At 44.7% G+C, this 512,857-nt stretch overlaps 9 protein-coding genes, 4 long non-coding RNA genes and 1 other non-coding gene across 28 annotated transcripts; 7 read left to right on the forward strand and 7 right to left on the reverse strand.

Moving 5' to 3' along the window:
* Positions 1-1,090: 1,090 nt before the first annotated feature.
* Positions 1,091-29,054, reverse strand: SNTA1 (syntrophin alpha 1). The gene is made up of 8 exons (XM_058685316.1): positions 28,605-29,054; positions 24,678-24,863; positions 8,698-8,902; positions 5,377-5,584; positions 5,103-5,233; positions 2,926-3,122; positions 1,795-1,982; positions 1,091-1,708 (listed from the first exon to the last, which is right to left on the reverse strand). Exons 1-8 carry the CDS (start codon positions 28,912-28,914, stop codon positions 1,616-1,618), a joined length of 1,518 nt encoding a protein of 505 aa, XP_058541299.1. The 5' UTR covers positions 28,915-29,054; the 3' UTR covers positions 1,091-1,615.
* An 8,457-nt stretch (positions 29,055-37,511) lies between these two features.
* On the reverse strand, positions 37,512-73,661 carry LOC131485635 (uncharacterized). The gene is made up of 3 exons (XR_009248950.1): positions 73,547-73,661; positions 56,644-56,730; positions 37,512-39,370 (listed from the first exon to the last, which is right to left on the reverse strand). It is a non-coding gene; the product is annotated as an uncharacterized LOC131485635 (long non-coding RNA).
* A 248-nt stretch (positions 73,662-73,909) lies between these two features.
* Positions 73,910-220,142, forward strand: CBFA2T2 (CBFA2/RUNX1 partner transcriptional co-repressor 2). Of its 4 annotated transcripts, XM_058685320.1 has the most exons (12): positions 73,913-74,083; positions 77,550-77,633; positions 176,264-176,407; positions 181,348-181,589; positions 188,370-188,459; positions 193,174-193,355; positions 194,245-194,498; positions 195,270-195,355; positions 197,309-197,504; positions 206,323-206,391; positions 209,935-210,125; positions 215,275-220,142. In XM_058685320.1, the coding sequence occupies exons 3-12, from the start codon at positions 176,290-176,292 to the stop codon at positions 215,572-215,574; spliced, it is 1,728 nt and encodes a 575-aa protein (XP_058541303.1). In that variant the 5' UTR covers positions 73,913-74,083; positions 77,550-77,633; positions 176,264-176,289; the 3' UTR covers positions 215,575-220,142. The 4 variants fall into 4 exon arrangements, with proteins under 4 accessions (XP_058541302.1, XP_058541304.1, XP_058541301.1 ...); XM_058685319.1 differs by lacking the exon at positions 77,550-77,633 and having other exon boundaries at positions 73,910-74,083; positions 209,938-210,125; XM_058685318.1 differs by lacking the exon at positions 77,550-77,633 and having other exon boundaries at positions 73,911-74,083.
* Positions 220,143-226,261: 6,119 nt separating this feature from the next.
* NECAB3 (N-terminal EF-hand calcium binding protein 3) lies at positions 226,262-242,812 on the reverse strand. 2 transcript variants are annotated; one of them, XM_058685322.1, is made up of 13 exons: positions 242,600-242,810; positions 240,608-240,632; positions 238,994-239,102; positions 237,979-238,004; positions 237,662-237,759; positions 229,393-229,529; positions 229,014-229,132; positions 228,829-228,908; positions 228,671-228,724; positions 228,044-228,156; positions 227,799-227,876; positions 227,198-227,289; positions 226,262-227,108 (listed from the first exon to the last, which is right to left on the reverse strand). In XM_058685322.1, exons 1-13 carry the CDS (start codon positions 242,714-242,716, stop codon positions 227,080-227,082), a joined length of 1,077 nt encoding a protein of 358 aa, XP_058541305.1. In that variant the 5' UTR covers positions 242,717-242,810; the 3' UTR covers positions 226,262-227,079. The 2 variants fall into 2 exon arrangements, with proteins under 2 accessions (XP_058541305.1, XP_058541306.1); XM_058685323.1 differs by lacking the exon at positions 227,799-227,876 and having other exon boundaries at positions 242,600-242,812.
* C9H20orf144 (chromosome 9 C20orf144 homolog) lies at positions 230,981-232,379 on the forward strand. Its single transcript, XM_058685325.1, has 2 exons — positions 230,981-231,209; positions 231,931-232,379. The coding sequence occupies exons 1-2, from the start codon at positions 231,081-231,083 to the stop codon at positions 232,279-232,281; spliced, it is 480 nt and encodes a 159-aa protein (XP_058541308.1). The 5' UTR covers positions 230,981-231,080; the 3' UTR covers positions 232,282-232,379.
* ACTL10 (actin like 10) lies at positions 234,243-236,325 on the forward strand. Its single transcript, XM_058685324.1, has one exon. It carries the CDS (start codon positions 235,486-235,488, stop codon positions 236,221-236,223), a length of 738 nt encoding a protein of 245 aa, XP_058541307.1. The 5' UTR covers positions 234,243-235,485; the 3' UTR covers positions 236,224-236,325.
* Positions 242,813-244,176: 1,364 nt separating the features above from the next.
* Positions 244,177-254,275, reverse strand: E2F1 (E2F transcription factor 1). Of its 2 annotated transcripts, XM_058685326.1 has the most exons (8): positions 253,892-254,275; positions 248,514-248,604; positions 247,918-248,137; positions 246,940-247,092; positions 245,936-246,050; positions 245,619-245,841; positions 245,303-245,488; positions 244,177-244,829 (listed from the first exon to the last, which is right to left on the reverse strand). In XM_058685326.1, exons 1-8 carry the CDS (start codon positions 254,150-254,152, stop codon positions 244,711-244,713), a joined length of 1,368 nt encoding a protein of 455 aa, XP_058541309.1. In that variant the 5' UTR covers positions 254,153-254,275; the 3' UTR covers positions 244,177-244,710. The 2 variants fall into 2 exon arrangements, with proteins under 2 accessions (XP_058541309.1, XP_058541310.1); XM_058685327.1 differs by having other exon boundaries at positions 244,177-245,488; positions 253,892-254,274.
* On the reverse strand, positions 248,096-281,308 carry PXMP4 (peroxisomal membrane protein 4). Of its 7 annotated transcripts, none has more exons than XR_009248952.1 (5): positions 281,120-281,304; positions 274,716-274,778; positions 267,035-267,114; positions 248,514-248,604; positions 248,096-248,137 (listed from the first exon to the last, which is right to left on the reverse strand). XR_009248952.1 is itself a non-coding variant. In XM_058685328.1 (5 exons), exons 1-5 carry the CDS (start codon positions 281,230-281,232, stop codon positions 259,458-259,460), a joined length of 675 nt encoding a protein of 224 aa, XP_058541311.1. In that variant the 5' UTR covers positions 281,233-281,302; the 3' UTR covers positions 257,408-259,457. The 7 variants fall into 7 exon arrangements, 6 of the variants coding, with proteins under 6 accessions (XP_058541311.1, XP_058541315.1, XP_058541314.1 ...); XM_058685328.1 differs by lacking the exons at positions 248,096-248,137; positions 248,514-248,604 and adding exons at positions 257,408-259,677; positions 271,461-271,659 and having other exon boundaries at positions 281,120-281,302; XM_058685332.1 differs by lacking the exons at positions 248,096-248,137; positions 248,514-248,604 and adding an exon at positions 259,446-259,677 and having other exon boundaries at positions 281,120-281,307.
* LOC131486408 (U6 spliceosomal RNA) lies at positions 271,122-271,224 on the forward strand. Its single transcript, XR_009249319.1, has one exon. It is a non-coding gene; the product is annotated as a U6 spliceosomal RNA (small nuclear RNA).
* Positions 281,309-287,065: 5,757 nt separating the features above from the next.
* ZNF341 (zinc finger protein 341) lies at positions 287,066-333,419 on the forward strand. 3 transcript variants are annotated; one of them, XM_058685334.1, is made up of 15 exons: positions 287,066-287,170; positions 293,095-293,205; positions 295,067-295,263; positions 298,412-298,561; positions 302,001-302,255; positions 306,044-306,239; positions 307,629-307,719; positions 309,603-309,796; positions 310,033-310,223; positions 314,600-314,808; positions 322,325-322,421; positions 325,181-325,313; positions 328,285-328,396; positions 328,652-328,722; positions 330,860-333,419. In XM_058685334.1, exons 1-15 carry the CDS (start codon positions 287,140-287,142, stop codon positions 331,387-331,389), a joined length of 2,568 nt encoding a protein of 855 aa, XP_058541317.1. In that variant the 5' UTR covers positions 287,066-287,139; the 3' UTR covers positions 331,390-333,419. The 3 variants fall into 3 exon arrangements, with proteins under 3 accessions (XP_058541317.1, XP_058541318.1, XP_058541319.1); XM_058685335.1 differs by lacking the exon at positions 302,001-302,255; XM_058685336.1 differs by lacking the exon at positions 295,067-295,263.
* Positions 333,420-343,995: 10,576 nt separating this feature from the next.
* On the reverse strand, positions 343,996-346,130 carry LOC131485647 (uncharacterized). The gene is made up of 2 exons (XR_009248953.1): positions 345,936-346,130; positions 343,996-345,347 (listed from the first exon to the last, which is right to left on the reverse strand). It is a non-coding gene; the product is annotated as an uncharacterized LOC131485647 (long non-coding RNA).
* CHMP4B (charged multivesicular body protein 4B) lies at positions 345,264-400,193 on the forward strand. 2 transcript variants are annotated; one of them, XM_058685337.1, is made up of 5 exons: positions 345,264-345,453; positions 394,393-394,570; positions 396,800-396,914; positions 397,998-398,124; positions 399,326-400,193. In XM_058685337.1, the coding sequence occupies exons 1-5, from the start codon at positions 345,264-345,266 to the stop codon at positions 399,388-399,390; spliced, it is 675 nt and encodes a 224-aa protein (XP_058541320.1). In that variant the 3' UTR covers positions 399,391-400,193. The 2 variants fall into 2 exon arrangements, with proteins under 2 accessions (XP_058541320.1, XP_058541322.1); XM_058685339.1 differs by lacking the exon at positions 345,264-345,453 and adding an exon at positions 372,836-373,126.
* Positions 400,194-461,872: 61,679 nt separating this feature from the next.
* LOC131485649 (uncharacterized) lies at positions 461,873-478,624 on the forward strand. The gene is made up of 3 exons (XR_009248955.1): positions 461,873-462,052; positions 476,543-476,656; positions 478,179-478,624. It is a non-coding gene; the product is annotated as an uncharacterized LOC131485649 (long non-coding RNA).
* LOC131485648 (uncharacterized) lies at positions 476,634-479,874 on the reverse strand. The gene is made up of 3 exons (XR_009248954.1): positions 479,402-479,874; positions 476,874-476,960; positions 476,634-476,780 (listed from the first exon to the last, which is right to left on the reverse strand). It is a non-coding gene; the product is annotated as an uncharacterized LOC131485648 (long non-coding RNA).
* Between the last annotated feature and the right edge of the window lie 32,983 nt (positions 479,875-512,857).

Consider the following 512,857-nt stretch of genomic DNA (forward strand, 5'->3'; position numbering starts at 1 on the left):
GGATACTCTGGGATCTAAAGACTCTAGTTAGAAAAATATTCAGGTTTACTGTCAAGTTGCAAAGGGAAGATGTCCTGTCCTAATATGGCCATGGAGCAGGGGACACAGGGGCACCGGTGCCACACAGAGCCCCACCATGGTGGCAGCGTCTATATCCCAGTGTGAGTTCTTCTGAGAGAGGAAGCCTTCACACTGCCACGGGTGGACAATGACCCTTATCCTTCCCTGGTGACACCCCCAGCCAAGCCCAGCTTATAATGGTCAAACTTCAGTGAGCATGCAGCCCCAGGAGCATGAAAATAAATGCTTGTGGCTGTGGCCCCTGAGGCTGGGTATTTTTTTCCACAGCATTATTGCAACAAGAGCTGAATTTTAGCATATTCCTTTAGATGAACACCAGCTTCCGTGTCTCTTTGCGAGAGAAACCTCCTGTAAACCCCTAGAGTAGGTCAGGTCCCCACTGGCCCCTCTGTTATTTCCATGTCTGCCCAATCTGAGTCACACATTTGATTGTGGGAGATCCTACTGAATTTCTGTTCCCTGTGCATGGGGACCTGTCAGTCTTAACTGCTTAGTCCAACACAATAGCCACCAGCCACACGTGGCTACTGAGCATTTGATATGCAGCTAATTTAATTGTCATAAGCATACTCAAGCAGCCCTATGGTTAGGCCCAGGTGGTGAGGAACTGGGGCTGCCTTCCCACAGCCACATGTGTGAGCAATGTCAGAAATGGGTCCTATAGCCCCAGTCAAGCTGTCACATGAGTGCAGCCCCAGCCAATACCTTGATTGCAACCTCGTAAAAGCCCCTGAGTCAAGAACATCCCAGCTTAACCTTTCACATATTCCTGATCCACAGAACCTGAAAAATAATAAACATTCACTGTTTTAAGCTGTTAGATTTGGGGGTCATTTGTCACACAATAACAGATAACAAATAGACTTTCTTTATGGCCCTGTGGTTAAAGTCTGCTCTCCTCCAGAGAAAGGAGTCCCACTCCTGGGTCTGGTCCATCTTGGGACTGTGGGAGCCACCAAAGAGTCCAGAGGCCAAGGCACAAACCACAAACACTAGGCCAGGCTGCCTATGTACTCACAGGCTGTTTATTTATCCAAGAGTAAGGAGGAGAGAGGATGAAGAGAAAAACCAGATGCCCCAAGGTGGTGGAGCTGAGGGGAGAAATGAACAGAAAGGTTCCTCCTCTTTCTCTTGCCATGGACCCCAGGGAAGTCCCTTCAGATGAGGCCTCTGAGGGTGGCTTAGGGGCCTCTAGGAGGCCTGGCAGTTGTTGTCTGGGGTCAGGATCCCCACAGGGGCAGGTCCCAGGCTCGGAATGGCTTTTGTGTACACAAAATATCTCTCTGCAAAAGGCACTGGTGTGGGGATGATGGGGCACCTGGGAGGCTACCCCATCACAGGCAGGATCCACTGTGTCCTGAGTCTGGGTCCCAGTCCCAAGACTATCCCAGCCTCCCTTAGAAGCTGGTACTCTGCACTCTTGTTCCTTTCCTCTCCCTTCCCTCAGCCCAGTGGTGAGCAGGCAGTCAGCGGAGGGCCAGGTCAGGCCATGTGGTAGATACCCTCTCTTCAGGGCTAGTGCATCCGGTGATCTCTAGGCCAAAAGCCCCAGGCGGGTGACTTTTGCCGAGAGGAAGGAGTGGATGATGAAGACCATGGTTTTGGGGCACGAATGCAGGTCCAGCTGCTGCAGGGTGGATGGAAAGAAGGGTCAGGAGCCCCATCCGGCCTGGCCTCCAGGAGAGCAAAGCCCCCCCCACCCCCTCTACTCACAATCTCTCCTTCAGCACCCCCGAAGTCCAGGAAAAGGAGGCTGGCACCATCATCTGAGGACATCTGCAGCTTCTCAAAGGGCTGCCGGAGCAGCACAGCTCGGGCCGCACCGGGCTCAGCCGCCCACAGCGTGAAGCCCTTGTCGATGTGCACAGAGAGGGTACAGGGACGGCCATTCCACGTGCAGGCTGCAGGGAGGCATGTGGGCACAGGCACAGCCAGCACCTCAGGGACCATAAGCCCCACCTCCAACCCTCACCAGCAACTCCGAAAATGGGGCTTCAATACCACCAGGGATGGGAAGCTCACTGCCTGTTTATGTCATCTGTATATTCACCCTGCATGGAGTTGCCCCCACCCTAAAATACAGAAAATGGGCCCTCAGAGAAACAATACCCCACTTCTAGTCCCACTTTCACAACAACAAAAGTGGAACCAGAAAGAAGCACCTGGGTGGCTCAGTCGGCTAGGCATCGGACTCTTGATTTCGGCTCAGGTCATGATCTCATGGTTTGTGGGTTTGAGCCCCACGTCAGGCTCTGTGCTGACAGCGTGGGGCCTGCTTGGGATTCTCTCTCTCCTCTCTCTGCCCCTCCCCTACTTGCGCTTGCTCTCTCTCTCTCAAAATAAATAAATAAACTTTAAAAAAAAAGTGGAAAGGGAAAGCTTAAACTCTGCCATGTACAGTAGGCCCGTTCCCTCCCTCCCTATAAAGGTATCAGTAGACCCACCGAGCATGGCCCTTGAAGACCTTAGAGACCTGTGGAATTGCCCCATTAAATGTGACTTTCAGATAAACAATGGATAATTGGGACATACTTATGCTAAAAAAGTGTTTGTTGTTTATCTGAAATCCACATTTAAGTGGTGTCCTATATTTTATTTGGCAACCCTACTCCAGGCACAATCTCTCACAACTTCACCACTAATCACAAAGCCAGGGCAAGAAAACCCAGGGAAAAGGGTCTCACTACCCACCGGGGCACCTGCACAGCCAAAAAAAAGAGACTGTGGAGACCCCAAACCCCACTTTATATGCCCCTCCTGAAGCACCTGAAGAAGAAAGTTTGAATGCCTCTGGGGGTAAGAGGCTCATTACCAGAGAGGCACTCCCAGATCCACCCAGCCCACCTGTAGACACCTCCTGCACACCCTCGGCAGCCCGGTGACAGCCATCCACCAGTTGGCGGGTCCAGGCAGCCAGCTCCTGTGGTGACTCCACGCTGAACAGGTGAGTATCCACACCGTGACGTGTGCCCGTGCGCAAGGCAAAAGAGAGCTCTGCATCATAGGGCACCGAACCCTTGGAGGGGCCTGAGTGCACCAGCCTAGGGGCAGGGGGCAGAGGGCTAAGTATAAGGCCTCAGACAGTCAGGAAATAGTTCTGGGCCAAGGGGGTGGTGACCTGGGAAGGGACCTGTGACTCCTTTACCATATAATCAGGGAACAGGACTTCCAGAAGGGCCCCGATTGACTCACAAGAGCCCACCTCTTGCCACCCTCCCCCTTGATCCCTCTGCTCCAACCATACTAGTGTCTTCAGACACACCCAGCACATTCTTGCCTCAGCACTTCTGCATACGCTGTTCCCTCCATCAAGAACACTCATCCCCGATTATCTGCACGACTCACTCCCTCACTTCTTTCAGATCTTTGCTCAAATGTCGTCTCCTCTGAGAAGCCCTCCCTGATCTTCCCGTCTAAAACAGTACCCCTGGCACTCACTAGCCTTTCTTTTCATCATGATACCAGAAATTATACTTATTCTTTATTTGTTTCCATTGGCTTTTGATTCTCTCTTTCACTAGAATATCTTCTAGGATACGAATTTTTGTCTTATTTGTTCACCACTCTATTTTCAGCAATTAAACCAATGCTGGGCATATAGTAGATCTTAAATAAACTCTTGTGACCTGAATTCATGAGTCACTTGACTAGTTTGGCAATCCATGACCTGCTTGTCCTTGGCAGACAGGCAGCTCCTAACATATAGGCCAGAGCCCCACCCAGAGGAAAAGGCATGAGCAGGAAGGGCCTGGGCCTTCAGTTTCATTCCCATTTGCTGTGTAACCTTGGGTAGCTTACTGCCCCTCTCTGGGCAACAGCCTCAGAGTTCTGGCCCTTAGCCCTCTTGAGTTCCTCTTCCACACACATTCTCTCTTGTAGCTTCAGCTCCCCCCAGAGCTGCTGCTGACACCCAGTTTTCCATTTTCCAGCCCAGAACTACAAACCCACAAGTCCCCAAGATTCCTATCTAAGTCCCTCTCTGTCCCCAACACACTGGAGCATCTTGCTCCAGCCTCCCCGCTTTGCACTCTCACCCCTAGTCCCACTGCCCACCGGACCCCAACTCCAACCCCCCCCCATTCATCCATTCATCCTGTCCACCTCCCTCACCCTCCCCATCTGGCAAACACTAAGCCCAGTTAATTTTACCACCCGTGTGTCTTCCAATGCAAATGCGGCCTTTCTTCTCCATCTGCTGCCTCCACCCACCTCCACCATCTCTCCTGCATGACTGCACCAGCCTCCCAGCTTCCATCCTGCCCCCTCCACTGAATTTTCCACATGGCAACCACAGAGAGTCTTCTAAAACACAACCCAAGTCACCTCACTCCCAGGCTAAAACCCTTCCACTCCGCCACAACTCTTCAGATAGAACTAGCATTCCTTAACCAGGGACTACAGGTTCTGTAAGATCAGGCCCTGACAACTCTCTGTTTCATTTCTCTCCATTTCTTGTACAGATTCTACATACTGGCTATAGCACACTCAAAGATCTATGAACATGCACCAGCCCTTAATACTTCTGTACTTTTGACCATGTTGTTCTGTGTGAGATGACCTTCCACTCTTTCTTAAAGAGCAAACTTCTATTCAACCATCAAAGTCCAGCTCAATATCACCTCCAGCTCAAGCCTTCCCCATCAGGCCAGGCAGAGTTTAGTGGTTCCTTCACCCCCACGCTTGAAGGCTGTCAGCCTCCCCCCCCCCCCCCCACCAGACTGGATACTCCCTGAGGGCAGACCGTTGGGATCAGCTCCCTGTCCCCTGAACTATGCTCCACTAGGTTGGGCAGAGTAGGTGTCAATCAGTGAGTGACTGGTGGGACCTCACATCCTTCTGTGGCAAACCGCCATCTTACAGATGAAGAAACTGAGGCCCAGACAAGATAGAGGTTTGCTTCAGGTCACGTGGGAAATAACTCAGGGCAGAGTGGGGCTGGGGTCCCCCACCTCTGAGACCCATCGAGAGCATCATCCCCCAACCTCTGGGTGAGACATACACCCCTGCCTGCCCATGGATACCTGGTGGCAATGAGTGGGGCAGTACGGGCTGGCTGGCTCAGAGCCTCCCGGGTCTGGGGTAGATGGCAGTAGAGAAGCAGCTCCTTCTCGGTCAGCAAGGCCAGGGCAGGTGCCGTGCCCCCACCGGGCAGCTGCAGGGGGCAAGGCAACAGTGAGGTGGGGCAGGGAGGGGAGAGGTCAGAGGGCCAGGGTGGAGTGAGATGATAAATGGGAATGGGGTTAGCTCCAGGGGAGGGGATAGAGGTAGCGGACAGATGCCTGGCCCAGCAGGCACCTGCTCAGTCAGCCAGCCGATCTGCTTGATGTCCTGGCTCCCAGCTGTGCTGGTGGCTGCCAGCAGAGCCTGCAGCTCGTCCTTGACCCAAGGCATCAGAGCGTTGACTTGGGCCTGGATGGCAGCTGCCCACGACTTTGCGCTAGCCTCATCCTTGGCCCTCAGGAAGAGGGTGTCTTGGCCATCTGCTGAACAGATCTCCAAATACCTGCAGGCACAAACAGAACGGAGGGGAGGACAAGTCCATTAGGCTGCAGCTGCCCAACCTTGAAATCTGGCCCGAAACCCCATTCGCTGCAAGACCAGGAGAAACCACAGGGTGTCCACGAGACAGTCGGGAGCGATACTCACTGCTGGGGCTCCAGCCCTAACTGGGGCTTCATGGGGTCTAGGGACAAGAGACTACGACATACATACACAGAATCATATACATACAAATTAAACACATACTCAAACATGTGTGATAGGAGCCAAAATCACTGTGTGAGGATTCGCGATCGTACTCTTTTCTCCTGGTTTCTAAGGAGAAGGATTCTCCTGCTAGACCAGCTCCCAGCTCCCAGCTTTTCCTTTGTGGCACAGGACCAAAGTGATACACTGCAAGGGGGGCGGGGAGCACAGAAACTGGAGAGGCTTGAGAGGCCAAGTCAGTCTACACAGAAAGAGCTAGAGCTGGAGGAGTGAAGGAGGAAGAAGGGAGGAGGGGTTGTGGACAAGTGTGGGGGAAGAGTTTCAGGGAGGTACCAAGAGGACTAGTGACAGGGAAAGGATTTTAAAATGTTATGTGGAATATTAAAGATTCGCTCCTCTTTGGCCTTTCTGTAACAGATGAAGCAGGGCAGAATCTGAAAGATGGTTCACACAATACCCAACCCCCTTCACCTTTGCCTCCCTCCACTGCAGAGTGAGGAAGCAAGATACTTGAATTCCCACCTCCCTTGCAACCAGGGCTGGCCAGGGGACCCAGGTCTGACCACAAGATACAGCCAGAAGTCTCTGGGGAGGGTGCCCCCTCCCAAGGGAAGGTAAAGCTTCCCTAGATGTGGTGGTTACTCTCCAAAGATGGCCTCCACCAAATCCATCCCTCTCTGAACATCCAGTCCACTTTTCTCATCAAGAGGTGAAGCTTATTTCTCTTCTCCTTGACCTTGTAACTTGGTTTGACAAATACAATGTGGCAGAAGTGACATTCTGGCATTCCTGAGCCACCATGAAATCCAAGTACCCTGGGACCAACAACCCAGATAGAACAAACAAGGCATGTGGAAAGGACTTCTGGAAAGAGGAATGCTCAGCCAGCCGCTAACTGTTCCAACCGTTCCAGCTGAGGCAGCAGACATGGGGGCAAAGCGGCCATCTTGTACTTCCAGCCCCAGCAGGTGCCACATAGCGCGGAAGAACTGGCCAGCCGAGCCAGCCCGGGTTACAGAATTGTAAGAAATAATAAACTGCTATCTTCTAAGACACTAAATTTTCGGATGGTCTGTTATGCAGCGAAAGAACAAAATGCAAGGAGAAAATTTCCTTTGCCTTTTGCCTTCTTCCCATCTGGAACATGGGCACATGTTTGGGCATGCAGCCACCATTCTGCCTCCAAGAAGAAAATACGCAATAAAAATGGCAGAGGAAGAAGCTGGAAGGCTGGTTCCTCAAAGGCATTCTTGACCCATGTTTCTTAAACATGTGGAAAAATAAATCCCTCATTTATTTAAGTCATTACAGATTCGCATTTCTGATACTTGTAGCCCGACATAATCCTAACACTTAGTAAAAGCTTGAAATATTTTTCATTTTTATTTTGGTTACGATTGTGTTCCTTTGACTGGAACATTGTGCCGATTGGAACCACAGTTATATTCATGTTACACACGTTACATATGTGCACTGGTCGAGCACGTGTGCATGCATGCACATACACATAAGAATATTAACACAAACAGGGGCGCCTGGGTGGCGCAGTCGGTTAAGCGTCCGACTTCAGCCAGGTCACGATCTCGCGGTCCGTGAGTTCGAGCCCCGCGTCAGGCTCTGGGCTGATGACTCGGAGCCTGGAGCCTGTTTCCGATTCTGTGTCTCCCTCTCTCTCTGCCCCTCCCCCGTTCATGCTCTGTCTCTCTCTGTCCCAAAAATAAATAAAAAATGTTAAAAAAAAATTAAAAAAAAAAAAAAAGAATATTAACACAAACATACACCAACACGTATGCACAAATCTACACCCATAGCCATGCAAATGCGTACATATACACACAAAGTTTTTGCATTTACACGTCAACTACATGTGCACACACAGAAATGTGTGATATCTGGGATCAGGCTGGAAACCACCATTAACCTAATCATGTAAGTAAGTCTCAGGAAGGACTAATACCACCTTACCTTCACTCAATACAAAAGGCCCCTTTGGTGGAACACCTTAAGTGACCTGTGAATCACCAGTTCTTGCTTCATGGGGGCAGTCTGGGGCTGGGGCATCAAGTAGGGCTAAAAGATTTGGAGCTGAACCTCCAGGTCAATATTGGGCATCTGCCTGGCCTTGACCCCGGCTGTAACTAGGACCCACAGCACAAGCCTTTTATGCTCATGCCATATACACACTACCCCCAATACTGCATACCCCACTTGATCAACATATATTCCATTCACCCACCACCATCACTCAGGCACCTACAATTTCTAAAGCAGAGAGGGCTACCTGGAATGAGGCAAGTTCCATCCCTCCCTGGTTGTGTGATCTTGGGCAGGTTACTTCCTCTCTCTGTTCTCATCTACAAAATGGGGGTGAAATAATAGGACTTTGCTCATAGGGTCGCTGTGAGAGTTGAATTAAAATGTGCATGGTAAACACTCAATATTGTTGGTTGTTACCAATCTTACCATCAGTGACCTGTTAAGGGCTGCTCATATGTGAAGGATGGTATTTTCCATGGCCCTGACACGAACGTTACTAGACATCTAAGAACCTCAGCAGAGTTAGAAGAGACTTGAAGGGACCACTGGGTCTGAAAACTTTATTTCCCAGCGAGGAAGCTACAGGTCAGTGAGGAAAAGGGACTAGTCCACGGAGAACCAGGACTGGAGCCCAGGGTTCTTCCGCAGAGCAAGCTCCTTCTCAGATGTGAACTGCTCAGAGGAAGAAGAGAGAAGCAAAGCATACCACCATCCCCTTAACTTCACTCTTACATCCATTCAACAAACATTTCTCAAGCCCCACTACGTTCAGACTTTGTACTGCCCACTTGCAACCCAGGGCTATCTTTCCCTTGGCCCCACCACTTAACACCGAGGCGTATCCATCTGAGCTGCTCCCCACCCCAGATTTACCTGGGCTCCGGGTCAGTGGGGGTGCACCTCCTCGAGACATATGCCATCTTCAAGGATATGTGTTTGGCATCACTGATGTCCCGGGGTGGGGGGCCAGGGGAAGACAGCTGTCGCTGAAGGGGTGAAGCAGGAGGCGAGTCCCAGCCAACCGAAGTCCCGCCGGCAGAGTTCTTGAAATACGGTGAGACCTCTTTCATGTACTTGACTGGTCAGAGCACAGGTCAGTAGTTACTGTTGTGACATGGGCTCCCATGTGGCACACATCACAACTGTCAGTAATTCATAAGGGTTTAATTTATGTCCAATATCACTATCCTTCTCTAGGCCAAAGTCTCTGACAGAGCAGTGTGGTAGAAAATACTGGATGCATGCCAACATCCAAGCTCTCATGTTTCCCCTGGTTTATAGATCCATGCCACCTGGAAGAAAGACCACAGTTCCCAGCCTCCTTTGCAGTTAGGTGTGGCCATGTGACTAAATCTAACCAAGTAAGTAGAAGTGTTCGGATTTTGGGGATGACTGCCTAAAGGGAATGGACGACAGCTACAACAAGGCAGTGAAAGAGCACTGAACAGGAGTCAGGAGATGTGAACTGCTCTGCCACAGGCCCCTTGTTTGCTTCTATTTCTTCAGCCTGCTCATCTGCAAAGAGGAAGCATTGAATGAGATAGTCCTGTGGGACAGGCTGGCAATTGTCACCCGATATAGCAATAGCCTCCCAGCTTAAGACTTCATTTTCCAGGCTCCTTTATAGCCTAACGTGCTTATGTGGTCTAGTCTGGCCAATAGAATGAGAGCAGAAGGGATGTGTGCCGCTACCACATTCTGCCTATTAAAGAAAGGGGCATACCCTTCCTTTCCTCCTCTTTTCCCCTGACAGAGTTGAGCTAGCTGGGACACAGACTGGTGAAGCACCATCTTGACCATGAGGGCATGAGCCACAGTCTAAGGGAGGCTGACCACAAAACAGAAACAAATGGATGCTGGCCCTTGGAGATGCCATGTCAGACTTGGACTGTTACCTAAGAAACATGGCATAAGAAACAAGCAGCATAACTTTTACCCTAACCAATATAGGTGCTCTTAGCTCTGACCAAACATCATTGAGTAAGTATAGTAGACACCTTCTAAAATAGCATCGTCCAGGGGCGCCTGGGTGGCTCAGTCGGTTAAGCGGCTGACTTTGGCTCAGGTCATGATCTCATGGTCCGTGAGTTCGAGCCCCGCATTGGACTCTGTGCTGACAGCTCAGAGCCTGGAGCCTGTTTCAGATTCTGTGTCTCCCTCTCCCTGACCCTCTCCTGTTCATGTTCTGTCTCTCTCTGTCTCAAAAATAAATAAACGTTAAAAAAAATTTAAATAGCATCGTCCAACAGATTTTTCTGTGATTATGTTAATGTTCCATATATACACTGTCCAATACAGTAGCCACTAGCCACATGTGGCTATTGAGCACTTGAAATGTGGCTGGTACAGGTGAGGAACTAAATTTTTACTTTTATTTAATCTTAGTTTAAAATTAAATTCGAATAGCCATTTGGAACTAATGGTGGCCACACTGGACAGCAGAGTTCTAGGATAACAGCTTTGATCTACTTCTGTGCCCAACGAACCCAGAAATTCACGTTCGGATATGTGATCCTGCCCTTCTGGATATGCTACCTGGACCAGAGTGAACACCTGACCCACACTAGTATACCCAAATTGAGAGTAGGAGAGATCCTCGGCTGGTATCTTGAACAAACTTGAATGCTATGGGGGCAACCACCTTCTGCTGTGAAGAGGAGAAAGCTGGTTTATAAGAGAGAAAATTAGTGGAGATGCATGTTGAGAGACAGAGGGAAGGCCCTGCCAATCACCGGTTAACGCTCTTGTTTCTGACACTCGTCCTTCAGAATGTCAAACTGCCATCCAAAAAGGAGTTGTGATATTTGCAACCAAAAGAGTCTTGACTGGGGCCTCGACCAATGCCTTTTTAGAAAAGGCAGATCTCCCTAACAATGCAGCTACAAGTGAAAGGCAACATGATGAGAAGGTTGATCTAAGAAGAGCCTGTGGGAGTACAGATTCAGAAACAAGTCAGTTTTCTTGAATACCTACCATGTGCCAGGTATTGGACTGGCCCTAGGTAGGACTGGAATGGTAAACATATGCACTTGCGCTACCCTTTCCTTGTCCCTTGCTCATGGAAGACACCATAAACCAATCATAGTGCTTTATGGCAGCCATTACCAATCCATCAAGGCTAATTGGTAATAAAATATTTTGGTCATTCTTGTTACATTTATTAGATGAGTTGGGCTGCAAATAATAGAATATATGATAAAAGTGCCTTAAGAAATAAAGATATTTATAATTTCACATAACAAGAAACCTAGGGGCACTTGGCTGGCTCAGTTGGTAGAACATGCAACTCTTGATCTCAGGGTTGTGAGTTCAAGCCCCATGTTGGGTGTGGAGTCTACTAAAATACAAATAATTAAAAATTAAATAAAATGCTATTAAAAAAAATCTAGAGGAAGGCAATCTAGGATTGGTTCAGTGACTCAATTAAATTGAAAGCAGGGTAGACCTCTGTGCCATTCTCTTGGCCTTCCCCTCATGACCACAAGATGGCTGCCACAGCTCAAACCAATCATTCCTTACATGACAAAACCCAAAGCAGGAAGGGAGAAGACAGGCAGTAAAAGGTTTTCTCCTCACAACTCCCTTATCAGAGAGGTAAATATTCCCATGAAGCCTTTTATCTCATTGGCCTGACTGGGCTCCATGCCCACTTCTAGCACAATCATTAGGAAAAGGGAATAGTCATGACTTAGACCAATCACAATTCAGCCTCAGGAGCTGAGCATATTTCCACCCAATAAAATCAGGCTTCTATTAGCAAGGAAGAAGGGGAAATAGTTGGTAGATTTGCCCTAGTATCTGGACAGTTCCAAAATTTTTTAAGTTTATGTATTTATTTTAAGAAAGAGAGACCAAGCAGAGGAGGAGCAGAGAGAGAGAAGGAGAGAGAATCCCAAGCAGGCTCCACACTGTCAGCACAGAGCCTGATGTGGGGCCTGAACCCACAAACCATGAGACCAAGACCTAAGCCAAAACCAAGAGTCGGCCACTCAACAGACTGAGCAACCCAGACACCAGTTTCCTAATTCTGATGAGTAGCAGTCTCCTCATCCACTAAGAGGTGCCTATGCCTGCTAGCCCTTGGGAAGCCTCCCTTACCCTCCCCTCAACTACTATGCCCTCATGGCCATCTGGCTTGCTAGCCATCTGACTTCTGCAGTCAAAGCCCAGCCAGTATGCTCTGCCTGAGAGCAGACAAGCCAAGAAGGGGGGAGGAAGCAGCTCTTGGCCCAGCTCCCTGGAAAAAACAGATAAGAAGCTATTTCTATCACAGAAGACTGTCCCTCAGGTTCAGACAGGATCCAAGACAAATAGCAGTGAGAATGAAAGGGAGTTACAAACCCTATTGGGGTTGGAAGAGCAGTTAAGTTGAAAATAAGTGCAGGATTTTTTTTTTTTTTTTTTTGAGAGGACCAAGACTAGGTCTGAAAGTTGGGAACTAGGACTAAAATTGACTCAATGACTCATCCTCATCATTACAGCCGTGACTTACCCCAGGACCGACTACTGGATTATGTCTCAAGGGGTGATAGAGCTGGGACACATCACAGCCTATCTGACAGCCAAACCATTTCCCCCTTTCTTTGCTAACAGAACTCTGAGCCCTACAGATTGGGCTTCTCCCCAAACAAGGAAGAAAATCATGATTGGTCAAAGTTAATCATGATCTTTCCATCCCTCTTGCTTGTGATTGGTTTAGATAGAGGCAGATGATACAATTCTGGCCAATGAGAAGTGAGGGAAAGTATATTCCCTTCCCTTCCTCTCCTGTATCCTTTAAAAGTTGCTGGGAGGGAAGTTGGTCCCAAAGCAATGATAGTCACTTTTTTTTTAATTTTTTAAATTTACTATTTTATTTATTTTGAGAGAGACACAGAGAGAGGGGTGGGGAGAGAGAGAATCCCAAGCAGGGTCCACACTGTCAGCTCAGAGCCCGACATGGGGCTCGAACTCACAAACCATGAGATCATGACCTGAGCCGAAATCAAGAGTCAGACGTTCAACCAACTGAGCCACTTAGGTGCCCCAATAGTCACTTTTTAAGTACAAGCATGCTTAAACACACAAAGAATGGTGAGGTGTTAAATTAATTTACCCTATGGACATGCTGCTTTTAGGTATTCTGGAAGAAAACTCGTTTCCTTCAATGTTTAAACCTCTTTGAATTGAGTCCTGTTACTTGCAGAGAAAAGCACCCTGATTGATACAGTCCTCCTGCCCCCTACACCACATGGGGAGGCTACAACTGATATATCCCCCTGCTGTAACCAGCCACATCCCTCCCCTGACCAAAGTCCTGCCCTGGCTCCCATCATCAAAATCCAAGACTCTTCAGGACCTGGGCCTTGCCTACACCTGGCTTTACCTCCTGCCACATCCCAAATCTCACTCTCTAGTCTAATCATCCTGGCCTTCTCAGAGCTCAAAGAAACTGTATGAGTTTCCAAATGTCCACACCTTTCAAAATGCAGTTCCCTTTGCACAGAATGCCCTTAGTACATAGTTTAGAGACAGGCACTCTTGAGTTTGCATTCCAGCTCCAGCACTGTCTAGCTGTGTGACCACGGACATTAACTTGCAGTTGTCTGCAAGTTAATAACAGAAGAATAACAATGTCTACTTCAGAGAGATGTTAGAATTAAATGACATGCCATAAAACATGTGGCACAAGTCAGGGACTCAAGAAACATGCGTTTCTTACCTATCAGCTACCCCTGCCCTTTGTAGAACTCTGCTGTGATTTTGTGGGTTGGGGCTGTCTCTCTCACCAAAATGGAAGCTCCTAGAGGACAGAAGCTTGATTTGAACCCAGAGTTAATGTTCTATGAATGGAGAAACGAATGCCAGGGCCGGACAGGTTCATTCAAGAGGGAGAAGGTGCCACAGCCCAGCCCAGCCCAGTCCCGTCACCCCACTAGGAAGCCTTTCCAGATGCCCACTCTGGATCCACCACACCCATCACTCTGCAGACCCCTAGACCACTCCGCTATGTGTCTGTGTGGGAGTTTGTGGGCCCCACCAGGCTGGGAGCACTGTGAGGGCAGGGACCTCATCTGACTTATCTCTGTGTCCCCAGAATCCAGCAGGGATCTCCTATGCTACGTGTTCAGCAGATGAACATTTGTCAACTTTGAAGCCAGAGAAACTGCTAGAGCCCCTGCTCACCCGTCTGGGCCATCCCAGAACTGGGTCCTCCTTCTCCTTTCCCACAGAAACATACTATAAATGGACAGCCTACCAGCCGGTGCCCAAAACAGGGCTTGGGTTTCACAAACTAATTGGCTTGTCCCAGAGTTGGGGGTGGGGTGCTGGGGGCCCCAGAGTATGGCCATAAATAGCCCAGCTCTGAGGCCTCCTCCCTGCTCTGATTTCTGTCTGAGTCACCCGACCAGGCAGGGTGGGGCTATCCAAAAGCAGTGGCCTGAGAGCTGATGGCCCTGTGGTCAGCATTCTTGAGACTCCAAAGATAAGCCCAGCTGGTATCTACACCCTCCCCAGCCAAGCTCCTGGCCCAGGAGCCCCAGGAGCCTGGTAAAGCAGTGACACATGGGCTTTTCCTCCCCAAGAAAGCTAAGACATACATAGAACACCCTGCGCCTTGCAGAGGCCCCAGTTCCCAGGGACTTCCTGCTCTGCCAACAAAAGACAGGCCCCAGCCCTGGCCTCAAAAGATTCTACTAGAAACACAAGGAACTGAGACAGGGCAGGACCATTCACCTGGCCCAGTACAATTGGGAGGGAACATATGTGCTTCAGGGATACATCTGTTTTGGCTCAACATAGTATTCCCAGCACGTATCCCAGGGCTCAATGAATGTTTGTGACTGAATGTGCTGGCTGTGAGTTTTGGTTGAAGCCTACCATCTAAGCTCAAGCTGTTCCTTGTCTGTTCAGTGGGTGGTCACTTACTTGCCCCTACCAGAAAGTACACGGCCTATCCAATTGTTTACTAGGCTATACTCTCTCCTCCAACCAAAATGTCAGTTCCATGAGAGCAGGGACCTATTTTCTTGTTCACTAGAGGATCCTCAGAATCTAGTATAGTACCAGGTAATCAGGTACTGACATATAGTACCAGGTAATCAGGAAGTATGGGATTTGTTAAATGAATGAATATAGACAGGCCTGAGGCTTCTCATCCTGGAAAGAAAACATTGAATGCGGGCTCTGAAGTGAGGCTTGGGTTGAACTTCGTTGCTCTGTGACCCTGGACAAGTGACTTGATATCCAAGATCTTCCATTTCTTCATCATTAAAATAGGAGTAAAATATATCTACCTCCCAGGGGTAGATAGAGTTTGCATTCCAGCTCCAGCACTGTCTAGCTGTGTGACAGAGTATTGAGACTCAATACCTGCAAAGCACTTTGCCCTGCTTAGCATAGAGTAAGTCTTCAATGAACAGCAGTGTGGTTATTATTTCCGTGGCTGTTCTCAGTATGACTGTATAAGGGGAAGGGCACAGGAAGCATGATAGGCAAAGATTTTAATCTGGGCCCTGTCACTTGCTATGTGGCATTGGCAAGTCCCAAGGTCTCTCTGAGCCTCATTTTCCTTACCTATATAATGGGCACTGATGCAACAACTCTCAGAGTAAGGTATTATGGGGATTAGTGTCCAGGCTGCCCACTGGCCCACCAAAGGTGGTGTGGAGAGGACATGGGGTTCCAACAGGCTCTGGAAGGAGTGACCTTTAAGGTCCTGCTGGTCCAGCAAGGCTAGGTTATAAATAGTTCCCAGCCCCTGGCAGGCCCTGCATTAGGGCTGACCAACAGAGCCTGAGTTGCTACACTCTGGGGCATAAAAATCTCCCCTTACTGCATCCTTGTGCAGTACAGGGGATACCATCTCTCAAGATCCTAAAGGCATGTGAACACTTTGACTTAACAATATCCTTTGCAGGAGCCCCGCTTCATATGAATGCTTACGGGTGCACAGAGGGCTCACAGCACCACTGTCTGGGGGCAAAAGGGTAAGAACAACTTGAATGTCCATGAGCAGGGGTGGCTAAATACAAGACATGAGCTCCCTGATCAGCAGACTGCTCAGTCTTGTGCATGGCTGTATCCATGGTGCCTCCATCAAGTCCTGGCACAGAGCAGAGGTTCAGTAAATACTTGTTAAATGGGGGTGCATGGCTGGCTCAGTCAGTAGAGCATGCAACTCTTGATCTCAGGTTCATGAGTTCAAGGCCTACACTGGATATGGAGCCTACTTAAAAAAAAAAAAAAAAACTTGCTAAATAAATATATGAATCCCAATAATGGGATATTACCCAATCATTAAAAAGAATGAGACAGAGGGGTGCCTGGGTGGCTCAGTTAGTTGACTGTCTGGCTCCTGATTTTGGCTCGTGGGATCAAGCACCATGTCAGGCTCCAGATTGGGTATGGAGCCTGCTTGGGATTCTCTCTCTCCCTCTCCCTCTGACCCTCCCTGCTCCTTCTCTCTCTCTCCCTCCCTCCCTCCCTCTCTCTCTCTCTCTCTCTCTCTCTCAAAAGAAAGAAAGAAAGAAAGAAAGAAAGAAAGAAAGAAAGAAAGAAAGAAAGAAAGAAAGAAAGAAGAAAAAGAATGAGATAGAGCTACATGTACTGAGTTGGAAATATGTCCTCCGCAACTTGTTAAATGATAAAAACAAATACGGAAACTTTCTGAAAGTGTGAAAATATCAACTATGGTTATCTCTTTGAAAAGAGAATTGCTTTACATTCTCCTGGGGGTTTTTTTAAGCATATATTGCTTTTTACATTTTTTATACTTTTTTTAATGTTTATTTATTTTTGAGAGAGAGATTCTCTCAAGAGACAGAGTCAGAGAGTGAGTGGGAAAGGGACAGAGAGAGAGGGAGACACAGAATCCGAAGCAGGCTCCAGGCTCCAATCTGTCAGCACAGAGCCCAACGCAGGGCACACAGACTGTGAGATCATGACCTGAGCCGAAGTCGGACACTTAACCGACTGAGCCCCCGAGGCGCCCCACTTTTTACATTTTTTAAAAATCTAGTTTACTTCAAAAAATATACCACCTCAGGACGCCTGGGGGTCTCAGTCGGTTAAGCGTCCGACTCTTGATTTCGGCTCAGATCGTTATCTTGCCATTCATGAGTTCGAGCCCCATATCAGGCTCTGTTCTGACAGCGCAGAGCCTGCTTCAGATCCTGTGTCTCCCTCTCTCTCTGCCCCTTCCCTGCTCACTCTCTCTCACTCTCTCTCAAAAATAAATTTAAAAAAATTTTTAAAAAGAAAAATACATAGCACCTCATCCTGAACCATCTAAGAAGGATTCAGAGTTGAAGCCCTCATCAACTCAATAAGCAAAGGGTTTCAGGACCTTAGTAGTGGGAGAAAGAAGCACTTACTGAGTGCCCACTATGGACCAACCACCAAACTTGACCCTCACAAAAACATCTTCACCTAACTGCAACAGTTCAATGAGAAGGGTCTGGATCCTTATGTAACGTGACTTGCAGGGCAGTATAAATATTTAAGAACATAAGTTTTTGCATCTAACAGATCTGAGCTCAAATTCCATCTCTGTGTGACCTCGGGAAAACAGCTTTATCTCTCTGAGTTTCAGTGCTCTCATCTGCAGAGTGGGATGAATAACAAACCTAATTCATAGAGGTCGTTTTGGGGATTTGATGAGAAAATATATGGAAGGTACTTAGCACAGTGCCTAGCACACTGTAGGTGCTCAATAAAAAGCAGACACCATCATCACTATTATTATCATTATTATTTCTTCCACCACCATCAGCAGCCAGACTCATGCAGTTAATTGGGGCCAGAACCTGTCTCCAGAGCCCCACTGGCATTTTAATCAAGATCCAGGCAGAGATTAAGCCAAGTTTTATCTATAGGGAGTCACATGGCCCAAAGCTGTGTGTGTGCGTGTGTATGTGTGTGTGTGTCCAAATAAATGTTTCCTTGAGAACAATGATTGGAACAATAGGTGTTTGTGGCCATGGGAGGACTAGGCGGGGGCTCCATTCGTGACTGTGTTCCCAGGTCAGAAATCTCTCAGGCACCTCAGGGGCACAGCATCATTTGGCTAAGCCAAGCAGGATAGCTTCATATTAGTTGCATCCATTAATTACATCCCTCTTTTAACGGTAGTGATGTATTAAGCCAAATTTGGGGCAGGACACTAGGAAGTCCCCATCTGCCAGGGGAGGACCCAGCAGGAGTTCCAAGGACTTATAACCAACACTCTCAGGACTTAGTCAAGCCCAGCTTGAGCCTTGAGCCCCATCTTAAACATTTAGGAAAGTCAACTGAAACTGACATGGTTAAGGTAAAGTAGAAAGGGTCAGAGATGTACCCCACAGATCATTCCCTACTGGCCAAAAGCTAATGTGTGCCAGGCATAGGGCTCTGAGACAAACTACACATGAGTCCTGCCCTGAAAGACCTTCAAGTTTACTGGAGAAAACAGTAATGATGGCTGCTGCTGATATAAAGATGATAAAGGCTGACATTCACTGAATGTTTGCATGTGAAAGACATTGTGCTACGCACTCCGAATGCATTGTCTCATCCTTAAAAATAGCAAATAAACTAAATGATCAAATACCTACTACGAGCACTACCCTTGGTGTTTTTTTTTTAATTTTTTTTATAACGTTTATTTATTTTTGAGACAGAGAGAGACAGAGCACAAATGGGGGAGGGGCAGAGAGAGAGGGAGGAGAGGGAGACACAGAATCGGAAGCAGGCTCCAGGCTCTGAGCCATCAGCCCAGAGCCCGACGCGGGGCTCGAACCCACGGACCACGAGATCGTGACCTGAGCAGAAGTCGGACGCTTAACCGACTGAGCCACCCAGGCGCCCCTTGGTGTTTTATTTTTTAATCTTGCAAATAACCATGCAAGGCAGGTATTACCCAAGGCTGAAACAATATTGGCCTCTGCAACCAGACAGAGCTCAGTTTGAATTCTGTCGATTTCTTAGTCATACGACCTGAAGAAAGTTATTTATTCTCAACAAACCTTGGTGACCTTGTCTGTAAAATAGGAATTATAGCAATTCCTATCACTCTATACTGCCTTTTATCATGAATATTTATGGACATGCTACTCTCTGCCTGTTATTCTTTTTTAAGTTCATTTATTTCTGAGAGAGAGAGAGAGAGAAAGAGAGAAAGAGAGTAGGGGAGGGGCAAAGAGAGAGGGTGAGAGAAGATCCCAAGAAGGCTCTACGCTGTCAGCGCACAGCCCAACACAGGGCTCCATCTCATGAACCATGACATCATGATCTGAGCCGAAATCAAGAGTCAGATGCCAACCAACTAAGCCACCCAGGCGCTCCTACACCTGTTATCTTTTAAAACTCGATCGTTATGTGGAATGTACCCTCCCTACTTTGTACAAAGTACTGAAACTGACTTTAATTTTTACTGTCCTCTGGTATTATTATTTTTTAAAGATTTGATTTTTGGGATGCCTGGGTGGGTCAGTCGATTAAGCATTTGACTCTTGATTTTAGCTCAGGTCATGATCTCACAGTTCATGAGATCGAGGCCTGAGTCAGGCTCTGTGCTGACAGCACGGAGCCTACTTAGGATTCTCTCCCTCCCTCTCTCTCTGCCCCTCCCCTGCTTGCTCTCTCTCTCTTTCTCAAAATAAATAAATTAATTTTTTAAAAAACCTCTTATTAAAAAAATTATTTTTAGGTAATGTCTTTCTTGAGAGAGAGACAGAGAGACAGAGAGACAGAGAGACAGAGAGACAGAGCATGAGCTGGAGAGGGGAAGAAAGAGATGAAGAGACAGAATCCAAAGCTGGCTCCAGGCTCGGAGCTGTCAGCACAGAGCCGGATGTGGGGCTCAAACCCATGAGCTGTGAGATTATGACCTGAGCTGAAGTCGGATGCTTAACCAACCGACTGAGCCACCCAAGCGCCCCTATATTTAAGTAATTTCTACACCCAACTCACAACCCCAAAATCAAAAGTAATATGCTCTACTGACTGAGCCAGCCAGATGCCCCTGTCGTTTAGTATTATTTTTTAAGGCATCACAGGATCACTGTTGTCCCTGTCATGCCAGACACACTGTGGGCGGAGGGAGGGGAGGCATTTGGCTGTCCCTCCCTTTGCTCCCAGGCCTGTCTCCAAGGGCCCAGGCTCCAGGTCCGTGGACACAATGGGCCTCTCTAAGCAGCAGACAGTTGGCTGCCGGCTTGGGCCCAGATTCCAATTGCGAACACATCCCTTTGGCTGAGAATAAGATGAAGACATTTGTGCAAACCCCTGAACTAGCAGGGGAAAAGGTCTACAAGGCAGGCTAGGGTTACCGAGGCCTAGCTGAACCCCTGACTTAGGTCGGAGAAGTAAGTCTGGCACCCAGAGTTTGCTAGTGACATCTGTCCTTCTAGGACGTTCTCTGGGGACTCTGTACCCATTGAACCCCAGGCCTCAGGAAAGATGCCCAGCTGCCCCGCCAGGTTCACATCCAAAGGAAAAGCCATCTTTCCATGGCCCCTTGGAGGTGGCCCCAGGACTGGGATGGAGGTTGGAAAGTTTTGAACGATGTGGCTAGTAATTAGGCTCCAAGGTGGAACATAGGCCCAGAGAGGGTCCCAGGAACCCTGAGTCCAGACTGGTGAAGCTACCAGACCCTTACCTTCTCCATAAGCTCCATCAGATCTCAAGGACCAACCACATGCCAGCATCCTGGCTGCCTCATGTCCTCCAGGCTTCTCAGGTCACCCCTGCAATTCAGACTCTTGACCCCAGTGCCTGCCCCCACGCCTTTTCTGCCTTGGGTGGAATTATCTTTCCACAAATATGCTGCACTAGGAGAGCACCTTAAAAGAGACTTCAAATAAGAAAAAGCTGGAAAAAAACAACAAGAAGGCCACAACCTCCAGACTCTTCCTCTTATCCAAGCCTGCTTAGGTGAAACCATCACCATCTCCTTCCTGTTCATGGCCCCAGCTTCCTCACTGCCTTTCTGCATCCATTTCTGCCTCCCTCCAAAGGGAGTGCCAGGCTGGTGCTGCTAAAACCCAGATCTGCCCATGTGCTGCTCCTGCTGAATCCCCTTTAATGGCTCTCTGTTTCCTTCCAGAGGAAGTCCAAATGCCTTTAGCCTGGCATTCAAGGCTCTGAAGGCTCTCAGTCTGGATACTCTCCTCTTTCTCCACTCCCTTCCTTATACCCTAGGCTCAGGATAAAGCTAATTACTTCCCAGGTAGCTCCCCAGGTAAGTCAAGTCATTGACTTGACAAGACCTGAGGTCTTGTTCACACAGCTCCCCTGCCTGGAATGCCCTTCCCCAACCCCATACCCACATCTGCTTATGGTTCATAAAGTGCCAGCATTCCCCCGCCCCTCCAGGAAGTCTTTCCTGACTATCCAGAGAGAAGTAACCACTGTCTCCTCTGATCCATGGACAGATTCCCATCTCAGCACCTGTGACACGTTGGTAATCTAGCATTTTTGCTCAGCTGTCCCCCCACCCCACTAGACTGAGATTCCCCTCAAAACCACTGAGTAGACTAGTATAAAAGGAGAAGGAAAGAGAAAGCAGAGAACACTCTCATCCAAAAGGGAGGAATAATATGGGAAGATTATAAACAATTTATGCCAACAAATTTGACAACTTAGATGAAATGGACAAATTTTTTAAAAGACACAAACTACCAAAGCTCACTCAAGAAAAAAATAGATCATCAAAATTGCCCTATTAAGAACATGGGAAGTGCAGTTAAAAACCTTTCCATAGGGGCGCCTGGGTGGCTCAGTCGGTTGAGCGCCGACTTCGGCTCAGGTCACGATCTCGCGGTCCGTGAGTTCGAGCCCCACATCGGGCCCCTGTGCTGACGGCTCAGAGCCCGGAGCCTGTTTCGGATTCTGTGTCTCCCTCTCTCTGACCCTCCCCCATTCATGCTCTGTCTCTCTCTGTCTCAAAAATAAATAAACGTTAAAAAAAAAAAAATTAAAAAAAAAAAAAAAACCTTTCCATAAAGATGGCTTCCCTGGAGAATGCTACCAAACATTCCATGAGGAAATAATATCAATTCTCTATAAATGTGATGGGACAGGAGGGTAATTACTAACATTTATTGAGTGCCTACTATGTACCACATCCTATTTGGGGCAAGAGATAGGCCAAGCTCCAGCCAGAGGCCTGGGGCAAGATTTGCCAAGGAAAGATCTTACCCTGGGAAAAGTCTCAAAAAACATTAACAGCTGAGGACTCCCAGTCTTGGAATGGTACACTTTTCTTCCCTACTGTATCCATGATAGACATTGTTAATCACGTCCAGCTCCTTTCTGCTGAGCCCAGACAAGACATCCCAATCCTTCCAAATACGTGACTCCCAGTAGCCACCAGGGAAGATGGCACTCAAAATGAAAGCTACTGATCATCTCTGATCTGGTCTAATCCCAACTGATAGGGAAACTGAGGGCCAGAGAAAATAAGGGTCTTACCCAAGGCCAGAGATTCATCACAGAGCAGACAGATTTTATTCATTTTTATTATTTTTTTTCAAATTTGTATTTAAATTCTAATTAGTTAACATATAGTATAATATTGGTCTCAGGAGTAGAATTTAGTGATTCATCACTTACATATAATACCCAGTGCTCATCATAACAAGTGCCCTCCTTAGTACCAATCACCCAGAGAGAATTTTAGAAATTGATTTTAAATAGTTTATATGAGGGGCCCCTGGGTGGCTCAGTCAGTTAAGCATCCAACTCTTGATTTTGACTCAGGTCATGATCTCATGGTTTGTGAGTTCAAGCCCCGCATCAGGTTCTGCACTGACAGCACGGAACCTGTGCAGAACCTGCTTATAATTCCCTCTCTCCCTCTCTCTCTGCCCCTTCCCCGCTTGTACGCTCGCTCTCGCGCTCTCTCTCTCTGTCTCTCTCAAAATAAATAAGTAAACTATAAATAAATAAATAAATAAATAAATAAATAAATAAATAAATAAATAAATAGTTTGTATGAATGAGACAGTGTTTATGTTTTGTCTCCTCCACCAGATAGTGAGCTCCTGCAGGAGAAAACCTGGGTCTGATTTAGCTTCTGACCCAGTGCTCTGCACACCAGGTACACAGTAGGTGTCTATAAATGTTTCTTGGCTTAGTAAGGCAGGAATGGAGTACAAAAATAATACAGAAGGCTTGGGTATTAGCTCCTAAAGCCAGGAGATACCTCAAGCTTCTAACACTCAAAGACGTTATCTTCTCAGAATGACTCATGCTGAGAGCCCAGATAGACATTCTCACCCCAAAGATGAAAGCATGAGGAGGACCTCAGCGTGGATTAGAAATGTGTCTGCAGTAGAAATTTTACCATCTACAGATTAAACTTTCAAACAGTAGAAACTAAAAGAGCTCCTCAAGTCAACGAAAGAATGACATTTTGATGGGTTTCAACTGCACTACTGGCTATAAATACCAAAGTAATGAGGGGCGCCTGGGTGGCTCAGTCGGTTAGGCAGTCCGACTTCAGCTCAGGTCACGATCTCGCGGTCCGTGAGTTCGAGCCCCGCATCAGGCTCTGGGCTGATGGCTCGGAGCCTGGAGCCTGCTTCCGATTCTGTGTCTCCCTCTCTCTCTCTGCCCCTCCCCCGTTCATGCTCTGTCTCTCTCTGTCTCAAAAATAAATAAATGTTAAAAAAAAAAAATTAAAAAAAAAAAAACCAAAGTAATGAGGCATAGGGTAGGGGAGTCTTTTATATCCATATCATTTATGAGTGATCTTGTTATTTAACCTTGCTGTTAAACTATGACTGTTATACTTAAGCTTCAAGGGCCAATACTGCAGACTTGACTTTTTTAAAGTGTACGTTTAAAAAATGCACCAGTGGCATTTAAATAGATACATCGAAAATGTAAAAATAAAAACAAAAGTGAGAAAGAACTGAGGTCAGGGCCACAAGAATGCCAAAGATCACCCAGAGCCTGTTTGTTTCTGTGGCCTCTTGGAGACCTGTTTGGGAAAACAAGGGCCACCTATCAGGATTCAGGCTTGGGGCTCAGCTCAGCAGCTTTGCTAGCCATGGCATTCTCCATCAACCCCCGCCATCTCCCTGTGCCTGTTCTGGGCCAAGAGCCAAACACACATTCCTCAGGCCCCCACAGCTTCCGGAACTGACAGAGGGGAGTTTGAAGAAAGGGCTGAGCAAAACAGAAACCTCCTGAGCGAGATGGCAAAAGGCAGATATGGGACAGTCACAGCAAGAGACTTACAACAACTGATGGGGAAACTGAGGCCCAGAGAAGACAAAGGTCTCATCCAAGACCACAGAGTACGGGGATAGTGGAGAGGAACCACCAAGGTCCCTCCTCCAAAACTCCTCTCTGATCCTTGCTGGAAGGATCTGATGTCCTGCAACGTAAAGGCCATGTCCTCTCCCAAGGGAGGATGGGTCTCAGGGTTTTAAGGACCCTAGAGCTGGGAGCTCTCCAGTTTCCTCAAGAAAGAATATTAGCTGCCTCCTCCCCAGGCCCTGCCCCCTCCTTCCCTGATTCACTCACTGGGTGGAGGATCCTGCCATGTACCTTTTGTCCTGATCACACAACCCAGCAAGGGTTACAGAAATAACCCAGAAGTTAAATCTCTGTTTTACAGGTGAGGAAACTAAAGCTCAGGGAAATGAAATGACTTGTCCAAGTCCACAAAGCTAATGAACAGGAGAGAGAAAATGAAAACTAGGTCTGTCTGGCTCTGGGCCGGCTCTCCCACCACCACGCCATACTGTCTCAAGGCAGGTCCCCAAGTTCTGTCTCTGTTTTCGTCTCTGCCCACCTCCCAGCCCCCACTGCTAGGCTGCGGCCACTTGAAGCCTGGGGGAAATAGGAAAGAAGTGAACATCCTTGGGGTCCCCGGTGCTTACCCTCCAGCACCACCTCTTTGCCCGTCTTCTTCAGGACCTGCACCGCCTCATCATGGGTAGCAGAGGAGAGATCCTCCCCATTTACAGACAAGATGGCATCCCCCACGAAGAGGGCCTCAGTCTGGTCAGCTGCCAGGCCCTTGAAGATCTTGGAAATGAGAATAGGCATCTTGTTCTCTCGGCCCCCTGCACAGGCACAGAAAGAGGAAGAAACTGAGGTAGACGCTCCAATGCTTGAGAGTCACACGAGAGCAAAATTCTTTCTTTTCCTTTTTTTTTTTTTAAAGTTTATTTATTTGGAGAGAGAGACAGAGAGCATGAGTAGGGGAGGGGCAGAGAGAGGGAGGGAAAGAATCCCAAGCAGGCTTCATGCTGTCAGTGCACAGCCCAATGCAGGGCTCAAACCCATGAGCCGTGAGATCATGACCTGAGCCAAAACCAAGAGCCAACTGCTTAACCGACTGAGCCACCTAGGTGCTCCAAGGCAGAATTACCTCTGAAGGCCTACCTCAGTGCCCAGCCCAGTGCCAAGAAGGTGGGGATGAGAGAGTTAAGAGAATCTCAGAAATTAGTCTTAGAAGTCTGGAACACTAATAAATCATTTTCTAAATTCATAATGTAGTTTGGTCACTGGTGCTTTGGGTGTTTGCCAGTGTTTGAGTAACTTACAAAGTGCTTCAATAGTTTTTTCTTAAGTATTTTGGATTTCAAGTAATTTTCCTACAATGGGGGAACCCACTGATACTCCTTAATCTGGAATAAAGATAGAAGTCACCTATTGCTATCGCCCCCAAGGTCCTCTTTAGCAATCAGAAAGTTTGACAATCTAGGACCCAGCTGAAAACCAAGGCCTTAAAGTCTAGATTTCAGGAATGCCTGGATGGCTCATTTGGTTGAGCATATGACTCTTGATTACAGCTCAGGTCATGATCCCAGGGTCGTAGGATTGAGACCTACGTCAGTCTCCACGCTCAGCATGGCTTAAGATTTTCTCCTTCTGCCCCTTTCCCCCGCCCACTCTCTCTTTTCTCTAAAAAAATTTTTAATGTTTATTTTTGAGAAAGAGAGACAAAGCGCCAGTGGGAGAAGGGCAAAGAGAGAGGGAGACACAGACTCTGAGGCAGGCTCCAGGCTCTGAGTTGTCGGCACAGAGCCTGATGTGGGGCTCAAACTCACAAGGTTCACGACCTGAGCCGAAGTTGGATGCTTAACCGACTAAGCCACCCAGGCACCCCTTTCTCTCTAAAATAAAATAAAATAAAATAAAATAAAATAAAATAAAATAAACATTTTTAAGTCTAGATTTCAAAAGCCTATCCAAATTGCATCTCTGGTGCAAAGAAAGCTAATACAACTTACTGAATTGCTTTATTGCTAAATTCTTGAATATCATTTTATTTTATTTTTTTAATTATTTTAATATTTATTTTTGAGAGAGAGAGAGACGGAGTGTGAGCAGAGGAGGGGCAGAGAGAGAGGGAGACACAGAATCGAAGCAGGGTCCAGGCTCCTGAGCTGTCAGCACAGAGCCTGACGTGGGGCTTGAACCCACAAACTGTGAGATCATGACCTGAGCTGAAGTCGGACACTTAACCGACTGAGCCACCCAGGCGCCCCTTGAATATCATTTTAAAATATGAATCGTCATAATAGTTCACATTAGTTCCACATACCAAGTGCCAAGCACTGTGCTAAATGCTTTCACTGTTGTCTCACTGCATCTTTACAACACCCCAATCACACATGCATGCTCAGTTTCCTATCAGGAAAAATGAGGTATGGAGAGAGGCCCAAGGCCATCCAGCTAGTTAGTGGCTGCAGAGCAGTACTTGAACCCAGGTCTCCTGGCTCCAGAACCAACACTCTTAACCCTATGGTGGACTGCAAGTCAGGCCCTCAAATATCATATCACCGGTCCATCCCAAAATATTGAAGATGAGGAACTAGTTGCCCATAGAAAGAAGGTCATTATTTCAAGGTCACACGACAAATTGATGGCAAAGGTAGGACTAGAATGCCTCTCCTGACCCCCACACAGGCTCACTGCACTGCACAGAGCTTGAAACCTAGAAAGGAATGGGTTTCTATTTATACCTGCTCTTCTCCACCTGAAACTAGGGACTTCAGTCCAGTTTGAAGCTATGATCATTCTAGGCTGCCCCAGGCTGGTCTGGACCCTGGAAGGGAGGTTATCGTGGCAACAGGAGCTCAGTCTCTACCAAGGAAGAACTGAATGGAGCTGACACTTTCCCTGACCCCTCCTTTTTTTTTTTTTTCCCCTTGACCCCTCCTAAAAGTACCTTCCCACCTAGAACTATGGAGCTAGGGTGTAACTTTACCTGACCTTGGAAAGTCCACGCTCTCTCCAAGTCTCAGCTAGTCTATCTATAAAATAGAACTCTGTATTAACTCTAAGTTCTTCCCTCCTTTGACATATTGAGTGTGCAATTTCTGGATTGATCTGTTGCCCTTTCCCATTCTGGAATTTAGGGACAAGACTGGTGCCTACTCTCTGTCTTCCTCATTTCTCCCTTTTAGATTCCTTTGGTTGGCTGCCTAGGAATCTGCCCTTCCATGGGGAAGAACCAAAACCCCTTGGCACTTTAGAGGCCTGATAATTGAAGTTCAAATCCCAGCACTGTCACTCACTGTGTGAGCGTGGGAAAATTGTTTTACTTTTGTGAGTCTCACTTTCTTCACCTGCAAAATGGAGATTATGCTCCCCACTTGTTACCATTTCTTGCTGGGATGAAACGGATCATAAACCTAGAGTATTGGGCACAGCCTTCAGCACACAGTGGTAGCTGAGTCACTACCATCCCCAGCCAAGCGTCTGGAGACACCCAGGCCAAAGGGTCTGCAGACACCAATGAATAAGACCCAGCACCAGGGAGAGAGACCAGTGCATATCCAAGATGATACAAGGGCTGACACCCCTTCCCAAGACAGATAGCAACCTGAGAAGCAGATGGGTAGGAATGGTAAACCCAGCGGTTGGGAGTATGCAGAGATTTTAAGCACTATGGTTAGTTGCTTTGGGAGTCTTTCCTGGGTTCTGTTTTTCCTCTCATCTAACACCAAAAATTAACCAGGAACCTACTATGTGTTGGCAGGGTGAGTACTTCAGACTCCTGTTCTCAGAGAATCATTACAACTCTATCATCATATAAGTAAGGAAACTAAAGTTCAGAGATGGGAAGTGATTGTCTAGGTTCACATGGATCCAGGACTCAAACATAACCTGGTTGCAACCTAAAGAAAGCTCTCTGTATTGGGGCTGAGATTTCTCAGAGAGGCAACTCTATGGCCACCCCCTCTCAATTCTGGGCCAGGTGGAGATGGCCGGATCAGGAAACTCAAACCCAGTTGTCAGGACTCTCCACCTAGGTACACAGGGCCCCGGACCCTCAGATTTCTAGATCCTTTCTGGACCCGGGTCTGTGAGCCCAGCCTGTCTACCCAGGTCTCCAAACCACCCTTGTGCTCCGAACTCGGGGCCTTACCCCTCCCCTCCACCTTGGTTGTGTCCCAGGGACTTCCTCCTCCTTGCCTAGGAGCTTCCCAGGCCTCAATCCCCTTTCTCCATCCTTTGCTCCCCTGGGGTTCCTCTTATCCTTCATGTCCATGCAACCCCTGACATCTCTATGCCTCCACACAGAACTCCCCACCCACCTGTCCTCAGTGCTCCCCAACCCCCTCCACCTGTGCTTTCCGGAGGAGGCCTCCGACTCCCAAAACCCCTCCGACCTTGGTGCTCAGGTGTCCTCGTTCCCTCTGTCCCCTCAGACACCCTCCTTGCCCCCAGACAGAAATCTTCCAACTCTATGTCCTCCGTACACTGCCAGCCCCCGCGACCTCTGCGCCCTCGGCGGCCCCACAGACACCGCGACCCCGTGCCCTCGGTGCCCCCGGTGCCCCTGCGCCCACCTTTGATGCTGATGCCCAGCCCGCCGGCGTCGGCCTTGCGCACCGTCACGCGGCGCCGCTGGAGCAGCAGCGCCTCAGGAAGTTGCGGGGGCGCCGCGCCGGGCTCGGCGGCGCCGTTGAGCTGCGCGGGCTCCGGCTCCCGCGGGGCGCCGGGCTCCGGGCCGAGCTCGCCGTCGGCGGGGCTCACGGTCAGCGCGTCCTCCGCCAGACTGAGCAGCACACGCTGCCACCTCTCGGCGCCAGCCCCCGAGCCAGCCCCGGCGCGCAGTTCCAGCAGCCCGGTGCGCGGGGAGCGCCTGCCTGACGCCATCTTCGCCTCCGAGCCCCCGGGCCGCCGAGCTCGCCTAGCCCCGCAGTGCCCGGCCCGCTCCGACCGAGCGCCTAGGGCAGAGGGCAGCGGGGGCCCGGCTGGGCCAGCCGCCACCCTACCCCCGGCCGCTGGGGGTGGAGCCTCGGGGGCGGGGCTGGCCAGGGGGTGTGGCTACCGGCGAGGGGCGGGGCCGCAGGCATGCTGGCTGGAGGACTGGGGCTGCACCCTGCATCTAAAGGATGCAGTGTGGGACTACTTCGGGGTTGCGGTCGTAAGGGTGCAGGGTGGGGTAGGGGTCAATAGGTAAGGAGAGCAGCAGTTGAGTGGGGAGATGGGCGGGGCTATACGGGGGCGGTGCTTCGTGTCCGGAGCAGGATCCCGCCGCGGAGACTCTGAGCTGGGCAAGGACGTCGAGGCAGGACTGTAGCTCTCCGACGTGGATGAGAACCATGGATCCTGGTGCGAGGCTTTGGGCGTCGGGGCAGAGCTATGTATGGCGGAGAGGTGCTTTCCAGGGACACGGCTTGCGTTTAAGAGGCAGGCATCGAGCCCTCAGGGACTTCTCAGTTGGGGTTTGGAAGGAGCTGGTTTCCCAGCTGGGGCTTTGGTCTGTGGGCGTGGCTTGGCTGGGGCGTGGCTTCTAACGCTGACAGGTCCCGCCCACCGGGATGAGCATGCTGCAGTCTCTGCTTAGGTCTTGGGGAGGTGGTGGACAGGGTCCGCACGTCGAAATTGGGAGTTTAAGAGATTAACCCCTTGTTCTGTTAAGAGTCGAATAGGGTTGGGGCGTCTGGGTGGCTCGGTTGGTTGGGCGACCGACTTCGGCTCAGGTCATGATCTCACGGTCTGTGAGTTCAAGCCCCGCGTCGGGCTCTGTGCTGACAGCTCAGAGCCTGGAGCCTATTTCAGATTCTGTGTCTTCCCCTCTCTCTACCCCTCCCCTGCTCACGCTCTGTGTCTCTCTGTCTCTCAATAATAAATAAATGTTAAAAAAAAAAAAAAGTGGAATAGAGAAAAGCCTGAAGTCCCACACTGAGAGACCTGGTTGGAGGAGAACCCAGAATTCCTGATGTGAGGAAACAGGGCTGGAAGGTGGGGCTCTGGGTTTGGACATCGCTCTGTTAGCTCCATGTCAACCTTGATCTCGTCACTTCACTTCTCTGGGCTTCAGTGTCCTTATCTTTGAAATGGGGGTCCCAATAATCCCTACCTCATGGAGTTTGTGTCAGGATTAAATCAATGCGAAAATGCATTGTAAACTGTGGCTTCTGAGCAATCAATATGGCAGTTTTTATTTACTGAATGCTTTACCATTGGCCAGGTCTATCCGAGCATGTTCCTGTGTTATCCCAACATCACAGCAGCCTCGCGGAGTAGCTACAGTCAAGGACACTCCCATTACACAGAAGGGAAAACTTGGATTTAGAAGGTCTAACTGGCCCTCGTCACACATTTGTGAGTAGGGCAGAGCTGGGACTCAAACCTTGACTTGTTGACACCAGAGACTAGGCCGTGAACCACTGCCAAACAGCTGCCAAATACAGAGGTGAAGTGGGATCATTACCAGAAAAATCCCCCCTCCCAAATCACACACCTCTCCCAGCCTTCATATCTGCCCCTCATCTCCAGCTTTCACTCCTAGCAGGGACGTGTTGGGCAATAAATCCTTAGGGCCACATCATTATATAGACTCTCTGCACCTTCAGGTAGATACGATCAAGGGAAAAAGGAAACTCACAAGAAAACAGGTACATACACAAGTTGTCCACAGAAAACTTATGTTTGCAAATAACTATAGACCAACCCAACTGTCCCAACCATAAGGGAATGGCTCCATACCACTGAAAACCCACTGAGGCCACATACATAATACATATGTATTATATATACACGTGTACATATAATACATAGATGTCATTTATTCAGCTTGCTGTACATTGGCATATGAGCTAGCTGATTTATAGACTTTGTTATTTAAATCTCACACATCCTGAACAGCCGTGTATATTATTCCCATTTTATAGATGAGGAAATTGAGACACAGCACTAGTAAGAACAGACATCAATTCCAACTTGACTCTGTCTGGTTTCCAAACCCATTCACTCCCACAGCCACATAGCAGCAAAGAACAAGCTTACAATTCATTCATTCAACAGTACTTATTGAATACCCCCTATATGCTAGGCATAGTGCTAGGTACACAAGCACTAAGTTACAACAAGATAGTTGTAAACAAGATAGACAGGGGCTCACCTCACAGGACACACAGCCCACTGAGAGGCAGGATCCCAAGGTGGTGAAGAACTTTTCCATTTTCTATCTCTATGGTCCTAAATAACTTGTTTAACCCCCTTAGCTTTCCATTTCATAATCTGTAAAATGATAATATTAAAATTACTATCCTTGGGATTATTATAAGGGATAAATAAATAATGCCAGCAAACTGCTTAGCACAATTCCTGTACATAGTAAGCATTCAAAAAATCAGTTATAATTATTTTAGAAAACAGGCATCAGGGGCGCCTGGGTGGCTTGGTCGGTTGAGCGTCCGACTTCGGCTCAGGTCATGATCTCACAGTCCGTGGGTTCGAGCCCCGTGTCAGGCTCTGTGCTAATGGCTCAGAGCCTGGAGCCTGTTTCAGATTCTGTGTCTCCCTCTCTCTGTGACCCTCCCCCATTCGTGCTCTGTCTCTCTCTGTCTCAAAAATAAATAAACGTTAAAAAAAATTTTTTTTAAAAAGAAAACAGGCATCAAATAGCTTTAATTTAGAGTGATAAGTATCAAAACAGAAAGACACACAACTAGGGTCACCGGGTGGCTCAATGGGTTAAACAGCCAACTTTTGATTTCCACACGGGTCATGAACTCACTGTTCCTGAGTTTGAGCCCTTCATCAGGCTTGGCACTAATGGTGCAGTGCCTGCTTGGGATTCTCTCTCTCTCTCTTTCTGCCCCTCCTCTGCTCTTTCTCGCTCTTTCTCAAAGATACATAAACTTTAAAATTTTCTTTTAAAAAAGAAAAGACACAACTAACACACACACACACACACACACAGGGCCTGACATATGTATGATATTCAATAAATATGAAAAACAGAAACAAAGTGAGAGGAAGGAAGGATGGGAGGAAGAAACAAGGAAATATAGTGTTATGCACCGATATTTTTTTAAGTTTATTTTTTTTAGCAATCTCTGCACCCAATGTGGGGCTTAAACTCACAACCCTGAGATCAAGAGTCACATGCTCTTCCAACTGAGCCAGCCAAGTGCCCCTACGCATCGCTATTTTAAAAGTATGACTTTTAGGGGCACCTGGGTGGCTCAGTCAGTTAAGCATCTGACTCTTGATTTCAGCTCAGGTCATGATCTCAATGGTTCATGGGTTCAAGCCCTATGTGGGGCTCTGCACTGATAGCTCAGAGTCTGCTTAGGATCTTCTCTCTCCCTCTCTCTCTGCCCCTCCCCTGCTCATGCTCTCTCTCTCTCTCAAAATAAATTTAAAAAAAATTTTTTTAAAGTATGACTTTTATGCTCTAAAGATGATGAAACCACCTGAGAAAATTAGGGACACTTACAAAAGTAAGTTACTGACAAAAGTAAACACTTATGATAAATGAGAACTACATCCTACTTGGCCTTTGGAAGCTTCACTCAGAAGGTAGGGAGGGAGAGGAGGAGGGATCAAGCAGGAGGCAAGAGACCAGACTCCTCTCCCAGGACCAAAGCCTGGAGCCAGATCCTTAAAAGTCCCCCCACGTATTGCCCTGCTTAAAAAAGACTTAATGAGCCCCAGACAAACTTGGTGAGAAAGAGCCCTAATACAGAATTCCTCCCCTAGGGGACTATTTTCAATGGTTATAATGGAAAGGGAGGAAGAATGGTGAATGTGTACAGAATAAAAGGAGGCTAGCAGAGAAGGAAGAGGATGTAGAGCCAGAAAAAAAGAGTGATGTATGCATGTGTATCTGTACATGTGTATGTGTGTGTGCGTATATATGAGTATGTGCATGGGTGTTTTATGTGCATATGTGTGAGTGTGTGTGTGTGTGTGTGTGTGTCTGTGTGTCTGTGTCTGTCATCACAAAGTATGGGCAATGCTGATCAGCTGTGACCCAATCAGCCTGCCCCTGTACAGGAACCCTGTACCAATTCCCTGGAGGAATACCACTGTGGTCAGCTGATGTCTCTCTGCTGCTGTGGCTCAGAAATTGTCCTTCCAAACACACACACACACACACACACACACACACACACACACACACACAAGCCTGGCTCCCCACCAAACCCCAGGGCAGAGCTCCCAGAGGAAACCAGTTCAGCCCCAAGGGATGAGAGGAGAAAGGCAAAGGAAAGAGGAAGGGGAGTTGCCCAGTTGACTAGTCTCAAGTTACCACTAAGTCCCTGCAGGCTCAACCCCTTGGACCTAGAGTCTGGGGTCCTAGTCAAGTAGAGAGGTCTCTATGCACGGGCTCCAAGGCAGGAAGCAGACCCAATGATGGCAGCAATAATGCAAGTTTACATGACCCACTGCTTAACGTAACTGCTTTCCATAGATCATCTCCTTCAATCTTCAAGACAACCTAGGAAGTAGGTCCTGTTGTTATCCCCATTAGGCAAATGAGGAAACTGAGGCTCAGGAACATAAAGTGATAAGCCCAGTCAGTCTGGCCCCAGGGTTCACTGTGACACCATACTGGACCCCAGGATAGGTTTGGAGCTTACTGGAGGTTGAAAGGCGTCCAATGTCTAAGAGTCCATGGTGCCCCGTGGGATGGAAACCAAACCAAGTGCTTCCCTTATAATCTACAATGCAGCCTTCTAAGACAGGCATTATCATCTCCATTTTGCAGAGGGAAAAACCAAGGCTCAGAGAGGGAATGGGATTTGTCCAAAGCCATACAGCTAAATAAACAGCAGAACCTGAATATGAACCAAGTTATTTCTAATTCCAAAGCTTTGGCCCTTTCTACTGGGCTACCTAGGATCCTAGTCAAAGTCAGATGCACAGAATGTAGGCATGTGGAACTTAGGGCAAATGTATGTTAGCACCTTCGAGTCTTGGTGATTAGAAGGAGGATCCATCTGGGGTGCCTTGGTGGCTCAGTTGGTTAAGTGTCCAACTTCGGCTCAGGTCATGATCTCACAATTCATGAGTTCGAGTCCCGCATCAGACTCTGGCTGACAGCTCAGTGCCTGGAGCCTGCTTCAGATTCTGTGTCTCCCCCTCTTTCTCTCTTTTTTTCTCTTTCTCTCTGCCCCTCCCCTGCTTGCTCTCTGTCTCTCTAAAAAAATAAACATTAAAGAAAAATTTTTAAATAAATAAATAAACATTAAAAAAAAAGGAGGACCCATCAGATGTCACCAACTCCAATTCCCCCACCCTACCCTAAGCAAGAAGCCCCTTTAGAGTATCCCTGAGAGCTCTGCCTCTAGCCTGAGCTTGGATGCCTCCAGTAATGGGGACTTCACCTCTCCACAAGGCAGCCCATTCCAGGTAAGAGGCCACACCCACCACCCATGCCAAGGTAGGGAGAGGGAACTCACACACTTTTTAATCTTCCTGTCTCAGTGCAGGAGACTCCGTCTGCCTCCTTAAAATGCTTGTTCAAATTAGAGCTGAGAAAAAATGTAATTCTCCCACAACCATCCTGTTCATTTTCTTCATGGCACTCATAACAATTTGTACTCCATGCTTCACGTGTTTGTTTACCGGACTATCACCTGTCTCCTCACTAGACTGGACACCCAGTGAGGGCAGGAACTCTATCTACCTGGTTTATTGCTATAATCCCAGCACCTAGCGTAGTGCCTGGCACTATAAATATCTCTTAAGTAAATGAATGAATTAGTGAGTGAATGAATGAACGCTTGGTGAGGGAGAGGAAAAGAAGCTTAGGTCTCTGCAAGATAGAGAGATGGTCTTCCAGGCTGAAGTCTCGGAGAAGAGCTGAATTCAAAACCTCATATCTTTAGGCAGGACCCAGTGATCTGCCACTGTTAGGGCAGGCACTGCACTGCCCACCATTAAACCCCCAGAACAAGACCTGTAAAGAGTAAAAGTCCAGTAATGTTTGATGAATGAATGATATAGCAGAACAGGATTCTGGTTTCTACTTAAAAGGATACCATCCACAGCTGGAATTCTTTCCTTCTTACTTTAATTTTTTTAATGTTTATTTATTTTAAAAAAAATATTTTTAACGTTTATTTATTTTTGAGACAGAGAGAGACAGAGCATGAACGGGGGAGGGGCAGAGAGAGAGGGAGACACAGAATTGGAAGCAGGCTCCAGGCTCTGAGCCATCAGCCCAGAGCCCGACGCGGGGCTCGAACTCATGGACCATGAGATCGTGACCTGAGCTGAAGTCGGACGCTTAACCGACTGAGCCACCCAGGTGCCCCTAATGTTTATTTATTTTTGAGAGAGAGAGAGAGAGAGAGAGAGAGAGAGAGAGAGAGAGAGAGAACGGGGAGGGGCAGAGAGAGAGGGAGACACAGAATCTGAAGCAGGCCCCAGGCTCTCAGCTGTCAGCACAGAGCCCAACGCAGGGCTCGGACTCAGACAGTGAGATCATGACCCGAGCAGAAGTCAGACACTTAACTGACTGAGCCACCCAGGTGCCCCTCTTTGCATCTTACTTTAACCTATTCAACAAATTTTGTTTAGTGGGGCTAGGGTAGGTGTGGAAAATCACATCTTTTTTTTTTTTAACATTTATTCATTTTTGAGAGACAGAGCATGAGTGAGGAAGGGTCAGAGGGAGAGAGGGAGACACAGAATCTGAAGCAGGCTCCAGGCTCTGAGCTGTCAGCACAGAGCCCGACACAGGGCTTGAACTCACAGACAGCAAGATCATGACTTGAGCTAAAGTTGGATGCTTAACCGACTGAGCCACCCAAGCGCCCCTCTGCTTTTTTTTTTTAAGTTTATTTACTTATTTTTAAGAGAGAGAGCGCCCACTCAAGCAGGGGAGGGGCAGAGAGAGAGAATCCCAAGCAAGCTCCACACTCAGCACAGAGCCCATGCAGAATTCAACGTGGGGCTCCATCTCACAACTGCGAGATCATGACCTCAGCCGAAATCAAGAGTCAATAGCTTAATGGACTGAGGCAACCATGCACCCTGGAAAATCATATACTTTCTAATAAAACAAACGCTTCCTGGGCCTCCTCTCTCAATCTGACATCAATTCATTTATTTATTCATTCAAAAATATTTAGTCAGTCCCAACTCTGAGGTAGGTGCTATGCTATGTATTGGGGATAGATCATGGACAAGATATGTACAGTCCTAGGGCACCTGGCTGACTCAGTCAGTACAGTATGTGATTCTTAATCTCAGGGTCATGAATTCAAGTCCCACACTGGGTGTGGAGTCTACTTAAAAATAAATAGGGGCGTTTGGGTGGCTCAGTCACATGAGTATCCAACTCTTGATTTCAGCTCACCTCATGATCCCAGGGTTGTGGGATCGAGACCTACCTGAGATTCTCTCCCTCTCTCTCTCTCTTTCTCTGCCCCTCTTCCCCACTCATTCTAAATAAATAAATAAGATGTATACAGTCCTGCCCTAGTGGAATACATGGTCTAATGGGGGAGTCTTTCTTAAACAAACAAACGAAATAAATAAAATAATTATCAAACTGATGTGTGCCTGAAAAAAACAAATAAACAGAGGACAATAATAGAGGATAACAAGTGGCAAGACGACCTTCTGGAAGGTAGTCAGGGAAAGAGGTATATTCAATCTAAAACCTAAAAATTGACAAGGAGCCAATTATGCCTAGAGGAAAGGGTCCGTGCAAAGGTCTTCAGGCAGGAAAGACCTTGGTTTCCTTGGATGGCTCTAGCTTAAAACCAAGGGAGAAGGTGCAGAGAGGTCACAGGAGCCAAACAATGCAGATCCTCTGAGACAAGGAAATACACCAAGATTTTATTCCAAGCTAGAGGATACTGGAGGGTTTCAGTGGAGAACTAACACGGTTGGTTTGATAGGATTACATTTAATTTTCTTAAGTATTAAAAATATTGAGGGGCGCCTAGGTGGCTCAGTCGGTTAAGTGTCTGACTTCGGCTCAGGTCACCATCTTGTGGTTTGTGGGTTCAAGCCCCGCTCGGGCTCTCTTCTGTCAGTGCAGAGCCGGCTTCAGATCTTCTGTCCCTCTCTCTCCCTGCCCCTCCCCCACTCGCACTTTCTCTCTCAAAAATAATAAACATTAAATAAATAAATAAATAAATAAATAAATTTAAAATAATTAAAACATCTTGCTAATGTACAAAGCTGCATCCAGCAGACCCTCCTGAGTCATTCAAATGGTGCGCCCCAAGAATTCTTTACCTCTCCCGGGGCGCCTGGGTGGCGCAGTCGGTTAAGCGTCCGACTTCAGCCAGGTCATGATCTCACGGTCCGCGAGTTCGAGCCCTGCGTCAGGCTCTGGGCTGATGGCTCGGAGCCTGGAGCCTGTTTCCGATTCTGTGTCTCCCTCTCTCTCTGTCCCTCCCCCGTTCATGCTCTGCCTCTCTCTGTCCCAAAAATAAATTAAAAATAAATAAATAAATAAATAAATAAATAAATAAATAAATAAAAAAGAATTCTTTACCTCTCCCAATCCCGAGCTTCCTCTCAGGGGTAGGTGGAGCAATCCGAGGAAAGGGCCCTGTTTCAGACTTTTAACTTTCCCGCGGAACAATCCAAGGAAAGGGCCCTGTTTCAGACCTTTAACTTTCCCGGCCAACCCACCAAATGTTGCATCCACACGACTCCTGAAACAGAATGCTACGGGCACCAGTGACAGTTGCAACAAAGTTTATTACAATGAGAGGCAAGGCCGACCGATGGGGACCAACACTCTTGATAAGAGTGTGGCCTCGAACAGCCGGGGTACAGAGTTTTTAAAGCCGATCACATCGTTTTATCATTATCTGGGAACAGAACAGAGAAACAGTTCCCAGATGAGTTAGAAACAGTTGCCAGATGAGTCAGAAACAGTTATCGAATGAGGTGATTATTTTAGACTTTCTGCAGCTAAGTTGCAACCAGTGGATCTCCTTGACCTTGTCTCTGATGCTCTTTTTTGAGGTTTTGTTTCCTTCATTGGTAAAACCTGATTCACAAGAGTATGAAGTATGATTTACAAGAGTAAAAGCAAGGTTGTTATCTTTTGACCTTCAGTGTTAGAACAAAGTGGTTATCTTTCAAGTTAAGCGTTAGCCCTACAGTACAATTTAACCCTTACAACACGAAAATCTCTGTTTTTCTTATATCTGAAAGTGTTTTTATTTTATGCTGTTCTTGAAAAATAGTCTCACTGAGCGGGAATTCTCGGTTGGCAGATTTTCCCTCAGCATGTTCCCTCAGCCCTGTCTTCTCTGTCTTCCATTGAAGCCATTGACAGGTTTGCTGTCAGCCAAATACTCCTCCCTTTTGTAGATAATCTGTCTTTTGGTCTTTCTTTCAAAAATCTATAATCTGGGGTGTTTGGGTGGTTCAGTTGATTAAGCATCCTATTTTGGCTCAGGTCATGATCTCACAGCTCAGGGGTATGAGCCCTGAGTCAGGCTCTGTGCTGACAGCTCAGAGCCTGGAGCCTGCTTCAGGTTCTGTGTCTCCCTCTCTCTCTGCCCCTCCCTCACTCACACTCTGTCTCTCTCTCTCTCTCAAAAATATATAAACATTAAAAACAAAAAAAAAATAAAATAAAACAACAAAAAAGACTATAACCTAAGTCTAATCATGAGAAAAACATCAGACAAATCCTAATAGAGTGACATTCTACAAAATACACAACTGGTTCTCAAAACTGTCAAGGTCATCAGAAATAAGGAAAGTCTGAGAAACTGCCACACTCAAGAGGAGCCTAAAGAGACATGACAACTAAATGTAGTGTAGTATCCTGGAGGACGATGGAACGGAAAAAGACATTAGGCAAAAACTAAGGAAATCTGAATAAAGTATGAACTTTAGATACTAATAATGTATCAACATTGGTTAATTGTGACAAATTTACCATAATAATATAAGATATTGTTAATAAGGAAAACTTGACGTGAAATGTATGGGAACTCTCTGTAATATTCTCATTATTTTTGGTAAATTTAAAACTGTTTTAATCATTAAAAGTTTGGGGGCCCCTGGCTGGCTCAGCCAGTAGAGCAGGCGACTCTTGATCTCAGGGCTGTGAGTTCCAGTCCCACCTTGGGTATAGAGATTACAGTAAAACCTTGGATGTCAAGTGACTTCTTCTGTGTGTGATCCACAAGATAAGCAATCACTTCTAATAAATTTTAACTTGACAAACGATGTCTTGCAATACGAGTTGTACCTGTGTGATGTCAAATGTCACATGATCATAACTGAGCCAATGGTTCTTCTCTCTCTCTCTCTCTCTCTCTCTCTCTCTCTCGCCGTAGGATTGTGGGTGATCATCAATGCTATGTCACATTTCCCAGAAATCCTCAAAAGGAAGCAAAAGCAAGTGTCATTAGATAAGTTCCTTTTTAAAGTTGCACGAAAAGAAAAAGATTCCGTTGAGCCAACAGAGAGCAATGATTCTGTCAGTGATAGTGAAAGTCATCCTACACAGTAAGCTTCCTCTCTCATCTCCCTCACACCAGCCACAAAGTTTTTCAAAGGTAAGTGCAGGTTAATTTGTTTATTTTTCTTTATAGTTTGTATTTTCTTTATTATTTTGTATTATATTATAGTATGGTAATCATTTTTATATGAATATTTTTGGGTTGTGAAATGAATCATCTGAGTTTCCATTATTTCTTATGGGGAAATTCAGTTGATATAAAATTGCTTTGGATTACAAGCATGTTTCTGGAACAAATTATGCTCGCAAACCAAGGTTTTATTGTACTTAAATTTAAAAAAAGAAAAAAAGAGGGGTACCTGGGTTGTTTGGTTGGTTAAACGTCTAACTTTTGGTTTTGGCTCAGGTCATGATCTCACGGTTCATGGATTCAAGCCCAACATCGGGCTCCAAGCTGACAGTGCACTCTCTCTCTCTCTCTCTCATTCTTGCTCTTGCTCTCTCTCTCTCTGCCCCTCCCCTACTTGGGCTCTCTCTTACACTCTCAAAATAAATAAAATTTAAAAAAAAGAAAAGAAAAAAAACCTATTCACCTGGAGGCTTGGGTGGCTCAGTCGGTTAAGTGTCTGACTTTGGCTCAGGTCATGATCTCACAGTTTGTGGGTTCAAACCCCATGTCGAGCTCTATGTTGGCAGTGCAGGGCCTGTTTGGGATTCTGTCTCTCTCGCTCTCTGTCTCTCTCCCTATCTCTGCTCTCCCCTGCTCACATGCATACTTCCTCTCTCTCAAAATAAACAAAAAAAGAAAGAAAGAAAGAAAGAAAGAAAGAAAGAAAGAAAGAAAGAAAGAAAGAAAGAAAGAAAGAAAGAAAAGAGCCATGTGTGGGACACCTGGCTGGCTCAGTCAGAAAAGTGCAGAACTCTGGATCTTGGGGTTATAAGTTTGAGCACCATGTTGAGGGTAGAGTCTACTTTAAAAAAATTTTTTAAATTTTTTATTACTTAAAAAATTTTTTAATGTTAATTTTTGATAGAGAGTGCAAGCAGGGGAGGGACAGAGAGAGGGAGATAGAGAATTGGAAACAGTCTCCAAGCTGTCAGCACAAAGCCCGATGTGGGGCTTGAACACACAAACCATGAGATCATGACCTGAGCCGAAAGCAAGAAGAGTTGGATGCTCAACTGACTGAGCCACCCAGGCAACACCGCCCTGAAAAATATTTTATTTTATTTTATTTTATTTCTGAGAAAAAATTTTTTTAAATAAATGATTCTAGTTTTATAGTTAGGCAGCTCCTTAAATGTTAAATATAGGGTTATCAAAGGACCCAGTTATTCTACTCTTAGGTATATACCTGAGAGAAATGAAAATATTTGACCTCACAAAAATTTATACACAATTGTTCACAGCATTATTATTATGACAATGATTATTATTATTGCCAAAAGGTGAAAACAACCCAAATGTCCCTCAACTGATGAATGGATAACCAAAATGTGGTCTATCCAGGGCGGCTGGCTGGTTCAGTTGGTACAGAAAGCAACTCTTAATCACAGGGTTGTGAGTTCAAGCCCCATGTTGGGCATGAAGCCTACTTAAAAAAAAAAAAACAAAAAAAAAAAAAACAGGGGCACTTGGGGGGGGCTCAGTCAGTTAAGCATCCAACTCTTGATTTCAGCTCATGATCTCATGGTTTGTCAGATGGAGCCCCATGTCAGGTTCTGTGCTAACAGCAAGGGGCCTACTCAGGATTCTCTCTCTCCTTCTCTCTCTCTGCCCTTCTCCCACTTGTGCACACATGTGCACACACTCTCTCTCTCTCTCAAAAATAAACATTAAAAAAAAAATTTTTTTTTAATGGGGGCCGAACTCAGGAACTGAGAAATCATGACCTGAGCAGAAGTCTGACACTTAACCAACTGAACCACCCAGGCACCCCAACATTAAAAAAAATTTAACAGATTCTCTCTCTCCCTCTTTTTCTGCCCCTCCCTCACACACTTTATATAAAAAGAAAAAAAAAATTTCCAAAGATAAAAACAAAAACAGGAGCACCTGGACGGGTGGCTCAGTTGGTTATGCATCTGACTTTGGCTCAGGTCAAGATCTCACATTTTTTAGCCCCCCATTGGACTCTGAGCTGGCAGTGCAGAGCCTGCTTGGGATTCTCTCTCTGTCCCTCTCTCTCTCTGCTCCTCCCCCCACCTATGCTCACTCTCTCTCTCTCTCTCTCAAAATAAATAAATAAAATTTTTAAAATGTGGTCTAAAAAAATGTGGTCTAATCACACAATAGATTATTATTAAGTAATAAGAAAGAATGAAGTACTGATACATGCTACAACATGGATAAACCTCAAAAACATTATGTTAAGTGAAAGAAGTGAATCCCAAAAGATCACATATTGCATGATTGCACTTATATGAAAGGAATAGGCAAATGTATGGAATAGGGAAATCTACAGACATAGAAGATAGATGAGTGGTTGCCTAGGGACTGGACGGGGAGGAGGGGAGAAGGATTGCCAAGTGGTAAAGAGTTCCTTTTAGAGATGATGAAAATATAAAGCGAGGGGTCCCTGGCTGCCTTAGTTGGTAGAGCGCGTGACTCTTGATGTCAGGACTGTGAGTTCAAGCCACACGTTGGGTGTAGAGATTACCTAAAAATAAAATATTTAAAAAAAGAGAGAGGCATCTGGGTGGCTCGGTCAGTTAAGCATTGGACTTCAGCTCAGGTTATGATCTTGCCGTTCGTGAGTTCGAGCCTCGCAACTGTCTCTGTGCTGATAGCTCAGACCCTGGAGCCTGCTTCAGATTCTGTGTCTCCCTCTCTCTCTGCCCCTCCTCTGCTCACACTCTGTCTCTCACTCTCTCTCTTAAAAATGCATAAACATTAAATTTTTTTTTAATTCTTTTAAAAAAAGAAAATATAGGGGTACTTGGGTGGCTCAGTCAGTTAAGTGTGAAATTTTGGCTCAGGTTGTAACCTTGGAGTTATGGGTTCAAGTCATGGGTCAGGATCTGCACTGAAAGCCTGGTTTTAATATACTTACAGACTTATATAACTATCACCATGGTTTAGTTAGATTTTCATTTTATTTATGTATTTTAATTTTAAAAAATGTTTATTATTTTTGAGCAAGAAAGAAAGCCAGAGTGTGACTGCGGGATGGGCAGAGAGAGGAAGACACAGAATCCGAAGCAGGGTCCAGGCTCTGAGCTGTCAGCACAGAGCCTGACACGGGGCTCAAACCCATGAACTATAAGATCATGGCCTGAGCCAAAGTCGGACACTTAACTGAGCCACGCAGGCGCCCTGCAAGGAGACCATTTAAAAAACTATATATTACTGTGCAAAACACAACCCCACTCAGAGGCTTAAAACAGTGACAGTCAATTGTGTTAGTCTCCGCAACTGAGGCAGAGCTCAGTGCGGACTGCTCATCTCTATCTCACATAGCATAGATGCAGTGGCTTTTCTGGAGAGTGGAAGATCTATTTTCAAGACAGCTCATTCACATGCCTAGCCAATTGATATGGACTCTTGGCTGGGAGGCCAGATGGGGCTGGGGCCTAGGGGCTTCTGTTCCTCTTCATGCGCTGTTGGGCTTCCCCACAGCATGGTGGTTGGGGTGCAAGATCATGTGTCCCAAGGAAGCAAGGTGGAAGGTCATGGTGTTCTTATGATCTAGGCTGTAAAGTTACATAATATCATTTCTGTTGTGCTCTATTGGTCAAGACAGTCACAAGTATCCTCCCAAATTTAAGAGGAGGAGAATTTGACTCTACCTCTTGATGGAAGAATGAGAAGATTCTAGAAGAGTACATGGGATGGGAGCTATTATGATGATCATCTTTGGAAAATCCAATCTGCACAGAGGCTGTTGTAGTTGTCCATATGGCAGATAGTGGCTACTGGGTCTAGGGAGTGGCTACAGTGGTGATGGAGAGGAATAAATCTAAATAAGAAGTATTGAGGAGGAAAGATGGATAAGACTTGCTAAAGTCTTAGGTGCAGGAGGTCAGAGAGAGTCAACAGCAGTTGAAAGTGTGTGATGATGGAAGATAACCTAGGAAGAGCACAGAGATAGAAGAAAAATGAGCCAAGGTCTGAGCCCTGACATAGAAATCAAGCAGAAGAGGAGAGAGCAAGATTAAACAACCATCTCAGGGAGAAGGACATTTGCTGTTGGATGTGTTTTGTTGAGTGGGGATTAAGAGAGGGTTTTTACTCTTAAGCCAGACAAGCGTCCTGGGGCTCTAATTCTAGCCCCCCAGCAAAAAAATAAAACTTGAGGGGGGATGATAATGGTTCAAACTGGGTTTTGATAATGCTCAGGTGAGTAGCAAGAAGGTTTCAGAGGCTAGAAGTAAAAGGGAAAGGAACCGGGGCAACAGGTTTGGTTTTCTTCCTCGAGATAATGAGGAACCAGGAAGGTGTCACACTTGGCAGAAGACAGAGTCAGAGTCAGAGTCGTGTCTGAGAGCTTTTAGTCCCAAATTTAGCATTTCACAAGGGAGGAACCAGAGGCCCTAAAGAGCCTCACCAGTCCTGGGCCCCCCACAGAGTCCCTAGAGAGCCTCACTAGCCCTGTTCCCCACAAGCCCAATATTGGTCACTGGCAAAAACAAAAACAAAAACAAAAACCACACTGTTGATGAGCTGGAGGCCAACTAATGATGCTGGGGCCACATGGTTTCCACATGGCTACCACATCTGACTGATGCCAGCAGAGGGCAGCAGAGAGCCAGGGCTGCAGGGTCTTAGGCAGGCTGACCGCCCCCAGCCCTGGCAGAAGAAAGATGGGAGTCTAGAATGGGGCAAGTACTTTCTTCCCTTTCTCATGTGAGGATTAAAAAAAAATTTTTTAATGTTTATTTATTTTTGAGAGAGAGAGAGAGAGAGAGAGAGTGAGCAAGGGAGGGGCGGAGAAAGAGAAGCAGGCTCCAGATTCTGAGCTGTCCACACAGAGCCTGGTGTGGGGCTCGAACCCACAGACGGCTCAAACTCATGACCTAAAGTGAAGTCGGCCATTTAACTGACTGAACCACCCAGGCGCCCCTCCTCATGTGAGGATTATACATCAATTTCACACAGGGTGATAATAATAATTGTTACCATTATTATACCATCCACCATTTTTTGAGCCCATCCCATCTCTGCACCCCTACCTCTCAGTCACTGACCCAGCCAATAGAAAAAGAACCCGTTTGGGGGTCAGGCAGACTTGGCCTCAAACCCTGGCTCTTCCACTAACATCGTGTGACCTCAAACACATCAGTTCTCTGGGTCCGACTTTCCTCATCTGTAAAATGGGGATAATAAAACAAAAGGCTAAAGGGCTCTGAGAGAATGAAATGGCCCTGTATAAGGTGCCTGCCACATGGGAGAGCCTCCTTAAATTTTAATTCCTTCTTCTGGTTTCCACAGACTGTTTTATTTAGACAAATGTTATTAATGGCACTTGACAGACGTTCATTCTGTGCATATTCTGTACGTGGTCCTATCCTGGGAGCTTGGGGACACAGGGTGGGTGTCCCAAATGGACAGGAAGCAGTAAAAGCACATCTCTGTAAGGGTGGGTCCCCACCAAGTCTAGGGTCTGCCTATCTGGATTAAGAGCTAGGATTCCAAAGTCCTGCTGCCTTGCTTGAAATTTTTCTTGGGCCACTCACTATGTGACCTTGGGCAGCTGATCCTGTTTCTGAGCCTCAATTGCATCATCTGTAAAATAGGGATAGTTGTAGTACCTAGAGGATCAGAATGACATTTATTTATTTATTTAAAAAAAATTTTTTTGATGTTTATTTATTTTTGAGAGAGAGGCAAAGTGAGAGTGGGGAAGGGGCAGAGAGAAAGGGAGGCACAGAATCCAAAGCAGGCTCTGAGCTGTCAGCACAAAGACTGACGCAGGACTTGAACTCACAAACCGTGAGGTCATGACCTGAGCCGAAGTCGGACACTTAACCCACTGAGCCACTCAGGCACCCCTATTTATTTTTGTTAAGTTTTATTTATTTAAGTTATCTCTATACCCCATGTAGGGCTTGAACTCACGACCCAGAGATCAAGAGTCACATGCTCTTCTGACTGAGCCAGCTAGCACCCTCCACAAAGTGACATTTAAATGTGACAATACAGGGGCATCCAGGTGGCTCAGTCAGTTAAGCATCCGACTTCGGCTCAGTTCTTGGTCTTGCAGTTTGTGGGTCTGAGCCCCGTGTCCGACTTTGTGAGATAGCTCAGAGCCTGGAGCCTGCTTCGGGTTCTGTGTCTCCCTCTCTCTGCCCCCTCCACCACTCGCGCTGTCTCTCTCTCTCTCTCTCTCTCTTTCACTCAAAAATAAACAATAAAAAAAATTTTAATGTGACAATACACGGCAAATGCACATAGTAAATGCTCAGTAAATTTAAAATCAAAGCAGTGCTGGGCTCCCCTAAAGTTATTTCTCCCCTGAGCAGTCTTCACTGCTCACTCAGGTCACTAACCACCCTCCTCAGGTTCACCAAAGCAGGCTGGAATGAGACAGGAAGCAAAATTCCAGTATCTGAAGACTGGCTCCACCACCACAGCTGTCTAGCTGTGGGGCCTCAGGCATTTAGCCTCTCTGTTCCTCAGTTTCCTAACCAAAATACTGGGATCACAGTAGTCCCTACCCATGACGGGTTTTGTAAGAGTGCTTAGCACAGTGTCTCATCGAATAAGTACACAGTACCGATTCAGTTCTTCTTCTTTTTTTAAACTTCATTTATTTTTGAGAGAGAGCAGTGGCATGAGCAGAGGAGAGGCAGAGAAAGAGGGGGACAGAGGATCTGAAGCATAATCTGCTCAGCATAGAGCCCGACACAGGGCTTGAACTCACAAACCAGGAGATCATGACCTGAGCCAAAGTCAGGCACTTCACCGACTGAGCCACCCAGGTGCCCCAAGTTGTTCTTCTTTTTTTCTTTTTTTCAACGTTTTTTTTTATTTTTTTATTTTTGGGACAGAGAGAGACAGAGCATGAACGGGGGAGGGGCAGAGAGAGAGGGAGACACAGAATCGGAAGCAGGCTCCAGGCTCCGAGCCATCGGCCCAGAGCCTGACGCGGGGCTCGAACTCACGGACCGTGAGATCGTGACCTGGCTGAAGTCGGACGCTTAACCGACTGCGCCACCCAGGCGCCCCCCCAAGTTGTTCTTCTATGACTACTATTACCATGCTATCTTCCACGTCCACACTGTCATCAATTCCTACGGAGTCAACCTCCTAAAAACCTCTCAAAGCGGTCCTCACGCTCCATTTCCCAGGTCTGGCCCTGCCTATCATCTCACACCCCTATTCTGGGCTTGTTAAAACACAGATTGCCGGGGCCCCATCCCAGAGGTTGAGATAGCCGGTCTGCAAGTTCCCAGCTGATGACCACACTGTGGTCCAAGAGTCACACTTTGACAACCTCTGCTTCTAAGCTCTTCCTAGCCTCTCTGACTCAGGGGTCGTCCGCCTAACCCTTCTCCAGGCAGAGGTCTCAGAACTGAAGTGACTGGGGGGCTGGATTTCACTCACAGAGTCAGAGGCTACAGGCTGGGGAATGAAAAGGAGATTGGTTTCTAGCTCCAGGCGTAGACCTTCACCCTGGACTCTGCAAGGGTAATTTTAGGGCTTGGAAATCCTACATGCACCCCCTCCCCCGAGGGCTCTCCTCCACCCTGTTCCTCTTCCAATCCTCACCTGCAACACACACACACACACACACACACGCACGCGCGCACGCACACACACACGCACGCGCACACACACGCACACACACGCACGCGCGCGCACACACACACACACACACACGGTCTCTTCCACTCACTCCTGCAGGAGTACCAAGCTATAGAGTGTGGAGGGAGCTCCCACTGGGCCCCGAGTCTGACACCCTCATGCTCCATCCAGAACAATCCTTCATCTTTTCCTCACAGATGTTTCACTCACCCTTCTCTCTGCTATAAAATTCCCTCAAAAGCATTCACTAGTAATTTTCCCAAATCACAGTAATTACCTTATTACTTTGATATTAATAGACTTCACTTGGCATCAGGGACCCAGTTGGAACCTGCCTGGACCCCGTGCGTGGGGAGGGATTCCTGGAGGCAGCCTGGCATCAGGGCCGGTCTGGCTGCATCTCTGTGGCTAGCCCCTGCTAGCTCCCTCCCCACCCATCTTCCCTCCCTCATGTGCTTGCCCAGGTCAGAGAACCCTGGAACCAGACTCCTGAGGAACAGTGGGGGTCAAATCACTCACTCTCCAGAAACCTAGAGTCACCCAGCAAAATAGAGGCAGCACCCAGAAGGGAGCCCAGGGCCCCGGGATCCCCAGGCCTGCCTTTCCTCCTTCCTCCCCTTTGCTATGCCCCAAGACAGATCTGACTTGGAGACCTTCCAAACCCTAGCCTGGATGAGGGTAGTCAGAGATGACTCCTTGCCTCGCAGTAATAACTAATACTGATTGACTACGGTCCATAAGCTCTCCAGGTGAAAACTGACTTAAACCTTACAGCCTATGAGGTCACTACTGTCATTTAACCCATTTTACAGATAAGGAAACAGAGTCCTGGTCAAGAAGGTTACACATGGTACCTGGGGAAGTCCTCAGGTGGATCTCAGGTGAACCAATCAACTACAGATGCCCTAGGTTCCTCCTCTCCTCACTCTGAGGACTTCCTGTCTCTAGCAGTGTCTACACCCTCTTTCTGGATCCCAGGATAATAATGAGATTAGCTCATATGTCCTGGGGGCTAACTCTGTACCAGATGCTTTCCAGGTATTATCTTACCTCTCCCTCAGGACGGTTTTCTCTGATAAAGATTTAATTAGCCCCGTTTCAGATGAGGAATGAGAGCTTCAGTGATCCCAAGAACTCACTCTCAGCAGCAGATCTGGAATTAATTGGGGTGAGGCCTGACTCCCAAGTCTATTCCCCTAACCATGAGACTCTTCTGCAAGCACCCTCCTCTCCAAGCTTCAGTTCCCCCATTGTAACAATGGCAGGGACCATTGACGAGGGCTCACTGAGTGCCAGGCACCAATTTGCCATAATCCCTACCTGGCCCGTTGCACTTGATCTTATTAGCGCATTTGAATCTGTGACCTGGCATAACCACCGGACAACACTGCCTTGGTCATACCTGCCCACTCTCAGGTGGACAATGAGTGGGTTTCCAAGTCCAAGGCTCTCCAGAAACATTGCTTGGGAAACTTCCCCCACAAATGGGATGGGGGAAGGGACCTTCTAGGCAGAAAGGCTGCCCAGGGCAAGGCAGGCCAGGGCTGAGAGTGATTGGCAGTCAGACTAGGCCAGCCACACCAGTCAGGGTGGGGGAGCAGTACAGAGGCTCCTTTGTCCGGCCAGAAGCTGCAAGGCTGCCCCATCCCCACCATCTGGCTCCAGCTCCAGCCCAGTGATGCATGATGGGGAAATGGGGGTGGGGGTGCTGAGGGCTGCCCACCTGCTCTGCCTCCTGGGATAAGCCAACCCAAGACCTCCCAGGCCCATCTGGCCAACACATCCCCAAGCCCTAACCACCCCTGGGGACTCCTTTCGACAGGCTGAAATTGGCCGGGAGTGTGGCCAGCCTGTCAGGGTCACAGGTCACCGTTAATCTGCCAGAACAAGGGAAGGCAGGCGGGTGGGCACGCAGCCGGTGTGGGCAAAGCCCTGGCAGTTCCTGCCGTCTGTTCTGGTGGCTATGGAGGGAGATTTTCCTCTTCTGGGAGTCATGGAGATGGGCTAGAGAGAACATCAGACTCTAGGAAAATTGCGGATGCTCACATCTTGCTAGCTACCAATTGCGCTTCTTTCTGTGTGGGGACCCCAGAGAAACTCTCACAACGTGGTTAAGGTGTCATTGCAGCACTGGATGTGATAACAAAATATTTGCAATAACCTAAATGCCCAGCAATCGGGGACTGGATAAATACAAGAACCTAGACAACCTTCCTCAATGTTACTCAACTGACAGGGACTGAGAAAAGAAGCCCCCGATATCAACATGACTTGACGATCTGTTCCAGGAAATGCTTGCCTGGAAAGATAGGACTGTAAACCAATAAATAAGTTTACTATTTGCCCCAGGAAATTATTGCAAACGGATTTGTTTGGGCAAACAGTTTGCTCACCTTGGCAAATACCTCTCTGACAACAAACAAATGAAATGTGGTCTGTTTATACAATGGAAAACTCTGTAGCAGGTAAAGGGAATTAACTCGAAATGGATGGATCTTGCAAACATAAGGTTAAGTGGAAAAAAAATCAATTTGCAGGAAGATGTGGGAAAAATATGAAATATGTGATATTTTTTAAAACACACGAATAATATTATATAGGACTGTAGTGCAATGTAAGTACACTCATAAAAACAAGTGCAAGTGTAAAAACATTCGTGGGATTTATGGAAACCCAAAATCTGAAGCTTTTGTGAAAACCACCAAACTCCCCTATGGGGAGGCAGGAAAAGCAGTGGGATAGAAGAGGAGTAAAGAGAAGGTTTCAATTGAAGCCATGTTTTACCATTTTTGTTGAAAAGGAAAACAAAAAAGATCTGAAGTAACTTGATTAAAATGGTAGGACAGTATTTGATTATTTGGGGAAATAGGTACCCAGATGATTTTTTTTTAATTTCCTAAAATTGTTTTTCACTTCCTTTTTTTTTTTTTTTTTAACTTATCTATTTATTTAGAGAGAGAGAACACAAGGAGAGGAGGGGTAGGCAGAGAGAGAGACAGAGAGAGACACAGAGAATCCCAAGCAGGCTCCAAGCTGTCAGCACAGAGCCTGATGCAAGGCTTGATCTCACAAACTGTGAGCTCGTACCCTGAGCTGAAATCAAGAGCTTGATGCCGGATCGACCGAGTTACCCAGGTGCCCCATACTTTTGTTGTTTTTAAGTAATTTCTATGCCCAATATGGGGCTCAGGCTCATGACCTAAAGATCAAGAGTCCCATACTCTACTGACTGAGCCAGCAGGCACCCCAGAGTTCCTACTTTTAATTCTTTTGAATATATATCTGGAAGTGAGATTGCTGGATCATGTGGTAATTCGACATTTAATTTTTTTGAAAAATTGCCATACCATTTTCCATAGTACCATTTTATATTCCCATCAGCAGTGCTCAAGGGTTTCAATTCCACATCCCTAGCAACACTTGTTAGTTTCTGTTTGGAGCGGGTAATAGCCATCCTTATGGGTGTGTGAAGTGTTGTTTTTTTTTTTTTTTAATGCTAATTCCTTAATGCAAATAATCTTATATGATTTTCTGTATTTAAAAAAATAAATGGAATTTAAGAAACAAAACAGATGAACATATGGGAAGGGGGAAAAAAGAGAGAGGGAAACAAACCATAAGAGACTCTATGATAAGAACAAACAGTGTTGATGGAGGGAGGTGAGTGGGGGATGGGCTAAATGGGTGATGGGTATTAAGAAGGGCACTTGAGGGGCGCCTGGGTGGCTTGGTCGGTTAAGCGTCCGACTTCAGCTCAGGTCATGATCTCACGGCCCGTGAGTTCGAGCCCCGAGTCGGGATCTGTGCTGACCGCTCAGAGCCTGGAGCCTGTTTCGGATTCTGTGTCTCCCTCTCTCTCTGCCCCTCCCGTTCATGCTCTGTCTCTCTCTGTCTCAAAAATAAATAAACGTTAAAAAAAAAATTTAAAAAAAAAAAAAAGAAGGGCACTTGACTGACGACGTGGTGAGCACTGGGTGTTATATGTAAGTGATGAATCACTACATTCCACTCCTGAAAACAATATTACCCTGTATGTTAACTAACTAGAATTTAAATAAAAAATCAAATTAAATTAAAAAAAGAAAACATTTCCAGAGCTAAAGGAAGAAAGGAAGGTCAGGCTCAGGTCCGTGATCCAGGAGTTAAGTCTGTGTGGCATTAGACAAGTCCCTTCATCTGTCTGAACCCCCAATTTTGCCACCCAAGAAAAGGGAGGAGGAATAATCTCATTCCCAGAATTAAGGAAATAACCATTCTTCAGATGTTTGTGCAAAGAAAAAAATTTGGTCAGAAGGTCAACCGGTCAGCCTACACAAGTCGGGGAGCAGCATCTGGATGAAGACAATGGAAGCCCACTAACCCTCCACTGAGGACTACCCATTTCCAAATTTTAAAGCCCTACCCGTTATGCAAAAAAGGAAGTAGAGGCTCAGAAGGTCCAGGAACCTGCCCGTGGTCACACAAGGCAGAACTGGGGTCTTTCCCCAGAGCTGAAACTCTAGGCCCCTACCATTCACTACCTTCTATGTGACCTTATCTTGATCCCAACAGTTCAATAGATTAGGACACTGCAGATCAGAAAGTCTGAGTAACTCCATAATAACAATAACTAAGATTTGATGAGCACTTGCCATGTGCTGGGTCTACCACACTACCCTTGGGGTCCTCACACCCTAGTGAGTAGGTATACATCCTGCTCACTGATTTGAAAATGGAGTCTCAGATAAGTCAGGGCTTTTGCCCAAAGTCACAAAGCTAATAATGCTGGCCAAATATTGGTGTTTCGTCTGTCTGGCTACAGAGCTGGAACTCCCCATCCATGTGCAGAGGACTCAGAATTCGAAACCACAACACATTAGGACTTGAAGCCAGTGCACATTCTTGGCACCCTCTGCCTCCCAGAGAATAAAGGAGTTCCTCAGACCCCTTTTCTGCTGTCCTTCCTTGTGTCTCTTTCTCCCTCCAAGCTGTGGGCACAGCCCAGGGAGGGGCCTCCCACGTTACTTGGAGTCTGACCTGCTACAGGTCCTTCTGGCATCGTGTGGGGGGCTCGCAGGGCCACAGTTTCTACACTATCTCTGAGCTTCACCAGTGGCACCTCCTTCCCAGGCTGCAGATGCTTCTACAGCTGTGTGAGCTTCATCTTGGTCTCCTGGGACCCCCAAAGCCTCCTCTCGGGACCAACCAGCCCCAAGCCAGGTAGGCTCTTGCTCAGTCACCAGGCATTCACACTTGCTTGTGGGTCCCGGAAAGAGCTAAGTCAGCCCACACATATACACATACCAAGGGGTGGTCCTGGAAGGGAGGCGGGTGGGGGGTGGGCGAAACAGGAGAAGAGGATTAAGAATACCTATACCATATCGTGATGAGCACTGAGTAATGTATAGAATTGTTGAAATCATTCTATTGTACACCTGAAACTAATATAACACTGTATGTTAATGAAACTGAATTTAAAATTAAAAGAAAAAAGAAGAAGAGATGCCTGGTTGCCTGGCTGGCTCAGTGGGTGGAGCGTGCTACTCTTGATCTCAGGGTTGTGAGTTCAAGCCCCACGTTGCATGTAGAGATCACTTAACGATAAAAATCTTTAGGGGCGCATGGGTGATTCAGTAGGTTGAGCGTCAACTCTTTTTTTTTTTTAACTTTATTTTTTATTTTTTAATATTTACATCCAAATTAGCATATAGTGCAAAAATCATTTCAGGAGTAGATTCCTTAGTGCCCCTTACCCATTTAGCCCATCCCCCTTCCCCCAACCCCTCCCATAACCCTCAGTTTGTTCTCCATATTTATGAGTCTCTTCTGTTTTGTCCCCCTCCCAGTTTTTATATGATTTTTGTTTCCCTCCCCTTATGTTCATCTGTTTTGTCTCTTAAAGTCCTCATATGAGTGAAGTCATCTGATTTTTGTCTTTCTCTAATTTCACATAGCATAATACCCTCCAGTTCCATCCACATAGATGGATGCAAATGGCAAGATTTCATTCTTTTTGACTGCCAAGTAATACTCCATTGTATATATATATATACCACATCTTCTTTATCCATTCATCCATCGATGGACATTTGGGCTCTTTCCATCCTTTGGCTATCATGGATAGTGCTGCTATAAACATGGGGGTGCATGTGTCCCTTCAAAACAGCACACCTGTATCCTGTGGATAAATGCCTAGTAGTTCAATTGCTGGGTCGTAGGGTAGTCTATTTTTAGTTTTTGAGGAACCTCCATACTGTTTTCCAGAGTGGCTGCATCAGCTTGCATTCCCAGAGCATCAACTCTTGATTTCGGCTCAGGTCATGATCCCAGGGTCATGGGATAGAGTCCCTTGTAAGTGTGGAGTCTGCTTGGGATTCTCTCTCTCTCTCTTTGTGCCTCTCCCTCCGTTTGAGCGCACACTCTCTCTCTCATTAAAAATAAAATAAAAAATAAAGTTATAAAATCAAATCAAATCTTAAAACAAAAAAAGAGGTGGCTCTGGGTCATTCTGGCCTCCAGATTCCCAGCACTCGTTCCTGTGTGTGCCCTGCCCTTTTATCACCTCCTCTTTCCAGTAATCAGCTTAGACTTCTGGCATTCAGACAGGGGGATAGAAACCAGCCTGTGTTTTGGAGTCAGGCCTCAGGACACAAACCATTCTTTAAAGGCAGGGGAAAGAGGCCTGGGCTGGAATAATTATGAATAATAATCATTATTATAGTTAAACTAATTACAGTAACAAGAGAGCAACAACAGCAATAGCTAACCTTGAGAGCTTAGCTGACCTTGAGAGCTTGTCAGTATGCTAAACACACATTGTCTCATTCATTTATCTTAAGAATGCTGAGGTAAGATTGATTTCTTTCCATTTTGAAAAAGGGAAAAACCAAGCTCAGAGAGGTTAAGGAACTTGCTCAAGGTCACACACCTGTCAGGTGGTAGAAACTAAAGAATGAAGAGACTTGGTAACCTAGACTTTACCCTGCCAGATGCTTCCTGGGGGGCTCTGAGAAAAGTTAAACCCTTTTAGAGTCTCAGTTTGTGCAGATGCAGAGGGGAAGAAAAGACAAGAGGACAGAATAGGAGCCAAGAAGTATGGAGCTGAGACTCTGAAGGCCGTACACAAGTTGTGTTTCCACAATGTCAGCTTTATTCGATCATAAAACAAGATTAACGTAATTGTAAAGTAGGTTCAGTATTTCAAATTCAATGACATTTCACTATGCGTTTAACTTGGCTTCATACAAGTCACACAAAATAAAGTACAATACAAAGTCATCCAACAGGGGCGCCTGGGTGGCTCAGTCGGTTGAGTGCCGACTTCGGCTCAGGTCACGATCTCGCGGTCCGTGAGTTCGAGCCCCGCATCGGGCCCCTGTGCTGACAGCTCAGAGCCCAGAGCCTGTTTCAATTCTGTGTCTCTCTCTGACCCTCCCCCATTCATGCTCTGTCTCTCTCTGTCTCAAAAATAAATAAACGTTAAAAAAAAAAATTTTTTTTTTTAAAAATTAAAAAAAAGAAAACAAAACAAAACAAAACAAAAAAACAAAGTCATCCAACAAACATGATACAACATGGATATGACACTTTTTGTAAAATATATGTGAAATGAATTATTGAAAAAATAGTCACATGCTTGGATATCATAGCAATATCAAATTATCATAAAGGTATTTATTTATTATTTTTAAGTAAGCTCCATAGCTAATGTGGGGCTTGAACTCAGGACCCTGAGATTACAAATTGCATCTATGCATGTTATTTTTACCAGCTTCCCTGCTGCTGAAACTCTGATGTCATGGCTCAAAGGTAGAGACACATACCTTTGTGACTGTTTGTCTTACCAATTGGCTGGGTAAGGAGCAGGTTCCAGCTCCCAACCTCTCTACCTTCCTGCCACAGGACCCTTGTACATGCTATTTGTTCCCTCCTCCTAGGCATTATTCCTCCCTTCACTTGGTTAACTCCCACTGATCACCGAGATTTTTGCTCCCCAGCTGCTTTCACATGTAGGTTTCCAGACTGAATGATTGATTTTTAAGTAAGCCCTACACCCAACATGGGGATTGAACTCAGGACCCCAAGCTCATGGGTCACATGTTCTGCTGACTGAGCCAACCAGGCACCCTGGGGAGATTTCCTAATTGATTAGAATTTCATGGCTTCAGAGTTTTATTAGTTAGAATTTCACAACCAGAGAATGCTATTGATTAGAATTTTATGGCACCAGAGAAGTATTGATTAGCCCCAGAATTCTATTACTTAGAATTTCATGACTTGAGAATGCTATTGATTCGAATTTTATGGCAGGCTTCGTCTTGATGTTCCATCAATGCATGCTTCCCCCCAGACACCCACACAGATCCTCAGCTCTCTGCTCAAACTGTTACCTTCTCAGGAAGGCCTTCTCTTATCTCCCTATTTCAAATGGTCTGCCACCTGCTCCTGCTTTATTTTTCTCCATGGTGGTCACCACTTAACATATCCAATACATTATTTACTGCCTCCTGTACTAGAATGTCAGAAGCTCCACCAGGGCAGGGATTTTTATCTGTCTTGTTTACAGCTGTATCCCTAAGACCTAGAACAGTGCCTGACACATAGCAGACGTTTGGTAAGTACTTGCTGAATGTTTACAAATGAATCAATTACATTCAATAACATAATGAATAAACTGTTGTAATTATTACATAAAGGTACCATGCAATCATTTAAAAAAAAAAAAAAAGTGACTGCCTCCCTTCTGTGCCCGACTCAATACTTCAACTCATGATGGAGAGGGGAATGTCTCGCCTCTCTCTGGTTACACCCCTCTTCTTAAGTCAGGGATCTCATCTGAGTCAAGATCTAGACTCCTAGGAAAGGAAAAGGAATTGAAATTGGTAGGTAGGTCTAAAAGGGGATACCTATAATCTAGAACCCCACTAACTTTTCAGACCTCAAACGTTACCATCACCTTTTCTAGGAAGATCTCCCTGATGCCCAGATTAACCTGGCTCCCTTGTCAAATGCTCTCCAACTTCCATACACCCTGTTCACAGCACTCTGTACTGTTTGTATTTAGGAATAGCTAGGTGACTCTTGATATCTGTAGATAAGGATCACATCTGCTTTGTAACTTCTGCCTAGACCAGTGCCTGGTACACAGCAGGTGCTCCAGATCTGTTTGTGGAATGAATACATGAATACCATAACACACTCCTGCTAGGATGGAAAGGGATCTGCTAAGGTCAATAGCAGCCAAGGGCTGGAGAAGGCCAGAAGAAGGACCCTAAGGGGACTCTGAGTTTGGGTCCCCAGCCTCCCTCTGAGGCCATCTCCAGGGTAAGGGGTAGGGTAGGAGTGGGTAAACCTTTTCTATACACGGATAGTAAAACATAGGCTGCTGCTGTTGTAGCAATTAGTCATAGACAATATGCAAACAAAAAGTCAGCTGTGTTAAAAAAAAAACAAAACCTTCACTTACTGGGGTGCCTGGCTGGCTCCTTTGGTAGAGCATCCATCTCAGGGCCGCTGAGTTCAAGCCCCACCTTGGGCTTGGGCGTGGAGCCTACTTTAAAACAAACAGACCAACAAAAAACCCTTCACTTACAGACCTAAAATTTGAACGTCATATTAAGTTTCACATGTCACAAACAACATTCTTACTTTGGTCTTCTCAATAGTTAAAAGGTGTAAACACTTCATAAACAGTAAAAAACGGTGGGGCAGGCAAGGGGTATAATTTGCAAAACCCCAAAATAAAACTTTAAGTGGAAAGTAAGGGTGAGAGACTAAGATGAAAGAGGGAAGTTTTCTAAGTCCTCCATGCTGCACGAGTCTCTTAACCACTCAGAGCCTCAGGCTCCTCCTTTGGAAAAGGGAGAGAATAAAAATCCTTGGTTCCCTAGGTGGTCCTGAGGATTAACGGAGGTAACGCCTTGCCTCCGTTCCAAACAGGCGGCGGGTTGGGCCACCAGGTCACTACAGTTACTAATAATCATTATTATTATTACCACAGGGACTGTGGGAGGAGCAAATGGGAGGACGCTTGCAAATTCCCCGGCAAAAAAGTCTGGCACGAAGGAGACCTCCATAGAACCTCCTAATTTCCTGTTTTCCACTCCCGCCTCTCATGCCACTTCTAGGTCCCTCAGGATAGACCTCTCCAGCATCCTCCACCGGCCGCCCAGGCTCTCCTGCTCCCCACAGGCCTTGCCCAAGATTGGAGAAGGTGCCCACGGCAGCTGGCCAGGGTATGGGAGAGGGCCGGGTGTGGAGGGAGGAGGGTTCTGACCAGGTCCCCCGCCCATTGTCTGAGCCAGCCCGCCTGCCGGCCAGCCCGCCAGCCAGCTGATGTCCCCAGTCTCCGACACCAGCTGGCTGGCCCCACCCCAACTCCCCCTCCTCCCAGGCCCTCCTTGTCACTCAGCCTCCGCCTGCCCCCACCCACCCACCCACAGCCTCAAAAGATGCTGGGTGTGACCAAAGGATCTGAGCTTTGTCCCCCAAATGGTAGGCTGATTTGCATTCCTTTGGCAATTTGCACACTCCATTCATTTGTAGAGAGCTAGAAGTTGCAAAGCCTGCAGGGGTCTTTGGGTTTATCTGAGTGGGGTTTGAAAATGTGATTTTGGGTGTTCCCTTTCAGCCTTCAGCACTTCCTTATTCTGGAGCATTGGCCAAATGATGTTGCCATTCTGATCCTCAGTTTCCTCATATGTAAAATAGGGACAATAACACCTTTCCTACAGAGTAGTAGTGGGGTGTAAATAGGAGAACGCATGCAATGTACCTGGCACAAAGTGTATGCTCAACAGATGTTACTTGCTATATATCATCATATATATGTATAATAGAGCCAACTGTTAAACCTGTGCTGTCCAATAAGGCAACCACTAGGCACAGGTGGCTATTTAAACTTAAATTGGCACTTTAGTTCATCAGTCACACCAGTCACAGTTCCCTCTATAGCCACAAGTTCTGGCGGCTGTCGTACCTAGCAGCGTAGATATAGAACATTCTCATTACCAAAGAAAGCTGTATTAAACTGTGCAGATGCAAACCTTTCTAATTCCGGAGCTTTTCTCCCTTTCCCAAATAGGGCTCTCCCTAAGGCAGTCTTTCTCCCCGCCCCCTTCAAGGTAATAACCTTGGTGAGTGGGTGTTCTTTTGTTCTCTGCACCTGGGCAGGAGGGTGGAGAACAGGTGTGGAGCTGTGCCCTGGAGCACTAAGGGGGTGGGCGCAATTGTCCGAGTTGTAAAGCAAACAGCTGCACCCAATTCTGCCCTAGCCACCAGCAGGAGCCTCCTGGGGCCCGGATGTGGATGAGGGAGGGGAGACACTGGGAGTTTCAGCCCCTGTCCCTTCCACCTCCCAGAGGCAGCTTAAGGTCACACAACATGTCTGAGCCTGGGATGAGCAGTTTCCAGCACAGCTGACACCTGGGGAAGGTGTACCAGATGGGAGGCCCAGAGTGGAGGGGTGGGGGGGGAGGATTAGCAACCTCTCAACGCCAAGGCTCAGCTGCACCAGGGGCTGAAAGGCATAAATAGGTCACATTCAGACTATTTCAAACGATATGCATCCTCTGTGGTCCCACCTCACTTCAGGAGTTTAACAACCCATAGCCAGACATATATATTTCCACGTGACTGTCCACTGGCATCCCAAAGTCAACATCCTTGAACCTGAATTCTTGCTTTTGCCTCCAGGATGTGTCTGTTCATCCCGCAGCTGTCTCCACCCCAGGAGATGGCTGCCGCATCCTTTCAGCTGTCTGACTCAAAACCTTAGAATCATCCTTTACCTTTCTCTTTCCCATACCCTACAAAGGAACTATCCGTAAATCCTATTGGTTCCACCTTTAAAATATGTCTTGAGGGGCGCCTGACTGGCTCAGTTGGTGGAGCATGTGACTCTTGATCTCTTGACCTTGGGGTTGTAAGTTTGAGCCCCACGTTGGGTACAGAGATTACTTAAAATTTTTTTTAAATCTTAAAACTATAATATGTACATATATGAGATGAGATATATTTATTTCATATATATATATATATATATATATATATATATATATATATATATATTGAATCCACCCCCTCCTCACCATCAGCCTACTGTCACCTTGGTCTGAGCCACCATTGTCTCCCTCCCAGATGGCTGTGGCAGCTTCCCACCTTTGCCTCCTCCAGTATACTCTTCACCCCAGGGGCACTGAAATCGCTTCACTCCTGAGCTCCAAACTATTTAGTGGCTCTGAAATTCACCTGCAACAAAGTCAATTTCCTTACTGCTGCCTACTGATCCCCATTTATAGGGCCCTGAACCCCTTGCCCAGACACATAGTTCGGTGTTCTTTCTGTGCCTTGCACACTCCTGCCTCAGGACCTTTGCTGCTGCTACCCTCTATCAGGAGCCCACTTTTTTTTTTTTTATTTTAATGTTTATTTGTTTTTGAGAGAGAGAGAGAGAGAGACAGAATCCGAAGCAGGCTCCAGGCTCTGAGCTGTCAGCACAGAGCCCGACGCTGGGCTTGAACTCACAAACTGTGAGATCATGACCTGAGCCGAAGTCGGACGCTTAACCTACTGAGCCACCCAGGTGCCCCTACCAGGGGGCCCACTCTTACCTCAAACAACTTCTAGCAGCTTTCTCGCCTTCCTTTTTTTTTTTTCCTTCTTACCCTCTTACAGTCTTAGGAATGGAAATACCCTCTTCAGAGAAGGCTTTGTCACCTTATATAAAACAAACAGCACTCAGTGGGTCCTCATGCCTTTGTCTTATTTTTCCTCAGAGCACCTATCATAGTATTTATTGACTTGCTCACTGCCAGTCCATTGTCTGTGTCCTCTCACAAGAAGAGTGGCTCCGTGGGGCAGGGATTTTCGCTATCTTGTTCACCGCTATATCCCCAGTACTCTGCACATAGTAGGAGTTGAGTCAAGGAGGGAAGGAAGCACAAGCCTTGTGCTAAGAACCATGTCAAGCACCTAATATGGCTATCTCATCTAATACCCATGGCCCCTAAGGCAGGCACTGTTATTATCTGGCTGTGCAGATGGGGAAATGAGGCTCAGAGGTAATGACTGGCCCCAAATTAGCAACAGACTAAAGTGTGTCTCTTGTACCACTCCCCCACATACAATCGGAATTGACAGTCAGGGAGCTGTAGGAGACTGAATTCTGGGTGCCCCAGGTCATTTAGTTGCATCAGCAAGACGTCTGAAACCTTCTACTCTACGAGTGGGCAACTCTTAATAGATGAGTCTTTTACATGTTCTTAGAGGGAGCTCTAAATCTCCGGGTTTTTCTTCTCTTTTAGTGTAGCTTGTGGTCAATTGTTTAAAGGAAAAAAAAAAAAAAAGCAGCAGCATATCAGAGCTCTCTAGGGAATACTTGAAACCTTTCATATGTGCTCCCTTCCTTCGGGCTGTCACATCCTTTCCCTGGTCTCCAAGTGGCAGCCCACTGAAAGGGTAGTGTGGCTGAGGTCTGAAAAGCTTAAGGGGACAGGTAAAGAAGAGGTGAGAGGGATGGGGCGGGAAGGGGGTCTGAGATACAAATAAGGGCCAGTCAATATAGGACTTTGTAGGTCCTGGTGGGCAGTTGGAATTTTATTCCCGAGACATAGAGGAGTCTTCGAAGTAGTTGTTTTCTTTTTTGATTTCTTAGTGAGGGAAAACATATAGAGCACAAATCCTAAGTGTAAATTTTCTCAAGCGCAGCACACCTATGTGAAGGTGAGCACGCAGATCAAGAATCAGAATTATCACCAGCCCCCAGAACCTTCCTGGAAGGCCAGCCTCGTCACTATCCTTCCCCCATCCTAAAGGTCTCCACTATCCTGATTATAACAGCACAGATTAATTTTACTTATTTTTGAAATTGTATATGTAAATGGAATCACACAGTAGCTACTATTTTTGTGTCTGGCTTCTTAAACTCAACATTATGTGAGATTAATTTCTGTTGTCTGTATAGCAATAATTTATTCACTGTCATTGCTATGTAGTATTCCATTGCAGAATATAGCACAATTTGCTTATCCTTATTCTCCTGTTGACAATCACTTGGGAATTTTCTCGTCTGGGCTCCTGTAAATAATGGTCCTATAATTGTGTATGGGTCTCTCATGAACAGATGTAAGCATTCCTCTCCACTGGCTACCTAGGAGGTATCATTACAGGGCAAGCATATGTTTAGCTTTTTTAGATACAGTTTCCTAAGTGGTTCTACTACTTATAGTCCCACCGCCAGAGTATGAGAGTTCATAAGAGCTTCAGGTAGAGAGTGACACAATCTGTGTCCTAGTCCAACATCTATGGACTAGATGGCACTGTCTATGGCACTGTTTCATCGGATACCATCAGACACTGGCCCAAGGACCAGCCATAAACAAGACCTCTGCCCCTAAGGAGTTCACAGCCTACACAGAGGGTTTAAAATTGTGCTCCAGGGGCTCTTGGCTGGCTCAGTCGGTAAAGACTTTTGATCTCAGGGTCATGAGTTGAAGCCCCACGTTGGGCATGGAGCCTACTTAAAAAAAAAAATTAAAAAACAAACCTGTGGGGCGCCTGGGTGGCGCAGTCGGTTAAGCGTCCGACTTCAGCCAGGTCACGATCTCGCGGTCCGTGAGTTCGAGCCCCGCGTCAGGCTCTGGGCTGATGGCTCGGAGCCTGGAGCCTGTTTCCGACTCTGTGTCTCCCTCTCTCTCTGCCCCTCCCCCGTTCATGCTCTGTCTCTCTCTCTGTCCCAAAAAAAAAAAAAAAAAAAAAAAAAAGTTGAAAAAAAAAATTTTTTTAAATAAAAAAATAAAAAAAAATAAAAAAAAAAATAAAAAACAAACCTGTGCTCCAGTGGGGTTATGGGGTCTAGGCTCTGTACAAGGGACCCTGTATTGTCTGGAAGGACCAGGGTACCCGGAGAAATAAATGGCAGTGGAAGAATGTGACAACAGTTAGTCAAGGACTTTAAGATTAGTTTATCTCTAGGCCTAAAGAAATTCCAGGGACCAATATGGGCAAAGGCCTGGAAGACAGTGCCATCTGAAGAAGACCAAGTATGGTGACCTGGAGTGAAAACATATGTTCTGGGATCAGTCACCAGTTGTGTGTACTGGGGCAAATCACTTGATCCTTGTGGGCCTCAGTCTTCTCATCTGATAAAAAGGATAATATGACAGCACTCAACCCAGCAGGACTGTAAACTACGGCTTGAACTTTGCACATAGTACCTGACACGTAGGAAACATTCAATCAATGTAGCTGCTCTGAGTATTTCTATGTGGCTGGAAAGGAAAGCAGGGAGGCAGAAGATAAGCATAAGCGAAATTGGAGTGTGCATGTACAGCCTCGCATAGCTCCTGTTGGGCAATGAGCATCCAGTTAGCATTTAAAGGAGGCTGGAGAATGGGCAGGGAAACTACATCAGAGGTGAGTTGTGGTCAGATCCTCCAGCTTCAGAGGACAGTTAGTGAAGGGAGAACCTTAGAGGCAGGAAAACCAATTAGGAGGCCTTTGTAATAAGCAGTGTACAAGTCTGCAGGTATGACATATTTTGCAATAAACTGTCTAAAGGGAGACCAAAAAAATAAAGAAGTGATGAGAACCTCCACCTGGACAGAGGAAAAAGACATGGATTCTGTGAAGTCAATGGGATGAAGTGCAATATGGAAGGTGAGAGAAGCCAGCTTCTGTATCAGTGCCCCCAAGGCAGGAGATGCACTCCTTTGGGGTGGCATCCACTTCTCTTCTTGGGCATGAAGTCTCATGAATTTACTTACCCTTCAGGGAGCAAAACTGGCCATTAGCAATGTATCACATTTTCATCCATAAATTGGGAAATGTTCTACAATAATTTTCATTAGCAATGTATCACATTTTCATCCATAAATTTGGAAATGTTCTACAATAATTTTCATTAGCAATGTATCACATTTTCATCCATAAATTTGGAAATGTTCTACAATAATTTTCATAGCCATTGTTAGGGTGTTGTGAGATGCGCATCCTCAACTACTGATGGAAACAAAACTTGGTAAAACTGTAAGCGTTGCCACTACTTGATCCAATAATTCCATTTTGAAAAATCTGTTCCTAGAATCAGAAAATAGGTATGACTGGGGGTGCCTGGGTGGCTCAGTTGGTTAAGCTGCCGACTTCGGCTCAGGTCATGATCTCAAGGTCCGTGAGTTCGAGCCCCGCGTCGGGCTCTGTGCTGACAGCTCAGAGCCTGGAGCCTGTTTCAGATTCTGTGTCTCCCTCTCTGACCCTCCCCCACTCATGCTCTGTTTCTCTCTGTCTCAAAAATAAACAAATGTTTAAAAATTAAAAAAAAAAGAAAATAGGTATGACTGATGCATAACAATGTTCAGTGAGGCATTATTTATAATAGAAAAAAATAAAAGAGCAGCAGCCTTAATGATTATAGGGGTCAGATTCTACCAAAAGCAGAGTATCCTATGACTGTCCATTAAAGTAACATTTATGAATAATTTTTAGTGACATGGAGAAATGCTGTGTATAGAATAGCGAAAAAAGGCAGGATGCAGAAATGTGTTAACAGCATGACCTCAATTATGAAAATATACTCAAGAATAGAAAACAATTGAGAAGGCTATATAGTAAAATGGTGAGAGCATTTACTTTTCAGTGTTAAGAATTAACACTTTAATTTGCTTCCTAATCTTGTTATAGCACATGAACTCCTCACCGTGAGTATGCTCACATTCCTCTTGTGATCATAAATAATAATGAATTTTAATAATATAACTCAGCTGGTTCATCTTTCCTCCTGGGGGCTCTTGGACTCTTCAGCCTTCTATGGAGAAAAGGTCTTGCTTATTAGAAAAGCCGCAGCCATGCCAAATATTTCTCCAGTGCACAGATAGGCTTTCTAAAGTGCCACGGACATTTCAGGCTCCTGTTTATCCAACAAGGATCATATACCTTTAAAGCGCTTCCCCTCACTGACTGTCATCTGGCCAGGCCTTGTGTTTATCATACATTAGCACAAGGGGCATGGCCAGTGCAGATGGCAGGCAGCATGCCTGTCTCCCTGCCACCCATCTTTATCCTCTTAGTCACTAAAGAAAAACAATCACTTGGTTTGGACAAGAAACAGCCAGAGCCACGAGCAAATTTCCTTAGGTCTATCAAATCTATGATTCCTCCAGAAAGTTGCAAGAAAATGTCAGAATTCTGTTGTTGTTGTTGTTGTTGTTGTTGTTGTTTTAATTTTAATTTTTAAAAAAGTAATCTCTACACCCAACGTGGGCTCAAACTCACAATCCTGAGATCAAGAGTCACATCCTCCACCAACTGAGCCAGCCAAGTGCCCCAAGAATGTCAGAATTGAATTCTGTCGCCTAAGACTAAGTTTCTGACTCAGGCAAATTTTTTGGTAAGTCCCTTAACCTTTCTGAGATTCAGTTCCTTTGGAATGAAAACGGAGCTGTTACAAAGGTGAAATCAAATTCAGTTTATAAGGCCCCTGGCCCTGGGGCGCCCGGCGGTCTCAATCCGTGGAGCCTGAGACTTTTGGTCTCAGGCTTGTGAGTTTAAGCCCCATGTTGGATGTGGAAATTACTTTAAAAAATTTAAAGAAATTTTTAAAAAGAAAACTTATAAGGCACCTGGCCCTGACTCTAACTCCTAAATGTTAGTGTCCCTGAGGCCTTAGGTAACAAAATCAAGGAATTGGTACCTTAGGTAACCAATCAACCACAGGCTGATGCTCCGTGTCTCTGATGTTTCCAGAGGGCCTCTCTTCCCCACCTTCAACACACATACACACCCTACCATTTTTTAAGCAAAAATGATGAAGTAGTGAACCTGTGGAGACTAATTCATTTTCTCTACGTCTGAAATCAGACAAAACTTGGGAAAGGTATAGATTTGAAATCAGGCCTACCCAGGTCTTTAGCAAGAAAATTTTATTTTCAAAAACAGTGGAATGTGGTATATCCAAACAGTGGAATACTACCTGGCAACAGAAAGGAATGAAAATTACTGCTAGATACAACAACACAGATAAATCTCAAAATCATTATGTTGGATGACAGAAGCCAGAAAAAAGAGTACCTGCTGTAGGAGTTCATTTACATGCAAGTCTAGAAAACGCAAACCAGTGCATAGTGACAAAAAGTCGATCAGTGGTTCCCTGGGTCCAGGTACAGATGCAAGGATGGATTACAGCAGAACAGGAGGAATCTTACAGGGGTGATGGAAATGTTCTGTATCTGGATAGTGCTGGTGATTTCACAGGTATATACAACTGTCAAAATTCATCAAATTGAGCCCTTTAAATTGATGTGGCTCGTTGTACATAAACAGTATGCCCCAATAAAGTTTTTGTTTCTTTTTTCCTTTCCTTTTTTTTTTTTCCAAGTAAGTTTCATGCCTAGCACAGAGCCCAACACAGGGCTTGAAGTCATGACCCTAAGATCAAGAGCCACATGCTCTACTGACTGAGCCACCCAGGCACCCTTCAATAAAGATAAAGGTTTAAAAAAGCAATCATGGGAGAGCACTGGGCTGGCTCAGCTGGTAAGAGCATGCAACCCTTGATCTCGGGGTTGTGTGTTCGAGTCCCACATTGGGTATAGAGATTACTAAAAATAAATAAATAAACTTAAAAAAAAAAACAATCACAAGAGTTGGGGACGGGCAGAATGGGGAATAACTACTAATGAGTATGGGGTTTCTGGTGCTGGTTACACAACTCTGTGACTACTAAAAACTACCATACTATATACTTTAAATGGGTGAGTGTATGGTATATGAGTCATATCTCAATAGAGCTGTTAAACAAAAATCAATCATATAGCTATAATGATAGAGATCACAATAGTGGTAACCTTTAGGTCGGGTATTGACTGGAAAGGGAAACTAGGGAGCCTGTTAGGGTGGTGGAAAATGATATAAGTGGTAGTTACAGGTGTTAAGCCTGAAATAATTCATTGAGCTGTATGCTTGAGGTTTGTGCATCTTGTCATACCTACACATTATACTTCAAATTGTCACTTTTACTTATGTTTTTAACTTTAATTTAGTTTTTAAAGATTTCATTTACTTATTTTAAAAAAATAAACTCTTTGGGGCTCCTGGGTGGCTCAGTCACTTAAGCGACTGACTCTTGGTTTTGGCTCAGGTCATGATCTCACAGTTCACACATCGGGCTCGGTGCTGACAGTATGGAGCCTGCTTGGGATTCTCTCTCTGCCTCTCTGTACCTCCCCTGGTTGCTCTCTTTCTCTCAAAATAAATAAATAAACTTTAAAAAAAATTATAAATAAGTAAACAAACAATTTGCCCAATGTGGGGCTCGAACTTATGATCCTGAGATCAAGAGTTGCATGCTCTACCAACCAAGCCAGCCAGGCATCCCTCAATTTTTCACTTTTATATTATTTTATTTTTTTTTTTTTACATTTATTTATTTATTTTGAGAGAGAGAAAGCACGAGCGGGTGAGGGGCAGAGAGAGGAAGACAGAGAATTCCAAGCAGGCTCTGTGCCGTCAGCTCAGGGCCCAGGACAGGGTTCAAAGCCAGAACCCTGAGATCATGACCTGAGCTGAAATCAAGTCGAATGCCTAACCAAGTGAGCCACCCAGTCACCCCAATTTTTCACTTTTAAATTTACTTTTGAAAAATTTACATAAAATTCCTTGGAACTTTAAAAAATGTACAGTTCTACGAGTTTTGATAAATGCATACAATCCTATAACCATCATGATAAACAAGATGTAGAACAGCTCCATCAGCCCCAGAATTTCCCTGTGCCCTTTTATAGTCATAATTTACCTCTACCATAAGTGTCTGATGACACAGATCTATTTTCTGTTCCCATAATTTTGCCTTTTAAAAAAATCCTGTAAGTGGAATTATAGAATATGTAACCTTTTGAGTCTGGTTTCTTTCTTTCTTTCTTTCTTTCTTTCTTTCTTTCTTTCTTTCTTTCTTTCTTTCTTTCTTTCTTTCTCTCTCTCTCTCTCTCTCTCTCTCTCTCTCTCTCTCTCTCTTTCTTTCTTTCTTTCTTTCTTTCTTTCTTTCTTTCTTTCTTTCTTTCTAGTACTCTCTACACCCAACCTGGGGCTTGAACCCCAAGATCAAGAGTCACATGTTCTACCGACTGAACCAGCCAGGTACCCTGAGTCTGGCTTCTTTGAAATTCATCCATATTATTTTGAGTATCAGAAATTTGTTTCTTTTGATCTCTACATAGTGTTCATTTGTATGACGAACGTACCACAGTCTGTTTATCCATTCACTAGTTGAGGGACATTTAAATTATTTCCAGTTTTTGGTAATTTTGAATAAGGCTGCTATAAACAGTCATGCACAGGTTTTTGTGTAAACATAAGTTTTTAGGGGCACCTAGCTGGTTCAGTCTGTGGAACCTGCAATTCTTGATCTCAGGGTCATAAATTCAAGCCCCATATTGGGTGTAGAAATTACTTAAAAATAAAATCTTAAACAAGCAAACAAACAAACAAAAAACAGGGGCAGCTGGGTGGCTCAGTTGGTTAAGCGACCAACTCTCAATCTTGGCTCAGGTTACATTCTCATGGTTCCTGAGATCAAGACCTGTGTTGGGCTCTGGGCTGACAGCCTGGAGTCTACTAGGGATTCTCTCTCTCCCTCTCTGCCACTCCCTGCTCATGCATGCACATACCCTCTCCCGCTCTCTCTCAAAATAAATAAATAAACTTAAAAAACAAACAAACAAACATAAGTTTTGGGCACCTCAGTTGGTAGAGCATCCAACTTCGGTGCAGGTCGTGATCTCACGGTTCATGAGTTCAAGCCCCACATTGGGCTTTGCACTGAAGTTCAGAGTCTACTTGGGATCCTCTGTCTCCCTCTCTGCCCCTCCCCTGCTGACACACGCTCTTGTACATGTTCTCTTTCTCTGAAAAATAAACATTTAAAAGTATATAAAAAATAAGTTTTTAAACCAGGCTTGCATTCCCAGGATAATCCCAATTTGACCATGATGCGCTTTTTTTTGGTACTATCTTTTAAAAAAATTTTTTTTTTTTTAATTTATTATTTTTTTTTTTACATTTATTTAACTTTGAGACACAGCACAAGTGGGGGAGGGGCAGAGAGAGAATGGGACACAGAATCCAAAGCAGGCTCTGGGCTCCGAACTGTCAGCACAGAGCCCGATGCAGGGCTCAAACACACAAACTGTGATATCATGACCTGAGCCGAAGTTGGATGCTTAACTGACTGAGCCATCCAGGTGTCCCTAAAAAATTTTTTTCAATGTTTATTTCTTTTGAGAGATGGAGGTGGGGAGAGAGAGAAAGAACCCCAAGCAGGCTCCATGCTGTCAGCGCAAAGCCTGACATAGGGCTCGATCCCATGAACTGTGAGATCATGACCTGAGCTGAAATCAAGAGTCCAATGCTTAAAGGAAAAAAAAAATGTTAAAAAAAACAAACAAAAAAAGAGTCCAACGCTTAACTGACTGAGCCACCCAGGCCCCTCTGCACTATCTTTTTTATATACTGTTTAATTCAATTTGTTACTGTTTTGTTGAAGATTTTTGCTTGTATATGTCTTCATGAGACATATTAGTCTCTAGTTTTCTTTTTTTGTAATATGTTAGCATGGTATTGCTATCAGGGTAATCTTGGCTTCATAAAATGAGTCGAAAATGCTTCCTCCTTGTTTATTTTCTGGAAGATACCATATAAAGTTGGCATTATTTCTTCTTAAATATTTGGTAGAATAAACCAGTGAAACCTTTTGGGTCTGGAGTTTTCTTGGCTAGGAAATCTTTAACTATAAATTTAATTCATTTAACAAATACTGAATCTGAATACCCCCCCACCCCACCAAAAAAAATAAAAAATAAATATTGGAGTATTCACATTATCAATGTTTTGAGTGTTAGTGGGTTGAGTCTTTTAAGAAGTTGGTCAGTCTCATCTGAGTTACCAAATTTACAGGCATAAAACTTTTATTTATCACCCTTTCACTATTGGGGAAGTCTATACTAACATTCCTTCTTTCATTCTTTTTTTTCCCCCTTCCATCATTTTAAAAATTGACATATTGTTACATTGTTTTATATATATATATATATATATATAACAAATTGATATATTTGTTAGTCTTGTTAAAGGTTTATCGACTTTATTAATCTTTTCAAAGAACTAGAAATTTTGGTTTCATTGATTTTTATTCTTTTCTCACTTCAGTTGAGTTCTGCTTTTATCATTATTATTTCTTATCATCAGCTTGCTCTGGGTTTAATTTGCTTTCTCTTTCCAGGTTTGTTGTTGTTGTTGTCTATTTATTTATTTTTAAAGAGAAACAGAGAGAGGAGGAGGAGGGGCAGAGAAAGAGGAGAGGGAGTCCCAAGCAGGCTCTGCGTTATTAGAGCAGAGCTGACGCAGGGCACAAACCCAGGAACAGTGAGATCATGACCTGAGCCAGAATCAAATGTCAGATGCTCAACTGACAGAGCCACCCTGCCCGCCCCCTGCCCCCCCCCCCCCCCTTTTTAAAAATAAGCTCTACACCCAACGTGGGGTTTAGACTCACGACCCTGAGGTTAAGAGTCCCATGCTCTACCAAGTGAACCAGCCAGGTGCCCCACCACTGGACATCTTAACCCTCAGCCTTCTAACCCTATAATCTATTCTCCCCACAGGAGGTAGAAGCATATTTTCAAAATGTCATCAGGTTAGGCCACTAACCTGCTCCAAACCCTGCACAATCTCCTGCTGGTCTTACAATGAAATTCACATACTTTTCTGTGGGTGCCAAAGCCCTGCAACATCTGGTTCTGCCTCCGCTCCTGGACTCATTTCCCACTATTCCTTTCATCCACACAGCTTCAATCATATTGACCACTTTGTGCCTTACGTCCGGGAAGTTTATTTCCTACTCAGGGCCTTTGCATTTGCTGTCCTCCCTACCTAGAACACAATCGCTCAGATATTCCTATGATCTGATACTTCATTTCACTATGGTCTCATTTAATGTATAATTTCAGAGCTACTTTCCTGCCTACCACTATAAAATGATAATCCTCATACCTCTTGAACCATCTCTCTCTCCCTTACTCTGTTTTTGACATTAAGTTATCCTTCCACTTGTCTGTTTCCATAGACTAAGCTGCATGTGGGTAGCAGCATTACCTTATTGATTACTTTATCCTAGCACAAGGCTTAGCACAAGATAAGTACTTGATAAATATTTTTTAATGAATAAATTAATTCTTTCCTTTCTTGAATATACTTCTATGACCCCCAACAGTACGTGATGGGAGGGATCAAAGGGGAGACTAGAAAGACTGTTATTTGCAGTCTCACGGCCCCTTGTGTCTATCTCTGCTTTAATATTTCCCTTATTTATTTAACAGATACTTATGGAGTTCCAACTCTGTCCCAGACACTGGAGATACAATGGTGAAAAAAGCAAAGTTTTTACAGTTCTCGTGGTCTACAGAGAATGATGTATAATAATTCAGAAATGGAGAAAATAATAGGTTATATGCCATGGAGAAGAGGTGCATGGTATTGTAGGAGTGGATATAAGGAGTTCTGACAAGTCTGGAGGGTTAGAGAGGGCTTCTCTGAAGGAGTACCAGATGAGCTGATACCTCAAGAGTAAGTAGGAGTGAAGTGGGGGGGTGGTTGTGTGGAAGGAGGAACATGGCTCCCACAGTTGAGGCTCAGAGCTCTGGTATACACTGGGTCTCAATAGGCCTGTCTGGTCAGCATGAGGGTGATGGAGATGTGGTCACAGAAGTAAGCCAGGTCTGGCTAGGCAAGGCAGGACAAGTGAGTCTTCAGGAAGTAGAAGGCATTGTTCTTTTCCTCCACCTCTAGAGGGCAGCCCACTTACTGTTCCAGGCCTGGAATCTTCCTGATCATGGGTTTCTAAATCAGTTTTTTGCTTCAAATGATTTTGAGAATCACTGAATTAGGGACTAATTTCTCACTAAATGTTTGACAAATGAATTCATGCTTGTTGGGCTGAACATGGTGGCAAAACATTCTTTGTGCAGCCTCTCTGGGCAGCCAATTTATAGTATATGATCTTGGGCAGTTAATTATCTTCCCTTCTTCCTTGCTTCCTCCCAGACTTAATTCAGCAAACATTTCTTAAATGTCTGTGTCATAAAAATATTAAAAATGTTGCACAGTCATTATATCCCAGATAGCCAAGTGCTAAGTGAAGGCAAGGCATTATACAGCAGGATTCAAATGGTAATAGAATTAAAAAAAAATTTTGGGGGGGCGGGAGGGGGGTGCCTGGATGGCTTAGTCGGTTAAGCGTTGTACTCCTGATTTCAGCTCAGGTCATAATCTCATGGTTCTTGAGTTCAAGCCCCACATTGGGCTCTGCGCTGACAGTGTAGACCTTGCTTGGGATTCTCTCCCTCTCTCTCTGCCTCTCTCAAAAAATTTTTTTTAAAGTAGGCTCCACATCCAATGTGGGGCTTGAACTTATGACCACGAGATTAAGAGTCACATGCTCTACCAAATGAACCAGCCAAGTACCCCAATAATGGAATTTTTTTGAGCACCTACTATATACTAGCAACCTCAAAACATGAAGGCTAGAGACTGGGAGTGGGGTGGGGGTGAGACAGTGGGTAGGAAGAGAAATTTTTTAAAAAGTGCATATAATAATAATTGCAACATTTAAAAAATGTACCAGGCACTGTGTTTTTCATGCAACAATCTTGTAAGCTATCATGAGCCACTTGCTGAGGCTCAGAAAGATGAAATGACTTGTCTGAGGTTGTATAGATGGTAAATGTGGAGCCATGATGTATATCCAGGCTCTGGTATGTGGGCTCTTCGATTTAACACCATTTGAGAGTAAATATAATATATAGGTGTTGAAAATTATCCAATTATCCCAAACTTGGAGTAAAGCAAAAGAATAAATTCATGGAACTCCAATTTTCTTTTCCAGTTCACAATATGTGTTGGAAACCCTTTCTTATTACCACAAGTAGACCTACTTTTTACATGTTGCACATTATTTTCTACAGTTTATTTCACTAATTCTCCATGTAGGACACTCAAGCCAATTTTTATTTTTGTTCTTATAAATAATTCTGATATAAACTTCCTTCCTATGCATCTTTTTGTGCACATAAGCAAGTATTTCTTTGGGATGGGGACCCACAAATGGAATTTCCAACTCTAATGCATGAAATAGGGCAACTCATTGTTTTCCTGACTATAAGAGAGGTTGAACATCTATTTTTTTTTTACACAACTTTTTTTTTTAAAGTTCATTTTTGAGAGAGACAGCATGAGTGGGGGAAGGGCAGAGAGAGAGAGGGAGAGAGAGAATCCTAAGCAGGCTCTGTGCTGTCAGAACAGAGCCTAATGTGGGGCTCGAGCTCTGGAAACCATGAGATCATGACCTAAGCCAAAACCAAGATTTGGATACTTAACCCACGGAGCCACCCAGGTGTCCCTGAACATCAATTTTAATGTTTATTAGCCATTCACATTTTCTTTTCTGTGTATTGTCTATTCATCCTCTTTGTTCATTTTTCTTTATTTTTAAGTAATCTCTATGCCCAACGTGGGTTTCAAACTCATAACCCTGACATCAAGAGTTGCATGCTCTACTGACTGAGACATCTAGGTATCCAAACCATTTTTCTATTGAATTATCTTTTTCTTCTAAATGTTTTATAGTTCTTTATTCTGAATATTGATACGTTGTTGAATATGTTGCAAATATTTTATCCCAGTCTTTTGCTTTTAAAAGAAACCAAACTTTACTTATGGTGTCTTTGTACATGGAGGAGTTTGGAATTTTTAATCTGTTTTAATTTTAATTCCTGTTTTTGATTCTTTGGGAGGCAGCTCAAAGAACTGGGTCTGAAGTCAAAGTTTTGAGGACCCAACCCCATCTCTGCTTTATGTTAACAGTAACCCGTGGGCAAGTTGGTCGGTGGAAAAGCCCTTTCTGCATGTATAGAAAAGGGAAAATAATACCTCTCTCCCTCATTGTGAGGATTGACTGGATGAGTGTATAAAAGTAGCACCTGGGGCGCCTGGGTGGCTCGTCGGTTAGGCGTCCGACTTCAGCTCAGGTCATGATCTCATGGTCCGTGGGTTCGAGCCCCGCGTCGGGCTCTGTGCTGACAGCTCAGAGCCTGGAGCCTGTTTCAGATTCTGTGTCTCCCTCTCTCTCTGCTCCTCCCCTGTTCATGCTCTGTCTCTCTCTGTCTCAAAAATAAATAAACGTTAAAAAAAAAAATTAAAAAAAAAAAAAAGTAGCACCTGAAGATGATGAAGTAATACAACGGTTATTATAGCTAACGGTTATTAATATTGTGATGACATTTTAGACATTTATAACAGAGTAGGCCAAAAGGGGGTAAGTGACTTACCCCATGACTTGTTCAGGGCGACAAGGCCTTAATCTGGAGAACTCAGGTGTGGCGCTGTCCCCTCCCCCCTAAGCTCCACCCCCTAGGCCCTTGCCTCCACCTCCCGGCCTGGGTCGCCGCCCAGGCCACAGCCGGAAGCCCAGTGCCAGACGAGTGGGCCTTGCGCGTGACGGGCGCGCGTGACACAGGGGAGGCGGGCTTGAGAAGCTGGATGCGCCGGGATAGGGCGGTAGGTTCGCGCGGAAGGGGCGGGGCTTAGCTGGAGCGGGTCTTGGGGCCGGGCTTCCGTGTGCGTTGGTCGGGCGGGCGCGCGGCGGGGGCGTGCCCGGGGGGCGGGGCGGAGCCAACCAGGGGGGCGGGGCGGCGCGCGGCCTAACGGCAGCGTTGGCGGCAGCGGCGGAGCTGGGGCTGGCGAGCTTTGCTGCTCCAGGTCTCGCGGCGGCGCCTCCGAGGGACCCGGGCCGCGGGTGGAGGCGGGAGGCGCACGGCGGAGGCGTGCGGCGATGGTGGGCGTCCCTGGAGCGGCCGCCTTCCAGCGTAAGCAGGGCGGGAAGGCGGGAGGCTGAGGGGGGCGTGTGAGGGGCCTGCTGCTCCACAGGCGCCAGCTCCCGAGAGGCCCCCGGCGCCAGGCCAGATTGGGGAAACTGAGGCCCGAAGCAGGGCGGCGGATCCAAGGTCACGCGGCGGGCCGGGCCTTCCCGGGTTCTCGAGGCCGCCCGGGCGCTTCCTGCGCGGCCCGGAGGGCTCGGAGCTCGCGATGCGAATGAAGCTGTGGGGACCGCGGCCTTGGAGCCCAGGCCGGGCCGGCGTCCATTGGACTTACTCGCGGACAAGGATTGTTTTGTCCTCCCGGTGCTGAGGCCACTGAGTGTTGTTTCTGGGGGAGTATTCCACACGCCCAATTTCGAGGGGTGTGCGGCGGATGGTGGGGGAGGCGAGGATGGCCTCTTTGAGGGGGCCTGTTGAGTGCAGGCTCGGGGATCAGACTGCCTGGGTTCACATCCTGCCTCCCCGGCTCAGGGGATGTGACCTTGGGTCTTTCCTAACCTCAGTTCCATTCTGCAAAATGGGGGTGTAGAGAGCATTTCCACATCCCCACCCCCATCCCCTCCGCCACGGTTCTTGGGTTTGTGAGGCCAGTAGAATGCTTGGCACAGACTGGGACATACACAAGCGTGAAAGCTGTTATTACTGTAATCGCTGATAAATCTCATCCAGGGTGAACCTCACTCGGAAAAGCCCGAAATTGGGCTCTAGTTATGTATTTGTTTTACGATTTTTGTCTTAGGTTAGTCCTGCTTTATGATCCAGTTGTTTTTCTTACCTCCATTTCTCCATTCCGGCATTTATCTAGTGTTCCTCCTAGAATTTTGAGATCCTGATGTCTCTTAATAGCAACAATAAAATTTTAATTGCTTCTCGTTACAATAGCAGTGATAGTCAACATTTTTTTCAGCAGCAGGCATTTTGCATTCTATTCATTCACTGTTTCTTAAATCATCTATTAAGTAAAAAGTACCATTCTCAGCCATGGGAATATAACAACAAACTAGATGGACCAAACTCAGTCTTTAAGTTTTGTTTGGGGAAGGGGAAGACAGGTAAATGAGGAAAGCAATAAATCCATTTGGCATGTTTTCTCTTCGTTTAATCCTGGTGACAGTGTAAATAAGAGTTAAGAATTTCAATATGACCATTTTGCAGAGGATGAAACCGAGGAACAGAAGGAACCCTGTGATCTAGCCCCAGAGCCCACGTCCTTCACAAAAAAGGGAGACTTTACACAGCCTCTCTTCTTTGACACTCATTAGATACTGGATTGAAGAAATGCAAAGTAGATGCATCCAGCAATGCCTCTTCATAGTCAAGCCGAAAATCGCTGCTTTTCGTAGTTTGATCTGTTCTTCTTGGAGCTTATAACGAAAGAGAGGCAGAGCTGACCCTTTAGGTCTAAGATGCACCATCTCTGTGAAATGAAAGGAGTTTTAATCTGAACTTAAATGTTTTATGTCCAAATCTCTTTCATGCAATTTTTAGTTTAAAATATGTCCCCAAAGTACAATTTTAGTTCTATTATGTAACAAAGTTTTATATGTTTGTTTATTTTAGTGTTCCTAAGACAATTCTATATTACATTCTTAGCATACTTAATACACTTTTTCTTTTAATCTGGAAGCATATAGTAAACTGAATTAAAATATTGAGAGGATTTTTTCTGTGAGGTTCCCGTGATACAGTTAGATTCAGCATTGACCATCTGCTAAGCTCCAGGCCCTGTGCTGGTGTAGGGCTTACAAAAATGAATAAAAGCAGACTCTTGCCTCTAGGAGCTTACCTATAGGCTTGATTGGCTAATGTTTTTATAAGATTTTTTTTTTTTTTTTAACGTTTATTTATTTTTGAGACAGAGAGAGACAGAGCACGAACGGGGGAGGGTCAGAGAGAGAGAGACACACACACAGAATCAGCAGCAGGCTCCAGGCTCCGAGCCATCAGCCCAGAGCCCGACGCGGGGTCTGAACCCACGGACCGTGAGATCGTGACCTGAGCTGAAGTCGGACGCCTAACCCACTGAGCCACCCAGGCGCCCCGATTGGCTAATGTTTTTAACGGAAGTGCCGGGCAGAGAATGTAGGAGCTCTGAGTCCTTGGAGGGGGGCGGGGGAGTAGTCTAGAGCATTGGCCTAAAATGTTTTTCCATGTTCTTTGTATTAGTAGATAGGTTTGAGTATGCACATACATGTAAATGTTTTAAGTTACAATTACATTGCTAATTAACTGTAGTCTATGTTAGGTACATTTTATAACATGCAAAAATAGACCTTTTTTGCAAAAGGATGATCTAAAGTGTGAGTAGAAGTTCCAATTGTTGTTTTTTCACATGCTGGTGAATAATAACTGGGCATCTTAGGGGTGGGGACCTTTGGTCTTGTGGTGGGACCTTCTTCTTAACCTCTGAGGTTGGTTGAAATTCAGTTCTGGAGTTGTGCTGAGGTTGAAATCTTGGGGTCCAAAATCCTATTAGCTTTGAGACTTTGGGCACGTTATTTACCTTTTTGTGCACTTTATTTTCCTCATCTGTAAAACTGAGTTGATGAGAGCCTCTGCCACATTTACAGTTTTGTGATGATCAGTAATATGTATGTGGTATGCATATGATAATATATGGGAGTACTCATACTGTGCTTGACATAGTGTTCTGTGTGCAGTTTGTGCCTGAGGGTATAAAGAAGACTTAGGATCTCACAGGCTAGTAGGGGCCCTGCACCTGTACGTGGATAATGATAGTGCTCAAAGCAAAGTCTTTTGAGAATACAGGGTTGGCATAACTAATTGTTCTTGGAGGGTCCAAGTAAGTTTCAGATAAGGAGTTAACATTTGGACCAGCCTAAGAAAAAGAGGGGCTTTTTTTCCAGGAGGAGGAGGGGTGGACCTCTTGTGTGCTTGGTGAGTTGTTCTCCAGATCTGGACCTGCAGGGAACCTGATTGAAGCTTTTGTGTACCTTGTTGATAGGATAACAGTGAGTTCTGGCTGGACTTGTTCTGGCAGGGGCCAGATGGCAAGGAAGCCCATTCCAGAACTTTCCACAATACCGCAGCTCTTTTCTCTCTGGTGACACTTGACCTCATTCTGCCTTCTTAGTTATCTAAGAATATAAACTCCTAAATGTAAGCTCCTGCATTTTTGTGATCTTATTTTGCCTAACAAGGTAAGTGGAAAGTCCCTAAGGCTGGAGAAAGGTCTGTAAATTATTGGACTTTCAAAGAATTGTGAAATTACAAGTAGAATGGTAAATGACCACACTTGCTAGTGAACAAACTTGATTACAAATATGGTAGACAGGCCCTGTGCCTTTCCTAATTCAAAAGGGGTGAGAATTGTCGTGTTCAGTAACCCTTTCCTTATCTGGCATTTGTCCATTAGCATGAAAGAAGAGATGGGAAAGTTTACCTGAAAGACTTCCTGGAGGTTGAATTAGGTACCTTCCATTTGCTCTTCTAGGTCCTACTTTCCATCTGTTGCCTTTTCTCTGCCCTGGAAGGCTGACTTATGTGAACTACATCAAGAGCTTCCTTCTCATCTAAGGTTAGGGAATTTTAATTTCCTTTCTCCCTTCCTATGGGTGTTGCCTCTGGCTGGCTGTGTCCCTTGATTGAAGATTGCTATTCCTCGAAAGGAGGGTTCTTTCTGCCACTCACTCCTTTGGATTTGCAAAGTTTTAATTTCCTTTGTTCCTCAGGCTTAGAAGTGCTCTCACTAGTCCCAGGATACTACAGCTATTCCTTGTGATTATTACCTATTTGGTCCTGTTATTAAACCCTCCTTACTCTGGAGTGTGTTATCTTTCTTGCTGGGACCATGACTATGATTAAAACTTTTATACCTAGTTAATAGCATAACACCTCAGACTTTCACTTAGAGCTCACTCATATTCTGCACATTCTCCAAACAAAGATACCTGTCTGAGCCCAGCTCATAAGCAGATTTTAAAGTTTATTTATGTGTTTAAGTAATCTCTATACCCAACGTGGGGCTCAGACTCAGGACCCCAGGATCAAGCATTTGCATGCTCTTCCAGTTGAGCCAGCCAGATGCCCCTTCACAAGCAGATTTAAAAAGCCACAAATCAGATGGAGAGATGGGAGGCTATCCCAGGTAAGCATACTGACAATGAGAGACAGGGTCTCATCCTCTCCTGTGGTCCTTAAGTACTATGCCACATTGATGCATTTAGCCCTTTTCGCCTAAACTATTGGATAAGAAAAAAAAAAAAAAAAAAGAATACAATTAAAAGCACCATAATGTGTGACCACACAATCAAGACCTGTTAAATTTCAGTTAGTAGCCTATTTAAAAAGGCAGAGATAGGGGGCCTGGGTGGATCAGTCAGTTAAGTGTCCAACTTCAGCTCAGGTCATGGTCTCACAGTTCATGGGTTTGAGCCCTGCATCGGGCTCTGTGCTGATGGCTCAGAGACACTTCAGATTCTGTGTCTCCCTCTCTCTCTGCCCTTCCCCAGCTTGCACTCTGTCTCTCCCAAAAGTAAACAAAAAACCAAAAAAAGGCAGAGATGTGCATGATCGCATATCATCATACATTGTCGATCCGTAATGGAAAAGCAAAATTTGGAGGCAGACTTTGGGTTTGAGGCCCAGTTCTGGGAAGTTTTTTAACTTCTGAGACTCCATTTGTTTAATCTATAAATGAGGATAATTCTTGCCTAAGAATAATAATAATAATCCCTAATAGTCCATGTTTATTTTGGGCCAAATGTCATAAACTTTTTGCCTTTTAATCCTCCACTCTTTTAGGTAGGTATATGTCCTGATTTTACAAATCAAGAAATTGACTCATTATAGAACTAATAAGTGACCAAGCCCAGATTAAAATCTAGATCTTTCTGACTGCAGAGCCTAAGTTGTTGACATTAAAGTAACTGTTATTTAAAAATGTGTTAACTGGGGCACCTCACTGACTCAGTCCATGGAGTTTGCAACTCTTGATCTTGGGACTGTGAGTTCAGGTCCCATACTGGTGTAGAGATTACTTAAAAAAAAAAAAAAATCTTAAAAAAAAAAAGTGGGCATCTGGGTGGCTCACTTGGTTAAGCATCTGACTTTAGCTCAGGTCTTGATTTCATGGTTTGTGAGTTTGAGCCCCGTGTTGAGCTCTGTGCTGACAGTGCAGAGCCTGCTTGGGATTCAGACTCTCCCTCTCTCTCTCTGCCCCTCCCCTGCTCTCTCTCTCTCTCTCTCTCTCAAAATAAATAAATAAACTTAAAAAAAATGTGTTGGGGTGCCTGGGTGGATCAGTCAGTTAAGCATCCAACTTCGGTTCGGGTCATGATCTCACGACCTGCGAGTTTGAGCCCCACATCGGGGCTCCGTGCTGACAGCTCAGAGTCTGCTTCAAATTCTGTGTCTTCCTCTCTCTCTCTGCCCCTCCCCTGCTCACGCTCCATCACTCAAAAATAAGTAAACATTTAAAAAAATGTTTTAAAAATATGTTGGCCTTCAGAGTATCTGGCTAGCTCAGTTGATAGAGCATGTGACTTTTGAGTTGTGAGTTCCAGCCTCACTTTGGATATAGAGAGTACCTTAAAAAAAATGTATTGACCATCAATGAATGGGAAAATCAAACCCCTGTTCCTACACTCGGTCACTGTGAAGTTCCTACATTTGAAAAGTCATTTAAGGGATACCTGGGGGGGTTTTGTTGGTTAAGTGTCCAACTCTTGGTTTTGGCTCAGGTCATGATCTCACAGTCTTGAGATCAAGCCCTGAGTCCATCAGGCTGAGAATATAGCACTTATAAGGGAAGGGAAGCAGTACTTACAGATATCTAAATATTACTGCACTACAGAACTTTTTCTGGTTGTTTCTCCCCTTTTTGAGGGTGATGTTCAGAACCTTTGTTGCCTCATCTCTCACCTCTATCCCATGGCAGAGTCAAAGTGAGCTGAAGGCTTTTAGAGTAATAATATTGCTACAAAACTTTACTTAGTTACTTGCTATCTGGATGTTAATTTAGAGTTGATATTTCAGTGAGTCCTTGTGTGGAATTTCAGTGAGTCCTAGTGTTCGAATTGGGTATAGGTTTTCCTATTAGGAACAAGGTTATCCTTTGATTTCAGTTGTTTTGAGAGGGTTATTGACTTTGGTTAATTGGAGAGTTGGGACTTCTTCACTTGAGTTCTGTCTTCATCTTTGACTGTTGAATGCATTTGTGCTGGTTTGGAACCTGTTGGCTTTCCTGCATACAAATAGATTCTAAAAGTAAGCAAAGATCGACTTTAAGCTTGTTCTTGAGCCTGTCGTGGGACATGCAAATCTAGACTTTATGATTAGTTATTTGAATTAAAAAATGCTTTTAGGCAGAAAAGATCATTTAAAAGATAGTGTCCAATGAACAAATGCAGCACTAGGAACAAGATGGGTTAAGCGTCCGACTTCAGCCAGGTCACGATCTCGCGGTCTGTGAGTTCGAGCCCCGCGTCAGGCTCTGGGCTGATGGCTCGGAGCCTGGAGCCTGTTTCCGATTCTGTGTCTCCCTCTCTCTCTGCCCCTCCCCCGTTTATGCTCTGTCTCTCTCTGTCCCAAAAATAAATAAAAAACGTTGAAAAAAAAATTAAAAAAAAAAAGATGGGTTAATATACTAATAAGTTCCAGGCTAAGGAAAGGATAAGGATAAGGAAAAAAAAGGAGGAAAGAGGTGTAAAAAGATTTCTCACCTGCCAGTTTTATCCTCTTTCCTTAGTGTTAGAGTACTGTTTTGAGCCTCATATTATAGAAAGCAGTCACTGAATTGTAAAGATTTACTTCAATTCCTGAAAGCTTGAAGGCTAATGAGGGACAATCTCTCCCTGGTTATTTTTTCTACTCTGGTAAGATTACCAAGAAGAGGGGCCTCACTGTCGCTATACTAACTGGCCCCATGTGCAATATGAGCCAGTATATGTACATGTGACAGATCCTGTCTCTGGGTTTTATTATGGCTGGTTAAGTAGCTTTTTGCCTTTGTCTCTGGTTTCTGTCTCTGGACCCTTGAAGGCCTTGAGGCTATCTGAAATTATAGGGGCTGGGGTACCATAAATTAAACTTGTGAAATGAGTCCATTGCAGATATATTGACTGAATGAATCTGACTTTTTTTTTTTAAGTTTATTTATTTTTGAGAGACAGAGAGCGAGCATGTGCGCATCCAAGCGGGGGAGGGTCAGAGAGAGAGGGAGACACAGAATCCGAAGCAGGCTCTAGGCTCTGAGCTGTCAGCACAGAGCCTGATGCAGGGCTTGAACCCACGAACCATGAGATCATGACCTGATCTGAAGTCTGACGCTTAACTGAGCCACCTAGGTGCCCCTGAATCTGACTTTTTTTTTTTTTTTTAACGTTTATTTATTTTTGAGAGACAGAAAGAGACAGAGCATGAGTGGGGGAGTGTCAGAGAGAGAGAGGGAGACACAGAATCTGAAGCAGACTCCAGGCTCTGAGATGTCAGCACAGAGCCTGACGCAGGGCTTGAAACCATGAACCTTGAGATAATGACCTCAGTGGAAGTCGGGCACATAACCAACTGAGCTACTCAGGTGCCCCTGAATCTGACTTTTAAGTCTTCTTTTAAAAAGGGTTCTTTGCTAAATTTTCTGCTGGGTGCTTTTCACTTAAGTCATCTCATGTAATTCTTGGAACAACCTTGGGAGGGAGTCAATATCTCTGTTTCGCAGATAAGGAAATAAGACTCAGAGAACTTAAATAAATTGCCCAAGGTCACACAGTTAATCAGTAGCAGATGCACTGTTCAAACTTAGTTCAATCCTGGTGTTGAGTTTATTCATTTTACATTGAGATCTGAGTCCAAAATCCACTGTTTTTTACTATCACATGGCTTCTGCTTTTTGCCAACTAGACTAGAGGTTTTTAAACATGTGTTCCTTGGACCCCAGTGTTCCCTGAAAATGATCTCCCATCATCTATCTTCTGCAACTTTCTTTGCCTACCATCTTCTCTTATTTAAAAATGCCCTAGGAATTGGAATATGATTTAAAGACGACTACTGTACTAGGTCTTGGTCTTGTTCAGAGGTATCCTGATTGAAAGAAAAAAAAAAAAAAAGCAACAGAAACTCTCAGCATCCTTTACCAATTCATCCCATATGTTTCCTGGTCTTAGCAGTGAAACAGATGATGGCAGTGAACATCAAAAGCCCAAGAAATGTCCATAGTAATTTTGCATGGCCCTGTGAAGAGCTGTCAAATGTGGATCATCCAATATAGTTCATGGATTTATGCAGTGAACCTTTTCTTTGGAACGTGTCTCCTTAAGATTTGACTCTGTCCTTCTATTTTGTATTGCCATAATTAAATGCAGAAATCAAAGTAAAATTTAGAATAACCCAGAGCTAGGTATCCTTCTGTCTGAATTTATAGCCTTGGAGTCGGCTAGACCTTTCAATTAAATTAGCTGATGGCGACAAATATGTAATCTGACCTCTCCAGCAGCTCAAGTGAAATGTTAATACCAGGCATAGCACAGCTCCCTTGACACACTACTTTGACCTTTTCCTCTCTTACAAATGTTTCTCTTATTCCTTTGTTAACTTAGCCATCTCCTTGCAGAGGTCATGCCTGCTTTTAATTTTTGGAAGCCACGTGAGAACAGACATTCACCAGCAGAAATTTATTCATTTTTACCTTAAATCCCTAGAGCTACACTAATTATACAGTTTCCTCTAATTCCCATGTATTTTTTAGCTAGTTTACAGTCTCCTTATGACTACCTGTTCTCTGCCTCCCCTCTCTATAAAATCTAAAATACCAGTGACATTTTTCTCTACCAAAAATATGACTAGGTTTTTTGGTCCTTAATTTTGAGAAAGTGGTTATGTCTTTGATTTTTGTTTCTTTCTAGAGAAGTGGAGCCAACCTTGCAGGGAGAAGGCAGGCATAAAGCAAGCCCTCTTTGTGGCTGAGATTAAAGGTGGAGATGGTTTAGGAGAGGGAAGTTCTGAGTGGTGAGGGGAACAGGAAGGGAAGAGGTGATGTTTTAGTTCCTCAGGCATTCATTCTCTAGCCTCCTAGAACTGCTTAGAGTTCAGTAGCTCCAGATTTTGTAAGCTTCACCTCAGTTTTCTCTTGGTGGGTTGGTCTGGCTAAGTGATTGTTGTTGTCTTGTCTTGTCTTGTCTTGTCTTGTCTTGTCTTGTCTTATTTTATTTTATTTTATTTTATTTTATTTTATTTATTTTTGAGATTTTATTTTTAAGTAATCTCTGTACCCAGTATGAGGCTTGAAATCACAACCCCTAGATCAAGAGTTGTATGCTCTATCGGCTAAGCCAACCAAATGCCTCATTTTATTGTATTTTATTTATTTATTTATTTATCCGGTATTTTTATTTAATTTATTTTTTAAATTTATATCCAAGTTAGTTAGCATATAGTGCAACAATGATTTGAGGAGTAGATTCTTTAATGCCCCTTACCCATTTAGCCCCTCCCCCTTCTCGCAACCCCTCCAATAACCCTCTGTTTGTTTTCCATATTTAAGAGTCTCCTCTGTTTTTGTCACCCTCCCTGTTATATTATTTTTGCTCCCCTTCCCTTATGTTCATCTGTTCTGTTTCTTAAAGTCCTCATATGAGTGAAGTCAAAGGATATTTGTCTTTCTCTGAGTGACTAATTTCGCTTAGCATAATACCCTCTAGTTCCATCCACATAGTTGCAAATGGCAAGATTTCATTCTTTTTGATTGCCGAGTAATACTCCTTTGTATGTATATACCGCATCTTTATCCATTCATGGATGGACATTTGGGCTCTTTCCATACTTTGGCTATTGTTGACAGTGCTGCTATAAACATTGGGGTGCATGTGTCGCTTGGAAACAGCATACCTGTATCCCTGGGATAAATATCTAGTAGTGCAATTGCTGGGTCGTAGGGTAGTTCTATTTTTAATTTTGTTGGGAACCTCCGTACTGTTTTCCAGAGTGGCTGCACCAGTTTGCATTCCCACCAGCAGTGCAAAGAGATCATGTTTCTCTGCATCCTCGCCAACATCTGTTGTTGCCCGAGTTGTTAATGTTAGCCATTCTGACAGGTGTGAGGTGGTATCTCATCGTGGTTTTGATTTGTATTTCCCTGATGATGAGTGATATTGAGTATTTTTTCATGTGTTGGTTGGCCATCTGGATGTCTTCTTTGGAGAGGTGTCTATTCATGTCTTTTGCTCATTTCTTCATTGCATCGTTTGTTTTTTGGGTGTTGAGTTTGATAAGTTCTTTATAGATTTTGGGTACTAACCCTTCATCTGATATGTCGTTTGCAAATATCTTCTCATATTCTGTCGGTTGCCTTTTAGTTTTGCTTATTGTTTCCTTCACTGTGCAGAAGCTTTTTTTTTTTTTTTTAACGTTTATTTATTTTTGAGACAGAGTGTGAACGGGGGAGGGTCAGAGAGAGAGGGAGACACAGAATTGGAAACAAGCTCCAGGATCTGAGCTGTCAGCACAGAGCCCGACGTGGGGCTCGAACTCACGGACCGCAAGATCATGACCTGAGCTGAAGTCAGACCCTTAACCGACTGAGCCACCCAGGCGCCCCAAGAAGCATTTTATTTTGAGGAGGTCCCCATAGTTCGTTGTTGCTTTGGTTTCCCTTGACTCCGGAGACATGTTGAGGAAGAAGTTGCTGCGGCCAAGGTCAAAGAGGTTTTTGCCTGCTTTCTCCTTGAGGGTTTTGATGGCTTCCTGTCTTACGTTTAGGTCTTTTATCCATTTTGAGTTTATTTTTATGTATGGTGTAAGAAAGTGGTCCAGGTTCATTTTTCTGCATGTCGCTGTCCAGTTTTCCCAGCACCGCTTGCTGAAGAGACTGTCTTTATTTCATTGGATATTCTTTCCTGCTTTGTCAAAGATTAGTTGGCCATACGTTTGTGGATCCATTTCTCGGTTCTGTATTCTGTTCCATTAATCTGAGTGTCTGTTTTTGTGCCAGTACCATACTGTCTTGATTACAGCTTTGTAATACAACTTGAAGTCAGGGTTTGTGATGCTTCCTGCTTTGGTTTTCTTTTTCAAGATTGCTTTGGCTATTTGGGGTCTTTTCTGGTTCCATACAAATTTTAGGATTCTTTGTTCTAGCTCTGTGAAGAATGCTGGTGTTGTTTTGATAGGTATTGCATTGAATATGTAGATTACTTTGGGTAGTATTTACATTTTAACAATATTTGTTCTTCCTATCCTGGAGCATGGAATCTTTTTCCATTTTTTTCTGTCTTTCTCAATTTCTTTCATAAGCTTTCTATAGTTTTCAGTGTATAGATTTTTCACCTGTTTGGTTAGATTTATTCCTAGGTATTTTATGGCTTTTGGTGCAATTGTAAGTGGGATCGATTCCTTGATTTCTCTTTCTGTTGCTTCATTATTGGTGTATAGGAATGCAACCGATTTCTTTGCATTGATTTTATTTTCTGCAAGTTTCCTGAATTCATGGATCCTAGCAGTTTTTTGGTGGAATCTTTTGGGTTTTCCATATAGAGTATCATGTTGTCTGCGGAGAGTGAAAGTTTGACCTCCTCCTGGCTGCATTTTATTTTATTTTTAAGAAAACTGTACCCAGCATGGAGCTTGAACTCACAACCCTCAGTTCAAGAGTGCACATGCTCTACCCACTGAGTCAGCCAGGCGCCTTTAACTTCGTATTTTGACATAGTTTCAAACTTAATGAAAAAGTGCAAGAGTAATATTAATGTTCCTATATGCTCTTCACCCTGATTCTCCAGATGTCAGTGTTTTACTACTTTTCTATATTATGATTCCATTTATATTGCATATTACTTTACCCCAAATAATATAATGTATATTTCCAGTAAACTAGGACATTCTTACATAACTACAATACACATATCAAATCAAGAAATAATTAAAGAAATTTTTTTTAATGTTTGTTTATTTTTGAGAGACAGAGAGAGAGAGAGAGAACACACACATGCATGAGTGGGGTAAGTGCAGAGAGGCAGACAGAGGTTCCGAAGTGGGCTCTGTGCTGACAGCAAAATGAGATGTCACAAACTGTGAGATCATGACCTGAGCTGAAACTGGCCGCTCAGTTGACTGAGGCACCCGTGTACCCCCATGATTATGTATTCCTATTAGTTTTTCTTCAGTTACTATTTAATATTATACATAGCATTTTCTTTTTTTTTTTAAGTTTATTTATTTATTTATTTTTTAACATTTTTTATTTATTTTTGAGACAGGGGGAGACAGAGCATGAACAGGGGAGGGTCAGAGAGAGGGAGACACAGAATCTGAAACAGGCCCCAGGCTCTGAGCTGTCAGCACGGAGCCCAACGCGGGGCTCGAACTCACAGACCGTGAGATCATGACCTGAGCCGAAGTCAGCCGCTTAACTGACTGAGCCACCCAGGCGCCCCTAAGTTTATTTTTTTTGAGAGAGAAAGAAGTACACAAAAACCCGTGTGAGTGGGGGAGGGGCAGAGAGAGAGAGGAGGAGAGAGAATCCCAAGCAGGCTCTGCAGGCTCTGCACTGACAGTGCTTGAACCCACAAACTGTGAGATTGTGATGTGAGCTGAAATAAAGAGCCAGTCGCTTAACCAACTGAGCCACCCAGGCGCCCCCAGAGCATTTTCTTAGCCATACTTCTTATATATATTGATAAAGATTCTTATTTTATTCAGTAGGTTATAATCTGTTGTTTATTGTGTTCACATTATCCCAGTAGGAGCCCCTTCAAGCTACTTCTTGTATCCTTTGGACAGGTTTCTAACATTCTTGGGCTACTACTTTACTTTCTGGCACAAAAAGGTAATCCAGGCTTATCTTCTTTCCTTTTTTTGGGAAAAAAAAAAAAAAAAAAAAAAATATATATATATATATATATGTATTATTTAACAATATATATTTATTATTATTATTATCTTCTCTTTCTACCTGAGCCTTGGAATCAGCTATTTCTCCAAGATGTTTCTCTCATAATTCCTGTTAATGGAGAAAATTATTTTGAAATCAAGATCTGGGTGCTATGTGTGCTTATTGCTATGTGATAGGATTGCTTCTAGATTCTTTTAATGGACAGAGCTAGGAAATGTATTCGTATACATACATATGCATATACATATACACACCCACCTCACTTTGTCTCTACTTATATCTATATATAATAAAAGTCATGAGTTTATACTCATGCCTCCAATACCAAAAGTTCATTTGTTCTTTTTTTTTTAATGTTTATTTATTTATTTTTGAGAGAAAGATAGAGAGCGAGCAGGGGAGGGGCAGAGAGAGAGGGAGACAGAATCCCAAGCAGGCTTCGTGCCGTCAGCACACAGCCCGATGTGGGGCTCGAACCCGTGAACCATGAGATCATGACCTGAGCCAAAACCAAGAGTTGATGTTCAACCAACTGAGCCACCCAGGCACCCCTAAAAGTTCATTTATTCTTTCTCTTTTTTGTATTTTTAAGTCTCTTCTCTTGCTAAGGGATAATAAACCTGCCTCACACAATCTACAACATTACTTATTCCCCAATCTTAGAATATACAGAAAGTGGCTTCAGAATTGTTAATCCATGTTTCTGTGAAATACCAACCAAGTGGAGTTCAGTTGGTAAACCTGTTTATTTCCAGATTGTTGTCGTCTGTATAGTGGGGGTATATGGTTGTGTATTGTATTGAAAAGTTACCCTGGGGTAGCTCTTCAATCATTTAAAATGCAATTCAATGTAATAGAAATGAGATGTGTACTTTTAGGAACAAATTTATCATGTAATGCCAGACTTAGGTGAAAAAACAATTTATGTTGTATGGTTTCATTGTTTTCTTGGTGCTTCTGTCTTGGTAAAATTTCAGAATAACTTTAATTTCTTAGTTTCAAATAAATTTCAGTATTTTTGTTCACCTTTTGGGAGAATATTTGATTGATTCTCAGCAATGGAGTGTTTTCCTGACTCTAGATGAATAGTTTTTAATTTTTAATTTTATTTTTTTTTCAGGTAAATAGTTCTTAAATTTCATCTGGACCTAGTAATTTGTAGATGCTGACTTGTTGGTTTTGGCAGGTAGTGAAAATTCATTTTTTTTTTTTAAAGGCAGAGTGATTTGCTACTGAGTGATTTGCTTTTGAAACTTCAAAGAAGGAATTTTTGTGTTCCAATTTTTCAAATCTGTTTGTAGGAGAGAGCTATAGTTGCCCTTCTGGAGGGTTTGGTATGGAGAGAAGAGAAGGAAGGAACTAGATGAATGAAAATCAAGTAACAGTGACTACAGGAGTGAGCGCTGTCAACTGCTATTGGTTCCTTAGGAAGAGAAGCCCCTGCCTTGTGACCATAGCAGCAAAGTTCTCCAATACTGATAGACGAGAAAGAATGGTTTCTGCGAACACATGCCGTCTCGGTAAAACCTCCATAGAGAGGTTTAAACCCAGCAGTTGTTAGGAGGTTTCACTGAAATGTCTTGATTTGAAGAAGTGCTGAACCACATTGAGAGTAAATAGTGAGGTAATTAAATTCCTCTCCCCTTTTTCCCGCCAGATGTGTAAATGGGGTGGTTTATTTATTTATTTATTTATTTATTTATTTTTATTTTAGAGAGAGGGAGAGCACATGAGCAAAGAGCAGAAGGAGAGAGAGTCTCTAGTAGATTGCATGCCCAGCACAGAGCCAGACACAGAGTCAGTCACGTGGCTCAATCCCACATCCCTGAAGACCATGACTTGAGCTGAAATCCAGAGTTGGGGGGCGCCTGGGTGGCTCGGTCAGTTGGGCGTCTGACTTAGGCTCAGGTCATGATCTCACAGTCCGTGAGTTCGAGCCCCACGTCGGGCTCTGTGCTGACTGCTCAGAGCCTGGAGCCTGTTTCAGATTCTGTGTCTCCCCCTCTCTCTGCCCCTCCCCTGTTCATGCTCTGCCTCTCTCTGTCTCAAAAATAAATAAACGTTAAAAAAAAAAAAAAAAGAGTTGGAAACTCAACCTACTGAGCCACCCAGGTGCCCCTGCCCTTTTTTTTTTTTTTTTTTTTTTTTTTTTTGTAGAATAAGCTGCTTTATGCCCAGTGTGGGGCTTGAAGTTAGGACCCTGTGATCAAGAGTCACGTGCTCTACCCATTGAGACAACCAGACTGCTGCTCTTTTTTAAAATTTTTTTTATTTTTTAGAGAGTGAGCACAAGAGGGCCAGGGGGTGGGGAGGGAGGGAGGGAGGGAGGGAGGGAGAGAGAGAGAGAGAGAGAGAGAATGAATGAATGAATCTTAAGCGGGCTCCACACTCAGCCTAACAAGGGGCTCCATCCCTCAGCCCAGAGATCATGACTTAAGCAGAAATCAAGAGTCGCACACTTAACCGGCTGGGCCACCCATCCACCCCCACTTTGTGTAATTTTGATGGATGTTGCTAAATTACTCCCTGGAGATAGTATACACTTTCTGTACTCACGTGAAGGTGTAGGAGATGGGGGAAGTTAGGAATGGGCTGGGTTTTGGGGGGTACTAAAAGCAGTTATGTTATTGGAAAATAAAGTACTAGGGGAAGAATAGCAGAAGATTAGAGAAGCAGGGAGGGGTCAGGGTTTTATGCTGGGATTTTATTCTATAGCTAGTGGAGAGCAATAGAAAGGATGAGGGAATGACATGGGTAATATAGCGTTCTAGAGTATTCTGGTGGTCGTATGAAGATGGATTCAAAGGAGCAAGACAGGAAGCAGCAAAATAATTAGGTTAATGCAGTAGCCTTCTTATCAGACCTTTCATCTGTATTTTGGGTTTGGAAACCAGCCCTGTAATTCCAAAAGAGATACCTTATGCTAAGGGAGAGGTAGAGGAGATAAATTTAAAAGAGGAAGAGCATGTATCATTGAAGGTGTAGCAAGAAAGGCTTCACTAAATAGCTGCATTTTGATGGATCTTGGATTGGTAGATATGGAGAAATGGGATAAAGGAAATCATTTCAGGTCCTGAGAGATGGAATAAGCCAGGAGTTGGCAAACTTTCTATAAAGGGCCGAATAAATATGTTAGGCTTTATGGGACATATGGTCTCTGTCACATATCCTCCTTCTTATTTATTTATTTTAATGTTTAATGTTTATTTAAAAAAATTTTTTTTTTCAACGTTTTTTATTCATTTTTGGGACAGAGAGAGACATGGCATGAACGGGGGAGGGGCAGAGAGAGAGGGAGACAGAATCGGAAACAGGCTCCAGGCTCTGAGCCATCAGCCCAGAGCCTGACGCGGGGCTCGAACTCACAGACCGCGAGATCGTGACCTGGCTGAAGTCGGACGCTTAACCGACTGCGCCTCCCAGGCGCCCCTAATGTTTACTTTTGAGAGAGATAGAGTGCAAGCAGGAGAGGGACAGAGAGAGAGGGAGACACAGAATCCGAAGCAGGCTCCAAGCTGTCAGCCTAGAACCTGATGGGGGGCTTGAACCCAGGAACCATGAGGTCATGACCTGAGCCAAAGTCAGACACTTTAACAACTGACTGAGCAACCCAGGCGCCCATTCCTCCTTTTTTTAGTGTAGAACTTGTCAGCAACAGCCTTTACTGAAACAGGCTATGGGCAAGGTTTGAAGGGGGTGGGGTGGCAGATTGCTTTAGTTATCAACTCTTGGAATAAGAAAAGACGTCCAGCGTGGACGGTGCAAGATACTTAATGAGTAAAGGAGAGGAGTGTAGGCAGGTTGAGGCAGAACTGTGGAAAACTGAATGTTAGGCTAAAGAATTTATCCCTAGGTTAGGGGCATTAAAGAGTCACCTGTTACATTGACACTGATGGTGACATCTTGCTTAGTGCTGTAAACTTACCATATTAACAGCTACAAAAAGTCTTTCTGGGAGAATTGCTATAGATGGTTGTACTGCACATTAATACTGCCGACAGATTGTCATTAGCATGAAATACTGAGGTCTGACCTACTGACTAGGATGTTGAGTGTTTTAGTGAGTGGTTTAACATAAAAGAAGTTAAGGAGACTGCAAGTTAAGGAGGCTGCTCCAAGCTGGTTCAGTCCGTAGAGCATGTGATGCTGGATCTGGGGGTCGTGAGTTCAAGCCCCACATTGTGGGTAGAGGTTACTTAAAGAAAAAAGAAAGACTCAAGGAAGAAGAAAAAGAATAATACAGCTCAGAATTTCAGGAATTATATAGCTGTTGCTAAACCTTTCAGTTTTTTGTTTTGTTTTGTTTACTTCTGGTTTTAAAGAATAGGAAATAAATTGTACAACGGTTTGGCTGACTGATTAAACAGTTTCTCCAACTCTATACAGACTCTTGTAAGCTTTTGTTTTAAGCCTCTGGTTCTAGATGACTGGGACACTGGTTTTCCTTGGGGTGAGAGTCAGGATGGGTGGATTGGTGGTGTGATCAGAATTACTATGGGAGTTATTAGAATATCAATAGGGCACTCATATCTTGATCCATTCTTTGGAAGGATGTCCTGGTGGTTTTTGGAAATAGCCTCCCAGGGGATTCTCCACCATTTCTTCCTGGTTAACAGCCATTGTTTGGAACAATTTCTTTCTTTCTTTTCTTTTCTTTTTTTAATGTTTATTTAGTTTTGAGAGAAAGGGGTGGGGGGAGGGACAGAGAGAGATGGAGACACAGAATCCAAAGCAGGCTCCAGGCTCTGAGCAGTCTACACTGAGCCCAACGTGGGGCTTGAATCTAGGAGCAGTGAGATCATGACCTGAGCTGAAGTCAGATGTTTAACCAACTGAGCCACAGGCGCCCCGTTTGAAACAGTTTCTGTCCTTTCCCTCCTGCCATCACTTTATATTCAGTGATGCTGGTAGGATTACATTCCTTTATATTCTAGCATTAAGGAAAAGTTGAGATGGAACTTGGTACCCTGTAAATACTTCTGACATATGGTGCATCTTTTGACAGCGAACATTACTAACTCATATTGTCAACTTGCTGATCAGCTTTTCCTGAGGAACTCTGGCCTTATGTTATTTTCAGTTATTGTTGGTTATAAACTTTGTGCTTGTGTTAATAAGTCAGCTTCTTCTCACTTTTATGAAACTGCCTTTTATCAGCACAAAAACATAGACAGTGATGGGATGATGCTCTGCTTTAGCTGCCTCTGTGTCCTTGAACTCAGTTTGAGCCCCTATTATGTGCACATAATGGGTACACAGACTTTTTGAGAAGTAATGCTCTAGATACAGAAAAGGCAAAAGATAAAGGGTCTTTGAGGTTCTTCTCATTCCACAATCTCTGCTTCCATGAATTAAAAGACAGTAAATCTTGAGGCAGGCGGCTGGCTCAGTTGGTGGAGTGTGGGACTCTTTCTTGTTTTTTTTTAAATGTTTATTTATTTTTGAGAGACAGAGAGTGAGCAGGGGAGGGGCAGAGAGAGGGAGACACAGAATCCAAAGCAGGCCCCAGGCTCCGAGCTGTCAGCACACAGCCCAATGTGGGGCTCAAACTCACAAACTGTGAGATCATGACCTGAGCCGAAGTCGGGTGCTCAATCAACTGAGCCACCCAGTCGCCCCAACCCCCTCCCTGTATTTATATTATTTTTGCTTCCCTTCAATTGTGTTCATCTGTTCTGTGTCTTTTTAATTTTTTTTTTTATGTTTTTATTTATTTTTGAAGGAGAGACAGAGAGAGAGACAGAGCATGAGCGGGGGAGGAGCAGAGAGAGAGGGAGACACAGGATCCAAAGCAGGCTCCAGGCTCCAAGCTGTCTGCGCAGAGCCCGATGCGGGGCTCGAACCCACGAACCGTGAGATCATGGACCTGAGCTGAAGTTGGACGCTTAACTGACTGAGCCACCCAGGCACCCCCCATCTGTTCTGTGTCTTCATATGAGTGAAGTCATATGATGTTTGTCTTTCTCTGACTAATTTCACTTAGCATAATACCCTCTAGTTCCATCCACATAGTTGCAAATGGCAAGATTTCATTCTTTTGATTGCCGAGTAATACTCCATTGTGTGTGTGTGTGTGTGTGTGTGTGTGTGTGTGTGTGTGTATATATATATATATATATATATATATATATATACCATATCTTCTTTATCCATTCATCCATCGATGGACATTTGGGCTCTTTCCATACTTTGGCTATTGTGGATAGTGCTGCTATAAACATGGGGGTGCATGTGTCGCTTGGAAACAGCACACCTGTATCCCTTGGATAAATACCTAGTAGTGCAATTGCTGGGTCATAGGGTAGTTCTATTTTTAATTTTGTTGAGGAACCTCCATACTGGTTTCCAGAGTGGCTGCACCAGTTTGCATTCCCACCAGCAATGCACAAGAGATCCTCTTTCTCCGCATCCTCTCCAACATCTGTTGTTGCCTGAGTTGTTAATGTTAGCCATTCTGACAGGTGTGAGGTGGTATCTCCCTCATTTCTATTTTTTAAAGCAATTGAAATTCTAGGGTTTTTAAAAATTTCTTAAGATTTTTTTTTTTTTTTTAAGTAATCTCTACACCCACCATGGGGCTCGAACTCACAACCCCAAGATCAAGAATTCCATGCTCTAGTGCCTGAGCCAGCCAGGCACCCCAAGATTCCCCAATTTTTATTTATTGATTTATTAAAAATTTTTTTTAAATGTTTATTTATTTTTGAGACAGAGACACAGCATGAACAGGGGAGGGTCAGAGAGAGGGAGACACAGAATCCAAAGCAGGCTACAGGCTCCAAGCTGTCAGCACAGAGCCCGACGCGGGGCTCGAACTCACAGACTGTGAGATCATGACCTGAGCTGAAGTCGGATGCTTGACCGACTGAGCCACCCAGGCGCCCCTTAAAATTACCCAATTTTTAAAAGTACATGTTGGTTGTGGCAGTGAAGGCTATAATACGCAGTGATCAAAGCTTTTTTGATTATAGCCCATATTCATAAATGCCAATTTGTAACTAAATGTGACAGGATTATCTGGATGGTTGATAGGGTTTTATAAACCAAGAGGGGTTTATTTAAACTTCTATCAAAAATGGAAAATGGGTATCCCATTAGGGTTTAATTGGTTGACTAGCTTTTAAGCTTGGATGCTGCTGAAGTTAATTTATTGTGTGAGAGATTAGCTGAGTGTGGAGTACAAACTTGTTTTAGGAAAAGGATCTCTTTGTAGGTTTATTCATTTGCCAGATCAATCCTGTTTATATGTGAACCTTCTTGATTCCAGGGAAAACAGGCAGACAACCCATGCGAATTAAATATTAGAACATGACATGGGGCGCCTGGGTGGCGCAGTCGGTTAAGCGTCCGACTTCAGCCAGGTCACGATCTCGCGGTCCGTGAGTTCGAGCCCCGCGTCAGGCTCTGGGCTGATGGCTCGGAGCCTGGAGCCTGTTTCCGATTCGGTGTCTCCCTCTCTCTCTGCCCCTCCCCCGTTCATGCTCTGTCTCTCTCTGTCCCAAAAATAAATAAAAAATGTTGAAAAAAAAAATTAAAAAAAAATAATAAATATTAGAACATGACAGATTGATTTTGATCCCACAGATTAAGGAGGAAAAGAAGGCTTTAGGTTTTATTAAATTTATCCTGAATGATGATATTTTATTTTATTTATTTATTTTTTAATTTTTTTAATGTTTATTTATTTTTGAGACAGAGAGAGACAGAGCACGAATGGGGGAGGGTCACAGAGAGAGGGAGACACAGAATCTGAAACAGGCTCCAGGCTCTGAGCTGTCAGCACAGAGCCTGACGCGGGGCTTGAACTCACGTACCGCAAGATCGTGACCTGGGCCGAAGTCGGCCGCTTAACCGACTGAGCCACCCAGGCGCCCCGATGATATTTTAAAAAAGAAACTTTTGTGGAAAGATCTGTCAGTAACAGATGAGTAAATTTTTCTTATTTAAATAGGTTCTTGTATCTAAATAGACAGTATGGCATATTGAGAAAGCATCTTTGGGTTTGTTTTCTCAACACGTGGATTCTAGTTTATAGGTGACTGAAGACGTGGCTTTATAATTCACTTAATCATGAGTTATATTTTAAATGAAAATAATTTTTTTAAGTTTATTCATTTTAGGGGTACCTGGGTGACTCAGTTGGTTGAGCATCCGACTCTTGATTTTGGCTCAGGTCGTGATCTCATGGTAAGATCGAGTCCTGCGTTGGGCTCTGTGCTGATAGGGCAGAACCTGCTTAGGATTCTCTCCCCCGTCCCTCCCTCACTTTCTCCCTCACTGCCTCGCTCAAAATAAGTAAACTTAAAAAAAAAAATAAAGGGGTGCCTGGGTGGCTCAGTCGGCTAAGCATCTGACTTCAACTCAGGTCATGATCTCGTGCTTCCTGGGTTCGTGCCTCACATTGGGCTCTGTGCTGACAGCTCAGAGCCTGGAGCCTGCTTTCAGATTCTGTGTCTCCCTCTCTCTCTGCCCCTCCCCTGCTCACGCTCTGTTTCTGTCTCAAAAATGAATAAACGTTAAAAAAATTAAAAATAATTAAAGTTTATTCATTTTTGAGAGAGCGCTTGAGTGGGGAGGGGCAGAAGGAGAATCCCAAGTTGGCTGAACTGTCAGCTCAGAACTGGACACGGGGTTCAATCTCATGACCTGAGCTGAAATCAAGAGTTAGACATGTAACTTACAGCCACCCAGGCACCCTGAAAATAATTTTTTAATAAAAAAATAATTTTGCTGTAGCTATTAATAGAAGGATGTGTAAAAGATAAATGAAATATTAGTTGAAATAGCTGTTTAGAAGATTGCTTGACAGTGTTTATCTTTTCCTGTAATTTTTCTCTCTTTATGCAAAATTTCTAAATAATTTTTTAAAGTTTATCTATTTATTTTGAGAGAAAGGGAGAGAGAGATCAGGGGAGGGCCAGAGGGAGGGAGAGGGAGAGAGAGAATCCCAAGCAGGCTCTGCACTGTCAGCATGGAGCCTGATGTGGAGCTCGAACCTGTGAACCATAAGATCATGAACGGAGCCAAAACCAAGGGTTTGGATGCTTGACTGAGTGAGCCACACTGAGTGCCCCTATGCAAGGTTTTTATTAAAAAAAATAAATAAATCATATGGGGCGCCTGGGTGGCTCAGTCGGTTAAGGGTCCGACTTCAGCTCAGGTCATGATCTCATGGTTTGTGAGTTCGAGCCCCGTGTCGGGCTCTGGGCTGACAGCTCAGAGCCTGGAGCCTGCTTCAGATTCTGTGTCTCCCTCTCTCTCTGCCCCCTCCCCTGCTCATGCTCTGTCTCTCTGTCTTTCTGTCTCAAAAATAAATAAAAACATTAAAAAAAATTTAAAAAAATCATAAATGTACAGCTCAATGAATTTTCACAAACTGATCATACTTATGTAAGTGCTATCCAGATCAAGAAATAGAACATTAACACTATATACTAACTAACTTGGATGTAAATTAAAAAAAAAGTTTCAAAAGACTTTCACACACATTAAAAATATTTTACTCATCAAACCTATTTTTTAAAAAAAGAAATAGAGGGGCGCCTGGGTGGCACAGTCGGTTAAGCATCCGACTTCAGCCAGGTCACGATCTCGCGGTCCGTGAGTTCGAGCCCCGCGTCAGGCTCTGGGCTGATGGCTCGGAGCCTGGAGCCTGTTTCCGATTCTGTGTCTCCCTCTCTCTCTGCCCCTCCCCCGTTCATGCTCTGTCTCTCTCTGTCCCAAAAATAAATAAAAAACGTTGAAAAAAAAAATTAAAAAAAAAAAAATAAAAAAAATAAAAAAAGAAATAGAACATTAACAGCAACTACTTGAGAAGCTCATCTCTCACCTGCAAGTTACTGTCCTTCCCTCTCCCCCAGAGTAACCAATATCCTGACCTCTTCACCATTCATTATTTTTAATTAATTAATCTATTTTTATGCAGTTTTTTTATGTTTCTGTTCTACTGATTGTTTAATTTATTATTTTTTTTTTATTTAGAGAAAGAGCTCGCACAAGTTGGGGACAGGGTGAGGGAGAGAATCGCAAGCAGGCTGTGCTGTTAGCACAGAGCCTGACATGGGCCTCGATCTCATGAACCATGACATCATGACCTGAGCTGAAATCAAGTATCAGATGCTTAACTGACTGAGTCATCCAGGCACCCCAGTTTTGTTTTTTGAAAAAATGAACATGATATATAAATAATCACATACTGTGTTTTCTTCTCTATCTGGCTTCATTTGCTCAACAATAATGACACATGTTCTTGTGTTAATAATTCCTTCTCATTGCTGTGTAGAATTCCACTGTAAAAATAGACCACAGTTTGTCCATCCTGTTGTTGATAGATATTTTGATTGTTTCCAGTTTGGGGTTATTAAGAATACTGTTGCAAGAACATTCTTCTATATCTGGGTATATGTATGTATGTCTTTCTGTTGGGAGTGGAATTGGAGGGTCACTGATGATGTGTATGTTTAGCTTTAGTAGATAACTGCCAAAAAGTTTTCCAGAGTTGTTGTATCAGTTTATACTTGCATCAGCAGTCTGTAAGAATTCCATTTGTTCTACATTTTCACCAGTCTTTTTTTTTTTTTTAAGTTTATTTATTTATTTTGAGAGAGCAAGTGGGAGAGGGGTAGAGGGGGGGGGGAGACAGATTCCCAAGCAGGCTCCGCACTGTCAGTAAGGTTCTCCACGTAGGTCTCAACCCCATGAACCGTGAGATCATGACCTGAGCTGAAACGGAGAATCAGATGCTTAGTTGAGCCACTCAGGTGCCCCCTCACCAGTCTTTTAACATTTGCCGAGCCTCTTCTTTGTACGAGGTCCGAGGGATGCAGTAGTGAACAAAGTGAAGCCATCACAGATCTTGAAATTTAATGTGATTAAAAATATATTTTATACCCACTTGTTTAGTTAGGTAGCGGTAAAGTATTAAAAGGTGTGTTAGATAGAAGAGGGTGATAGGGAGTGCTATCAGTGGTTGAGAAAGACTTCTGATGAAGTGCCATTTGAGCAAAAATCTGAAGGAAATGAAGGAAGTAAGCTAGCCATGTGGACATCTGGGAGGGGAGGAGTCTGGACAAAGGGAATAGCAAGTATCAGTACCCTGAGGTGAGAGCATGCTTGATGCATTCACAAAACAGCAAGGAGGCTAGTAAGACCAGAGCACATTGAATAGGGGTGACAGTGGTAGCAGCTGATCTCGGGGAGGTAAACAGGGCCAGACCATAGAGGACCTTAAGAGTCATAAAAGGATTTTGGATTTTCTAAATGAGACGGGAAGCCTTTGAGGGGTTTTGGACAGTGACATTATCCCCTTTACCTTTTAAAGAGATCACTCTGCTCTTGGGGAAAACATTCTTCACAGAGCAAGAGCAGAAGCAAGAATGTGAATTAAGAAGTTACTGCTGTAGGCCAAGAGAAGGGAGGTTGGTGGGTTTGGACTAGAATGTTAACAGTTGAAGTAAGGAGAGATAGTTGGATTCAGGATATTTTGAAGGTATGGCTGATAAGATTTGCCTCAGTGGATTGGACATGGGGGGAGGTTGTGTGTCAGTGGTGACTCTAAGATTATTGGCTTAAGTTGCTAATTTGCTGATTTAAAGAAGATTGGGGCAATGTTAGGAACCCCAGGTAGGTTTGGGATAGAATGGTGGACCAAGAATTTGTTGGGACATTTTGTATGTGAGATATCTGTTAACTATCCAACTAAAGATGTTGAGTAGGCAGTAGGATATGTAAACAACATGGTGAATGAAAATAGAGATTGGATCTAACATGGCCTTTGGAGTGATGTAGAGGGAACAGATAAATTCTCTTTGTCAGTTGAATACTTATAAAGCTCCTTATTTAGCATTTAGATTGTACAGACTTCTATTTTTGTGAGACTTATTCAACAAGGAAGTAAAATATTAGGAATTTATTTATTGAGAAAGTTCCTGGGTATTTCTTTGAAAGATTTATGATTGAAATTTATTAGACTTTGTATAGATTTACTCTAGTCTACCACAGTTTCTGTGTCTGTTACTCTGTGTAAAATGATTGTAGCTATAATGACCTTAGAAGGTCGATGACTTGTATACAGTAATTTATACATATACTTTGTATAAAGTACATTGTGAATATCTGAAGAAAGCTTTAACTATATAGTATTTTGCATTGTATTTTAGAGCATACTTGTAATACATACAGAAATTGAAAAATCATAGTAATTTTTAAAAAATTTATTTACTTATTTTATTTTTTTATTTTTTTAAATTTTATTTAATGTTTATTTATTTTGAGAGAGACAGAGTGCAAGCAGGGGAGTGGCAGCGAGAGAGGGAGACACAGAATCCAAAGCAGGCTCCAGGCTCTGAGCTGTCAGCACAGAGCCTGATGCAGGGCTCGAACCCACGAACTGAGAGATCATGACCTGAGCCAAAGTCAGACGTTCAACCAACTGAGCCACCCAGGTGCCCCTAAAAATTTATTTTAGAGGGAGTGTGCGAGTGGGAGAGAGAATCTCAAGCAGGCTCCATAGTCAATGTGGAGCCCTACGTGGGACTTGATCCCATGACCCTGGGATTATGATCTAAGCCAAAATCAAGAGTTGGGACACTCAACCAAATGAGCCACCCAGGCACCCCGAAAAATCATAGTTTATATGGGGATTTCACATACATTATTCAGTGCTCAAAACATCCTGTGAATTGAGCGGTATTACCATCTACAGTTTATAGTTGAGGAAAAAAGACTGAATGGATGATGAATTGACTCACTCAGGGCCTGTCTTCTCTGATTATGTAGAAGAGACAAGACCTGAACCCAAGTCCTAACTCCACAGCCATATGTAAACTGACACACTTTCTCAGCTATGTTGGATGAATGATCATTTTATAGTATTCTGCTTTGACGGTAAAATTTTTGAAAAGTATTCTACAAAAGTAATACAAGACATTCTTACAAGAAATTTGTATCAAATAGAGTAAAAAGTAAAAATTCCCTTTCACCTCATCACTGAAAGTTTGTGGGTATTTCCAGACTTTTTTGGATACCTTTACATACACATCTGTAATACATAAATGTGCAGTGTTTGGCACAAATGGAATCATGCTATATGTAATATTTTGCAGAGTCTTTATAAATTTCTGGTCAGACCAGAAGTCCACAAAATTGTTTTGTCAGATCTTTGCTTTAAACAAGACCAAAGATATTTATCTCTTCAGGTGTTTTTGAATGTTGGAATAAATTTTACGAACAACAGCAACATTCAGTATTTATTTGTTCAGCGTTAATAGATGCCTTTAAAGTGATCACACCTTTCATTTCAGTGAACTTTCCAAATGCTCTATAAAAAGGCAGATACATGATTGTTTGATGAGGTGGTCAACCACCATTCAAACTTTTTTCCCTTTCTTAGAAAGTGCAGGCTTGTCCATTTTGGGGCAGTTGCGTCTTGCAGATCCACCTGTTACCTGTGTTTGTAGATGAACTTATAACTAGACAGAAATGTACTGCAAATGTAAAAAATAGGTCCCTTATGTTATTGGTGACAAAGAGGGTGAAAAGCTTCAGGTGGATCAAACTCTCCAGGCTGCTTATGGAAGCTTTGCCAGCTTTCATCTCATCGCTACCACAAAGATATTTTGGTGATTCCCCCCGACCATCATTTTTTTTTTTTTTTTTAATGTTTGTTTATTTTTGAGAGAGCAAGAGCGGGCATGTGTATGCAGGTGTGCGTGCAAGTGGGGGAGGGGCAGAGAGAGGGACAGAGAATTCCAAGCAGGCTCCTTGCTGTCAGCGCAGAGCCGGTTGCTTAACCAACTGAGATACCCAGGTGCCCCTTATCCCCCACCATTGTAAACTAATACATATGACAGATTATGCATTTTGCTTTAAAAATCTAACTTGATGCATTCATCAAATTGTAATCAGATTCCCACGCTGTTCATATTTTTCTCAGAAGGAAAAAGAAATCGAACTCCCATTGTGGGATAAGTTCAACATTTGCACAAGACCTGCTTTGGGCCAGTCAGGGAATCAAGGAGGCAGATTGGGGAGATAACGAAGTAGGCTCTTCCTGGAGACTGGACAGACCAAACAGGAAATGAATTTGTATGTGTTTCAGAATTCCAGAGTAATGAAGCTGAAAAATGTCAAGCAACTGGTAAATGTATGCTTATAGTAAAATATAAGGAGGGATGGGTACCTGGGTGGCTCAGTCAGTTAAGCGTCCGACTTCAGCTCAGGTCATGATCTTGCGGTTTGTGAATTTGAGCCCCACATCGGTCTCTGTGCTGACGGGTCAGAGCCCGGAGCCTGCTTCAGATTCTGTGTCTCCCTCTCTCCTTGCTCCTCCCTCACTCTGTCTCTCTCTCTCTCAAAAGTAAATAAAGATTAAAAAAATGATTAAAAAAATAAAACATGAGGGAAAAATTACTATATGCAGTATACACTTTGGTGTGCATCCCAAGCATCTGGAAGACTTGTTAAATGTAACATCTGGGACTTCACCTCCCAGACAGTTAAATACTGAAGGTTGGGACGAGGCCCAGGAATCTGCATTTTCACCAGGCTACCTAATTAAGTCTCATAAAGGTAGTCTAAAGACTACTTTGGGGCGCCTGGGTGGCGCAGTTGGTTAAGCGTCCGACTTCAGCCAGGTCACGATCTCGCGGTCCGTGAGTTCGAGCCCCGCGTCAGGCTCTGGGCTGATGGCTCGGAGCCTGGAGCCTGGAGCCTGTTTCCGATTCTGTGTCTCCCTCTCTCTGCCCCTCCCCCGTTCATGCTCTGTCTCTCTCTGTCCCAAAAATAAAAAATAAAAAACGTTGAAAAAAAAATTAAAAAAAAAAAAAAATAAAGACTACTTTGGGAACCATTGCCTTAGAGGGTCTAAATCTGACAAAAAGACCATCTAAATCTTGATGGAAGAAGCATTACAAGGAAGGAAAACTTATAGGACACTTTGTGGTAAAAGCGATAAATGAGAAAAAGTATTAGGGAGAGAGATTAGTTAATACTGACTGAGGTAGGGAGGAGGAGGGACTGATGTTTGGTTTTATCACCCAGCGCATATATCTTTATTTTTATTTATTTATTTAAAAAATTTATTTAAGTAATCTGTATACCCAACGTGGAGCTCGAACTCATGACCCCAAGAGTGAAGAGTCACATGCCCTTCCAACTGAGCCAGCCAGATACCCCCAAGGCATATGTCTTTGATTGCTTTTTATATACCAGATAATGCTATGTTGTCTTTCGGTAACCAAGCTCTCATGTATTCTTGGGTTATCCCTAATTTCTAATATTTCACACCATTTTCTCCATAAGCATCAAATATCCTAAAAGGTACAACTTTGCAACATTCAAACTAACTCATGGACTATGGCATGAAATCATTGATCGTCTCATGAGTGTTTTTATTTGCTCAGGAAATGATCACTGCTTTTAGTTTACCAATAGTAGTGAATCTTCTTCAATGGGGAGAAAATAATTCTGAGGATTTAAGTAGAAGTTAATTTAAGATCCAAGGTTAGTTGTAAAGTTTCTTTTTTTTTTTTTAATTTTTTTTTTTTTAACATTTATTTATTTTTGAGCAACAGAGAGAGACAGCACAAGTGGGGGAGGGGTAGAAAGAGAAGGAGACACAGAATCTGAAGCAGGCTCCAGGCTCTGAGCTGTCAGCAAAGAGCCCGATGCGGGGCTCCAACCCACAAACCGCAAGATCATGACCCGAGCTGAAGTTGGACACTCAACCGACTGAGCCACCCAGGCACCCCGGTTGTAGAGTTTCTTAAGTGTAAAATTAAGAAGAAAGTCTCATTTCTCACATGATTTTTATTTAGCATTATCCATTCATTTACTCTAGTGACACTATTTTTTTTTTTTTTTTCTGACACTATTCTTAAGTACTGGCTGCTGGTGGTTAATGAGCTCGTGTTACTAGGATTATCTTACTATAAATGTTCTAAATTAAGGAGTTTGGGCAGTGGCTAATGACGACTAAATTTGTAATCTAGGATTGTCACACTTTATAACAATTCTTTGACATTATTATTTGTTTATGTTTAAATTCTTTGATGTTATTGTAGCTTCTTTAACTTTGTTATATTTTTATTTTGGGAATGAGAGGCATTTTAGCATGCTATAGTTTAAAATGATGTTGGTCTTAACCTGGGCAATAAATGAAAATGCTGACCTGGGCTTGCCTGATCTGCAGCTAGCATTGTTCTAGCAAACTGCATGGAATGGATGTACAGAACCAGGTGTTTTACTTAAGCTGCAGCTGTACCATCTGTGGGAGCAGGTGGGCAGAATCAGTGTCATCAGGAAAACACAGCTGGTAAGACTTAGGAGAAGGGCTAATTGATTGCTTTTCCTCAGCTACAGCTCTTTCCAGTCACATACACCTAAGGATAGCTTTTTTTTTTTTTTTCTACCTGCATACAGGTGTTGACTCTGGTCGGGATAACAACAAAAGTGAACAAAAAAAAAGTGTACATTGGGCTGTGTTTTAATTGGATTGGCACTGAGAAAAATAAACTTACAGATTTTGTTTTTTGAATTTTATTTATCTTAAGTAATATCTACACAAAACGTGAGGCTGAAACTCATGGCCCCGAGACCAAGAGTCGCATGTTCACCTGACTGTGCCACTCAAACATCCCACCTCGGTTTTTTTAAACCTTAGTTTTAATTTTTTTTTTTTTCCTGAGAGAAAAAGCATGAACAGGGGAGGAGTAGAGAGGGAGAAAGAGAGTAAGAGAGGGAGAGAGAGTCCCAAGTAGGCTCTGTACTGTCAGTGCAGAGCCTGATGCAGGGCTCAAACTCACGAACCATAAGATCATGACCTGAGTCGAAATCAGGATCGGATGCTTAACCGACTGAGCAACCCAGGCGCTCCTACTTTAGTTTAAACTTTTGACTTTAGTTACTTCGGCATATTTCCAGCTCATTTTATGAACTTCTCTGAGAGAGTTCCTTGTAAGGACAGCTAAATGTATGAATAATGTATATATACTTAATGGCAGGCTCTTCTCTCTGGAGAACTGAGAAGTAAGCAAAGGGCTTTTTATTAGTCAAAAAAGAGCAAAATAAAGGTCACAGATCACATGCAGTTTGAAAGGAACAATAAGAGGGAAATACAGGCTCTAGAGTCATAGATTCTTGAAAGTGAGACTAGAGAGCAATCATGACCTTTGTCCCTAACTATTCACTGATGAGAAAGATCTATTCATAGATCTAGAAAAAATACTTCTCAGTACCAGGGCTTGATTCCTTTTCCTTAGAGAACTGGGTTAAAGTTCAAAGTAACTTCAATTCTCAAATCCAGTGATATTTAACAAAGAAATAGCAACATGAGTAAGCCTGTTTAAATAGGGGAGCAACCGGTTATGTACATAATTTCAGATCATCTGGGACTACAAACTAAAATGAATCTGGGGACGCCTGGGTGGCTCAGTCAGTTAAGCATCCAACTTCGGCTCAGGTCATAATCTCATGGTCTTGTGAGTTCGAGCCCTGAGTGAGGCTCTGTGCTGACAGCTCAGAGCCTGGAGCCTGCTTTCAGATTCTGTGTCTCTCTCTCTCTCAGTCCCTCCCCTGCTCAAACTCTCTCTCAAAAATAAACAAACATAAAATAAAATGAATCTGCATTACATTGTTGTTTCAGAAACAGTCGTACCATTAGGTTGCATGAAGGGAAAACTTAAGGTTTAACTTCATATTTACATACCTCAGTTTAAGAGATACACGTCGCCAGCATTTGAGACCATTCAAAGAAGATCCCTGGTTAGGATTAACAAAAAAAAACAGTTGAAAGATTCAAGAAGCCATGTCTGATGAACAGAGCATAGAGGATGGATGAGCCTGTAAGGGTCTTTTTTTTTTTTTTTTAAATGTTTATTTGTTTTTGAGAGAGAGAGAAAGCACAAGTGGGGGAGGGGCAGAGAGAGAGGGAGAGAGGATCTGAAGCAGCCTCTGAGGTGACAGCAGAGGGCTCAGCAGAGAGCCTGAGCCCGATGTGGGGCTTGAACTCAGGAACCACGAGATCATGACTTGAACTGAAGTCAAATGCTTAACTGACTGAGTCACCCAGGCGCCCCGAGCCTTTAAGCATTGTTTTGCAGCAGTTGCCTGATTGTATACTTACTTTCTTTAGAACCAGACAGGAAGGAGCAGGCATCATCAAATTTACCTTAGCCATGAGAAAGTAGACAGACATTATGTATCCTGGGAACTAGCAGCATCACTTGGGAGCTTGTTAAAAATGCAGAATCTAGGGGCGCCTGGGTGGCGCAGTCGGTTAAGCGTCCGACTTCAGCCAGGTCACGATCTCGCGGTCCGTGAGTTCGAGCCCCGCGTCAGGCTCTGGGCTGATGGCTCGGAGCCTGGAGCCTGTTTCCGATTCTGTGTCTCCCTCTCTCTCTGACCCTCCCCCGTTCATGCTCTGTCTCTCTCTGTCCCAAAAATAAATAAAAAACGTTGAAAAAAAAAATTAAAAAAAAAAAAAAAGAACAAGAGATTTATTACTTTAAAAAAAAAAAAAAAAAAAAAATGCAGAATCTTGGGGCGCCTGGGTGGCTCAGTCGGTTGAGCGGCCGACTTCGGCTCAGATCATGATCTCACGGTCCGTGAGTTCGAGCCCCGCGTCGGGCTCTGTGCTGACAGCTCAGAGCCTGGACCCTGTTTCGGATTCTGTGTCTCCCTCTCTCTGACCCTCCCCTGTTCATGCTCTGTCTCTCCCTGTCTCAAAAATAAATAAAACGTTAAAAAAAAAAAATGCAGAATCTCTGGGCATCTGGCTGGTTCAGCTGATAGAGCAGGCAGCTCCTGATCTAGGGCTGTGAATTTGAGCCTCATGTTGGTGTAGATTACTAAATAAATAAATAAATAAACAAACTTAAAAAATTTTTTAAAAGATGTATTGGGTTAAACCATAGAGTTTATACTAAATTAAGATGATTAATTATCATTTGCCAAGAGCATATTTTAAAAATGGGATGAAAGAAGTTTTACTTTTTTTTTTTTTTTTTAATATTTACACTCTTCTTGAGAAGAAGTAAGTAGACTGAGGATAAAGGGAAATGATATCAGCCTGAGCAAAAGCACAGTAACTAAATATGAAGCTAATGAGGTTCCAAGCAAGGAAGGTAAAATGGAAACCACCATGAAAAGTATGGGTTATACCAATGTATAGCTTCCTTTTCTTTATTTTTTTGAGTTTCATTTATTTAAGTAATCTTTACACCAAACGTGGGGCTTGAACTCACAACCTAGAGGTCGAGAGTCACATGTTCTTTTGACTGAGCCAGCCAGGCACCCCAGTGCATGGTTGTTTCTTATTTCTGCCTCTTACGTGCAAGGTTAAAGTGAAGTTTCATAAAAATTATTCTGCAGGGGGGCGCCTGGGTGGCGCAGTCGGTTAAGCGTCCGACTTCAGCCAGGTCACGAGATCTCGCGGTCCGTGAGTTCGAGCCCCGCGTCAGGCTCTGGGCTGATGGCTCGGAGCCTGGAGCCTGTTTCCGATTCTGTGTCTCCCTCTCTCTCTGCCACTCCCCCGTTCATGCTCTGTCTCTCTCTGTCCCAAAAATAAAAAAAAAAAAAAAAATTTTAAATTATTCTGCAGGGAAGCCAGAGAAAAACATCTGAGTATTTGACTTCATCCACAAATATAATTTATTCACTCAACTCAAATATTTATTGAGTCCCTCCTATGTGCCAGGTACAGTTTTGGGTTTTAGAGATTCTAGAGCAGTGATCAGAATGAAGGGCCTTGCTCCCCTCAGGTTCAGTCTAGTGAGGGGACCACTGATAACAAGCAGACAAATATGTATGGTACTAAAGCCCCAGCTGGAGATGTATGCTATAAAGAAAAAGCAGGCAAAGGGAAGACGGTGGGAAAGGAAAGTTATGGTGAAGTGTGTTGCTTTTAACATGGAGTTAACTTTGAGTATCTTTTGGTTTAAGAGCTAATTTAGTTCTCTAGTCTTTTTTTTTTTTTCTTTCTTTTTTTCCCCCATGTTATCACCTGTCTCAGGTTTGGGAGCCAGCTTTGGTTTTAAGGCCACTAAAATATTTATAGGTATTTTTACTTTGGGGGGGGGGCGGCGTGTTATTTTTACTTTTTGATTCAGAGAATTAGGTGTAATTCAGTGCCTGGCACATAATTGGCATTTAATAAAAATTGGAATGTTTCCTAGTAAACCTCAAGTAAGATCTTTTATTAAGAAAATAAAAATTATCCTGCCGTGAGTCACACGGGCTAAATTCTTGGCTGGGTAGGAAAGGATGTGGAACCTAGGTAGATTAGGTGACCTTTACATGACTTTTTAAATTTATTTTCTTTTGTTCCCTTTTTCATATTATTGTGACTCTTGAATCTTTGAAAAGGTTGCTGGAATCCAGAATCTGAAAGTTCGAACAGAGAAGTGGTTTCCTCCCACTGCTGCTTACGTAACCAGCAGCTAGATGGGTATGGCTTTGGAAAAGCTAAGGGGTTTTCAGACTGTGGGTTCTTGAGTGATTGGTAACATTTCTCTCCCTTTGTTGTTGTTGTTTTCTTCTGAACTTGCCTAGGTGGGCATGCTACATACTTGCAAACGTTCTCTTTTTCAAATAAAAGAATTTTGTTGCAAATTAATTTTAATTTTAATTTTTTATTCCAGTGTTCGGTTACATACTTAGAAATACCAGGATCAATTTTAATAGAGCAGTGTGGGCTTAGAGGAGGGTTAACTGTATGCTTTCTGTGCTAGAAATTAGCTGGTTAAGTTACACATAGGTAACAAAGTATGATATGGTACAATATATACATATTTATATATATATATTTTCGGTATTAATTTGAAAAAGTCATGTGGGGTGCATGTGCATAAGTCAGGAAATAATGTGGAAGGTAGGGATTTTTTGGTATGCAGCTTTATTGAGATATAATTCACATATCATGTTCTTATGAAGTATACAGTTTAATGGGTTTAGCATATATGTAAGGTTATGCCACCATCACCACTGTATACCAGAATATTTTCATCATCCCCGAAAGAAACCACATGCCCATTAATAGTCACTCCACTGTACCCCAATGTTTATAGCAGCACTCTCAACAATAGCCAAATTATGGAAAGAGCCTAAATGTCCATCGACTGATGAATGGATAAAGAAATTGTGGTTCATATACACAATGGAGTACTACGTGGCAATGAGAAAGAATGAAATCTGGCCCTTTGTAGCAACGTGGATGGAACTGGAGAGTGTTATGCTAAGTGAAATAAGCCATACAGAGAAATACAGATACCATATGGTTTCACTCTTATGTGGATCCTGAGAAACTTAACAGAAACCCATGGGGGAGGGGAAGGAAAAAAAAAAAAAGAGGTTAGGGTGGAAGAGAGCCAAAGCATAAGAGACTCTTAAAAACTGAGAACAAACTGAGGGTTGATGGGGGGGTGGGAGGGAGGGGAGGGTGGGTGATGGGTAGTGAGGAGGGCTCCTTTTGGGATGAGCACTGGGTGTTGTATGGAATCCAATTTGACAATAAATTTCATATATTCTAAATAAATAAATAAAATAAAATAAAATAAAATAAAATTGAAAAAAAATCACTCCACATCTTTCCCTTTCCCAGTGCCTAATCTACTTCTGTCTCTAGATTTTCCTGTTCTGGATATTTCATATAAAGTATTAGAAACATTCTTTGTTTGGCTTGAATTATATTTAAACTCTCCTGAATTAATTGTCATTATTTAAAATTGGGGGAACAATGCAACATGTGGCCTTTTGTGACTGATTTCTTTCATTTGGCATAATGTTTTAAGGTTATCCATCTTGTAGCATGAATCAGTACTTCGTTCCTTTTTTTTTATACTACATTCCTTTTTATGGCTAAATCATATTCATTGTATGATACACAATTATCATTATAATCAGAATCAGTTTACAGATTCTATATTTGCAATTTTGCCTACTTGATAAAATGTATTTGTAATCCCCGAGCTAATATTTAATTGTCACTTAGTGGTCATTTGTGGACATAATCAGGGTAACGAAAATTTTTGAGTCCCTGAACACTCATCGACAGCTGAAGCTAAAGAAGGTGATGCTCTGCCTTTTGCTTCAGCTCTCATACTCTAAACCGGTCTTTTTAATGGTCTATTTAGTGCTGTTTTCATTTCACATTTTTGTGCTTTTTGTTGGTGGTTTTGCTCTTTAAAATGGTACCCAAGTGTAGTACTAAGTGCTGTCTAGTGTTCCTGAGTGGAGGAAGGCTGTGATAAGCCTTAAGGAGAAAAAATGTGTGTTAAATAAGCTTTTTTCAGGCAGGAATTCTATTGTTATTGGCTCTGAGTTCAACGTTAACAAGTTAACAGTATATATTAAATAAGGTATCTTTAAAAAATATATATAATATATATAATTATATATATATATTATATATAAATATTTATATATTTATATATATATATATATATATATATATATATTTATATATAATATAAATTTTTTTAATGTTTTTTTTTGAGAGAGCATGAGTGGGGAAGGGGCAGACAGACATAGAATCTGAAGCAGGCTCCAGGCTCCAAGCTGTCAGCATAGAGCCTGATACGGGGCACGAACCCATGAACCATGAGATCATGAGCTGAGCTAAAGTCAGTTACTCAAATGACTGAGCCACCCAGGAGCCCCTTTTAACTTTTTCTTTTCCCCACTAGGAATTTGCACTGTGCCAACAGCTCAGTTATTTTCACATGACATTTCTTGCTCTTTTTAATAACTAACCTTCTATTCCTCTTTCAACTCTAGTTTAATAACTGTAGAAGATCTTCCCATCCCTTTCCGTTTTACTTTGTTCTCTTTGTGAATGATGGAAAAAACAAAACAAAACAAAACAGGCATAAGATTACTCCCAGTACCTTTGTGTCAAGAAAGCAGTAATACTTTAAAAAGTGTTGTTGTTTTTTTTAATGAAAATAGAGATTTGGATATCACTTAGGCCACTGTTGCAGGGGCAGAGGAAGATACTAAGCAAAGACTTAGAGGTGGGAAAGCACAAGATATGCTTACAAAATGGCAAATACTCTCATTTTTGCCAGAATGCATCTCACATACTGTTACTATATATCCTCCTTATCTTGTGTCTGGGGATTTTGAAAATGCGTTTTTGTTGGATTATTGCCCTACTAGAAAAAATTCTGATCTGTTGCAATTCCACATTTGAAATTGCTTCCTTTTGGATTCCTTATCCTTAGATCTTCTTAATAATTTCTGTGGTTACACTGGGTCTGATCCATTCCTGTGCTAAACGAAAGCTCACAATCACAAAACTGTGTAGGCATAAATGAGAGTCATATGGGAGTGGTGTAAAAGGACCTCTAGGAGTCTTCATATGCCTGGGTGGGCGAGCTGAACTAATAGCTCCCAGCAGTTCTTCTGAATCAGACATTGTGGAGCCAAGAGTCTAGCATTTGGAATTCCACTGCCTGTGCGAAGGGTCTGTCTTTTATCCTCCAGACCACCATTTGTTAAATGGCTAATGACCCAGTGGACCTGTTGACAACAAGGGGGGAGGCTGGCAAAGATCACATTTAAAAAGGAAAGGAAAGTTCAAAGGTAGGAAAGTAAGAACAAAAAGGGTTTGATCATATCTTCACCTACCTTTTGTTTTTTAACAATTTACTGTGGAGAATTTTGAATATACACAAAGTGGAATACTGTAGTGAACCCCCATGTACCCATCCTCTTAGACCAGTAAGCTTGCGGTTTCCACACTTAATCGAGGGAAACCAGAACTCTGGTGAGCCTTGGGGGTTTGCTCTAGGCCTCTTTAGGTCTTGTCACCTTTGGCTTTATATCATCAACCTCTTCTTGGTTTTAGCACCTGTTATATACAGAATACTGTGTTTCGGCTTTGTGATGAGTAGGACATCTATTAACCTCTAATAACTTAAGGAACTAAGTGCTGTTGTTCAAGTATAGTTATGAGGGCAGAAAAGTGTAATTAATTCTATCAAGGGAGCACAGTGAGGAGAGGACTTAGGAAGGCTTTATTGAGAAGGTGGCATTTGGGTTTACTGCAGAAGGGTGGGGCACAGGGTTAGGGACTGGATCCCTGATCCAGACAGCAGTGTAAGCAGTCTATTAGCTCTTTTCACTGGACTATTTAGAACATGACATTTGTGTTACATTTATGACAAGAAAACTTTGGATAAACTTATCCTCCTTGTTTTAAGCAATTTAGAAGTATGTTAGTTTCAGATATTTTCTCCTAAACTGTGTGTCTCCTTGAATGCTTATCATCAAGATGAATTATACAAGGTGTGTTTGATTCTTTTGAGAAATACCATTGCAGAGCAAGCTGAGCCAAGTTTGATTGTCTGGACGGGACCCATATGAGAATATGCACTTTGTCTGGATCTCTTATTTCAGTTGTATTTATCAGTGAAATAAGGCAGGAGAGCAGTCTGACTTTTGCATTTTCAAAAACTGACTGGCCAAGGGGAATGTACATACCATGAATAGTGTGTTATAGATTAATGAGGTATTGAGCCAACCTGGCATCTTTCTCTGCCTTATGCTCTGTCCTCTGCTCTTTCTCAAGGAACGATTCCTCTTTGTGTTTCAGACTCATGTTTCTGACTGCCTACAGATGATGTTTGGCTTATTTCAGTATCTTATATCCAGATGTTTGAGACTGCATGGAATCCTCAGGGATCTCTCCACTTGTCTCTGAACAAACAGTGCTTCTTCCTGACTCTTCTTAAACCTTTATCCCTTTTTTTCTCTTCCGTATACTTCTTTGTTCTTTGAGTTTTTGAGGAATTGAGATATAATGGACACACAATAAACTGTACTAAACCTTTTAAAATGTACAGTTTGATAACATGTATACACCTGTGTGAAACCATCACCACAATCAAGATAGTGAACATGTCAGTCACTCCCAGAGTTTCCTCCTTCCCCTTAGTAATCCCTTCATCATGCTCCCGTGCACCATTTCTTTTTTTTTTTTTTAATTTTTTTTTTAACTTTTTAAATTTATTTTTGAGACAGAGAGAGACAGAGCATGAATGGGGGAGGGGCAGAGAGAGAGGGAGACACACAATCGGAAGCAGGCATCCAGGCTCTGAGCCATCAGCCCAGAGCCCGACGCGGGGCTCGAACTCACAGACCGTGAGATCGTGACCTGAGCTGAAGTCGACCGCTTAACCCACTGAGCCACCCAGGCACCCCTCCCGTGCACCATTTCTAAACACTGATCTGTTTTCAGTTATTGGAGATTAGTTTGCATTTTCTAGAATTTTATGTATATACACATTTACCTTTTATATAAATGGAGTACTGACTGTATTCCCTCCTTCCTTCCCTTCCTTTTTCCTTCTGGCTTCTTTCAACATAACATTTTAAGGTGTTGTTGTATGTATCAGTTGTTCATTCCTTTTTATTGTGATATTCCTTTGTATGGATATGTCACATTTATTTATTTTTGATTCATCTCTTGATAGATGCTTAAGTTTCCAGTTTTTGGTTATTACAAATGAAGATACCTTTTATTTTTTAAAAAAAATTTTTTTTTTTTTTAACGTTTATTTTTGGGACAGAGAGAGACAGAGCATGAACGGGGGAGGGGCAGAGAGAGAGGGAGACACAGAATCAGAAGCAGGCTCCAGGCTCTGAGCCATCAGCCCAGAGCCCGACGCTGGGCTCGAACTCATGGGCCGTGAGATTGTGACCTGAGCTGAAGTCGGACGCTCAACCGACTGAGCCACCCAGGCGCCCCTGAAGATACCTTTTAAATACATAGGAGTGGCATGGCTGGACTGTTTGGTAGATGTAGAACTTTTTAATTGCCAAAATACTTTTCCAGATTTTTTTTTTTTTTGAGAGAGAGAGAGAGAGAGAGAGAGAGAGAGAGGGAATATGCCCATGAGCTGAGAAGGAGCAGAGAGAGGGGGACAGAGCATCTGAAGCAGGCTTTGCGCTGACAGCAGAGAGCCCGATGTGGGGCTCGAACTCACAAACTGAGATCATGACCTGAGCCAAAGTTGGATGCTTCATCAACTGAGCCATCCAGGCACCCCTCAAATATTTTCAAGTACTTATTTGCCATCCATGTATCTTATGTGGAGGGTGAAATGTCTATTTAAAACCATTTACCCATTAAAAGAAATTGACTCTTGGGGCACCTGTGTGACTCAGTAGGTTGAGTGTCCAACATCAGCTCAGGTCATGATCTATTTCATGGCTCGTGAGCTCAAGCCCTGTGTTGGGCTCTGTGCTAACAGCTCAGAGCTTGGAGGCCTGCTTCAGATTCTGTGTCTCCCTCTCTCTGTGCCCCTCCCTGCTTGCTCTCTGTCTCTCTCAAAAATAAACATTGAAAAAAATAAAAAATAAATAAATAAAAGAAGTTGAGTTCTTTATTTTCTTATTACTGAGGTTTGAGAGTTCTTTATATATTTTGGGCATAAATCCTTTATTGGGTACATGGTTTGCAGATATTTTCTCCCAATCTGTGGATTGTGTTGTATTCTCTTAGTGTTTGTTTGTTTGTTTGTTTGTTTGCTTATTTTTGAGAGAGACAGTGAGCATGAGAGGCGGGGGTGGGGGGACAGAGAGAGGGAGAGATGGAGAATCCTAAGCAGGCTCTGAGCTGTCAGTGCAGAGCCTGATGTGGGGCTCGAATCCACGAACTGTAAGTTCATGACCAAGCCAAAGTCAGACGCTCAACTGACTGAGCCACACAGGTGTCCATCTCTTAGTGCTTTTGAAGAGTAGAATCTTTTAAAAAAATTTTTTGAAGTACAATTTATTTATTTTCTTTTACATGCTGGCTGTTCTTTTGGTTTTGTATCTAAGAAATACTTCCTAACCAAAGTTTGCAAAGATTTTCTTTTATGTTTTTTTCCAGCAGTTGTATAGTTTTTGGTTTTACATTTAGGTCTGTTACCATTTTAAGCTCATTTTACATATGGTGTGAAGTATTTATCAAAGTTTACTATTATTTTTTTGCAATGAATATACAGTTGTTCTAGCAGCAGTTTTTGAAAAGACTATCCTTTTTCCATTGGATTGCCTTTATACTTTTGTCAAAAATCAGTTGTCCATATATGTGTGGGTCTGTTTCTAGACTCTATTCCATTGATATGTTTGTCTTCTTTGTATGCCTGTACCACACAGTTTGATTTACTATAACTTAAAATTGGGTAGTGTTAGCCCTCCAACTGTATTCTTCTTTTTCAAAGTTGTTTTGCCTAATTCTAGGTTCTTTGCATTTCCAAATAAATTTTAGGACCAACTTATTGATCTGTACAGAAAAAGAATGCTGGGATTTTGATTATGATTTTTTTTTTAATTTTTTTTTAAGTTTATTTATTTTTGAGACAGAGAGAGACAGAGCATGAACGGGGGAGGGTCAGAGAGAGGGAGACACAGAATCCGAAACAGGCTCCAGGTTCTGAGCTGTCAGCACAGAGCCTGACGTGGGGCTCGAACTCACAGACTGAGAGATCATGACCTGAGCCGAAGTCGGCCACTCAACCAACTGAGCCACCCAGGCGCCCCAATTGTCTTTGTTTTTAATTTCAACTTTTGTTTGTTCATTGCTACTATGCAAGAATACACTTGTTTTTTTGTATATTGACCTTGCATCCTGCAACTTTGCTAAGTTCACCTAAATAGCTTTTTTGAGGATTCCATTGAATTATCTACACTATCTGTAAGTAGAGACAGTTTTTAATTTTTTTAAAAAGATTTAAGTAATCTCTACACCCAGCGTGGGGCTCAACACTGAGATCAAGAGTTGCACACTCTATCGACTGAGCCAGCCAGGCACTCCGACAGTTTTACTTCCTTTCAGTTATCACTTATTTTACTTATTTACTTCGTACCAATGTTTTCTGTGTTGTCACTGCTTCAGAAATTCTGTCCTTTTCCATCCCTTCTTGTTATCTTCTTGGTCCTAGGCATTATCATATTGTATTTTTTGTTTTTGTTTTTAATCACTTAATGCAAGTCTAATGCCAGACATTCTTCTCTCAGAGTGGCTTTGAAAACTTGCCTTCAGAAAACGCTGGTTTTTTTTTTCTGTTCAAGGCCATATCATGGTTCCCAGGTATCACTTACATGAAGTCCTAATATATTTATCCCTCCACTTTGGGATTTTTTCTTTCCCTTCTTGGTAATAATTGACATCTATGTTCCCCAGTCCAACTTATTACAGGCTGGTCCCCACCCAAAAAGCATATAAGGGGTGTGTGAGCATCAGAGTTGAGATTGAGAGATTTGGTTTGAATTCCTGCTTTGCCACTTAATATTCTTGTAATCTTGGGTCTTTAACCTCTGGTTACTGTGTACTCATCTGTAGGAATAGAATAACATGAGAAGTTCCTCACAATATGTTGTGAGGGTTAAAAGAAATAACATAGTAATGCTAGCTGTGTGTCTGGAACATAGTGTGTGGGTAGTCAGTAAATATTTAGCTTGGCACTAATGTGAGTACTGATTGAGAGAATGAATGCTTGCTTGCTTATCTTATTTCTATATTGTCATTTAAGCTGTTAACCTATCTCAATGTACCCTCTTTGCTTTTCAGATTTTCTGAATTCTGAACTCATATTTCAGGATCAGTGAAATCTATTTCAGTTACTCATTTCCCTGCATTCTTTTGTTTCCTCTGCATTCTTTTAAAAAAAATTTATTATTATTTTTTTATTTGAGAGAGTGCGCAAGCAGGGGAGGGCAGAGGGGGAGAGAGAGAATCTTAAGCAGGCTCCACGCTCAGTTCAGAGCCCAATATGGGGCTTGATCCCATGACCCTGGGATTGGGACCTGAGCTGAAATCAAGAGGCAGAGGCTCAAACATCTGAGCCACCCAAGCGCCCCCTTCTCTGATTCTTTACATCCCTGTTGAATTGACATCTTACTAAACTTAGGATTGGGACCCTGTGAACATCTTTGCATTCATCAAAGAGCCTAGCACAGATATGTCATAGATGCTAAAATAATTAGTTGATTCTACACCTAATTTAGGAGCAGTGCAACAAAATACTTTGTAAAGTTTGTTGGTCTTTTGGATGAAATTAAAATTTTAGGGGGAAATAAATTGAATTTTATATGATATAATGGAAATGGTAGAAATATTTTTATCTGATTAAAGGTAGCTTTAGGGGCACCTGGCTGGCTCAGTTGTTAGAGCATGTGATGACTCTCGATCTCAGGGTCCAAGGATCGTAAGCTCCACCTTGGGCCTAGAGCATACCTAAAATAAAAATTCGGGGTGCCTGGTGGCTCCGTTGAGCATCAGTGACTCAGGTCAAGATCTTGCAGTTTTGTGAGTTTGAGCCCCACATGGGGCTCTGTACACTGACCACATGAAGCCTGCTTGGGATTCTCCCTGTCTCCCTCTCTACCTCTCCCCTGCTTACGCTCTCTCTCTCAAAATAAATAAATAAAAACTGTAAAAAATTCTATAACAATAAATTGAAAGAAAAAAAATTATAATGGTAGCTTTAAAAGAATAGTAATTAACATGTATGTATATATTTTAAATATTTATTTTGAGAGAGAGAAAGAGAGTGCCCCTGCACTAGCAGGTGAAGGACAGAAAGAAGGGGAGAAAGAGAATCCCAAGCAGGCTCTGAGCTGTGGGGCTCTGAGCTCTTACAAACCATGAGATCATGACCTGAACTGAAAGGAAGAGTCTGAAGCTTAACCAACTGAGCCACACAGGCGACTCTAAAATAATGAGCTTTAAACCGGAAGATGATACAGGTTACTTTTACTCATTGTGTTAAATATCCACAGCAGTTATTCAAAGCTGTTAGAACTTTCCTTAGTACTTTGAATATAAAGTATGTTATTAAATTCTTGACAACTAGGATACTTGCTGAAACACCTAACTGGCATATGGCTGGCTGTCCAGTTAAGTCCTGATCACCATTCACATTGTATTCTGGAGTTGTGCTCTAGGGGGTGCTATTCACATAGAATATAATGTGAAATGGAACCGTAGAGTTGTAGAAATAGGAGGTACTAACTTCTTGCGTTTAGCTCTAATATGTCAGTAAAGCAACCTGAAGATTGCTGAGAGCTAGAGTTTCAGATGCACTATGGGACACTGGAAAGAGATCTGGGTTCTGGAACCCTTTGCCAACTGACACCTCAACTTCCCCCTGTGATCAGATGTCTTTTGGTTAATATTTTTTAATTTAGGTGATAGGCTGAAGTCAGAAATGTGGTCCAGCACTGAGGATACTAAAGGTGGCAGAGTTATGAGGTTGTTGAGAGGTCAAGTAAAAAGCAGTTTAGGCCAAGATTACAGTCCTGATTTTTGTTTAGAATGCAAAAGAAAATCCACACACCTGCCCCATCTCCATTGGCTGGAGGTTGACTGGTCATCATACTTAAGCTGTACTGTGGATATGTGGAAGGGATTTGTAATTGATGATTCACATAGCTGAGAAAGGAAAGAAAAGAAGTAGTTCAGTTCCTTAGATGTAGGCCTTCCTAGGGCTGAGGGTTTGTTCCTGCTCTTGTCCATTGCTAAGTAGTAGCTTGATTGTGGTGGACAAATGGCCTATACATTCTATTCTAGGCTGATGCCCTGCCACTTTGATATGCTGTCTGCATGAAACTGTTTGGGTTTTTTTTCTTGTCGTAGTTTTCTTTCCATTTTCCTTGGTTATAGGTGCATTTCTCCACAAATCATTTCATGTTCTTTGCTTAGCTGGAAGAGACTTTCTCTGTCTTTTTGGTACTTTTTACTTTATATCTCAAATTACTAATGTAGTGCTATAGGTACATTTATACCCTACTATATTACAAGCCTATCAAAGGCAAGGACTTTGTTTTAACTATCTTTGCATCTCTTAGCCCCATGATTTCTCAGATTAAATTTTTTTTAATGTTTATTTTCTTTTTGAGAGAGAGAGAGACAGAGCATTAGGAGGGGGAAGAGAGAGAGAGAGAGACAGAGCACTAGCAGGGGAGGGGCAGAGAGAGAGGGAGACACAGAATCTAAAGCAGGCTCCAGGTTATGAGCTGTCATCACAGAGCCCAACAGGGGGCTAGAACCCACGAACCGCAAGATCATGACCTGAGCCAAAGTTGGAGGCTTAACCGACTCAGCCACCCAGATGCCCCAATAAATGAATAGAACGGAAGCAAGGTAGAGACACATGGTCCCTGTTCTCGTGAAGTTTACAGTTTGTGGTTTGCTTTCTACAAATAAATGAAGTTAACCATATTTTCCATATTTTTTATTCAGTTTAAATACATGTAATTCAAAATCTTTGTAAAATAATAGACATTTACATGTTGAGAAACGTTATTTATTAAAAAGAATGGACTCTTGAGTTGTGCTTTAGAATCAAATGAAAACTTATAAAACATTAAAATAGAAAAGCCATATACCAGAAAAGGTGATGACATGAACAATCTTTGAAAAATACTATTAGGTCACTTTGGTTCTTAATTCAGTGCAGTAGAACATTTAATTACAAAAATGTTCTATGTCCTTGCAATAAAGAGAAATGTTTTGGCTTATAAGTGGGATTCACAAATCAAATGATTTTAGTTCTCATCGAGGGTTCTTTTATTCCTTTATCCTTTGTAATCTACCATAAAAAAATTTCTAAATTTCATTTAAACCCCAAATTCTGTGGTAGAAATCAAATATGGAAGACTTTTGAACAAATATCCAGTGTTGAAGGAAACGTAAATAGTAGATATATTGATGCCAACTGAGGAAATATGATTAGACTTAGTCAATAAATAAATCTGTTAACATAATCTGCCATGTGCCAATTTAAATAATGAAAGCATTACTGTAGGAGGAAGTTTTGTTAAATGTCCTACAAGGCCTGAGTCTTCTGTGCATGCCTACCATGTAATAGACTCTTAATAATTGGGAAATAATAAGACTGAATTTTCTTTTTTTATTTTTTTTTTTTTTTAATTTTTTTTCAACGTTTTTTATTTATTTTTGGGACAGAGAGAGACAGAGCATGAACAGGGGAGGTGCAGAGAGAGGGAGACACAGAATCGGAAACAGGCTCCAGGCTCCGAGCCATCAGCCCAGAGCCTGACGCGGGGCTCAAACTCAACGGACCGCGAGATCGTGACCTGGCTGAAGTCGGACGCTTAACCGACTGCGCCACCCAGGCGCCCCAAGACTGAATTTTCTGCCTCTTAAATTGTTTATCTGAGGGAGAAGGTAGTTACTCATACATAAAATGTTAATGGGACTGCTAACATATCTTTTCTATTAGTGACTGACACGTTTTCCTCAATATTTGCAGTGATATCATAATAGAATAAGCATTTCTGTGATGGTTTTTATATTTAAAAAATTAGGATAATTAGCACAGGTTATGAAACTTGACCTTAGTGACCATACTCTAAAAACTAAAGGAAAAGCAATTTTCACTTGGTGTCTATTTTGAATTTGTTTGTTTACTCCAAAAAGTTACTTTAGCACACCAAGCCTTGTTTGGATGTAAGTTCTTTTCAATTAAATTTTATCACTTCTAACAGCAAAGAAAAACAAGTTGATATTGCCTCTCTGTTTTAGAGCCAGAATTTGTTAAAAGTGTGAAATATTAATGTTAAATGCAGGAGAATAATTACAATGATCTGAAAATTTTATAGGGATTTTCCAGTAGGATGTATGAATTGTATATTTATCTGGATGTTCAATAGTTATTTTACAAAAGTAGAAAACTATTAACCTTACTATGTTGTGTCTCCAACAGAGATGTTGACTGTGTGCTTCAACTACTGAATGGTTTAAATTTTCATGTGTTTCGTTTTTCCTGTTCTGTCAAAAGACAGGAAATAAAAAGTCAGTTTGGCAGAAAGTTAATTTAGGTGCATAAAACACTCTGTATAGGCACTCCTGTTGAAATGAAGGAATTCTGACAAAAGTAGTTGTAAAAATCTCTCTGAAGTGAATATTTTCCTACTAACTTTTGTTAATAAAGCCGGAAACACTTTCCTGAAGATATAAAAAGAAGAAATAATCCCAATAGACAAAGTGGGAAATTTATTTTTTTTTTTAATTTATTATTTTTTTTAATGTTTATTTATTTTTGAGACAGAGCATGAACAGGGGAGGGTCAGAGAGAGAGGGAGACACAGAATCTGAAACAGGCTCCAGGCTCTGAGCGGTCAGCACAGAGCCCGACGCGGGGCTCGAACTCACGGACTGTGAGATCGTGACCTGAGCCGAAGTCGGCCACTTAACCGACTGAGCCACCCAGGCGCCCCAAAGTGGGAAATTTATAAGTAAAGTAGCATCTCTGGATTATTCTGGCTGTTGTATAAATACTAGGCCTGTTGTGTGTTTTAATCTTCATCTATAGGCGTGCTTTTATCTTGAGAACTGGGAATTTGGGTTACTTAACTACTTGTCATGGTCTTTGGACTTTGGTTTCTTCTGGGTAATAGGCTTCAGTAATAGGTATACTTAATAAGTTATTCTAGGTTTTTCAGTTACAAACCCTATATATAAAATTCTATTTCAACTTAAGGATGAATTAGGAAAATGAAACCATGAGAACACTAGAAGAACATATGTAGGTGTATGTTTTTATAATCTTTCTAAACATGACACAAAATCAGACAAAATACTGATAAGAACATAATATCAAAACAATCAGGAGAAATGATCACTTAAATAAACTTGGTTAGAGTGGCACTTCCAGAATGGTAGGGGGGTAAGGAACTTGGCAAATTCCCTCCCTCCAAGACAGATTAAAATTAGGCAAAATTGTTTAAAACAACCATTTTAAACTTGTACTGGACTGTTCCCAGCAGTGTTATTCAGTAACCAAAAATGGAAACAATCCGAATGTCCATCAGCCCTGCGATAGAGTATATAGAGTGTGGAATATCCATCAATAGAATACTGCCCAGCAATAAAAAGAATATTGGTACATGCTATAACATTGATGCATGCTGCAACATGAACTTGGGAAACATACTAAATTAAAGAATTCAGACACAAAAGACAACATCTTATATGATTCTACTTATGTGAAATGTCCAGGAATGGCTAAATTAGTTGTTACCTTGTATTGTGGGTTGTAAATAGGGTTTCCTATAAAGAGACATAAGGAAAAAAGAAAAAAGAGAGACATGAGGGATCTCTGGGGTGACGGAAATGTTCTAAAATGGGATTGTCGTGATGGTTGTACAGTTTAATATAAATTTACTAGAAAGCATTAAATTGTGCATTTAAAACAGATAAATTTGGGGGCATATTGGGTGGTGAGCCCGATATGGTTAAGCAGCCCAGCTCTTGATTTCAGGTCAGGTCATGATCTCATGGCTGTGAGATCAAGCCCCACGAGGAGCTTGCCTAAGATTCTTTTTCTCTCTCTCCCTCTTACCCTTCTCCCAAGCTTGTACACTCTCTCTGTCTCTAAAAAACAAAACAAAACTGGTGAATTTTATGGTATATATTATGCCTCAATAAAACTCTTATTTTAAAATGTTTTTTTTCTTCCCCCACCCCAGAATGGCCCTGCAGATGGCATTCACCTAGATGGCTGTTGCTTTCAGCTTATTTAGTTTAGGTGTTTGAGAGCTTGGTGCAAGCAGGACATAGAATACTGGCTTTGTTTAGGGTTCTTGTTGTGATCTTAGGCACATCAAAGATACCAACCTTATTTGTTTTTAAGTTTATAGAATAGAAATCAAGAAATACCTAACTTAAAATCTTATAGGAACTTTTGCTCTTCACATAAAGCCTTCTGAAACATAGTAAGAGCCGTGCTCCCAGTAACTTTATAAGTGTAATGCTCTATATAGTCTTTGCAAATAGGAATATGCCTCTAGGATGAATGATACCTTATTTGAGACATAGCTGGGGCAGCAAAAATGGTCACAGTGTTTAGGAAAACCAGTACTGGGCTAGTAATGTTTAATAGTTGTTAGCAAAGTAGTCTTAAGATTATTAAAATGTTTTGCCATTTCAAAAACCAATAGCTGTCCCATAATAATTCTTAAAAGAGAACATAGTTTGATTTGAATACGCTGTAACTATAGGAATCTAATTCAACTATTTCAGAACTTATTCTCCCTTTGCCCTATTTTAATTAAATAAAAGAGCTAGATTCAGTTCTTTCTAAAGCTTAATATTCAGTGGTTTGATCCTCGAATTTGTGTTTTAAAGTTTATTTATTTTTGACAGAGAGAGAGTGTGCAAGCGTGAGCTAGGGAGGGGCAGAGAGAGAGAGAGACACAGAATCCAAGGCAGGCTCCAGGCTCTGAACTGTCAGCACAGAGCCTGACACAGGGCTCAAACTCACGAACTGTGAGATCATGACCTGGGCCAAAGTCAGATGCTTAACCGACTGAGCCACCCAGGTGCCCCTTGAATTTGTGTTTTAAACAAATGGGATCTTTTACTTTATTTGTCCAACAAGTAAGCATTGAATATGTTGATCAAGACATACCCCTGCCCTCAGAATAGTAATGGAGACTCTGGTCAACCAATAACTGAAAACCTTATGTACTGATGTGGTATGATGTACTGTTCAGCTTCTCGGATAGCACTAGGTGGGGCGACCGTCAACTCCACTTGCTTGCTTTGGAAATCATCTCCCCCAAAGGGAAAACCCTTGAGATAAATCTTTAAAGATGAATAGTTTCCCAAACTTGTGAGAAAAGCTTGACAGAAGTGTACATAGTGAAGGAAATTGGTTGGTAATCTGATTTGGGTAGAATAACTGGTTGTGATCCCTTATGCCTTAGAATATAGGGGTATGTGTTGATTTATTCCAGCAAATGAAAATTTCGGCTTCATTTATTTGCTGTGCTTCTGATTCATCAACTTTTAAAAATCTGCTATCACAAATTGAACTCTTGGTTTTAAGTGATGACCCACAGCTGCCGCAGTCTGTCTTGTGTCCCATAAGGGCTGGTGACTCAGACATTAAGAGAACTGCTTTTCAGTTTTGTTTTCAAGATCGCTTGTGAATTTGACTGCTTCTCACTTTTTTGTTAAGTTGACGCAGAATTCTTCCAAGCCTCGTAATGTTAAGTGTATAAAGCAAATAATCAGCAAATTATCAAGTTCTTAATAACTAATAAAACAGAAATCTGTATGTTGTCATATAAATTGGAAAGTTAGCATACCTTATTTCTGGAGAGCCCCAAACCTCTTTTATTTTCCGATTATTTAACTTAATGATATTATACACCACATGGTCAATCAGTTTAAATAAGACAAAGAAACAAGTTTAAGCAGGAAAGAAACAAAGCTGTACAGGACCTCATAACACCTCATCCTCACCTGTGATTTGACAGATGAATGGGTTAGTGATTTAGATCATTCATTTATAGCTGAATCTCAACAGGTACTCTATTGAATGATGAGAGAAAATCAGTGTCTCCTAAAATGTTTGCTGTAAATGACCTAAAAAGCAAGACACTCCATTTTCTGATAAGCCATATATTTCAAACTTTAAACAATTTGTTACCAAGCCCTGTGGAACTGAAAGGTGAGTGAGACAGCCTTTGACCTTGGAGGAGTTTGCAAGATTATCTGACATGTAGAAACTGAGACAAATTGGTCTATGTTGTCTGCCTGCCCCCCCCCCCCCCGACAGTGTTCTATGTGGTCTGTCCCCTTGCTTGTCATTCCCTTTCATCTTCCTTCTACAGGTTTAATGCTGTCTAGCCATACTCCTTCCATTTCCTCACTCTAGCCATGCCACTTCCCAGACATTCTGTTCCCTCTGCCTGAAATACTGTTCATCTCCTTTATTTTTTATTTATTTATTTATTTTTTAACGTTTTTATTTATTTTTGAGACAGAGAGAGACAGGGCATGAACAGGGGAGGGTCACAGAGAGAGGGAGACACAGAATCTGAAACAGTCTCCAGGCTCTGAGCTGTCAGCACAGAGCCCGACGCGGAGCTCGAACTCACGGACTGTGAGATCATGACCTGAGCTGAAGTCGAACACTCAACCGACCAAGCCACCCAGGCGCCCTGTTCATCTCCTTTAAAAACAAAAACAAACAAAAAAGCCTAGTTCAGTTTTCTTTTAAGTTTCACTTCATCCAAATGTACTCATATAATACACCTTTCACTAACCCTCCCTGTATCCCCTGATGTGAGGCCGATGTTTCCATTTCCTTGTGTTTTTTTCCTTTATCTCCAGTGCTTCGAATAATGCCTGGCCCACAATAGGTGTGTGAATCTTTCTAAAGCTACCCTATTGGTATAAGTCAGAGTTCAACATAGTTTTTTATAAAGGGCCAGATAGTAAACATTTTTGGTTTTGTGGGCTACATGATCTCGGTCCCAGCTGCTGTTGTCATGGGAAAGCAGCTACAGAAAGACAGTATGTAAAGTAATGGGCATAGTCTTGTTCCAGTAAAACTTTATTTACCAAAACAGTAAGCAGGCTATAGGTTGCTGATCTCTGCTATAAATAATCATCTCTTTTTATTATTTTTTAAAAAACTTTTAAAAAGTTTCTTTATTTTGAGAGAGAGAGAGAGCATGAGCAGGGGAAGGGCAGAGAAAGGAGAGAGAATCTGAAGCAGGCTCCATGCCCAACAGGGAGCCCGATGTGGGGCTCGAAATTACAAACCTTGAGATCATGACCTGAGCCAAAATCAAGAGTTGGACACCCAGCCAGCTGAGCCACCTAAGCACCCTTGATTCATTTTTAAAAATGGAGTTTTTAATTTACATGTTATGCTTCATTCCATTACTGTCATTTCTTGTGATGCTCAAATTGTCCCATAATTGACCATAGCAGCTCCTTCTAACTGGCTTCAGTATCTTTTTGACTTATCTCCATCATTTCTGAGTAGTCCTTTACTTTCTTGGACAAGTTGTTGGAAGCTTCTCTTGTACTTTCTCTTGCGCCGCCCCCCCCCCCCCCCCCCCCCCGTATCAGCCATTTCTCCAAGGAGCTGTTGGGGTTTACTAGAAAACGTAGCTTAGAAATCAAAATCTGGATATAATATGTGTTCATTGCTACAAAGTGTAGTTGTTGCTTTTAGACAGACTCAGCAGACAGCTAGGAAGTGGAGGAATGTGTTTGTGTTTCTGTGTATTTTTTTAAAACTATTTATGTATTTTGAGAGGTGGGGGAGGGGCAGAGCTGGAAAGAGAATCACAGGCAAGCTCCGTGTTGTCAGCGCAGAGCCCGACAACAGGGCTCAATCCCATGAACTGTGCAAGATCGTGACCTGAGCTGAAATCAAGAGTCAGACACTCAACTGACTGAGCTACCCAGGTGCCTCTCTATGTATACTTTTAATGTGGAAATATAAATATAACAAAAATCCAGTACCCCCGGTATATCCCAGTTTTCTCATAGGAGGACATTAAAAAAAAAAAAAAAAATTAACCCCTTTACGAATTCTGTTGTAAAGCAACCAGTGTAGCAGTTGTATTTACTATTCTGGATGTATTGCACCATTGGCTTCTCATCTTTTATTTGTTTGTTTGTTTGTTTTATTTTTTTAAGTAGGCTCCATGCCCTGCATGGGGCTTGAACTCACAACCCTGAGATCAAGAGTTGGAGGCTCTACCACCTGAGCCAGCCAGGTGCCCCTCATCTCTTATTTTTAAAAGTTGGTGTATCAGGGCGCCTGGGGGCTCAGTTGGTTGAGCTTCTGATTTCAGCTCAGGTCATGATCTCTCATGATTTGTGAGTTTGAGTCCTGCATCAGGCTCGGGGCTGTCAGCACAGAGCTGGATTTAGATCCTCTGTCCCCCTCTCTCTCTGCCACTCCCCTGCTTTCTCACTCTCTCTCTCTCTCTCTCTCTCTCTCTCTCTCTCTCTCTCTCAAAAATAAGCAAACATTAAAAAAAAAAAAGTTGATGGTGTATCAACTCATGATGTGGTCAGTGAGGTAAATGAATATTTTGGTACCACATTAAACCTCATGTCAGACTTCAATTCCTTTTGTCTGAGTTACTTTAAAAAAATTGTCCCATCCATCTGCCAACCTCACCCATAATTTGGCATACTGCTTAAAGAAATCCAGTCTTTTTTTTTTTTTTTAAACTTTATATTGTGGAATCTCAAACTGCTCTTAAAATGGACTCTCATGTGCTTTTGGTTCCTCTTGAAATCTTAGACCACGTATAAACTTTTTAGTAAACATTTCTGTATGTATCTCTTAAAAGATAAGGACTTTTCTTAAAAATAGTAGCAAATCTATTATCATAGCTAAAAAAACTTTAAATAATTCCTTAATATAATTAAATATCTAATGAGTTTTAAATTTTTCCCAGTTATATCAGGTTATTTTTTTATAGTTGGTTTGTTCAAATTGGAATCCAAATGATGTTCACACATTGCATTTTAAGCCTTTTCTCTTTTAATGTATAGCTTCTACTCCAACTTCATTCCCCCACTTCCCCCTTTTTTCCTACAAATCTGGGTTGTTTGCACTATAGATTTTCTCACATTTTGGATTTTCCTAATTGCATTCCCATGGTGTCATTAACATGTTCCTATGTCTCCTCAGTGTTCTATAAGCTGGTTATTAGATCTAGAGGCTCAATCAGACTCAGATTTACCTTTTTTTCAAGAATGCTTCATTAGTGGTATGCTTCCATTAGGCACATTAATGTCTATATATTTCTCCTCATATTTGTGGGAATTGATCATGACCTACATTAATGGTTTTCATTAGAGATTAGCAAAATGATTTTGCAAATATAGAATTTTTTCATTTTCGTTGAATTATTTCAGTAGGGTTTAGTTTTCACCAACTATGTATTTACCTAGAGGTACAATTCATATTAGAAAGGTAGGTATAATCAATTCACAAGTTTCAGAATAATGAATTGGTTTTCTAGTATCCTTCAAACAGTGATCAGTTTTTTATAAGCACTATTATGAACTCATGAATTCTAACATTTTGCCATGTTTTGATCCTTTGCGATTATTTTTTATTGATACTCAAATTATCCCATCTTAGTTAGTGGGAGCCTTTTCAAGTTGGCTCCTGAGTCCCATGGACACAACTCCAGAAGTCTTTGGCAACTTAATTGCTTTCTGACATGACAAGTTTTATAGGTTTCCTACCCCATACCTGGAGTCAACTATTTTTCTAAAGAGCCTGGCTTCCTTGTAGAGGGAAATGGTATTCAAAGTCTATATCTGGTGCTAGAAGCAAGAGAACCATCTTTTTTTTTTTTTTTAAACAACAATAAATGTTTACACTCACGTAGTTCCTATGGGCCAGAATTCCTAGGCAATTTAGCTGGTTGGTAGTGGCTAGGTATGTGAGCAAGTTGATTCTGGCATTGACAAGAGATTTCAATTCCTTACCATATGGACGGACCTCTTCAACTTAGGGCTGCATGAGTGTCTTCATGACATGGTGGCTGGTTTCTCCCAGAACCAGTGATCCAGGATAGCCGGTAGCATCCTTTGATTCATTTTCCTATTAAAAAGTAGAGTTTAGTGTTCTGGCTTTGGATCCAGACCACCTGGTGGGGGGTTAAATAACTAAGTTACTTAACTCTTTTTGTGCCTTACTTTCCTTAGCTATAGCATTAAGATAATGATAATACCTAACTTAGAGGCCCGATAATACAAGGTTTTTGTGAAGATTCTGGCAATTAAAACAGTTTCTGACACTTAGCACTTTTGGGAAGCACTTAGCCCACTGCTATTGCTGCTGTTATTACTACCACCACTGGGATGAACTAAAGACCCAAAACCTAGTCAGTAAATTGCCCTTGACAGAAATAGTCTTTCTTCCTATTTGCCAGCAATTGCCATGACAGAAAAATCGTTTACAGATTCCAGATATTCGAAGTATGATTGAAGATTAAGGGTTAGAGTATTATAGCCACACCTGTTTGATTATGTGTATGGAGGATGTTTCATTCCTAATCTGTGTTCACAGAGATTTTTAGTGCAGGATATGTGTTCATATAATGTGACCCAGGAAGCAGCCAAGTTACCTGCCCCCTCCCCCAACCCCCCCACGCCCCTTAAAACTTTTTATTTTAAAGTATGGATTTGTAGGAGGTTGCAAGAAAAAAAAATGTACAGGGAGGTCCAGTGGACCCTTCACCCAATTTATATCCCAGTGGTAACTATAGTTGAACTATACAGTACAGTATTACTTTTCAGTGATAAATTTTCACTTACTAGAAATTGAGCAGCTATATACTAGGTATTTCAAGGTATTAAGTGATTAAAGCAGTTCAGTCCTTCTTCTCTGGGTTCTCATTATTTTATTTCTAAAGATGTTTTTTAGTTTGGCTCTTCATTGTTGACACTTGCATTAGCAGTTTCTTTAATGCCAAACATTGTTATTTTTCACATTCCTATTTGCCTTGTTTTAAAACAATTTTTGCATTGTGTCCCCATCTTGCATTTATAATCTTTACAGCATCAGAACCATGTTGCCTGCATTGTCTTATTTTAATCACGTGCCAGTTTTGCAGTGCTACCAAGTCTGGATCTGAGAGGCAGCTTGTGTGAATCATTTACATACATTTCTGTTTATATTCCCCAGATTAATTTGCAACCTTACATTTTTTTTATCCAATTGCATGGTTAAAGCAGAGTTTTAATCATTCATTTTAAGAAGAAATTTGTCATAAGTAGGATTTTAAAACTGGCTCAAAGAGCAGAAGCTATTAAACAATAGCAGAAACCAGACAATATGTAGGACTTTAAATAGTAATTGTTAAGCATTTGAATGTTCCCAAAAATATGAGTCTGTGTATCTATGTGTGTCTCTACATGTTATTCCACTAGGGACTTGCACAGATAGGTTTTGCACAATATCCTTGCTGTTATTGTCAGCCATAAACAAATTACACGTATTTAACAAGTTAATGTCAGATTGGCCAGGAGCCACTGGGAGGTGTGTACTTAGTGACATCAGCTGGCAAAGAGCCCTAGTAACAGGGAGGGTTGGAAGGATAGTGGAGGGAGAGGGAGCAGGAGGGAGGGAGAAAAAGAGAGAGACAGAGAGACTGACTGTATCTGGGGATTCTGGCAAGGTGAAGAGCTGGTCTGTTTGGCAGGACCTTCCCATCTGGGATCCATCTGTGTTTCCCTGGAATGGGACAGGCAGCTCTAGTCAGTGAGAAATCGCAGATGTGAGAGAGCTGACACATGTCCAGCTAATGAAAGAAGGAGGAAGGCTGGTCTCAGATTGGGCTTTGAAGATTAGGAGGAGGAAAAGAAGAGCTTTTTTTATATTTATTTTGAATAAATTTGGTATATTAAGAATCTGGATTGTTATAATCTGGTCATTTGGGGTAAGTACCTTTTAATTCAGTTTTAGGGGCTAATGTGGGCAATTCTCTGCCTTTCAGAGCTTTTTACTTATTTCAGATTAATGTCATGAATTGTTTTATATTTGTTTAGCTCCTCAGTGTTGATTTGATGCTTCATTTGGTCATATTTCTGTATCATTTTTCAGTTGCCACCTTTATATTTGAATGCCATGCTATTTTGAATGGAAACTTGAATCAGATATAATATGAATTCTGTGGCTAGGAAAGTAGTCTCACAAATATTTCTGTAAAGTATTCTACATAGAGTCTGTGATATGTTGAGGGAAATTTTTTCTCCCTTAGTATGCATAATACAAATAGGCAGTGTTAAAAAGATGGCTCATAAAATACTCTTCCTTATTGCCAGATTTTATTTTACTGTATTCAGGTAAATTACAACTAAAAGAATGACAGAAAAACTTAGCAGTATCTTTTAATTGTAATGTAGTTGGCTTTTTTTCTTCATTACATTTTACTCCATGCTGATTTCTTCTATTTACTTCCTACGTACAAAATAAACAAGTAACATCACAAATCTGACTTGAATTGTGAGTTTGGAGTAGTTTTGTCATAAAATAAATTCACATGTACATAGCTACTGTATTCTATAGTGCTTGTTATTTGTGCAGCATAATTTAGCTTTTTGCTATTTCTGTACATTGTATGCATGTCTTCCAGGCCTCCAAATGCAGATAGCTAAGGGAAGAGCATGGGTTTGGGAGTTACACGTACTGTACAGCCATTTTTCACTAGGTTTTTGGTCTCAAGCAAGCTACTTACTCTCTTTAAGCCTCTATTTTGTGCACTTCCTGCCGGTTGTCATTATTGGGTAAATTTGGCACATAGAAGGCATTCAAGTTAGTTTCAGAAGTTTCTAGATATTCATTATTTTCCTGTGATTCATTCCTAAACCCTTTGCATTTTTTTTTTAAGATTTTATTTTTCAAATAAAAATACCCATACCCAACGTGGGACTTGGACTCAAACCCCCAAGATCACGAGTCCCACGCTCCACCTATTGAGCCAGCCGGGTGCCCCATAAACCTTTGCATCTTTAACTTCAAACTCTCAGGCTAAGAATGAATCTTGCCTAGGATTCTAGTTTTCAGGGTACCTTCCTCTCACTGTACCTACCTCCCAGATCATCTGTATCTGTTATAAATGTTATATGCTTTCTTTGTTAAGCCTTGCTATGATTATAAATGATTTGGAAAGCATTTTAAGTATTGTAATGTAAATAAGCCTGTTATATCAGAATAGAACTTCTGAAAAAGTCAACAGGAGTGAGATACTGAATTATATTGCTTTGTTACAACACTGTTCAAATTATATTTTTTATTGTTGAAAATTCTACTAGTTCTCAAATAGGGACTTAAGAAAATACATTTATTCCTTAAAGTTCTTCAACATTCACTTATGTCATTTAGGTAATTATTTTAAGAGGACAGTACAATTCAGTTTTTTCTTTCAATTTTACAGTCACATTTCTTGAGGTGGGGGAGACTTTATTTATTTATTTATTAAAAAAAATTTTTTTTCCAATATATGAAATTTATTGTCAAATTGGTTTCCATACAACACCCAGTGCTCATCCCAAAAGGTGCCCTCCTCATTACCCATCTGGGGGAGACTTTTTAAAGGAATCTTTTTATATAAATATTGTTTTACCAGATTGGCTAAATGATTTAGTAAGAATATTCAAGCTTTGGGGTGCCTGAGTGGCTCAGTCAGTGAGCGTCCTCCAACTTTAGCTCAGGTCATGATCTCACGGCTCATGGGTTTGAGCCCTGCATCAGGCTCTGTGCTGACAGCTCCGAGCCTGGAGCCTGCTTCGGAGTCTGTCTCTGTCTCTCTCTGCCCCTGCCCTGCTTGTGCTGTGTCTCTCTCAAATATAAACATTTAAAAAAAAAAAAAAAAGAAAAGAATATTCGAGTTTCTGTTTTGATAGGTGAAGGGTTCACCATCTTGCTGGACTTGTCTAAATATTTGAGAGGATATATGGAATTTACATGATAGTCCTTCAGGGAGCAAGCACTTCTGGGCGCCCTGGGAGATATGCTCCTTGTTTCACTGCTGAAGTATAGCATAGGCTGGGTCTACTATGAAGGGCTTACCAAAGAGATTTCCATATGCTGTATGTCCATACTAGGAATACTTTTGATGCTAGAGTTTCAAGAAGCATTAAAAAATGGTAAATGATATACATTATAATATGTGAAGATCCACTGATAGCAAGTAAAGGTGGTTGATTAAAAGTCCTTGCAGGACCCACACAGTTCAGGAGAGTAGCTGCTTGTTACTGAGGTAGTAACCAAGATAATCTTTGAATTGAATACTAAAGAAAATCATAGTACTTTCTGAAGACCATGAAAGCATCGTGAGAAGCTTTACTGCTGTGAAAAGAAGAAACTTCCTAAATTGGCTTCCAGGAATGACCCAACCAAGGATTTTTTCATATCAAGGGTCCATGTTGGACTGAAGTTATATAATACAATAATGTCAGTAAACTGGAGTTGGGGATAATGACATTTAAATTGCATCTTTGAAATATCAAGGAAGGATGCATTTTGAGTTTGAATGAACATCTTTTATACACAACTGGAAGAATTCAAGTGAATCTGAAAGATTGGTTGAGTCAGTTCATTGAAGGTTATTTTAAGGCCACACTAGAAGTGTTCATAAGCCCCCAATGATGACCTATAAAAAGTGTTAGGATTGAAGAGGATCTTAAGGACAATCTAATCACAAATGCATTATTTTATAGGTAAGGAAAATTGATGGAAGGGTAGTAGAGTTGTAAAAAGTCTGCTTGGCCTAGTTTAATTACCCTACTTGGTTGTTGAGCTTGGACTGGAATTGTCTGCTGAGTTTTCAGGACATTGATTTTACAAACATTTTTTTTCTTTTAAAAAAAGTTGTTTGTTTTTTAAATGTTTGTTTCTTTTTGAGAGAGAGAGCAAGGGGGGGATGGGCAGAGAGAGAAGACGACAGAGGATCCCAAGCCAACTCTGCGCTGACAGCAGCAAGCCCGATGTGGGGCTTGAACCTATGAACTGTGAGATCATGACCTGAGCTGAAGTCTGATGCTCAACCGACTGAGCCACCTAGGTGCCCCTACAAACATTTTTTGACTGTCGTATGTGATGATATGGTAAGGGATAAAAAATGTCACATAGAGGAGATAGAATGTACATGAATGCAAAAAAGTGGGTAAGTCCTGACGATTAACTCAGGCAATCAGGGAACTTTCACGAGGGACAGTATTTGATCAGAACTTAGGACAGAAGCATTTAGACTTCTTTTCCAAAGAAGCTTGGTGGGTGCATGGAAAGGTTCACTTTCTATTAGACCCCAGTGCCTTAAACAAGACTTTGTCAAATGCATAGCTACAGTGTTAATTTCTACTGTTCTTTCCATTATGCCTGGCTGTTGTTATGTTTCCAAATCCAAAAGTAATTGCATGGTTCTGAGATATTTATCTGTCTATATCTATGTCTATATCTGTATTCCTATCTATTTCTATCTACCTATCTATAGATAGATATACACATATCCCCCACCTCTTTTTTAAACCAGGAAGGTCTAATTTATTATTTTTTTTAATTTTTTTTTCAACGTTTATTTATTTTTGAGACAGAGAGAGACACAGCATGAACGGGGGAGGGGCAGAGAGAGAGGGAGACACAGAATTGGAAGCAAGCTCCAGGCTCTGAGCCATCAGCCCAGAGCCCGACGCAGGGCTCGAACTCGTGGACCGCGAGATCGTGACCTGAGCTGAAGTCAGACGCTTAACCGACTGAGCCACCCAGGCGCCCCCAGGAAGGTCTAATTTAAAATTTCTTTTTAATGTTTATTTATTTTTGAGAAAGGGACAGAGCGTGAGTGGGGGAAGGGCAGAGAGAGAGGGAGACACAGAATCTGAAGCAGGCTCCAGACTCCGAGCTGAGGTGTCAGCGCAGAGCCCGATGCAGGCTTGAACCCACAAACCACAAAATGCGCGATCATGACCTGAGATGCAGTTGGATGCTCAACCGACTGAGCCACCCAGGCACCCACAGGAAGGTCTAATTTAAAAGGTTTCTACTCTGGACTGTATGGGTTAATTTTCCCTCCAAGTTGAAGTCAATAAATATAGGAATTGGTGATGAGTGTATCTTGTAGAAAAACAACCCACTGTAACTGACTTTTATATTTTCACTGGTTGATGGGCTTTCCAAACAGTGTTTAACTTTTAAGACTTATGTGGCATCACATTTATTCTGGGAAACTTAAAATGCACATGGATTTACTTTTCTAAAGCATGCCTAAACCTGCAAAAGCCACTTTTTGTGCTTTGTTTAAAGCAACTACTGGAAATCCTGTTATTATTCAATCCTGAGCTGCTTGTTGGAGATGCCTACCTAGCTAGGTGGGGTGCAAGTCTGTATAGAGTACATATGTACATGTGTCTGCACTTGCTTCTCATAGCTGGAGTTCTGAAGTAAATACAGTATGTATTTTCATTTGGTTGTGGTAGGGCTGGTGGAGGAAAGGCAGTGACTAGATTGCATATAGACTTTGGCATTAGGCTATGTAACCATGAGCTGATTTAGCCTTCACCTCTAAGCCCTAATTTCCTCACCTGTAAAACAGGTAAAAATACATGTCATTGTGATTTAACAATAATTAAATTAAGAATAAAATTAGAAAGTAGTAAGCATGATGCTTGCTGCATGAATACTGAATAAGATTTATCTTTCCATATGATTTTTCTTAGTTCCCCTTAAACATCAAAGTAAACCAAAGACTTAGTTAAAATGTGTTTTTTGCACATTTTCAGTAAGTCTCTCTTCAGACTGACGAGGAACCAACCCTGCTTCCTTAACTAATTCTTAGTCATGGGAGAAGGGTGTGTGTAGAGAATGCAGCAGCCTTAAAAACTCAAACCTGTTGCTGTGTGGCAAGCTGTTAATGTTTAGGGACCTTGCGTTACTTACCCTGCTGGAAGAGCTGGGGGATGGGCCGCTTGGAGGGTGACAGATGTGCCCTCTGCTGCCGGCGGGCGCGTGCCGGCTCTGTCCCTCTGCTCCCAGCACCAGGTGCAGCCATTGTTCTGGCTGGTCTCTCTTCATCCGGCCTCGTCTGTTACTCTGCTCTTTCTAGCTCATTGTTTCTGTAGGAAATTAGCATTAAAAACCCATCTGAAACCCCCATGTCCCTCAACTGCAGGTGACTGTTATTGGCCCCAGCTGCCACCCTTGCGCTTGATTACTTCCATATGGGTCTGTGCAAAGAAGTAGTAGCCATTTATTGATTTCCACCACAACCCCCACCTCTATTACTCAAACTATAATACCCTGAAATCTATTAGACCCCCAATAGGCTGTATAGCTCAGTTGGCACTACAACTGTGATGAACGTTTTACAAGCAAAACTAATTACACCCTCTTTCTCCCCCTTTACCACCTCCTACCTAAATATTAAACGTAAAAAACCCAGAGTGTTGTAAGTGGAATAGTAAATCTTCTAAATGTCTGGAGATGAATCTGTTTCTGAGTGGTAAAGCTTTTTAGACTTTGGATGGGCTTTTATGGAAAATTTTAGTCATTGGTTTAAATATTTCATACTACACTCATAACATTCAAGCAAACCATGCCCAGTAAGCTTCTAGGGTGGGGGTGGGGGACACAGAAGTTTTGGTCATTTGCTTTTCAGTTTATTAAATTTAATTGGGGTGGGCAGTATGTTAGGAAAGGGGCCTAGTTTAAAATGATAATATGTTTTGTGGGAAAACTGCATGCAATTAGAATTAGTTAAATCCTTTAATTTTGCATTTTGTTGCTTGACTTCTATGTTTGCACAAATGGTTGTTCCAGTTTATTTATTAGGATAAATACCACAGCGAGGAATTTGATGTCCTAGACTTCTTTCCTCCTTCATCTGTAAACAAATTTAAGTGTTCTATTTTGGTTATATTGGTCTAAATCAAGATTGTAATCTCAAACAGGTTACCAGGCTTAAAACCCTAAATTGAAATTGTTATTGGCTCCTGATTGTGACCTTGACAAAGTCACTACCGAATCTGTCAGTGAACAGAATCTGGTACTGGTAGCTTTTACAAGTAAATAGCCCAGAAAATCACAGGGGAGGTAATTGACTAAGATCTTTTGACTGCTCAGTGTTTAGCTGTGCAAGCTGGTCTTAAGGTAAAATCTTGAGTTTACAACTTTTCAAATTAAGTTTTTTAATAATTCTGATATTTAAAGTAACAATTTCAGTATTTTAAACTAAAATTAATACCACAGTATTAGCTCTGTGGTACTTAAATCATAATTAATTATAGAATTTAAAGCCATTTCTGTTAGGAAAATGTCTTTTTGCCTTTCTCCTCCTCCTCCTCCTCCTCCTCCTCCTCCTACTCCGTTTTTTTTCTTTTACTTTCTCTTCTGGGATTTTGAGTTTTAAAAGGTCCTAGAATTTGAAGAGCCCCTGGCAGCCAGCATTGTATCTGACAGCTCCTAGGAAGGCAAGCCTCTAGGTAAGGTGGTGTGATTACAGTTAGAACAGATTAGGATCTGTAGTTTTTGAGAGTTTTTTGAGAGATTTTAAATTTGCTGCCTCATTTAAGCAGTGGAGATAATGGAAGGTTAGAGAGGTCAAGAAAGGGGAGAGTTGAGATTTGAAATAGTCTCCTGACTCCCAATTAAGTGCTTTCTTTTGAAGTTTGGAGCTAGTAAAAGTTGGGACTGATTGTAGTAGGCATGATATTGCATCAGATATTATTGTCTCAAGGTGTGTGTAAGTGGTCTTGAAAGTTTTTTCTTTTTGTTGCTCATAAAGAATGGGGTTTTCCTTTAGAGGCCTGGCGAAAGAGAAATAGAGCTCTTTTATTCGTTCATAGGAAAAGGAATCTGCAGTCTAGTGTGAGACTGATTTTCTCTTCATCCCATTTAATGAGATAAGTTGTCCATACCCTTCCTGGGTCTAATGCCATGATGAAGCTGACAGTAGCTTTTTTTGTTTTTGAATGGGAACTGTATATGCAAAAGCACAGCATACTTCTGTTGCCCCAAGAAGGGAAGCATGGCAGATAGCCACCTGGACTTTGATTGCCCAAAGAACAATAGTAGAAACTCTTCAACAGAACTGGGACTGGTGAGGCAAATGAGGTTCCCCAACAAAGTTTGAGGCACTCATTCCCAGGGTTGGCTCTGCACTGAAATTTTGGGCCCAAGGAAGCTCACTTGCCACCCTCCCATCCTGGTTCTGCTTTTCTTTTTTTTTTTTTATTTTTTTTATTTTTTTTATTTTTATTTTTATTTTTTTTTTTTAATTTTGTTTTCAATGTTTTTTATTTATTTTTGGGACAGAGAGACACAGAGCATGAACAGGGGAGGGGCAGAGAGAGAGGGAGACACAGAATTGGAAACAGGCTCCAGGCTCCGAGCTGTCAGCACAGAGCCCGACGCGGGGCTCGAACTCACAGACGCGAGATCGTGACCTGGCTGAAGTCGGCCGCTTAACCGACTGCGCCACCCAGGCGCCCCGGTTCTGCTTTTCAATAATGTCTAAAGTAGGAAGAAGATGCCAGGCTTAGTAATTGATACAGAAATGTTTTCTGTCTTTATTTTGTTTTGAATTTTTCTTCCAGTGTTAATTTTTGAGAGACAGAAAGTGTGAGCAGGGGAGAGGCAAAGAGAGAGGGAAACACAGAATCCGAAGCAGGCTCCAGGCTCTGAGCTGTCAGCACAGCTCAGCTTAACCAACTGAGCCACCCAGGTGCCCCATCCGTCTTTATTTTGGAAAGTGAATAAAATTAGAAGTGTATCTGGGGCAGTGCTCAAGCTCACCTGATGTGGGGCTCGAGTTCACCCAGTGTGGGACTTGAACTCACAAACCATGAGATCATGACCTGAGCCAAAGTCAGACGCTTAACAGCTGAGCCACCCAGACACCCTTCTGGAATCACTTCCAAACACTTCAGTACAAGTATTTGAAGGTCCTTCAACTTTTTGGTTTGTTTCTTTTTAGTGTGTCACTTTATTCTATTTTCATGCATTTTGCATATACACGTCAATATATACACTTAGCTGGACAAATGAAAATAGTGGGTGAGTTTGAAGATAGACTTTAAGAGGCTATTCCATACTCCGTATTTTCTGCTCTTTTGAGGGTGACTGCTCAATACCCTTTAAGTATACTCTACAATCTCATCTTCCTATGGCTTTACCCACACCTATATGCTCATGACTTTTAAATTTATGTCATTTTTGGTTTTTTGTATTTTTATTTAAAAAATGTTTAATTTATTTGAAAAGAGACACAAAGAGGGGGAGAGAAAGAGTCCCAAGCAGGCTCCACCCTGTCAGTGTAGAGCCCAGTGAGGGTCTCGATCTCATGAACTGTGAGATCATGACTTGAGCCAAAATGAAGAGTTGTATGCTCAACCAACAGAGCCATCCAGTCGCCCCTAAATTTTTTTTTTTTAATTTGTTTTTAATGTTTATTTTTAAGAGAGAGAGAGAGGGTGCCTGAGCAGGGGAAGGGCAGAGAGAGGGGGAGACACAGAATTTAAAGCAGGCTCCAGGCTCGAAATCACGTTAGGAACTGTGAGATCATGACCTGAGCCAAAGTCGGACGCTTAACCAACTGAGCCACCCAGGCGACCCTGCCCCTAAATTTATCTTTAAACTATATTTGTATTCAAAAAAAATTTTTTTTTAATGTTTATTTACTTTTGAGGGGTGTGGGGAGGGGCAGAGAGAGGGAGACACAGAACCTGAAGCAGGCTCCAGGCTCTGAGCTGTCAGCACAGAGCCCAGCATGGGGCTCGAACCCATGAGCCTGAAATCATGACCTGAGCCGAAGTCGGACATCCAACCGAGTCGCCCAGGTGCCCAAATCATATTTGTCTTTTGAGCTGTGATAGCATGTTACTGCCTAATGAACATTTCCATTTGTCATACTTGTGTTGTTCATATATGTTGTTCTTATGCTAATTTTTCAATCTTACTGGTTTTTAAGAAGATGTATTAAAACTTTCCACTGTGATTGTGTATTGTCCATTTCTCTTTGCAATTCTATCAAAATTTTGTTTTTGAACCTGTGTTGTTGAGTACATACTTTGTTCAGGATTATTATATTTTCCTTGTGAATCATTCCTTTATCATTGGGATAATGACCTTTTTGGGGGGGTCTGCAATCATGCTTTTTGGATTAAAGCCTATTTTCTCTAATATTAACATTCAATACCTGCTAATCCATTTGCCTTTTTTCATCATTTTTTTTAACCTTTCAGTATTGCTAGGGTTTAGACATGAGTTATATCAAATGAGTCTTATATCAAATATTTGGATTTTGTTTGTTTGAATTCAGTCTAGAAATATTCTTTTACTTGGTAACTGATCTATTTATATTTAGTAGGTTACTACTATATTTACACTTATTAGTATCATTTTAGATTTTTTTATCTTTCTTTTAATTCCTTTCCTCTTTTCCTTGGAGATTGCAAAATACTTTCTGTATTTTTTGTTTGGATGTTACCTTTCCATTATTTTGATGGTTACTCTTTTTTTTTTTTTTTTTTTTTTTTTTTTAATTTTTTTTTTTTTTTTCAACGTTTTTTATTTATTTTTGGGACAGAGAGAGACAAAGCATGAACGGGGCAGGGGCAGAGAGAGAGGGAGACACAGAATCGGAAACAGGCTCCAGGCTCCGAGCCATCAGCCCAGAGCCTGACGCGGGGCTCGAACTCACTGACCGCGAGATCGTGACCTGGCTGAAGTCGGACGCTTAACCGACTGCGCCACCCAGGCGCCCGTGATGGTTACTCTTAAAACTTTAATGTGTATACACTACTTAAAAGTCTAAAATGTCAATTAACATACTCATCTGTTTTTTGGTCTTTTTCTTTTTTTTTTTTTTTAACAGATCTTAGAACACTTCAATTATCTGCTCATTATTTCATGTTTATTATAATTTTTCCTTCTCGGTTAATTTTCCTTTCTGTGAAACTACCTCTGTTAATAGTTCTTAAAGAAACAGTCTATGAGTAATAAACTCTTTTTGTTGGTCTGAAAATATCTTTATTTCACTTTTATTTGAATGATGATTAACGCAATTAGAGAGTAAGGACTTACAGTTGTTTTCCGTCAGCACTTGAGAGTGGTGATTTCTGTTGTTCGGGAGATGTGAAGTTTCTTCCAGTTAAGCTGGTTTTTGTTCCTTTGTTGGGTTATATTTTTCTCTGTGGTTACTTTTAAGATTTTCTTCTTTGGCTTTGGTGTTCTGCAGTTCTATCATGGTGAGGTTAAGTTGTGGATTTGTGTTACTCAGGACTTGGGGTACTCCTTTAATCTGAGGATTTGGGTCTTCAATTCTGGAAAATTCTTGTCTATGATCTCTTTGAATAATATCTCCTTTCCCCCAATCATTTGCTTGTTTATGTCTTTATAGAATTTTGCTACATATATGTTGGATCCTCTTACGTTATTCTGTTTCCTCTTTTGTATTTTTTACCTTATGTCTTTATACTGTATTCTAAGTGATTTCCTCTGCTCTGTCTACTCCACTTTTTATTTTATTATTTTTTTCAAGTTTATTTGAGAGAGAGAGAGAGCACACACATGCAGAAGGGCAGAAAGAAGTCCAGGCAGGCTCCTCATTGTCAGCGCAGAGCCAGAAGGGGAGTGTGGGACATGTCCTAAACTGAAATCAAGAGTCAACCAATTGAGCCACCTAGTGCCCCTACTGTTCCACTTTTAAACTTTGTCTGACATACTCTTCAAAATGTTCATTCGGCATTTCATTTCTAGATATTTATTAAATTCTCTTACAAATAGGCTTTTAAAGAAGCCCACGTCCAGTTCACTCATTATATTCTTTATCTCCTTAATGATTAAAAAAAATTTTTTTAACGTTTATTTATTATTGAGAGACAGAGAAACAGAGCATGAGCATGGGAGGGGTGGAGAGAGGGAGAGACACAGAATCTGAAGCAGGCTCCAGGCTCTGAGCTGTCAGCACAGAGCCCAATGCGGGGCTCGAACTCACAAACCGCGAGATCATGGTCTGAGCTGAAGTCGGGCACTTAACCGAGTGAGCCATCCAGGTGCCCGATCTCCTTAATAATTTTTTAAAAGATTAATTGAAGTGTAATTTATATAAAATTCATTTTTTTTTAAATGTTTATTGAGAGAGAGAGAGAGAGAGAGAGAGAGAGAGAGAGAGAGAAAATGAAGAATCCCAAGCAGGCTCTGCACTGTCAGGATGGAGCCCAGTGTGGGGCTCAATATTGGAACCATGAGATCATGACCTGAGCCAAAATCAAGAGTCAGATGCTTAACCCATTGAGCCACCCAGGTGCCCCTAAAATTCATTCTTTTAAGGGTATAGTTTTATGAATTCTGACAAACACAAACAATCATATGGCTACTACCAGAGTCGGAGTAAAGAATATTTCCATCACCCTCAAAAAACTTTCTTGTCCCCCCCCCCTTTTTTTTAACGTTTATTTATTTTTGAGACAGAGAGGGACAGAGCATGAACAGGGGAGGGGCAGAGAGAGGGAGACACAGAATCTGAAACAGGCTCCAGGCTCTGAGCTGTCAGCACAGAGCCTGACGCGGGGCTCGAACTCACGGACTGTGAGATCATGACCTGAGCCGAAGTCGGATGCTTAACTGACCGAGCCACCCAGGCGCCCCTTGTTCCCCTTTTGTAGTCAGTCCCCCTGCCTTAACTTCCCTCCAGCCTCTGGCAAATACTTATCTGTTTTCTGCCCTTTTTAAAAAAATTTTTGTTAAATGTTTTTTATTTATTTTTGAGAGAGAGAGAGAGCGTGCGCACAAGCAGGAGGGGGCAGAGAGAGAGGGAGACAGAACATGAAGCAGGCTCTGGGCTCTGAGCTGTCAGCACAGAGCCTGATGCAGGCTCATACTCGTGAACTGCGAGATCATGACCTGATCCAAAGTCAGACGCTTAATTGAGCCACCCAGGCACTCCTGTTTTCTGTCCTAGTTTTACCTTTTCCAGAATGTCATATAAATGGAATCATAAGGTATGTAGCCTTTTGTGTCTGGCTTCTTTCACTTAGCCTAATGCATTTAGGATTCATGCATGTTACTGCATGTATCAATTGTTTGTTTTTAGGGCTGAGTAGTATTTCATTGTGCAATAAAGTGACCAACTTTTCCACCTTGTCCTGGTCCTCAGAGACCCCTCAAACTTGCTTTTCTGTATGGATTTTAGATAAGGTCTATAGATTAGAGAGTGCTACGTTATTAATGTCAGTTATTTTGGTCACATACTGTGGTTATATAAGCAGATATCCTAGCTCTTAGCAATTATGCTATGAAATATTTATGTTTATTTATTTTTGAGAGAGAGACAGTGTGAGCCAGGGAGGGGCAGAGAGAGAGGGAGACACAGAATCTGAAGCAGGCTCCAGGCTCTGAGCTGTCAGCACAGAGCCCGATGCAGGGCTCAAACTCACAAACTGTGAGATCATGACCTGAGCTGAAGTTGGACGCCCAACCAACTGAGCCACCCAGGTGCCCCTCTGCCCTGAAATATTTAAAGGGTAGGGGGTATGATGTCCGCTTACTTTCAGACAGTTGAGACAAAAAACTGTAGAATGAGTGGTAGAGTGAGTAGATGGGTAGATAGGTAGGTAGGTAAACAGATAATGATAAACAGAAATAGGTAAGTTAATTAGTGAAATTGGGTGAATGGTATGAAAAGGTTTCTTTGTACTTTTCGTGAAAGTTTGAGATTTTTTTTTTTTTAAGAAATACTTCTAAGTTCAGATAAAAGAAATAGATACAGTTGAAAATAGAGGGTATTGATAGTTTAGGGCTGCCTAAAGAAGTAAACTGAGCTATTGTCTGAATAGCATAAACAAGTTAGCCTAGGGGATATCAGATGTAATACTATTCCAGACAGAGGAAAGCAGTGCGGAGGTCTTCTGGTGGGAATGAGCTTGATATGGGTCAATGGGTAGAACAATGGCTAGTATAGCTACAGGGTAGTAGATGAAGAGAAGGTAGGAAGTTAGATAGGAAACAGTTCCTGTAGACTTTTGTAAGCCAGGGTGAGGAATTTGGATTTTATTCTAAGCATGATGGGTAGCCATTGAAGGGGAAGTAACACGACCTCATTTATATTTTATAAAGATCACGCTTCCTGTGGTATAGGGAGAATTGTATGGGGGCATGGCTGAAAGCAACACAACCAGAAGTGAAAAAAAAATGACAAGTTTGGATTAGGTTCATGGTGGTGGAGGATAGGTGGTTTGGTATGTTTTGGGGGTAGGTTGAGTTTTCTGAACTTGTTGATGGAATGAATGTTGAGAGAGAGAGAAGAGTGCTTTCAAATAATTATCACATCGGCCCTCATTGGTATTCACCCATTCATTTAAATACTTACGTGTTCATTCCCTGTGTGCCAGGCACTGCTGTAGGCATTGAAGTTACATTAGTAAGTAAAGCAAAGCCCCTGCCTTCATGGAGATTAAATTCTATGGGAAAGACAGTTAATAAAGATGATTAATAAGTAATAGGTATGTAGTCTACAATATATATGTTTTATGTATTTTTTAAATGTTTGATATGTATGTTACAAAAATGAAGTGCTAAGGAGAAAGGGAAAGGGCTTAAGAATGAAGATCCAGGTTAAGTTGAGGAAAGTATAGAAAGGGTAAGGATAGTCCCACCTTTTAGGTGGTGATTTTGAGAATGCAAAGAGATGATGGATATACAAGGTTCAGCACTTTATGTGACACTGTGCTTCTCACCTTTTGAGTCAATACTATGATGAAGATTGGGGATGATAGTTCCTTGTGCGGTACAATCTTGACTCTACTGGTGATGTTGCATTTATCTTTTTGAGCACAGGCAGTAAATCACCAAGTGAGAGGCTCAAGAATTTGGAGTAAAGTTGAAAGAAGTATAGCTCTCAGTAAGGCCTGGAAAGGTACATGTGAAACATAGAGTAGAAGACTAATTTGATAACAAAAATCTGCTCTTCTCTACAAATAATTTACAAGGTCTTTTTACTTCAACATTCACCTGTATCCACATGGGTTTTGAGGTGGTATGTGATAAAAGATATAAAAGCCCTTAAAACCAGCAGAGGTTCAAAGCCAAGGAATTTGGGGAAGGATCCTTAGTGAAATGGAGCTATTGCCACTCAGCCATACACTAACCTTTTAGCTAAAACAAAAAGTAAGAACACCTATCTAGAAGAGTCTTTTATCCTAGCTTAGTGAATCAGGAAAGATATGCTGTGAAGAGCTGATATCCAGGCCAGCTGTACATGTATGAATGAAGATTAAGAAGATTAAGAGAAGAGTTCCACAAAATATGAGGTCAAAAGTGGAGAATAATAAGCCTATGGAGGTAGTGAGTGTCTTAATTATACAGCATATTCTATGCTGTGTCCAGGAGCCTCAATTTAGGAACAATGTAGAAAGTAGGATTAAGACTCTTAGAGTCTGGTTTTTTTGTGTGTGTTTTTTTTAAGTGGGCTCCACACCCAGCATGGGGGGCTTGAACTCACCACACTGATAACCAAGAGTTGCATGCTCTCTGGATTAAGCTAGCCAAGTGGCCCTGTTTTTGTTTTTAATCAGGGAAGTGTGACTTGATTGACATTTTTGATGATGGAAGCTTCTGGGCAAAAAGTGAATTTTATAGGTGTTGTTTTAGAATCAGGGAGACCATTTTGAGATGATTACTATAATCTAGGCAAGAGATGGTGACAGTTGGAATTTTGTCTGTTGAAGGTTGAATAGAGGGCCAAAGGGTTTTTTTTTTTAATTTATTTTATTATGTTTTGAGTATTTTTGAGAGAGAGAGAGAGAGGACAGAGCATGAGTGGGCAGGGGTACAGAGAGAGGGAGACACAGAATCTGAAGCAGACTCCTGAATCTGAGCTGTCAGCATAGAGCCTGATGTGAGGCTCAAACCCCTGAGCCATGAGATCATGACCTGAGCGGAAGCAGGATGCTTAACCCACTGAGCCACCCAGGCACCCTGAGGGTCAGAGGGTTTGAACTGGATTGGGGGAAGGGTGTGATTCAAAGTAATGATTGGTTTTAAAATACAAATGAAAGTGAAAAGACTGAGCTGATCAGTTGTTGGTTTTAATGTGGCCTGTAAAGAGTTTCTGTGCTTGCTTTCAAGGGGAAGTTTAAAAAGGACAAATAAGCTTGAGTGCTGTATGTATTTTATTAGACATCTGGGGGTGGCAAAATAATTTCTGAAATATTTCTAGCAACTTTATTTTCATTTTTTATCTGCAGGACAAAAAAGTAAATTCTGGGGTTCTTTTTGATTAAATTAGCAAACCATATGGTGTTTACACAGACTGACTGCTCTGCGAGGTGGCTGTGTTATTTTTCTCTTTCAGGATATGATGCTTTACCTGATGCCAGTGTTCTGAAACATTTATTTTCTAATGAACAGTATGTGAAACAGTTATTCTAGTCATATTCTTTCTTTATTTCATTTATATTTTAAAATTTAATTCCAGTGTAGTTAATATACAGTGTTCTGTTCGTTTCAGGTGTACATTATAGTTTCCATATATTAATCAGTGTTCCTTATGTTAAGTGTACTCTTAATAATCTTTACCTATTTCACCATTACCACCCCCCCCCCCCCCACCCTCTGGTAACCATCTGTTTGTTCTCTATGGTTAAGAGTCTGGTTTTTTTGGTTTCTCCCTCCTCCCCCCCCCTTCCTTCTTTCTTTTTTTCCTCTGTTCATTTGTTTTGTTTCTTAAATTCCACATGAGTAAAATCATGGTATTTGCCTTTCTCTGACTGGCTTATTTCACTTAGTGTTATACTCTGTAGCTCCATCAATGTTGCAAATGGCAAGATTTCATTCTTTTTTATGGCTATATAATATTCCAGTGTATGTGTGTTTGTATACACGTAGAGATAGATATATATATTTATCTATGTATATATCTATCTATCTCTACACACACGTACATGTATAAAGATGTGGTGTACATATACGTAGATATATATAGATATCTACGTATATATCTACGTATTTATCTACATACACCTATATACATATATGTAGATATATATATATACCACATCTTTTTTCTTCATCTAACGATGAACACTTAGGTTGCTTCCATAATTCAGCTATTATAAATACTGCTGCAGTAAACATAGGGGGTAACATGTATCCTTTTTATTTTAATGATTTTTTTTGGAGAGAGAGCACATGGGCACACTCACAAGTGGGGGAGGGGCAGAGAGGGGACGGGAACAGAGGTTCCCAATCAGGCTCCTCACTGACAGCAGAGAGCTGCATGTGGGGCTGAAGCTCATGAACCCCAAGGTCATGACCTGAGCTAAAGTCGGACATTAAACTGATGAAACCACCCAGCACCCCATAAGCGCACCCATGTATCCTTTTTAGTTAGTGTTTTTGCATTCTTTGGGTAAGTACCCAGCAGTAGAATTACTGGATGATAAAGTGGTTTTATTTTTGTTTGAGGAACCTCTGTACTGTCTTCCACAGTGGCTGTTCAGATTGAATTCCTAGCAATAGTGCATGAGGGTTCCTATTTCTCCACATCCTCACCAACAGTTATCGTTTCTTATGTTTTTGATTTTAGCCATTCTGACCCATGTGTGGTGGTATCTCATTGTGGTTTTGATTTGCGTTTCCCCAATGATGAATGATGTTGAACAGCTTTTCATGTGTCTGTTGGCCATATGTATGTCATTGTCGTCGTCGTCTTATTTTTTGAGAGAGAGAGAGAGAGAGAGGATACAAGTGAGTGATGGGCAGAGAGAGAGAGAATCCCATGAGGGGCGGAAAGAGGGAGAGAGAGAGACAGAAGTGGGGCTTGAGCTCATCCAAAGCGGGGCTCGAGCTCATGAACAGTGAGATCATGACCTAACCCGAAGTCAGATGCTTGACTGACTGAGCCACCCAGGTGCCCCTGTATGTCTTCTTTGGAGAAATTTCTGTTCATGTCTTCTGCCCATTTTTTATTTGGATTACTTGGATTTTTTTCTCTTGTGTAGAGTTATGTAAATTCTTTATATAATGTGGGTTTTTGTTTTTAAGTAATCTCTGTGCTGAACGTGAGGCTTGATCTCAACTCTGAGATCAAGAGTTGCATGCTCTACTGACTGAACCAAACAGGTGCCTCATCTTTATATATTTTGGATACTAACCTTTTATTGGATATGTCATTTGCAAACATATCCCATTCCTTAGGTTGTGTTTTAGTTTTGTAGATTGTTTCCTTTGCTGTGCAGAAGCTTGTTATTTTGATGTAATCCAGATAGTTTATTTTTGCTGTTGTTTCCTTTGCCTCAGGAAACATACCTAGAAAGTTGTTATGGCCAGTGTCAGTTCCTGTGCTCTCTTCTGGGATTTTTATGGTTTCAGGTCTCACATTTAAGTCCTTAATCCACTTTGAATTTATTTTTGTGAATGGTGAAAAAAGTGGTCCAGTTTCTTCTTTTGCACATAGCTGTCTAGTTTTTCCCAGAACCATTTGTTGAAGAGTCTCTAGTCATGTTCTTTCTGGATGCCTCAGTTGATGTCACCATTTGTGTAGTGTTTAACTCTACTTTTCTATTAGTTTAATATTTTATAAAAATTAAATATGCACTATGGGTTTATACAGGGCTTTTCAACCTTTTCCCATCACAGCACACCGAAAAATTGGTAAGTTCTGATTGGCCATCCCAGGCTGAGGAAATCAATACTTCAGTATACCCAATCATTCACACCTCTTCACTGTTTCTTGGATTATAGTTTGGGAAGTTCTGCTGTAATAGAAGAGGTATAGAAACCTTTCTGTATTACATTTTAGTTAACTGGAATTAGGAAAAGAGTTCTAGGCTATACTGTGTATCAGATATGCTAGGTAGTTTCCAAGCGAAGAGCTCAAGGAACCCTGTGGGCTAGTGGAGAGAGGCACAAAAAATGGTGGTACAGTTTGACAAATGACATCGTACAGACATTTGTAAGGGGCTGCGAGAGTGCAGATGTGGGAAAGTTTAATTCTGTCAGAGTGCAGTTGAGGAGTCTCTAGGTGGGCTAATGAGATGAGGTTTGAGTTGGGCCTTAAAGTAAAAGTTTCCAAAGTGCCTGAGACAAGGAAGGCAGGGCAATTTGTGGAGAGGGAACAGTCTGTTTTATAGATTGTATGCCTGTTTAATTTCTATTGGAGATCTCCTCATAATCTATAAGTAGATGTTGGAACTTAGAAGTTTACTGTGATGGCAGATAACGTTATTCACCCTGCCAAAGTGCCCATCTACTTTCCATTTATGTTGTCTGGATTTAGTCCCCACTATAATAATAGCCTTGTATTTGCATTGTGCTTTTAATTTTGAAGGCTTTTTATCTTCATAATAGCCCCCCCCCCCCCCAGGGACGGGGAAATAAAAACCAGGTGGTAGTATTTTTATTTTCATGGAGGAAAAAAGTAGGACATTGTCATCATATTAGCAATTTTTCCCCAAGCTTGTTCATTAAGAGGCAAGGATATAAAATCTTGAAGAGAAATTTCTATGACGAATATCATTTCCCAGATAAGTTGTTTTTCTTTTGCTTGATTCCAAAGGGTGCTGCCTAACAGGAAGAACCTCTCACAATTCTCTGGGCACAGTCATAGTGCTGACTGATGGGGCGGTGACCTGGAGGGAGCCAGCAACGCGTATAGCATGGCTGCTGATCACAGAGCTAACAGCCTGACATCTGCAAGGTGCAGCTGTAGCCTTTAGTGGCAGCATATTCATATCTGTCTTCCTACTTGCTGAAGAAGCATGGGGTTTGGAGGAAGAATGCAAGATAAACCATTCCAAACATAGAGCGTGCTCCATCCCTAGAACTTACATTCCGTACTGGGTGGAGTTGTTCATGAGATCCCATAGTTGGTACTTTTCCCAGTTCATTTATTGCCATGTTTATTCCATCTTTCCCATACCAATTTTAGTTTAATGCCAAAATAAGATTGGGCGATCTGAACAGATGAATTGAGTGGGTGCTAATTGCACCACTAAAATGTTTGCCAAAGAGATCTTATATTCTAGCTGGTTTTGACTTGTTTCTATCCTTCAGCCTCTCTTGGGAAACACAGTAGAATACCTGGTTATATTTTAGGGTGTCATCATGAAAATGGTAATTTTAATGAGCAGTGATGGCTATTGACCCTTTATATGTGTGCCTATATGCCTCTAGGTAGTATTTATCTCTTTTTCTAAAGGTATCTGCATTTTTGGAAATACTGACGGAAGAAACTTTTTAGGTCATTGATTTTGAGGATCTATACTGAAAAGAAAAGGATGATCTTGGTGTGGAGCCAACATTTTCAAAATTGTGGTTTAATTTTTCTTACTCCTTGAGCCCATTCATTCGACAGACTGGGCCTGCTTTGTCAGAAGCCTCTCTGATTGTCAGTGGAGGTCATAAATGGGTGTCTACGTAATAACTTCTACTTCTGTGTTCTACTTTACCTGGGCCTACATTAGCTATAGACTCTACATTTACCTTCACACATTTTTGAAGAAAGAAACTGTATAAGAATATGAAGTCTCTTTGCACTAAGATCAATGTTCATTTCTTTTCTCTTATTAAATCCTTGGTCACAGTGTACAAACTTGATGGAATTCTATAATAATTTACTCTTTCAGCATCATTCAGTGTAGATTTCTTTTGGTATAGTTATGGGCTCTGGAGTCCAACAGAGCTATCACCTCTTAGCTGTATGACCTTGGGCATAATTCAATTTCCCTGAGCCTTATTTTTCGGCTGAGTAAAGTGTTAATCATGATGGTATGTCCCATTGTTTTGCTGTTGTGTAAATAAAATATTAACAGTGTTTAGCACCAATCTTTGCACATAATAAATTAATGTTATGTTATTTGCAAAGAATAAATGGAAATGGAGAGTAATGGTAGCTGTTATTATTATTATTGTAGTTGCTTCCTGACTTCTGTTATCTTTCCATGCAAGAAGGTTGCCCTACTCAAATCTTAGGTACATTGGAAATTTGCTTCATTATCAGTATGGATTAAGAAAAAGTGTATTGTGGGGTGCCTGGGTGGCTTAGTCGGTTGAGCGTCTGACTTTGGCTCAGGTCATGATCTCGCAGTCAGTGAGTTCGAGTCCTGCATCGAGCTCTGTGCTGACAGCTTAGAGCCTGGAGCCTGCTTCAGATTCTGTGTCTCCCTCTCTCTCTGCTCCTCCCCCAATCACACTCTGTCTCTCTCTGTCTCTCAAAGATGAATGAATGTTAAAAATAAAAATTAAATTTAAAAAAAGTGTATTGTGTTCATTAGTATCTGAAGAAAGGCTTTTAAATCAGTTTTCCTTTGTTATCAATTGGTAACTGTTTACTGCTCTAGAATAGACTAGATGGCTGCATAATACAAATAACATCAAAATGTCACACCTTAATATAAGCCTAATTCAGACAGTTGCAGGAACAACATAAAACCAAAAATAAATGGCTCCCTGCCAACACACATACACCTGACTTTTTTCCTTTACAGCTAATTACTTTGGTGTTTGTACATCAATTCAGATTTTATAAAAGCAAATTTTTACACATCTCTAAAATTTTGTAATGCTTTCTAAGGCACTTTGTATGATTGAATTGATTTACACTGAGTTTTAGTTTCCTTGGAAGTATTAGGGTTTTTTTCTGTTTGCTTGGTTTTAAGTTCTTTCCGTTTTATTTATTTGAGAGAAAGCATGAGTGGGGGAGGAGCAGAGAGGGAGAGAGAGCATCCCAAGCAGGCTCTGTACTAACAGCACAGAGATGGATGTGGGGCTTGATCTCACGACACTGGGAGCATGACCTGAGCCAAAATCAAGAGTCGGATGCTTGACCGAGCAACCCACCCCGGTGCCCAGAAGTGTTAGTTTTTTTTTTTTTTTAAATAGATCCATGGAAGATGGTAAAGTTGAAAAGTCAAGGCTATGAGTAGATAGAAAATTGGGACCTAAGTTGAATATGGAAGTGAAGTAGACAATTCCTGTTTGTTTGGGAAAAGAATGATAACCAAGGAAAATGAACTTCTGCTTGCAACCATTTGCTACTACTTTCCCTTCAATCATGTCTTTCGTACTTTTTTGTATTAGCAGGTTGTGGAGTTGCTGTACTGTCGTGTCCCACGAGGCTGGCACAGCAACCCTCTGCTTGCAATGCCTACAGCTATCATCCACAGGGACCAAGCACATGGCGTTGTAGTGTATTTCCAGATGTCCTTCTGTCTGGTTGGATGACTTAGAGCCTAAGCAGGGTGTTTGCCCTAGAATAGGAGAAGAATTGTTACTTTGGCATAAGGCCCTTCCTGGCAGCATTCCCACGTCTGTTATTGATTAGAAGTGAATGCTGGTCAGTCAGGATGCAGGAGTGCTGGTCTGATTATCAAGCTTACCCTTCAGGATGAAAAACTGCAGGAAATTTGAAGGATGGCATAAGCTGGCTCTAAAGAAGTGCTGAAAGAAGACCCTTTCATAGCTATTGTACCGAGACCTGATGTGCAGCCTGAGTGATTTCCACGTGCCAAGGAGATATCCTACCATCAGAAGCTTCCCTTAGAGGAGGGCAGCAGAACAGGTGGTGGATAGCCTTTGGAGTTGATTTTTCTTAAATGTGTATCATTCAAATAAAATGCACAGATACTATGTTCTAATAAGTTTTTTTTTATAGTTACCACTTTTGTGTAACCATAGTGTTAACTAAAATTTAAAACACTTAGATTTACCAGAAAATTAACCTCCTGCAACCAATATCTCATTTCTCTCCCTGTATTTCCATTTCTTTAAATACAATTGTTTGTTTGTTTAGAGAGGGAGTGCATGCGAGCAGGGGAGGGGCAGAGGGTGAGGGAGACAGAGAATCTTAAGCAGGCTCTACATTCTGCATGGAGCCTGACGCAGGGCTGATCTCAGGATCCTGAGATCATGACCTGAGCTGAAATCAAGAGTTGGATGCTTAACTGAGCCACCCAGGTGCCCCATCCCCCTATATTTCCATTTCATGTAAAAGGAATCATGTAGTGTGTATTCCTTTGTGTCTGGCGCTTGTGTTTTTGAGTTTTATACAATGTAATTGTATGAATGAGTGTCTTGTTCCTTTTTAATGTTCTTGGTATTCCATTGTATGGATGTACATCAGTTTATCCATTTACCTGTTGCTGGACATTTGGGTTGTTTCCAGTTTTTTGCTAATATGAATAAGACTGCTATAAACATTTTTGTAGTTTTTGTGAACATTTGTTTTAATTTCTCTTGGTAGAATTATTCAGTCATTGGGTAGATATGTGTTTACTTTTATAGAAAACATCTAGGCAGTTCTCCAACAGTCCAAAATGGTTGTACCTTTTACACTCCTCTATCAGTAATGTATGAGAATTCCATACGCTTCATATCCTCCTTAACATTTTTTATTTTAACTATTTTAGTGATTGTGTGATGGTAGCTCATTATGATTATAACATGCATTTTCTTGATGATTAGTGATGTTGACTACCTGTATGTATTGGACATTGCTTTATCTTCCTTTCTGAAGATACATTTGTTCCATCTAAATATTATCTATTCAAATCTCACTTTCAAAAATTAGGTATTTAAGTTTTTATTGTTGTTGTTTATTGTCAGAATTCTATATACATTCTAGATAAGAGTCATTTGTTAGATATATGAGCTGTGAGTAACTTTTTTTTAATCTATGGCCCATCTGTCCATTTAAAAAAAAATTTTTTTTTTAATCTTTATTTATTTTTGAGAGACAGACAGAGTGTGAGCAAGGGAGGAGCAGAGAGAGAGGGAGACACAGAATCTGAAGCAGGCTCCAGGCCCTGAACTGTCAGCACAGAGCTGGACACAGGGCTTGAACTCACGAACCGTGAGATCATGACCTGAGCTGAAGCCAGACACTCAACCGACTGAGCCACCCAGGCACCCCGCATTTGTCCATTTTCTTAATGGTATCTGCTGATGAGCAGAAAATCTTAATGTTCATAAAGCCTAATTTATCAATTAAAAAAATTTTTATGGCTTGCATATTTGTTGTGTGACCATCCAGGTTTTGTGTGACCATCCAGGCTTTGCTTACCATAAGGTCATGAAGATACTCTTCTGCTCTGTTTCTAGAAACTTTCTTCATATTAGTCTGTAATCCATGTTGAAACAGTTTTTGTAGATGGAATAACAGTATCAAGACTAGTTTTTTTCTATTTGAATAACCAGTTTCAACAATACTTGTTATAAAAAGACTTTTCTTTCCTCGTTGAATTGATTTGGCACTTTTACTAAAAATCAGTTGCCATTGAGTAGTTTGTTCTCTAAGTTTGTTCTTTTTTGAGATTGTTTGACTGTTCTGTACCCTTAACATTATCACATAAATTAGCTTATTGGTGTGTTTTTCTCTCTTTTTTGCTTTTTAATGCAGAGATAGTCTGGAATTTCTAAAACTTTTACAAAATCAGGAATATACATTTTATGCAATTTCAATAAAAAATTGCAGAGTAATATTACTGTACAGTATAATTTCTCTGTTATGTTTAAAATACATATTTATAAAAGCATGGAACAAAGTATTAAAATAGAAGAGGGCTTTGTGTTATCCCCCAATGGAAGCAAGTCCAACATTTACCTTGTTTTTATTTGGATTTAAATCAAGGCTGAAGTTCTGGTCCTAATTTCCCATCCTAATTGGTTTTTAATCTAATAGTCTTATTATTGAAAAAACTTGTATAGCCCACTAAGAAATACCTAAGAGTTGACTTAAACAAATTTAAAAAAATTAAATAAAGATTAAGTGTGTACTATGTTCTGGCCTTTGGACTTGGCACTGGAATATAGCAGTGATCAAGAGGCTCCAAATCTCAGGGGGCTTACAACATGAGAGGCAGAGGCTGGCCTCTTCTGAAACAGAAATGAACAAATTATAAATCAAGCATTTGAGATTTTTTTTTTTTTTAAAGTCTGGGTATTCTCTCTTTTTTTTTTAAATTTTTTTTTAACGTTTATTTATTTTTGAGACAGAGAGACACAGAGGATGAACGGGGGAAGGTCAGAGAGAGAGGGAGACACAGCATCTGAAACAGGCTCCAGGCTCTGAGCTGCCAGCACAGAGCCCAATGCGGGGCTCGAACTCACGGACCGCGAGATCATGACCAGAGCCAAAGTCAGACACTTAATCAGCTGAGCCACCCAGGCGCCCCCAAGCATTTGGGATCTTGTGATATGAACGAAAGTTTCTTGATGTTGTTTATTATGTTACAGCTGATAGATGTGTTAAAAATATCACCCCCCCCAAAAATATCACCCAAGTGATATACCTTACCATTTGGGTAGGACTCATCTGCAGCATACAGCTACCCTTGCTAACTTTTGTATTTTCTTTTGTTTGTTTTTAATTTTAATTTTTTAATGTTTGTTTATTTTTGAGAGAGAGAGAGACAGAGCACAAGCAGGGGAGGGGCAGAGAGAGAGGGAGACACAGAATACCAAGCAGGCTCCACTCTGTCAGCACAGAGCCCCATGCAGAGCTCGAACTCACAAACTGTGAGATCATGACCTGAGCTGCAGTCGGACCCTTAACCTACTGAGCCACTAGGCGCCCCTGTTTTTGTTTTTTAATGAAAATATGTCCTGAGGCCTTACTATAGAGTATGAACATTGGGATGATTGAGTATGTATATCCATGGTTTTGTCAGTTATGTAGTTACCTTCTAAAATTTTCGTGGCAAAGATTTGTTTTGTACCTGTGATCAGTATTGTGACTCAGGTTCTTTGTTTTTGTTTTGGGTTTTTTTTGGAGGGAGGGGTGTTTTATTTTAATCCAGAGGAACCAGAGGTGTTAGCCTATGTTTTAAAACTCACATTTGATAGTGGTACAAACAGCTGTCACACTGAATAATTGTCAAGTCATTATGAGGGTTTCTGTTGCTCACTAATCTAGGTATAAATCTGGATTTTTAACCACATGTGATGGGTAAAAATTAGTTCTTGGGAGAGTTTATGCTGTGTAGGCCATCTGTTCCTACAGATGAACAGAATGAAATGTTAGCCTTAAAATCTGCAAGCCAGTGAACTAAGATGTGTGATAAGGTGGGCTGAGTGAAGTTTCTAGAGAAGACACTTGAAACTTGGCGTCTGTGTGCGGATGACCATGGATTTGGTTGCAAAAGGAGTAGTGTATGTGGCTAATACCCTTTATTTGATGGACAGGAGTCTTTGTTTTTAGCTGATTCTCCATGGTGGCCATCAACCTGTTTTATCATCTAACACAGTATGATTTGATTGTTTTTTTATAAGATTCAGGTAAATTTTCCCTTTTCTGTGTGCCTCCACTCCCAGTCTACTTGAGGTCCTCTCCTTTAATTCTTATCACCTAGCTATATCATTAACTCCTTTGAGGGTTGGAATTGTAGCTTCATCTTTGCATTACATGCACTTAGTACAGTGCTTGGGTCATGTTAGTCTTTCAGTGATGATTGATAAAATGAATCATCATTGCAACTTCTTGCTTTAGGAATGACAACAACTTATTTTTTCCACATTCCCTTTCAGTTTTGGCTATGAATATACTTTTTACGTGTTATTTCCATGAATTTTTTATCTCTTGTGCCTCCTGTCAAGGCGTTTTCTATGTTGCCGTTTATTTATCTGTCATGATTTCAGTGAAGAAATAGACCCAGACTGTGCATTGTTTTCGTCATGTAACATTTGTAATTAGATTACAATTTTTTTGTAATTTGTAATTATAATTAGATTGTTGATTAATTAGATTGTATTGCCATTTACCAATCCTCTATATATGTAAGAGCACTGTTGCATGTATTTGAGCAATCTGTTGTTTCAGTTTAGCCATTACTGTAAAATAGTCACAAGATAATGGGCCTGTTCCCAGGGCCACAGCCCAAGCCCCTTATCTTTGTTTGGTCTCCTTTTCTTTGGAGAGAGTAACCCGTATGGTTTTGTAGTTTAACGTTCTTCAACTAATTGGGGAGATCCAATTATTTCTCTGAACCAGTATTTTGATCTAATGTTTGATTAGGTTTTAGAGAGTATCTTCTTTATTTCTGAGTTATGTGTACGTGAAAAGTCTTAGTATTTTATTTTAAGTAAATTGTATTTAGTAAATATTTTTAGATCACCTTGTTTCTGAAAAAGATAAAATCACACACGCTTGACAATGTGTTATTTGTTGAATTAAAATAATAAATCCTAGAGGGATGTTGGTTAAATATATTTCAGTCCTAAGTCACCTTGTTTGGATTCAGGTGGTAACCAAGTCTCTGCTAGCAGTGTATTTAGAAACCATTTCATCAGATGTATTTTTCTGCAGGGAGTTCTGTTGTAGTATGCATTCATTTTCAGTACTAGCACACTCAGAGGACAACTGTCTCAAGGTGATAGGAGCACTTTCTTGTACCCCCTCTTGTACCAACTGTATCATGCATTTAATCATTGTGGACTTGCTCTCTATATTCCTTCTTGATTGTGTGCTCTTATCTTTATCATTAGGTTTAAGTGACATTTTAGGTTTAGATTTTTTCCTCAGCCCATTAGGTAAACTCTAGCCAACTTCTACAGCTGGCTTCCAGGTAGGTGTAATAGAAGTAATAATAAGAATAATAGTAGATGATGGTGGTGATGGTATGTTTTGTAAGTGGTTTGCAGTTTAGAACAGGATTATTAACCTTATTTCCTGATGACAAAACAGGTTGGACAGAGAGGCCCGCTTAACTGCCTATTTTACTTAGATGTGAACCACTGTTTTAGATGTACTTATTTGTTTAAGCATTTACTGGGTACCCCCCACAAAAAAAAAAAAAGGTAGCCTTTAAACTCACAATGAGATTTTGACAGGTTAACTGACATGCCTTTGGTCATACAACCAAGTTACTGGGATTGTATCCTAGGACAGTTGGGTTAACTAAGCATGTTTTTACCTATTTATGCCTCTCAGGAGGAGTAGGACTGGGGTCTAGGGCTTCTGACTCTCAAATTTTGGTTTTTCTGTCATGCTTCCTATTTCAAATAATTTGTCCCATTGTTCCTGACCCTAACTGCTTGTCAAAATTTTGGATTCAAAAATGAAGTCATGGTAACTAGATCATATTGCTTCTGTGTGAAGAAAGACTTCACATGTTAGGAATGCTTGGCAGCCCAGAGGATGTCTTATAATTCTCCTGTAGAAAAGGAAGTTTAGTGAGAGAGCAAATGAGAATATTTTATAAGCAGTGTTCCAAAAGGATTCGAGGAAATTGGTATTTACCCATTACTCCCACATGTCCTCAATTCCATTTTTGTGTTCCTTTCCATACTCTGACTACATGTATTTGTTTTTTTTTAAATAAATAATTGTAATTGTACTGTACATATAATTTTTGTAGGAGGCTTACCCACACAGTTTTGTATTGTATGCATTTCCCCAAGTGTTGAATGATTTTCATAATTATAATTTTTAATGCTTTCACAGTTCACATTGACATGCGGTTCCGCCATTTAATTAACCATTTCTCTGTGGTTTAAATTGCTTTTTCCCTTGAGTTATTTTCTAAGGACATATTCCCAGGAGTGAGGTCACATAGTCAAAGTGTATGAAACATTTTTCTGGCTGAGAAATCATTTTTTAACCACACTAATTGAATGTCGGTACTTTAACATACATTTATTTCTGCGCTTTTCCTTCCTAGTACATTAGTAATCGGATACTGTAACTAATGGAAGGTAACAGGCATATAGATAAAGCCTTACAGTTTGAACTGGAAATACATCATAATTTTCTCCCAAAATTCACTATCCCATTTCGTTATGCTTTGCCAGAGTGATGGAGGACTGGCTGAGGAAATGTGGAGAAATTGCTATTAAAACCTTGGCCATGGTAAATTGAAAGTAAACTTCAGGAGAAAAGCTTAGCTGTAGAAGAAAAGCATGATTACTCTTTGTGGTTGGCTATTGAAATAAGAGTTTAATCCTTTTGTCCTTTGCACACCAGTCTCTATTTGATATGTGATATTTGCCCACTCCCCTAAAAATGTAGCTAATTAATGGGTATGGTACTTTATGTTGTAATTCTGTCAATACTGCAATTAATTATTATCATTTTTCACTTATTTTAAAAATGAGTAAATGAAGGTTCCTGTTAATGTTCGTTCTTTATTTACTCAAAACAGTGGTATTTGCTCATCCTATCTTCTATGAAAGTTTTCTTTTCTTCTATGAAAGTTTTAAGCAGAGATGGGATTCATGAAAACCATTTATATTCTGTAATAGATTCTTGCATTGAGTTTGAGTTCAAAATAGATAAAATCTTGAGATCCTTCACAGTCAAGAGTTTCTAAGTAATCAAAAGTACTTTGTGGAGCCTAGAGGGCCAAGGGGACTCATAATCAGGAAGTAAAGATAGAAAGGCAGCTCTGAATCAGGATAAAGTCCTGTGATCCTATAGAGGTATGTATTTTGACTATTAATTTTTTTTCCTTAGAAGATTCATGATTAGGGCACAGAAATTCAAGATTATTCTAGTTTGAAGCTGGAAACTGGATTGCTAGCTTTCTCAAAGTACATAGGAGAGTTTACCAAGAATTGTCTTTACCCAGATCTAAACTTCTCTACTTAAATGTAATATTCTTTGCCTTTGCTGATTGAAATTACTTTTAATTACATTCCCTTAGATAAGTATGGAAAACATTTTGGATGTTTCCAAGACCAAAGTTTAAATCATTTTACATGTACTTCGTTTTAACTTGTTATGTCTGGGCTGTTTTGGCATTTAAAGCCATTAATCTTAACTCACAATTTCTGTCCCAAGACAAATGAGAGGCAGATGCTCACATCTGGACCATTTGTTCCAAACATTGTTTCATTCACATAGTTTAAATTGCAGTAGAAATTTTGATAGTGATGAAATCAGGAATTTAGAGTGAATCATTGGGTCTTTCCTTTGAATGGGGAAGATTGTAACTTCCAACTTAATATAGACCTATAGACTTAAATATTTTTTGTGGATATTATAATTTACAATATGCATTGTTAGTCTGTTTTAGCCTTCTTAAAGTGTTATTTAAAATGATAAACTTTTAGGGGCTCCTGGGTGGCTCAGTCAGTTAAGCGTCAGGCTCTTGATTTCAGCTCAGGTCATGATCTCATGGTCTGTGGGATCGAGACCCACATCGGAGCGTGCTTGGGATTTCCTCTCCTCTCTGTGCCTGCTTGCATGCGCATATGCATGTGCTCTCTCTCAAAAATAAATAACATTAAAAAAATTAAAATGATAAACTTTTAGAGGGAAAAGTGAACACTTGAAGTATTGTCTGTAATTAGAATAGAAAGTTAGGTGTAAATAAATAAATGTATATATATTTAAACCCAAAAAGTACCATTGCTATTCAGCTCACTGTATTTCTTTCTTGCCCTTTCATTTCTGGCCAGTTTGAAAGATTTAAACTGCATTATCGTTTCTTTTATTCCTTGGTTTGTTATAAAGAACAATACTGTATGTAAGAGTAACACAGCATAATCAAACAAGATGATCCCATAATGCAGGGATAGTTCAACATTTAAGGACCCAAAAGGAGAAATAAACTATCATTTTAATAAATAGATCCCTTCTCCTTATAGAAAAGCTTTCAGTTTAATCAAAACTGAAGACCTGGGGCGCCTGGGTGGCGCAGTCGGTTAAGCGTCCGACTTCAGCCAGGTCACGATCTCGCGGTCCGTGAGTTCGAGCCCCGCGTCAGGCTCTGGGCTGATGGCTCGGAGCCTGGAGCCTGTTTCCGATTCTGTGTCTCCCTCTCTCTCTGCCCCTCCCCCGTTCATGCTCTGTCTCTCTCTGTCCCAAAAATAAATAAAAAACGTTGAAAAAAAATTTAAAAAAAAAAAACAAAAACTGAAGACCTATTTTTAGTAAAAACAAGTAAAAGGCCCCAAGTTTTTGGTAGATGGAAACTTCAAGGATATAAATGCAAAACATACTCTTTAAATTAGAGCTCACACTTAAAGATGGTGAAAGGCAGTAGAGTTTGGTTTGGGCTGTGGGAGATGCACAAATGAGAGAACCCGACCTACAGTTTGGGGGTTGGAAGTCCAGCCAGGCACAAAGAACACAAGGAGGCTGTGGTGACACCTCCCCTGGTCTTTATCTGATGTGGGCATAAAGACCACATCAGATCGCTTCTCCCAGATTCATTGTAATAAAGCATCTCAGCAACATATGCATCTTACATTCCTCAAAGATTGAGGTCAATAAAATGATTAGTTAATTGAGTTCTCTTTATATTTACCTTACTTTCTGGAAAGGAAGAATAAAGCAAAACTATCCTGCCCTTAATTGCTCAACCTTAATTGTGTGAGGTCATCATTGTCCAAATTTCCCTTGAAAATGACAAAAAGATGAATTTGTTTCTGTGGCTTGGGGTCTCTGCTAGGTTGTTCTATTTTTATTTAATTTGATTGTCAACAGCAACCCTGGCAGCTAGACAGTATTGACTGCATGTTATAAGCAAGAAAACAGACTTTGAGAAGGAACTATTCCTGCTATCAAAGAGCTAGACAAGGGGCACCTGAGTGGCTCAGTTGGTAAAGTGTCCAACTTCAGCTCAGGTCATGATCTCACGGTTGTCTCCCTCTCTATCTGCCGCTCCCCTGCTCGCTCACTTGCTCTCTCACTCACTCTCCAAAAAAAATTAAAAAATAAACATTAAAAAAAAAAAGAAGCTAGACAAGTAGCAGAGCCTCAATTTGAATCCTGATCATCTGCCTGAATCTAGAGACCATGTATTTTTTTATCAGTATATCATATTCCTCTAAAAGAGCTGTCCAAGAAAATATAATGCAGTCCACAAATAGGGGCCACATATGTAAATTTTCTAGTAGCTTTATTTAGAAAAACAGATGAAATTAATAATATAGGTCTAAAATATTTCAACAGGGGTGCTGGGTGGCTCAGTCTATTGAGTGTCCAGCTTCGGCTCAGGCTATGATCTCACTATTGGTGGGTTCGAGTCCCGTGTTGGGTTCTGTGCTGACAGCTGGGAGCCTGGAACTTGCTACGGATTCTGTGTCTCCCTCTCTCTCTGCCCCTCCCCTGCTCATGCTCGCTCGCTCGCTCTCTCTCTCTCTCTCTCAAAAATAAACATTAAATTTTTTAAAAATATTTCAACATATAATCAGTATTAAAACCTGAGATATTTTACATTCCTTTTCTTTAGTACTAAATGTTGAAACTTGCTGTTATTGTACTCAGTATATTTCAATCTAGACTAGCCACATTTCAAGTGTTCATTAGCCATTTATGGGTAATGGCTACCATATTGAGCAATGCAGCTCTATATTGTGAAATCCTCTGCAAAAATCTATACCTTGAAAACGTGAATTTGTGTAATATTATAGAAAGAATCTTTCATTACACATGGATTTGCCAGAAACTTTTTCTGAATAACCAGAATTTGGAGGATATTTGTTGACATGACTCGAGGACATCTACTCATATACTCAAAAATGTCTATAATCCCGTTGTCCTGTCAGAGAACTTCCAGAAAGTAGTTAAAAGAAACCATCAAACCTTTAACTAGTTTTTGTTATTTTTTTAAAGTACTTGTTTCCCAGAAAGGGGGTTTAATAAATAAACTGTTAGAAACCAGGTTGAATCAAATACATAGAATTTCCCCCCCTTCTTGACATCCTGTGGCTGTAGGTGCCACAGGAATATATAGTTTGGTGGTTTTGCACAACCATTTGCTTTTGATTACTCATGATGAGATAGTTTTCTTCAAATATTTGACAATGTTAAGACCCCTGGAAACAGAACTATTAGTGACCATTGCCCAGAACTACTTCTTGGCTGTCTAGCAGTGGCATGTGCTATTTTTGTAATAAGGCAAAGTGCTCAGTGCCCAGAGTTCCTTAACAGAAGCTGGTATCAGCCATTCAGGGAGGTTGTCCAGACCTTCCCATTTTGGAAGACAGCTTGATCTTTGGTCTCTGATATACTCCTGGCTCCGCAGTTCTGTTTTTTGTTTGTTTGTTTATTCTTGAGAGAGAAGACAGAGCGTGAGCAGGGGAGATGCATAGAGAGAGGGAGACACAAAATCTGAAGCAGGCTCCAGGCTCCAAGCTGTCAGCACAGAGCCTGACACGGGGCTCGAACTCATGAACCACAAGATCATGACCTGATCCAAAGTCAAACGCTCAACCGACTGAACCATGCAGGCGCCCCACTGCAGTTCTGTTTGTATGGTTATCCACCCTAAGGCCGAAATTGACAGGCTTCATCATCATACTTCAGACTGGAAAAACATTTGAATCAGCTCTTCAAATATTAAAGGGATATGGATCCAATTTGGAACCCTAGCACTGGCAAGCTGTTTATAAAGTTTGAGGAATAACTGTACAGAAAATAAAAACATTTGTACATCCAAGTTAATGGAGCATGGTCCTGTGATTTAGAAAAATAATTTTTTTTACGTATTTTGAGAGAGAGAAAGTACGAGCAGGGGAGGGGCAGACAGAGAGGAGAGGGAGAATCCCAAGCAGATTCCACACTGCCGGTGCAGAGCCCAACACAAGGCTCTAACTCACAAACCATGAGATCATGACTTGAGCTGAAGTCAGACACTTACCTGACTGAGCCACCCAGGCGCCCCAGAAAAAGTTTTTTTAAGTTACAGTTAACTTGGTGGTTACCTTACTAATATTTGAAAGATAGGGCTGGGTACATATGCCTTTGCATTGGACAAACGTTTTTACTTACTAGAATATAATTAAAATAGTGAAAGTTAATAGCCTTTACAATTTAATATTTTCTTTTTTTTTTTTTTTTTTTTAACATTTTTTATTTTATTTTTGGGACAGAGAGAGACAGAGCATGAGCGGGGGAGGGGCAGAGAGAGAGGGAGACACAGAATCGGAAACAGGCTCCAGGCTCCGAGCCATCAGCCCAGAGCCTGACGCGGGGCTCGAACTCACGGACCGCGAGATCGTGACCTGGCTGAAGTCGGACGCTTAACCGACTGCGCCACCCAGGCGCCCCCAATTTAATATTTTCAATCTGAAAGGATAACAGCCACACGCGCGCGTGCGCGCGCACACACATACACACACACACACACACACAGGGGAGGATGGGTATTGAGGTAAATTTAACATCTTTGGGATGTAAAAGGCTATTGAGAGAGTTCATATGAACAAAAGATTTGAAGTCTGGGAGGATATTCCCCAGCAGTTTAAAAACAGATATTCAACTTCTCTATCATTAATAGAATTAATTGCTTATGATTTATATAACATTATACTGCCTTCATTTATGTGTAATAATGCTTTAGTAGTATGTATATTTTTGAGGGGTGATTTTTAAGTGGTACTGATGGAATCATATAATTTTATCTTCATACTTAGTCTCCCTATTGTTGAGTAAAACTATATGAAATTTTAAGATAAATGGAATAGTTTGTGCTCTAGAATTAGAGTAAGCATAACTTGCTTATACTTGTGCTATTAATACTGACATCATGCTTCAACAGAACTAATAGCATAATTACCTCTTATGGATTCCCCCCCTTCTCTCTGTTCAACCAACAATTGTTATGAAACCACTATTCTTGAGCTTGTAATATCCTAGGCATGGTGACAGACGATGAAAATAAGGACCAACAGATTGGAACAAAAGTATTGGGGAAGATTTAAGTGTAACTAGAGAAAAGAGATGGAAGAAGTTCTAGGAAATAGAGATGGTATGACCAGAGAACGACCATGACCTAATAGGAGACCAACCTAATTGGGATGTAGAACTGTTCATGAAAATGGATGTGGGCAAGTATTGGAGTTTAGTGACTGGGAACCATGAAGGCCAGTCTAAGGAACAAAAGATACAGAGATTCTTGAAGAAATGGCTGCTGGTAGGAGAGTGCATAATAGTCTGAAACCCAGAGAGAGTCTAGTTAGAGGTAAAAGGGACTAATCTAAGGCAGTGGTTCTGAGAAAAGAGAGAGGTTGAGAATGAAAATGTAGAAGTGACAAGTCTGTACTGACTCAATGGAAATAGGGAGGTGTGAGAGAGAAGAGAATTCAAGTCTAGCCAAACTTGAATGTGCTACTTTGGATCATTGTGATTCAGTACTGCCTATTCTAAGCACTGAGGGTATTGTAAAGAAATAGATGGGGCATTTATTTCCCCCAAAATGGGCATGAGTCAAGCAAACAAATGCTTGATTGGTACAATGATAATAAATGTAATGAAGAGAATAAACAAGGACATGGGATGGTCTGGTAGGGAGAATGGAAAGCAGCTTCAGATAGGGAAGCTCTCCCTGAGAAAAGTGACATTAGTTTTGACTTCTGAGTGATAAGGAGTCAGCCGTGTAACAACTTGGGGGAAGCCAATTCTAGGCCAGAGGGATAGCCTGAGTTAAGTCACTGGAGACAGATGCATCAGTAGATGGAACCAGAGAGACCAGCTGTGTGAGAAATTTTTATCAATTTTCCTGCTCTCTGGAAAAACAAGTAAGACAGATTTTTATTTAACCAGGACTGCAGTTAGCTTATCCTTTGACTGTCTCAGATCTCTGAGTTATCTGATTTGGACTATATGTGTTTGGCCAGAATAATAATGTTTCACAATGTTCAGAGGTCAATACTCAGTAGATTTAGATTGTGGTAGGGGTAACCTCCACGGGAAGGTGAGATGCAAATCAAATGTAGTTTTAAGTCCTTTCTGTTCATGTGAGAAATATTAACTTGGTGGAGACTTGAAACAGATGGTGTGCAGTTAGAGTAGATAACTGTATTATTCCAAATAAACCATTGCTGAAGCTGGGAAGCAGAAATCCATATTTCACTTTTTCCTATTGACATTATCAAGTCAGCTGTGTTGCTGCTGCGTTTAACTTGCATTAAAAGCTTATCAACAGGGTTTGATGTTGGCAGGCAATTCCAACATATCTTTAAATATTAAAGTTATTAGCTTCAGAGGAGACCTGTTAGTTACTTTCAATATATAGTTACATAATGATTGTTAATACATTACTGATGGATAGCTGTCTAGTAGTATCTTGTACTTAGTGTAACAGCACTTTCTCAGTGGTTACTGTATGGCCTTTCCTAATCTCTTTCCTCTCGGTTACAGAGAAGGAAAGCAGGAGTGTGGAGTGACTTGCCCAAGATCCCACAGCTGATTAATTGTGAGAACAATCAGGATTCAAAGTCCTATCTCCCAGTTGTAGTCTAGCCTTCTTTCTTCTCCATCAGAGGCGTCAGGAAAGCAATTGTGGCCAATACTGAACTCATCATCTCTCCTCTCCAATGTACTGTCCCTCTTGTGGCCTCTGTCTTGGTCACTTGTCTTATCTTCCACATCTAATGAGTCAACAAATCCTATTTATTGTAACTCTAAATATCTTTGAAATCCAATCCCATTTCCCCATTCCTGTTGCTACTCCAATCTCAGGCCATAATCATCTCTCATTATAACAGCCGTGTAAGTGGGCTCTTCTGGCATTATGATCTTACTATTTTTCCTATTGCAACCAGTGATTTTTCTTTTCTTGTGAAATAGTTCAAGCTTACAAAGTAAGAAAAAAGCACAGCATAAAAAACACTCATGTAACCACTCTTAACTTTATCATATTTTACTGATTTGTCTTACTTAGGTTTTGCTTCCAGTATTTCAAAGAATTAAGCCATTAGGAGATGCCTGGGTGGTTCAGTTGGTTGAGCATACACCTCTTGATTTTGGCTCAGGTCGTTATCTCAAGGTCATAAGATTGAATCCCCTTTGGGATCTGTGCTCAGTGTAGAACCTGCTTGAGATTCTCTTTCTCTTTCTCTGTCCTCCCCCCACTTGCACACACTTTCTCTCTCTCTCTTCAAAAAAATAAATAAACCATTGGAACTACAGTTTGTACCACCTGATTCGTGCCCTTTTCTTCCCTTTGCAGTAGTCATCATCCTGGATTTGATGTTTTATTTTTATTTTTTTGTATTTCCCCTGCCCCGGGGATCATGACCTGAGCTTAAATTGGTATCTAGAGTCAGCAGCTCAGCCAACTGAGCCACCCAGGCACCTCTTAAATTTGATGTTTATTATTCCCTTGTTTTAAAAAAGATTTTACTATGTATATGTATGTAAATGTACCATATGTAGATTGATCTATTACCATATGTAAATTTTTATGGTTTTAGGCTTTTATTAAATTAAAAAAAATTTTTTAATGCTTTATTTATTTTTGAGAGTGAGAGAGAGACAGAGTGTGAGTGGGGAGGGGCAGAGAGAGGGGGAGACACAGAATCTGAAGCAGGCTCCAGCCTCTGAGCTGTCAGCACAGAGCCCGACATGGGGCTCAAACCCATGAACTGTGAGATCATGACCTGAGCCGAAGTTTGACACCCAACCCGACGAGCCACCCAGGCGCCCCGAGGCTTTTATTAAAGTATTCCTCTATCCGTATTTTTCTTGCAGTCTGTTCTTTTTACTCAATAATACTACATTGTTTGGGGATTTATCCTTTTAATACATAAGATCTAGTTCACTTATTCAGTAGTACTATTTCGTTTGCGAATATGCCTCAGTTTTGTAGCTGGACATTTAACATGTTCACTTTTGTACCTAGATTTTAGTGTTTGCTCATCACGTTACACCAAAAATCTTACATGTAATTAGAAGTGCATTGAATTTATACATTAAAATGAAGAGAAAATAATGGGGACAAGTCTTGCCATCCATAAGCATGATAGATGTAACTATGAAGAAGATAAGTTGACTGAAAAGACATAAAAGGATATTTAAGGGGCCCCTGGGTGGCTCAGTTGGTTAAGCATCTGACTCTTGATTTCGGATCAGGTCATGATCTCACAGTTCATGGGTTTGAGCCCATTGTGGGGGCTCTGCACTGACAGTGTGGGGTTGGCCTGGGATTTTCTCTCTCTCTCTCTTTCTCTCTTTACCCCTTCCTGTGCACGTCCACATGCACTCTCTCTCCAAATAAACTTAAAGAGAAAAAAGTCTCCTTCTTAAAAAGAATAAAGGGCTTATGTATTTTGTGTTAGGCTTATTTCTACATTGTTTATAATTTTTATTGTAATTCATATCTTTTTGAAATTAGTGTTTGTTTGCCAGCATATAGGAATGCAATTCATTTTTAAAATATTGGACTTCTATCTAACAATCTTGCTGAACCTGCATAATCTAATAATTGGATGGTTAGATTCTCATGGTTTTCCTTATAGAAGGTCATCTAGTGTGTATAAAATGACAGTTCCATTTCTTCCTTTCCTATACGTATTATTTCTTCTTAACTGTTCTGCTGCTGTGGCTTGACTGGTGAAAAATGTTGAATAGAAGCATTGATTTATCTTCTTTCTGAGCTGAAAGACATTGCTTTTAATGTTTCATCAATAAGTATGACATTTTATAAGGGTTTTTGGAAGAGAACCTTTGTCAAGTTAAGGAACTGATGTTCTGTTTCTAGTTTTGTTCGTATTGAGTGGAAATTGGGTCTTATCAAATGCTTTTTCTGTAATTATTGACGTGATTTTAAGGTGTTTCTTTTAATCTGTTAATATGGTGAATTTTTCTGTATTAAAAAAATTTTTTTTAATGTTTATTTAATTTTGAGAGAGAGACACACACAGAGCATGATCAGGGGAGGGGCAGAGACAGGGAGACACAGAATCTGAAGCAGGCTCCAGGCTCTGAGCTGTGAGCACAGAGCCCGACGCGGGGTTTGAATTCATGGACTGGGAGTTATGACCTGAGCTGAAGTCAGACACTTAACTGACTGAGCCACCCAGGCACCCCTCTGTATTTTTTTTTAACTTTTTTAAAGTTTATTTATATGGAGAGAGAGAGTGCACATGAAGGGCGGAGAGAGAGAAACCAAAGCAGACTCACACTGTGACATTGTGGAGTCTGATGTGGGGCTTGAACTCATGAACCATGAGATAGATTATGACCTGAGCTGAAATTGAGTCAGTCACTTAACTGACTGAGCCACTAAGGCACCCCTGTGTTTTTTTTTAATGTTTATTTTTGAAGGAGAGAGAGAGAGAGAGACAGACAGACAGACAGACCAAGCCTATCCTCCAACCTATCAGCACAGAGCCCGATACGGGGCTTGAACTCATGAACCATGAGATCATGACCTGAGCCACCCAGGTGCCCCTTACTGTATTTTAAATATATAAAATTATGCTTGCATTCTTGGATAAACTCAACTTGACTGTGATTATAGAAAAATACACTTCCGTATTTGGTTTGCTAACTTTTACTCACCTTTATTGTGGTATAATTTAGATACAATTAGCATATTACAGTCAGAATATAAAATATTTCCATCACCATAAAAAGATTTATCAGGGGGGTGCCTGGGTAGCTCTGTTGGTTATGCGTCCATGCCTTAATTCCGGCTCATGTCATGAACTTACCATTCGTGATATGGAGCCCCCAGTCAGGCTCTGCGCTAGAGCCTGCTTGGGATTCATTCTCCCTCTGTGCCCTGACCCGAGTGTGTTCTCTCTCTCTCAAAATAAATGCAAATTTTAAAAAATTAAAGAGAGGATGTATCTCGCCCCCCTAATGTGCCTCGTTGTAGTCTGTTTCTTTCCATCAGTCCCAGACAGCCGCTTGGCTGCTTTTTGTCCCTAATTTTGTCTTGTCACAAAGTTTTATATAAAGAGGGTAATATGGTGTGTAGTTGTGTTGTGTGTCTGGCATCTTTCACTTAGTCAAATGCTCTTGACATTCATCTATATTGTTGGATATGTGTATCCGTAGTGTTCCTTTCTGTTGCAGTATTATAATTTGTGTTTCTTTGATGACTGGTATGCTGAGCATCTTTTCACTCCCTTATCAGCCATTTGTAGATTTTCTTTTGGGAATTGTCTCTTTAAATCTCTTCTGTTCATTCTGAGTTGCTTGTTATTATCAAGTTATTAGGGTTATTTGTATAGTCTTCATGTCTCTGTGTCTGGGATCAGAGGGCACTTATAGAAGATAGAGAAAGGAGAGATGACTAGGGGAAAAATTAGCATCCTCATGAAGCAAGTGATCCTTCACAGTTAGGTAGTCATCTTTGAGGTTCTTCTCTTAGTATAGGTCTGTCTGTTTTTGGAAGAACATCAGATAACTAGCATCATTTTTGTAACTCCTCAGCTAGCTCTGACTTCAGTTGTTAGTATTCTGTCTTCAAATAATGTTTTCTTTAAAAAATAATTTTCCCTGTTTTTAAATAAACTTTTGTATGTTATTTTTCTTGGAGGTCAGTACGTAAATTGTCTTTATATCCAGTCTTAAGAGAATAAAAAATGTTATTCAAATGAACCACTTCAGTGGAAGCTGCAAAATAGATTTTACACGCATAGAAATAAACTAAGAATTAGAAATTTAATTTGTCAGTTCTTTAATCAGCCTTTGCAGAGGTCAGTAAACTATGGCCACTGGTATTTTTGTAAATAAAGTTTTATTGGAGCACAGCCACACCTGTTCCTTTTTGCATTGTCTAGAGTGTGCTGTAACAGCAAAGTTGAATAGTTGTGACACACCATATATCGTCCACAAAGCCAGAAATATTTACTGTCTTGGCCTTTGCAGAAAAAATTTACTGATCCCTGAACTATAAGAATGTATTCGATAAATTAACTTTATGTATTTAAAAATGTGGAATGGAAAAAAAATATTTTCCAATCTATTTTTAGTATACAGTAAAGTATTAATTTTGTTTTAATGGATCTCTCTGTCTTCAAGATCCCTTGTAAAGCATCATTTGGTCATTTCTTACTTGAGTCCTTATGCCTCAATTTTTGTTGAATGATAAATTATCTGTCATTGTAAACAGTTATTCCTGGCTGTCTCTGCATGTGAAGCCTGCATGTTATTAGAAAGTTGGATGTGTTGTCAGGTTCATGGCAGAGCTACATGGAAGAGAAATGTTCATCCTTAAGCAGGTGCTATGAGCACAATCAATTTAGCCAGCCTTACAAGCCTACAAGTGCAACAGTAATTTCGATGTTCTTTCCTCTAACTTTAGCAGATTAGAATTGTCAATCTTGGAAATGTTTCTCATCTGACAGTTACGCATTCAGAATATTTCCCTATTTTTGGCAGTGGTTAAAGAGAGACTGTAGACAAGGACATCTTTTTTTTCTGATGTTTTCCTTGGTTCTGATCCCAACTTTAGGGGCACTATTTAAACCATATCTTTCATGATTTTGTCCTTATGTGCTACCTGGCAAGCTCATGTAGCCTTCCCACTGAACTACTTATTGCTCTGTAAAGACGTCCTTGGCCTTCACACATGGTAATGTTTCTACTTTTTATTTTCTTAGTACTTTGCAAACGTTTCAATATATATGTTTACCTTAATCAAGGCCCTATCTTCTATTGTCTCTTTCCCAAAGCCTGGCAAATACAGGATAGTCAGTAGCATGGGATCTAGAGAGCCTCAAAATTCAGCTACAAATGATAACACATAATCCAATTATTTCTCAATAGAGGATTGTTTAAATGAACTGTGGTACTTCCACACAGTGGACTATCACGCATCTGTTAGCAACAAAAGGTTGTGGAATTAAGCATTGCAGTACATATTTTGAAATTGTAAAACAAAGCAAAAGAAAAACAAAAAAACCAAGGAGCAGTACAGTTTGTGGTATAGATCCGTTGCCTACTAGTCTACTGCTGTGCAACAAACCACACTAAAACCTAGTGGTCTAAAACAGTGTTGATTTTTTTGCTCATGACTGTGAGTCAGGCAGTTGTTCTGCTTTTGGTTGTTCTTACTTATTCGTATGTCTGCAGTCAGCTAGCTGCAGACCAGACTCCCTAGGATAGGCTCTCACGTGTTTGGGGTCAACTGGCCTTAACTCGGACAACTCATCTCTGTTCCATGTGGTGTCATCCTACAGCAGAGGAGTCTGGGTTTGCCTTCATGGCTGGGTCAGGATTCCAAGAGAGGCTCAGAACTGGCACTCTGTCACTTCTATCGCATTGTGTTGGTCAAAGCAAGTCAGAGGCTCTAGCCAGATTCTGGGAATAGGGAAATAGATCCCACTTCTGGATACATTGCAAATGGGGTGGATGCAGAGAGGCCATTACTGGGGACATACAATTTAACATCATTGTGCTTTCTTTTTTATAAACAGGGGTGGGATAGGAATTTATATTCGTGTTTACTCATCTGTGCATGGAAAAAGAATGGAAGGATACACAAAAAATTAATTAAAATGGTTACGTATGGGGGCTCCTGGGTGGCTCAGTCATTTGGGCATCCGACTTCGGCTCGGGTCATGATCCCGCAGTTCGTGGGTTCGAGCCCCGTGTCGGGCTCTGTGCTGACAGCTCAGAACCTGGAGCCTGCTTCAGATACTCTCTCCTTCCCCTCCAAAATAAATAAACATTAAAAAAAATTTTTTTTGACGAAAATAAAATGGTTACCTTTGAGGTGGGGTAGGTAGGGACAGGAGCAACAGGTATTTCTTTTTATATCATGCTGATTTCTGAACCACATAAATATATAGAAAAGAAAATTAGGTGGTTTTGCCTCTGCCCCCAAAGATTTAGAGGTTTAAAAGGTTTAAACCTTCCCATAGTTTCTTAGTAAGGAGTCTTTTTTTTTTTTTTTTTTTAAAGAAATAGAATGACTTCCTTGGTCAACATGTTTGGAGTGACCAGTATTCCTGTTCTATTGATCTGAAAGATCTATATTCACCTCATTTTTCTCAGTGATGATAATCAGGAGCACTTGACCATATCTTCTACCCAAAACTCAGCATACATAAACATCTCAATGGCCAAATAAAATTATTTATTTTAATAGATTTGTAATCTAATTCAAGTAAGTATGTACTGTATGGCCATTATTATATATGTTATGGTACCCCTCACAGAACCTTGTTTTTGATGTGTTATCCTAGGAACACATGAGGAAAATCATTACCACACAAAACTAGTAAGTGATAAAGCATTTTTCACATCAAGTTCACCTTCTTTTACCTAAACATACTTTTTCCTTGTAGCCCTGGGAGTTTCTCTTCTTTCCAGTAGTCTAGGAAGTCCTTCTCATGACATAATTGCATTTTTCTTATCTCATATTTACACCTCTTCTATTTCTTTTTCTGTTTTCTGCTTCAAAGTAATTTTTTAGAACTTTTTAAAAGCAGTTTAGGGGCACCTGGGTGGCTCAGACGGTTAAGCCTCTCCAACTGTTGATTTTGGCTCAGATCATGATTTCACGTTTCAGGGGTTCGAGGCCCTGCATCAGGCTCCTCGCTGATGGTGCAGAACGTCCTTAAGATTCTCTCTCTGCCCCTACCCGGCTTGCGCTGTCTCACAATAAGTAAATAAACTTAAAAAAAAAAAAAGTAAAAGCAGTTTATAATGCTTTGTAAATACTTTTGTTTATGGGCAGTTTAACATACAGGATTCTTCTCAAGTAATATTTACCTGGCATGTTTGTGTTTATGTTTTGTATTACTTCTCTTATAGAAGTGTTCTGCTCTTTAGTTTCATGTCTGATTCTTCAAATTCCTGTGTGAGGAACAAAAGCTCTGCTGTCACACAGAGAACTGTTCATTACTGTGTTCTCTCTCATCAGTTTTCTGTTTTCATGACATCCACATCATATTGCACGATGGAGAACTAAAATCATCATTCAGACACACTTTTTCATGTTTGCTCTTCTTTTAGTTCCACTAGAGATATTGGAAATGCATGTGGTCATGCATTATTATTATTATTTTTTTAATGTTTCATTTTGAGAGAGAACACATGTGCCTGCTCGAGCAGGGGTGGGGCAGAGAGAGAGGGAGGCAGAGGATCCGAAGCAGGCTTCAGGCTCTGCACTGACAGCAGAGAGCCTGATTTAGGGCTCGAACCCACAAACTGCGGGATCATGATCTGAGCTGAAGTCAGATACTTAACCGACTGAGCCACCCAGGCGCCCCTCGAGTTTTTTTTTTTTTTTTTTTTTTTTTTTTTTTTTTTTTTTCCCGACGTTTTTTTTATTTATTTTTGGGACAGAGAGAGACATAGCATGAATGGGGGAGGGGCAGAGAGAGAGGGAGACACCGAATCGGAAACAGGCTCCAGGCTCCGAGCCATCAGGCCAGAGCCTGACGCGGGGCTCGAACTCACGGACCGCGAGATCGTGACCTGGCTGAAGTCGGACGCTTAACCGACTGCGCCACCCAGGCGCCCCTCGAGTTTTATTTTTTAAGCCATATATACCTAAGTCTTCAAAATAACCAAAGCACAGACTCAGAGTGACTAAATCAGTTACGCTGAATCTTAAAATCTATGTTTAAAAAAAAAAAAAAAATCTATGTTTAGAATCAAGTTGAACCTTTATGACAAAAGTAAGGGTTATTTTGATTTTCTTGGACTGAAGACTTTATTTCTTTTTGGTATTCCAAGCAGTGGTGTTTATGGGTTCAGAGTGCCACTTGAGAGGAATTTCTTCTCTTTGCACTGTATCTAAGGTTCTCTGGCATTGAAAAGATCTCAAGATATGGTTGGTTTTTTCAAAGAATTCAGCTAGAATATAAAACATGAGTATCTGTTCCAAAAAAAATTCAGAAATGAAGTCACTGTAACAGTGATGACATAAAGGCATGGCACAGCCAACAATCAGAGGGTTAAAATGCCTACTTTGGAATGTACCCCTTATCCACCATTTGAGCAGCTGCTGTATTGTCATGTTGTAAACCACTTGGATAGATCTCACACCATGAAGTGCCTTCATGCCACCCAGCCTCCAATAAAAATACCCCCTTACATGGTACTTGGTGCTTTTGCAGCTGTTAATTCTTGAATCATTCCATGTAATCTCGCTGAGGTTAGATGGATTAGCTGTTGATAGTGTACCCATTTTCTATGGAAATATTAACTCGGTCATGGTCACATAGCTAGTTAGGTGGTATATCCAGAACTTGACACTAGGCTTCCTGTTTCCTAATCATCATTTCTGTTTACTGAGTACCTTCTCCAGCCAGCACTAGTTGAGGCATTGTTTTTTACCCTCACCTGTTTCCTACCAGGTAGGTCTTATTACCTCTTACTTTACATTTGTTAGAAATGACCCAGAAAGGGGGCCGCCTGGGTGGCGCAGTCGGTTAAGCGTCCGACTTCAGCCAGGTCACGATCTCGCGGTCCGTGAGTTCGAGCCCCGCATCAGGCTCCGGGCCGATGGCTCGGAGCCTGGAGCCTGTTTCCGATTCTGTGTCTCCCTCTCTCTCTGCCCCTCCCCCGTTCATGCTCTGTCTCTCTCTGTCCCAAAAATAAATTAAAAAAGTTGAAAAAAAAAAAAAAAAAAAAAAAAGAAATGACCCAGAAAGGTGAAATGATTTAATAAAAGTAATGTAGGTTCTAACAGAATGAGAATTCACATGAAATTTCTCAGCCTCCATACCCCATGTTTTTTCTACTAGTCGATGTTATTGAAACATGAGCTACAACACTAGTGTTGCAGATTTATGAGTAGTGATGTGATCAAGAGATGTGGGTAGTTTTAATCTGTAAACGGTACACTGCGAGGTGGGTTTTGCCCAGTATCTAAGCTTTCACTTGGTGTATAATTCAGTGTTCTGCAGTTGGGCTCCTCTCAGTTTTTCATTCTGCCAAGTGCTGAATGTTAAAACACATCTTGCTGTTACGTCCTCCTCGGGCCTTTGGCGCCCTTGCTGTAAAGGCAGGTGGTCTGAAGAAAGGCTCCCTCTAGGTTGTTGCACACTATACACAACACATTATAGTGCGAGACAACTGTCAGTTCCTTCCTTCCCCTCTCCCCCCACCCTCCAGAAAGCTGGGCCCCAGATGGGAGAGCTGGAAACATGTCAACCATTCTCTGAAGGGCATTGAGAAAAATACTGTCAAGAAGAAAAAGGCAAACGCAACAGCTCATTAGTCCACTAATCAGACAGGACGACCATCAATTTCACAAAGAAAATGTCCTGGACAGAGAGATGGGAAGAGCTGGCAGAGTGTTGCCCACATGGCTCTCAGAGAGCCGCACATTTTTGTCAGGGGTTTTGTAACTTGAGGACATTACTTGATAGACTTTATGTATTCATTAGATCTCTTTCCAAAATATGACCAATGCAAACGGAAGCATAAAAATAATATTTGGTGATATTTTCCTCATTAAAAGATGCTCATAAATGTGCAGAGATGGGCTTTTTTGCCAGTGTCATGAATGTATTGTGTCTACAGCTATGATCTCACAGAAAGAAATCTTTGGTTTAACAGTCTCATTTGAACCTTTGGTGTATCCGTGTCTTGTTCTTTAAATTGAATTCAACAGTTATTGGAGAATAAATACATGGCACTTACATGAAAAGCCTGGAGTTACCGAGAGGAACACAGTTCAGTTTAAAGATGATTATGGTGACCCTGGTCCTATTATTAACCAAGTATGTAACATGTTCTTTTTAATGGGGGAAAGTAACTGAAGCTGTTTGAGAATATTGCTCCAGTCCTGTTGATACTAGTCCAGACCTATTTCTGATGTCATTAAGTTTAATCTGTCAAATTTCTTTTTCTGGAATTTGTCGTTCCCTACCGTTATCAAACAGCTGCTTATGAATTGTCCCCATGGTGAACTAGCCTGTACTTTGTTTAGATTCAGCTCTACTTTTCATCTTTTTAAATACTGTACATCATAAATGACATTTGCATGATTGATGTCAGGGATGTTGACTCCACCTCTTTTTTCCTGCTTATCCCTAATTAATATATATAAAAATTTAGTACTTTGTCATTTGTGGTAATTTATATACAACTGATTATGATTCTGTTTCCCTGCCATGCAATTGATGCCTACTGGTCTAGACAGCCCCACGTTAGCTTTTTTCCTCCTATTATTTGATGAATTTATAAAAAAGAAGTCAAAAAACAGTGCATTTGAGATAAGCTGAATATGCAACCTGGTTTCTTCCTTTCTCAGCCACTATCTTCACTGTTAACTTTCAGGTCATGTTACCCTTTGACCTTGCTGGCTTGTTTTAGTTTCCTATGATTGCCATAACAGAGGTCACAAATTGGGTGGCTTAAGACAACAATAATCTCTCACTGTTCTGGGGGCTAGAAGTCCAAAATCAAGGTGTAAGCAGGGTTGGTTCTTTCTTGGGACTTCTGAGGAAGAATCTAGTCCATACCTGTCTCCCAGCTTCTGCTGGTTGCTGACAGTCCTTGGCATTCCTTGGCATATGGATGCATCACTCCCGTCTCTGCCATCATGGTCACGTTGCCCTTGCATTGTGCAACTACGTCCGTCTTCATGTAGTCTTCCCTCTGTGTATGTGCCCCTTCAGCTCTTCTTAGGAGGGTATCATTCATGATGGGTTTAGAGCCCCCCTCAATAATCCAGGATGATCTCCTTCCAAGATCCTTACCTACATCTTCCAAAACCCTTTTTCCAAATGAGCATATATTCACAGTTCAAGGTAGTCAGAGGTACAGTCGTCCTGCTCCCCCAGCCTTTAACCACAGGAGATACATTCTAAGACCCCAATGGATACCTGGAACTGCAGATAGTACCAAATCCTAAATACATATTATGTGTTTTCCTATACATATACCTGTAATAAAACTTAATTTATAAGTTAAGCACAGTAAGAGATTAACAATAAATGAAAATAAAATAGAACAATTATAACAATATACTATAAGTTATGTGACTGTGGTTTCCCCCTGTCTCTCCCCCTCTATCAGAATATCTTATTGTACCGCACTTACCCTTCTTTTTGTGATGATGTGAGACAACAAAATGCCTGCATGATGAGGCGAATGACCCAGGCATGATGACCTTATGTTAGGCTATTCTTGCCCTTCTGACTCTCTGTCCATCAGGGCGATCATGTGTTTCCAGACCATGGTTGGCCACAGGTAACTGAAACTGTGGAAAGTGAAACTGGCTGAAAGGGAACTACTGTACATACCTTTTGAGGGCCTTCCATACAGCCTACTCAGATAAGCATCTTCTTAATTTCTCAGTCCTCTAGGAAAATATACTGGTATTCATATTTCATATTTCAAATTACTGTTACGATTTTTATTACCTTGTGGACAACTCTGACCTCCATTCCTTTTATTCTCTTTAGTTGGTGCTGAGAAAAGAGTGCCAGCAATGCCTGGATCGCCTGTGGAAGTGAAGATACAGTCAAGATCCTCACCTCCCACCATGCCACCCCTCCCACCAATAAATCCAGGGGGACCCAGGCCAGTGTCATTTACTCCAACAGCATGTGAGACCTCTTAATTTATTTGGGTTTGTGGTTCAGGGTGACGTTTAGATCTAAGTGACTGGCTGCTATGAAGCCTTCCGCATATGCTATTCAACATTTTCAAAATAGCTGTAAGGTATTTTATATCTACACACACACATATGTACATATACATGTTACACACACACATGGTTATTTCTTTTATAAATTGCTTTTGCCCTCTGAGAATAGTACTTAGCTAATTTAGGCATTTGAAAATTTAGTGGTATAGATACTTTGTTTTCATACTCTGGCTTTTAAGTAGCTATTTTAATTTCTTGGCTCTAAAATGAATTTAAATTATTATATTGCTTTATAGGAATCAATGTAAATTTCATATAATTACCAAACAACTTCTAAAACTATTCCAGGACTACCATGGTAAGGCTCTTGACAAAAGAGAATGAATATTGTATTAGTTTGCTAGGGCTGTCACAACAAAATACCACAGACGGGTTGGCTGAAACTCACAGTTCTGGAGGATAGAAGTCCAGGATCACGGCGTCAGCAGGTTTGGTTTCTTCTGAGGCCCCTCTCCTTGGCTGCAGATGGCCACCCTTCCTGCTGTGTCCTCCCATGTCCTTGCCTCTGTGCATGTGCATACCTGCTGTCCTTTCCTCTTATAAGGACAATAATCATAGTGGATTACGGACCACCCACATTACCTCATGTAACCTTTAAAGGCTGTGTCTCCAAATACAGTCACATTCTGAGATGCATGGGATTAGAACTACAACATAGGAATTTGTGGGGGGGCATAATTCAGTCCATAAGAATTACATTAGCCAGGGGCGCCTGGGTGGTTCAGTCAGCTAAATGTCCAACTCTTGATTTCAGTTCAGGTCATGATCTCACAGTCATGGGATCAGGGCCCACATACAGCTTTTGTACTCTGTGTAAAGCCTGCTGGGAATCTCTCTCTCTCTCTCTCTCTCTCAAAATAAACAAACACTTTAAAAAAAAGGATTACATTAGCCAATAAATATATAATAGATGTTCAACTTTGCATCAAGTTAATGCAAACTAAAACCCAATGTAATACAAGAATGTTCAAAATGGAAAGTAATATCAAGCTTTGGTGAGCATATGGTGAGCTACCTGAACACTCCTACATTGTTTGAATGTGAGAAAATTATTTGGAAGTACTTAGTAAAGTTGAATTTTCACAAAGCCTGTGTAACTCAGCGATCAGTCCTATATGTATAGTTAAACACACAAACAAAAGTCAAAAGAAGACCCAATTTAAAATCTTAGACTTACATGCATACAGACTAACTTGTGTGGATTGTTTTTTAATTTTCTTTTAATGTTTATTTATTTTGAGAGAGAGAGAAACAGGTCATGAGCGAGGTTGGGAGAGAGAGAGAGAGGGAGGTAGAAGATCCTGAGCTGTCAGCACAGAGCCCGATGCAGGGCTCAAACCCATGAGCCACAAGATCATGATGTGAGCCAAAGTCGGACACTTAACCAACTGAGCCACCCAGGTGCACCTTTACGTGTCTAGATTTTAATCTGAATTTTTCTGCCTTTCTGTGCCTGTGCATGTTGACTCTCACAGATACTGTGCCTCATAGAGCAGAGGACACTCAGTGTTTATGGAGTACCCACAATGCATTAGAGCACTCTGCTAGGCACTATATGCATTTTCTTATTTAAATGCTTTTACATAAGCTTTCGCACTGTCGTTGCTCAAACATTTACGTTTTTTGTGTTTATTGTTTTAAAAGGCAAGAGAGTCTAAGTGGTACAGCTTTAATAGAAATTTTAATTATTATATTTCAAAACATTTGAAATTGAGTAAGTGGCAACTGTAGCAGTCTAGAACTAGATATGAAATGAAGTTTATTTTTTTTTTGTTTAAATTTTTTTTTTCAACGTTTTTTATTTATTTTTGGGACAGAGAGAGACAGAGCATGAATGGGGGAGGGGCAGAGAGAGAGGGAGACACAGAATCGGAAACAGGCTCCAGGCTCCGAGCCATCAGGCCAGAGCCTGACGCGGGGCTCGAACTCACGGACCGCGAGATCGTGACCTGGCTGAAGTCGGACGCTTAGCCGACTGCGCCACCCAGGCGCCCCTGAAATGAAGTTTAATATCCTTTTTAAAATTCTATTTTCGGGGCGCCTGGGTGGCTCAGTCAGTAAAGCATCCGACTTCAGCTCAGGTCATGATCTCGCGGTCCGTGAGTTCAAGCCCCGTGTCGGGCTCTGGGCTGATGGCTCAGAGTCTGGAGCCTACTTCCGATTCTGTGTCTCCCTCTCTCTCTGCCCCTCCCCCATTCATGCTCTGTCTCTCTCTGTCTCAAAAATAAATAAACGTTAAAAAAAAAAAAATTAAGGGGCGCCTGGGTGGCGCAGTCGGTTAAGCGTCCGACTTCAGCCAGGTCACGATCTCGCGGTCCGTGAGTTCGAGCCCCGCGTCAGGCTCTGGGCTGATGGCTCGGAGCCTGTTTCCGATTCTGTGTCTCCCTCTCTCTCTGCCCCTCCCCCGTTCATGCTCTGTCTCTCTCTGTCTCAAAAAATAAATAAAAAACGTTGAAAAAAAAAAATTTAAAAAAAAAATTAAAATTCTATTTTCTATTTCAAAGTTCTACATCCTTAGATATAGGTGCTGTCTTGAAATGAAGAGATTTAAACCTAGGCTGTCATTCAGATTTCAAGATACAGACAATAGGAATAGATATATCTGCACGTAAATTTAGCCCTTTTTACCTCCATATTTGACTACTTCATTTTACTTCAGAAAATGTGCTCATATGCTCTCACTGAAGAGGTTGTGAAAAAAGCAGCGTGGCTAAAAGCACAGTAATATATTCCATTTATGGATTGCTTCAAAAGGGGCAGCTCTCCGATGGCAATTGACCTTTCTGTGAACACAAAGAAACAGCAGACCATTGCAACTAAATTTCTGGATTGCTGAGGTTGAGTATTGAGCTTTCCTTTCCAGTAGCTCTAGTGATCTCTTTTAATGGAAGATACAGAGGAGAATTCACCCTTTCTTTCTTAGGCTGTTAGTCTTTTATGTAGTGAATCATTCAGCAGCTTTTTCCTCAACACTTACACTTCGCTAGCTAATGAACAAAGCCAATCTATTTACGTATGGTATATACAGTCTACAAAGTATATACAGATATAGAACATAGTGTTCATTAAGAAGTGCAGGGGCGCCTGGGTGGCGCAGTCGGTTAAGCATCCGACTTCAGCCAGGTCACGATCTCGCGGTCCGTGAGTTCGAGCCCCGCGTCAGGCTCTGGGCTGATGGCTCAGAGCCTGGAGCCTGTTTCTGATTCTGTGTCTCCCTCTTTCTCTGCCCCTCCCCCGTTCATGCTCTGTCTCTCTCTGTCCCAAAAATAAATAAAAAACGTTGAAAAAAAAATTAAAAAAAAAAAAAAAGTGCACAGTCTTGGGGCACCTAGGTGGTTCAGTCGGTTGAGTGGCCGACTTTGGCCCAGGTCAATCTCATGGTTCGTGGCTTCAAGCCCCATGTTGGGCTCTGAGCTGACAGCTCAGAGCTTGGAGCCTGCCTCAGATTCTCTGTTTCCCCCTCTCTCTGTCCCTCCCCTGTTCATGCTCTGTCTCTCTAAAATAAACGTTTAAAAAAAAAAAGAAGAAGTGCACAGTCTGTTAAGACAGTGCAAATCTAGAAAAAGTAAGTAGGTACCATAATGGAAGTATCTGTAGGCAGCACAGAGAAGAGTTATTAAATCTATCAGGGTTTACCTTAATGTGCAGCCACAGAATCTGTTAAAGAATGTTTCTTGATACAGGTGATACCTGAGCATATATAGGATGAGGAAAAGTTTGCCAGATCAAATTTGAATCTGAATCAGTCAAGGAGTAGGAACAGTATGGCTGACCAACTATGACCGGCATGGAGGCAGAAGGAGGGACGTGGAAGATTTTTCATGATGAATGACTTGGTGTTAAGCCCAATATAAGTAAATGGTCAGTTTTCTAAGTTAGGTAAAGATTAAATAATTGGGCTCTTTTCTTATGTTTTTTAGACATATGTTTTAATTTCATCTTCCTAGATGTTCAAGCCTGGGTATGATTAAGTGAAAATCTATTGACGCTTAGCCACCAGGTAATTTTATTTCACCATTCAGTGAAGAAGGAGAACTTAGTTCTAGGGTGGTGTTGCAAATTGAAACTAGCAAGAAATGAGTAAGAACGATGGGGAAACTAATTAAACTCTCATTAATCAATCACATGTATTATAATTTGAGCAGAAATTGGTGTGTTGTCCTGTGTAGTGTCTAGAAAATGCTTTATTGAATGATCAAGAATTCGGCACTATTAATATCACACTGTTGGAGCAGAGAGAAACTGACTGTGATGGGCATGAATATTCTGAATGGTCCAAGAGATGTGTACCTTATATACCTTTTTGCAGGAATAGGTCATTAAATCTATAGCCTAGAGAAAACATTTCTCACTTCAACAGAACTCTCTTTTCTGATTGTCTATTCACATGCTACATTGTAACTGATTGCTTAACTTCTTTGGAACCCTAAGATCAGGAAGGAGATGTCACATGAAAGGTGCGCATTTGTGCGCGTAAGTGTCCAGTACACTGGAAATACGTATCCTACCAGACTCAGCTTCTGCAGTACCTGTTGCAGGAAATCTTTACCTACCCCGGCCCCATAGCATCTATAGTTAGATAGCCTTTCTTCAAGCTCTTACAGCACTCCGTACTCTTATTTTAACACGTCTGTGTTATTCTGTTAAGATTTTTGACCTGGTAGTCTGTCTTCGTATGTAGCAGTCTCACTGAGGGCAGAAACAGTTTCTTGTATATTCTTAATATGTGCTTTACAAAATTCAAATGAATAAACGAAGGTTAATGCAAACAGGAAGAAATTAACAAAGACCTGTGTGTTTTGCACTTAAACAGAGTCTTTCATTTTGGCTTTCTTTTAGTAAGCAATGGCATCAACCATTCTCCTCCTACCCTGAATGGTGCCCCGTCACCACCACAGAGATTCAGCAATGGTCCTGCCTCTTCCACATCATCTGCACTAACAAATCAACAGTTGCCAGCCACTTGTGGTGCTCGGCAGCTCAGCAAGTTGAAACGCTTCCTTACCACACTGCAACAGTTTGGCAATGACATCTCACCTGAGATTGGGGAGAAGGTGCGGACTCTTGTTCTAGCGCTGGTGGTAAGTACGGCATCACTGTCCACAGCTATCTATGTGGCTCAGAACCAAAGCCAGCAAACCTGGAGCAACATGGCAAAATATGCAGACTAGATTAGTTATTATATAACTCATATAAACCTGTGGAATTGTGGATTTCAATTATGGATAACAATACTTATTAAGGAAACAAGTCTATAATGTTTAGCTTATTATTTCTTATTACGTTGATTTAATTCCAAGAAGCAGCTTTGAATTCGTCGTCAACTGAATTTCAACAGGCTACTGAGGTTCAACCAAGCTAATGCAAGGTTTTGTTACTTAATATATTCAGTGCCTGGTGCGTTGTTTTCAAACCTGAGAAAAAAGAAAAACAGGGTGTTTAATTTTCAGGATAATAGTTTGTAAAATTATAAGTCTCGTGGTTTAAATAGTGTCAAAGGGATTACATTCTTCAGCTCTTCATGCAAATATAGTTTCTGTAGAATTTTCAAGCCACACATAGTTTTTCTTTGTACGAGGAGTATGGTGAACCCATGATGGTATAAGGCAGTAATTCCTGGCATAGACAGCTGGGTGGGGTTTGCGTATCACTGTATATAAGGAGAGTACTGACAGTTCCCTATGTTTGTAAATTGAATTCTACAAGATTTACCTCTTGAAAAAGCACCTCATGGTTCTGCATGTTAGGCTCTACCTATGTAAAAGTGAATCACGTTACTAAGCCTTAATGCTGTAGTTCTCAAAGTGTAATCAGGGACCCTTGAGATTCCCCCAGACCCTTCCTGGAACTTCTGAAGGTGAAAATTATTTTCATAATAATATTAAGATGTTCCTTGCATTTTCATTCGTACTCTCTAAGGAGCATACAGTAGAACTTTCTCGAAGCTGCATGATACAGGCTGTTGAAATGGATTAAATGCAGAAGCAGATAAGAGAACCCAGTTGTCTTTTAATAACCCAGATACCAAAAAGATTTGCAAAACTGTAATTATGGTGCCATTCTTCCTACTACATTTTTGGGGAAAATACAATTATTTTGAAATGGGTTAATAATAAATGGTTTCCAAATTCTGAAGTTAATTATTAATATTGGGATTATTGATAGATGTAACCCACATAAATTAGAGGAGTCTGAGACTAAAAAGTTGAATAACTTAACAGATTTCTCAGTCTAGTGTAGAAGAAACAACTTTCATACAAGGCAGAATGTGATAAATGACTTTTTCATCATTTCAGATTTAATCCCTTTTGCTTTTTAGAGCTGTTAGGTTGTTCTTTTTTTTTTTTTTTTTTAAGTTCATTTTCATTGCTATATTATATAGTATTTTATTGTAGGAATACAATTTGTACTTTTTGCTCTTGATGGACATTTGAGTTGTTTGCATTTTGAGGCATAGTCAAAGAACCTAATACAACCCCCAAGTTCTGAAATTTCTTAAAAGAATTCACAGGACTTGGCATATAGCTGTGCTCACAACTAAGATTTATTACAGAGGCATAAGGTTACACAGCTGGATCATAAAGGAAAGAAATACTGTTGGAATCTAGTGGAATCCATGTGCAGGCTTCCTTATGCTCTTCTCTTGTATAAATAGTCACACAGAGCTCACTCTTCCCCCAGCAGTGAAAATGTAGTGACATATGTGTGATGCTTTTGCCCAGGAAAGCCTACTCGAGACTCCATGCCCAAGGTTTTTACTTGAGTCTGGGTACATAGGCAGTCTTTGCCAGTACCTGCTGAAATTCCAAATTCCCAGAAGGAAAAATCAATGTTCAGCAGAAACCTCAATGTTTGCAAAAACACTGTCTAGGCACAGTAGCCACCCTTATCAGTTAGAAAGGTTTTTTTTATTTTTGTTTTTAGGGGAAAAATGTTTTTGGTCAGATTTTACGCTACTAGATCTAGAGTAATAAAATTGGGCTTTAAATGTCAAAATGAGTTTGAACATAATTGTAAGCAAAGCAGACATCAGCATGTCATACCAATTCTAGCAACAGATTTAGGCACAACTCTGTATATATATTTTTAAGTTTATTTATTTATTTTGGGACAGAGAGAGAGCACAGGCAGGTGAGGGGCAGAGAGAGAGGGAGAGACAGAATCCCAAGCAGGCTCTGCACCATCTGTGCAGAGCCCGATGTGGGGCCCAAACTCTCAAACTGTGAGATCGTGACCTGGGCCGAGATCAAGAGTCGGATGCTTTACTGAGTCACACAGGCGCCCCAACTTTAAGTGGAGTCTAAGGTTGAAGATAATTTCAAGAGTAAAAGAAAAAATGATAGCCCTCATTTGCAAAAAAGAAAAGAAAAACAGAAAAGAAGTCAATTTGTTTTTAAACTTCGTTTTTGGTTTTTTTGTTTTTTTTTTTTAATGTCTTATTTATTCTTAAGAGAGAGAGAGACAGAGCAGGAGCAGGTGAGCGGCAGAGCGAGGGAGGGACACAGAATCTGAAGTAGGCTCCAGGCTCTAAGCTGTCAGCACAGAGCCCGATGTGGGGCTTGAACTCCTAGACTGTGAGATCATGACCTGAGCCGAAGTTGGACACTTAACCAACTTAGTCACCCAGGCGCCCCGTCAAAATTTTTTTTATAGCTGAAGAAGTATTTGTATGTACATGTAACCAATTGTGTCCTTTAAATGGCCATTCTCAGGTTAATTTTTTTTTTTCCCAATGATAATCATCAGTAGGTGGTAAAAATACACGTAACAACCAACTTACCCAGTTTTAAGTGTATAATTCAATGATTTAAGTGTATTGTTGTGCAACCATCACTACTATCCACCTCAGGAACTCTTTAAATCATGCAAAACTGACACTTTGTGCCATTAAACAATAACTCCCCATCCCTTACTTACCCTTCAGTTCCTATCAACCACCATTCTACTTGACTACTAGCTACCTCATATAAGTAGAATCATACAGTATTTGTCTTTCTGTTGCTTATTTTGCCTAGTGTAATTATCCTCAAGGTTCATCCCTGTTATAGTATTTATCATATTTTTCTACTTTCTTTGGCTGAAAAGATTCCATTGCATGTATATACCACATTTTGCTTTCATCTTTTGATGAAATTGGTATTTCATCAGCAATTGGAATTGAAACTATGAATTTATTTGGAGAAGATGCAGAAAAAGAAGTGTTACTTGAATTTAACATCCATTGTTTTATTTAATTTTTAAAATTTTTTAATGTTTATTTTTGAGAGAGAGACAGAGCGCAAGTGGCGGAGGGGCAGAGAGAGAGAAGGAGACACAGAATCCGAAGTAGGCTTCATCTTTTGCATTCATCTATTGATGTACACTGGGGTGCTTCTCCCTTTTCGGTTAGGGAAAGTTTTATATCTTTATGGGAAACTGTTCATCAGCCAAATTCATAGGTGCCAGCCAATGGCCCAACCTTGTAAGTGCTCTTTAATAAGGTTATCAGTTTTAAACCTGCTATATTAACTCTTTTCTGTATAGGAGCCATTGCAAATAATGTTGCTGTAAGCATTCTTTTACATGGTACACATGTGCAAGCATTGCACTGAACAGTGGAATTGGGATTTCATAAGGTATGCATATATACCAATTTAATATGTAAGGCCATTGGTTTTCCTACATATTATACTAATTTATACTCTGATATAATGGGAATTTTATTAAAATCCGTGTCCTGAATCAGTCTGTTCAGGCTGTTACAACAGAATACCAATGACTGGGTGATTTATAAACAGTCATTTATCTCACAGTTCTGGAAGCTGGTAAGTGGTGCCAGTAGATTTTGTATTCTGTGAGAGCCTACTTCCTTGTTCCTATATAGCTGTCTTCTCACTGTGTCTTCACAATGCCGAAGAGGCAAAGGAGATCTCTTGAGGTCTCTTTTACAAGGGCACTAATGCCGTTCCTAAGAGCTCTGCCTTCATGACCTCTAATCACCTCCCAAAGGCTCCACATCTAAATACCAACTCATTGGGAATTAGGTTTCAACATAGGAATTCTGAGTGGCACAAAAATTCAGTCTATAGCAATTGGTATTGAAACTATGAATTTATTTGGAGAAGATGCAGAAAAAGAAGTGTTACTTGAATTTAACATCCATTATTTTATTTTATTTTTAAAAAATTTTTAATGTTTATTTTTGAGAGAGACAGAGCGCGAGTGGCGGAGGGGCAGAGAGAGAGAAGGAGACACAGAATCCGAAGTAGGCTTCAGGCTCTGAGCTCTCAGCACAGAACCCGACATGGGGCTCCAACCCACAGATGGGGAGATCATGACCTGACCAAAGTCAGACGCTTAACCTACTGAGCTACCCAAGCACCTCTCCATTCATTATTTTAAAAAAACACTTGGCAAAACAATTAGGGCAGGAACTTTCTTAATCTGATGATAGTTGTTATCTTACAAAAAACCTACAGCAAGCCTCATGCTTGTGAAATTTTGAATGCTTTCCCTCTAATACTAGGAATCAGATGAGAATGTCTTTTCTAAAAAACAAAAGAATGTTTCTTCTATTCAGCGTGATCCTGAACATTCTAACCTAGCAAATAAGATATCAAGATTGGTGAGAGATCAATAAAACTGTCACTGGGGCGCCTGGGTGGCTTAGTCGGTTAAGTGACTTTTGGTTTCAGCTCAGATTATGATCTCGCAGTTTGTGCGAGGGAGCCCCATGTCAGGCTCTGCACTGACAGCATGGAGTCTCCCTGGGATCCTCTGTCTCCCTCTCTCTATGCCCCTCCCCTGTTCACACTCTCGTAAAAACTTAAAAAATAAAAAAAGAAAGTAAATTCTTTAAAAAAAAGTATTGATGTGAAATGAGATAAGCTTCAAATACTTTAACATCGTTTAATTTGATATACTCTTTTCTCTAAAAGGAAATATTTTTAATTTTTACCGAATATTAGTGTGATATATTTGGAAAATCCAACATAATTTCATATCCAGAAATAAGTGCTGTTGTACTTGTCTTTTTAGGCACTTAAGATACTATATAAGTGTGTGTGTGTAATTTCCATAAATGGCTTATAGGAAAGCATGCTGCTCTTTTTCTGGTTTTTCATTTCACAGTATATTGTAAACACCTTTCCTTATTAATGCATATAGTCTTTCCTGTTCCCTTAGTGTTCTGATGTATGACTGTACCATCATTCCTTTTTTTTTTAATTAATTAATTAATCTTTCTTCCTCTAAAAAACTTTTTTTTTAATTTTATTTTTGAGAGAGAGAGAGAGAAACAGAGTGTGAGCAGGGGAGGGACAGAGAGAGGGAGTCACAGAATCCGAAGCAGGCTCCAGGCTCTGAGCTGTCAGCACAGAGCCCAACGCGGGGCTTGTACTCATAAACCGTGAGATCATTACCTGAGCCGAAGTCAGATACTTAACTGACTGAGCCACCCAGGCGCCCCATGTACCATCATTCTTTTTGAATATTTGAATATTTTAATATTTATGTATTTATTTTTTTTTAGAGAGAGAGAGAGAGAGAGGCAGGTGTGAGTGGGGGAGGGCAGAGAGAGAGGGAGCCCAGAATCCAAAGCAGGCTCCTGCTCTGAGCTGTCAGCAGGGAGCCCCATGTGGGGCTTAAACTCATGAGCCATGAGATCATGACCTGAGCTGAAGTCGGATACTTAACTGACTGAGCCACCCAGGTGCCCCTTCTGTACCATTATTTTTAATGCAACTTCCTGGTAGTGGACCTTAATGTTTTCTGTTCCTTATTGTCAAGAAGCAGTATTGTGTTGATAAATAATCTGTATGGTACTTGTTACAGCTTTGAACCATTGATGATTTTATAAAATAAAATCCCTAGAAGTGGTACTTGTTCTCTCAGGGAATCAAGAATAATGCCCAGGTTTGTTCTTTAACTTGGTAGTATACTATGTTTTAGGGAATTGAATAAAAATATTTTGTGAACTTTGAGGAAAATATTTTTATTTGTACATTCACCTGAGCAGAGGAGCTAAGAACCCTATTTAAAGTTAGACTTTTGGGGGCGCCTGGGTGGCGCAGTCGGTTAAGCGTCCGACTTCAGCCAGGTCACGATCTCGCGGTCCGTGAGTTCGAGCCCCGCGTCAGGCTCTGGGCTGATGGCTCGGAGCCTGGAGCCTGTTTCCGATTCTGTGTCTCCCTCTCTCTCTGCCCCTCCCCCGTTCATGCTCTGTCTCTCTCTGTCCCAAAAATAAATAAAAAATGTTGGAAAAAAAAAAAAATTTAAAGTTAGACTTTGGAAAAAATACATGGGAAGTGCTAATAACCTTACGGGAAATAACTACAACCTTCCCGGTGGGCGTGTGCCTGTTTCCAGGTTCTCTCATATGCAGGCAGACCACTTGAAGGTAGAAGGCACTGATTGTTTTGCCTTGGTTTTTTCGTTTGTTTTTAAATTTCTTTAGAATATTTAGGGAACTGATGCTAGGAGGAGGGCACGATCTATGAAGAAGTGAACTTCAGAAGTTGATATCCTGGACTATTCAGGATTGTTCCATCTGGGAACATTGTAGGTTTGGTTTCCGGTACCCAAGGTGGCTTGCCATGAGCTCTTTGATTCGAGAGGCCTGAGTGCCTTCTTCACAAATGCTGAGGAAAGCAGTAGCTGAGTACAGAGGACAGTTTAGGTTTAGGGTATTAAAGAAAAGAAAATCAATGAGGCCACACTTTATTCATAAAGGAAACAATTTGTTTAACCTTTGAGAGGGATCTGAGTTTACAGTGGTGTTCTTGGGATTATCCTTTTCCTTGATTTAAAAAGAGCACTATTAGATTTGTATTGGGGAGACAGTATCCAGTTTTAGAAATTGACAGTGTTATTTGTCTTTTCAGAACTCAACAGTAACAATTGAAGAATTCCATTGCAAGCTCCAAGAGGCTACAAACTTTCCTCTTCGTCCTTTTGTGATTCCATTCCTCAAGGTAATTTTTATAATTACTGAATGTAATTTATCTTCAGCATTTCCTCAAGTTTTCCTGCTGCTGATCCCTGTTCTGTGATCCTAGCCAGGGTAGCTTCCCACACATTTTCATATCTTTATTTTATTTGAGTCTCCTAAGAGGAATGGGAGTGTGGTCTGCAGATATGCCTTATTCACACTTGGTAGGATGGGAATTACAGAAGCCTTGAGTTGTGGTCCATATGCAGATACTGCTGATAACACATAATAGCAGGTGGGGAGCAGGAGGTGAGTGGGCTGAAGGTGAGTGTGTGGATGGTTTGGAGGCTGGGCTTTTAGCAGAGAAAGTAACTGAACATTAAATCTTTTGTTTGTGGCCAGTGGGGAAAGTGTGTGTTTTCTGAGAAGGCTGTCAGACAAAGGAGAGGCCTTGCACTTCCCGCTTATCCTAAGAACAGAAGAGCATACAGAAAGACAATGTTGCTGTCTCCCCAACCCCAGTTAGTCTAGCTTCTGATTAGGTCCTCTGGAATTAATGTTCCCTAGACCATAACTTTTGGGAGACGTTCAGAATTGTACTTACCTGAGAAGTAAGGCAGTATTAAATTTATATGTAATATGCCCTTTAAAAAAAGTGTTTTATTTCAAAATAATTTCATACTCCTAGAAAAGTTGCAATATGGTACAGTAAACTTCCTGTAGACTGTACCACCGTCTCTTTAGTCACATTCTCTACATGTTACTATTTTATCACATCTCTATTATTATTTTGTCTTGTAATTATTTTTTCCCTCATATATTTGAGGGGTGCCTGGCTGGTTCAGTCGATAGAACATATATACGACTCTTTATCTCAGGTGTGCAAGTTGGAGCCCCCATGTTGGGTATAGAGATTACTTAAAAAATAAGATCTTTTGGGGCACCTGGGTGGCTCAGTCAGTCGAGCATCTGACTTCGGCTCAGGTCATGATCTCAAGGCTTGTGAGTTCGAGCCCCACTTTGGGCTCTGTGCTGACAGCTCAGAGCCTGTAGCGTACTTCAGATTCTGTCTCTTTTTGTGCCCCTCCCCTGCTCACGCACTCTCTCTCTCTCTCTCTCTCTCTCTCTCTCTCAAATATAAATAAACATTAAAAATATTAAAAAATAAATAAAATTTTTTAAAAAAAAGAACTATTTAAGAATAAGCTGCAGACATGATACATCTCAATACTTTCTAGTATAATTAACAAATCAAGAAATTAACATTGATAAAGCGCTATTATCCACAGCCCTTATTCATGTTTCACCAAATGTCCCACTAATGTCTCTTACAGTGAAAGAAAAGCTTTTTTGTGTGGTCCTATATCTGATACAGGATCACATCTTGCATTTCGTTGTCATGTTTCCCTAGTCCACTTTAATCTGAAATAGCTTCTCAGACTTTTATGACTTTGACAGTTTGAATGGTTCAGGGTAGTTATTTTATGGAAGGTACTTCACTGTGGATTTTTCTGAAGCTTCCTCATGATGAGGAACAGGTTATGCATCTTAGGCAGCAAGAGCAGGTTACCTGGTATCACTGCATTCTCTTTGTAGACGTAGATGTTAATCGGTCTTCTAATTGGTGATGTTGACTTTGATCACTTGGTGAAGGCAGTGTCTATCTACCATGCTTTCCCATGGTAAAGTTACTGCCTTTTCCCTTTTATACAATAATTTTTGAAAACAACAAACAGCAACAAAACAGGTAACATTCTGACTAGTACCAATAAAAGATGAACCTGTGTCAAAGATTTTCTTTAACTCATTAATGAGGGAACCAATAACATGTTACAACCAGTTCAGGGGAGAATCCAAAGAACAGACACATTTATATAGGTCAGGATTACTGATATGAATGTGCAACCAGAAGTAAAATTGGCTTCTATAGAGAGCACAAGGGAAGTCATTGGAACCCCTAATAGACATAATTTTATTCATGTCCATAGATAGTAATTATCTTGCATTGGTATCATTTATCTATAACTTGCCAAAGCATAAAGTAGCTCCCCAGCAGTGAAAGACTAGGGTCAAATACCAGGGTGTTCTAGACCAAGCAGAGTTTGGAAACCTGTGACCCCCAGACCAGCTCACCAAATGGTTTCATACAGCCCTAGAGAGAAGAATTTGTTTGTTTGTTTGTTTGTTTGTCTGTTTGTTTGTTTTTATACTCTACACCCATGTGGGGTTCAAACTCACCACCTTGAGATCAAGAGTTGAATGCTCTACTGACTGAGCCAGCCAGGTGCCCCAAGAAGAATAATTTTTACAGGTGCACGTTTAAGATCGATTTGTAATAGGGAACACTGACTCTGAGCCCCAGTTCAGCTAAATGTTATCCTCAATCCAGCCCCCCATCGAAATGCATTCCATTCTTTTCATTAGTAGGAGACTGATACTACAAAAAATTATACTCCATTTGTTATCTGACCTTTTTTATACATTGTTTGAGACCCACACGATATCTTCACTTTTGCATCTTGACTCACAAAGTCTAATACACCCGGCCAAATAAATATGCCCCTTTTACCTGTATTTCTGCCTTCACTTCCTAAAAAAAAAAAAATAGCATCAGAAAGATGGGTCAACTTATTGAGGTATTGTTACCAGTTTTTTAAATCTTTTAAAATGAGAGTAGAGCAAACAAATAGGAAAATGCTTAGGTGTCAGGGGCCCAGGCTGTGTGTGGCTCTGTTTTGATAGCATTGAAGCTTTGCCTCAGTCTGTGGTGCCTTTGTAGCCCCGAAACAGCTGTGCTGCTTCTATCTTGGTCTCTTTGCTATATGTCAGAGCCAACAGACAATTATTTCCCCTAAGACTCCGGAACCAAGATTTGTGAAATTTGTGTTAATAGGAAATAATTAGCATTAAAAAAAAATTCATCAAAGGGCACATGTCACAGATGTAAAAGATATTTTACACAGTATTTTTTTCAGTTAAGATTTTTTTTTTAACAGTTGTTTTAAGATGGAGGCTATAGAACAGACTTAAAAAGTATTTTATATTGTCACATTCCCTATTCTTAACTCTGTTGTTTTGGAAAACAGCATGAGATAGGTCGTTATGGCAGTTTTTTGGCTAACGTTTGGGTTTTCTCAATTTATTTCTGCTTTAAGAGAGTCACTAATTATGGTGCCTGCTAAATTAACCCTCGGTAAAGGGGTGACTACTCACATCTATTAAAACTCTCCATTTACTTGTTCATCTGTTTCCCTTGAGATAAATACATCTTTTATGTACTCAGTCTGAATTGTTCTTAAATTTGGGAAGAAAGGTATAATAATTCTTTATTTTCTTTTAATAAAGGGAATATAGGAAAAGTACATTTTACATATGAAGAGTGAAGTTTAGAGATATATAGGGTTTGTTTTATGATTTGTCCCCATTAAAGATTTCTAATTTTGAGAAGGAAATATAATAAGTACATAGTTAATTATCCTTTTACAAAATAAGGAAAAAGAGACCCCTGGGTGGCTCAGTCAGTTGGGCATCTGACTTCAGCCCAGGTCATGATCTCACGGTTCGTGAGATCAAGCCCCGCATCAGGTCACTGCTGTCGGCGTAGAACCCACTTTGGATCCTGTATCTCTCCCTCTCTCTCTCTCTCTCTCTCTCTCTCTCTCTCTCTCTCTCTGCTCCTCCCCTGGTTGTGCTCTCTCAAAAATAAATAAACATGAAAAAAATAATAATAATAAGGAAATAGATCCAGCTAGGGTGCCACAATAAGAAATCGATTTTGCCCCTGGGTTACCTGTGTGTCATCTGAGCTTAGTCTAAGGCTTGTACATCACTCCTGATACTTTCTTCGAAACCCCATGTTCCTACCAAGCCAAAGTAATTACCACTTCCAGAATTCCATGACAGCTGTCATAGAGAACATGAAAAAAAAAAGTTGAGCAGTCCTGTCAGAGACGAGTTGGAATTTGACAGAGAGAATCCACGACTTACTGATAATCATAGAGGAAGGAGTGAATTTCTTCTACCCCTGTGTAGATGGTACTAATTCTCTAACTGGCCAAAGTCTTGAAAAATGTATAAATTTAAAAAAAAATTTTTTTTTTTTTAGTTTTAAGTAGATTCCATGCCCAGCGTGGGGTTTGAACTCAACCCTGATATCAAAAGTCGTATGCTCTAGGGGCGCCTGGGTGGCGCAGTCGGTTAAGCGTCCGACTTCAGCCAGGTCACGATCTCGCGGTCCGTGAGTTCGAGCCCCGCGTCAGGCTCTGGGCTGATGGCTCAGAGCCTGGAGCCTGTTTCTGATTCTGTGTCTCCCTCTCTCTCTGCCCCTCCCCCGTTCATGCTCTGTCTCTCTCTGTCCCAAAAATAAATTAAAAACGTTGGGGAAAAAAAAAAAAGTCGTATCCTCTACCCACTGAGCCAGACAGATGCCCCCAAAAATGTATAAAGTTTTAACTTCTTACGTTCAACACCTTCACTGAGCTTTGACTCTACACTAGGCCACAAAGGTAAATAAAGCACGGGCTTCCTGTTGAGGGGATTTACACCTTGTGGGGGCAAGAGACAAGGTAGCCAGTAATTCAAGTTCAGTCTTTTAGATGTCACTTTACTCTTAGAGAGGCATATAAAAATCAGGCTGATGAGAAGGGCTTTTGTCTTGTGTCGTCTTGTTTGTGAAAGTCTTTTGAGGTGCTGAGCTCTGTTGTGTGGGGCCCAACACCTAGAAAACTGCCTTCCAGCCCCTGCCTCTTTTTTTCAAGGCCAATCTGCCCCTGCTGCAGCGAGAACTGCTGCACTGTGCTCGAGCCGCCAAGCAGACCCCATCCCAATACCTGGCTCAACACGAACACCTTCTGCTCAACACAAGTATCGCGTCACCTGCTGACTCTTCTGAGCTGCTCATGGAAGTGCATGGAAACGGGAAGAGGCCCAGTCCAGAGAGGTGAGCAGAGAAGTGCTTTGTTGTCCTTGCTTTTCTGGAATTACTCTAAGCTTCCTCTTTACTTGTGAAAGAAAGAGAATTTAATTACTGTGGTTATATATAGGTATGGACTCAGAATTTCTAAGGTTGGCTTTGCGCTGTCCCAATATCAGAGACCAGAATGTTTCTCAAATCTATAGTGTGGCTCCCAGACACAAATATTTTTCAGAAATTCTTCAGATGACTCTGTATACCCCTGGTGAGAGATTCTGCTCTAGGGCATTCTATGGGTGCACTGCTCCAGAACCATCAGAAGTAAAATTTGTCCAAAGCATTTTTTCTGATGTGTGAAGTCTAATAATAAGTATAACAATTAGTAATTGTTACTTGGTAATGAGTCACCTTTACTTTGAAGATTGAAATTGTGTTAATTTATTCTGGAAATTTCAGTATGAGTGAAAGTATTAGTCAAGGAAGCAATTTTTTTTTTTTTAATGTTTTATTTATTTTTGAGACAGAGAGAGACAGAGCATGAATGGGGGGAGGGTCAGAGAGAGAGAGGGAGACACAGAATCTGAAACAGGCTCCAGGCTCTGAGCTGTCAGCACAGAGCCCGACGCGGGGCTCGAACTCACGGACCGCGAGATCATGACCTGAGCTGAAGTTGGACGCTCAACCGACTGAACCACCCAGGCGCCCCAGGAAGCAATATTTTAACAGTGTTGAAAAATTTGTTTTCTGCCTGGCCTCTGGAGACATTTCGGTTCATGCCTTACGTCAGACCTTTCCTTATCATCTTCCTGTTTGGGAAAGTACATAGCACAATACATAACACAGAGTAGGTACTCAGGACATGTTTGTATGAACACTTGTGTATGGGCTAAGATATGTACTTCCGGTTCTTCTAAAGGAGAGAAGAGAGCGGTTTTGAAAGAGATACAATTCCTCCCGAGCCTCCTGCCAAGAGAGTGTGCACCATCAGCCCTGCTCCCCGGCACAGTCCTGCCCTCACTGTGCCCCTCATGAATCCTGGGGGCCAGTTCCATCCTACTCCTCCACCTCTTCAGCACTACACGTTAGAAGATATTGCAACTTCACACCTGTATCGTGAGCCCAATAAGATGCTAGAACATCGAGAAGTTCGTGATAGACACCACAATCTTAGTAAGTGACATGAGCAGCATGGTAATGGTTGAAATTCAGATTGAATCTTTGCGTTTCTTTCCTACTCAGTTATAAAGCAAAATAATACAATCATCGCTTTTTTCCACTGATAGATAAAACAATATTATACATAAAAAGGAATGTTACAGTTGTATTGATTTCATTTGAAATTGATCTCCCTTCATACTTTGTTACTGTTATTCTTATATTATAGAAGTGGGACTCGGTAAATTTTAGGAAATACACAGTGAAATATTTAAGGATAAGGAGATACCACTTTTTCTTAAATGGTGCAGAAAACTAGAGAATGATGAAACAAATCAACTAAAATATTAACATTTTGGAAACTGGGTGAAGGATATATGAGAATTCTTTTACTATTCTTGCAGTGTTTCTCTAAGTCTGGATTTATTTCAGAGTAAAGTGGTTTTTGTTTTTTTTTTTAACTTACCCATTTTGAGAGAGAGAGTGCAAGCGGGGGAGAGACAGAGAGAATCACAAGCAGGCTCCACCCTGTCAGCCCAGAGCCTGACATGGGGCTCCATCCCACAAACCATGAGATCATGACCTGAGCCAGAGTCGGACGCTTAACCTACTGAGCGTAACTTTTTGTTGGTTTTATGTCATTTTGTGGGTTCCACACTCCCTTGTGAATCGTTGCCCTGGTAGAGTGCTCATAGGTGGTATGGATGTGTTCTGTATTTACTTGGTGGAATTCTGTATATTATATTCTTCCTTCTGTCTTCACATCTAATCTCTAATTTCTACTAGGTCTAAATGGAGGCTATCAAGATGAGTTGGTAGACCACCGTTTGACAGAAAGGGAATGGGCTGATGAATGGAAACATCTCGATCATGTAAGGATCTTACAGTGTATAATTTTCCTATTACATTTAATTCTTATTACCAATAATAATAATAGAGTATATATGCCTGAAGTGAATTTAACCAGAGCCACAGTGTCTTTGCCATAAAAACTTGATTTATTAGGCCACCTGGTTGACTCAGTCAGTATAATGTTCCACTCTTGATCTCAGGGTCATGAGTTCAAGCCCTTCAAGCCCCATGTTGGACCTAGAGCTTACTTAAAAAACAATAATAAAATAAATTAAAACTTGTTTTATCTACTACTCCCCTAGCTAAAGAGCTAAGAGTAACTCTCAAATCTTTTTGGTGGGGTAATCACTTCAGGATATAACCAAGTTAAGTCATACAGTATAAGGGTTAAAAGCAGAAGTTTGGGAGTTCAGGTCTCAGCTTTGCTGCTTCCTACTTTGTATGATGGATGAGTTGTTTTACCATTTCTAGCCTTAATTTCTGTATCTTAAAGAATACTGTTGTTGTTGTTTAATGTTTATTTGTTTTGAGAGAGAGAGAGAGAGAGAGAGAGAGAGAGAGAGAGAGAGAGAGAGATATTCCCAAGCAGGCTCCACACTGTCAGTGCAGAGCCCGATGCAGGGTTCCATCCCACGATCCATGAGATCATGACCTCAGCTGAAATCGAGAGTCAGACGTTCAACCAACTGAGTCACCCAGGCACCTCAAGAATACTGTATTATTTGAATTCGTAGGGTTGTTCTAATATGTAAGGTGCTTACATAGGATCTAATATATAGGAAATGCTAAATAAATGGTGCTTCTCTAAAAACAAATGAGAATTCGTGTCCTAAAAGGGAAGAAAAGATGTACCTGCTTGAAATATACATACAATAGTTTTTCCTACTTGAGTGAAATTGTCTCTGAATATTATTTCTCTCATTGCATTCTTAGGCAAATCTCCAGCTTATCAGATAACCTGATGTGTTTAGGCAGAGATATAATGTGGTTTCACCATACATAGTGTTTAAAGGACTATATTATGGTGAGATCCTGGCTGAGATTCAACCTGGAAGAATCCAAAAGGATTATTTTGTTATTGTTGTTGTTTTTAATTTTTTTTTTAATGTTTATTTATTTTTGAGACAGAGACAGGGCATGAACGGGGGACGGTCAGAGAGAGGGAGACACAGAATCTGAAACAGGCTCCAGGCTCTGAGCTGTCAGCACAGAGCCCGACGCGGGGCTCGAACTGACAGACCACGAGATCATGACCTGAGCTGAAGTCGGACGCTCAACCGACTGAGCCACCCAGGTGCCCCAGAAAGGATTATTTTGAAATCCAAAAAAAATTGTTTGCGTCTACTTATTTAAAAAGAAGCTGTTAAGAATGGCTTTCAGGGGGCGCCTGGGTGGCGCAGTCGGTTAAGCGTCCGACTTCAGCCAGGTCACGATCTCGCGGTCCGTGAGTTCGAGCCCCGCGTCAGGCTCTGGGCTGATGGCTCGGAGCCTGGAGCCTGTTTCCGATTCTGTGTCTCCCTCTCTCTCTGCCCCTCCCCCGCTCATGCTCTGTCTCTCTCTGTCCCAAAAAAAAAAAAAAAAAAAAAAAAAGAATGGCTTTCAGGGGCGCCTGGGTGGCGCAGTCGGTTAAGCGTCCGACTTCAGCCAGGTCACGATCTCGCGGTCCGTGAGTTCGAGCCCCGCGTCAGGCTCTGGGCTGATGGCTCGGAGCCTGTTTCCGATTCTGTGTCTCCCTCTCTCTCTGCCCCTCCCCCGTTCATGCTCTGTCTCTCTCTGTCCCAAAAATAAATTAAAAAACGTTGAAAAAAAAATTTAAAAAAAAAAAAAAAAAAGAATGGCTTTCATGTGTTGACTTGATATTGCTGATCTGTAAGATACTGAAACCTTCCTTCTTTACATTTTACCTATCCTTAAATTTCAGTATTGGTTGTTTCAAAGTCCTAATCTTCTCTCTGACTTCCTCTCTGGCTTAGGCTCTGAACTGCATTATGGAAATGGTAGAGAAGACAAGGCGCTCCATGGCAGTCCTGCGGCGCTGTCAGGAATCTGATCGTGAAGAACTCAATTACTGGAAAAGACGATATAACGAAAACACAGAGATGAGGAAGACAGGGAGCGAGTTGGTCTCTAGGCAGCACAGTCCTGGGAGTGCAGATTCTCTCAGCAATGGTAAGGGGAGGGTCTCACCTAAGATGGCAGAAAGACGGTGCTAGATGGTGGAGTTAGAAAGACTCAGGTGATTGTGAAGAGAATGATAAAATATGTCGAGGACTCAGTACCTGGAATGTTCAAGAAATACTGTCTTTCACATGGATAATGGGAATATTTGTCATTTTGTTCTGTTTTTAACTCCCTCTATATGTGCTGGGTGGTGATCAAAGAGTGGTTGTTAAAGTCAGCCTCGTTGAGTGTCCCAGGTACTCACATACATCACATTTACTCGTCAACGGTAGCCCTGAAAATCTAAAAATGTTTACCTCACCTTCCCTCCTCTGTTTCCCACTCCCCATCCAGGAAGACACCATTTATCAACCTCTGTCTGGAGGCCTTTAGAAAAGTTTTACCATACCTTTACTATACCAAGCTGGGTTAGCCCTTGTCTTTTCTCAACCTGAAGCAGCAGAGATAAGAACAACTGTTCTGTCAGTCCAGGGTACATCCAGGACACCACAGCCGTTTCCCCAAAAATGTTTCATCACAATCATCTAGTAACTGAAAAAGTGCCCTATCCAAAGACACAGACAAATGAGGGGCTGTCTGTGATCAGACTTTCCCCCAACTACCCACTTCAAGCTCCCTCTTCTCATCACGGAGAATGAATCACTTATCATGACAGACCTAGCATGTTCCACAGAAGACAGCTGTTAGTCTAAAAAAGGCTTCAAGGGGCTCCTGGATGGCTCAGTCGGTTTAAGCATCTGACTCTTGGTTTCAGCTCAGGTCATAATCTTAGTTTGTGGGTTCGAGCCCCGCATCTGGCTCTGCACTGACAGTATGGAGCCTGCTTAGGATTCTCTCCCTCTCTCTCTGTACCTCCCCTGCTCACTCCCTCTCTGTCTCTCTCTCAGAATAAATACGTAAACATTTTTTAAATAATAAATACAAAAGACTTGAGCAAAAATGGGGCAAAGACATTGGTAACCAAAGGATCCCACTCCCACCAAGATGACTCTTAGGGCAACCATTGATTAGCAATGTTGTGTGGAATATCACAGCAAGACATCAAAGAATACTTGTAGCTACACTGTGATTACTTTCATAAAGACTTCAGAGCTCAGGACACCTGACTGGCTTAGAAGACCATGCGACTCTTTTGATCTCAGGTCATGAATTTGAGCCTCATGTCGGGTATAGAGATTACAATCAATCCATCCATCAATCAGTACATACATACAAACAACTTCAGGGCTCATCCTCAGGTATCCCTCACCATCTGAACCTTCATGAATAGTTCCTGTAACAATTTATAGAAACATCCGAAGTTCACCATCCAAATCACAAACCTTCCACCAGTCAGTCTGCATGTGTTTAGCTAGGAGGCATCCAGTGCAGAGTGAACTGTGGTCCTGAGGCGGCTCTTCTCCAGCCAGATGGCAGGTCTTGCTGGGCCATTTAAACATTGTTTTTGCATTACTCTCTACTCATCCTTTTTTTTCTTTCTTAGAGCACACGAGTGTGTGCACAAGTGGGGGAGGGGCAGAGAGAGGCAGGGACAGAGGATCTGAAGTGGGCTGTGCACTGACAACAACAAATGCAATGTAGGGCTCAAACTCAGGAACCGTGAGATCATGACCTGAGCTAAAGTTGGATGCTCAACTGACTGAGCCACCCACATGCCCCTCTACTCATCTTTTTCACGCCTTACTTGAGGGTTTAGCTTGAGTGACTGCATGTTCTCCGGTCCTGATTATTACTAGCACATCCCTCACTCTCAAACATGCAGACAGTTGGGGTGTGAAATTATTTTGTCACTGTAGGTTTAGCTCTCCATGGGTCCCAGTTTCCTTCTCTCTGGTGTTTCAGGCCGTGGTCAGTCTGGCTGACTTAAATAATATCTTTCAGTATGTGCATTTATGCAAAGTATACATATTTCATATTTTTATTTCACTGTTTATTTCTCTCATAGCACATTTGTTGCATCGTAGAGAGAAAGCATAATTCATATCCTGAATAATCCTGCTATTCAAAATGTGGACCAAAACCATTCCAAAAATGAATTGTTACTGGACCATGATGACCTCAGGAGCTTGCCACAGCACATGCTGGGCATGGTTGCTGACTTTAAGAGAAGTCCTCTACGTTACGCAGTGTGCTTAGAGACATGGTGCTTATGCATATCTCTTTATGCATAAAGGTTTATAGACTAGCATTTAGACCAACACTGTTCCACACTGGGCAGTACTCTTGGGCATATTATACAGACATACCTATGACTTTTAAATAATTAGACAATTTGTGGTTTGTGGGTTTGTTTTGAGTTTTTTGTTTATTTTAATAATTCGTGTTTTAAATGCTTAGGGTGTTGTAGAAATCCCTGATGGATTATTTGCTTAGGATTTAAGTGTTTTGGTGATTTGGAGAGAAATTGATTGGAGACTGGATAGCATTATTCCTTTTCCCATTGAAAATAATATAGGTTCCCTCTATCTGAACATTGGTGATTCACAGTATATTCAGAGATAGATTTGGTTCAGACGATAAGGGATGCATTTTGGTATCTTATTTAAGGATGCATAAATAGTTAGGAAAAGCATAGGGAAAAATCAGAAAATCATTATCACAGAGTTCAAGAGAATGGTTTTCTCTGGGGGTGTGAGGCGGAGGCTGTAGGTGATGGGGAGTATAGAGTGAGCGCTCATCATCTCTACCACTGGCTCTTCTGAGGACAGGATTGTAGGTCTGGCTAGTATCATTTAAAAAGGACTGTGGTTTACACTACTCACCTCTTAGGGATTTGGGGTTGCTGGAATTGTCTTTCTTGACCTGTAGGTTTATAGTATTCACTTTATCATTTTTCACCAAATCATGCATCAATATTTTTATGAACTTGTTAGTCATCTAATCCAAATCAGATGAGTTCCAGAAATTGTGAACAGAAAGTGAAGATAAAGTAGTTACTGAAATAATTCAAAAAAATTATCTAGAACTGAAAGGCAGTACTCCGGCTTGAACCAGTCTGCCAAGTAAACAACACTGGAAAAAACAAGCATCAGTTATTATCATAGAATGTTCGAAGATGACTCTGAAGTTATTTTAACTTAGACTTCTGTACTAGACCAAAACAGTTAAATGTGTAACAACCTACAATTTTTCAAAAAATGCACCTCCTATCTACCCTTTATCAGGGTGTCTACCACAGTTGAGCAGGCTATGCCCTAACACAGGGAAGTAAACCAGAAAGTGGAAGACATGGAATTGATTACACTAGATCCGACCTGAGAAGGAGAACAGAAGGCAATCCGTAGGCTAGTAAGCAACAGGGTAGTCCCGAGCAACAGGGTACAGCAAGCCTAGAAAGCAGTTGAGGCTGGAATCGGCCAAAAGTTTGCTGGAGATTTCTTCTAGAAAATGAAATCTATAAAATGTCTACACAATAGAAAGAGAAGGTGAGATTGAATTAGAAAGAATTACATGGGAAACTTAGCATATGACTAAATAAGGCAATTATTACCTTTTTTTTTTTTAATGTTTATTTATTTTTGAGAGAGAGTTGGAGCATGAGCAGGAGAGGGGCAGAGAGAGACAGGGAGATACAGAATCTGAAGCAGGCTCCGGGCTCCAAGCTCTCAGCACAGAGCCTGATGCAGGGCTCAAACCCACAAACCACGAGATCATGAACTGCGCCGAAGTCAGATGCTCAACTGACTGAGCCACCCAGGCTCCCCTCAATTATTAACTCTTAAAAAAATAAAAACTTGTTCAGGAAGATATAAAGATTCATAGAACCTGAACCACATGAGCCAGCTGTGATTAGTATTTACATTAAGTATTGTAAATGTTGACTACCGGTATAACAGAATTTGAGTAGATCTCTGTTGCGGGGAATAGAAGAGGAGGGAATTGTGATGGAGTGGCAGTGGGGGTTAAAAGAGAGTGAAATGTCTGGTCAATCTGTAATGCCCACAACTGAAAAATCAGGATGTAGCAATACTGGAAGAATCAGCTAAATAAAGACACTTCACCTTTGTACAACAGAAAATGTATCTGACTGACAGAGAGGTGGTGCTCCTGCTGTGGTTTGGAAAACCTTAATCCATGAGCACCAGCTTCTAAGTCAGGCACTTTTCTTTAATGGTTAACCCTCAGTGCCCATTAGATCCCACCTGGGGACTTTTGGAAAAAAATTCCTGATGCCCTGGCCCCACCTCAAGATTCTGATTTAATTGGACTAAAGTGGGACCAGGGCTCCCAGAATTGGGAACCATTCCTTTATGTATGTTACCATTTAATTCCCAGAACAGTCTTTCAGAGTAAGTATCATTTTTTAGTTGAAACTACATGGCTCATTGTAGAAAATACAGGAACTTATGAAGAATTTATTGGCTCATCATCCCACACTGAAGAATTTTGAAATGTATGAGAATCCTGTTACAACTTTGTATTATTTCCTTGAAAACATAAGTTCATATTAAGCATGTTCTCACTTCATTAAAGATTTTATAAACATAATTTTAATGACTATACAGTATTCTAACATGTATATACCTCATAATTTCCTTATGCCGTTTTTGTTGTTAAACATTACATATTGTTTCCTTGTTTTATTTTTGTTTTTCAGTGTGTAATCCAATATTTACAATTTTTCATATGTAAGGGTTTTCAAACATCTTGCATTTCTCTCCTAGGATATATTCTCAGCTATAAAATTAATGGGTTGTGAATATAGGCATTCTTGTATTTGATCTTGGTTTTGTTTTTGTTTTCTCCCCCACCCCATCTTGGTTTGTTTTGATCGACGGGATAGCTAATATTTATGGAATCAAATTCATCATTTCCCTTTATAGTTTGTTACTTGACCTTGATCCCTATCCAAGGTACAACAAATTTCATCTATGTTATATGCACGTTTGTGTGTTTGGAATTAGCTCACTTAAAATTTCCCAAATTGTTTAAGATTTCCTATCAATTAACTGATGCCTATCTTTTAAATAGTGAAATGATGTAATTATCTGACGCTACATTTTGTTAAATACTTCAGTCTGTTTTCTTCATTAATCTTTCTCTTAAAATTTATTTGAGAGAGAGAGAGAGCCGTGTGTACAAGAGGGGGAGAGGTGGATAGAGAGAATCCCAAACACGCTCTGCAGTGTAAGCACAGAGCCCGACGAGGGGCTCAAACTCAAATTGTGAGATCATGACCTGAGCCAAAATCAAGAGTCAGACACTTAACCAACGGAGCCACCTCAGCATCCCCTTCATTAATCTTTCTGACTATATCACTTATCAGTTATAGTTTATCTGGGCTCTATACTGTGTTCTAGCCATGCTAAACCTGTCACGTGTATTTTCAAAACTACCTGTTGAGATATAGGAACTATTATATTCTTTTACAGATGACAAAACTGAGGCTTAAATACATTAAAAAGTTGGCAAAAATGGTCATATTATAGTTAAGTCAGGATTGTAAGTTTGGCATTCCAGAACTGGCACACACTCTTAGCCATTATGTTATACCACTTCCCAATATAATATCAAACTTTTAATTAGTATGGCATTAGGTTGTGTTTTGATATCTGGTAATGCTGGATCCACTTCATTTTCTTGGATATTTTGTTTATTATCTAAAATGAGGTTTTTTTTAATGGATTGCATTGTATAAAAGTCAAGCAATACAGGAACATATAAATTGTGAAAATCCTGCCGCCACCCAGTTTTTCTCTCCTGCTCCCATAAGCTCACTTATTAACAAATTAGTCTGTTCATACAGAATTTTCTATGCATATACTTAACATTTTTCCCAGTTTTTTATTTTGAAGTTACCCAAACACAAAAATGTTAAAAGTGAGCACTCATATATATGCCCTATACCTAAGCCATTTTCCACATTGGCCATATTTGCTTTACCCCATTATAGATTGGTAGATAGGTACAATCTCCCCCAAATATTCATGACACTAGCCTTAAATGTTTTGTTCTACTTCTTCTAAGAACTAGAGCATTCTGGGGGCACCTAGGTGGCTCATTTGGTTGAGTGTACGACTTCAGCTCAGGCCACGATCTCACAGCTCATGAATTCGAGCCACACGTTGGGCTCTGTGATGACAGCTTGGAGCCTGGAGCCTGCTTCAGATTCTGTGTCTCCCTCCCTCTCTCCCCCTAACCCAGTCACATTCTGTCTCTGTCTCTCTCAAAAATAAATAAACATTAAGAAAAAAAAATTTAGAACTAGAGCATTCTCCTACATGACCACAATACCATTAGTCGCCCATTTCTGACCCAATTTACTTGCATTATCTGTCTGGCCTTCGATTACAATAGCCTTTGAAACTATAGAGGTTTTTATTTTTTATGTTTGTTTTGTTATTATTTTCTTAATTTTTAATGTTTATTTATTTCTGAGAGAGACAGAGTGTGAGCAGGGGAGGGTCAGAGAGAGAGGGAGACAGAATTCAAAGCAGTCTCCAGGCTCTGAGCTGTCAGCACAGAACCCAATGCAGGGCTCGAACTCATAGACCGCGAGATCATGACCTGAGCTGAAGTCGGACACTTAATGAGTGAGCCACCCAGGCGCCCCCACAATTATTTTTTTTGAGAGAGAGAGAGAGAAAAAAAGAGCATGAGTAGGGAAGGGATAGAGAAAGAATCTCAAGCAGGCTCCATGCTGTCAGCATGGAGCCCAACATGGGGCTCAGACTCACCAACTGTGAGGTCATAACCTGAGCTGAAATCAAGGGTCAGACACTTAAGCGACTGAGGTACCCAGGTGCCTCTGACACTCTAGTTTTTTTAGCGAACCAGCTGAAAATACTGATTTCTGTTCCTTTCTGGGTTAGAGATATAAAAACAGTTACTCTGGCTTCTGGAAATGTCATGAAAATGTCCCTAGTTTCCAGCTATGTCCTGAGTAAGCTGAGAAGTTCCTTTAGGGTCAAGTGCATCTCACCTTTTTCATCTGTTAGAGAAATAAAATGCTGGGACCAGGCAGATATAAAGGATATGACCAAGGCATATTGCTAACTGAAGTGAAGTGGCTTTTCTTTTGGTTGGTCAAGACTTCCCCCATAGCCCCACAAGTGAACAAGTGTTTCTTCTGTTATTTAATACCAACGGCAGCTTGTCTATATACTCAGACCTTTTTTCTCACTGATTTTCCTTATTGAAGATTCTGTTGAAAATGATCCACTGCCTTCTCTAGCTTGTGCCACTTTGATTCTTCTGATCCTAGATTTTTCCCTGTATTTATTTCATGAATCTCATCCTTGAGTTTCTAGGTATGTGACAAATGGCTGCATGAAACAGGCACCTCACCTGTGTTGAAGAGAGCCCTTCCATTTGTATTTTATTGACAGTGCGGGTAGCTCTTCTAGAGACCTCAGTGTCACAAAAAAGTATTAGTCCTATCAATATTTTAAACTTATGGGATTGCTTCTTGTGGTGATAGAAATGTTCTGAAACTAGATAGTGAGGATGGTTGCACAACATTGTGAACATACTACGGGGCACCCTGGTGGCTCAGTCGGTTAAGCGTCGACTCTTGGTTTCAGCTCAGGTCATGATCTCGTGGTTGGTGGGATTGAGCCCCAAATCGGGCTCTGTGCTGACAGCACTAGAGCCTGCTTGAGATTCTGTCTCTCCCCCTCTCCCAGTGTGCGCTCTTGTGCTCTCTCCCTCTCTCAAAATAAATAAACTTAAAAGATTGTACTGGATGTCTCTGAAGTATATTGAAAACGGTAATTTTATTTGTATTTTACGCGATTTAGAAAAAGCCTCCCTATCCCCTCCTATCTCTGTAGGAGATATAGATGTAGGTTCTTTGTGCTGATAGCCCCTGGAATGGGAGAGATCCTTTCCCTACCCCAGGGAGTTTCCTGCCTCACAGCCAGTTCCTAGACATTCCCATGAGGACTAACCGTTTTAGAAAGCTCCTTTGGCAAACATTTCATGCCGGGCTACCCTCCCCTGTCAACTGACTGGTCCCCTGATTCCTCTTTGCATCATGGTTTGGTGCGTATTCAGAGCATAAAATTGTATATTAGCCTCAGTAAAACATATGGAAATGGAGAAGTCTTCTGGGATTGACTCCTTAAAAAAATTTTTTTAACTCGGTGGAACCACTTCTTATAAAACACGATATCTTAAAAATCACAATAAAAAAATATATATACATATATATAAGTCACCCTCCACCCTTACGTCCTTCACAGCAACCCTGTAGGTCGCCTCCTTGGGCTACATTTGAAATGCACTGTTCCAGATCAGAATATTTTCTTTACTACTTGCTTTTTATTTGTTTGTAAGCATTTTAAGAAACTTTGAAGGAAACTGCCTTAAATCACATGTAAAAATTCAGAGTTGCCAAGAAACAAAAGCCATATTCTCTGACATATCTACAGAGCCGCTGAAAGAGAACTGTGCATGATGGGAAGTTATACTGGATATGATATGCACACATACATATGCATAAGTATCTGTAGTTATTTTTTAGGGAGTATCATAAAAATACATACATGTTCATAGGGAAAAGATAACATAGATAAGAGAAGGAAGTGAAAATCACTTTTAATCTTACTCCTTTGAATTGGAATACTGTTAACTATTTGAGGCACGCACACACGTGCATGCATGTATGTGTTTTACAACTAAATATTAAGTATACTTTACTATCTGATTTTATCCCTTATCAGAATAATTTTTGCACTAAGTGAACATGTATCTTCGAATCTATGTGGTGAGTGAGAGGCGCTATTTTTCATTAAAAATTTTCATAAAAATAAAACATGTTGGTTATAGACAGCTTCTAACCCTGTGCTATTTATCTCTTCTGTAGATTCTCAGCGAGAATTCAACAGTAGGCCAGGAACAGGATATGTACCTGTGGAGTTTTGGAAAAAAACTGGTACGTGTCTGTCTGGTTCTAGATCACATATACGCACTAATTTGTGCGAGCATGGAGCACAAATTTGGGGGCTCCCGCCTCTCCTTCCCCAGCTTTCCCATACATCTGGACTGCCTCTCACGTTACTTTGCAGGTCAAGAATTTGGAATGACTCCCTACAGTCTGTCCAAGTCCTTTGCACACCCTTCTGCACCACCCTGAGGCATTAAGTAACTAACTTTTCCTTCCCTGTTTATATGCCTTATTTCTGAACATATAGCTCAGTTCATTTCTGCCTGTTTTCACTCAAATCTACACACACTGTGTCCACGCACTACCACATTTCGTTCATTCTGGTCTTGGAACAGCCCCCTGCTTTTCCTTTCACCTCCATTGTCCCTAACTTTGTCAAGACTGTTCTTGGTGGGCCTTATTTTCTAGAAGACTAAAGGAGGGTAGGTCTGCCTATTGTGATAAGATGGGGCGGTTAACACCATGTCCCTAATCCTGCCCTTGTCCAGATATGAGCCTTCCTCTCCTTTTTTTTAAATTAATTATTTAGTTAATTAATGTGAGTGTAGAAGGGGCAGAGAGGGGGAGAGAGAATCTTAAGCTCCATGCTCAGTGTGGAGCCCAACATGGGGCTCGATCCCACAACCCTAGGATCATTACTTGAGCCAGAAGCAAGAGTCGGATGCTGAACTGAGCCACCCAGGTGCCCCGAGCCGCCTTTTCCTTCTAGCCTCCCTTTTCCAGTACCATTTTTTTAATTGAGGATTTTCTTTTTATGTTTATTTATTTTTGAGAGAGACAGAGGGAGACACACAATCTGAAGCAGTCTCCAGGCTCTGACCTCTCAGCCCAGAGCCTGGCGCAGTGCACGAACCCACAAAATGCAAGATCACGAACTGAGCCAGTGTCAGACGCTTAACCTACTAAGCCATCCAGGTGCCCCAGATAAAATTTACTTCTACAAAAGTTAATACCTGACCTTCACAAGACTCTTCTAGAAGCATCAAGACCGTAATAAACAAACAGACAAAAGATAGGAACAAATTGTGGAAAACAAGAATAGACATGCTATAGATTTTTGTTCTTACTGGCAATCAGGAAGGTACAAGATGGGGGCGCCTGGGTGGCAAGGTCGGTTGAGTGTTTGGCTCTTGATTTTGGCTCAGGTCGTGATCCCAGGGTGTCATGGAATCAAGCCCTCCACATTCAGGCTCCATGCTGAATGTGGAACCTGCCTGAGATTCTCTTTTCCTCTGCCCCTCTCCCTTGCTTGCACTTTAAAGATTTTATTTGTAAGTATGGGGCTTGAATTCACAACCCTGAGATCAAGAGTTGCATGCTCTACTGCCTGAGCCAGGCACCCCAGTGCATGCAAATTCTTAAAATCATTCCTGTTTCATGCTTTTGAATTCTTCCTTTCAAAAGCATGTTATCAAAATTTATTTTGCCATTAAAAATAATTTGCAAAACTACATAGGAACTTGGAAAATCTTTGCAGTTGGAAACCGGGAAATGTATATCATCAAGAAATAGGATAGAATTATGGGAAATGAAGAGAGTATTGTTAAGGTAGAAAGATTACCATGTACAAGATCTCGATAACTAGTGATTTCCTGACTGCGAGATAACGTTGGGTTAACTATGGTTAAGAGCCAAAATTTGGTGTTGAACCAGCTAGATTTGAGTTCTTCTTCTGCTATAGTGTCATCTGTGACCTTAGATGACTTTAGCAAGGTAGTTATTCAAACTCTGACTCTTATCGATTGTCCTTAACCTGAAAGGAAAAAAGGTACTTCAGGACATTATTATGTTGGCTTAAGACACCTATATCTGGTAACTAAGAAGAGGCTTATGATGGGTAGCTGTGGTGGGCCACAGTGGATCTGTCTGGATACCAGGAGTAAAGGAAGCACAGAGGTCAGTGTCAAGTCAGTTCAGCATTGTCCCTTGTCCTTTGCAGTAAAAATGTCTTTTTTTTTATTTTATTTTTTTAACATTTCTTTATTTTGAGACAGAGAGAGAAAAAGAGGGAAAGCACGCACGAGTGGGGGAGGGGCAGAGAGCGAAAAGGAGAGGGAGACACAGAAACCAAAGCAGGTTCCAGGCTCTGAGCTGTCAGCACAGAGCCCAACACGGGGCTCAAACTCACAGACCGTGAGATCATGACCTGAGCCGAAGTCAGACACTTAACCTACTGATTCACCCAGGCGTCCCAGGTTTTTTTCTTAAGGCTAGAGTGATAAGATCGAAGCCTAGGATGGCAGCCTAGAACATTCTTTGATTCTTTGAGCCTGGGCCATGTGAAAGAACCAAGCAGTAAAGGAGTTTCCTTAGGCTTCTGGGTTTTCCAGTTGTGTGGACTCGGGAAGGAGGTCATTCACTTGGGGAACTTAGAGATGAGGCTCAACGCGAAGAGTATGCCATTTGGAGTGTCCGTTCTGTGGAGACCAAGCAGGATGGCAGTGATGGGAAGAAGTGATCAGGAACCAAGTGAGGCGATGGTGACTGGACCGGGCTTTGAAACCCAGGCTCCTGGCATGCCCAAATCTGTATCTTCAGCCTGCGCTTCTCTGCCAAGTTCAGTCTTCTGTCCCTAACTGCCTCCTGGACATTTGTGTCTGGACGTCCCAGAGCACTTCAGTCTTCTCACTAGCCTCCACCTGGCATTTTGCTTACTCTCCGTTGCCTTTCATAGCACTAGCGTTCTCCATCTTCAACTTCACCTCCAGACCCATAGCTGCCACCTGCCTCCTTCTGCCCTATCCCTTCCTCTGTGCCACTTGCTCCCGCCTAAATTCAGTCTCTTCTGTCAGCTGAATGTCTACTGCCCCAGCCTCTCCCAGGCTGTCTCTGCCTCCAGTCTTTTCTCTTTGCATAGAACCCTTCAGGAGTTCAAGTTTTCTTTAGAAAAAGGGCCAAAGTCCTTAGCATAGGATGTGAGACTTGTCCAAAAATTCATTTCCACTTACCGTCTCAACCAGGACACGTTTTCTTGATCCTCCCCTGCCACTTGTAGAGCTGACCACTTTTCTACTTGATCACAGTTAGGAGAATATAGAGTCCATCTTAGTCCTCTAGGTATCCCCAACCCATGGCACAGTGCCTACTTCCATCTACACACCCAACAAATGAATACATGAACAGGCAAGTGAGTATAAGAATAAAAGTGAGGGGCGCCTGGGTGGCGCAGTCGGTTAAGCGTCCGACTTCAGCTCAGATCACGATCTCGCAGTCTGTGAGTTTGAGCCCCGCGTCGGGCTCTGGGCTGATGACTCAGAGCCTGGAGCCTGCTTCCAATTCCGTGTCTCCTTCTCTCTCTGCCCCTCCCCCCTTCATGCTCTGTCTCTCTCTGTCTCAAAAATAAATAAAAACGTTAAAAAAAAAAAAATTAAAAAAAAAAAAAGAATAAAAGTGAAAGAGTATGTCGTATGTTACACCCTCTGTAATTTTGGAAAAGTCCTCTCGTTTCAGCTCTGTCTCTTCTTGCAAGCGATAGGGAGTGGGAGGGGAAAGATTTCTCGGCCAGTTAATTTTACTGTCACTTTCTTCTAGAAGAAGCTGTGAATAAGGTGAAAATTCAGGCCATGTCAGAAGTACAGAAAGCCGTTGCTGAGGCAGAGCAAAAAGCCTTTGAAGTGATTGCAACAGAGAGAGCTCGGATGGAGCAAACCATAGCGGACGTTAAACGGCAGGCCGCAGAGGACGCCTTCCTCGTCATAAATGAGCAAGAAGAGTCAACAGAGGTCAGAGTTCTGCTAGCCCTGGGGACTGGGGACTGGGGCTGGGGCAGCTGCAGTGACCAAGCTCACGGTTTTCTCAAGTGCTAGGCAGTAAGACACAACAGTGCTCTTGAACTAGATGAGTGTAATTTTTATCTAGTACCAGAAGAACTTTCTGTCTTAATTATTATATTCTTAAACAAATTGGCTCATTTTATCAGTTTAAATTTTGAAAACCAGCCTAAAGACAGAGTTTGTGGAATTGCATGATTATGGTGACTACCATTGACTAGTGGGCTCACCGCGTGCAGAGACACAGAGTTAAGCATGTATGTTGCCTTTTTAATCCTCACTATGACCCTGTAAGGTAGGTATCGTTGGGTTCCGATTTTCCCAAAAGGAAATGGGAGCTTAGGAGGATTTAACTGTCATAATCCCACAATGCTAAAGCCAGGGTGCGGGGGTAAGGAGATGTGGGGCCCTCTAGCATTTGGTCTGTTTATAAAGAAGATAGTCTTTTATGGATAAAGTGACAGATTGGGCAGATGTGCCCACCTCTTCAAGACCCCAAGCCCAGGACTCAGTGATGTTTGTGTACAGGATACTCTTGTACTGCAGTGAGGACAAAAGTAAACAAACTGGAAAGAAAAAAGCATATGACACAAACATCCTAACAGTCCTTTGGAATGTAAAGTTCTGTAACTTTCATTTCTGTCATCTTTCAGCTTTGGGATAAACTTTAAGTCCTGAAACAAACCTGTTTCTTTAAGTAGGCAGATCCATCTACCAACTGAGACATAAAGAACTGGGTGGGGTTTTGTTGTTGTTGTGTTGTTTTTTAAACTAGAGAAACAGGGGCACCTGCGTGGCTCAGTCAGTTGAGCGTCCGACTTTAGCTCAGGTCATGATCTCGCGGTCTGTGAGTTCAAGCCCCCCATTGTGCTCTGTGCTGACAGGTCAGAGCCTGGAGCCTGCTTTGGATTCTGTGTCTCCCTCTCTCTCTGCCCCTCCCCCGCTCGTTCTCTCTCTCTCTCTCTCTCTCTCTCTCTCTCTCTCTGTCAAAAATAAACAAACATTTAAAAAATTTTTTAAACTGGAGAAACATTATTACCTCATCCCACGTAAATGATCCCCATCAGCGTAGCAGTGCCAAGCATGGCTGTGTAAGGGTGAACGTGCCTAGGCATTACGTGGCTGTCACAGAGGATGTTGGAAAATTGCTTGTTGTAGCACCCTAACAAGTGCACTGAACTGTAAGAAAATGGTTCCTTTAACCCTCTTCTTGCCTTTCTCCCTGGCAGCTTTTTCTTTAGAATTGTTTTTGAGCAGGGATATCTCTGTGGTATTTACTTCTGTATCTGTAGCTGTCTATTATCAATATCATTATCTGTTCATATTTACCTGCTTTTATATCTGTGTTTACCCTTAACTGTGTCTGCCTCCAAAAAAAGGAGTGTAACATTTTGGCTAAGAGCATGAATTCTGGATCTAGACTGCATGGTTTAAATCTCAGCTCTCCATTTATAGCATTGGGATGTTGGGACCTGTAATTTTCAACAGTGCACAAAGAGGCCTGCAGGTGAGGCATGCACCAGCATTCATCCCAGGCAACTTTCCAAAACAGGGGAGTGTTAGCAGGACCTAAGCTGTGTGTTAATTTTGCATCTGTCCAGATGGGCTGAATTCCCTTTATCCCATCCAGAAAATTCTACTTGAAGTCCAGCAGGCATCTCTGGGATTCTTGTTCATTCTCTGAGAAGTGGTGGGGTATAATGGAGGTTAAGAGCCCTGAGTTCTAGTCCCACACCCCCCTCACACTGGCAGTGTACCGTACCTTAAGGACTCAGTTTCCTTCTCTGTATAGTGAGTGTTGTAGTAGCTCCTGGCCTGCTGGTCTCATAGTTTTTACAAAATATAACGAGATCAAAATTGTGACTGTGCAAGTGTTTTTAAATTGTAATGCACTGTGTAGACAGAAAGGATTTTGTTATGGTGTAAAAACACAGGTATAAGCTGTGGCAGCTCCTGCTTTTACAGAACAGCTGCGTCCTCTGAGGCCAGACCCTAAGAGTCTGCTCTCAGGCACAGGGATGCAGTAAGATGTGTCCTCATCTCTGCCAAAAGACACCTTCTGTCCTCAGCCTGGATTTCCTTGCAAACCTAATGAGCTAGCTATTGACTGTAAGATGGGTAGTCGTTTCTCCTTTGGGCCAAGTTTGCAATAAGGTCAGGAAGGCCTGGGAAGGATCCCAGGGATTTTGATAAGCCCCAGGTCATTCTGGTACAGGTGGGTCCCCGGGCCACACTTAGAGTACAGGTATCCCTGCTTTTTGAAAGTTCACGTTACGCCTTTGCTTTTACAAAAGATGTACGGTAGTACCTGTTTTCACTTGCCAAAAGAAGTCTGAGGAGGATTTTCACTTTTATGAGAAAAGGCAAAAAGCAAAAATAGCGTTCAGCATTTGTTACGCAGTGAGCTGTTCTAGAAGCAGCACACGCCCTGAGCAGCAAGAGTGGCCCTGCCAAGCTCCTTCCTTGGGAACTACACCCTCAGCATCCAGCTGTGAGAGCTTTGAACTGGGTTTGTGAGCATCTGTGCTTTATCTCTATTTTGTGCATCCATTAGCAAGATGTGTCCTAAGGAAAAGCCTAAGAGAAGTTATTTTTTGGGTCTGGAAATTTTTCCATGTAAATTAATGCTAATTGCTTTTCCACTTTCCACCATTTCAGCTTACAGAAGGTTTCAGAGGAAGGCTCCACTTCCAGATAGCAGGGGAACCCGTAATAATGGCATAGACTGATCTTTGCCTAACAAAGGAAATTCTGCAGTCCCCTTTCTGACTGACTTGGCCAGTAACTCACAAGGTTTATAATCTCTCCCCACTCGCTACAAAGGACTGTTTGCCACATGTGTCCCTCCAGCATTGAGGAGTGCCGACCTGAAGGGCAACTACATGTACAATAATACAGGTTTGCCTTATATCTTGGCAAAAAGCCTCATGATTGTCAGGGGGGAGAAGCCACAGGAAAAGGGAACCTACAGTATCCTTTTTACTCTAGCTGCTCTGGCACTAACCACCTTGTTCTTGCATTCTCTGATCCTGCCTCTGTGGGGGCCAGTTACCTTGTTTTATTGTATCCCATAAATTCAGAAATAATCTATTTTAAATATATAAGGGCAGCCAAGATGATAAACTAGTGGTTTAATACTCTTTCCCCATTTCAGGAGCGCCTGGGTGGCTTAGTTGGTTAAGTGATTTCGGCTCAGGTCATGATCTCACCGTTCATGAGTTTGAATCCCGCATCGGGCTCTGTGCTGACAGCTCAGCTGGAGCCTGCTTTGAATTGTGTCTCTCACTCAAAAATAAACACTAATTTTTTTTTTTTTTTTTTTTTTTTTTTTAAATATTCTTTCCCGGTTTGAGATGCTCTTGCAGGCTTGGACAGAACTAGTAGAGGCTCTCCCATTCGGCTGGGGCCGACTCATTGGCCTGTGTTTCCACAGCAGCCCCACGTGGGCAATAACCGATTTCTTCCCCACAAGTGATAACGTTCTGCCACGGCATCACTTGGGGCCAGCCTACCAGGCTCAAAAGGATGAAATTCTCCGGAACTGTAGTTTGCTTGAGGTTCTGTAAATGTAACCTGGGAAAGCCATCGGTCACCTATTCTGGTCCTCTGTTGTTGGTGCTGGGCAAGTTTGGGCCGTCCCGAGTATATTTCCTGACAAGCCAGTTGTGTTTGAAGGGAGTCTGCAATCCTTTGTAAGCTCTTCAGAACTAAACTTGTACATTGAGTCTGGCTGAGCCAGGAGGTCCAGGATCCAGGCTTGACACAGACACGTGATCACTTCATAGCCTTAGGCACGTCCCTGCCTGCTGGCTCTTGGTGTCCCATCTGCACAGTGCAAAAGGTGGGCTAGGTGGCACCACGCATGTGTCTGTTGTTTAATACTTGAGCAAGTGTCAGGTTTCACTGGGGATAGTGTCTTTCTTCCCTGAGGAGACTACAGAGTGGTCAGGCCCGGCCTCCGGCCTCCAGCCTCCGGCCTCTGCCATTCTGGAGAACCTGTGGAGGGGGAGGGGGGTGCCGGCCAGCTGGTGCTCAAGTCCTTTGTGACACCTGACAAAGCCTTGCCTGCTTGTGGTAGTTTCATCTGGCCAGTGCCAGAGGATTTTTCTCTTGTAGGTGGGTCCTGAAGGCGTCAGGGGCAGGCTCACTGGTGGGGTCCTCATGGGAGCCTAAGGGAAGAGAGAGTTCCAAGGGGCAGGTGCCAGGAGTCGCACTGGTGTCAGCTTTCTTCATGACGCTGCTTTGCCTTAGCTGACTGGGGGAAGCCCAACGCTGTCTGTTCAAGAACTGTTCGGCGCCTTTCACGACTGCTCTTTATAGCGCTAACCAGGTCTCAGCGTGGCTCATCCCTTCTGGCGGAATTAGTGCTCTCTTGGTTGGTGTTCTCCCTTCCTCACCCCTACCCCCAGGCATCTCTGCTAAGCCCCAGCAATACCTGCCCCTTCTCCGGCAAGTGGAAGGAGTGGCAAGGAACCTTCTGGGCTGCTGAGTTCTGAGGAGTTGTAGGACTCCCCTAAACGAGCCAGAAGCAGTCCCGTGACTCCCAGCCCACCCCTGACACGACAGATCCCTGACGGAGAACAGGCACAGAGGAAGTAGCACAACTACCCACTCTTACACGCCCATCCTGGTCCCCTGACAGGGGACTTTTCTTGAAAAGATCAGGTGTTGGTGGTGGAAACACCCAAGGTCATTCCTCTGTCGGGAGGAGCGAGAGAAGAAACATTACCTAAACACACGTCTGCATGCGTGGTATCGGGGACCCCAGGACACAGTTTGGTTTGGTCGCTGAGGATTAAATGGGACTCAAAACAATGAGTAGGTACCTTTGGTGGGCGGTGTGAGACCTCCCACCTGCCCTCCCCTGGCACCCTTCGTCTTGCTGTCCCTCCGGCCTGTGGTAGGTGGTTTTCCTCACAGATGAAGGAGATTCAGAGAGGAGTGTGTGTTTCCCACGCACGAGCAAACCGCAGTAGAGGCGGGACAAGCATAGGTACACGTGGCTCCAAATGCCGCGCTCTCCCCATGTAGCACAGGTGACAAGTGATGATAAGCCTGCCCCGCGAGATCCAAGCAACTAACCCGTGCCCGTGTCTTGCAGAACTGCTGGAACTGTGGCCGCAAGGCCAGCGAGACCTGCAGCGGCTGCAACATCGCACGATACTGCGGCTCTTTCTGCCAGCACAAGGACTGGGAGCGGCACCACCGCCTCTGTGGCCAGAACCTGCACGGCCAGAGTCCCCACAGCCAGAGCCGGCCACTGCTTCCTGGAGGGAGGGGCTCCTCGGCCAGGTCCACCGACTGCAGCGTGCCAAGCCCGGCTCTGGACAAGACCTCGGCCACCACCTCACGCTCCTCAACACCTGCCTCTGTGACAGCCATCGACACCAACGGACTCTGAGCCCCAGACTCACTTCCCTCTGATGACCTCACAGCGCGGCAAACCATGGCACAGGGGGCCCGGCTGTTTGAACCAGTGCAGTTAGCTGTCGGGTCATCAGCACGGAGTGAAGTGGAGGCAGGAAGAGTGCAAGGCCAGCCAATACTGCTCCACAGCCCCTCCGGACACTGGCCCCAGTTTCCTGTCTGTGTCCTGGGGGGAGCTAGTATGCCACTCTCTCTGCACACAGGCAGCTAGCCAGAGCCGCTCCTCCTTCCTTGGCTTCCAGGTTTGTTCCCGTTCCAGCTGAAACTGGCGTGGCCGTCCCCTTCTCAGTCTAGACCACCAGCTCCCCTCCCTGCCTCTCCAGGCAGCAGACCCGTCAGAGGTGCCCGACCGGGCTGGAGGGGGCTCGCCCCACACACTGCCGCCTACTCCACCGTCCTCCTGCGGCAGAGGCCTGGAAGCTGACAGCAGGCCGTGGAGGAGATTCCCTCCGACGGGGGCGGCCCCTCTTGCCCTGGAACAGCTCCTTTAGCCCCATTTCCACCCTCAGCAGATGCCACTGACTAGCCCCCGCCCCCGGACATGGGCAGGCAGAAGCAGCACTCAGGACCCTCTCTTCGACCCTGCTGTTCAGACTTGTTAAGAGTATCAGAAATCACAGGAGATAAGTCACCATTTCACTAAAAGCACCCGTAATAATGAAAAACAAATAAAACTTCCTCCAAGCATCACAGATCATTTTGGACAAGATTTTCCAACCTGGCTTGCTACTTTAGTTTGGGACCCATTTTTTTCTCTCTTACCTGATTTTGCTTATGCAGAAATAGTTTCCAGCGCATGGATTGGTCTGAGGGAGAAAGACTCAACTGTGGATAGTCTGTTCTCTCTGAGCATGTTGGCCAAACTAGTATCGTCAAACCATTGAATGGATTATCTATTGGAAATGCAGAACCTTTTGTCACCGCTTGGCTGTTTGCACAGTCGTCTTGTTCTGTGTCCCTTTTATCTCAGACCGCGCACGTCCAGATCACTGTGTGGATCTTCTCGTGGTCTCTCTTTGGCCCCTGTTAAGCTATGGTTGTCCCATAGGATGTGATGTGTTGTGGCTAGGACCTGCCTCAGCAGTCAAGGCCTGCTCACATCTCAGCAGCCTTCCTGGACCTGAAAGAATTCTTCAAACCTCATCCATAGTACATATGATGTCAGTTTATTATCAGACATTCAGTCTCGGTTTCCTTTATGGTATCTATTTGATACCTTCCCTCTCTGAGCTAAGAAAAGTTCTGTGAAATGTGACAACCATTTTGAGAGAGGCTCACCAATTTTCCTTGCCATCATCAGGAAGTTTTCTAGATTCTTACCTGGCTCTCCAAAGGTGACATCACCTATACCTCTTTTAAAATATCAGGAACTGCCACACACATTCTTCCCTGCCATTTGTGTTTTGTTGGGAGCACAAGGACCCTGACTCTCCCACTCTCCCCCTCCAAGCCTCCAGCACCCTCTTGCCCCAAGGAATCTGTTGGGGTGAGTTGGTTGGGCCTGCTCCTGGCCCGTGAAAGCCCAGCTTTAGATGGCTACCTTCTGTGCACTGACCAGAGGGAAATAAAAGCTTTGTCTCATCAAGGAAAAGGGATTAGTGTAGTAGCGTTGTCCTCACATACAGGGGTGTCTTACTGCGAGAACTTCTAAGTCCCTAATTTACCTAAAGAGTCTGTATCTTGCAAAGGAACTCAGTACCAGGCACCTTTAAAATACCTGGATTTCCAGTGCATAAAGTAAAGTAAGATATTCCCAGAGAATGAATAACAATAATGTTATCCATTAAACTGGAATTCCTTAAACTGCAGCTGTTGGTGGGGCATCAGGACCAACAGGAATGAAATTAGTACTCCGGGAAGGACTTGCCTACATTTACTTGAGACATGGGGTATCCCATGAGGAAGTCATAGAGCCTGTGAATCAGAGCAAGAGAGTATCCCGTGGTACCCGTTGGGTCTGTCCCCAGGTCACTGCCTTTTCATTGACAAGATGTACACCTGGACAGGTTCTTTAAATCTTCAGTTGGCCACAGGACCAGCCAGGGTAGCCCAGGTTTTTCCTGGTTGGAATAAAGAGCCAAAAGCAGGGCCCACCGTCCATTTCTGTAGCTATGGTTTTAGTTTAGTGTGCGTGTCCTAGGTGGCTGTTGTGAGCTGTGGTTCTACTGAGAGCTGTGTTGGCAGAGTTACTGTGGTGCTGTTCTAGACCGCTTTGCTCACCCGCTGCCCAGAGGCCAAGCTGAAAACCTGGGTAGTATTCCACACTGTAGTTCAGTTCTCAGACCTTTTGCTGTTCATTTTGGTCACTTTCACATCTAGGTTGGTAGGGCATCTGTCCAAGACTTCCTGTTTAGGTGTAAAGAATCCCTTTCTTCAGCTCCCTCCTCTGAAATTCTGCTGTCTGGTTGGGAGAAGGAGGGGCACTGCCTTGGGGTGGGCAGGGAGGGGGTCGAAGGGGCAAGGGTGACTGAGTCCAGCTTCCCTACTTGGTCTCCAGTGTCTGCTCACCATCCCAGCCACCAGGTTTGGAGTACAAGTTCAGGCTTCCCGCTTTCATCTAGTTAGGCTTAAAATAACTTGATACAGTCAAGCTACTTAGAGGACCAATCTTCATAGTTAATATTTGGGGGGAGAGAGAAAAGACGGAGGGGATGGGAGTGGTGGTACTGGAGGTGTCGGGGCGGTCCCGGGCTCTTCAATATTATCGTAGAAATGAAAAGCAAATGTGACATGTGCCTGCCCACCCATCAGAGCACATCTGGAGGATGAGGCCAGTGTTCAGCATCGCCCACTGAGGGACACTGAGAAGTGCCGGGACTTCACTGTCCTCTGCTTGCGAGAAGTGGTTGCAGGAACCAGGGAAGGCCAGAGTGCCCAAACTGGGAGCCACCTTTAAATGTTCGGAGGGATGATTGAGGGCTGAATCTTCACACCCTCAGTCGCCCTTTGGGTCCCCACCACCTGCACCATGTCTGACTCCGCCCAGTGGTGAAAATGGACTCAAGAAGAAGTTGGCTAATTCCACCTGCTCAGGAGTAGGCAGCCTACCCTAGGAATTGCGAGCGTGAATGGGACTTCCGCTTTGGAGGGTCCCTGCAGCTCCAGGGTGGGCCTCTAGCACATGTGCTCAGGCACAGGCATGTGACCCTGAGGTCACAGAGCGAGTGGATCTTGGACAGTGCTGAGTCATGCATGTCTCAGCGAATTGAAGTCTGGAAACCAGACGCATCTACCCAGCACAGATCGGTGTCATGTTGGCTGCAGTGTGGACATCCTTTGCCCATCTGGGCCTGCTAGTCCACCAGGAACTCCTCACTTCTTGGTGTCAACATGAACATCTTCAGCTTCTAGACAGAAAATCTACACTTTACTCTCTATGGCCTTGTTCCAAAGTCAGATTGACCCCCAGGGCTGTCACCTGCTCGAAAGGGTGTAGACCTTATTCTGGATAGTTCCAGAAGCTATCTCAGCAAGTGGAGTTGGAGGTTCAGCAACACTATTGGAATTGTGTGGTAGTGAGTTCTTCAGAACGAAATAATGACCAGGTAGCCATTTGTCCTGGAAACTGTAGAAGGGATTGTGGATTGAATGAATCATTTAGAACACATCTTCGAAGCTTTCTTCAGAACTGGTGTCAGAACCAGGTCAGTAGACCAAGCCAACTTAGGTTCTTTTGTTTTGTTTTGTTTTGTTTTGTCTTGAAGCTATTTACAGAGAACTGGGTGGTGGCATGTTTGAACCAAATGTAAGAAAAGCCACAGGGACCTGGACTGTTCCAGCATGGGCCAGCCGGCCAGGTGTCCGGGGAGGAGTCTTGTCTGGGTTGGGGAGGGGGAGCTGGGCGAGCTATGAATAGGGCCTTTCTGGCTCTCTAAGTGTCTAGTTCTTATGAAACCAAAACATTGACTACCTGCCTCTTTGCCCACATGCATTGACATGCTCATTTCCAAAGATGATGGTGCAGGTGACCTTTTCCGTCGTGAGCCAGGAGAAGGTTGGGAGACCTGAGGGTGGACCTTGCATCCCCCTTCCGCTCCACAGCCCCAGAAATGGCACTTCCCTGCAGACCCCATCCGGTCGGGCCCACAGCTGCCCAGTGTGCACTCGTCGATGCTTATACCAAATAGGGCATGTGCGGCTGGTGGCTGGCGGAGACAGCCCCGTCCCTGCATTGGAGTTGGCGGAGAGAAGCGTAGGTGAATGATTGAAAGTGCTATTTGGCTCAGCGGCCTTTGGTCTACTTTCACGGCTTTCCAAGTTCCTGATGAGGCTACAGAAGCTCCATCCACAAAAGAAGGCCAATAATGTAAATAAAAAAGTATGCCTCCGAGCGTGGATTTTAAAGGGGGATGATGAATGTGAAACCACCCACAGGATGCGGTAGTCTGGTTTTTCTGTGCTTTGTCATTTTACTCTGATAGCGATTTTTGTTACTTAACTCTGTGCATAACTTATTTAATGTACTGTATAAATGAACCAAAACTGTTAAATATGTATTTAGTTTGTTCTACTTAAAGTAGTCAATAAAAAGGCTATATTCCTTTTCTGACTCGGGCTGGAAGGGGACTGGGAGGGCAGGTGGTATATCCACCGGAAGACATCCTTCCCGCAGGCTTCCACAGACGCTCCCCCCCTTTTGTGGGGCGGGGGTCTCCAGTGGTTCCGCGGTGGCCTAAAGAGCACCCCAGGGAGTGAAAGCCTGAGGTACTGCTGAGGAGACGGTTCCAGCTGCTACACCTCTGGGCAGCCAGCAGAGGGGCCCGGCCCCGGGGCAGCGATAGCTTACAGACACTCCCGGTTCTTCACTGGGGAGTGAGCTTTTGGTACAGAAAGTGAAAAATAGGGGAGTGGCCTCGGAGCTACTTTTTTCTAACAGCTCTCACGTAGTTCCTTAGAAAGTTTTCACATACCAGGACTTGTGAATATTCATTCCTGTTCTTCTTACACGATGTTAAATCACGTGAGTTCACGGCTTCCTTCATGCTCCCTTGCTCAGTGGTTGTATGATTTAATTGGGGTTATACTTTCATGGACTCTTCGCCTCCTGTCAGGTAATTGGATCGCCTTCAAGGTTTCCCTGTCCAACATACTGAAGTGAACATCTTCCTCTGCCTGCTTTATTTCTTTGGGATAATTTTCCAAAGTGGGAGTTCTAAAACTGACCGTTTCTTGCATCCGTGGAGAATACGTTCCGACTGCTTTCCTGAAAGCCCACCAGCTTGTGGTGCCCCCAAGCAGGCCGTTTGTAATACTTTCCACGGCTCTGAGGTGGTCTAACCAGCCGTGATGTGACCCAGATAGGTGCAGGCACACCCGTGCACACCTGTATGTATGGAGTCTTAGGCTGTCAGTCCAGTTTCCTGGCTAGTGACCCAAGGCCTCACTTCCCAGGGCCCTGGCCCCGTCCTCCCTCCTGTAGCCCAAATACCCATCTCTGGCCTCTGCCCTAGACCTACTTCGAAGCGGCCTTGCCCGAAGAGACTTGACACCAGCAGCTTCACAGGCCCTCAAAAAGCAAAGGGAGTGATCTTGGGGTAGGGGAAAGGGCCGGGCTGTGGCCTTGGCCCCAGAAGACAAGGTGGCGGCCTCGCTGCGTGATCTTTCACGCAGATGGTGCCAACTGCCAGTCTTTTGGCAGCTGCCCAGCGCTGCAATCCGGCACCTAGAACAATAACAGGATCTCAGCCTTGTGACTGCCAGCCTCGCACAAAAGCACATTTGGTAGACAAGTCAGCGATCCACAGCCTGCCTTAGCTCTGAAAAAGAGACCCTCGGGACTCCAGTGATAGTACAGTAAAATAACTATTGGCTATAGAAGTAGTCTAAAAAATTGCCGTTATCATTTAAAAAAAAAAAAAACGATGCTGGATAAATTCCAATGAATGGACTTTTAGCTGCATTGCTGAGGTCACAGATGAGGAAGTCTAGGGAATCCCCAAGAGCCAGGACAAAAAATTAGAAGAGTACAGCAAACCAAAACCACAGAGGTAGTTGAACACAAAAGAGGAAACCTGTACTGCCTTGGGTCAGGAGAAATTTCAAGAAGGTGGCGTCTGAGAGGTTAATTGCCTCTAGGGGCAGTGTGAGGCTCTGAAGGGCTTTGAGCCTCTACAAAATGCAGAAGCAGATCTGAGGCCAATCTGTCCACCCAGGTCACTCTGGCTTTGACCTCAGTGAAAAGGCAAGCAGGGAAAAATCTGCAAAGGGAACTATGCAGAACTCTCTGCCCGTCTGAAGGATGAGAATCTAGAGACTCCTCATGTCTGCTCTCTCCTGGGGCTGAGGTTCAGATTTTCATACTCCTGAGGCCAAAGCACTCCTGGGCTGAGGAATTAAGATAATTCTAAGCTTGCAGGTATCTCCTGGTGTCTGACAGAAGCAAAAATGAAAATCCTCTAGAGAAAAAAACTATCAAAAATATAAATCATAATATAGCAACCAATTATAAAGTGTCCAAAAAAATTACTGAACATCCGAGGAAATGAGCCACTATGAGCAAGAGTCAGCAAGAAGAGTAAACAATTGATTTAGACCCCAGGAACTTCAGATAATAGTACCAGATACAGAATGTAACTATGAAATCTCTAGAGATGGTGCTGGAAAAAAGTGAGCACAAACTAAGAGACTAAATAACAGGCAGATGTGAAAATCAAATTCTGGAGAGGACCACTGCAGAGTAAATACCCTGCACTACCAGGCAGCATAGTATAGATGAATCTGAAAGCGGGTGAAGCATAGACAAGGAGATGGAAAACAGGAAAAAGTTCCTTCCGGAACGTGTCGAGTGGAGAGCCCATTCAAATTTTACCAAGCGTGGAGTCAAGGAGCCTACTGACTTCTCAGCATGAAAAGGGAAATAACTGGCCTGAGATGATTCGACCTCAGTATGAGCAAATTGCATCGATGTGAACTCCTCTTTCCTGTCAGTGCTGGTTTCTTACTGCTGGGTTTTTAGGGTCCCGAGTTGGGTTTATCCTCTCCTCAGCCGTCCTCCCTCCCAAGAGGGTTGCGGGGAACCCACAACAAACCACCCACCGACCCTTCCCCCATTCCCCAAGAGAGCTTCACTGTCTTGGTGCTGGGCGCCCTCTTGTGGAAAGAGCCTGACTTGCTCCCTCTGTTGCCTCGAGCCCGCAAGCCAGATTCCTCTCCGGTGCGCACCCCAGCAACTTTTCCTTTCTCCTTTGCACCCTTTTCTGCCTTTCCGCCCCATGAGTTCGGCTAACATTATCTGGGTGCCTCCTAGGGAGTTTCAGAAGTGAGTAAATCAACCCCACCACCACCTACCTTCGGATGGCTGGGCCCTGAATAGCCCGCACCGGGTCAACCCTCCACCTTGCGCTGTGCTCCCATGGCTCTTCTTTGCTGCCCCATCTGCCATCCTGCAACCCCAAGCCTTGCACTCCTTCCTTCCTTCCTTTGTTCTAGCTGCCACTGTCCTCCAGCCATGCGCTGGCTTCCATTGCTAAAGGATGCCTGGGATCTCCCTCAGCCTTGTTCGTGCTTGACAGCAAGCAGCTACTGGTGCCAGGGAGTAAGTCCGGCTATGACTTGGAGCAAAGTGTTTGCTAGCTGAGCTTTCTTCTTTCTCTTTAAATTGGGCATGCTAATGATGCCCACACCATTGAGTTGCTGTGAGGTGAAATGTGATGATACGGGAGTTGTCCCAGCACAGGGCCTGGTGCCCAGGACCCTCGGTAAACAGAGGCTGCTCTCATAGCCTGCTTCTCCCTCTGCCACTATGTGATTTCCTTGAGAGGATCCATCTTTGCCCCAGTATCCTGCCTGGAGCATGGTGTCTTACATATGTACTTGTTTTGAGAATAACTTCCTGGGGGCGCCTGGCTGCCTCAGTTGGTAGAGCATGCGATTCTTGATCCCGGGGTAGTGAGTCCAAGCCCCATGTTGGGTGTAGAGCTTTGGAAAAGTGTGTGTGTGTGTGTGTGTGTGTGTGTATCCGTGTGTGTCTTCCTGAAGGCCCACTTAATTCTCAGGTCCTTTGTTTTGACGCATCAGAGGCTGTGTTAAGGGGACTTGGTGTGTTTCCCTCTGAGAGCTGGAGAGCAATGACAGCCATTTAGACTGTTGCTGTCTCTCCCACACCTGGCCTGGCACTGGCCCAGTCGCCAGGACAGGTTTGAATGTGTACAGGTGAGTCACTGGCACAGGTGGGAGGGGTGAGGAGGCAGGTGCAGGGAGTGGGCGAAAGGGCGGGGATGGCAGCTGGTGGAAGGACCTAGGAGCTTTCCCAGCTTCAGTGTTCTGCCTGCCCTTGACCTGGGTGCTGTCACCAGCTCGGGGCATTTCACCATCCCCAGCACCTGCCACAAAGCAGGTGCCCAATGGCCGCTGAAATGAGATGAAGAGCCACCAAGAGCAGGGCATTGAGGGCAAGGGCTGGAAAGGTGACCCAGACCTGATGGCTTTGACCTGCTACTTAAAGGCTAAGGCGGCGTTTCTGTGGTGGACAGGGGCAGGGGTGTGGGGGAGGCCAAGAGGGAGTGACAGGTCACAAATAGCCCAGCTCAGCTTGTGTGTGTTTTAGGGAGAGGAGGCTCCACAGAGTGGGAGAGGGGGCTGATTGCTAAGGGTCTTGAATGCCAATTCAAGTAACCAAACTTGATCTTGATGCTGAAGCCAGTGTGGTGCCATTGAAGGGTCTTAGCCACAGGGGTGTGGTCCCCACGTCAATGTTTTGAAAGCCCCTTGTCTGTTTTCTTATGGAATGGATTTGGGGTGGGGCGGGGGGGATGCAGATGGGAAGCCCAGTGAAGAGGCTGCCACAGTCTTCTAGGCCAGAGGTGATGGTGGACACGAGCTGGGGGTTAGGGTGACTACCGGATGGAGATGAAGGTGGGCTCTCAAGAGGTAAGTAAACACGACGTAAAGGCTTGGCAACCTCCTCTGTGCCCCTGCAGGCTGCCGAGAAGTTTGTTCTCCCTGTAAGCTCTAACTCCAGCGCCGGGTCTACAGTCCAGCCCCCACAGCCACCGGACATTCCCGACGGCTTCCAGGCTGCCCTGTTACCTGCAGGCCATCGTGCAAATTCCCTCTGGTCGGGCCCCCTGCCTCACCTCCAATCCCTTACACTCCATGGCTCCACCTCTGCTCCCTTTGTGTGCCACGTTCTCCCTACCCAACCACCCCTGTCAGAGACCCCTGCTGAAAGCCAGGACACCACCCAGGAGGCCACCCCCGACCCTGCGGGACCGGCCCGCTCCCCTCCACCTGCAGCGCCCTCCCCAGCACCTGCAGGCTCCCGTAAAGGAGGAAGGCCACCGCCAGGTGAGGCGGGCAAGGGCGAAAACCCTCCGGAGGCACTCGCTTCACAGAAGTCAGCTTGAGGATTTCAGCATCATCGTTCGAAGATGCCAACGGGAAGTGTTTTTTAGTGTTGAGGGTTTGCTGTTGCTGTTCATGTGGAGGAAATGGAACAGAAGCAATTAGAACCTAGGACAGAAAGCAGGACTGTTTCCTCCCGGATGGGCTTCTTGTCTAACCAGGACACCGAAGCCTCCTCAGGCCGCCCAGAGCAGTGCGGCACCGGTGCTGGCTGCCCTCTCCAGGAACCGCCCGGAGCCTGCGAAGAGGTGTGGCAGGGCACAGCCCGGCACGGTGCCGGCCAGCGAGCCACCAGGGACCCCCGTGCTGGCTCTTTGGCCCGGGTGGCCGGGCCGGCGGCATAGCTCTGCGGCACCCCCTCACGGGGAGACACCTCAGGGAAGACCCTGCCTAGAGTCCCGGGCCAGGACGTCCATCTGAGCTGTCTTCCTGGCACCACTGGGGCACTCAGAACACCGGTGACATGTCAGCCCACTGGCCAGTCACCCCCAGCTTAAAACCTACCACAGCTTCCTCAGCATGAAGTACCTTTGAGGCCCTGCCGCCTCCTCGCTTTCGCCTCAGCCCACTGCCCCCTCACCCCAACCTCAGCCCCCTGCTGGGCTTCCTTCAGTTCGTGAGGCAAGCTCTCTTCCCCCTCAGGGCCTGAGCGTGTGTTTCCAGCCTAAAGACTCCTGACCCCAACACCTTCCAGACCAGGTCAGAGGCCATCCTTTGCTCTTGTGTTGCCAAGTGCCTCCCCTTTAGAACCCACGACTGTGGCAGTCACCTCTCCCCAGATGGCTCAGAGGAGGGCCCCCTGGTGCCTGGATGGACCAACTTGGCCATTTTGCACCTGATTCTGTCAGGTGACATGGGTGGTGACAAACCCAGTCTGGAAGGGGGGCCGTGGGGAGGAAGGTTCTGTCAGGGGACAGAACTTCTCGCAGGCATGCAGTTACACTATCTGGGACTCCAAGAAGGTTCTGTGCCCCCAACTTCAGACCACATCATGTTGGCAACGAGGGTGGTGGTGAAGCTAGGACGGCCAGCTGACTTTCAGGGGGTTGAGAGCAGAGACCCAATCCAGTCCACTCCCATTCCCAGACAAGGCCCAAGAACCAGGGCTTGTGAGCCTGAGAAGGTCCTGAGTTGAGGAAACGGAGATGAGCTGTGATTTAAGTTATCATCATCATCATCATCATCTGTTCACAAGGGAGCTCAAGATAGGAACTGACTGATTCCTAAGGATAGGTTGTCTGCCCTAAATCTCTCATCTGAGATGCAAACCAACCCCAGGGCCTGGACTTCTTGCAGAGGGAGAGAGAGGACACAACACCAGAGGTGACCACTGCCTTTATTGCCTCTGTGCTGGGGTCTTGGGCTGGGGGTTGGGGTTTGGAGGTATCTGGGGGGAGCAGGTGACACTGGGCCCAAATTATTGCTACTTGGCAAGGTCACCTTGGGACTTCCCATAGTGCCCTGAGTGTGGGTAGGCATGAACATGCAAAATATATGCAAATGACATGCAAACCAACCCAGGATCTTGCCGAGGTCTCTGGTGCAGCCAAGGGTGCTGGAAGAGTTGGAAGCCTGCTAACCCAGGAGGGTGATGGGGACACCCAGGTCCTTACCCCACACTGCAGACGGATCCGGCCCAGCCTCAGGGGTCGAGGTTTGGTGGTGGGGGGGTGGGGGTGGTGTCCCTGAGCATCAGCCCTGGTTCTGCTGCTGGCTGAGGAAGAGCAGAAGCCTGGCCCCAAGACAGCAGGAAGAAAGCAGGGTACCCACTAGGCAGCCAGACAGCCCGAGGCCCACCCAGAGAGGGAAGCGACCTCCTTCCTCTGTGTCACACAAGGCTGGGACAGAGGTGACCAAATCCAAGCTTCCTGAGCCAGGCAGAGGCCAGAATGCCTCAGAGGCCAAAGCTACAAACAATAAAATACACTGATAAATAAATAGAAAGCAAGCAGCCCAGTCCCTGATCCCTGGGCTGAGAGACTCTCCACCAGCTAGGTCTGGGGCAGGGGGACCTTTGAGAGCCCGGCCCCAGTTCTAAGAGTGGCAGCGTCCTTGGTCTTGGTGCTGAGTTGACCAGTCGAGAAGCTCCAGAAGGAGGCAGGTAGGGCCCCAGGGCCTTGGCTTATGCAGGTCAGGCTCAGTTATTATTCATAATCCACCAGGAGGCTAGGGGTCAGAGGTTGAGGGTCAGAGGCCATCAGGGGCCCACTGCCACTCCATAGGGATGTAGAGCAGGGTCGGGGGCCACAGCATACCTGGGAAGAACACAGTGGTGAGGGTGTCTGGAGCTCGCAGGTGGTCAATGAGGATGCGCTGGAAGGCCTTACTGCAGGCGGACTGCTGGTGCCTGGGGAGGGCCGTGGAGTGACCTGAGGCTGGAGCTGGTCCCTCGGAGAGCAAGACCACATGGCTGAGAGCTCCCCACCCCCACCCTGTCCTACTGTCTGGATTCAGATCCCGGTCCTGCCTCACATTGGCTCTGAGCCTCGGTTCTCTCTCTGTGAAATGGGGACAATAGTGCCTACTGTACCGGGACACTGGGAGGATGACGTGAAATAATACGTGGGTGCTTGGCATAGACCGTGGCACGGTGGTAACAGTGTGTATTCACTGAGTGCCCGCCATCTACTGTGTTCCTGCCATCGTGCTCAGCTTTTCATACACCATTTCATTTGGCTCATAGAAGGGTAGACCTATTATGACTCTCATTTTGGAAAGATCACTGGGGCTCAGAGTGGATGAGTAACTCTCCCGAGGTCACACAGCCAGTGATTAATAGAGGATGATTTGAACCCACGCCTGACTCACTCCAGGGCCCATACTCAATAAACTTTAGCTTTCAGATACCATTCATACCTTCTCCAGGAGGCCTCATCCTGCCAGAACTCATATAGGGTGAAAGAGGCATTGTCCAGCATCTTCTGGGCAGACACACTGTGGGGCCAAAGAGATGGCCAGGCCAGGCCCAGGCTACCACCACCACTGCCCACCAAGCCTGGGTGTGACGGGAGCCTTGGCCAAGGACGCCCAGACCCAGCACTTTGCCCTGCTCACCCCCCTCCCCTGACCTTGGCCAGCCCACTAGCCAGCTAGGGACTCACTGCAGGCAACGGCTCTGGGCCCCTGTGAAGTCCACATAGCAGCACAGGGCACGGTGGAAATCCTGCAGGGCTTCCTCTGCCACGTGCACCTGCCTCTGGGCCACGAGGATGTGCTGGCAAGAGAGGCAGCCTGGTGAGCTGGGGTGAGGCAGGGCCCAGGGGAAGGACTGGCTGTAGCCTTCAGGAGGACTCCGCCCTTCTTGACTTGCACTAGCCCCGCCTACCGTGAGGTCAAGCTCCTGCCCCAACCTGGCCCCCAGCATCCCTGCGTCCAGCCTCTCCTCATGGCCAAGATCATTGCCTTGATCCAGCCACTGTCCCTCCCTCCAGCAGCATGCCACCACTTCCCCCTCTAGCCTCCACCCACACACCCCAGACCCAGCTTTCAGGAACGCAGATGAAGTGAACTAATACCCAGAGAGACACAGTGATTTCTACAGGGTCACAGAGCAAGGGCCAGAACCCAGCACCTGCCAGGCTTGGGGGACGAGGGCTGGGCCAAGCCTGGGAAATGGGCATGTGTGTAACACAGAGGCCAAGTGGGCAGCAGACCCCGTGAAACCCCTCATCTGATGAGCACCTCGTCCTGGCCCAATACCCAGTTGCCTGTCCCTCTCCTGGACGCACCGAGTCAGGCCCCTTGGTAAGCTCCTCTTCATGCAGGGGTTCCAGCCGGGGGGCCTATGAGGGACACAGAGTGTGGGCAAGGCCCCCAGTGTGTGCCTGGCTCATGTAGATTCCAGGAAGAACCTCCCCCTTGGGGCACTGGCCACCTGGTCACTCACCTTACACTCAAGCTGGTCAATGAGCTCCTGGAGACGGTTGACCTGGAGCCGCCACTGCATCTCAGCTTCTGAGCTCTGCCCTGGGGTGGGACACCCGTGGGGGGAAGTCAGGCATGGGCCCCCTCGGGTTGGGAAGCCTCTCAGGATGAGCTGAGGGGCAGTGGGTGAGTGGGCACCGGGGGCACCTGTGTCCGAGGAGCCAGGAGACCAGGCGGGTGACCGACTGACGCTCCGCGGGGCCCTGCGCCCTGCCCTCCGGCAGCCATGGGGCCTGCTCTGTACCTCCTCGCTGTCTTCATCTGACCTAAGAGAAGTGGAGGGTCAGCCCATTGCTCCCAGACCCACAGGCCAAGGACTGGGGCCCCTGCACAGGGCTGGGCCTGGGTGGAGCAAGACAGGCTTCCTGGGACACTGAGGCCCAGCCAGCCGCTCCCTCTCACCCCTTCTTGGCCTCCCTGTCCGAGAACAAGAATAATGGGCTCTGGGATGCTGGAGCTGCGGAATGTGATGAAAGCTGAGGGCCCTGGAACGTGGAGACAATGACCAGCAGGGCACCTCACGTACCGTGGGCCACGGGCCTGGGCCTCCAGGGTATCTGACGCCCCTTCCAGCGAACTCTGCAGGGCTTGTAGCTGGCTCACCGTCTCCCGCAGTAGGAAGCGGGTCACAAACTGGTCCACCTTGGAGGCCCGCTCATATTCCTGGGGGCAGAGGGAGCATGCTCAACATACCCTGGCCCCAAGCATATATTTCTGAATGGGGAGCCACTGTCCTGCTCCCCTACCCTTGCCCATCCAAGCAAGAGTACAGCATGAAGAGCAGAGAGCGTGCAACCAGAGCAGGACAGTTCTGGGACTGGGAGCAGGGCCTGGCCTCCCTTCCTGGGAGGTGTAAGGCCACCTTTACAGGGAGGCATCTGCCATTTTCTGGGCCCTAAGGCCCCTTCCCTGTTGGGCCACCACCTTTAGCCAGGCTGGTGGCGGCGGGGGGAGAGAGGGGGGTGTAAGGCAGGTCACATGGCATCCGAAGGCATGAGGCAAAATGATGGTGTGATGTGGCCCCATGCTCACCAGTTGGCCCTAAACTCATGATCTATGCATGCATTCATTCATGCACTCATCCATGCAACAAATACTTAACTTCTACTAGGAGCTGCAGATACAAAACAGCCAGGCCACTGTCCTTATACACATAGCACTGATTCCTACATCACTAGCCTCCACTCAGCCCCTCCCAATGTGGGCAGAGAGACAAGGCCGACAGGCCAGTCCCTACACTGCCCATTTGAGATGCTCAGAGACTCTCCAACTACCTTCGCCTCCTTGTGCCTTAGTTTCCTCACCTAGAGAACAGGGAGGATAATAGCCGTCTCACCGAGCGGTTGAAAAACTTCAGTGAACTAATTCCTACATAGGACACAGCCCAGGATGGGAGTCCTGAGAAGCCAAAGTCCAGGTGCTTGCCCATCCTCCACAAAGGGCTCCAGAGGCAACATCCATCAGGGGCTTCATTTCTTTCCATGACCTGCCTCTGCTCAGCCATCAGATGGGCCCTGCTGGGCCAGGCTCATGAGCAGGGAGGCAGGAACAGAATGGGGGCCAGGTGCTCTCACTCTTAGGCCAGTGGTTTCTGCCCTGTCTCCAAGCCTCGTTCTCCAGACTTCCTGGCCATGCTCTGAGCTCTCTGAAATCCTTCCAATAAGTTCCCTTTTGAGCGCTTAAGATGGTCGATCGAGTCTCTGTTGCTTGCAACCAAAAAACCCAGCTGCCACAAGCACCCACTCTGTGCCATGCCCTGTTCCAAGCAGAATTTCATTTAATCCTCATAACAACTTATAAAAACCATAATGGACCCCATTTTGTAGATGAGAAGACTGAGGCCTGGAGCAATTAATTACCTTGGGCCAAGATCACACAATTAGTTAGTGGCAGAGCCAGAATTCAAACCGGGACCACAAAAATTCGTCTCTACTCACCACTAAGCGCCTTACAAGCATTGCCTTATTTGTGATTATCAGCCCAGTTTTACAGCTGAGAAACCAAGGCCAGAAGTCACACCAAGAGTAAATGGAGCCAAGATTCGCCTGTGGGTTCTGGGAGGAAGAGCTTAGAGCCTACAGCTGGTGAGGTTGACCTATGAGGTCACAATGTGGCCTACCCAGGATAGAGTGGGGACAAGAGTGCCCCTCCCCCAGCCAGAGGGCAGGGCAGAGGCAGCATGGGCTGTGGCCTCCAGTGGTGACCAGCCCTGCCATGGGAAACAACAGTTCTCACAAGAGAACCAAAGTGCCCAAGCAGGCCTGCAGGGAGAGGCCACCTGACATGGACAAGGCTGGGTGGAAACAGCAGTTCTTCAGCCATCTCAAGCGGAAGAAGCCAAACGTGAGTGCCAGGGTGTTAGGGCAGGTGGGAGTCAGGGGAACTTGAACAGGCGGGCAGGAGGGGATGCTGGGATTCTAGGCCTTGTGGGCATAAGTCCGAGGCGCATGGAAGGGCTTGGATAACCCCTCTGAAGATGGCAGTCCCAGGAACCCACGTGGTGTGGTTGGGTCCTAAAAGCCCAGAGGGAGGGCAGGGATTCAAGCAACCAGGAGAAATTAGGAGACGGGAGTCCAGGAGGGTGGGCCGGAAGGGATTCTCCCAACTCCCCACAGAGAAGTAGAGGGTTCTGCGTGGTGAATCAGCCTTAGTTGGTACCGCAGGGGCTATGGGCACAGAGAGCTCCTTTATGCCCCCTTTCCAGCTCCCAGCCTCAAAACATGCTACTTTTCCCCTTCTTAGAGTGGGCAGAGGCCCTGGAGGGGGTCCGGGTGGGTGAGAGTCCCGCTACTAAGGCTGGGAGGGCAGGCAAAGATTCCACAATCGCAGACGGTGCAAGTCTGAGGAGGTCAGCTACGGTGGGTGAACGTTTCCAGAGGGAAGGCAGGTGTCCTGGGCAATGGGACCGGGAGAGACCCACTCCCGCCCCCGAGCACGGGAGGAGAGCGGGAGTCCTGGAAATGTAAAGAGGGCAGAGTCTTGGGAGACTGGATCTGGGTGGGTGAGGATCCTCAAGAAGAAGGCGCTGTACGCTCTTCCCCCTCACGCTCCCGCCCCGCCCCAGGCCAAGATCGTGCTGCTTTTCCCCTTGGACAAGCAGCAGCAGCTATCCGACGTGGCGGCGGGCTCAGGCGCGCGGCCCGGGCGTCCAGGCGAGGACGCGACGGGCGCCCCCGTGGGCTCCCCGGCGGCGGCGCCCACGCTGCGAGGAGCGGGTGACTGTGCTGATCGGCGCGAGGGCGCACGCGCGCGAGACCTGAGGACGATCTTGGTCTTGCCGCTGCTGCTGGACGCGCGACTGCAGGAGGGGCGCTGCGCGGCCGGCGCGCCCGGGGCGGGGGGCGGGGCCGAGGTCGCGCAGGGCTGGCAGCGGCTCTACTCGCGCCTGCTGACCGACGTTCAGGCGAACCGCTAGGCCGACCCCGCCGAGGAGCAGCCGCGCAAGCGGCGCCGCTGCCCTCGCTCGCGGCCCTGAGCGCCCGGCCCGTGGCCCAATAAAGAGCGCATAGCACCCCTGGCGCCTGCTGGCTCTGTCTGAGGAGGGCGCAGAGCTGGGCGGGGGTAACCGGGCCCAGAGCGAGACGCGGATGAAACGGTAGGACTGAGGGCCGAGCAACGGCAATGGCTTGGCGCCAAAACCGAGCCTTCTCCTTCCTTGTGTCCCAAGCGTCAGAACCCCTGCCCCCAGGTGGGGAGGGACACCCTGCCACAGTGGAGGGAAGCTGTTTCCCTCCTCCTCCTCCAGCTCCAGGCCCGGGTCAGACCTTCAGGTTTGCAGGCCCAAGGGAGGTGAGTTTGGGCAAACCCCGGTGTGGGCACGCTAGGAGGAGGGACCTGCCTCCAGCCGAAACCTAACATCTTCAAGAGTCCTCAACATCCACAAGTCCTTCTTAGGCAGGGGGCGGAGGCAACAGACACCACCATCCTGGAAAAAACTGTGAGGGTCCCACGGTCAGGTGGGCTGGGGCCTGAGACTCACATTCTGCCTGTGAGAGCACCCAGGAGGAGAGGCTGGGGTCTGGGGGCTTCTGACACCTCACTCCTACCCCACTCTGCTTGGTAACCCCCAAGCCACCTCATCACTTGTCCCTCACCCTACCTTGTGCCATCCCCTTCCCCACATTGCAGTCAGAGACTTCTTCCAAACCACTTAGCTGTCTGTAGGACAGTTGGCTCCGCTCCTAAGCTCCCACTGATTTCTCCAAAGCCCAGAGGGAAACGCCCAAACTTATTGTTGTCAAATGCAAGCTCAGCCCCCAGCTTTAGTCTTTCCCTCTAGGGCTTTTGAGTGACTCATATCCTCACCCTTGCTCTGGCTATATTGCCACTGTGGTCTCCAATGCAAGGTTCACCTCCCTAATCCACCCAGGAGAGGCCTGGCATGTTATCTGTGAGAAAGACCCAGCTACTTCTCATTTTCCTGGGCCCCAAAGCCAGCTCCAGACCTGAGTGCTGCCCCAGCCCTACTGAACCTGTAGCCAGCCTTCCACTGGTGACCACCTCAGAATGTCCCAAAGGGGACAGATGCAGCAGGGGGTGAAGGTCCCAGCTCATTAAAGACACAGGCCCGGCTTCTGCTACAGATGCACTTCCGTTAGTGTCAACACAATCGACATCCCTTCCGTATCCCCTGCTTCAGGCTGGAGGTTGCATGACCCACGGCATCTCCCCAAATGCTTATAAAAACATACCCTTCCTTGCCATCCCTGTGGTTACAATCAAGGTAACCATGTCCTTCAATGTGGCCACACATCCTGGCCATACGTGATTGGCCTAGGCTGGTCCTATCAGCCTCTTTCCTGGGACTGTAATTCAGGAGATGTGAGAGACTGTTTTCTACGTGAGCATGCATGGGCTGAAGCCAGTCTTCAGAAGAATAAAACAATGCAGAGCCTGTACACATCCTGCAGCTAGGCCCTGCGTCCAGTCTGTTCCTGAAACCTGATTTCATCTTTGTTCTTGGCGTCCATAAGGCCTACAAGATCCTTGTAATCAAATCCCTATTTTAGCTTAAGCTCAGTTGAGTAGGTCTTCTACTTGCAACCGAAATGGTCCTAAAGAGAATAATAGACTCTGCGGAGACTAGAAGTGGCCTTTTTCCTATGTGAGGATTATTAGTGCGTTCTGGAGGAAGAAAGTGAGCCCAGAGAGAGATTAGGACTTGCTCAGGGGGGCACAGTGAGTCATCTTCAGAACTGAGTCACAAACTCCTCGGGTCCACTGGAGTCCATACATGGAAGCCCCTGGAGGTAGGGTCCCTATGTGGGCTGCCTGGGCCCCTCAGGGCTGAGCTCATATAGGTCCTATGAGTGGCTACAGATCTGTGATTAAGAGCTTTCCCTTCAGCATGAAGGAAGGTGGGGAGCAGGGAGGGGACTGCTGCACATCGGCCAGAGTACATCGGATAATGTGAAGCATTCTGGTTGTGCTGGACAGCTGAGGCCAGATCCCCTGATGCCAAAATTACTGCTCTTCGCCCTGTCTCAGGAGAGAGGATGGGTCCAGGGAGTTTTCATGGGAGAGGTCTGTGGAATACAGCAGGTCCTCAGGACTGAGGTCACAATGAGTCCACTCCGAGTTCTTTTCCTTCCTTCTCTGACCACCCCCTCTTACCTTAAGTCAAGGCCAAGAGAGAGGTGCCAGGAGACCTTCTGGGGCTCAAGGACTGGGCTGGACTCCTGGGTACCCAAGTAAGGATATATGTCCGGAGGACACTGCCACAAGGCCCCAACATTGTTAGAGCCCTGCTGCTCCCAGAGGCTTCTCATCTAGAAGGATTGAACGAGGCCCTCTCAACGTCTACGTCCACCAGGACTGAGGGGGCGGAGCCACATAGCGGAGGCGCGTCCTCAGAGGGGTGGGCCTGGTGCAAGGGGGGTCTTGAGCCTTGAGCCACAGGAGGGCAAAGAGGGCTAAAAGCGGCCGGAGCCCGCAGGAGTGGAGACCGACACTCAAATTAGTGGCGGGTGCTCGAGCCTGTGGGCAGAGCCAAGAGCTGAAAAGAGACGTCCAGTCTGGCCGGAAGAGTGGGAGCTCAGGACCAGAGGCCGGAGCCAAGAATTGAGGGCGCTAGTTCTGTAACCAGAAAGGCCAAGACTTAGGCCTGGGGCCCAAGCCAGGAGCTGAAAGACGGGCCTCCAGTGAGGCCGGGGGCGGGGCCTCTGGCGAAGGGCGGGGTCGAGCCGGGAGTGGCGCCGTGGCGTCGGTGTCCGGGAGGTCCGGGAGCCGCCGGGTCCGTCGGCCGCCCTCGCTGGGCCGCGTGGCGGTGGTGGTAGACCAGGGCTCGGGCTTCATCAAGGCGGGCTTCGGGGGCGAGCGCCAGCCCCGCCTGGTGCTGAAGAGCTCCAGCCTGGTGCCCACCTGGGACCGGCCGGTGTGTACCCGCGCACCCGGCTGCGGGCTGGCGGGCGGCGTGGAACGGGCGCACCCCATCAAGCACGGCGTGGTGGTGGACTGGGAGGCACTGGAGGGGCTGTGGGAGCGCCTGCTGGTGGGCGGCCTGCGGGTGTGCCCGGAGCAGTGGCCCGTGCTAGTGAGTGACTCGCCGTCGGCGCCGCCCGCGAGCCGCGAGAAGGTGGCCGAGCTGCTGTTCGAGGCCCTGGTGGTGCCTGCGTGCCACATGGCCAGCACGGCGTTGTTGGCGCTCTGCTCCACTGGCGCGTTCAGCGGGCTGGCCGTAGAGGCAGGTGCAGGCGTGTGCCACGCCACACCCGTCTATGCGGGCCACTCGTGGCACGAGGCCACCTTCCGGCTGGACATTGCAGGGAGCACCCTGTCGCGCTACCTGCGGGACTTGCTGGTGGCAACGTGCCCTGATCCATCGCTGCGGGCCTTGCCCCGTAAGGCCATCACACAGCTCAAGAAGCGCTGCTGCTATGTGTCGCTGGACTTTGAGGGTGACCTTTGTAACTCTGACCGCCACCATCCGGTCAGTTTCTGTTTAGGCAACGGGTGCTCTGTCTGCCTCAGCAGCGAGCGCTTCCGCTGCCCGGAACCCATCTTCCAGCCGAGTCTGCTAGGCCAGGCCGAGCTAGGACTGCCTGCACTGGCCTTCCAGGCACTGCAGAGGGTCCCTGCGACTCTAAGGACGCGGCTGGCCAATACCGTGGTGCTGGCCGGTGGTTCCACGCTTTTCCCTGGCTTCACTGAGCGCCTGGAAATGCAGCTAGAGGCGCAGTGCCGGAGGCACGGCTATGGGGCACTGCGGCCTCATCTGGTGGCCAAGCCTGGGCGTGGCACAGCAGTGTGGACAGGTGGCTCCATGGTGGCCTCCTTGTGTTCCTTCCAACAGCGCTGGATAACTCGGGCCATGTACCAGGAGTGTGGCTCCAGGCTGGTGCACGAAGTGTTCAACTGAGTCATGTTGGACTGGAGGGGAGGTGCCACATGAGGGACACGGTGGGCTGAGCTATAGCTTTATCAGAGGCATTGAGTGCCAAATAAAAGTCTCAAGTGATTGGAGGTGGCAGAGTCATCATGTGCTGATGGGTCACTCCTACCCCTTACTGAGCCAGGAGGAGGTGGTCAAGATCCCAAGGACCCTCACTTTGACCTGCAGTTTGGATCTACCATAACCAGTGCCAGTCAGTCCAGGTGCCTACCCCCAGGGCCCCGTTTCCATGGCAACAAGGAAGATAACACTCCCACTTGTGTCCAGGCCACAGATATGGAAATTATCACAACACATCAACTGCTCATCATGTACTATTTGGATTCCCATCCTATGCCAAGCCTCAACAGCAGAAAACCTACTAAAACCCATGAGAAGCAACCAGAAAAGGAAGCCCTGTCCTTAGCTGATCATTGACTCACTGAAGGCCTCAGTTTCCCCTTCTGTAAATATGGGGTCACACACAATCCTGACTGTTCCCTCCTTGCCTCCTTATTAAGAGCTATGGGACAGGGGCGCCTGGGTGGCGCAGTCGGTTAAGCGTCCGACTTCAGCCAGGTCACGATCTCGCGGTCCGTGAGTTCGAGCCCCGCGTCAGGCTCTGGGCTGATGGCTCGGAGCCTGGAGCCTGTTTCCGATTCTGTGTCTCCCTCTCTCTCTGCCCCTCCCCCGTTCATGCTCTGTCTCTCTCTGTCCCAAAAATAAATTAAAAAACGTTGAAAAAAAAAAAAAAAAAAAAAAGCTATGGGACAAAGGGAGGTGGAGACATTTCTTAAAAGAAACATACAAAGGGAGGGGTGGCTTGTGTTTTTGAAGTCGCTCTCCAAGAGCCTAGAGCCCTGGCTGTGAGCACTGTTTGTGCTTGTATGCACATGTGGCCACGCATGCATACAAACACTTGGGTGCTACATGCCTGCCTGCCTTACACGTGTCCTCAGGCCAGGCCCTGCCCCACCAGGTTCCACACACCAGCATGGGCCTGTGGCTGTGTGTGAGTATGCCCACCTCCCAGCCCATCCCTGCTGGGTCCTGGGCTTGATACCCCACAATAGTTAGGTCTGGCCAATAATAAAAACAGCAGCAGCAGGAGCTCCAGGTAGCAAGTGGCTGCTGTGTGCCAGGCACAGCTCTGGGTGCTGGGAATAGAGAACACGAAAGGCAAAAATCCCTCCCTTCATTCTCATTTCTCTGTCACATCAAATGTTTGGAGGTAAGCTCTATTATCATCCCCAGTTTACAGATGAGAAAACTGAGGCCCAGAGAGATAAAGGTACACAGCCAGAATGTGGGAGAGAACCCAAGCCTCTAGCTTCACAGCCCTGAGCCATGACAGTGGAGGCTCCCATAGGACAGCAGACACCCTTGCCCTCATTCCAGGCCCTCCACCATCAACCCCTCCACTCACCAGCTTGGTGGTGTCCATGGCAGTGAGCACGGCACAGTTCAGTGACTCCAGTGCGGCCAGCACAGGCTGGTAGACACCCAGGCGTTCTGAGAAATAGTCTGCAGGCAGAGAAGGTGCTCAAAGGTTCCCAGACCACCCCCTACTCCTGCTACGCGGCCTCATTTACCCAACCTGGGATTCCTCAACAGCCAACCAGGCCTCATATCCTGAGGCAAGCCCATCTTGTTCCATTAGGAGAGAAGGAACAGCCTCCAAGGAACATCATGCCCACCTGCCCAGGGGCGCCAGGAGACCAGAGCTCCCGTGGACCTACTCACCACACAGTTTCTCCGTTTCCAAATTGCTGCAGGAAAAAGAGGAGGCACGCTTCAGTCCCACAGACTTAAGCTTGGTGACCTGAGACTTTGAAGCCAATGTTCCTCCCACTGCCCACCCCAGCTCAGCCTGATGAGGAGGCTGCTTCTGCCTCCACCCAATTTAAGCTGCTCAGTGGGCCAATGGGGGCAGCAAGGGTATTACTGAGGGCAAAAATTCAGACCCACTCTTGGCCTCCAAGGGGATCTCAGGACCAGGGAGAGAAATGTGGACACAGGCCAGAGAGGAGTATAATCAGGAAGGGAAAACCAGGTCCGGGGAAGTTCCGAGAAGGCCTGGGGTATTACTTGGTAGGTTAGGGAGGACTTCCAGAAGGAGGGTGCTTAAGTTAGGCCTGCAAGAACAAGGAATTTGATCGGAATGTCTGGTGGTGGGGAGGTGGCAACATTGCAAATAAAAGGTCCAGCCCAAGCCTCAGAGTAGGGAAGGGCATGGAAACCTTGAACGCTGACCCAGAGTTTGAAATTTATTCTAAGGAGATGTTGGGGGAGAGGGAGGGACAGCTGTGTATGTGTATGCACCCATATGAGGAAGCATGGGGAGGGAAGCATGCAGACTCCTGCTAAGGCCCGTAGATGTGGGAGCACACATGGGGAGGTATGTGCGTGTTCATGAACCTGCATCGATGCGTGGAAGCAGGTGAGGCCCAGCTATCCTCAGGCATCCCCTTGTCCCTGCAGGAAGCGGGAATGGGGAAGGGGGTGGGGGGACACCTGTGGGCTGAACCACGGCTGGTGACTCAGACCGGGCTATTTTGGGGTCCCAGCTGGAAGGAGTGTGATGGACAAGGCTGGAGCCAGGGAGGGAGTGAGTGGGCGGGTAAAGCTGTCATCAAGCCCTAGCACCTCTCTCCCTATGCAACCCCCCATCCTCCATAAGGAGGCAGGGGACACCGTGGGGCTGGGAGAGCCTAGCTTCACATCTACACCCAGCTCACCCACCCGTTCTCGTACTCACTCAGTGGAGGGCCCATCAATGCCGCTGAACAGTTCCCGCAGCTCCCCAGGGCTGAGAACCCCATCAGCAAAGTAATTCTGGAACTCCTCAAATGAGAGCTTACCATCATCTGGGGTGGGAGCAGAGAGCAGAGCTGGTATCCCTGACCCCTGGCTGCACCCCTGCCACCAGCTTCAGACCTCCTAAAGCTACTTGGCCAGGTGGAATGGAATTCTGAGCTTGCGGGGACTTGGCTGTTGGGGACAAGAGACTCCGGGGTGCCCACTTAAGGCAACAGGGCCCACTCTTCAGGCACCCAAAGGACAAGGCAGCACACACATGGCATTGCATAGGGACTCAATAAATGCTTGCCAAATGAAGAAGCAAATGGAAAGCCTGGGACATGGCCAGGTCATGGCAGAACCTAGACATCACTCGGAGGACTTGGGGGCTGAGTCTCTGCCCGCCAAGCCTGGCTACAGGCTGCTCTGTACCCACACCCTTCACAGAGAAGCCACCAGGAGGCAGATGAGATCTTCCTAAGAGTTGGGAGCCCCTGCAAGAAGCCGCAGGCTGGCAGGCTCAGGAGGGAATGCCCTTCTCTTCACAGCGGCTATGGAATAGTCTAAGAGCACCAGGGGGATGGCCAAAGACACCGGGAATTTGCCTGTAAGGTCTCTAAGCAGATGGGGTTGGGGGAGCAGAGCTGGGGGGGGTGGGGTGGTCTGAGCCTCCCCAGACAGAGTGCTATGATCCAAATGTGTGCTGGCTGATCAATGGGTTGGGACACGATCCTGTCTCCAGGAGGCTGAAACACCAAAGGGTCTGAAGACCCCAGATGGAAGTAAGGCCAAGGCTGACCGGCTGCCTCAGCTCAGACCCTCACCTGGCCAATCAGGACACAGTGGGCTGCTTCAAGTTGTGGGCAGCAACTTGATCGTGGGCTCCCTTGAGGGCTCCTGCTTTAGCTTTCAAGGTTTTCCCAAACCAGGGAAAGGATCTGAGACTGCCCAGGACCCAGAGCAGGGGAAGCTGATTCCCTGGACCCAGCAGCATCCTGTGCAAACCTTCCCTGGGTCCAGGTGGTTGGTCATATGGGAAGTTACTGAGCCCTCTAAAGATCTAACAGCACAATCCCCCACAGCCTCATCTCCATCACCCAAACTTTCCAAGCCCCTTACGCAGGAAGCTTGGAACCAAGCATCACACAGACCTGGATTCAAGACCCACCACTTAAAGGCTGTGTGACTTCAAGCAACCTGCTTCACCTCTCTGGGCCTGTGCTCCTTAGTCTGTAAAATGGGATGAAGAATTCCCATCTAGCTGTTGGTTGTGAGGACAACATGAAATCATATAGAAGAGTTATCCATACCTGTGCCCGGGGCATTGTGGGAGAGTATGCCCCCACCTCCAGCCTCTGGCTAAACCACATTCCCTCCACTCTCCATCCTGCCAAACTGAATTCCAAATGGCACCCCCTCTGGGAAGGACGGCTTGACTGATTCTCCTGATTTGGGTCTTCCCAAGATTTTTCTCCATTCTAGACTGTGCTCCCAAACCTGTGACACTCCCCTGAGCCTCCTTGATGGCCCCCACCCCTCCCCACACTGTAGACTCAAGGGAAGGCACACTCACCATTCTTGTCTGCTCTGCGGAAAACCTGGAGGACAAAGGGGCACAGACAGGAGCTGTGAGTGCCGCCTAGGAGGCAGGATGCCCCCACCCAGCTCATCAGGGCCCCAGCTGGCCAGCCTACCCCCCCACAACCTTGCCTTTCCTCTTGCCCAGCCTGGTCCTAAACCCCTGCCCAGATCAGCCCTGTGGGAGGCTTTCCAACAAGGGGAGCACAGGAAGATCACACAGCAGGTCTCACCACTTGCTCACATTTCCTGCAGGTCCTGGCCCCACAGGGGGTGTTCCACACCAGCTTCCAGCACCCCCACCTCCCACACCCAGAGGCTACCCTGGGTTCTGTCTGAGGTGAGAGCCCCTGCCACAGTCCCAGCTTGAAGAAGGTGGGGAAATGGGCCAAGTTCCTGGGCACTACTTGTCCCAGACCTGAACCCCTTAACTCTGCAGCATGGCCATGGTCCATCCCAGACTCTGCCCACTCAAGGCTCTTTCACTGTGTGCTTAAGACCCTGATATGCAAACAGTGGCTAGTCCTTTCTTTGTGGGTGTCTGGGGTTAACCATTCCAGGGCCAGGGCTTCTTATGAGGCTGATTCAGTGTGAAAGCCTTGGGCAGGCTCGCACACGTGTGTGTGTGTGCACGCACACACATGTGCAAAGGGGAGTGGGAGTGGCAGAAAGCAAGGGTGGACAGATTGTATTTACAGAGAAGCAGAGATGAAGGGCAACAGAGGCAGAAAGGGATAGAGTCAAGACATGATCAGGGACCGGAGACTCCCAGGTCATCCAAAGCAGCCCAGCAAATGGGAGACCAGCACACCTGGCAAGGAGGGGCCGGCCAAAGTCTGGACAAAGAACCCTTAACAACTCCATGTCCTGAATGCCACTCCTCTCCAGCTGTTACCTCTGGGTCAGTGAAGCATTGGGATGAATCTAACCCCTAGCCAGAAGCCTGACTCAGAGGTCTGCCACTGTCTCGGGTCACACAGCAGCCCAGTGTGGCCTGGCTGGGGCAGATGGAGATGGCAAGAAGGGGTGCTATGCTGTGAATGAGGGCACCTGGGGCCACACTCAAACAAGCCTCTGCCTCTGTGTGATTGTGGACATGTTTCTAACTCCTCCGGCCTTGGTTTTTCCATCTGGGAAGCGGGATGGACAGATTCCTTCAATCCAGGACTGCGGTCAAGGTGCTGAGTCACTGGGGGCAGCGGGGAGTGGACAGGAGTGCCGTCTTTCCGTCTTTCCCACAGGCAGAGACCTCTGAAGCTGAGGGCGGGGGGGTAGTGAATGGGCCAGGATGGGGCTGAGCACTAGGGGAGGAAGGGGCCTGAGGCAGTGACTGAGGCCTGGCTAGGCTGCCCTTAGTTGGTGCCCCTGGGGGCGCTGCAGGGCCACCTGCCACACACAGGAGGGAGGTACAGACCACTGTGGGCAGTCCTGACGAACTATGGGACTCCATGGCCCCTGGGTCAGATCTATGGGACTCTGGGATCAGCCCTGGATCAGCAGTCTGGGGGGCTGTTTATTCTTCCAGCCTCCCCTGACTGGGTCAGCCCAGCCTGGGATTGCCATAGAGGGGACTGCTCCTGTGATCAAGTGTTGACAGCCCCCACTGCATCATCCCCATGGGGTGGACTAGGGGCGGGGGGGGGGGGGGGCAGCAGGGGCAGTGACACCAAACCAGGAGATAAGGAGAGTGAGAGACTGAGAACGGACACAAAGGAAAGGAGACAAAGATAAGGGAGAATGGAGACAGCAGGGTCAGAGAGAGATGGTGAGAGGCAGAGACCCAGAGACAGAAGCAGGGCCCCAAACAGACCTGGAGAGAGAGAGAGACACTAACAGAAAAAGAGACTGAGAGATGCAGAGACGGGGGTAAGGAGAGACAGCGAAAGACTGAGAGCCCAGCGAGACACAGGGAGAGAGCAGACAGACCTGGAGAGACTGACAACCCCAGGGCTAGAGAGCCTTCGCCCCCTGCCCGCTCCCCACTCACGTCCTGGAAGAGCGCGTGTCCGGCGGGCCCGGCGGCAGGCACGGGCGCGGGGGACCGCCGGGGCTCGGGCGCGGGCGGCCGGATCAGGCACACGGTGAGCAGCCCCGCGCACGCCATGGCGCCGCCACCCACTCGGCTCGGGCTGGGCTGCGGCTCCGGGTTCTGGACGCCGCCGCCTCGGACTCCGGGGGACGCCCGCCCATCGGCGCCGGCGCGGACGCCCGGGGCCCCGCCCCCCGCGGCTCCACCCCCCGCCCCGCTGGCCGCGGAGGCCCCCCTCCCCGCCCGCCCCTCTCTAGGGCCTCGCCTTCCCGACTGGAAAGGCAAACTCCAGCCTCCAGGTGGGCAAGAGCTGCACAACGTAGAACTCCCAACACTTTTCACCTCTGCAGCTGTTACCAGAGGCCCCCGGAGGGTTGGCAACTGTGGAGTAAGGAACAACCCGAGGGGTCACGGTCAGCCGGGACTGCTGTGTAAATGACAAGTGACGGTCTGCTTGGGAGTACTACACAGCCAGCAACAGAACAGAGGGCTGCGCGGGGCGGGGGCACCGAGGGCAGGTCCCACACCACTGTAGGGTCGGCAAACTGCAGAACAGACTGACACCTTGTGGGTAAGACCTGCAAGGGACTTCAGCTGAGCGTCTGTATCCTTTTCTGCAAAATGGGGGTAATAGTAGATACCATATAGGATTGTTGTGGGGACTCACTGACTGTAAAGGGCTTAAAATAGGACCTGGCTCAGAGAAAGCTCACCTAAGGGTTAAACGGATCCGTGTGGATCACCTCCCAGTCACCCTCCCCTCCCCTTTCAAACTCAACTCGGTCCTTTTTACCCTCCCCTCTGCCATTCTGGCCCCTCTGCAGTTCATCCAACACATAGCAGCAAAAGGGAGCTTTTAAAATATAAAACAGGGTATGTCACTGCTATCTCAGGCTCACGAGTGAGTCCTTGTCCCCTGAATAAACCCCAACACTGAACTTCTCTCCACTCTAGCCCTCACATCAGAACTCCACACTGGTTTCTCTGAGGTCCTCTGTGCCCCTCTCTCTCCTGCCCTGGGGCCTTTGACCACAATGCCCTGTCTGCTAAGTGGGTTCTTATTTTCCTCCTCAGGTAACTATCCTACAGCTCTCAGCTCAAGCATCACTTCTTCCAGGAAACCCTCTGATTTTCCCATTTGTGTAAGTCTCTTCCAACAGATCCCAAGAGTCCCATGAGGGCAGGGAATGTGTCCCCAGAACCTGAAAGAAGCTGACACATAATCAGCCTGTTGTAATTATTTGTTCCATATTTATAAATGCCCAGAAACATCTGGAAGGAACACAGCAATCAGAGTGGCCTCTCTGGGACTGGGAAAGGGAGGGGAGTTCACTTACCACTTCACTGGATCAGTTTTTAAGTTAGGACAAAAATGGTGATGAAGTCTACCTTTCTTGTGGCTGGGAGGCTCAAATGAAATGAAACCAAGCAGGGGCAGGGAGTGGGGAAGTAGACAAGGGGTGTTTTCCCAGCAGCCTTTACCTCTCCCTCTCTCAGATTTGCTCCCAGAACACAGTCCCAAAACCCAGCCCAAACACCATCAAAATATTTATTAAAACCAAAGCAAGAGGGAACAGAGCAGTTAGGAAGGCAAATCAAAGTGCAGATTGGAGGGTGGGGCAGAGCAAGAAGTGGGGTAGAGGGGGCACTTCAAATGCCACAGGAGGGGCCCCTGTGGTCTGGGCTAGGAGCAGCCCTTCACCCACCCCTCCTGCCCACCCTGTCAGTGAAGGTCCCCCACTCACCTCTCCCATCTCACATCCATCCTGGGGGGCAGATGGGGTCCTGCAGTGACCCCCTGGGAAGGGACCACCCCCTCAATCCACCCATGGCTGTCAGTCAGTCAGTCTGTCTCCCTCCCTCAATATCCCAATAAATAAACCGCTCAGGCCTCAGCTCCTTCGGAGTGGGGCAAATTACAGCTTAGGGACCCCCGCCCTCGCTCAGGCGTATAGGGAGTTGGGGCATCAGTCCCACATCCTTCCTACCCTTAGCTGGTGCCCCAGGCTTGCCAAAGAGGCCTTGATAAATAAATAACGCTCCATTAAAGCTTCGATCAGAAAAACCTTTTAAGACGACAGAAGTGCTCTCACTGTCCTGCAAACAAGCAGGCCAAGGCCTCTCCACCTGGCCTGGTCAGCACGCAGGATTCTGGGGGCAGGTGGCCACCCTGGGCCTCGTGGGGCCCCTGGAGCAAGGAGACCAAAAGTGCAGTTAGAGCCCCCACCACGCGCACACATGGACTCATGCACACACACGTGGACACACTGGGGCGTGTTTTCAGTGCACGCACAGATGTGTTCACCTTCATTCCCCGGTACATGCACACACACATGCTCACACACCACTCACCCCGTGTACACACATGTTGGGTGCTGGGTGCATGCACATACACACCACAAACAGAATCCTTCCCTTCCTGGCTTGCTCAGCCTCCTGGCCATAGCCAGACTCCAGAGCTAGAAGCTTCCGGAGATAGGGGAGATAGGGTATAAATTAAACATTTCCAATCGGGCTGGGGGGACGGCCAGGGGCAGGGGGCTCCAGGGCTGCAGAGACAGGGTGGGATCTCAGGAGGCCCTGGTCCCCCGAAGCCCCGTCAGAAATCCAAGGGGGTAAGGTCCCCAAAGTCACAGTCGAAGAGGTCTTTGATGCCCTCACCCTCCTCAAGGCCAAAGTGGTAGTCGAGGGCCTCGTGGGGAGGGGACAGGCTGATGAACTCCTCAGGGAGGAGGCCGGAGAAGTCCTCCCGCACATGCTCCAGGAGCGAGTCGGCCGCCACCAGCGGGGACAGGCGGTCCTCGTCCACAGGGGCCCGCAGGCCACCCATCCGGGAAAGCAGAGGTTCTGGGGAGATGGGGGAGCATCACAGGCCGGGGACGGCCCGCGGGGAGGGCAGAGGGGGCTGTCACGCCTGCCCACCCAGCTGGGAGAGGAGCCCAGACCCACCCCACCCAGCCACCCACCCTTCACCCACCTTGCTCCAGGCTGAGCAGGGACTGGCTGGGATCCGCAGCAGGGGATGAGGAGGGAGATGATGGTGGTGGCACTGTGGTGGCAGGGTCAACTGCCCTGTCCTCCTCCCCAGAAGCTGTCCCCTGGGATGAGGTCTTCCCAGGGCTGATCCCGCCTGCACTCTCCTCAGGGCACAGGAAAACGTCAATGGGGCCTTGTTTGCTCTTAAGGGAGATCTGAAAGGTCTGGGTGGAGGCAGCAGGCAGGGTATATTGAGGCTCAGCTGACCACCAGCCCACCCCAGCCTGTCCTGGTCAGGTCTGGAGTCCCGAGTCTCACCTCTGAGGAGTCTATGGCTTGGAGCTGGGTCTCTGGAGGAGCCTTAATCACCATAACCATCTGCTCTGCGGGGTCTGCGATGCTACGAAGGTCCTGGCAGGTCACGTAGGCCAGGGTTGGTGGAGTCAAGGACCACGTGATCTTTGACCTCTGGGGCCACCCACCCAGAGGATTCATAAGAGCCCACACCTACCTAGTCTCTCTTATCCTCTCCATCCCCCACCCCAGGGCCTGGCACATAGTTGGTGCTTGGGCCTATCTCACACCTTGAGCCCCAATTTCCACATGTGTACAGTGAGAGCATTCTACCCATCTAATCCCAAAGTAATGATGGTTGCCTGCAATAATTTCATGTAAGTTACATAAGACAACTCCAGGCCTGGTGCTGAGAATTCATTCTGACCCATGATCTTGGTGTCAGTTGGTGGCTGTCTCCAAAACTTTTAAACATAATTTGGGTATTTACTAACAAAACAAAACAAAACAAAACAAAACAAAACAAAACAAACCCCTTATTTTAGAATAAAGTTTCTAGGGATGCCTGGCTGGCTCAGTCAGTGGAGCCAACTCTTAGTCTCGGGGTTGTGAGTTCAAGCCCCATGTTGGATGCAGAGACTACTTAAAAATAAAATCTTAAAAATAAGTTACTATTTTTCTAGATGAAAGACAAACAAGAACTTAGATCTCTAGCTATGAAGCTATGGCCATGTACTGAATCACTGCCAAATAAATGTTTACTATTGCTTATACTAAGTTTTCTTGTTTCAATCTGTGCAATTTCAGAATTGATTACTTTCCCCTTTTACAGATGAAGCTGAGGCTCAGAGAGGTTACGTAACTTGTCCAGCATAACAACAAGTAAATGCTGAGCCCAGAACTTGCATCCAAAGCGAGAGCCCTCTCCTGAATCCAGGGCCCAGGGTAACCTCACAGTCCCACTTGGATGGGATGCCCACCCACCAGTCCTGTCCTCCATGGGGGCCATCCCAAAGATCCAAGGATATCGCTGACTGTCAGAGTCCTCAGAAAGCAGCCGCAGCTGGGCGGTACAGATATGGATGAGGTGGTCCAGCTGCCGCTCACTCTCCTGCAGTTGCCGGAGGTCCTGGGTCAGTCCTTCAAGCCGCCCACCGATCCCCACTGCTGCATGGCTGCCTCTGCAGGAGGCAAAGAGAGGGCTTGTAGCTCCTGGCCCAGGAGCCCGGACCCTCAGCACCCAGTCTGTTGCTGCCTGTTCTGTGAGATCTAAGTGAGCCCTTGTCCCTCTCTGGGTCTGGCTTCTCGCTGGGAAGCAGCAGAGGGCTGAACTGGGCTCCAAGTCAGACTGGCAGGGGTCTAAAGTTGGGCCTGAATGTCTGTAAACACCAACATATCCCTCACAGGGGGCAGGATAAGTAAATGATGGTGCAGGCATGCTGTGGAATACTATAAAGCTGTATAAAAGGATGAGAATGCATCAGATGTACAGGCGTGGAAGCACTTCCAAGACGTAGTCAAGTAAAAAGAAAAAAAATGATGCAGAATGGAATCATCCGCTAAAAACTGAAAAGGCAGATGTGTCAATGAGAGAGGAGTAGGATGGCCGGGGGGGAGAGGAGAGGAGAAAAACAAAACAAGAATTAACAAGAACAAAACAGATGTGTTAGACAATCCCATTGATGGCAACAGAGGGCAGAAGAGTGATCACCTAACGGTGTGAGGGGTGGGCAACGACTGGGAAGCGGCACAGGGAACTTTCTGTGGTGCTGGGTGTGTTCTTTACCCTGATCTGGATGGTGGCTCCCCAGGCAAAGAAATACATGAAGGTGCATTAAGCTGCATATGTGAGATCTGTGTACCTTCCTCTACTCCCTAAGCCCCAGTTTCCCCAGCTATATGACAAGGATGCGGGCAGCCACGGTGGGTATTGCTCTCAGCTCCTCCAGGCTGGTCCAGCCCTGTGCCTCAGTCTCTGCCTGCCCTCCTGTTTGGCTGGTACCTACAGCCACTGGATGTGATTCTTGGACTTCTTGGCAATGAGCTGGATGCCCTCGAGGACATTGGTGATGTCATAGATGCGCCGTTTCTGCACCTTCAGCACCTCAGCCGCCCAGTTCAGATCAACAACACCATCAGCTGAGCGGCTCAGCAGCTCCAGGAAGCGTTTGGTGGTCAGATTCAGCGATGTCTCATAGCGTGACTTCTCCCCTGGGGATTTCACACCTGGGGGTCCAGGCGAGGTGGCTCCCTCAGCACCCCCCCACCCCAGGCAGGCCAGCCTTCCTGGCAATGCAGGGCAGAGGGATAGGGGTGGGAGGGATAGACGGCTCCTTCCCCTTGGCAAAGCTGACGGGGAGGCCCTGGGGCTGCCGCCTGCCAACCACATGGCATTCCTTTTCTGGCTGGGGAACTCCCCACCCCCCAGGGTTTGGAAAGCCATGCCGGGCAGCCACTCCAGCTGCCCCTCGGGGCCTCCAGAGGCCTGGCTCAGGTCCATGCCTGACAGACCAGAGCTCACTTTGCAAGCATATTTGTCTGTCCACACCCCCAACTTGGGCCGGGTCAAGGGGGCCTGCCGCAGCCCAAGTTCTGTGGGTACCTTTTCCTGGGTGGCGGCCTCTGCCCCGGGCTGGCCCGCTGCTCTCGGCCAGGTACTGATGGTCAGTTTCCAGGTCCAACCTCCGTTTTACCTGTGGTAGAAACAATGGGATGATGCCCAATACCCAGAAGTGAGGCCACAATAGACCTAATTTAGGGCTTGGTGCTCCTGGGCCACCCCTGCCCCACTTTCTCTACCAGGACATCTAAGTGTGTGAGGAATCCCAGGGGACACAATCCTACCACACAGGACAGATCACTCAAGTGGAGGGCAGAAGACCCGAGTTCAAGTTCTAGCTCCACCACTACCTCCCTGGGGGCCTGTGGTGGTTTAAAAATATGTCTGCAAATTTCTTTCTTTCTTTATTTATTCATTTTGAGAGAGCGCGCGCGCACACGAGGGAGCACGCATGCACACACACATGCACAAGTAGGGGAGGGGCAGAGACAGAGAATCCCAAACAGGCTCCACGCTGTCAGAGCAGAGCCCGAAGCGGGTCTCAATCCCACGCACAGTGAGATCATGACCTGAGCAAAAGTCAAGTTGCTTAACCAACTGAGCCACCTGGGCACCCCTGTCTGCATATTTCTTGGTACTCTTCCTTTCGAAAGACAGGGCCTAATTCTCCTTCTCTTACATATAGTTCTGATCTGGTATCTTGCTTCTAATGAGCAGCGTGATGGAAGTGGTGACCAGTCACTTCTCAGACTGGATCCGAGATGCACTGGAACTTCCTCTTTGTTCTCTGAATTGGACCATTCACTCTGGGGACCGCTGCTGCCATGTCACACAGACCCAGGGGGACAAGGAACTGAGGCTTCCTGCAGTAGCACCACCGGTGAGCCTGGGAACAGGTCCTCCAACCCTTGTCATGCCTTCTGATGATTGCAACCTGGCTGGACATTTGGGCTGCAACCTCAGAAGAGATCTCCTCTGAATTCCTGCCCCACCAAAACTGTGTGATAATAAATGCTTAGTTCTTTTTTTTTTAATTAAGCTTTTAATTTCAATTCTAGTATAGCTCACATACAGTATTGTATTAGTTGTTTGTTGTTTTATGCCATTAGGATATAGGTCCCTTGGGCAAGTTGCCTCCTCTCTCTGGTTTTTGTTTGAACATGGCGGCAGCTGGTGCTCACACATGCTCTGCATGTTCGGTCCGTCTCGTGGGACTAGCAGCACAATGGCCCCATTTTACAGATAACGTAACTGAAGCTCAGAGAGGCCCAACGTCATACTGCCCGGAAGCGGCTGAGCCAGGATCTCCGCTCAGAACACCCCACGGGTTAGTCACCCACACTGGAGGATGGAGTCTCACAGGCCTCTCAGGTGCAGCCTGACCCAAACCAGCCATACCCTTCCTTCACGCATAACCCCAGCTAGAACCTTCGGCAGCCATGCCCTCATCACATGTAGTTGCCAAGAAAGCCCATCACCACAGCCACTATCTCCTCCCATGTGGACCACTCAGCCATCTCCCCACCTCCACCTGTCCCTCTCTACCCTAGTGTCCTCCTCTGCCACTTCTCCACCTGCACTTCTGCTGAGACAGGTCTCTAAGCCTTAGCCCATACTGGTTCCTTCCCGGGAGTGCCCTCACCTCCCTCCCTCCTACTCTTCACACCAATTCCTTCCACCTCCGGGGGCAGGCACCTTCCCCATCACTTTCTGATCCTGCAATAGACCGGGTCCCTTCACCCACTGAAGTGCCTCATACCTGATCTTTCCCCACATTATCTCTCAATACAAATTTCTGCAGATGTGTTTGTCTCACCTGGAGGGCAGGGCCCCCTCGGAGGCAGGCACTGGGCCTAAATAATCACTGGATGCAGTGCCTGGCATCAACTACTGTTTATTATATGAACCTCCACACAGACCCTCCCTCTGACTGCATATTCACAGGTTCCCTCAGGTGTCCCAGGGACAGAAGCACTCACACGTGCTGAGTGCCTCTTGTGTAATGGGTACTGCTAAATCATTGCTTTGCCTGCACTCGGTCATCAAAGCTTCTGCCTGGACCTTGCAAGCAGAGGCCATGATGACTTCCACTGCCCGAGGAAACTGTACCTCGGAAAGGTTGCACAGACAGTGAGAGGCAGGGCCAGGATGTGAGTCCTAACAGGCTGGCACTGAGCCCACGTTCCTATCTACCATGAGTCCTGCCTCCCTAGAGCCTAGTCCAGAACCTAGCCCCGAAAAGCCAACCAGAATGTACCTCCTCTCCAGCCTTGCCCCTGGCGCCTGAACCTAGCATGCTCCTGCCAACGGCACCCCTCCCCTCCTCTTCTCCCTGTTCTGCAGGCCCCTGCCCACCCTGAAGACAGGTCAATGCCACACCCTAAACCAAGGCCTCAAGCAAATGTCAATTTCTACCACTGCTCTCTAAAGATCTTAGCACAGGGGCCTGGGAAGGCAGAGGTGAAGAAACACAGAACACTGGCAAAAAAAAAAAAGGAAATCTGTACAGCTCAAATACCCATCCGTGGAAGGGGAGGCACAAAAAGTGTGGCTCTTTCAGCCCCTAGAATACCACCCAGCTGTCCAGGACTGAGGCAGGGTGACACAGAATCCTCTCGAAGACATAATGACAAGAAAAACGTTAGAGGGCAATGCATTTGTATGATCCCTTTTTGGACTAAAAAGCTCACGAAACATTTTTCTCCAGTTTCTAAATATCTAAAATATTTTTTAGAATCCATTCTAGGAGCCAGCTCTGTATGGTGTGTGGGTGGGGGACAATCATGGGGGACTGTTACCATATCTGTAAGGTGTGGATGATCCACTGTTTGAACACAGAAATAAAGGAAAAACTACAATTTTTGAAATTTAAGAAAAAGAAAGCTGTCACAACCACCTTAAAAAAAAAAAAAAAAAGAGGCTTAGGAAAAGAAAACAGAAGGAAAAATGGATGGGGCTGGCATTCTGCCCCCTTCAACTTTTTAGTCTAACTCTTTTTCTGTAGTAAATGTGTATTTTCTTTAAATGTTTATTTTGAGAAAGTGAGCGCGCACACGCGTGGAGTAACGCATGGGGGAGGATCAGAGGGAGCAAATCCCAAGCAGGCTCCAAGCTCAGTGCAGAGCCTGACGTGGGGCTCAATCTCACCCCAGAGGTCAGGACCTAAATAGAAATTAATTTCGAGTTGGAGGCTCAACCGACAGCCTCCCAGGCACCCCAGTAAATGTGCATTATATTTAATTTGTTTTTTAATAGCCATGACAGGATAGAGGTGGACAGGAAGGGCCCGGAGGAATGGCTGAATTGCAGAGAGACTTGTACACTAGAGATGCTCAATGAATGCTCACTGATGCGGAAGCTGAACCTGTAGCTTGTTTCAAAGACTGTCCCAAACAAATGCCAGTGCAGAGGGTCAGTGGAGGCCACAGCTCATATGGCCAGTGGCTACCCAGAGGTACAGGAGTTGGGAGGTATTGGAGGGCAAAAGCTGGGCCCATGTTTCTGGGCTTTAGCTCCAGGACGGTGCCAGCCCTCGCCCCTACCATCCACTGACAGGAAGTGGCTACTAGCACTTAAGTCCTGTTGAGGGCAGAGGTTTTTAGTTGCTTGTGTCTGGTACCTCTTGGGTGTTCACTAACCCAACAACAGCTGAATGAATGGAATGCTCAGGCTCACAGAGGCTGCCTCTGACACCACTGGGGGTGGGGTGGAGGACATTTCCCCAGCCCAGTCTCCGGGCAGTCCCTCTGAGCGCGGAGCTCAGCTTCTACAGCCCCAGGCCTGCTAAGTACTTCTCAGTCAGCTAAATGCAGTTTTCATGTCCAGGACCCAAGCTGGCACCGGCAGAGACAGGTCACTGGGATATAGGTGACCCACCCCTGGTAGAATCCTCCTCCTTTCTTTCACCCATTAGAAGGGTCTGTGAACTTCCTTTGCCCTCTATGAGCATCTCCAGGAGGCCAGGCATCTCGGTGGTTAATTGGTTAACCGCTCAGGAAGTTTGGACTGGCCCCACCATTTCACTAAGCTGAATGACCTACCATCTCTGGGTCTCAGCTTCTCTATCTGTAAAAGGGGATGGTTGTTGAGAATTAATTGGGTGAAGTGCTTGGCACAGAGCCTGACACACAAAACAGTCTCAAAACAATGGTGGCTCCTATTGTTATTATTATTAGCATCTTGGTGATTCCGGAAGGAAGGCAGAACTGGGCGTGAGGCCAAGGGAGTTAGGGGAGACTTGCTGGGATGCCTCAGGGACCAGCTGCCACCCAGGCCCCCATAAGCAGTTGGACAGCTTCCACCTCCTTGCCCTGGGCTCTGCCTCACCCCTCCCACTTGTTCCAAGCCCCCTGCTGAGACCCCATCCTGCCAGGCTGGCCTGGCCCCTGCTTGCCTCCCAAGCCCCACCTTCACCCACAGGCTCCGCCAGTCAAACTGGTCTCCACACCCTGTCCTGAAGCCCACGGGTCCAAGCTCTGGGCCTCTACTCCCTTCTTCCCCGTAATTCAGCCACCTCTTCTGCGCCCCCCCAGTCTTGAGCCTCTTGCTGCTCCAGCAGCACTCCCTGGGATGTTTCCTCTCTCCTGGCACTGGGGGCTTCCACTCCAGCTCCCTGAGGCCCAGCCCACCCAGTACTTCCCTGGGGGCCTAGGGGTCTGCCTGTCTCATTAATGAGGTTCCATGGCAACCAGGGCCTGTGAGGGTGGAGGGTGGCAGATGGAAGGACAGGCAGAGGGAGAGGATCAGCAGCTGGCCCAACCACCCCGCCCCTGCAGAGAAGGCCTCCCAGCCAGGAGGCCTGTCCCCAGAGGCCCAGGCCTGCACCTGGCAGTGGAGCATCTAGGCAGGAAGGAGGGTCTCCTCAAGGACTCTTCAAAAGTTTGGCTCCAGGACACCCCCCCTTCACCTCCCCAAGGCGCCGTGGCCACTACCCCGCCACGAGTTCTGGTCTGAAGCCAGCAGGCCGCAGTTCAAATCCCTGACCCGCCACTTGCAGCCGTAGGACCGGGGGCAAGTCACTTCCCCTCTCTGGGCCTCAATTCAAGATGGGCACAGTGACAACACTGAGCTCACAGCATGGTTGTGAGTTTTAGCTGGCTCCAAGTCTGCCAGAGACCTGGCATACAGGCAACGCCAGCTGAATACACGTGGGCCATTATTATCATTGAGTCTGACCCTCGAGCGGCTCTGGGAAACCGAGGCCCAGAGCACAGAAGCAAACGGGGACTGGCCCGAGGTCACCCCGCACCCCGGGGCGGGGCCCGGAGGCCCAACCCAGGCTCGGCCCCGCCCAGCCCGGGAGCCTCGGCCCACCCCCCTCCCCCGCCCCCGTTGCCTCCTGGCCAAAAACCGCGCCCCGCCCGGGTCAGCACGGGGGTCCAGACGCGCACTCGGCCCAGTATCCCTTGTGTTGTCCGTACCGGCGGGCGGCCGAGTGCAGGGCGCGGCGCGCTGGGTGTGGGCCGGGGCGCCTGCGGCGTGGCGAAGAGCAGCAGGTCGGGGTCGCGGGGGCCGGCAGCGGGCGCGGCGGGACCGGCGGGGGCCGGCGGGGCGCTGGCGTCCTGCGCCGTGGAGATGATGACGATCTGCGAGGAGTCGAGCAGCCGCAGCGCGCCGGCCCCGAGCAGGGCCTCCAGCGCCGGCGCGCATGGGCCGCCTGCGGGGGCCCCGGCCACGGCCATGGCGCTCACGGCCCGCGCGGCCCGGGTGGCAGGCGGCGGCGGCGGCGCGGGCCCATGGCTGCAGGCCGCGGCGAGGGCTCGATCCCGCTCCGCCCCCGGCCGCCGCTGCCTGCAAAGTCCCGGCCACTTTTACGCGCCAAATCCTTTTTGCCGCGAAAGAGCCACGAGCCGCGGAGCGCTCCCATCATTGGCTGTCTGGACTGTGACGTGGGCGACGGCGACAGCACCCGTTGGCTGCAGCGCACCGGACCGGCGGCGGTGGGCGGGACGGGGCGTCGGCGCGAGGAGGCGCGGCCAATCGCGGAACCGGGCGCGCGCAGGCTTTGTCGGGGCGGTGCCAGGAGGTTTCGCACTCCCCGCCCCCAGCGGGGACTGTCCCTACCCCAGGCGTGGTGGCCAGGTTCCCGCCCCGACTCATCGCATCCTGCTGATCCCTGTGTGTGGAGACCTTTAGGACAGAGGGTCCGTTCTGCACTTCTCACCATACGCAGACCTCACGTGACCCCCAGATTCCTCCACCTGTAGCCCCAACAAGCTCGGTCTAGATAACTAGGTGCTGCTGTTCCGCGTTTCTAGCTTCTCAAGCCCATCTCCAAAGTCCCAGCTGCTGCTCCCATCCTCAACTTGCCCCACCTATATATTTACTTTCAAATCCTGCACCTGCCTTGTCCTTGTCAGCTTGAGCAGAAGGGGGCTGCTAGAAAATGGGGAGGGACATCTGGCCCAACACAGCTTGGGGCTTTCCTATAAGCCCCCTTTTAGCTGGAATCTTCAATAGCCAATGCACAGCTTCTCCTTGAACTCATTCATTCACTCCTGTATTCAACAAACGTTTTGAGAGTCTGCTTTGTGCCTCATTCCTAGTTCAGACTTTGAACAGCTCAGTCTAGTGAAAAGAGGAGGAGAGGAACAGAGGTAACAAATGTTTACAACATGATGAGGAATTTCCACCATTAACTCCATGTTAGATCTCACAAACGGAGGAAGTGAGGGTGCTGAGCATGAAAATGCATTTAATCCTGAGGCCCTGTGACCTCTCCATCAGCCATTTCTCTTTGCTCAGGTCAGCTGATTTGACCAATATTGTCCTCTTCTCTGTGCCAGGCCTTGTGCCAGCTCTGAGGGCAGAGATCTGAGACTTGATCGTTTCTGTGAACTTGCCTGCCATCTGGTGGGGATGACCCACAGGGAAAAAAAAAAAAAACAAAACCAAAACAAGTAATACACAAACAAGGATCAAATCCTGAGGCCCAGAATAAACATGACTTCCTCCAGAGAGCCCTCCAGAGTCTTAGTTATTCACTGCCGCCATTGCCCAATGCTGCCTCTGTTCCAGCACTCACCACACACTCAATTTCTCCATCTGCCTCTCCTACCAAGACAGGGAGCTCATTAGGGCCTCCTCTCAACACTGGTCGGCCCAGAGCAGATGCTGAGAAAGGTTAGGAAAGAAACAGCCTGATGCCTGAAGCTACCCAGCATACAACAAGGAGGCCCTGACTCTCCAGGAGTAGTCCTTAGGCACCAGGCTTCAGAATTACCTGGGCACTTGTTACCTTTGGGCCCACCCCAGCCTTGCCAATTTAGAGTCTCTTAAGTGCCCAGGAATCTACATTTTCACAAGCACTACCCTACCCACCCCACCCCTCAATTCCAGGTGATTTTTATGCAGGTTCACGTTTGAGAACAAATAGTATACCTGTATAACCAAAATGTGTGGTGCAGCCTCAAGTTATAGCCCCTTGAGGACAATTCTCAGCTCCAGTTTCCTCATCTGTAAAATGGGCACTTTACCTTGGCCTCTCCCAGGCTTGCCATGAGGATAAGAAGCATAAGGGAGCTGAACGTGTTTTATAAACTATGAGGTGGTTTAGGTAAGCAGCAGGAGTTTCCTAAGCAGTTTTTGAAATTGCTCATTGTAAATCTTAGATTGTGTCAGCATTGGAAGGGACCATAGAGACTGCACAAGCCTCTTGCTGTAGAGATGGGAAAACTGAGGCCCATTCGGGAGTAGAGACCTGTGATGCCAGCCAGTGATAGAATCTGGCCTATGCTGGATTGCCAGCCATGGGATCATCCTGTTCCTTCTCCCCAGATAAGCCACCATTATTAGAATGGTAGGTCTCATTTGAAATAACCAAGCCAGACTCTGACAGAGGGTAAGAGAAAGCAGCAACAGTCCCATTCCAGATGGGAGTTTCTTTTCTCCATATCTTCCCAAAGGGTCTCAGTAACAGCAACATTCTCTTTGTAAAGTCCTCTCATACCCAATAGTCACTCAACAAACAGTTATTGAGCACTTGTCATACACCAAGCACTGTACTGGTTGCTGGAGAAGGAAGATAGATGTTGTTATTGCCCCATTTCATGATGGACAAGCTGAGGCCCAAAGGGCATGAGCTTACCTAGCAGATGAAAGGCTATCATTCATGCTTGGTGAGGTCAAAGCTAGAAGTTTACCAAAGCCCTGCTCTCCCCAAAGTATTCAAGTACCCAACCTCCCAGGTAGAATCAGGTGCCCTTCTTCCCACAATCCCTCCTGTCCTGCTGCAGCAGAAAGGAGGGAAGACCAGAATGCCCAGTGTGAATTCAAGGAAGAGATAAGGTCCTTCTGTATCTATTAATACCCACTTGAAAGCAGCAAAGGCCTGAAAGATGGGCCCCTTGGCCTCAAGCCTGGGAGATACTGATAAGGCTGTTCTCAACATCAACAGTTCTCTTCTGGCTGGTAGGCTTCCAAAAAATCCACAATTACTGGGCAGCCACTTCCAGTGATGATATCCTTTCAACCAATAATCCCCTAAGTGAAGCTTATTTATCCATATGGTGCAGGAAGAAGGAGGCTCAGGGAGGGCCACTCGCAGCTCAAGGTCAGGGAGCAGAAATGAGATGAGAACTTAGCCTGTTCCACGGCAAAACCCTAGGGCCCGCACTTTATACCTCAAGACCCCCTATAAATACCCCACGAGCCAGGCTCAGGTCTGTCAAGATTATAATGTGAGGTTTCCAAAAGGTATCATGATGGATAGTGGCCTAACCTAGTAGGCGCTCACCCCCATCATCACATCTCTACCAACATCTAACTCTAAAAGAGTCCAAAGGTGTGGAAGCTCCTGGGCCCATGATCCTCAGTGTGGAGACATCTTTCCTTTGAGTTTTTCCAAGAGGCAGGATTGTGCAGAAGTGACAGCATGAACTTCTAAATCAAGTGGATATAAATGGGAACATTGGTCTGTGTGACCCTGGACAAGTCAATTCACTTCCACAGATATTTATTGAGCAATTGTATCAGACATTCAATCTACAAGATATTTATTGAGCAGTTCTGTCAGACATTATGCTTAGGTGCTGGGGAGACAGCTGGAAGCAAAACTGACCCATCTCTCATACCTGGAGCTCACAGTCCAGTGGGAGAGTCAGAATTATTTACATGAACGTGTACAATATGCTCATTAAGAAGTTTGACAAACACCACAAATAATTCAAGGCTATTTATTCCACATACACCACCTCACCTAAACATACATTCTTAGGTTTAAAAAAAAAAAAAGTCTCCAAACATGAACATCCCATCATTATAAGGAGTGCCTAATTGGGAGAAATGATTCTGTGGTGACTGAATTTTATTAAGGGGCACAGAGACATCCATTGTTGAGTTCTGGCAGAGGGAGGTGGGGAATTTTATGTCTGCAACATCACATTTGTCTCAAATGATCCCTCACTGCTACACTGAATTCTCTGACGGTTTGCTGTCCCTGGAGATGTTCTGTCACCATGCCAGTTCTGGTTGTGTCTGAACACAGGCCTCTTACCCATCTGAGAGGCCATCAAACACAGGAGCAAGCTGCAGGAGTCAGACCCCAACTACGTGGCTTGGCTAGATGACCTTGAGTAGATGATTTATGCTCTTAAAGAGCTCGCCCCATCTGTACAAAAAGGGGCAAAGGCTCCTTCATGGGATGGGTGTCCGGGTTAAATAAGCAAACAAGCAGATTTGCAAACTGGCTCACAAGTATGGTTTAATTTGCCCACAGGTTTTGTTTTTTTTTTTTTTCCCTGAATTGTGAATTAGTTAAAAATTTTCTTAAACCGGAAAATGCTATATAAAAATTCAAATGTCTGGCTTTCCTTTAAAACCGTAATATCTGGCAACACTAGCCATGCCATCACAGTGCTGAGCAATTGCTGTTGCCCCATTTCACCAGAGCCTTGACCCTCTAGGCCACCATAGTCCCTGTATGGCTTGCCTCACCTAGTGACCTTACTTGCCCTGCCATTCCAGATATCTGAGTTTGCAATCCCTGATGCCTGTGCCTGGCAGAGAGTAAGCGCCCAATAAATGTTAACTAGCATTAGTGATATTCTTACTGTCGAGGAACTAACTAGCACCTGCACAGCCCCTCTGTTTTGCAAAGAAGACATGGGCGTGGAAGAGCAGAAAAAGTGGGCATTCATGGTGAAACAGGAGACACGGGGCTTGGTGCCAGCCACCAGTTACCCAGCTGGATGGCCTTGGCCAAGTTCTTGGTCCATCCATCAGTCCATAGTTCAGTAGGGTGTGGGTCAGAGGGTTCAAGGTACAACAGTGCAAGTGGACAGGTCCCAGGTTGATAAGCCATCCTCCCTTCCCCCAAACCCTACTACCCACTGAACTCAGGCTCTGGGGACCTCTCTTCCCTTCAAAGCTCACCCAGTGTCACTTCCATTCTCTACATCATCTCCAACCTCTGAGAAGGGATGATGCTTTTCCAAGGAGAGGGGGGAAACCAGACACAGTAGCTGTGCTTGCCCGGCCCAGAGCTGCAGTGTCAGTAAGGGACCCTCAGAGGGGAGGGGCTCTGTTTTTTTTCATGTGTAAAATGAGGAGGACAAAAAGTGTTTACCTGATAGGGCTGTTGGGGCATTAAAGCGCTTAGGACAGTACCTGGCACAGAGAGAGGGCCCAGTAAATGTCAGCTGTTATTAGGAATGAAAGATGAATCACTGAGGCAGCTTGCCTACATCTCCTCTCAAGGAGGCAAGGAAAATCGTTCTAGGGAGGCTGCAGACTAGGAGAGTTTTCATCAGGCTAGTTTTCATCATCCCTGCACTGCCCCCCAAACTCTGGTTGGCACAGATAGGCACAAAGACAAGGAGAAACATATGTTCAGAGGGCAATGAGGTGTGTAGATGAGGCGATCTCATAATTCCATGGATTCTAAGACTTCTCCCCACCCCCCCCCCAAATTTTAATACCTCTGAAACTGAGGTGCATCATACAATCAATGGCCTATCTTAAATTTTTCGTTGGTAGCTCCTTTCTTTCTCAGGGGCTCAAAATAATGTTGTAGCTCATCTTTGATGGTGTCCTAGAAGTAGTGAGATATAGTGTACAAAACGCGCTGGGCACCGTGCCTGCCATGTCACAAGCCCTCAGATTATTCTCATGATCTTCAGCATCACCAGCACATTCGAGGTTGGCCATGGTGGAGCAAGCGGCTTGGCTTTTCTTTCTTTCTCTCGTTTTCTTGCTGACACCTGCTGACCTGCATTTGGTCGGGGGAGGGGGGGGTTGACAGGCACATGGCAAGTGCGGTTAGGGAGGGGAGTACAGAGGGCTCAGGATAGGAAGAGAAAAGCTTTTTCTAATATATTAAGATATTCAGAAAGGAGGAGCCAGGGATTTTTGTTGTTGTTGTTAAAAAAAAAAAAAAAAAAAATCCCTGCTGGAAGCCAGAGTTATATATATGCCAAACAGGCCAGGAAACCCAGCAGGCCTCCTAGAGCTGGCAATGAACCGAATCAGGGGCATTGTGTCCAGGCCACTGGCTGGCTGAGGGGGCATTGTTAGGGCCTGGCCCTGTCTGGGAAGAGGGGGCTGAAAGGGGCAGGGGGAGTGTGTTCCCATGACTCCCTGGGGAGTAACAACAATTGGGGCCAGCTGGGAAGCCCGCATGCCAGGGGCCCCAGGGCTGCAGGGGGCTGAGGAGGCAAGGGTGGGGGGGCAAGGTCAGGGCTTTCCTTTCTCAGGTGGGGGGGCAAGGCCTAAGGAGGAGGAACATGGGGGTCATTCACTATACCCCTCTTGCTCCCCCCGCCCCCAGCCCTGGGCCACAAAGTCTCTCTCCAAATTATATCCCACATCTGTCCACTCCTCTCCACCTCATAGCCCCACCCTGGTCCAGGCTGCCATGGTCTCTCACCCAGACCATGACATAACTTCCTTACGGATCCTTACTGCCAACCTGGCCCCCTACACTCTTCTCCACTTGTAGCTAGAAGAATCTTTCCAAAATGTAAATCGCATCATATCACTCCCTTGCTTAAATTTGCCAGAGGCTGCCCGTAACACTTAGAAGAAAACCCAAACCACTTATTCTGCCCACAAAGCCTGCCTGATGGGCCCAGCCAGCTTCTCAGCCTCCATCTCCAACACTCACTCCAGCACTCCAGCGCACCCCCACCCTGCACTGTCCCAGCCACACGGGCCTCCTGCCAGGCCCTGGAATGCTTTCAGCTGGTTCCCTCCTCTGCACACTTTGCAGATCCTGTGCTGGGAACACCCTTCTTCTGTATCTCTGCTCTCTCCTCACTGTGGATCTCAGAGAGACCTTCCCTGGAAAACAGACCATCTTGTTCTCCCTTTCCACGTCATTCTATTACACTGCCCTGTGCTATTGACTTCAGAGCACCCACTGCTCTCCAAAATCATCTTATTTGTGTATTCATGTGGCAGCCTTCCCTCCCTTGACTCTAAGCCCCCGGTGAGCAGGAGCTGGCTTCTTCCATGGCCGAGTCCTAGCGTCCAATGTCACCAGGTACTTGGTACTGGCAGAGACTCAGACAACATCAGCCAGTATTTTTATTATTCCCATGTTCAGGGCTAGGTTAAGGACAGCTGCCATGTGGTCAGGCTGAGGTCACTCTCAAACATAAGTTCTGAATCTGTGACCCATGAACCCAAGTTCCAGGAACTTGGACAGGAAAAAAATATTACATCTATTAATTCACCAGCCTCTGACTGCAATGTAACATCTCCTTCAACTCCATGCAGGCAACAGACCAGAGGCAAATTAGCAGCACCAGAACTTTATCAGCAACAGAAACCACAACTACATCAGTGCCCTGTCACAGCTGCTGCCGGATCTGGAGGTACTGTTTATGCCTAATGCACCTGTGAAATCATGACACTTTTAGATCTGCTACTATTTATTTAGTGTGCTAAAAAAAGAACATATAATACTAAATCACAAATTTAAAAAATATTTTGATAATTAACTCTATAGTCAATATAATTCTTGTCTTTTGTAATCCTATGCATTTTATTTGTATTATTTTTTAAGATTTTATTTAAAAAGATTAAAAAAAGTTTAATGTTTATTTTTGAGAGAGAAAGAGAGAGAGAGAGAGAGAGAGAGAGAGAGAGAGAGAGAGAGAGAGAGAGAATGAGTAGTAGAGGGGTAGAGAGAGAGGAAGACACAAAATCTGAAGCAGGCTCCAGGCTCTGAACTGTCAGCACAGAGCCCGATGTGGGGCTCAAACCCACGAACTGCGAGATCATGACCTGAGCTGAAGTCAGATGTTTAACCGACTGAGCCACCCAGGTGCCCCTAAAAATAATTTTTTTAATGTTTAGTTTTGAGAGAGAGAGAGAGAGAGAGAGAGAGCAAGCAGGGCAGGGGCAGAGAGAGAGGGGAAGAGAGGATCTGAGGCAAGTTCCATGCTGACAGCAGTGAGTCAGATGCGGGGCTCAAACTCACAAACTGTGAGATCATGACCTGAGCCAAAGTCGGACACTCAACCGACTGAGCCACCCAGGTGCCCCAAGATTTTATTTTTAAGTAATCTGCACACCCAATGTGGGGTTCAAACTCACAACCCCAAGATCAAAAGTCACATGTTTCATTGACTAAGCAAGCAAGGCACCCCAATAATCCTATGTATTTTATTTTATTTATTTTTAAAGTTTTATTTATTTATTTATTTATTTATTTATTTATAGACAGAAAGCGTGAGCAGGGGAGGGGCAGAGAGAGAGGAAAGAGCAAGAATCCCAAGCAGGCTCTGTGCTGCCAGTGCAGAGCCCGACACGGGGCTCAAACCCAGGAACCATGAGATGATGACCCGAGCCGAAGTCACACACTCAAATGATTGAGCCACCCAGGCGTCCCTCCTATGTATTTTATTTAATGGGTTTAAATACAGCATTCTGAGAAGAGTCCATAGGCTTCACCAGATGCCAAAGGGGTTCATGACACACACTAAAAAGACCCCCTAAAAAGAAAAGTAATAAGAGCTGATGTGGTCTGGCCCTGATCCTTCCCTCAGCTGACATCCAGCCCATGAGGACAGTCTGACGGAGGAAGCCTGGAAAAGCAATGGGAACAAGGTTTTGGATGGAGACCCTATGACCTACATTTCCATTTTGCCTGTTTTCCCGTCTTGTTTGTGAAATCGTGACACCTGCAAAGCTCTGGGCACGGAGACCTGGTGCAGAAAGCAGGGAACCCTCCGTGAGGAAGCGTCTCTAAAAACAATGCCAGAAGGGAGCCCAGCTTTCCCTCTGTCGTCCACCTGGGCCCCTGCAGCCTGTAGTTCATGAGCGAGTCCTGTAGGAGACTCTCTGGTTAAAATGAAACCCCTCTTACCCAAATGCTCTTCAGGGCTGAAGGAAGACACACTCTTTCCCTATCCATCTGGAACATGACAAGGGGAGGGGAAAAGAAATAACGTTTCTTTTTATAAATACCCTCTAATTCGTTAAAGAAAGCAGCCCAGCTGAAGTCACAGATTGTGGCGACATGGGGTTCGCTCTGGGGGGTGGAATGCGTGCAGCATGATGTTCTGGTTTAGGAGAGCGTCAGGTTCAAAGCTTGAGTCTTGTAAACCCGAGCAAACGATGGAGAAAGAAACACCATCTCTAGAATTCTTTCTGGGGCCTGCGACGTAGAAGGGAGCAGGGAGCAGGGAGCGTCACAAGAGGCAGTTTCTTGGCATCTTGGCCTATGAATCATTGCTCTCACATGGGCCTCACGGACCCATCTCTAATTTGAAAGTGGAGCAGCAGAAGGCCCCAAATTAACCTCAGTTTTGTCCTTTCCCTTTCACTGGGAGCTCCATCGGCCTGAACGTGGGGTGTCACCGATGGTAATATCTGGATATCTAGGGAGGTTCACCTTTACACTGATCACAGTAACAGCGTGCCTGAGGGGGTGATGGGGTAGAGTTGGGGTGGGAAGCAGCTCAGAGAAAGGGCTCACTTTCATATTAGATTATTGATTAAAGGGAAATAGAACACGCAGAGGACAAGGAAGAAATGCCAAAGACTTGTTGAGATGACAGTGTGATATAAAAGTTTCTCATAAGACAGGAGTGCCCAGATGGCTCAGTCGACGGAGCATGTGACTCTCGATCTTCGGGTTGTGAGTTCGAGCCCCATGTTGGGTGTGGAGATTACTTAAAAATAAAATCTTTTTTAAACGTTTCTCATAAGACAAAGATAGGTGGCTGTGTACAGAATATCTCAGAAAGGCTGTACTAGTAAGTGCTAACAGTGAATGCCCCTGGCAAGAGAGGGGGTTTGAGGGTGGAGCTTGGGGGTACGAAGGAACTTGACTTTTCCTTGTGATCTACCTTTTGTACTGTGAGTTTTGCTGAAAAATTATTTTGTATAGTCTTACGTGTCAGAAGACTTCATAGGAATGTGGCAGGTCCTTAATAAACACATTAAACCATTGTACTATTTCAGGAAGTAGCATTTATAGAGTGCCTACTGTGTGCCAAGGGCCCTTTGGCAATGCTCGTTTTACGGATCTTAGGAAATGGAAGCTCAGCTAGGAGGGAGCCAAGTGGGGACTCCTCCCAGGTCTGCTGGAAGCCAGAGCTCTGCTCCTCAGCAAGGACCACACAGCCTTCCTCCCTGGAGTGAGCAGTTGGAGGCACCAGATGCTCTGGCAGGATCCAGAGAGATGCCATCTGTGAGGGAAACCTATTCTTAGAGAGCAGAGACAGTCGCTGGTGTAGCTGGCCAGGCCCCCACAGCAGTGGGGGGATGCTAGGCAGGCACACAGCCAAGGCTCTACCTTTAACTGGGGGGGGGGGGGGGGGGGGGGTAGGACAGGCTAAAAGCAGGGGGTACTCAGTTCTTAGGACCACACTTCCTCCTACGTTGGGATGCTATATTAGAAGTAACAGCAAACATTTATTGAGTGCTTACTTTATATTCGTCATGTTGTTTAATCCCCCAGGCCATCCTGTGAGGTGAGTGCTATCAGACTGCATATTTTACAGATGAAGAAACAGAGGTACAGAATGGTTAAGCCATTTGCCTGAGGAAACAGGGCTGAGCCCAGGCGCTCTTGCTGTCCCCAATCAGCATGTTATACGGACTCTCAACCTGCTGTACTGGAGGCCAATTTTAGTTTGGGTTTCCTCAATAGCAGACCCCAAGACAAGGATTTCAGTGCAAGTGATTTATTTGGGAAACGGTCCCAGGAAGTACTCGTAGGGGCATGAGGAAGGGAGACAGAGAAGGGAGTGTTATCAAGCAAGTGACCACTGTGGGCAGCCCGAGTTCAGTTCCGCTGGGGAACTCTGGGAGCCAGTGTGGAGCATATGCCTCGGAGTTACCCCACCCGGTGATAATGGCGGGGGGGGGGCATTCATCAGTCATTGGTTGAGAGCTGCTCCTGGGATGTGGTAATCCTCCAGACCTGCTGTGGGGCGACGGAGCAGACACCAGTAGCAAGAGAGGGCCTTCAGGCAGAGACACAGGGGTGGCAGGTGGAAAAGTTGGCTGGTGTGCGGTGAAGTGGTAAATTGGAGGAGATATGGGTGCAGCACCCCCAGCATCTGCTTGCTGATGACCACCCCCTTCCCCCACGTAACCTTGGGATCTCATTCAGCCTCCACAGAGTGAATTCAGAGACCTTCCAGATCACCTTCTCCAAACGTGTAGTACAACACCATGGCTGAGAACACTGCTATTGGCATCAGATGTGATGCCACCATGATTATCTAACAGCTCTGTGACTCAGTTTCCTCACTTGTAACAAGGGATAATGGCTGGTTGCATATCATTCCCTACTGCCTCATTACTCAAGGTATGGCTTAGACCAGCAGCACCACCAGCGGCACCTGGAAGCCTGTGAGAAGTGCAGAATGTCTGGCCCTACCGCAAACTCACTGAGTCAGAATCTACATTTTAATAAGATCACCAGTGACTCATGTGCACATTTCTACTAGTAATTTCTAAAATATAAAAAGAGACTGAAGTATTCTTACTAGACCAAGGGTCTCAAATTGGTGGGCCATGGACCAAATCTTCCTGGAGACCTGTTTGATTTATCCAGCACACTGATTTTTAAAATCAGACTGGCCCGTGAGTCTCCAGTTGACCGTGTCCCCACCACTACCTAGTGCACATTTTCATTTATGCCCCTTGCCAGGTCCCTGTGGGCACCTGAGTTTGCACCCCCGGCCTGGAACCGATCCTATAACCAGCTAACGTTTGCATAGCTTAGGTTTCTAAATTTAACATAAGGCACTGAAAAAAACCCATGGGCTTTGAACTCAGACAGCTCTGGGTTCAAACCCTGATTTGGCCATCATACTAGTTGTATTACCTTCAGCAAGTTACTTCCCCTTTCTGATCCTGTGTCTACATCTGTGAAATGAGGATCAGAATACATACTTGCAAGGTCACTGCATGGATTAAAAATAATATGTGCAAAGCACCGGGAGGAAGTAGGAGCTCACTAAATGGAAGTAATTAGTAGTAATAGCAGCTGTTGTAGTTATACAAGTCCAATGAGGACACCCTCTGTGTTTTATGATTATCCTCATTTTACAGGAAACTGAGGCTCAGAGAGGTTAAGTACCTTCCCCAAGGTTACATAGTGGTGGAGTGGGGACTCAAACCCATATCCCCAGCTCTGTATCCACACTGTCCACTAGAATTTTCTGTAAGAACAGCAGTGTTCTATATCTGTGTAGCCACTAGCCACATGTGGCTGACTGAGCACTTGAAAAATGACTGGCCCAAATTGAGACATGCTATAAGCATACAACACAAACGTGACTCTGATGACTTAGTACAAGAAAAAAGAATGTAAAATAGCTTGTTACTTTTTATATTAATTACATGTTAAAATGATAAAATTTTAGAAATATTGGGTTAAATATATAATTAAGATTAATCTCACCTGTTTCTACTTTTTTTAATGTGGCTACTAAGAAAAGCTTTAATTACATATATGGATCCCATTGTGCTTCCACTGGACAGTGGAATTCTAGAGCTTCTCCAATAGAACACCTGAGCAAGGAATATAATATTTTCTAAAAACGTATTTGCAACCCACTGCCCACCAGCAAGGAGCACTTTGTTACTTAAGAATGATTGAAGACCGTACACACCAGTAAGAGACTTCAGGGCCCTCCTCTGATGCCCAGAGGGGATGTCTTTCCCGGGTCTCACAGAAGTCAGCAGCAGAGCTGGAATCATGTCCAAGGCTCCACAGCCCGAATCGCCACTTGGTCCACCATTTGGGAATACCTAACGGGACTTGGAAATCAGTGCTTTTGCTTCAGCAAATGGAACCCTGGGACAATAGAATCTGGAGTCTGAGAACCATGATCTTGAGAAGAAGGATCCACTGGGAGGATTCACCGATGGAGCCAATCTCGGGTGTAGATGCCCCCATAAGCACCTTGGGAGCACGTTACTTTGAGGGAAGGCTTTTGTTGTAGAGGAGGAAGTCTGAGATATCGTGCCATACATCGCTGTCCTGATACAGGTAGGTCATGGAGGACTGCAGTGAGGGTTGTAGAGTGCGCTGGTGGTACTCAAAGAGCCACAGCACCAGCCCCCACACTATCCCAGTGAGCAAAGGGAAAGGGTCCCACCTGGGTTCGGGAATGTAGCCCTTCTCCACGCCCAGGCGGCACAGGGCAAACAGGAGTCGTGACAGCAGGTACATGTTGATCTGCAGGAAGGGAATGACAGGGGATTACAGGAGGGCCCAGCCACCGGGAACCTTCTCCCCCTGACCCATGCACTGGGGCACCTACTGTGCAGTGGACTAGTGTTTTTCTCTTTTTTTTAAGTTTCTTTATTTAGAGGTGCCTGGGTGGTTCAGTCTGTTGGGCATCTGACTCTTGGTTTCGGCTTAGGTCATGATCTCACGGGTTCATGGGATTGAGCTCCATGTCAGGCTCTGTGCTGACAACACTGAGCCTGCTCGGGATTCTCTCTCTCTCTCCCTCTCTCTTACTGTCTCTCCCCCACTTGTGCTTATGCTCTCTCTCTCTCTCTCTCAAAATAAATAAACATTTAGAAAAGTAAATAAATAAAGAATAAAGTTTTAAAATTTATTTTAGTAATCTTTACACCCAATGTGGGGCTTGAACCTATGACCCCGACCAAGTTCAAGAGTCTCATGCTCTTCTGACTAAGCCATCCAGGAGCCCCTGGAACAGTGTGCTGGTATGCAAGGTGATTTGAAATAGTATGTAGCGGGTATTTTAACATTGCTATTCATTTCTTAATTTATCATTCTTGTTAATTAAAAATTTTAGAAAATAGGGGCACCTGGGTGGCTCAGTTGGTTGAGCGCCCGACCTTGGCTCAGGTCATGATCTTGCGGTCCGAGTTCGAGTCCCATGTCAGGCTCTGTGCTGACCGCTCAGAGCCTGGAGCCTGCTTCAGATTCTGTGTCTCCCTCTCTCTCTGCCCCTCCCCTGTTCGTGCTCTCTCTCTCTCAAAAATAAAAACTCATTTAAAAAAATTTAGAAAATGAATACATTTACATGTTTCAAAACTAAAAGGTAACTTGACACCAAAAAATACAATGCACACACACACACACACACACAATAGGTTGGATCTTATCGAAATTTAAAATTGATTGTGAAAGCCCCTATGAAGAGCCTGAAAAGAAAAGCCACAGGTGAGAGAAAATATTCACAAACACATATCTAACAAACTGGTATCTGGAATATATTTAAAAAAAAAACAAAAAACAAAACCCTTAAAACTCAACAGTAAAGAAAAGAAACAATCCAATTAGAAAATAAGCAAAAGATGCAAACAGATGCTTCACTGAACTGGTTATACAGATGGAAAATAAGGACATGGAAAGATGTTCAACGTCATTAGCCATTAGGAAAATTCAAATTAAAACCGCAATGAGAAGCACTGCACACCTATCAGAATGGCTAAAATTAAAAATGTGATCAACCAATGCTGGCTCGGATGTGGAGAAAATGGATCATTTGTATATTCCTGATGGGAATGTAAAATAGTACGGTCCTCTAGAAAATAGTTTGGCAATTTCTTAAAAAATTAAACATGCAGGGGCATAACCTGGATGTCTCAGTTGGTTACACGACCAACTCTTGATTTTGGCTCAGGTCATGATCTCACAGTTCATGGGTTTGAGCCCCGCCATCAGCACAAGAGCCTGCTTAGGATTCTCCCTCCCTCTCTGCCCTCCCCTAATCGCATGTCTGCATGTGCATGAGCTCTCTCAAAAAAATAAATAAACTTAAAAAAAAAAGTCAATCCTCAAAGGTTACATACAGCAATGACTCTACTTCTAGAACATTTTTGAAATGACAAAATTTCAGGGGCGCCTGGGTGGCTCAGTCGGTTGAGCGACCGACTTCGGCTCAGGTCATGATCTCACGGTTTGTGAGTTCGAGCCCCGCGTCGGGCTCTGTGCTGACAGCTCAGAGTCTGGAGCCTGCTTCTGATTCTGTGTCCCTCTCTCTCTGCCCCTCCCCTACTCATGCTCTGTCTCTGTCTCAGAAATAAATAAACATTAAAAAAAAAAAAACTTAAAAAAAAAGAAAATAAAAGAAAATAAAAATACTTAAGAAAAGAAAAAAAGAAAAAAAAAAACGAAATCAAGCGTCAGACGCTTAACTGACTGAGCCACCCAGGTGCCCCTTTTCAATTTATCAACAAAAGTTTAAAAAAAAAAAAAATGACAAAATTTCAGAAATGGAGGTCAGAGGGGTCAGGGAAAAGGAGGGGTAAGAAGATGGTGTGACCAGGATTCCTAGGCCTTAGAAGTTTATAAACCAGTGCCATTTCTTTTATTTATTTTTTTTAAGTTTATTTGAGAGAGAGTATGCACCCACACAGCAGGCGAGAAAAAGAGACAGAGAGAGAGAGAGAGAATCCCAAGCAGGCTCCATGTTGTCAGTACAGAGACCTATGCAGGGCTCAACCTCACAAAACCTGAGATCATGACCTGAGCTAAAATCAAGAGCTGGATACTTAACCGACTGAGCCACCCAGGCATCCCAGACCAGTGACATTTCTAACATCAACAACAAAAACTGGGGAAATTTTCTCAAAATACAAAATGCTCATATCCACAGACTCCACAATCCCATGTTGAGGAAATTTCAGATGGATTGACAAACGCCCAAAGATGCAGACTGCAATGTGTGTGTACTGGCAAAAGGCTAGAGACCCCCTTGTCCATCCAGAGGAGACCGGGAAAATCAAGCCTGGTCTATCCACCCAATGGAGAACTTTGCTGATGTTAAAAAGAATGAGGGATTGACAAGAAAGGTTTCCAAAATACATCATTCTGTGAAGAAAAAGTGTGGTGTGATCTCATTGGAGGAAAACTCCTGATATGTTCAGACACAAGCACAGACAATTTCTGAAGAGCACACAAGACACAGTTGAAGTGTTCGTGGACAGTGGCTGGACAATTAGCGGGGGGTGGGAACTTTCTTTTAAATTCTTTTTTTTTTTTTAAGTTTATTTATTTTGAAAGAGAGAGAGCATATGCACACGCACAAATGGGGGAGGGGAAGAAAAGAGGGAGGGAGACAGAATCCCAAGCAGGCTCTGCCCTGTCAGATGTGGGCTCGATCTCATGTCTCACCAACAGTGAGATTATGACCTGAAACGAAATCAAGCGTCAGACGCTTAACTGACTGAGCCACCCAGGTGCCCCTTTTCAATTTATTTTCTAGTTTTATTGTGACCATACCCCAAGCACCTAGGAGTATGCCAGGTGCACAGGGGTGCTTAGTCTGCATTTTTTAAAATGTGAAAATAAAACATTTTATAATTTGAAAGTATTTAATAAATTTGAGGGAGGCAAAAAGAGGGGCTGCCAACTTTTCACGATGACCAAAAAGGACTTAAAACAATAACTAGCATTTCATTTCACAAAAAAAAGAAGAAAAAAAAAAAAAGGATTTTAACCTAGAAAAAGGACAAGTTAAAGAATAGATCATTCTTCGAGCGTAATAAGTTATGTTTTATGGGGCGCCTGGGTGGATCAGTCGGTTAATAAGTTACGTTTTATGGGGCGCCTGGGTGGATCAGTCGGTTAAGTGTCCGACTTCAGCTCAGGACATGATCTCACGGTTTGTGAGTTTGAGCCCCGTGGCGGGCTCTGTGCTGACAGCTCAGAGCCTGGAGCCGGCTTCAGATTCTGTGTCTCCCTCTCTTCTGCCTCTCTCCCACTTATGCTCTGTCTCTCTGTCTCTCTCAAAAATAAGTAAAATGTAAAAAAAAAAAAAAAAAAGTTATGTTTTATGAATATCTTACTCCAGGCCAATTTAAAATTTTTTCTTTTAATGTTTATTTTTGAGAGAGACAGAGACAGTGTACAAGCAGGGGAGGGACAGAGAGAGAGGGAGACACAGAATTTGAAGCAGGCTCCAGGCTCTACGCTGTCAGCACAGAGCCCGACACAGGGCTCCAACTCACAAATGGTGAGATCATGACCTGAGCTGAAGTCAGATGCCTAACCAACTGAGCCCCCCAGGTGTCTGGTAGCCATTTTTTTTTTTTTTTTAAGTAAGCTCTACACCCAATGTGGGGCTTGAACTCATGACCCATGATCAAGAGTCATATGCTCTACTGACTGAGCCAGCCAGGTGCCCCCAGAGTGGTGGTGTGTTTTGTTTTTTTTTCCTCATTTCACTGCACAGTGTTTTTTGTTTTTAAATTTTTGCTCCAGTGCTCACTTCGGCAGCACATCTACTAAAATTGAACAATATAGAGATTAGCATGACCCCTGTGCAAGGATGACACACAAATTTCTGAAGCGTTCCAGATTAAAAAAAAAAAAAAGATCTTTGTTCCAGAAAACAGCACACACACTGAGTTTTGGGAACGATGGAATTTCAGCAAGCCGCTTGCTTGGTTTACAGATAAGGAAACTGAGGAGAAAGTGACCTTCCCAAGGTCACACAGGGACTGGTGAATTACAGACCCTCGGACCTCTACCTGGACCATGTCCCTCCCACCCCCCACCCCACCCGCAGCCCAACCCCTATCCTGGGGCAGGGTCTTTACCTGACTGTTGATGTTACTGTTATCTCTAAACACCAGCAAGGCCCCGATGAAGGCAGCCAGGAACGAGTGCACCTGGTAGGTCTCGCCCTGCACGTGGGACTGCAGGGCACAGAGCCCCTTATAGGCGAACACAAAGCAGGCCAGGTTCCGGGAGTGGGTGTACGTGGCCTGCAGGATGGCCCGCAGCTTCTCCTGGAGGCTGCACAAACACAGGGAGCCCCCATGAGCACAGGCCCACTGTTCCACGTTCACTCACTGGGCGTGCAAATGTGAACCAGGCGAGGAGCTCACGGCCACTGCTCTTTCAGCCCCAGGCCTCTGGCTTCCATGTCCTGGGGGCTGCTGTCCCATTGGATTCAGGCCTTGACTCCATGCCACTTCCTCAGAGGGCCCTTGCCTGACCACCCGACTCAAAAGAATGCCCATCATATCCTGTCCTCTTTTCCTTCACAGCTCTTACACCAGCTGACACTTATATGCTTGTTTATTATTTCTCCCTACTCCCACCCCACTCCAGTGCAAGCTACTGAAGAGTAGCTACATCTGAATAGAGCCTGGCACATAGTAGGTACTCAATACGTGTTTTTTTGGAGTGAGCTGTGAAGACATGAATGAGAGAGTAAGGGAGAGCCTACTATGTACTGGAGCTGGGGAAACGATTCTGAGGGAAAGTGCTTGCTGCCTTCATAAGATATATGATCTAAAGGGAGAACATAAATAATCACGAAGCAAGGGTCAAATTTCGACCTTGACCAGAGATGATCCTGGGATCTGAAGGACTGATGAGGTATCAATGAAGTCGAGAGGGGAGAGGACTTGCATCCAGGCAGAGGGATCAGCACATGCAAAGGTGTGGAGGAGGGACAGAGAGTAAGGAGTAAAGGGACAGAGAGAAGCCATCAAGGCCTGAGCAAAGAATACGGGGGGAAATGATGTGGGGAGAGGAAGGGCCATGCTCTTCTGTCTTTATCCTGAGAAAAGTACACATTTAAGTAGGGAAAGGATTCTATTTATCTTTTAAAATTAAGTCACTAGGGGGCAGTGAGGAGAACACAAGGACAAGGGCAGAGTGTACTCTGGGAGTCAATTCAAGGATGACACAACCAACCAAGTGCTCTTGAGGCTAGATGAGGACCTTGAAGTGGGTCAACTGGAACCTGTGGAAATCGGCCAGGTGAGTGGGGACAGCCAGGAGTCAGCTGGCTCTCGCCTCACAGGAACACAAGCCCCGTGTTGCCAGTTCTTAATCTTTTTTTTTTTTTTTTTTTTTGAGTAAACTCTATGCCCAACATGGGGCTGAAACTCATGACCTCGAGATCAAGAGTCACATGCTATAGTGACTGTGCCAGCCAGGCATTAATGCAAGAAAGCTGGATTTCCCAGTTATCAAGTGTTGGTGCTAATCTTGCCTTCAAAATGTTTCGAGAGTCTGACCACTTACCTCTCACCTACACTGCCACCACCAACGTCTGGGCCACCAGCATTGTTCCTCTTGATCACTGACTGCTTTGTTCGCTCCTCTATCCCTAGCACCTAAAATGGTGTCTGGCACATAGTAGATGTTCAATAAATATTTACTGTTTGAAAGAATGAGTTAAATTTTAAGAAAACAGAGGGCAAAAACCAAAACTAAAATCAGCGAATCAATAAATAAAGCAAAAATACAAGAGGTGTGAATTTGAGCCCCATGATGGGTATAGAGCTTACTTAAAAAAAGAAAGAAAAGAGCAACCCTAAAAAAATACAAAAAGGGAAAATCTTGTGAGCTGGATTTGGCCAATAGGCTGTCCATGTGTACTTCTTATAAGCTCTAGGTGAAGCTACATACATTAAAAACCAGGCCACAGGGGCGCCTGGGTGGCTCAGTCGGTTAAGTGGCCGACTTCAGCTCAGGTCATGATCTCACGGTCAGTGAGTTCAACCCCCGAGTCGGGCTCTGTGCTGACAGCTCAGAGCCTGGAGCCTGTTTCAGGTTCTGTGTCTCCCTCTCTCTGACCCTCCCCTGTTCAGGCTCTGTCTCTCTCTGTCTCAAAAAATAAATGTTAAAAAAAAAAAAGTTAAAAAAAACAAACCAGGCCACAGACGCTTAGTTAGCTAAGTGTCTGACTCCTAGTTTCGGCTCAGGTCAAGATATCACGGTTTAGGAGTTTGAGCCCCACACTGGGCTCTGCGCTGAGAGCATGGAGCCTGCTTAGGATTCTCTCTCTCCCTCCCTCTCTCTCTGCCTCTCCCCCGCTCATGCGCGCTCCCTCTCTCTCGCGCGAAATAAATAAATAAAGGGGCGCCTGGGTGGCTCAGTCGGTTAGGCGTCCGACTTCGGCTCAGGTCACGATCTCGCGGTCCATGAGTTCGAGCCCCGCGTCAGGCTCTGGGCTGATGGCTCAGAACCTGGAGCCTGCTTCAGATTCTGTGTCTCCCTCTCTCTCTGACCCTCCCCCATTCATGCTCTGTCTCTCTCTGTCTCAAAAATAAATAAACGTTAAAAAAAAAATAAATAAATAAATAAATAAATAAATAAATAAACAAACTTTAAAAAGAAAAAAGCAATGGTTCACCCAAGGAGGACCCATGGCCAAATAAATCTCAGCATTAAAAACGAGGCCACAGAGTAGTTTCTGAGAAGCGCAATGAGGGGAAAGTCACGGGGGTTGGAGGAAGACCAAGAAGTTTGAGTAAGAGAGGTCATGGACAGTTTTCCCAAGGAAGTAACCCTCATAAAATTGGTATTGGTTGCCAGGAAGGAAATAAAGGTAGGGCAGAAGAGGAAAGAGCATGTCCGGCAGGGGGTGTTGTATAAGTAAACGAGTGGAGGTGGGACCACATGTGGCATGGCAGCGAGTCCTATGTGCCAAGGGCACTGCAGGCTGGATGTAGGGGAACAGTGTGGGGATGCAGCTGAGACCAGGCAGCAGGGGGCCTTTTTTTTAAAGTTATCTTAAAGTTTTTTTAAGTTATCAGTATACTTAATATACACTGTTATCTTCATTTCAGGTGTACAATGTAGTGATTCAACAATCCCATACATCACCCAGTGCTCCTCGTGGTTAGTTGCAGAGGGGCTTTTAAGGAAGGAAGTTGGGCTTCTCTGGAGGATCGTGGGAGCCGGGGGAGTTTTTGAGCAGCAATAATAGATCAGACTCGTACTTGAGATGGTGGTGATGGGGGATAGGCTAGACCTAGCTAGGAAGCTAGTGCAACCGTCCTGGTACTGAGGGCTGAACATACTCTCTCCCAGTTTGAGGAGGGGGTGGGTACCTGCCACTCCGGAAGAGAAAGGTCATGACCAGCGCGTGAGGGGCCCGGATTTTGACTCCGTAGCTGCAGAAATGAAAGGAAACAGTTACTATGGCGTCACTGCCTCACAGAGTCTCCCTGGGCAATCTGATTCCTCGTCCCCTCTCCAAGCTTAATCCTAACATCGTCCTGGAAGGGGAGATAATGCTGGCTTTCAAGTTAGATCTGGGTTCAAGTTAGATATGGGTTCGAATCCCAGTCCTAACACCTTCTTGGTAGTGTGGCCTCGGGCTTGTTATTTAACTTCTCTGAGCCTCAGTTTGCCTAACAGTAAAAGGGGATGTCAGCCTAGAGGGCTGGTTATAATTCCAATGAAAGGAGACCATGTGTGTCAAAGGCCTCCACCAGCCTCACCCAACTGGCTGTGTGGAGTTGCTCCCTCGGTTCCACACTGACTTACCATTGCAGCCAGACTCACTTTTTTTAAAGCATAAATCATATCACATCCCAATTTAAAAGCCGCCAATACCTTTCCCCTACTCACAGAATAAAATCTGGACTCTTCCCACAGCCTTGAAAGTGCTGCAAGATGTGGCCCCTGCTTACTTCTCCTACCTCTTGCCCCCTACTTCTCCTGCTCCATCCAACCCCCCCCTGGCCTTCCTATAGGTCTTTGGACTGCCAGTTTCTCCCCTGCCTCTGGGCAGGCTGTTCCCTCTGCCTAGACTGTCCTTTACTCCTCACATAGCCACTGCTTCCTCAGCTCTCCAGTCTCAGCTGGGGCCTCTGTGGAGGCTTCTTACACAACAGCCTAGGTTAGGGTAATATTTGCATTGCCACAGAGCCCCAAGCCTCTCTGTGGTACTCTACACTCCTGGGTTAATGATTCAATTTCTCATAACTACTTATTCTATTCTAATTATCTCTTTCTTCCACTAGACTGTGGGCTTCGCGAGGGACTGTGTTTGATTTGTCCTCCACAGAGTCCCCAGCACCTTGCGTGGTACTTAACATATAGCATGTGCTTAGTACATGATGGCTGACTGATTCTGGAACAACCTTTAATTATCTGTGAGGGAAGGTAATTTCTAGAAGGTTCTATCTTTAGCTTGGTTTATCTTAAAGTTAATAAGTTCCCTAAAATAGTTGCTGAGTAATATAATTCCTTCTACCTGTTCAAAATACACCTCTTTCCAACTATTATAGACAGGAGGACCTGAGCTTTGTAAAACTGGATTTAAAAAATAAAAAACACTGGAAAAAAATATGCCACAATGTTAGCAATGTCCCCAGAGCTGGAGAAGTATACGAATTTACTTTTATCTTTTAACTTTTCTATACTTCCAAAATGATCTATAATGATTAAGCATTGCTTTTAAAATTAAAGCAATTGGAATAAACATTTTTTTTTAAAGTAGGCTCCGTGCCCAGTGTGGGGCTTCTTGAGCCCATGACCCTGAGATCAAGAGACACACGTGCTATGTACTGAGCCAGCCAGGCATGCCGAAATAAATTTTAAAAGTTACATAAAGGCCTCTTTTTAAGACTCAAACCTCTTCCCCTGACCCTCCTTGTACTTCCTCAATTGAGCACTGGGGATTGTGTGAACATGAATACTTTCATCCTCATTGTTTTTCATTTATTTTTTAAAGATTTTGTTTTTAAACAATCACACCCAACATGGGGCTCAAACTCACAACCCCAAGATTGGAGTTGCATGTTTCACTCACTGAGCCAGCGAGGTCCCCCCTCTGTTTTAACTATATTCAAGTGGGTAGTAAAAAGGAAATACTGTAGTATTTGGTGCCAAAGCCCTGCCACGTTTTACTCTGTGAACTTGGATAAGTTACTTAACCTCTCTGAGCCTCTCTTCTCCCATCAGTAAAAAGTATTCTCCATTTCAGACTTGCTTCTGGCAGTTAAGGACATAGCACATGTGAAAGTTCTAGTCTCTTCCTTCTTGTTCTTGACTGGACTCCGTCTTATCCTACCAAGTTCTCCAGCTGCCAGGCCCTGATCTTACCAAGCTACAAGATCTAAAAATCCTTGGCACAATGACCATGACTACATATTGTCATATGAGTATCTGTGACTGTTCACCACAGGCTTGTTAGAAACAGCAAAAGACTGGAAGCGAACCCATGTCCATCCACAGGGAGCTTCTGGATAAATAAACAATGGTCCTACCACTGAGTGGAATACTACACAGATATAAAAGATGGAGGCAGCTTTATGTGCACTGCAGGATATATTAGAGCAAGATGTGTAAAATATAAAGTTGCATCAAACGAGGTAATTCTTCCATAAATCTAAAATTATTTCAAAATAAAACTTGTCTTGGGGCACCTGGGTGGCTCAGTTGGTTGAGCATCTAACTTCAGATCAGGTCACGATCTCGTGATTCCTGAGTTCAAGCCCCACACTGGGCTAGCTGCTGTCAGCATAGACTCCACTTCAGATCTCCTGCTCCCCTCTCCCTTCCCCTCCCCTGCCTGCGCTCTCAAATATAAATAAAAATATTTTTTAAATAATAAAATAAAAAAGAAAACTTGTCTTAAATGTGTGGGGGGGAAATATATGTATTTGTTTGTACATGCAGAGAATACTTCTGGAGGGAGACATGAGACTGGATATAGGTGTCACCTCCAGGGAGGGAGACTGAGTGATAGAAGAATGGGGTGAGCAGGCCTTCATAGCAACTACCTTTTTTTTTAAGTAGGCTCCACGCCCAATGTGGGCCTTGAATTCACAACCCTGAGACCAAGAGTCTCATGCTCCACTGACTGAGCCAGCTAGGCATAGCATCGAATTTTTTATGCCTTTTCTGAAAGTTACGTAATTAAAAAAACATTTTTTTTTAAGTTTTATTTGTTTTTTTGAGAGAGAGACAGACAGAGTGAGTGGGGGAGGGGCAGAGAGAGAGGGAGAGAGAGAGAGAATCCCAAGCAGGCTCTATGCTGTCAGCATGGAGCCCGATGCGGGGTTCGAATTCACACACCGTGAGATCATGACCTGAGCCGAAACTAAGAGTTGGACTCTTAACCGACTGAGCCACCAAGGCGCCCCGAAAGTTACCTAATTTTTAAAAAAGATTTTACTATTAAGTGATCCCTACACCCAGTGCGGGGCTCGAACTTACAACCCCAAGATCAAGAGTCTTATGCTCTACCAACTGAACCAGACAGGCACCCCTAACATTACCTAATTTTTATTTTTATTTTTTTTTATTTTTTTAATTTTTTTTTTCAACGTTTTTTATTTATTTTTGGGACAGAGAGAGACAAAGCATGAACGGGGGAGGGACAGAGAGAGAGGGAGACACAGAATCGGAAACAGGCTCCAGGCTCCGAGCCATCAGCCCAGAGCCTGACGCGGGGCTCGAACTCACGGACCGCAAGATCGTGACCTGGCTGAAGTCGGACGCTTAACCGACTGCGCCACCCAGGCGCCCCTACCTAATTTTTAAAATATAGGGGTACCTGGGTGGCTCAGTCGGTTAAGCGTCCGACTTTAGCTCAGGTCATGATCCTGCAGCTTGTGAGTTCAAGCCCCGCATCAGGCTCTGTGCTGACAGCTCAAAGCCTGAAGCCTGCTTCTGATTCTGTCCCCCTATCTCTCTGCTCCTCCCCTGTTCACTCTCTCTCTCTCTCTCAAAAAATTAATAAACATTAAAAATTAAAATATATATACATATATATAAATTAAATTTGTAAATGTTAACAAGTTGAAGCCAGTGTTATTGTTGCGATGGCCATGCTGAATTGCTTATCTTGTCTCCTGCCTGGCAGTGGGCAGGGCCCCCATCTTGGCCACAGCAAGCTCTCTGGCACACCTCATCCAAAGCCATGTCTCTTTCCCTTGAACAAAGAGGCCCTCAGCCTCCTCCAGCTCACCAGGGTGAAAAGGGCCCTTGCTTATACCCCAGACATAAGTGGAATAGTGCCCCCACCTCCGTATATCTGCCAGGCCTCATTCCCAAAGCCCTCAAACTCAGGTGGGAGCCAGTTACTATCATTCACAGGATTACTCTATGTCCTGAAAAAGGGGGGTGCCTGGGGTTTGAAAGGACTTACAGGACATAATGACAGGTTCAACATGATGTCCAGGAAGAGCCTGGTCTCAGCAAACTAACATTTAGGGAGGACATTTAGGGGACAACCAGAACAATTTGACTATTAACTGGACAGTAGTCAACACTATAGATTATTATTAATTTATTAAGTATAATCATGATAATTAGCCATATAGGAAAATGCTCTAATTTTTAGAGATGCACACTGACATATTGAAGAGTAGAAATCACAGCGAGTTCAATTTTACAAAGCTTATATGTCTTAGTCGTCCAAGACTGCCTCCCTGAATGGATAGCGTCTCTGCACAAACCGCATATTCTTTTCCCCCTCCAGGCCTTTGTTCAAACCATTCCCTCTGGTTGGGATGCCCTTCTCCTCCTGGAAAATATTAACTCGGCCTTCAAAATATCACCATCACCTCCTCTGTAAAGCATTCCGGGCACTGCCATGGTACTTTAATGATGAATCTCATTAGGACCTTGAACTCTTGGTCCTTACAGATGGACATGGTGCCTTAGCACTAAACAGTAATGGGATCACTGCCTTAGATCGCTCCGTTTGAGTGAGGCTGTTTCCATTTTACAGAGAAGGAAACTGAGGCCAGAAGAGATGAAGGCACCCAGCTTTGAAATAAAGGAACTAGGCCTGAGAAGGGCCTGATCTTAGCAAGTGCCTGCCCTGGCTGGGAAGGCTGAGACAACAGGAACAACTGGGTTGAAAGTATATACACAAAGCTAGCATTGGGCAATGCCCATTGCTGCTTTGTCCTGAGAATAACTTAGCAAAGGGCCACTTATATTATCCCATCTTAGTCACACCTCAGCATGGCTGATAAAACCTTCAGGCCCAACACGTACCAATTCCACCTGACTCTGGGTTTCCAGAGAAGCCAAGAGCCTGGCATTGGGATCAGGCATCTCTGTGTTTGAATCCTGGCTGTGACACTGGCCAAGTGATGTGACCATAAGTAATGAGTTTACCTTTCTGAGCTAGTCTTCTCATTTAGAAAATGGGGACAATTGCAATTCCTACCCTGTACACTTGTACATGCATTCAGAAAATGTTTGAGAGTATCCTATGTACCATGTACTAGGAATATACCAAGGAACAAAGTAGATAAATATTTCTGTCCCTATGAAGCCCACTTTCTAGTGAGAAAGACAGAATATAAAAACAGGATACATAGGTGAACTTAGTGTCAGATGGTGACAAGTAGTATGGAGAAAACTTAAGTATGGGAGGAAGTGAGGAGTTCAGAGATGGCCTTATTGAGAAGGTGACACTTAAGCAGAGACCTGAAAAGGTGACGGTGTGATCTAGGCAGACATCCTTGTTTACACACACACACACACACACACACACACACACACACACACACACACCAGCCAACAGATATATATACCAGGCACTGTGCTGAGCATTTCACATACACTGATTCAATCCTCTGACAGTATGATGTAAGTATTATTATCGTCCCCATTTTATAGAAATTGAGGCTTAGAGAGGCTAAATGACTTGCTCCAGATCACACAGGTCGGTGGCACCAAGATTTGAACAAAGGCAGTCTTACCACCATGCCATGATGCCACTAGCATGCCAACTCCAGGAGAACAAACCTTTGGTTTTTTCTGTTGTGTCCCCAGTTCTGGCACAGTACACTCTCAATAAATGACAACAGTTATGCATGAGTTTTAAAGGAGGGGGAGCTCCCCTCCAGTTACCAGCCAGGTAAAATGAACCCAAGACCTCCTTCCAGCAGATCTGATGGCCAGGGTGGAATCAATTTAATGTCGAGCAAATATCTGCAGATTCTTTCACAGTTGTTCTCACTCCTCAGGCTTATGCCTTAGGAGTTCCCTGGGCAGGATGGGGACTTGGCGCTAGAGTCATACAGATAAGAAGTGAGAAGTGGGATATGAGACCATGGGCTCCTTAATGGTGGGAGCATAGGCAGAAGGCACCGCTGGCCTGCTAGAGGCCAGTGGCCACTTCTCACTGTGCAGATGGGACTGCTGAAGCCAGGCAGACCCAAGGACACATAGCGGGGTATGGGGGGTGGTGTGGGGAGGGGTGGGCCAAACGAGAGGATACAAGGGCTGGCGTGGGAGGTGGTCAAGGCAAGTGGGCCAGGTTGCAAAGCATGTAGAGCCCCAAAACAGCTTAATGGGAGCCCCAGCTCAGAAGGCTCACGGAACCCCAAATCCAGCGCCCACCGTGCTGGACACCTCGGTGGACCGAGGCCTAGGGAGGCTGCTCAAGGGCACACGGCGTTGCGGTGGGCCCAGAATCCGCTCCTCCGACCCCAGCCGGACCCACCCTTCAGCCCGGGCCCGGCCCGACCGCCCCACTCACACTGCCCCGTTCCGGAAGCCCTTAACCATGGCCAACGCAGCGTGGTAGCGGCGCTTGCGCAACAGTGCGTTGACCGCAAGGAGCAGAGCCCGTAGCTGCGGCGGGACGGCCATAGGGACGACGAGACACGGCAAGCAGCAGGACCAGCACTGGAAGGGTCCGGCGGCGCACCTTGGAAGCGGAGCAGCCGTGCCTTTGCACCCATAGGTTCTGTCTGCTGTCACTCTTAGGGGAAGAGCCAATCAAATGGCCCACTCATCTCGCATGGGGAACGGGATGTTGGCACTCCTCCCGAGTAGCCTCTGATTGGAAGAGTGGGAGAGCTTGTAACCAATCACAAATGGGCTCCTCCCGACAGGCTCTAAGGGGGCCAGAATCCTGAACCCGTATTTGTCCCACCAGATAGACTGTAGACCGTGGTCGGAAGTAGGTGGGCGTGAGTTTTCAAGGAGGTTTCTTGAAAGAGGAGCTGCCCTCCCTAGTATTGGGATAGTGACCCTGGGAGGAGCCAGACCTCACCTTTACACATGACAGTTCTGATTGGATAACAGTGATCATAGCAAACTTGTCAGAGCATAAATCATATGGCATCTCAAAGGCTTCCGTTTATTCTTCAAATCCAAACTCCTTCCCACAACTCACAGGAGAAGACTGTATAATCTGGCCCCTGCTTCCTTCTCTAACCTCATATCCTGTCACTTGCCCCCTCACTCATCTCCAGCAAAACTGGTAAGGGTGCCATTCCTTAAGCATGCCAAGAATGCTGCTGTCTCAGCGCCTTTGAACTTGCTATTTCCCTGACTGGTATGCATCACCCCCAGTTCTGCCCATGGCGGGCTCCTTCACAAACGTCAGGTTTCAGATCAAATGCCGCCTCTTCAGAGAGGGCTTCCTAGATGCCCCATCTAAAAGTAGCACTGCCCTCCCTTTTATTTTCTTCATATTAACTCTTCACTCTTTGAAATTATTTGTTTGCTACAAGTCCATCGTCCATTGTCCCTACCAGGTTGTAAATTCCATGACAGCAGAAACTTTGGCGGTCTTGTTTTCCGCTGTAACCCCAGCACTTAGCACATGGTGGGTGTCCAACATATGCTTGTTGAAGCAATACAGTTTGGGGTTGACATCTCCCAGAGCACTGGTGGGTAAAATGTATGTATGTTACTATATGGAGTTGTCATTGGATAACAGCTACACATTGAGTGGTGGCTATGGCTTGTGAAGGTGCCGTACGTGGTACTTGGGCCACGTAGTATTTATCTGGGATATTATTGCCTGAGTCAGTGTCAGAAGATGGTGTCAGAGGTTAGTAAAGGAGGAATTATACTTGGCCTATTTTATCACTGAAACTGGATTTTGTTTCTTTTCTCTCTTTCTTTTTCTTTCTTCCTCCCCTTTTCTTTCTTTCTTTCTTTCTTTCTTTCTTTCTTTCTTTCTTTCTTTCTTTCTTTCTTTCTTTCCAGTAATGGTGGACTGGTTTATTCAGTTAATCCTCTGAAAATAGTGGCAATGTTAGATAACGTTTATAGGTGGCTGTCTTGTTGTGTCTTCACATAGTCTTCCCTCTGTATGTACCTGTGTCCAAATTTCCTCTTTTTATAAGGACATGTTGGATTAGGACCTACCTATATGATACATAACCTCGTTTAATCTTAGTTACTTCTTTAAGGGCCCTATCTCTAAATATAGTCACATTCTGAGGTACTAGGGGGTTAGAATGTCAACATATGAATTCTTGGGAGACCCAATTCAGCCCATAGCAACTACCATGTCTTGCTATCTCCTACCGATAACAATGAACAAGATGTCAGGGCCCAGTACTGCTATGTGTGTCCTAATTTCCTTTCCCTAGCAGCTAGGAATCTGGTTTAAGCTGCTCATGATGTCTCTCCTCCCCACGGAGAAAGTTTACTTTTCTGGGATGGTTGGAGCACTCATTGTGGAAAGCAACACTGGAAGTTTCCCAAACTTTCCCTCCTCCCTGCTTGGCTCCATACCTAGAATTACTATGTTACTTATACCAGGACTCTCTAAGCTGTGATTTGATTCAGTTCAGTGCCAACCAGCTGGTCCCAGGGAAATGGGACCTAGGACTGGTAGATTTGGGTGGAGGAAGAGATGAAGGCGAAGAGCAGAAAGTTCAGAGCAGGGGGCAGCCTGAATGGGGAGCCTGCTGGAGATGGGTTCAACATCCCTGAAAGCTCATTCAGGTGTTATATCAGTCAGGTAGTCAAGTAAGGAGCATTTCACAGGTTACTCTGCATCAAGCTTTGAGTTCCAACCAACCAGAATGGATCAAGTGCCTCCCCAGCTCAGAGAACTCCTTTTTTTTTTTTTTTAATTTTTTTTCAACGTTTTTTATTTATTTTTGGGACAGAGAGAGACAGAGCATGAACGGGGGAGGGGCAGAGAGAGAGGGAGACACAGAATCGGAAACAGGCTCCAGGCTCCGAGCCATCAGGCCAGAGCCCGGCGCGGGGCTCGAACTCACGGACCGCGAGACAGTGACCTGGCTGAAGTCGGACGCTTAACTGACTGCGCCACCCAGGCGCCCCAGAGAACTCCTTTTGATGGGGTGGAGAAACTGGGGGTTTCCAAGAAAAGCATCACATGACAGCAGTAGTACCAGGTACTGTGAGAAACTGGAACAGCAAGGGAGGGATGGATCCCATCTAGGCAGATCAGGGAAAGCTTTTTAGAGGGGGCACAAAGGCAAGCTTGTGGTGTCCCAATGAGGGTGGAAGAATAGCATTTTGGTAAGAGAGAACAGCATTTGCAAAGGCCTGAAGAGCAGATAAAAATCACCGATGTGCATATGCACCCGGATATATGAAAATGTATGGAAAGTTGCCAAGACTTTTGTTGGTGGAATCTTTTACTGTCCAGTGCCTCCCACCATGCTCAGAACTAAACCCCAACCCTCACGCTGGCCTTGTCTGTCTCTCCATTTTCATGTTCTTGTATCCATACCTCACTTATCCTCAGTTGCCCCTTTACAGTCCTTGGCCTCCTTTCATTTTGGCCTCAGGGTCTGCCTTTGCCCAAGATGATTGAGCTGATAAGCTCTGCGTGTTTCCTTTTCTCCATATGACTCCATCTCATTTCTCAAGTCCACCTCCTCAGAGAGTCCCTCCCTGACCACCCAGACAGTAGTTTCCTTTCCTCCAGGAAAAAAAAAAAAAAAAAAAAAAAAAAAAAATATATATATATATATATATATATATATATATATATATATAAAATATATATATAGAGAGAGATAAAAATATATTTATATATATATATATATAGAGAGAGAGAGAGACAGAGAGAGAGAGTCACAGAACATTTCTCTCTCTTTTTTTTTCTTGTTACAGCCCATCTTGCCTGCTGGACGATGACTCCATGAAAGCAAGGATTTTTGTCTTTTTATTCATGGCGGTGTCCCCAGCATCTAGAACAATGTCTAACACAATATGTACATAGTAAGTATTTTAAGTTATAGTTAACCTTGAACAACACAGGTTTGAACTGTGCAGGTCCACTTTTATGTGGATTTCTCACAGTACAGTGCTGTAAATATTTTTTCTCTTATTTATGATTTTCTCTCTCTTTTTGTAAGATTTTATTTTTTATTATTTTTTTAAAGATTTTATTTTTTAAAGTAATCTCTACACCCAACTCAGGGCTGGAACTCAACCCCAAGATCAAGAGTCACATGCTGTACTGACTAAGGCACCCCTTTAAAGATTTACTTTTTTAAAGTTTTTATTTATTTATTTTGAGAGAGAGAGTGAGCAGGGGAGAGGCAGAGAGAGAGAGAGAGAGAGGGAGGGAGAATCCCACTCATGCTCCACACTGTCAGCTCAGAGCCCAACATGGGGCTTTATTTCATGAACTGTGAGATCATGACCTGAACTGAAATCGAGGGTCAGACACTTAACCGACTGAGCCACCCAGGAGCCCTTAGTTTTATTTTTTAACTAATCTCTAAACCTGACATGAGGCTCAAACTCACAAGCCCGAGATCAAGAGTCACATGTTCTATGTACTGGACCACCCAGGTGCCCCTCTTCCTTAAGATTTTCTTAATAACATTTTCTTTTTTTCTAGTTTACTTTATTGTAAGAATACAGTGTATAATACATATAACATACAGAATATTTGCTAACAGTTTATGTTATTGGTCAATAGTAGGCTATTAGTAGTTAGATTTTGGGGGAGTCAAAAGTTATACACAGAATTTTCAACTGTGTTCAGGGTTGGTGCCCCCCCCCCCATGATGTTCAAGGGTCAATTCTAATTAAATGAATGTGCATGTATTAATATATTACTTAAATAATTGTTTAAAAGAACAGTTATGTTGAGAAGCTCTTGAAGGGGAGAGATAATGAGACTCTAAGGCCATTGGATCAATGGTGATGTTAAAGGAAAGACATGGAGGAGGAAGCCTGGCCTCACTCCTGCTAGAGAGTCAATGGGAAGGAGGGTTTAGGGCTTGAGGAGGGCCCTAGGTCTCCAAGGCTCCCAGGAAAGAGGGTGAGGCATACAATCTGGGAAAAGGGTAGGTTCTCTGTGGTGGACATTTGCTCAGGGCTTGCTGTGCAGGGGAGAATAGGAAGGGGAAGGGGTGTAGTGCTGGGGGAGATGGGTGGTATTCTGGGTAAGATGGGGAGTTCACCAGCAGAAATGAGCCTTGAGGGGGTGTGTAGACAAAGGATCTGTGAGGCAACTTATCAGGAGCAGTGGCTGGTAATGTTCCACAAGGGTAAAGTACTCTTGAACAAATATTTTTTTTTTACTTTTAGGAGTTAATATATTTATTTAGTGAATATCAGAAAATGAAAGTTGTGATTTTTACGGTTATTGCTTTAGATGAGTGTAAAATAGGTAAAAAAAAAAAAAACAAAACAAAAGAAAACAAAACACAAAAACAAAAACAATGAGAACATTTAGAGTCAGATCCATGGTAGTCCAGTGGGAGGATTTGGCTACATTCATAGGAGAGAGAATGATTGATGGCACCTCTCTGGTTTCCTCTCCCTGCCACACACTCCCCAACTCTTCCTTGTGACCCAAGTATACTCCTTTGGAAACACTATCACACCTTGTTATTAAGTAATTTTTAAGATTTAATGTTTGTCTGCTCCCTCCATCCCTAACTCCATGGGAAAGGAACACTGCATCCTGGAGGTATTATAGGACTAGGTGCACAGTAAGCCCTCAGTGGCTGATGGAGCATGAACAAGGAAGAGAGAGGGGAGTGAGATGGGGGGAGGGAGGGATAGGGGGAATCGCTGGAACACCTGGATAGGCTTTCTATAAGGCTGGGCCGGAGGTTCCTGAGGTAGGTATTGGGGGTTTACTGACAGAATGGAATCTCTAGGAGGCAGGATGGAGGTCTGTTCATTCCCAAAAGGTGGAAATGGGTGTTTAAGCAACAGTCATGGGTGAATATCTGCGATGATGGGAGATGAAGACCAAGCTGAGATGGGAGACACTTCATGAGACAGGTGGCTCCCAATAGGCAGAGATGGGGCTCACTGTGGTTTGAGGCAAATGAGAAGGGGTGGGAATCAGTGTTGCACAGCTGAGGCAGGGGTCTTGTGTTAGGTGGAGGTCCTAGTGACAGAGCTGGGTGGTCCGGGTCAGGTGGGGGATACTCTGTGCGGTGGATATAAGTTCCATGTTGCAAAATTGGGGGTCTCACTTGCAGGGGTGGGGGTGGCAAGTCCACTGTGGCAGAGATGGAGGTCCAGATAATATTACGGATCTAATACTCAACTGGGAGGTCCCCTGTGTTTGGCTGGGATGCGGTCCGTGTGCAGAGTTGCGGGTTCAAGTAAGACAGGGATGGGGGTCCACATGCCCCAGTGACTGGGTTACCAAGGCGGCCCCAGGGGAAGGGGCCATGGCTGAGTTTCAAGGACAGGGGGCTCGGCGGCGACTCCCGAGCGCCCCCTGGCGGCCCTGATTCCGCCGCGGCTCCCACAATGCTCACGTAGCCCCGCAGCGACTCCGGAGACGGCGGCGGCTCCAAGATGGCGCAGACGATTTTCGAGGCCCTGGAGGGTGAGCAGCGGCGGAGCCGGGGGAGGCGGCTGTTCCGCGTTGCACCCCCTCCCGCCGCGTCCTCGCAGCGCCCGGCCCAGGGCGCGCGGCGGCCGCGGGGCGGAGGGCGCCGGGACCGGAACAGCCGCGGGGCGGGAGGGGCACGGACGGGAACAGCCGCGGGAGCCGAGGCCCGGCGGGGGGGGGGGGTGGGCAACGGAACCGGAACAGCGGCAGAGCTAGGGCACAGTGGCGGGGGGCGGGGGCATCGGAGCAGAACAGCCGCGGGAGCCGAGGCTCGGCGCTGGGGGGACAACGGGACAGGAAGAGCGGGGAGGGAACGCCCTGGGGGCGAGCACCGGGGCAGAACTGCCGGGGAGGCATGGCCGGGGCCTTGGTCGTGGGGGAGGCCTCGGGCAGGAACAGCGTCCACCCGCGAGGGCCTCGGGCCGGCGCGGGAGGGATTTCCTGGAGGGAACAGCCGGGGAGCCCGCGCACCCGCCAGGCCTGGAAGAGCTCGACGGAGGGTGCCGCTCCCGGGGGGGGAGGGGGGGGGCTTGGAGGCCGAAGCAGCCGAGCCAGGAGTCCTGACCACGAAGAACTTGCCTTGAGCGCCAACTGTGCCCCGTTCCCTGACATAGTCTCAAAATCAGACCTGGAAGGGATAGGTGCTACCTGTGCGCAAGGCCAGGACTTAGTGCGCACAGACCCAAAGCAACAAACACTAAGTGCCTATTTTGTGCACTGTGCTGGGGTGCTGAATTTTATAAACTCAGACCAAGAAACGATGAGTATATGGGTGTCAACGGTGTGCTTGGCTGGAACACAGTGCCCTCAGACGGAAACCTATAAACCCTGGGCACCAACTGATGGTCCTGTGCTTTGCAGGTTCCTAACATGGAGGTGGGTCTCAGACCCAGGGAACTGTGGGTTTTGGAGACAGAAAACACTGAAGGCCTCCATATGCACTCCTGGACATGGGTGGGTGGGAAGGAGCCTTAGTGGCTTCAGGGCCGTGGTGCAGAGTAGATACAGGGGGGGATACAGACTGGAGAGGTGTGAATGTTCTTGGAGAGGTGTGGTAAGATCAGTGTGCACATAATTAGGGTGCAGACTGAAAGTTGGCCCGACTAGTGGTATGTAGCTGAGACTGAGCCCCTTAGGAGATCTCTATGATGTCCCTTCACTTCTTGGGGTATCAGAGTTCTCACCATAAAATGTAGGTAACCCTCACCCCATCTGGAGAGTTTCTATTTCAAGAATACTCACTGAGCCAGACACATTTCCTGCCCCACAGTGGGGGGCAGGGAGGAGGCATAAAGAAATTATAGAACAAGCAAATATTGTAATTCTAGAATTATAGAAAAGTTAAGCCATAAAAGATTATCTTAGCTGGCATTTAGTGCTGATGTGGGTGATGGATGTGGAGGGCCAGGGTCAGTGTCAGGATCTGGGAGACCAACAGAATGGGGTGAGGCCTACTTTCTCTTTAGGTTCCATGGACGTCCTAGATGTTTGAATTTGTTCATGTACTGAGTGATGAGGAAATTAGAAGAAAAATCAGTTCCTAGAACAGTGTGGTACATGCTGGGCTTGGGCAAGGACAGCAGAACTGTGGGGATCCAGAGGTGACCCAGACAGTAGGAACTGCATTTGCAAAGCCCTGGGAGGAAGAGAGGTCTTCTAGGATTCACAGAAGTTCGTGTGAACGAGGAGCTAGAAATGAGACTTTTGAACTTTATCTTGGAATCAGTGTGGAACCAAGAAAGGGATTTCAGCAGGGGAGCAACACAATCTGATGTATGTTTTATAAAGTTCACTCAGGCTGCTCTGAGAACACACTGGAGGGGGCCAGAGTGGCAGCTGGGAGGTGAGTGAAGTAGCTGCAGTTGTCCTGCTGAGAACTGATGGTGGCCTGGGCCCCAGGGGGGACAGCCTCTCAGATGGAAGAAAGTGGATCTGAGAGAGGCAGTGGAAGCAGAATAGGCCAGACTTGCTGAGGGACTAGAAATGAGAAGAGGGCCGGGAAATAGGTTGGGGAAAGAGTGAAGGGGTGCCCCAGGGGCTGTGGCTGGGTGAATGGTGGTACCTGTTCTTGCTTATGAGGATTATTGGAAGAGGGAAAATTGAGGGGTGAGAGTGACACATTTAGCTTGATTTCCATTTTAGATGGGCAGTATTTAAAAAAAAAAACAAAACCTTTTTCATTTTTAGCCGTCTTAGGTTCACAACTAAGTTGAGAGGCAGGTACAGAGATTTCCTGTGTACCCTCTGATCTCACACATGACTAGCCTCCCCCATTCTCCACGTAATTCGTCAGAATGGTACATTTGCTGTCAAGGATGAATCCACATTGACCCATCGTAATCACCCAAGTCCATGGTTTGTCTTAAGGTTCACTCTTAAAATTTTTTTTTTGTTTAACATTTATTTATTTTTGAGACAGAGAGCATGAACAGGGGAGGGTCAGAGAAAGAGGGAGACACAGAATCTGAAACAGGCTCTGAGCTGTCAGCACAGAGCCTGACGCGGGGCTCGAACCCAGGGACTGCGAGATCATGACCTGAGCCAAAGTCGGATGCTTAACCCACTGAGCCACCCAGGCGCCCCTTAAGGTTCACTCTTGGTGGTGCACATGCTGGTAGACAAGTGTGTAATAACATATATCCGTCATCACAGTGGCATTACAGAGGACTTTCACTGCTTTAAAGATCTTGTGTCCCTGTAAGCCTCTGGGTATCACCGATCTTTCGATTGTCTCCATAGTTCTGAATCGCTTCTCAGCCTTTTGGCTAAGATCAAGTGTCTGGCAGGCAGTATTATTCATTTACTTATTTATTTAAAAAAATTTTTTAAGCTTTATTTATTTTTGAGAGAGCGAGTAGGGGAGGGGTAGAGAGAGAGGGAGACACAGAATCTAAGAAGCAGGCTCCGGGCTCTGAGCTGTCAGCACAGAGCCCAGTGCGGGGCTCGAACCCACAAACTGTGAGATTATGACCTGAGCCAAAGTCAGATGGTTAACCAACTGAGCCACCCAGGGACCCCTATTTATTTATTTTTAAACTTTATTTTTTATTTCAGAGAAAGAGCAAGCAGGGAAGAGGGACAGAGAGAGAGAGAGAGAGAGAGAGAGAATCTTAAGCAGGCTCCATACTCAGTGAGGAGCCCCATGTGGGGCTCAATCCCATGACCCTGGGATCATGTTCTGAGCTGAAATCAGGAGTCGGACACTCAACTGACTGAGCAACCCAGGCACCCTGGCAGGCAGTATTTTTTATATTTATATTTATGTTTTTAAAATATTTGTTTGTTTTTGAGAGAGCGTGTGTGAGTTGGGGAGGCACAGAGAGAGGGAGACAGGATCAGAAAAGCACAGAGCCTAATGTGCGGCTCCAACTCCCAAACTGTGAGAGCACCACCTGAGCTGAAGTCGGACGCTGAACCAGCTGAGCCACCCAGGCACTCCCAGGCAGTATTTTTTAAATAAAATATTTTATTTTGAAAAAAAAAAAATTTTTTTTTGAAATCATTCTTTTTTTTTTTTTCATAAATTCGCATGTGGTTGTAAGAAATAATATAGAGAGATTCCATGTACTCTTTACTAGTTTCCCTCAATGTAACATTGTGTAAAACTATTTTATAACAGCATACAGAACAGTTCCCTCACTGTCAGGTGTTGCCCATTTATAGCCACACCCACCTCTTTCCCCTCTCCCCTCATCTCTGATGTCTGTCCACCACTGATCTGTTCTTCAGTTCTAAAATTTTTGTCTTTTCAAGAATGTTATGTAAATGGAATCATATAGTATATGACCTTTGAGATTGGCTTTTTTCACTTATAATTCCCTGGAGAGTCACCCAAGTTATTGTGTATGTCAATAGTGTGTTCCTTTTTATTGCTGAGTCATATTCCACAGTGGGATATACCAGTTTGTTTAACCATTCACCCGTTGAAGGACATCTGAGTTTCCAGTTTTTTACTATTATGAATAAAACTGCTGTGAATGCTCATGTGCAGGTTTGAATACAAATGCTAATATACTCACAATCTTGTATAAAATGGATTTACTGAAGTTCATCCAGGGGAGCAAACCCCAGGTTTGAGACTCCAGATTTGGGGGACAACTAGATGGGGGGGTGAGTGAGTCTACCCAAGAAGAGTGTAAGAGGGAAAGGAGAGAGAATCCGGACAGAAGGAACCTTTCAAAATAGAAACTTTAGGGGACTGACAGAAAAGAGCAAAGGAGTCTGGGAAGGAGTGAGCAAAGGTGGGAGAAGACCCAGGAGGGGGGTATCCTAGAGCAGGAGAAGGGAGTGTTTCAAGGAAGGAACATCCAATGCTGACAGGTTTCTTTGGTGATTTTTGTGGAATGCTGGGGGCCAGAGCCTCACGAAGTGGGTGGAGGAGTATTGGGAGGTGGGCAGAGGAGATGGAGGGATGCTTGATGTTGAAGGAAGGAGAGATAGGAATATAGGTTCAAGAGAGGGCATTCTAGAGAGACCTGAGCATGTGTAGCTGTTGATGGGAAGGAAAGGTTGCTGGCATGCTGTGAAACAAGGGACCAGTTGGTGGAGAGTGGTTTCTGAGGGAGTAGGAGGGGTTGGAGGGAAGAGCTGGTCTCAGGAAAGACACAGCAAGCATTGTGACAAGAGAAAATATGAATTCACCTTGGCTGCAGGAACTAATGGTTCTAATTTGCATTGCCTTTAGAAGCTGGGGCGGGTGTCCAGGTAAAAGCTGAGAGGTTGGAACCAGAGCACTGGCTGTGGGGACAGAGAGAAGGAGGCACCCTCTGGGTTTTTTGGAGAGGGAGGTAATGTGCTTTGGTGGCCACTTCGATGTGAGAACACCTGTCCTCCAGCTGGGGACATGGCTAGATAATGTTCTACCGTGGACCTCAGCAGTGACAACGGATTGGAAAACATGGAAGCACTCGGCTTCTCACGGGTGTCCCCACCATCAATTCAGATTACACTGGTTACTGAGGAACTGAAAAGACAAGCACATGTTGGAAAACAAAGGAAGCAAGGATGGCCAAGTGCACAAATAAATTTGTTGTGGGGTGGGTGGAATAGGGTGGGGAGGACTTGGTAACATGATTTGTGGAGGGGCTATGTGATTCAGGATCAGACTCTCCAAGAGGAAGAGAGAAGCCCAATCTAGTAGTGGCTTAAACAGGCTAGTAGTTTATTTCTTTATTTCTCTCATATGGGAGTCCAGAGGAAGATGGTCCAGAGCTACAAGGGTGGCTGTGTCCTACAAGGTTCCCAGAGGCCCAGGATCGTTTCCAGCTTTCTGCCCTGTAATCCCTAGGGTATCACCCTTGTCCTCATGATCTGGGATGGTGGCTAGATTATTCACTATTGTATTCTTGTTCTAGGAAGCAGGATGGAGGATGGGGAAGAGAAGGACATCATGTGCCAGGCAGTTTTAAGAAAACTTTCTAGGGGCGCCTGGGTGGCGCAGTCGGTTAAGCGTCCGACTTCAGCCAGGTCACGATCTCGCGGTCCGTGAGTTCGAGCCCCGCGGCAGGCTCTGGGCTGATGGCTCGGAGCCTGGAGCCTGTTTCTGATTCTGTGTCTCCCTCTCTCTCTGCCCCTCCCCCGTTCATGCTCTGTCTCTCTCTGTCCCAAAAATAAATAAAAAATGTTGAAAAAAAAAAAATTAAAAAAAAAAAAGAAAACTTTCTAGATGCTGCCATAGAACACCTTTCCTTATATCCCATTGTCCAGAATTTAGACATTCTGTAGCTGCAAGAGCAGCTGGGAAGTGTGGTCTTTATTGTGGGGCCATATTTTCAGCCAAAAACCTTGGGTTCTACTGCAGTGGAAGTAGGAGAGAATGTGCATCGGGGCATAGCCAACTGTCTTTGCCACAGAGGCCTTGCATTGGGTCTGGCTTGTAAGGGTGAAGTCAGAGACACCGTTTTATTGTTGTTTTTCAGGAATGGACAATCAGACTGTCCTGGCGGTCCAGTCATTGTTGGATGGCCAAGGAGCAGTCCCTGATCCAACAGGCCAGAGTGTCAATGCACCTCCTACTATCCAGCCACTGGGTGAGTATCTGCTCAGGTTCACCAGTGGGAAGGGTGAGTAACTCCCTGTGAAAAACAGGTGGGGCTCCTGAGAGGGTATGGGAGTGAATTGCCTACTGTGGTCCCCAGGATGTCCTCTGGTGTCTGAACCCTCTCCCCTCTCCCAGCCTGGATTTTCAGGCTCATGCTTTTCTCTGCTTAGCGATGAGGACACTCTTTCTCAATCATTTAGTGAACGTGGGGACTGTGACATAGGGAAGCTCTAGGCAGTGGAGCTTGGCAGTGGTTGTACCTTTGACCCAGAAGTTATTTCTCAGCCTCCCTTCTATGGAAAGAACAGGCTGAGCATGAATCTCCAGTTTACGGGCCAGGCCCCTGAGACAGAGAGAGAAAGTAAGGAACTTTAAAGCCCTGTGTGAATCTGTGTATTTATTCATTCCACAAACAGTTTTGAATACTTGGGAACCATTCTGGGCACAGAGAGATGCCCACCTGGGTTTGAATCCTTATTCCCATAGTTCCTGGCTCTATGACCTTGGACACAAGTAGGTTAGCTTCTCTGTGCCCCAGTTTCCACATCTGTAAAATGAGGATAATAGCCTTGCCTCGTAGAAGCCTTGTGAGGACACTTGGGATTTACTTTCAGCAGTTGTAAATAAGAAACGTGAGTTTCTTGTGGTTTGTACAGATGAAAGTTTATTTCTCTGTTGCATGAAGTCCTGATGTGCATTTGGGGTGGGGATGGTGAGACTCAGACCCTTTTTTCTTTTGGTTCTGTTGCCCTCTATCTGCAGTCTATGTTGCCTGCTCCAGCTTTTCACTTTCATTTCCACATTGTAGCCAACACAAAGGGAAGAAAGAACTTCCTTTTAAAAGGAAGTTGCATAGGGGCGCTTGGGTGCCTCAGTCACTTAAGTGCCCGACTCTTGATCTCAGCTCAGGTCTTGATCTCAGGGTCCTGGGTTCAGGCCCCCACTGGGCATGAAGCCTACTTTTAAAAAAAGAAAAAAAAAAAAAAAGAAAGAAAGGAAGTTGCATGGACAGTATACTGTTGCCCTTGTCCTATTGGTCAGAATTTGGTCACATGACATGTTTAGCTGCAAAGGCTGGGAAATATAGTCTTTAATGAGATGGTCATGTTTCCCACTAAAGTTTGTATTACTGTCTAAGAAGGAAGAGTAAATACTGAATGACAAATAGACATTCCTGCCCTAACATGTCAAGTGCTTGGCACAGTGCATGGCCTGTGGTAGACCCTCAATGGGTGGTGTCAGCTATAGCTAATCATTCATTTAGTCTTCCACTCATTCAACAAATGTGCCAGGATTATTGCAGTTCTGATAGTAAGTAAGACTTATTTCCTCCCTTTCAGGGGACTCATAGTCTGGTGGTGCTGGGAAAAGTGTGATATGCGAGGAGCTGTGGTGACTAGCTTTAGGAAGGCTTCCTGACATTTGAGCAGAATCTTGCAGAATCAGTTGTTCTGAGAGAAGCAGCTTGGCAGAGAGAACAGGGCCTGCGGAGACATAGAAAGTCATGTAGGCCATTTGGGGACTGGTGAACAAACTCAGGCAGGATAAAGATTCCGAATATCTCAACTTTGAAGTGCACCCACTCTACTATTTCTTGATTTCTGATTTTTTGATACCTGGGTAGTTGTGGCTGGATGTTCCTGCAGGTGCCTATGTGGTTTTGAAATCTCCCAGGAAGCACAATCTTGACATTTGTTACACGCACACTGAGTCATGGGTTGCTGTTAGGTTTGCCATGCTTATGGTCCAGCCGCAGGTTTTGTCCTGTTTCTTATTGTGATGCCCTCTCATTTATCTTCCCTTTTATCATTGTTCCTCTCCCTCTGCTACTGTATGGATGTGACCCCTAGATGATGAGGATGTCTTTCTCTGCGGGAAGTGTAAGAAGCAGTTCAACTCGCTGCCAGCATTTATGACCCACAAGCGGGAACAGTGCCAGGGGAATGCCCCACCCCTGGCCACAGTCTCACTGGCCACCAATAGCATCTACACGCCTTCAGCAGCACCCACAGCAGTCCAGCAGGCCCCACCTCCTGCCAATCGCCAGGTATTCGTTCGTTTGTTCATTCATCTGTTCAAGTCTTTTTTTGAGCATCCACTATGTGTCAGGCACTGTGTGGGCACTGTTTTGGACACATACTTTTTTCAGGATGTTAAGCGCAGAGAGACGGGAGGTTTTGCCATTTTGTATATGGTACTTGGGGAAGAGCTCTGGGAAGAGGTGCCGTATGAGCAGAGACCTAAGGAGGTGAGGGAATGAGTCATGCTGCTACTTTGGGGAAGAGTATTCCGGGAGGAGCTATCCGCAAGTACAAAGGCCCTGAGGTAGGAGTATGCTGGGTTTATTCCAGGAACAGCAAGGAGGTAGAGTGGCCGGAGCTGAATAAGTGAGGAGGAGGAGGGTGGGAGATGATATGATCAGACAAGGCAATAGGGGGATCCTGGTGAGCATGTGGGCCCTACGGGCTTTTATCCTGAGTGAGATGGGAGCCTTTGCAAGGTTTTGAACACAAGAGGGACATAGTCTGGTTTACACCTGAACTAGATTACGCCGGCTGCTGTGCAGAGAATAGATTTTGAGGAGAGTCAAGAGAAAGACCCAGGAAACGCGTTAGGGGGCCATTGTACCAAGCCAGGCAGTAGGTGGTGGTGGCTCGACCAGGATGGTGGCAGTGGCGGTGGAGAGAAGGGAGGAGGTTTTGGAAGTATTTTGAAGGTGGAGCCACTAGAGTTTGTGGATGCATTGGATGGGAGAGATGAGATCAGGAGGAGTCCAGGGTGATCCATGGCAGAGCTGGAATTGCCATTTACTGAAGTGGAGAAAACAGCAAGAGTTTGGTGGGGCTGTCAGGAGTTCAGCTGGTTATGCTGGATTGGAGATGCCCATTGGACCTGTAAGTGGAGGTGGCAAAGATGCAGACAGATAACACAGGTCTGGAGGCCAGGGGAGAACAGAACACCCTGGGTCAGGGGCTCTTAAAGGGATTAAAGAATTCTTATGAAAGAGGCTGGACAGGGGCACCTGGTGGCTCAGTCGGTTAAGTGTCTGACTTCGGCTCAGGTCATGACCTCACCGGTTCATGAGTCCGAGCCCGCATCGGTCTCTTTGCTGCTAGCCTGGAGCCTGCTTCAGATTCTGTGTCTCCCTCTCTCTCCCCGCCCCTCCCCAACTCACACTCTGTCTCTCTCAAAAATAAATATTAAAAAAAAATTTTTTTTAAAAAGAGGCTGGACATGTCTCAGGATGCCAGGTCAGGGGGTCAAATTTCCTTCTGGCTTCCTCTTATCTCCTTATTCCTTTAAAACATCATCTCCAAATGGGGGCGCCTGGGTGGCTCTGTCAGTTAAGCGTCCGACTTCGTCTCAGGTCATGATCTCACGGTTCATGGGTCTGAGCCCCATGTTGGGCTCTGTGGTGACAGCTCAGAGACTGGAGCCTGCTTCAGATTCTGTGTCTCCCTCTCTCTCTGCCCCTCCCCTGCTCTCGCTCTGTCTCTGTCTCTCTCAAAAATAAATAAAGATTAAAAAAAAATCTTAAAAAAAAACCATTATCTCCAAACAAAAAACATATCTCTATCTATTGTATAGACATAATTCCTGCCATCAGAATAAAAGCATTCACCCCCAGATTCAAAGGACTTGCAGACTGAAACTTCTCAGGTTGCCACAGACATCTAACACAAAACATAATGATTCTTCCCACTTCTTGATTATGAGTTTGTTAGCAGAAAATATTCCCTCTCCCCACCCCACCATTTTTTTTTTTCCAGTAAAAGGAGAGCGGGAAATTCCTTTACTCCTGGGCAAGGAAATAACTTTAGAACATAAGCAGTTGGCCCATAGGCAGACTTGAATCCCCTGCTAAGTGACTTGGATGGACGTGGATATCTTTTCCCATTTTTTGTCAGCCTAACTAATGCATGTGACATTGTAAAAATACTTGTGAGCCAGGATCTACATTGCCTTTCCCAGCCATGACATGGGGCATCATCTAACCTACCCAGGCTGTCTTTACGTGGTTGAGGGACTCTGGGGTCTGGGGGCCAGCTGCCGTGTCCCCAGAGGTCCCAAAGAAACAGGTGACCTAGGATGATGCCAAGAGCCTGTCAGTAAAGAAAAGCAACAAATAAAATAAAAACCCTTTACTTCTACTTTGAGGAGAAGTCACTGTACGTTTGACACTCTGTTGTAGGGTCTGCCTTTCATCCTCACCAGTACCCTCGAGAACATATTATTATTTTTATTATCAATTTGTATGTTTGCAAGTAATACATATTTCCCATCTCCATTTTAAAAGTTAGAATGTTACAAATCAAGGTCCCTTTGGCACTATTCCTTTTCTCTGCCCCCCAGCTAACTATTGAAGGGTATCCTTCTTGATCTTTTTTTCTTTTTTAAGTTTATTTATTTATTTTGAGAGAGAGAGTGTGTGTGTGCACACATGGGAGGGAGTGGGGGAGAGATGGGGGGGGGGTAGAGAATCCCAAGCAGTTTCTGCACGGTCAGTGCAGAGCCCAGTGTGGGGCTCAGACTCACGAACGGTGAGATCATGACCTGAGCTGAAATCAAGAATCAGATGCTTAACTGACTGAGCCATTCAGGCACCCTTTGACCTTTTGAGATACTTTCACATACTTATTTAAGTGCCCACAGGAATTATATAGTACTTTTAATAGTACAATAGTACTATTGTTTTAGAATTTTTAAATTAAGAATATGTAATCTGCATGTTGTTATGTAATTTTATTTTTCATGCAGTACTTTTTATCTGCTGTGTAGTATTCTGTCTTATGACTGTGTTGTATTTTTTACTCCATTTCCCCTTTGATGGACACCAAAGTTGTTTCCAGTTATTCGCTATCAGACATAAGGCTGCATAGAATATCCTTGTTCATAGACTCCCTGTGAAATGTGTGAGTGTTTCTCTAGGAGAGATACCAGGAAGTATTATTGCTGGGTCATGGAGTATTTATCTTACAGGGAGGTATGACTTATTCTCATTTCATAGATAAGGAAACGGAAGTTCAGAGAGGTGGAGTGACTTGCCCAGGGCCGCACAGCAGGGAGAAGCAGAGGTGGAAATGAAATGCAGGTCTATGGGATTCCAGAACCCAAGTCTTTTGCATCATGCACTGTTTCCTTCCAGAGCCTCAGACATGTCTCTTCTCTGTCTCTTTCTCATTCATACTACTCAGATCTCCACGTACATTACAGTACCCCCATCCCCGCTGATCCAGACGCTGGTGCAGGGGAACATCTTGGTGAGCGATGATGTGCTCATGTCTGCCATGTCAGCCTTCACGTCTCTGGACCAGCCCATGCCCCAGGGCCCCCCACCCGTGCAGGTAAGGACGGGGCCAGCTTCTCAGGGGGTCTTGATTCCAGGACTACATGTTAACTGCTATGGATTCAGAACCTTGTAGAAAGAAGAGGGGTTGGCCTTAGCTCTCTCTCATGCTGAAGAGAGACTGTCAGTAGCACCTTGGCCTGCCCCACTGTGGGTAGGGAAGCTGTCATTTCATTCGGGATCCAGAACATTACTTTGGGGTTTCATTGCCATTATCTGGCTACTTTGACTCCTTTTTTTTTTTTTTTTTTTTTTTAAATAAGTAGGCTCCATGCCCAGTGTGGGGCTTGTACTCATGACCTCACAACCCCAAGATCAGGAGTCACATGATCTCCTGACTAAGACAGCCAGGCACCCCTCCTATTTTTATTCTTAACAGAAATATTTCATGTCCATTGGGAAACAATAGGAAATACACAATAGGAAAATAAAAACAAAGTTTAATTACTCATAATCTGGAAACTAGAGAGACATGGTAACTGACTATAATGTATAGTTCTCTTTTGTTTTTTGTTTTTTTGCCTGCTCTACTGACTGAGCCAGCCAGGTGTCCCTGATCACTCTATTCTTTTTGCAACCTTTCTGTAGGTTTGAAAGTTTTCAGAATAAAAGTTGGGAGACACCTGGCTGACTCAGTCAGTAAAACATATGACTCTTAATCTCAGGGTTGTGAGTAGCCTGTTGGGTGTAGAGATTACTTAAATCTTTTTTTTTCATTTAAAAAAAAATGTTTATTTATTTATTTTGAGAGAGAGAGAGAGTGCGAGCCAGGGAAGGGCAGAGAGAGAGGGAGAGAGAGAATCCCAAGCAGGCTCCATGCTGTCAGCACAGAGGATGCGGTGCTCCGTCTCCTGAACATTGAGATCATGACCTGAGCTGAAATCAAGAGTCGGTCACTTAACTGACTGAGCCACCTAGGCGCCCCCAAAATAAAATCTTTAAAAAAATGACAAACAAAGAATAATGGGGTGCCTGAGTGGCTCAGTTGGTTAAGCGTCCAACTCTTTGATTTCAGCTCAGGGCATAATCTCAGGGTAGTGAGATCGAGCCCCGAGTGGGGCTCTGTGCTCGCAGTAGCATCTGCTTAAGATTCTCTTTCTGCCCCTCCCCTGCATGCGTATGGACGTGCTCCCTTTCTCTCTCTCTTTCTGTCTGTCTCTCTCTCTCTCAAAGAATAAAAGTTGGGAAGTCAATCAATTAATCAACCATCCATACTCTCTCCACCCAAAGAAAACACTACTAGATTTTTGGTGCCTGGTTTTCCTGATCTTTGAATGCAAATAGAGGTAGAAACAGCTTTTTATATAAATGCATTTATAATATACATATCCATGTAAATGGACCATGTTATATGCACTGTTCCGAAACTTGCTTTTTTTATTTTGCCTTTTGCTTAAAGTCATTATCTATGCCTACAGTTCTTTTTTTTTTTTTTTTTTTTTAACATTTATTTATTTTTGAGAGACAGAGAGAGGCAGAGCATGAGCAGGGGAGGGGGAGAGAGAGACACACACAGAATCCGAAGGAGGCTCCAGGCTCTGAGCTGTTTGTTAGCACAGAGCCCGACGTGGGGCCTGAACTCACGAACCGCAAGACCATGACCTGAGCCGAAGTTGGGTGCTCAACTGATTGAGACACCCAGGCTACAATTCTTTACAATTCCACCCTATGCCTACAATTCTATATCAGTATTTCCCAAAATGCTCCTCAGAAGAGTGGCTTCTTGGGATTTTTCTAATATAAAAAGGATCTCTGGTCAAACCAGCTTAGGGTGGAGGCATTCTACTTCTTCCCTTGCCCTGTTCCTGTTGTTTTCCTGCAACAAAACACTTTTGTTTTTTGTCATCCCAGGTTTTTCCCAAACCATGTTTGACTGTGGAACCCAGGGAACTGTAATTAAGAGGAGCACCTTTTATGAAATGCTGATCACCATCATATATATATATATATATATATATATATATATATATATATATATATATTTTTTTTTTTTTTTTTTTTTTTTTTTTTTTAAGTAAACTCTTTGCCTAGCATGGGGCTTGAACTCATGACCCACAGATCAAGAACTGCATGCTCTAGGGGCACCTGGGTGGCTCAGTTGGTTGGGTATCCAACTTGGGCTCAGGTCATGATCTCATGGTTCGTGAATTCAAGCCCCACATCTGTCTTTGTGCTGACAGCTCGGAGCCTAGAGCCTGCTTTCAATTTCGTGTCTCCCTCTCTCTCTGCCCCTCCCCACTCACACTCTGTCTCTCTCCCAAATAAATACATCTTAAAAAGTATATTAAAAAAAAAAAAGTATTGAATGCTCTATCAACTGAGCCAGCCAGGCATCCCTGACCACCATCATTTTAATACCTATACAAGATTCCATCATGTGTGAGGACCATCCTGTATTTAACCAGGCTTCTGCTAATGGCCATGTAGGTCACTGCCATTTTTTGCTGTTATAAAAACTACTGCAGAATCATCAATATACAGATATCTTTGCCCATCTGCTTGATTATTTTTGTGAAATAAGTTTCTAGAAGTCAGTGGCTGTGTTTCAGGGGTCTACAGCTACCTACACATTCAGTGCCTCTCTAGAAAGACTCCCAGGACTTGGGATGGTTGTACTCATGGTTTATTCCTGACAAAGGATACACAGGAGGATCAGCGAGAAGAAAAGACATCAGCTGGAATCTGGAGGAATCCAGGCCTAGGTTTCTACTGTTCTTCCTCTTGCGGACATAGGGAGAAGATTACGCAAAACACTTCTTTCTTAGTAATCTCCACACCCAATGTGGGGTTCGAACTCACAAACCCGAGTTCAAGACTTGCATGCTCTTACCAACTGAGCCAACCAGGTGCCCCACAAAACGCTTTTTCCTTCAGCAGTGAAGAGCAACAATGTGTGTGCATGCTTCTGCCCAAGAAGCACACCTGCAATTCAAGGGCCAGGACTTTTATTGGGGATTGGTCGTGTGGGTGCCACTGTGACCAAAAGTCCACGCTCCTAGAAGGAAAGGAGGTGTTCACCATAGATCACACTGCCCATACGACAGTCTAGGTGACCTGGTACAGAGTAGTCAGTGCCCTAGTGAGCAAAACAGCCTCTCCGATATAGGCAGCCTTCTACGAGGCGGGTTCTCAGATGCCGTTCAAGAGCCGGTTGTACAAGCAAGTCCTCCTAAAACAGCAACACCGGGGCTGCTGTATGGGCCCAGCCCTGTACAAGCTGGGCCATTTTTGTGGACTTTCATTGAGAAGAGGGGTAACGGCGCCTGGCTGACGCTTCCTCTGTATTCTTCCGTGAGTGTTTCCGTGCCTCCTGTCAGCCCTGTCCTCTGAGCTGCCTTGTGAGGGGGCTCCTCTTTCCACGTGGCTGGCTAAGACAGATGTCCTTCCTCACTGGTATCAAGAGGGTGTGGCACTTTAATTTTCTCTTCTGATTGCAGAGCAGCCTGAACATGCATTCCGCACCCAGCTACCTCTCCCAGCCTCCGCCACCTCCCCCACCCCCTCCACCACTGCCCCCACCCCCACCACCCCAGCCCCCACCACCCCCGCCCCAGAGCCTGGGCCCCCCCGGGCGTCCCAATCCTGGCGGAAATGGCGTGGTTGAGGTGTACAGTGCCACGACGGAGCCCCTGGCTGGGAGTGGCACAGTGGAGATCCAGGCATTGGGAATGCAGCCCTACCCACCCCTGGAGGTGAGCAGAGGCCGGGGCTTGGGGGGAGGGGAAGGAACTGGTCACGGTCATCATGGGTAGCCGGAACTTTTCCTGAGCACCAGCTCTGTGCCACACGCTGTGCCTGAGACAAAATCAGATCAGGGAGAGATCACATCATGGGAGAGAATCAAGCCATTTAATTTAATCAAGCCATCATGCCCATAAACGTGAAATGCGAACCATGAGAAGGTGGCATGAAGCAGAGGGTTGTGGCAGAAATACAAGCTGCCCTCAGGAAGTCCTCAGAACAGTCAGAACACCTGTGTTTTAGGGAGAGGATTCCAAGAAGTGATCAATGTGATCATTGGTCAATGATCAATTGACCACTGATCAATCTTACATTTTGAACAAGCTAGATGTATGGGTTAGTTATGGCCGAGGAAGAAATAGCCACAGAACCTCAGTGGTAGATGGCAAACCGTGTTTATTGTTCTCGCATCTATGTGGCTTGCTTTGGCAACTCTGCTGATCTTGGCTGGGCTGTCCCAGGTGTCTGGAGATGGCAGCTGTCAGCTGCTCTAGGATGGCTGGGGTGGGACAAGTTGGCCGACCCGGCTCTGCTCCAACGCATCTGTTAGCCTCCAGCGGGTTAGCCAGGCATGTTCTTGCTGCAGTGGTGGGGGTGCAGGAGCACAAGCAGAAATGTTCGAGGGCACCTCTTGAGGCTTAGGCTCATACAGTGTCCCGTCTGTTGGTCAAAATAGGTCACAAGGCCAGCTTAGATTTAAACAGTAAGGAAACAGATGCCACATCTTGATGGGAAAAGCTGCAAAATCACACTGCAAAGGGCGTGGGTCCTGGGAGGGGTAAAGAACTGAGGCCATTATGCAATCAGTGTACCATATGTACACTGATTCCCTGCTGAAGAGCTCTGAGCTGTAAGTTCAGGGTGCTAAGAGTTCAGGACCTTCCCAGACACCAGTGCTGACTCATACTCAGTCTGGCCATACAGACATTCCGTGTCGGGGAGCATGTATATCTGAAGAGAACCAGAGCAATGGGAAAATTCTACCACCAGCCATGTGATGTGATGAGAGCCTGCAGGAGATTTGCCCTAGCCTGAGGGAATAGAGCAAGCTTCCTTTTGTTGACTTAAAAAAAATTTTTTTTTGAGTCCGTGAGCTGCCGAGAGACTAAATAGTGGCCCGGTAGGTGAAGGGGCCAGCCCCGGAGGAGCCTTCCCATGGAGATGAGGGTGCTCTTTGAGCGCAGGGCCTGAGTCTTCTTTGTTTTGGCAGCCTTAGCACCTAGCGGAGTACCTGGCCTGTGGTACACCTGTGGTAGGTATCTGAAAATCTGAAATAGGGCCCTCTGACTTCAGTCTCCTCTCCTCTGAAATGGGAACTCCCCTTGTAGAGCTGTTGAGGGTAACGAGAGCAAACCCAGCGGCAGTCACATAATTTCTCAGTAATGACTTGAAAGGTGAATTCATCCATGTGATACCTATTTACTGAGTGCTGTATTGGTCAGGAAAGTAGGAACCCTTCTAGGTATTTCTGGCAGAGGGATTTAATACAAAAGGCAGTTGCTTACAAAGCTGACTTCAGAAGGGCTAGATGGAGCAAAAGGCAGAGTGGGTGAGCGGCACTGATTTTCAGGTTCACGGTTGTTGCTTGGCCCAGAGGGCCAGGAAGCTACTGCTGCGCCCAGAGGTGGGGAAGCTTTAGGATTCTGTTGCTGCCTTGCCATCCTTGAGGCTGGTGGCCAGGAAGGGAATGTAGAGTTCAGCCAGCCCCTCCAACACTCAGGACTGCAAACCTTGTCTCCCACCACGGCTGCCAGGGGAAAGCAGTTTCTACTTCCCCTCTGCCTTCCAAATCTCATGCAGGTGCTTCTCATGGGCAGAACCTAATCTATGCTCAGAACCTTGCTGGCAAGGGAGTCTGGGAATGCACGTATCAGGGGAGGGCATGGAAGGGTGTAAGAATGGTGCCAAGGGCCAACAGACAAGATCCAACAGAAGCACCTACTGGTACCATATCAGATGCCCAATCCATACATCTACTGATGTCAACTCTTTTGGTTCCTGGACCCAATTCCAAAGCTGGGTGGGGTCCCCCTCCACCCGCCCCAGCCAATGCCAAGCAATTCTCAGACACCAGTGCAGTGTCTAACAACTCAACTCAATTCTGATGTCATAAGCCCAGAGATCACAGCAGATTCCACAGGTTAAGGGTTCAGTCCTGCAAGACTGCCCTCACCCTCACTTTATCCCATTGCAAGCAACCTGTGCTTCTGATGGACAGGCTACAGATTGGAGGTTCCAGCGACCTCCTCCTTAGGTTCTGTTAATTTGCTAGAGCAGCTCATGGGACTCAGGGGAACATTTACATTTGCCAGTTTGTTAAAGGATATAATAAAAGATAATGAATCAACATCTCAATGAAGAGACACATAGGGTGAGGTGTGGGGAAAGGGAAGTGGATCTTCTGTGCCCTCTCTGGTTGTGCCACTCCCTCCACACTTCCCTATGTTCATCAGCCTGGAAGATGTCCAAACCCAGTCCTTTGGGATTTTTATGAGGCTTTGTTACATAGTCACGGTTAAGTCATTGGCTATTGGCTGATTCAACCTCCAGCCCTTCCTCAGTCCCCAGAGGTTGGGGTTTGGGACTGAATGTTCCAACCCATCAGTCATGTGGTTGGTCCTCTTGGCAACCAGCCCCCCACCCTTGGGTCAGGGCCAAAAGTCACTTTTGTTAAAAAAAAAAGAAAAAAAAGTCACTTTCATTAATAATGAGACAAAAAAAAGAAGACACCTATTTCACTTTTGTGGCTCTGAAGCATTTCCAGGAACTGTGGATGAAGACCAAATATATGTGACAAACATATTTTGGTCATCTGAATGAACAAGTATGTGTTTCTTATATATCATTATGTTATAATGCATACATGAATTCATGGATTCAGAAATATTTATTGAATGCCTATTTTGTGCCAAGGATTACTCCAGGCTTTGAGGACTAAATAAAAGTAGACCAAAAGTCCCTGCCTTCATGGAACTAGGCAGGTAATAGATAAGTAAGTAAAATACATAATTTACTAGCGGTAAATCTACAGAGAAAAATAAAGCAGAGAAGACCAGGGAGTGAAATTTTGGATAGGCCAGCCTGGAAAAACCAATGAATGAGGAGTACATCACTGAAGTAATGAATTCTTCACAGTGCCCCAGTGTCATGATATAAGCTTAGTGTTAACTAGGTTTGAGTGGCTCAGAATGTATTTGGTATGTCACTTCTCAGTTGAGAGCTGCTGGCTGGTATGGCATCAGGCAGGGTCAGTTAAGGAGGGGGTTGCTGATGAGGCCGCAGCCCCTCCTGACTTCCTGGTTCTCCTGTGCTGACAAACTGCTGCTAGTAACAGTAGTAATGGCAATAAGAGCAGCTAATGTTTATTGAGTCTTTACCATATGTCAGGCACCGTTCTAAGCTCTCTACATGTTAACTCATCTAACCTCACAACAACCCAGCGAGAGGAACACTCTGATTATCCCCATTTTACAGATGTCAAGCTGAGAGAGAGATGTTGAAAGACTTGCCCAAGGTCACTTAGATAATAAGTGGCAGAATCAGCATCATTTGAGCCCAGATGGCCTGGCTCCAACGCTGCTTCTAGCCTACTGGCTCCATGAAGTTCTAAGGGATTAGGATGGTGATGTAGGCGGGAAGTGGCTGAGATTAGCCAGGGCTACAGTGAGCGTCCCCCTGGCTGGTACAGCTCTTCTCCATCCTTCCCAGGCCTCTCTCCCTGATTGTGCTGTCCTTCTAGGTGCCAAACCAGTGTGTGGAGGCTCCAGTATACCCCACCCCTCCGGTTTACAGCCCCGGCAAACAGGGATTCAAACCGAAAGGACCAAACCCTGCCGCCCCCATGACCAGCGCCACTGGGGGCACGGTGGCCACCTTTGACTCCCCCCCAACGCTGAAGACCCGAAGGGCCAAAGGTGCCAGTGGACTCCCAGAAGGTGGGCCTGCAGCCTGTGATGGGCATCTTTCCTCAGCATTATCCTGTCCATAAGGCTGCTTAGTTCTGGTCTTTCCTTTTATGATGGTTAGGATTGAGTTTGGTTGCATGTAATGGAAAATCCAAATTAGAGTGACTTTAAAATGATAGAGTTTTATTTATTTATTTTTTTGCCTGTGCAAAATGAGACCAGTCATGGAAATTGTGGAATTTCCATGGCAGGCAGTCTGGAAATTGTGTGCCTATATGGTCATCAGGCCCCCACATTTCTGTCTTTCTGCTCTGCTGTCACTAGAGCAGAGCTTCTGTTATCAGGGTGCCTCATCGACTAATATGGCTGCTGGAGTTCCAGTCATCAATTTCATATTCCAGGCAGTAAGAAGGATAAAAGGGGCATCTCCCAGCTTCCAGAATTTCTGCATGATGCTTTTATTTACATCTCATTGGTCTCAACTTAGTCACATGACCCTGTCTAGCTGTAAAGGAAGCTGAAGTGTCACTTTCAGCCAGGAACACTGATGTTCCCATTATGCAGGGGATTTATGAGGAGCAAAGGGGGGCAGTGGATATCAGGCAGGCAAGCAACAATGTCTGTCGCCCCTTCAGAGATGCTAGCAAGGGACAGGAGCAGTGTCAGAAAGTGGTGGTGGAGAGGGAGGACACAGAAATCAAGAATTTTTCAGGGGCTTTCCAGTCAACTACCTCCAACCTTCCCTTCATAAATATCTGTGTGCCAGAGTCAGCGTCAGGTACTGAGGATCCAGTATTGTGGTCCATGATTTCTCTGACCTCCGTTACAGTTAATGGAAGAGACAGACAGGGAAAACAGGATAACCGTTTATGGGTTGCTCCAGGCAGGAGATTGACGGGGTTCTATGATTGAGAATACTGGGGAGAGACTAGAAAATGCTGCTACCTATCCATCTAGGGATGAGAAGGAAGCAGCTTTGTGGCCCTCTGAGGGATGAGCACACCAGGCAAGGGGGAATAGCTGGTGTAAAAGCCCTGAGGTGGGACCATGCCTGAGGTCTTTCAGGGTTAGAAGGAGCCCACCGCAGCTGGATGTAGAGAACGATGAGGTTAGCAGGAAGCAGAGGATGCATAGCCCTATAGGCCCCAGCAGAGAGGTTGGCTTTTGTCCTAGGGCAGAGGGGAGCCTTTTGGGGGTTGTTCTCTCTCTCTTCCAGCCAGAGCATGTCCTGGGCTTTCCTCCTCCAGGCACTGTGAGAGGCTCACCTGTGCTCCATCCCGTGCATTTGGGGATCTGGACCTCCCAGAGTCTGGGCTTTCTGGCCCCAGGCCCAAGGGGTAGAGTGTCAGGAGGCTGCTCTTGTTGCCCTCAGTTGTACCCCCCAGCCTCACCTTCCCCTTCCCCCACCTTGTTTTTCAGCAGCAGGGAAGCCAAAGGCTCAGAAACTGAAGTGCTCATACTGTGACAAGTCGTTCACCAAAAACTTCGACCTTCAGCAGCACATCCGCAGGTACCACCGGGTGTGGTGGGCCAGGTGGCTCTGGCGGGGGCGGTCCAAGGCCCCATCCATCCTGTCGTGGTTCTCAGACCATTGGGCCAAGTCAGGATGGTTTTCCCTCTGCTGTTGGGAGCAGCAGGAGGGATCTGTGAAAGCTGTAGGGCCCGTCCGCTAGGGTGGGGACGGTCCGAGTGGGGCGAGGTGAGGGGAGAAATGTACTTGAACTGTAGGACCTTCACAGGTGTGAGGGGTGCCTCAGTCCTCACCCCTGCAGAAAGGACCGACCTCAAGAGCTGCCATGATCTGCGAATAGGACTACGAGTTCTGCTCACTCGGGACAAACCGTGATCCCTCCTGTCCCAAGAACACACAGGGAGCCCCTCTGGGCCTGGGTTTTTCCATCTGTGAAGTGGAGGGGTGAACTTATTTGGTGTTTCTCACAGAACGAGTTGCGTTGGTACCTGAGATGATTTTAGGTGGTTTGTGGATATGGTGTTGAGAAGTTCTGAAGGATACAGGAAATTATTCAAGTATTCGCTTTTTGGTTTCTTTCAGTCCTTAGAGAGTCAAAGGAGAAAGCCTCAGTCTGGTGCTAGTCTGTCCTGAATGCCTCTCCTATACTTGCTCGTCTTTTATAGCAAAGAGAGAGAGAAGGAGAGAGCACATGGATGCGTGTGCACGTGCACAGGCTCAGATTCCAGTCATGGCAGGCAGCAGCTTCTCACTAGACTAGGGCGTCTCAGCCTTGGCACTGTTGACGTTTTACATCACATCATTCTTTTCTGTGAGGGGCTAACCTGTGCCTGGCAGAGCGTTTAGCTGCATCCCTGACCTCTAACATGAATTAGTTGCCAGCGACACCCCTCACACCTCACCTGTAACAACCTGAAATGTCTCCAGACATTGCTGAATGTCCTCTGAAGGGCAAAATCAAACTCGGTTGAGACCCACTCGTCCACACTAGTGTGTTCAATAGAACTTTCTGCAGTGATGGAAATGCCCAAATTGGCACTGTACCCAGTAGGGTAGCCACTAACCACGTATGGCTGTTGAGCACTTGAAATGTGGCCAGTATGACTAAGAAATGGAATTTTTTCTTTTAAATTTAAATCATCCTGTGTGGCTTGCGTCAACCTTACTGGACAGTGCAGCTTTGGGTCTTACCAATACTGTTTTTTAAATTGTTGCATTTTTTTGGTTACTTTGTATTTATGACAAGTGGTTTTCCATATACAATAACAAGAGGAAGCTCAATTTTTAAATTATTTTGAGTTTTAAAAAAGTGGGTTGATTTGAAGGAAAATACTAAATAATGATACAAATGCTGTGCTGTGACTATGCTATTTCTCCTTCAAATAATAAATCCCTATTTAGGGGCGCCTGGGTGGCTCAGTTGGTTAAGCATCTGACTTCGGCTCAGGTCATGATCTCACAGTTGGTGAGTTCAAGCCCCGAATCGGGCTCTCTGCTGTCAGCACAGAGTCTGCTTCAGATCCTCTGTACCAGTCTCTCACTGTCCCCCCGCCCCCGCCCCTGCTCGCCTTCTCTTTCTTTCTCTCCCTCTCAAAAATAAATAAACACTTAAATAATAATAACCATAAATCCCTATTTGGATGGGCTTAACCAGTCAGGAAATGTTTTCTTTCACAGTATGAGATGGCCACAGAGAAGGTCCGCTCCAGGGCTGGTTGACTCAGTAACTCAGTAATGTCACCAAGAGCCCGGGATCTTTCTGTCTCTGGCCTGCCTGCCTCAGCAAGAGGGCTTGACTTCATGGTGTCAAGAATGATGGCCGACAGCATCTCTGTGTGGGCCTTGTTGGGGGCTGTGAGCTCCTATGTTGAGGTCACATCCCGATTCCTACATAAGGTGCTGACAAGCTTTGTTTCCTACAGCCACACCGGTGAGAAGCCCTTCCAATGCATTGCATGTGGCCGTGCCTTTGCCCAGAAGTCTAATGTCAAGAAACACATGCAGACTCATAAGGTGTGGCCCCCAGGGCGTAGCGGTGGCACTGTCTCTCGCAACTCTGTAACTGTACAGGTCATGGCCCTCAACCCCAGCAGGCAGGAGGACGAGGAAAACACAGGTAGGTGGAAGTGGGGAATACCATCGTTCCCATACCTATCCTCGGAAGCTTCATGGGTTTTATTCCTAACTGTGTGACCTTGGGCAATCTCCTTGACCTCTCTGGGGTTCAGTCTACTTTATGTATAAAATGGGGCATCACATGAAAAGAGGGATGGCAAGTATGCGTGGCAGACTGTCTGTCCTGACTCTTCTTCTGCACTTCTCAGTGACTTCCTTCCCTGGTTTTCTCCACAGGTTTGGGCCAGACCCTGTCGGGTGCCCCACAGCCCCAGGCCTTGCCCACAGCAGGTGAGGATGAGGGGGACAAGCTGGAGGCCAAGCAGGTGGTCCTCATCGATAGCTCCTACCTGTGCCAGTTCTGCCCCAGCAAGTTCAGCACCTACTTCCAGCTCAAGTCCCACATGACCCAGCATAAGAATGAGCAGGTAGGTGAGTGGTGGGCAGCGGGAGGCCACAGCCACCCTAGCTGTGAGCACTGGCTGCTGCTGAGGTCTTGAACACTGCCCAGAGAGGGACGGGAGTGGGCCTCAGTTGCCGTGAGCTACCATCTAACCACCGGGATAGGCAGGCCAAGCTTCCCCTCGCTGGGTGGGGTTAGTTCACTGGGCCATTATGGTGCGAGGCCAAGGAAGGAAGCCCATCTCTTATTAGGGGTCATATAATGGAGGAATTGGACATGAGAAAAATTCTTAATACCCCAAGAAACTTTAATGTCTAAAAACCTACCCATGGGGATATAGGACCACAGTCTTTTTTTTTTTTGTTTTAATTTTAATGTTTATTTATTTTTGAGAGAAAGACAGAGTGTGAGCAGGGGAAGGACAGAGAGAGGGAGACACAGAATCCGATGCAGGCTCCAGGCTCTGAGCTGTCAGCACAGAACCCGACACGAGGTGGAACCCACAAGCCACTAGATCGTGACCTGAGCCAAAGTTGGACACTTAACTGACTGAGCCACCCAAATTCACCTTTTTTGAAATGTACACTTCAGTGGTTTTCAGTTTATTGATAAATTTGTGCATCCATCACCACTATCTAATTCCAGAATATTATCACCATCCCAAAAAGAAGCCCTATACCCATTAGCTGCCACTCCCCCCTTTCCCCAGTCCCTGGCAACCACTAAAACTATTCTTTGTCTCTATGGATTCGCCTATTCTGGACATTTAATATAAATGGAATCACATGATATTTGGCCTTTTGACATCATGTTTTTAAGGTTCACCCATGTATTAGCATGTATTGGTACTTCATTTTTATGGTAGAATAATATTCCGTTATATGGCCATAGCACATTTTGTTTATCTTTTCATCAGTTAATGGACATTTGGGTTGTTTCTGCTTTTTGGCTATTGTGACTAATGCTTCCATGGACCTTTGTGTACAAGTTTTGTCTAAACATACATTTTCAGTTCTCTTGGGTATCAACCTAGGTGTGGAATCGCTAGATTATATAGTAACTCTATTCCAGTCTTTATTTTTTAAAATAGGTTTTATTGTTATTTTTTTCTTCTTATAGAAGTATCATGTATCCAATGTAGAATTAGAAAATTCAGAAAAATCTAAAGAATGTATAGGTTTAAAGAATGCATTTATTATACGCTGGGCACCCTGCTAAGTGCTTTACTTTCAATATTTTATTTAATCTTCATAACAACCTTAGAGATAGGCATTTTCAGTATACACAAATGAAGAAACTGAGGCCCAGAGGGGTGAAATGACCCATCCAGAGTCACACTGCCAGTAACTGACTGGGTCAGGGTTCAAAGCCAAACCCTATGTCAGTAACCACCTTGCAATGCACTATCCCAAGGATGCAGCACAAAATCCAGCATATTTTGTGGAGCTCCTGGGGTATGATTGTTATTATAATTGGGATTGGTCTACACATATTATTTTGAATTGTGCTTTTTTTTTCTGATAGTGCTTTTTTTTTAAGCTTTTTCTTTTGGATGAGTTACAGATTCATAGGAAGTTGCAGAGGTGGTACCGAGATGTCCCTTATGCCCTTCAGTCAGTTTCCCTTGGTGGTTACATCTTACATAACGACAGCATGATACCAAAACTAGGAAACTGACATTGGCATGCAGTGTGTGTATGGTTCTGTGCCATTTTACCACCTGTGCAGGTTTGCAAGGTTGTGTAACCACCACTGCCATCACGGTATAGAACTATTCCATCACCACAAAGACCTTCCTTGTGCCACCGCTCATTAGTTACACCTACTCTCCTCTTCCCTAACATCTTTAACTTCTGGAAACCACTCATCGGTTCTCCATCTTTGTGAGTTTGTCATTTTGAGAACATTGTACAAATGGAATCATCCATACAGGGCCTTTTGAGATTTTTTTTTTAATTTTTTTTTTTTTTTAGCATTTGTTTATTTTTGAGAGAGAGAGAGAGAGAGAGCGTGCACAAGGAAGGGGCAGAGAGAGGGGGGTACAGAGACTCTGAAGCAGGCTCCAGGCTCTGAGCTGTCAGCATAAAGCTAGATGCAGAACTCACCTGAACCACGAGATCATGACCTGAGCCAAAGTCAGACGCTCAACTGACTGAGCCACCTAGGTGCCACGAGATTTTTTTTTTTTAATAAGCATAAATTCTCTTGAGATTTGTGCTTTCTATTTTTTAACCTAATTTTATCTTCTGAGAATTTTCTCATGTTGCTAATTTTAAAAAACATAATTTTTAACAGTTGTACTTTTAAAAATCCCATTGTTTTAACATTTTGGGTATTGACTGTATTTTGCTGCTGTAAAAAAAACTACAGTGAGCAACACTGTAATCAAATATTCATCCAAATCTCTGGCTTATACCTTAGGATTGATTCCCAGCAGGGGGGGTTGATGAAATTAAGTTAGGATACCCATGGGGCAAATCATAGGAAACTTTGACTCAGACTGCTAACACAATTAAGAGGTTTATCATTGCACATAACAAGAAAATACAAGATTGGGCAGCTCCAGGCCTGAAACAGTCAGTTGACTCAATCCAACATCAGGGACTCTGTGTCCTTCCCACTCTTGTCTCTGCCATCTCAGGGTATGACCTTGTTCTCTACTGATGGCTTATCTGTGGTTGTGGGATGGTAGTCACTCTTTCTAGGCAGCAGTCCAGATACAGTGTTATCTGCGAGCAAAAAGGGGCTCGCTTCTCTGTGCCTTTTTTAGGGGCAAGAAAATTTCCTAGAAGCCCTCTGTAGATCTCTCATTAGTTGGAGCCAGTGCATGCACTCAGTCACTTAGGAATTCATTATTACTTGCAAATAATAAGACAACTAGCTTACTAGTTAAGGTTTTACTTCCCTCATGTTATAAAAAGCTGTAAGTAGTCAATGTTGGGCTTATATAGCAGGTCAGATATGTCATCATAGACTCAGGCTCCCCCTAGTTTTCGGCCCTACCATTCTTAGCATGTGACTTCTCTCCTCAAGGTTGCGTAGTGGCTGCCGTATCTCCAGTCCTCACATCTGTATTCCAGTCAGGACAATTGAGAAAAGCAGAGGGGATTTCTCCTAGGAAGTCTTTGCCTTTTTTGTTCTGGGAGTGATCCCTTCTCTAAAGACCACTGCCTGAATATTACTGGCAAGAAAGGATGCAGATGGCTGACACTAGATGAAAGGGAGCCAGGGAGATCAAGTGTTTTAACTGGGCATGTTGCCACCCTGAACAAATCAGGATTCACTTTGCTAGGAAGAAGGAACATGTGGGATTGTGTAGGCAGTCAGGAATACATTTGTCAAAGTATAATTTTGGGGGCACCTGGGTGGCTCAGCCAGTCCAACTCTTGATTTTGGCTCAGGCCATGAGCTCACGGTTCATGGGTTCGAGCCCCACATCAAGCTCTGCGCTGACAGCAAGGAACCTGCTTGAGATTCTTTCTCTCCCTCTCTGCCCCTCCCCAGCTCACGCTTGTGTGCTCGGTCGCTCGCTCTCGCTCTCTCTCTCTCTCTCTCTCCCTCCCTCCCTCCCTCCCTCAAAAATAAATAAATAAATGTTAAAAAAAGGTATACTTTTCAAAATTTAAAAACATAATTTTCATGTGAATAACATAGTGAATATAAGCCAGAATTTTACAGAACTCGTTAATAAGGAAACTGGAAGGATGACAAAGCCAGTTCAAAAGAGGATATGAGACTTTGGTATTTATACCTGTGTATAATTATGTCAGTGAAAAAAGGGAATATTCGGAAAAGATTGCTAAGGTAGATGCAAATCTGGTTAGTGTCCTAGACGGCAATAAAACCCATGACTTTTGGGGTTACCCTTTCTGCTTGACAAAAATCATTTACATCAAATCTGTTTTCTACAAGTAAAAATTTAACTATAGAGTCTGGATCCTAATCAATAGTAAATAGTCAAAACAAGACCCATCCCCCGGAGAGCGAGAGGGCCGTAGGCAGGCTTGTTAGATAGCACTGCTCAAAGTGAGGTTCCCAGAGCAGCAGCTTCAGCGTTTCCTGGGCACATGTTAGGAACGCCACATATTCAGGCCACCCAGACCTGCTGAATCAGATGCTCTGGGGGTGGCACCCAGCAGTCTGTCACTGTGATGGACTCAAGTCGGAGAGCCACCACTCTAGTACAACAATGGAAGGACACGATGTCGTCCTTTTACTGTATTTCCAGGTTTGGGGTAATTTTTCTAAATCTAGCAAGGTCACACAGAGCCTGAGGGAAGGGTAATGGGGCCCTTATGACTGGCTACAGAGAGAGGACTCTATAATCAAAATAAAACAGGGCTCCGGCAGCAGGAGAGCAGGGGAACAGCCTGCCTCCCCTGCCCTGTATCTTCCCCCAAGGTGTACAAGTGTGTGGTCAAAAGCTGTGCGCAGACCTTCCCGAAGCTCGACACATTTCTGGAGCACATCAAGAGCCACCAGGAGGAGCTGAGCTACCGCTGCCACCTCTGTGGCAAGGACTTCCCCTCGCTGTACGACCTGGGCGTGCACCAGTACTCCCACAGCCTCCTGCCACAGCACAGCCCCAAGAAGGACAGCGCCATCTACAAGTACGTGCCCTCCCACTGCCCGTACCCCCTCTCCCTGCGGGGACCCTGAGGGCCAGTGGCCTCGGTGGTTCTGACTGCTAAGGACCTGTGGGAACAGATGCTGGCCCTCCTGTCATTCTTCAGCTTGGCAGATGTTTATCCTAAAAAATAATCTTAAAAAGGAGAAACCAATATTTTTTCCTTCATGGGGGGAAAAGTGTGGATTTTTTTCCCCTCTAAACTAAAAATATCATGGAAGTATTAGTTTGTCTAATAATCTACAAAATTTAGGTTACAGTCAGAATGGTACCCAGATTCATCGAATGCAACGGAATGAGCAAGCACATGTTGGAAAGCCAAAATCATAAAAACAAGATGCATTTGTTTTTATAATCTATGAAATGCGGGTTAAAGTTGCAGCTCTATGCTGATTCTTAGGGTGGAAAGGGAATGAACCAAGTGTAGATCTTGTTTGGGGTAATTCTTTCTGACAATCCATTACAGCATTTTAGTCTTCTGTTGCAGTCATAGGGGTCTGGCCACGTGCGTTTCGTCCTTGGATCTTCAGATCATTCTCAATGGAGCTAGCAGTCCTGTGACCATCCTCACTGAGTTTCTCTTGGTGGTTTTCTGGTCCCTTTTTCAGACTCTCTTTAGTTATCTGCATACACCCAACATCACTTTCATGACTTTGGGAAATCCCACAATTTTGCCCTGCAGTCATTTTGCTGTGACTTCTGGTAGAAGCCCTGTGACTTCTGGTAGCAGCTGCCTCATAAAACCTGGCATGTAGTACATGGGAATAGATGTTAGTGATAAGCAAAGAGGGATATTTGTCTGGGGACTTCTCCCAGTTCTCAGTGAATATTTTCATGTTGGAATGGTTTTGCTTCTCTGTACAAACTTGTACCTATAGGGATTTGGCTGATAACCTCTGTTAGTGAGGCATAACTCCTGGGAGATACTTCTCGGGTTCAGAGATAAGTAAATACAGCCCTTGAGTTTAGAATGCACAGGCTTCTTAGGGGGATGAGTGTGTAAATGTGCTTACCATATACTCTGATAAAATGCTAACATACATGTAGATATGAGATAGAGAAGTACCACAGTGGGATGTAGGGCAGGGAAGGTATCCCTGAAGCGGTGATATCTGAACCGAGTTTTGAAGGACAAATAGGAGTTTGCCAAGTAGACAGGAGGGTAGAGTGCATTCCTAGCAGGAGGAACAGCAAGTGTGGAAGTTTAGAATGATTGTTGTGTAGAGTTAAAGTGAGAGAGGATGTTTAGATGTAGCCTAGGGGATGTTTAGAAATTAGGGCCAGGATATGAAGGGCCTTGCAGAAATCACAAAAGCTTTGAGAAATTAGCGGGAGCACTGGGACTGAAATGGGTGTAGGGCAGCTTGCCCGGGGGCGATTGGGAAGTGGAGCCAGAGAGGCAGGAAACCAGACAAAGCTTTGGCCAGTTAAGGGGTAGAGATTTCTAGTTAGTGATGGGTAATTCCCTTTTGTACTCAAGGGGCATTTTATTTTGCTTTTGCCCTATCAGTTTGTTGATTATCTGTGAGTTCCTGTGGCGGTGTGGCTCTCTGGAGTGAGAAGCCAAATAAAAGGAAGGGAACATCTACTAGGGGCCAGGCTCTGTCTTAGGGACATTGATCCCTGCAATCCTGGGAGGTAAGTGGTCATATTAGTCAGCTCCAGCTGCCATAACACGATACCACAGACACATGGTCTTCTTATAAGGGCACTCTGTCAATGACGAGGACCCCACCCTCATGATCTCATCTAAACATAATCACCCCCAAAGGTCCTGTCTGTAAATACCATCACATTGAGGGTCAGGGCTTCAACATACAATTTTTGGAGGGTCACAGTTCAGTTCATAGCAGTGGTGTTCTCCCCATTTTGAAGATGAGGACACAGAGTCTCAGGGAGAAATGACTTGCCCACCAGAGTAACAATGCCAGCACAGAGCTGAGATTCAAACTCTTATCTGGAACCTTGGAAGCCTCACAGCTCTGGTCTTGGAATCTGTAGGCTAAGGGTTGAGCCCAGTACTAATGGCTCTGTGTCTACAGTCAATTTCTTCTCCTAGGTTCTCACAAGGGTTACAGTGCCACTAACCCTTTGTAGCCATTGAAACTCTTGGCCCAAAAGTTAAGGCCTGCCATGGCAGGCCACCATCTGGATGGCCCGAGAATGGTGTGGTGTCTTGAGTAATAATGATAAGGGCTCCGGAGCCACCTGTCTGTGCTCAAATCCCAGCTTGACTACATGCCCAGTAGATGACCTTGGCAAGGTATTTGGCCACTCTGACCCTCTGTGTCCTCATCTGTGAGATGGGGATAACTATAGTGCCTACTGTGTGGGATTATTTATGAGGATTAGTTAAGATGACTATGAGGCTCTTAGACATGATACCTGGAACAGAGTAGGTGCTCAATAAATGTCATTGCTGCAATTATCATTATTTGTACAATTTAGATATAGGTTTGGTTGCATGCAATAGAGACTCCAAATAACTGGCATAAGTGAAGTGAGAATTTATTTCTGTTTCACAGTAATGTTTGGGCAAGTAGAGTGGCTTCATACTATTTTCAGGGTCCCAGGCCACATTGGTCTCTCTGCTCTGCTCCCTTTGGACCACATTGCCTTGGCCTGCCTATGGTGCCTTCCCAAACCCCAAGCCCCTCAAGTGAGTTTTATGTGTGCTACTATATATGTGCTATATATTGGCTTTTTCCTTTTAAAAGTAAGATTTATTGTTTGTTTTTATTTTTAAAAAATTTTTATTATTTTTTATAGCAAAGAGAGGGCATTTTTTAAAGTTTATTTATTTATTTTTGAGAGAGAGTGTGTGTGAGCAGGGGAGGGGCAGAGAGAGAAGGAGAGAGAGAATCCCAAGCAGACTCTGGGCTGTCAACACAGAGCCTGAAGTGGGGCTCAAACTCACAAGCCGTGAGATCGTGACCTGAGCCGAAGTCGGACGCTTAACCAACCACCCAGGTGCACCTATTGATTTTTTTTTCTATTTACAAAAGTTATCCACGTTCAATGCAGAGAAAAAGATTTTTTTTAATTGCACAAAAAAAACTCAAAAAAACAAAACCCCCTGCCATGCAAAGATAATCCCTCTTAACTTCTTGATACATGTTATTTGATCTGTGTCAGTACTAAGCACATTTAGAGGTAGAACTGTCACAGGCTGTATGTGAGTCAGGTCATCCCAAACACAGTTACTGACTTTGGTGAAAATTCACTGTGCCGTCTTCCTGTCCCACAACTTCTGACAAACTGAAACGTGACGTGATCACTGTACATACGCATGGTGTGTGTTATCACAACCATAATATGGATATCTTTGCTTCTCGGCACAAACAGACCTGCCTCATCTCTTTATTTTTTTTTATTTTTTATTTTTAAGAGGCTCCATGCTCAGCACAAAGCCCAATGCAGGGCTTGAACCCATGACCCTGAGATCAAGGTCTGAACCAAGATTAAGAGTTGGACACTTGGGCCCCTGGGTGGCTTAGTCGGTTAAGCGTACGACTTTGGCTCAGGTCATGATCTCACGGTTGGTGAGTTCGAGCCCCACATCAGCCTCTGTGCTGACAGCTCAGAGCCTGCTTCAGATTCTGTGTCTCCCTCTCTCTCTGCCCCTCCCCTGCTTGCACTCTGTCTCTGTCTCTGTCTCTCTGTCTCTCTCCCTCAAAAATAAAATAAAACATAAAAAAAAATTTTTTTAATAAATAAATAAAAGAGGTGGACACTTAACCGACTGAGCCACTGAGGTGCCCCTGCCTCATCCTTTTAAATGGCTCCTTGGTATTCGGTTGTACATGCCAAATTTATGTAACTGGTCCTTTATTGCAGGATAGTTGGGTTTTTTTCCAGTTTGTCATTATTACAAACAACACTACAGAGAACAACTTTGGACATACATGTTTGGTCACTTGTAAATAAGTTCCTACAGACGCCAGTGTAGCTCAGTCAGTTAAGTGTCTGACTCTTGATTTCTGCTCAGGTCATGATTTCACAGTTCATGGGTTGGAACCCTGCATTGGGCTCCGCACACACAGTGTGGAGCCTTCTTGGGATTCTCTGTCTCCTCCTCTCTCTGCCCCTCCCCTGCTGGCTCTCTACCCCTCTCTCTCAAAATAAATAAACATTAAAAAAAATAATAAGTTTCTAAAAGTGCTTTTGCAGGTCAAAGATCAGTGGAGGAGGGGCGCCTAGCTGGCTCATTCGGAAGAGCTCCTGACTCTTGATCTCAGAGTCGTGAGTTTCAGCCCCATGTTGACTGGAGAGATTACTTAAAAAAAAAAAATAGGGGCGCCTGGGTGGCTCAGTTGGTTAAGCATCTGACTTCACCTTGCGGTTTGTGGGTTTGAGTCCCGCATCAGGCTCTGTGCTGACAGCTCAGATTCTGTGTCTCCCTCTCTCTCTCTGCTCCTCCCCCACTCACGTGCTGTCTCTCTCTCTCTCTCAAAACTAAACATTAAAAAAATTTTTTGGGGCGCCTGGGTGGCGCAGTCGGTTAAGCGTCCGACTTCAGCCAGGTCACGATCTCGCGGTCCGTGAGTTCGAGCCCCGCGTCAGGCTCTGGGCTGATGGCTCGGAGCCTGGAGCCTGTTTCCGATTCTGTGTCTCCTTCTCTCTCTGCCCCTCCCCCGTTCATGCTCTGTCTCTCTCTGTCCCAAAAATAAATGAAAAACGTTGAAAAAAAAAAATTATAAAAAAAAATTTTTTTTAATTAAAAAAATAGTATTTAATAGTAAAATTTCTTTTAAAAAAGATCAATGAGGGCTTTAAAAAAGATTGATTACCGACTTCAAAAAATAATTATGTGCATACAGTGCAATATTTATGAACTAAAAATGGGCATAGGATGAAAAGGAATTCCCCATCTATCCTCATCCCCTTCCCCATACCACATTTTCAGGAACTTACTTTGACATAATTTCAGACTTCCAGAAAAAACATATCCTTCACCCAGATTTCCCAACTGTTAACTCTACCACATTTGCTTTATTATATTTTAAGCTATTTGAAGATTATTTGCTGGCATGATGCTCTTCTACCCTTTGTCTTTAGTGTACATTTTCTAGAAATAAGGGCACCCTGTTACATAAGCGCTGTGTAGTTCTCAAAATCAGAAAGTTAAATCAATACAGTTCTGTTGCCCAATCTATAGACCTTATTCAAAAATCTCCTATTATTTCAATAACATCCCTTATAGACAAAGAAAAATATGTTTTTTCTGGCCTGGGATCCCATCTAGGATCACACGTTGCATTCAATTATTGTGTCTTTTTATCCTCCTTTAAGCTGGAACAGTTGCTCATTCTGTCTTTGTCTTTTATGACTGTGGTATTTTTAAAGAGTATAGGCTGGTTATTTTGTAGAATGTCCTCGGTTTGGGTTTGTCAGATTGACCTCAGGTTAGGTGCAGGAGTGGCATCACACAAAGTGCTGCTCAGTCCTCAGCGCATCATATCAGCAGGCACATGACGTTGGTTTGCCCCCACTCTGGGGATGTTACCTTGGATGACTTAGGGTGGCATTTCTGGCAGGGAGTTTTTATTTTAATGCTTATTGCTAAGCACTATTGCTTATTGCATTTTGAGCTTATTGCTAAAATACCTCCCACACAAACCTGTGTCTCCTCATTGCTAAAGCCCATGAAGTTCCTCTCCCATCTCACCAGTTTGCAAGGTCTCTGTCCCCCCAGTAGCTCTGCTCCCAGCTGACTTGCTCTTTCTTTCTTGCCATCTGGAGGCATTTAGCCTGTGGTTTTCAGAGTGTGGTCTGAAGGGGTCCCCTGGGCCTGCCACAGGTGCAGCCTGCCTGTGGGTTTTCCGTGGTGGCCCTGGTGTACCGATGTCCAGGCCCGTGTTTCTGTTTTTGGCACAAATTGCTCACCTACCTGTGAGCATTCCTCACTGGAACCTCATCATAAATGGGCCCATTGCCGGCAAATGTTTTTATAGTCAGGAGACTGGAGGGTTCTTTTCTTCAGAGTGGCTTATGACCTTAAACTGCTGTTTTGAAGGCTTGTTAACCAGTGATATTAAGAGTAGAGACTGCGGAGGGACCTGGGTGGCTTAGTCGGTGGAGCGTCCAACTTTGACTCAGGTCATGATCGCATGGTTCATGAGTTTGGGCTCCACATTAGGCTCCTGCTATCAGTGTGGAGCCAACTTTAGATCCTCTATCCCTGTCTCTGCCCCTCCCCCACTTGCACTCTCTCTCTCTCAAAAATAAATAAACCTTTAAAAAATAAAGTGTGTTAAAAAAAGAGTAGAGACCACACTCACAATGCTGTTTTGATTTACGAGCTGTTTGGCACGGTTGTGTCCTTTGATTCTTGTGACAATCTTAAGAATAAACAAGAAGCAGGCCCATTTGGGATTCCTACCCCATTTTATGGATGAGGAAACTGAGGGTCAGAAATAAGGTGCAAGGCCTGGACCCTTTTCTGTCTGACTCTTTCATATATAACAGATTGTCACTGGTGCTTCAAGCAGGTTATGAACGGGACAGATATGGTCCCTGCCTCTAGAGCCCAATTGCTGGTGAAAGAGACAGATACTAATCAAGTAAGCAAACAAGTAAGTAATAATTATAAATACTAAGTGCTAAGAAGAAAACAAAACTGGGTGATGTAGCTGGGGGGTGCCCAGGGGTGGGCCATAGGGGACAGCTTGAGACAGGATGGTCAAGGAAGGCATCTCTAAGGAGGTGACATTTGAAGTGAGACCTGAAGGAGAAGAAGGTGCTGCCCAAGGGAATACTTGGGGAAGAGTGTTCCAACTGTCAGGAACAGCAGGTGAAATGGCCCTGAGGTAGGAAAGAGTTTGGTGTGTTCAACAAATATTAAGGAGGCCAAGGTGGCTGGGGCAGAGTGAGGTGGGCAGTGGAGAAAGATGAAGTCTGACAGGTAGGAGTGGTCAAGCCACTAGAGCCTTGTAGGCCCTAAGCAAGGATGTGACATGGTCTTATTTATTGATTGACTGATTGATTGATTGTTGATTTTCATTTTTAAGAACTTGTAGGGTGCCTGGCTGGCTCAGTCAGTAGAGCATGCAACTCTTTTTTTTTTTTCTTTAATTTTTTTTAACGCTTATTTATTATTATTGAGAGACAGAGAGACACAGAGTGTGAGCAGGGGAGGGGTAGAGAGAGGGGGAGAACAGAATCTGAAGCAGGCTCCAGGCTCCAAGCTGTCAGCACAGAGCCCGATACGGGGCTCAGACTCACAAACTGTGAGATCATGACCTGAGCCGAAGTCAGTCGCCTAACCGACTGAGCCACCCAGGCGCCCCAAGCATGCAACTCTTGATCTCAAGGTCATGAGTTGGGTGTGGAGCCTATTTAAAAAAAAAAAAAAAAAAAAAAAAAAGAATGAATTAAATGTAGACTTTTGCCTCCTAGTGTTGGCCCTGGGAGGAGGAGAATAGCTGGTTCCTGTGTCTGTGGGGCCAGCCCAGCCTCCACACACTGCTCTGTCACCTTTCATGCTCCTTTCCGTGTAGGTGTGTCAAATGTGTCAACAAATACTCTACTCCCGAGGCCCTGGAGCACCACCTGCAGACCGCCACTCACAACTTCCCCTGCCCGCACTGCCAAAAGGTGGGTACCACTGCCCTTCCCCAGCTGGGACAGCAGTTGGAGCTGAGAGGTGGTAGAGCAAACACCTCACTGTCTCCTTCTCCCCTCCTGCCTCAGTATATGCAGCAAAGCCTAGGCTTGTCTCCGCAGACTTGTCTCCATGGACTTGTCTCCATAGGCGCTTCACCTTTGAAGAGTAGGGGCCCTGCCTGGCCCATCTTAGCCATTAGATGGCACACATGGCCATCCTGGAGCTGCTGCTGGGCCAGGCCGGGCCAGGCTGCGCTAATGTGGGATGAGGCCTCTTCTGGGCCCAGGCCCAGCATCAGGACAGCGGCCTCCAGCTTCCTGATGTATTATGCTTGTTATCATTGGTTCTTCTTTTCAGTGAATGTGAAAGCCATCACTGAAGCCTGTCCTTTAGTGTCATCAGCTAGCCAGGCAGTGTTCCGATTTCTGAGGGTCTCAGAAACATCGTAATTTTTAGAAAATGTTTATTTATTTATTTTTGAGAGAGTGCACGCACCTGCCTGTGCGCAGGGTTGGGGAGGAGCAGAGGGAGAGAGAGAATCTTTTTTTTTTTTAAGTTTATGTATTTATTTTGAGAGAGATAGGGTCCTAGTGGGGGAGGGGCGGAGACAGAGAGACTCTCAAGCAGGCTCCGAACTGTCAGTGCAGAGCCTGATGTGGGGCTCAAACTCATGAAATCATGAGATCATGACCTGAGCCAAAATCAAGAGTCAGACACTTAACTGACTGAGCCACCTAGGCACCCCGAAGCATCATAATTTTTATAAGGTTTATTTGTTTGAATCAGACTCACATACTCCATTTGGTTGATACAACCAAAATTTCTATTAACAGTTTCTCCCACAAGTGTTCCTTTTTTTCCCCCCCTTTTAATTTATTTGTTGAAGAAACTGGGCCATTGGTCTTGTGGAGTTTCCCAAAGTCTGGATTTTGCTGATTGCATCCCCCTAGTGTGTTTAACTGGTTTCTGTTGGGGTGCCTGGGTGGCTCAGTCAGTTGAGCATCCAACTGTTGGACTTTGGCTCAGGTCATAATCTCACAGTTCGTGGCTTTGAGCCCCACATTGGGCTCTGCGCTGATGGTGGAGAGCTTGCTTGGGATTCTCTCTCTCCCTCTCTCTCTCTCTGCACTTTCTCTCTCTCTCAAAATAAATAAACTTAAATAAATAAATAAATTTTAACTGGTTTCTTTATTCTACTCATTTTCTTACAGCCTTACACAGCAGATTTCCCAGGACAGCCCTCGTTTCACTTCAGCCTCATAGATGTTTCTGATTATGTATATAGCCTAATTCGGGGCTTTGGAATTTGTGTTCCAAATAAAAGTATCATGAATTGAAAAAGAACCATGTGCCACATGCTGTCCTGAGCATTTTATCTGAATTGAGTCATTTAACTCTAGGAGGCATACTATTACTATTCCCATTTTACAGATGGGGAAACCAAGTTACAGAAAGATCACCTAGCTAGGAAATGGTGGGGCTACTAAGTAGTTGAGTCTGTAACCTTGACTACTTCTCTGTAACGAATGAAAAAAATGAATGAATATCCTTTCTGTGGCTGGAGAGGAAGGAGATTTCTCCTTCCATGGTTTCTGGCTCTTCCTTACCTTTTCATTCATTTCTTCAGTTACTTACTCATCTTTTCATTTTTTCTTTTGCATGTAAGTCATTTCATACAGGCCCTGTGCTGGGAAATGAAAGTTCCTCTGCCCTCTTAGAGATCTCATAAAAGCCAAGGGTTATAATTCAGGGTTAGATGGGTTAGATGGTGACTTTAAAATTGTAGATGGAGGTGCCTGGGTGGTTCAGTCAGTTAAGCATCTGGCTCTTGATTTTGGCTCAGGTCATGATCTCACAGTTAGTGGATTCAAGCCCCATGTCAGGCTCTGTGCTGAGTGCAGAGCCTGCTCGGGATTCTCTCTTTCTCCCTCTCCCCCTCCCCCTCCCCCACTCATGCACCCATGTGTGCGTGCACATGCTCTCTCTCTCTCTCTCACTCAAAATAAAGAAGCATTTTTAAAAATGTTGATGAACAGGGATCCTTGGCTGGCTCAGGCAGTAGAGCATGCAGCTCTTTATCTGGGGGTCATGAGTTTGAGCCCCACATTGGGGATAGAGTTTTCTTAAAAAACAATAAATAAACAGGGGCGCCTGGGTGGCTCAGTCAGTTAAGCATCCGACTTCAGCTCAGGTCATGATCTCACAGTCCGTGAGTTCAAGCCCCACGTCAGGCCCTGTGTTGACAGCTCTGAGGCTGGAGCCTGCTTCGGATTCTGTGTCTCCGTCTCTCTCTGCCCCTCCCCTGCTCATGCTCTGTCTCTCTCACTCTCAAAAATGAATAAATGTTAAAAAAAATTTTTTTTAAAGACAAATAAACAGATAAACAGATGGTAAACAAATAAATATAAATGAACATTCAAGGGCAGGATTTGTTTTGCCTGGCACGGCATTGAAAAGTCAAGAGGGCTTCACAGAAGCAGTGACACCTGAGTTGGGTCTTGAAGGATAAATAAAAATTTGTCAGGCTAAGAGAGAAAGGCCCTCTGGGTAGAAAAAATAGCCTGGCAGAAGCTCAGAACATGCATTGTGGGTGAGTAGTGGGAGTCATGAGGTTCTAAGCCTGACACTGGGCCCTGATCCTGGTGGGGAGAATGGTTTCCACAACTGCTGGGAATGAGGGGCCCCTTGAGCTCAGGAGGTGGTGAGGGTTAGTGAGTCAGACCTAATGCCAACTTGTCTCTTCTGCCAGGTGTTTCCTTGTGAGCGCTACCTACGGCGTCATCTGCCCACCCACGGCAGTGGGGGCAGGTTCAAGTGCCAGGTGTGCAAGAAGTTCTTCCGGCGAGAGCACTACCTCAAACTTCATGCTCACATCCACTCAGGTGAGTGCCCTGCCCCCCATCAACTCCTGCCCAGCCCCCCTCCCTCTCTCTTCCCTTTCCCACCCCCCTCTAGCCTTTGCCCCTGTCTTTCTCCAGCCTTCTTCTCCCTCCCCGTCTTGTCCGTCCCCCACTCTCTCTTCATTCCCCTCCCCATCTCCTTTCTGGCCCCCTACCCACCTGCCCTCGCAAGTGAACAAAGGGTTCCCACCAACACTAAGGTAGAGATGAATCCCTGTAGGCTGGTGGGGAGGACTCTTGGCTCTGCCCCCAACAGCTCACTCAGACCATTCTGAGCCCCTAGGGGTGGGGGTCCTGTTCTCACTACAGAATTCCCACCCAACCCCCTCTCCTTGGCTCCCCAGTTGAGACACATTGACATTTTCTTTTCTTTTCTTTTAAGTTTTTTTATTAAGTTTATATATTTATTATTTTTGAGAGAGAGCACAAGGGAGAAACAGAGAGAGACATAAAGAGAGAGAATCCCAAGCAGGACTCATGGCTGTCAGTGCAGTGGCTCAGTCGGCTAAGCGTCCGACTTCAGCTCACATCATGATCTCATGGTTCGTGAGTTCGAGCCCCGCATCAGGCTGGTTGCTGACAGCTCAGAGCCTGTCAGCTTCAGATTCAGGCTAGTTGCTGAAGCTCAGAGCTTCAGATTCAGTGTCTCCCCCATCTCTCTGTCCCTCCCCAACTTGTGCTCTCTTCCTCTCTCTCTCAAAAATAAACATTTAAAATAAGTAAGTAAATAAATAAATAAAAACTTTTTTTTTTAAATAATAAATCTTAAAAAGTGTATGCATTGGTAATTTTGGTAGATATTACCAAATTACTCTGTTTATAGTTTTAAAAATTATTATGCAAGGGGCACCTGGGTGGCTCATTGGGTTAAGCATCTGACTCTTGATTTAGGGTTGGGTCATGATCTCGAGGTTCATGAGATCGAGCCCCATATTGGGCTCTACCCTGCTGGGGTAGAGCCGGCTTGGGATTCTCTCTGCATCTCTCTCTGCCCCTCCCCACTGTGTGTTCTCTCTCTCTCTCTCTCTCTCTCTCTCTCTCTCTCTCTCAGAATTGATAAACATTAAAAAATTTGTGTTCAGAAGTATATGCTTATTTTAAAAATGAAGCAGTATTAAGGGCACCTGGGTGGCTTGATCGGTTAAGCATCTGACATCAGCTCATGTCATGATTTTACAGTTCGTGAGTTCAAGCCCCGAATCGGGCTCTCTGCTGTCAGCGCACAGCCTGCTTCGGATCCTTCATCCCCCTTTCTCCCTGCCCTTCCACTACTTGCGTGCACACGCTCTCTCTCTCTGTCTCTCGGTCTCTCTCTCTCAAACAAAACAAAATAAAATAAATGAAGCAGTATAGAAGTACATAAAGTAAAATGTTAAGTTCTCCCTTCAAATCATAATTGTTACCAGTAGTTTGGTGTGTACCCTCCCTCAACTTTCTCCCTGCATATTCTGTGTGTATACAAACACCTATGGCGAGGGCCGTTTGGGAGTATGAGGATTACATTTCTTTTCATTTTTTGTCTTAAGCTGTTCTACAAATTTCTTTCCTTACTTAGCAGTATGGCCAGGAGATCTTTCCAGATCAGAAGACACAGATGGACACTAATCTTTTTAATGACTGCAGAGCATTCCATTATAAGGACCAGAATTTCCTTAATCACCGGGTTGGCATTTTTCAAAAGTACTTTATTCATTCCAGAGGGAGAACAGAGAGGAAATAATGGCAGGCAATCCAGACAGCCCAGTAACAGTCCTTTTCCACAGGACAGGTTGTAAGCCCTGATGAGAGCTGTCAGGTGAGAGCTGCTTTCCTCCCCTCCTGCCCGCACCCCCCCCACCAGATTCTTTTGCAGCCGACGAGGAGCCACTCGGGTGGACTCTGCATCACACTGCTGGCCCGGCGTCTTAGTTCCCCCAAACACTAGGTGCAGACCGTGACCTTCAGTTTTCTCATCCAGTACTTACCTCATAGTTCATTACAACGATTCCAGTAGATAAGGTATAATTCCCCTCTCTGCCTCAGTGGGCCCCTTTCAGTAAATGCCACAACCATTCACCTGTCACTCAGGCCCACCTTAGACTCGTCCTTGACACCCTTCCCCTCACACCCCACAGTCAATCAATTGGCAAAGGGTGCCGATTCTGCTTTCCTGACGTTGCCTGTACTGGCTGCTTCCCCTGCCTCCACCCCCACCCCTTCACTGTATTTTCTGCATGCAGCTAGAAGGAGACTGTGAAACTCTTAAGTCAGATCGGTCCTCCCTCTGCTCAGCCACTCTGGTGGCTTCTCCTCTTGCTCAGAGTAAAAACCCAGGCCTTCCAGGCCCTCCCTGTTGGGCCAGGCTGTCTCGCTAACCTCCCCTTCTGCCTCATTCTCTCTCCCCTACTCTGTTCCAGCCATACTGGCCTCCCCTGTCTTCAGACATACCACACACTCCCACCTTTCCTTCAGCCTGGGACCCTGACTCTGGTTTCCATCATGGCTTGCTCCCCTCCTACCTCACATCTCCCTTCTTATCTCATCAGAAAGGCCTTTTCTTTTCTTTTTTTTTTTTTAAACTTCAATGTTTATTTATTTTTGAGAGACAGAGATAGAGCATGAGCAGGGGAGGGGCAGACAGAGAGGAAGACGCAAAATCTAAAGCAGGCTTCAGGCTCTGAGCTGTCAGCACAGAGCCCAACGTGGGGCTCAAACCCACAAACCATGAGATCATGACCTGAGCCAAAATCGGACATTTAACTTACTGAGCCACCCAGGCACCCCAAGCCTTTTCTGACCGCCCTCTCTGAAATAGCTCCCTTCTTCTCCTTGGAAAAACAAAGTCATGAGGAATGGGAAAGGCTGTTTTCTCCCAGGCCACTTCTTTAGAGGAGCTGCTACCCTCTAGTGTGCCCCATATTCGGACTCCATCTCATGGGACTCCCTCCCCTGCCTCCATCTGTGTCTTCTACAGGTGAGAAGCCCTACAAATGCTCAGTGTGCGAGTCTGCGTTCAACCGTAAGGACAAACTGAAGAGACACATGTTGATCCATGAGCCATTCAAGAAATATAAATGCCCCTTCTCGTGAGTAGAAACTGGCATGAGTGGGAGGGGCAGCTTTACCCAGCAGTGGGACACAAAAACGTCAGGGCTGAGTTTCTGAAGGCCCTCTCTCCTTTTTCCTGCTGTGGGCCTGGCTGCCTACCTACTCCCCACTCTGCTTCCCAGCCTGGCCCTTTGGGTAAACAGGAAGTCCCTCATGCCCTGCACTAGCACAGAGGCCAGCAAGAGAGTCCTGAGTTTGGTGAGATCCTTCTGACCAGTGGTTTTGGGTTCTAGGACACACACGGGCTGCAGTAAAGAGTTCAATCGGCCGGACAAACTGAAGGCTCATATCCTCTCCCACTCTGGTAAGTGACTCCTGGACATATCAACAGGGTCTGGTTCAGCTCAAAGTCCCTGGGACAGGCCCTCTGGAAACAGCAGGCACATCCCATGTGGCTTTTTTTTTTTCTTTTTAACGTTTTATTTATTTTTGAGACAGGGAGAGACAGAGCATGAACAGGGGAGGGTCAGAGAGAGGGAGACACAGAATCTGAAACAGACTCCAGGCTCCGAGCTATCAGCACAGAGCCTGACGCGGGGCTCGAACTCACAGACCGTGAGATCATGACCTGAGCTGAAGTCGGCTGCTTAACCGACTGAGCCACCCAGGCGCCCCTCCCATGTGGCTTTTAATCACTGCCTGGTATATTCCAGCCAACAGACTTTTGCTCGTGTGAGCCATGAACCAGGCCTGCATTAGGGACCTCAGGGTCCTACAGAGGTGAGTCAGATACACTCCCCTGGGCTGAGGGGAAGCTGACCTAAGAGGAGATAGCTCATAAATCAGAGAGGTGCCCGGTGTGATAGAGGTGTGGATCAGGTGTGGAGGAAGATCGGGTTCCAACTGGCTCCAAGACACGGCCAGGAAGGCTCCTTGGTACCCTCAGCAGAGCGGGGCAGATGGGGTGTGGAGCAAGGGTCTTCACCCTGCTCCTCGGTTTCCCAGGGGCTCCATGGCTCTTCTTTGGGTGCTGCTGCATCCCCAGAGCAGCTTGGCTGTCTTTCCACATACCGTTTGGGCTAGAACATGGTTTCTTGGCACTAGTGATATTTTGTACTGGCTGATGCTGTGTGAGGGGGCTGCCATGTGTATTATAGGATGTTTAGCAATATACTTAGCCTCTACCCTCTAGATGTCAGTGGCTTCTTCCCCACAGTTAGGACAATCACAAATGTCTCCAGGGGACAAAAGTCTCCTGGACGGTAAAATTGCGCCTGGTTAAGAATCATGGGTTTAAAGAAAGGATTTAGTTGCTGAAGAAAGTTTGAAACCTGAGAGCATAGAGTTGAGGACTTTGCAGACAGATGGCCTGTGTTTGATTTTTAGCACTACCACTGTCCTGCCGTGTTGCCTCATGCAAGTCTCTGCCCCTCTCTGAGCCTTCATCCGAGGGAGGCTGAGGAGAGCATGGCTCAGGCTGAGCGTGGGCTGGACTTGCCTTCATGGTGGATACGGAGGCACCAGTGATTCATTGAGTGACTGACTACTGAGAACTTATCACATGTCAGACTCTGGAGGTGACATGGGGGAATCAGATGGGCAGATCCTCACCCTGCCCTCCTGGGGAAGCTTAGCATTCAGTGGCAAAGATTGAAAATGAACAACGAACAAATAAGTATTTTACAGAGAAGTATGCAGACTACAAAGACAGGAATAAACAGTGAGGGGGCAGAGAAAGATATGAGGCAGGTATCAGGGACAGTCTCCTGGAGGAGGTGACATGAGAGCTGTCTTAAGGGATGAGAAAAGCCAGGAAATAGCTTCCAGAAGGAGGGAGCAAGTACAAAATCTTGAAGCAGAGAAGGGACTGGGGGTGTTTAAGACCAGGAGAGGTGAGTGGGAGTATGGAGCTCAGAGAACAAGTAGGGGGAAGGAGGGAATGGGGCTGAGAGGTGAAGGGAGTGGTCAGACTGCACAGGGCTTTGTGGGGAACTTGGCAAATCACTGGAAGGTTCAGAGCAGAGAATGTCACAATCCTTTGTGTATTTCATGAAACCATTTCTAGCTGCCCTGTGGGGATGGTCTGAAGGGGCCAGGGTGAGACAGACAGACCAGAGAGGAAAGAGATGATGGTGACCCGGCTAAGTTAGCTAAGGTTTGGGGGCTGAACATCCTATTCCAGGCAGAGGGAAACAGCAAGTGCAAAGGCCCCGAGGCAGGAGCCAGCTTAGTGCCCTGAGGAAGGCATGTGTGGCTGGCCGCGAGTCAGTGGCTGGAAGAAGGGGGGACATGAGACTGACAGGAGAGCAGGGGCCCAGATCGCACACACGCTCAGCTGGGAGAAGTGGGGAGATGAGACTGGCAGGGAGCAGGGCCCAGATCACACACACGCTCAGAGGACAAGCTGAGAGACTGGGTTTTATTCCAAGTGCAGAGGTGCGGTTGCAAAGTAAGGGGTCTGAGTGCCTCTCTCTGACTTTGCCCCCCTCCCCCCACCCCAGGCATGAAGCTCCACAAGTGCGCCCTGTGCAGCAAGTCCTTCAGCCGCCGTGCCCACCTCGCGGAGCACCAGCGCGCCCACACGGGCAACTACAAGTTCCGCTGTGCTGGCTGTGCCAAGGGCTTTTCCCGACACAAATACCTCAAGGATCACCGCTGCCGCCTTGGCCCCCAAAAGGACAAGGACCTGCAAGCCCGGCGGCCCTCCCGGAGGAGGGCGGCCCCCCGCAGCAGCAGCAGTGGTGGGCGCAAGGTGGTGACCCCCCTGCCTGACCCGCTGGGGCTGGAGGAACTGAAAGACACAGGGGCTGGGCCTGTGCCGGAGGCTGCCCCAGGCAAGCCGCCCTTCTCAGAGCCAGATGCAGTGCTGTCCATCGTAGTGGGTGGCACGGTGGGTGGCGAGCCTGAGCTGGTAGTGCCTGGGCATGCTGAGAGCCTGGGCTCCAACCTGGCGCTGGCGGAGCTGCAGGCAGGGACTGAGGGCCCATGTGCCATGCTCGCTGTGCCTGTGTACATCCAGGCCTCAGAGTGATGGACCCACGGGGTTTGCTCCCAGAGCCTGGCCTCATGCTCACCTTTGGGTCCAGACGTCAGGGGCCAGCTAGAGATTCTTTCCAACGGAAGTGAGCCATGGGCTGAAATCCTTTTGGAGTGTCATGTATAAACCCTGGCCTGTGGCCAGCCTGCCATGGCCCCAATTCTGCTGGAGAGCCCTGAAGCATTCTGGAATCTGAGGCAGGGCTGCCTACAGCTTCCAGGTCAGGGCAGTGGAGAGAAGAGAGATGGCCGAGCTGAGCAACCCCAGGGTCTGGCTGGTCCAGGCTGGTGTCGGCCCACCTAAGAGAGAAGATAGGGTGGTCCTGCCCGCCCCTCGTCCAGGCTGTCTTGGTGTGGCCTTTAGTCAAGCTGCTCTTCTGGAGGCCTGAGATTGTTAGAGCCCTGATCTGCTGGACCTTTTCATACACAGTTCCTTACGATATCCCCAGGTGACTCTGTGATGTAGGCATTTAGGCGGCACTCAAGTGTCATGGTTAGAGTGCAGCTATCAGCCAGTTTTGGCTTCACATCTAAGCACTGCTGCTCACTTGCTGTGTGACCTTGGGTAAGTCACTTTACCTTTACCTCTCTGAGCCCTGTATTTCTCACCTGTACAGTGGGGGGTGGGTATGACAGTTCAACTCCATAGGGCTGTCGTGGGGTCCAGTATGATGAAACGTGCAGAGGACTTGGCATAATGCTTGGCACTTGAAAAGTGCTCAATAAATGTTTTTATCAAAATGTGTACCCAATGGCTCAGGCCTGAGCCTTGGGAGTTTCTGTCCCTGGGTGGCAGCACTCCCTCCTCCAAAGTGTGTGGGGGCTGAGAGGTCCCATGGCCCCTTGCACACAGCTGTGCTGCCCTGTTAGCCATGGAGAGGTTTGGTGTTCCCGGAATGGTTATTTCAGAGCATGGCCATGGAAGAGGTTTTAACTCACTTTTGAAAATGCAGGATCCTGGGCCTTGCCCCAAACGCTACTGCATCAGAAGCTCTGATCAGAGCCAGAAGTCCATCTCAAGCAGGCCTCTAGAATCCGTAGTTGCCCCCACCGCCAGCACTCTCTCTGCCTCCCCTGCTAGTCCAGAGGAGGAGTGAATCGGGGAGGCAGGGAAGAGAAAGGGGACCTTGACCAGTGTTTCCTCATTTATATCCGCAACCACCCTGCTGGGCCACACTGGTCAGTTACAGGAGAGGAAACGGGCTGGAGAAGGGACAGGGTGGGGCGTGGCAGGGCTGTCAGGCTCAGTTTGATGACTCAGTTTCCTCAAAGGCTGGTACGTTCCTGAGACATCTGTGCTGGGGCTGTGGGCTGGAGCTGAGAGCAAGCCCATCTTCCCCTCAGGAAGGGTGTGATGCAGGAGGAACAGCAAGTGAGGAAGTAGCACACAGCTGAGGCAGTGAGAACTGTAAGCCCACCCAGCCTTCAGGGCCAGAAGAAGGACTGGCGAGGACTGAAGATCTGTCCAGGGGAGGTCACATTTGAGCTGGTCCTTGACACAGAATGTTTTGATGGATGGATAAAGGGAGGAAGGCATGCCAGGGAGAGCGAGCCATGAGCAAAGGCTTTGAGGTATAATTCTGGGGCTAATGCAAGGTCCAGGGTGACCAGAGATTTAGCGGTAGTAGGTAGATCATGACAATTGCTAATATGCTTCAAGCTTCCACCTGATGGACACTTCCACATGATGGTTACACAGCACTTCAGCCCCATCGGGTGGAAATTGTAACTTATTTTACAAATGAGGAAACAGACACAGAGCTCCTCGCCCAAGTTCACACAGCTAGTCAGTCACAGAGCTGGGATTCAGGCAGGAATGGCCTGCCTCCATGTGCTGTTAGCTACTTTGCTCTATTGAAATAGGAGTTGATGTCGAATCAGAGATACTCTTGGTTAAAGAATTTGGATTTTATTCTCTACAAAGTGGAGGAGTCATGGGAGACATTAAACATTTTTAACAATCGTGACATTAAATAAAATGTTAAAAAATCACATCTCCATCCTAATACAACTGTTTAAGGTATATTTCCGTCTCTGACTATCAGTATACACACGCGTGAACATTTACCAATAATCGTGAAGACTAATGTTGACTAGGTACCTGTGCCATATGCCTGACATGTTCTAAGCACTTTGAGGTGGGTGCTACTTCTAATTCCATTTTATGGTCGAGATGAGGCAAAAGGCACAGGGAGGTTAAGCAGCTCCAAATCACACAACAGTAAGTGGCAGAGCCAGGCCACAGACCAAGGGACATATTGGGGCACCTGGGTGGCTCAGTCGGCTATGCATCTAACTCTTAGTTTCCGCTCAGGTCATGATCTCACAATTAGTGGGTTCGAGCCTCATGTCATTATCAGCGTGGAGCCTGTTTGGGATTCTCTCTCCCTGCTCTCTCTCAGCCCCTCCCCTGCTCTCTCGCTCTCTCTCTTTCTTGAAGTAAATAAATAAACATTAAAAAAAGAACAAGGAAAATATCAAGTCCTAATATTTATTTTTTTTTTTAATTAAAAAAAAATTTTTTTTTTTAATGTTTATTTATTTTTGAGACAGAGAGAGACAGAGCATGAACGGGGAGGGTCAGAGAGAGAGGGAGACACAGAATCTGAAACAGGCTCCAGGCTCTGAGCGGTCAGCACAGAGCCCGACGCAGGGCTCGAACTCACGGACCATGAGGTCGTGACCTGAGCCGAAGTCAGCCGCTTAACTGACTGAGCCACCTGGGCGCCCCAAGTCCTAATATTTAATAGATGCACAGTTGGACTGCAAGGGAGGAAGCTTGGACCATAATAACTAAATCCCTCCTAGGTAGGCAGATGGGATGACTGAGGCCTAGAAAGAGGAAGGCCCTTGGTCAAGGGTCACTCTAAGTTGACAACAGAGCTGCTCCAGGACCCCAGAGTCCCTCATAGACCTCCAAGATGCTGGGAGAATGAAGTGTAAAGAGGGTCTGTCCTGAGCATCCAGGTTCCCACAGATTTTGACATTAAGCAGAGCTAGGTTTGAATCCTGACTCTGCCCCTTCCCAGCTGTGTGACTATGGCAAGTCACTTCACTTCTCTGAACCTCAGTGGCCTCGTATGTCAAATGGGGAGAATAATAGTACCTACCCAACAAGGTTATTAGAATTCAGAGGGAAGGGGCACCTGGGTGGCTCAGTGGGTTAAGCATCTGACTTCAGCACAGGCTATGATCTCAGGGTTCGTGAGTCCGATCCCCGCATCGGGCTCACTGCTGTCAGCACGGAGCCCACTTCGGATCCTCTGTCCCCCTCTGTCTCTGCCCTTCTCCCCACGTGCGCTCGCTCTCTCAAAATAAATAGATAAATTTTAAAAATGTGAAAAGAAAATATTTTTTAAAAATTGGGAGATTTCATATAAAAATCTGGATTCTGACTTCTGTTGAAAATTAAGATGTCTGGGGACACGTGGGTGGGTCAGTTGGTTGAGCGCCTGACTTGGGCTCAGGTCATGATGTCAATTTCTTGAGTTCGAGCCCCACATCAGGCTCACTGCTGTCAGCCTGTCAGTGCAGAGCCCTCTTCGGATCCTTTGTCCCCCTTTCTCTGCCCCTCCCTTGCTTGCACTCTCCCTAAAATAAACAAATATTAAAAAAAAAAAAATTAGGCAGGGAGACAGCAGTCAGGTGGAGCTGAGCTAGCAGCCCCTTTAAATGGGTACATACATTCTGGATGCCATAGTTCCTGTTTTTCTCTACTGTCTCCCTGACGTTGCAGCTGGATGTCAGTTGCTACTTGCCATACTTGTGTTGATTTGTTTTAGAATAGAGACATAATTCTAATTTCCCATGTCTTTCAAGAGTAGGAGAACAAGATGGCCAGAGAGGGTCACATGATATTTTTTATGTTCCTGACCTCCTCAATCATCTTACTGTCTGGACCTGAGGTATACGACTTAAAGAACCCTATAAATAGTGCTTTGTTTTCTCCCTTCCACTTCTAGTCCTCTATTTGCCTCTAAGCTAGCTGGCCTCAGTTTCTCTTTCAATAAACGTGGGGAATTGAGTCATAGCTAACTTTACTGTCCACTAAGTGCCCAACCTTGTGCTCTGTGTCTTATTTACATGTCACTGAGTCCTCAAGACACCCCTTGGAAGCAAGCTCTCTTATAATGCCCAGTTTATATATGGGGAAACCGAGACTCACTCAGAGAGGTGTAACAACCTGCCCGAAGACTCAGCTAGAATGTGTGGAGCTGGGCTTCAAACCCAGGGCTGACAGACTCCAAAGTTCCTACCTTGTCTTAGGATCGCTAAAGCTCTCACCAGCTCTGATAGGCCAGTATTTGGGGCTTTTTTTTTAAATCACTCCTCCAAAGCTCCAACCACTTTTCGTCTCTGCCATTGCTTCCCTGTCCAGGCTGCAAGCCTCTTTTGCATGGATGATTGCATCAGCCTTCTCTTTGATCTCCCTGCTTTCTCTCTCTCTACACCATGATCCATTCTCTTGACAGCAGCCCAAGGGATCTTTCTAGAGCCTCAATCAGATTATGCCAGTTTCCTGTTTAAAACTCTAGTGGTGGGGCGCCTGGGTGGCGCAGTCGGTTAGGCGTCCGACTTCAGCCAGGTCACGATCTCGCGGTCCGTGAGTTCGAGCCCCGCGGCAGGCTCTGGGCTGATGGCTCGGAGCCTGGAGCCTGTTTCCGATTCTGTGTCTCCCTCTCTCTCTGCCCCTCCCCCGTTCATGCTCTGTCTCTCTCTGTCCCAAAAAAAAAAAAAAAAAAAAAAAAAACGTTGAAAAAAAAAAAAATAAATAAATAAAACTCTAGTGGCTTCCAATATCTCCCAGAATGAAATCTAAAGTTTTCCTGGTAGATTTCAAGATTCTACATGATACGGCCCGTGTCTCCTACCACTCTTTTCTTCTCTCATTCTACTCCAGCCATACTTGCCCTCTTGCTGCTTTTCCATCATGTAAATTAGTTCCTGCCTCAGGGCCTTTGTCCTTGCTGTTCCCTCTGTCTAGAATGCCCTTACCCCAGATTTTCCAATGGCTGGCCCCCTCCCTCTATTTACCTTTGTCCAAAAGTTATTTCCTCAGGCTTTCCCTGGCCAATCTGCCTAAAATAGCCCCCATCCTACCCCCATCACACTTTAGTCCCTTACTCTTCTTTTTTATCCATCATCCTTGACACTGTATTAGATATTTCTCTCTCTTTTTTTTTTTTTTTTTTAAGATTTTATTGTTAAGTAATCTCTACAACTCAACATGGGGGCTCAAACTCACACCCCTGAGATCAAGAGTCGCGTGCTCCACTGACTGAGCCAGGCAGGTGCCCCTAGACATTTCTTTATTGTCTGTTCCCCTCATTAAAAACCAAAAATTCCACAAGGACAAGGACTTTTCTCTGTTTTGTTCGCTGATACATCTATGGTGCCTAGAACTGCTCAGGAATTGCTCGATCAATATTTATTGAATAAACCAACAACAGCACTTTGAGGAAACAAGACCCACTCTACCACCCCTCCTCCCGTTCCATGGAGGCCAAGGGTAAGTTTCCCTCAGTAAGCATCTGCCATGTAGGCTAACCCAATGCACTGTAAAGCCCCATTTTCCTTTGTTTTAAGAGGAAGCCGAGACCATCTGGGACAAATGACCGAGGCAGTGGTTTGGAAATCTCAATTGACACAGCAGGTATCTGGTGTGGCCCAGCAGAACCAGTTGGACCAGTTCTGCCTCCCTTGGGAAGGCTGGAGTGGAGGTGGCAGCTGCAGGTGTTCCCAACCCCCCAAAGCTGCCAGCAAATGCCCCCCACGGGTTCTCAGGTCCTGTAGGGTGGGAGCAGAAAGCCCAGCAGATTCCACCCCAGGGTTGGGGGTGAACCCCTGCTCACCAAGGATGGCTTATGGGTGGTCAGGCACAGAATCCTGAGGCCAGGGGCTGAGGTCCAACTTCAGGGCCTTGAGCCCTTTGTAGAATCCTGGAGAATAAAATGAGGCACAGAGAGGGAAGGGGTCTTGTCCAAGGTCTCATAGCAAGGCTAAATCCAAATCTAGTTCTCCTGCCCCCCAAGTCACTGCTCCCTCAGCCCACTCATGTATTCATTTCACAAATGTTTTTATTAAGTGCCTACTATATGCTAGGCATACTTCTAGGCATTGACAACACATTATGAGCCAAACAAATAATGATCTGTGGAAGAAGCAGACGATAAACAGCAAAAAAGCAAATTATATAATACATTAGAAGGTGATAAGTACTATAGAAAAAAAAGAAAAAGCGGAGGAGAGTAGAATTGAGTGTGGGGTGGGGCGCATGTTGCAGCATTGTATGGGGTGGCCTGAAAAGCCTTTCAGAAGGAAGCACTTGACCCTCTAGGCCACAGAGCCTGTTGCATGGCCTACGCATGCTTGGATGAAGAGGTATGGAGTAGGCAGGCCCTGGAACCTACCATTAACTCAAGGGCAGGGGCCCTTCCAGAGCAGTCTCCACCCCCGCTCCCCACTTGCCTCTCTCAGGTTCTGCTGAGAGGGGTCTCTCCTACCCCTACTGCTAACTTTGCCCTGTTCCCAGGGAGGTCATTCATACCTGCCTCCCGGGCTCATCACACTTCATTTATTTGTGTTTATTTGTGCATCTCTCTCTATCCATTCATTCATTTGGATGAAGGCAGTGTAGAATAGAGAGGTTAAGGAGGTTGTCGTTACAGTAAGACTCTCAGCTTTGCCCCCACAAGCTTGTGACCTTGGGCAAGCTGTTCAACTTCTGTTTCCCCAGTACTTAATAATATAAAATGGGGACAATGATAATGCCCACTTCATGCAGGTGTGCAGGCTAGATGAGGTAATGGATGTAAACGCTCAGCTCAGTGTCTTGCTTAGCATGAAGTACTCAATAAAGATTTCCGATTGTTTGCTGGGAGTTCAAATGCCAGCCACGTCACTTAATAATGGTATTGATGAGGGAGCATGAGGCAAGTTGAGGGGCAAAGCACAAGCTAGCAACACCTCCCACCCCCTGCCCCAGGTGGGATCTTGTGATATTCCTCAGACACTCCCGGCTACCCAAGAACAAAGGAAAGGGGTTTAAGTGCTTGCTATGGTAATGTGGGAAACTAAGGCAAATGAAAAATTAAATTCCCTTACTGCCTATAGCCCATTGACAAGTCCTTGAAACCAGCAGAGTGATCTCCCTCTAGGAGCTCAGCTGCCTTCAACATGACACTTTGCTAGGGGCAAAAGAGAACCTTGGCTTAATATTGTCCCAACCTCGAGGATCCAGCCAGTCTACTTCCTTTATCTCAACTGCCCCAGGATATATGCTGGCAATCATGCTCCAAGCTTATGGCCCCCCATATGCATTTGAGGGGTCTCATGACTGAGGTTTTATTAAAGGGTGATAAATGGTGTTTCCCTAGCAACAGCTAGCCCCTGGAAACCTTGCTTCCAAAATTCCTTAGAGACATCCTCTTTCCCTGACCCCCTCCCAACCTGAGGGTATATAATGAGTTACCCATCACAACCCCAGTGCAGCTCTTCCTGCCCATGGGTCCTGTCCCCGTGCTTTAATAAAATCACCATTTTTGCACCAAAGACGTCTTCAAGAATTCTTGGCCATCGGCTCCAAACCCCATGAATCCCGCCCCCCCTCTCATCACCACAAAACTTCATCAGTATGACTGTGGGCAAGTCATTCAAATTCTCTAAACTTCTGTTTCCTCAGCTATAATCTGTACCTACCTCATAGGGCTATAGTCAGATAATTAATGAGATATTCTTTGTCAGCCATCTGACTCAAAGTGAGGGCCCACAGATGTCAGTAATTAATTATTATTCCTGTTGTTACTATTATTGTTTATTTTATAAATGTGTATTGGGTGCGTATTCTGTGCCAGGCTCTTTATCTATCTTCTTATTGAATCCTCAAAATGGCCCGGTAAGGAAGATAGTATCTCTCACAGTTGGGAAACCGAGTCAGATGGCACACCTTGCCACATGGCTGAATGGCAGAGCCTCAGTTCTAATCTGGGTTTGTGTGGTGGGCAGCAAAACATGTTTTCCTGTCATGACTTCAGCACACTTTTTTTGAAAATAAAATTCACATAACAAAATTCACCAATTTAACTATTTTAACATATACAATTTAGTGCCTTTTGATTGGGTTGTTTGTCTTAAAAAAAACTTCTTTTAAACGTGTATTTTGAGACAGAGAGAGAGAAAGCAGGGGAGGGGCAGAGAGAGAGAGAGAGGGAAAGGGAGAGAGAATCCCAAGCAGGCTCCGCACTGTCAGGGCAGAGCTTGACAGGGGGCTTGATCTCACAGACCATGAGATCATGACTTGAGCCAAAATCAAGAGTCAGACACTTAACCGGCTGAGCCACCCAGGCGCCCCTTGTCTTTTTGTTTTTTGAGTTGTAAGAGGGTTTTTAAATATAAGTATATTCTGCGTGCACCTGGGTGGCTCAGTCAGTTGAGCGGCCAACTCTTGATTTTGGTTCAGGTCACGATCTCGAAGTTCATGGGTTAGAGCCCCACTTTGGGCTCTGCACTGACAGAGTGGAGCCTGCTTGGAATTCTCTTCTCCCTCTCTCTCTGTCCCTCCCCGCCCCCCCACGCTCTCTCAAAATAAATAAACATTTTTTTAAAAATAAAAAAATCTAGATTCTGTGTCTCCCTCTCTCTCTCTGCCCCACCCCCCTGCTTGTGCTCTATCTCTGTCTCTCGAAAATAAACAAATGTTGGGGCACCTGGGTGGCTCAGTCGGTTAAGTGTCCGACTTCGGCTTAGGTCATGATCTTGCGGTCCGTGAGTTCGAGCCCCGCGTCGGGCTCTGTGCTGACAGCTCAGAGCCTGAAGCCTGCTTCGGAATCTGTGTCTCCCTCTCTCTCTGCCCCTCCCCTGCTCATGCTCTGTCTCTCTCTTTCTGTCTCAGAAATAAATAAACGTAAAAATTTTAAAACAAAAGAAAATAAATAAATGTTTAAAATAAATAAGTAAAAATTAAAATTAAAATTAAAAATCTATACTCTGAATGTTAACCCCTTGTCAGGTATAGGATTTGCCATTATTTTCTCCCATTTCATGGGATGTCTTTTCACTTTTATTTATTTATTTTTTGAGAGAGAGAGAGAGAGAGAGAGAGAGAGAGAGAGAGAGAGAGAAAACGTGTTGAGTGGGGGAGGGGGCAGAGGGAAAGAGAGAGAATCCCAACTCAGGGCTCGATCCCACGACCCTGGGATCATGACCTGAGCCAAAACCAAGAGTCAGATGCTCCACCAACTGAGCCACCCTGGCGCCCCATTTCATAGATGTTCTTTATCAGATTGAGCAGCTGTTTTCTATTCCTACTTTGTTGAGTGTTTTTTTTATCAGGAAAGGGTGTTGGATGTACTCTGTTTGTTTTTTACAGTTAAAAATCAGCAAATTCTAGGGGTGCCTGGGTGGCTTAGTTAAGCGGCAGACTTCAGCTCAGGTCATGATCTCAAAGTTGGTGGGTTCGAGCCCCGTGTCAGGCTCTGTGCTGACAGCTCAGAACCTGGAGCCTGCTTCAGATTCTGTGTCTCCCTCTCTCTCTGTCCCTCCCCCACTTGCACTCTGTCTCTCTAAATAAATAAATAAATAAATAAATAAATAAATAAATAAAATCGGCAAATCTTCTATTTGATTTCATATAATCACACGAGGCCAGGTTTCATAAAAAATTTTGTTATTCATAATTGAACCTATTTTATTTATTTATTTTTTATTTTTTAAATGTTTTTATTTATTTTTGAGAGAGAGAGGGAGATTGTGTGTGCGAGCAAGAGAGGGGCAGGGAGAGAGGGGAACAGGGGATCTAAAGCAGGCTCTGTACTGACAGCAGAGAGCCCAATGCAGGGCTCAAACTCATGCACTGTGAGATCATGACCTGAGCCAAGATCAAGAGTTGGACACTTAACCAACTGAGCCATCCAGGTGCCCCAACAATTTGAAACCTATCATACCAAGTTTTATTAACTCAGCTTTTCTTGACTTGATATTTTTAAAGATTACAGGGGTGCCTTGGTGGCTCAGTCTGTTAAGCATCCAACTCTTGATCTCAGTTCAGGTCTTGATCTCAGGGTTCTGAGTTCATACCCCATGTTGGGCTCTGTGCTGGGTGTGAAGCCTACTTAAAAAAATAATTAAAGAAGTTTACAAATAAATACATAGCTGAGTGTCTTTAACCATGTGACCTTAGGCAATTTCTATTCTCTGGGCCTCGGTTTCTTCAACAGCAAGCTGTAGATAGGGGCGCCCAGGGGGCTCAGTCGGTTAAGTGTCCAACTTCAGCTCAGGTCATGGTCTCACAGTTCGTGGGTTCAAGCCCCACATCGGGCTCTGTGCTGAGAGTTCAGAGCCTAGAGCCTGCTTCGGGTTCTGTGTCTCCCTCTCTCTCTGCCCATCCCCCACTCATGCTCTGTCTGTCTCTCTCAAAAATAAATAATAAACAGGGGCGCCTGGGTGGCTCAGTCGGTTAAGCATCTGACTTCGGCTCAGGTCATGATCTCACAGTCCATGAGTTCGAGCCCTGCATCAGGCTCTGTGCTAACAGCTTGGAGCCTGGAGCCTGCTTCAGATTCTGTGTCTCCCTCTCTCTGACCCTCCCCCGTTCATGCCCTGTCTCTCTTTGTCTCAAAAAAAAAAAAAAAAAGTAATAAACATTAAAAAAATAAACAGTAAGCAGTAGATGGTATAGTAATGCTTATTTCTTGGGGCTTTGGTGGATGCAGATGAGATTTTGTAAGTGAGAGCACTTTGCAAATTAATAAAAACTGTATGCTTCTATTGCTGCTCTTACCAGACAAGTTTTAAAAATGGCAATATATTTAGTAAAGTGCATAAGATATGTGAAGGGCAGTTATCTTCATTATGAAGACAGGTTAATTTGTATACAGGCAGGTGAATACCACTGGATCTTGATATAGAACCTGTCCAGCACCCCACAAATATCATTCTGCCTGGTCTGTACCACACCTGAAGGTAACCACTATTCTAACACCTATCGCCATAGATTAGTTTTGCCTGGTTTTGAACTCTGTATAAATTGAATCATACAGACTTGAGTCTGATTTCTGTCACTCAGCCTAATATCTGCAAATCATCCAGGTTGTTGCATGTAATGATAGGTCACTCTTTTCACATAGTTTTTAAAACTTATTTATTTATTTAGAGAGAGAAAGAGAGAGGGAAGGGCAGAGAGAAGGAGAGAGAGAGAGAGAGAGAGAGAATATCCCAAGTAGGCTCTGTGCTGTCAACACAGAACCCGACGTGGGGCTTGAACTCACCATTGATGAGATTACGACCTGAGCCAATATCAACAGACGCTTAAACGACTGAGCCACCCAGACACCCCTTTCACATAATTTTTAGCACCAGTCAGTCATGGCTTGAAAAGGCTGTGCATTTGCCCAAGGGACCGGAAAAAATGAATTCCCCGGGCTCTCCTGTGTTGAGTCAGCCCACCCTATGAATTTCTACCAAGGCAGTTGGATTCTCAGCCAGGATCGCAGCTACCTTGCCCAAATATCACCACTTCCTATCCCACACTCCAGGTAGACATCACAAATAGATCTCAGCACATTTTTCAGGGAGTCCTGATGCAGCCTCAGAATTCTTCTCAATCCAGCAATCTGAGCACCCTACACCAATTGATTGGGGTTGGTACTCAAGATAAAATCGAAATGTTCTGTTATCATATCCCTAAGATGTTTTTCTAGGCTCCAGTTATGACATGAGGGCTTCTGCTATCACCCTCAGTTTATCCCACAGCAATGTAAGACATTGATGGTGGTAAGGCCTATAGTGTCTCCTGCTCATATATTCATTGAGTCATGGCTCAAAGCCAGCAAGTCTTTTGCTACCTATATGCCTGATTGCAGCATGACTTAGATAAGAGGGGAGGAAATAAATTGCTTAAGTATGGAGGGGTTGCTGTAGCCACGAGGAGGCGCTAATGAAGCCTCCTTATTGATATTTTTGTATTTTGATAAAACCTTGCAATATCTCAATTACAAAACAAGCACAAGTGTGACTTATGTTTCCTAATTTATGCAGCTGTGATTCTTGACAGTTCTGGCATGTCTCTCACATTTGAAAAATTCCTTCCAACCTGGAAAGTTGGGTGAAATAAACTTTCCCATCCTCTGGAAATGGTTCCCTGTTTTTGTAGGCTGGGACTGTGGCTGATTACAATAAGAACAACAACATCTGAGGTATTAAAAAAAATTTCTTTTTAATGTGAGGTAGGTTTTTATCTACATGTAGATCATAGTCTGGGAAGGAGACAAGACTTGTATGTGAAATAATAGAGACAATTTTCAGTTAAACTTTATTTGAAACTCTCTTCAAAACAACTTCACATATTTGGAAGATCCAGAAAGGGATAAAAAAGCACTTTGAGAAGCTATGTTTTTCTTTATTGGAGAGCACTTCAGACCCTCACTCAGAACTGGTTTACCCTTTGATTTCATACAAGGCTAAGTGACAAGTAACAAGACTTCCAAATAGAAGATTGGAAGCAGCAAATTAGAATGCTGGCTTAGGGTAGGTATTGGCTACTAGATGCTGCCTCACTGCTAATGGATGGAGAGTGATTTTTTTTTTTTTTTGAGGGAGAGAGAGAGAGAGAAAGAGAGAGAAAGAGAGAGAGAGAGACCATGAGCAGGGGAGGGTCAGAGAGAGGGAGAGAGAGAATCTCAAGCAGGCTCCTAGTTGCCAGCGCAGAACCCGACATGGGGCTCACAAACTGGGAGACCATGACCTGAGCCAAAACGGAGTTGAACACTCAACTGACTGAGCCACCCAGGTGCCCCAAGGGAGAAGTGATTCTTGACAGCAAAGGACAAGGGAAAACAATGAAATGTGGCCCCATAACCACAGTGATCTGTATAATGCACGGACAAAAAAACTCTTCAATACTTCTACTACTTTTGAAAGTTCTGGGTCTCAGTTTCAGGTCTCAGCCTGGTTTAATTATTAGTGTGTATAATGATGACCAAGAATAAGGAATAAATTTTTGAGCACCTAGCTAGGCCATGCTAAATAAACACTTTACATTACCTATCTCATATAAACTTGGAGGTGGTCTTGTTATTATCATTTCTAGTTTACAGTTTCAGACAGGAAGGCACACAGAGTAGGGGAAGTAACTTGCCTAAGTTGCAAGGTGCGTTTTGAACCTTTGCAGTCTAACTCCAGTGCCAAGGCTGTTAGTTTCTACTAGGTTTCCAAGAACCTGCTAGGCGAATAAAGAGTAGAAAGGCATTCTAGGTAGAGGGAACAAAGTATACAAAGACAGGACTAGTCAATTAAGCTAGTCAGCCGCTCAGTTTCTCTGAGTCTTGGTTACTCACCTACAAAATAGGAACAGTATTATCTATCATTAAGCTTGTGAGAATTAAATGTGATAATGTGTGTAAAGCACTTTGCACAATTCCTGGATCACAGAATGTACGTAATGCTAATTAACGTTTTGAAAAATATTATTTCTCTTCTAGTCCTTCTACCTCTACAGAACGGGCTCCAAGGAGACTACATTTCCCAGCATGCCACCTCGCCCTTTGACTCTAGCTGGACCAAAAAGACGCGCCGCGGAGCGCCTCAAGCCGGAAGACTATAGTCTCCCGGCATGCAGTGCGCCTCCTTCCATTAGGTTTGAGGCACGGCCGGCGCGTTGCCCTCCGGGAGTTGTAGTCAGCGACGTATTGCTCTGACGCTGGCCGGCCCCGGGCGTGGGGGCCTGTGGGAGGTGGCGCGGCCGAGCCCAGCTGCGGGGCGGAGGCGGCGGAGAGGCCTGTGGCGGCAGGGAGCGGCGGGGCCAGGAGCGGGCGCTGGAGCCGAGCCGAGCCGAGCCGGAGCGGGCGGCGCAGGCCGGCGCGGCGAGCAGCAACCATGTCGGTGTTCGGCAAGCTGTTCGGGGCCGGAGGGGGTAAGGCCGGCAAGGGCGGCCCGACCCCTCAGGATGCCATCCAGCGGCTACGGGACACGGAGGAGATGCTAAGTAAGAAGCAGGAATTCCTGGAGACGAAGATCGAGCAGGAGCTGACCGCCGCCAAGAAGCACGGCACCAAAAACAAGCGCGGTGAGTCGGCCCAGTCCCTTCGGACTCTCCTCAGGCTCTCCGGGCCCGGACTCCACCGTCGTCAGACACGCCTCGGGGTCTGCCCGCACCCTGGAACTCTCCCCGGTCAGACTCCCTTCTGGGCCTTTCCGGACCCCTCCCCTCTGGCTCCCTTGAGTGTCCCTTGGGGCCTTGGACGCCTCCACCATCAGACTCTCATTCCTGCCTTTCCCCTCAGGCTCTCCCTACCCCGCCAGGCCCCTTCGGAGCCTGGTTTCTCAGCACTTCCCTCCGCCCGCCCTATATTCTGTTCTCTTCCGCCTTTTCCTCCTCTCTCAGGCCTGCCCTCACCCACCTTCGAGACACTGCTGTCTCTTCCTTATTGGCTCATTTCTGCCCCCCATCCTAACTCATGCGCCCTTCCTTGTCCTCGCCCTGCCTTCTCCTGACCCTCTGTGGGGGGTCTAGGAGCTGCCCCAGCCCTTCCCCCATTTCCCACTCACAATTCGCCTTGAGAGACCTCCTTGATGGAAAGAAAAGGGGAGTGGGAGAGTGGAGACCCCTGGTACCGTCTCTGTTCACTTGCTGAGTGAACTTGAGTAAGTTGCTTTCCTTCTTGAGGCCTCATTTTCCCCGTCCATCAGCAAGTGCCTTCCAGATCTGTGATTCACTGCTTGCTGTCTCATAGCCAGGGCTTATCAGAGTTTCTGGTAGCAGCAGAAGCCTTCACCGGTGACTCACGGCTTCCCCATGGCTTCCCCCATCCTTTCCCCATCCCTTCCCCATCCCTCTGAACCAGAAATAGGGACTCCATTCCTCCATTGGCCATGACTCCTTCCCAGTCCCCTCTACTGGGGGTCAGGGTGGGGATAGTGAACCTCGAGACATGCTTTTAATATACTTCTGTTGTTGTATGGCTTTCTGGGCAAATGCTTTGTATTCTTCTTAAGGTGAACGTGACAATGCTTTAGTAACTGTAAAGCAGTTTAGAGATATTTGATCATTTTGCTGTTATGGCAATATGAGATTGAACTATAGGGTGACAACGCCTCCTCCCGCCCCCAGAGGGAAGCAAAGGTGAGAGGGATTGAGGAACTGCACAAACAAGTATTTAATTTAGAAGTCTGCTAGTTACTAGCTGCGTGACCTTGAGCTAGTTACTTTACCTCTCTGAAAGAAGATCATTTCTTTACAGTGACTTTACAGCACATAGTAGGGGCTAAATAGTAGTTTTCTTCGTTCTAACAGAAGAACAGAATAGCTTATCCTGAGGGTGCTTCTCTGCTGATAGTCAACAAATACTCTGGAAAAATTTTTTTGAGTGCTTTCTTTGCTGCATATTCACAGGATGAACAAAGCACAGTTTCCACCGTAATGAGAAGACAGAAATAGGAAAATAAGTGAAAAAAATATTGTGTAGTGGTGGTGGGTGCTTAAAAAAAAGATGATCTGATAGGGTGCAATGGAATGGGAAAAGAGGTGCCAGGGGAAGACCTCTTTTAAAAAGTCAAGTTTGAACTGAGCCTTAAGAAACCAGCTCTGTAAAAAGCTAGAGGAGTAGCTTTCCACTCAGGGAAAACAGCAAAAGAAAAGGCCTGGAGGTTGGCCTGTTTTAAGAAACAGAAGACCTCTGGGTCTGGAATCTAGCAATTGAAGGGGAGAGTGGTATGAACTAGGAAGATGGGGATTGAGTGGACCTTGGACTTCCTGGTAGAGTTTGGATTTTATTTCAAGTGGGTGGCAAGATGTTGCAGGGTATTGTCCAGGAGTGTGTCCTTAGCATTGATAGAGTTTTAAAAACACCATCTAGCTGCTCTTTGGAAAGTAGACAGGTCAGGGGTGAGAGTGGGAGCAAGGAGGCCTGAGATAGTTGCTGTCGTCCATTTGTGGCCTGGATGCCAGCTGTAGGTAGCCCTGGAGATAGAGAACGGGGTTAGATTTTGCTGCCTCTAGCTTTTTTTCTCTGATGACTCTCCCTCAGTCAGGATCCTCTATTCATTAGAGTCTGTGTTTTTAGCAGTCTGCATTTTGGAAAGCTTTGCCTGTTGCAGGGTGGTGGAGGAGAGGGTATCACTTTACCTCATCTCCCATCTGAGAGGGAGATTCTTCTGAGGTCTTTTGGTCTGGAGCTAGTTTAGTTTTTGCAGTTTTAGAGGTGATTGAATTTTCTTTCAAGAGGCTTAGAGAGGGTACCAGCAGACTGTGGAGGACCAGTCTCAGTTCGTTGTAATAATTTTGCTGAAAACAGTCTGTCTTCTTCCTTTTCTTTTTTTTTTTAAGTTTATTTACTTATTTTGAGGAAGGGAGGGACAGAGAGAGAGAGAGAGAGAGAGAGAGAGAGAATCCCAAGCAAGCTTCTTATGATCAGTGCAGAGCCTGATGCGGGGCTTGAACCCACAAACCTCGAGATCATGACCTGAGCCAAAATCAAGAGTCAGACACTTAACTGACTGAGCCACCTAGGTGCCCCCAGTCTGTCTCTTTGAGTTTGGCTGAGAGGACAGGAGCTACTATAAGCTGCCCTTCTTTTTTAGCATCTTCTGGTCTTTTAGACCAGAGGTCTTTTAGCATCAAGGTCTTATCTGCCTATTGGGATAGTGCTGTGAGGTATTAACACCACCACATACCGTCCAGTTAGTCACTTATTGGCTTGCTACTGTGGTGGGATCTGCACAATCAGATGGAAATACACTGTGCGTGCCTTCCAGGAATTCAGGATTGGTAGTGGGTGTGTTTTTGTTGTAGTTTGTGTGTGTGTGTGTGTGTAAAAGAGAGAGTGAGAGAGTGGAGGAGGAAAAGGAGTAGGAGGAGGAAGAGAGGAAGGGGTAGAGAAGGGAGAGAAACATACCAGTCGGTGCTGAAACGTGTGAACATGGGTCTGAGGCTGCATAGGAGGAGGTTCCTGTCTGGAAGGGAAAGGGCAAGGGGGGCTTCAGAGATGAGGGAAGTGTGAGACGGGTCAGCAGGGAGTTTGGGAACAGTGAGAGTGATATGGGGTGAGACAGCAGATAAGTCACTGCAGACTGGCTTGTAGCCTCAGACCTCAACCTGGAAATGCTGAGGAGCCACTGGCTGTCTTAATGCAGAAGAGACAGATCAGCTTAGGTTTCCAAAGAGTATACCAGCAGCAGCGTATAAGTAAGTAAGGAGTGTAGACCAACCAGGAAGGAGCTGGAGGCAGGAATCCATTAAGACATAAGGATAGAAAATCTCATAGACATGATTTGAGCCGTAGATTTATCATTTACTAGCTGGTGCCTTGGGCTGGTTACTCTGAACCTTAGATTTCTCCTCTGTGAATAGGAGTACTAATATCTACCTTATTGGGTTAAATTGTGTTATGTGTGCAAGGCTCTTAGCATATGCCTGCCATATGGTAAGTGATCAATAAATGCTTGCCATTATCATTATTATAAGGAGACTTGTAATTATTCAGGTGGGAACAAAGGGCCTAGAGTAGAAGCGTGGAAAACTAGATGAGAAGTAATGCATGTCAGACTTTTCTGAAGGAGAATCAAAAGAGGCTTGGTGACTTATGGGACTTGGGGGCAGGATGAAGCAGGGAGGAGTTGAGGACGATTCCCAGGTTTACAGCTTGGACAACTGGGTGGATGGTGATGCCATTAATCAAGGTGAGAAACACCTTGTGTAGTCCTTTGAAGTTTGTAAAACTTCTTTTTTCCTGAGTCTCACAGCATCCATTGTGAGATTATGAACTCCTTGAGGTAGGTTGGATGCTTATGTTCATCACTGTGTCCCCTAGCATAGGGTCTGACATATGGTTAATGTTCAGTAAGTATCTATTAAATAAATGGAAACCATCTGTTGACTATGTTCTGTTATTCCCATTGTACAGAGAAGAAAATGAGGCTCAAGAGAGGATGTAACTTGATTCAGAGACCAGTTCTTCTGGTGGCTGTGGGCATCTTGTGTTCTGTTTACTCCCATGATGGCTGAAGGCATCATCATTACCTTTGTCATCACTCGGCTCATTAAACACCCACCTGGGCAAGGTGTGGTGCTGAGTGGAGGGAAAAGAAGTGAGATAGGACCACGCCCGGCCCTGTTGCCCAGCCCGGCCAGGTCCTTGTGGCATACACATTGGAAAGATGATAAATTGTCCTTTAAAACAAATCTCTGAAGGGGTGCCTGGGTGGCTCAGTCAGTTAAACGTCTGACTCTTGATTTCAGCTCAGGTTGTGATCTCAGGGTTGTGAGATCGAGCCCAGCATTGGACTCCATGCTGGGTGTGGAACGTGCTTGGGTTTCTCTCTTTCCCTCTCCCCGCCCCCTCTCTCAAATAAAATAAAATTAAAATTAAAAATTAAAAATAAATAAAACAAATCTCTGAAGCTCAAGTAGATTATTTGCAGTGCACAGATGTGTTCTAGGAAGTAGTTTTAGTTAGGGGCCTGGAGCAAAATTTGGATTGCATATTTTTGCCAAATTTCTTTTCCTTTCCTTTAGTCATGTATTCATTCTTTTTATATTAAATTATTTTATTTAATTTATGGGGGGGTGGAGACAGAGGGAAAGAGAGAATCTTAAGCAGTTCCACACTTGATTCAGAGCCCAATGCAGGACTCAATCTCATGACCCTGGGATCATGACTTGAGTTGAAATCAAGAGTTGGACACTCAACCAACTGAGCTACCCAGGCACCCCACATATTCATTCTTAAGCATGTGGTAGGCTCTTAAACTGTGTCCTAGGCCCCATGCTCAGTGCTGGAAATATAGAGAAACCAGACATGGTCCCTGCCATTCAAGGGACTTAAGTATCATCACCTTTCCTTTTGTATAAAGTAGAAATAATATTCATCTCACATAACCTTTGGTGAAGATGAGCTAAGATATTATATAAAAAAGTGTGACACGTTGTGGGTATGAAAGTACACTTTTCTGGTAAAGGTTTTGCTGCTCTGTTTGTTTGTTTGTTTGTTTCTTTCTTTTCTTTCTTTCTTTCTTTCTTTCTTTCTTTCTTTCTTTCTTTCTTTCTTTCTTTCTAAGTTTACTTACTTATTTTGAGAGAGAGAGATAGTATGGGAGCAGGGGAGGAGCAGAGAGAGGGAGAGAATCCCAAGTAGGCTCTACACTGTCAGTGTGGAGCCCGACACAGGGCTCAAACTCACAAACTGCGAGATCATGACCCCGAGCTGAAACCAAGAGCTGGCTGCTTAACTGACTGGGCCACCCAGGTGCCCCTTGCTGCTCAGATTTCTTTGGTTTGATTGTCAAAATGGAAAAGTCCTTTAACTGAGAAGTGGATGGAAATCAGTCTAGGTGAACTGACAAAAATCACTCAAACTTAGGTGTTTTTTTTTTTTTTGGTTCCTTTCCACAGTACCCTGTTAGTGGTACTGTGGAAAGGAACCACTTAGTGGTACTAAGACAGTACCACTTAGTGGTACTAAGACAGATGATCAAATATCAAAGATTTTTTTTTCTTCTTAAGGCATTGTAATGAGTTATGAAGTATCTACCCTAGGTGGTTCAGATTGCCTTTTGTCCTGTTTTAATAAAGATGAAAACAACTTGTAGAAAGGATCATATTTTAGTTTAACAAGAACTGTATAAGATTAGGAAATGGGTATGAGACTGGGTACCTTAAACACCCTACACCAATACATGTCTATTGGATTTATGGATGCAAATCAGTTCATTTACAGGTTAATTTAGGTTTAGTCGAAAATGTCTGATGGATGTAGAGAGGCTGTGTGCTCACAGGAAATACATCATCATTAAGTCCTGTTCATTGCTGGAGCCAGGGTGACTCTCTCATGTTTAATAGAATTGCTTTAAAATGTTAGCATGTGGGAAGACATCTTAATAAGTTACATTTATAGTGAATGTGGCCTTTTGGTTCTCTAGACTCATTGTATCAGGTAGAAAAGTACAGCATCTTATTGGTGCATGTGTCAGCAGGATCTCCTTTTCTGGAGGCCCTGGGATGGAAAATCCAAAACTCACCCAGGGAACTGAGCAGTGGGAATTTCCCTTGGTGACGCTTAAGTTTCTTGTTTGAAGAAATGGCTGGCCAGATTGGGTTTGGTTTACTTCTTAAGACAGATGGAGTGTCAGAGAGGCCTTATGTGTTGTTGGCTGTCCAAACATACTGGTGCCTTTGATTCAAATGACAGAAATCTTTTTTTGCCCCATTTGGCAGGGAGATTAAATATTTTTAAGTGCCTGCCAGGAGGTTTATAATGTGCTTTGAAATTCAAGATAGATTTTGTTTGGAAGTTTAGCTACATGTGAGGACCTTTGAGCTTGACTATTTTGCTCAGGGAAATTTAGTGTTGTCCATGGTTGGGTTTGTGTGCAGAGAGTGAGATCTTGGAAAATAGCTTGTGAAGATGTATGGGAGCCCTATATCCCTGAGGCAGAAAGCCAGGACCTGATTTGTTTCCAGTGGTCCAGAGCCCTGAGGTGGAGCCAGGGCTGAATGGGAGAAGGGAAGCTCTTGGAGTCTTGAGGAATTCCTTTGGGTGGGAAAAATTTATGAAAATTTGGGCCTCTTGCTCAGAATTTTTTATGCTGTGCCATTGTCTTTAAAAGAGTGAGAGGATCTTCAAACAATACAACTTTAGAATGGTCATTTTGAGGATAGATGGTTGTATTTAGAAGGAAAAGTTGAACTTAGCAACAGGAAACAAGAACAGACCTATCTGGATATAATATAGCCTGTTTCTAAGGTGTTTGGCTCAAACCAGCAGATGCTTATAGAGTTCCTTCCGGGAGGAAGGCAGCATGATGGTTTAGGCAAAAGATTTCTCTGTTTGAATGCTGGTCTCACCACTCACCAGCAGTACCTTGGCAGTTACTTATCCTCTCTGAGTTTTCAATATCCCCATCTATAAAAAGGGGAAAAATAATACTTACTTCTTAGGATTCTTGTGAGGATATGGAATAAGTTGATACATGTAAAGTGCCTAGCAGAGTGCCTGGAACATAGGAGAGATGTCAATGTGTCCTTGGTTTCCCATGTATAGTCTTGGGCAAAATAAAGGATATAAAGATGGATAAGACACTACTTTCTCCCTACAAGGGCTCACACTTCAGTGAGGAAGACACATACATGTACAAGTAACTGATAAAAGGCAAAGCATGGTAAGTGTACAAATGAAGTATTAGAGGACAATACAGCAGGGATAGATTAATTCATCTCTGAGGGTTGGCAGGTTCATTTCACCCAGCCACCCATCCGGTGCCCAAATTCCCTTTGCAGTATTCCTGCCAAGCGATTAACCTCCGGTTGAACCTCTATGCTGACAGGATTTGTATTAGGTGCTCTATCCTCCCATACTGCAGCATCGTCTGTCTTTGGATAGCTCTGACTATAAAATCACCTTTCTTTGGAACTGAGATCTTTCTTCCTGTAGTGCCTACTTGCAGTACAGGTTGAGGAGGTAGCTCTGTAGGGAAGCAGTTTGGGCTCGTAAAAAGAATGTGGTACAAGGCCTGGGGGCAAATCCTGGCTCTGACAGTAGAGGATTGTGAACAGCGTTTCTTCCCTTGGGAAAGCTAATTGCTAATTCTGCCTCTTGGGGCCAAAGAGAACAGGTCTAATCCTCCTTCAGTAAGATAAATCAGGGAAGATAGTGCTTAATGTTTCCAGCCTGCACTTCTCTAGGACAGATCTCTGTTCCGTTGGCCGTTGCCAGGTATTTCTGTTCTTTCCCTGTTACCCTCCTCTGGATGTGCTCCTCTTTATCGGTGTTTCCTTTAAATTGTGGAGTGAACAGAGCTGAATTTCTGAATATTCCAGCCAAGGTCTGAGCAGCATAGGCCAGAACATGCAGGGCTAGCCATTTGTCTAGGAATTAATTTGATTCTGTGTACTAAATGGCCCTGATAATTTCCATATCACTGAGACAGGTTTTTGGTTTTTTGTTTTTAAGCAAATTATGTTTCTGGTGACCTTTCATTAATAAAAGAATGAACATCTTGGGGCGCCTGGGTGGCTCAGTCGGTTAAGTGGCCGACTTCGGCTCAGGTCATGATCTCGCGGTCCGTGAGTTCGAGCCCCGCGTCGGGCTCTGTGCTGACAGCTCAGAGCCTGGAGCCTGTTTCAGATTCTGTGTCTCCCTCTCTCTGCCCCTGCCCCGTTCATGCTCTGTCTCTCTCTGTCTCAAAAATAAATAAACGTTAAAAAAAAAAAATTAAAAAAAAAAAAAAGAATGAACATCTAGGAACTACTAAAGTTTGGCCTTTAAGGAGTCTTAACTGAAGGGTTGAATGATTTAAATTTTTTTTTTTTTTTTAATGTTTTATATTTGAGAGAAAGAGAAAGTCAAAGTCCAAAGCAGGCTCCAAACTCCGAGCTGTCAGCACAGAGCCTGACACGGGGCTCAAACTCGCGAACCATGAGATCATGACCTGAGCCAAAGTCAGATGTTTAGGATACTTAACCGACTGAGCCACCCAAGTGCCCCTGGATGATTGAAATTCTTGACAAAAGCATCTAGCCGCCTTGATTCTCCCATAGCTGATATTTGTAGTTCTACCTCTTCCCTCTTCCATATAAGGCAAAACTGGCTGGAGGGCTTATTTGAGGGATGCAGGAAAACTATACATCTCCGTGGTTGTGGCTGTTTAGGTCAAAAGGTTAATGGCATGGTACGGTGGAAAAGGTGATGGGCTTAGGATCAGAAGACCTGACTTATATTCCACCTCTGCCACTTGCTGGTTTTGTGATATGCAGCAAGTTTCCTTGTATCTCTGAGCATCAGCTTTTTCAGCTGCAAAAACAGTATTTAATAACTCCTTTACAACTTTGCTACTCAAAGTGTAGTCCATGGGAGTATTTGGGAATGTGTTAGAAATACAGATTCTCGGGGCGCCTGGGTGGCGCAGTCGGTTAAGCGTCCGACTTCAGCCAGGTCACGATCTCGCGGTCCGTGAGTTCGAGCCCCGCGTCAGGCTCTGGGCTGATGGCTCGGAGCCTGGAGCCTGTTTCCGATTCTGTGTCTCCCTCTCTCTCTGCCCCTCCCCCGTTCATGCTCTGTCTCTCTCTGTCCCAAAAATAAATAAAAAACGTTGAAAAAAAAAAATTAAAAAAAAAAAGAAATACAGATTCTCAGTCCCTGCCAGCCCTACAGAAGCAGAACCTGCGTATTTATGAGATCCCCAGGTGGTTTGTATGCACATTAAAGTTTGAGAGACACCTCTCTGTTGTGGGGATTAAATGACAATAGTGGGCATTTTTTATATGCCCATGTCACTATTCATTCCTGGATACTCAGGGATGCTGTCTTCTGGGTCAGTTTGCTCACTTCTGTTGCTGCTCAGAGATTGAACTCTTACCCAACTCAATCAGTTTCCAGATGCCTTCAGCTACCTCCAAACCCAGTGAGGCCACAGAATGTGGCTGGTTCAGTAGAATCTGGCTCCCCCACCTTTGAAAAACTTGAAGCACATATCCTGCTAGTGGGGTAATGGCCTTCTTCATGAAAGAAGTCAGTCATCTGGGTAATTGAGAAGTATTTAGTCAAGCTGTCAGTCATGAGGACCCACTGATTGTTAGGTACTGGCAACCCTGGTGACAAATTGGGTGCAGTTCCCATCCTTAGGAAGCACTACTGCCTAGTGGGGGGACCAGTTGGTAAAGAATTTTTACCCAGTGAGGCTTGTATAGAGTGCTATAAAAACCCCAAGTGAAGAGGAATTAATTCCACTTGGGGGTTGGGGTGTGGCTAGGAAATGAATTTTTTTTTAAGTTTTTTTTTCTACCAGAAATGATTTTTCAGAGAGTTGTGATTTCTTGGTTCAGTGGCTTTGTGGCTGTTTCCTGTTCTGTTTCTATGGCATTGGTAGTGTTCTGATCCACCAGTTAACTGCATCAGGAGGGACAGATGTTCTCTGAGAGTCAGTTCTATGTTAGGAGCCATCTGAGATGCTGTGTGGATTTCCAGGCAGTGAAAAAGACACAGCTTGGCCCAATGGATGCTACAGATCTGTTAAACAGATCTGTGGCTCTTTCAGAGAAAAAAAAGTTACCACAACTAAATAACCCATATGTTTTTTCACTGGAGTCTTACAGCCATCCTAAGCGTACCTTTCAGGAACTTATGGATAAAGTAAAAAAAGATTCAGAGAACTTCTCAGCCAGGGGGAAAGGAGTTTATGGGATAATGAAGTATATAAATGGTGGGAGAGGATCAGTGCAGGGAATTCCGTCATGAACCTGCCCTGTTTGATTCCATAAAATGATATTTTTCTGGATTTGGGGTGATAGTGAATCAAGCACCAGGTTGCTTGGGGTGCTAGGCCTGGGACTTGGCATAATCTGCTGAGGAAAGTTTTCTCTCATTGAACAATCAGGGCAGTTGAGTTTGCTTAGAGCTGAAGGCTCTACAAGTCCCAAAGCAGAAGTTCAGACATTCATCCAATTCATCAAGTGTGAGGCCTGTCGAATGATCCTGCTCTCAGAAAGCCCATACTCTTGGTAGACAGGAATAATTAAAGTGCGGTAGTGTCTGTAAGGGCCAGCCACAGGAGCACCCTAAATGGCATATGTGGTAGAGATTTGAAGAAAGGAGCAGTTCTCCAGTTTAGGGTTGAGATGACAATGTGATCTTTTGTGTTGGTCCTTAAACAAGTAGGCAGTTATAGGTTGGAGTGGGGTGGGGTCGACTGGGGTGGGGATTGGGTGTAGACACTCATGTTTGGTATTTGACACCACCTCAGGTCTAGAGTTGTGACTGGAAGTTGCAGAAGAACCTCTCCTTTTATCTAGCTGTGTTGAGTATAGAGTAGTATATTTGAGAAAAGGAAACTAAGGCTTTTGAAATGGATTTGGATATTGTGTACTGTTTAGGGACCTTGATGCTGAGATCCCAAATCTTTTTGGTCTTAGTGCTTTATAGGTAAACATTTGCATTTCATTTCAGATGGTCCCTTTAAAAAAATTTTTTTTTTTAAAGTTTATTTATTTTTGAGACAGAGAGAGACACAGCATGAACGGGGGAGGGGCCGAGAGAGAGGGAGACACAGAATCAGAAGCAGGCTCCAGGCTCTGAGCCGTCAGCCCAGAGCCCGACGCGGGGCTCGGACTCGCGGACCGCGAGATCGTGACCTGAGCTGAAGTCGGACGCTTAACCGACTGAGCCACCCAGGCGCCCCTCAGATGGTCCCTTTTAAAAGAAGGTAGCTAGAAGTCATCCAGATTGGAAAGGAGGAAGAAAACTATCACTATTTGCAGATGACATGGTACTATATATAGAAAACCTTAAAGATTCCACCAAAAAACTCTCCGAGCTAATAAATAAAGTTGTGGGGTACAAAATTAATATACAAAAATCTGTTGTATTTCTATACTCTAATAAGGAACTATCAGAAAGAGAAAACAAGAAAACAGCCCCACTTAACAATTGCATCAAGAAGAATAAAATAGCCCTGGTGACTGAGCCGCCACGAGGGACTCAGCTGCCTCCCCCTTGAACCCGCTTGCTTCCCTGGTGCTCTATCACCTCCCCCCACCTTTTCCCCACCCCTTCTCCTATAGGCCTTTTCCACCAAAGAAAAGAAATCATATTTATTTCCACTGTCCAGAACCTCCACTCTTTTGACCCCTTTGCTGATGCAAGTAAGGGTGATGATCTGCCTCCTGCTGGCACTGAGGATTATATATATAAGAATTCAACAAAGAAATGGCAGGAAGACCTATACTACTGTCTAAAGCATTGTTGATGATTACGACAAAAACTAGTGAAGGTGTTTAAGAAGAAATTTGCCTGTCATAGTACTTTAATTGAGCATCCAGAACATGGAGAAGTAATTTAGTTACAGGGTGACCAGTGTAAGAATATATTCCAGGGGCGCCTGGGTGGCTCAGTCGGTTAGGCGTTCGACTTCAGCTCAGGTCACGATTTCACGGTCCATGAGTTCGAGCCCTGCGTTGGGCTCTGGGCTGATGGCTCAGAGCCTGGAGCCTGCTTCCGATTCTGTGTCTCCCTCTCTCTCTGCCCCTCCCCCGTTCATGCTGTGTCTCTCTCTGTCTCAAAAATAAATAAACGTTAAAAAAAAAAATTAAAAAAAAGAATATATGCCAGTTCCTCTTAGAGATTGGACGGGCTAAGGACAACCAGCTGAAGGTTCATGGGTTTTAAGTGCCTTTGGCTCACTGAAGCTTAAGTGGGGATTTCCTCGCAATGGGTAGAATTTCCTTTCTGTCCTTTGTTACATTGTTTAAAAATCTTATAGCTTCTTGTAAAGATGATGATTTGGGGTCTGCTTTTAACTTGGACTAGTTTAAGTCCTTTGTGTAATAAACTGAAAAGAGCCAAAAAAAAAAAAAAAAAAAAAAAAACCCAGAATAAAATACTTAGGAATAAATTTAACTAAGAAGGTGAAAGACCTGAAAACTTTAAGAAATTGATGAAAGAAATTAAGATACAAATAAATAGGAAGATATTCCTGCTCATGGATTGGAAGAATTAATATTGTGTAAATGTCTGTACTACCCAAAGCAATCTACATATTTAATGCAATGGCATTTTTCACAGAACTAGAACAAATAATTCTAGAATTTATGTGGACCCACAAAAGACCTGAATAGCCAGAGCAGTCTTGAGAAAGAACAAAGCCAGAGGCATCACACTTCCTGATTTCAAACTATACTACAAAGCTGTAGTGATGAAAACAGTGTAGTATGGCCTAAAAGACACACAAGTCAATGGAACAGAATAAAGAGTCCTGAAATAAACCCACACATATATGGTCAATTAATTTATGACAAAGGAGGCAAGAGTATACAATGGAAGAAGAAATGGTGTCTTCAGTAAATGGGTTTGGGAAAACTGGGACCGCTACATAACAAAAGAATGAAATTGTACCACTGTTTATGCCATATACAAAAATTAACTCAATGGGTTAAAGACTTGAACGTAAGACTTGAAACCATAAAACTCCTAGGGGAGCCTGGATGGCCCAGTCAGTAAAGCATTCAACTTCGGCTCAGGTCATGATCTCACGGTTTGTGAATTTGAGCCCTGTGTCAGGCTCTGTGCTGACAGCTCAGAGCCTGGAGCCTGCTTCAGTTTCTGTGAGTCATTCTCTCTCTGCCCCTCCCCCACTTGTGCTGTGTCTCTTTCTGTCTCTCAAAAACAAATAAATGTAAAGAAGAAATTTTAAAAATAAACTGTAAAACTTCTAGAAGGAAACGTAGGCTCCTTGACATTGGTCTTAGCAATGTTTTTTTGGATCTGACTCCAAAGGCAAGGACAACAAAAGCAAAAATAAACAAATGAGACTACATCAAACTAAAACGCATCTGTACAGTGAAGGAAGCCATTAACAAAATGAAAAGGCAACCTACTGAATCGGAGAAGATATTTGCAAATCATGTATCTGATAAGGGGTTAATATTCAAAATATATAAAGAACTCATCCACAATAACAATTTAAAAAATCTGATTAAAAAAATGGGACAGAGTATCTGAATATACATGTTTTCCAAAGAAGATATATAGGTAGCAATAGGCACTTAAAAGGATGCTCAACATCACTCATCATCAGGGCAATGCAAATCAAAACCATAATGATATATCACCTCATACCTGTCATAATGCCTGTTATAAAAAAAACAAGATATAACATTTGTTGGTAAGGATGTGAAGAAAAGGGAACCTTGTTGTACACTATTGGTGGGAATGTAAATTGGTACAAACACTATGGAAAACAGTATGGAAATTCGTCAGAAAATTAAATATAGAACTACCACATCTAGCAATTCCACTTCTGGGTACCTATCTGTTGAAAACAAAAACACTAATTTGAAAAGATATATGCATTTCCAATGTTTATTGCAGCATTATTTACAATAGCCAAAATGTGGAAACAACCCAAGTATCTGTCAATTGATGAATAGATTAAAGAAGTTGTGAGTGTATTTGGAATACTGCTCAGCCATACAAAAGAATGAAATCTTTATTTATTTTATTTTATTTTATTTAACGTTTATTTATTTTTGAGACAGAGAGAGACAGAGCATGAACGGGGCAGGGGCAGAGAGAGGGAGACACAGAATCTGAAACAGGCTCCAGGCTCTGAGCTGTCAGCACAGAGCCTGACGCAGGGCTCGAACCCACGGACCGCGAGATCATGACCCAAGCCGAAGTCGGCCGCTCAACCAACTGAGCCACCCAGGTGCCCCAAGAATGAAATCTTTATAACAATATGGATGGACCTTGAGGGTATAATGCTAAGTGAAATAAGTCTGAGAAAGACAAATACTACATGATTTCACTTAAAAGTGGATTACAAAAAACCCAGATTCCTAGATACAGAGAACAGAATGGTGGTTGCCGGAGGGGATGGAGTTTGGGCAGGCAGTAAAATGGGTTAGGGGATCAGGAGGTACAAATTTCTAGTTATGAAATAAGTCATGAGGTATAATGTACAGCATAGGAAATACAGTCAGTAATACCGTTTTAACTTACAACACATGGAAACTAGGCTTATTATGGTGATCAGTTTGCAATACATGTAAAAGTCATAATGATACAAATGTTAAATCGCTATGTTGTACACGTGAAACTAATATTGTATGGTTATACTTCAGTTTAAAAAATAAGAGTAGCTAGAAACTTTTTTCTTCATTCACAAACCCATTTGCTAAGTATATATTAACTTGAGCTGTGTGCCAGATACTGTCCTAGTTTATTGGGTAAATGCAAGTGAAGGCACGTCATTGCCTCTGTGATGCTTTACAATCTAGCTAGAGTGACAAATAATCAGATATAATCAGGGTACAGTGTGATCTGTTCTAGAAGCATATTCAGAATTCAGACTACAAGATATGCAGTGGAGGTAACTGAAACAGTCTGTATGTGTGTATGTGTGTGTTGATTGAATCTATATTTTTATCAAATAGTTTTTGGAGAATAATAGAATATTACAGTAGGAAAGAACTCAAAATGTGTAAGTGCTTGAAACTTTGAATTAATATAAAAAGTTTCTGAGAAAGAAAACCCGGGAACATGGAAATATATGTGGTGCTTTTATTTTTTTTTTTTTAATTTTTTTTTTTCAACGTTTTTTATTTATTTTTGGGACAGAGAGAGACAGAGCATGAACGGGGGAGGGGCAGAGAGAGAGGGAGACACAGAATCGGAAACAGGCTCCAGGCTCCGAGCCATCAGCCCAGAGCCTGATGCGGGGCTCGAACTCACGGACCGCGAGATCGTGACCTGGCTGAAGTCAGACGCTTAACCGACTGCGCCACCCAGGCGCCCCTATGTGGTGCTTTTAAAAGCACTTTATTTGAATCAGAATCCCCTTTAGGGGGACATAAGAGTGGGTATATGTTTAACTCAGCTTAGTCATAAAAGAATTGCTTTTAGAATACTAAATTTAAATTATAGCTTATTCTAATAATTATTGCAAATTCTCTTTACAGTTGTCTTATTTCCTACAAAAGAAAGTAGGAATAAACTTGAGGAATGATTTACTGTATGCATAAACAGGAACTGTAAGTCTCTTGTTTATAAGCTTTAAAAGACCTGATAGTTGTAAGAGCAAAAATTAGACTTGTACATGTGTAGCCTGGCTGCTATTCTCTGCAGAGTTTTGAGGAGGAGTTGGTATTCAACAAGGCCATCAGAAAGACTCCCCATTAGGGTGAAGGCTTTGATCAGCCTGTGTCCCCAGAGTTGATTAGACTTTGAAACGTTAACTAACAAGGGTGATATTTAAAACTTAAATAATTGCGGGCTCCTGGGTGGCTCAGTTGTTGAGCATCCGAGTCTTGATTTTGGCTCAGGTCATGATCCCAAGGTTATGGGAAGGAGACCCTTGTCTGGCTCCCCGCTGAGTGTGGAGCCTGCTTAAGATTCTCTCTTTCCCTTTACCCCTCTCCCTCACACGTGCTCTCTCTCTAAAACAAACAAACAAAAATTTTTAATTAAAAAAAATTTTTAGAGCTCAAATAATTGCTAGTTTCTTAATTCTCCTTCAAGTATACCAGTTGCTTCCACCTCTCCAGAGCATTTTCTCCTTTTAGAATCTTGTACAAGGTCAGTGAATGGTTGCAGATTTCTTGGCAAGTTTGGAGTTAGAAAATTTGGGTTTTGAGTTGTAATGGGCTCTGATAGCCTTCTATGGCATGTCCAAGGAGGGAGCTAGTATCAGCCTGGCATCCAGCTTGTTGCGTTTAGCAGACAGGGCTGCAGAGCTGGTGGGGCACAGTCTTTCTCATGTTTAGATTTTATTTATTTATTTATTGTTTAAAAACATTTTTTTTTTAACATTTACTTACTATTTTTGAGGGGGGTTGCAGAGAGAGGGAGACAGAGGATCCAGAGCAGGCTCCACAGTGTAAGCATAGAGCCTGATGCAGGGCTCGAACCCATGAACTTCGAGATTATGACCTGAGCCAAAATCAAGAGTCTGCCACTTAACGGACTAAGCCTGAGCCACGCAGGTGCCCCCTCATGTTTAGATTTTAGAGGTAATTTTGGAGGTGTAAAGGACAGAGCAGTATGGAAACACCTTTTCTTAAGTTATTTTCATCATTCTAAAAAACTTTTTCAAAGTAAAAAGATTATTTTCAGAACTAGAAATATCTTCAGAAAATGAAAACATTCCCTTGTCTTTGGGAAATGCCATACACTTTACAGACTTGATCGTGTTTGATTTTTTTCCAATCACCCATGTAAGTGATATTACACCCCACACCCCCATTAGAGATGAGAAAGTTGACATTCAGAGTACAGAGTCACTGGTCCAATCCAGAAGTCTTGGGGGATCCTAATGTGGGCTGCATCACCGTGGGTTTTGGTATTTTTGGTGTCCGATAGGGCCAGGACTCCATAGCCTTCAGTGCTCATAATTTTACCAATGGACAAAATCCTGTCTTTGAGAATACATTTTTTTAAATGTTTATTTGTTTTTGAGAGAGAGACAGACAGACAGACAGATAGACAGACATAGCACAAGCGGGGAAGGGGCAGAGAGAAAGGGAGACACAGAATCTGAAGCAGGCCCCGGGCTCTAGCTGTCAGCACAGAGCCCGATGTGGGGCTCGAACTCGCGAACTGTGAGATCATGACCTGAGCTGAAGTTGGACACTTAACTGACTGAGCCACCCAGGTGCCCCTGGAAATACATTTTTATACTATTCTTTACATAGTGTAAGTACATTGTAGGTTATTCTGCAGGGAAATACTTCACATTTGTATAGGGTTTTGTGGCTTCCAAAGCACTTTCACATACATGATCTGGTTTTGAAAGAGAAGCTTTATAAGATAAGACAGGTTGTGATTTTAATCCCATTTTGCAGAGGAGGAAACCAGGGCTCAAAGCAATTAAGTGGTTTCCGTAGGGACTGAGTCAAGGTAGAGCTCCAGTCTGGTGCTTTCCTACTATACCATGCACTGTTCTGGCTCCCTGCTATTTTTTTTTTTTTTTAATGTTTGTTTATTTTTGAGAGAGAAAGAGACAAGAGCATGAGTGGGGGAGGGACGGGGGTAGGGGGAGTCCCAGAATCCAAAGCAGGCTTCAGGCTCTGAGCTGTGAACATAAGAGCCCAACGCAGGGCTGTAACTCAGGGACCGTGAGATCATGACCTGAGGAAAGCCGATTCTTAATCAATGGAGCCACCCAGGTGCCCCCTGGCTCCCTGCTGTTAATGCTTAATTTCAGATTCTCTTGCCAGCTTTAGCAAGGCAATGTGTCAATAATGGGTGTGGGTCAGGTTGAGGAGGAGGGGGAGGGCAAGGTTGGGGGTCCTCAGAATGACTGGATTATGTTTATCCAAAGTGGGACTAGTGCCAGAGAGAAAACCAAGAGACTGTTCATATGTGTCTAGAATGGTTTGAGAGCCTTTGCTCACTGCATTCATTCACAGTGTTACAACATTAGCATTGTGCATTTCCCAGCCTGGTTTCCATTCTTTTACTACAACAAGCTCAGTTTCTCAGTGGTCTCTAGAGCAGTGTTTCTCAACCTTGGGACTATTGACATTTTGGACCAGAGAATTTGGTGCGGAGGGGGCTGTCCTGTTCATTGCAGGATGTTTAGCAGCAGTATCCTTGACTTCTACTTGCTAGATATCCATAGCATTCCTCCTCCAGTTGTGACAACAAAAAAACGTCTCTAAACACTGCTAAATGTCCCCTCGGGGACAGAAGCTCCTAGGTTTGAGAACCACTGCTCCAGAGAGTGGCCTAAGGGTGAGAGGTTTTAAAGAGCAGAGCTGAGAGGATCCATTAAGGGTACTTTTAATCCCACCCTTTTGTTGTTCTGCTGAAGACACCAAGGTCTAGAGATAGGACACAGCCTCCTGGCTCTGATTTCTGGGAGTCTGGCTTGGATTGGGACCTAGATCAGAATGTCTCCCTACTCAGGACTCTTTAACCAACCCAGAGGTTTTCAGTCTTCAGGTTGGAGGATGCTTTTCCAATTCCAGAAAAAATCAGGGATGGTCATGTGATAATGTGTAGTTGTACTTTAGTACCCATTAATTGAGAAGATAAATAATTACCTTCAACCAATATTTATTGAATACCCACTGTCTGTGTTTCCATCCTAGGATTGTCACATGAATGGCAGTAGGTGGTCAAGTGACAGTTGCTTTTATTATTGTGTGATATATTCACCATTTAGGGCACAGACAGTGCTGGGCAGGCACATTTCACAGAGCAGTGTAGTGTAGTGGCGACTATGAACCCTATGAGCTCACAACCCATAGGTTGGGAACCAGTTAATGTATTATACCATGAGATTTGAGAGAACAGCAGACCTGAAACTCGGGGCTTTTCTTGAAACCATGAACTATTTTTACACTCAAGAGAAAAGTCTCCATAGTCTGTGGAAATACAAAGCCACTAGGCTACCCAGAGTCCTCAGTGCAGCTCTCTCAACAGCTATACACTAGGGCATTTGTGATAAAAGAAGAGGCATTTGGCTGGAAACAAGCTTTAAGTTCTTAGCATTAGTTGGTAAATGGTGCATTGGTCTGAGGGGAATTTAAAATAATGGCCTTGAACTTGAGAATATGTGTTTCCAAAGCCTCTCATCTCGAAGCACTCAGCTTCTCTGACAAGAAATATTACTCTTATTTCAGAGGTAAGAGGCAGAGAGGTGAGGCCACACAAATGGTCCCTGAAAGAGAGCCGGCTACTCTCAGGATTAGGAACTGGGACTCTGGTTGGCATCCCAAGATGGGGTTGTTTGTTTACGTCAGATGATGGTGGGATAAGGAAAAAAGTTGTTAGATTAGCTTCTACCCAATTTGGCCAACATTTTAAGTGCCCACTGTGAAAGACTCCATGTGAAGGGATAGTAGGACACAGATGAAGATTTGGGACAGAGGAAGGGGGTAAGGCCATTCTGTGCTGGAGGAATTGTGGAACCAAGGTACTCTGTGTGTATGTGGGAGGGGAGGGGAGATGATAGGGGAAGGGTGGGTGGTAGTGGTGGCTCAGACAGAGTGACAGTTGGAAAGATAGGCTGCAGCCTCCCTGAGGAGGCCCTGGATACTAAGCTGAGGAATCTGTTAGGTTGAATTTAGTGAGGCACATACTGAATAGACACTCTGTCTGTTGAACAGTTTGTGGGGACCAGCCGCCATCTTGCTGCAGCACCCTGCTGAAGTTACCCATTGGTAGGCTTTCTACCCATTATTACCAGAGGGATTGAGGTGGGTAGAGAGTTGCTCCCTTATAAGGGGGGTCATTGCTCTTTCTTTGGTTACTTTTTCCTGGTTCCCCTTCTGCTTTATCTGAAGCCTGGAACATCCTGCACAGCTGGGTAGAGACAGAACAGTAACTTTTCTCCACTTGAGAGTATCTCAGGTTATATGCTGAAGATAGGCAGATCTTCCCTACTTAAACTAGTTTGACCAAGCCTCATTTATTAATCACATCCTTGGACTACCTCATGTTGTGCATTTTGCTCCCAACTCCCTGGCCGCCTTACTCAATTAATTGTGATCTTTGAGATTATTTAATTTTCCCTTCATGTTTATCTTTGATCCATGAGAGAGGGAGATGGGGAGAGTTTACCTCCCTTGGCTGATGAGAAGGACTTCTGAGGTCCATACATTTCAAGTTCAGCCTGGTCTCTGCTATCCTAGTCACAAAAATCTGAGAACTCACTCTTTTATTCACTCTTTCCTGAGCTCCCAGCCTCCTGTTTTTTTTCCCTCTTTTCTAGGTGCTCCCTCCTTTACCCAGGATGGTCAAGCAGAGCCCTAGGACTTAGAGACCACCCCAGTTCTAGTTCTGCTTCTGTCAACTAGTATCTTTGGGCAAGTGCCTTCTCTACTCTGGGCCTTTGTTGAGAAGCAACAATTTGTTGAGAATCAGCTATTGTTGAGAACAATAAAATGAAAAGGATGGATTAAATGAATGCTGAGATTCTTCCTGCTCTAACATTGTCTGAGTCAACAAGTGCTGTATTACAGTAACTCTCCAGAGAACCAGGTGTTGCTCTAAGCAATTTTGCTGCATAAAAAGATGGAGCAGCTTAGTGTTTGTTTTGTCTGTTAGCAGCTTGGGTACAGCCCTGCTCAGTGTAGATGTTGGGGGCAGCCACAGACTGTTTTGTAGAATGTGATGGACGTTTTTTTGTTTTGTTTTGTTTTGTTTTGTTTTGTTTTGTTTTGTTTTGTTTTGTTTTGTTTTTAATTGTGATTCCCTGGTTCAGACGCCAGAGCTGAATAATCGTTTTTAGCTGCTCCCGTGAGCCTCTGTCCAGGTGAGCAGCGCAGTTGCCAGAAGGCATCTCTTCTGGTGTCTGAGCCTCCTTTGGATCAGTAGTCTGCCTCTGACTTGACTGCCAGTCTTTTGGCAAATCAGAAGCACACATTTTTTCTGGGGCTGAGCAGGCTTAAGCCCTGCTGGACAAAAACCCAGCAGTGACCAGTTAAACATACTGAGGATGCTTCCTTGTAATAGGACTTGACCTCCTCACCAACCCACAGGATATAAAGGAGTTGTCTCCTTTGTGAAGGGAGTGGAGAAAAGAACCAGCTGGTCAAGGCTGGCCTGACTTGAGTCATTTTATTTAAATCTGCTTTTTAGGGGTGCCGGGGTGGCTCAGTCGGTTGAGCGTCCGACTTCGGCCCAGGTCATGATCTCACGATTCATGAGTTCAAGTCCTGCGTCGGGCTCTGTGCTGACAGCTCAGAGCCTGGAGCCTGCTTCGGATTCTGTGCCTCCCTCTCTCTCTGACCCTCCCTGTTCATGCTCTGTCTCTCTCTGTCTCAAAAATAAATAAAAACATTTTTTAAAAAATCTGCTTTTTAGGATGGTGACTAAAGATGATGCTGTATATCTTGGGGAGAGCAGTGGGCTTCTCTGCAAAGACCTGAGGTCCTAGCACTGCCCTGAACAGCTAAGCCTTTTAAAAATATGGAAGACATTTACTCACCTGGTTCTAAATGAAAGCCTTTAAAACCTCAAGGCCCTACTAGTGCCCATTAAAGACCATTCTCTCCCTTTTATTAACGTTCATAGTACTTTCATGTGTCCTAAGCAGCTCTGGAAAAATCACACAAGTTTAGAGCTCATCTTGCCCGTATAGAGGGAGATTCCAGGCCCAGAGAGGTTAGGTAGCTCAGGGTGCCTGGGTGGCTCAGTTGGTTAAGCAACTGACTCTTGCTATTGGCCCAGGTCATGATCTCACTGTTCGTGAGTTTGAGCCCCATATTGGGTTCTGCACTGTTAACGCAGAGCCTGCTTGAGATTCTCTCTCTCTGTCCCCCCTCAAAATAAATAAATAAACATTAAAAATAAATAAAAAGTGACACAGCTCAGGAGTGCCTGGGTGGCTCAGTTGGTTAAGTGGCCGACCTCGGCTCAGGTCATGATCTCACAGTTCATGGGTTTGAACCCTGCATCGGGCTCTGTGCTGACAGCGCAGAGCCTGGAGCCTGGCTTCGGAGTCTGTCTCCTTCTCTCTCTGCCCCTCCCCCACTCCTGCTCTGTCTGTGTCTCTGTCTCAAAATTAAATAAACATTTAAAAAAAATTTTTTTTAAAGTGACACAGCTCATGAAGACAAATCTGGGACTAGAACCCGTGGCTCTTATCTCTTTCTGATTAGTTCTGCTGCCTCACTGCTTCTCAACAGACTCTGGGGTGGCCCGTTGCCAGAATGGCTTTGAAAATAAAATTAAAGTTGCCATGCAGAAGGCCAGCTGACGGGAGAGAAGGAGCAAACAGTTGCTATTTTAGGGGGTGGTTTTTTTTTTGAGTTATAACTGGCTGTTGGTGGTTTGGCAGGATGGCACAGCCTGGGTGGAGGCTCATAAACGCCAGGGTCTTGTAGCTACCTTCCTGACTCTTTGTGTAACCAGGCTGTCTTTCCCTGCCTTCTAAGAACCTATCCAAGGGATTAGAATATTCCTACTTTTAACCCCTTTTACAGGACTCTGGGGGAAGATTAGGAAGTCTATAAAAAGACCTAGGAAAAAGTTGGTATACAAATGACAATTTTTGGTACTTCTTGATTTTTTCTTTTTTTTTTTTTTATTAATGTGTAATTTGTTTATAGTAAAGCAGACAAGTCTTAAGTGTATAGCTCAATGTTTGTTTTTTTTTTTTTTTTAACAGATGTATATACCCATGTAATCACCACCCAGATCAAGACATAGAACATTTCTAGCACTTCAGTAGTCTTGGTGATTTTTATAGCAGCTAAGGACTTTATTTGTTTACTCCAGTCCCCTTAAGTATCTCAGAGGCATTATATTATCCTTCTGTTACTCATTCAGCATGTTTCCCAAACACCTAGTAGTGGAGAGTGCTGTGCTAGGTGTTGCTGGGGGTTCAGAAATGAGTAATTGTTGGCCTCTGTCTTAGGTTCACAGCCCATCAGGGATTATGACTAGGATCCAATGGAGACTGAGAAGGGCTGTGAGAAGCGGCTTGAAGGAAAGAGGCTGCTTCTGGCTGGGAGAGGAGAGTATATATATTTACATAGCCAGAGAATTTTCCCCAGCCTTCTCACTATTCATAAATATAGGAAAGGAGCCAGATTTTGGACTTTCAGTCCCTTCTCAGCCAGTTCTTTGCATTTTCAGACCATATTGGGTACTTCGGAGAGGTATAAGCCTAGCTGAAAATCTGCATCTATGGTGTTTGCTCAGCCTTTCCACCTCTGCTGGAGACAACATGGACAATATGGAAGAGAGCAAAAACAAGGCACTTCTCCCCTTCTTTGTCTGCCCCAATGCAGGGCTCAATCCCACAACCATGAGATTATGACCTGAGCCTAAATTAAGAGTCAGACGCTTGGGGCGCCTGGGTGGCTCAGTCGGTTGAGCGTCCAACTTCAGCTCAGGTCATGATCTTGCAGTTGACGAGTTTGAGCCCTGCATCGGGCTCTGCACTGACAGCTCAGAGCCTGGAGCCTGCTTTGGATTCTGTGTCTCCCTCTCTCTCTCTGCCCCTCCCCCGCTCATGCTTTGTCTCTCTCTGTGTCAAAAATAAATAAACGTTAAAAAAATTAAAAAAAAAAGTCAGGCGCTTAACTGTCTGGGTCACCCAGGTGCCCCAGACGACAAATCTTTTGTGAGTTAATTTTAGCCTGAATTTCTCTAACCCTTTTGGTCAAATCGTTTAAAACATCGAATTTTCTGTGTCTTAAGTGAAAGCAGACTCAAGAGTGACTTTTCTGATCTGTTTTCATGTGTGAGAAACAGTTTTTGTTTGGTTTTAAATGCTAATAAAGGCATATGGCTCTGTGGTTGGTAGGAGGGAAGAAGGCCATGTCTAAGTAGATGCAAGGTGGTCCCTTTCTTTAAAGAAAGATTCTTTCAAGGTAGTGAAGACCAGTGCCTAAGATAGGGTTAATAAGATAATAGCCTAGGACATCTGAACATTGCAGAGCTTTACCTTAGTGTATGTGTAGATAGGAAAGAAAGAAGGGCACATGACTTAGCTCGGCTGAACCTTGTTCAGGTTTGATGAATTACTGTGTCTTAGAATCATAAGTCTTAGATCATTTGGGTCCATTCCCCATCTCCATTTTACAGATGAGGAAACTAAGACTTTGATTTGGTCAGGGCTGGAACCAGAACCAGGTCTCATGTCTAGTGAGTACAAAGATGTTCTGGAAGAGTGCTCAGCAGGATTTCGAAGGAAGCATGGCTAGGAGGGGGTAGTAGTGAGGTGGAGGGTGAATAGAGTGACAGGAGCACTGGATGGTTTCTCCCAACAGTGGACCAGGAGAAGCAAAATGCTGGAGGAGGGAGAGGTGAGAGTGTCTCCTCTAGGGAAGACTGAGGCTGTCAGTAGTCTGAGGGGATGCCCTGGGATCCCCATAGCAAGGGGATGTGGAGGCTGCTGTGGCCAGGATTAAGTGCTTTAATTGGCCGGAGAATCTTCGGCACTTATCCTCCTCTTTTTGTTTTCTATTTGACTACTTGGGGACCCCTGAGGTGTTGCTTTCCTTGGTAGGAAGCCTGTTTTCTAACATTCCTTTCTTTACATTCTTTTCTAAATAATCCAATTATAATCTATCACTGTTGTGTATTGTTCAAGGGAATAGAAATTATCATCCCTTCATTATTTTGGCTTCTGATAATTCTGTGCAGTTTGGAGTTAGTTCTCCAGTTTTATTATTTTCACATATATGGTTATAAGCTACAGTGTTTAGTGGAAAGACCTGATGGCAAATTCATGATTGGGTGTATGTGCGTGTGTGTGTGTGTGTGTGTGCGTGCGTGTGTGTGGGCGTAGTAAAATCTGTTTTTTACATATATATGTGTAATATATGTGTTACTTGATGTCTGCCATCAAGATTAACTATTTGGCCTCATCTGTAAAATAGGAGTAATAATCATAATAAGGGCTCTGAAGTCAGACAAACTGGATTTGCAAACTGGATTAGGCTCTATCACTTAACTGACTGCAATTTGGGGGAAGTTACTTAGCTTTCTAAGCCTCTATTTCCATTCTTTTGCTATTGAAGGAGAAGGGGATGAAGATTTATTGAGCATCTACTATTAGGTGTTGTACTATACAACTACTTTGCATGTGCTGCCTTGTTTTCCTTGTAGTGGTTCAGTGAGATACAGATGTTATTATCCTTATTTTATATATACAGAAACTGAGTCTTAGAAAGGTTAAGTGATTTGCCTATGTCTTCCCAATTAAAAGTCTTGGGAAAACGTTTTGGGAATGACTATTACTGTACTTTCTGAAATGGGATTTTTTTTTTTCCATATGGATTCTGATTCAGTTAATGTTTGCTGAACCTTTTTTAGGTGATAGGCATTATAGTTAATACCAGAATTATTTTATTGTCTTATCACCATTTTATAAATGAGTAAGTTAAAGCTCAAGGCTCATCCAAGATTATCCAAATTATAGACGACAGAGCCAGGATATGGACCAAATCTGCCTGATTCCCACCTCATGGTACCTCAGGATTACCTGACTGTGGCCCAGTTGTTTGTAGCATTTGTCGACAAAAATGGATTTCATTTCAGCATAAGAATTTGACTATCCCCAGGAAATTAATTACAATGAGATTTGACCTGAATCAGAAAGTAATAAAAGGTATTAAAGGAGGAGTAGGGGTGCCTGGGTGGCTTGGTCAGTTGAGCATCCGACTTCAACTCAGGTCATGATCTTGCAGTTCATGAGTTTGAACCCCATGTCGGCTCTGTGCTGACAGCTCAAAGCCTGGAGCCTACTTTGGATTCTGTGTCTCCCTCTCTCTCTGCTCCTCCCTTGCTCATGCTCTCTCTCTCAAAAATAAATGAAAACATTTGAAAATTAAAAAAAAAAAATGGAGTAGATTAGGAAGAGGGTCTTCCCAGCCATTATTAGCATGTCTGCTCAGAAGCTTTGCAAAGAACAGAAACAGAGAACTGCCATTACTATTAAATTCCCTGGAGGTTGGAGCCAGGAACAGATTCATTATTTGTTGTCTCCTTGACCCTGGGAGGTAGACCTGTGGGTGTCTTGTGATTTCATAAATAGTGAGGACTGGCAAAGATAAAAGTCTCATTAGAGCTATCTCCCAGTGTTATGAGGATCTCAGGCTGTTGGGGTTACTAGTCCATTGAGATAGTTTAAAAACTTTTTTAGTAGCCAGACTTGGTTCAAATCAACTCTTAGGCGTAGAAGCAACAATGGCAGGTTCTTGGGCAGTTTTTAAGTGACTGACCAGACCATAGGCATTGCTTATTCCTCATTCATTCAAGTGACATGTGGGCTCGAACAGCTTATCTAAGCCAGGGACTGTCCCCAGAAGCTTCATTGCACTAAGGGGATGTCAGTTACAGTAGTACAGTTTGGTGTTTTGAGGCAGCTTTCAGCAAGGAGTGATTCAGGATCCAGGAGAAGTGTCCTTACTTGGCCTGGGGAGAGTGGGAGGATTGAGAAGCTGCTGCCTGGACAGCCCTGCAAGACCGGTGGGAGCAAACCAGATGAAGAGTGAGATGGGCATTTGAGGAGAACTGGAAGCCTGAGGAGGCTACAGAGAATGAAAGCCAGTACAGGGTTTTCTAGGCAGGGGAGTGGAGTGTTAAAGTTTGTGTTTGGAAGGACCACTGGTTAAAAAAAAAAAAAAAAAAAGAAGAAGAAGAAGAAGAAGAAAGAAAGAAAAAGAAAGAAAGAAAGAAAGAAAGAGAGAGAGAGAGAGAGAAAGAAAGAAAGAAAGAAAGAAAGAAAGAAAGAAAGAAAGAAAGAAAGAAAGAAAGAAAGAAAGAAAGAAGAAAGACCATTGGTGACAGGTGGGGAGGGGGCATCTCCTACCCCCATCCACATACACTCTCTCTTCCCCCTGCCTTCCCCCAGCTCATAGAGCCCAAGTCACAACCTTGTGAGCAACTACACAACATAATCCCTCTGCCCCCCAAAACACACACTCAACACAGGGTTCTGCCCTGGACACAGTCCTCTTGCTCTTGGGTCCTGATTGCTTCAGTTGTAGCAAGGGGCCTTCCCTTGGTGTGCTGAAGGTTTAGGGCTTAGGCTGAAGATTTGTGGGCATAGAGGCTTTTCATGCCTTTATGGAGGGAGGGGCTGAAGCTGTTTTCCATGTTTCAGCCTTGATCCAGGTCTGCCAGAATTGGGAGGGGTGGTAAATGGCTATGGGAGAGGAGGTAGAATTGTTAATCACCTAGCTCCTCAGGGAGGGTGAATATAGAAATAAGAGGTAAGTTCCCCCAGAGGTGTGGAAGTGCATATGTGTGTGTAAACAGGACTTTAGCCAAACTCCCACCTAATCGCCCTGGCCCAGGTCGACTGGCAAGGTGCATGTAGAAGAAGAAATGACCCTGTCCTCTAGAGATGCCCTTTTGTTCCTCTCTTCTTTTGCCCTGAGATCCTCAGAACCTCTGCTGTATGTCTCTCCACCATGTGACAGGATCTATGACTGGGAAGAAAAAGGAAGAGGGAGGTTCTTATCTAATTACTGGGGTAAACAACCCAGCACAAAAGTTGCAGAAAGTAGAGAGTAGCAAGAAGAAAATATCAGTTCAGTTGCTTTCTTGGAGGCAGGAATATTTGTGCAGAGGCTACTGCAGGGGTAAAAGCAGGCATGAAGGAAGTTGGGGGCAGCAGAGCTAGGGGATGGAAACAGTAAGGAAGTATAGACCTCCAAATTTGGTAGACCATTCAAGAACTCCTGATGGATCCTCAGCTGGAGACCCTGGCTTTGGGAGTGTCTGTCTCCCTTTTCTCAAGCTCCTTCGTTTTTAATTCTTTGGGACATCATGGACCCTTTTCAAAATCCAGTAAGTGCCGTGTCCTCCCAGAACTACACATACAGTGCATGTGAAATTTTGCAGGTTGTGGTAGGGATCCTGGACCCCGGTTGAGAATCCTGCTCCAGCTTCTCTGCTGTTTTTCTGTACTATCTCATTTCTGGTATTGCCAGTTTGGTTTTAGTTGGAGGTGATAAAATGCCAACTCATACCGGCTTACTCTGCGGAAGGAGGACTTATTGACACATATGACTGTAGGAAAGGGCAGGGTGGAGCTGGTCTCTCTTTCAGCATGTTGACTCATTCTTACTGACTTCCTCATGAGCCTGGGCCAGGGCTGCCAACTGCTCTGGCTTAGAGCTTTGGATCTTGGCAGGGGATGTGCCACTAACTCCCTTCACTCTCATTTCTCTCCTCTGGAATCTCCTAGCAAATTCCAGAAGAGGAATCTGATTGGCTGCTTGGGTTAGGTACTCGTGACTAGGCTAATCACAGCAGTGGAGGGGAGGAGTTGTTCTGTGACCCAGCTTGGATCATAAGCCTGTTCCGCTCCATGGCCAGGGAGGCAGGTTTGTTTGTAGAGGCTTGGTGTTTGAGGAGGGTGGTCCTCTGGAAACAATTGCCCCTGCACTTTTCTCCTCCTGCCTGGTAGAGCTCATTGCCTCTGCTCATTCATTCTTTCTCAGCCCCAATAGGGCTTGTGGGGGCATGTGGGAAAGAACTGGAGACCTGTGTTCTGGTCCTAGGACCACCTTCCACCAGGGTTCACTGAATACACACTCTGCTTATACCTCCCTGGGTCTTAGTTTCCTCCTCTGTGCAAACAAGGTTGGACTTATTCTCCAGAAGTGTGTTTGTCCAGCCAACCATCCCTCACGGAACACCTACTATGTACTGAGAATACTGAGATAGAGAGACAAGTCCCTTCCTCCCAGAGTTCCCATTCTTAAAGTGAAAATAGAGATATGCATTAGGGTTCCAGGACACTGAGATTCTGTGCCCCTATTTATTGTGGACCCAGGCAAAACCTTCTTTCCCAGAAAGACACCAGCTTACTGTGGCTCCTCTTGCCCTCCATTCTTTGGAAGCTGCCATTTGGGCAAAGAGGGTAATTTGTCTCTACCCACTTCATCATGCCTCTCCGATTCTGAGAGAAAACACTAGTTTGGTTTTCCCTCTTGCTTTGGACAAATACTTCGTAGTGCTTTTCTGCTGGCATTTCCCCCTCCCCACTTCCCCACAATCGACTTCAACCCCCAGACCTCTCTTGTCATCTCAGTTGCCAGGGTGCTTTCTTGCTTGTTCAGGCAGAGGGGGCTTTTGTTGGCTTGAATTCAGCTGGAAGCAGGGGAAGAAAAGCCAGTTGGAAAAGAAACATTTCATCCTAGCCTGGGAACGGAAACCAAGGGCAGGCTCTGCTTTTCCTATGTCCCAGCCAAGAACCTGATCACCTCCAGTAAGGCAGGCTAAGAGCACACAGCCTGAGACCTGGTGGGTGGGAGGAGTGTGATCAGTGTCCTTACTCCACTCGTGGGACCAGGCCACAGATCAAGTGCCAGGCATAGTTAAGTTGTTCTTAATACATGTTTGCTTTTAAATACAACTGTCTTAGGGTACCTAAGTGGCTCAGTTGGTTAAGCATCTGACTTTGGCTCAAGTCATGATCTCATGGTTTGTGGGTTCGAGCCCCACGTCGGGCTCTGTGCTTGATAGCTCAGAGCCTGGAGCCTGCTTCAGATTCTGTGTCTCCCTCCCTCTCTCTCTGACCCTCCCCTGCTTGTGTTCTGTCTCTCTCTCTCTCAAGAATAAACATAAATTTAAAAAAAATTTATTTAATAAAAAAATAGAGGGGCGCCTGGGTGGCTCAGTCGGTTAAGCCTCCGACTTCAGCTCAGGTCATGATCTCACAGTATGTGAGTTCGAGCCCCGCGTCGGGCTCTGGGCTGATGGCTCAGAGCCTGGAGCCTGCTTCCGATTCTGTGTCTCCCTCTCTCTCTGCCCCTCCCCGGTTCATGCTCTGTTTCTCTCTGTCTCAAAGACAAATAAACATTTAAAAAAAAAAAAAAATTAAAAAAAAAAAGATACAACTGTCTTTTCTTTTTTTTTTTATTTTTAAAATTTTTTTTTTCAACGTTTTTTATTTATTTTTGGGACAGAGAGAGACATAGCATGAACGGGGGAGGGGCAGAGAGAGAGGGAGACACAGAATCGGAAACAGGCTCCAGACTCCGAGCCATCAGCCCAGAGCCTGACGCGGGGCTCGAACTCACAGACCGCGAGATCGTGACCTGGCTGAAGTCGGACGCTTAACCGACTGCGCCACCCAGGCGCCCCCCTTTTTTTTTTTTTTTTTTAAATTTTTTTTTTTTCAACGTTTTTTATTTATTTTTGGGACAGAGAGAGACATAGCATGAACGGGGGAGGGGCAGAGAACAACTGTCTTTTCATGTCTGGGGATGGGGCAGAAATTGGCTGTTTTATTTAGGTTACTTTTTTGTTTGTTTTGATTACATAGTCATGTAAGTGATACATTATTTTATTTATTTTTTAAAGCTTTTGACATTCTTTTAAGTTTATTTATTTTTGAGAGTGAGAGAGAGTGAGCAGGGGAGGGGCAGAGAGAAGAAGAGAAAGAATCCTAAGCAGGCCCCACACTGCCAACATGGAGCCTGACACAGGGCTCAAACCCACAAACCTGAGCTGAAATCAAGAGTTTGACACTTAACCGACTGAGCCACCCAGGTGCCCTGGTATGTAATTTTAAAAGTGCCTTCTCGGGGTACCTCGTCTTTTCTCCCCTGAGTTGGTTACTAGTCTCTCTGAGAAATGGCATCTCCACCACCTTGTTGCTCCAACCAGAACTTGGGGGTTCTTCCTGACTGTGCATTTTCTCACTTCCTTCCCCTACACATTCAAACAGATGATACAGGCCAAGGTCTTCCCTCTTGATACCTCTCATCTTCTCCTGGTCAGTCCCTCCACTGTGGCCTTAGTTCAGGCCCTTGAAATCCAAACTCTCTGGATTATTGCAGTTGTCACCAGTCCTTTCTCTTCACAGCAGCCAGAGAGATCTTTCTGAAATGCAAATCTTATCACATGCTTGCCCTGCTTAGAATCTTTCAATGGCTTCCCTCTAATCCTGGGATAAAGTCTAGCAGCTCCTTAATAAGACATATAAGTTTGTTCTTGAGTTTCTCTCTTGAGCTTTTATCTTTCCTTGCTCCTCCCCCTCCCCCCCAATGCCTTTCTGTTCCTCCTGCCTGGGATATGTTTCTCTTGCCTATCTTTTATCATCCTTTATTTTTTTTTATTTTATTTATCTATTTTTTTAAGTAGGCTTCACACCCAACATGGAGCTTGAACTCATGACCCTGGGATCAAGAGTCGGATGCTCTGCTGACTGAGCCAGCCAGGTGCCCCTTTCTTATTATCCTTTAAAGTGTGTGATAACTACAAAGGTTAGGTTCCCCTCCCCTGGGCTACCATAGTGCCCTGTGCTTACCTCTGTAATTATATCACATTGTCCATCTCTTTGCTGGTTTGTGAACTCCTTCAGCTTTGGGGCTGTATCTTTTTTTGTTTCTGGTAACAAAGTATTACAAGCAAAGTATAATTCCTGTTAGTAAAAGGAGCATGGATTTGGGTTGTTCAAGGAATTTGTCAATCTGAGTTTTCAAATTTATCAGCATGAAGTTGTGCATAATATTCCCTTTCCCTTTTAGCATCTGTGGAATCAGTAGTGATGTCACATCATTCCTGACATTGGCAACTTTTTTTTCCTGATCATTCTGGCTAGAAGTTCAGTTTTATTGATCAAAGAGACAGGTTTTTGGGGGGTTTTTTGTTGTTTTTTTTTTAGAGTTTATTTATTTTTGAGAGAGAGAGAGAGACAGACAGACAGAGCACGAGTGGGAAAGGGGTAGAGAGGAGGAAGACACAGAATCCAAAGCAGGCCCCAGGCTCTGAGCTGTCAGCACAGAGCCCAATGAGGGGCTGGAACTCATAAGCTGCAAGTTGATGACCTGAGCTGAAGTTGGGCACTTAACAGACTGAGCCACCCAGGTGCCCCAAGAACAAGATTTTTATTTCATTGATTTCTATTTATATTTCATTGTTTCTGTTTTCTATTTTATTTATTTTTTATTTTGTTATGCTTTATTGGTATAATTGACATAATACTAGTTTCAAGTATACAACATATTTGATTTGATATGTATATATTGCAAAATGATCACCATAAGTCTAGTTAACATACATCTGTTTTCTAGTTTATTGATTTTCATTTTGATCCTCATTTCCTTTCTTCTGCATAATTTAGGTTTTATTCTTTTTCTGGTTTCTCTAAGGTGGAAGCTGAGGTCACTGATTTGAGGTCTTTCTTCTCTTCTAATATAAGCATTTAGTGCTATAAAATTTCCCCTAAGAATTGCTTTAAGTGACATCCCACAAATATTGATGTGTTACATTTTCATTTTCATTCCATTCAAAATACTTTTTAAAAAAATTTTATTTATTTATTTTGAGAGAGAGAGTGCACATGCAAGCCAAGGAGAGGCAGAGAGAGAGAATCCCAAGTAGGTTCTGTGCTGTAAGTACAGAGCCCAACACAAGGCTCAAGCCCAAGAACCATGAGATCATGACCTGAGCCAAAATCAAGAGATGGAAGTTTAACTGACTGAGCCACCCAGGCACCCCTCAAAATACTTTCTAATTTCTCATTCTATTTCTTTTTTGACCTATGGGTTATTTAGCAATATGTTAGTTTTCAAGTATTTTGGGAATTTTCCTGAGATCTTCTGTTTGTGACTTCTAATTTAATTTTATTATGGTTAGAGGGGCGCCTGGGTGGCGCAGTCGGTTAAGCATCCGACTTCAGCCAGGTCACGATCTCGCGGTCCGTGAGTTCGAGCCCCGCGTCAGGCTCTGGACTGATGGCTCGGAGCCTGGAGCCTGTTTCCGATTCTGTGTCTCCCTCTCTCTCTGCCCCTCCCCCGTTCATGCTCTGTCTCTCTCTGTCCCAAAAATAAATAAAAAAACGTTGAAAAAAAATTTTTTTTATTTTATTATGGTTAGAGAACATACTTTTTATGACTTGAATCCTTTTAAATCTATTGAGCTTTGTATTGTGGCCCAGAATGAGGTCCATGTTGGTAAATGTTCCATGTTCACATGAAGAGAATGAGTATTCTGCTGTTGGTGGTGAAATTTTCTATAGATGTCAGTTAGGTCAAGTTTATTGATTTTGAGCTGTTCGAGACTTCTGTATCCTCACTGATTTCCTGTCTACTCTATCAGTTGTCAAAGAAGGGTATTGAAATCTGACTGTAATTGTGGATTTGTTTCTCCTTGTAATTCTATCCATTTTTGCTTCATGTATTTTAAAATTCTATAATTAGGTCTATAAATGTTTCTAATTGTTATATCCTCCTGATAATTGAACTCTTTATGATTATGAGATGACCTTCTTTGTTCCTGGTAATATTCTTTGCTCTGAAATCTACTTTGGTATATTAATTAATATATCCATTCCAGCCTTCTTTTGTGTAGTGTAACCTTGGTTACATTGTAACATGTAGTGCAATAATGATTTCAGGAGCAGAATCCAGTGATTCATCCCCTGCATATAACACCCAGAGCTCATCCCAACAAGTGTCTTAATGCCCCTTGCCCATTTAGCCCATCCCCCATCCACAACCCCTCCAGCAACCCTCTGTTCTCTATATTTAAGAGTCTATTGTGTTTTGTTCTCCTCCGTGTTTTTATATTATTTTTGCTTCCCTTCCCTTATGTTCATCTGTTTTATATCTTAAATTCCACATATGAGTGAAGTCATATGAAATTTGTCTTTTTCTGACTAATTTCACTTAGCGTAATGCCCTCTAGTTCCATCCATGTTGTTGCAAATGACAAGATTTCATTCCTTTTGGTTGCCAAGTAACACTCCATTGTATATATATACCACATCTTCTTTATCCATTCACCCATCGATGGACATTTGGGTTCTTTTCATACTTTGGCTATTGTCAATAGTGCTGCTATAAACATTGGGGTACATGTGCCCCTTGAAACAGCATACCTGTATCCCTTGGATAAATACTTAGTAGTGCAGTTGCTGGATTGTAGAGTAGTTCTATTTTTAATTTTTTGGGGATCCATCCTTTTACTTTTAACTTACTTGTCTTGATGTTTGAAGTGTGTTTTTTGTTGGCAGCATGTAGTTGGATTTTAATCTAATCAATAACTTCTGCCTTTTTTTTTTTTTACATTAAACTTCTTTTTATTGTTTATTTTTTAAATGCTTATTTTTTTTTTTTTTTTTTTTTTTTTTATTTTTGGGACAGAGAGACACAGAGCATGAACGGGGGAGGGGCAGAGAGAGAGGGAGACACAGAATTGGAAACGGGCTCCAGGCTCCGAGCTGTCAGCACAGAGCCCGACGCGGGGCTCGAACTCACAGACGCGAGATCGTGACCTGGCTGAAGTCGGCCGCTTAACCGACTGCGCCACCCAGGCGCCCCTAAATGCTTATTTTTGAGAGAGAGTGTGCATGTGTGCGTGCACAAGCAGGGGAGGGGCAGAGAGACAGTGAGACATAGGATCTGAAGCAGGCTCTATGCTGACAGCAAACAGCCCAACGTAGGTCTCAAACCCATGAACTGTGAGACCATGACCTGAGCCGAAGTCAGTGCTTAACTGACTGAGCCACCCAGGCACCCTATTGTTTAATTTTTTTAATTTACTTATTTATTTTTAATGTTTATTTTTGAGGGTGAGTGGGGGAGGGCAAGAAGATTGGAAGTGGGCTCTGTGCTGACAGCAGGGAACCTGATGTGGGGCTCCAACTCATAAACTATGAGATCATGACTTGAGCTGAAGTCAGATGCTCAGTCGACTGAGCCACTCAGGTGCCCACTGCCCCACCGCCCATTGTTTATTTTAGAGAGAGAGAGAGAGAGAGAGAGAGAGAGAGAGAATGAGGGAAAGGGCAGAGGGAGAGAGAGAATCTAATTCACACTGAGCATGGAGCCCAACATGGGGCTCAATCCCAAAACCCTGGGATCATGACCTGAGCTGAAATCAAGAGTCAGACGCTCAGCTGACTGAGCCACCCAGGTGCCCCAACTTCTGCCTGTTAATTGAGGTATTTAGATGGTTACATTTTATGTGATTATTGATATGGCTAAATATAAATCCGTCATCTTGCTCTTTTTAAAAATTGGTCTCATCTGTTCTTTGCTACCATTTTTTTTCTCTTGATTCCATTTATCTCCTTTGTTGGCTTATTAGCTGTAATTCTTTGTTATTTTTAATATTTACTTTAGAGTTTGTAATATACATCTTTGACTTATATATTCTATTTTCAAGTGATACTATCGCCTTACATACAGTACCTGAACCATACAGTGGTACAGTCTCACTTCCCCCAGACTTATGTGCTACTGCTGTCATATGTTTTACATATGTTATAAACCCCTCACTACATTATTGATTTTTCTGTTTAAAGAGATTTAAATAATTAAAAAGTGGGGTTCCTGGCTGGCTCAGTCAGTGAAATGTGCGACTCCTGATCTCAGGGTTGTGGGTTTGAGCCCCACATTGGGTGTAGAGATTACTTAATATAATCTTTTTAAATTAATTAATTAGAAAGCTGTATATGTTTATGTATTCTTTTTGGTGCTCCTCATACCTCTGTATAGGGCTGTATTTTCGTCTGGTATCATTTTCCTTCTGGCTAATTTTATCGGATGTCAAATGGAAATTTTACCTTACTGGGTATTGGATATTTCTGTATTCCTATAAATATTCTTTTTTTAAAAAAATATCTTTCTTTTTAAGAGACTCTTTTCTTTTAATGTTTGTTTATTTTTGAGAGAGCGTGGAGGAGGGGCAAAGAGAAAGAGGGAGAGAGAATCCCAAGCAGGCTCCGTCTGCACTGTCAGTGCAGAGCCTGACATGGGGCTCGAACCCAGGAACCATGAGATCATGACCTGAGCCGAAGTAGGATGCTCAACTGACTGAGCCACCCAGGCACCACACTGTAAATATTCTTAAGCTTTGTTTGGGCATAGTTCATTTTGTTGGTAACAATTTGTGTTTTTGGGTCTTGCTTTTAAAATTTATTTGGTGGGACCAAAGCAGGGCTATTTATTTCCCACACTCAGACAAGACAGACCCTTCTTCTTCTTTTTTTTTTCTTAAATGTTTATTTATTTATTTTTGAAAGAGAGAGCACAAGCAGGGGAGGGGCAGAGAGAGATTGAGGAAGACACAGAATCTGAAGCAGGCTCTAGGCTCTGAGCTGTCAGCACAGAGCCCTACGTGGGACTTGAACCCACAAACCATGAGATCATGACCTGAGCTGAAGTTGTATGCTTAACCAACTGAGCCACCCATGCACCCCATATTTTTTTCTTTTTTTAAAGTTTATTTATTTTGAGAGAGAGAGAGAGAAAGAGGGAGCAGGGGAGGGGCAGAGAGAAGGGGAGAGAGAGAATCCTAGACAGGTTATGCACTGTCAGTGTGGAGCCCAACGTGAGACTCAAACTCATGAGCCTTGAGATCATTACCTGAGCCGAAGTCAAGAGTCAGAAGCTTAACCAGCTGAGCCACCCAGGAGCCCCAAGGCAAGACCTTTCTGAATACTCTACCCAAAGCCCCATGAATTGTGAAGTTTTCTAGTATGGCTGAGGAGCAGGTACTGTAACCAGCCCCATGTGAGCACCTGATACTGTCCTCTCTAATCCTTTTGAGTGGTTCTTTCCCTGATCACTGATCAGTATTTTGCTGAATACTTGAGAGGGCTCTCTACAGATCTTCAAGAGTTTGTGTTTTGTGTTCTCTTTCTCTCTCCCTTCTCCCCTCTCTCCCCCTTCCAGCTTTGTCTTCTCTGGTACTGTGTCTCCTGTGAACTCTAGCCACTTTGGTCTTTCTAGACTCTTAGCTCTATCTCATCAAGTCAGGAAGCCTGCCAGACTCTGCCTGGTTTCTCTCCCTGCACAGAGGCCTAGGAAACTCTCAAAGCAATAAACTAGGGGAGTTGTCACCTAGTTTATTTCCCATCTCAGGGATCACTGACCTTTTTTTACCTGATACCTTGTGTCTTGAAAATCATTTCATTTTTCTTAAGTAGGAGGTTAAGTTTTAGGTAGTCCTTACCGTTTTATCTTGGCTGGAAGCAGAAGGAATATGGATTTGGATCCTGACTCTGCCAGTTATTCACAAGCATTGAGAGGTTAACAAGTTACTTAATCTCTCCAGCTTAAATCTCCTTATCTATAAATGGACTAAGACTAATTCCCTATTGTGAAGATTAAATGAAGGAATAAAATACAAGGCTGCAAACAGGTGTTAGCTCAGGTATGTGTATAAAGAACTCAGGATCAAGGTTCGAGGTCCATCCACCCATTTGGAATTGAGAAGAGGAGAGAAAGGATCCAGAAAAACCCAAGAATAAATGATTATGGGAACCAGAGACCCTCTAGGGTATCTTTTTTTTTTTTTTAAGTTTATTTATATTTATTTTGAGAGAGAGAGAGAGGATTAAGGGGCAGAGAGAAAAGGAAGAGAGAGAGAATCTCAAGCAGTCTTCACACTGTCATCACAGAGCCCAACATGGGGCTTGAACTCATGACCCATGGGATCATGACCTGAGCCAAAATCAAGAGTCAGACGCTTAACTGACTGAGTCACTCAGGTGCCCCTCTAGGGTATCTTCTAAGACTGACAGGAGAGAGCCATTTCAGAGAGAGGACGTCAGCAGTGCCAGAACTTACAAAGAAATGGAGAGTGAGGGCTTCTGGCTTTACATTCTAACTGTAATTACCTCTTCTTCCTGAATGATGTGTATGAATGACATTTGTGGCTAGTTGTTGAATATGAATGCTGACTTCTTCTCCCCAGCTGGAGCAGCTGAGTTCAGATGCCAGAAGGAGTCTCTGATTTTTCTAGCACAGTTTGTGAAACCAGTTGAAAGAAATACTGCTAATTTTATTGGACAGAGAAAACTTCATTATGCAAAATACTCAGGAAATGGAGAATATTGATGTTAATTACAGTTTCAAGATCACACAGGGTCAATCAGAAGAAACCTTTGTATTTGTTTTAATCAATTACTAGAAATTTCAGAACTATATAGGTTCATACATTGTTAGAGCTGGAGGAACACCTTAGAAGAAGCATTTAATCCATCCTTCTTATGTGCTTGATGAAGAGTCTGAGCCCTAAAAGGGGCGTTGCTCAGGGACGTAATTTGATCATGGCAGATTTAGATCTAGAAGCTAGATCCATGATCACAGGACCCATGTTCCAGGTTCTGTCTAGACATAAGTCTTCTCAAGAGTAGTGGAAGGAGCACTGTCCCAGGGGACAGGGTACCTGGCTTGGATTTTTCTTAGCCATTACCTCTAACTTTGTGACTTTGAACAAGTTGTTGAACCTTTGGTTGCCTGTCTTTAGATTAGGAATAACCTTAACTGCCTGAAGGTAAGGGATTGTTCCAGATAACTCGTAACTGTTTACTCCAGACCTAAGATGAATGTCTAGTGTTATGGGGTAGTCAGGACATGTGTATGAATAACATGGCCATGTATATGTTAGTGGAAAGTGGTGGGCACTGAGGTGAACTAGAGAGTGTGTGCCCTTTCTAAAAGGATAGCTGCTACTTAGTTATGTTGGATTGTTGCCAGAAAAATTGCAGTATCGAAAGGAAGCCAAAAATCTGGATATTTGTGTGAAATATGTAACATTCAAATTTATGTATTAAGACATGGGACAACCAAGACATATCTGTGGGCTGCATGGGTACTCAGTTTCCGTTTCTGACAGCTGCTTAAATAAAATTCTGTGCCCTGACCAGCATACAGAAAAGAACCTTGACCTAGGATCCCAAAGCACAGGCTGTCTGACTGTGGCCCTCAATAACTAAAGGCAGATCACTTTCCTTCCTGGGATCCTAGTACCCCCATCTGGCCCTGAGTTACCCTTGTCACAAGAGTTACTCTCTGGATGTTTGCTGTGTCTGGGAACTGAAATGGGGCTTCTTCCTGCCTGAATTGAACCCAGCTGCAGCAGAACCCGGAAAAGCCATCAGCTGCCCTTTTTGGAACAAAAGGGAGCAGCCTCACAGGCCTTTGCACTGCTACCCTGGGTGGACTTCCCTTGGCCATCTTTTCTTCTTGCTTATGGCCTAGGCCACTCCCACTGACCTAGTCTGGAACAGTCTATTGCTTACTCTGAGTCTTTGCTACTTCCCCTCAGATGTAGTCACAAGGGGAGGTCCTAGGCTCACTGTCACTTAAACAGGCCCCTGGACTCTGGTTTTAAATTTCTAGGCATTGGGGCGCCTAGGTGGCTCAGTTGCTTAAGCGGCCAACTTCAGCTCAGGTCATGATCTCACGGTTCATGGGTTTGAGCCCTGTGTTGGGCTCTGTGCTGACAGCTCAGAGCCTGGAGCCTGCTTTGGATTCTGTGTCTCCCTCTCTGCCCCTCCCCCGCTCACACTCTGTCTCTCAAAAATAAATAAACGTAAAAAAAAGAGAAAAATTTAAAGTTCTAAGCATCATGGGGTGCCTTGGGGTTGTGAGTTTGAGCCCCATTTTGGGTATAGAAATTACTGCCCCTCCCCTGCTCATGCTCTGTTTCTCTCTGTCTCTCAAATATAAATACACGTTTTAAAAAATTAAAAAAAGAAATTAGTTTAAAAAATAAAATAAATACAAATAAAGTTCTAGGCACTCCACTGGGAGTTCATACAGGAAAAAAAACATAAGCAAGTGACAGAAGTTTGAGAAACTTTACCAAGTTCTTATAGCTATGGTCCCTGGGTCTTCTAGAATATAGAGGGAAGGTCATTTTAGGTTCTGGGGAAAAGATCTAGAGGATATTATGGGTTGAGAGGACAGAGGGCAGAGCCCACTGGCCTCAGAAGAAATGACAGGGCAAAGTTGGGCATTATGAAGTACCCCCATCTCTTTTCCTTGTGTCAGTGCTATTAGGGGCACAGAAGTGTGGGTTCCACTCTTTAGGAGCATGTGGTCTAGGGAAGACACAGGGCAGGCATGAGGGAAAAGATATTCTTTTTTTTTTTTAATGTTTATTTATTTTTGAGAGAGAGAGAGCACATGTGAGTAGGGGAGGGGCAGAGATACAGGGAGACAGAGGATCCAAAGCAGGCTCCATGTTGCAAGAGAGCCTGATGTGGGGCTCAAACTCATAAACTGTGAGATCATGACCTAAGCCGAAGTCAGACGCTCAATCAACTGAGCCACCCAGGCACCCCGAAGCAGATATTCTTTAAAACAGAAAACCACTCATTACAATCTCCCCATTTATGTAGAATTGCCAACCTAAATGCAGAGGAGCTAATAAAATGGTTGGACTTTAGCACATGTGCCTTTAACCAATTTAAAATCCAGTAGGAAAAAAAATTGTCTTTTCAGCCAAAGGCTTTTACTGCCTACCCTCATGGATTACCAATTAGTCAAGTGTTTCTGGGCAGACTGAGCTGCCTCTGGATGCCTTTGGTGCCAGGCTACTAGCTTGTGGAATCTGTTGTGTGGGGAAGGCACAGGAGGCTCTCAGATCCCCAGGCTCAGGCAAAAGCAGGCCACCTGCCTTCTCAGTGCAGGGTATATAGATGTTCTCCCTGGAGTAAGAACACACTCTTTGCAGATAGGCAGCCTGGCATTGATCTCAGGCCTCTCACTGTGTAACCATATGACTTGGGCAGGTGTTAAACTCTTTGAGCCTCAATTTTCATATCGGTCAATGGGGCAATAACAGTACCCACTTTATAGGGTTCTTGGGAGGATCCAGTCAACATGTAAAGCACCAGTCATGGTGCCTGGCACCCAGGAAGCCACTTATAAATGTTAGCTGCTGTTCTCTATTATATTTTGCTCACTGATCCACAGCTGCAACCCTTTCTTGGAGAGATGCACTGGGCTAAGGGGAGGAACAGGATAGAGAAAAGAAGACACAGAGATTCCCCCGAGAGAATGTCAGGCATAGGCAAGAAGAGAGAGGCAGAAATTTAAAGAAATGAGCAAGATGGAGAATGCTCGCATTTATTGAGTATTTTCAGAGAGATTATCTTTCTCATTCATCTTTGGGGTAGTGTTATCCATTTTCCATTTGATGAAGAGGTGAAATTACTTACCGCAGTCCAGCGTCAGAGCCAGGATTCTGCCACCAAGCCTCACAGTCTTTTCTTTGTGCCCCTTGCCACTACACATCAACCAGGACCAAGGATGATGAAGCTTATGTTGGCTAAGTAATCAAGGTGGTTTTAAATTTTTTTTTCCCCCAAGCTATCCTTTTTTTTGGAGGGGGGGAGTAGGTGGTGATCGTGGTGGTTCTCTTTCTGTTAAAACAGGCTCTGAGAATTCCTGCAGTTAAGAATAATACCAATGACCACTTATTAAGCACTTGGCATGTCTGGCCCTGTGCCAGGTGCTTCACAAACATATCTCATTTTAATCCTCACAGTGATTCTATGAGATGAATATTATTATCTGAGGATTAGTGAAATTCAGTAATTTGCTCAGAGTTTACTTGATAATGGAACTGAAACTCACAGCTGAACTGCTAGACTCTCTAAATGACCATGTTAACTTGACATGACCCAGCATTTCCTGAGCTTGTTTGAAGGTGTCTTATCCTGCCTTTATCTGACTTTTGCAGAACATATTTTCTATGTGCTCTTTAAATGATTTGGAACAATTTGATACTCTGTTAGATTGTTGATTGGGGGACTTATTTCTTTCATCTTTGTCCCGTTAAGCAGATAAGGGGCTTCTCTCTGTCTCTCTAGGATTTTTCCTTGCAGTGAGTACTGTACTCCCTGTGTGTTTGCTGATGAAGTCAGCAGGGTTTCAGACTCCACTTTCCTGGTCATACACAAGTACTTATTTTACCATCTCTAAATGGAGTGCATTAGCTCCCAAGCCACGGAGAGCAAATTAGGGGAACGGGGAGATACATCACAGAGAAGGAGGCTGCTCTGAAAAATGCTGCCTGTACCTCTCGCTTGTACTCTAGCCGTGTGGGCTTAATAAATACAACATTCCAAGGCTTTTGCAGGATGAGGCCCTCTTTTTCACAGTTGAGCCTGAGATATTGAGTGATGATGATGAACACAAAACAGCCTCTGTTTGGGCTTAAAGGCACATTTGGGTTTCTGAGACCTTTCTGTAGCCCCTGTAGACCTAGGCTATTGCTATTCCTGCCACTTCTATACAGGGTAGAGAAATGAGAGCCCATCCAGGCCCCTTTTTCTGCAGCTGTGGACAGGATCCACAGCATCCATGTAGGGAAAATATTATGGAACCAGGAAGATGTTACACCTTTTTTCCATTAATTTTTCTTTTTCTTCTAACTGAGGACTTAGGAGAGAATATTGGTAGCTTTATTTATTTTTCAAGATTTTATTTTTAATCTCTACACCCGAGATGTGTTCACACTCACAACCCCAAGATCGAGTTGTGTGCTCTACCGACTGAGCCAGGCAGGTGCCCCCAGCATGAGCTTTTAAATGAGGTTTGCAAAGGGCAGAATTTGGAAATTGGATGGAAGACCATTAGGAGATTGTTTTCCTTATGGTGGGGAAACTGCTGGTTTACTTGTAGCAACTTGATTTGGAGATAAGAGAGTCAAGGTGGTAGAAAGAGCCCTGGCTGCAGACCTGGGTTCTGGTTCTTTCTTTAATTCCCTATATGATCCTGACAAGCTGTGTCACCTTTTCTGGGCATCATTTTTTCTCAGTTCTCTAATGAGACAGGTTGGACATAAGTATTTCTGTGAGTTCTTCAAGCATGCAGCCTTCCCCCTTTTGATGCCAAAGTTGGAACTCATTTGGTCGGGTCTGGTGGGACATCTGATGCCATGGGGTGCAGGGATGCTTACTAATAACCATCCCTGCAGGAGGATGGCTTTCTTTGACATTGGTGATCAACTGGGTTGTTTTGACTTTGGGTCTTTTCTTGCCCACATACACAGAGTAGATGACAGGTAACCCCAGCCGTGACTAGTGGCTTAAAGGCCAAATGTGGTTTTCTTGGCTGAGGGTATCCTGAACAACTGACGCTTTACTCATGGGCATGATGAGCAGGGAGCATCTGAATGATGGCTGGAGGCAGGCAAAGCAGGGCTCCCTCAGCTTCACTTAGCTGCCTGCCTGCCAGTAGCCCTGCCATGATCAGACTGCTGAGTGTTCTTCAGAATTCCCACTTAGTGTTGCATCTATGTGTAGGTGTCCTCTGGAGTATGTTTGTGTTTGCTGTGTAGTTCATGCTGAGAGTGGGAAAGGAACTGCACTCTCCTCCTTCCCTCCTAGTCCGTGTATCTTTTGCTTGATGAATTCAGATGTGGAATCTTGGGTCTTTGAAAGGACTGTAGACACCATCATTCATTCATTCCGTGAGAGGTTATTAGTAGGCCCTCCTTCCAGCCATTGCCTAAATCTCTCTGTATTAGTCACTAAGCATACAATTACGACTTTTTAGCATCCGTAGAGATGCCCTGGGCTCATGGCCCCTATATTGAATGCCCCCAGATCAGAACAGGCAAACTTGCCCTCCTTAGCAACTCTTCAAAGAGAAGTCAGATCTGCCTTTGCCTAAGAGAAAGGAGCATCCTATCTAGTTGTATTGAATTGATGTGTTCTCCGAAAATGGTTTCTGTACTGTCACTAGCAGGTGCCTTACAGAAGGAGTTTCCAGTCCTGGGTGAATGCATTTTCAACTGCTCTCTTTCATAGGGTATCTCTTCTGTATTTTTCCTCCAAATAGCTGTTTAGAGTGTCTAATGAAGCAACTGTCTGGAGACCAATGTTTATTTCAACATGGTTGGAATTGTTTTTGCTTCAGCTTTCAGAGCCAATAAAGCTGGTTATTAGATTCTGTAATTGCTGCTGTAATTACTCTCTTGGAACCGGCAAAGGCATAATTAAATATGGAGATTCCAAGGACTATTTTTTTCCATCTAAAAGCAACCTCTTTAACTTCTGTTGGCCTGAGTTAGATTTTAGTTGTTTGTTGTGTTGTTCTTAAAATTTTGTTTTATTTTAAGTAGGCTCCACATCCATTGTGGGGCTTGAACTCACGATCTTGAGATCAAGAGTCACATTCTCCACCAACTGAGCCAGTCAGGTGCCCCTAGATTTTAGTCGTTAAAGCTGCTGTGCTTATGAATGACGCTAGGGTTCTTTGGCAGAAAAGGGATTTCTTTGGACACCTCTTTATTTGGTTTAGATAAACTCCTTGTTAACCCAGTACTTTTTTTTCCCTTTACCCCCCATTTTATTGAGATATAATTGACTTAACATTGTATCAGTTTTAGGTATACAACATAATGATTTGATGTATGTGTGTATTGTGAAATGGTTACCACAGTAAGTTTAATATCCATCACCTCACACAGTTTGTTTTTTCTTGTAATGAGAACCCAGTACTGTTTTTGTTTTTGTTTTTTAACCCAACCGTTAGGAATTTAGAGACCTATAAAGTAAGACATTAAGAGTCAGCATATATTTATGTAAAACATTGTGTTTGGCCCTTTAAACTTTGGCTACTTAGAAGTAAATTTCTGGGGGCACCTGGGTGGCTCAGTTGGTTAAGCCTCCAACTCCTGGTTTTGGCTCAGGTCATGATCTCACTGTTCGTGAGATTGAGCCCCACATTGGGCTCTGTGCTGACATTGTGGAGCACGTTTGGGATTCTCTCTCTCTGCCCCTCACCTGCTCATGCAGGCACACACTCTTTCTCTCTCTCTCTCTCCAAGTAAATAAACATTTGGGAAAAAAGGAGAAAAAAGAACTAAGTTTCTGTGGTCAGAAATAAGGTTGGGATGGATGATATTTTACTTTTAAGTGTAACTATGCAGGAAAAGTAGCACTTTGCTCCTTTAATTTGGCCTAAGTTATACTTCACCACTGTGCCACACTGTTTCTAAGATAACAGGGTAGTTTAAGTGCTGTGAATATTTATGTTTATATATCTTGTAGCCCAAATGGTGACCCCATGTCTAATTTCAAGATTACTTTACTCATGAACTATGTATGAAGGGAGAAAATGAATTAAGTACCCCTTCTCTTTGAAATTTTTAACTGGTTGAGAGGTACACACAGGATTAGATTGGGATAGATAAATCAAATGTCCTGCCAGACACCATCCTGGAGAGTTTGCTACATGGAGAGGAAGAGACTGTGTGAACCCTGCAGGCAGAATGGGAACCCTGGAGAACAAGGCTCTGCTCAGGCCTTTTTTCTAGTCTCAGGACACACTTTTCAGTGAGAAGAGAGGGTAGGGCATGTGATTATAGAAGTTCCTGCAGGAGGAATGCAGGGAAAGAATCCTGCCAAATGGTCATTTTAGCCAGTGTTTCGATGAGACGTTATCATTTCTCCTTTGAGTCAGAAGTACACAAGTGATAAAATGTGGGTGCATCACACATGAAGAACCTTGCATAAAATATATGAAAAATTTAAATACAGATGAAATTAGAGATTCGGTTTAATACGTATGAAGCACTTACTATGTACTAGCCACTGTGCTGGTCTGTAAACATGAAAAATATAAACATTTCATTCATGGGGGACCCTTGCTTACCTCCCTGGTATGTTTGGGTATTTGCTTCCATATCATTTATCGCTTAGAGAAGTTTAGAAGTAGGGTGGAGATCAGAGAAATGTAAGATTAGCATGTAAGGAGTCACTGCCAATTGAAAATCTAGTAGAAAAAAAGTTAAAGCAGTTCTAAATCTGTGATGTTAATAGGGAAAGAATAACTTTGATTTTAAAAATCAGAATGTGGGGCGCCTGGGTGGCTCAGTTGGTTAATTAAGTGTCCAACTTCGGCTCAGTCACAATCTCACAGTTTGTGGATTTGAGCCCAGCATCAGGCTCTGTGCTGACAGCTCAGAGCCTGGAGCCTGCTTCGGATTCTGTGTCTCCCTCTCTCTGCTCCTCCACTGCTCATGCTGTGTCTCTCAAAAATAAATAAACGTAAAAAATTTTTTAAAAAATCAGAATGTATGGGGAAGTTGGTGCTAAACCATTCATGGACGACCTGCTTCTTTCTGGGTTGGGGTTTTGTATGTAGCAGAACAGCTCCCTCGCTGCCATCTGTTGAAAGTCAGCCCTCAATACAAGAGTTCATTAAAAAAAAAAAAAAAAAAGGAAGAAGAAGAAAAAGAAGAAGAGATTTGTTTTTAAACTGAAAACAAAACAAAAAAAATCAGAATGTAGCTGACTGTATAAAATCAAGGCCTCTGCTATACTCAGGGCACCGAAAAGCAAGGCAGATGTGTCATCTCATTGTTCATGCTTAAGAACTGTCCCAGTGTCACTTGCCATCATTCTGAGCCTGTGTGGGAAGAGCAGAGGCCTTGGGGTTTATGCAGACCAGTGGTTGAACCCTCCCCTCCACACAAAATAGCAGCGTGACTTGGATGAGTCGCTTCACTTTTCTCAGCTCCAATCTCTTTGTTAAGTAAGAAGGTGGCCAGGACTGCCACAACCATCTTGTTTACTTACCACACAGCAGCCAGTCAGACAACCTTGTTCACTTTACTCATGAACATGACAGACAAGTTTTTATAGGCTGGGGTATTCCGTGGGTGATGGGGATGGCTGAGGTGGACCTGGGAAAGAGGCATCTGTGGTCTGAGAAGGTTTGAGAATCATTTGTTGATTAGAATGTGTCTGAGTTTCTGTGGAAAGGCAGCATGGCACTAAAGAAAACACAAGGAAACAGCTCTGGGCCCTGAGCACTTACATACCAGGAGATCTTCCCTCTGTCGTGATGTTCATTGGCAAAGGGCTCCTAGAACCTGACCTGTGGTGAGAGCCCCAGTCCCTTGCAGGATCTTACTGGCTACATTAAATCACATGGAGGCTTTGTCTTCTGGGTACAGGTAGATGAGGGTTTTTAAGCAAAGGAATGATGTGGTTGGATTTGCACTCCCTCTTCTGTGTTTCCACGGTCTCCTTGACACTCTTTGCCGGACTAGATGACTCCTCCAGGGCAGGATCCTACCTTTTTCATTAAATGCGAGGTGCAACAGAATGGCAAAGCATGAACTTTGGAATTCCGCACTTGACTTAATCTCTTATGTCACTTACTACCAGGTAACCTGAGTTTGAACCTTTGTTTCCTCGTCAGCTAAAAAGGGTGGTCTTTTTTTTTTTTTTTAATTTTTTTTTTAACGTTTATTTATTATTGAGAAACAGAGAGAGACAGAGCATGAGCATGGGAGGGATAGAGAGAAGGGGAGACAGAAACTGAAGCAGGCTCCAGGCTCTGTGCTGACGGCTCAGCGCAGAGCCTGACGTGGAGCTTGAACTCACAAACTGCAAGATCATGACCTGAGCCCTGAGCCAAAGTTGGACGCTCAATCCACTGAGCCACCCAGGTGCCCCAGAGGGTGGACATTTCTACCTTAAAGAGTTGCCATTTTGTGAGGTACTTTTATAGCATGTATGACTTAGTATTAGCAGCTGAAGGGGTTCATTCAGAGGAGTCTTGGGGACACCTGGGTATGACTTGAAGTCATAGGCCATTCACACAGGAATCAAGGGAAATAGGTTGAATGGCTTGTCAGCATTTTTCTTTTTTTTAATGTTTATTTTTGAGAGGGAGGGTGCGCACATGGGGGAGGGGCAGAGAGAGAGGGAGACACAGAATCCAAAGCAGGCTCCAGGCTCTGAGCTGTCAGCACAGACCCTGACACAGGGCTCAAACTCATGAACTGTGAGATCATGACCTGAGCTGAAGTCAGACGTTTAAACGACTGAGCCACCCAGGCGCCCCATTTGTCAGCTTTTAAGTAGGCACATTTCATTGTTCTTCAGATTTTTTGCCGTTTTTCATTAGCCTGCTTTATGCTTTGGCTGGAGGAATTTTCCTGGTGGTTTTGTTTGCTGCTTTTAGAGGAAATGTGGACTGCTTATGTGCAGGCCAAGGCCATTTTCCCTTGGCAAATGGTTTTAAGGATGTAATCCTAGGCTAACAGGGAGCATGTGACATGTGGAGAAACCACAGCCCTGTAGGGAGGGCAGTTGCATGTCTCTGAGAGCCCACCAGAGATGGCTGTGGTCTGGAACTCAGGGACATGCGGAGTGTGTGTGTGGGTGCATAATATGTGTGTCCGTATGTGTCTAAGGCTAGCGCTGTCCAGGCCAAGGTAGGGCTGGGCAGCTTCCCGGACCCAGCCCATTTCTTATGTTTAAGTCTGTGGTGAGCCTTCTTTCTGGCTTTGATAACCATCTAAGATGTATACTAAAGATACTTTCTGGTGGAAAGCGGGGAGACAGTAAGGGGAACAAAGCCCGGGTTGAGAGTAGAGAGATGTGCTTTTGGCTCTTGCTCTGCCGCAAATGCACCTGGTCAAATTGCTTACCCTGACTGGATCCAGGAACAAATGATCCAGGAAGCATAGACAGATGCGTAGACAGAAGCATAGACATGCCAGGAGGCATAGACAGATGATGACATTGACTTGACCAAATGGTCAGACTCTAGATTTGTCCCTGATAGGGAGTTCTGTCTTTATTTTAGTTGTGTTTTGTTTTCTGTGATAGAGAATGCTATAGTAACCATCTTTAGGCATGAGGATTTTTGCTTTTGTTGAATACATTTCCAGAAGGAAATTACTGGGTCATAGGGCAGGAACATCATTATGGCTATTGCCATATGTTGCCATGTTGCTTTTCAGAAGCAGTGTATCAATTTACAGTTGTCAGCTATGGGTGAGAGAGCATTTTAACCCCAACTGGTCCAGTATTTAGTATAGTAATTATTTATTGTTTTTATAATTTAGTTAGCATAAAATGATATTTTAAAAGCTGCTTTATAATAATTAGAGGTGCTGTTTTCTGGGTGTCCGCTCTGTTTAATGTTGTGCTAGGTGTTTACATATATTATCTCATTTACTCCTCACAGTGAACCTATCAGGGAGGCACAGTAGCTCACCTAAGTCTGTGAGCTGGGGTTTGAACCTAAGGCAGTATGGCCTCAAAACGCAGCCTCCATCTGGGTGCCTCTCCATTCTTTGACTTGTGGGGTGTGGTTACACAGTGTGAACTTTTGCTTGTGTGCTTTGCTGCATTTTGAAGTATGTGAATTTTGTATAGTTTTTTTAGAAAATTGAATGTGCTCTTTGCATAGAAGAGATTATTAACCCTGTGTTATAGTGAAAGCAGCAACTGAGGTGCGTCTACTATAATTAGGGAGAAGACTCAAGTGAACTCGAAGATATTCTGATCTGGGCTCTCTGAAACCCTATTTTCTCCCCCCATGCAGCTGCCCTCCAGGCACTGAAGCGCAAGAAGAGGTACGAAAAGCAGCTGGCGCAGATCGACGGCACACTATCAACCATTGAGTTTCAGCGAGAGGCCCTGGAGAACGCCAATACCAACACGGAGGTGCTCAAGAACATGGGCTATGCTGCCAAGGCCATGAAGGCTGCGCATGACAACATGTACGTGGTCACCCACTGGTGGGGTGGGCACCGTGTGGCAGGGCAGTGCTGGCCCTAGAATGCCTCAATCCCAGGACAACGCCTTAGGCAACCCCTTGACTTACCCATTCAAACATCTGAATTTGTATTAATTTGCATTCTTTTTTGGAACTCCTAAAATGGATCCTGTATTCTGTTGCCTATAGAAGCAGATCACATGGAATGAAACTGTATTTCTGAGTAATTCAGAGTTAACTGTGATGAGCAGAGTTTCTTGCTGGAAAGGTCCTTAGAAAGTCCTCTTGCCCAGGCCTCTGATTATCAAGGGGGATGCTGTGTCCCAGAGAGGGGAAGTGACTTGCCCCGGGTTATATGTGAGCTTGGATAGAACTGGGATTAGAATCACTGTCCAGGGCTTTTTCCTGATGCTGTAGGGATCCTGAAAAGATTGGTGCTTCTGAGGACTTTGGATCTCACTGTTTTTACATCTGCTTTCTTTTTTTTTTTTTTTTTTTTAATTTTTTTTTTTCAACGTTTTTTATTTATTTTTGGGACAGAGAGAGACAGAGCATGAACGGGGGAGGGGCAGAGAGAGAGGGAGACACAGAATCGGAAACAGGCTCCAGGCTCCGAGCCATCAGCCCAGAGCCTGATGCGGGGCTCGAACTCACGGACCGCGAGATCGTGACCTGGCTGAAGTCGGACGCTTAACCGACTGCGCCACCCAGGCGCCCCTTTACATCTGCTTTCGATGGAATTTTCTGGCTCCCCCCTTGCTCTGTCTTTGGCTGTCATATTAACAATGTTCTTGGGGCGCCTGACTGGCTCAGTAGATAGAGCATGCAACTCTTGATCTCTGGGTTGTGAGCTTGAGCCCCATGTTAGGCCTAGAGATTACTTTAAAAAATATATCTGTAAAAACGATGTTCTTGACCTCAGCAATCCTTCCCTTATGTGGCTACTACTCACATACAGTGGCCTAAGAAACTAGATAGCTACCCTTGTTATAGTTGTAATTAAAGGCCAGAGTAACACTAGACTACAAATGAGAGCCTCTCCCATGAACAAAATTCTGCATTTGTTGCAGTGCTTGGACTTGGATCATATATTTGGGTACTTGAAGCCCTTTTTTACTTCCTTGGGGTACTTAGCCATGTTCTAGAACAGGGTTTGGCAAGATGCCTCCTATGGGCCTGCCACCTATTTTAGTAAATAAAGTTTTATTGGAACACAGTTGTGCCCATTAAGTTACATACTGTCTATTTGGCTGCTTTTGTGGTATACAGCAGGTTTGTGACAGAGTTTGTATGGCCCACAAATTCTGAGATACTTGCTCTTTGGTCCTTTATGGAAAAAGTCTGCTGATCTCTGCTCTAGAAATGTGGGGTTGCAGGAAAAGTAGCCTTTAAATAAGTGAAGTATTGGGGCACCTGGGTGGCTCAGTCAGTTAAGCGTTTGACTTTGGCTCAGGTCATGATCTCACGGTTTGTGAGTTCAAGCCCCACATCAGGCTCTGTGCTGACAGCTCAGAGCCTGGAGCCTACTTTGGATTCTGTGTCTTCCTCTCTCTCTGCCCCTCCCCAACTCATGCTCTGTCTCTCTCTCTCAAAAATAAATAAAATATTTTAAAAAATTTCTATGTTCTCCAAGATGCCCAGCAGAGAGCACGTCTCAGTGAACCACTATGTATACTTTGAAATATGTGTGTGTTTATTATATTATTTATAAGATTGATAGTATATAGAAAATAATTCTATATGTTTGCCTTTCTTTTGGAGCCTGGTGGAGGCTCATAAGTGGATTTGAGAACTGTCAAGTGGCACAGCTATATTTTATGATTTGTGATTTTATCTCCCCCTGTGCGGTGTTAGAGTTGCCCTCGAGCTTGAAGAAGAGCTTACTGGCCCAGGAGTTAAAGTCCTGTAGTCTCATTTGACATGTTTATTACTAGCTTACATGAGAGATCATGAATGTGGCATCTAACTTTGCTAAGCCTTATTTCCTTAGGGTGTTGGGAGTAGATGATGTCTAAGAATACTTCCATCCTCTTGATTCTGCGCTTCTCTGTTTTAAAAGGGGAAGGAAGACAATAAAGACAAAAAAGTAATTCTTCACAGGGAGTAATAATAGTGGGTATAGAGGGTAGCACTAGGAAGCAGATTGTGTGCAGTGGGGTTTCTCTTCCTGCCTCGTAGGCCCTCTTCACACAGACTGAATGTCTAATATTACATCTGTCCATCTCATTTGAAGGGACATCGATAAAGTTGATGAATTAATGCAGGACATTGCTGACCAGCAAGAACTTGCAGAGGAGATTTCAACAGCTATTTCAAAACCTGTAGGATTTGGAGAAGAGTTTGATGAGGTGAGTGGTTTCATGCAGTTCTCACAAGTTCCACAAATGACACCCAAGCCACCTTTTGATGTGCTGTTGAAGGCTCTCCAGTAGGGTGTATGTGGTTTGGAAATCACCAGTTCTCATCCCTCCAGAGACTTGGACATAAACAGGGCATGGTATTAACTCTCCCTAATTCTGGATTTTTAGAGATGCTTTCACTCTTTGGTGTAGAAGTTTAGGTTGAGTAGAGGAACCTTCATAGGGACTCCTCAGCAGGCTTCAGGTCAGTAATTGGTTTCAGTAAATAATTATCTTACACCTTTCATGGTGGACCCTAGGCTCAGAGCTGTGGCAACTGAGGTGACCATTCCCTGGTACAGGATTTGCCCTCAGGCAACTCTGATTTGAGGTAAAGATGAAGCCAAGGAAGGAGCATTTATATCTGACCCCTGAGGGATCCATCTGGAACTCGGCCACCTGCTGGTTTCTGCTGTAGCAATTGGGATCTTGGGTCTCTTAGCTTTCTAAAATCCAATAACAGGCCCTGTTGAAGGTATTTCGTTCTGTGTTAGATTTGAGGCCACTGAAGGTGAGGTCCTCTCCACTGGACCTCTTCATGCTGATTCCCACGGTGTAGCTGACAGTACAGCCTGTGGCTTTCACCTGTGGCTCCCAGCACCAGGGTTTTCATGTTGTCAGACTAAAATTTGATGGACTAGTCAAGTCAATTTCAATTCAGCAAGTATTCCTGAACATTCATGGAGTGTGCCCAGTTCTGAGATAAAGAAATAGGAATGAAAATACATGATCCCTTCTCTGAATCGCTTCTCGGCCTTTTGGCTAAGATCAAGTGTATAATCCCTTCTCTCAAAATGCTGACAGCTAGTGCAGAACCCTGGATATAGACTCCATAACTGCTTGCTGGTGTGTTAGCTTCACCAGTAGAACCATGTTTAGGGTTTGAATCACAGAGTGTGGACCTGGAGTTCATCTCTCTTCTGACCATCTTCGAAGGGGTATGTGTCCCCTGAGCCATCAGGAAAGAGGTACTGCTGCAGGGGCTAGGATTCCCAGGGACATCTCTCTTACTCTTGTGTTTCCTTTTACCAGGATGAGCTCATGGCAGAATTAGAAGAACTAGAACAGGAGGAGCTAGACAAGAATTTGCTGGAAATCAGTGGACCCGAAACAGTCCCTCTACCAAATGTTCCCTCTATAACCTTACCATCAAAACCCAGTGAGTACTTCTTACCCAGTCATGACATATCCCTGATGCCATGTGGTGGTGTCAGTTTGGGTCCTGAGTTTGCCCAGGATTGAGAACCACATAAAATCTGTTCTGACGGCCATAGAGACAACGTCACCTGTGTTTTCCTAGTTTTTCTCTAGAACAGTGTTTTTTAACCTCGGCATTATTAACACGGGTAATTCTTTGGGTTGGGGGAAGGGGGTTGTTTTATGCACTATGGATGTTTATGCAGCACCCCTGGGCTCTGTCCTCTCCAAGGTGTGACAACCAGAAATGTCTCCATACTGCCATATGTCCCCTGCAGAGTATGTGGGGGGTCACCCCCAGTTGAGAATTATTATTCCAGAATGATTTTTCCTATGTCACCAAACAAGACAAAGCTCTAGGCACTGGGAGAAGATGTGAGAGTTTAATTCCAGGATAGCTCTTACTCCGTCTAATAGCCTGTTCTGTGCACACCTATAAAAACTTAGGGCCTCCGAGGCAGCCACTGTGGGAAGGAAACTTCTTTGGCTTTTTTTAGAGACCTGGTTCTATAAAACCTTCGTTTCCTTCTGCCTGCTCCTTCTTCCCCCTCCCTCCTCCATTTTTCACCCTTGGTAGAAATATTCCACACCAGACTTCTAGAAAAGATATAGCAGTTTGATTTGTCATGGAGGGAGAACCCAGGGAGCAGTGTAACCAGGCTGTTGTCCTCTTACCCTCCCACATACAGAGAAGAAATGGTCCCCCAAGTTGAGTCAGCAGCCTGTGGTGGGTTCAGGCAAAGGGGGTCCACATCCACACACTGTTTAAGGGGCACTAGTGGGTGTGGAGAGGTGGTTCAAGCCACTTAATGTGGAGGGGGAGTGCTGGCAAGGATTAGATCTCCTCTGGGGTTCTTCCTTGAATGCTCTGGATGGAAGCCTCACCTGAAGTCTGACAGACTCTTAGTGTAGAATCCTTCTTGTTTTGCCTGGCCTCAGTGCTGGTGGAGGGGAGGTGCTGGGAACTGGTATGCCTGTTATCAGGAGTTTTATGCTGCAGCTTTCAGGCACAGAGAAACAGTCTGCTGATAGCTTGGCCACGAGGCTGGGTGTGAGGGCAGGGCTGTTTTATAGACATGATGTGGCACAGCCCTGGCACCCAGCCAGAATGTGTTGAGAGCACTGTAACCAGCTTCTAAGTAGCCCTTTCTCTCTTTACACAGCCAAGAAGAAGGAAGAAGAAGAGGACGACATGAAGGAATTGGAGAACTGGGCTGGATCCATTTAACTGGTCCAATGCGGGCTGGGCCCAGACAGACTCTGGTGGCCTGTGCAGCGGGCAGGCATGTGCGTGTGTGGGGCAGGCAGGACATGGTGCAGGCAGGTTCCATCGCTCCTGAATCTCCCTCCAAAGCAGTAGGGCCACATCACTGCTCACTCTCTGCATAGCATGGTCTGCACCCAGCGGGATGGGGAGGGGGGTGGGGGGTGGGGGGTGGGTGGGAGGTGCCTGCTGTTTATAATGTTGAATTTCTGTAAAATAAACTGTATTTGCAAATCCAACATTGAGCTTCTGGACTACGCTAACTCCACTGCTGAACCTCAATGGAAAGGGTCGACCGTGTGCAGTTGAAATGATCTGAAAATGTAGCCTCTGTCCTTTTAAGTCAGTTGACTCGTCGCACATCTCTGTGAGACTTGTATGGTACTGGCAGAAGAGTCGTTTTTTAAAGCCATAGGCTTTTCCTTGTCCTTAGCTGTAATAATGCATCTGATTTGGGTTCCTTGAGAGCTGTATTTCTGTCCATCACCTGTATACTGGCCCCTGTGTTTACCACTCTGCCCACCCCTCACTCGTACTCCCCTGGTTTTTTGGAGTTTGTGACACTGATTTGAAATGAATGGTGTTCTTGAGAGCAAGTGAGATTGTAGAGTTAAATTCCAGCTATATACATTTTTCTAACATAGCTCTAAGGTCCTTGTTGCTGTTTGTGATAACTGATAGATAACTCATTGGAAACATGTGCATACATTTATATTCAGATGAAATTATGGTTTGCACTGTCTATTAAATATCTCAATTAATTTTCATACTTTGCTGTTGTGTTCAATCAATCTGTCATTTGCTTTGGGAGTTGACTCTTTCAAGGCTGGCACGGTATCCAGTGGAGCCTGTGGAAGCATATACGAGACTTGAGCATGACGTGCATCAACAGTCGGAACCAAAGAACAGAGTACGTCTTACTGGAAATGCATTTACGTTCTGGATGCCATGGATCCGTGGCCTTCATCTTGCTCAGGGATCGTCTGGGCACAGCTCAGGAGTGAATGGTTCTCGTGTAGTTCCATGGTCTTTCCTAGTTCTTCTCTGTTAGTGTCCATGAGCAATGCCAGCAGGACAGCAGAGCCTCCACCTTTTGGAAACCATGGTCTTCCCACTGACTAGTCCTACCTGGTGCATTGGGTTATTGAACCAATCTGATACATTGGTGCACTGAAGAAAATGGCCTTTCCCATGGAGAGAAAGTGTAGGGCAGTGACTGAGAATCTAGGACACAAGTGGTAGTCTCAGGTTTGCAGTGACTCACCATGTGACCCTGGCCTGGCCTCTTCCATTCTCTCTACCTTTCTTTAGTCTTATACCCCTAGAGAATCTGACAAACACTGTGGACCTTCTCCTTCAGAAAAGTGGACCTGGGGCGTCTGGGTGCCTCAGTCGGTAAAGCATCTGACTCTTGATCTTGGCTCAGGTCGTGATCTCACAGCTCATGAGTTTGAACCCCACATCGGGCTTCATGCTGACAGTGCAGAGCCTGCTTGGGATTCTCTTTCTCCCTCTTCCTCTGCCCCTCCCCCTCTCACTCTCTCTGTCTCTTTCTCAAAAATAAATAAACTTAAAAAAAATTGGACCTATGCATATTTGTTCTTAATTCTGAATGCCAATTGGCAGAATTTGAGAGGATCCCTTCTCTAATGCCCATCCCTAAACCTCTTAAGATTAAAATCAACCTGAGTTCACAAACACTGCCATTGCTCACTGGGTACAGTGGGGCAGGTTGCCCACTTACCCTGGATCTCATTTTCCCATCTGTGAAACAAGGGGCCGGGACTAGATCATCAGAGGTCCTATTTGTGAAGTTGCTGATGCCCTGTGCCTGCCTCCTCATTTCTCATCTTCCCTGGCTGCCACACTTAGGATTGAGACTTGACCACAGTGGCTTAAAAATTCATGACTTGTGGGGCGCCTGGGTGGCGCAGTCGGTTAAGCGTCCGACTTCAGCCAGGTCACGATCTCGCGGTCCGTGAGTTCGAGCCCCGCGTCAGGCTCTGGGCTGATGGCTCAGAGCCTGGAGCCTGTTTCCGATTCTGTGTCTCCCTCTCTCTCTGCCCCTCCCCCGTTCATGCTCTGTCTCTCTCTGTCCCAAAAATAAAAAAAAAAAAAAAAAAAACGTTGAAAAAAAAAAAAAAAATTCATGACTTGTATGGAGGGTGGGTCTGGCTATTCTCAGAAGTTCTTTCTTTCCACTTCAAGAAGAATCTAGTGGCAACACTTGCTGCCAGCTTCCACCTTCTCACCCTGCAGTTGGTGTAGCTCCTGGATGTCCTTTGGTGTGGGAAATCCAGAGTGGATATTCTTAAGCTTCTCATTAGTTGCCTCAGGGGCTTCTGACCCCAGGTCTGGATGAGGGGAACTCACAGACCCAACTGTCCAGCTCTGGCAGGCCTGAACCCAGGTCCAGGACAGTGTTTGGAGCTCCTCTGAGAAAGAGCTGCTTATTCCTGTTAGATGTGGGCTGTGGCAGGCCTGTGGGGTAGTGCTCAGTCATGCTTAGTCTCTCCTGCTCTCAGGAGGGTCTCAGTCCTACTGTGTCAGGATTCATTGGCTACAAGCTAACAGATGACTCAGATGACTGGTGTAAACCTTAAAGTCATCTACTTACCATTCAAAACTTACTCAACAAATACTTACTGAGCACCTACTGTGTGCCAGGCACTGTTCAAGGCAGGGAGAGTGCATGCAACAGACAAAGTCGCTGCCCTCAAGAGAGCTAGATTCTAGTAGTCTCAGGACAAGAAGTCTTGGGTTGGTGGAGGGTTGGATGGAAGGGCACTGGGGGAGTCTGGGTTGGAGGCAGTGCCTCAACCACGTCCTCCAGAACCAGGATCGTTGTATCCTTCTGCTCTGCCACCCTCCATACATTAGCTTTTCCTTACGGGGCTTGCTACCTCTTGATCCTTAGATGGCCTTTCATCACACACTTGGGATCTAGAAGGAGGATCAGCACTAGCCAGATTTTCTTTTGCGTCTGCCCATGTTAACAGGAGGCAAACCTTTCCCGGATGACTCCACACAAACTGTCCTTCTATCTCCTGAGCCACAACTGTTGCGTGGTCATTTCTTGTCGTAAAGGAGTCTGGGAAAGTGTATAAAAGGAATCTGGGACTGGACAAAAGGGTCCAATCCGGATCCTCCCGTTGGGCTGGGGGTGGAGCCTCCTTCTGTGAGCCCATTATTCTCTGTTAGGAAGAAAGAAGGAGGGATGGTTGCTGAATTAGGTGGCACCAAGTATCTACCACACAGGCAGACACCAAAAGGCAGATGTGAGATTAGCACCATCAATTTCTTCTAAAAAGCAAATCAGATCATGACGTATTCCTTTCAAACCCTTCAGTCTACCTCTGCTCTCTCCTCTTCTGTGTATTGGAATTACCCAGAGAGCTTGTGAAAAATTCAAGTGTATTGGGCCCCATCCCTGATCTGGGTAGGGATCCAAGAATTTACATTTTAACAAACTCCTTGGGCGATTCTGATGTAGGGTGGACGGGATCAAGACATCAGAATGGTTCACATGAACTTTCTGTGACCTGGCCCCCATTTTCACCTCTCCCCATGACTTCCCCATATTGTTATGCAGGATTTTGTCTCCTAGAATATGTGCTCTCTGCTTCCCAGCCTTTACATGGGCTCTGGTCCCTTGGCCTTCCTTTTCTGGGCACAGCTTTCCTCGTTCCCGCAGGCATTTGCTGCTTCATCCTCTGCTTCCCACTTCCTCCTCTTGTTAGGATTCCCCACTCTCTTACCAGACCGTGAGGTCATCACACTTCCTGGCCCCTAGATCTGCTTGGCACAGATCGGGCCTCAAGGATGTTTGCGTGAAAGCATGTATGGTCAGAGGGGAATGTGCTATTGACTGGGTGTGCCAGGAGGAGGTGGAATTGGGCTTGGGCTTGAAGAAGGAGTAAATTTTTTAAATTTACTTTAAGAGAGAGAGAGAGAGTGCCTGCACACATGGGTGAGGAGCAGAGAGGGGGAGAGAGACTCCCAAGTGGGCTCTGTGCTGTCAGCTGTCAGCACAGAGCCCAACACAGGGCTTGATCCCACAATCCCGCAAACCGTGGGATTCAGTGACCTGAGCTGAATCAGGACGCTTAACTGACTGAGCCACCCAGGTGTCCCAGGAGTGGATTTTTTATGTGTGCCTGTGATGGATGGGGCATTCTAGACCAAGGGAACCTTATGGGGGGAAACAAGAAGGCAGTGAAGTGAGGGCTGGCTCAGGAGGATTTGACTGGAGGAAGGGCTTGCTTGAGAAGAGGTAGAACTGGAGGGATAGGTTGGGGCTAGACTGAGATCTTGAGCATGAGATTGAGGGATCTACACAGTCCTCAAAAATCAGGCAGGGGGACGCCTGGGTGGCTCAGTTGGTTAAGTGTCCTGACTCTTAGCTCGGGCCTCAAGCTCTGTGCTGACAGCACGGAGACTGCTTGGGATTCTCATTTTCTCCCTCTCTCTCTGTCCCTGCCCTGCTTGTGTGCATGCTCACGCAGACACACACACTCTCTCTCTCTCAATAAATAAACTTAGAAATGAGGCAGGGGAAGGAGGGAGGAAGTAGGGCAGATAGGAAGGAGGGGAGGAGAAAGAAAAAAAAAATGAGTTGCTCAGGCAATAGTTTTGGGACAAGAGGAGCGGTAGAGAAGAAGCTTTTTAGGCTGCCTTCCATTTCCCTCATTGAAGTGAGGGTGGCAATTTTAAAGTTTATTTGTTTACTTTTGAGAGAGAGAGAGAGAGAGAGAGGGAAAGTGTGCACGAGTGGAGGAGGGACAGAGAGAATCCTGACTTGGGGCTCTAACTCACTTATGATGAACGAGTCAAAATCAAGAGTCAGGTGCTTAACCAACTGAGTCATCCAGGCTCCCCGAGTGTGGCGATTTCAGACACAGCAGTTACCACGGGTACAGTCCTGTGTCTTCCAAGCGCAGACTAGCCAGTGGGCTGGTGTGTGGGCAGCAGCAGGCCAAGACGTAGATGCCAAGGGCACAGGGCTCTGGGGTCTGGCGTATAAGGTTCAGATCCTGCCTCTGTAGCACAAGGATTCTGTGGGCCTAGGGAGGTGACTTCATTGCCTTAGCCTGTTTCCTCATCTGTAATGTGCAGGTAATAACACACCTGTCTGTTTTGGTCTTTCAGTGCTGCCATAACAAATGACCACAAACCAGCTGCCTTAAAACAATAGAAATCTATTCTCTCGCAGTTTAAGAGGTCTGAAGTCCATGGCTTTCTTCTGTATGTTTCTGTGTATCCTTTTCTATCTCTTATAGGACACTCATCATTGTTAGGTCCCCCCTAATTCAATATGATCTCATCTTGATCCTTACTTGAATTACATCTGCACAGACCCTATTTCCAAATAAGTTCCCATTGTAATACTCTGGTTTCTCTTCAGATCGTATAAATCTTTTGTCTTTTACAAATAAGATCCCTGCACTGCAGAAGAAACAATCAACAAAACTAAAAGGCAGCTGACAGAAAAGATATTTGCAAATGACATATCGGATAAAGGGCTAGTACCCAAAATCTATAAAGAACTCACCAAACTCCACACCCAAAAAAACAAATAATCCAGTGAAGAAATGGGCAGAAGACATGAATGGACACTTTTCCAAAGAAGACATCCAGATGACCAACAGACACATGAAACGATGCTGCTCATCCTCAGGGAAATACAAATCAAAACCACACTCAGATACCACCTCACGCCAGTCAGAGTGGCTAAAATGAACAAATCAGGAAACGGTAGATGCTGGCAGGATGTGGAGAAACGGGAACCCTCTTGCACTGTTGGTGGTATTGCAAACTGGTGCAGCTGCTCTGGAAAACAGTGTGAAGATTCCTCAAAAAATTAAAAATAGAACTACCCTACGACCCAGCAATGGCACTACTAGGAATTTACACAAGGGATACAGGACTGCTGATGCGTAGGGGCACATGTACCCCAATATTTAAAAAACATTGTTTTAAATGTTTATTTATTTTTGAGAGAGAGACAGAATGAGAATGGGTTGGAGCGGAGAGAGGGGGAGACACAGAATCTGAAGCAGGCTCCAGGTTCTGAGCTGTCAGCACAGAGCCTGATGCGGGGCTCGAACTCACCAGCCGCGAGATCATGACCTGAGCCAAAGTCGGACCCTCAACCGACTGAGCCACCCAGGCACCCCAAACATATACCCCAATGTTTATAGCAAGGCTTTCAACAGTAGCCAAATTATGTCCACCAACTGATGAATGGATAAAGAAGATGTGGTTTATATACACAATGGAATATAACTTGGCAATGAAAAAGAATGAAATCCTGCCATTTGCAGCAACGTCAGAAGACCATGGGGGAAAGGAAGGGGAAAAAATAGTTACAAACAGAGAGGGAGGGAGGAAAACCATGAGAGACTCTTAAATACAGAGAACAGGGGCGCCTGGGTGGCGCAGTCGGTTAAGCGTCCGACTTCAGCCAGGTCACGATCTCGCGGTCCGTGAGTTCGAGCCCCGCGTCAGGCGCTGGGCTGATGGCTCGGAGGCTGGAGCCTGTTTCCGATTCTGTGTCTCCCTCTCTCTCTGCCCCCCCCCCCCCCCCGTTCATGCTCTGTCTCTCTCTGTCCCAAAAATAAAAAAATGTTGAAAAAAAAAATTTTAAATACAGAGAACAAACTGAGGGTTGATGGGGGAAGGGGGAGAGGAGAAAGTGGGTGATGGGCATTGAGGAGGGCAGTTGTTGGGATGAGCACTGGGTGTTGTATGGAAGCCAATTTTACAGTAGATGATATTTTAAAAAAAGAAATGAAAAGTGTATCAAATGGCCTGAAAGCAGCAGTAATTCAATACAAAAAAATAAAAAGTAAACAAAACAAAATGAATAAGGTCCCATTGTGAGGTTCCAGGTGGACATGAATTTTAGGGGACACTTCAACCCACTAGGTTGCCTCATAACTGCTGTGAGGTCATGACGTGTAAAGCACACAGCAAGGTTTAGAGAGCTCTGTGAGATAGAGGTGGGAAGCACAGGTATTAGGAGCCAGTCCCACTTACTAGATGTGAAAACTGAGGCTGTATCCTTCATTGGGTCCCACTGCTAATCAATGACGGAAAGAAGCAGATTAATTTTCTGTTCTGTGAAGGCCATTCCACAACTGTATTTGGGCATCTTTGTGCCAGTTCATGGTTTGGTGGGAAAATCAGGCCATCATCCTCTTCAACATCATTGCCACCACAGGCTGGGTAATCAATGTAGTGAAACCCGTTTAGAAGAGGGTACCTGACCCAGAAGGGCTTGTGAGAGGAAGCACTGCCTTAGCCAAGATTGAGGGGCGTTGAAGACTCAGCAAGGGAAATGGTGTGAAAGACAGGGAGTTAGGATAGTTTTCAAAGGCATGTTCAAAGTCCTGGAGGCCACCCTGGTCTTCCATGTGGGTCTGAGCTGGTCAAGAACAAAATGAGTAGACCTTCAGTTAAGTATTTATGAAATGAATTATAGGTGGGGAAACAAAGGCACCAGGTACTTCAAATCCCATAGCAAATACTGCAGAACTAAGACATGAACTCAACTCCCTTGTCTCCCTACCCAGGTCTCTTCCTGTCTGCCCTGGGTACCCTGTCCTGGAGAAGCAGCTTCCTTCCTTCCTGCTAGGCTGTGTCCTGGCCTTGCTCAGACAACAGAGGAGTCAGGTAGAGCTGGGATAGAAGCCCAGAGCTTTGGGTTTCACAGCCAAGGTTCTGCACCAATCCCAGGCTAGGCTTCCATGAGCCTCTGGCTAAATTTGCACAGGGCAACTCTGGGCTGGAGAAGAGGGGAAAGGTCTCCCCTTTCAGAGCAGAAATGTGTTCTCTTGCTCAGTGATGTTACTTGCCTGGACTTGTTCATTTTCAGTAAGAACAACAGCCTTAAAAGAATGGCAAATATTGGGGCGCCTGGGTGGCGCAGTCGGTTAAGCGTCCGACTTCAGCCAGGTCACGATCTCGCGGTCCGTGAGTTCGAGCCCCGCGTCAGGCTCTGGGCTGATGGCTCAGAGCCTGGAGCCTGTTTCCGATTCTGTGTCTCCCTCTCTCTCTGGCCCTCCCCCGTTCATGCTCTGTCTCTCTCTGTCCCAAAAATAAAAATAAAAAACGTTGAAAAAAAAATTAAAAAAAAAAAAAAAAAAGAATGGCAAATATTAAGGAGGTATTTACGAAGAACAAGGGTTTAATGTGTTTCATCTTATTTTATCCACCCAAGAACAATTTCAGGACAGGGCCAAATATTGCCCTATTTTACAGCTAATAAAACCTAAGCGCATTGGGATGAAGTGACTTGCCCAAGGCCACAGAACTGGGGAGCAGTAGAGCCACAAGAATCCAAACCCCCCTATTCCCAGGCCCTGCAGCCCTTCCTTCCCTGCCACAGTGGTGTGGGAGTGGGGAGTTCACAGAATCTCCTCCCTGTCTCCCTCAGAAGGTGCCAACTCTGAATGTGACCAAATGGTCGGGTCCAAAGAGGAGGCCAACTCTCTCAGGAATCTTCCTCTGAGAGCAAAAGGGCCACAGGCAACAGGATCTAGAATCATCCAGTGTGACCAGGAATGGAGTGGTGGTGTCAGAACCACGCAGTGGAGTCAGGCTCCTAGCTCCCTCCTAGAGCCTTTCGAAGGTGGGACCCCTCAGGGGCTGGCTTGCCCTCCCACCCTGAGACCCTACCCATTTTCCTCCAGAGCATCTCACCGGTAAACACTACCTCTTTCCTTCTCTCCATCCTCAGCTTGGTCGGTTATGCGGGGGACACTTGGTTCCCTCACAGAAGGTGTGGACAAAGATACCATGGTACGTAATGATGGCAGTTCTACCTGTCTATTGTTACATGACAAACCACTCTGAAACTTAGTTGTGAAAAGCAACTATTTCATTATGCTCACAGATTCTGTGGTCAGAAATTTGGAAAGGGCCCAGTGGAAACCACTTGTCTCTGTTCCTCAGTAACTGGGGCCTCAGCTGCAAAGGCTGGCGATTACTTCAATGGCTGGAATCATCTGGAGACCTCTTCAGTTCTTTGGTATATGTGGTGGTTGTTGCTGGTTATTGGCCGGGACCTCCTCTGGGACTGTCAGCAGGAGCACAGGCCCTCTCCATGTGGCTTGGGCTTCCTCACGGTATGGGAGCCTCAATGTAGTCCAAGCTCAGGGCTCTAAAAGGGATTGCCCCAACCAGCTTCTGGGAAGGTGCATTACTTTTAGGGCCTTGCCTTAGAGGGCATGCAGAGGCACTTCGCTGCATTTTACCGGTTATAAGTTGCAGACCCACCCAGGTTCAAGGGGAGGGGAATAGACTCGACCTCTTGATGAGAGCATGGCTAGTTCTAAAAGACCCTGGAGGACAGGAGGTATCATTGGGCCTATTTTTGGAAGACATAATCTGTCATGATAGCCAACAGAGAGTGTTTACATGGGCCATGTGCCAGAAATTGAATTAACTCATCTGGTCTCCAAACTCCATCCAGAGAATTCTTTTTTTTTTTTCAACGTTTTTTATTTATTTTTGGGACAGAGAGAGACAGAGCATGAATGGGGGAGGGGCAGAGACAGAGGGAGACACAGAATCGGAAACAGGCTCCAGGCTCCGAGCCATCAGCCCAGAGCCCGACGCGGGGCTCGAACTCACGGACCGCGAGATCGTGACCTGGCCGAAGTCGGACGCTTAACCGACTGCGCCACCCAGGCGCCCCCAGAGAATTCTTTTGAGTACATGTTACATCTATCATCTATCTATCTCTCTATCAATCTTTCTCTATAGATATACATATATGTACATATATTTTCCTTCTCTCGATATATTATATGTAATATAAATATGTATATTTATATAGTACATATGTGTACCTCTATACTAATATATTGTATACATAATACATACAGAACCCCTTGAGGTTTGATTTTATTTTTTAAGTTTATTTATTTTGAGAGAGATAGAGAGAAAGGGAGCGAGGGAGGGGCAGAGAGAAAATCCCAAGCAGGGGTTCTGTGCTGTCAGCGCAGAGTCCCATGCAGGGCTCCATCCCACTAACTGTGAGATCATGACCTGAGCAGAGGAGAGCAAGAGTTGGAGGCTCAACCATTTGAGCTACCCAGGTGCCCCAACACCTTAAGGTTTTAAAAGGCTAAGATAAGGGGTGCCTGGGTGGCTCAATTGGTTGAGAGTCTGACTTTGGCTCAGGTCACGGTTTGTAAGTTCGAGTCGCACAAGCGACAGTTCACTGCTGTTAGTGCAGAGCCCATCTCAGATCTTCTGTCCCCCTCTCTCTCTGCCTCTCCCCTGCTTGTGTGTACACTCTCTCTCTCAAAAATAAACATTAAAAAAATAATAATTAGGGGCACCTGGGTGGCTCAGTCGGTTAAATGTCCTTCAGCTTAGGTCATGATCTCCTGGTTTGTGAGTTTGGGCCCCGCATCTGGCTCTGTGCTGACAGCTCAGAGCTTAAAGCCTGCTTCAGATTCTGCGTCTCCCTCTCTCTGCTCTTCCCTCGCTCATGCTCTGTCTCTGAAAAATGAATAAATGTTAAAAACATTTTTTAAAGAATAATTAAAAAATAGAAGCCTGGATAAATCAGATAATCAGAAATGTCAGTGTTTTCTTCCTGTATTTCAAGGAAGTTAAAGGATTTACCTTTGAAATCTGTCCCTTCTCCTTCCTGTCCATTACCACCACCTGGTCCAGGACACCTAAATCTCAACTGAGCAACTTCTGCAGTGAACTCTGTGATCTCTCTGCCACTCACCTTGCCTCCCCAGGTCCCGATCCTTCCTGGTAGCTGGAGCCAGAGTAATCTTTCTAAAGAGCTGTCACTCCTGTTATAAAAGCTCCGTGACTTCTACTGCCCTCTGGACAGAATCACAGCTTCCACTCTCAAGCCCTGATCTGGCAGGTCCCTGCCTGATTTTCCAGCCTCCTTGAAGACCTGTTCTCGTCCTGAGGTTGACAGAACGTCTGCATCAGAATTTCCCAAGGATTGATTCAACATGCAGATTCCTGCCTGGATCAGAATTGCTTGCAGGGTGGGGCCCCGGAACTTGCATTTTAAACATGCTTCCACATGATTCTCTTTCTCATTAAAGTCTGCGAATCCCACCTAGCCTTTGAGATAATCTCTTCTAGTGCAACACCTTCAAACCCATTCTGCAGATGAGGAAACTGAAGCCTAGAAAGAATAAGTTTCCCATAAATGTTCATTGAAGGAACTGAAGAGTTAAGTCAGACTGAGGGGGCAAATGTGCAAGCAGAATCTCCAAGTGACATTTTCCAAATTTGGGAAACTATGCCACGGCTCCTTCCAGGTGCGGGGACAATGGGAAGCCGTGTGATGCTGTGCTCCAGTGAGCACGCCCCAGCCTCCCAGCCTAAGGGGCGTGAGATCCTCGCCCGTTTGAGGGGCCGACGCAGCAATGCTCTCGGGGGCCTGTAGGTGGCGCCGTCTCCCAGGGAGTGAGACCCTAGGCTCCTCTGGAAGCGCCGAGGAGGACGGGCTCTTCCCGGGTGGTCTGCTCCCCTGCAGCGAGCGAGAGGCAAGCGCCTGCTGGAGCCTGGGCGGGGACAAGGGTATGTGTGCTTAGAATCCCTCCCCACCCTACCATTTCCCCCCACCTGCCCAGCGGGGATCCTCCCGCCGAGAGGCTGCTGGGTGAGGGATGTGTGGTGTGTTCCAGCTCCTTCCAGGGCCTGGGGGGGCGAGAGGAGAGGTGTAGGAGAAGGGGGACAGGTCAGCCTTGAGGTGGGGCCATTAGGACAACAACAATGGTAACAATGTCCTTATTTCCTGAGCGCCCACGCCCACGCTGCTCGGGTCTGTTGGAGGGGGAGGTGCTGATGGTGTGGGCTTTTCCCTCGTCCTCTGGGAAGTCTCTCTGTCGGGGGTCCCTGCCCTCCCCCCCCCCCCCCCCCCAGACCTCCGCAAGGGAGGGCAACACTGTCCACTTGGGTTTGAGCCCCACAGGGAAGGGTGAGGGTGGGTCCCAGTCTGGGGACTTTAGTGGTTGGCCTGGAGCTGGGTCCCCAAGGGCACAGGCCCTGGTATGCTGTCCTGCTCCCTTGGTGAGCTGCCACCCCCACACCTCTGCCAATTTCTTCTTTCAATCCCCCCATTGTGTAGGGCCTTCCCGCCCTGACTCTCCAGCCTCAGGCAGCCCCCAGAATCACCCAGCCGGTGGACCCAGTAGGCCTGGGGAGGGGGACCCAGAAACTATATTTTTAACACACTGTCAAGGTGAGCCTCGGACTGGCCCTCGGAAACACTGATGAGGAAATGTCTTCAAGAAAAAAAAGACCCAGACTTGTACTGTTTCCTGATTTCCATGGTGCTAATTCACACCATGGCCGATTTCAAGATACCAACAGGACAACCTGATTCCTCAAAATTGAACAATTGGCTCTCAGAGCTGGTACGTGCCAGCTCCAGCACACCAGTAGAAAAAGATCTGTTTATGACTTTGAGTGTTTAAGGAAGATCCTGTCCCTGCTTTGGTCGGGACCTGTTACATAGTTTGTGGGCGCCAGGGCTAAATGAAAACACGGGGCCCCTTGTTCAAAAATTATTAAGAATTTCAAGACAGTGACAACAGGGTATTAAACCAAGTGGCCCAGGGTGCTTGAGTGGCTCAGTCAGTTAAGCGACTCTTGGTTTCAGCTCAGGTCATGATCTTGTGGTTCGTGAGTTCGAGCCCCCATCAGGCTCTGGGCTAACAGTGTGGAACCTGCTTGGGATTCTCTGGCTCCCTCTCTCTCTCTGCCCCTCCTCCACTCACTCTCTACCTTTCTCAAAATAATAAGTAAATACACTTAAAAAAAATAAAAAATAAACCAAGTGACCCTTCTGAATGAGGGCCTTATGCAGGTCACACACCCATGAAGCTTGCCCTGTCTCTGGTCCAGGCCACCAGCTACACTCGCTTGTCACAACCTCCTCATTGGTTTCCCTGTTGTCTCCCTGACTCCCTACAAACCATTTTCCACTCAGCAGACAGGGAGACCTTTTAATGTCCAGGCTCAACATTGTCACTTCATGCCTGCCTGTTGTCTTTAAGAGCAAGCACAAGGCCCTTCTGTCTGGCTTGCTTCCCCCACCCTAGGCTCCTCAGTTATATATTCTCATCCCTGTCCTGCCTAGCCAGCTCTCCTATCACTGGAGAGACTTTACAATTACTTGTACAACGTCTATTTCTCCCTCCAAACCCTAAGTTCCAGGAAGGCAGCAGCTGTTGTAGTGCTGTGCTCAGCACCACCCTGTGACCGCATGTAGTGGACTCAATACTCGCTAGTTGAATAAATGAATTAATTGATGAAAAGGATAGTTGGATCAGGACAGGGCTTTTCAAATTTTTTTTCGTAACAGAATCATTTAGTCCAATGAGATCTTATAGGCAAGCTCATTACATAATAAAAGAGTAGTTGTTTGGGGGCGCCCGGCTGGCTCAGTCAGTGGAGCATGTGACTCTTGATCTCGGGGTTGTGAGTTCGAGCCCCACACTGGGTATAAAGATTACTTAAAAAATAAAATCTTAAAAAAAAAAAAAAAAAAGAGTAGTTGTTTAGCCTGCATAGGGGCCCAGAGCCCTGATCCCAGACCCCACGAGATCATTGTCTCTGCAGAATAGGGAGACTTCAGTGGACCTAGTTTGGTAACAAACTTGCCACTTTTCCTTTTCTTCCTACTTTGAACCTTAACCATCCCCTCTTGGCTAATGTTAATGATCTGGTTTCTGTTGGTATCAGCCGGACTGAACCCTTAGTAGTCACACTGGTTATAAATCCAGATGATGTTCCCGTAAAGAGGGCAGAGGATGTCACTGAGGCTGCCTACTGAGCACCTACTGAATACTTCCAGGAAAGGTGGGCTGGGTGTCACCGGGGGAAGCCTGCCCTACTAGCATTCCCTTCTCTGCTTTCTCCCCATCCCTGGCCACACACATCTCTCTCGGGCACCTCTCAGCTCTCAGAACAGCAGTTGGGCTGAGTCACAAGCAGAAGACGGGTGTCCTTTGGGGAGGAATGCTAGTGGTGAGCACACAGGCAGGGCCACAGCCTGACACCCTGGCCTCACTTTGGTCATAAAGTGACCTTCCATGGCCAGAGGCTATATGCTGTCTCTCACTGGCCTCTAAGCTCGCTTTAATGCCAGCCAGCATTTATTAAGCACTTACTGGATGCTCAGCAAGTTACCAACGACTTTCTGGGTTTTACTTCCATCAGTTCTCACAATAACCCTTAGGAGTGGCTGTCATTATATCTGTCATTTTACAGATGAGAAAAGGGAGGCTCAGAGTGGGGAGTGAGGTGGCCAACGTCACACAGTGGGTGATTGACACTGTCTACCCACTCTGACCTGGGCATGCTGGGGCCACTGAGTCACAGACCAGCTCTTTATGGGTGAGAGAGGAAAGAGGAGTCAGGGCCTCACTCTGCTCCTGGTGGCCTGGCTGCTCCCCTGCCCCTAGACGGTGCCCTGCTCTTACCTGTGAAGTAGCATTTGAAGTGGCATTTGAAGCAGACAGACCTGAATTCAAATCCCGGCTCTGCTGGTGACCAGCTGTGTGGTCCAGTGTGTGGCTTTGTCTCTCAGGCCTCACTCTCCCACCTGAGCAGTGGGAGAAGAGATGTTGTCACCCATCTCCCCGGGTGGGGGTGGGCACGTGGGAGGACAGGTTGCCATGACACCTGGTACATCCTGAGTGCCCAGTAGAAAGTGGCTATGAGGGATTTTTCATGATTTTCTCATCCTGGGCCCATCTTATTTTATTTTTTAAAGTTTTATTTATTATTTTAAATTTATTTTAAGGGGGGGCTGCAAGTGGGTGAGGGGCAGAGAGAGAGTGAGAGAGAGAGAGAAGTGGGGCTTAACCAATGTGGGACTCGAACTCACGAACTGGGAGATCATGACCTGAGCTGAAGTCAGATGCCTAAGCGACTGAGGCACCCAGGCGCCCTGGGCCCATCTTAGAGAAGAAAACGGGACCCCCAAGGGGTTCTCTTTCTTGTGCTTCCTCAGTGGGTCTCAGAATGGGATCCTGAGGGGGAGCTGCACCTCAGGCTGTCCTTTGCTGTGCGTCTGCCCATTCTGCTCCTGATGAGGATACTGCCGGGGGGTGAAGCATGAGGAGGGTGAGCGTGCTGGGTACTGGTCCTCGCTTTGCCACCACATGACACCCAGCGCCTTTCTGGGCCTCCGTTTCCCCATGTCTACTGGGCGTCTCCTTTTGGAAACTGTGAAATGTCAGAGTAAAGAGCAAATGAAAATTTGAGTCCCAGCTCTGTGCAGTCATACCTCACATAAAAGAGGGGGTATGTTAATTTCCTGAGGCTGCTGCAACAAATTACCACAAATGAAGTGCCTTGAAACAATAGAAATTCATTCTCTCACATTTCGGGCCAGATGTCCAAACTCAAGATGTCAGCAGGGCCTCCTGGGGAGAGTGCATCTTTGCGGAATTTGCCAGCAAGCCTGGCGTTCCTTCGTGTGTAGAATCCAGCCTCTGGTCTGCCTTCATATTGTCGTCGGTGTGTGTGTGTCTTCTCCTGTCTCTTATAAGGACACTTGCCATTGGATTTAGGGCCCACTTGGGTAATCCAGGATGATATCATCTTAAGGTTTTTGGGGCACCTGAGTGGCTCCTTTGGTTGAGCCTCCGATTTTGGCTCAGGTCATGATCTTGCACTTTCTGAGTTCAAGCCCCGCATCAGGCTCTGTGCTGACAACTTAGAGTCTGGGGCCTGCTTCAGATTCTGTATCTCCCTCTCTCTGCCCCTCTCCCACTCGTGCTCTGTCTCTTTCTCTGTCTCAAAAATAAATGAACATTAAAAAAAAATTAGGGGCACCTGGCTGGCTCAGTTGGTTAAACATCTGACTTCAGCTCCAGTCATGATCTCGTGGTCCATGAGTTTGAGCCCCATGTCGGGCTCTGTGCTGACAACTCAGACAGAGCCTGGAGCTGCTTTGGATTCTGTGATTTCCTCCCTCTGCCCCTCCCCTGTGCTTGCTCGTGCACTCTCTCTCTCTCTCTCAAAAATAAACATTAAAAAAATTAAAAAAAACATTTTTAGTTTAATTACATCTGCAAAGATCCTTTTTCTAAATAAGGTCACTTTCAAAATTTCCAGGAATTTGGATGGGACAGATCTTCTAGGGGGCCACCATTCAAGTCACTAGAGGGGTTATCCTAGTTTATCACACCTCACAGGCATGCTGTCAGAGAGAAGGGAGTGTGAACAGGATTCTTTCAGGGACCTTAGATAGTGACGCGTGCACTGTGTACCTGGAGAAAAAAATTGAGGCACAGGGAGGAAAAAGCCAGGGGGAGCCTGCCCTGGCAGCACTGAGATCCTTCCCCAGTGGGTCTCATCTCTGTGGATGGGTTAAGCGGGACCTCTCTGGAGCCAGCAGCCCTGAGTCCTGTCTCCAGGCTGAGCCCTGGGTGAGTGGGCATCTTGACGTCCCCATTCTGGCAGAACACTACCCAGAAACATATTTTACCCGTAAACGGGCCAATTAAGAAGGCAAATGTTTTCAAACAGGAGGATTTATCGGCATAGAATGTGCCATCCCTCCGAGCGGGAGGAGTGGGTGTGCGCACAGAGCCATCTGGAGGGGGACTGTTTATCATATTTATTTAGTTATGAGTTGCTGGTTTGGAACTGGCAGGGCTTCATTAGGTGTGAGCATGGATCCCTGGGAGGGTGCACGGATTCAGGCGGCTCTGTGAACACACATGTGTCTGTTTGCCTGTGTTCGTGCAGACACACATGTCTTTGTGCCTGAGAGCATGTATCCATGTGCCTGCCTGTGTGTACGCACACATGTGTCTATGTGCATGCGTCTGTGTGCATTCTTTGTCTGCAGCTGCGTGTGTGGCTGTACGTATGTCACAAACACTTCATGCCGTATCTGACTCACCTCCAACTTAAATGCTGCTGATCACTCCGTACTTAAAAGTCTCTCCTCTGGCACATCCTATGTCACTTTCCATGTCTGATCTCTCTCTCTCTCTCTCTCTCTCTCTCTCTCTCTCTCTCTCTCTCTGTCTCATGTGTCCCTCTAGATCAGGGATTGCCAGTGGATCTCATGAATGAGAGAAGAGGGCTGACCTGGGGTAAGATTTGACGCAGACTTGTTTTGCATATTAAAGGCAAGGGAATTGTCTTGGCATCCACAAAGATATACACTTTCCTGTTTTGCTTGAAAAACAGCAACTCTGACTCTAGGCAACTACACTTTATATGACAGGGGCGTGGGACATAGTGCAAGTACAATGATAATTGACAACAGAACTACGTAGCCTTGGTTTTGTGAGACAGTTGGGAGCGGTGGGGACTGTGGGAAATGGATGCATGTGCCTGTCGGAGAGGCAACCACTTCTTAGCTACTTCTTAGCAATAGTTCTTCTCTAATCCATGTTGTCACATCTTCTGATCTTCCAAGAGAAGCCAGAGATTTGTATTTTTAAGTGAGCATAATTTTTAACATTTTTTAAACTTTTTACTTATTGGTTTTGAGAAAGAGAGAGGGAGTGAAGGAGGGACAGAGAGATGGAGAGAGAGAGAATCCCAAGCAGGTTTCAAGCGGAGCTCGAACCCATGCACCATGAGATCACAACCCCAGCCAAAACCAAGAGCAAGACGCTTAACCAACTGAGCCACCCAGGCACCCCAAGTGAGCATGATTTTTAAACATTGGCTCAAAGCTTTTTAAAACACTGTGTAGGCCAAACTGAACTTGTGTCGTTTGGAACTGGCAGGGCTTCATTATGTGTGACATTAGGACAGATGAAGTCCATGGCTGCTCATTTGCCTCCTGCCCTCACTGTCCTAGGTGAGCCCCTGTGCTCTGTGGCTTTAGGGGTCATCACGAAACTGACAACTGACCGCTGTGCCTCTGAGTTGGGCCCAGACCCACTTCTGAGGCAGACCCTCTCATCCTGGGCTCACGCCCTGTAAGCACCATGAAACCAGGCATCCAAGGTGCAGTGTGGCATCTTTCCGCTGACCTGTGTCTCCCATGGGTACCCGAGGCAGAGGCAGCCCCACCATCAGCCCTGGAGACTGGACTCTACCATTCATCTTTGGGTCCTCTCCTCCCCTCAGCCTCCATGGGCATCCAATCAGTCTCCCCTTCCTGCTGACTTTGTCTTCATGACACATCCCTCCATCCTTCATCTCCTGACTTCCGGCTAGCGCCTCCCAGTCCCTTCCCCACTCAGCAAGGTCTACCAAACTGTGTGACTTGACTCCTGCTCACTCCTCCAGCCTTATCCTTTCTCTCTTCCTGCTGGCACTTCATGCTTCAGCAACACCAAACTGCTTTTATTCTGTTTATTGCTTCCTGCCTTTGCACATGCTGTTCCCTCTTCATGGAATTCCTTTCCAGGGCTTCCTTCTTCCCCCAGCTAACCCCTCTTCATTCTTTGAGATCCCACAGAAAGCCCCTTCTGCAAAAGGGTGGTAATAAATCTCACTTCATGAAGTTGTTCTCAGGATTCCATGAGACTGGGCCTAGCACGGTGCCACACAGGAAATGCCCAACTGATGTGCATCCCTCTGTCTGTCTCCCCAGGCTGCCACTCCCTGCCTCAGGAGAACTGGGGAGCCTACATGAACCCTGAGGGATTGGACAGTTTGGCTCCTGCACAGGTGAGCGCCCAGCCTTTTCCAGGCTCAGGCCCTATATGATGTCAGCCACGGAACTTCAGCACGTGGATTTTTCCAATCAGCCTTCTCCCATTAAATAGGCATTTTTATATTTTCTTTGGACATACATTAGTCACAGAGAATTTTTACAGCTCATGTTTTAGAGTGTGGCGTTCTGGGCTGTAAAGATATAATCGGCTCTCATAAGAGATGGTTTCTCTGGCGCTAAAGGGGGGGCTGGTGTGGCGGCGGCGTGATTGGAACTCTAAGTGTCTAAAATGACTGTTGCGAGTCCCCAGAGCCACAATTCAATCAACTGTTCCAAACGGGAACCTCAACAGTGAGTGTGAAAAAGATGGGGGATGATGAAAATGAAAAAAGAAAAACATTCAAGAGGGAATTGAATTTTGGAGTTATTTGATGGAAGTTTTAAAAATGAACAGAAACAGCCCCCCAAAAGTGCATCTTCTCCACCTGGCTGAAAGAGAGAGGGTTTGCTTTCTGGAATTCTAGAAGACTCTTTCAAAGTTACTTCTTTCTTTCTCTCTCTCCATCCTTTCTTTCCTCCCTTTGTCCCTTTCTTTTTTCCCCACAACTGTTTCCTGAACACCTACTATGTCAGGCACCCCATTAGGCACTGGGGGTATAACAGTGAATAAGGCAAATGTCCCTGCTCTTTTGGGGTTTGTAATCCTGCCTTGCTGTTGAGCGCTGAGCTTGTTTCCAGTTCTTCACAACTGCAGATAAGGGGGCTGTGAACATTTTACACCCATACAAGAAGGTGGAATGGAACAGTTTCTTGTTGCCCCAGTAATGATGACCAAGGCCAAAACTATCGGCAAAAACATCAAGTATCCCACATTTTTTTTTTTTAAGTAAGCTCTGTGCACGATGTGGGCTTGAACTCACAACCCCGAGATCAAGAGTCACATGCTCTACTGACTGAGCCAGCCAGGAGCCCCAAGTACCCCATATTCTAAAGAGTTCTGTTAAAACTGGGGTCAGACGCACCCTTTTGGGCTTATAAAAGATAGTCCAGCAATTTCTGTTATTCCCAACTGTAACCCCCAGCCCCTATCCCCTTGTCCTGTCTCCAGAAGCAGAGAACCATGAGACACAGAGAGGAGAGAAGTGCTGGACTGGAAGTTGTCCACCCTGGGGTGGGGATGGGGGAGGGGGGGTCATTGTCTCCTCCTTGTGAGGGAGGAGAGGGACCTCCGAAGGGAGCATTTGCAGAGATGGGGCCCACCGAAAGGGCAGATGGGAGTCTCTGCCACGTTGTGGGCTCTGCTTGCACAGTCACCCTGGCCTCTCTGCCCTGGACCAGATATGGGTGGGCAGGGAGGGGCTGACAGAGGAGGCTGTGGTCAGGTGGATTCCAGAGGAGGAGGCTGTCCAGAGCTGTTTGCTGGGACAAGGACTCAAGGGGCAGCACGAGGTCTGAGGTAGGCTGCCAGGGGTGGGAGCCAAGGGATGGAAGGGGCAGAGCCACAGAGGTTGTCCCGTGCTGGGGCCCCCTGAGGACCGCAGACCTGTACCCACCCAGGGGCACAAGGCATGGCTGGGGAGCATCTTCACACACTTCCCTCTTCCGGGCCCTCTTTCCCCGGAAGCCATCTCTGCCTGCCCTCTTTCACCACGCCCCACACCAAGCAGGCTGGGTCACGGCCTTCCACTGGGCTCTCCTGGCCCCCAGGGTTCCTACTACCTCGGCACCAGCCCCTCTGGCCTCCCTGCCTAGGACGTGTGTTTCTCTGGCTGACAGCAAGGCCTTTATCATCTTTGCGGCTGTATCTCAGCCTCTGGCACAATGCCAGTAAACAGCAGGCACTCACTGTGTGTTTGTGGGAAGCACCTTTGTTGGAGTTGAGGGTTACTGCTGGCTCAGGGACCCTGGGGCCAGAGGGTCCCATTCTCTGCCAGCGTCTTTATTAGTTTTTCTGTCCTCTTTATGCCCTACCCCAGCCTGGCTTTCACTTTACAACTAAATAAATAAATCTTCGTCTTCGTGGAGAGCTTTTCTCTGGGCAGTGCTCCGAAGAACTGGAAACGCTCCCAGCCTAGGAGCCACTGGGAGGAGACTTCAGGAGGCTGGGCTGGGCCCCGGTTGGAAAGGGCGCCCCCCCACACCCCCCCGCCCCGCCCCGCCTTTGCCAGTGCTGTGCTTTCTCACAGTCTGACTCAGTGAGTACCGTGTCACCAGCATACACCAGGTGCTCATTCCGTGTTTTTGAATAGAATTGCTGATTGGTCAGGCCAGGCTGGAAGCTGTGACAGAGCTGATGTGTGAAGGATCTAGACATGTGGTAGGTGTGGGTGCTGGGAATGAAGACACAAGGTAGAGAAGTGGAGAGGGAAGGGCATACCAGGGAGAGGGTACAGCCCAGGCAAAGGCACGGTGGCAGGAACTAGCTGGGACACACAGGGCTCTTGTGCAGCTCTTGGCTCCCAGTGGTGAGTGATGGGTGATGAGATTGGAAAGACCCAGCTGGTCCAGGTCCTGGGGGGGGTGTTAATGCCAGGTGAGGAGTGAGAATGTTGTCCTGAAGCCATTGGAGCTACTGAAGGGTTGGAGCAGCGGGAGGGATGGGTTTGGATGTTGTGTTTAGAAAGCTCACCCCAGCTGGGGCGCCTGGGTGGCTCAGTCGGTTAAGCATCTGACTCTTGGTTTCAGCCCAGGTCATGATCTCACGGTTTCGTGGGTTCGAGCCCCGTGCAGAGCCTGCTTGGGATTCTCTGTCTTCCTCTCTCTCTACCCCTCCTCCACTCACACTGTCCCTGTTTCTGTCTCTCTCAAAATAAATAAATAAACAAACTTAAAAAATATTTAAAAAAACAAAGGTTCTCTTTCTCCCTCTCCTGCCCCTCCCCCACTCACTGTCTCAAAACAAAACAACAAAAAACTCACTCTGGCAACAGAGCAAGGACCAGAGGGGAGGTGAGTGATGACAGGCCCCTCTACTGGGGTTGGGGCAGCAGACATGGAGAACAGGGGACAGACTTGAATGAGATTCCAGAGGTAGGATCAGTGGTGTCAGACGTTGGAGTTGGAGGAGAGGCTAGACTTACGCCCAGGACCCTGGCTGGCACAGCTGGGACTTGGGGGTAGGGGGTGGGGAGCAGCTGTGGCCAACGTTGGGCCCCCTGAGTGGGAGGTGGGACATTGGGGGGAAATATTCGGGAGGCAACACATTTGGATTCAGAAAAATTTCAAATAAGAAACAAGGACAGACACTATATAGCAGTCAATTATGGGCTGCTTTTCCCAAATATGTTTAAATTACAAAGTAAAAAACTCACCTCCCTGTATCCCCCCTGCCACCTCCATCCCAATTCCCAGCAGTGACTGGTGCTTGCTCCAGTCTGAAAAGGGAATTTTCAGTTGTTTGCTGTAGAATGAGTGATACAGACCCTGTGCTCCCCTGCCTGCCCCCCCGCCCCCCCTCCCCCCCAGCAGAAGGTTAGCTCACTGCTGTGATCTAGGAAGAACTCTTGTGGAAACAAGAAGAGCTTGGGCCCGTGTCTCTGGGAGTGCACCTGGGGGGCCCCTAGAGCCAGAGAAGATGGGATAAACTGATGTCTAGATTACACAATCACCCTGGGAGGGGTGAGCTTTTCCCCCCATTTTGCAGAGGTGGAGACAGAGGCTGTGAGAAGTGATTTGGCTAAGGCCAAGAAGCTAATAAGTAAGTACCTGATCCCCGTCTCCCCCCATCTGCCCCTTCAGGCCCCACATAACCCACTTGGTCTCCTGTGAGCCTACAGCTCCCGCTCAGAGCAGGTGGCCAAACCAGTGTCTTTGCTGCAGTGAGGGAGTGAGCGAGCGCTTCAGTGAAGAATTGTGTCCTTCATCTTGTCCCCTACATTTTACACCACCATGTAAAATTTTCCATTAATTCCTCAGAATAAAATGTAGTGGCTGTTAATTTTTGACGCCTGGGAAGTAGCCAGCTGAACGCTTTTTTATGCCTGAAACTATTTTCCGCCATTAGAAAAGTGTAATAAAAAGTTTCTTTTCTTTCTTTGGTTTTATTTTTTAATTAGACCAGAGGGTTTCAGTGGCTCAGTCAGAGCTGTGGCCAGCAGCTGGGAGCCCAGGAAGCACAGACAAAGGACACATACTTGCTCACTCCTCACATGCCATCTCCACAGCCAGGCCTTGCCTCTCTGAAAACCAGGAGTGTCAAGGTCCGGCTGAAATCAGAGAAAGACCCAGAACTTCATTGCTTTTCCAGAAAGACCATTTGTGAGAGGTAACATGGGACTGCGAGAAGTTTCTCTTTGCTTCTTTTATTTTATTTTTTGAAGTTTTTATTAATTTTGAGAGAGAGAGAGAAAGAGAGCACAGACGGGAGGGGCAGAGAGAGGGACAGAGAATCCCAAGCAGGCTCTGCACTGTCAGCACAGAGCCTGATGTGGGGCTTGAACTCACAAATCATGAGATCATGACCTGAACTGAAATCAAGAGTCAGATGCTTAACTGACTGAGCCACGGAGGTGACCCTTCTTCTTTGCTTCTTAATTTTTTCTTCTTTGGAGCTTCCTTTTGGGTTGATCAAGTTTTCCTTTTCCTTTTCCTTTTCCTTTTCCTCTTTCTTTCTTTCTTTCTTTCTTTCTTTCTTTCTTTCCCTTTCTTTCTTTCTTTCTTTCTTTCTTTCTTTCTTTGCTTTTGTTTATTTATTTATTTTTCAATAATCTCTATACCCAATGTGGGGTTCAAATTCACAACCCCAAGATCAAGAGTCGCATGCTCTTCTGACTGAACCAGCCAGGCACCATTGGATTGATCACATTTTCTTTAACTAATTTCATTTATTTGTTTGGAAGTTACAAATATTATGTTTATTCTGTTTCAGGTATCTTCTGCAACATGACAAACTATCCCACCTGAATGGCTTAAAACAAACTTTATTTATTATTTGTTCTGCTTCATGTGATTGTGGCATTGAGAGAGCTAAAGGGTCTAAAAAAAAGGCTCCCTAACACCACTGGCAATTTGTGCTGGCTGCCAGCTGGGGTAGTTTAGTTGGGGCTGTTTGTGGGGTGCCTTGGTTCTCCTCTTCAGCCTTTCCACATGGCTGCTTGAACTTCCTCACAGTGTGGCGGCTGGATTTCAAGAAAGAACGTTCCAATAGCTGAAGTCATAAGCTGTAGGTATCTTAAGGCCAGACTTGGAAGATACACAGCATCACTCTATTCTTTTGGACAAAACAGATCATGAGGCCAGCCCAGATCAAAGTGGTGTGGGACACCACTTTGGGATGAGTGACAAAAGGATTTGTGGCCATCTTTAATTTCAATCAATTTAAACATCACAGAAGCTATACTTGAATTTCATACTTATATTTAACTGTATAGATTTCTAATAATATCTAAAGTTGTTAAGAAAAAAATCTCAGGGTGCCTGGACGGCTCAGTTGGTGAAGCATTCAACTTTGGCTCAGGTCACAATCTTATGGTTCGTGAGTTTGAGCCCCACGCTGGGCTCTGCACTGATAATGCGGAACCTCCTTTGGATTCTGTCTCCTGCTCTTTCTGCCCCTCCCCTGTTCACACTCTCTCTCTCAAAAATAAGTAAACATTAAAAAAAAAAGAGGGGCACCTGGGTGGCTCAGTTGGTTGAGTGTCCAGCTTCGGCTCTGGTCATGATCTTGCGGTTTGTGGGTTTGAGCCCTGCATCGGGCTCTGTACTGATAGCTTGGAGCCTGGAGCCTGCTTCGGATTCTGTGTCTCCCTATCTCTCTGCTCCTCCCCTGTTCACTCTCTGTCTCTCTGTCTCTCTGTCTCTCAAAAATAAATAAACATGAAAGAAAGAAAGAAAGAAAGAAAGAAAGAAAGAAAGAAAGAAAGAAAAAAAGAAGAAATCTCAGAATGCATTGCTTTCCTTCTGAATGTCCTTTTACTGACCCCTTTGTTATTGTTTAGGATTTTAGTTCCATCTCATGTTTAAAACCTGATTGTTTTAGTTTTTTGCTTTGTTTTGTTTTGTTTTGAAGTAATCTCTACATCCAGTGTGGGGCTTGAACTCACAATCCCAAGATTGAGTCAGATGCTCTTTGGACTGAGCCAGCCAGGTGTCCCTTCGGCATTATTTTCTACCACAAAACTTTTAAAGATTTTTCCATCATGTTTTGCCAAAAGCTTTGATGACTATTATTCCTTGGATTCCATTTCTCCCTTATGAGTTCATTTCCTTCTTGTTGAAGTACATTCTTTAATACTTCCTTCAGTTGCAGCCTGTGAGTAGTAAATAAACTTTATTAATCTTTTTTTAAAAGTTTATTTATTTTTTTTAGTAGTCTCTACACCCAACATAGGACTCAAATCCCTGACCCTGAGATCAATAGTCTCACCCTCTGCTGACTGAGCCAGCCAGGTGCCCCTAAACCCTATTAATCTTGATGTCTGGAAGGATCTTTACTTTGACCTCACTCTGTAATGACAGTTTAGTTAAGTAAAGAATTCTAGGCTGACAAGTATTTTTTCACTGTGTTTGGAGATATTATTCCACTCTTTTCTGGCTCCTATTGTTTCTGATTGGAAGTCTACTTGTTTAATGGTCTGATTGTTTCTTTGAAGGGAACTCCTCCTGCCCCCGGGCAGTTTTGTTTTTATTCTTACTGTTGTTGACTGCAAAAGTGTAGATTTGTTTTTATTTGTCCCACTTTGAACTCTTTGAGGACTTAGATCTTTCTTTAATTCTGGAAAATTCTTATATATTAGATTTCCATATATTGCCTTTCCTGTGTTTTCTTTATTGTCTTTTATTGGAATTCCTATTAGATGTGTGATAGATCATCTCATTTCATCCTTCATTTTATCTTCTGCTTTATATTTTACATTTTTGTTTCTCTGCATGTTTTACTCTGGGCAATGGCCTCAGAATATCTAGCTTCCTAGGCAACGGCTATGTCTAGACTCTTTTCAAACCCATCTATTGAGTTTATTTTAATTTCAGTTTATTTTGGATGACTTTTTTTTCCTTCCATGGCCCAGGCTAGGAAACTCACTTCTAGGCGGCCGTCCAGGGTTATTGGACAGTTTTCAGTTTTCCAGTTTTTATCCAGTCTCCATTTAAAGAAGAAATAGCTCATTTCTTTAAAAAAAATTTTTTTTTAATGTTTACTTATGTTTGAGAGAGAGAGAGACAGAGTGTGAGCAGGGGAGGAGCAGAGAGAAAGGGAGACAGAATCTGAAGTAGGCTGCAGGCTCCGAGCCATCAGCATGGAGCCCGAAGCAGGGTTTGAGCTCACAAACTGTGAGGTCATGACCTGAGCCAAAGTCGGACACTTTTTTTTTTTAAATTTTTTTTTTTTAACGTTTTATTTATTTTTGAGACAGAGAGAGACAGAGCATGAACGGGGGAGGGGCAGAGAGAGAGGGAGACACAGAATCGGAAGCAGGCTCCAGGCTCTGAGCCATCAGCCCAGAGCCCGATGCAGGGCTTGAACTCATGGACCGCGAGATCGTGACCTGAGCTGAAGTCGGCCGCTTAACCGACTGAGCCACCCAGGCGCCCCCAAAGTCGGACACTTAACCTACTGAGCCACCCACCCAGGTGCCCCTCATTTCTTTTTTTTTTTTTTTTTTTTTTAATTTTTTTTTCAACATTTTAAATTTATTTTTGGGACAGAGAGAGACAGAGCATGAATGGGGGAGGGGCAGAGAGAGAGGGAGACACAGAATCGGAAACAGGCTCCAGGCTCCGAGCCATCAGCCCAGAGCCTGACGCGGGGCTCGAACTCACGGACCGCGAGATCGTGACCTGGCTGAAGTCGGACGCTTAACCGACTGCGCCACCCAGGCGCTCATTTCTAACTTCTCCTTTATGTAGGCAGCCTAGGTCTAGCTCCCGGCCTCTTACAGGGTCTAGAACCTCATCTTCTGTGCTCACAGAGACATTAAACCCCCACCTGTTTCTTTCTTCTTCTTCTTCTTTTTTTTTTTAACTTTTAATGTATATTTATTTTTGAGAGAGAGAGACAGACAGAGAATGGGCTGGGAAGGGGCAGAAGAGAGGGAGACACAGAATCTGAAGCAAGCTCCAGGCTCTGAGCTGTCAGCACAGAGCCCAACGCGGGGCTTGAACTCACAAACCATGAGATCATGACCTGAGCCAAAGACGCTCAACCGACTGAGCCACCCAGGCACCCCAAACCCCCACCTGTTTCTAACCAGAAGTCCAGATTCAGCAGCCCCAAGCTGCTCTGGTGGTTCCAGGAAGCTGCCAGGGACTTGGACACCTTTGATTTTCTTGCAAACATCTCATCTTTGAAATACCCCCATATGGGGCGCCTGGGTGGCTCAGTGGGTTAAGTGTCTGACTTCAGCGCAGGTCATGATCTCACGGTTTGTAGGGTTTAAGCCCTGCATCTGGCTCTGTGCTGACAGCTCAGAGCCTAGATCCTGCTTCAGATTCTGTGTCTCCCCCTCTCTCTGCCCCTCCCCTCCTCATACCCTGTCTCTAAAAAAAGGAATCAATGTTAAAAAAAAATTGCTTTTGAAATACCCCCATAGCTTCTGTCTTCTGTCCAGAACCTGGTCACATGGTGACTGCAAGCAGCAAAGAGAAGCTGGAAGAGCAGGCTTTTTTGGTGGTACCTTTCCTTCCCACCATGAGACAATTGTGGTGCTCTTAGTAAGGTATGTAACTTGTAACGTCCACCACACAGAATGTTATCCTCATTTAGGGGAAGAAATCGTGGCTCAGAGAGGTGTGGTGATTTACAGATTCAACTGCACTGAGCCCATGTTCCTTCTGTGAAGCCCCACTACCCTCTCCCTGCATTCAGAGACCCTGGCCTGGATCTCCACTGCTGGACTTTCCCTTGTCTCAATGTTTCAGTATACTGGCCTTTGCATGAGGGATGACTGGGCGGCCTCATTAAGCACTGAGTTTTGTTGGTTCCCAGAGCTTACAGGAGCAGCAGGGCCTGGGGAACTGAGTGCAGGGAAGCTGAACAGAACCCCATCTGTCCTGTTCCTTCCCTCCCCCAGCTCTTGTTCAGACAGGCATTTGTCAGTGTGGCAAGAGGGCAGTCTCTCTCAGCAATTAGGGGGTGCACACAGGAAGAATAATGACTGGTCCCCGGAGAGGGAGTAGGGATTAATCAGGGGCCAGCATGGCTAGGCGGAGTTTGACATCTACATCTCTTCTGAAGGGAAAGGAGCTGGCTGACACCTCCCTGTCCCACAGCGGGGGGCTCCTTAGCTCTGCCTTCTGGTTTTCCTACCACCTGTTCCTCCTCAATATATCCCTCCCTGACTGTCCCTCCACCGCACCAACTGTCCCCACCTGCCCTGGATCTCTGCCTTGGATCAGTGGCATTTCGTTTGAATGATCACACCTGCCTCATTGATGCTGGTCTCCTAGCTCTGGCCTTGCCCCGTGTAAACCACCCTCCACACTGGCTGTTTACAAGTCTGATCATTTCACACAGGTCTCTACTTCCTGCTTCCTGCTTTTATATCCTTCTATGGCTCGCCACTACACGCAAAATAAACAGCCAACTTAACCTTGCCCACCTCAGCTCCCATTCCTCATCCTTTGTACTTTTTTTTTTTTTTAGAGAGAGAGAGAGAGAGAGAGAGAGAGCATGGAGAGAGGGGCAGAGGGAGAGAGAATCCTAAGCAGGCTCCATGCTTAGCATGGAGCCCAATGCAGGGCTTGATCTCACGACCCTGGTATCATGACCTGAGCCAAAATCAAGAGGCAGACGTTTAACTGACAGCCACCCAGGTGTCCCTCATCCTCTGTGCTCTTGCTATGTTTGCTATTTAATTTTTTAGATTAGATTATTGTGATATTATGATTTATAATAAGAAATATATATTTGGTCCTCATTCAGTTGCTGGCACAGAGCTCCTAAAACTCTTGGAATTGTTTCTTTCTTTCTTTCTTTCTTTCTTTCTTTCTTTCTTTCTTTCTTTCTTTCTTTCTTTCTTTCTTTCTCTCCTTTCTTAAAGGAGATAGAAATTTATTGAATATACTGCAAAGGAGCAGTGGACAGAACAGCAAAGGAGAGGCTGGCTGTCTGCTAACACTCTTGGAATTTGCGTAATGATAAGAGAGGTAAAGTTGTCTTCTATTATTCATAGCAAGCCCCTTTCAACCACACCTGAGTTTATTATGTTAATGAAGCCACTTTTTGGAATGTTCTGCAGGATGGGGCTGGTCACCAGGAAGACCAAGTGATTAGAGGGTTGAAATTTCAGCTCTGCCCACCGGCCTCTGGGAAGGGGTTAGGACTAGAAGCTCAGCTCTATCAAAATTCTTGAACAAGTCAGTTTTTTTCAGTCAATATTTAATTTTTAACTTTAATACGCAAGTAAATAGAAAAGGAAAACTACATTCAAAACAGCTGCTAAGGAAGTACAAGCCCCAGAGCAGAAATTCTTCAAAAACAGAAGAGACTCTCCCTAGAAGCATGCAGGGTGGGGCTCGGTGGGGTCTGGCCCACACCCCAGGCCCACGAGGAGGCATGGAAGGGGCTGTGGGTTCCCGAGGAGGATGGCTGCCTGGAGGGTCTGCTTCAGGAATTCCGGTAAGTTCCCATCTTACAAAACAAGGATGTGGACAAAGTGCCTGGCACACTTGAGCAAACACAGCTTAGGAGACCCTGGGCAGGATACACTGTCCTTGGAATCGCCCAGACCCCGAGTCAAAGGCTTTGCAAACCTTGAGTTCCACAGGTAACTTCTAGAAACACATTTCCACTTCCCAGAATGGTGGATTTGGCACAACGCAGTTTGGGGAGGGTGAGGGCTGCCGCTGGGCAGAAACGAGGCTGCAAGGAGATGGTTCCCCATTGGTTGATCCCACTCTGCTGGTGCCGGGAGCCCTGCCAGGGCTCCTCACGGTGCAAGAATTTTAAAGAGCTGGCCGCCAGCCCCAACAGCCACGAATTCGTGGCCCAGAAAGCCTTGGTTGGATGCCTCTGCAGGACGGTTGCCTCAGCCCCTCATGGCCACACCCAGGAGGTGGCTGTAGGTACGGTGACAGTGTAAAGGGCACAACTGCAGAGTTCCATGAAGAGGGCTCTCATGGCCCAAGAACCCATGGGACGTGGCTGATTGCAGAAGTAACAACCATTAAGAGAGCTTACGAATAAATATGTGTCTATATATATATATATATATATATATATATATATATATATATATTTCTAGAAGGTCCATCTTAGGTACATGACTTTACCCCAGGTATGGGGCCACTTGAGCCCAGTGGGAGCTGTAGGGTGAGCCCCCTCCCCTCAAGAGCCCGCAGTGCAGCTGCCAGGTCAACGCAGGGTCTTTTTTAATTTTTTTTTTTTTTTTTTAACGTTTATTTATTTTTGAGACAGAGAGAGACAGAGCATGAACGGGGGAGGGGCAGAGAGAGAGGGAGACACAGAATCGGAAACAGACTCCAGGCTCTGAGCCATCTGCCCAGAGCCTGACGCAGGGCTCGAACTCACAGACCGCGAGATCGTGACCTGAGCCGAAGTCGGACGCTTAACCGACTGAGCCACCCAGGCGCCCCTAACGCAGGGTCTTGAGTCTCACTTTTTCCAGAGTGGTTGAACATGTCAATTTGATGAGCATCTGAGCCGGTGAACATATCCACCAGAAGGCGGACACATCCCAGTTTCATGGAGACAGAAGCTCTTGAGCTCAGGACCCTTCCAGACCTCGCTCTTTGTATTCCTTCATCTGGCCCTTCATCTCTATCCTTTATAATATCCTTCATAGTAAACTGGTAAATGTGAGCAAATGTTTCTCTGAGCCACTCTAACAAATTCATTGAACGCAAGGAGGGAGTTGTGGGAACCTCCTATGTACAGCTAAAGAGGGGGAAGTCTTGTGGGACCAAGCCCTCGACCTGTGGGATCTGACCTGCCGCTGTCTCCAGGTAGCTGCTGTCAGAGTTGAGCTAAATTGTCGGACACCCAGTCAGTGTCCACTGAGAATGGAGAATTGCTAGGTGGTGCTGGGAAAAAACACTCCAGAGTCACATGATTACAGGTCTCAAAAATCAAACTAGGCAGTGAAAGAGTTTCATTTCCACATTTCTGTTGACTGTCCACTTTTCATCACCCACCACATTTTCTTAGTTCCTTGTATCTCCTTACAGAATTTCTTTTTTTTAAAAATTTTTTTTTTAACGTTTATTTATTTTTGAGACAGAGAGAGACAGAGCATGAACGGGGGAGGGTCAGAGAGAGAGGGAGACACAGAATCTGAAACAGGCTCCAGGCTCTGAGCTGTCAGCACAGAGCCCGACGCGGGGCTCGAACTCAGGGACTGCAAGATCATGACCTGAGCCGAAGTCGGATGCTTAACCGACTGAGCCACCCAGGCGCCCCAGAATTTCTTTATGTAAATGTAAGCAAAGCCAATACAAAGTATTCTATGTCCCCCACGTCCTCCCTTTTTGTAAAAATGGTAGGTTTGGGCGACACATCTTTTTTTTTTTTTTTTTTAATGTTTTTATTTATTTTTGAGGCAGAGAGAAACAGAGCATGAGCAGAGAGAGAGGGAGACACAGAATCTGAAGCAGGCCCCAGGCTCTGAGCTGTCAGCACAGAGCCCGACGCAGGACTTGAACTCATGACTGTGAGATCATGACCTGAGCCGGAAGTTGGACGCTCAACCGACTGAGCCACCCAGGCGCCCCGGGCGACACATCTTCAAGTCACAAATCCAGTGGCCCCACCAGACACACCTGACCACTCAGGCAGAGCTAGCACTTTGGGCTCCCAGGGGCACACTCACATAGGATTAGGAGCCCACCGTCCTCCAGTGACCTCATCTTAATTACATCTTCAAGGACCCTCTTTCTAAATAAGGTCACATTTTGATGTGCTTGGGGGTTAGGACTCCAATGATGGAGTTTTGGAGTGGTGGAGTGGTGGTTTTGGAGCCAATGGACAAGAAAGAATATTTTGAAGATGTCTTTGGTGCAAAAAAGGTGATGTTCTTCAAGTATGGGGACAGGACCCGTGGGCAGAAAGAGCTGCACTGGGGTTGTGAAGAGTGACTGCTTATATACTGTGGAGTTGGGGGAGGTAAAGTCAAGAGGACGTTTCTTAAAGCGATTTTCATCTGCTAAAGAAGACTTCTAGATTGCTGGAGGCCTAGCTATTGTCAAGCTAAGGTTGTTTTTCCGTGTAGCAGAGCAAGAGCCTTAAGATAGTAGAGAGTTCCTGGAGAGTAGGCTATTGATAAGATTGCCCCCTTTTTCTTTCTTTCTTTCTTTCTTTCTTTCTTTCTTTCTTTCTTTCTTTCTTTCTTTCTTTCTTTTGTAATTGTACTAAGATATTTGTAAACTGGTGGAGACTCTTATCAGTTTAACCCTTTGTTTTCTGTCCTTTCCTTTGTTCTTGGGCAGCCAGGAGCTCCTGAGGAATATTACACATATCCCACCTCGGGGGTGTGTGTGTGCTAGCTTGTGCTTAGCCCTCAGCTTGCCTTATGGTCCCTCATCACTACTACTCTTAACGTGCTGGATCAACTCTAACCAGACTGGTGCCTGCAAGAGTCTCCGCTGTGGACACATCTTACCTTGGAGGCCAGATCAGCCCCTAATCAAATTGGATTCCTTATGTCTGGCCAGAAGGAAACCCAGGGAGATCAATAATAGTAACAAAGGCCTTCAGAGAAGCACACTGACTCTTCAGAAAAATGAAGAGAGTGTCTTCCAGCTCTGCCAGGGCCCAGCCAAGGATAGGTGTGTGAGCAAATGGACATGATGGCTTTGTTTGCTTGACTATCTTGGCACACTGAACGAACAGCCAGCCAAATTCCCCAATGCCAGTCTCAGAAACAGAAGAAAATAAAAATACTCAGACTGCTCTGTGGGGGCCCAACTGTCATCATTAGGGATTGCAGCCACCTAATGTGTTAAGTGATCATTAGCTAGTTATTGACAGAGGACGTCTGATGGGTACCAGCTATTTTTGTGGGCTGGGACGAAAACTTCAAGGACTTGGTGAAACCCTGGAAACTTTGTCACAAATCATTTGGTCATAGATCTACAAGGTCCTTTTGTATAGTTTTGGTTATTTTAGTGGATTCCCCATAGAGTGGACCTAGAAGATCCCTCTCCTATGTTCTATTGATTTGGGGTCTAAAGTTTAGATTAATGGTTTTATCTCATGTGATAAATGTAATCCAGATAAATGTAATCTAGATCCAGAATCTAGAATTATGTGTTGAGAAGGATTCTGAGGTTCCATGCTTGGCGGTATTCCCAATTCTTTCTGGAATCTGCACCCCTATTCTTCCAGGAATTCCCTTTCCTCTCTGGTCTAACCTTGTGGACCTAGCGGGAGCCCATGTTTTTATATAGTCTCTTCACTTGGCACAGCCGAGAGGCCTGATTCCTGGTGGCATCTGATCCATATTGGGCCAGAGTCCTTTAATCTATAGTGGAGTGAGTCAGGTCCTCTCTCTGGTGTGAGAAGAGAAGGAATATTGGTGACCATGGTGGTATCTGAAGTTAGAGGGAAGGAATCTGATACATTGAGAAGCAGAGACAGAGAGTGGGGTTAAGGGAATCCTGGTGGCCTCCAGTCCCAGGTACCATGAATTGGGCGGAATAGGTATATCCCTTCTCAGACTGAGGTTGGGTTGTTAACTTCATCTTTGCATTGCAGGAGCCAATCAATCCCCTTTTCTCTTAAGCTGCTGTGTTAGTCAGGATTCTCCAGAGAAACAGATCCTAATGGTATATAGAGAAAAATATAAGAAGAAATGTATTATAGGAATTGGTACATGTGGTTATGGGAGCCAAAAAGTCCCACGAACTAGGAAAGCTGGTGGTATAATTCAGTCTGAATCTGAAGGCCTGAGAACTTGGGGGCAGGGGGAGCTGATGTAAGTCCCAACGTGAGTCTGAAAGCCTGAGGACCAGGAGTGCCAATGTCCGAGGGCAGAAGATGGATGTTTCAGCTCAAGCAGGAAGACGGTGATTTCATCCTTCCTCCCTCTTTTTGTTCCCCATTCAACAGATTGGATGATGCCCACCACACTGGGGAAGGCTCTCTGCTTTACTCAGTTCACCAAATGCTGATTTCTTCTGGAAACACCCTTGCAGACCCACCCAGAAAATAGTGTTTTTCTAGCTATCTGGACGTCCTAGAGTCTAGTCCAGTTGACACATAAAAATTAACCATTGTGACCAGTGTGAACTGGGTTTCTGTTGCTTGTTCTGGATGATACACTCACCAACTATCTCTGGGGGAGGATGCGAGGTCCCAGGAAGGGAGTGATGGGAAAGTGCTGGCCACACTGTAGTGTGCTGTGCCTCTTGACTGGGACCTTCTCCATTCTTGTGGAGCCCAGAGATGTAGCCATACTCAGCCTGTGTCTGAGGCCCCAGGCTTCAGATGAACAGACCCTCTGCATAGTGGGAAGTTGAGGCAGAGAGAGTAATGCTCAAAATACCTGCTGCTTACACCTGCCCACCCAGGCAGCCTCTAATGTGGAGATTTTGCAATGATAGAGTGAAAGAAGAGATCAAAAATAAATTCAGTCAGCTTCTTCCTCAAACCCTGTGGCTATCCAGGATACGCTAAATGTGTAAAGCAGAGCATCAGTTCCAGGGACCATCCTGAAACCTCTCCAGGGACCAAGGGTTCCAAGGTCATGCATTTGGACAAGAATCCATTTCTTACATTTGACAAAACTCACCCCATGGCATTGGGAAAAATAAAATGAAGAAATACACACCAGGATGGACCATGGCAGGAATATCAACAGCCCAGCTACAAACCCTGGTAATCAGTGAGCTAGTTGGATGTCTGATCATTGCTAGACTTTGGGAAGTTTCCCCCAGAAACAGGAGCAGTGGTGGCCAAGGTCTTGATTTTAGAGCATCATGAGGCTTGAAGAACTTGCTTTGTCATCTGGCACCAGGTAACTGGCAAAGCAAGAAACCGAGCCCTGGAAGAACTGGGAGAGGTTGAGAACATTCTCCAGGTGGCCTCCTATTCAAGACCACCACATCTGTTGGCTCACGTCTCTCTGGGTTTCCCAGTGTACATTCTCTATCACAGTCAGGCTGAGTCCTAGCCCCATGCTCCCTGCTTGCTCCCACCCTAGTACTTTGGCTTATGGTATACCTCCAGCCCTTCTGGAATGTTCTTCACCATTCTCAACCCACCATCTCAGGTGATCTCAGTGGAACAAGTATAGGACCACCAATTACAGCTGTTCAAGATAAGCACTGCACACTCCCAGTGGCACCATTCATAGTCTGTGTTCAAGTTGTCCAGTAACACTCAGCAGATTATTCTGCAGAAGGTTCAGAACCAGGTTTTGGGGTTAGACTCAACACAGGTTGAATCTTGGCTCTGCTTACATAGTTATTAGCTATGTGACTTTGGAGAAAACATTAATTCTTGGTGCCTGGTGTTTTCATCTGCAAAATGGGGAAGTGCCATATTTTATTGATTCTAAGATCCACAGTTTTTCACATTTTGCATCTCTGAAATTGGGCTGTATCTCACAATTGATGGCATGCTATATTTTTAAGCAGTAGCATTTCTTTCTTTCTTGGTGGTAACAAAAAATGTATATTTTGATTGATACCATTTGTAGACTTGCTGAAATATGGAAATAGTATCTATCTCACAGGAGGATGGATAAGCTTTCACCTGTGAAGTGCAGTGTCTAGCCCGTATTCCCTCAGCCCATCCTGGGGGTCACCTGAAGCTTCGGTGAGCAGTCCTTGTCCTTTTTTTTTTTTTTTTTTTTCATTTGGAATTTTTATGCATTTTTGTGCATACGAGTCACCTTGATGTCCAAATTCACATGACAATAAGCAAAAGTAACATACAGTGCAGCCAAACAGTTCTTTCATAACTTAGCTTTTGTTTTTTGCATTGTGGTTGTTATGGTTGTTGTTTTCCCAAAGATCAGTTCCTTAAAATGGATGATCCTGGAATACGAATAAAGAAAATATGTCTGAAAAGTGAGGATTTTAAACAGTAGACTTCCAGGGGCACCTGGGTCACTCAGTGGGTTGAGTGTTCGACTTTGGCTCAGGTCATGATCTCACGGTTGGTGGGTTTGAGCCCCACATCCGGCTCTGTGTTGACAGCTCCGAGCCTGGAGCCTGCTTCAGATTCTGTCTCCCTCTCTCTCTGCCCCTCCCCCTGCTTGAGCTCTCTCTCTCTCTCTCTGTCTCTCTCTCAAAAACATAAAACATTAAAAAAAATTAAAGAGTAGATTTCTTTATCCTTCTAACTGCTGACCCCGCAATGGTAGGCATAGCACCTATGGTGCCTGCTTGCCTTCTTCTTCCATGCACACTCTGAGGTGTAACTTACACTCTTCAGCTCTGAGTGGAATCAGGGTGAAGCTGAGACTCTACCTGAAATGGCGCTCTTGTCTGCCCTTTTCTTCTTCCTGTCTTCTTCCACACCCATATCCAGCTTCTTGCAAGAGCATTTCCTTAACAAACCATTTGCACAAGAATCTTTGTCTTTAGGTCTGCTTCTAAGACAGTCCCCCCATGAAGGGGATCAGTGGCTTTAGCAAAATGTAACATCCAGAGGCAAAGCTGGGTGTGATTATGTGACATTTTCCCCAAATCGTGCTTGGGAGATCCTGAACCCCCACTATTTTATACTGTCACTAGCAATGTGTGAGAGTTTCTATTCCTCAACACCTCACCGACTTAGTATTATCAGGATTTGGTGTTTTCTTTTCCCCATTCGAATGGATGTATGACCTGAATTTTAAAAATCGAGTCAATGGGAGCACCTAGGTGGCTGTCGGTTGATTTCCGCTCGGGTCATGATCCCAGGGTCATGGGATTGAACCCCACGTCAGGCTCCTCGCCAACTGAGTGTGGAGCCTGCTTAAGATTCTCTCTCTCCCTCCCTCTGCCTCTCTCCTCTGCTCATGCTCTATCTCTATAAAATAAAATAAAATAAAATAAAATAAAATAAAATAAAATAAAATAAAATTAGGGGCGCCTGGGTGGCTCAGTCGGCTAAGCGTCCGACTTCAGCTCAGGTCACGATCTCACAGTTCGTGGGTTCGAGCCCCATGTCGGGCTCTGTGCTGACAGCTCAGAGCCTGGAGCCTGTTTCAGATTCTGTGTCTCCCTCTCTCTCTGACCCTCCCCGTTCATGCTCTATCTCTCTCTGTCTTAAAAATAAATAAACATTAAAAAAAAAAATTTAAAAAAAAATAAATTAAATTAAAAAATCAGGTCAACTGAGCCATGTCATTCCTCTACTTAAATCTTCTAGTGGCTCATATCACACTGAAAATAAAATTCAAGCCATTACACGGCCTATAGGGCTCTTCTTGCCCAGTTCCTCACAGCCCCTCTGACCCCTTCTTTCTCTGTTCTCCCTCTCCAGCTGCCCTGGTCTTCATGCTCTTCCTGAGACCTGCCAAAATGCCCCACCTCACGGCCTTTGCCCTTGCTGGTTCTCGGGTCTGGAATGCTCTTTCCTTGGATTTTCACAGGGGCAGCTTCCTTCCTGACATTCCAGTATCAGATGTAAGCCACCTCTACAGAAGGGCCTTTTCTGGCCTTTCCATCTAATATTGCCCATCTTCCACCCCTACCTTCACATAACTCTCCATGTTACCTGGTTTTATTTTCTTCATGTCTCTCATCGTGATGTGAAATTATTTCAACTAATTATTATTTAAAAATTTTCTCTCTTTTAAAAGTTCCATCAAGGTACAATATACATATATTATAAGACATCTTATGTGTATAGCTCAATGAATTTTTACATATGTACATGCATAGCTACTTCCTGTATCAGGACACAGAATGTTTCCAATGCTCCAGAGAGCTCCCTCTGCCGTTTCCTCCAAAGATAATCACTGTCCTGATTTCTATCTGATTTATTGTATTCATTTTGTCAGCTTTGGAACTTCATTTAAATGGAATCATAAGGTTTGCACTCTTTTTGTCCAAATTCTTGCTCTGTCTCTCTCTCTCAAAAAATGAATAAACATTAAAAATTTTTAAATGAATGAATGAATAAATAAATAAATAAACCACAATTTATTTATCCATTTTCCTGATGATGGACCTGATGGTTGTTCCTGATTTGGAGCTTTTGCATAATGCTTCTATGAACATTTTTTCTCTAATGTTTATCCACTTTTCTTTTCTTTCTTTCTTTCTTTCTTTCTTTCTTTCTTTCTTTCTTTCTTTCTTTTTTTTTTTTGAGAGACAGAGTGTGAGCAGGGAAGGGACACAAAGAGAGGGAGACACAGAATCTGAAACAGATTCCGGGCTCTGAGCTGTCAGCACAGAGCCCAACACGGGGCTCGAACCCACAAACCATGAGACTGTGACCTGAGCTGAAGTTGGTCACTCAACTGACTGAGCCACCCAGCCACCCCTGCTATGAACACTTTTATGCATATCTTTTTTTTTTTTTTTAATATTTATTTATTTATCTTTTGAGACAGGGAGAGACAGCATGAACGGGGCAGGGGCAGAGAGAGAGGGAGACACAGAATCCGAAACAGGCTCCAGGCTCTGAGCTGTCAGCACAGAGCCTGACGCGGGGCTCGAACTCACGGACCGCGAGATCATGACCTGAGCCGAAGTCGGATGCTTAACCGACTGAGCCACACAGACGCCCCTATGCATATCTTTTGACAGATACACACTCATTTCTCTTGGGGGTATGACTGAGAATGGATTGCTAGATCATAAGGTAGGATTATGCTTATCAGCTATTTCTTCTTTTATGTGTGTGTTATTTTTCCCATTAGACTCCAAGTTCTGTTGAAGGTAGGAAACAAGCCTGTCTTGTTCACCACTGTATTTTCAGCATGTAACACAGTGTCTACCACATTGTAGGTGATCATTAAATATATGTTGAATAAATGAAACATCAGCTCAAAGTAAGTTATGGTGGAGCCAGAACTAGATCCAACTCCTCCTGACTTCCACCCTCTGCATCAGAAGGAGACAAAGCTGCAGGTGCTAGGTTGGTTTCAGCATCCCGTTATTCTTTGAAGAGAAAGCACTCCCTCTCCCTCTCTTGGCCTGCATTGTCACAGCTTGAAATATTCTTTTGATTATGAGAACATTTCCCATTAAGTGTACATCTCCAGCTCTCCCCCAGGATTTATGAGCTCATAACTCCAGGATCTGTCACAATCAGTGTTACAAAAGTGTATCTGAATGTAATGAAATAATTCGACGAGAAACGTGGCAAGGAGACAGTCGGAATTTTCTCTCGCCTTACAAACCATCCCCAGGGGATGGGTGTATATAAATCAGCACCTCCCTTAATTAAGTAAAACATTTTAAGGAAAAAACAAATTAATTACCACTTCATGGCACCACCCCAACCGATTACCCAAACGGTTCACGTTCCATAAACCTTGCTTGAATGTAGAACTAATTATCGCTCTTTTGGTTTGTTTATACTTCCCAATACTGCAAAGATCTGTATCAAATGTGGGTGGTGTGGGATTTTTTTTTTTTTTTTTTTGCACTTTCAAGATGATGTAAGTTGTCATAGAATTGAAAGTAAGTTTTTGTTTTGTTTTGCTTTTTAAGCTGAAAACACAGGGTATATAGAATGTGGAGCGTCCAGAGGGGGAAATAGAAATAATCTTGGGAGGGGCATGTGGATGGCTCAGTCAGTTGAGCTCTGACTTGATTTAGGCTCAGGTCATGATCTCCCAGTTCTTGAGTTCGAGTCCCACATCAGGAGTCTCTCTCCCTCTCTCTATGCCCCTCCCCCACTTGTTCTCTTTTGCTCTCTCTCTCAACATAAATAAACAGAAAAATTAAAAGAAAAAAGAAATGATCTTGGGGTATTGCTAGAGAGGTGGGAAGAAGCCCGTGGGGGTATAGAACATGTGGAGTTTTGACCTGGATCAGTTGATGACTTGCTGTGCAATCTTGAACAGGAACTGAATACCTCTGGTTTCTGTCTGGGTGGCTGAACATCTTTCATCCAGCCTCCTATCCCCACTATGAGCCCATGCCTCCTGGCATGTAGTCCCACTAAGAGGTGAGAATCCTGTTATCTGTGAGCTATTGTCCAGCCTGACCTGATGTCCTTTCTCATGCTCCTTTCTGCTGACTCTGTCCTCACCCTTGCCCCATGGGCCAGACCCATTGTCTTTGATCCAGACAGATTCTTGTGGCCAGGGCATCTGTTAACTATGCTTCATCTATTCCCATCCCAAAGTCCCTGCCCATCCTGGCCTCTTGCATCTGGCTCTCTTCTGACAGATCCAGTTGCCTGATGAAGCAGGCTCTCCAGGCCTAGTCTTGGCTCCTCTGGGGTGTGTGTGTGTGGGAAGAGGGGTCGCAATGGCATCAAACATGGCTGGCCCTGGGAAACCCCCTCCAGCTGTGTTCCTTGTTCTAAGTCCAGAGCCACGTGCCCGCTCCTTGTGGGGAGAAAGCCAAACCCTTACCTACCCTTGCATCCCTGCCACTTGCTTTGGATGTCCATGCACGCTGTAGGCATGTTGAGTCACCATCTGAATTTCAGTGAAAGACATGCATACCACAAAGATATAATCATCTAGCTCTTCAAAGCATTTTTATTAAGGTATGGTTGTACACAGTAAAGTACATACATTATAAATGTATGACCCAATGAATTTTTACTTTGTGTAGACCCACATAATCCCCACCTAGGTCAAGACACAGAATATTTCCAGCTCCGCCCCCCCCCCCCCAGAAGTTTCCTTCACAGTCAATACCTCAAAGTGAACCATTATTCTGACTTATGTCACCAAAGATCGGTTTTGTCTATTCTTGAATTTCTTATAAATGCAATCACCTGGTATCTAGTTTTGTGTGTGTGTTTCTGGCTTCTTTTGCTCATTTGCTGTGTCTGTGAGATTCATCCTCAACACAGAGAGCGGTATTTTTGAACCCTTTTTTAAGATTAAAAATTCAAAAAGTGATTAGTGATTACTGGTTGTTGGTATCTAGTTTGACAGTATGTCAAATGCCTTTTTAAAAAATTTTTTTTAATGTTTATTTATTTGAGAGAGAGAGAGAGAAAGACAGAGCATGAACGGGGAGGGTCAGAGAGAGAGGGAGACACAGAATCCGAAGCAGGCTCCAGGCTCCGAGCTGTCAGCACAGAGCCCGACATGAGGCTCGAACCCACGAACCGTGAGATCATGACCTGAGCAGAAGTCGGGCACTTAACTGACTGAGCCACCCAGGCGCCCCTCAAATGCCTTTTTAAAAATAACCAAATGCCGGGGCGCCTGGGTGGCTCAGTCGGTTAAGCGGCCGACTTCAGCTCAGGTCGCGATCTCGCGGTCTGTGAGTTCGAGCCCCGCGTCGGGCTCTGGGCTGATGGCTCAGAGCCTGGAGCCTGCTTCGGATTCTGTGTCTCCCTCTCTCTCTGCCCCTCCCCCATTCATGCTCTGTCTCTCTCTGTCTCAAAAATAAATAAAAAACGTTAAAAAAAAATTTAAAAATAACCAAATGCCAAGACATTTGCGGACCTAATGTTGTCCTCATGGTATGTACCCCCCCACCAAAAGGAGTAATTTAGATCTTGAGAGTACTCAAGTGCATCCAAGTTCCAAATGGAGCAGGGGTGAGTTTGATTAAGAAAGCATCTGACTGCATTCGTTCCCCCTTGAGAACCTTTCAGGGCATCTTTTTGTTGTTTTCATTTTTATTTCCTAGGTTACTGGAGAGGTCGAGTGTCTTTTCTTGGGATCATTTGTCATCTATGTTCCCTCATATCCTGCAGGGACCTTCTCTGGAGGACTGGAGGAGTTGGGAGGTTGGAGGTTGCTTCCTCTGGGGGACTGGGAGAAAGCGTGAGAATGACCTGGACGCCCCTTTTGAGCTTGTCTCCAACAGGGCCACTCACCCCTGGATCCAAGGAAAATCAGTGCTGAGGGAAGGTGGGGGAGAGTCATGCTCCACTCTGTCTCAGGTCAGACTCAGACATTGCCTGTTGCCACAGAACCCTCAGTATCAAGCCTCACCTTTAGCCCTGAGAGTGTCTTAGCATTTGACGTCTGGAGTCACACTAGAGGCTCCAATCTAGCAGGTCTAGGGTGGATCCAGGAATCTGATATTTAATTCTTTATTTTATTTTTTAAAAAGATTTTATTTTTAAGCAATCTCTACACGCAACGTGGGTCTCAAACTTACAACCCCGAGATCAAGAGTCCCATACTCTACCGACTGAGCCAGCCAGGTGCCCCAATCTGATATTGTAAAGCTCTCCAAGTGATTCCCTGGAATGGTCTGGAGCCAAACTGCTTGAATTTTAATTCCAGCTCTGCCTGTTATCACTGTGACCTCAGGCAAGTGATGCGCCATAATTTCCTCATCTGTGCAATGGGGATAATAGTATTGATAGAATTAATTGCCTTAATGCACTAATGCTTGTACAGCACTTACGCAAGTGCCTGGCAGAAAGTAAACCCTCAAGAAGAGTTGGCCACCACCTCCACCACCTGTACCATCACCATCATCATCATCATCATCATCATCATCATTTACAGTAGTACCACTGCTTTACTCTTTCCCTTTACACATGGGGAAACTGAGGACCAGAGAGGGCACTGGCTTCTCCAAGATCACACGGTGAACCACAGGCAGCTCTACCCTTGGGGCTGTGTTCCCTCAGCTGCCCACATAGCCAGCTAGGATGAAGGAGACCAGCCGAGTCCCCTCTTTTTCTCCTCTTTCTGGGTCTGGGTGGGGCTGGGAAGACCTGGGGCACCTCTGGATTTCCAAAGTTAGGACCAATATCTTTTACCTGTATCAAATCCCGTCAATTCCACCTTGACAATGTCTCTGGAATCCAAGCTCCCTGCCACACCTGAGGCCAGGTCACCATCATCTTGCCTGGACAACTGCACTAGTCCCTCTCTGGTCTTCCTGTTGCCACTTTATGCCCTCCGCTTCATTCTAGAAACACACTGGTCCCCCAGAGCAATTGCTCTAAATCACAGACCAAATTGAGTCACATCCTTGCTTAAAACTCTCCAAGCTAGGGGCAGCTGGGTGGCTCAGTTGGTTAAGCGTCTGACTCTTGGTTTTGGCTCAGGTCATGATCTCACGGTTCATGGGTTCGAGCCCCACAAAGGGCTCCATGCTGCCAGTGTGGAGCCTGCCAGCATGGAGAGAGGAGAGGATTCTTTCTCCTCTCTCTGTCTGTCTCTGTCTCAAAATAAATAAATAAAATAAACTTAAAAATAAATAACTAAAGTAGTCAGACTCCTAGAAACAGAGTAGAATGGTAGTTCCTCAGGGCTTGAGGAAGGGCAAAATGGGGAGTTGTTGTTTGATGGATAGAGAGTTTCAATTTTGCAAAATGAAAAAGTTTTAGAGATCTTTTGCACAACAATATGAATATAGTTAATACCACTGAATTGTACACTTAAAAATGGTTAAGATAGGGATGGCTGGCTGACTCAGTTGGTAGAGCACGTGACTCGTGATCTCTGGGTCATGAATTCGAGCCCCACGTTGGGTGTAAAGATTGTTTTAAAAAAAAAATCTTAGGGGCGCTGGGTGGCTCAGTCGGTTAAGCGTCCGCCTTCAGCTCAGGTCATGATCTTACGGTCCGCGAGTTCAAGCCCCACGTCGGGCTCTGTGCTGACAGCTCAGAGCCTGGAGCCTGCTTCCGATTCTGTGTCTCCCTCTCTCTCTGCCCCTCCCCTGTTCATGCTCTGTCTCTGTCTCAAAAATAAATAAACGTTAAAAAAAATTTTTTTTTTAATCTTAAAAAAAGTGGTTAAGATGGTACTTTTTGAAAAAGATTTTATTTTTAACTAATCTCTACATCCAATGTGGGGCTCCAGGAAAAATCAACGCCCAGGGTGTGGGCCCCTGACACTTTTAATATCACTACCACCACTGCCTTAGCTACCATTTCACAAGGGCTCGCTATGTGCTGAACACCATGCCGACCAAGCTATTTGCATCATTATTGTAGTTAATCTTCACGATAAACCTGTATCATCCCCAATTTGCGGATGAGGAAACTGAGGCTCACAGAGGAAAGGTATCATGACCAAGATCACACAACGTAAATTGTGGCCCTGAGACTTAAACCTTCCTAATGCCAGAGAAAAGCTTTTAACCACTCTACTGTATTTCCCATACATACCTAAATTACTGCATTGGGTCCATATATTGATTATTTTTCTGTCTCCCCAATTAGGGAAGTGTTGTGTCTTGCCCAGGGCCCAGCACAGAGGGGGTGCTCATTTTGTGGGAGTTTTGTTGCCCGTCCTTGAGTAAGTAGGTGTCAGTGCTATAGCTCCCCTAATTCCACAGCTTCTGTTTCCCTCCAGGAATTGGCAGATTGGCGATTGCAAAAGAAACATTCTTAGCTGATCAATAAATAATAATGTTGGAGAATTTAAAATAAGAATCTGGATTATTAAAGTTACAAATCTTTGGTCTTTATACCTTTAATAAAACATGCATCTATTAATAATGGATACTAGTTCTGGCCTGCTTATGCTGAAAAGGGGAAAAAAATGACCAGTCGAAAGATGCTAATATTTTTTCTCCTTAGCGGACTTGGGTGCCAACTGCTTTGCTGACAAATTGCTCATCATTTAAAAAGGTTTAAAAATTTTAACAGCATGAAAGGGAAATTAAGGATGAGATGTTCAGCCTTGGGGTCCCTTAGTAAGAGATTGTTCCTTCTGGAGACATCTCTCTCCTAGGCTTTGGTGGACCCGCCTCTGCTGGCTCCTCTCCTTGTCCTCTCGCTACCCCTTGTCCATCTCGCTACCCCAACCTCTTCCCTGTTCCCTCTCCTCTCCCCTCCCCTCATCACTCCTCTCTCCCTCCTCTCCTCTCCTCTCCTCTCCTCTCCTCTCCTCTCCTCTCCTCACTTAACTTCCCTTGCCCTCAGTGACCTCACCCGCTCCTGTGACTAGTCATCATCTTTGATCACTAGTCAGCATCTTTGCATGAAGGCAAGTCACTCAGTAGTAGAGAAAGTCAAAGAGGTAACAAAAGGACAGACCATGTGGGGCCTTGTAGGCCACATAGTACTTTGGCTTTTACTCTAAGCATGATGGTGCCACTGCAGGAGCAGAGGAAGGCCCAATATGACTTATGGCTTATAAGAAATGTCTTTGGAGACTACGAGTAAAATAGACTGGAGGGTGAGAAGGGCAGGAGCAGGAAAAGCATTTAGGAGAACGTTGTCATGATCCAGGAAAGAGATGAAGGTAGTTTGGAATAAAGTGGGAGCAGTGAGGAGGTGTCAGGATGTATTTTATATTTAAAAAAAAATTTTTTTTAACGTTTTATTTTATTTTTGAGACAGAGAGAGACAGAGCATGAACAGGGGAGGAGCAGAGAGAGAGGGAGACACAGAATCGGAAACAGGCTCCAGGCTCTGAGCTGTCAGCACAGAGCCCGACGCGGGGCTCGAACTCACAGACCGTGAGATCATGACCTGAGCTGAAGTCGGACGCTTAACCGACCAAGCCACCCAGGCGCCCCTGTATTTTATATTTTAAAGTAGTGGCCATAGGGTTTGCTGATGGATTAGAGGAGGGGTTATGAAAAAAAGAGAAAGGAGTCAAGGATTCCCCCCGAGGGTTTTGGTCTGAGTAACCAAAAGGAGGAAGTTTTCATTTTCTGAGATGGGGAAGGATGTGGGTGGAATAGGTTTGAGGATAAAGACCTTAGTCTTGGATGTGCTTCATTTGAGATGCCTATTGGATATAATTATATAGACTGAATTTTGCCCCCTTAAAATCCATGTGTTTTTAAGTTTATTTCTCTCTTTTGAGAGAGAGAGAGAGAGAGAGAGAGAGAGAGCGAGCGCATGCAAGTGGTAGGGGGGGAGAGAGAATCCCAGGCAGGCTCTGCACTGGGGCTTGATCCCACAAACTGTGAGATCATGAGCTCAGCTGAAACCAAGAGTCTGATGCTTAACTGGCTGAGCCATCCAGGTGCCCCCAAATCCATGTTTTGTTTTTGTTTTTAAGTGAGCTCTACACCCAACATGGGCCTTGAACTCACAACTTTGAGATCAAGAGTCACATGCTGTAACAATTGAGCCAGCCAGGTGCCCCTAAAATCCACGCTCATTGTGACTGTATTGGAGATAGGGACTTTAAGGAAGTAATTAAGGTTAAATGAGGTCAAAAGGATAGGGCCTCAATCCAGCAGACTGGTGTCCTTATAAGAAGAGGAAGAGACACCCAGAGATCTCGCTCCTCACACACACACAGGAAATACCATTTGAGGACGTAGCAAGAAGGTGACTATGTATAAGCCAGGAAGAGAGGTCTCATCAGAAACCAACCCTGCTGGCACCTTGATCTTGGACTTCAGCCTCCAGAACTGGAAGAAAATAAATATATGTTGTTTAAGCTGGCAGTCTGTGGTATCTAGTTATGGCAGCCCAAGTTGACTAATACAGGAGTCTAAGATGAGATGTAAAATTGCCAGTTGAACATACAGGTTCAAAATTTAGGAGAAAGACCCCAGCTATAGATATAGATTTGGGCATGATCATCAAGGGGATGGTCTTTAAAGTGAGATTAGATTGCCAATGAAGGTGATGTCACAGAGATGAGAACATGACAAAGGGCCAAACCCTGTGACCTTCCCATGTTTAGAGGCTGGGGAGATGAGGCAAAATCAACAAAGACTGAGAAGTTGCCAGTGATATGGGAGGGAAACCAAGAGCTTAAATGGTCCCGGGAGCCAGATAAAGAAAGAGAGAATGGTCCTCTATGTCCAGTGATACTGATAGGATAAGTAAGGTGAAAAATGAGGATTGACCATTGGATTTAGCAACATGAAGGTTACTGGTGACTTCAACAAGAAAATTGGATTTAGTTTTGGGTCCCCTGATGGTAAAATCAAAAAAGGAAACCCAATAGATTCCATGACTGTCATTATCTTCCAGAAATGAACCTACCAATTATTCAAGCCAACTTTTTCTGGGAATTTATCATGCAAATTGGGTACTATAATGAATCTTGTCAACACCAGTTGAAGGTTTTTTCCCTCTGTTCCTTCTCACAATTTGAGTCAGGTACAAGTAGCAGTCTTATGTATCCATTCCAGTCCGGTTATGGAGGGTCCCCGAGTTAAAGGTATATGGAGAAACTTCACGCAGCAACCCAACACAAGGGCACAGAGGAAGGAGTGACTGCCTGCCTCGGAAGCTGAGAAAGAGGCAATGCCATCGAGATGGGCTTTGAGAAGATAAATAGGAATTCTCAAAGAGAAAAAGAGGACAAATGACATTTTACACACAGGAGACAACCTGTGCAAATTCTAGCATGTGCTTTCACTTTAAAATTTTTTCCTTTTCCCCCTATTTTTCTAACTTCGTTTAGAAACACCCACACACCCCTATTTTCACAAACACACCATATAACTGTTAGAACTCTTGGGCAACTGATAGAAAACTCACCTTAAAATGGCTTAAATAAAAGGAACTTTTTGGTTCATGCAATCAAAAAGTCCAATGGTAAATTTAAGACATGGCTAAACTTGGGGGTCCAAACAGTGATACTACAATTTCGTGTCTTTCCATCATATGGCTCAGCCTTCCTCCATGCTGGATTGGCAGTTCACACGTGCCATGATAGCCGTCAACAATCCTAAGCCTAAATCATTCCAGGGGAATTGAACAGAGAGCGTCTCTGTTGTACCTCGTTGGCTCTGATTGGGTCAGCTGGCTCTCCCTGGATAAAACACTGTGGTCAGGGGATTGAGATGCTCTGATTTCTATAGCTGAGGCAAAAGCCCACCCCTAGCACCAAGGTGAAATCAACTTTGTCTAAAGCATGGGGACTGAGATCCAGGAGGGACAGAGCTACCAAAGGAAAAACTTGTTGCCAAAGAAGGTTGAGTGGACCTTTGGCCACAAAAGGTTTGTACGTCCACTTCTATGGAGTGCGATGCTGAGGATCTCCCTGAGATACTAGAATCCTACCTATTGTGTGGACACTTAGGCCTTGATGATTGAATAGCCCTCAGAGCAGTGGAGCCTGCAGGACTGTGCTGGGAGGTACAAGAAAGGGAAAGGCCAAGAAATGTAGCTGGTGTGGGGCTTAGCAGTCATCACACTTTCTCACTGGAGAAGCATATGACACCAGAGAGGGTCAGGAACTTGTTTGAGGCCATAGCAAGCTGAAGGAGAGTTGGAATTCGAACTCCGCTGTAGGAAGACCAGAACAAGACTCTGTCTGTGTGTCTGGCAGCTGTCACATTCATTCGCTCCCTGACATCTATCTCCTTGTTTCTTTGTATATTTTTACAAGGTTGTTAATTACCAGCCATAAAGCTCAGCAAACATTTTGATAGGCTTTAAAAGCTCATGAAAACAACGTTACATTTTAAGGCATGGTTTCCTAATTAATCTAATTAACTGTCAGCTTCACATCCAGCTGGTTTCCAGACAAGGCGAGCTGTGCTTCTCAACTTCTGTTTCAGCCCCATGATCACAGTCCTTGAGCTAGGCAACTAGCCAACATGTGGCCTGAGGTGTGGGTTGTCTGAAGCAGTGTTTAGATGGTCAGCCTTGTTTTGGCTTATTTCCTTGGATGATCTGTTTCTAGGATGAATAGATCTCCAGTGGCTGGAGATGCCCCAGATTAGAGCAAACACATGGATGACTGGTCACCTCAGCTTGGAACCATCTCAAAAGGCCAAGGTACAGATAACTTTGGGGTGCCTTCCCCAATGATGCCCCCTTTGCAGAGATCTGTCCTCACGCACAGTGCAGGCCATGTGGCCCTGCTTCCCCCCACAGCTGATTGGACTGAGATGGACACCTCACCCAAAGATGGCTCAGTCACTTCTGGCCTGTGGCCTGGCTTGAAAAGATGAACAGGGCCAACCAGAGGCAAGTCTGCAGGTGGAGAAACAGAAACAGAAAAGGGTGAATTAGTTTGCTTGCGCTACCATAGCAAAGTTCCACAGACTGGGTGGCTTAAACAACAGAAATTTATTTCTCACGTTCTGGAGGCTAGAAGTTAGAGTTCAAGGCACTGGCAGGGTTCGTTTCTCCTGAGGCCTCTCTCTCTGGCTTGTAGGTGGCCACCTTCTCTCTGTGTCCTCACATGGTCTTTTCTCTGTGTGTGTACATCCCTGGGTGTGCCCAAATTTCCTCTTACAAGGACACCAGTCAGATTGGATTAGAGCTCATGCAAACAGCCTCATTTTAACTTAATCACCTCTTCAAAGACCCTTTCTCCAAATACAATCACTTTCTAAGGAACTGGGGTCTAGGGCTTCAACATACAAAGTTTAGGAGGACATAATTCAGCCATGACAAAGGGCAAGCCCTAGTGATGAAAATTTACATAGTATTTGGCTGGGGCAAGGGGGCAGCCATGACTGGTGCACCGTCCATAACTGTGAGATCCCCTGCTCGACACCCTGAACACTGTTTAGTACAAACTCCTGGGACCTGCCACCTCCTGCCTTTTATCTGGCTGCTTTCTGCTGAAGGCATGGTCACAGGCGTACAGGAAAAGCCAGAATACCAGAGGGTGAATGCCCAGGGTGCAGTCCTCTACCATTGACTGATTGCAATTGAGGGATGAATTCTGCAGTGCTCTTACTCCTTGGGTGGGTTAACTCTGACTCATGTTCTACACCATATCCAGAGTTTTCTGGTAGGATTGAGATCCTGTTGCACAATAGTAACTGGCTGATCATGCTTCCTTCCCTTCCTTTCTCTCACTTTCCACTCCCTGACCAGCATTTGTTGGTGTGCCTCTCAAGTAAACTGCTTGCACTTGGATCCTTGTTTCAAGGTCTGCTGCTGAGCGAATGCAAACAAACTTAGGTGGCATGTGGACATTATATGAAAATAGGAGCAGGGGAAGCTGGCCAAAGAAAAGAGGAAAGAGAAAGATTGGGCCCGAAGAGGGGGAAAATGTGCCTGTGTTACCAAGGTTCAAGTTCTGGTCCCTATGAGCACTGCCCTGCATTTATCCCTCTTGGCTTTCCAAGTAGTCATAAAGTGGGATGTTAGGTATTCTGGGACATAAAATAATTTAGTCACTTCCCTATCCAAATGTAGCAGAGTATCTTGGACTCTTCCAGAAGCTTCCCTCTGAAATGTGCAGTTATAACGAAGTTGGTACCTCTTACTTTGGGGAATTGTGCTACGAAGGACATTATGCTTTAAATATGCATAAATATGCCCCTCAAAGTTAACCCTTGGTTTGCAGAGCTGAAGCTGGGGATGAGTTGGGAAAATTTGCATATGGGCCAGGAGTTACCTGGGAGGTCAGGAACCGAGGCCCTATGCCCTTTTCTTTTGAGATAAAACATGATCATAACCTTTCTGATTGATTGGGATGGGCCCAATCAAGGCTCCTGAAAGAAAGAACATAAAGACACACAGGGAAAATGACCATAAATGCAAAGGGAATCTGTACTGGTGACTCATGTTCTACCAACTCTTAGGTTGTGGGGATTTAATTTCAGTAGCTTTTGGAGCTGATCTGGGGAAGGATGGCTAACTGAGGAAGCATGGGTCCTTTTTGTGAAGGAATCCAATCCTGTTACTTTGAACTTTCCCTACTGTCTTCCTTTTTTTACCCGTGACCTTGGGCATGTTATTTTGCCTTCTTCAGCAGAGCTGAGTATCAAGCTGAAGGGTTAAGATCAGACCCTACCTAGAAAGTGAGATCTGAGAGTCTGAAGTCTTGCAGGAAAATAAGAATATGATCATAAACTGCATTTCTAAAACCCAAACACTCGACTCTTTAATTCTTCCTACTTCCTATGGGAATGCTTTAGGTTTTTCAGCCCTATAACAGCATTTGGTGAATATGGGTATGTGGGGTATGTACTATATTCCTTGTAGGAATGAAAGGGGGGAATCAAGCCATCAGGGGCAGGGTCTGGAGTCAGAGAGGAGTGTGGGGGGGCAGTTGACTTCTGGGCTAGAGGTGTTCTCAATACAGGGTGCCACAGTCACCAATGAGGTGCACCCCAAGTGCACCTTTGTCTTTTCAGACAAAGGAGTCTGAAAAGAGGAATGTAGCCCTTGGGTCAGTGATAGCATGATATTTACAATGATAATGATGAACAGGGTGAACACGATAACCATCGTAAAATCCTCTGTTTACAGATGAGAAAACCTTGCCACCCTCAGTAGGGCTGAATGTCAGTTCTAAGAAGCAAAGTGAGACCCTAAAAAATATGATTTAATTGTCAGAAAGTAGGAAGATGAGGAACAGATTGGGAAATGGGAGTCCTATTTGGGTCATGGCCAAGCCTTGAACACTTTCGGGGTATCAGAAGGCAACCTGGGGGTGGGGTTGGCTCTGGGAAAGGGCTAGTTTTGGTGGCCTGAGGCCCAACAGGATTGTCCTTCCAGTAGTTTCTATTCTTCATTATCTAGCACTTCCTGGCCCCTACCCTGCTTGGCACTCCCCTAGTGAATTTAAATAGATACCTTCAAAATTGTAAAATTAGGGCTGGTTCTCCCTCCCTTTTGTCTACTCACCTTCAAGAATTTAATGAGCTTGTCTAGGGTAAAATGTATTATTCAAGCCCAATGCTGGTGGTATCACTGAGGAAGTAAATTCTAAACTAATAGAAGTTGAGTGTAATGTAAAATAGCAATTGATCTGTCGCAGTAAGAAAAATTAACAAACTGCTGTTCAAATATTTATTAGCAGGAGAAACTGGACAGATATCCTTATTCTTTAACTGGAGGCAATTGAAACTCAGGGAATTGTCTTGTCCTAAATGGGAGAGTTAGCTCAGAAATAATTACAGGGTCTGAGAGGACCAGATCCATCCCTAGGGGTTGGGGAGGGGTGAGACCTGTGGTCTCCTAGGCAGGTCAGAATAGGGGACAATGTCTCCAGATGCTTCTTCTCCCCTCCCCCCTCAATAAAATCAGATTATGGATGTTCATCCTGAAGTGACTGTCATCAGCTCACCTCTGTGACACATGTAGGGGGAGTTCTGGCTCCTCCCCCATCTAGGAGCTCAGTCCTAAACCTCAGCCTTGACCTCCCTACCATTCTCCTGCCTCTATGTTCCTTTCATTCACCCACTTTCTGACAGCCTTGGCAGTTAGTGACTATTTTGGATTTTTCCCTACAAATGCTCAGCCTCTCCCATAGGCATCACCAACCACCTGTCCTCTTCCATCACTGACCTACATAAAGATGACTGTAAAGTCTGGCATCTGGAAGAAAAGACTAGTTTTCTTTCCAACTAAGGTAAATTGCCTCCAAAGACAGCCATTGTGAAAATTAATAAAGGGAAATCTTGTTTAAAATGGAATCAGGAGGGGCACCTGGCCGGCTCAGTCAGTAGAACATGTGACTCTGATCTTAGGGTTGTGAGTTTAAGCCCCACCTTGGGCCTGGAGCCTACATAAAAAAAAAAAAAAAAAAACAAAAAAACAAAGCAAAACTAAGTAACTAACTAACTAAATAAATAAATAAATGAAATGAAATGAAATCAGGAGACCTGGACGGGGAGCTCTTGTGCCCCCTCACCTGTGGTCAATTGCAGACTCAACCGGAAGAGATAGGCTTTGCACCTGGATACTACTTCCCTATCCACTCTCTGGCTTTCCTCTTCCCTCCACAACAGCCCAGCCAATGAGAGACAGTCACAGCTCGGCCAATGAAAAGCCACTATACTTGGAACTCCAGTTTACCCCAATGGACTTTTTGTTTATAACAGCCCCTTTTCTCTATAAAAGAGCATTCTTCTTCTTTAGTCTGTGGATTTGCCCATGGTTTCGTCATAGTTTGCTTTTCTCAGGTTGTAATTCTCTGCTATTCCAGAAACAACAACCAAACCGCATTTGTTGTTGTTGTTGGTAAAATAATTGGAAGCTTTATTTAAAAAAAATTTTAACATTTATTCATTTTTGAGAGATAGATAAATACTACATCTTTTTTCAAAAAAAAAAGTTTATTTATTTTGGAGAGAGAGAGGGTCAGGGAGACAGAGTGTGAGCAGGGGAGGGACAGAGGGAGAGGGAGACACAATCTTGAGCAGGCTCCAGGCTCAGAGCGGTCAGCACAGAGCCGGATGCCGGGCTCACAGCCAGAACATGACCTGAAGCCCAAGTCGGATGCCTTAACCTACCGAGCCACCCACGCGCCCCATTGGCAGCTTTATTTTTAAGGTTAACACCACCAACAATGCTTCCCATTTCTGGATGCCCATTCTGCTGTTCCTTTCTGAGGTGGTGTCGTTATTGAGCAAGAAGTCCAACTTACTCTCAGGAGAGTAAGGCCCAGCCAGCCCCCAGTGGTTTCAGTCCCAGATGAGCTCCCAGTTGAATTTACCAGTGACCCAGCAAACATCCTGTGGAAGAACTGCCTAGCTGCATCTGGCCATCCCTTGGAATGGTAAGAGATAATAAATCGTTGTTTTAAGCCATTAAGATTTGCAGTAGCAGGACATCTGGCTGGCTTAATGGGTTGAGTATGCAACTCTTGATCTCAGGGTCATGAATTCAAGCCCTACATTGGGCATAGAGCTTATGTTGAAGGAAAAAAAAAAAAGATTTTCCGTGGCCTGTGAAATAGCAATAGATAATTGAAATACCAAACCTTCTAGGACTGGAGTCTGACTTCCCCCTGCCATTATATTATGCTTTGCCAACTTCAGAACTCCTGATTGACACACATGTTGGACTTCCTGGACTACCTGCCAGGACTGTTCTGCCCATCAAACTCCAAGCCCAAGTGCATCGTTTTTTCAACAAACACTGATTCGTATCTATTACTTGAACGACCAAAATGGGCATGGTCTCTGAGTATTCAGAGACACACTCCTAGCCTCCAAGAAGTTTCACAGGCCGAGGAGGACACAGGCAGGAAGATAATGTGCTAAAATTCAGTGTGCAAAGCGCTGAAATAGCAGCACATAGAACCGTGGGGTGGGAGGGAGAAGTCACATTCAGGTAGACTTCATGGAGAGTCTGTGCGTGGTCAGGGGGGAGTTTCCCAGGCAGGTCACTCCCAGGTTGCCATGATTCTGTGCTGCCCCTGTGGCACTTCTCAGTGCTCCTGCCTGTCCTACCACCCCTGGACCTCCTGCATCTCACCCCTGTAGGCTTTGCCCTCACCAGGGCTGGGCTCTACAGCTGGTGGAGAATTTTAAGCAGGAGAATGGCCTGGTGGCTGGTATTAAGGGTAGAGTGGGAGAAACCAGAGACCCAGCAGGAGACAGGAGCTTGGTGACAAGGCAGGTGAAGTGGTTAAGGTGAGAGTCACAGCAGGCAAGGGACAGAGACTGTGCCTAGGATGGAGAGCCTAAGATTCAGAGGTTCCAGGCAATAAGCCCACTGACTCCCAATTCAGTGCTCATTCCACTACTGAGCGAATGAGTTTCTATAAAATGTGTAAAATTTTAAAAATTTTAAAAAATTTTTTCAATGTTTATTTACTTTTGAGAGAGAGAGAGACAGATAGACAGAGCATGAGTGCGGGGAGGGGCAGAGAGAGAGGGAGACATAGAATCTGAAGCAGGCTCCAGGCTGCTGTCAGCACTGAGCCAGATGTGGGGCTTAAACCCATGAACTGCAAGATCATGACCTGAGCTGAAGTTGGACACTTAACTGACTAAGACAGGCACCCGAGGTACCCCCTGAGTGTAAGTGTACTCTTAAAAGTTCTGGAAGGCACTTGCCAAATTCAATATTGGGAAAGGGGCAGGGACCAGGATTATGTGAGTTGGGCAAAGAAGATTTGTGCTTTATTTATAATGTTCTAATAAAAAAAGGAGAGGGGCTGGGGCACCTGGGTGGCTTGGTTGGTTAAGCGTCCGACTTCGGCTCAGGTCATGATTTCACGGTCTGTGGATTCTAGCCTGCGTCGGGCTCTGTGCTGACAGCTCAGAGCCTGGATCCTGTTTCAGATTCTGTGTCTCCCTCTCTCTGCCCCTCCCCTGTTCATGCTCTGTCTCTCTCTGTCTCAAAAATAAATAAATGTTAAAAAAAAATTAAAAAAAAAAAAAAGAAAGAAAAAAAAAAAGGAGAGGGGCTGCCTAGGTGGCTCATTTGGTTAAGCATCTGACTCTTGATTTCAGCTCAGGTCATGATCTCATTGAGCCCCATGTTGGGCTCTGCGCTGATAGCTCTGCTTGGGATTCTCTCTCCCTCTCTCTGCCCCTCCCCTGCTCCTGCTTTCTCTCTCTCTCTCTCTCAAAATAAATAAATAAATAAATAAATAAATAAATAACAAAAAAGAGAAAGACAAATACCATATGATTTCACTCAAATATGAAAATCAAGAAATGAACGAAGGAAAAAAGAGACAAACCAAGAAACAGACTCTTAACTATAGAGAACAAACTGATGTTATCAGAGCAGAGGTGGGTGGGAGATGGGTGAAAGGGGTGACAGGGATTAAGAGGACATTTACAATGAGCACTGAAGAATGTATAGAGTAGTTGAAATACTCTTATACAACTTAAACTAATATAATACTGTATGTTAATTTTAGTGGAATTTTTTTAAAGGCAGTGACTTAATTAGAGGTGATATAATTAAATATTTTTTAAAGTTTTCTTTTTTTTTTTTAATAATCTCTATGCCCAAGGTGGGGCTCAAACTCACATCCCCAAGGTCAAGAGTTGCACGCATGCTCTACCGACTGAGCCCCAGAAATGATATAATAAAATATTAATTTAAAAATAGAAAATAATGAATTAAAGAATCCCTGGCTGGCTCAGTTGGTAGAGCATGTGATTCTTGATCTTGGAGTTGTGAGTTTGAGCCAATTTTGGGTGTAGAGATTATTTAAAAATAAAATATTTATTTACTTTTATTTTTTAACTTACATTCAAGTTAGCATATAGTGCAATAATGATTTCAAGAGTAGAATCTAGTGGTTCATCCCCTACGTATAACACCCAATGCTCATCCCAACAAGTGTCTTCCTTATTGCCCCTTGCCCATTTAGCCCATCCCCCCCCCCACAACCCCTCCAGCAACCCTCAGTTTGTTCTCTGTATTTAAGAGTCTCTTATGTTTTGTGCCCTTCTCTGTGTTTATATTGTTTTTGCTTCCCTTCCCTTATGTTCATCTGTTTTGTATCTTAAATTCCACATATGAGTGAAGTCATGTGACATTTGTCTTTCTCTAATTTCGTTTAACATAATACCCTCTAGTTCCATCCACATTGTTGCAAATGGCAAGATTTCCTTCTTTTTGTTTACCGAGTAATATTCCATTGCATGTATATGTGTGTGTGTGTGTGTGTGTGTGTATACAGGCCAAATTCACACACACACACACACACCACATCTTCTTTATCCCTTCATCCATCGATGGACATTTGGGCTCTTTCCATACTTTGGCTATTGTTGATAGTGCTGCTACAAACATTGGGGTGCATGTGGAAAATAAAACCTTTAAAAAAAAGAATGAATTAAGGATTTGATTCATAGGCATTGTTACTCCCTCCAAATAATCAGCTCAAACCACTGCTGTCTGAGAGCTGAGAGTGGGAGCTGAGGTCTTGCTCCTGAGTGCCCCTTTATTCTGTGTGAAGCTCCGGGTGGTAGGAGTGTCACTGAGGAAAGGAGGGGACGAGGAGGTCCTGAACCTCCCTTGTCTGGCATGCTCTGTGTGGACACAAGGCCAATCCTGTGTCAGTGCTTCATCATAGCCACCCTAGAGGTGGGTACGATTGCTCCTATGTACAGATGGGCTCAGAAGGATCAAACAGTAGCTTAGGATCACACAGCATACAAGCAGAAGGATTTGAACCCAGGTCTGTCTTATTCAAGGCTGTACTTTCTCCTCTATACCAAGGAGCAAGAGGATAGGCAGGCATGAAATCACCTGAGAGTTTTCAAAGCACACAGGTGCCCACACCCCACCCTTAGAGATTCTTATGCAACTGGTCTCAGGTGGGGCCTGGGCTTTCTAAATTAAAAAAAAATTTTTTTTAAAGAGGTGATTTTTATGCTCTGCCAGACTTGAAGACACTGTCTTAACCAGAGATGGGTTCATTCCTACCTGGATAGGCCATCACAGGGTGACCCTTTACCTGTGCCTGTGCTACTGACATTCTGTCTTTGTGGACAATGACTTTGTGAGAAGTAAATATTGATCAAACTCTGGGATGCATTTTTGAGAGGTGGCTTGCAAAGCCTGTATCAAGCTTGGGTTCCCATTTTCTTAGTGTCTTTTATTAGGGATGTGAGACTGTTCTTCAAGAAAAAAAAATTACCCTAGGAAATAACCACCAGTAATAATTTAATGAAAAAAATTTAATGTCTATTCTATTTTTGAGAGCGAGGGTGGGGGGAGAGAGAACACAAGCAGGGGAGGTGCAGAGAGACAGGGAGACACAGAATCCAAAGCAGGCTCCAGGTTTTGAGCCATCAGCACAGAGCTGGATGTGGGGCTCAAACCCACGAACCACGAGATCATGACCTGAGCAGAAGTCAGACATTTAACCAACTGAGCCACCCAGGTGCCCCAATAATTAAAAAAAAATTTTTTTTTTAACGTTTATTTATTTTTGAGACAGAGAGAGACAGAGCATGAACAGGGAAGGGGCAGAGAGAGAGGGAGACACAGAATCTGAAACAGGCTCCAGGCTCTGAGCTGTCAGCACAGAGCCTGACGCGGGGCTTGAACTCACTGACTCACAGACCGTGAGATCATGACCTGAGCTGAAGTCGGACGCTTAACCGACCAACCCACCCAGGCGCCCCGGTGCCCCAATAATTTAATGAATTTTAAAGTCAGTGTTTCCCAGCCTCAAGCATTTGGGAATCACCTTCATATTTGCTATATGTAGAGGTTGCTTGCAGGCAACAAGCTTGAGCAATGGAAACTTAACCAAGGCAAAAAGGCCCACAGTGAACAGCAAGCTGAATGCAAACAGGCTCATTAAGCGACCCACCTCGAAATAACCATAGGCCCTAACTGACCAGTTACAACGAACATCCTAAGATAACCAAAAAATTCCATAGTCCCTGCACTCCCTCACTCTGCCCTAAACTGTGCCCCTCCACCCTAGCCGTCCAGCCCACCGCTCCCCTGTGGTGTATTCAGTAAACTTCTGTGCCTCTGTTCTTTCTCAGGTGAATCCTTTCACTGCCACCCCTTCCAACCCTGCACTGTGCTGTTGGCCCCCATCCAATTGGGATGCCTCACACTGTCTGTGCATATTGCTACTGCTAATTTACTTAGTACTGTACTTAAATCAATTCCCACTTTGTACACTTAAAAAATTTTATTTTAAAAGATAACTATAGATCATCACCAAAAATGAAAACCAAAAATACTTGCAATAAACACATAACTATTAAAAATAATAGGCAGTATTTACTACTATGAGACCCCTCAAGTCTCATATCTCACGTCCCTCAAGTTGGCTCCAGTGCTGCCTTTCAACAGAGTCTTCCCTTCCCTATCACCCTTTTGTGTTTGTTTTCACATCTTTTTTTTTTTTTTTTTGAGAGAGAGAGAAAGAGAGCACATGTGCACTAGCAGGAGAGAGGGGCAGAGAGAGAGAGAGAGAGAGAGAGAGAGAGAGAGAGAGAGAGAGAATCCTAAGCAGGCTTCACACTCAGTGCAGAGTCCGATGAGGAGCTAAATCCCACGACCGACTATGAGATCATGACCTGAGCCAAAATCACTGAACCAACTGAGCCACCCAGGTGCTCCTCCCTGATCCCCTTTTAAACACTGCACACACCCTCACTTTGATTCTTCTCCAGAGCACTCATCACTTTCTCATCTACTGTCCATTTACTTTAAAAAGAAAATTATCTCATGTCCTCCTACTCTAGTGGACACTCTATTGAGGATAGAAATTGCTAAAAAAACCCAAAATTCAGCTGAGTGAAGTTAAATACCAAATTGGCTTTATCCAACAATTCATGGATCAGGCAGCATCCCATCTAGTAAACAGAAAAGAGTTCTAAAGAACTGAACAAAGTGATTTTCATAGTGTCAGGGAACAAGAATTTCTGTCTTCTCAAAGGTCCTTAAAGTTGGACTAAGAATCAAATTGACAGATTAACAGGAGAGAAAATCAAATTTAATAAGTGTATGTACGGGGAATCCATATAGACATGGAAATTCTGAAGACAGGTAAAATGAGATATATATGTTATTCTGAGCTAAGGAGAAAGAGGTGGGGTCTGTGATTTCAGACAGAAGGAATGCACTTCATGGGGCGATAAGAGCAGATGTTTGGTAATTAGATGTTTGCCCTACCATACAGATGGGTCACTCATAAAATTTATCTCTGCTAATAACTTTTATTCTGGGAAAGACCCCCAGTTTAGATTCTTCTGTATAGTTAAGGGAGGGACAAAAGTTGCTTTTGAGCCCAAAGGGTCTCAAGTGCCTTCAGCTCAAAACAATACAGATGTTAAAGTGGCATATTTGGTAGGGGGAGAGGGAGGACTGTCCTGAACCCCTTCGATAGGCAGAAGGAGGCATGGACAAAGAAAAAGCAGATTACCGCATCTTTCATTGGGAGTCGAAAGGGGTCTTGTCAGATGGATTACCTCACTAGTGCTGACCAGGAAATTCCAGATTTATTGGTTTAAGATTATATTCCTGGGAGAGGTTGAAACTGCAGTTAGGTTAGGTATTAAGTCTTGGTTTGCCGATGTGGGGCTTAACACAAGTGACTCCATTTTGAGCCTGTTGACTCTTTTTCTTTAATAAGACGTTTGCCCATTTGTTCACTGCTGTGGCCCCGGTGCCTATAACAGTGCTTCACACAGAGTCGGTGCTCAGCAAATATTTATTAAGTGACTTGAGCAAAGGGTAGACCTGGAGGTAGCCCTTAGAAGTCATCAAAGTCACTAGTCTTCAAACTTATTTCAAGTGAAATCTGACATGGAAGACCTATATTAGAAGAGATAAAAAGGAACAACATCTGAGTTGTGTCTGCAGATGTCCTGGGGGGTCCCCTCTCCTTGTGTTAGTCTTGTGTGTTTTTTCAACACTACTAAGCAATTCTCAGTGGACACTGATTGGTGTCCTACAGATTTAACTCAATTCTGACAGGATCTGGAGATAGTGTCAGATCCCAGAGGTGAAGTGCTCAAGTTCCAAGAGTCTGTCCCTGCCCTCCCCATTCAGATGCCAATCTAAAGTCCAGGTTATCACCTGTGTTTTTGACTAGCCAACCAGTTATAAATAGGAGGTTCTCATGACCCCTTTCTTGGATTCAATTAATTTGCTAGAGTAGCTCATGGAACTCAGAAAACCAGCTCAGTTACTAGATTACCACTTTATTACAAAGGATATTAAAGGATACAAATGAAAGGCGAGATGAAAGATTCATAGGTAAAGGTCGGTGGGGAGAGGGTGAGAAGCTAACACACTCTCCCCATACCTTCACATGGTCACCAGCCCAGAATCTCATTAAACCCCATCCTGGGTTTTTATGGAGGCTTCATCACTTGGACAGGGTTGAAGTGTCCAAGTGATTTGGGCCATTGGTGATGGGCCATTGGTGATGGGACTGGATGTCCAGCCCCTCTCCTCTCCATGGAGCTTTGGGCTGAAAGTTCCAATCTTCTAATTGTTGGTTCCCTGGAAACCAGCCCCCATCCGCAGGGGCTTTTCAAAAGTCATCATTAGCATAAACTCAGGTGTGATTGAAAGGAGCTTGTTATGAATAACAAAAGATGCTGCTTTTACCTTTCTGGCACTTACCATTTGGGAAATTCCAAGGGTTTTAGAAGGTCTGTGCTGGAGGACCAAATATCTATTTCTTTTTTTTTTTTTTTAATTTCCTTTTTTAAATGTTTATTTATTTTTGAGAGAGAGACAGAGCGTGAGTGAGTGAGGAGCAGGAGAGAGGGAGACACAGAATTCGAAGCAGGCTCCAGGCTCTGAGCTGTCAGCACAGATCCCAATGCGGGGCTCAAACTCACCGCAAGACCATGACCTGAGCCGAGGTCGGACACTTAACTGACTGAGTCGCCCAGGCATCCCCCAAATATCTATTTCTTAATGTAAACCACGATACCAGACTTTCATGACAGAAAAACAAAGCCCAGAGAGGGGATATCCTTTCCCCCACATAACTCTACATTCAAAAATAACAGACATAAATAAGCTAGAGTTGCTTTTCTGTTTGGGACTATTGCTTGAAGGCCTAAAGAGAAAAATGAGCACAGCCTAATGGAATGTTCCCTGTACTGAGAATTCTGGTCTCTGCAAAATCCCTTGCTGAACAAGGAGCCGGGGAAGTCGAAATTCTCTGCAAGATCAGATCGACAGTTTCCTGGATTACAGGTGCTGGGAGAAATCTCATTATTTTAGAAGCACTTTGTGCTTATTGCACTCTATAGGCAGATGTTAGAATTCTTCCTTGAGAAAGAATTGATCTTTTGTTTGGGAAAATATTTCAAGAAAACTATTGATTTTGCAACGGGATACCTGCTGAGGGGCCAACCTTGCTGTTCTGCTGTTCCTGATTAAGCAACACGGATTTTCAGTTTTACCTAAGTACTCTTTTGTATTTGCCTCATAGATCTTTGCCTTCCAACCTCTATTTAGCACTTTGTTTCAATGGACTTTTTGTACACAGCATATAGAAGGGAGATTGGAAGAGAGAACAGCCAGAGTGAAAAAGAGCCAGGTATCCAGTAAGATATTCCCAGGTGGGGAACACTGGCCACAGTGATGTCTAATGCTCAGTTTAAAGATCTTGTTCATTCTGTGATGTCTCTGCCTTTCCTTTTCCCCCAAATCTTTAGGATCATTGGTACCCCAAGAGTGGGTTGAATTGTGGCTCCCCTAAAAAGATGTATTCACATCCTAATCCACAGAACCTGTGAATGTGACCTAATTTGGAAAAAGGGGCTTTGCAGATGTAACTAAGGATTTTGAGATGAGATTGTTACAGGATTTTTTTTTTACCTTAACAGCTGGGATTCGTTGTCTCGCCTCTTGGAAGAATGAAGAGGCGGACACAGAATAAAATGAACAGCAGACAGGGGCACCTGGGTGGCTCAGTCGGTTGAGCGTCCAACTTCAGCTCAGGTCATGATCTCATGGTCTGTGGGTTCAAGTCCCACACTGGGCTCTGTGCTGACAGCTCACAGCTCAGAGTCTGGAGCCTGCTTCAGATTCTGTCTCCCTCTCTCATCGCCCCTCCTCCGCTCATGCTCTATCTGTGTCTCCTTCAAAAAATAAACAAACATTAAAAAAAAAATTTTTTTTAATGAGCAGCAAACAAAAGTTTATTACAGTATAAGATTAGTGGGTAAGAATAGTATGAAAGCTCTCTGCAGAGCTTCAAATGTGAATGCCCATGACAATAGGCATGGGACTTTGTTTTATAGGGTTTGGGTGGGCCCCTTTTGTTCCGCCTCATTTCTTCTCAGGTTCTACCCTTATTGGCTAGGTAACTCTAAATGCCAGTCACTCCTTTTTGATTGTGTGAGGGGTGATGTATGGCCATACTGTTCCTTGTGGGTCATATGTTTTATGGTCTACTACTTATTTTTAGTTAGGTCTTTTGTCAAATTCCTGAGGGAAACCCGAGGTGAAGTAGATGTTGTCTGTCACATTCTTAAGAGGAACTTTATGCTTGAGGGAGTTTGATCGAGGTTAGCTTTTCCCAGAAGAAATGTTTTAAAATTTGTGTTTTTCCCCACCCAGGGGCCTTTCTGCTGACTGAATCCTATCTTTCCCTATCATAAGATCATCCTGGATCTTCTGGGTGAGCCCCAAATCCAAAGAATGAGAAGTGTCCTGATAAGAAACAGATGAGGGGCATCTGGCTGGCTCAGTTGGTAGAGCATGCGACTCTTGAACTTGTAAATTGGAGCCCATGTTGGGTGTAGAGTTTACTTAAAAATAAAATCTTGAAAAGAAAAGAAACAGAAGAAGAGAAAACAGAAGAAAGCAAAGAGCCAGAGGGGAGCCAGAGGATGGAATGATGTGGCCACAGGCCAAGGGATGCCCCGGGGCCACAGGATCTGAAAGAAGCGGGGAAGGATCCTCTCCTAGAGCTTTCCGAGGGAGCCAGGCCCTGATGTCACCTTGATCTCAGACTTCCGGCCTCCAGAAAGGTAAGAAGATAAGTTTCTGTTGTTTTAAGGCAGCAAGTTTGTGGTTATTGGCTATGGCAGCCCAAGGAAACTAATACACCCCCCAAGTCCTTGTGTCGGTGGAGCTTTGAGAGTGAAGGATCAGGCACAGTGAAGGCTGCCACGGGACTTTAATGGGAAAAAAAAAAAATCTTTTACTGAAGATCCCCCAGGAGACAGGAGCAGAGGCTGTGCCTCTCACATCACACATCAGGTACTAATTGAGCTTCTCCATCTGTGCCTTCCCTCACCGCTCACGTCTCTCTCCTCTTCTGCCTCGGGAGCTCTCCTCTGTTTTCCATGCTGTTCAGCCCCGTCCTCAGCTTGCTTCCTGTTCTCAGCTGAACAAGAGTGCCATAGTTACCTGACTAGTGGTTTTCTCTGCCTCCTCCCTTGAGCCCTTGAGAGTCTCATTTTTTGAATTTTCTCCCTGTAACCATCAGGGTCTTTACTAAGGCATAAGGTCTGAAAGGAACCCAAGTGGATGGAAAGAGGATTCTTTTCACTGACAAGCCCCAGTCCTGGGCTGGGCTCCTCAGGAGACACCTCTCTAGGCTTCTCTGTGGAGACTGTCTCCACACTCCCTACCCTCCACCCAATAGCTCTCTCTAAAAACTAATGAGGTGTAGGGGCGCCTGGGTGGCTCAGTCAGTTAAGTGTCTAACTTCAGCTCAGATCATGATTTTCCGATTCACGAGTTCGAGCCCCATGTTGGGTTCTGTGCTGACAGCTCAGAGCCTGGATCCTGCTTCAGATTCTGTCTCCCTCTCTCTGCCCCTCCCCCACTCATGCTGTCTCTCTCTCTCTCTCTCTCTCACAAATAAATAAACATTAAAAAATAATAAAAAAATAAAAACTAATGAGGTATAAACAAACGACTGGAATACATGAGATAAACCTCAGTACTTCCTGTTATTTCATATTTATCAGAATGGAATGAAATAGTGGATGCAGTGAGGTGTAAACAGGTCCCCGGATGCACGGGGCTGCTCCCCATTTCAGGCAATTTGGAATGTACTGGACAGGAGTGGAGCAGTGCCATGCAACCAGTGGGTGATTGCTCTGGCAACACTGCAATGTGCAATGCGCTGTGGCTTCACACATTTCCAGTTTGTCCCCACCTGGTGCCTGGCACTTAGCAAGTGCTCGGTACATGTCTCAAGCTGAACTCTGAATCTGGCTTCCACGGGTGATTGGTTCCCACTCAGTACTGCCCTGAGGTGCAGGCAAGGGGGATCCCCTGCTCCAGGCTTATGCCTTAGGGGCCTCGTGCTTTGGAGGGCGTTCCTCAAAGGATGCCCTCTCCTGGTGTAGAACTAGGTGGGGCTGGCAGTGGTATTCAGGCCTGGTACCCTAGACCCAGACCTTATCCTGTGTTAAATCTTGGTCGCCAGAAACACCTACCTCAGAATTTTCTAAGAACCACTCTGGGGGCTAGGACTGGCTAGGGCTGGCAGTGTCATCTAGGTGGGGCTTCCTGCACCTGAACTGGGGGTCCATGTGGGTTCTTGTTCCTCACGGACCGCGAGATCGTGACCTGGCTGAAGTCGGATGCTTAACCGACTGCGCCACCCAGGCGCCCCTCTCCCCCTCTTTCGAAGTGGTCTCTAACCCTCTACCGCACTTACGGATTTGACCAGATGATCTGAGAAGATCCAGGATCATGACTATGGGGTGTTCCGAGGGTCTCGTGGCTAGGACCTGCTTCAGAAGGATGGTGTAGGAGCAGATCACTCCTTGTGGCTGGTGTGTTATTTCTTTTGTGGCATCGTGTAAGATTGCGTCTGCTGAATGACGCTGACACAGATTTTAGGTGACTCTCATATCAGACACAGGAAGGGGTTCAGAGCTCTGGTCTATTAATGATCTACCACTGACCTTTGGGTTTGACGCACAGCTATGGGCCTGTGCGTTGGCTCTTGCCCATTTATGTTCCAACTACAGTGTCACCACTGGTCTGCAGCACCCATGGGTAGTAGGGTAGCAGCAGGTGTCCTTATCCTATGTGCTTTCTTCTGTTGGACCCAGCCCCTTCTGCAAGCTTTGGGTCATGTGTCAGTCTTCTGAGTGTAGTTGTGTGCCTGCTTCTTGTTCTACACTGCCAATGGGCCCTTCCTATCAATGTCCCTTCTTGCCTCTGATTGATAAGGCAAATCCTACTCTTCTGGGTTAGCCTTAAGCTGAGGACAGACGTTCTTTACACAAATGGTCCTGTTCTTGTTCCACCCAGGGTCCCCTCATCTATGCTCCCTGCCGGGAATGGTGTGTAGCAGGCAGGGGTGAGGTCAACATTGACATAGATCACATTTTGGGAATGCAGTGATTCCAGCTCAAAGAGTTCAAGAGAAGACATGGCTGGACACTATAAAATTCCAAATGGTAGATTCAGTGTGACCAGAAACGAATTATCATTCACAGATTCCCCATACCCTGGGTAAGACTTCTATCAGTAGCTATCATCAATGAAGCACTACCTTACCTTTTTTTTTTTTTTTTGTAACAAGACAACTCACCATTTTTTTAAATGTTTATTTATTTTGAGAGAGAGAGAAAGAGCCAAGCAGGAGAGGAGCAGAGAGAGAGGGAGAGAGAGAGAATCCCAAACTGTGCAGAGCAGCCAGTGCAGAGCCTGATGTGGGGCTCAATCTCATGAACTGTGAAATCATGACCTGAGCCAAAATCAAGAGTCGGACATGAGGCACTACCTTTCAGGGAGTCCGTGGAAGCCAACATTGACTGGCTGCACAGTGGATGACACAGCCCCATGAGTAATGGTGTAACAAGCATTAAATAAATGGTATTAGGGAAATGCAGAAGCAAGATCTATATTGTTTCATTAGAAACAGGGTCTGAAGAGTATGGCATTTTAAGCCATAACAGTTGATGCCTGTTTTCTCATAGTGGGAGATATAACAGCCTGGAGCAGCACATTTGACAGTAAAGAACAGGAAGAGATGGGTACCACAAAGAATCTCCATGTGTGCTGATTGAACAATAAACATCAGTGCCACTTCCATACCCATTATTCAGAGTCTTCTCAATAATTCACTATATGTCATGTGGGCCCAGGAATTTTATATTTATAGTCAAATTGTTTAGATAGGCAGGGCTCCCCGAAGCATTTGTCAAGGGCCCCATGTGCCCTAGGGACAGTCCTGTTCTTACTTTCAGACACACTGTCTTTCTGGAGCTCACATGTGTACCCTATACCCATCATCCTCCTTCTAGTATTAACACCCTGATTTTCCTCTGAGAATATACTCTACATCATCATCACTCCACATGGAATCTTATGAAACTGAATTTACCCTCCACTCTGGGGATGAAACCTCCTGACTTAGCACATCTCACTCCTCTGGCCCCAACAGTTGGTTCATGGATGGGCACATGGCCCAGCCAAAGCAAATGAGATATAGTGAGACTTGGGATTCTGGAAAGGAGATTCTGTTTCCTGCAGTATGTACAACCTAAAAGTATATAAGAGAGCTGGGTCCTCTACTGCCTTCTTGCTACCATATGAGACCTGGAACTGAAGCCAGCAACTGAAGAGTCACAGAGAAGAGGTAGAGGGAACTGGGATCTGGTGAGTTCATCTGATCTCCTGATCAAGCTACACCTGAAGCCAGACACACTTGGACCGGGAGCCAATAACATCTCCTTTTACATGAGCAATCTTAGTTAGATTTCCTATTACTTGCAGCCAGATTAAACCCAAATGATTATCACATCTGCGAGTAGTCGCCTTTATTGCCCGTATGCCAATGACTTTTTATTTATTTTTATTTTTTTAATGTTTTTATTTACTTTTTTTTTTTTTGAGAGAAAGAGACAGAGATAGAGCTTGAGCAGGGGAGGGCAGAGAGAGAGAGGGAGACACAGAATCCAAAGCAGGCTCCGAGCTCTGACCTGTCAGCACAGAGCCCAACACAGGGTTTGAACCCACGAACAGTGAGATCATGACCTGAGCTGAAGTTGGACACTTAACCGACAGAGCCACGCAGGCACCCCATCCCAATGCCTTTTCTATTCCAATTTTTTTGGCTTCCTAACAAAATGGTATCATGAAATATCCATTATCCTCTGCCTGTTTTCTATTTCTGCCCCTTTCCTGCCCTACAACTGAGACCTCTTGACATCTGCAGGCTTAGTCCTCTTCCAGTTACCAAAGGGAAATTCTACCCTAAATTGGAGAAGTCAATAACTCCAGCCCCAGGACAGACTCAACTGAATCATTTTTTTCCCATCCCATAGACTGTCCAGCCTTTCCAGTTTATAACTAGATTCCTCACTCACCAGTCGCTAGGGTCTCAGTACGTCATGTGCCTGAGATTTTTAAACCGGAATAACCCAAATAATCCAATTAACAAATGGGCAGGAAACTTGAACAGACATTTCTCCAAAGACATACAGATGGCCAACAGACACATGAAAAGATGTTCAACATCACTCATGCCTGAGGAAGTGCAAATCAAAACCACCGTGAGATGTCACCTCATACCTGTCAGAATGGCTAAAAACAAAATGAAACAAAACAAACACAATAAGCAAGTGTTGGCAAGGATGTGGAGAAAAAGGAACCCTCTTGCACTGCTGATGGGAATGCAAACTGGTATAGCCATTGTAAAAAACATTATGGAGGTTCCTCAAAAAATTAAAAATAGAATTACCATAGGATCCAGTAATTGCACTACTGGGTATTTACCCAGAGGATGTGAAAACACCAATTCAAAAAGATATGCACTCCTATGTTTATTGCAGCATTATTTACAATACCCAAATTATAGAAGCAACCTAAGCATCCATTGACAAGAGAATGGATAAAGAAGATGTGGCATATATATACAATGGAATATTATTCCTATAAAAAGAATGAAATCTTGTCATTTGCAACAACATGGATGGATCTAGAGAGTATAATGCTAAGTGAATTAAGTTGGTCAGAGAAAGACAAATACCATGTGATTTCACTGATATATGGAAATTAAGAAACAAATTTTAAAAAAAGAAACCAAAAAGTAGACTCTTAACTATAGAGAACAAACAGAGGGGATGGAGATGGAGGTATGGGTGAAATAGGTGATGGGGAATAAGAGTACACTTATTGTGGGGCCCCTGGGTGGTTCAGTTAAGCGTCCAACTCTCGATTTCAGCTCAGGTCATGATCTGGCGGTTCCTGAGTTCAAGCCTCATGTCGAGCCCTGTGCTGACTTGGGATTCTCTCTCCTCCTCTCTCTCTGCCCCTCCCCAACCTCAAAATAGATACATAAACTTAAAAAAAAATTTGAAGAGTACACCTTCTGTGATGACCACTGAGGAATGTATAGAATGGTTGAATCACTATATTATATACCTGAAACTAATATAACACTATATGTTAGCTGTAACGGAACTAAAATTTCAAAGTGTTGAGAGAAAACCCTACCAACCTTGAAATCTGTACCTGTCAAATTATCCTTCACAACCGAGAAATAAGCCAAAATTGAAGAAATGTGCTGCTGGTCGATATGTCTTGCAGGAAGTATTAAGAGAGGTTCTTGGGGGTGCCTGGGTGGCTCAGTCAGTTAAGCACCAGACTTCAGCTCAGGTCATGATCTCGCATTTCGTGGGTTCAAGCCCCACATCGGGCTCTGTGCTGACAGCTCAGAGCCTGCAGCCTGCTTCAGATTCTGTGTCTCCCTCTCTTTCTCTGCCCCTCTCCCACTTGCACTCTGTCTCTCTCTCTCAAAAATAAATAAACCTTAAAAAAAAAAAAAAAAGAAAGGTTCTTTAGAGAATGACAATGGTATAGGTCAGAAACTTGAATCTACATAAAGAAAGGAAAAGCCTTTAGGAAGGAAAAAGTGAAAGTAAAAGAAAAATGTCTTATTCTTAAAAAAGTAAAAAATAAACTGGAAAACCAGAGTGACCTAGTTGCCAGATTGAGGGCACAAATAAGGCCACTGTTTTTAATTTTCCACTCATTCAAATCCTTTCATGCCCTTATTTGTACAAGGGCCAAAATCTCCCTCTTTAGGCTTCCCCTGATCCCTGGATTTTCAAAGCCTAGGGAATAGTTTGGGTTTAGAGCATTGGTCCAGTTCCAGTGCCACCCACAGAGAGAACTAGAAACTCTGATCAGTTCACTACATTGTTTCTCACTGCATCACCATGTCAAAGACTGGTCTCTGTTAAAGACTGGTCTCTGGGGGCTCTTGGGTGGCAACTGACTTCGACTCAGGTCGTGATCTCATGGTTCATGAGTTCCAGCCCTGCATCCGGCTCTCTGCTGTCAGTGCAGAACCCGCTTCAGATCTTCTGTCTCCCTCTCTCTCTGCCCCTCCCTCCCTCTTTCTCTCAAAAATAAATAAGTATTAAGAAAAAAAAAAAAAAAAAGACTGGTCTCTGTAGTCCCGTGGATGTTTGTCCATTACTGATGGTCATCCTGGCTAGGCTTCTGCATAGCCCTCAGTAGTGCCCCCTTTGGGCTCCTTCAAAGCACTTATCACAATTTAAATTACATATTTGTTTGCTTACCTGCTTATTGTCTGACTCCGCCACTGTAGGTTCCACTGGTGCAGTTTCCATATCTGCTTTATTTACCACCACTGTATTTGAGCAGAATTGGTGCTGAACAAGTATCGCCTAAATCAATGTAAGAATGAAGAAATGCATACATGCATGAATGAATAAATGAAATGAAGTTTCTGAAGCAATGGAGAGATAAGACGGAAGGTGGTTTCCAGAGATGGAATCTGGACCCACCCCTTTGGAGATGTTCTGAATCCTCACTGCAATAATCCAGCTATTTCCCATAACGAATTAGAAAAGGCAGATAAAATGAGACTTTTTTGCCATGCTTTCCCTGTGTATTAGGATACAAGGGGAAGTTCTCACTGTGGCAGTTTTAAAATATAGCCCCCAAATTCTTTGATACTCCTTTTAAATAGTGGTGGGATCTATATCCCCTCCCGTTGAGTCTGGGCTCTGTAAATGCTTGACCAATGGTAGAAATGATGTACCAGTTTCTAGGCACAGGCCTTAAGAAACTCAGTTTCTACTTCCTGTCTTTTGGAACTCTCATTCATGAAACCCAGCCATCATGATGTGAGGCAACCCAAGGAGCTTTGAGAAGACGTCCACATGGAGAGGAACTGGCAGCCAGCACCAACTTGCCAGCCATGTGGGTGAGCCCTTGTGGAAATTGGTCCACAAGACTCAGTGGAGCTGTCCCAGCCAACACTGCATAAGCAAAAATGAGCTGTCCCTCTGGAGCTCTGTTCAGATTGTAGGCTCATGAGAAAAAATACATGATTTCTGTCTCAAGCCACTATATTTTGAGTGTTTGGTTATGCAGCAGTTATAACTGGGACACTCACGAAACTTCAGCTTGTACTCTTCCATAATGTAGTTTGACTCAGTTTCCCTGTTCCATATACCAGATCCCCTTCTGGGCCTGTATCCTTGAGAGGCAGCTTGCATCTGATCCCATCTATGGCATGGGGAGGGGGGCTCTTTCTGTTCCCTATGTCTCCAGTCCTGAAGGAGGATCGCTTAGCCTGTGAAACTACCACCTGCCTGACCTCTCTGGCAGCCCATGCTGAGACCTTGAGTGTTTCATGGTAGACTGGCTTTGGAGCTTAGGAATGAAATGTGGGTGTCATTTTAAGCCAGTTCCCAGCCCTTTTATTCCCATGGCTGTATTCGTCAACGCTTTGGCAGAGAACTAAAGCAGAGAATTTAGCAGAACTTAGCAGAGGTGGTCTGTCGGTTGGGGAAGCTATGGTGCTAAGTTCAATCACCGCATTTCTTGTCGTGCCCTGTCGCTCTGTGCGGATGCAGACTCTAGTCTCGGGGGAACCATCTCTGAAGCCTCTAAATGATTCTGAAACATGTTTAGATGCCGTTTAGCCGCTTGGATGAACCAGTGACTGCCTCGTTAATCTGACAAACTGTTGCAAACAACTTGCTTGCTTCCCTCCTCCTGGCATTGGGCACCGGCAGCCTCCTTACCTTGAGGACGCTTTAAATTGTAGGAGGCTAAGGAAGCTTGGTTGTGGAAGCAGACAGATGTGAATTCAAATAGCAGCTTCATGAGGTGAACCTCTCACATTCCTGTGATCTAGGGCAGGGAATGTCACCTTCCTGATGCTAGGTTTTCACATCTGTTCATGCGGATAATGCCAATTTCAGAAAGTAGCTATAAGGAGTCAATGAGATAAGGTACACAACCTACATTTTAGCTGGGTCTGCCAGCCCTTTGAGAATGACCCAAGATAGGTTCCAATCTCCCATTTGCCCTCTTTTGCAAGTTCATACTTACTAAGTACTCAGAACAATGTCTGTTAGAAAATGCTAGAGAAAGTCCTGTGGATTGTATGGATCACTTTTGTGCACCTTCGACTCCAGGCTTCTGGTACATCTGTTTGGAAAGATGGTGAGGTTCAGCGGTTAAGAGTGTGGACTCTGGGCACAAACTTTCTGCATTTGAATCTTGGCTCCAATACTTACTCTAGGTATGATCTTGGATAAGCTAACCTCTCTGGACCTCAGTTCCATCAGTAAAATGGAGATGATAATAATAACACCTGTCTGTTAAGGTTGGTAAAAAGATGAGGTGAGTTCATTGTATGTAAAGCACCCAGAACATAGACCTATATAATGTTAGCTGTTACAATTCTGCACTATGTTAACTACATGTGACATCTCACCCCTTCGTTAATTCCCACACATCAACTCCCACACAAAAATATTTTTCTGTGGAGGTGCCTGGGTGGCTTAGTTGGTTGAGTGTCCGACTCATGATTTTGGCTCAGGTCATGATCTCAAGGTTTCTGAGGTGGAGCCCTGAGGTGGGTTCTGTGCTGGCCACATGGAGCCTCCTTGGGATTCTCTCTGTCCCTCTCTCCCCTGCCCACTGCCCCTGCTCATGCTTTCTCTCTCTTTCTCTGAAAATAAATAAACTTCAAAAAACAAAAAAATGTGTGTGTCTGTGTGTGTATAGCTTCAGGGCTCTACCAAAGCCTTTGGATGCAATGGGTAGAGTTAATTTTCTAAATGACTGGAAAAAAAAAATTTGCCAAGGTATGCATCCATATCTAGCCTGATCATAGACACTGGAAAATTAGCAAAGTGAGAAGAGTTTTTTTCTGGGTGTGTTGTTTATGTTTTTGTTTTGCTAGAAGACTTTTTTCCCACCATTCATGTAATTGATAAGACCAGCTTACCATTGGTGTCAATGCCTGTTAACAATTATACATGTAACCCAGATGTACCCTTAGAGTCTCTCACCACGGGTGATCTCAGTAAGATTGACTTGATTCCATGTTCACAGTCTGTGGGTCCACAGAGCACTCTCCAAGAGTTTGAAATCTCCAGAGAGCTCACATGCTCAGTAACATGTGCCTCTAGGGGCCTGGTTCCGGCATGAATCTCTGTGACCCAGATGTGAACCACACCTGGTCCACACCTGGACACTGTGTGTCTGCCACACACCTGGGCAAATAACCACCCAAATCACAGAAAGCATTCATGGGTATAATTAGATTTTTTTTCTCAGTTGGTAAAAAATTAAAAAAAAATTTTTTTTCAACGTTTTTTATTTATTTTTGGGACAGAGAGAGACAGAGCATGAACGGGGGAGGGGCAGAGAGAGAGGGAGACACAGAATCGGAAACAGGCTCCAGGCTCCGAGCCATCAGCCCAGAGCCCGACGCGGGGCTCGAACTCACGGACCGCGAGATCGTGACCTGGCTGAAGTCGGACGCTTAACCGACTGCGCCACCCAGGCGCCCCGATAAAAAATTTTAAATACACAAAAGAGCAGAACATAATCTAACAGACACCCATGCCCTCTAACTCTCAGAATTTAATGTTCTCATTTTATCATCTGCTTCATTTTATAGTATTTGCTGTTTTTAAACTCATAGGGTTAAAAGTGAAATCTCTGTACATGTCCCTCCCCAGAGGAATTCACCATCAGGAATTTGGTGTCTGTCCTTCCAAATCGTGTTTTTATAATTTTACTGCATGTAATGTATCCATAAATGCTTATCACACTGTTTTGCGTGGACTTACAATGCACAAAAGGGGTGCCTGGCTGGCTCAAGTAGGTAGAGTATGCAACTCTTGATCTTGGGGTTGTAAACTTGAGCCCCAAGTTGGGTGTAGAGATTAAAAATGAAATCTTTAGGGGCATTTGGATGGCTCAGTCAGTTAAGTATCTGCCTTCAGCTCAGGTCATGATCTCCTGGTTTGTGGTTTCGAGGCCTGCATCCGGCTCTGTGCTGACAGCTCAGAACCTGGAGCTTCCTTTGGATTCTATGTCTCCCTCTCTCTCTGCACCCCCCTGCTTGTGCTCTCTCTCTCCCTTTCAAAAAATAAAATAAACACTAAAAAAATAAAATCTTTAAAAAATTAAATATAAATAAAATGCACAAAATGGTATTGTGTTTTATTCTCTGCAACTTGCCTTTTTATGCAATGTGTTTTGAGATCTATCTTTGATGATACATATAGATATATATTAGTATAGATATTATTATTTTTTTTAATGTTTATTTTTGAGACAGAGAGACCGAGCACGAATGGGGGGAGGGTCAGAGAGAGAGGGAGACACAGAATCTGAAGCAGGCTCCAGGCTCTGAGCTGTCAGCACAGAGCCTGACACGGGGCTCGAACTCACAGACCACGAGACCATGACCTGAGGCGAAGTCGGACGCTCAACCGACTGAGCCACCCAGGCGCCCCTAGTATAGATATTAGATATTAGTTCATTTATATTAACTGGTACCTAGCATTTTATTTTAAATTCATCTATCTAAAGTACTACTTGTAGACAGCTGAGGTTTTTCGAAATTTCCTGTATTTGTTGCAAAGACCAAACATTCTTGTACATGTTTCCTGGTGCACATGTGCAAGAGTTTCTCTGTAAAAACCTAGGAGCAGAATTACCAGGTAAAAGGGCATGCGCGTTTTGTGCTTCACTAGATAAATACTACCAAACTGCTCTGCAATTACACCGCTGCTAGCAGAGTGGGAGGGTTCCTGTACTGTAAGGAGATTTTTCTGAAGATTGGATGGGATGCAAATAAACAGAAAAGTGGTTACATCAAAGAAATGCAGAGAAGTTCAAAATAACTATTAGGTTCATCTCTGCTTAATTGTCTTTCTGCCATCCCATCTCCAAGCATACAGAGCCACGCCCATTGGGAGATTCCACCTGCTGCTTCAACTCAGATTGTTTCTAGTCACACACCATCTTGCTGACAACTTTCTCCTCCTTATTTCACTTCCAGTCCCATCTTTCTACCTCCTTCACAGGGGCAAAAAATAAGTTGTTGCTGGGGCGCCTGGCTGGCTCAGTCAGTGGAACATACGATTCTTGATCTTGGGGTTGTGAGTTTGAGTCCTGCGTTGGGTGTGGAGATTACATTTAAAGAAAAAAAGTCCTGGGGCGCCTGGGTGGCGCAGTCGGTTAAGCGTCTGACTTCAGCCAGGTCACGATCTCGCGGTCCGTGAGTTCGAGCCCCGCGTCAGGCTCTGGGCTGATGGCTCGGAGCCTGGAGCCTGTTTCCGATTCTGTGTCTCCCTCTCTCTCTGCCCCTCCCCCGTTCAGCTCTGTCTCTCTCTGTCCCAAAAATAAAAATAAAAAACGTTGAAAAAAAATTTTTTTAAAGAAAAAAAGTCCTTCTCATTTTCTCTTGGAAAGCTATTTAATCATCCCTTGTGTTGCTTGGGGCCAGATGCTCCTGTCTCCACAATTTTACTTTCTATCTTATTAAGGTCGTTAAAAGGTTCTGATAGCAATTCCAATGTTGGGAGGCAGTTCTGACATTATCTACCTGGAAATCAGATTCTACAGGTTAAGGAATCAGTCCTACAAGGCTGCTCTTTCCCCCCATTTCAGCCGCCAGTCACAAGCCTGGGTTGTTACTGTACTTTTTTTTTTTTTTTTTTTACTGTTTATTTTTGAGAGAGAGAGAGAGAGGGACAGAGTGTGAGCCGGGGAGGGGCAGATAGAGAGGGAGACACAGAATCTGAAGCAGGCTCCGAACTGTCAGCAGAGTCCGACACTCGAACTCATGAACCGCGAGATCATGACCTGAGCCCAAGTCGGATGCTTAACCAACTGAGAGACCCAGGTGCCCTGTTATTATTTGTACTTCTGACAGACTGGCTATAAATCAGAGGTTCCCACGACCTCCTCCTCAGGTTTGATTAATTTGCTAGAGCAGCTCACAGAACCAAAAGAACTGTTTTTTTTACTAGATTACTGGTTTATTATAACAGGACAGCCAGGTGGAAGAGATGCACAGGGCAAGGTACGGGGAAGGGGCGGGTAGCTTCCACATCGCCTCCAGGTGACCTTCTCTCCCAGTCTCCCTGTGTTCACTAACCCGGAAGCTCTCCGAACTCCATCCTGTTGGGATTTTGTGGAGGCTTCATTACAAAGGCATGCTGGATTAAATCATTGGCCACTGATGATTGAACTCAATTTCCAGGTTTTCTTCCCTGTCAGGAGGTCAGGGGGTGGGACTGAAAGCTCTAACCCTCTAATCACGTGGTTGGCTGCGCGGGCAACCAGCCCCCATCTTTAGTTGCTTTCCTAAAGTCACTTCGTTAACATAACAAAGGACACTTTATCACTCTGAATACTTAGGAAATTCCAAAGCTGTTGGGGAGCTGTGAGTCAGAAAAGGGGATAAAGATTAAATATATATTGCTTCTATAACAAATCACAATATCACAGGTGGTTTCTCAAACACAATTCTCTCGTATCATTTAGGAATTGCTACATAACAAACTGCTCCAAACTTAACTGACTTAAAACAACACTATTTCTTAGGTCATGATTCTCTGCTTAGCAATTTGGGGTGGGCTCAGCTAGGTAGTATTTTGGATTTGGCTATGTTCATTCATACATTGTGGTCAGGTGGTGGCTCTGCTTCTGGGGGTGGTTGACTGTCAGCTGGGGAACAGCACTGACTTGGCCACTTGTTTTTCATACTCCAGCAGTCTAGCTTGGGCTTGTTTTCATGGTGGTGGTAGGGCTCCAAGAGTGAGAATAAAAACATGCAAGACCTGTAGAGGCTCAGGCTCAGAACTGCTACAATATTACCCCTGCCTCATTCTGTTGACTAAAGCAAGTCACAAGGCCAGTCTTGTGGAGATCCAAGGAGTGGAGAAACAGAAAGTCTTGTTTGGAGAAGCTGCAAAGTCACATTCCAATGGGCCTGGATGGGGGTGGGGGCAGGTTGGGTTCTCTGGAAAACAGACTCTGAGATCAAGATTAGCATGCAGGAAGTTATTTAGGGATTGCTCTTGGGATGGACACTTGTGGAAGAGAGAGGAAGGAACAGGATAGAGCCGAGGGAGAAGTCTGAGCTACCAATGTCAGAACAAAGGCTTCAACCGACCTCATGGGAAACTCTTCAAAGTTGTCCTGAGTTGGGGCAAGAGGACCAGGCCCCTATACTCCCAAGTTGATCAATCGTTGTATGTAGGCTGCCTCAAAAAGACAGCAGGTAAGGAAATTCCCAAAGAAGGCTTACAACTAGAGGTCATCTGCTGACAGCACTTCCAGCCGAGCAGCTAGTGGATTAAATCCTTCATTCCTAAGAGCAGGGGTGTCCCTGTGTGGAATATCAGAGTTCACAACACTACCACATCTTCCTAAGAATTCTCTTTTTTCCCCGTTATTATTAAGTAAGCTCTATGCCCAATGTGGAGCTTGAATTCACAACCTGACCCCCAAGATCAGGAGTCAATGCTCTAGGGACTGAGCCAGCCAGGTACTCTTGTAATGCTAATTTTTGTGATAAAATGAAGCTGGTGTCTATCTTGTCAGTTCAAATGGAAAATGAACACTGGAGGTCACATCACCCCCAGACACGGCAGGACTGGCCAGGGAATTAATAGGTCTACGCTCAATGGATGGGAATGCTTGCTCATCTTTCACAGGAAGCTGTAGGACAAGTAGTTAATCAGCACTAATGAAATCTCTAACATACAGAACAAAGATTTTCTCAGATTCCGAGTCTTTTGAGATGGAATAGACTTCTGGGGCACGAGGCAAAGCAGCACCAGAAATTATTAAGTAATACCAGCTTATATGGCCTTATGGGCCTCTAATCAACAGTGTCTACCTTTTCAGGAGACCCCTGCCCCAAAGTTTGTCCTTGAAAACCCTCACTTGCAAGCCATCAGAGGGTTCAGAACTTTTGAGCATTAGCTCCCTATTCTCCTGGGTGGTGCCACATCAGCTGATTGCCTATCTGTGTTCATGGCAAAAGCCCAGTGTCAGTTTTTATTGGCTAACTGTGCATCGGGTGGACAAATTCTCATTTGGTTTAGTTACACCAGTTGTCACTTGTTATATATGTATCCGTTAAACATTTGTAATCGCTTATTGAATGTGTTTCATAAGCTATGCATAGATTTTATATGAAGGTCCTTTGAGCAGAGTCATCATGGTTTCATTGCTCTTTCATCTAGGTCACCCACTGAAAACTTAAGGAATGAAGAGAAACTTTGTTTTGTTCCATCAGAAATCTAGGCGAGAATAATTTCAAACCATGCTGACAATGGAGTCATCAAATTGCTGTTAAGGTAGAGATGTGACGTCGTTCTTTGCAGTAGGAGGAGAGGGAGAGGCTAAGGTCTGGGTCATGGAGCAATGATCACTCAGAGGGGAATGAGGAAGCCAGGATGGGAATTTGGCTGGAGGATCAAGCTGTGAGAGGAAAAAGAGAATGAATGAGGCACCAAAGAATAAAGAACTAGCCCCAACAGGGCAGCCCTTGAGATCTGGGCAGACGTTTTATACCTTGAAAAGGCAAGTTGCTGTTATGGTAAAATTCCGGGGGCGTCACCAAATCAGAATTTGGAGAGCTGGACGGAGAACTCTTTCCACCTGCAGCAAAGGAGAATCCTTGTGAGCACATAGAGACAACTGCTTTTTGGAAACAAAGGCATTGACCTTTATATGGAGGCTGACATGGGGACACAAAGGGCAGCCAGAAAGGAGGAGATTACAGGAGAAGTGGTTAGCAGGAAGGCCTGAGTGAACCATAAAATGTGAGGGCCCTCAATTTACAGTGGAGAAACCAGTTAAATGATGGGACTGAGATCACACCGCAGTTGTCCATTTTTAGCTTTCCAGATCTACCCTTCATCTTCCTCTTCCTGGGGGCTGTGCCACAGAGGCTCACCTCTATGGATTATGTCAACAGGAGACTTTACTCTTTGGCTTCCTGTTGGGTTTGCCCAATGTCAGTTACCTGCAGGAGACTAGAGGATAGGAAGGAAAGAGAAATGAGGGTATTTCTTCCCCCAAGGTCCCTTTGCACTGGGGCCATGGACTGGAGCCATTCTAGGAGACCCCTTCTACAACTTCAGCTCTTTTCACATTCCTGTAAGTATCTCCACTCCTTGCCCCTTCAGGCCTGGTGTCTTAATGCCCCCCAACTGTTGCAATCTCTGGGGTGCTTCCCCATCCCTCACTTGTTTTCTTTGACCCTTCTTGAGCCTTTATAAATTCTTTATTCTCCTTATTTCAGTTGAGTGTGCCATCTCTTTCCTAATGCAACCTTGACTTGAGCTATCTAGTTTAAAAGTTTTCATTTATAGTTGCCTCTCTTGACTGCCCAGACTCAGAAACCCATACTTGTGCCTGGAGAATTCGCCATCATATGAGTCTTAGTAGGAAGTAGAACTCACTTGCCAATGTAGAATGTGGAGGAAGTGCTAACTATTTGCTTTCCCAACCTCCCTTGCAACTAGGGTTTGGGCAACTAGGCTCAGGCAATCAGAGGTACGCATTAGACTTTGAATGAGGAGCAAGTGATACAAAGACCCAGGGAGAGTGGAGAATGGAGAGACCTAATCTAGTGATGGTGGCTAGAGAAGCAACCGTCTCTGGGGCAGCCCAGGTGGTAGGGCCCATGGCAGTCCCTAGCGTCAGGTGTGGAGCTTTAGCAGGGTCAGATGGGCAAGCTGAAGGGTCTGGTACTCTGTGGTGGGGGCAGCAGGGTTCTCACCAGACTAGCCTGTGTTTCTGCCTCTGTGGTGGCCAGGTCTGGTTCTCTAGCCTTCCCAGTGGTGCAGAGGCTTTTCGGTATCTTTTCCACAGATTTCCTTTTCTGCATAAATCTACCAGAATCAGTTTCCAGTGCTTGCATTTGTAAATCCCAACTGGTGGAGGTTTCCTTGGAACCCAAGTGTGGAGCACATCCAGGCCTCACCAGGAACCAGAAAAACAGCCCTCGCCATGCTACTTGGCTCAGAGTGACCATCGATAATTGTTGCTATTGGGGCACGTGGGTGGCTCAGTCGGTTAAGTGTCCTACTTCGACTCAGATCGTGATCCCGTGGTCTGTGAGTTCGAGCCCGGCATCAGGCTCTGTGCTGACAGCTCAGAGCCTGGAGCCTGCTTCGGATTCTGGATCTCCTTCTCTCTCTGCCCCTCCCCCACTCATGCTCTGTCTCTCTCTATCAAAAATAAATAAACATTACAAATTAAAAAAAATAATTGTTGCTATTGTTATCTTCAGCAGCAGCATTTTATCACCATGATGATTCAGGCCCTTGCGGAGAGTAATCAGAGCAGTTGTCTAAACTCAAACACCTGGAGGAGCCAGGCAGGCAACAGGGATAGGTGAGGTGGAGCCATGCCTAAGAATACCGTGGGGCCAGGTGAGGACTATGGAACCCGGGGAGGGTGTGTGCCTGTCTAGAGGGAGCAGCTACTTCTCAGCAGCAGCCTTTTTTGCCGCATGGAATGGGAGCCCAGTGATACCAGACTTTCCACTGTTTCAAGAGAAGCCAGAAATCTGGATTTTTATGGGAAGCATGATGTTTTCAGTTATCAGTAATCTAAAAAAATGCTGAATAGGCCAAACAAACCCTCCCAGGGCCATGATGGGCTGCAGATGCCAGCCTGTGTGTTCTGAATGTAAATCTCTGGGTCCAGTTGAAGTTCTCAGGGAGAGAATCCAGTTGGGTCAGATTTCTTCCACTGACTCAGTTAGCTATGGCCATGATCCACTGCCCACTCAGCAGGGAACGTGGTGAAAACACTGAGAAGCGGGTGTGGGCAGGAATGTGCTGAGAGAAGAGTGGGCCGGAATGTCTCTCAGAGAAGAGAGGCAGGCACTGAGGAGCTTCCCTTCCCCAAGAGTTACTTCCCTGTGGGTAACAGGGACACTGAAGGCGGATACATCAGGCGTATGATAAGCTCCAGTAACTGCAAACTTAAGATACGGCTTGTTTACCTTACATAAAAATGTGTCTGAAAAAGAAAATATGTCTGGAGGAGGCAGAACAGGGCTGGTACAAAGGCCCAGATATACCTACAAGATTCCAGACTCTGTCTTCTCACACCTCCACGGTAGCACGTAGGCTTTTGTTTTCATGCTTATAGCCTCATAGTTGCAAGCTGGCTGCAGCTGTAACCATCATGACGATGTCCCAGGCAGGGAGAAAAGGAATCGAGAAGTAAGGGATGGTCCTTCTGTAAGGATTTCCCAAAAGTCCCCAGCAGATTTCTGCTTCCATCTCATTGGCTGGAATTGACTCACATACCCATACTTATTCACAAGGAAATTGGGAAGATGGGTACGTCGTCGCAGCTCCAAACAATAGCAGGGTTCTATTCACTGGAAACGAGGATAGTATAGACCTTTGGTAGGCAGTCAGCAGCCTCTGCCACCTCCTCTGAATATGTACTAGGTACCAGACTCTGGCTAAGCACTGGGGACTGAAAACCGCAGCTTTTACAGCTGAAAGATACAGAAGTGGTTGAGAAACCCAGTGTGGCTGGGCCTGGTTCCAAAGTGAGAAAATCAGCTTCTGGTTCCTTATAGTTCCGCCAGGCCTCCCATCCTTCCTGACCCCTGCCTGGCCCTCCTGCCGTCAGTGTGGCCCCTCCACGGCCCAAGCATGGTGGGGAGGATGTGTGATTAACACCGCTAGCAGTTTCAGGAGACACCCAAGAGACGTTCCAGAGAGAAATATGTAACTGGCACATCTGGTTTATAATGTATATTAATCCCTGACACGTAATTTGAGTAATATATGTAAAGCAAAAAGTCCAAGTGCTGATTTAGGAGCCTTATTATTACCCTGTCAGCAGAATTCATGTTCTATTTGCACAGCGCTCCGGGTCCAGCATCTCATCTAGGGCAGCAGGAAGGAGAAGGCTTTCTGACAGATGCCAGCTGATGGCAGAGACCCCTGCTGATGGCAGTGGGGCATTAGTCAAGTGCTTGGAGCTCCTGGTAGGGTTGGCAGGAGCTCATCGTGGCAAAGAGGACTGTGGAGCTAAAACAAGTTCCAGCTGGGACTAGGGACATGTCCATCCCCATCCCTCAAAGGAAGAGGGCTGGAAAACCATGGGTTTTGGGGTTCAAAGCCAGTTGTGCCGTTTTCTTACCATGTGACTTTGGACAAGTTCCTTCAGCTTTCTGAACCTCAATTTTCCCATCTGTAAATGGGACTCATGACAGCACCCACCAGGAAGACTGTTATGAGATTTAAAGAAAAAATTTTCGGGGGGCGCCTGGGTGGCTCGGTCAGTTAAGCATCTGACTCTTGATTTCAGCTCAGGTCATGATCTCACAGTTCATGGGATTGAGCCCTGTGTGAGGCTCTGTGCTGTCAGCACAGAGCCTGCTTGGGATTCTCTCTCTGCCTCTCTCTTGGCCCCTTCCTCACGCTCTCTCTCTCTCTCGAAAATAAATAAACATTAAATGTATATGTATATGTATATGTATAAAAGAAAAAAATTTCAAAACCAAACAAACCAGGTACTGAGCATTTACTATGGGCCAGGGCAGTGTTCCCAAGTTTTACATGTATTATCTCATGGAGTCCTCACAACAACCCCATGAGATAGGTAACTACTATGGCTTACTCCAGATGTACAGTTGAAGAAAATGAGGCACAGAGAAATGAAGAAACTTGCTCAAGGTCACGCAGCTAGTGACTGTAGAGCTGGGGTTCAAACCCAGACAGTCTGACCCCAGAGCATACTCTCTGATGTACTTTGGTAGGCTGCTACTTTATGGGAGGCACTCAGTAAAGAGTAATTCTTTACATCTCAGTGATGTTCAATAGAACTGCCGGTAATGATGCAAATGTTTTATAATTCCATGCTGTCTCACATAGTGGCCGCTAGCCACAGATAGCTATTGAACATTTGAAATGTGGCTAGCTTGGGGTGCCTGGATGGCTCAGTCAGTTGAGCGTCTGACTTTGGCTCAGGTCATGATCTCAGGGTCGGTCGTGAGTTTGAGTCCCACAATTGAGCTCACTTGTTGCTGTCAATGGAGAGCCCACTTCGGATCCTCTGTCCCCTCTCTCTGCCCTTCCCCCACCCACTCTCTCTCTCAAAAATAAACATTAAAGACAAAAAAAAGAAATATGGCTAACTTGACTAAGGATCTTAATTTTTTAAATTTAATTTAAACTAATTTAAATGTAAACAGTCACTTGTGGTTGGTGACCTCTGTGTTGCTCTAGGCTCCCTGCCCCCAAGCCCTGCTGGCAGAGTTTAACCCCTTACATCTGGTGGGCTTGAACCTCAGAGAGGCTCATTGGAGCCTGCCAGGTAGGGCTCCAATAATAAGGTTGCATGAACTGAACAAGGAGAGTAATAGTTCAGTCCTTTCAGTGCCAGTTAGAACATGCTCCAGCACCACCTTTCAGGATGTTGCTCCTTTAAGATGAATGGGGGCTCAAGATCCCAAACCCTTCAGAGAACCCCTTAGCAGTAAGCCCCGGGATCCCAGACAGAGCCCCAGTAAATGAGATTGTATGACAGACATGGTTCCTACCTTCCTGAAGTTGGCAGTCTAGTGGGGGAAAAGATATTAAACAAATGACCACTCAATTAATTATTTAGTAACAATTAATTAAAGTCACACCTGAGTGTATGCCAATGTCACAAGTGATAAAATGGCAGTAAGAGAAAGTGCCTTGGGAACGCTCAACAGAGAGCAGTTAATTGGATATAGGGTTTTAGGAGATGGATTGGTCAGAAAAGCATCCAGAAAAAAGGAGAACCTGGAGTTTGATCTTAAAGAGTTGGAGATGCTAAGTGTGAAATGTGCAGGAAGGGCATTCCAGGCAGAAGGAAGAGCATGGGCAAAGGCACAAAGGTGTGCCAGTACTTCAAGAGTTCAGATGAAAGAACATCGTGATTCAAGGGGCAGTGAGACAGGATGCGCCAGGAGATATCAGCGGGAGACCACATTGTGAAATGTCTTGAATGTTGTGCTGAGTGGCTGCCCTTTTTCCTAGGGGTGAGAAAGTTTTCCCAGCAGAAGGGAGCAGTTCATTTGTTTTATTTTTTATTTTTAAATGTATATTTATTTTTGAGAGAGAGAGAGAGAGTGTGTGCATGCACAGGAGCAGGACAGGGACAGAGAGAGGAGACAGAGAATCCCAAGCAGGCTTTGCACTGTCATTGGAGAGCCCGACTCGGGGCTGGAAACTATGACCCTGAGATCATGATCTGAGCAGAAATCAAGAGCTGGACGCTCAACCAACTGAGCCACCCAGATGCCCCAGCAATCTGTTTTAAAAGGTAGATTAGGCTGCATTGGAGAATGTGGAGCTCTGTTGTTCTCCAGCTGGGTAGAGTGTCCTTTCTGGTCTCTCCAATTCCACCTTTGGTCCCTCCAATCCGCTCTCCTTACAGAGGAAGCTAGAAGAATCTTTTTTCTTCTCTTTTTTTAAGTTTTTCCCATGGTTAAAAAGCCGACATTATAAAAACACATGTGCCTTTCCCACACACCCCCTTCCCCATCCACCTCTTGCCACCCTCAGGGATTCCTCAGTGAATAACCTAAGTAGTTTCACATATATCCTTCCAGATTTACCTATGCATGCAAATCTTCACACTTCTCTGATTCTTTTTTCCCCCCACTTAATAGTGAGATCTCCCCACATCATTATAGAGAGGATTCTCATTTTCTCTCTTTTTTAACATAAAACTTTTGTAGGTTCACATGCAGTTATAAGAAATAATTCTGAGAGGTCTTGTGTACCATTTATCCAGTTTCCCTCAGTGGTGACCTTTTGCCAAAACCAACATCTTACGTTAACATCACCAGCGTATTAACACTGATACAGTCAACATACAGAATAGTCCATCACCACAAAGATCGCATGTGTTGCCCTGGTATTGGCACATCTACTTCCTCCCCACCACTTCCTCCTCATCTTTTCTTACCCTTGGTCACCATCAATCTGTTCTGCTTGTCTATAGTTCTGACATCTGAAGACTGATACACAAATGAATCATATAGCTTGAAACCTTCTGGGATTGATTCTTTAACTTAACATAATTTCCTGGAGATTCATCCAGGTTGTTGCATGTATCGTAGGCCTGTTTGTTCCTTTTCACTGCTGATCAGCATATTGTGGTATGGACATGTCATAGCTTGCTTGACCATTCACTCATTGAAAGACATCTGGGCCGTTATCAGTTTTGGGCTATTACAAATTAAACCGCTCTGAACATTTGTGTACAGATTTTAGTGTGAAGATTCATTTTCATTTCTCCAGGATAATTGCCCCAGAGTGCAGTTGCTGGGTTGTTTCCAGTTTCTCTGCATCTGCACCAGCATTTGGCATTGTCACTATTTTTCATTTTAGCCATTCAGATAGGCATGTAGTGATATCTCATTATAATTTTGATTTACAGTCTCCTAATGGCTAATGATGTTGAGCATATTTTCATATGCTCATTTGCCTTCTATCTATCTTGTTTGGCGAAATGTCTATTCATGTCTCTCGTCCGTTTTCTAATTGGATTGTTTTTGAATTTGTTATTGTTGAGTATTGAGAGAGTTATTCGTATATTCTAGATACTAGTCCCTTGTCAGATATGTGGATTGCAACAATTTTCTCTTAGTCTGTAGCTTATCCTTTTATCTTCTTAACAGAGTCTTTCCACAGAGAAAAAGGTTTTAATTTTAATGAGGTCTGCTTTATCAGTTTTACCTTTTATGGATCATGCTTTTAGTGTCAAGTCTAAGAACTCATTGCCTAGCTCTACACTCCTTTATTACTTTGCTAGTACTGCCATAACACAGTACCATGGACTGGTGGTATAAACAACAGGAATTTATTTATTTATTTACTTACTTACTCATAATTCTAGAGCTAGAAGTTCAAGATTAAGGTGTCAGCAAGATTGGCTTCTTCACAGGATTTCTCCTATGTGTGTCTATGTCCTAATTTCCTCTTCTTATTAGGACACCAGTCATATTGGATTAAGACCCATCCTAATGACCCCATTTAACCTTAATTATCTCTTTAAAGACCTTATCTCCAAAACAGTCACACTGAGATACTGAAGGTTAGGACTTCAACATGAATTTTGAGGGGGACACAAAGCCCATAACCACCCCAAAGATTTTTTTTCTAATTTTTTTTTTCTGAAAGTTTCATAGTTTTGCATCTTACATATGAGTCTGTAATATTTTAAGTTCATTTTTGTGTAAAGTGTGAGGTTTAGGTCAAGGTTTTTTGTTTTTCTATTTTGTTCTGTTTTGTTTTGCTTATGGATGTCCAATTTTCCATCCTTGTTTGTGGAGAAGCCTATCCTCCCCCCTTGAATTGTTTTTTTGTTTAAAAATTTTTTAAGTTTTAATTAGTCAGAGAAAGACAAAAATCATATGACTTCACTCATATGAGGACAAAACAGATGAACATAAGGGAAGGGAAACAAAAATAATATAAAAACAGGGAGGGGGACAAAACAGAAGAGTCTTACAAATATGGAGAACAAACTGAGGATTATGGGAGGGGTTGTGGGAGGGGGGATGGGCTAAATGGGTAAGGGGCATTAAGGAATCTACTCCTGAAATCATTGCTTCACGATATGCTAATTAATTTGGATGTAAATTTTAAAAAAATTAAAAATAAAGTTAAAAAAATGTTTTTTTAAGTTTATTTATTTTGAGAGAGAGAGCGCAAGCAGGGTAGGGGCAGAGAGAGAGGGAGATGAGAATCCCAAGCAGGATCCACACTGTCAGTGCAGAGCCTGATGAAAGTCTCATGAACCATGAGATATGACCTGAGCTGAAATCAAGAGTCAGATGCTTAACCAACTATGCCACCTAGGTGCCCCAAATTGTTTTTGCGTTGGGCATATATGTATGAGTCTATTTATGGATTCTCTATTCTGTTCTCTTGATCTATGTGTTTTTCCTTCTTCCAATATTGAATTGCTTTGATTATTGTATTTATATAATAGACTTTATTATCAGGTAGGGTAATTCTTCCCACTTTATTTTTCTTTTTCAGTATTGGTTTAACCAATCTAAACTTGTTCATATCTATAAAAAAATAAAATAAAACCTTGCTGGGATTTTGATAGGAATTAGATAAAACTTATAGATCAATTTAAAGAGAATTGACATCTTTACTACATTGAGTCTTCTGACCCATGAATATGGAATGTCCCTGCAATTATTTAAATACTGGCTATCTTTCATCAGCATTTTATAATTTTTAAAAAATTTGATGCTTATTTATTTTTGAGAGAGACAGAGAGAGAGAGAGAGAGACAGAGAGAGAGAGACAGAGCATGAGTGGGGGAGGAGCAGAGAGAGAGGGAGACACAGAACCCAAAGCAGGCTCCAGGCTCTGAACTGTCAGCACAGAGCCTGATGTGGGGCTCAAACTCATGGACCATGAGATCATGACCTGGGCCAAAGTCAGACGCTTAACCAACTGAGCCACCCAGGCACCCCATAATTTTGTAATTTTATAATACAGATCCTGCATATCTTTTGTTAAGTTTTAACCTAATTCTTTAATTATATTTGGAGTTATACTAAATGGTATTGTGTTTTTAATTTCAGTTTCTACATGTTTGTTATTAGTTTATAGAAACATATTGATATCTGTGTGTTGATCTTATATCCTATGACCTTGTTGAACTTGTTTATTAGTTCTAGGAGGTTTTGTATTTTTTGTTTATTTGTTTGTTTTTTATATTTTTAGATTCCTTGGTGTTTTCTATATAAGGGACCATGTCATCTGCAAATAGATGTGATTTTTTTCTTCCTATCTTTTTTTATTTTTTCTTGCCTTATTGCACTGGCTATAACTTCTAGCAGTGAGAACAGACATCCTTGGCTTGTTCCTAATCATAGAGAGAAATATTCAGTCTTTCATTGTTAAGTATGATATTAGCTATAGGTTTTTTGATAGATGTTCTTTATCAAGTTGAAGTAGTTTCCCTCTATTCCCAGTTTGCTGAGAGGTTTTCTTTTTTTTTTTTTTTTTTTATCATGAATAGGTATATTTTGTCAATGCTTTGTCCACATCAATTGATATGATCATATCACTTCTCTTTAACCTGTTGATATGTTGAACTGACTTGTTATTCCAATGTGTGTGTGTGTGTGCGTGTGTGTGTGTGTGTGTGTGTGTGTGTGTGTATGTGTGGTGGGAGGGAGTTTTCCCTATACCAAAAAGCAATTCTCCCACACCAGCTGAGTGTCATACAGTTCATCTCAATTCTTTAAAAAAAATTTTTTTTAACATTTATTTTGAGAGACAGAGCAAGACAGAGCACAAGTGGGGGAGAGTCAGAGAGAGAAGGGGGACACAGAATCCGAAGCAGGCTCCAGGCTCCAAGCTGTCAGCCCAGAGCTGGATGCAGGGCTTGAACTCACAGACTGCGAGATCGTGACCTGAGCCAAAGTTGGCTGCTCAACCAATTGAGCCACCCAGGCACCCCTCAATTCTTTTTTTTTTTTTAATGTTTATTTATTTATTTTTGAGAGAGAGAGAGAGAGAGAGAGAGCACATGTGCATGCCAGTGGGGGAGAGGCAGAGAGAGAGGGAGATAGAGAATCCCAAGCAGGCTCTGCACTATCAGTGCAGAGCCTGACAGGGGGCTTGAACTCACAAACTGAGATCATGACCTGAGCCTAAATCAAGAGTTGGACGCTTAACAAACTGAGCCACCCAGGTGCCCCTCAACTCAATTCTAACACTATCTGGAGATCATATCAGATTTCACCGGTTAAGTGTTCAGTCCCACAAGATTGTCTTCCACTTCAGATCCAGTCACAAACCCAGGTTGTTAATCTGTGTTTCTGTTTCTGACCAACTGTCTGTAAATCAGTGGTTCCTATGACCCCTCCGTAGGGTTGATTAATTTGTTACAGTGGTTTACGGAACTCAGGAAACCCATTTATGCAATGGATTACTGACTTATTGCAAATTATATTAAAAGATACAAACCAACAGCCAGAAGAGACTTGTTGAGTTTGGAGTCTGGAATGGTGGCATGTGGAAGCCTTTTGTTCACCAACCTGGAAGCTCTCCAAACCTCATCCTTTTGGGTTTTTATGGAGGCTTCGTTACAAAGGCATTATAGGTTAAATCATTGGCTATTGGTGATTGAATTCTCCAATGCTTCTACCTTCCCCAGAGATCAGGGAGGTAGAACTGAGTGTTCCAATCCTCTAAGCACATGGTTAGTTTTCCTGACAGCTAGCTCCCACCTTAGGTGCTTTCCAAAAGTTACCTCATTAAGATAACAAAAGTTACTTTTATGACTCTCCTCACAGGAAATTCCAAGGGTTTTAGGAGCTCTGTGCCAGAAACTGGGAGGAAGATCCAATATATATTTCTTATTATAAATTAGGATACCACAATTGCATACCTGTGAGGAGGAGCAAAATACTGACCCAAAATATGACACTTTGTCATGCGGATTATTTTGCGCTTAAGGCAATCCAGACCCAGCAAACTCAAGACAAACTCTTACCTCTCTCTTAACTACCTAAAAGTATTTAGACAGGGGTCCTGGTCAAGAAAGAGAGCTATTACCGGAGAGAATTTTTATCTGAAAGACCTGTCTGAATGGCAGGGCAAACATCTACCAAACATCTGTTCTTATTGTCCTGTAAATTATCCTCCTTCCCTTTGAAGCCCCAGATCCCTATCCCATTCCTTAGCTCAGGATGGCATATAAGCCTCAACTGACCAACTTGTCCCTGGGTCTCATATTTCTTCCTGTATGTATGTAATTAAATTTGTTTTTCTCCTGTGAATACACCTTGCATTGATTTGATTAGTAGACTAACCAAAAGAAACTAGAAGGATAGAATAAAATTTTTGTCTTCCCCTATACCTCAAATAAATCCCAGTTGGGCATGGTATATAATTATTTTTAAACACTGCTGGATTTGATTTGCTAATATTTTGTTGAAAATTTTTGCATCTTAATTCATGACAGCTATTGGTTTGTAATGTATCTTCTCCTTTCCATCCTTCAGAGTCTTCTTATGCTTGTTGTGTTATGTCCAGTGTTTTTTAGTTAAGCAAGAAGACCTAGGAGAAATGAGGCTCTTTCATTTTGGTGGAATCAGAAGTCCCACTCATTCCTTTTTATAATTGTGTACCATTGTTTATATACTGTAAATTATTTAACCAGTTTGTTAATGAACATTTAGATTCTTTCTAATCATATGCTGTTATGAACAATACTGCAGCAAATAACCTTGTGCATTCAGCATTTCACGCTTACTGGTAAATGTTGCTGTTATAAATTCTCAGAAATGGAGTTTTGGGGTCAAAGGGTATATGTATTTTAAATTTTGGCATTTCCAATTGCGCTCGATAGGGGTTGTACCAATTTATGTTGTTCATTAACTTTACCACAGATGAATGAGACTGCTGTGGGCTCACTAAGAGTGTCATGTTAAGGTTTTTGCCAATCTGTTGGTAAAAAACAGCAGATCAGTGTGTTTTGCACTTTTCTTACTCTGGGTTAATTTGAACATCTCTTCATGCACTTCCTTTGTTGATGAATTATCCATTTTTATCCTTGCCCATTTTAATATTGGGTTGTTTTTCTTTTTGCTTCCCAGAGCTCTTTGCATATCAAGGGATTAGCCCTTTGTCTGTGATATGAGTTACAGAAAAAATTTTTCCCAACATATTGTTTGCTTTTTAAATTTGATTCCGCGGGTGCCTGGGTGGCTCAATCAGTTAGGCGTCCAACTTCAGCTCAGCTCATGATCTCGCTGTTCAGAGTTCGAACCCCACATCGGGCTCCGTGCTGACAGCTCAGTGGCTGCAACCTATTTCAGATTCTGTCTGTCTCTCTCTCTCTCTCTCTTTCTGCCCCTCCCCCATCTATGCTCGCTCGCTCTCTCTCCCTCCCTCTCAAAAATAGATAAACATTCAAAAAAATTAAAAAAAAATTGATTCTGGTATTTTTGCCATGTAGAAGTCTTTTTCCCTTTCTTTCTCCCCCCTCATCTTTCTTTCTTTCTTCTTTTCTTTTTCTTTCTTTCTTTCTTTCTTTCTTTCTTTCTTTCTTTCTTTCTTTTTATGTCTGCTGTCTGTCAAATTTCTTTGGAATTTTAGTCATGATTAGAGAAGACTTTTTCATGCCAACGAAATAAAGGAATTTATGTTTTCTCCTAGTATCTTTATTTTTTAACTTAAATTTGATTCATGTTGAAATTATCTTGAAGAAGAGAGTGAAGAATGGATCTTTTCTTTTTCCCCATGTGGGCTACCGTGCTGTCCCATCAACTCTCTTGAAATAGTCTCTTTTTTCTCCTCTTGTATGAGATGCCACCATTATCATATACTTAATTCCTTGTATTTTGGGTGTATTCTGGACTTTCTCTTCTGTCCAAGTAGTTACTCCCTATCTACTCATGTGACGTAGCTGCACTGTCTTGTTGTGGTTATGTAATAAGTTTGAATGTCTGATGCAGCTGGTTTTTCTCATTCTATTTTTCAGAGTTTTACCAGATATTCCTATTTGCTTATTTTTATTTTCTTCTTTTCTTTTTAGAGAGAGAGACCATGAGTGGGAGAGGGGCAGAGGGAAAGAGAGAGAGAGAAAGAGAGAGAGAGAATCTTAAGCAGGCTCCATGCTCAGCACAGAGCCCGACATGGGGCTCGATACCACGACCCTGGAATCGTGACCTAAGCCAAAATAGGAGTTGGAAGCTCCTATTTGTTTATTTTTCCTATGGAATTTAGAATCACCTTGTTTAGTTTTAAAACATAACTTTGTTGGTATTTCTAGTGGCATTAGAATAAATGTAAATATAGTAAAAATGACATCTTTGTGTTATTGAGTCATTTTATACAAGAACATGTTTTTCTATTCAAATCTTTGATCTTCTTTGCTTAAATAGATAGATGATATAGATATATATTTTAAGTTTATTTATTTGTTATTTTGAGAGAGAGAGAGAGAGAGAGGATGCAAGTGGGGAGGGGGCAGAGAGGGAGAGAGAGAGAATCCCAAGCAGTCTCTGCACTGTCAGCATGGAGCCTGATGCAGGGCTCAAACTCATGAACCGTGAGAGTATGACCTGAGCTGATGTTGGGTGCTTAACTAACAGAGCCACACAGGTGCCCCTGCTAATATATCTTTTTAATGTTTATTTATTTTGAGAGAGAGAGAGAGAGAGAGAGAGCGCACATGAGCAGGGGAAGGGCAGAGAGAGAGGGAGAGAGAGAATCCCAAGTAGGCTCCATGCTGTAAGCGTGAAGCCTGATGTGGGGCTTGATTTTATGAACTGTGAGATCATGACCTGAGCTGAAATCAAGATTTGGACACTTAACTGACTGAGCCACCCTGGTGCTCCTCTTTGGTAATATTTTAACATTTTCTGCATATAGGTCTTTTGTAAAGAAATGATTAAATAATTCCTAGGTATTTTATAAAGAAATTATTAAATCTCTTTACAAAATGAATCCTTTTCCATCTTTTTTGTTGCTATTATAAATAGGAGATTTTTTTCCATTAGGTCTTCTACCTGGTTGATGTTTGCATATATGAAAGCAGTGGCTGTTTATTAATTCTTTACCATATTACTCTGCAAAATTCTTTTTATTGTTTGCAACAGTTTCTCAGTTCATTCTGTTGGTGTTTCCAACTACATACTCCTTTTCTTCAAATAGTGATAGGTTTATTTCCCTCTTTCCCAATTTATACCTAATAAGATGGCCTAATAAAAAGATACCTCGGTTCTCTGCCTTTGTAATTCACCTAGGAAAGAGATACCTCAAAAATATAATGGTAATGAAACATACAAAATGCAGAGTCAAGATAAGGAACTCAGGTGTCTGGAATCCCAGTCCAGGTTCATTTACAGTTTACTGTTCAGCCTCCCAAGTGAAGGCCCTGTCTGCCTTATCATAAGTGTTACTTCTCAAATAGCCAGCTTAGAACTGCCTCTCAAAACCCAGGCATGATTTGTCCAGATTGGGCTGAACCAATTTAAGTAAACTCTAACTTAGTAGGGAGGGGATGAGAGGAAGGGTTAAAATGCTGGCTTTCTTGCTTTTGCATGGTGGCTTCTGTCTGAATTTTTTTTTTTTTAAGTTTATTTATCTTTGGTAGAGAGGGTGAGACAGAGCATGAGCAGGGGAGGGGCAGAGAGAGAAGGAGACAGAGAATCCAAAGCAGGCTCCAGGCTCTGAGCTGTCAGCACAGAGCCCGATACGGGGCTCAAACTTAACAAATCGTGAGATCGTGACCTGAGCCAAAGTCAGATGCTTAACTGACTGAGCCACCCAGGTGCCCACTGCCTGAATCTTTACACTAGAACTTGCCCCACTTTCCAGGGCAGCAAGAGCTAGGAAAATCCAACAGAAAGATCCAGAACTTTTGCTGCAATATATGGCCAAGGTATATTGTTAAATAAAATGTTTTTGTTACAAAACAATATACCTGGGGCACCTGGGTGGCTCAGTCTGTTAGGTGTACAACTCTTGATTTTCACTCAGGTCATGATCCCAGGGTCATCGGATCGAGCCCTGCATCAGGCTCTGTGCTGAGCATGGAGCCTGCTCAAGATTCTCTCTTCCTCTGTCCCTCTCCCCTGCTTGCTCATGTGCTCTAAGATAAAAACAAAACAAAACAATGTACCAAATGTGCCTGTTTTGATTTTTTTTAAGTATGTGCATAGAGAAAGAGATCTAGGAGAATAGTCACTATGAGTATGTTAACAGCAGTTATTTCTAGAAGTTGAGGCTATGAAGAATATTTATTTTCCAAGTTATTTGTGTGTAATGTCAGGCATCTTTATGACAACCAGGTATTGATTTTGTCATTTAATAAAAGGGGTAAGGGTGCCTGGATGACTCAGTCAGTTAAGCATCCGACTTCAGCTCAGGTCATGATCTCATGGTTCGTGAGTTCATGCCCTGCATCAGGCTCTCTGTTGTCAGCACAGAGGCCGCTTCAGATCCTCTGTCCCCCCTCTCTCTGCCCCTCCCCTGCTGATGTTCTCTCTCAAAAATAAATAAACATTTAAAAAATTTTAAATAAAAAAATGGATAACTCTAATACATACTAAAATGTTTGCTAATGAAATGATATGATGTCTGGGTTTTGCTTCAAAACAATTTGGGAGCAGGGTGCCTGGATGGCTCAGTCAGTAGAACATGCAACTCTCAATCTCAGGGTTGTGTCCCTGAGTTCAAGAACTCATGAGTTCAAGCTCCATGTTGGGCATGGGATCTACTATATAAATAGATGATAGATAGATAGATAGATAGATAGAAGGTGGATGTTGGCAGAGATGAAACTAGACTGTCCATAAGTTGGTAATCTTTGGAGTTGGGTGATGGGCACATGGGACTTTGTTAAATGATTCCTTCTACTTTTGTATATGTCTCAAATTTTCCACAATAAAGTTTTTATTTTTAAAAAAAAATTTTTTTTTCAACGTTTTTTATTTATTTTTGGGACAGAGACAGAGCATGAACGGGGGAGGGGCAGAGAGAGAGGGAGACGCAGAATCGGAAACAGGCTCCAGGCTCCGAGCCATCAGCACAGAGCCCGACGCGGGGCTCGAACTCACGGACTGCAAGATCGTGACCTGGCTGAAGTCGGACGCTTAACCGACTGTGCCACCCAGGCGCCCCCACAATAAAGTTTTTAAAAAGAGATCATTTTATAGACAGATGTAAAGAGATATCCATCTGTGTTGTAGTTTTTTAAAATTTGCAGAAATGTGTGTATAATGTTTTATCTGTGTGCCATGATACTCATATATTTATGTGAGTTGGTATATGTGGGGAAAAATCTGGAAGACTCAAGTAATAATAACAAGCACATATACTGAACACTTGAGTATGTCAGCAGCATCTTAAGTATAGACACCTCTAGTTTCTTTTTTAAAATGATATATTTAAAGCCACCAGCTGTAGGTCTTTTGGAATTTAAGTATTTACTAGCTCTATAAATTATTTGACATACCATCCATTAAGACGTCATTTCTACATCCTTTCTTTTTGAGCCTGGGTGGACTTGAGTACAGCAGAACTGATTCAAGGTGATTTCAGAGGCTGGGTCACCAAAGACCCTATAGCTGCTGTCTTATTGCCTGAAACACTTGCTCTTGGCACCGTGAGCTACTATGTAAGAAGGTGATTACACTAAGTCTGCCATGTTATAAGGAAGCCCAAGCCACATAGAGGAGCCACGTGTAGGTGCTGAGGTCAACAGCCCCTAGTGAGTTCAGCCTTTGAGTCATGCCAGCCTAGGTGCCAGACATGTGAGGAGAGAAGCCTTCAGATGATTTCAGCCTCTGCCGGTTGAGTCACCTCCAACATTTAGAGTCTCCTTGATAAGTAAGGCCCTAAACATTGTGGCACAGAGAGAAATCATCCCCACTGTGCCCTGTATGAATTCCTGATCCTTAAAATCTGTGAGCATATGTCATTAAGTGGGAAGCTTTGTTATACAGCAATAGAAAACTGGAACATCCAGACTTTCCGTTATGTGAGATCATTACATTTGGTTCTTAGGGTTTAAGTTACTATAAAGATTTTTTTTTTCTTAGTTCCAGTTAATCACATGTAACTTATACATACTTGTAATCTTGTTTAAGTATATTTTTAAGTTAGCCTATTCTTTTTATTTAGATATGTCTTTAAAGAGGAAAACCTTTTTTCTAACACACATTAGAAATAACTGCCACTAAAATTTAAAATCATGCTCTTTCACATATCATCTGAAATCATCTTGTGACCCACCAGTGATACGGCCTACTTTCTAGGAATCCCTGCACTAAGCTTTTCTTCTGATCACAAGGCTTCCTTCTAGCCTTTACATTTGAGAATTTATGAAGTTCCCTTTCCCAGGTTGGTGCCTCATGTTTCCCCAGGGGGCCCCTGCTCTCTGGAGGAGTTCACACACTTCATTCCTGTGCAGTGCAGGGGACAGGTAACATTCATGGGAGGTGACCCATGTCAGGAGCTGGGAAGGGACTGAGATTTGACCCTACTTACAAGCTGAGAAGTTAGGTGCTGGCTGAAGACAGGCTCCTGGGGCAGAGACAGGAACAGAGAGAGAGGATGTAGCCGGAATGTCAGGCTTCCACTGATTCCCCATGTCTCCTAAGTCCCAAGGAGGTGATACAGGTAGGCCTGTGCACACAGTGACTTGTGTTTATAGGAGAAGAACATTGAGCTTGGAGAATGTACTGCTTTTACAGTGAGCAGTAACAGGCCTGAGCTTTGTTGGAGAGAAAGACATCACTTCATCCTTCAAGGTTGCTTGCCTTCAACTCAACCCTGAAAATGGCCTGGATAAAGGGCAATCAGGGCCTGCATTCTTGGCATATCCAGTAAGAACATGCATGAGTGCTCAGGGCTCATGGTAGATTCCCTCTTCCAGCAAATCACACCTATGGATATCCCAATAAGAAGCCCCATGACTCTGATCAGATAGGTTAGGAGGTGCTATGAGGTCTCAGAGCTGAAACTCCACCATTCTTTCTCCAATTCCTGAAACCATAGCATAAGGTCAGTGAGTTGTGGGGGCAGGGGAGGGTAATTATATTATAGTGTGCAGCTTGATTCTTAATCAGTAATAATAAAATCAGTTATAATAAAAGGTTAAAGATTCACTCTATTTAGGTATTTGACTTTTATTAGTAAAATAACCCAAATGTTACCTGGGTTTGCCAGTTTGTATGTTTCAGGGAATTCACACTAACGCCTTGAATCAATTAGCTATTGCTATAGTAATGTCACACAACATCAACCTCAAACACCTGGTGGCATATGATATTTGGCTTTTAGTTTTTAGTTTCCTGGTCAGCTGGACATCTCTCTTTCACTCAAAAAGTTGGCTTGGGTGGCTCTACTCCCATGTGTCACTCATTCTAGAACCAGAGGGCTAACCGGAACATATTTCTCCCTTGGTGAGGACTAAATTGCAAGAGAGCATGCCCAACTACACAAATATATTTTAAGCCCATTAGCCAAAGGGAGTATAATGGCCAAGCCCAAAGTCAAAGTGGTGAGGAAGTAAAGTCCACCCATGGAGGTGGAGGGAAAGGGAGGAGATATTCCTGACAGCAATCTAATCTATCATCTATCAAAAGCCTATGGTTCCTCTTGTCATTTTTTATTCACATGGGACCTCAAGCCCTCTTTGCGAAGCCTTCCCCATATTCTCCCTTCAACCCCAAAGTATCAAAATACAATTAAGCCTCAAATGATAAACATTCACACAGTAGGTTCCTCCCCCACCTTCCAGAACAGGGCTTTAAGGAAACTTACATTCACTTTTCTCAATTAACCAACATTTCTTCCCAGTAATAAAAAAGAAATAAAACATTGGTGCCAAGTTTATGTTTCTAAGCTCCCTTCTCTGCCCACCAGGCTGGGGCTTGTTCTTGGAGGAATTGACAAATAACACCAGTGCTTTATGTTGAAGCTTTTACACACACACACAAGGCCTTCTGTTTGAGAGGAGATACACATTGTGCAATTCCTCATAAAGAATGGATCTGTTCTAGTTTTTATGGCTATTTAAAGTTATAAAAGGTAATACATTAATTTAGAAATAATTCAGAAAAGAGAGAGAGAATAAGAGTCAGAACAGTGCTAATGTGTCCAGTTTCTTTGCTGCCTCATGTAGTTAGAACATACCTAGGGTCTGGGCTTTATGAAGTTAAATAATAAGTTCCTGACTCAGAGTGTTCTGTTATGGCAACACTTTTTCCTTAAAGCTCTTTTTCCCCTTTATCCCTGGTGTGTGTGTGTGTGTGTGTGTGTTCCCCAGAAGGTATTTCCTATATGCTTAAGTCCTAGCTATTGGCAGTCATGTCTATGTGGCCACTCCTCTGTTGTCCCAGCCCCTGACTATGAGCATTTGTTGCCTGGGAGGCTACTTGAAAGCTCCTCAGTCTTTTCCATTGCTAGGGATATCTGTATTAGTTAAAGATTCTTTGTTGGAAATTATAGAAACCCAGCTCTAACTAGTTTGAGCACAAAAGGGGATTTATTGGCTCACATAACCAAACTATGGACAGCACAGGGTAGAACTGATCCTAGTGGATTCAGATATCCAAATGTTGTCAGGCTCTTCTCTGTTTTACTTTTCTCTGCTGCTCTTTGCCTGTTGGGGCCATTCTTGCTTATCACAGATGGTCTTTTTCCCCAGGGAGGGGAATGTGGCCTCTAGCAACTCTAGAAGCCTTTCAGCTTCAGCAACTCCTGAAGAGAGCAACTCCTGAAGGGAGAAAAACTCTCCCTTAGCTCTGGTGGGTGAAATTCCAGGAGATGTCTCTAACTGGCCTAATTTGAGTCACATGCTCATGGCAACCATCAGGACTTCATTTCCAGAATAAAGGTGGGAAGCACTGGTATGGCCATTGGGGAAACCATTGTGAACCATGAAATCTCTTTAGTTTACTTGAACTATAGTGCTCCTTATGAGAACTAAGAAGTTGGTACTAGGCCCCTTTCCCAGTCTGTACCTTAGGAGGCCCATCTATACACTGGCAGGGGGTGGGGTGATCTGGGAGACTTCCCATATGGGTGTCCTGTGATCCCATTATAAAATAACACAATATTCTGGGAGGGAATTCCCTCTCACACTCTCTTTGGGGGCCCTCTGTATTTGGTCTCTGTGGGTTACTGGGTGGGGCAGGTTCAATGCCACCGGGGTAGATGTCCTGCTACATGAAACTGGATTGGACAGCAGTTGCTCACCTATTTGGGGCAGTAGGGCTGGGAAATATGGTTGCCACTGTCCCTGGGCCCCTGGGAGGGCTGGTTCCTGGCTAGCTTCACCGCAATTGTGACTGCTTAAAGCTTGGGGCATTTTGACCTTAACATGAGGGTTGGAACTCACAGCCTTGCGTTCTAGAGCTGCCTCTGCCATGCCATCAATTAATTCCCTTCTATTATCCCCTTGCCTCTTCAAGTTCTCTTCAGGTATATCTCTACTCACCTAGAAGCTTTAGTGAGTAATGTCGAATTTTCTGAAGATTGGTCCTCTGTCAAAAGATTGGCATCTAACTGTACATTTATTTTAAAGTAAATGAAAATGTTTGAGATACATATACATCATATATTATTAATTAATTAATCCATATTTGGACTAATATATATATTAAAAATTTTTAATGTTTATTTTTAAGAGAGACAGACAGAGCATGAGTGGGAGAGGGGCAGAGAGAAGGAGACACAGAATCTGAAGCAGACTCCAGTCTCTGAGCTGTCAGCACAAAGCCTGAGGTGGGCTCAAACCCATGAACTGTGAGATCATGACCTGAGCTGAAGTCAGACACTCAACTAACTGAGCCACCCAAGCATCCCTGGACTAATATATTTTTTTAAATGTTTATTTATTTTTGAGAGAGAGAGAAAGAGAGCATGAGCAGGGGAGGGGCAGAGAGAGAGGGGGACAGAGGATCAGAAGCAGGCTCTGTGCTGACAGCAGATAGCCCAATGTGGGGCCCAAACTCATGAACTACGAGACCATGACCTGAGGTGAAGTCGGATGCTTAACCGACTGAGCCACACAGGTACCCCTAGACTAATATTTTTGATGCACTGATCAAATATCTGTCTGGATAGCATGAGATTAAGGGGCTTCTACCATATTTGCTATTGTCTATCATCACCCAATATGACATTTAAAAACTATTAAATGGATGATGTCTTAGGGTTTGCTCAGTTGCAGACCTTAGGGCAAGAATTTGAGACCAAATAGTTCATTTGGGGGATGATCCCAAGAAACATTGTTAGTAGGGTGAGCAAGGCAGCAAAGGAGAGGATGCCAATAAATTATGTGTGACTATGTAATTTAATTTACCACTGTGGGTAATTGGAGCTAATCCCACCGGGGAACTCTGGGAGACAAGAACACCCTTCTGAGTTATACAATGAGTGAGGACACTGGGGTAGCCATCAATTTCCCATCTGTAATTGGTTGAAAGATATTTCTGTGGACCTCATTGTTAGTAATTCTGCATTGTCTAATGCATGGGCCAAGCATGATCCTGTGGCTGAGTCTTTTGGGTCATAGCTGTACTAATCATCTTGGAGCATGGAGGTGAGTGCTGAGGAGATATGGGAGGGCTCTGGCTTTTGGCTACAGATGGGTCTTCCTTTCCCTAAGCCATGATTTCCATTGAATCAGTGGGGAGGGGAGGGTGGTCCACATATGGGTCCACATGCTGTCCCCTGACTTCTTAAGTAGCTGTCCTAGAGGGCAGGACAAGGATCCATGTGTGGAGTAGCTGACACCTAGATATAACCTTGAGTTGAGGAAGGGATGGGGGCCAAAGAAAGATGAGTTTTTAACTCAAAAGATACTAAATACCTACATGAGATTGTTTTCAACTGGCAGAGACTAAGTCACTGCTACTAATCAGGTTTATATTTTTCTCTCTCAATAATAGATAATAATAATAGATATTAAGTCACTTATAAGAAGTAACCTATACATTTTTTTGTGTGTGCCTATGAGTTGTAGAGGGTAGACTTCAATCCTCCCATAAATACAGTCCCCATGAAGGGAGGGCCTTTACCTGCTTTGGTCTTCACCATATTCATAGTCCATGGCATTGTGCTCAGCACATAAAAATGCTGATGAAATATTTGTTGCATGAATATATACTCTATACTTCCCTACCAGTGTCCCCTTCCCTTCTGAGATCCAAGCCATTTCATTTCAATTAGTTTTTTTTTTTTCAACTCTTTTTTTTTTTTTTTTTTATGTTTGGGACAGAGAGAGACAGAGCATGAACGGGGGAGGGGCAGAGAGAGAGGGAGACACAGAATCGGAAACAGGCTCCAGGCTCTGAGCCATCAGCCCAGAGCCTGACGCGGGGCTCGAACTCACGGACCGCGAGATCGTGACCTGGCTGAAGTGGGACGCTTAACCGACTGCGCCACCCAGGCGCCCCTCATTTCAATTAGTTTATCGCAGCTTCGCCCAGAACTGGGCAGAAGTGCTGGTATTTTCTCTCAGACAATTAAGCTCTTTAGTAGAGAGCCAGGGTGTGAGGGGATGCTCTCTGTACCCCATGCAAGCATAGTGGGACTTCTAGAGAATAGTGAGGCTGCCAGAGCACTGGTTGGTAACTGAAGGACTATTTTGTGTCCCTTCAATTTAATGCCCTCTTAATTGATATAAATAATGGCTCAGTTGTCACTTGCTGCCACTACATTTCTGTCTCTAAAGCTCATTATGATCAGGGATGAACAGCCCTCCTCCATCCTCTATGTCCCCATAGTCATAGAGTAGAGCTCCATGGATCCCAGGCCCAGCACTGCCCCTTTCTAGTTGGATGAACCTGGACAAGTTGTGTTCCCTTTCTGAGCCTTGGATTCTTTATCTGGATGGGGCAGCAGCCTTGAGGATGGTCCTAGGCTCTTCCCTTTACATAGCCTCTCATCATGATGCAAATATATGTGACTCTTCAACATTGAGGTCACACACCTCTTCACCAGCAGGGATCCCCTTAATGATGTGGGTCTGAAGTCAGCCAGATCCTAATCCTGGATTCATATTTACCACCTCTTCCTAGCTGTGTGGCTTTAGACAAGTCACAACTTCTATGAGCTGCATTCTTTTTTTCCAATTAAAACACACACACACACACACACACACACGCACACACACACATCCTCAGATGCCAGGCACTATCCTAAGACTGCTGAGGTCAAATCCTGGATCTGCTACTTGGTAACTATATGACCTTGGGCAAGTCTCTTAACCTCTTTGCTCTCAGTTTCCTCATCTGTTAGGTGGGAGTAATAATAATAACATTTTCCTCCAGGGATGCTGTAAGGAGTAAGTGAGTTAATACATATGAAGCACTTAGAACTGCGCCAGGGACATAGCAAATGCTGATAAATGTTTGCTGTTATTATGGCTACCCATCTCACTGAAACTTTATAACCCACTCTAGGAAGAGGTCTGACTTTCCCCACTCTAAATTGAGGGTAATAATACTCACAGCATAGGTGGTTATGATTATGAAAAGTAACATAGGCAAAATAACACTAGGTCATATTTATCAAGTACTATGATGAACCAGATATTATGCTGTATGAGTCAGAAATGTGCTTGGCAGCAAGAAGCAGAAATTGAAAGTAACAGTGGCACAAATATATAGAGCTTCATTTATGTCACATAAGAAGTCTGGAGGAATCCAGGCTCTTTCTGTCTTTCTGCTTTACTATTCTTCTCAAGTTAATCTTTGTTCTCAGGATTTCAAGATGGCTGCTGTGCCTCTGTGCATCACATCTGTGTTACAGACAGAACACAGGGGGAAGTACAAAAGGCTGAAGGAGGAGAGTTGTCTGTCTCTAAAAACAAAACAAAACAAAACACCCCAAAAAGACCTTTTCTGGAGGTACATTTATTATGATGAGCACTAAGTAATGTATAGAACTGTCGAATCTTATATTGTATACTTGAAACTAATATAATATTCCATGTTAATGACATTTAAATTAAAAAAACACTTATCTGGTAAGTAACACCCAGCAAATAACTTAAAAAATTTTTTTTTAATCTTTATTTATTTTTGAGAGAGAGAGAGAGACAGAGAGTGAGCAGGGGAGGAACAGAGAGAGAAGGAGACAAAGAATCCAAAGTCAGCTCCAGGCTCTGAGCTGTCAGCACAGAGCCTGACATGGGGCTCGAACCCACGAACTGCGAGATCATGACCTGAGCCGAAGTCAGAAGCTTAACCGACTGAGCCACCCAGGTGCCACCCAGCAAATAACTTTTTAAAAAAATGTTTATTTATTGGGACACCTGGGTGGCTCAGTCAGTTCGGTATCCAGCTCTTGATTTCAGCTCAGGTCATGATCTTACAGTTCATGAGTTTGAGTCCCACATCAGGCTCTGTGCTGACAGTGCAGAGCCTGCTTGGAATTCTCTCTCTCTCTCTCTCTCTCTCTGCCCCTCTCCTGTGTGCTCTCTCTCTCCTTCTTTCTCAAAATAAATAAACTTTAAAAAATGTTCATTTTCAATGTGAGAGCCAGTGAGCAAGTGGGGGAGGGGCAGAGAGAGAGGGAGAGAGAGAACCCCAAGTAGGCTCTGTGCTGTCAGCGCAGAGCCCAACTCAGGGCTCAATCTCACGAATGGTGAAATCATGACCTGAGCCGAAATCAGGAGTCAGACGCTTAAACAACTGAACAACCCAGGCATCCCTATACCCAGCAACTTTCACTTCATGTGAACTACCTTCATGGTGAGGTAGGCTGTAAACAATTGGGGGTAGCCAATTCACAATATCTGTCACATACACATTTTTCTGTTTAATTCCCAACAAAGAGACTGGAAACATTAATATTTGTTTTAAAAAGATGAGTAAAGTAAACTGAGGCCAGGAGAGGCAAGGGACAAACCCAAGGATACGTAATTCACAAGTGGAAGAGTTAGGAGTCAAACCCAGGTCTATCTGGCTGGAAGGTCTGAGCTCTTCACCACTATGTGATACCATGAAGTGTCTACTCAGTAGATACTGAGATATTATTTCCCTTCCACTCCTGGCCCTCTGATGAGGTTCCAATAACTTTGGGCATTTGAGGCTAAACCTTTGCACCCCTTTCCCTGCAGCAGAAGTGTGGGCAGGCTGGACTCCATGGAAAAACATGGTTGCTATGCCCAAGGCTTCCTTGCTATTCAGGCTCTATGACCTGAGTGGGATAGATGGAACTGTTATGTGTGTGTAGGACAGAGGGTAGGACAGGTAGGCATCCTTATTTGATGACAGTGTAAGCTCTGGCAGAGCATTTTGAAATAATGTGGTCAAAAGGTTTCAAAACAGCAGTCTGAAGACTAAATGGATGTAATTTTTTTGTCCCACACAGTATTTTTTTAATTCAAATGAATTCATCACATTTTAACATTGGGGAACTTCATATTATAACCTATATTTCCAGCCTCTCCAAGAGAAAAAAAAATCAGACAATCCAGCCATGCTGGGCCCAGATTCCACATGGTGATACCCCATTAGATGGGTGTGTGCCCACCCACCACCACAGCCTTCCCCTAACTGGGCTGTTTCTCTTGTTAGTTATTTGCCCGGTTCCCATGAGCTTCTGAGTTTGTTTCCCCTTTACTGAAACGTTGGAAAGACTGAGACTTAGAGGGGGAAGTGGTTAGAGTTGTCTAAGCTCATATAGCCAAGAAATGGCCAATTTCAAACTGGGCCACTGTGACTCGCAGTCCAGTGCTCCTCCTATATGACACCTCCTTCTGCTGCTGTTTACAAATTTATTCCCCTGGATGGAAGCCATTGCAGTGGAAGATGCAGTGGAAGGAGTCAATTCAGAAGTGTAAGAGTGGGTAAGCTAGGCTTCTGCTTGGCTGAGGATGTAGTTTCCCTTTTTTGGGTGTCTGCTTTCTCATTTATAAAATAAGGATAATAACAATCCAACTCTCTGAGGTGTGGGAAGGCTTTGGGAATTGTATGGGGCTAGGAAAGGTTATTGAACATTATTGCTGTTTCTTAAAATTTTTCAATGTTTATTTTTGAGAGAGAGCAAGAGAGAGAGAGCGAGAGTGAGCATGAGCGGGGAGGGGCAGATAGAGGGGGAAACGCAGAATCTGAAGCAGGATCCAGTCTCTGAGCTGTCAGCACAGAGCCCAACACAGGGCTAGAACTCACAAACTGCAAGATTATGACCTGAGCCAAAGACAGATAACTTAACCAACCCAGCCACCCATGCGCCCCATTATTGCTGTTTTGATTGTCCGTTGCTATGTAAAAAAGCACCCCTAAACCTAATAGTTTAAGACAGCCATTTTATTTGTTCATGATTGTGCAATTTAGGCTGGACTCAAGTAGGTGGTTTTTCTACACTTCTTGCTGGTGATCATTCCGGTGGTTGTATTCAGCTGGCAGGTTGGTGGATGGCTAGGATTCTGACGCTTCATTTGGTCTCTAGACATTCTTTTTACATGGTTGTTCAGGACCCCCAGGAATGAGCATTCCAAGAGGATAAGCCAGTGTGTAAGCATCTATTAAGTCTCTGCTTGCATCATACTTGCTAATGTCCCATTGGCCAAAGTTGGTCACATGGCCAAGCCCAGTGTCAGTATGGGAAAAGACTACATAAGAATGACTATTGGGAAGTGTGGCTCATTGGGGGCCTTAAAGTAATGGCATAGCACAATTATTTCATGGTGTCTGACCAATGGCTAGGATAAGGCAAGTGTGCCTTCACCTGCAGCATGAAATTTGATGGTCCCTGAGTCTCCCTACTCAGAATTCTCTCTCCTGATGAACTGGCCCAGAATCTGATGTTACCTTTGCTTTGCAGCTTTGGCCTGGCAAGACTAGGCTTTCAGAAACCAGATTAGGTTTTTTAAATTTTATTTATTTATTTATTTATTTATTTATAACGTTTATTTATTTTTGAGACAGAGAGAGACAGAGCATGAATGGGGGAGGGTCAGAGAGAGGGAGACACAGAATCTGAAACAGGCTCCGGGCTCTGAGCTGTCAGCACAGGGGCCCGATGCGAGGCTCGAACTCAAGGACCGCGAGATCGTGACCTGAGCCGAAGTCGGTGCTCAACCGACTGAGCCACCCAGGCGCCCCAGATTAGGTTTTAAACTGTGGTACTAATCCAAGTGGTTGATATGGCTGTCCATATGTGGAGGATTCCATAGTGGGCAGGGGGACAGAATGTCCTGATTGGGCAGGCCAGGTCAGGTGCCATCAACAGCCAGAGGAATGGAGTCAGACCATTCTAAACTTATAATAGTAATATATATATTATATATATATATATAATATATATATATATATTATATGTGTATATATATATAACATATATAACATATACATATAATATATTTATAAACATTTATGTACAATATATATTTATATTATAAATATATTACAAACATTTTATATTTATAAAATATTATATTTATAATAATATTTATAATAAATAATATATATATTTTTAATGCTTATTTTTGAGAGAGAGCGACAAAGCATAAACAGGGAGGGGCAGAGAGAGAGGGAGAATCTGAAGCAGGCTCCAGGCTCTGTGCTGTGAGCTGTCAGCACAGAGCTTGATGCTGGGCTCAAACTCACGAGTCATGAGACCATGACCTGAGCTGAAGTCGGACACTTAACCAATTTAGCCACCCAGGCACCCCTATGATAGTAATATTAATAAGAAATGACTGTAGTGAGTGTTTATTGTGTGCCAAGCACTCTTATAAACACCTTAAGTGAATTAACTTATGTAACCCCCCAACAATTCTATGAAGTAGATATTATTGTCTGTATTTCTTGTATGAGGCACAGAGAGGCTAAGAAACTTGCCCAGGTTCACACAGCTAATAAAGAGCCAGGATTCAAACCCAGGTAGTGTGGCTTTAGAAAACACACTCTCTATGGCCTGGATCAAGAATGGGAGTGGAGGTTCATAGGAAAGAGAGGTGCTGATATCAAGAAAAGGGGAAAAAAAAAAAAAAAAAAAAAAACAAAACAAAAAAAAAAAAAAAAAAAAAAAAAAAAAAAAGAAAAGGGGAAATGATACTGTGCAGGCAAAAATAGTATCTATAATCTACACCACCCATTAATACCCATAAAAAGATAATGTGCCATTTAGAGCACAATTTAAAGAACACTTTGTGTTCTTTATGCAGATACCTGAGAACTTGAATATCTTCCTGTCTCCTCCATTGTGATTCTTTAAGTCTCAGGGTCCCCTGGTTGGATCCCAGCTAAATTCTTGGGCCACCTGGTCAAGAATTCCTGAGGTACAGCAGCAAATAAAAACATCTGATCGAGAACTCTTAAAAGAATATGGAGAAGTGGATTTTGAGAAATAGATGGAGAACATGAAGGGGAATGTAGTGGATGACTCCTACAGAAATACACCTGGGAGGCAAGGGCTGAAGCAAGGTCGATGGGAAAGTCTTGGGAAGTGTGTGTGACTCTTCTGAATATTGGGGTTGGGAAAGGGGGTGGCATGTATCTGCCATTTCCTGGGCATTCAATCTTTTTTGAATAAGATGCTCTAGAGATGGCTTTTCTTGTTAGAACAAATGTCACAGACACAAAACCTTTCTTGTTTATATTTCTTCTAATGTGCTTCTGCTTGAGCAAGTGAGCCCCTAATGTCAATTTCAATTAATGTCGCTGCATCTGATCTTGGTGTTGCAGCTTATGGATGCAGTGGTGAGGGTGGAGCTGGGGTGGTGGTGGAGAAGGTCACTGGGAAGTGGGAGGAGGTGTCCTCTCTTGTTAGGAGGCTAGAAGTCCCTGGTGAAGGAGGCATTGGGAGGGAAGGTATGGAATGATTTGCTTCCTACTTAATGAAGATCATACTTTATTTATTTATTTATTTATTTACTTATTTATTTGTTTGTTTATTTATTTTTAAATGTTTATTTCTGAGACAGAGAGAGACAGATCATGAACGGGGGAGGGTCAGAGAGAGGGAGACACAGAATCCGAAACAGGTTCCAGGCTCTGAGCTGTCAGCACAGAGCCCGATTCGGGACTTGAACTCATGGACCGCGAGATCATGACCTGAGCCGAAGTTGGCCGCCCAACCGACTGAGCCACCCAGGCGCCCCGAAGATCATACTTTAAAGATGCCAGCCTGTTTACTATTGATAAATTTGGAGACCCAGTTGTAAGGAAAAGAGGAGAGATAGGGCTCTAGGGCTGAGCCAGTGAAGAATGAGACAAACAACCTTCTGTTGACCTATGAGAGCTTCCCCCATTACCTTCAGCCACCAGTAGCAGGGGTGGGGGCCATATGTTCCAGCCCTGCTATCTGCTGTCATGGTGGCGGGGGCGGGGCGGGGGGGGGATCCTGATTCTGCTGCATGTACTTCCCCTCTCCCAGCTAGGATGGCTCAAAGCTGGTAGTCTCACAACAGCACTTATGTGACCTGAGCTCAACACTGCAGTGGGATGGAGCAGAGTTTGGGGTAGAGGAAGAGCAAAGTTCAGGGGAAGGTAGGGACAGTGATAGCTTGCCCCCTCTCCCTCCTTCTCTTCCTTCCTTTCTTCCTTCCTAACAAAGGGGAATCTTTTGTTCGGGAAAGATACAGATTTATGTTCTCCAAGAGAAGAGCCTCAGGAACAATTTTTTTTCCTTTGAGAAGTCAGAGTTCTTGTTTTTTATCCTTTTTATCATCAACAATAATCATTAGAAGAGCTTACTATTTTTTGAGGACCTTCTGTGTGTCAGGGACACTATACACATTGTTAGTCTTCCCGACTTTCAAGGTAAATGTAATTTATGCCTATTTTACAGAGGAGAAATTGGGGCTTAGAGAGCTTGAGAACTTGTCCAGTAAGAGGCAGGGTTGGGTTGGAACTGAGGCCTGTTCATTCGATTTCTGACTCTGATGTCATCAATTACTCTACACTTGGGAGGTTTGGGCTCCTGGCTAAGATTTGCCAATAGAGGGTACATCCAAAATGAGAAATGTCCTCTATTAGTCTCAGATGTCCATACTGGTAAGGATTAAACAGAGTTTAACCTGCCCTGGACTAGAAGTCAAGATGAGAGATCTCCCTGCCCTGGTTCTGCAACTCTTCTGATGGGCAGTTTTCAGCTTTCATGACATAGGAGTTACCCTCTCTAGGTCTCATTTATTTGTAAAATGGGCGAGTTGGACTAAATACCTACAAGGATCAGTTCAGTCCAATCCAATCGGATAGCACTTATGGGGGCTTCTTGTTTGGGTGTGCCGGAAGGATACAAAGACTGACAAGACATGCCTCCATTCTCTAGGTAAGCCGGATGCATGTTCTCTAATAGCTATAAATAAAGGGCAACAAAGCATGGAGAGTGGAGCCTTTCATTTAAACTTAGCTAGTGGCAAGTGTGCTAGGGGCAAGTGTGTGTGGCGGGGGAGAGGAGATAAACTTCCTGAGAGAAATGCTCCTCCCCTTCTTTGACCCTGTGGTTCCAATGCCATCTTTGTATCCGTCCCACATCCTTATTGACAATGATTGATTACAGATTGGGCACCTGGCTCAAGCTGGGCCAGTCACAGTAACTGACCCCAGAAGCAGTGGATAATTGGTCCAAGGATGAGCATGCACTCATGTTGGGTCAAAGTTCTTCCCTGAAATTCTGTCATTAAGACCAGAAACAGAAAGCTTCAGGCTCTCTGGTGGAGCAGCTAAGAGTTGAATGCTGAGCTGCTGCAGCTGAGTGTCCAGCCTTGAGGAGAAAAGCTTACTTGCAGAGAGAAGGAGAGTCAAGGGCTAGCGAGGGTCCTAGCAACATCTAAGTCTCCAACCCTTTCACTTCAGTTCTCTGACCTCCCAATACATTCCAGATAGATTCCTTTTCTACTTCTGTAGGTCTAAGTTCAATTTCTCCCCCTTATTGGTCACTGAGAATCCTATCTCTATGCTGGGATGGGGAGGGAGATTTGGGTCAATGCTGGGGGGGGGGCTACTCCTCACCCCAATCAGGGAAGGACCAAGAGAGAGTTTATTCTCAGCCTGGTGGACAGGAAGGAGGGAATGCCATTCCCACTGTGAAGTGCATTAGTGTGGGAGGCAGGAATCCCTTCCTGTCACTGAACCTTAGGCAAATTTCTGTGCCTTTCTGAGCCTCAGAAACTGAGGCTGTAAAAACAGATTTTACATATCTGTAAAATGGGACCTGGAATATAATGATGATTCTCAAATTGTGTTCTGCAACACCCTGGGAATTTTGTGGAGGGACTACAGCTTAAGGAGGGTAGTTTGTGGCTGGTGGGGGGGGTGGGTGGTGGTGGTGGTGAGGCCTAGTAGGCTGGACTCTGGGTTCGCCTTTCCTACTTCAAACAAAGCCACCTCTCTCCCCTGTTTTATGCATTGCCTTTCTGTAAAAGGTCTGGCTTCAAAGAAGGCTCTATAGCTTAACTGGTTTGAAACCTCCTGGATGAGATGTCTTTGAAGACCTTTCTAGTTCTAGTTCATGATTTCATGGGTTACAGGAAAAAGAATAACTCTCACACTGATGATAAAACTATTTTGAGTGTTTGTTGTATGTCAGGCACTGTGCTAAGTGCCTTACGTTCATTTATTTATTTATTTATTTATTTATAGTTTATTTATTTTGAGAGAGTGTTCTTGAGCATGAGTGGGGGAGGGACAGAGATAGAGGGAGAGAGAGAATTTCAAGCAGGCTCGGCACTGACAGTGTGGAGCTACACGACGGAATTGATCTCACAAACCGTGAGATCATGACCTGAGCTGAAATCAAGAGTTGGATGCTTAACAGACTGAGCCACCCAGGTGTTGCTACATGCATTTATTTTTAAAAATCCTTACAGCAACTCTATAATGTGGGGAATTAATTATCCCCATTTTGCAGATAAGAACCCGAGACTTGAGAGGTGGGGTAAATAGCTTAAGAGCACACAGCTGGTAGGTAGTGATGGGAGGTTTGTACCCAAATTGATTAGAAGGCACAAACTAGCAATCACAGGCCAAATTCGGCCCTATGAGGTATGTCTTTTGGCCAGGGGAGTGCTCTTGTTTTAAAGAATTTGACTTAGTTGCCAGCACTTAAAAACCAGATGATTTCGTATAAAACTTTGAACTTAGAGCTTTCCTTTTTTTTTTTTCCTTTTAAGACCTGGCAACTGGCAATACTGGGCACCTCTATCCCATATGAGTAGTAGCTGCCTCCCCTAGAGGGAGCATGAACTTGCTACAGGCCCTACTACTCATTATCTTATACCTAACCCACTTTGCTCATTTACTGTACCTGCTTGGCCCTGAGGCATCTGATTTTTCAACCCTTGTTCTAATGACAAGTCTTCCTCAATGACTTCTTATATCCCTCCATTTCCATCTGCTCCTTCTATGGGTCCTGCTGATTGTCCCCTGCCATCTCTCCCTCATCTGCTCATTCCTCTTCATTCACCTGCCTTCCTCACCTGCCTTCCTTCCGTGCCTCCAATGAAGACACCTGTTAGGTCATTCCGCTCTCCTCTTCTACATCCATCTTCCTAATCCTAGCTGAGGTAGCTTTATAAACATCATTGTCAAATTTTGAAGAGGGAGTCTCCTATTCAGGGTGAGCTCACAGGGCAGAAATAATTCCAATGGTGGGGAGAGGATGTGGTTGAATGTATGCCTTGGGGCTCAGAAGGCCTTGGGTTCAAACGCTGATTCCTTTGCCTACCATCTGTGAGACATTGGGCATGCCACGTTTTTTTCATCTGTGAAATGAAGACAAAACGGACCCCAAAGTTGGACCAGATTACTTCTAAAGTTTCTTCCAACCTTGACACTATCATTTTTAAATATTTATTTTTGAGAGAGAAAACATAAGTTGGGGAGGGGTGGAGACAGAGGGGGACAGAGGATCGATCTGAAGTGGGCTCTGTGCTGACAGCAGCAAGCCTGACACAGGGCTCAAACTCACGAACTGGGAGATCAAGACCTGAGCTGAAGCTGGATTCTCAACTGACTAAGCCACCCAGATGCCCTGACACTTTATCATTTTAAAGCCTCTGCTCAAAACTTTTCAGTGCTTACCACCGTCTACTAAGTTGAGTGTAGGTACCAATTCCTCCAGATCCTAGTTCTAGTCTACCTTTTATATTTCATCTTTCCCATCTCAGCTCATACCTTATGCTGCAGAAACCCCAAGCTCTTACATTAATTCCTGCCTTTATGTTTGCTATAATGTGAGGCATTATACCTCCAGGTATTGAACCCTACTCATCTGTTAGGAAATCTGTTTTCTTCTTCTTCTTCTTCTTCTTCTTCTTCTTCTTCTTCTTCGAGAGAGAGAGAGAGAGAGAGAGAGAGAGAGAAAGCAAGCACAAGCAGGGGAGGGGCAGAGGGAGAATCTTAAAGAGGCTCCATGCCCAGTGAGGAGCTAGATCTCATGACCATGAGATCATGACCTGAGCCAAAACCATGACTTGAGTCCAAATCAAGAGTTGGACACTTAACTGACTGAGCCACCCAGGTATCCAGGAAATCTGTTTTTCGTTGTAAGTTACAAAAACACCAATTGAAACTATTCAAACTATAAAGACATGTTGGTTCATGGAAAAGTCCAGAGGTAGGTCAAGTTTCAGGTATGTTTTTAGCAGGTTTCTGGCTCATTTCTTCTACAGAGTTTTCTTAGTCCTGCCTTCCTCCATGTGATGGCTTTACTTCTTTGGGTGACTTCCCTCTTGGTGGCTTTGATGGTCAATTTTGTGTGTCAACTTGACTGGGCTAAGGTATGCCCAGATAGCTGGTAAAACATTTCTGGGTGTGTCTGTGAGGGTGTTTCTGGAAGAGACGAGCATTTGAATTGGTACCCTAAGATCACCCTCAACAATGCAGGTGGGTATCATCCAATCTGTCGAAGACCAAATAGAATAAAAATGCAGAGGAGGGCAAACTTGCTCTTAGCTAAACTGAGACATCCATCTTCTCTTTCCCAGGACATTGGACATCACCAATCCTGGTTCTTAGGCTTTTGTACTTGGACTGAATTATACCACTGGCTTTACTGGTTCTCTAGCTTACAGATGTCAGATCATGGGACTTCCTGGCCTCTATAACCATGTGAACCAATTCCTATCATCTATCCCCATCTATATCTATATATCCTATTGGTTCTGTTTCTCTGGAGAACCCTAATACAGTGGTTAAGAAAAAATTCTGCCACAACTCCAGGCATCATAGCCTATACCACATGTCCTGAAGGCGATAGAATGTTTCTGCTTCATTCTTCTTCTTTATTGGACCAACAAGAGTAGGTCTTTGATAATTAGGAGACAGGTTAGTATAGTGTTCAGCATGCAGGCTCTAAAACTGGACTCTAGCACTTAGTAGCTGTGTGACCTTGGGAAAGTTAACCTCTGTGCCACAGTCTTCTCGTCTGTACAGTAGGGATTATAATAGTACCTACCTTGAGGGCTGCTGTGGGAATTAAATACGTTTGAAAAATGCTTAGCACATTTCCTGGCAACTAGTAAATACACCACATTAGCTCGTGTTGCCAGTGTATTCTTCAGAAACATCTCCCTTCATACTGTAATCTTCAAGGATTCTTCTGGACAACACAGAGTATTCCTAACACGTCTCTGTTTAATTCATAGCCATCCATTCAACAAATATTAGTTCTAGGGACTGAGGAATGAGCAAAATGGACAAAATCCTGTCTTTGTGAAGTTCACAAAAAAAAAGTAGTAGAAGGTGGGGATGGGAGAGGGACAACAAACAAATAAACAGTATTTAAGGTGGTAATGAATGCTACGGAGAAAAATCCAGCAGGAAAGAGCACAGAGAAGTAGGGTGTTGCTATTTTAAGTGTGGGCCAGGGAAAGCTTCTCTGAGGAAGTGACATTTGAATGGAAACCTGAAGGAGTGAGCCATGCCCACATCTGGGAGGAGGGCATTTGAGGCACCTGCACAGGGAGGGTGCAGCACCACAGCCAGCACCTGGTGGTGGGGCTGATGGGAGGGCAGAGAAAGCCTCTCAGAAGAGGTGTTCCTGAGTTGAGTTTTGAAGGATGAACAGGAAGTATCTAGGCAGAAGAGGAGGTGCAGTCCAAGTGGAGAATGTGCTACAGCAGAGGGTGCTGAGAGACTGTTGTGTATTCAAGTGCACATGGTAAGGCCAGTACAAAGGGAGGGAGGTGAGGAGCCAGGAATGGCCAGAAACAGAGCAGAGGAGATTGGCAGGGACCAGTTCCTTAATTGGTTGGTTGATTGATTAATTCACTCAAGTGTTTACTGAACACCAGGTCTATACCAGACATTGCACTAGGTAACAATTGCATTGTTACCAGACAATGATGTACCCAAGCAGTCAAAGATGCTTGGTCTCATGGAACTTACCTTCTAGTGGGGAGACAGACAAAAAACGCACAGACTAATAAATGACAAGACTAAGAAATACCATGAAGGAAATGAATAAGAGACTAAACTAGAGAACATCTTTAGCTGGGGTGGGAAAGGCCTCTCTGCGGTGATATTTATTTATTTATTTATTTATTTATTTTTTATTTTTATTAAAAAAATTTTTTTTAATGTTTTTTATTTATTTTTGAGACAGAGAGAGAGCACGAACGGGGGAGGGACAGAGAGAGAGGGAGACACAGAATCGGAAGCAGGCTCCAGGCTCTGAGCCATCAGCCCAGAGCCCGACGCGGGGCTCGAACTCGCGGACCACGAGATCGTGACCTGAGCCGAAGTCGGACGCTTAACAGACTGAGCCACCCAGGCGCCCCTGCGGTGATATTTAAACAGAGACTTGAGGCAGAAGAAGGAACCAGAAGTTAGAACATGTGGAGGAAGAACGTTCTTGTCCTTGGTCTCAGTATCACTATTTCTCCAATTGGACTTCTCTTCCTTTGAAGGGAGACACGGCGTCATCAAATAATACAAACGGAGCTATAATTGCTGGTTTCGCAGGGCGAGGATTCCATTCAAACTCTGCCCTGTTAGGACTCCCGTCCTTAGGTGGGTTTTGGGGCAAGCGATGTGAAAAACACGATCATGAAATCACAGGTCTGCCACAAGATTTCGGACAATT

Source organism: Neofelis nebulosa, chromosome 9 (genome assembly GCF_028018385.1).
Source record: "Neofelis nebulosa isolate mNeoNeb1 chromosome 9, mNeoNeb1.pri, whole genome shotgun sequence".
Taxonomy (NCBI): domain Eukaryota; kingdom Metazoa; phylum Chordata; class Mammalia; order Carnivora; family Felidae; genus Neofelis; species Neofelis nebulosa.

Coding starts and splice junctions, on each gene's coding strand:
- SNTA1 (XM_058685316.1), bottom strand. CDS start 28,914: ATGGCGTCAGGCAGGCGCTCCCCGCGCACCGGGCTGCTGGAACTGCGC. Junction 5,234..5,376: donor TCGGCTGGCTGACTGAGCAG/GTGCCTGCTGGG, acceptor TGCCCCCTGCAG/CTGCCCGGTGGGGGCACGGC. Junction 1,709..1,794: donor GGGGTGCTGAAGGAGAGATT/GTGAGTAGAGGG, acceptor TCCACCCTGCAG/CAGCTGGACCTGCATTCGTG.
- CBFA2T2 (XM_058685318.1), top strand. CDS start 74,050: ATGGTGGGCGTCCCTGGAGCGGCCGCCTTCCAGC. Junction 74,084..176,263: donor TGGAGCGGCCGCCTTCCAGC/GTAAGCAGGGCG, acceptor TATTCTCTTTAG/TTGGTGCTGAGAAAAGAGTG. Junction 176,408..181,347: donor GTCATTTACTCCAACAGCAT/GTGAGACCTCTT, acceptor GCTTTCTTTTAG/TAAGCAATGGCATCAACCAT.
- C9H20orf144 (XM_058685325.1), top strand. CDS start 231,081: ATGGGAAACAACAGTTCTCACAAGAGAACCAAAGTGCCCAAGCAGGCC. Junction 231,210..231,930: donor TCAAGCGGAAGAAGCCAAAC/GTGAGTGCCAGG, acceptor GCCCCGCCCCAG/GCCAAGATCGTGCTGCTTTT.
- ACTL10 (XM_058685324.1), top strand. CDS start 235,486: ATGGCCAGCACGGCGTTGTTGGCGCTCTGCTCCACTGGCGCGTTCAGC.
- NECAB3 (XM_058685322.1), bottom strand. CDS start 242,716: ATGGCGTGCGCGGGGCTGCTCACCGTGTGCCTGATCCGGCCGCCCGCG. Junction 229,133..229,392: donor GCCCAGGCCCGTGGCCCACG/GTACGTGAGGTG, acceptor CACTTCTCTTAG/GTCAGATGAAGACAGCGAGG. Junction 228,157..228,670: donor TTACCAAGGGGCCTGACTCG/GTGCGTCCAGGA, acceptor CTCTCTTGCCAG/CACATCCTCGTGGCCCAGAG.
- E2F1 (XM_058685326.1), bottom strand. CDS start 254,152: ATGGCCGTGGCCGGGGCCCCCGCAGGCGGCCCATGCGCGCCGGCGCTG. Junction 248,605..253,891: donor CTGCACTCGGCCGCCCGCCG/GTACGGACAACA, acceptor TTTCTACCACAG/GTAAAACGGAGGTTGGACCT. Junction 246,051..246,939: donor GAGGACTCTGACAGTCAGCG/ATATCCTTGGAT, acceptor GACTCCACCAAC/CCTGGCCTACGTGACCTGCC.
- PXMP4 (XM_058685328.1), bottom strand. CDS start 281,232: ATGGCCGTCCCGCCGCAGCTACGGGCTCTGCTCCTTGCGGTCAACGCA. Junction 267,115..271,460: donor ACAGTAACATCAACAGTCAG/GTAAAGACCCTG, acceptor CCCTTCCTGCAG/ATCAACATGTACCTGCTGTC. Junction 259,678..267,034: donor GGCTACATTCCCGAACCCAG/GTGGGACCCTTT, acceptor GACCAAATGCAG/GTCAGCAGGTGTCAGCAAGA.
- ZNF341 (XM_058685334.1), top strand. CDS start 287,140: ATGGCGCAGACGATTTTCGAGGCCCTGGAGG. Junction 293,206..295,066: donor TCCTACTATCCAGCCACTGG/GTGAGTATCTGC, acceptor TGTGACCCCTAG/ATGATGAGGATGTCTTTCTC. Junction 328,723..330,859: donor TCATATCCTCTCCCACTCTG/GTAAGTGACTCC, acceptor CCCCCACCCCAG/GCATGAAGCTCCACAAGTGC.
- CHMP4B (XM_058685337.1), top strand. CDS start 345,264: ATGTCGGTGTTCGGCAAGCTGTTCGGGGCCGGAGGGGGTAAGGCCGGC. Junction 396,915..397,997: donor TTGGAGAAGAGTTTGATGAG/GTGAGTGGTTTC, acceptor TCCTTTTACCAG/GATGAGCTCATGGCAGAATT. Junction 398,125..399,325: donor AACCTTACCATCAAAACCCA/GTGAGTACTTCT, acceptor CTCTTTACACAG/CCAAGAAGAAGGAAGAAGAA.